The following is a 531,821-nucleotide window of genomic DNA, read 5'->3' as shown; positions in this document are numbered from 1 at the left end:
GGAACTTGAACAAATCATTTGAACTAGAACAAAGGAAAGCATTACTTGTTATCCGCGATGTATATATAATACATTGAACTAGACTGGAAACAAATTTAACAGATCTTGGCAGTTAGAAAAAGAAATTTTACAAATCTTTCAGCAAATATATATTTGTTGTGTGCTGCTCAATAGAAGGACTTGTTTCCCTGTTCTGTTTCTATCAGCAGAATTACCTCCAGGATGGGTCCCAGTCAATGCTAACAAGCCCTGTCAGATGGAATATAACAGGTCTAATTATTAGTGGTACTACATCTGTACTTGTAATGAATCTACACCTGTGTCACTTTGCAATCTAGTCTAAAACTTGAGAGCAGAGGTGACCTGAGGGGCAACTTTACCCACAGAGGATGGTGGCTATGTGGAACGTGCCGCTGGCAGAAGTGAGGGAGGTTGGAGAAAGGTACACTTACAATGTTTAAAAAAAATACTTGCACGGGTTTGTGGATAAGAAAGATTTGGAGGGTGATGGGCCAAACACATTAAAATGGGAATAGGTCAGGTTTATCTTTGGGTCATAAGTGATAGGAATATAATTAGGCCATTCAGCCCATTAAGTCTACTCCACCATTCAATCATGGCTGATCTATCTCTCCCTTCTCCCCATAACCTGACACCTGTACTAATCAAGAATCTATTTATCTCTGCCTTAAAAATATCCACTGATGGCCTCCACAGCTGACAAAGAATTCCAGATTCACCACCCTCTGACCAAAGAAATCTCTCCTCATCTCCTTCCTAAATGTAGGAATGTTACAAAATGTTGAGATTTAAAAAATCAAGCCTGTAATTTACCCATCAAATAAAGCATAAAAATAACTTTAATTTGATACCTAATTCACTTTCATATCTTCAATATTAAAAAAAGTTATGGTCTTTTTCATACTCAGAAATTAGCATCTTGTTCCCTATTGCTCTTCCATTGACTTAACACAAAAGCTGTGATCAAGGGCAGTCAATTGACATAAAAGCCCATAACTTTCTTAAAAATTAAGAGAACTGAATGAAATTTTCAGTTATTATAGATTGGAACATCTTACTTGGATGACCTGAAATTAAAGCATATAATTAGTTAGTTACCTAATTGTAGCTAATTACAAAATTGACCGTTGTGACGAAAATAAGTAATAAACACCCAGACTGCCTTGAAAATTCAAAAATGTGATATTCTCAAGATCAGAACTTTAATATTATTGTATTATATGCTGTAAGTCTACAACAGACAGGTAAAGAAATGACAATTTCTAGCAAAAGACCAAGTCTTTATGGAGAAGATCAGCTGCCTGCTGGTACATTGGCATATCATAATCAGTAGCATCATCATACACCTCAGATTGTAACCAATAAGCAACTATGTACACCTTATTTTTCCTCAACTTTTCAATTTTGGCATTGTAAATTACAAGTTTTTGCTCGTCAACCACGCATGACATGCCTTTCTGCCCACTAGTTTCCCATTAAGAATGTCCTGTAGATCATCACATTTGGAGTAGTCCAAATTTGGATAATCTGTGCTAATGCTGTCTAAATCAGTCTCTTTTGCTGGGCATTTGGATTGACAATTTTGCATTTCTTCTTCGGAGACATCTGTTTAAAATGTAAAAAAAAAAAACACTGAATAGCAATAACAGAAACGTTATTATTTCCAGTTTTAAAAAAAAAAAGTAGAAATGATAAAGTTAAACGTTAAAACAAATAGTAAATAGCAAACCAAAAAAATCATATTCATCAAATTCATCTAAATTCAATTACTAGATCTAAACATCTATCAATTTCTTAAGAATTCTTAAGAACATCTATCCATTTCTTATATGCCAAATGGAAGATTAATGTTTAATTCCCATAAATTATGATGGATTAAACTACTTTATGACAGACCTACGGCAAGAATATTAACTAACAATACACTATCTCCAAAATTTTACTTATCAAGGGGTAATAGGCAAGGGTGTGCCTTATCACCATTGCTATTTGCCCTTATGATAGAACCGTTGGCCGAAAGGATTAGAAATCACCCGAATATTCACGGATATAACAGCAAGGACTCAAAGAATAAAATTTCATTATACGCGGATGATATCCTTTTATATATTACTAATACACAAACGAGTATACCCACCTTATTAACACTAATTGAGGAATTCGGCTCTTTTTCAGGATACAGAATAAATTGGAATAAAAGCGAAATTATGTCTTTAAAACCACAGGATTCGAGACACTTACTAAAATTCCCCTTCAAAATTGCAACAGAAAAATTTAAGTACCTGGGTATTCAAATTACGAGATGACACAAATCATTATTTAGTGCCAACTTTATACCACTATTAAATAAACTGAATGATACGATTAAATTTTGGAAAACGCTTCCACTCTCATTGATAGGCAGAATTAACGCTATAAAAATGACTTTCCTACCACAATTAATATATTTGTTTCAAGCAATTCCAATATATATTCCAAAATATTTTTTCAAAAAATTAGATTCCACTATCACTAATTTTATATGGGACTACAGAACACATAGAATTCAACGAAAGCATTTGTGCAAATCTAAAGAAGTGGGGGGTTTATCATTACCTAACTTTATATATTACTACTGGGCAGTGCATATTAAGAACATAATATACTGGCTAGATAGTTCCACTCAGCAGTTGGAGTGGATAAGAATGGAGAAAGAGGAGTGCTATCCGCACGATATAGGAACGATCCTGCTCTCACCGATAAAATTGAATAGTATAATATATAAGAAGAACCCAATTATTCACAATATAATAAGAATTTGGAAACAAATAAAAGCATCCTTGAAATTAAATAATTTATCAGTACTAACCCCACTACTGAACAACCCCGCATTCAAACCTTCTCTCATCGACAACACATATCAGCAATGGGATAGACTGGGGATTAGGAAAGTAGGGGACATGTATGAAGTGGGCAAACTGCTATCATTTCAACAATTAAAATTAAAATTTAAATTGAAGGATAATCAATATTTTAAATATATACAGGTATGTGACTTTATGAAGAAACATACACATAGATTTTTCAAACTATATTTTTAGACCCTTTAGAAGAAGCAATGAATATTAAGGCTGATTCACAAAAATTAATATCATATCCAATTTAATAATATATTAAATAGAGAATCACCCTCAACAGAAGCATTAAGGGAAGATTGGGAACAAGAGCTAATGACAAAGATCTCGAAGGATAGATGGGAAAAATATTTGATGAACACACATAACTGTTCTATTAATGCAAGACACAATTTAATTCAATTCAAATTATTACATAGACTATATTATTCAAAAACGAGGTTGAACAAATTTTATCCAAACGTCTCTCCCAGATGCGATAAATGTTTGTTTCAAAACGCTAATATAACACACTCATTTGTTGGATGTACAAAGTTGAATAAATTTTGGAGTGATATATTTGATATATTTACAAAGATTTTCAAGTCAATTGAATAGAACCCAAAACGGAATGGATTATATTTGGAATAATAGGAGAAGATACCAATTTAAATAAAGATCAAAATGTTTTTTTTAATTATGGGTTAATAATTGGAAAGAAATTGATACTTAAATTTTGGAAAAGTAAAACCACACCAACTGTTAAAAGAAGATGGATTAGGAATATGATGGACATAGCACGCCTTGAAGAAATGAGACTCCGACTAATAGATAAATATGACCAATTCTTAAAGAGTTGGTCTCCTTTCATCGACTTTTTGGAACCACGTGATGCAGCGGTGCCGTAAGGATTGCCGATTTCAGTTCATGACGTGGATAGATCTACATCTCCGAATACAGATTTGAAAAATTCTCTTTTAAGGGGCCTTCTCTTCTATTTCTACTCTCCTCTTTCTCTCTTCCTTTTTTTATTTTTTATATACACACTTCACGTTTTTCTACTCTCTGCCATCTATTTTTCCACTTTTTCCCCTTTCTATTGCTTTCTTTTTCTTGATCTGCTTACTTTTTTCTTATAACATAAAACTAGAGGTTGTACATAGAATGGATTACGGTATTACATAGTTGGCACCTAAAATTAGGCGCCACTGTACTGTTTTGTGCTGTATTAACTTCTAATTAAAAAAAAAAATAAAAAATAAAAAAAATAAAATCCCATAAATTAATCCAGAAACATCCACTCTCAAGATAATCAAAATCATTATTTTTTGCACAATACATCTGACTAAAACTGTACTGTGGATATTTAGTATAAAAATATTGATCATGGATAGGCAATAACACAAAATATACATGATTTGGATGTTCTTATGACATGATTGTGCAAAAAAAAAAAGAATTTGATTACCTTGAGAGTGGATGTTTCCGAAATGTGATCAATTGGAATATGGCCGCTGCCATGAGTTAAGACCCGATCGGCAGGCGAGACACGGCCGATTCGTATCGGGGCCTAAATAACATTTTTCACATCATAAAATTAAAATGAAGCCACACCAAAAAGCAAGATATTATGTTAAATAAATGGCATACCTTTTGTTTTGTCCTGCACGTGATCCGTGATGTTGAAGGCGTTGAAGGCAGTTTTAGTCACGTCAAAGTTCAATCTAGCGACGCAATCGGCCAGCAACTTAAAAAAAAAACGGGGGCGGGATCGCAGAACTGATTTTCTTCATCAGCTAGTAGTCCGAGCAAATTCCTCTCCGACAACCAATACAAACCAGCATTTTAGTCCTGCCCACCCCCCCAAAGCCTCTGGAATTGCACACACAGGCAGCAGGCAGATCTGGAGCGCCACTGATGGTAAGTTTTGTAACAACACTACTAAAAGAATGTCCTTTAGTTCTGAGGGTGGCAATGACCTCTTGTTCTTGACTCTCCCACCAGTGGAAACATCCTCTCCCTATATGTTTCAATGCAGTCCCCCGTCATTCTTCTAAACTCCAGCAAGTACAGGCCCAGTGCCGACAAATGCTCATCATAGCTTAACTTATTCCTGGGATCATTCTTGTAAACCTCCTCTGGATCCTCTCCAGAGCCAGAACATCCTTTCTCAGATATGGTGCCCAAAATTGCTCACAATATTGTGATGTTTGGTGAACTGTGTGGGGTGGGAGGACCCGTTGCTTCTCCCGTATAGCAGGTGGCGCTGCACAGGACAAAGGGAGATGTGTACATAGTCGGTAGTGTGTGTCTGTGTGGGTGCAGCCATTTTTGTGTTGTCTTGCTGCCAGCATTGAGTAATGTAATAAAGACTTCTGTTGTAACCTTGAAGGGTCTCAAGTTTTGTGCAGACCTAGAAAACTAACACGAAAGTGGTGTCAGGAGTGGAACACTTCGGATTGCGTCCAAAGACCCAGATAAGAGCCTATTTTTCGATTTTTTTGAAATATATAAATTTTTGAGTTCTGTAGTGTACTCAAACTAACATGTCTCGGCAATTCGATCGTTTCGATCCCGAGTGAGAAAGGTGGTCGTCGTATTTAATGCGCGCTGAGTTTTATTTTGAAAGTATGGAAATTACGACTGACCAGAGGAAGAAGGCTCTCTTGTGTTCATCAATGTCTCCAGAAACATTTGCACTGCTTCAAAATGTACTTACAGAAGTAACTGAAGCCTCATATGCTGAAATCACAACAGGTTTGCAGCTGCATTTCGAAGAAAGGCAAAATTTCCTCGCAGCTCGCCTTGATTTCTACAGGACGGTGCAACAGGAAGGGCAATCGATCACCGAATTTCTTGCTGAACTTCACACCAAGGCAAAGGCATGTGATTTTAAAACTCAATGATGTGAAAAGTGCCAAGACAATGCATTGCGGGATAGACTGGTCATGGGCTGCAGGCACGCATTCATCCAGCAGGCGATTCTCAAAGAATCGGATGCCTCATTGAAGAATATGCTGCTGTGTGCTAAGATGGCCGAGCTGCTGAGTAAAGAACTGCACAAAATGGCCGGCGAAACATCGTCGAAGCTCCCTCAGGAGGTGCATACAGTTCGTCAGACCAGACTCGCAAGGCCTGAAACCAGTTGACCCACAGCAAATCCGGAGAAGGTGGGACAGTTTCAGAAGAGCTGTTCCCCTGTGGGGGGAGAATCAAAACCCTGCTACCGGTGCAGCTCGACTGCTCATCATCACCTTGCGTGCCCGTATATCAAGTCCATTTGTTATGTCTGTTACCAAAAAGGTCATCTCCAGGAAGTGTGTCAATCCGTAGGAAAGCTGAGAAAGGGCAAGAAAGCACAAAACGGTCGACCAAATCGCGGAGACCATTTCTATTGAAGTGCTCGGTGTGTCTACAATCACCGACAAGACGAGGATTTTGCTGCGGTTCTGGAACGTCGATCTACAGTTCCAGGTGGACATCGGTGCGGCTGTGTCACTAGTGGGTCAGGACATCTGGGAGAGGATCAGATCACCGCAACTGAAACCGGCCAACATCCGCCTTTTCAGATACGGACGACAACCCAATCCCATGAAAGGCAAATGCACTGTCGCCGTTTCCTGTAATGATATGACAGAGATGTTGCCGATGATCGTCGTTGGTAAATGAGGTACACCCCTGTACGCCATCGACTGGATCCATGCTTTCAAGCTTGACATGAACGCCTTGATCTACGATGGATCAACTATGGCATTGTCATCGACTATGGAAGTGCGAGAATAATCTGCGAAAACAGGACATCGAATGGCACTGGTCAAATAGTATGACCATGCATTCACCAGGTTGAAGGAGATGCTCGCCCAGAAGACGCGCTTGGTCCACTGTGATCCATCGAAGCCGATCTCGCTGGCCGCCGATGAATCGCCGTATGGTCATGGACCTGTAATATCACAAACGGCGCCGAATGGCAAGGAAGAACCAATCGCATTCGCATCCAAGACGCTGACGACCGCCGAGAAAAACTAGTCAAGTGGAGAAAGAACAGCATTCAGATAAAGCAAATACTGATATATTTTCAAAAGAGAACACTGAGTAAAACTCTGTTGCTTTTGATCCTTTAGCAAGGGTTGTGAAATGCAAAAAAGGCTGGAAAAAAAAGAGTGAAGCGAGGTCCAGCTAAATGGAGAAGTTCAAACTGGAAAGGGGGAATGATGTTTGGTGGACTGTGTGGTGTGGGAGGATCTGTTGCTCCTCCCGTGCAGCAAGTGGCGCTGCACAGGACAAAGGGAGATGTTGTGTACATAGCAAAGATTCTCTATAATCTTTGGTACATAGTTCTCTCCTGTCTGTAGTGTGTGTCTGTGTGTGTGTGGGTGCAGCCATTTTTTAGTTGTCTTGCTGCCGGCATTGAGTAATGTAATAAAGACTTCTGTTGTAACCTTGAAGAGTCTCAAAATTTGTGCAGACCTAGAAAACGAACACGAAAAATATATCAAATGTGATCTTAGAGAGCCTCAGCATATACATCCCTGTTTTTATATACAAGCCCTCTTGAAATAATGCTAGCATTGAGTTTGCTTTCCTTATGACCAATTCCACTTATTGATTTTTGGGAATCCTGTAGCACCACTCCTGATCAGCCAGGACAAGTAGGGCCAAAGGGCCTGTGTTTGTGCTTGGTCTATAATCAATTCTAACCTTGTTCTGCTTTATAGTCATACAATGTGGCAACAGTCCCTTCTGCCAACATGCCCCATCTACACTAGTCCCACCTGCTACAATGCGGCCCATATCTCTAAAACTATCCCATCCATGAAACTGCCCATCTTCACTATAAATCCATCTTCACGATTTCACAAGGAGGAGAGATAGAGAGATTATGTAGCAAGTCCCCCCATGTTTTGAGAGGCGGGGGACAATCCCCCCCCATGTTTTGTAATCCGGTGTTTGAAATTCAGTGAAAAAAAAGTCTATTAAAAATCACCGCTTTCCGCGAGACAGTAGGGGTGGGACTGATGATCGACGGCGCAGATTGGACGAGAGGAACATCGGTCAGCAGGCAGTTGGGGGGGGGACCATCGCCCGGAGCGGCTTAAAATCGGCCGCAGGATCTTCCTCCACCTCGCGGTCAAATTACTGCATCAAGGCGATCGAGGCTCCCGATGTTGAAGCCCCCGCCGGGCGATGGAAGATCCTGGAGCCGATTTTAAGCCGCGCCGGGCGATGAAAGGCCCCGCGAACTGGCCGATTGAAGCCCCACGATTCGGAGTGGACAAAGCTGCTGTTGCTGGAGTTCGGAGTCGGTCACCAACCAGGTCAGTTCCCGATGTTACCGTCCACAGGGCCCATGGCCGAAGCCTCGCATGTGTGTGTGCGCATGCATGTGCGGAACCAAGAAATGGTGCCCCCCCCACCCATGTTTTGATAGCGATTTCCATCCCTGCACTGGGAGGTTTGGAGTTAATTCATTACCATTAATTGAGGAGAGAAAAAGCAACAACTAGGTGTCGGGTGAGAAATCACGATCAGCACAGCACTGAAATCTGGAGGAATGGGGACAGTAGCTACAGGGAAAGCCCCACTGTTCCAGTGAAGCCCTGGCTTGGGCAGGTGAGCAGTCATTCACACCAGGCAGCTTTTTTGCTTTACAACTCCTACTACAGCCCGAGGTGCACAGTCCTTCAGCACATCAGGTTCCTGCCCACCTTGTATACGGCTCCCCGGTCTACTTCCCCATGCAGCCCTGCAACTTTCCCCTCAAACCATCTCACCTCCAGGATTTAACATGTGCTATTTACAAGTGTTTGCCTCAATGTTGCACTAGTTCCTGGTGTCAATTGAAATTCAGGCTTTCAACATGTCTGAACCAGGAACAAGGTTTATCTACTTAATTAAAACAGGGCAGCTAAAGTATTAAATAACCTACTCTTGTTCCTATTTAGTACATTGTTGGAACTCTAACAAATTACTAGCCACTTGGATCAGTGCAAAGGGAAACATTACAGATTATTCACAAATGAGTGCAAGATACTGGACACCAGATTAGAAACATTTGAGTTATTGATGCAATGTACTTTTTCGTCTTACAGCTTGATCCCAGGACTTTTAAAGCTTCAGACTACCATATTCTGCTTTATACTGGTCCCCTTCTTCCCTGGCTTTGTGTTTAGAACTGTTACACCGGGCAGCACAATGGTAGAGTTGCTGCAGCGTCAGAGACCCGGGTTCAATCCTGACTATGGGTGCTGTCTGTACGGGGTTTGTATGTTCACCCAATGACGTGCGTGAATTTTCTCCGGGATCTTCAGTCTCCTCCCATACCACAAAGATGTACATGTTTGCAGGTTAATTGGCTTGGTATAATTGTAAATTGTCCCTAGTGTGTGTAGGATAGTGTTAGTGTGTGGGGATAGCTGGTCGGCACGGGCACAGTGGGCCGAAGGGCCTGTATCTCTAAACTAAAACTCAGCTTCTAGTGGTATCAAATGCACTGGGTTAAGTTTCCCTCCATGGCTGCCACAAGAGCATTGCCAACATTTCTGTATCTACTACAATTTGCATGGCTACACATTTCCTGGTCAAAACAGAGGCTTTGGGCAATGATGAAAGCTGCAGCTGCTGGGAATCACAAATAGCGGAAAATGCCAGGAACACCAGGTCAGATTTGTGACTTTCGAGATAGAGCAGAAACAGGCTCTTCGGCCAACCCTGTACACTAGCACTATCCTACACACTAGTGACAATTTACAATTTTTACCAAAGCCAATTAACCTACAAATCTGTCCTTCTTTGGTGTGTGGGAGGAAACCGGAGCGCCCGGAGAAAACCCACGGTCACAGAGAGAACATACAAACACCATGCAGACAGCACCTGTAGCCAGAATGGAACCCGCGACTCTGGCTCTGTGTGGCAGCAACTCTACCGCTGTGCCACTATGCTGCCCCAGACAGCATCTGTGGAGAGAGAAACCTTTAACGTTTCAAGTCTGAAATTTGTTGCTCGGCATTTTCCATTATAACTCAGTGATTTTCAACTCAACCCTCAGGTTTGCTCAAGTTAACAAATAATATGTTTACTTCCAAGTTCACAATCTTTTCCCTGACACCCCTCCCCAACTAAGAGTTCAAAGGTCTGACTGGAGCAGGATGGGCATCTGGAAATTCATTCCAACACATCCTTAAATGCAGTATGTCCGATCAAACACAGTGTTTCATAGCAGATTCAAACAGCCTAGAAGCAGCAGTACCATGTGCAAAAGGCAAACTGCTGGAGGAATTTGGCAGGTCAGACAGTATCTGTGGGGGAAAAGGCTAGTTTCTTCGGCTGGCTGCTCTAAACAGCAAAGAGTGTTTATTGTTAGCAAGGTATATACCGGTACTGATTAGGACAATTAAGGATTTATTTCCATGGATGACAGCCTGACTTTTTAAAACCACATCTGTCATCTCAAATCAAGCAATTCTTATTTGAAGCACACTTTTTAAGCAATTACGCAGTACTTTCTTCTGCCAGCACTTCCATTTAAGAAAACGTTGCAAATATCACAAGTTTAACTAAATAATTGAACATATTTACATAAACAATTAGGTAGACAAATATTAATCAAACATACAACAAACGAATTGTGAACCTAATCCTTTTAAACCTTCTGAACAGAGAATCGCTTGGAAATTTAAAAAATGAAATGAAAGTGCTGACTTTGAACTTGATAACAGCCTTCAACAGGTTTAAAGGTTTGATGAATGAAATCCACATCTACAATTTCAAAACTATAATTGTTCGGTGGTTTGCCATTGACCAGAATGCAGTTAGCCAAACGAGGGGAGAGATCACAACCGTGGCAAATCCAGACAAGGTCCCCACTGAATTGCGGCAGTTCATACCTGCAAAATAAAGAATCAATTTATAAATATAGCAAGGACGTTCATCGTACAAAATGAGACTTCAGTTTAGTACCACAGCAAATAAATTGGCAGCTTCCACAGCAGCTTAAAGCAACAAAGCCTGCAGGGAAACAGCAGCCAATTCTGCACAAGAGGGTTCCACAAAGAAAATGTATCACCAGATAATCAACCTTAGATTGTAAGGATGATTTCCCAGATCATAGAAACATAGAAAATAGGTGCAGGAGTAGGCCATTCGGCCCTTCGAGCCTGCACCGCCATTCAATATGATCATGGCTGATCATCCAACTCAGTATCCTGTACCTGCCTTCTCTCCATACCCCCTGATACCTTCAGCCACAAGGGCCACATCTAACTCCCTCTTAAATATAGCCAATGAACTGGCCTCAACTACCTTCTGTGGCAGAGAATTCCAGAGATTCACCACTCTCTGTGTGAACATTTTTTTTTCTCATCTCGGTCCTAAAAGATTTCCCCCTTATCCTTAAACTGTGACCCCTTGTTCCAGACTTCCCCAACATCGGGAACAATCTTCCAGCATCTAGCCTGTCCAACTCCTTAAGAATTTTGTAAGTTTCTATTAGATCACTCCCTTGGTCTTCTTTCTTTATTGGCCAAGAAAATAGAAGTGGTCTTTAACATCTCAGAGTGCAGCATTCCCCCAGCACTACTATTGTGAAGAGACTGTTCCTCAAGTTTTGGCTACATTTTAGCCCCACACTCCTGATATTTGGGCACCCAGTACAGAGGGGGGAAGGTCGGGAGGGAGAGACGGGGGGCGGGGGAAGTCTCCCTGTTCGTCTGTCTGCTCCTGGTATAGTGGCCATTTGGCTTGTTTTGCATGTCATTGATGATGGCATGTGTCTTTAAATTTTAGGCTGCCCTTTATATTGTGGGAGGGATTTATGACGTAATTTAGGGCATGTTTGGGGCTATGTATCTTGTGCAGAAGCTTAGTTGTTAGTTTAGTTTGGAACCAGCATGGAGAAGGTTTACACTTTGACCATGCAAAGTGTAACGGAGACACGAGGAGTTTTCTAACATTTAAAGCAATAAGCTGGAGTTCGATGAAGACTATAGTAATGAGTTGGAAGAAGTTTGGATGTACCTTATTGTTTTTCATCAACAATAAAGAATTTATTAGTCAAAAGACTGTGTTTTGGAAGATTTGTCTGTGAAGAAGCTCTGAAGGTCTCTGACGGTGAGCTCGCATGCATATGAAGACATTCCCCTTAACCATGCAGTCCATTTAATGGCTAGAGGGAGTAATCTCTTGAATGATATAAAAATCTGCCTCCACATCAAGTCAAAGGAGACTTCCGGTGAAGGAGTGAATACCAATTCCAGAGAGTGGGACAGAAAATTTGGCTACGATCTCGGAGATGTTTTGGCCAGAATTTCGGTTCCAGCTGACGAGCTGAAGAAAGTTGGTACTTGTGGAAAGTTGTTGAAATGAGTCAGGCAGCCACGGCTATAAAAAGGCGAGGTTACTTAAAGAACGTTTTGGTAATGGACAGAGGATTGCTAACGCATACATGGAGAAGGCCCATGCTTGGAAAGACATCAAGCCGGAAGATGGGGAGGCATTGAGTGATTATGCAATATTTCTGAGAGGTTGTTGCAGCTCAATGAAAAATCTCGGCCACATGGAGGAAATGAATCTTCCAAGTATTACTAGAATCATCATTAGCAAGTTGCCCAGAAGACTGAGAGAAAGGTGGAGATACGAAGCAGGCGGAATAATGGATAAGAGGAACCAAGTAGCAAGGCTACCAGACCTGGTGGATTTCTTGAACAGGGAAGTATAGTACATGTTAGAGCCACACTACGGGACTATTGAAGATTACAAACCAATTGCAACTAACAACGGTTCCACCTATATCAAAACTGAAGAAAGATTAGAACCTAAGAGAATTAGTTTTGCTATTACAACCATACCTGTGGAGAACACAGAAGGAATGAAAAGAAATGTATCTACTAGATAGCAAATAGTATTTTGTTATGTTTGTTTGTTATGTGATGAAGTTGGTCACACCATAAGACGGTGTCGAAGATTCATGATGAAAGAATATGAAGATAAGATGGATTTTTTGAAAGAGAAGGGAATCTGTTTTGAATGTTTGAAAAAAGGACATATGGCGAGAGACTGTAAGAGTCCTATAATTTGTTATAAATGCAGGCAATATCATCCTGAAGCACTTCACGCTGAAGAAGAACTACCAGAGCATTGGGAAGAAGAACTGGAACAAATAGATGGAGATATATCAGAGCAAATAGCAGAAGATGAACCGGAGTAAACAGAACAGAAGAAGAAGCCAACTACTAGTGATGCTATCACCTCGCCTCAAGTAACTGCTCATATTGGGGCTGGGGTTGAAGCTTGTAATTTTTCTATCTTACCAGTACAGGTAAGGAACGGCAAGACAAATACAGTGTTGCAAACATATGCTTTTCTGGATCACAGAAGTTCGACTACCTTTTGCACAGAAAACCTGACGAGAAGGCTGAACATCACAGGAGAAGAGACTAAGATTCAATTACGTACCATGACTAAAGATAAAGAGAGCAGGTCATTACATTACGAGTATGGAGATATCCAGTTTGGATGAAGATAATTTTATACCAATATCTGAAGTGTTTACATATGGAACCCTGCCTGGTCATCGTCAAAATATACCAAGACATAACACTTGAAACAATGGCCTTTCCTGAAAGATGTCAAGATATCTGAAATAAATTCTAGTGTTGATCTACTTATGGGAACGAATGTTTTGAAGGCATTGGAAACTATACAAATTGTTAAGAGCCAAAGTGATGGACCATATGCTACGAACACCCGACTTGGGTGGGTTATCTGTGGCTCCTTGAAAACGAATAATGAAAACAGGAATCAGAAGAACTATCCTACCATTGCTGTTAATCAAATATCTACTAATAAATTATAAAAGCCGGTGATGAAGCAATACCATCATGACTTCAATTAAAGTACCAGCAAGGAATCTGAAGAGATGTCGAATGAAGAGTTGAAGTTCATGGATATTATGAACTACTCAGTAAAAACTGACGGACACTTTTGTGTGGACTTACCTTTCAAACAAGAAAGTGTTAATCTGCCGAATAATCATCGTAAGGGAGAGCAACGTACCAAGAATTTGAAACGCGAGTTTGACGAGAATACTAAATTTCATGAAGTAAGAATCTCTTTGAAGAATAATAACAACATGGATGATTGCTTAAGATCCATGTCTACTGAGCAGGAAGCAATTCTAGCAGTAGAACATCTGACTTCCCTTTGCAATAAGGGAGGATTCACACTCTCCAAGTGGATCAGCGACAATTGTGAAAGCATTCCACTATATGATAGAGCCAAAGAAACCAGAGAGTTGGATTTGGACAAAGACAATCTGCCAATGGAAAGAACATCGGCAATCACTAATGTTCTACAACTGAAATATGTTAACACAAAAGAAAATCCTGCAGATAAAGTTTCCAGAGAACTGACAGTGAACCGTTTCTTAAGCGATAAGAGATGGATCAATGAACTAAAATCTCTCTATAAGACAGACAGAGAATGACCAAAGCTAATGATCCGGAAATTAAATCAAACCTAACGGTGAACTTTATTGCTAAAAATCCTGTTATTCTCTCAAAGAATTTTCACACTTTAATATTGTTGTTAGAACACATTCATGAATTGATCGGACATGGAGGAAGACGTTTCATGCTATCAAAGCTTCGGACTGTTATGTTTTGGACTATATACTGGTTTTAAGGGTTTGATGCGCACAGCTCGACTTTAAACTAGAACCAGTGTTTTAATGAGATTAATAATCAAGTTATGCTTGCTGCTAGAAGGCGAAAGTGAAGATGGAAGAGTCGATGAAGAATTTGGATATATAGTGCATGCTATTTTTTCCTCGTTAGTATAGTGATTAGTATCCCCGCCTGTCACATGGTAGACTGAGGTTCAATTTCCCGACGAAGAGCCACGGGGTTCAATTCCCTGACTTTTTGTTTGTGATATATGTTAAGCCTTCATGGCTACTTTTTAGATGTTTATTAATAATTGCCTCGTTATATACTCGGAACAATTAGGGGGCCAGTATGTAGTGACCATTTGGCTTGTTTTGCATGTCATTGATGATGACATGGGTCTTTAAATTTTAGACTGCCCATTATATTGTGGGTGGGATTTATGACGTATTTTAGGGCGTGTTTGGGGCTATGTATCTTGCGCAGAAGCTTAGTTAGTTTAGTTTGGAACCAGCATTGAGAAAGTTTACCCTTTGACCATGCATAAGGGAGACACGAGGAGTTTTCTAACGTTTAAAGCGATAAGCTGGAGTTCGATGAAGATTATAGTAATGAGTCAGAAGAAGTTTGGATGTGCCTTATTGTTTTTCATCAACAATAAAGAATTTATTAATCAAAAGACTGTGATTTGGAAGATTTGTCTATGAAGAAGCTCTGAAGGTCTCTGACGGTGAGCTTACATGCGTATGAAGACATTCCCCTTAACCATGCTGTCCATTTAGAGGCTAGAGGGTGTAATCTCTTTCACGATATAAGAATCTGCCGCTACACCTGGGCCTAGCCAAGATGGCCATTCGTGGGTCCAGGCAGCGGGTAGTCAACGGCCGCACCGGGGTTGACTGCCTGCCTTTTCGGGGGCCTACGTCCGTGCCTGCGAGTCCCTGGAGCGGGAACATGTGGTGTCCACGGGGACTTTGGAGGCCTTCCGCGAACGCTGGTTGCCGCGGGAGGTGAAGTGTTTTGTTGATAAAGTTGGCATCATATTAATTTCATGAGCGTTTGTTTGTAACACTGTCAACATAGGCAATCTCTGATTGTGTTAATTTGTATGTTTATTTTCATTTTTTGAATAAAAAGTATTTGTATAATGAAAAGTGAAAGTGAAGAGTCTTGGCCAGATTCCACACGTGTGCTTTGATGGCAAAAAGTGTTTGATCTCCAGCCACAACTATCGGGCAAAGGAGGGATTTTCTATCCCAAAAATAGAGAGAGTACAGAGGAGATTTACTAGAATGTTGCCTGGGTTTCAGCAACTAAGTTACAGAGAAAGGTTGAACAAGTTAGGTCTTTATTCTTTGGAGCGCAGAAGGTTAAGGGGGGACTTGATAGAGGTTTTTAAAATGATGAGAGGGATAGACAGAGTTGACGTGGAAAAGCTTTTCCCACTGAGAGTAGGGAAGATTCAAACAAGGGGACATGACATGAGAATTAAGGGACTGAAGTTTAGGGGTAACATGAGGGGGAACTTCTTTACTCAGAGAGTGGTAGCTGTGTGGAATGAGCTTCCAGTGAAGGTGTTGGAGGCAGGTTCGTTTTTATCATTTAAAAATAAATTGGATAGTTATATGGATAGGAAGGGAATGGAGGGTTATGGTCTGAACGCAGGTATATGGGACTAGGGGAGATTATGTGTTCGGCACGGACTAGAAGGGTCGAGATGGCCTGTTTCCGTGCTGTAATTGTTATATGGTTATATTATTATATGGTTAAGAGTCATGGGAAAACAAGGTGAACCCTTTCCAGAATTGTACAGCATCTGAGGGGCAGAGCAGAGGCATTGTGGAGTAATTTATATCCTAGTAGATTAAACATGGGTTCTGAACACAAACAGGGCAATCAAAGGCATTTCCATGTCAATGATTCCCCACATCTATAAGGAGTTACATCAAAGAGGGCAAGATCTACAGGAAATCTGGTTTAAAGTACCGTGGAGGGCAGGAAAGTCAAAGTCAATGTTTCAGGCTAAAGATTTTTCAGATCTTTTAACTCCAGATCCAGTCTCTGCAGGTGAATTTTACTTCGGAGTCACGTGAGTGACTACGTGAAGAACCCACCCAGTGCGCAGGCGCGGCATTACGTCAGCAGCGCAACAGCGGCAGCAGCTGGAGCCAGGCTCTCCAGCGGCAGGATAAAGACAAGACCTCAGGTAAGTGAGTCTTTTGTATTACAGAGAGTCGCTAACGGAGGAAGAAGCTATGGCTACCCGAAAGCGACCAACAAAGAGGACTGCCTGCCCAACTCCACCCGAGGAGGGGTCAACATCTGGGCGGCAGCCACCAGCGGCGGAGGAGCTGTTTGAACGCTCCCGCACACCCGACGCCGAGCCGCTCCCTGTGCCGCCGATTGCGACGCCCCGCACAGGGAGAAAATCAACCCGGAAAACAGACCGGCCGGTGGCCTCCGACTCGTCGGAGGAACGGGAACACTCTCCACTGGCGAAACGGGGAGACAGCCGCTTAAGCTGCATAAGGCAGCTGCTCGAGCAGATGCTCGAGGAGGAGATGCAGGCAAGGCATCTCCAAGGAGGACGGGCTATGGCCTCCTCCAAACCATCACCACACCCTTCTGTTCCCTCCTTGTTTGAGGTCAGTAAGGGAGGCCAGGACTGGGCTGGCCTATCACAAGGGCAGGCGGACGACAGCGCAAGCATGCCAGGCGAGCTGGAGGAAGAAGAGCTACTGGGTGTAGTCAGCAGGTATGCGGCGCCCCCGAGGACCGGAATGATGCTAGCGCCAAGAATGGCGGCCAGTATCAACAGGCTCTCCAATAAGCCATTGCAGGAGAAAATCATACAAGAGGCCCTCGACACTTACACAGCGCCGGAAAACTGCGAAGCGCTTCGAGTAAAGACCGTAAACGGCCAGATATGGAGCCAGCTGGGGCAGCATATCAGGACACAAGAGCTGAAGATGCAGCGTATCCTGAAGCTCCACACCGCAGCCATTACCGCCTTTGCTCGGTCCACGGGGAACGCGGAGCTCTCTACACCTCAGCAGGACGTGCTGGCCCTAATGTGCAACACGCAGTATGAGCTCAACAACCTAAGGCGTGAAAACATCAGGCCTGCCCTCAACCCCAAATACGCGGGCCTTTGCAAAGCTCCGGCGCCAGAAAAGGAGGCGCTACTATTCGGGGCCGACTTGGCAAAAAGGCTCAAGGAACTGGAAGAGGCGGCCAAGCCTGTAGGCCTCATGAGTGCAGGGCCAGGACCGAGCAGGGTGAAGACACCCAGTTGGCAGCACGCCTCGGCATCCACCAGCAGGTACCGAGCTGGTGAAAGCCTGGTGACCGCTTCCCACTACCCCCAGAGCTCTTTTTTAGAGCGGGGCCCAGAGCGGAGCCGTGGGAAGATACGCTGCCCCACCACAGCACCAACAAGGACACCCTCGGGCCAAACCCATCGCAAACGCTCCCAGAAATGAACATGGAGGTAGGTGGGTCTGGTTCCTGTCAACATACGCAGACAAAGGGTGTTGTATTAACAGGAGGGCGTTTAAGGTTCTTCAAACATGTTTGGTGCTCCTTTACTAACAACAAGTTTATACTCAACAGTATCAGTGGATACAAAATTGAATTTAAACCAGGCATAGAACCGCCGGTTCAGCACATACCCCAAAGGGTATTCCTTCCCACAGAATTAGAGAAGGTAGAAGGACAAGCTGAACTAGATAGGCTCGTGTCCAAGGGCATCATTGAGAGGGCCAGACACGAGCCATTGGAATTTGTATCGAATATATTTATCAAAACCAAAAAAGATGGTGGATGTCGCATTATCATTGATTTGACATCACTAAATCAGTCTGTTGAGTATCAACATTTCAAAATGGAGACATTTGTTACTGCCAGACAACTGATCTCCAAGGGATACTTCATGGCAAGCATAGATATTAAGGATGCTTACTATTTAGTACCCATTCATAAGGATCATTTCAGATATCTGAAATTTATCTGGATGGGGCAACTATGGCAGTATAGAGCATTACCCAATGGTTTAACGACAGCTCCCAGATTATTTACTAAAATTCTCAAAGTGGCCATGAAAAAATTAAGAGAACAAAAACATTTAGTCATGGCCTATCTGGATGATGTTCTCATATTGGGGAGAACAAGGGAACTAGCTGTCGCAGGAGTTTTAGCTACTAAACAACTCCTTGAAACATTGGGATTTGTTCTACACCCAGATAAATCAATACTGAAGCCAACAACTGACATGGACTATCTAGGCTTCACTATCGACACTATCCGTATGACTGTCACTCTGCCAAGAGACAAAAAGGCTACATTAACAGAAGCCTGTAACAACTTAATCACAAAAACACAACCAAAGATCCGGCATGTAGCCAGAGTCATTGGTAGTATAGTAGCAGCATTTCCAGCTGCACAATATGGCCCCTTGCATTATCAGAATTTACAAAGAGCAAGGACACATGCACTACGTCTAAGTAGGGGGCATTATGACCGAACTATGGACTTACCCGCTGAAGCCAAATCAGGACTTCAGTGGTGGGGGGATAACATTTGGCACAGTTACAGTCCTATCGCCGTCACCAATCCTAACATAGCCATTACAACGGATGCCAGTGCTTTAGGCTGGGGAGCTACTAACTCTATATCCAGCACAGGTGGCAGATGGACTAATTCAGAGGCATCGCTACTACAATCACTTGGCATAAATTATTTGGAGATGCTGGCCGCCTTTTATGGGCTAAAAGCATATGCATCCGATATGCGGCACGTGCATGTCAGGTTAATGATTGATAACACGACGGCGGTGTCTTACATCCAGCACATGGGTGGCATAAAATCAGTATCATGCGACAAATTGACTACTATAATCTGGCAATGGTGTGTCGAGAGACATATTTGGCTATCAGCTGCCTATTTACCAGGCAAGCTAAACACAGTGGCGGACACCAGGTCACGAAAATTCAATGACAACATCGAATGGATGTTAGACCCAAAAATATTTGCTAGAATTGTTAAGCAATACGGTACGCCAGATATAGATTTGTTTGCGTCTAGATTAAATCACCAGCTACCCATGTATGTGGCTTGGGAACCAGACCCAGAGGCAGCAGCGGTAGATGCCTTCACGCTGGATTGGGGAAATTTCTTCTTCTATGCTTTCCCTCCCTTCTGCCTCATCAGCCGGGTACTCCAGAAAATACAAGCAGACTCGGCTTCAGGTATTCTGGTCGTACCCGACTGGCCTACCCAACCATGGTTCCCAGTTTTCCACGACATGGTGGTAGAGTCACCTATGGTTTTTCACAGCCACCCACAACTATTGACTCACCCGGTATCCGGCATAAGCCATCCATGCCATCAAAAATTGAAACTCCTGGTTTGTAGGTTCTGAACAGGCCTTACCAGGGATTGGGGTTATCAGAACGAACAATCACCACCATGTCGGCGTCCCTGCGAGTCTCTACCAAGAAGCAGTACTTGACCTACATCAAGAAATGGGAGCAGTACTGCTTGGATGCAGGGACATCATACAAGACAGCCTCGATCACGGACGTGCTGGAATTCCTGGCCCACTTGCACCATGACCAAAAGATGAGCTACAGTGCCATCAATGCAGCACGGAGCGCCCTGTCCGCTTACCTTATGCCTACAGGACATCACAGCATTGGATCCCACCCTCTGGTTATAAAACTCCTCAAAGGGATTTATAATACTAAACCCCCTACACCCAGATACACCCATGTATGGGATATAAGTGTAGTTTTGTCACACCTTAGAGGTTGGCCTCCGGTGGGATCCTTGAGTCTGGAGCAGTCCACTCTCAAGACCCTCATGCTCATGGCGCTCGTCTCTGCGCAAAGGGTTCAGTCACTGCATCAACTAAGACTGGACAACATGGTAACCACCCCAGACTCCATTACATTTACCATGCCGGGGTTGGTAAAACAAAGCAGGCCAGGTATGCCCAACTCCCCGTTAATCTTCCGGGCCTATCCTCCAGAACCTAGGCTGTGTGTAGTGACCCATCTATACAACTACGTAGACACAACCCAAACGCTTAGAGGGAGTGAAAAAGCCTTATGGGTCAGCCACAAAAACCCTTTTGGACGGGTTACCAGCCAGACAATATCTAGGTGGTTGAAACAGGTCTTAAAAGGCGCGGGGATTAACACGGATGTTTTTAAATCCCATTCTATCAGGGCAGCGTCCACGTCAGCGGCGGAACGGATGCAGGTTCACATAGACCACATCCTTAGTACAGCGGGATGGTCAAGGGAATCAACGTTCCGGAAATTCTACCACAAACCGCTGATGGAGAAGGACTTGTTTGCGGACAAAATTTTAGAATCTGCAAACTTATAATTTAAAGCCCAGGGGAGCTATTTTTTGTTATTGTTAAATAAACATTTTTGTTTCAAAAAACTAACAAATTCGTTGGTCTTTAGATACCACTTCCTCCCTCGATGAACTTCGGCAGTGAGTGATATAGCTGTTACACGGTTTGAAATCACAGACCTTTGAAGTCTTCACGTAGTCACTCACGTGACTCCGAAGTAAAATAGTGAGATTAAACGAGTACTTACCAGTACGAAGTTTAATCTGTATTTTATGAGGAGTTACGATGAGGGATTACGTGCCCTCCGCTCCCACCCTCGTTGTATAAATCAAACTCGAGCTGATGTCTCTTTAATCTTTACTATCTTTACTTCAATATTGTGTCTACAAGATTCCACACCGCTGCTTGAAGCCGTATGCCGAGCCTGTGCAGGGGTGGGTTCTCTGAGTAATCAACTTTAACTCCCACAACAGGTTGGTGGAGGTACTGCAGTTTAACTGCCTTAAAGGAGAATAGCTGAGGCAGGGTCTATTGACCACCGATTTAAGAAAAAAGAATTTGTTTTGTGAAATAGACCAGTTACATAGATAGGTTTAGAGTTGAATAATAAAGCCAAATGCAGGCAAGTGTTTCGTTCTGGCCACATGCTATCGTGGTTAACATGCTTATTGGTGTGGCAAATTAGGCGTAGATGGCAGGCCTGTTTCCACATTGTAGGTATGACTAGGTAGCTGAGGCAGGGTGCACCGTTTAGAAAAAAAAGAGACAGTTACATAGATAGGTTTAGAGGAATACGAGCCAAATGCAGGCAAGTGGGACAAGTGGAACATGCTTATTGGTGTGGCAAATTAGGCCGATGGGCCTGTTTCCACATTGTATGACTATGGCAAATTGGGTTAAAGCAAGCCATAAAAAGCTTGTATTTCTGGATCAGATATTGAAGGAGTCTCAAACTCAAGGAGTTAGAGGGAACATTACAATGACAACTGCACAAATAAAGTTAAGATTGTAGTAATTCAGACGTCGTGAATCAAATGATCTTTATTACCAAATACAACTGTTAAACACACGCACGCTAAGTCAGAGCTCCAGCAAGGTCTCTGCTGCTGCTGTTGGACACACCTGTGGACGGATGACGATCGTCACTCCCAAACTCGGTCACATGATCGTTCCACCTCTAATGACGAAGGTTCGATCTAAAAGTGGCTCAACCACCAGATAGCGCCACAAGATCCACCAAATCATCTATAACAATCTGATCACCCAGGAACAGGTTGACAGTAAAGATTGTTCAATTCTTTCTTTCACTCCAAAAAGAGATTATAGTAAATCTCCAGGGTGGCACAGAGATAGAGTTGCTGCCTTACAGCACCAGAGACCTGGGTTAGATCCCGACTAGGGGTGCTGTCTGTATAGCGTTTGTGACCTTCACAGAGATCTTCGGTTTCCTCCCACACTCCAAAGACGTACAGGTTTCAAGGTTAATTGTTTTGGTAAATGTAAAAATTGTCCCGAGGGTGCGTATGATAGTGTTAATATGCGGGGATCACTGGTCGGCATGGTCCCAGTGGGCTGAAGGGCCTGTTTCCACTCTGTATTTCTAAACTAAATGTTTTTATTGTTTTTCCAAACTAAATTCAGAAAATTTTCTCACAAGAAATTAGGTTTGTTTTGTTAGACACAAAATGCTGAAATAACTCAGTGGGACAGCATCTGTGGAGAGAAGGAATGGGTGACATTTCAGGTCGAGACCCTTCTTCAGTTTTGTTGTGTTGTGTTGAAGGATTAATAAAAGATACTCACTGATTTCATCAGATTTTAGACCAGTCCAGTAGACAGCTCTGGATTGGGCCACAGTTGCTCTGCAACAGTAAGCATCAGCTTAATTATTACAAACATTCCACAAAGGCATGGAGAAGAGGTTCACTTAACCAACCACATTTTCATCAACGATGAACACCGTCCAGTCATGCAATCTCTCCCAGGGAGAGAAAAAAAAATGCAAGACCAAAAATATTTCCCAGCCCAACCCCTTCATAAATTTATCAGTTACTAGATGACCCGTGGATCCGTTTGGTCCCGTTGTTACGCCAGGTCAAAAATGCTGGAGTAACTCAGCATCTCTGGAGAGCAGGAATGAGTGGCGTCTCGGGTCGAGACCCTTCTTCAGACTGATCCTTCCTCAGACTGACCCTTCGTCAGGCACAAGATTTGGTAAGTTATGACTTACTGGTAAATTCATTGAACATAGAATATAGAACTGCAGTCCGAAGAAGGGTCTCGACCCGAAACGTCACCTATTCCTTCTGTCCAGAGATGCTGCTTGTCCCGCTGAGTTACTCCAGATTTGTCTATCTTCGCTTTTCATGTATGGTTGGACCTCGATGCTGTGTGCATCAGAACAGGAATTATCCTTAGCAATCATCCAGAAGAATTAACTCTTTCTCCTTTAACTGGTATGTGTTTTTTTTCCACTGTACATGTGATAGTTTCAACTTGGAAAGAGCCCCTTGGATTCCCCATGCCTGCATGTCATCAATAACTAATTTGCATTAAACTCATTAAAAAAAATGTTCATAATATTCACACCGATTCACCCCATATTCTACCACACCTGTGCATGAGGCGATTTTCAATCAAAATTGCAATCTGAAAATCGCCAAAGGCAAGCCCCCCCCAACTGCACAGGCACGGCTGAGGAATCGTTGGGTGCCCTTTCTGATGACAATCAAGTACACACGGAAGTATTAGATAAAAATATTACGTCAATTAAAGTTTATAAAGGGAATTACTTAGTTAAATCGAATGAAACTTGCCACTGCACACTGCAGGCAAATGGTGAGTAAGGCACCCCTAAAATTGTTGCGCTTTAATGTACTGTTTTGGCTGTATTTCGGGAACATACATACAAGATGAGACTTTTAGTTATACAGGTGCACAACCTTTTATCCGGTGTTCCGGAAACCGAAAAACTCCGAAAACCGGCCATTTTTTCCAGGATGTCGTCTGCACACCAAAGCTCGCGTTTGGTGCCAAACTTGACCCGAAACGACCCACGGTCAACCCAGGTCTGTACTACTGTAGCGGCTGCCCCCTCCCCGGAGACCGGGGAGACACGTAAACATCTGTAAATCATTGCTTAAATGTTAGTCAGTTAGTTTGGAGGACTTTTATGTGAAGGGGGGGGGGGGGGGGGGGTTGAAGGGGTAAACTTTAATTCTTAGTCCCCTACCTGGTCGGAGAGACGGGGAGCGGTCAATGCCTTACCGGGTCGCCGTGCAGTAAGCTCCGCAGCGCTGTGGCCGCCAACTCCCAGCTGGGGCTGCGGGCGGCGCCGGTTGTAGCTCCGACCCCGGCAACTCTACCCCTGGCTGCGGGGCGCTCCAAATCCAGCGCCGCCCGCGGCCGGACGCCCGCAGCCCCAGCTCCGCAAATGTTGGGAGTCGGCGGCGTCGCAGCACTGGGATACCAGCAGGAAGCAGGCAATGCCTTACCGGGTCGCTGTGCGGTAAGCTCCAGGGCGCTGAGGCCGCCTTCTCCCAACGTTCGCGGAGCTGGGGGCTGCGGGCGTCCGGCCGCGGGCGGCGCTGGATTTGGACCGCCTCGCAGCCAGGGGTCGAGTTGCCGGGGTCGGAGCTACAACCGGCGTCGCCCGCAGCCGGACGGAGCCCCCAGCTCCGCGATGTTGGGAGTCGCCGACCAGGTAGGGGACTAAGAATTAAAGTTTCCCCCTTCACCCCCACCCCACCCCACCACCACCACATAAAATCCCTCCAAACTAACTGACTAACATTTATGCAATGATTTACAATGATTCCCCGGTCTCCGGGCAGGAGGCAGCCGCTCCAGACTTTTCAAGCCGCCCGCGCTACCTACCTAATCTACGCTAAAAATCTTCCATTCGGAAATCCGAAAATGTCTGAAATCCGACAAGTGTCTGGTCCCAAGGGTTTCGGATAAAAGGTTGTGCACCTGTACTCAGATTGGAGCTGAATTAGGCCATTCAGTGCATCGTCTACTCTGTCATTTATTTATTCAACCCCATTCTCCTGCCTTCTCCCCACAACCTCTTCCCTCAGCAGATACGTTTTCCTCTTCCCACCACCCCCCTTCAAAGATTACACGGGGTTAATATCGGGATGCATCACAACATGGTTTGGGAACAGCTCCATCCAAGATGGAAAGAAACCGCAGAGAATTGTGGATGCAGCCGACCATCAAACAAACCAACCTCTCTTTAATTTACTTAATTTCTATCTCTCGCTGCCTCGGCAATGCCACCAGCATAATCAAGGAAGAGGCGCACCCTAGCCACTCCGTCTTCTCCCCTCTCCCATTAGGCAAACACCTCTAGATTCAGGAACAGTTTCTTCCCAGCTATCAGGCAACTGAACCATCCTACCAACAACTAGAGCGCAGTCCTGAACTACCATCTACCTCACTGAAGAAAGTCAGACTATCTTTATCAGACTTTACTGGCTTCATCTTGCGCTAAACGTTATACATATTGTTCCCTTTATCATGTATCTGTACACTGGATAGCTCGACTGTAATCATGTATTGTCTTTGTGCAGGTTCAATCAGCTGTAAAATATACTTACACAAACTCAACTCTCAAGCCACACTTATTCTTGCGGGGTGGATTCCAGGTGTAGACAGTATTGCCACTCTTCAATTCAGCGTTTGAATGAGTGATTGCACTATTTTCTATGTTGAAACACTGGTAATGGAGAGCAAGAAGTTAGAAAATTCCTTCATCTTTCAGCTTAAAACATTTTAAACCTGACAAAGATTTGAATATATAAAGCAAAAATGTCATACTGCAATTATACAAACCTTATACACCGCAAGGCTGCGTACGCTCTCCTCTCCTCTACTCTCTCTACACCAACGACTGCACCTCCACAGACACCTCTGTCAAGCTTCTCAAGTTTGCGGACGACACAACCCTGATTGGACTGATCCAGGATGGGGAGGAATCTGCTACAGACAGGAAGTGTCACAGCTGGCGGCCTGGTGCCGTGGCAACAACCTAGAGCTCAATGCTCTTAAGACAGTGGAATTGATTGTAGACTTTAGGAGAGCTCCCCTCCCCTCACCCCACTCACCATCAACAACACCACAATCACATCTGTGGAGTCTTTTAAGTTCATGGGAACCATCATTTCCAAGGACCTTAAATGGGGGGCTACCATCGACTCCACAGTCAAAAAGGCACAACAGAGGATGTACTTCCTGCGGCAGCTGAGGAAGCACAATCTGCCACAGGCAATGAGTCTGTTCTCACCTTCTCCATCATGGTCTGGTTTGGCTCAGCCACCAAGCATGAAACCTGGAGGCTGCAGTGAATCGTCCGATCAGCAGAGAAGATTATTGGCTGCAACCTTCCCTCCAATGATGAACTGTACACTGCAAGGGCCAGGAAGCTAGCAGGCAAGATCATCTCTGACCCCTCTCACCCTGGCCACAAACTCTTTGAATCACTTCCTTCTGGAAGGCGACTCCAGACTGTCAAAGCTGCCACATTCAGACATAAAAACAGTTTTTGTCCACGAGTAGTGGCTCTACTCAATAGCCAAAAATCTGTAGCCTCCCTTTGATCTGGTATTTTGTTGGTTCACATGCTTGATCAATGGTGTTTTATCATTAATGTTTTATTATTATTAATGTTTAGTGTTATCTGAGTCATTTGTAACTGTCACTGTGTGTCATGTTGTTACTTGTGGGCGGAGCACCAAGGCAAATTCCTTGTATGTGAATACTTGGCCAATAAACGTACTTACTTACTTAGTGAGATTACACCTTGGGTACTGTAGGATTTGGGTCTCCTACCCAACACAGGGTGCTATTTGCTGTACAGGGAATGCTGCAAACATGCCAGGTGTGGTCCCCTGTAGTCCTAGCTTGCCCAACCTTTCCCTATAGCTCAGGCCCACAAGTCCTGGCAGTACCCTCAAAGGTTTTCCACACTCCTTCCAGGTTTACAATATCCTTCCTAGAGCAGAGAGACCAAAACTGAACACGATACTCCAAATATAGCGCACCAGAATAGTACAACTGCAACATAACATTCCAACTTCTATACTTAATACCCTGTCTGATGAAGGCCAATATAACATAAGCCTTCTTGACCACCCCATGTACCCGTGATGACCCTCTGCTCTACAGCAGCCCCAGGGCTCTGCCATTCACTATGTTGGTCCTGCCTTGGTTTGACTTCCCAAGATACAGTGGCTTGCAAGAGTTTTCATATCCCTTGAACTTTTCCACATTTTGTCACGTTACAACCACAAACGTAAATGTATTTTATTTGGATTTTATGTGATAGACATAATCTGAGGAAGGACATTATTGCCATAGAGGGAGTGCAGAGACGGTTCACCAGACTGATTCCTGGGATGTCAGGACTGTCTTATGAAGAAAGACTGGATAGACTTGGTTTATACTCTCTAGAATTTAGGAGATTGAGAGGGGATCTTATAGAAACTTACAAAATGCTTAAGGGGTTGGACAGGCTAGATGCAGGAAGATTGTTCCCGATGTTGGGGAAGTCCAGGACAAGGGGTCACAGCTTAAGGATAAGGGGGAAATCCTTTAAAACTGAGATGAGAAGAACTTTTTTCACACAGAGAGTGGTGAATCTCTGGAACTCTCTGCCACAGAGGGTAGTCGAGGCCAGTTCATTGGCTATATTTAAGAGGGAGTTAGATGTGGCCCTTGTGGCTAAGGGGATCAGAGGGTATGGAGAGAAGGCAGGTACGGAATACTGAGTTGGATGATCAGCCATGATCATATTGAATGGTGGTACAGGCTCGAAGGGCCAAATGACCTACTCCTGCACCTAATTTCTATGTTTTTCTATGTTTCTAGACCAACACAAAGTGGTGCATAATTGTGAAGTGGAAGGAAAATTATACATGGTTTTCAAATTTTTTGACAAATAAAAAACTGAAAAGTGTGGCGTGCAAAAGTATTCAGCCCCCCTGAGTCAATACTTTGTAGAACCACCTTTCAAGATTCAAGATTCAAGATAGATTTAATTGTCACGTGTGCCTGATGGCACAGTGAAATGAATTTCCATACAGCCATACAATAAAAATCAACAGGACACAACACACTATAGAGTTTGACATAAAACATCCCCACACAGCAGAATCAGTTCCCCACTGTGTGGGAAGGCACCAAAGTCAGTCTTCTTCCTCCACTATTCCCCGTGGTCAGGGCCTCCCCAAGCCCTCCGCAGTTGCCGCTATGGGCGGCCCGATGTTCAGGACCGCACGCCGGGGTGTTAAAAGTCCGACGTCGGGGCTGCGGGACGTCCTCAGCGGCGTGGACACAGAGTCGGCCCCCTCCTACCGGAGTCTGCAGCTCCCAAAGTCCGCAGGCCGCGCCGGGTGGAGACTGCTGCTGGAGACCCTCTACAAGGCGCCCCAGGACTCCACGATGCCGTTCAGCGCCGCCCGCGTTGGAAGCTCTCCGCACCAGAGCTCCACGATGTTGGAGCAACGGCCCAACGCTCCGGAGCTCCAACGGCGACCCAGGTAGGTATCGCCCGCTCCGCGGTGACTCCAGCGCTGCGCCGCCGCTGTAGCAGCCCTGGTCCGGTTCCCGGTCCCCGGCAGGAAAGGCCGCTCCGATCCAGCTGGTAGGCCGCGAGGTGGGGGGCGAGGACGCGACTCGGAGAAATAGTCGCGTCCCCGCCAGGAAGAGACTGAGAAACGGATTCCCCCTTACATAAAATAAGGGGGAAACGGTTTCCCCCTTACCCTGCCCCCTTCCCCCACATAGAGAAGTTAAAGTTTCCCCCAACACAACACTTTGGACTAACTAAAAATAATAAAAAAGACAGAAGTAACAGACAGGCTGTAGGCAGAGGCTGCTGCCAGTGCAGCGCCCCTAGTGTCCCTAGTAATTTCGCTGCAATTACAGCTGCAAGTCGTTTGGGGTATGTCTCAACCAGCTTTGCACATCTAGAGACTGAAATTTTTGCCCATTCTTCTTTGCAAAATAGCTCAAGCTCAGTCAGATTGGAAGGAGAGCGTCTGTGAACAGCAATTTTCAAGTCTTGCCGGAGATTCTCAATTGGATTTAGGTCTGGACTTTGACTGGGCCATTCTAACACATGAATATGCTTTGATCTATCAATCAATCAATCAATCAATCAACCTTTATTGTCATCTTGCACGCAACAGTTGTACAGTGCAAAATGACAAGACGTTTCCCAGGGAATAGCGGAGCATCGCACATGAAATTTAAGACATTTCACACATAATAACACTAAAAACAATCCAGTCCCTGATGGAACAGTATAAATAGTTAAAAGTAGGTAAAACACAACGTTAAAATACAATAAACCAATCATAAAAATGTCCGGGGCAGCTGATTTGAGTGGCCAGTGCCAGTTATTAAAGTGGCCATTGCCAGTCATTAAAGTGTCTGTGCCAGCCGCAGAATCAAGTGACTGTGAGTACAGAGTGACTGTTTAGCAGCCTCACAGCCTGTGGTAGGAAGCTGTTTAGCAGTCTTGTAGTCTGGGCTTTGATGCTTCGATATCTCTTGCCTGATGGCAGGAGATCCAGGTGTATGTGAAGGGGGTGCAGTTTGTCCTTAACAATTCTGAGCTTTTTTCAGACAGCGGCTCTGGAACAGTTCTTGTACTGAGGGTAGGGAGACGCCAATGATCCTCTCTGCTCCCCTCACTACCCTCTGCAGAGCCTTCCTGTCCGAGCAGTTGCAGGTGCAGTACCACGTATTTATGCAGTATGTGAGTACAGACTCCACCGTACCCCTGTAGAAAGTCCTGAGGCTGTTGGTGGGGAGTGAGGCCTGTTTTAGTTTCCTCAGGAAGTGGTCGCTGATGGGCCCGTTTGACGGTCCCAGTGGTGTTCCTGGACCAGGCGAGACTGTCTGTAATTTGCACACCGAGGAACTTTATGCTCTCCACTCTCTCCACTGCAGTGCCACTGATGTTGAGGGGTGTATGCTTTGGCTGCGCCCTCCTGAAGTCGACAACCATCTCCTTCGTTTTGTCGACATTTAATTCTAGATTATTTTTGCCGCACCAGAGCACATTGAGCTACGGCATCACTTCCTGGTTCGGGAGCTGCAAGGCGTACGAACGGTACCAACTAGACAGGATTGTGAAGACCGCCAGCAGGATTATTGGTGCTCCACTCCCTTTCCTGCTGGACATATACAGGAAGAGATGTATCAGCAGAGCCATCTCCATCATCAAAGACCCCTACCACCCATCGCATCACATATTCTCCACCCTGCCATCTGGGAAGAGGTACAGGAGCATTAGCTGCAAAACCAGCAGGATGCTCCTCAGCTTCTTCCCGCAGGCTATAAGACTGCTGAACGGACTTTGCCCCCTGCCAAAGTATCGCGCACCAACCACCAACCTGGACACACTGCAGCAGAGCCACTGTTGTGCCGCTGCCGATCGGAACGCCTGTTGAATGTTTAGTAGAGTGTTCATGATATATTTGTTCATGATATATGTATTTTTATTTTTATTTATTTTTAATGCACACTGAATGGACACTGGTTGAGCAACGTTTTTTTGTTTCCTCTGGGTATGTGAATACTCAGGAAATGACAATAAAGATATACAATACTAGTTGTTTTACTTCCTCCCTGTACATTGATTCGTCATCTCCGCTGATGAGTCCCACCACCTAAACCATTGAATTGTAGCTCTGGCTGTATGTTTAGGGTCGTTGTCCTGCTGGAAGGTGAACCTCCGCCCCAGTCTCAAGTCTTTTGCAGACTCTAACAGGTTTTCTTTCAAGATTGCCCTGTATTTGGCTCCATCCATCTTCCCATCAACTCTGACCAGCTTCCCTGTCCCTGCTGAAGAAAAGCATCCCCACAGCATGATGCTGCCACCACGTTTCACAGTGGGGATGGTGTGTTCAGGGTGATGTGCAGTGTTAGTTTTCCGCCACACATAGTGTTTTGCATTTAGGCCAAAAACTTCAATTTTGGCCTCATCTGACCAGAGTACCTTCCTCCACATGTTTGCTGTGTCCCCCACATGGCTTGTGGCAAACTGAAAACGGTACTTCTTATGGCTTTTTTTCCCCAACAATGGCTTTCTTCTTGCCTCTTCCATAAAGGCCCGATTTGTGGAGTGCACGACTAATAGTTGTCCTGTGGACAGATTCTCCCACCTGAGCTGTGGATCTCTGCAGCTCCTCCAGAGTTACCATGGGCCTCTTGGCTGCTTCTCTGATCAATGCTCTCCTTGCCCGGCCTCTCAGTTTAGGTGGACAGCCATGTCTTGGTAGGTTTGTAGTTGTGCCATACTCTTTCCATTTTCGGATGATGGATTGAACAGTGCTCCGTGAGATGTTCAAAGCTTGGGATTTTTTTTATAACCTAACCCTGCTTTAAACTTCTCCACAACTTTATCCCTGACCTGTCTGATGTGTTCCTTGGGCTTCATGATGCTGTTTGTTCACTAATGTTCTCTAACAAACCTCTGAGGCCTTCACAGAACAGCTGTATTTATACTGAGATTAGATTACACACATGGATTCTATTTACTAATTAGGTGACTTCTGAAGACAATTGGTTGCACTGGATTTTATTTAGGGGTATCAGAGTAAAGGGGGCTGAATACTTTTGCACGCCACACTTTTCAGTGTTTTATTTGTAAAAAAATTTGAAAACGATGTATAATTTTCCTTCCACTTCATAGTTATGCGCCACTTTGTGTTGGTCTTTCACATAAAATCCCAATAAAATACATTTACATTTGTGGTTATAACGTGACAAAATGTGGAAAAGTTAGGAATGAATACTTTTGCAAGCCACTGTACAATATCTCACAACTGATCACGATTCTGCTGATTTTTGACAACCATCTTCATTATCTATGAAGCCACCCACTTTAGTGTCATCTGCAAAATGAATAATCATATCTATATTATCACCCAAATCATGGATATAAACAACTAACAGCACTGAGTCTGGCACACCATTAGTCACTGGCAACCATCCACCATCATTATCTGCTTCCTGATCTCTATCCAGTCAGCTAGGTCTCCCTGCATCCCATACATTCTAACCTTCTGTAGTGTCAAAGCAGAACAGAGTTTTTTGCTTAATGTCCATTATTATTGCAGTTAAATAGATAGCATTGAGATCACAAACAGCTCATACCGAAATTACTTTTGTATTCTTAGGAAGCTTGGCCCAGTTGCCAACTGCAACATCCCCACCATATTCTCGGCCTTGAAGTAGCAGACCACGGTAATCTGCGCCTATTATCATCACTGTAAAGGAATTAGATTTTTTGAATGAAATTTATACCCCCCCGACCCACGACATACCCCCCCACCAGACACACATACCTCCCACACCTCACCCCCACCCCTAACCCACACCTCAGATACTCACCCCCTCCTCACAGCAGACAACAAACACCTTACATTCCCACCATCGACACACCCTTCCATCACACCCCACTGCATACCAGACCCATAACATACACTATTGTTGACATTCAACCCCCCCTCCTCCCCACACAACACAGACCCCCCCCCTCACACCACATAACCCACCCTTCAGACATGCCCCCCCCCCCCACAAAATCCACAACATACTCCTCACCAATAACTCACCCCCACGTGAACACCTCCCCACATTTAACCCACAAACACCATTGATACTAATCCCTACACACAACTGATCCACATGCCATAACATAACACCACACCACTGATACTCGCCTCCACCCACTGGAACCCTCCCACAACATACCCACACCATGTGCAAGAAGGAACTGCAGATGCTGGTTTAAACCGAAGATAGAGACAAAAAGCTGAAGAAACTCAGCGGGACAGTCAGCATCTCTGGAGAGAAAGAATGGGTGACGTTTTGGGCCGCGACCCTTCTTCAGACTATTTAGGGATAAGAGAAACGAGAGATATAGACGGTGATGTGGAGAGATAAAGAAAGATGAATGAAAGATATGCAAAAAGGTAAGGCTGATAAAGGAAACATTGTTAGCTGTTTGTAGGGTGAAAATGAGAAGCTAGTGCGATTTGGGTGTGGGAGGAATAGAGAGAGAATGCCGAGGCTACCTGGTGAGAGAAATCAAAATTCATATCACTGGGCTGTAAGCTGCCCAAGCAAAATGTGAGATGCTGTTCCTCCAATTTGCATTTAGCCTCACTCTGATAATGGAGGAGACATAGGACAGAAAGGTCTGTGTAGGAATGGGAAGGAGAATTAAAGTGTCCATCAACCGGGAGATCAGGTTGGTTCACGCGGGCTAAGTGAAGGTGTTCCACGAACAATCACCCAGTCTGCGTTTGATACAGTAGATGCCGTTGGAGGAGGTGCAAGTGAACCTCTGCCTAACCTGAAAGGACTGTCGGGGTCTCTGGACAGCAGGCATGGAAAACCGGGGGGGGGGGGGGGGGGAGGGGTACAGATAATTTCTTGGCGGACACGCGCGCATGCACACACGCTTTGGCAGTGGGCCCTGTGGACGTTAACATTGGAAGCTGACCTGGTTGGTGACCGATTCCGAACTCCAGCAACAGCAGCTTCGTCCAACCTGAATCGTGGGGCTTGAATAGGCCCGTTTGCGGGGCCTTTCATCGGTCGGCGGGGGCTTCAACATCGGGCGTCTCGATTGCCTCAATGCAGTAGTTTGATTTTAAGCCTCGCCGGGCGCTGAAAGACCCCGCGAATGGGCCGATTCAGCCCTTAGAAAGCATCAATTAAAGTCCAGATTACAAAACATGGGGGGTATTGTCCCCAACTTCCCAAAGCATGGAAGCACAGGATTTCCGTCTGTGCTGGACAGAGTTGAGGGAGGAGGTATAGCGACACGTGTTGCATCTTCTGCAGTTGCAGGGGAAGGTACCTAGGGTAGGCGTGGTTTGTGTGGGAAGGGACGAGTTAACCAGGGAGTTGTGGCAGGAACAGTCTCTGTGGAAGGCAGAAAGGGGTGGAGGTGAGAAAATGTGGCTGGTGAAGGGATCCCGTTGGAGGTGGTGGAAATTTTGGAGGATCATGTGTTGTTTGTGACGGTTGATGGGGTGGAAGTAAGCACTAGGGGGGAAGTCTGTCTCTGTTGCGACTAGGGGGAGGGGGAGCAAGGGCGGAGCTGCGGGATACCGAGGAGACACGGGCCTCATCTATGATGGGAGAGGGGAACTCCAGTTCCCTAAAGAATGAGGACATCTTGGATGTCCTAGTAGGGAACAACTCATCTTGGGCGCAGATGCAGTGTAGACAGAGGAACTCCCGAAAGACTGAGGTTGCTGGACACTTTAAGTCTCCTTCCCATTTCTACACAGACCTTTCTGTCCTCGGTCTCCTCCATTGTCACAGTGATGCTAAACGAAAATTTGAGGAACAGCATCTCATATTACACTTGGGCAGCTTACAGCCAGCCCAGTGATATGAATATAGCAGCCCAGCTGCTCTAGATCGGTGAGACCAAGCGTAGGCTTGGCGATCGCTTCGCCCAACACCTCCGCTCAGTTCGCAATAACCAACCTGATCTCCCGGTGGCTCAGCACTTCAATTCCTCCTCCCATTCTGAACCCGACCTTTCCGTTCTGGGCCTCCTCCATGGCCAGAGTGAGGCCCACCGTAAATTGGAGGAGCAACACCTCATATTTCGCTTGGACAGTTTACACCCCAGCGGTATGAACATTGACCTCCAATTTCAAGTAGTCCCTGCTTTCTCCTCCCCTTCCCAGCTCTCCCTCAGCCCACTGTCTGTCTCTTCCTTTCTTCTTCCCACCCTCCCCCCATATCAGCCTGAAGAAGGGTCTCGACCTGAAACATCGCCCATTACCTTCGTTCCATAAATGCTGCCTCACCTGCTGAACTTTTGTCAACCTTGAATATTGATTACTCTCACTGCTCTCTCTATCCCTCCCCCACCCAAGTAACACTCACTTCTCATTTTCACCCTACAAACAGCTAACAATGGCCTGTTTCCTTGATCATCATTATTATTTTGCATCTTTCATTCATTGTTCTTTATCTCTCAACATCACCTCATAGAAACATAGAAAATAGGCGCAGGAGTAGGCCATTCGGATCTTCGAGCCTGCACCGCCATTCAGTGTGATCGTGGGTGATCGTCTCCAATCAATAACCCATGCCTTGCACTCATCCCCCACACCAGACCCACAAACACCATATATCTCCACCACTGACACTCACCCCCACCACAACTCAACTCACACCATATCCACCCCATTAGACACTCACCACCCCCACCACACTGGACTCCTCGTCATTGACACTCACCCCCCACCACAACCCCTCCCCACAGACCCTCAAGGAATACAAACCACAGACACTACCCTCCCTCCTCCTCTCCCTCCTATCTGACCTACGACATACCCTCACTTATACCTCCCCCCGCGGCCACCCACCTTCCACGGTGTTGTTGGCATAGATGGCAGCGATCGTGTGCGGCGAGTCGGAGGTCTGTGGGCTGGTGCCGGAGTGTGAAGGCATGAGGCTGGTGCAGGAACCGAGAGGCGCGCCGTTGGGCAGCGCCAGGACCAGCGGGAGGCAGAGGGCGAACAGCGCGGGAACCGCACACGACAGCAAACCCGGCATCGTCAAGCAGCAACTCCGGTTAACGGCCCAATCCCGGACGCTGCCCCTCTTGTGGAGGAGGGAAGGTGCGGCCGGAGCAGGAGGAGGGTGGGGTCAAGCGGCAGGCGGGGCCTAGCGGCAATGCGACGCTCGCTCAGCCCATCACCAAAGATTATAGAGGATTTAATCTTTAATCTTTGTCTATACTCTATAATCTTTATATATAATCTTTATAATCTACACTGTATAATCTTTATATATAATCTTTATAATCTATACTCTATAATCTTTATATATAATCTTTATAATCTACACTGTATAATCTTTATATATAATCTTTATAATCTACACTGTATAATCTTTATATAATCTTTATATCTATACTCTATAATCTTTATATATAATCTATAATCTACACTGTATAATCTTTATATATAATCTTTATAATCTATACTCTATAATCTTTATATATAATCTTTATAATCTACACTGTATAATCTTTATATATAATCTTTATAGTCTATACTCTATAATCTTTATATATAATCTTTATAATCTACACTGTATAATCTTTATATATAATCTTTATAATCTATACTCTATAATCTTTGCCCATCACCTGAGCAGCACTCACCAAGACCAGGTTAATTGTTTGTCCCTCGTGTGCATGGTGGATGATAGTGTTATAAATCAATTTCCCCTGGTATGGTGACACAGAAAATAGGTGCGGGTAGGCTATTCGGCCCTTCGAGCCAGCACCTCCATTCAATATGATCATCAAAGATCCTAGAGGAGCTCCTCTATAATCTTTGATGATCATCCAAATTCAGTTCCCCGTTCCTGTTTTTTCTCCATTTCCCATGATTCCGTTAACTCTAAGAGCTAAATCTAACTCTTGAAAATATTGTGAATTGGTCTCCAATGCCATATGTGGCAGAGAATTCCACAGATTCACAACACCCTGGGTGATTTTTTCCTCCCCCTCATCTCTATTTTAAATGGCCTACCCCCTTATTCTGAAACTGTGACCCCGGTTCTGGACCCCCCAACATGGGGAATATTTTTCCTGCATCTAGCCTGTCTAGACCAAAACTGCAAACTATACTCCAGGTGTGGCCTCGCCAAGGCCGTGTACAACTGCAGTAGGACCTCACATTTATCCACATAATGTTGCATCTGACATGCATGTGCCCACTCACCCAACTTATCCAAGTCACCCTGCAGCCTCATGGCATCATCGTTATTCACACTGCCACTCAGCTTTGTGTCATCCACTAAATTGGCAATGTTACATTTAATTCCCTCGTCTAAATTGTTAATATATATTGTAAACACTGTAACTGGGGTCCTAGCACTGGGCCTTGCAGCACCCCACGTCACTGCCTGCCATTCTTAAAAGGACCCGTTAATTCCTAATCTTTGCTTTCTTTGCCAACCAGTTCTCTATCCATATTAATATCCTACCCCTAATACCATATGCTCTAATTTTGCACACTAATCTCTTGTGTGGGCAGGGTTTGATCCCTTGTGTGCAGGGAATGGATGAGAAAGTGCGATAACATAGAATTCATATGAAGGGGTGATCGATGGTCGAGGTGGACTAGATGGACCGAAGGGTCTCTTACCATGCTGTATCTCTCAACTCTAAATACCAGGCAGGTATTGCAGCTCTAACAATGAGAACTGCATTGTGGAGAGGAAGCACTGAGCGAGGGGCAGTACTGAGGGAGTGCTGCACTGTGGGAGAGGCATTACAGAGGGAGCACAGCACTGTGGGTGGGGCTGTAGTAAGGGGGGGCCACATTGTGGGTGGGGTAATACTGATGGAGAACCGCAATGTGTGAGGAGTAGTACTGAAGGAGCACCACACTGTGAGGGTGGCTGTACTGAGGGAGTCTTCTTCTTTCGTGTGGCGTGCACAGCCTAAAGTTGTTGGACAACTTGTTCTATTTGATCTTCCATTTGTGCACGTCGAGTTGATTGCATTAGTCGAAACAGGGCGGACCACGTGAAGGTTGCCATCTTCCACCCCACTGAGGGAGTGAGGGAGCACCACGCTGTGGCAGGGGTTGACTGAGGGTGTACTCCTCTGTGGAAGGGCAGTACTGTGGGAAGGGCTGTGGTGAGGGAGCACCACACTGTGGAAAGGGCAGTACTGTGCGAGCGTCAGTGTTGACGGAGCACCATACTAAGGGAGGAGCAATACTGAGGGAGCACCGTTTTGTGGGAGAGGCAGTCCTGTGTGACCACTACACTGGGAGAGGCAGTACTTTGGGAACTGCATTGTGCGAAGGGAGTTACTTATGGAGCACCATACTCTGGGAGGGGCTGTACTGAGGGAGTGCCGGATTGTGGTAGTACTGAGGGAGCATCGGACTGTGTTCGGAGAAGTGCCGATGGACTACCGCACGGCACTTTTTTTTTAAACCAAAAATATATTTAATCATTAATAGTAAGATTAAATGAGAACTTACCAGTTTGAAGTTTGATCTTTATTTTATCAGGAGTTGCCATGAGCCCGTATGCGCGTCAATCTTCAAAGCAGGTGTGTGAAATCACAGATAACAGTTGTTGAACTGAACATAATAAGATTCGAGAAACTAGAAATACCAGCTAACCTTTATGAGAGAGGGTTGGGAGCGGAGGGCACGTAATCTCTGGTCGTAACTCTTCATAAAATAAAATTCAAACTTCAAACTTGTAAAATTCTCGTTACTTACTATTTTACTTCAGAGTCACGTGAGTGACTACGTGAAGATTTCAAAGCTCTCCGTGGAAACCCAGCAGCATCAGACCTGAGGTAAGTGAGTTTAATAAAAAACTTTTTCAGGTTTTTGATCTTCTTAATGCAGGAACCTCCACTTAGAGGTCCTATAAAACTAAAAGTCCGGGGCAAACCCCCGTCGGCAACAAAAAATGTTTGGAAGATCGTTCGTTTGACCATCCTGCAGCAGCTAGGATGTGGTGCAGCAGAACGTCCATAACCCTGCTGCTGATGTTGTTGCAGCCCTGGTGGAGTGAGATTTGAAAATGTCAGTGTTCACTCCTGTATAAGCCAGAACCCGTTTAACCACCTGGAGAAGGTCTGTACTGATAGTTTCTTATGAGGCTTTATGTAACTAACACACATTGCAAGTTCAGAGCCTCTAAGGCTCTTTGTGACCTAACATACTGGTGTAGATGTGTGACCACACACAACCGAAGGTCCATGGGATATGCTAACAAATCTACTTCGAGACCTGATGCCCCTGGTCTACTCTGCTTGACTAAGTCATAAACATAAATGTTATTTTACTTCGGAGTCACGTGAGTGACTACGTGAAGACCCCGCCAGTACGCATGCGTGCCATATCGTCTATCGCATTGCGTTACGACTGGCAGGGTGGACGTGATTCTCCTGCCAGCAGCAGACCTGAGGTAAGTTTTTAAAAAACTTTTTCAGGTTTTCATCTTCTTGCAGGAACCTCCACTTAGAGGTCCTGCTAAAAGTCTGGGGCAAAGTCGGGACGTTGGGGGGAGGGGAGTCAGAGGGGAACCCCAGTCACGAACTTCCAGGGAACCCCGGTCACGGGGATGCCTGCCCACGGACCAAGTCGCTCGAGAGACCGCCGAGAGCGGGTAGGGGCAGCGGTGGATTCACCTTCCGAGCCGCTGGCAGTAAAACCAGTGGCTTCATATTGGTGACACCTGGAGAACCCGCTCGGAAGTCCGCGGAATGCGGGGAGCGGTAGGTAAAACCAGCGGCTTCATATGGTGCTGGTGGCACCTAGAGAGGATACCCCCCCCCCCCGACTTTGTAATCGCGCTATCCCCTTTATAGGGACCGCGGGAATATCCCGGCTGCAGTTACTGCGGAGATACCCAGCTCAGGGGGGGGTGGGGGGGGGGGGGAGGGAAGCCCCGACTGGAGAACATCGCGGAGAAGCCCTGCTATAGGGACCGTGGAGGTAAAGCTCGGGGGAGAAATACCCGACAATGGAAGCCTTTCTACAAGGGCCACAGAGGGAACCCCAGCTGCAACAACTACGACCAGGAGACCAGGCTCAGGATGAACGTTGCCCCTGCAGCAGGAGGTTTAAAACAGGACATGCAAGTAAATTCCTAACTCTAAGGTCGTTTTGTGCTATTTTGTGAGAATATGTTACAGGAATGGACCTCATCCAGACTGACTGCGGAGGACCGCTAAATTGCGGGCAGTCAGCAGCGGTAGGCTGCACCTGGATCGCTATTGATCAGCAGTCTCCGACCTGGCACCTACACAGTCGGAATCAACACCACAGACTGGCGGGAAGGCCAAGTAGAAGTCGGACAGGTCCGAAGACTCGGACGAGTCGGGCTGTGAAGACTCACTGCCGGCGGGAGTGACTGTGATCGCATATCCCGCATGGAGCGGTTGATGGAGCAGATGCTCCAATGTGACATGCTCCGGTATATGGAGTCTAGTCACCAGGGGGTCCTAGGGCGCCCATAGCAGCACCTTATCGAGGGCTGCATAATGCATCTCCCTCAACAGAGGGGAGCATTAGGAGTCACTTCTGGGTTGACTCTGAAGACAGGGGTTTGGCTGAAGATACCACAAGTGTGCAGGGGGTGCAGGAACAACACAACCAGCAGCAGGAGCAGGCCCAGCACCAGGGAACTGTGTTTTGCTCAGTGTACCTGCGGTGAACAGCTATCGGGGGGATACTGCCATTTGGGCAACCTGATGAAACAAGTCAAGAAGCTCGACAAGGGCCGTCGGGCTCATGAAGGCCACATCATCACGCAAGAGCTCACATCTCCGGCGGCAGCACCCCTACGCACCCACCAGCAAACCACGATCCACTGAAGCTGGGGAAAGCTTGAAGGTCGTACAACCAGGACAAAGGTCTTTTTTAGGCCACAGCCCAGAACGGCCTTCCTGGAAGATGCGCAAACCCCGTACTCAAGCTCCTCTACCTCCCAGGAGCAGAAGTGCAAAATCATGCACACATGGTTGAGGCAGCTCCTGGGTCGGGTTGCATAAGTCCTCCCATTCGAATGTGGAAGGATGAAGCTGATTGAGGCAATTCCTGGAAGTTCCCCATCTGGCGGTGTGAAGGTAGGGAGCCACATCGATGATGTCTCCTGTCACGAATACAAGTTGGCAATATTTACACTGATTTGAATATTTACCATAGTTTGGGATAACATAAGATTAGTTTATACTGCACAACAGGTATGGTTGGAGTTGCCTTTCAAGGCAGGCTCACAATTATGGGAGATGTGGTAATTGTCAACAGCCTCAACCCGCATGTGCAGTATAGACATTTCTGAATAACTTCTATGTGATAATTTCCGCTCACAGGGTTCGGAGATATTTGAAATTTAACTGGATGAGGCATGATACACTCAGTGGCGTTGCAAAATGGGCTAACTTCAGTATCCAGATTATTTACCAAATCACTACAATCAGTGCTTCGACTGCACAGAGCTAACAAATAAGTGCTATGGCCAATCTGGATGATATTGAACATACTGAATTTTACTAAATCAGCCACATAGCTATATTTTTAGAAATTGGGGTTTTAACCCGTCCAGTTAAATTTAAATTAAGCTGATACCAACTGAAATTATTGATTATTGGAATACAATCAATACATTTATTTGTATGGGATTCGGCTCTGAGACAAAAGATTAGACATCAGCTATTCCCAGCTGAAACTATCAAAGTCACAATGGTGGACGAACAGTATTCAGTGTTGCTCCACTAAACCTCTCATCTGTAAATCTTCAGTCATTCCCAAACTGATGCTATTGCTCAAAGATGGGAAATTTACTAATACCATCTCTAGTTTACGGAGGCAGATGGGATTAGCATGAGTTATCAATTGTTCAGTCATGGTATCAACTGCCAATAGACACCAGGTGCATTCTGTGCATTAAAGGTTGTGTGAAAATGCATAATCTGCATGCACAAGTCCAAGGTGATACCCTTTGGTGGTGGTATATGTTAATCACTAAGGTACAATCAAATCAAAGTATCCGGTGATAGTTTTACCTAACCGCATTTAGCACTGGTGTATTATCATGCAAATCAATGACAACACAGAATTAATGTGCGATCACAAGGTATTTAATTACATTGTGGATTGATGGAACACTAACGATCGAGATGCTTGCAGCCAGGCTCAATCACCAATTGCAAAAAAAACGAGGCATATCAGTGGCGAAGGGTGCATTCTCACTACACTAGGGAGGAATGTTATTTTCTGTCTTCCTCCATTTGGCCTCATAGGACGGGTCTTGCAAAATTCCCGCTTCCGGCTTTTCATAGTGTCTGCCTGGGTTATTTACCCATGGTTCCCGCTGATGTGGGGAATGAGCATAAAACCTTACATGGTTATTTCTGGACACAAAGATGCTGGTACAGTTGTGATGTTGAAACCATCCTCTGCATGATATAATCAAATCATTGACTTACAGACTCTGAGAGACCGTTCCTGCGGCTCGGGTTGTCAAACCTAAAGCATTGGGAGTGCACACTGCAGATTGCAGGAATAGCATCAAATAGCAGCATTCCTCTTAGCAGATGGGAAGTATTGTTTATGCTTCTTTACGTTTAACTCGGCACGGATGACTGACATCTTGAAATTCAGTTTTATGGGATTATAACAGATTATAAGTTAATATTCCATTTACTGCGCCTGAAGTACCTCCTCATCATTTGGCTGCGGGGAACATAAACCACTCTGTCCGGTCTCACCCTCTGACGTCTAGATTATGAAGGGTATCGTCAACTTAAAACCTCCCAGGCCTAGGGACGCAGAGATATGGGTTGTTAACATTGTGCTACGTCACTTCGCCAATGGGCACCAGCAACATCCCTGTCCTTGGTCAAACGCACTTACTAGTGGTTATGCCATGATGCTGAGTATAGCGCTACGGGTCCAGTCATTGCTACACTGGATAGGATGATCATATCTGCGGGCCATAATAACATGGTTTGTTTATGATTAGACAAGCAGAGTAGACAGGGACATTAGACCAAACTAGATGTTGCATATCCCATGGATCTTGGGTTGCGTGTAATCACGCATCTACACCAGTATGTCAAGGTCCCCAAGAGCCTTATAGACTGACTAGCAATATTGTTAGTTTCATAAAACCTCGTTAGAAGGAATCACTACAAACCTTCTCCAGAGGATTAAATGGGTCTGGCGTATACAGGAGTGAACATTGAGGATGGTTTCCCGAGACACGGGCTGCACCAGCAATTTTTGTGTCTAGAAATACCATATAAGGTTCTATTATCATTCCCAACATCAGCTGGAACTATGGCTGCATAGGCCAGTCAGGCACTACGAAAAATGCCTGAAGCGGGAACTTGCTGAATTTTTTGCAAGACCCGACTGATGAGGCAAAATGGAGGAAAGACATAAAGAACATTCCTCTCCAGTGTAGCGAGAATGCATCTATCGCCATTGCCATGCCACATATTTTTTGCAACTGGTGAAGGAGCCTGGTTGCAAATATCTCGATCTTCGATGTTCCATCGAGCCATAATGTCATTTTATAATGTAATACTTTATGATCCAACATCCATTCTGTGTTATCATTGATTTTACTTGATGATGCACCAGCGCCAAATGATGTTATGTAAACTGTCACAGGATACTGACTTGATTGCACCCATGTGATTAACATATGCCACCACCATAGTGTATCAACTTGGAGTTGAGCATGCAGATTATGCATATTTGCACAATAACCTTTAACCCATAAAATGTACTATATAAAATGTCTATAGGAAGTTGATACCAAATAACTGAAGAATTGGTAACTCATGCAAATCGCATCCGCCTCCGTAACTAGAGATGGTATTAGTAATTTTCCATCTTAGAGCACTAGCATCAGTTTGTAATATAACTGAAGATTTACTGAACAAAAGTTATTAGCTGAACACTGTTCGTCCTCCATTGTGACTTTGATAGCCTCAGCTGGTACTAGCATAGGTCTGTTAAGGATTTCAATATAGAAGCAAGAAGGTTCTACTACAGTTGTACAGGGTCTTGGTGAGACCACACCTGGAGTATTGTGTACAGTTTTGGTCTCCTAATCTGAGGAAGGACATTCTTGCCATAGAGGGATTACAGAGAAGGTTTACCAGACTGATTCCTGGGATGTCAGGACTTTCATATGAAGAAAGATTGGATAGACTCGGCTTGTACTCGCTAGAATTTAGAAGATTGAGGGGGAATCTTATAGAAACTTACAAAATTCTTAAGGGGTTGGACAGGCAAGATGCAGGAAGATTGTTCCTGATGTTGGGGAAGTCCAGAACAAGGGGGCACAGTTTAAGGATAAAGGGGAAATCTTTTAGGACCGAGATGAGAAAAACATTTTTTACACAGAGAGTTGTGAATCTCTGGAATTCTCTGCCACAGAATGTAGTTGAGGCCAGTTCATTGGCTATATTTAAGAGTGAGTTGGATGTGGCCCTTGTGGCTAAAGGGATCGGGGGGTATGGAGAGAAGGCAGGTACAGGATACTGAGTTGGATGATCAGCCATGATCATATTGAATGGCGGTGCAGGCTCGAAGGGCCGAATGACCTACTCCTGCACCTATTTTCTATGTTAACAAAGACCTAAATGGTATTTAAGAGCTTGGTCCTTTGTACATTGTAAGCTCTGATAATGCAAAGGCCCAAATTGAGCAGCAGAAAGCACAGCCTCTATATTGCCAATTACATTGCCAATTACACTGGTTACTTGATGAATAGGCTGCTTCTACCAATTCTAATCTCTTGCCCCAGGGCGGAGTCACAGACAAATAAATAGAGTTAAAGGTAAATCCCAATAATCAATAACTCTAGTTGGTATCAACTTAAATGTAACCGGACGGATGAGAAACCCCAATTTCTCATATATAATTGGCGGCTGAAACAGTTAATTTTAGCAAAATACAACGTTTAGAATATCATCCAGATAGGCCGTAATAAGTGTTTTGGGGCTCTGAGCAGTCCAAGCACTGGTTTTTAGTAATTTGGTAAATAACCTAGGAGCATAGGGTTATAGGGTTAGCCCATTTTGTAATGCTTTAACTGTTACTAGACCAAGTGCAGACCCGTTGGGTCTGTTGGGCCTGCTCCCCCAATGGTGTGATCTGCTGTAGATTTGGGAGGAACAACAGCAGCAACAGATTAGCAAGAGATACGACTGATTGGCTCTAGCCCAAGTGTGAGGAGAGGGGTGAAAACAGTTGAAAACTGAGGAATTTGCTTTGTAAATTGGTAAATCAGGCAATTTATCAGTCAATTTAAGCAGGACAGCTCTTTGCGAGCGGCAGTGAGTGAGCGAAGTGCCCTGTGAGTAAAGTGTGAGTCTTTGGCTCGAGAGTCTTCGGAGAGGAGACCACGCAATACGCTTGAGAGGTAGAGACCAAAGAAGGAGATGTCAGGCAAGCTGATTCAGTGTGATGCTTGCAGTATGTGGGAGGTCAAGGACACCGCTGGTGCCTCTGGCTGCTACAAATGCGAAAAATGCATCCAGGTAGAGCTCCTGAAGGGCCGTGTTGGGGAACTGGAGAAGCAAGTGGATGACCTCCGGTTCGTACGAGAAACGGAGTCGTTCCTCGACAAGTCCTACAGTACGATTGTTACACCTAAGGTACTGGAACAGAGAAGGTGGGAGACAGTGAGAAAGGGAGGGAAGCATGGAATGCCAACGTCCCCGGGTGGTGTACCTCTTGTAAACAGGTTCATCCGCTTAGAAGCTGTTGGGACAGAAGACGTGAGCGGCGGACTGGCCTGTGATGCGAATAGGGCTGTTGAGCCAAAACCAAAAAGGCCTAAGGCAGGCAAGGCCATTGTAGTGGGAGACTCCATCGTGAGAGGTACGGACAGGGGTTTCTGCGGCAACAGACGAGATGCGAGGATGGTGTGCAGCCTTCCCGGTGTCAGGATCCAGGATGTCACGGACAGAGTGCAGAAAATCCTCAAGGGCGAAGGTGAACATCCGGAAGTGGTAATGCATGTCGGCACAAACGATGTCGGAAAAAAGGGGATGAATATTCTGCAGCGTGATTTTAGAGAGCTCGGAAAAATGTTGAAAAGCAGGACCTCCAGGGTTGTTATCTCCGGTTTGCTTCCAGTTCCCCGTGCTGGCGAGAGCAGGAACAGGGAGATACGGGACCTGAACGTGTGGCTGAGGAACTGGTGCACGGGGCAGGGATTTAGATTCTTAGATCACTGGGATCTGTTTTGGGGTAAGGGGGAACTGTACAAAAGGGACGGATTGCATCTTAACAGGTGTGGGACCAGCATTCTGGCAGGCAGGTTTGCCACTGCTACACGGGTGGCTTTAAACTGAATAAGGGGGGTGGGGTGTCGAATGGGATAGTGGAGGATGGAGTTAAAGGGAAAGGGTTTCTTAAATGTGTGAGCGTAGAGACCGAGGGGTGTAAAATGAGGGTAGAAGAAATAGGTAGCAAGGTGAAAAGTAAAAGTGGCAGGCAGAAAAATCAAAAAGGGCCACTTTTCAACATAATTGTATAAGGGGTAAGAGTGTTGTAAAAACAAGCCTGAAGTCTTTGTGTCTCAATGCAAGGAGCATTCGTAATAAGGTGGATGAGTTGAATGTGCAGATAGCTATTAATGACTATGATATAGTTGGGATCACAGAGACATGGCTCCAGGGTGACCAAGGCTGGGAGCTGAACATCCAGGGATATTCAATATTCAGGAGGGATAGACAGAAAGGAAAAGGAGGTGGGGTAGCGTTACTGATTAGAGAGGGGATTAATGCAATGGAAAGGAAGGACATTAGTTTGGAGGATGTGGAATCGGTATGGGTAGAGCTGCAAAACATTAAGGGGCAGAAAACGCTGGTGGGTGTTGTGTACAGGCCACCTAACAGTAGTAGTGAAGTTGGAGATGGTATCAAACAGGAAATTAGAAATGCGTGCGACAAAGGCAAAACAGTTATAATGGGTGACTTCAATCTACATATAGATTGGGTGAATCAAATTGGCAGGGGTGCTGAGGAAGAGGATTTCTTGGAATGTATGCAGAATAGTTATCTAAATCAACATGTAGAGGAACCAACGAGAGAGCAGGCTATTTTAGACTGGGTATTGAGTAATGAGGAAGGGTCAGTTAGCAATCTTGTCGTACGTGCCCCCTTGAGCAAGAGTGACCATAATATGGTTGAGTTCTTCATTAGGATGGAGAGTGCCATTGTTAATTCAGAAACAATGGTTCTGAACTTAAAGAAAGGTAACTTTGAGGGTATGAGACGTGAATTGGCCAAGATTGACTGGCAATTAATTTTAAAAGGGTTGACGGTGGATATGCAATGGAAGACATTTAAAGACTGCATGGATGAACTACAAAAATTGTTCATCCCAGTTTGGCAAAAGAATAAATCAGGGAAGTTAGTACATCCATGGATAACAAGGGAAATCAGGGATAGTATCAAAGCGAAGGATGATGCGTACAAATTAGCCAGAAAAAGCAGCAGTTAGGACTGGGAGAAATTCAAAGACCAGCAGAGGAGGACAAAGGGCTTAATTAGGAAAGGAAAAATAGATTATGAAAGAAAACTGGCAGGGAACATAAAAACTGACTGCAAAGGTTTTTATAGATATGTGAAAAGAAAGAGATTAGTTAAAACAAATGTAGGTCCCTTGCATAAGTTAAATAAGTTGAATGAGTTAGGTCTTTATTCTCTGGAGCGCAGAAGGTTAAGGGGGGACCTGATAGAGGTCTTTAAAATGATGAGAGGGATAGAGAGTTGATGTGGACAAGCTTTTCCCTTTGAGAATAGGGAAGATTCAAACAAGAGGACATGACTTCAGAATTAAGGGACAGAAGTTTAGGGGTAATATGAGGGGGAACTTCTTTACGCAGAGAGTGGTGGCAGTGTGGAATGAGCTCCCAGTGGAAGTGGTGGAGGCAGGTTCATTGGTATCATTTAAAAATAAATTGGATAGGCATATGGATGAGAAGGGAATGGAGGGTTATGGTACGAGTGCAGGCAGGTGGGACTAAGGGGAAAAAAAAATTGTTCGGCATGGACTAGTAGGGCCGAGATGGCCTGTTTCCGTGCTGTAATTGTTATATGGTTATATGGTTGCAGTCAGAAACAGGTGAGTTGATCATGGGGAACAAGGATATGGCGGACCAATTGAATAACTACTTTGGTTCCGTCTTCACGAAGGAAGACATAAATAATTTGCCGGAAATAGCAGGGGACCGCGGGTCAAAGGAGTTGGAGGAATTGAGTGAAATCCAGGTTAGCCGGGAAGTGGTGTTGGGTAAATTGAATGGATTAAAGGCCGATAAATCCCCAGGGCCAGATAGGCTGCATCCCAGAGTACTTAAGGAAGTAGCTCCAGAAATAGTGGATGCATTAGTAATAATCTTTCAAAACTCTTTAGATTCTGGTGTAGTTCCTGAAGATTGGCGGGTAGCAAACGTAACCCCACTTTTTAAGAAGGGAGGGAGAGAGAAAATGGGGAATTACAGACCAGTTAGTCTAACATCGGTAGTGGGGAAACTGCTAGAGTCAGTTATTAAAGATGGGATAGCAGCACATTTGGAAAGTGGTGAAATCATTGGACAAAGTCAGCATGGATTTACGAAAGGTAAATCATGTCTGACGAATCTTATAGAATTTTTCGAGGATGTAACTAGTAGCGTGGATAGGGGAGAACCAGTGGATGTGGTGTATCTGGACTTCCAGAAGGCTTTCGACAAGGTCCCACATAAGAGATTAGTATACAAACTTAAAGCACAAGGCATTGGGGGTTCAGTATTGATGTGGATAGAGAACTGGCTGGCAAACAGGAAGCAAAGAGTAGGAGTAAACGGGTCCTTTTCACAATGGCAGGCAGTGACTAGTGGGGTACCCCAAGGCTCAGTACTGGGACCCCAGCTATTTACAATATATATTAATGATCTGGATGAGGGAATTGAAGGCATATCTCCAAGTTTGCGGATGACACTAAGCTGGGGGGCAGTGTTAAAAATCCTCTGTGAGGAGGATGCTAGGAGACTGCAAGGTGACTTGGATAGGCTGGGTGAGTGGGCAAATGTTTGGCAGATGCAGTATAATGTGGATAAATGTGAGGTTATCCATTTTGGTGGCAAAAACGGGAAAGCAGACTATTATCTAAATGGTGGCCGATTGGGAAATGGGGAGATGCAGCGAGACCTGGGTGTCATGGTACACCAGTCATTGAAGGTAGGCATGCAGGTGCAGCAGGCAGTAAAGAAAGCGAATGGTATGTTAGCTTTCATTGCAAAAGGATTTGAGTATAGGAGCAGGGAGGTTCTACTGCAGTTGTACAGGGTCTTGGTGAGACCACACCTGGAGTATTGCGTACAGTTTTGGTCTCCAAATCTGAGGAAGGACATTATTGCCATAGAGGGAGTGCAGAGACGGTTCACTGGACTGATTCCTGGGATGTCAGGACTGTCTTATGAAGAAAGACTGGATAGACTTGGTTTATACTCTCTAGAATTTAGAAGATTGAGAGGGGATCTTATAGAAACTTACAAAATTCTTAAGGGGTTGGACAGGCTAGATGCAGGAAGATTGTTCCCGATGTTGGGGAAGTCCAGGACAAGGGGTCACAGCTTAAGGATAAGGGGGAAATCCTTTAAAAAACCGAGATGAGAAGAACTTTTTTTCACCCAGAGAGTGGTGAATCTCTGGAACTCTCTGCCACAGAGGGTAGTTGAGGCCAGTTCATTGGCTACATTTAAGAGGGAGTCAGATGTGGCCCTTGTGGCTAAGGGGATCAGGGGGTATGGAGAGAAGGCAGGTACGGGATACTGAGTTGGATGATCAGCCATGATCATATTGAATGGCGGTGCAGGCTCGAAGGGCCGAATGGCCTACCCCTGCACCTAATTTCTATGTTTCTATCCCCCAACCCAATACTCCACCATGTACCCGTATCCTCCAATGGAACTGAAGCCGTTCTCAAAAGTAATATTCCAGCACTGCCCTGCCTCCCTCAGCAGTGGATTTAAAGAAAAATCCAATGGCACCTCCCCTGCCTGCTGCAGCAGTGAAAAGTTCAGAGTGTTCCTATCTTGCAACTTTGTTTCGAAGTGTGTTGGAAGCTGACATGTAAATGGAGAAGCCAGTTTATTTTTGAAATACTTGGGGGTGGGGGGGGGGGGGGGGAGGAGAAGGATTTGATTAAAAACGTGTATTTCAACACGATGAAATGTAATGAGGAGTGGATACTTAGAAAGAAAAGCATAATCTCTACCGAAATGGAAAAGATCTCGGAGATTGAGCGTCTGGATTGGGCGTGGCAATGAATCAAAGGAAGAAATGCAGCCGGCAGCCGTACATGCAAATGGATCCATTCCGATTGGACATCTGCGAGCATCGGCCATTCCGATTGGACATCTGCGAGTATCGGTCACGAATCAAAAGGCAGAAAGGCATCCGGACGGCAGCCGGACAGATAGCCCCAGAGTTTTATAGATATATAGATTATTGCCCCATCCAGCTAAATTTCAAATATCTCTCGTGACCCCTGTGATTGTGAACTGAATAGTATGTATCTTTGAGATTGATGCATGCCATAAAGATCCTATGGAAATCAGTTGTTAGACAGTAACAAAGTTTCCTATCCAATGTTACCCCAGATAGCGCTGTTCACTGCCGGTATTTTGTAATGTGAGGGGAACGCTGGTATGTTCCTCGGACATCCTTCCCAGTTTGGAGTCAGTTACACACTGACCCCTCGCACTCCCCTCCACAGAAAGGCAGCCTTGAAACAGTTGCTGCTGCAGGCCCCCGAGGAGACCTGCGATGATATGGCCCCATTCCATGGACCATATCAGGATGGAGCATCACATTTGTGGGATAAATGCCCGAGGGCGCTATCCATGCTCCATCTGGGTTTAAACGTCAGAGGACGTACCCATATCCGAGTCAACAGGCCTATCAAGTCAAGTCAAGTCAAGTCGAGTTTATTTGTCACATACACATACGAGATGTGCAGTGAAATGAAAGTGGCAATGCTCGCGGACATTTGTGCAAAAGACAAACATATATAACCATATAACAATTACAGCACGGAAACAGGCCATCTCGGCCCTACAAGTCCATGCCGAACAAATTTTTTTCCCCTTAGTCCCACCTGCCTGCACTCGTACCATAACCCTCCATTCCCTTCTCATCCATATGCCTATCCAATTTATTTTTAAATGATACCAATGAACCTGCCTCCACCACTTCCAATGGGAGCTCATTCCACACCGCCACCACTCTCTGCGTAAAGAAGTTCCCCCTCATATTACCCCTAAACTTCTGTCCCTTAATTCTGAAGTCATGTCCTCTTGTTTGAATCTTCCCTATTCTCAAAGGGAAAAGCTTGTCCACATCAACTCTGTCTATCCCTCTCATCATTTTAAAGACCTCTATCAGGTCCCCCCTTAACCTTCTGCGCTCCAAAGAATAAAGCCCTAAAAACAAAACAACCAAACAAATTATAAACACAATCATAACACACATATTCTTTTACATAATAAATAAAGGAAGGAAAAACGTTCAGTAGTCCCTGGTGAGATAGGCGTTTACAGTCCGAATTGCCTCTGGGAAGAAACTCCTTTTCAACCTCTCCGTTCTCACCGCATGGCAATGGAGGCGTTTGCCTGACCGTAGCAGCTGGAACAGTCCGTTGCAGGGGTGGAAGGGGTCTCCCATGATTTTATTTGCTCTGGAGTTGCACCTCCTGTTGGCGGCGCGGCTCTGGCCAGCAGCGGCCTCTGCAGTCTGTCCGCGTTTTTATTATTTTCTGTCTGTGTTTTAATGTAGTTTTTGTTATTTTTTGTTGTGGGGTGTGTGTGTGGGGGGGTGGGGGTGGGGTGGGAGGGGGGGGGGGGAAACTTTTTAAATCTCTCCCTGCACTGGAGACCCGACCTTTTCTCGGCGGGTTTCCGTTGTCGTTGGGGCCGCAACGAGGAGCGGCCTCCAACAGGAAGAAGCCGGGGACTCTAGTGCTACTCACCGTCGCCGTCGCGGGGCTGGCCGAGTCCGGAGCGGTTGGAGCGGTGGAGGAGCGCTGCTGCTGCTGCTGCCCCTGCTGCTGCTGCTGCTGCTGCCGATGCCGCTGCTGAGTCGGAGGCTGCTGCTGCGGGTCTGCGGACGACGGCACCGGGAGCCCGTGGCTCCCTGGAGGGAGACCGCTTTTCGTGGCTGCTGCAACGGCGAATTCTCCCGCCCGTGTTGCGGGGTCGAAGAGCTCCTGGAGCAGGGCCTCACTACACCGCCCCGCGCGGCTGGAATGGCTGCGGGACTTTGCGAGCGCACACCGGGGGCTCCAACACCAAGACCCGGTGTGCGACCTCGCACCACCCGGCGTGGCTTCAATGGCCGCGGGACAATCGCCATCGCCAGCCGGGGGCTTTGACTTTGACTCTGACATCGGGGGGGGGGGGGAGGGCAGTGGAGAGATAAGTTTTTTTTTTTTTTTTTTTTTTTTTTTTTTTTTTTTTTTTGGCCTTCCATCACAGCTATGTGATGGATGTTTATGTAAAATGTAATTATGTTGTGTCTGGGGTCTATTTGTGTGTAATGTATGGCTGCAGAAACGGCATTTCGTTTGGACCTCTAGGGGTCCAAATGACAATTAAATTGACTCTTGACTCTTGACTCTTGATAGTTCCTGCAGGGGGGCGAGTGAAGTTCCCATAGTGCATTTGGCCGAATGCACTACTCTCTGCAGAACCTTCTTGTCCTTGGCAGAGCAATTCCCAAACCAGATGGTAATGTTCCTGGACAAGATGCTTTCCACCGCCGCTGCGTAGAAGGACTGGAGGATCCTCGGAGACACTCTGAATTTCCTCAATTGCCTGAGGTGGTAAAGGCGCTGCCTTGCCTTACGAGTGCTGAGGCGTGTGATGCCCATGTCGTATCCTCGGAGATGTGGACTCCCAGATATTTAAAACAGTTCACCCTATCCACAGGATCCCCATTAATCCTCAATGGAGTGTACGTCCTCAGATGATGTGCCCTCCTAAAGTCCACGATCAGCTCCTTCGTTTTTTTGATCTTACTCTTACTCTTGGCTTTACCCCCTTTCTGGGGAACCACCGCGGTTCCTATCCGTCTTTCACTTGGTTTTACCCCCTTTCTGGGGAACCACCGCGGATTATAGAGGCACTCGGAAGTCGCCGACTGCACTGTCAACGACTTTGGTAGCGAAACTGACAACCGCCGGCTACCCGCACTTCCACGGTCTCCGTAGCCGATTCCCCGCGGTCCATAGCCGGTTCTCCCTGCAGTTTGTGATTGGGATTCCCCGTGGTCCATAACCGGTTTTCCTCCGTGGTCCGTGACCGGGATTCCCCGCGGACCGTAGCCGGTTTTCCCCCTGCGGTCCGTGACCTGGATTCCCTGCAGTTTATAACCGGTTCCCCGCGGACCGACCAGGATTCTCCATGGCGTATATTATATCCAGCAGGAAACTCTGTAAAAGAGCTTTCCTGCAAGGAAAAAAAGTTCAAAACTTACCTGCAGGTTTAAACTTACCGCTGGAGGAGCAGCGCGCCTGCCAGCCAGTCGTTGCGCAATGCATTAGACGATATGACGCGCATGCGGGCTGGCAGGCTCTTCACATAGCCACTCACGTGACTCCGAAGTTAAATCAGAATAATATGTACAATAGAAAACAGTACCAACAAACCCACCACCATAGTAACACAAATATTTTTAAATATCAAATATACTGATTATCAAACAACTATGTTACAATCTTTGTCAACAATATCACGGCACTGTTTTTTTAAATTGTTTTTATTGTTTTTATTATACAAATACTTTTATTCAAAAAATAAAAAATAAACATACAAATTAACACAATCAAAGACTGCCTATGTTGACAGTTTTACAAACAAACGATCATCAAATTAATATAACGGCAACTTTATCAACAAAACACTTAACCTCCCGCGGCGACCAGCATTCACGGAAGGCCTCCAAAGTCCCCGTGGACACCGCGTGTTCCCTCTCCAGGGACACGCGGGCACGGACATATGCCCAGAAAAGGGGCAGGCTGTCAACCTTGGTGCGGCCGTCAACTATCCACTGCCTGGACCCGTGAATGGCCATCTTGGCCAGGCCCAGGAGCAGACGGACAGGGAGGTCACCTCCTGACCTTCCCCCCTCTGTATGGGTGCCCAAATGTCAGGAGTGTGGGGTTAAAATGTATCCAAAACTTGAGGAACAGCCCCTTCAGATAGTCGAACAAGGGCTGTAACCTCTCACACTGCATGTACAAATGAAACACGGTCTCTTCCTCGCCGCAGAAGTGACAGGCGGCTGGCGAGTCCGTGAACCGGCTCAAGTATCTGTTACAGGCCACAACCATGTTCAACACTCTCCACCCCAGGGCCCCGATGTAAAGGGGGAGGACTCCCTTATAGAGACCTCCACTGAGGACCACACCTGCCGTCAGGTGGTAACATGGACCACCAGGGCATGTCCGTACAGAAGACAAGGGCGAGGAAGTACAGAGTGTGCAGCAGTTGGCCAGGCGATGAGCGGTGCCTAGTTTCCTCCAGAAGTGACGCATGGCATTCCGGCCAAAGCGTTCAATCTTGGTTTCACCAGACCAGAGAATCTTGTTTCTCATGCCTTTTGGCAAACTCCAAGAGGGCTGTCATGTGCCTTTCACTGAGGAGTGGCTTCCGTCTGCTCACTACCATAAAGGCCTCATTGGTGGAGTGCTGCAGATATAGTTGTCCATCTGGAAGATTCTCCCATCTCCACAGAGGAACTCTGGAGCTCTGTCAGAGTGACCATCGGGTTCTTGGTCACATCCCTGACCAAGGTCCTTCTCCCCCGATTGCTCAGTTTGGCCGGCTGCCAGCTCTATGAAGAGTCCTGGTGGTTCCAAAGTTCTTCCATTTAAGAATGACGGAGGCCACTGTGCCCTTCGGGACCTGCAATTCTGCAGAAATTGTTTTATACCCTTCCCCAGATCTGTGTCTCGACATAATCCTGTCTCGGAGGTCTACGAACAATTCCTTCGTCTTCATGGCTTGGGTTTTTGCTCTGACATGCACTGTCAACTGTGGAACCTTATATAGACAGGTGTGTGCCTTTCCAAATTATGTTCATGTCATCATATAACAATAACCATATAACAATATTACAGCATGGAAACAGGCCATCTCGGCCCTACAAGTCCGTGCCGAACAATTATTTTCCCTTAGTCCCACCTGCCTGCATTCATACCATAACCCTCCACATAAATTTAATTTACCATTGGTGGACTCCAATCAAGTTGTAGAAACATCTCAAGGATAATCAATGGAAACATGATGAACCTAAGCCCAATTTTGAGTGTCATAGCAAAGGGCCTGAATACTTATGTAAATGTAATATTTCAGTTATTTCTTTTTAATTACTTTGCAAATTTTTCTAAACACCTGTTTTCACTTCTTTCTTCTGGGTATTGTGTGTAAATTGATGATAAAAAAAAATAATTTAATCCATTTTAAAATAAGGTTGTAACTTAACAAAATGTGGAAAAAGTGAAGGGGTCTGAATACTTTCTGAATACACTGTAATTCCTCTTCAGTCTCCCAGAGAAGAGGTCAAAAGTAAAGGTTAGGAGAGGAGCCGTTCAGAAAGGAAGATTAGCAGAGGCAGCAGCAGAGTGTTGCCCACCCCATCACCGTTGTCCTCCTTAGACCTCAATGGCAATGAAGAGCTTCCCACAGACAGGACCGATACATCTGATGCAGCAGAAGGAGGTATGTCTTTGCACGGGGCAATGATTTAAAAACAATTGAAGAAAAACACATTGCTGAGTCTTAAATTTTGAGTTTTATTCTTCAAAGTTATTAAATCTGGAACTTTGACAATCTATTATTCATTCAGTTACTTGCCTGTATATTTATTATTTGTGTGTGAACGGTATCAGGGTGTTGGCAACTACCTGACTGAAGAGGGCATCATTTCCATTGCTTTAGAGCAGTGAGATAGTGGCTTAGAATCATGCTGCCCGCCAGTTTACATTATGTGTGAGAAGATGGATGATGGGGTGAAGGAAAGTTGAAAGATAAAGGGGTAGAAAACTCCATTATGTTTTTTTAATGCAGCAATTAGCTATGATCTCAACTACAACTCACTGCCCTAAACAGTGGTGGAAATGGAGATAACTGAGTTATCAAAAGAGAATTAGATCAGCACTAGGGAGAATGATTTGCAGAGAGACGAGGAAAGAACGGGGAAATGGGATGAGGCTACCCGACTTGAAGCAATCAAGCACTCAATGTGCAGAATGGCCTGTTTCTGTGCTGTAACACATCTATGAATTTGTAGGATACCACCTATGGATGTTGGCCACATTACCTAATTCAGAACCAAAAGACTGCAATGAAGGAATAAATGAATACTTTATTATGAATGAATAATAACAGAAGCTGGAAAGGGGCAGGGCTATAAATGCTCAGCAGGTCATTCAGCATCTATAGAGAGAGGGGCAGAGTTAAAGATTCAGGTCAATGGCTCCCACTCAGAAGGGACCTAAACCATTAATGATCACATTGGTGCAGACTTGCTGCCTTACAGCGAATGCAGCACCGGCGATCCGGGTTCGATCCCGACTATGGGTGCTGTCTGTACGGAGTTTATACGTTCTCCCCGTGACCTGCGTGGGTTTTCTCCGAGATCTTTGGTTCCCTCCCACACTCCAAGAAAGTACAGGTTTGTAGATTAATTGGCTTGGAAATGTAAAAAGTTGTCCCTCGTCAGTGTAAGATCGTGTTAATGTGCAGGGATCGCTGGTCGATGTGGACCCGGTGGGCTGAAGGGCCTGTTTCCACGCTGTATCTCTAAGCTAAACTAAACTAAACTAAACTAAACTAAACTAAACTAAATTAACCTTCTGCTCTCCACATATGCTGCCTGATTTGCTGAGGACTTCCAGCATTTTCTATTTACAGTTTTGGTGTTATTTAAGCACTGCTGGTAATAATTTGAAGATGGCACCAGATTTTGGTTAACACCTGGGCACTTCTACCAGAATCTCAGTCTCTTTATTCCAAAGTAGATAATCTCGGAAATGGCAGGTTTGACCACGCAATTAATGGCGCCCACTCCTGGGCATTCTCGAAGCAACAAGTCTGCCAGTGTGTAGTGTATTATGAGAATTAACATAGCAAAGATGTTTAATATTTTTAGTTTAGTTCAGAGATACAGCGCGGACACAAGCTGTTTGGCCCATCGGGTCCACTCCGACCAGTGATCCCCCAACACTAGCACTAAACTACACACTGAAGAGCATCCTAAATGCTTTAAGACCACTGAATGACCTCACTGTTCACCATTGGATAAGCACAATAGCCTCACAGCCTTGGGGATCTAGTGTCTTTGCATTTGTGTTGCGCATCGTAAAAACAGGATGAACTCAGTTGCACAATAATGATGAACTTCGGTGCCCAGTTATCACAATATTAGGATTTACATTCCAAAACAATATCATACTAAAAATCAGAATCATACTAGCAGACAAAACAAAAACTGTCATCTTGCACAAGCACAATGTGATCTCCAGGGTAAACTTTACATTAATAGAGTATTCAACATGAATGCAGACAAGATGTTTGAGGTTCTCTTCACCAACTCTCACTTTCTACAAAAAATTGCAAATGCGATAAAAAATTACAGCTAACTAACATTTTGTGTAAAGTTGGGACAGGTAACTCGTTAACAAGTGTGAGGTAATGCATTTGGGGAAGCCAAGTAGGGGTAGGACATATGGAGTCAATGTTGACAAACAGAGAGGTTCTGGGGTTCAGGTCCATAGCTCCCTGAAAGTTGCCACATTGGAAGAAGTGGTGATGAAGAAGGTCTCGACCTGAAACATTACCCATACCTTTTCTCCAGTTTGCTCCCTCGCTGAATTACTCCAGCATTTTGTGTGTATTTTTGGATTGGAAGATGTTAGTTATGGGATGAGATAGGACTTGTTTTCTCTGAAGTGAAGGAGGCTGAGGGGTGACCTGATATCTATCTATATACTAGACTAAATGGGACCCATTGGGTCCCAGTATCACATGGGAGGGCTGGTCAACCAACGCAATATTCCACCTCTCCACCAATTCCAATATTGCTGGCCAATGGGTGGGGGTCTTTCTGTTGCGCTAGTATGGGTGTTGTGGGCCGAAGGGACTGGTTTCCAGAGGGTTGGTGTGGACATTGCGGGCCGAATGGATTCTTGGGCTGGCAGCTCAGTCACTGAGGCCAGGCAGTACAGTACAGTCACTCGGACCTGGCAGGCTGGCAGCTGAGAAATTGCCAGATATTCTTCCCAAAACAGGTGACAGACTTTGTGTGAGAGAGAAGGGGGAGAGGATTGGACTGAATGGATTATTGGGCTGGCACTTCAGTCACTTACAGCTGGTGGGCTGGCAGTTCACTTACTCACGGCTGGTGGGCTGGCAGTTCAGTCACTCACGGCTGATGGGCTGGCAGTATCCTTAAAAAAATCGCAAACTGTACGTGGGTTTTGAATTACATTTTACTCAGATGCAAGCCAAGGAATGGCATAATTGTTAGCTGTTAATTGGACGTAATCAACCTCAGCAAATTGACAATATCCTATTGAAAGGAAGTGGGTGTTTAAGCTGTCAGGACAGTTTATTATTTGCCAAAATATACATCTCAATACCATAATGATAGAAAATTTACTTTTCCACACACCACTCGTAAGTCTGGAGATTTTTTTAATGATAAATTTAGCTTCAGAAGCGTTTTATTTTTGCGTGTAAAAACCCACTTCAGAACCATGGGCGATTTTAAAATTTTACAGCCAGATTTATCACTTCTGAAACTTTTTAGATACCAAAGGAATCAAGAAAAAACACAAATAATGCCTTACTGTTGATGAAATGCAGTGAGCAAACGTGATAATTCCCAATATTTTCAATCTCGATATCTGCACGGCCAATGTTCGTCAAGCACTTTAGCTGTTGTTGTCCCTAGAGCTCTCGCTTCTCTTTACCTTCATTTCTCTTCACTTTTGGAATTCTGAGGTAGGATAGATGTCTCTCACGGTTACCCTGACTTCCACAATTATTTACAGCGCAAAAATTCACCATTTTGGCGGTTTTTAACAGGTAGGAAAGTACACATATCATGTATTAACAACATATACCGGAAGCTACGATGTCCTCCAGGTGGATTGAGCGGTTCCGTTCGTCAAGCCCTTTCACCCGGAGACCTTACGTGCAACCCCTATACACCCACACAGACTCTCAGACACACACTCCCACACAGACTCACTCACACGCAGACACACACACACAGACCCACACAGACACACACACAAAGCCTCTCACACACACACAGACTCACTCACACACAGCCAATACTAAAATGCCAAGTAACTCAAGAACATGGTGAACATTCAGAGTGTAAACCAAATGATTTAAACGTTTAAAGCCTCCTGTTGAGGCTGTTGCTGAAGCAAAAATGTGCTTTAAATAATGTCCAACAAACACACTCACCATAGACAGAGCAGTAAGCTCTCTTGAATTATTCAACGACGTCTTCACTATGTGCCTTCTGCAGTCTGCGCCATCTTGCCACGAACCAGAAATTACGCTCTCAGCACCATCTTGCCGCTAACCAGAAATGACGTCATCAGCGCCATGTTGCCACTAAGCGGAAGTCACGAATTGAGCGCCAATTTTGCAATTAAACACAGTCCTGATCTAATAAAATGTTTATTCATGCTTTATCCATCCGAAAACTGTTGCAAGCAAGTCCTTTAAAAGCCAAGCCAATTGGGCAAACACTTTGCAAGCCAACAAAACACATTTTCTGAGAGCCCTTTAAAAGCCAAGCCAATTGGGCAAACACTTTGCAAGCCAACAAAACACATTTTCTGAAAGCCCTTTAAAAAGCCAAAACGCCAATTGGGTAAACACTTTGCAAGCTAACAAAACACATTTTCTGAAAGCCCTTTAAAAAGACAATTGGGCAAACACTTTGCAAGCCAACAAAACACATTTTCTGAAAGCCCTTTAAAAAGACAAAAGGCCAATTGAGCAAACACTTTGCAAGCCAACAAAACACTTTTTCTGATAGCCCTTTAATAGCTAAGCCAATTGGGCAAACACTTTGCAAGCCAATAAAACACATTTTCTGAAAACCCTTTAAAAAGCCAAAAAGCCAATTGGGTAAACACTTTGCAAGCCAACTAAACACGTTTTCTGAGAGCCCTTTAATAGCCAAGCCAATTGGGCAAACACTTTGCAAGCCAACAAAACACATTTTCTGAAAGCCCTTTAAAAAGCCAAAAAGCCAATTGGGTAAACACTTTGCAAGCCAACTAAACACATTTCTGAAAATCACATCCTGGGAACTCACCGTGGAGTAGACGTGCGTTCAGTGTTATTAGCAGCTCAGAAAGCCGTGACCCTCTCGCTTCCTCCATCTGCAGAGACTGAGTGAGCCACGACACTTCTGGGTTTTATAGTCCCTCCCCCCTGCCGCCAGCGGGGGCAGCAGAGAGAATGGCGAAATTTTTAAAATATTAATACTGCGCATACGTGGATGGTGCCGCTGTTTTAAGTATTTTTAGTACAAAAATTTAAGTTTAGTACAAAAGTTTAACACAAAAAATCCTCAGGTCCAGTCTGGCGGAGGGGGGCTCTGAGCGAGGTGGCCTAAAATGACGGCTGTAAGTGGTGGTGTCATTTCGGAAATCACAGAACAATATGTCAAAAGCGGTCAAGATCTTAGTTTTAGTAATATAGTTTACTAAACCTCTCATCTTGTTTGTTTGTCCGTATATACGCGTGCATGTGCGTGAGTTCCGGAAACTCCGCCAAAGCGGTACAGGATAGCACTACAATTTGTGGCCCACCTTACTCACCATTGTCCTGCGATGTTCAGTACCATACTTTGTTCAGATTGATGTTATATTTTACAAGTTATTGACATTTTAAACTTTACAAAAAACACTTTTCAAACCACTTTACCACTTGCCCTGCCCATCAGCCGCGTTCGACGTCACAATGACGTCACAATGGGACCGCTAATTCATTTTTTTTAAATCACCTCACATTGGGGACCCAAAGGCTCCACCGATATTTAAAACTAAAAATACTTAAAACAGCGGCACCATCCACGTATGCGCAGTTGAAAGGGGGTTCCCCTATGCCTCTCAATGGTGATTTCTGGCGTCACAAGGGAACCCCTCAGCTGTACCTGCACAGATGGACCCTTTCCAGATTTTCAGATCGCTAAATTTTTTCCCTTTCGCCTTTACTTGCCTGGTCTCACAACGGGGAAATAACGGCTCCACGGTAAGTTTCTGTTTATTTTACAAATGCCTCAACGGGTCCACTGTCAGTCACCTGCGGCGCCGAGTCAGTTGATCAGCAGCGGCCGGAGGGGGTGGTCACAGCTGTCAGAGGGCTCGGCCAGGCCCCCCCCGATTGCCCCCGCCCCGAGCAGCGGCATCGGGCCCGCGGGGAGGGAGTGGAGTGGCACCCAGGGCAAGGTAGGCCATAGCCTCAAAGTCAAAATCAAAGTCAAATTTAATCTTCACATGCACCCGAAGATGCAGTGAAATTAATTTGTCAGCAGCGATACACTTAAAAAAAGACACACACTACACAACAGAATTTAACACAAACATCCACCACAGCATTCTTCACTGTGGTGGAAGGCAAGAAAGTTCAGCCAGTCCTCCGCCTTTGTTCATCCGTGGTCGGGGCCATTAACCCTCCGTAGTCACCGCTATGGACGGCCTGATCTACAGGCACTCGGGTCGGGATGATCTAAACTACGACGTCCGGATGGTCGACCACACTCCGCTGCAAAGAGCGCCCGAATCGGCACTTTCCTACCAGAGACCACGGCTTCAAGATGTCATAGGATGTCATCTCTGTCTCCCCTTTATCCGGCTCCGCGCCGCTCGGCCAGTTCCCACCAACAGCTCCCGCCTGGAGGAGCGGTACCGGGCCTGTGGGGAGGGAGAGCGCAGGGATGGTGAGAAGCACCACCCGGTGCAAGGACATTTTCATTGTGGGGGGGGGGGGGGGGGGGGGGGGGGGAGGGGGGAGGTGTGAGTGGGGGAGCAGGGAGGCAGAGGGGTTATGGAGAGAGTGTGGGAGTGAATAAGGGTAGGGGAAAGGAGTGGGAGGGAGGGAGGGAGGGAGAGGTGAAGGAGGGGACGAGGAGAGGGAAAAGAAGAGGGAGGGTGAAAAATAGGGGAGGGTGTGCTGTGGGATGAGGGGGAATGGAGGAGGATATGGGTAAGAACAGGGATGGGGAGGGGAGGGGGAAGACAGGAGGAGGTAGGGGAGGAAGCACTGGAGGGTGGGTAGAGGAAGGATAATTGAAGAGGAATAGGGGACTGAAGAGGGAGAGTGAGAGGCGTTCACGTTGATCTTATTTTTTATTGCCATGTCAGCGCAGTTGTGGGCTATGGGTAAGTGGTGCAATATTGCGTTGGGGAACGGGTTGCGTTGGAGGACCAGGCCTCCCGTGTGATAGGGACCCAATGGGCCCCACTTAGTCTAGTATCTATATAATTAAAAGTCTAAACTTAACCACTTCCTGTCTGCACTTTATATTGATTTTAGAAAAAACGCAACCACTTACGGCTGTGATTTTTGGCCACCTTACTCAGAGTCCCCCTCCAGTTGTCAGGGCCAGAGGATTTTTCCCATCGATGAAAAATAAAAGACTTATTAATGTTTAAAAAATGTTGAGATTCTCTCTCCTGTCAATCACGGCATGAAGGCCACCCCCTTTCTGGTGGGAGGGGAGGAGCTATAAACCCGGAAGTGTGGGCGTGGCTCAGTCTCTGCAAGATGGGGGAGGGAGAGGGTCACGACTCAGTCTGAAATGGAAATCAGAACTCAGAATACTGACCTGTGAGTGCCCTTTATGTATTTTAAACTGTGCCTTTTGCAACTGTGCCCTTTGCAACTGTGCCTTTTGCAACTGTGCCCTTTGCAACTGTGCCTTTTGCAACTGTAAAAAAAGATGAAAATGGACTAAAATTGATTGTCCACACTCTCCCCTTTCTCTCTCACGATCTCTCACCTGTTTTTTGGCAGAATATCTGGCGGTTTCTGCCCACAACACCCATGCTAGCACTCCAGAAAGCACCCCCCCACCCTCACTGGCCAGCAATCCTGGAATTGGTGGAGAGGTGGAATATTGTGTTGGGGGTCCAGCCCTCCCGTGTGAAGCTGGGACCCAACGGGTCCCACTTAGTCTAATATATTACTAAAACTCATCTTGTTTGTTTGTTTGTATATCTATCTATCCATCCATCCATCCATCCTCTTATACATAAGTAAAACTGTGATCTTGTGCTCTTCCCGTTTGCGTGGTTTTTCTATTTACGCAAAAACGGTTTGCGATAACGCTACAATTTGTCTGCCCGCTTACTCACCGTTCTTCTGTGCAGCGAGTGCAACAGGTTTCGTTCCGATTGATGGTATATTGTAAAAGTTATTAAGGTATAAACATCGTAAAGGGGGAGAGTTAGATAGAGCTCTAGGGGCTAGTGGAATCAAGGGATATGGGAGAAGGCAGGCAAAGGTTATTGATTGGGGACGATCAGCTATGATCACAATGAATGGTGGTGCTGGCTCGAAAAGCTCAAATGGCCTCCTCCTGCACCTATTTTCTATGTTTCTAAGTAGAAAAACGCTTATGCGCAGATTGCTGTCAGTCGCCGTCATGAAGATTGGTCTCCTCTCCTGTCAGTCTGGAAGGGACGCTGCTATTCCTTCACCATGGCGATGCCCCTTCCAGACTGTCAATTGGCTGGAGGTCGACATGGTGAAGGAATGGCGCCGCCGCCCAAGGAGCTGCGCCTAAGAGGGGAGGGTGGTGCCGTGGGCCGAGTCCGGGGTCTGGGCCCGGACTGGAGCCAAGGACGAGCCCGGGGACTGGGCCTGGGCTGGAACCAAGGACGAGCCTGGGTCCATCCTGTGTGCCGTCCTGGGCGCCGTCCTGTGTGGTATGGCTGCCCAGCCTGCAGCTGTCCGTTTTTCATTATTTTTAGTTAGTTGAGTGTTTTGTTGTGTCTAATCTTTATCTGTGTGCTACATGACAAGACAAATTTCACTACACCATTTGGTGTATGTGACAATAAATGTCCTTTGTCCTTTGTCCATTTTCAGGGATGAACCCAGAGATGAAGTCGGGGCCTGGACTGGATTCCAGGCAGCGGCCGAGCTGAGGGTTGGAGTCGTGCCCAAGCCCAGGGCCTGGTCAAGGTATACCAGCATCCTGCAGCACAGCCTCCACTTCCTGCTCTGCGGGCAGCTCTGGCTCGGCTGCCTGCCACCCTCAACCCCCCCCCAGGCACAGCGAGCCCGGCTCCGTTGAGGCCCAGGTCCACGAGTGCTTCAGCCGCCTACAACCAGGGCCAGGCCGAGTACGAGAACTAGGCCGAGTTCCTGGTGCATCTGTGGAAGGTGGTAAGAGTCATTGGAGACATGCCAAATTTATTTAGCCTTCTGAGAACATAGAAGCATAGAAAATAGGTGCAGGAGTAGTCCATTCTGCCCTTCAGATCCGATTCAGATTCAGATTCAGTTTCAACTTTAATTGTCATTGTCAGTGTACAGTACAGAGACAACAAAATGCATTTAGCATCTCCCTGGAAGAGCGACATAGCATATGATTTGAATAAATATTTACATTAGCATATATACAGACATAGTGTTTTTCCTGTGGGAGGAGTGCCCGGGGGGGGGTGGTGATTGGCAGTCACCGAGGTACGTTGTTGAGTAGAGTGACAGCCGCCGGGAAGAAGCTGTTCCTGGACCTGCTGGTCCGGCAACGGAGAGACCTGTAGCGCCTCCCGGATGGTAGGAGGGTAAACAGTCCATGGTTGGGGTGAGAGCAGTCCTTGGCGATGCTGAGCGCCCTCCGCAGACAGCGCTTGCTTTGGACAGACTCAATGGAGGGGAGCGAGGATCCGGTGATGCGTTGGGCAATTTTCACCACCCTCTGCAAGGCCTTCCGGTCGGAGACAGAGCAGTTGCCATACCATACTGTGATACAGTTGGTAAGCATGCTCTCGATGGTGCAGCGGTAGAAGTTCACCAGGACCTGAGGAGACAGATGAACCTTCTTCAGTCTCCTCAGGAAGAAGAGACGCTGGTGAGCCTTCTTGATCAGAGTTGAGGTATTGTGGGTCCAAGAGAGGTCATCGGAGATGTTAACACCCAGGAACCTGAAGCTAGAAACAAGTTCCACCTCCGTCCCGTTAATTTGGATGTGGGTGTGCATGCCGTCCCTGGACTTCCTGAAGTCTACAATGAGCTCCTTGGTCTTCTTGGAGTTAAGGGCCAGGTTGTTGTCAGCGCACCATGCTGCTAAGTGCTGGACCTCCTCCCTGTAGGCTGACTCATCGTTGTTGCTGATGAGGCCAATCACCGTTGTATCATCTGCATACTTGGTGATGGTGTTAGTACCATGTACAGGTGTGCAGTCGTAGGTGAAGAGGGAGTAGAGGAGGGGGCTCAGCACACAGCCCTGTGGAATGCTGTGAGGGTTCAGGGTGAGGGTTGAAGAGGTGTGCTTGTCTAACCTAACAGACTGTGGTCTGTTGGTTAGAAAGTCCAGTATCCAGTTGCAGAGGGAGGGGTCGATGCCCAGGTTACCGAATTTGGTGATCAGTTTAGAGGGTATAATGGTGTTTGCTGAGCTGTAATCGATGAACAGCATTCTTACGTAAGTGTCTCTGTTGTCGAGGTGGGAGAGGGCGGAGTGAAGTGCCGTTGAGATGGCATTCTCCGTACTCCTGTTCTTGCGGTAGGCAAACTGATAGGGATCCAGTGTGGGGGGTAGGCAGCTTTTGAGGTGTGCCAGGACCAGCCTCTCGAAGCACATGGTGATGATGGGGGTAAGTGCAGCTGGGCAGAAGTCGTTGAGGCTTGCCGCAGTGGAGTGTTTTGGCACTGGCACGATGGAGGTGGTTTTAAGGCACGTGGGGACAACTGCTTGGGCAAGTGACAGGTTGAAGATGTCAGTCCAGACGTCTGTCAGCTGCACAGCACAGGCCCTGAGCACGCGCCCGGGGATGCCGTCAGGGCCAGCAGCCTTACGTGCATTAGTCCTACTCAGTGCCACGTATACGTCGTAGGGGGTGAGTGTGAGGGGTTGGTGATCGGCAGGGAGCACAGCCTTGATGGCTGTCTCTAGATTGTCCCTGTCGAAGCGGCCATAGAAGTGATTAAGCTCCTCAAGGAAGGAGGCGTCGCTGGATGTGGGGGTGGTGTTGGAGGGTCTATAGTCCGTGATGGCCTGGATTCCTTGCCATATGCGTCGGGGGTTGGAGTTGTTATTGAAGTGCTCCTCAATCCTGAGCTTATGGCAGTGCTTGGCCTTCTTGATGCCCCTCTTCAGGATAGCCCTGGATGAGCTGTAGGCTCGAGCATCGCCTGACCTGAAAGTGGTGTCCCGTGCTTTCAGCAGTAGCCTGACCTCGCTGTTCATCCATGGCTTCTGATTCGGGAATATGGTCACCTGTTTGAGGGAGGTGACATTGTTGATGGTGGAGCTTTATAAAGTCCAGAACTAGGCCGAGTTCCTGGTGCATCTGTGGAAGGTGGTAAGAGTCATTGGAGACATGCCAAATTTATTTAGCCTTCTGAGAACATAGAAACATAGAAAATAGGTGCAGGAGTAGGCCATTCTGCCCTTCGAGCCTGCACCGCCATTCAATATGATCATGGCTGATCATCCAACTCAGTATGTGCCTTCTCTCCATACCCCCTGATACCTTTAGCCACAAGGGTCACATCTAACTCCCTCTTAAATATAGCCAATGAACTGGCCTCAACAGTGGCGGCCTGGGTCTAAAAATATTGGTTGCTAGGAGACAAAGGGGGCCCACTTCGTCAGGGGCCCACTTGATATAGTGGGCCCACTTCACCAGGGGCCCACTTGCCATCGGGCAAGCTGACACCCTGGCCAGTCCACCACTGGGCCTCAACTACCTTCTATGGCAGAGAATTCCAGAGATTCACCACTCTGTGGGAAAAATGTTTTTCTCATCTCGGTCCTAAAAGATTTCCCCCTTATCCTTGAACTGTGACCCCTTGTTCTGGACTTCCCCAACATCGGGAACAATCTTCCTGCATCTAGCCTGCCCAACCCCTTAAGAATTTTGTAAGTTTCTGTAAGATCCCCCCTCAATCTTCTAAATTCTAGCGAGTACAAGCCGAGTCTATCCAGTCTTTCTTCATATGAAAGTCCTGACATCCCAGGAATCATGGTGAACCTTCCCTGTACTCCCTCTATGGCAGGAATGTCTTTCCTCAAGTTCGGAGACCAAAACTGTAAAGTTTAGTTTAGTTTAAAGATACAGCACGGAAACAGGCCTTTCAGCCCACTGAGTCTGCACGCATTAATGGTCCCTATACACAAACACTATCCTACACACTGCTGTAGAACCCCCCTGCATTAGAACCTCCCTGCTCCTATACTCAAATCCCCCCCCCCCCCCCCACCTGCCATCAGTCTGAAGAACCCTTCTTCGACCCGAAACGTTTCCTATTTCCTTCGCTCCATAGATGCTGCTGCACCCACTGAGTTTCTCCAGCACTTTTGTCTACCTTCGATTTTCCAGCATCTGCCGTTCCTTCTTAAACACATTGTTCACTCTCATTGTTAGTGTAGCTAGATCATGTGTATGCATACTGAGCATGGAATGAGCATAGATATGCACAGTAAAGACTTGGCAAGCAGTGGGAGGTGATTAAAGAGATTATACATGACGCTCAGCAAAAGCATAGTTTGGTAAAGAGGAAGAAATCAAGAGGGCAGTGAACCAGACGTGTAAAAAAATCAGAGAATGTAGAACACTACAGGACAGGATAGACACAGAATGCTGGAGTAACTCAGCGGGACAGGCAGAATCCAGTGAGAAGGAATGGGTGACGTTTCGGGTCGAGCCCCTTCTACAGTGACTTTGAGTAAACGGAGCAATTAAACATTTACTTACAGCAGCACAACAGATACGTAATATAATACTCCATCTGTAAATTATTAAGAATGGAGTAACAGCTGAGTGACTACCAATGTGAAAGAGAAACAAATCTTGTTCCTTTAGATCTTGTTGTTAGTCCATGGGAGAAAGACATGAATGGTTACCAGACAAGGACACTAAAATATGTGATAACTATCACAAACCCTCTAATCGGCAAGTTTTCAACAGCAACTGAGAACCAGGTACTAGTAAAGGCTTTTTTTAATTGCATGTGAGAACATAAATTGTCTTATTTGCCAATGTAGTTGCAAAATGCAAGATAGGAGTGACCTTTCCTGTTTTGCACAACAATACTAGTTTTTGAGAAGATATTTGATGAGCGATCTAATAATACCTTCATCTAGATTTCTAACGTTAGTACAGGTGCACAACCTTTTATCCGAAAGCCTTGGGACCAGACACTTTTCGTAATTCAGAATTTGTCGGTCTTCGGAATGGAAATTTTTTTGCGTAGATTTTAATGGTTGGCTCAGTGGTAGAGTGCTCGGCTCATATCCGCATGGTCGCGAGTTTGCGCCTCGATCCCGGCAGTTACTCGGTCGCGAGTTTGAGTCTTTAATGTCGTTTTTTCTTGCAGAATAAATGTATGTATGAAATGCAGTGTGTTGAATGAATTCCTGAATTTGTAAATGTGCCCGCAGCATTGAATCACCTCTCGCACTCATGTCACCCTAACGGGGCTACATGCCCTTAGGCGGCCTAGCTCAGGGATTCTTGAATCGCCGAGCTAGGTCGCGAGTTTGCGCCTCGATCCTGGCAGTTACTCGGTCGCGAGTTTGAGTCTTCAGTGTAGTTTTTTCTTGCAGAATAAATGTTTGTATGAAATGCAGTGTAGGAGAGGTGTACTGACTGTGTGGGCAGAACTTTGGAAGTGATTGCCCACCAGTCTAAAAAGCCGCTGTGTCTCCCTGTCCCTGGGATAGCAGGGGGCGATCAAACAGCACAATACCCCCCTCCCCCTCCAACTCCAGAGGAATCCTCTCCCCGATGGGCCGCTACGGCGACAAGTGGCAGTTTGCCCACAGCCCGAGCTGCGCCACCCCAAGAACAAGACGTACCTTGCACACCAGCTTCTGCCCCTACGTGTTCCTCTGGAGTTGGAGCGGGGCTGGGCTGGAGTTGCTGCTGGCTGTGGTTCTCTGGGATCTCCGTGCTTGCAGTGGGCCTGGGGGTCGCTGTCCCGTTGGTCCTGACGTCTCCGGCCACCCCCCTGGACTGGAGCTGAGACTGGGAACTGTACCGCCCTTGCCCCCTCCCTCTGCAACTGCAAACAACCCCACTCTCCTGCAAGGGCGGTACAGTTCCCGGAGGATAGCAGGTGGCCGGAGACGTCAGGACCAACAGGAACCCGCTCCCCGATGGGCCCCTACAACGCCACGAGCTGTGCCCCGTCATCCGCAACCCAGGTTCCTCTGTAGTTGGAGCGGGGCTGGGCTGGGCTGCTGCAGGCTGTGGGTCTCTCGGTTCTCCGTGCTTGCGGTGGGCCTGGTGGTCGACGTCCAATTGGTCCGACGTCTCCGGTGTCTGCACTGACCTGCAGCCATCGCCGACGTGAAGACAGTGCAAAGCCCCCGCGCCGGTGCAATGGGCGGGGAGCTGGAGAGGGGAGGGAAGGGGTCACACACATGGCCGGGAAGCAGAGGGGTGTAGGTGGGGTGAAACTGAAGGGAGCGACAATCTGCTGCTGCCTGCACGCTGAGTTAAAAAGTTCCCACGCAAGACTCATGATCCACTGTGTATCGTGAGTCTACCGTGGGAACTTTTTAACTCAGCGGGCAGGTAGCAGCATATTGGCAATTATTAACCCTCCCGCGCAATATACCCTCACCTTCTCTTTTATGAATGGGGATTTAGTTCCCCTTTCTTCGAGGACCGACCGGAGGTTCCGCTGTCACCTCTGCAGGCCACCCTCGGTGAACGTTTTCAAGGACCTTTCTTCAAGGACCGAAAAAATGGCCGCTATTCGGAGGTTTTCGTTATTTGGATCTTCGGATAAAAGGTTGTGCACCTGTATATATATAAGTGTGAACGCAATTCTGTGGAAAGCACTGTTGTCTCTGTCAGTTCAAGGTCTACATCAGCACCTTGAACACACAGCTCAACTGCACACCCTCTGCAACACAAAGTTTCCAGTGCACTTTCACAGGTGTGGTTTTCCAGGTGAGATGTGAAACCAAGGTCACATTGATCTGCTTAGCTGGACAGAACAGATGCCATAGCATTGTTCAGCATGCCTCGCAAGGCTGCATTCTCAGCCCCTTTGCCATTCTACCTCTACTTATCAAATGTTCTTACTCCATTTACATGTGACATCAGTCTCGTAGGCTTGATCTGACGAGACAGAGAACAGAAAGGAGATAACGAGTTTAGTTGCCTGGTGTCAAGTCAGCAATATCACTCAATGTCAGCAAAACAAAGGAGCTGCTTATCGACTTCAGAAAATGGAGTGAAGTACACGCCCCAGTCAGTATCAATTGTGCTCAAGTTGCGATGGCTGAAGGCTTCGAATTCCTAGGTGTAAATATCACCAACCATTTGTCCTGCCCAACAAATTATGCAAAAGCCAAGTAAGCACATAAATGCCTCTATGTTCTCAGAAGGTTAAATAAATTTGGCATGTCTCCAATAACTCTTACCACCTTCCACAGATGCACCATAGAAAGCATTTTATCGGGTTGCGTGACATCAACGGTTGGTATGGGAACTGCTCTGAGCAAGACCGCACTAAATAGCAATGAGTTGTGAATGCAGACTAGTCCATCACACAAACCAGGCTCCCCTTACTCCTCACTCTCCATCAACTCCCATTTACTGTGCACTTCACATTGTCTTGTGAAAGCAGCAAATGTAATCAAGGACCACTCACACATACCATGGCCATTCTTTCCTCTCCCCTCTCCCACCAGGCAGAAGACTCAAAATCTTGAAAGCATGTACCACCAGATTAAAGAACAGCCACTTCCCTGCTGCTGTCTTGGGTGTGATAATTGCTCGTTTCTGAGCTTCCCCCCCAGTCTAGCTTCAGTAAAAACACAGAATCAAGCACTTGAATTAACTAAATTTTATTTTACCAAAAGCATGCCACAGATCACACACTGTACCTATCCCCCACCGCAGGTTCGATCCCTGTGTCTATCTGTTAAAGCCCACTAGGCCTCGTGCAGACAGAGACGCACCAGAAGTTCCTCAAGAAGATCGACCTTGAGCCTCGTGATCACGGCCTTTTATATGCCCCACGAACCTGAGGGCCGATCCACAAGGGGGTTGTCTTCTTGTTACCCAATTTAGACATTGAGCCAAAGTTATTTTCACAGTTTGTTGTCTTTGTTTGGGTACTGTTCATGGAATTTTCTTAAGTGTGTTGAGTAGTCTGATGGCCTGAGGGAAAAGCTGTTTTTGAATCTGGTGGTTTTGCTCCGCATGCTGCGGTAGCGCTTACCGGAAGGTAGGAGGGTGAACAATTTGTGTGCTGGGTGGGTGGTGTCTTTGATGATATTGCTTGCTCTCTTGCGACAGCGAGATGGGTATAGGTCCTGGATTGCTGGTTGGGGTGATCTGGTGATCTTCTCCGCTGTCCTCACCACTCTCAGTAGGGCCTTCTGGTCAGCAGCAGAGCAACTGCCATACCAGACTGAGAGACTGCTGGTAAGAATGCTCTCAATGGCACCCCTGTAAAAAGTCGTGAGGGCAGAAGGGGGGAGGTCAGCTCTCCTCATCCGTCGAAGGAGGTGGAGGCGTTGCTGTGCCTTCTTGACTAGGGAGATGGTGTTGGTGGACCATGTCTGATCATCTGTGATGTGCACTCCCAGGAACTTGGTGCTTTTCACAGACTCCACTGCACTGCCATTGACGGTAAGTGGGGTGTGTGTTGTCTGTTTCTTCCTGAAGTCCACAGTTATTTATTTTGTTTTATTGACATTGAGTTGAAGGTTATTGATATCACACTAGTTGATGAGTTGTTGAACCTCCTCTCTGTAGGCTGAATCGTCATCGTGGCTGATGAGGCCCACCACGTCATATTCTACATTTTCCTTGAATTCGTCTCTTTTGATCTCTTACACTTATATTTCTGTAACTCACTCCCCTGATGCTCAGTCTGAAGAAGTTTTTACATTCTGTCTGTACGGAGTTTGTACATTCTGCTTGTGTCCACGTGGGTTTTCTCTGGATGCTCTCAATTCAAAGACGCTCCAAAGACGCACAGGTTTGTTGGTTAATTGGCTTCGGTAAAATTGTAAAAATAAAGCCCCTAGTGTGTAGGACGGTGTTAGTGTACGGGGTGATCGCTAGTCAGGTTGGGCCAAAGGGTCGGTTTTCACGTGTTATCTCTAATATCTAAAGAAAAGACTGAAAAAGGAGAGTGGCGCTTTTACTGAGAAAATGGGCTGAAGAGTATAATTCCTAGTGTACTGAGGTACAGTGAAAAGCTTATTGTTACATGTTAACCAGTCAGCAGAAAGACGATACATGATTACAATCAATCTACTTGCAGTGTATAGATACCATAAGGGAAGATCAGGTGAAAAATCATCTGGTTGTTGTCGCATAAGAGTATGTATAGTTTCAATTTTCCGTGAGTTGAATTTAAACCAATTTTTTCCAACTCCCCGTTCAAACCGGGAGAGCAAGAAACGGGTTTGATTTAAAATGAAAAGTGGAGGGACAGGTAGGACAAAGGAAATACTGTAAACATAGAAACATAGAAAACAGATGCAGGAGGAGGCCATTTGGCCCTTTGAGCCTGCACCGCCATTTTCCATTTTCAGCCGTCCCTGTCCTGTCCGACCGCCCGCTGCTGCCGCTCGGCACGTCCCCACCATGCCTGCCCGCACACGCTGCTGCCGCTCAACCCGTCCCACCCTGCCCACCTGCCTGCCTGCCTGCTCGCTGCCACTGCCGGGCTAGGTCCGGGGGGGGGGTATGGAGTTCCATCACAGTGGGAACCACGAGTTTAGATGAGCTGGTGGAGAAGATCTCCTCCGAGAGGGCCGTGAGGGTGAGTTACCGCAGCGGAGGCCGTGGCGGAGGAGACAGACGGTTGCAGCCATTCACCCGGGCGACGGGTAGACGGGATGACCATTGCCGCAGAGCGCGGGCGGCATAGAGGGGTGGGTGAGGTCGGGAGAGAGAGGCAGGATCAGGGCGCTCTCTCGCTCTTTTCTTGAAAAGTGGGGTAACATTAGGTACCCGCCAATCTACAGGAACTGATCCTGAATCTATAGACCATTGGAAACTGATCACCAATGCGTCCGTGTTTTTTAGAGCCACCTCCTTGAGTTCCCTGGGATGCAGACCATCAGGCCTTGGGGTTTTTCAGCTTTCAGTCCCATCAGTCTACCCAATACTATTTCTCCCCTAATGCAAATTTATTTTAGTTCCTCTGTCTCCCTACATCCTCTGTCCTCTAGTACATCTGGGAGATTGTTTGTGTCTTCCTTATTGACGACAGAACCAAAGTACCTGTTCAACTCTTCTGCCATTTCCTTGTTCCCCATAATAATTCTACCTTCAAGAGACCCACATTTGTCCTTACTAATCTTTTTCTCTTAACATACTAAAGGAAGCTTTTACTATCCTTCTTTATATTCTTGGCCAGCTTACCCTCGTACTTCATCTTTTCACCCCGTATTGCCCTTTTTGTTACCTTCTGTTGGCTTTTGAAAGTTTCCCAATCCTCTGGTTTCCCGTTACTCTTTGCTATGTTATACACCTTTTCTTTTAGTTTTATTCCATCCCTAACTTCCCTTGTCCACCACGGTTGCCTCTTACTCCCCTTAGAATCTTTCTTCCTCTTTGGAATGAAATGATCCTGCTTCTTCTGGATTATGCCCAGAAATTCCTGCCATAGCTGTTCCACCATCATTCCTGCTAGGATCCTTTTTCCAGTCAACCTTGGCCAGCTCCTCTTTCATGCCTTCATAGTCCCCTTTGATCAACTGCAACACTGACACTCCTGATTTAACTTTCTCCCTCTCAAATTTCAGATTAAAACTTATCTTATTATGGTCACTACTTCCTACCACTTCCTTTACCTTGAGTTCACTTATTAAATCCGATTCATTAGACCACACTAAATCCAGAATTGCCTACTCTCTGGTAGGCTCCAGTACAAGCTGCTCTAAGAATCTATCTCGGAGGCACTCTACAAACTCCCTTTCTTGGAGTCCAGAATGAACCTGGTTTTCTACTTGCATATTGAAATTGCCCATAACCACAGTGGCATTCTCTTTGTTACATCCCAATTTTAACTCCTGCTACAACTTGCACCCTATATCCAAGCTACTGTTGAGTAGCTCCGAAGGCTTGCGGCAGGTAGCCCAGGTGGTTCTGAAGTTTACGGAACCACCCGATTAACAGATTAGAGGGAGAAAACAAAGGGAAGTGTTAAAGCTGTGAAATGCAGGTCAGAGCTGTTATAGTCATAGTCATATAGCATGGAAACAGGCCCTTCAGCCCAACTTGCCCATCTGTGCCAAAAGTCTTTTTGATCACCCTATTAACCTGTGATGCTACTTTCAAGGATCTATGTACCTGTACTCCTAGATCCCTCTGCTCTACAACACTCCCCATTGCCCGGCCAGAGCCCTTCATGAAAGAAAACTTACAGGGAATACATGAAAGAAAGCTTGCGGGGAATATAAAAGCTATAAAAGCTTCTTTAGATATGTGAAGAAGAAAAGATTAGTGAAGACAAGTGTAGGTCCTCACAGTCAGAAATTGGTAAATTTATAATGAGAAACAAAGAAATAGCAGACCAGTTAAACGAGTACTTTGGTTCTGTCTTCACTAAGGAAGACACAAACAATCTCCCAGAACTGCTAGGAGACCGAGGGTCTAATGCAGGGGTCTCCAAACTATGGCCCGCGGGCCACATCCGGCCCTCCACTGGATTTTTCCGTGCAGCGGGCCATTTAGCAGGTTCTGTGGCAGCGCGGGAGCTTACACGTCAGTTTGCCGTAGACTATCAAGTTGAGGGTTTGTGTGCAGCTGCTGACAGGTTACCGTTAGTTGTACATGACAAATACAGGTTTAAAGGGTTTACAGGGTTTCCTTTATTGTCATTCAGACCGAAGTCTGAATGAAATTTCGTGCCTGCAGTCATACATACATACAATACAATAAAAAACAACAATAAACACATATTAACATCCACCACAGTGAGTCCACCTAGCACCTCCTCACTGTGATGGAGGCAAAAAGTCTTAGGTCTGCAGTCTCTTCCCTCCTCTTCTCCCTCTGCGCTGGGGCGATACCCCACCGGGCGATGTTAAAACAGTCCCGCGGCTCCATCACCGCGGCCCGGGGTGGTCGAAGCTGCCGTCCACCAGTCCTGCTGCCGCAGCCGCTGGCCCGCGGCCGAACCCCTGACTCAGGTCACCGCCACCAAAACGCCGTCCCAGCCACCGGAGCACCGTTTCATCCCCGAGCCGGATCGCCCTCACGTAAGTAGCGTTCAGCCTCGCGCCATGCCGCCCCGACATGGGCACCGCTCCTCCCTCGGGCCGGGCCGCCCCGACATGGGCGTCGCTCCTCCTTCGGGCTGGGAGCGCCGTACCTCCCCGAGCTCGGCCACTCCGACGGGAGCACCGTTCCTCCCTCGTGCTGGCCGCCCTCAAGGGATCGTCACAGCCCCTCACGGAAGCCCTGTTCCAGCCCCGAGCCGGACCGTCCTCATGTCAGCGAGCTCAGGGCGAGTCCTGGCGGGCTCGGCCTCCTGAGCCTCAAGGTCGCCAGCTCCGCTATTAGGCCTCAGTGCAGACGGAGGCAGAGAAGGGGAATACGACAAAAAAGTCGCATTCCCCCGCAGGGAGAGACAGCAAGCCCCTGTTTCAACCCCCCCCCCCCACCCCCAAAACACAAACTAAAAACCAAAAACTAGACTAACCAAAACGAAAAAAAAAACAACATAAAAAAAGCAAAAACAAACGGACTGCAGGTGAGCCGCTGCTGCCAGGGCAGCGCCGCCACTTCCTCTATTAATCGGCACGAGGAAGGCAATGGAGGATTAGTCTTACCCAACTTCCTCTTTTACTATTGGGCAACAAATATTAAAACTATAATTTTCTGGCTGGATGACATACCAACAGGCAAACTGGCTAAAAATGGAAAGAGAAGATTGCTTGCCTTTCTCCAATATCCCTAAATAAGTCAACGTATGAGCATAACCCGCTAATACAAGTATTCTTCGTATCTGGAAACAGTTGAAGCTCAGTCTCAAATTGAGAGACATGTCTCTCCTTCTTCCCATTGCAAACAATCCCTCTTTTAAACTCTACTCTAGATGGTGTTTTTGTTCAATGGAAGAATAAGATGAATCAATACTGTGGAAGACCTTTATCAGAAGGGGACTCTTTCCCCCTTTCAAGAATTGCAGGAGAAATACCATCTTAACACCAATAATGTTTTCAGATACCTCCAAGTTAGGGACTACATGAGAACATACAGGCAAGACTGCTCCCCTCTGCAGGTCCAGCCAAACTCGATGAGTGTTTGAATAGACATGCAGATACAGATGAGTTGATATCCCACATTTACAATGCCCTCCAAAACATCGACACCCCATCATCTGAGGTTTATAGGCGTTCATGGGAGGATGAGATGGGTCAACACATCTCCAAGGATATCTGGGACGAAAGCTGACAATAAATCCACTATTGCTCCCTAAATGCCAGACACTGCCTGATACAGTTTAAAGTGCTGCACAGGCTATATTACTCAAAGAGCAAATTGAACAAGATTTTCCCCAGTGTTTCCCCTTTTTGCAATAAATGTCAATCTCAAGAAGCCACCATAACCCACAGTTTTATACTGTGTACAAAAATAGAAAGTTTTTGGACGGAAGTATTCAGCGTCACCTACAAAACACTGAAAACTCCTATTAGAGCCAGACCCAAAATTGATAATACTGGGAATATCAGAGGCATGTAGCAACCTAACGGTTTCTCAAAGACGCTTTCTCGATTACGGTCTAATACCAACAAAAAAACATACTTACATTCTGGGAAAAGACAGCAGACTCCTCAGTGAAGATGTGGATTACTGAAATAATTAGGTTTGTCTTGATTGACAAACCAGAACAATTTTTAAAAATACTAGACCAAGTGCAGACCCATTGGGTCTGTTCCCCCAACGTGCGGTTGTGGGGGGGGGAGGCGGCATGCAGCGTCACACACACTAACTATCCCCCCCCCGCACACGCTAATTACCCCCCCTTGATATAATATTAATATTATTAATTTGCTCCTTTTACCCCATAACCACCGCATCTACTGACGCATAGCCCCCAACTTGAGGGGGGGGGGGGGGGGGATGAGAGTGAGGGCATGAGGAGAGGGGGGGAGAGGAGAGGGGGGGAGGGAGAGGGGGGGGAGAGAGAGGGGGGGGAGAGAGGAGGGGAGAGTGAGGGGGGAGGGGAGGTGAGGTGAGGGGGGGGGGGGGGGGGGAGGGGGGGGGGGGGGAGAGAGGAGAGGAGGGGGGAGAGAGAGAGTGCATTTTTTATTTCAACCCAAACAACCATTTACAGGCAGTGCTTTTTTACTTTAACCATATTTTCATTTTCAAACCACATTAAGGGTACTTACTCATAGTTGTGTGGACATGTGTTCAGTGTTATTCACAGCTCAGAGAAACGTGACCCTCTGCCTTCCTCCATCTTGAAGAGACTGAATGAGGCACACCACTTCCTGGTTTTATAGTCCCTCCCCCCTGCTGCCAGTGGGGGCAGCAGAGAGAATGGAGAATTTTGTAAAATCATTAATATCTCTGTCATATTTCATCGACGGGAAAAATTCTCAGCACACATACGGCAGAGGGGGGCTCTGAGCGAGGTGGTCAAAAATGACGGCCATAGATGGCAGCGTTCTCTCGGAAATCGCAGCACAGATCGCCAAAACCAGTCAAGAGCAGAGTTTTAGTAATATAGATGGTCTCCTTTTATTTAATTTCTTGAGCAATACAATGGATGAACACGAATTCTAAACTGATATTAGGGTTGGGTGAGCGGGCACATGGGTGGGTCGACGGACATATCTCCTCTTTTTTCTTCTTTTTATTTTTCTCTTTCCTTTCTCTTCTCTTCCTTCTCCTTTCAACTTAATATTCTGTTTGTAAAATGTTAAAACTAAAGCTGTGCTAGAGTTGTAGAACTGCCAAGTCATTTTTGCTTCCAATAAAATATATATATTAAAAAATATATTATCTATTAGTTAAAATAGATTTCTTAATGAATTTTTCACTTGAGTGAAGTGATTGAGGAGTCAAACAAGAGCAACCGCTGCAAGGTCTATGTTTGTAGTCACATGGCTTACTCCAGTAAGCTCTCTAAATACATTAAAAACTTGCTATTTTTGAAACATCCTGAACATTATAAAATTTACATCTTTTGAAACACTATACATTAAAAATTTACATAATTTGGAATGCCCTGTACATTAAAAAATAACAGTTTTGAAACGCCCAGTACATAAAAATGTTATGCCTTCTGATCTCTCAGATATAAATTTTATTTCTATGCTTTTCAGTTATGAAAGGAAAAAAGAAAAGAAAAGTGGGCAGTGAGTGTCGTTCGTTTAATGAGGAATGGGGCATAAATTACTTTTTTGTGCAAGCAAATGATAAAACTTTATGCCTCATATGTAAAGACACTGTTGCTGTTTTGAAGGAGCACAATATGCGTCGGCACTATGAGACCAAACATGGCTCAAGTTATTCCCAGTTCATAGGAACACAGCATTCAGAAAAGTTTAAATCATTGCATCGCAAGCTGTTTCTAGAAAGAAAAAAACTGATAATGAAGCTTTAACCAGGGACAGTTACAAAGTTGCTTTTGTGTTAGCCAAACGAGGAAAACCTTTCACTGAGGGAGATTTCATCAAAGAGTGTATGATTGAAGTGGTGGGAGAGTTATTCCCAGTAAAAGAAAATCTCTTTAAAATTGTCGGTCTTGTGCCAAATTCTGTCGCACGTAAAATTGAAGATTTAGGACATAACATAGTTCAGCAAATTTTGGACAAAGTAAGAAGTTTTTGCTGGTATTCTCTCGTGTTGGATGAATCAACTGATGTGTGTGATACCTCACAACTCCTAGTATTCATCCATGGTGTTGACGGTGAATTGAATGTCACCCAAGAATTAGCATCAGTTCATAGTACTCACTGTACATGTATAGTGACAATAAATGGCATATCTATATCTATATCTAGTATGCAAAATACAGTAACTGGAGAGGACATCTTCAATGAATTGCAAAAAACCATGTCAGAATATAACCTGAAGTGGATATCAATTGCAATGCATAACAATTGATGGAGTAAAGAATATGTCTGGGGTGAAGAAGGGTTTGGTTGGGCAAATCTCAAAAGCTGTCGAGGTTGGGGGATTCATTGCATTATTCATCAACAAGCATTGTGTGGAAAGTATGTTGATATGTCTTCTGTTTTGAAACATGTTGCTTCTGTGGTGAATTTCATTCAATCTCATGGACTCAATCATCACCAGTTTTGTGCTTTTCTGGAAAAAATTGATTCTGAGTATGTTGACTATTATTCAGCAGTTCGATGGGTTAGTTGTGGAAAGGTTTTATTGCGCTTCTTTCAGCTCAGAAAGGATATTGATTCATTTCTAATAGAGAAAAATCATCCTCAACCGCTTTTATCAGACGCTGAGTGGCTTTGTAAATTGGCATTTTTTGCAGATGTGACAAGCTGTATGAATCAATTGAATTTGAAGCTTCAAGGCAAAAAAAGAAATGGATTTGTGACTTTTTTTGCTCATGTCAAGGCATTCAGAGAAAAATTGCTGTTACTTGAAGGCAAGGTGAAAGTTGAATTTTAGGGTTGAAAAAACAATTTCAGGAGCGATTTTCTGACCTTGATTCCAAAGCAAATGAAATCAGGCTTTCAAAATCGATTTTATTGCTATATTGAAAATCTCCTGTCAGGTTCAAATGGAAATTATTGATCTACAAAGAGGGAAATCTGATTGAGTTTCACAAATTTTTGAAGCCTGAGCAGTTTCCAAATTTGAGGCAATTTGCTTGTAGATTTGTGTCCAATTTTGTTGCAGCATACCTCTGTGAACAAACATTTTCAAGAATGAAGTATATCAAGTCTAAATATCGAGCAAATTTATCTGATGAGCATTTGAAGTCCATCCTCATAACTGGCTCCTCAAATTTGGATCCTCAATTCAATTACATTTTGAAATCCAAAAAACAATTCCATCCTTCCTATTAGTGTGGTTGCATAAAACATTATGATTTCATTGGTTAACCTTGATTGATGGCTACAAGGTTTGTGTTGAATTTGTTTTACATAAGTTCATAAAATTTATAAAACTGGCATTTCCTTATTTTTTCCTATGACCTGCAAAATGTGCTAAATATATAATGTGGCCCTCATGCTGAAAAGTTTGGAGAACCCGCGTTTAATGGGAGGGAGGAACTGAAGGGAATCCACATTAATCAGGTAATGGTGTTAGGTAAACTGTTGGGACTGAAGGCAGATAAATCTCCAGCGCCTGATGGTCTGCATCCCAGAGTTCTCAAGGAGGTGGCGCTAGAAATTGTGGCGGCATTGGTGATCATTTTCCAATGTCTATAGACTCCGGATCAGTTCCTGTAGACTGGAGGGTAGCTAATGTAACCCCAATTTTTAAGAAAGGAGGGAGAGAGAAAATGGGGAGTAGACTAGTTAGCCTTACATCAGTGGTGGGGAAGATGCTTCAGTCGATAGCAGTGCATTTGGAAAGCAGTCACAGGATCGGTCAAAGGCAGCATGGATTTATGAAGGGGAAATCATGCTTGACTAATCTTCTGGAATTTTTTGAGGATGTAACAAGTAGAATTAATAAGTATATGTGGTGTATCTGGACTTTCAAAAAGCCTTTGACAAGGTCCCACATAATGTGCTAGAAATTCCATTAATCGCTTTACACTTTCAAAGTTTGTCAATAGCATAATATTCACATCTGTGGAAATGTCAACATTCCAGTTAACTTGCTCCAACAAGCCTACTGGTAGTTTGGCTGGCAGACAGGAAGCAAAGAGTAGGAATTAATGGGTCCGTGTGGGCAGATGCAGTATCATGTGGATAAATGTGAGGTTATCCACTTTGGTGGCAAGAACAGGAAGGCAGATTATTATCTGAATGGTGTCAGATTAGCAAAAAGAGGAGGTGCAATGAGACCTGCGTGTCTTTGTACACCAGTCACTAAAACTAGGCATGCAGTTACAACAGGCAGTAAAGAAAGCTAATGGCATGTTGGCCTTAATTGCAAGAGGATTTGAGGAGCAAGGAGGTCCTACTGCAGTTGTACATGGCCCTGGTGAGACCACACCTGGAGTATTGTATGCAGTTTTGGTTTCCTAATTTGAGGAAGGATATTCTTGCTATTGAGGAAGTGCAGCAGAGTTTCACCAGGTTAGATATAGATAGATATGCCATTTATTGTCACTATACATGTACAGTGAAACTGAAAGCTGCTCGTACTCAGTGCATACATACAATTAGCACAAAAAACAAGAAACAGAAAAAACAAAAAACAGAAGGGAGATGGGGGGGGGGGGGAATAGGTGCACAAATTCTGCGGCGCTACATACATATATACATATATACAGATGGAAGTCCGTGTTGGGCGGTGTAGTCAGTGCATGTGTGAATTTGAATTTATAGTAGTTATAATTCTCGGAAAGCAACTATTCCTGAGTCTGTTTGTCCTGGATTTGATGCGCCTATAGTAGCAATGTTACAAAATTTTGAGATTTAAAAAAACAAGTCTGCAATTTATCCCATCAGATAAAGCATAACAATAAGTTTAATTTGACACCAAATTCACTTTCATATCTCAAGTATTAAAAAAGTTATGACCATTTTCATACTCGGAAATTAGCATCTTGTTCCCTATTGATTTTCAATGGACATTACAAAAAAGCTGTGATCTTGGATAGTCAAACGCCCATTTCTTAAGGAAAGATTAACATTTTTAAATAGCCTAAGTGTCCAAAGATTATTCACAAATAATTCACAATATAACATGATTTTTATATCTAATTTACATTAATTTATAGGCCAAATGGAAGGAATTTAGTGTTCAATTGCTGTAAATAAATGCCCATTTAAATCGGCTTTCTAGTGGGTTCATGTGGAACGCGCTGGTTTAGAACGTTGACATAGCGCTGGATTAGTGCCCTCAAATGCCGAGAAAAATACTGCGGGATATAAAAAGCCCAAAATGAACTATTCGTTATAGATAACTTGATATTCAGGGTTATATATATGCCCCATTTAATGTAAAAATAAGGTACATACCTTTAATTGTTTGCTTTATAAAACCCTGGGGCTGCGAGAGGTTGCGAAATCAGAGAGTAATTTTAAAACTATTATAACTATATTATCGAGGCCTATAAAACTAATAATACCTTTTGCGACCGGGTCTTGCAGCGATTTTTCGTTAATGATTTACTAGGCTGAACATGTGCGATTAGTACAGCCTAGTAAAAATCGCGTTTTAAACCCGCCCCCTCCAAACAGCGCCAAAATCGCCAACATGGCTGAGGGCAGATTCCCAATGACGATTCAGGTAGGTTTTGTAACATACCTACCTATAGCGCCTTCCAGAGGGCAGCAGGTCGAACAGTCCAAACGCAGGATGGGAGCTGTCTTTGATGATCTTCTTTGCCCTGCTAAGGCAGCGGGAGGTGTAGATGTCCATCAGGGAGGGGAGAGGGCAGCCAATGATCCTCTGCGCTGTCCTGGTTACCCTCTGAAGCCTCTCCCTGTCTGCCATGGTGCAGCTGCCATACCATGCTGTAATGCAGTATGTCAGCAGGCTCTCGATGGACGAGCGGTAGAAGGTCAGCAGCAGGTTAGAGTCCAGGTTGTGCTTCCTGAGGACCCTCAGGAAGTGCAGCCTCTGCTGAGCCTTCTTGATGACCGCTGTCGTGTTGTCCGTCCAGGAGATGTCAGCAGCGATATGGACGCCGAGAAACCGGAAGGTGTTGACCCTCTCCACACACTCGCCGTTGATGTGTTAATTCCCAGGATAACAGGACTGACATCTGAAGTAAGAATGGGTCGACTGGGCTTGTAGTCACTGGGATTTAGAAAGATGAGAGGGGATCTAATGGGCCTGTCCCACTTAGGCGATTCTTCAGGTGACTGCCAGGGACTAATTTTAATGGAATTCACCAACGACACCTGGCGAGAACCTACGACAGCACCTACGACAACACCTATGTCAACCTACGACAGCAAAAATTGTCGCCACTGTCACCGAAAAATGTTCAACATGTTGAAAATTTTGCGGCAGTAGCCTGTAGTCACTCAAAAAATCGTCTAAGTGGCACAGGCCCATTATGGAAATATAAAATTCTTAATGGATTGGACAGGCTAGATGCAGGAAAAATGTTCCCCATGTTGGGGGAGTCCAGAACCAGGGATCACAGTTTAAGAATAAGGGGTGAAAAAGTTTAAAGATTTAAAAGTTACAAAATGGATTCAGCTGTACATTTAGAAGGAATAAAATGGATGCACTCACCTTTCTACTATTACACTAACAAGGGTAACAGAAATATTCCATAACACTAACGAGATAACAGCACAAATACATGAATGTTTATATCAGAGAGAAAAACAATTAGGAGCATGTTCGGACTCTTGGCTCATACTCTTTACTCTATAAGATTATAATGTGTTATCAACTAGGTAAAAAAAACAAATTGATAGAATTTATTGATAGAATTTATTTGCCACACAACCAGGGTCGGTGGAATTTGGGTTGTCTGCAGCGGTACAATAATAAAGAACACACAACCACAATAAAAATGTAACACAACACAAACATCCACCACAGCATTCATCACTGTGGTGGAAGGCACAAAATTTGGCCAGTCCTCCTTCATTTCCACCCCGTGGACAGGACCAGAGTCCAGAGTCAGTCCAGGATCGGCTCTTCCTCACTGGAGACTGCGGCTTTAAGTTGGTGTAGGCCGCAGGCCGGCGGGCGAGATTTAAAGTCTCCGCCGCAGCCAGAAGCACCGTAGACGCCGGGCCCACGGTAGAAGTTGGCCGCGAGCCAGCAGTGGTGGCTTCTTCTTCCCCCTCCCCCCCCCCCTGGGTCCCCCACGAGGGATCCCGGGCTGTAGACGCCGCACCAGCTGGAGCTCTGCAGACCGCGACTTCAGGCTGCCAGCTGCCCCGGGCCAGCGAAACGGAGCACTCCCCTCCAGCGAGGGCTCACCCGCTCCACGCCGAGAGTCCACGCTGCGCCCGCCGCTGAAGCCCCGGGCGCGTCTCCGGGAAAGGCCGCGCCGATCCTTGATGTTAGGCCACGGGGGAGGCGACCTGGAAAAAGTCGCCTCTCCATGGAGGAGGGGTCCCCGCAGCACCAAAGATTCTAGTAGACAGAATGGCTCTGTCAGACAAGGGAATGTAAAGTTAATTAATGTAAAGTTCTGCCATGTAAAAAGATCTTTGGAAACGAGAGGGCTGCGCCGTTGACCCTTTGATGGGCCTCTGGCTCACAGCTCTCGGACACATTTGTGTACCAGATGTTTTCCTTTTACACTTAATACACTTCCTCACGCTTACTGATAAGGAGGGAAGGGAATGTGGAACGTAGCTTACACTTTGAAGCTTTCATGAAATGACCTGTGTCTAAGAGGGTGGGGGGGCAGTAGAAGCAGCAACAAAGAGAGAGAGAGAGCAAGAGAGAGAGTCGAGTGAGAACAGAAATGTGTGTTTTGGGTTGAGACCATTCTTCAGTATATGTTGTATTTATGAACAATGTATGAACATTTATGGGTGTATCAAAGTTTTAAGAGTTTTGCATGATTTCCTTGAAGAGTGTATAACTGTGTTTTACTCTTGAGTGAGAATTGTATTGCTTTAAAGGCCTGTGAATATATGAGATTCAGCATATTGCATGAGGTGTGGAAATTTGTGAGTCACGGCAAAGAGGATGTTGAGAGAGTGTGTTTAAACACTGTTAATTGTTTGTGGAACCGGTTCTGGGTGAATGGCGAATTAATCCTATAATTCAGATGAAATAGGATGTCATTGTATGAGCTTGCTCATTTATGTGATAAATCTTTATAGAGTCTCAAGTGTTTTAAAAAGGCAGCGTCTCATTAAGAATTATCTTTTGAATTGAATTTAAGAGAGATCTGAATTGTGCACTGGCCATGTGGAATTCAGATTGAGGTATTGGATGAGAATTGGAAATGCCTTTATGTCCAAAAGAATCTGTTAATTTGAAATTGGGGAGATAGATTGAAAGAATTGGGAATAATTTTTACATAGATTTTTCTTTATAATTACCTATTTTAAAGGGTCTGCCTTGTAAGTAGTTTAAGAGTTTAAGTAAAGCCTTGACTGAGACTGGACAGGACCTTAATGATGAATACATTACATGTGCACAGCAATTGACCCAAACCTTGTCACTTACAGAAACCACTGAACCAGAGGAATGCAGAAACCACTATCAGCTGACCATAACAGCGAATCCTTACAACCAGGAGATCACAAACTGATAAGAAATTGGGATCGGAGGAAATTGGGAGAACGGTGGAAGGAGCCCATCCCAGTACTATTAACTACACCTACAGCAGTGAAGGTTGAAAATAATCCTCGTTGGATACACCTAACTTATTGCGAAAGAATTGGAAACTGGAAAAAGGAAGTATGAACGTGGATGTCCTCCTGCAAGACTGGAGGTAAAAACCATACTGCATTTTTTTTTTAAAAAGGCCAGTATTTACAGTATCTTGTTAAAATCAGCCATGAACATAAGCGAACGCATTGCACTGAATTATATACGTGCCTCCCTAATCCCGGATATCAGGAACGAGTCTCCCCCTGGTTGAATAAACTTGAACAATTAACAGTGACCCCTTCTTTGTTCTTTGGGGTCCCAGGATGAGGAATAAAACCAAAGGGATCGATTTGAGACGGGAGACACCTCTGGGTCACACTTAATCGTAGCCAATTGACCTCCAGCAACAGCGAAAGAAATAGGAAAATTGATACAGACAATTCATGTTTTAAAGTTGCCAATGACAAAGGAGGAAAGATCAGAGGAACCCCGAAGCGGGCCACCAAATTAGCCATGAGGGCACGAGCGCACGAGCGGGCGGAAGTGTCCATTAACGGGATAGCCTCAGGCCACCACATAAAACGGTCCTGCACCGTCAGCAGGTGTGAAACACCCCGGGACGGAGGCCGCGACCCCACGATGTCCACGTGTACATTGTCGAACCGCCGGCGTGGCACCACAAAATCTTGAACCGGCGCCCGGACTTGTCGATGTACCCTAGACGTTTGGCATGGAATGCACGCCCGGGCCCAGCGTCCGACTTGCTTCCGCAGCCCGTGCCATATAAACCTTGCAGCCACCATGGCAACCATGGCCCGGATAGACAGGTGAGCCAGCCCGTGGATGACATCTAACTCGCGACGGCACCAGGCCATCGGAACATGCGGCGGCTGGCACGTGGACACGCCGCACAGGATGGAAGTACCTTGGTGAGCCAGTACAGGTGGCTCAACCACCCCGTCGTGGGCGCCCGCCTTCCCAGGTCCCTTGAATTATTCCGGACCGGGCAAGTCCCCTGTGCAAGGGGACGTATCTACGCGATCTGGCCGCCTCATTCGGCGTCCCCTCTGTTTCGGTGCCTCTGGTTCTGGGGGGGGGGGCAATGTGATGCACCTGGTGGTCGGCCACTGGCAGAGCGAACCCTCTGCTCTGGAGGGAGGAGTTAGGTGTCGGTGTGGGAGGTGCAGGTCACAGGGTTGACACTTAGGGGTATTTAAGGTCGGGCAACGCCCGTGCCCATTTGAGGAGTAGGGAGTTGTAACTGACCGATTAAAACACGTCTCAAGCACACAACTTGTGTCCGCTTAGTTTTTTAGCTGGACTGCTGCGAGACCCCGCCATAAATCGCTGATTATTGGTGTATAAATATATCTGATTGAACATTACCTCTTTGTGTGGGGATAGAGTGACTCTGTATAGTCTGTATTTTACATACTGTTAGATTGACAGCCACACCCGCCTGGGCGAAATAAAGATTTTACTACTTGATTACTAATCTTTGTGTTGTTATCTGAAGTAAAAATGAACCTTAACAAGGTAGTCCATTTAGAATTGAGATGAGGAGAAAAAAAACAAGAGAGTTGTGAATCTGTGGAATTCTCTGCCACAGAAGGCAGTGGAGGCCAATTCACTGGATGTTTTCAAGAGTGAGTTAGATTTAGCTCTTTGGGCTAATGGAATCAAGGGATATGGGGAAAAAGCAGGAATGGTTCACTGAATTTGGATGATCAGCAATATCATATTGAATAGCAGTGCTGGCTTGAAGTGTCGTATAGCCTACTCCTGCACCAATTTTCTATGTTTCTACGTCTATAACCCTGCAACTGGAAAAGGTTTTATTGGGGAGTGAAAGTGAACGAATGAAAGTTACAGTATATCAACTTATTCATTACAGGGCAAATGGTCTACTCCTACACCTATCTAGAATATATTTGGAACTTGGACACAAAATGCTGGAGTAACTCAGCGGGTCAGACAACATCTCTGGAGAATAGGAATGTGTGAGGTTTTGGATCAAGATACTCTAGACAGATTCAGGGGAGAGGGAAACTAATGGTATGAAAAGGTTCAGAACAAATCAGAGCTGGCACCGAAGGCCAACGAATGTGTAGCCCATAATGTTGGGTTCAGCAGCACATCTAGGGGAGGAGAGGGCAGAGAGAGTGAATGTAGGAGCAACCTGAAATTATTCATACCGCTGGGTTGTAAGCTGTTAGAGAAATCAACCTGAAGAAATCAGTCTGAAGAAGGGTTTCGGCCCGAAACGTCACCTAGTTCCTTTGTTCCCTCGATGCTGCTGCACCCGCTGAGTTTCTCCAGCATTTTTGTGTACCTTCGATCTTCTAGCATCTGCAGTTCCTTCTTGAACACAAAGAAATCAACCTATTGGTTCCATTGTATATCCATACAGTATATCCCTCTGTTATCACCTCTTCCACAGCCAACAATGGACTATTGTGGGTTCAACCTTTCCTTGGTCATTGGTGCCGACTCTGATTTGTTTGAAATCTTTTCATACTTCTAGTTTCGCTCTTTTCCGACTCTCCGTCTGAAGAAGGGTCTAGACCCAAAATATCACCTATTTCTTTTCTCTGGATATGCAGCCTGACATGTTGAGTTACTCCAGCATTTTGTGTCTACAGTATAAAATAGCATCTGCAGTTCCTTCCTTCAAATAGTTGGAAAAAATAATTTGAACCAGAAAAAAGGAAAGCATTACTGGTTATCCTCGATGTATATATAATGCATTGAACAAGGAAGTAAACTGGAAACAAATTTAACACATCCTGGCAGTAGAAAAATAAGCAATTTTACAAATCTTTCTGCAAATATATATTTGTTTGTTGCTCAATAGCTGGAATTGTTTCCCCGTCTATCAGCAGAAATACCTCCCAGATGGGTCCCACTCAGTGCTAACAAGCCCTGTCAGCCCTTCCCATGGGAGATGGAAGTGGTGCAACTTCTGTACTTGTAATGTGTCACTGTGTCACTTTACAATCTAGTCTAAAACTTGAGAGTAGAGGTGACCTGAGTGGCAACTTTATCCACAGAGGGTGGTGGCTATGTAAAACGAGCTGCTGGCAGAAGTGGGAAGGTTGAAGAGAGGTAAACAATGTTTTTTTTTAAATACCTGGATGGGTACCTAGAGTCAGTTATTAAAGATGGGATAGCAGCACATTTGGAAAGTGGTGAAATCATTGGACAAAGTCAGCATGGATTTACGAAAGGTAAATCATGTCTGACGAATCTTATAGAATTTTTCGAGGATGTAACTAGTAGCGTGGATAGGGGAGAACCAGTGGATGTGGTGTATCTGGATTTCCAGAAGGCTTTCGACAAGGTCCCACATAAGAGATTAGTATATAAACTTAAAGCACATGGCATTGGGGGTTCAGTATTGATGTGGATAGAGAACTGGCTGGCAAACAGGAAGCAAAGAGTAGGAGTAAACGGGTCATTTTCACAATGGCAGGCAGTGACTAGTGGGGTACCGCAAGGCTCAGTGCTGGGACCCCAGCTATTTACAATATATATTAATGATCTGGATGAGGGAATTGAAGGCAATATCTCCAAGTTTGCGGATGACACTAAGCTGGGGGGCAGTGTTAGCTGTGAGGAGGATGCTAGGAGACTGCAAGGTGACTTGGATAGGCTGGGTGAGTGGGCAAATGTTTGGCAGATGCAGTATAATGTGGATAAATGTGAGGTTATCCATTTTGGTGGCAAAAACCGGAAAGCAGACTATTATCTAAATGGTGGCCGACTAGGAAAAGGGGAGATGCAGCTAGACCTTGGTCTCTGTACTGTACACTGACAATGACAATTAAAATTGAATCTGAATCTGAATCTGAGACCTGGGTGTCATGGTACACCAGTCATTGAAAGTAGGCATGCAGGTGCAGCAGGCAGTGAAGAAAGCGAATGGTATGTTAGCTTTCATAGCAAAAGGATTTGAGTATAGGAGCAGGGAGGGTTCTACTGCAGTTGTACAGGGTCTTGGTGAGATCACACCTGGAGTATTGCGTACAGTTTTGGTCTCCAAATCTGAGGAAGGATATTATTGCCATAGAGGGAGTGCAGAGAAGGTTCACCAGACTGATTCCTGGGATGTTAGGACTGTCTTATGAAGAAAGACTGGATAGACTTGGTTTCTAGAAGTTAGGAGATTGAGAGGGGATCTTATAGAAACTTCTTAAGGGGTTGGACAGGCTTGATGCAGGAAGATTGCTCCCGATGTTGGGGAAGTCCAGGACAAGGGGTCACAGCTTAAGGATAAGGGGGAAATCCTTTAAAACCGAGATGAGAAGAACTTTTTTCACACAGAGAGTGGTGAATCTCTGGAACTCTCTGCCACAGAGGGTAGTCGAGGCCAGTTCATTGGCTATATTTAAGAGGGAGTTAGATGTGGCCCTTGCGGCTAAGGGGATCAGAGGGTATGGAGAGAAGGCAGGTACGGGATACTGAGTTGGATGATCAGCCATGACCATATTGAATGGCGGTGCAGGCCCGAAGGGCCGAATGGCCTACTCCTGCACCTAATTTATATGTTTCTATGTTTCTATGTTTCTATAAGAAAGGTTTGGAGGAAGATGGGTCAAACATAGACAAATGGGAATGGGTCAGGTTTATCTTTTGATCAGCCAGGACAAGTAGGACCAAAGGGCCTGTGTTTGTACTCTGTCTATAATCAATTCTACCTTTGCTCTGCTTTATAGGTAGTGCAACAACAGTCCCTCTGCCAACGTGCCCCATCGACACTAGTCCCACCTGCTAACATTTGGCCCACATCTCTAAACCTATCCCATCTATGAAACTGTCCAATCTTCAATGAAAATCCATATTCACGATTTCACAAGGAGCAAGTGAGATTATGTGGCAAGAAATATGACAATAAACAGGAATGAAATAGGATGAATGCAAAATGTGTGGAAAGTTAATATTTCCACTCAGTGAACTTGCATTAGAACTAGAACGCAGTGGACCGAGTCTTTAAAAGTAGAGGCAAAAGATGGACCAGGAGAAAGTGAAGATTTGGAATAAAGCAGGAGGTGTGGAGGTAAGTCATTACCATTAAATTAAAAAGCAGGTGGGGAGTGTAGATTGGCTATTGCATGTTAGCCAATCAGAATGATTAGTAATTATAACTCCGCCTAAATCCATGCTTTATATTGTAAGAACTCGCCTGCTGTCTTCAGCAAAGATCTTAGAGCAGATCTTTGGTCTTCAGTAGCTGCAGTAGACTGAACGTGTGATGTGCTGCTTATATGATGAACTAGTGCTTCAACTTGTGTGAGACTAAGGTATTTACAGGGAGGAAAAGCAACAACTTGGTGTAGGGTGGGAAATCACGATCAGCACAACACTGAAATCTGGAGGAATGGAAGCAGTAGAAACAGGAAAAGCCCCACTGTTCTAGTGAAGCCCTGGCTTAGGCAAGAGAGCAGTTTCACACCAGGCAGCTCTTGCTTTACAAATCCTTCTACAGCCTGAGGTGCACAGGCCTTCAGCCCACCAGGTTCTTGCCCACCTTGTACAGGTCCCCCCCCCCCCCCCCCCCCCCCCCACCATGGTCTACATCTCCATGCAGCCCTGGAACTTCCCCCTCAAACCATCTCACCTCCAGGATATACCATGTGCAATTATCCTCAATGTCGCACTACTTCCTGGTGTCAATTTAAATCCATGCTCCCAGCCTTCATCGTGTCTGGCCAGGAAAAAGGATTATCTACTTAATGAAAACAGAGCAGTTAAAGTATTAAATAGCCTTTGGAACTAATAAATTACTAACCACTTAGATGTTCAAAGGGTAACATGATAGATCATCCACAAATGATAGTGTAAGGCACCACATATTTGAAACATTTGATAGTTATTGATGCAAAGTGCTTGATCCCAGGACTTTTAATGCTTCAGACTATCATATTCTGCTTTATACTGGCCCCACCTTCCCTAGCTTTGTTTAGAACTGTTACACCAGGCAGCACAGCAGTAGAGTTGCTGCCTTACAGCAACAGAGACCCGGGTTCGATCCCAACTACGGGTGCTGGCTGTACGGAATTTGTACGTTCACCCAGTGACCTGTGTGGCTTTTCTCCAGTTTCCTCCCATATTCCAAAGACGTACAGGTTAGCAGGTTAATTGGCTTGGTGTAATTGTAATTGTAAATTGTCCCGAGTGTGTAGGATGGTGTCAGTGTGCGCGGATAGCTGGTCGGTGCGGACTCAGTGGGCGGAAGAGCCTGTTTCGCGCTGTATCTCTAAACTAAACTCAACTTCTAGTCCTAACAAATAAACTGGGTTCAGTTTCCATCCATAGCTGCCCCAAGAGCATTGCCAACATTTCTGAATCTACTTCAATTTGCATGGCTACAAATTTCCTGGTAAAATCAGAGGCTTTGGGCAATGATGAAAGCTGCAGCTGCTGGAAATCCAAAATAGTGGAAAATGCCAGGAACACCAGGTCAGACTTTAGATACAGAGCAGAAACAGACACTTCGGCCCACCAACGATCGCGCTGTAGCACTATCCTACACACTAGGGACAATTTACAAATTTTACCGAAGCTTATCAACCTACAGGTCTTGTGTGTGGGAGGACATCGGAACACACAGAGAAACCCTACACGGTCACAGGGAGAACGTACAAACTCCGTAAAGAAATCACCTGTAATAAGGATGGAACCCGGGTCTCGCACTGTGTGGCAGCAACTCTACTGCTGCACAATTAAGCTGCCCAGGCAGCATCTGCCGATAGAGAAACCTTTAACGTTTCAAGTCTGAAATTCATTGCCCAGCATTTTCTCTATTATAATAGTGAATATATTGAACTCAACCCTCTAGTTTGCTCAAGTGAACAAATTATGTTTGTTTTCTTCCAAGTTTGCAATCTCTTTTCCCGACACCCATACCCATTAAGAGTTTAAAGATCTGACTGGAGCAGGATGGGCATCTGGATATTCATTCCAGCATGTCCTTGAATGCAGTATATTCGATCAGCCACAGCATTCAGGCCCGTACGAAGCTTTTCAAAAAGGGGGGTGGCATGACCGGATTACAAAAAACGTAATGTGAAATAATGTGCGCGCAGCACACATCACGAGCGCGAAGCGTGAAGTCTCTCGATGCCAGGGTCCAGGGCCCGCCTAAGGGCCCTGGAAGCTCAGGGGGGTTAGTTGCACTCTGATCCATTCTGAGCGTTATTTTGGAGCATTTTTGCACCAAATTTATGACCAATATTTCAGAAATTAACAGGTAGCTTTTTCACACAAAGGGTGCTGGGTGTATGTAACGAGCTGCCAGGGGAGGTAGTTAACACTGGGACTATCCTATGTTTAAGAGACACTTGGACACGTACATGGATATGGACAGATTTAGATGGATATGGGCCAAACACGTGCGAGTGGGACTAGTTTAGATGGGACATGTCGGTCAGTGTGAGCAAGTTGGGCTGAAGGGCCTGTTTCCACACTGAATCATTCTATGACTAAAAAGTGAAGAAGAAAAATGCATGTGGATAAGTAGAGCAGATATGAAAGAGGAGTGAAATGTAAAGGTGGAGAGAGGTTTATGGGTGGAAAGGAACATAGGAAAGGAGGGGTGATAGTGGGCTTGGGCAGATGGGTAAAGGGAAAATAGTCACAAAGTGCTGGAGTAACTCAGTGGGTCAGGCAGCATCTGCAAAGAATATGAATAGGCGACGTTTCACAGAATGCTGGAGTAACACAGCGAGTCAGGCAGCATCTGTGGAGAACATGGCTAGGTGACATATCACAGAGTGCTGGAGTAACTCAGAGAGTCAGGCAGCAGCTGTGGAGAACATGGATAGGTGATATGTCACAGAGTGCTGGAGTAACTCAGTGGGTCAGGCAGCATCTCTGGAGAAAAGGTATAGATTATAGTTCTGGTCAAGACCGTTCTTCAATAATATTCATGATGTGCTATGCATAGACATTCCTAAATGTTACCCAAACCATCGTGAGCTACTTTGTTATGGTGCTTGCCTCTCCTATAACATCTCTGCTGTCTTGGGTGATGCAGGACAGGACACAAGCTTTGGGACATGGTGTGAAGCTGTTGCCCTCTGTCCCAGCCTGGTAAAAACCTGGATGGAGTGGATTTGGAGAGGATGTTTCCACTAGTGGGAGAGTCTAGGACCAGTGGCCACAGCCTCAGAATTAAAAAACATTCCTTTAGGAAGGCGATGAGCAGGAATTTCTTAAGTCAGAGGGTGGTGAACTGTGGAATTCATTGCCACAGACAGCTGTGGAGGTCGTTAATGGACATTTTTCAGGAGGAGTTTGATAGATTCTTGATTGATATGGGTGTCAGAGGTAATGGGGAGAAGGCAGGAGAATGGGTTTGAGAAGGAAAGATAGTCATAGAGGGATACAGTGTGGAAACAGGCCCTTCGGCCCAGCATGTCCCATCTGCACTAGTCCCACCTGCCCACGTTTGTGCCATATCCCTCCGAACCTGTCCTATCCATGTACTTGTCTAACTGTTTCTTAAATGTTGCGATAGTCCCTGCCTCAACTACCTTCTCTGGCAGCCTGTTCCATACACCTACCACCCTTTGTGTGAAAAACATACCCCACAGATTCCTATTAAATCTTTTGCCCTACCTTAAACTTATGTCCTCTGCTCCTCGATTCGCTTACGCTGGGCAAAAGACTCAACCATTCAAATCATGATTTTATACACCTCTATTAGATCATCCCTCATCCTCCTGTGCTCCAGGAAATAGAGTCCCAGCCTACTCAACCTCTTCCTGTAGCTCTGGCCCTCTAGTCCTGGCAACATCCTCATAAATCTTCACTGTACCCTTTCCAGTTTGATGACATCTTTCCGATAACATGGTGCCCAGAACTGAACACAATACTCTGAATGCGGCCTCACCAACTTCTTATGCAACTGCAACATGACCTCTCAACTTCTATACTCAGCCTGGCCCGCTGAGTTACTCCAGCACTCTGTGAAACGTCACAGAACAGGGCAAGATTAGCAAGTTTGCTGATGATACAGAAGTGAGTGGTTTTGCAGATAGTTAAGATGGTTGTGAAAGATTGCAGCAGGATCTGGATCAATTATCCAGGTGGGCAGAAAAATGGTTGATGGTTGCATGGTTCCTTGAAGGTCGTGTCGCAGGTATACAAGGTGGTGAAAAAGTATTTTGGCACTTTGGCCCTCATCAGTCAGAGTATTGAGTATAGAAGTTGGGAGGTCATGTTGCAGTTGTATAAGACGTTGGTGAGACTGCATTTAGAATATTGTGTTCAGTTCTGGGCACCATGTTATAGGAAAAATGTCAAACTGAAAAGAGTACAGAGATCCCCATCCTGGATCAGTCCAATCAGGGTTGTGTCATCCGCAAACTTGAGAAGCTTGACAAAGGTGTCTGTGGAGGCGCAGTCATTGGGTGTGAAGTGGTGATTGGAGTGGGGTGGGTGTTGAAGGGCCCATTCTTTGCAGACTGAGGTCAGGCTGTGAGTGGGTGTGAAGTGTTGGTTGGGGTGGGAAAGGGTCCACTCTTTTCATACTGGAGTCTTGCCTTAAGTAGGTGTGAAGTGGTGAATGGGAAGGAGAGGGTGCAGGGTCTATTCTTTGCAGACTGGGGTCTGGCTGTGTTTGTTGGGGAAGGGGTACCAGGGCTACGTTTCTGATTTTCAAACCTGCACTAAAACTCATTCAGGTCATTCGTCAGCTGACGATTGTCCAAAGAGCAGGGGTCTTTCCTCTTATAGCTGGTGATTTCTTGCATGCCCTTCCAAACTGAAGAAGAGTCATTAGCTGAGAATTTGCTCCTCAACTTCTCCGAGTACCTTTCCTTGGCAGCTCTTTATCGATTAGGCTATCTTTTAACTATTTAACGATTAGGCTATCGGCTTGACGCATATTTTCCCCCAGCCTCCACCCCCCTCACCCCAATCTCAAAATGGAAATGTTACATCTGTATAAATACACATTTTAATGGGTTAATTATATGTCACAAACTATGGAATTCATATTTTTCAGTATTGTTATCAAGGAAAAGAAAGCAGTTCCAATTGTTTGATATTATTTTATATTGTTTAATATTATTCATATGGAGTAGAAAATATAATAGCTCTAAAACCGACCTTAATTTTGCAATCTCACTCAAGATAATCTCCCTTTCCCTCTCCCCTATCTCTCTTCTCCCTCTCTCTCTCCGCCTCCCCCCTCTCACATCACCCCCTCTTTCTTGCGGGGTGGGGGGGCGAAGATGAAGGTGGCGCGGGCTCAGCGGGTGGGGATGAAGGTGGCGTGGGCCCAGCGGGTGTCAGTGGGGGTGGCGTGGGTCCAGCGGGGGTGGCATGTGCCCAGCAGGGGGCAGCGAGGGTGGCGTGGACCCAGCTGGGGTGGCGTGGACCCAGCGGGGGTAGCGTGGACCCAGCGGGGGTCAGCAATGGTGGCGTGGGCCCAGCGGGGGTGGCATGAGTGGGGGATAGATGGCTTGGGCCCCATGGCGGGGGGAGGCGAGGGGAGCGGGCTACGCCACAGCGGCGTCTGGTGTTGGGGTTACAGCCGTTGGGTTCAGATTCAGCCACTCCCGCCCGGGGACAGGAGAACAGAGTTTTTTTTGTTTTTTTTTTTACTTAGGGGGTAAAAAAAGGGGGGTGCGGTCACACCCAACGCACCCCCCCCTTCGGACGGCCATGGCATTTCATAGCAGATTTGAACTGCCTAGAAGCAGCAGCACTATGGACTTAAAGCAAACTGTGAGGCAAATGGCAAGTTTCTTCCGCTGACTGCTCTGAACGGCAATGTATCGATCAAGCAATGGTTCGTAGCAAAGAGCTTTTGTTGTTAGCAAGGTACATACCGATTAAGACAATAAGGATTTACTTCTGTGGGTGACAGCATGACTTTCTAAACCCCATCTGTCATCTTAAATCAAACGATTCTTATTTGAGGCACACTTTTTACCCAAATACACAGTACATTGTTCTGCCAGCAATTCCATTTAAGCAAATATCACAAGAATTTAATTTGACTAAATAATTTGATACATTTATACAAACAATTGGGTAGACAAATGTTAAGCAAACAAACTGTGAACCTCATCCTTTTAAACCTTCTGAATAGAGAAGTGCTCGGGAGTTTAAAGTGCTGACTTAGAGCTTGTTGATAACTTGACCTTTAGCAGGTTTAAAAGTTTGATGAATTAAATCCACATCCAATTTTGAAACAATTGTTTGGTGTTTGCCACTGATCAGAATGCAGCTAGCCAAACGAGGGTAGACATCACAACCATGGCAAATCCAGCAAAGGTCCTCACTGCACCGGAGCAGTCCGTCTCTGCAATATAAAGAATCAGCTAATTAATAAATATAAAAACGATATAGTTCCTACAAAATGCGACTTCAGTTTAGTACCACAGCAAATAAATTGGCAGCTTCCACCGCAGCTAAAGTAACAAAGCTGCAGGGAAACAGTAGCCAATTCTGCACAGGAGGGTTCCACAAAGAAAACGCATGATTGGATAATCAATTGTGGATTTTGAGGATGATTTCCAGGAGAACTCCCTTGGTCTTGGAGCAGAGGCATTGTGGTGTCACTCCTATCCTTGTAGATTAAACAGGGGTTCTGAACAAGAACAGGGCAATCAAAGGCACATAGGGTGTTACATCAAAGAGTGCAAGATCCACAGGAAATCTGGTTTAAAGTACCATGGGTCAAGGAGTCAATGTTTCAGGCTGAAGGTTTTTCAGATCTTTTAGCTCCAGGTCCAGTCTTTGCAGGTGAATTATTTAACACTTTAATGAAAAAGGTGGCCTCAGATTATCCTCTTTCCTACTAACCATTTTTACAACTTGCTTGATGTTATTTTGTGGACTATTCCATTGAAAGGAATTTGTTTTGTGAAATAAAAAGTGGAAACCCAATCAAGATAAGATCCACGCACGGCAAGAGTGCAGAGCGTAGAAGTTGGGAGATCATGTTGCTTTTATAAAAGTCATTGGTGAAGTCACATTTAGAGTATTGTGTTCTGTTCTGGGCACCACGTTATAGGAAAGATGTTGTCGAGTTGGAAAGGGTGCAGAGAAGATTTACACGGATGCTGCCAGGACAAGGATCTGAACATAGGGAGAGGTTGAGCAGGTTGGGACTCTGTTCCCTGGAGCACAAGAGGATAAGAGGTAATCTTATAAAAGTGTATAAAATCACGAGAGGAATAGATCAGGTGGACGTACAGAGTTTCTTGCCCAGTGTGGGGGAAATTGAGAACCAAAGGGCATAGGTGAAGGGGGAAAAGATTATATAGGAATCTGGAGCTATGTAAAGATAAGGCCATACTGGGAAAATGTTAATGCGGCTGTAAAAAATATCTTGGGTTATAAAATCCCAAATACCTGCCCTGTGATGTATCTGGGGCATATTAAAGATATTGTAAAAATAGAAGATACATATTTGATTAAAGTTTTGCTTGCAGCAAGTAAGAAAGCCATTACCAGACAGTGACTTAATGAAAAAAGTCCAAAACAGGAACAGTGGTTAGAAATTGTGCGAGACATCTTTATTATGGAGAAATTTACATATTCCTTGAGAGTCAAGTAGAATTCATTTGAGAATATCTGGGAAAAATGGACCATTTATTTGAGCCATGACACCAATTAGGTAAATGCCTAGCTAGATATGGGAAGATTGCGTTATACAGAACTAGATGATATGTTTGTATGAATATCAAATTATCAGATAACTAATCGATGTAATGTTTTTTTTTGTTGGCAAGTGAACCACACGGTCTTATTCCAATTAATTTTTTCATTTCTTTTTTTTCCCATCTACTTATTTTTTAATTTTGATTGCTGTTTTTCTTACTTTGTTTTATTTATGGTGATGGTGTTGCACTGTTTTGTCTATATCTCTTAAAAATCAATAAAAATTCAAGTGAAAAAAAAAAGGGAATCTGAGGGGTAACTTTTTCCATGCAAAGGATGGTGGATGTCGGGAATGAGTTGCCAGGGAGGTAGTTGATGCAGGGACTATCGCAACATTTAAGAAGCAATTACACAGTTACATGGATAGGACAGGTCTAGAGGGATACGAGACAAATGCAGGCAAGTGGAACTAATGTAAATGGGACAGGTTGATCGGTGCGAGCCGATAGGCCTGTTTCCACACTATGATTCTAGGAGTTGGGTTAAAGTAAGCCATTAAAAAGCTTGTATATCTGGATCAGATATTGAGCAAGTCTCACACCCAGAGTTAGAGGGAACATTTCAATGACAACTGCATAATAAAGTTAAGATCCACCCAATCCTCAATAATACTCTGATCACCCAGGAACAGGGGGACAATAAAGATTGTTTAATTATTTCCTTCACCCCAAAAAGAAATGTTAGTAAATCTCTAGGGCAGCACAGTGGTAGAGTTGTTGCCCAACAGCACTTGCAGCACCAGAGACCTGGGTTTGTTCCTGACTAGGGGTAGTGACTGTACGGCGTTTGTACATTCTTCCCGTGACCTGCATGGAATTTCTCCGATACGTTTGGAATCCCCCCACACTCCAAAGACGTACAGGTTTGTATGTTAATTGAGTTGGTGAATGTAAAAACTGTCCCTATTGTGCATTGGATAGTGTTAATATGTGAGTGTCACTGGTCGGTGTGATCCCAGTGGGCTGAAGGGCCTGTTTCCTTTCTGCTTTCTAAACTAAACGTTTTCATTGTTTTTCCAAACTAAATGTAGAAATTTCTCTCAAGAAATTTGTTTTGTTTTGTTGTTAAGACACAAAATGCTGGGGTAACTCAGCGGGACAAGCAGCATCCCTGGAGAGAAAGAATGGGTGACGTCTCGGGTCGAGACCCTTCTTCAGTTTTGTTGTGTTGAAGGATTAATAATAGATACTCACTAATTTGAGCAGAACGTAGATTGATCCAGTACATGCTTCTGCTCTGGGCCACAGTTGCTCTGCAAAGAAAACATCAGCTTAATTATTACAAACATTCATTCTACAAAGGCATGGAGAAGAGGTTCACTAAACCACCATTTTTTCATTATGGTCACCGTATCAAGGATGAACACCGTCCAGTCGTGCAATCACTCCCAAGGTGAGGGGGAAAAAAAAACCCCAAGACCAAAAACATTTCCTAGCCCAGCCCTTCATAAATTTCATTTCTTGGAGCAGAATCAGGCCCTTCAGTCCATCGTCTCACGCTGCCATCTATTTATGGCTGATCTATCTTTCCAACTCAACTCCATGCTCCTGCCTTCTCCCCACAACCACTTCTCCCGCAGATCATTTTTTCCCTCTTCCCATCAGCCTCCTCCAAATATTCCACAGGGTTAATATCGGGATGCATCACATGGCTTGGGAACAGCTCCACCCAAGGCGGAAACTGCAGAGAATCGAGGATACAGCCCAGATCATCACACAACCCAACCTCCCTCTTATCAACTTCATTTCTACCTCTCACAGCCTCAGCAGCATAATCAAGGACGAGGCGCACCCTGGCCACTTCCTCCTGTCTCTGATCAGGCAAAAGGTTGAGAACGCCTCTAGATTCGGGGACAGTTACTTCCCAGCTGTTGTCAGTCAACTGAACCATCCTACCAACAACTAGAGTGCAGCCCTGAACTACCATCTACCTCATTGAAGAACCTCAGACTATCTTTATCGAACTTTACGGGCTTTATCTTGCACTAAATGTTATTGATATTGTTCCCTTTATCATGTATCTGTACACTGGATAGCTCGATTGTAATCATGTTTTGTCTTTGTGCAGGTTCAATCAGTTGTAAAATATACTTACACAAACTCAACATATCCGACACTATTATTCATGGGGGGTGGATTCCAGGTGTAGATAGTATTGGCAGTCTTCGCGGTCGTACTTGAATGAGTGATTGCACTATTTTGCGTACCGAAACACTGGTAATGAAGAGCAAGAAGTTAGAGAATTCCTTCATCTTTCACCTTAAAACATTTTAAACCCAACAAGAATTAGAATATATAGCAAAAATGGCACACTACAATTAAATAAACCTTAGTGAGATCACACCTTGGGTACTGTAGAATTTGGGTCTCCTACCCAAAACAGGATACTCTTTGCTGTGCAGGGAATGCTGCAAACATGCCTGATGTGTTCCCGTTTAAAGTCTTATCTAGCCCAACCTCTCCCTACAACTCAGGCCTTTCCTGGGAATCTCCTCAAAGCTTCCCCACACTACTTCCAGGTTTACAATATCCTTCCTGCAGCAGAGTAACCAAAACTGAACACAATACTCCAAATGTGGCCGCACCATAATTGTACAACTGTAACATAACGTTCCAACTTCTATACACAATACCCTGACTGAAGAAGGCCAATGTAATGTGCCTTCTTGACCACCTGCGATGACACTCCTAGCCCCTCTGCTCCACAACATGCCCCAGGGCTCTGCCATTCACTGCGTTTGTCCCGCTCTGGTTTGACTTCCCAAGATACACACCTCATGCTTATCTGCATTAAAATGTTAACTATTTCTCAGCCCACTGCCCAACTGATTAAGATTCTGCTGAATTTTGACAACCATCTCCACTACCTACAATGCCACCCACAAAATTAATAACCATATCTATATTAACACCCAAATCATGGATACAAAGAAACCAGCAATGAGCCTGGCACCGACCTCTGAGGCACACCACTAGTCACAGGCTTCAAGTAAAAAAACAACCTTCCACCATCACTCTCTGCTTCCTTCCATGAAGCAAACCTCTATCCAGCCAGCTAGGTCTTCCTGCATCCCATATGTTCTAGCCTTCTGTAGCCTCATGCACATCAAAGCAGAACAGAGTTTTTTGTTTAATGTCCTTTGTTAATGGAGTTAAATAAATAGCATAGAGATCACAAACAGCTCATACCGAAATGGCTTTTGTATTGGCAGGAGGCGTGGTCCAGTTACCAACTGCAACAGTCGTATTAGGTGCTCGGCCTTGAAGTAGAAGACCACCGTAAGATGGCCCCATCATCATCACTGTAAAGGAATGAGATTTTTTTTAATATACAATTTATTTTCAATTCATAAAAACTTCAAGTAAATAATTGGCGTTCTGCAAGTGCGTTTGGCAAGGGGCAAAGGTTGAAAGGTAAAGGTTGAAAACTCAGCAAACCAGATTCATAAATACCATTAGATTCCTCAAGTTACCCAACCTCAGGGAAATACAGAGACAACACTAGGAATGAAAGTCATAAAGACTAAGCAGTTAAAGGCAACTTCACACAAAGCAAAATAGGTAGCCCGATGATTAAAATAAGGGGCTTGTGATAAAGGAGATGAAGAAGATCTTGTGGGGTTCAAGCACCAAAAGACCCAATGGGTCAAAAGCCCAATTCTGGAACATTGGATCTCACCAAGAATTCATTACACAAACAAACTCTTCTGTCCAATACATTTATGGCAACCACCGCACCCATCTATACCAATCCTACTTACCCTGTATTCATTCCATATTCTTTGAAAGCCCTACTCATTAAAATCAGGCCCATCCCCACCAAACACCATATTCCGTTTGGAGAGTCTGCATCCTGGGGGCATGAACATCGAATTCTCCCAATTTTGTTAGTCCTTGCCGTCTCCTCCCCTTCTTCAGTCCCCCTGCTGTCTCCTCCCATCCCCCAGCCTTCGGGCTCCTCCTCCTTTTTCCTTTCTTGTCCCCGCCCCCGATCAGTCTGAAGAAGGGTTTCGGCCCGAAACGTTGCCCATTTCCTTCGCTCCATAGATGCTGCTGCACCCGCTGAGTTTCTCCAGCTTTTTTATGTACCCACCAAACACTCACCCCCCCACTGACACACCCGTACACAGGACCCACAACATAATCTTCACCAGACACACAACATACCTCCCACACCATAACCCCACACCTCAGACACTTGCCCCCTTCCCACACCAGTCATTCCTACCATTGACACACCACATCCCACAACACACCATTGTTGACATTCACCCCCCCCCACACCATAGACACCCCCTTCACATCAGAGCAGCCACCCCCCACCACCACAAATCTACAACATACTCCCCACCAGACACTCACCACCCCCCATCCGAACCCCTTCTCACACTTAACCCACAAACACCATACACCAACACCACTGACACTTATCCCTGCCCACAACCAATTCATACACCATAACCCCACACCACTGACTTACCCCCACCCACCAGAACCCCCCCCACCGTTAATCCACGACCCACCCCGTAAAAACTCACCCTCCACACCACAAACACCCCACCACCACACCTGCCATCTCCACCAGGCACTCAGTCCACACACCCCTTCCCCATTCACAAAATCTTTGACTCTCACCCCCCCCACGCCGGACACTTATCCCCCACACCAGACGCACCAACACCCTACATCCCCACCGACCCTCATCCCCACTCCAACCCAACTCCCACCAGACCCCATTATTGACACTCACCCACACGCCACAACCCCTCTCGACCTGACCCACCACCAACATACACCCTACCACTCTTCCCTCTTCCACCGCTGACATTCTCCGCTCTCCACACCAGACCCACATCATCGACACCACATCCCCTACCCACACTAGACCCTCAACAAATTCCCACCAATCACCCCCACACACCACTCACCTCCACACACCACTCTCCCCCCCTCCCCACACCAGACAGTCTCCCCCCCCCCCCCCCCCACCACACTCTCCCCCCCCCACACACACACACTACCCCCCCTCCTCACCCCGAGACATTCACCTCCCTCCCCACACTTGATCTGCGACATTCCCCCGCGGCCACCCACCTTTTATGATGCCGTTGTCACAGTTGGCAATGATCGTGTGCGGCGAGGCGGAGGTCTGTGGGCTGATACCGGAGTGTGAAGGCATGAGGCTGGTGCAGGCACTGAGAGGCGAGCCGTTGGGCAGCGCCAGAACCAGCGGGAGGCAGAGGGCGAACAGCGAGGGAACCGCACACGACAGTAAACCCGGCATCGTCAAGCAGCAACTCGGTCTGAGACCAAACCCGGACGCTGCCCCTCTTGTAGAGGAGGGAAGGGTGTGGTCAGACGGCAGGCGGAGCTCCCTCAGCCCATCACCTGAGCAGCACTCGCCAACAAAAATACTAGAGCTGGGGGTTTGTAGGTTAATTGTCCCTAGTGTGCAGGGAAGTAGATGATAGTGTTGTAGGTTAAAACCATTACTGATTTTTCACAGCGCTATTACTTATACAGTCTAACAGTAGTAGTGAAGTTGGAGATGGTATCAAACAGGCAATTAGAAATGCGTGCGACAAAGGCAAAACATTTATAATGTTTGACTTCAATCTACATATAGATTGGGTGAATCAAATTGGCAGGGGTGCTGAGGAAGAGGATTTCGTTGAATGTATGCGGGATAGTTATCTAAATCAACATGTAGAGGAACCAACGAGAGAGTTGGCTATTTTAGACTGGGTATTGAGTAATGAGGAAGGGTTAGTTAGCAATATTGTTGTGCGTGCCCCCTTGGGCAAGAGTGACCATAATATGGTTGAGTTCTTCATTAGGATGGAGAGTGACATTGTTAATTCAGAAACAATGGTTCTGAACTTAAAGAAAGGTAACTTTGAGGGTATGAGACGTGAATTGGCCAAAATTGACTGGCAATTAATTCTAAAAGGGTTGACGGTGGATATGCAATGGAAGACATTTAAAGACTGCATGGATGAACTACAAAAATTGTTCATCCCAGTTTGGCAAAAGAATAAATCAGGGAAGGTAGTACATCCATGGATAACAAGGGAAATCAGGGATAGTATCAAAGCGAAGGATGATGCGTACAAATTAGCCAGAAAAAGCAGCATACCGGAGGACTGGGAGAAATTCAGAGACCAGCAGAGGAGGACAAAGGGCTTAATTAGGAAAGGAAAAATAGATTATGAAAGAAAACTGGCAGGGAACATAAAAACTGACTGCAAAAGTTTTTATAGACATGTGAAAAGAAAGAGATTAGTTAAAACAAATGTAGGTCCCTTGCAGTCAGAAACAGGTGAGTTGATCATGGGGAACAATGATATGGCAGACCAATTGAATAACTACTTTGGTTCCGTCTTCACGAAGGAAGACATAAATAATTTGCCGGAAATAGCAGGGGACCGCGGGTCAAAGGAGTTGGAGGAATTGAGTGAAATCCAGGGTAGCCGGGAAGTGGTGTTGGGTAAATTGAATGGATTAAAGGCCGATAAATCCCCAGGTCCAGATAGGCTGCATCCCAGAGCACTTAAGGAAGTAGCTCCAGAAATAGTGGATGCATTAGTAATAATCTTTCAAAACTCTTTAGATTCTGGAGTAGTTCCTGAGGATTGGCAGGTAGCAAACGTAACCCCACTTTTTAAGAAGGGAGGGAGAGAGAAAACGGGGAATTACAGACCAGTTAGTCTAAGATCGGTAGTGGGGAAACTGCTAGAGTCAGTTATTAAAGATGGGACAGCAGCACATTTGGAAAGTGGTGAAATCATTGGACAAAGTCAGCATGGATTTACGAAAGGTAAATCATGTCTGACGAATCTTATAGAATTTTTCGAGGATGTAACTAGTAGCGTGGATAGGGAGAACCAGTGGATGTGGTGTATCTGGACTTCCAGAAGGCTTTCGACAAGGTCCCACATAAGAGATTAGTATACAAACTTAAAGCACATGGCATTGGGGGTTCAGTATTGATGTGGATAGAGAACTGGCTGGCAAACAGGAAGCAAAGAGTAGGAGTAAACGGGTCCTTTTCACAATGGCAGGCAGTGACTAGTGGGGTACCGCAAGGCTCAGTGCTGGGACCCCAGCTATTTACAATATATTTTAATGATCTGGATGAGGGAATTGAAGGCAATATCTCCAAGTTTGCGGATTACACTAAGCTGGGGGGCAGTGTTAGCTGTGAAGAGGATGCTAGGAGACTGCAAGGTGACTTGGATAGGCTGGGAGAGTGGGCAAATGTTTGGCAGATGCAGTATAATGTGGATAAATGCGAGGTTATCCATTTTGGTGGCAAAAACAGGAAAGCAGACTATTATCTAAATGGTGGCTGACTAGGAAAAGGGGAGATGCAGCGAGACCTGGGTGTCATGGTACACCAATCATTGAAAGTAGGCATGCAGGTGCAGCAGGCAGTGAAGAAAGCGAATGGTATGTTAGCTTTCATAGCAAAAGGATTTGAGTATAGGAGCAGGGAGGTTCTACTGCAGTTGTACAGGGTCTTGGTGAGACCACACCTGGAGTATTGCATACAGTTTTGGTCTCCAAATCTGAGGAAGGACATTATTGCCATAGAGGGAGTGCAGAGAAGGTTCACCAGACTGATTCCTGGGATGTCAGGACTGTCTTATGAAGAAAGACTGGATAGACTTGGTTTATACTCTCTAGAATTTAGGAGATTGAGAGGGGATCTTATAGAAACTTACAACATTCTTAAGGGGTTGGACAGGCTAGATGCAGGAAGATTGCTCCCGATGTTGGGGAAGTCCAGGACAAGGGGTCACAGCTTAAGGATAAGGGGGAAATCCTTTAAAACCGAGATGAGAAGAACTTTTTTCACACAGACAGTGGTGAATCTCTGGAACTCTCTGCCACAGAGGGTAGTCGAGGCCAGTTCATTGGCTATATTTAAGAGGGAGTTAGATGTGGCCCTTGTGGCTAAGGGGATCAGAGGGTATGGAGAGAAGGCAGGTACGGGATACTGAGTTGGATGATCAGCCATAATCATATTGAATGGTGGTGCAGGCTCGAAGGGCCGAATGGCCTACTCCTGCACCTAATTTCTATGTTTCTATGTTTCTAACCCATTCCTATCTTAATTTTCTCCAATATATTCAGATGTGTGTGTGTGTTCTTGTGCTACTCTTTTTGACAATGCCCACTCTCGTTTAGAGTATAGTTTGCATGGAAGCAGTTTCCGTGCTGCCTAAAGCATGTACGATTAGTTCTTTCCAGGCAAGGTTGGTGGTAGAAATTCCATTCATCGCTTTACATTTTCAAAGTTTGTCAATATCATAATATTGTCATCTGTGGAAATATCAACATTCCAGTCACCTTGCTCCTACAAGCCCACCAGTAGTTTACCGCCATCTCCCTCCACCCCATCTCTGCTGACACATGATCCATAACCTTCCATATCTATGTGCCTATCTAAAAACGTCATCAATGCCCCTATCATATGTGTCTCCACCACCACTCAAGTAGTGTTTTCCGGGCACCCACCGTAAAAAAAAAAAGTTCCCATACATCTACTTGAAAGATTCCCTTCTGACCCTAAAACTATGCCCTCTTGTCTTTGTCATTTGCCACCCTGGGGAAAAAGATTCCGACTGTTTACCCTAGCAACAATAGACCATAGACAATAGACAATATGTGCAGGAGTAGGCCATTCGGCCCTTCGAGCCAGCACCGCCATTCAATATGATCATGGCTGATCATCCACAATCAGTACCCCGTTCCTGCCTTCTCTCCATATCCCCTGACTCTGTTATCTTTGAGAACTCTAACTCTCTCTTGAAAGCATCCAGAGAATTTGCCTCCACTGCCTTCTGAGGCAGAGAATTCCACAGACTCACAACCTCTATGTGAAAAAGTTTTTCCACATTTCCGTTTTAAATGGCTTGCCCTTTATTCTGTTGCTCCTCTTAAAATGAAAAAACCTAAGCCTAAAGGCTGGCCCTGGCTCAATGACACCACCAGAGCCCTAAGAAGAGAGTGCAGAAAATCAGAACGGAAGAACAAACCTGATAAGATTCAAGTGTTCAAGAAGGAACTGCAGATGCTGGAAGATCGAAGGTACACAAAATTGCTGGAGAAACTCAGCGGGTGCAGCAGCATCTATGGAATGAAGAAAATATGCGACGTTTCAGGCCGAAACCCTTCTTCACCCGCTGAATTTCTCCAGCAATTTTGTGTACCTTCTGTAGGTATGTTGCAAAGCCTACCTGAAGCGTCGCTGAAAATCTGTCCCAGCCCGTGTGTGCGATTTTGGCGCCGTTTAGAGGGGTGCGGGTTTAAAACGCGATTTTCACTAGGCTGTTCCAATCGAAGATGTTCAGCCTAGTAAATCATTAACGAAAAATCGCTGAAAGACCCCGTCGCAATTATTAGTTTTTATGGCCTTGTATAATAGTTATAATAGTTTAAAAAACACTCTCTAAACCCGCGACCTCACGCAACCACAGGGCCGCATGGAGCTGTATACAGAAGGTATGTAGCTTATTTTTACATTAAAAAGGGCTTCTTAAGAACCCTTTATACAAAGTTTACTATTGCGAGTAGCTCATTTTGGGCCCATTATATCCCGCAGTATTTTTCTGGGCATTTGAGGGCACAAATCTACCGCAATGTGAGCGTTCTAAACCAGCGCGTTCACAAGAACCCACTAGAAAGCTGATTTAAAATGGACTTTAATTTACAGCAATTGAACACTAAATTCCTTCCATTTGGCCTATAAATTAATGTAAATGAGATTTCAAAATCATGTTTTATTGTGAATTATTTATGAATATTATTTGGACACTTGGGCTATTTAAAAATGTTAATCATTTATTAAGAAATGGATAGATGTTTAGATCTAGTAATTGAAGTTTGAAATTAGCTACACTTGGGTAACTAACTAATTATATGTTTTAATTTCAGGTCATCCAAGTAAGATTATTTTATATTTGTTTCAGAATGCTTCAATCTACGATAACTGAAAATTTCATTCAGTTCTCTTAATTTTTAAGAAGGTTATGGCCTTTTGACAGCACACGATCACAGCTTTTTTGTCTTGTCCATAGAAAATCAATAGGGAACAAGATGCTAATTTCCGAGTATGAAAATGGCCATAACTTTTTAAATACTTGAGATATGAAAGTGAATTAGGTGTCAAATTAAACTTATTTTTATGCTTTATCTGATGGGATAAATTACAGACTTGATTTTTTAAATCTCAAAATGTTGTAACATTGCTACCTTCTGATAAGATTCAAGTTTCCTTTGAACTTCTGAAAAACAATCTTCTCAAATACCAGGAAACAGTAAAGTCTACGAGAACACAATATTTTTCCGACCTTATTTCCAAAAACGCACATAACTCCAAGGTCCTTTTTAGCACCATTACCTCCGTTATATGAACCTGCCCCCAGTACCAGTTTAGCTGGGTTCCCTGCTACGTGCGAAGAATTTACTACATTTTTCACCAGCAAAGTTAAGAACATCAGATCGAAATTTTCCCCTCCCATCCATGACCTAGCTGTCTCATTGGCCTGTTCTTCAAAATTAGACCTTTTCCAACCCGTTACTCTACCCTCCCTTGTAAAGCTGGTCACTACCATGAAACCTGCTACCTTCCCCCCCCTGCCCTTCTGAAGGATGTCATTGCAATAGCCGGTCCCAGCATCCTCGCCATCATCAACAGTTCTCTGGTCACTGGCATTGTTCCTACCTGCTTCAAGGATGCGTTGGTCCAGCCCCTCCTGAAAAAACCTAACCTAGACCCCACCTTGCCTAGCAACTACAGACCTATCTCCAAACTGTCCTTCCTTTCAAAAGTCCTTGAAAAGGGAATTTTAAGTCAACTTATGCCTTACCTTCACCAAAATACCAATTAGGTTTCAGGACCCACCACAGCACAGAGTCTGCCTTGTTGAAGGTACATAATGACCTACATAATGAGTCATCATTGACTCCGGCGACTGTTCAATCCTGCTCCTTCTCGACCTCAGCACAGCATTTGTTATTGTCGACCACACAATCCTAATTGACCATCTCCGGTACGGGGTTGGTATTGTTGGCACTGCCCTGAGCTGGTTCATCTCCTACCTCAAAGATAGGAGTTTCTCTACAAACATATGCAACTCTTTCTCCTCCCCAGCTAGCCTTTGCTGCAGGGTTCCACAAGGTTCCAACCTCAGCCCCAATCTCTTCTCCCTGTATATGCTCCCCTTAGGACAAGTCAGTCAAAGGCATGGCATTTCCTTCCACTGCTATGCAGATGATACACAACTCCCCCTGAAACCCAACAACCAATCTAATCTTCTCAGCCTTATCCACTGCCTCGAGGATATAAAGCGTTGGATGGCCCAGAACTTCCTCCAACTAAATGAGAGTAAGTCTGAGGTCATCCTACTCGGCCCCTCGTACTCAATCAAAATGATAGCAGGCAGCCTTGGAAGCCTTACCCCACTACTCAAACCTCACGTCAAAAACCTTGGTATGATATTTGACTCCGCGTTGAAATTTGACAAACAAGTCAATGCCGTGTTAAAAGCCAGCTTCTTCCAGCTTCGGACAACAGCTAAAATAAAACAATTCCTCCAATTTGACGACCTCGAAAAGATCATCCACTCATTTATCTCCTCCCGCCTTGATTACTGTAACTCCCTCTACACTGGCATCAGCCAATCATCCCTGTCCCGCCTGAAATTGGTCCAAAACGCCGCAGCGAGTCTCCTGACAGGCACCCGAGAAAGGGACCACATCACCCCGATTCTGGCCTCTCTCCACTGGCTCCCTGTGCGGTTCTGAATCAATTTCAAGCTCCTTCTGTATGTATACAAAGCCCTTAACGGGCTTGCCCCCACCTACATCAAAAATCTGCTTACCCACCATACCACCTCCAGGTCCCTCAGATCGGCTGACCTGGGGTTACTGACCATCCCGCGGTCTAGGCATAAGCTCAAGGGTGACCGGGTCTTTGCGGTTGCAGCTCCGAGACTATGGAACTGCATCCCTATTCCCATCAGAACTGCACCCTCCATCTACTCTTTTAAGTCTAGACTTAAAACATATCTACTCTCAAGACTCTCTTGAGGTCCTCTGAGGGAGCGCTGTATGTATGTATCTATGTATGTGTTGTTGATCTATGGACCACTGTTTGTAACACGTTAGTACCTGCGCCAATGTAAAGTACTTTGGTCAAGGAGAGTTGTTTTTAAATGTGCTATAGAGATAAAATTGACTTGACTTGACTTGACTTATTCCTAAACTGTGGCCCCTGGTTCTGGACTCTCCCAAGATCGGGAACATGGTTCTTGCATCTAGCATGTCCAAACTTAATAATCTTACATGTTTCAATAAGATCACCTCCCATTCTTCTAAATTCCAGAGTATACAAGCCCAGACGTTCAATTCTTTCAACATATGACAGTTCTGTCATCATAGGAATTAACCTTGTGAACCAACGCCACACCCACTCAATAACAAGAATGTCCTCCTCAAATTTGGAGACCAAATCTGCACACAATACTCCAGGTGTGGTCTCACTGGGGCCCTGTACAACATTAGAAAGACTTCTTTTCTCCTATACTCAACTACTCTTGTTATGAAGGCCAACATGCCATTCACTTTCTTCACTGCTTGCTGTACCTGCATGCTTACTTTCAGTGACTGATGAACAAAGTCCCCCAGATCCCATTGTACTGCCCCTTTTCTAATTTAACTCCATTCAGATAATAATCTGCCTTCCTGTTTTTGCCACCAAAGTGGATAACCTCACATTTATCCACATTAAACTGCATCTGCCGTGCATCTGCCCACTCACCCAACCTGTCTTGGTTCTTGGTTTCTTGGACCTCCAAAATATTCCAAATGGAATTTAAACTGGAGGTCCAATTCACCCTGCATCCTCATAGCATCCTCCTCACAGTTCACACTGCTACCCAGCTTTGTGTTATCTGCAAATTTGCTAATGTTACTTTTAATCCCGTCATCTAAATCATTAATGTATATTGTAAATAGCAGCGGTCCCAGCACTGAGCCTTGCGGCACCCCACTAGTCACTGCCTGCCATTCTGAAAGGAACCCGTTTAACCCTACTCTTTGTTTCCTGCCTGCCAACCAATTTTCTATCCATGTCAGCACCCTACCCCCAATACCATGCGCTCTAATTTTGCCCATTAATCTCCTATGTGGGACCTTATCAAATGCTTTCTAATAGTCCAGGTACACTACATCCACTGGCTCACCCTTGTCCATTTGCCTAATTACATCCGCAAAAAGTTCCAGAAGATTAGTTAAGCATGATTTCCCCTTCGTGAATCCATACTGACACGGACCGATCCTGTTACTGCTATTCAAATGTGCCGCCATTTCATCTTTTATAATTGACTCCAGCATCTTTCCCACCACCGATGTCAGGCTAACTGGTCGATAATTCCCTTTCTCTCTCCTGCCTTTCTTAAAAAGTGGGATAACATTAGCTACCCTCCAAACCACATGGAACTGATCCTGAATCTATAGAACATTGGAAAATTATCACCAATGCGTCCACAATTTCTAGAGCAACTTCCTTAAGTACTGTGGGATGCAGACCATCAGGCTCTGGTGATATATCAGCCTTCAGCAAAGCTTCTCATAATTTATCTACATCTCTCAACTTCCCATGCTCCAGGAAAAAACAATCCAAATTTGTTGAACCTTTCCTTATAGTTAGTAGCCTCTAATCCAGGCAGCATTCTAATAAATCTATTCTACACCCTGTCAAAAGCCTTCATATCGTTCCTGTAATGGGGCTACCAGACTCAGAAATGCAGATACCACTCCAAATGCAGCCTAACCCAAGTTTTATAAAGCTGCAACTTGAAGTCTTGACTCTAATGCCTTGGTCAATTAAAGCAAGCATAGCATTCACCTTCTCTACCACCCTGTTTACTTTTGTGTGTTTTTTGTTTGCAGTTTGTTTTTGCTCAAGATTCCTGTCTACAGACTCATATGTCTTCACCCCTTCCTGATGCAATTATTCTTTTAAGGCCAACTTCTGCAGGTTGTTATTAACGGTTGCCAAAGCTTTGTTCTCCATTGTATGTGACCTTGCAGCTAAACATTGCTACAATTTCTGCGTCTCAGGTTTCTAGACCACCTTGCTATAAGCAAGGATTTCTTTTAGGCTGTTTTCTTCTAAGTTACACCTCACGTCACAAAACCCATTGGTGACTCTGAAGGAAACAGTCATGCTCTAGCAGCAGCTGAAGGAGTGCCCACCTGTCCCAGCACTCAGGAATGGGGGTAGGGTAAGAGGGAAGGTGACTGCCCTGCCCAGTTGCTCTGCATGGTCAGCCATGATCATATTAAATGGTGGTGCTGGCTCAAAGGGCAGAATTACTCACTCCTGCACCTATTTTCTATGTTTCTAATATTCTTATAATAATTCAATAATAGTGTTGAGGAAAAATATAAAGTGTCCTGATAATCAATCTTTCAGCCCTGTGGACTCTGAAGTAAATTGTAATCTCTCAGTTTACCAGTTCTCTTCGCATGGACTCACCTTGATCAAAGTATTCAAGATTCAAGTTTCAAGATTCAATTTAATTGTCATTTGGACCCCTTGAGGTCCAAACGAAATGCCGTTTCTGCAGCCATACATTACAACCAAATAGACCCAAGACACAACATAATTTACATAAACATCCATCACATCGCTGTGATGGAAGGCCAAAAAAACTTATCTCTCCACTGCACTGTCCCCCCCCCCCCCCCCCCCCCATGTCAGAGTCAAAGTCAAAGCCCCCGGCTGGCTATGGCGATTGTCCCGCGGCCATTAAAGCCACGCCGGGTGGTGCGACGTCGCACACCGGGTCTTGGTGTTAGAGCCCCCGGCGTGCGCTCGCAGTCCCGCGGCCATTCCAAGCCGCGCGGGGCGGTGATGTCAGGCCCCGCTCCAGGAGCTCTTCGACCCCGCAACTCAGGCGGGAGAAGTCGCCGTTGCAGGAGCCCTGAAAAGAGGTCTCCCTCCAGGGACCCGTCCGCGGGCTCCCGGTGCCGCCATCCGCCAGACCCGCAGTTGCAGCCTCCGAATCTCCGGAGGTCGGGCCGCAGCAGCTCTCCACCACCGCTCCACCCGCTCCGGACTCGGCCAGCCCCGCGACGGTGAGGTGAGTCGTCGGCACCAGAGTCCCCGGTCTTCTCCTGTTGGAGGCCGCTACACGTTGCAGCCCCAACGACAACGGAGACCCGACAAAGAAAAGGTCGGGTCTCCCGTGCAGGGAGAGATTTAAAAGTTATCCACTTGCTTTGAAAGGGCATCAAGAAAACTGATGCCCAAGAAGAGGAAGGTGACTTGCCTCAAATACTACTGATCAGTGGCACAAACGTCTGTGGTGATAAAGTGCTTTGAGAGGTTTGCTATAGCAACTATCAACTATGTTAATAAAAAACTGGACCTACTACAATTTTCCTATCACCAAAAATATATCAACAGAGTCGGTATGCCATCTCACTGGCTCTTCTCTCTGACTGGACCATTTGGACAATAAAAACACACACGTCACACTGGTGTTCATCGACTACAGATCTATTTTGAACACGATCACCACCACTGGACACAGTTCTAATTCTATCTTCGAATTTGCTGACGATACCACTGTGATCGGACGAATTACCAACTTGAATGACCAGGAACAAAGAAGATCACAAGAAGTGGAGGACACTGCCCAGTCCATTATGGATATTGACCTCACTACCAAAGAAACTAGAGGAGCAAGATAGACCACTCCTACGAAATCCAATGGACTGACGTGTAGTATGCAACGGAACATCACTTCCTCCATTTTAGGAATAAGACCCCGATCCCCGTTATGCCTCTTGCAGTTTAATCCATGTCAGTCCATTGAATTTTGCAGTTTATCTTGGTCTATTTTAGCCTTCTATGATAGACCATTATGATCTTTGTTTATAATAAATAAGGTGCATCTTTAAAAAAATGTTTTTAAATGGAAACTGCATATAAAATGGGCGACAATGCACAATGAAAGGTCTCTGGACCATATGCATTCTATGATCTTTGGTTTAATCAGTGTTGTGGGGGATCGGTATGTGTGTGTTTCTGTGTGTGAGAGGCAGGATAGAGATAATAGATTTCAAAGCTCGTGGATCAGAAGCAACTTTGATTTAAAGCAACTCATGATGTACATGAGCCATTCTCATGATGTACATGCCATAAAGGCAATTATATTTGCCTTTTTTTTTTGACTATAAGATATAAGGAACATAAGCCATAAGCCAATATATTTGCCTATCTATATTACTAAAACTCTGTTCTTGACCGGTTTTGGCGATCTGTGCTGCGATTTCCGAGAGAACGCCTCCACCTACGGCCGTCATTTTTGGCCACCTCGCTCAGAACCCCCCTCCGCCGTATGTGTGCCGAGGATTTTTCCCGTCGATGAAATATGAAAGAGATATTAATGATTTTACAAAATACCCCATTCTCTTTGCTGCCCCCGCTGGCGGCAGGGGGTAGGGACTATAAAACTCTCCTCTCTCCCCCCCCCTCTCCTCTCTCCCCCCCCTCTCCTCTCTCCCCCCCCCTCTCCTCTCTCCTCTCCCCCCCCTCCACTCTCCCCACCCGCCCTCTCCTCCCCCCCCTCCTCCTCCCCCCTCTCCTCTCCCCCTCTCCTCTTCCCCCCCTCCCCCTCTCCCTTCCCCCTCTCCTCTTCCCCCTCTCCTCTTCCCCCCTCTCCTCTTCCCCCCTCTCCTCTACCCCCCTCTCCTCTCCCCCCCCTCTCCCATCTCCCCCCCCTATCCCATCTCCCCCCTCTCCCATCTCCCCCCCCTCCTCCTCCCCCCTTCTCCTCTCCCCCACTATCCTCTCCCCCTCTCCTCTTCCCCCCCCCTCTCCCTTTCCCCCCTCTCTCCTCCCCTCCCCTTTCCCCCTCTCTTCTCCCCCCCCCCCTCTCCTCTCTCCCCCTCTCCCCCCCCCTCTCCCCCCTCCCCCCCTCCCCCCCCCCTCCCCCCCCCTCCCCCCCCCCCATCCCTCCTCCCCCCTCTCCCACCCCCCCCTCTCCTCCCCCCCTCTCCTCCCCCACTTCTCCTCCCCCCCTCCTCCCCCCCTCTCCTCCCTCCTCCCCTCTCCCCTTCTCTTCCCTCCTCTTCCCCCCTCTCCTCCCCCCCCCCTCCTCTCTCCCCCCTCTTCCCCCCCCTCCCCCCTCCTCCCCCCCTCCTCCCCCCCCCCTCCTCTCCCCCTCCTCCCCCTCCTCTTCCCCCCTCCTCTTCCCCCCTCCCTTCCCCCCTCCTCCCCCCTCCTCTTCCCCCCTCCTCTTCCCCCCCTCCTCTTCCCCCCCTCCCCTTCCCCCCCCTCCTCCCCCCTCTCCTCTTCCCCCCCCTTTCCTCTCCTCTCCCCCCCCTCCTCTCTCCCCCCTCTCCTCTCTCCCCCCTCCTCTCTCCTCTTCCCCCTCTCCTCTTCCCCCCCTCTCTCTTCCCCCCCTCCTCTTCTCCCCCCCCTCCTCTTCCCCCCCCTCCTCTTCCCCCCTCCTCTCTTCCCCCCCTCCTCTTCCCCCCCTCCCCCCCCCTCCCTCTCCCCCCTCTCTCCTCCTTCCCCCAGCCTCTCCTCTACCCCCCCTCCTCTCTTCCCCCCCTCTCCTCTTCCCCCCCATCCTCTCCCCCCCCCTCCTCCTCTTCCCTCCCCTCTTCCCCCCTCTCCTCTTCCCCCCTCTCCTCTTCCCCCCCTCCTCTCTCTCCCCTCTCTCCTCTCCCCCTCTCCCTCCCCTCCGCACCCCTACACCCTCCCCCTCCCTGCTCCCCACCTCTCCCCCCTCACCCCCCTCTCAGCACCCCCCTCTCTCTCCCCCTCACTCTCACCCTCTCTCTCTCTCTCATCCCCTCTCTCTCTCTCTCTGCCCCCCTTCTCTCTCTGCCCTCACTCTCTACCCTCGCGCCCCCCCCCCCCCCCCTCTCTAGGTGTGACTGCAAGTTGGGGGCTATGCGTCAGTAGATAGGGTAGTTATGGGGTAAAACGAGCAAATTAATAGTATTAATATAATATCAAGGGGGGTAATTAGCGTGAGTAGGGGGGGGGGAGGGGGGATAGTTAGTGTGTGTGACGCTGCATGCCGCCTCCCCCCCACAACCACATGTTAGGGGAACAGACCCAACGGGTCTGCACATGGTCTAGTATATTATATATTATAAACACATATATATATTATATGTATGATACACAAACATATATAAATGTGATATTGATGTATATAATTATATAACACACATACATATTTCTCTAGTTTCTTATATATATAAAGACATATATTCATTATATATATGATGCGTATATATGTGTGATATATATGTATATAAATATATAACACACACACATGTATATTTCTCTTTCTTGTGATCTCCTGTAATTTTGTTGAACTTTTTTTTCTTTCATTCATCTTCTCTCTCTGAAATCCTAATATTGTGAATAAAATATAAATGAACACAAGCCAAGATATTTTTTCATTCTATATTAGTGTAAAGAAATATAGTGCATACATACCTACTTGATGCAGAAGTGCGAACTTTAGACATGAATACTGTGCATTGCTACCATAGTTTAGTTTTTAATTTAACATATATTTGAGGAAAATCTAACATATATTTGAGGGAAATTAGTTACCTTATTTCCCAGCAATAAAGCACGCACCACCATTTTAGTTGTTAAATTTTGAAAAAAGGATGGGGGTACAGGATCGAGGGTTTGGTTTAGTCCAGGGGTCCGCAGCCTTTTTTGCAAAGGGGCCAGGACCCTCCGGGACTTGCTGCAGTTCCCAGGTCACCTGCGAGCCCCGGGTCTAGCTGCGGTTCCTCTGTCTGGTCCCGGCGGCCACTCACAGTCACCCGAGCTACTGAGTGAGTTTTTAAATGTGAATATCTCATAACTAAACATTTGTGGGTTAGCAATGTATTGCATCAATCCACTCAATTTTAAATAATTCTACATCAAAATTCATAAACAAGGATAACACTTTTTATTTCTGTCATTTATGGTAAGATTTACGTAATTTATTGTTTTATGTGTGAGATATACAGGGTGTTCAGAACAAAGACGGCAGTTCTTTGACAAGTACTTTGTAGTTGTTCCCTATAACACCATTTATCCTGTATTTCAAACACCATTGATCTATGTTCATTGTGTATATTTAATACCATTTATCCTGTATTTCAAACAGGCTTAAACACAAGCCGATTTGTGATCTCCGCGGCTTGGAGGTCCTAAATCGGCCGCTTCCTACCGGAGACAAGGGCTTCATGATGTTATAGGCCGCGGGCGGGCCGGCGGTCGGCGCTCTTCTCCGGCGAGGAATCCCAGACTCCGCGAGGTAAAGTACACACTGCCCCCGCAACTAGAAGCCCCACACACTGCGGCTTCAGGGTGTTATAGTCCACGGGCCAGCGATCAGAGCAATGCTTCTGGCGACCCCCGGCTCCACGATTAGGGCTATAGGAAGAGAACGGGCTGGCCACCCCTTCAGACAGTTTTAATTTTTTTCTTACCTTTCGTCTTTAGTGGGGAACCTGAGTATATAGTACTCAAATCGCTTACATTGGCAATTCGAGCACTATAACAGAACAGCTCGTGACACATGTAGATGTGGACGCCATGACGGAGGCCCATTTAACAAAAAACCCTCATATATTTGATTCCCAAAATGGCGTGAAAAATGACCTATGAGCCTATGCCCGCTCTACGGCTTTTTCGTCAAGTGGTCTACCTTGCTCCTCTAGTACCTTTGCTCACTACCATCGATGGGATCTACTGAAGGCGTAGCCCCAAAAAGGCAGCCCACATCATCGACCCACTCCACCCTGGCCATGCTCTCATTTAATTCCTGCCATCTGGAAGAAGGTGTTGAAGTCTGAAAACCACGACCTCCAGGTTCAGGAACAACTATGAACAACTTGTTACCAGCAAACATTAGGCTATTGAACATTACACACACCAACATACAGGTATCTTCAAACTATGAAGTGTCTTCTTTATAATATGGACAGAGCTTTTGTTTTGTCTTCAACTAATATTGGGGTTTATAATTATTGAACTTAACCATATAACCATATAACAATTACAGCACGGAAACAGGCCATCTCGGCCCTACAAGTCCGTGCCGAACAAATGTTTTTTCCCCTTAGTCCCATCTGCCTGCAATCATACCATAACCCTTCATTCCCTTCTCATCCATATGCCTATCCAATTTATTTTTAAATGATACCAATGAACCTGCCGACACCACTTCCACTGGAAGCTCATTCCACACCGCTACCACTCTCTGAGTAAAGAAGTTCCCCCTCATATTACCCCTAAACTTCTGTCCCTTAATTCTGAAGTCATGTCCTCTTGTTTGAATCTTCCCTATTCTCAAAGGGAAAAGCTTGTCCACATCAACTCTGTCTACCCCTCTCATCATTTTAAAGACCTCTATCAGGTCCCCCTTAACTTTCTGCGCTCCAGAGAATAAAGACCTAACTTATTCAACCTATCTCTGTAACTTAGTTGTTGAAACCCAGGCAACATTCTAGTAAATCTCCTCTGTACTCTCTCTATTTTGTTGACATCCTTCCTATAATTGGGCGACCAGAATTGTACACCATACTCCAGATTTGGTCTCACCAATGCCTTGTACAAATTTAACATTGCATCCCAGCTTCTATACTCCATGCTCTGATTTATAAAGGCTAGCATACCAAAAGCTTTCTTTACCACCCTATCTATATGAGATTCCAAAACTTGTTTTGTTTATTATGTTATCTATTGAATACAGTGTTTACAAGCAAAAAATCAGTTTCTGTTGCAAGCAAGAATTCCATTGCTCTGTTTCAGAACATATGAGGGTTGAAGCTCCCTCCTTAACATCACTATGAGAGGAGCTTCAGCAGTTCAAGAGACTGGCTCTCCCTTCATTTTCTCAAGGATATTTTAGGGTGGGCAATAAATGCTGGACTTGCAAACCATGCCCACATACTTAAAATCGCTATTAATTTTTGAATTTTAAAAACCTTCCATGTACCGTAGCTTAAATGTGGTATCAGGGGCCCACTGCCAGATCTGACGTTGATGCGGGCTTGTGGATAAGAAAAATAATGTTGTTGTGATCTGGAATGGGTTCGAGCAGGTTTGACAGGAATTTTCACCAGGAAATAGAAAGGGAATATTGCAGGACTATCAGATAGGTATGGGTGTAGGACTAAATGGAGAGATTCAGTGCATTCAGAAAGTATTCAGACCCCTTCACTTTTTCCGCATTTTGTTATGTTACAGCCTTATTTTAAAATTGATTAAATTCTTTTTTTTTATCTTCAATCTTAATACAATACCCCAGAATGAAGAAATGAATCGAGAGCATCCTTACCAACCGCATCACAGTATGGTATGGCAACTGCTCTGTCTCCGACCGGAAGGCATTGCGGAGGGTGGTGAAAATTGCTCAACGCATCACCGGTTCCACGCTCCCCTCCATTGAGTCTGTCCAAAGCAAGCGCTGTCTGCGGAGGGCGCTCAGCATCGCCAAGGACTGCTCTCACCCCAACCATGGACTGTTTACCCTCCTACCATCCGGGAGGCGCTACAGGTCTCTCCGTTGCCGAACCAGCAGGTCGAGGAACAGCTTCTTTCCGGCGGCTGTCACTCTACTCAACAACGTACCTCGGTGACTGCCAATCACCACCCCCCCCCGGACACTTATTATTATTATTATTTTTTTAATTCAAATCGTTTGCTATGTCGCTCTTCAAGGGAGATGCTAAATGCATTTCGTTGTCTCTATACTGTACACTGACAATGACAATTAAAATTGAATCTGAATCTGAATCTGAACATATGAATCCGGTAGGCGGCGCGACTCTCGTCAGCAGCGGCCTCTGCAGCCCGTCTGCGTTTTTATTATTTTTTGTCTATGTTTCTATGTAGTTTTTGTTATTTTTTGTTGGGGTGTGCGTGTGGGGGGGGTGGGGGTGGGGTGGGAGGGGAGGGGGTAACTTTTTAAATCTCTCCCTGCGCGGGAGACCCGACCTTTTCCTTGTCGGGTCTCCGTTGTCGTTGGGGCTGCAATGAGGAGCAGCCTTCAACAGGAAGACCAGGCCTCTGGTGCCGACCACTCACCTCACCGTCGCGGAGCTGGCCGAGTCCGGAGCGGGTGGAGCGGTGGTGGAGCGCTGCTGCTGCTGCGGCCCGACCTCCAGAGATTCGGAGGCTGCAGCTGCGGGTCTGGCGGACGGCGGCACCGGGAGCCCGCGGGTCCCTGGAGGGAGACCGCTTTTCAGTAGGACTCCCGCAACGGCGACTTCTCCCGCCTGAGTTGCGGGGTCGAAGAGCTCCTGGAGCGGGGCCTTACATCACCGCCCCGCGCGGCTTGGAATGGCCGCGGGACTCTGCGAGCGCACGCCGGGGGCTCTATCATCAAGAACCCGGTATGCGACCTTGCATCACCCGGCGTGGCTTTAATGGCCGCGGGGACAATCGCCATCGCCAGCCGGGGGCTTTGACTTTGACTCTGACATCGGGGGGGGGGGGGGGGAGAGTGCAGTGGAGAGATAAGTTTTTTTGGCCTTCCATCACAGCAATGTGATGGATGTTTATGTAAATTATGTTGTGTCTTGGGTCTATTTGTTTGTAATGTATGGCTGCAGAAACGGCATTTCGTTTGGACCTCAAGGGGTCCAAATGACAAATAAATTGAATCTTGAATGCCAAAGTCATTAAAAATAAATAACTGAAATATTACATCAGACCCTTTGCTGTGATATTCAAACTTGAGTATCTGTGATATTCATCCTGTTTCCATTGATTATCCTTGAGATGTTTCTATAACTTGATTGGAGTCCATCAGTGGTAAATTAAATTGATTGGACATAATTTGGAAAGGCACACACCTGTCTATATAAGGTCCCACAGTTGACAGTGCATGTCAGAGCAAAAACCAAGCCATGAAGACGAAGGAATTGTCTGTTGACCTCCGAGACAGGATTGTGTCGAGACACAAATCTGGGGAAGGGTATAAAATGATTTCTGCAACATTGCAGGTCCAGAAAAGCACAGTGGCCTCTGACATTCTTAAATGGAAGAACTTTGGAACCATCAGGACTCTTCATAGAGCTGGCTGCCTGGCCAAACTGAGCAATCGGGGGAGAAGAGCCTTGGTCAGGGAGGTGGGGTGGGAGATTGCAACATTCGCGTGGTCCGCCCTGTTTTGATGAATGCAATCAACCTGGTGTGCACAATCAAGTAAGATCAAATGGAACAAGTTGTCCGACAACTTTAGGCTGTGCACGCCATACGCAAGAAGAAAAAGAAGAAGTCAGGGAGGTGACCAAGAACCCGATGGTCACTCTGATATTGCTCCAGATTTCCTCTGTGGAGATGGGAGAATCTTCTGGAAGGCCAACTATATCTGCAGCTCTCCACCAATCAGGCCTTTATGGTAGAGTGGCCAGATAGAAGCCACTCCTCAGTAAAAGGTGCATGACAGTGTAGTAGCCAATAGGCATGGGAAACAAGATTCTCTGGTCTGATGAAACCAAGATTGAACTCTTTGGCCTGAAGGCCAAGCATCACGTCTGGAGCAAATCAGCAGCTGCTCATCACCTGGCCAATCCCATACCTACGGTGAAGCATGGTGGTGGCAGCATCATGTTGTGGGGATGTTTTTTGGAGGTGGGAACTCGGAGGCTAGTCAGGATCGAGGGAAAGATGAACGGAGCAAAGCAGAGATATCCTTGATGAAAACCTACTCCAGGGCATTCTGGACCTAAGACTGGGGCGGAGGTTCACCTTCCAACAGGACAACGACCCGAAGCACACAGCCAAGACAACACAGGAGTGGCTTCATGACAAGTCTGTGACTGTCCTTGAGTGGCCCAGCCAGAGCCCGGACTTGAACCCGATCGAACATATCTGCAGGGACCTGAAAATAGCTGTGAATCGATGCTCCCCATCCAACCTGACAGAGCTTGAGAGGATCTGCAGAGAAGAATGGGAGAAATTACCCAAATACAGGTGTGCCAAGCCTGTAGCGTCATACCCAAGAAGACTTGAGGCTGTAATCACTGCAAAGGTGCCTCAACAAAGTACTGAGTAAAGGGTCTGAATACTAATGTAAATGTGATATTTCAGTTATTTCTTTTTAATTATTTTGCAAAAATTTCTAAACACCTGTTTTCGCTTTTTTATTATAGGGTATTGTGTGTAGATTGATGATTTAAAAAAAAAAAGAATCCATTTTAGAATAAGGCTATAAATGCAACAAAATGTGGAAAAAATGGTGGGGTCTGGTGCACTGTACCTGTAGGAATGAGTGCAGGTATAATTAAATAGCTCCATCGAAATATTTTCCTTGTGTTGTGACAGTAAGTGAGATTAAATAAAATGAATATGCCTTGTTCTTTGTTTGATGTTGGGACACCACCTCACACTCCCATTTCACAATGAATAGGTTAGTCAATGCCTAAGTTTAATTGGTAGTCTGACTGCACTGTACATTGATGGAACATTGATGACAACAATGGAATTTATCTGATCCAATATGTGATAAAACAGGTTGTACCCGAAGGGATAGAAACCGCCTCTGGTTATAATTGTAGCTTTAATACTATTGGCACTGTGGTTATATTTCCTCATTCTGAGAGACTATACAAATTGCTGGAGGAACTCAGCATCAAATAGGATCTGTTGGGGGAAGGGGATTGGTGACATTTTGATCCCTTCTCTCAGCTGATATTTGATGCTGAATTTCTCCAGCAGTTTCGTTTTTTGGTCCAGATTCCAACATCTGAATTTTCCTGTGTCTCTAGGCAATGAAACAAGATGTCTCTTATTTTCATAGAAACATAGAAAATAGATGCAGGAGGAGGCCATTCGGCCCTTCGAGCCAGCACCGCCATTCATTGTGATCATGGCTGATCGTCCCCAATCAATAACCCATGCCCGCCTTCTCCCCATATCCCTTGACTCCACTAGTCCCTAGAGCTCTATCTAACTCTCTCTTAAATCCATCCAGTGACTTGGCCTCCACTGCCCTCTGTGGCAGGAAATTCCATAAATTCACAACTCTCTGGGTGAAAAAGTTTTTTCTCACCTCAGTCTTAAATGACCCCCCCTTTATTCTAAGACTGGCCCCTGGTTCTGGACTCGCCCAACATTGGGAACATTTTTCTTGCATCTAGTTTGTCCAGTCCTTTTATAATTTTATATGTTTCTATAAGATATCCCCTCATCCTTCTAAACTCCAGTGAATACAAGCCTAGTTTTTTCAATCTTTCCTCATATCATAGTCCCGTCATCGCAGGGATCAATCTTGTGAACCTACGCTGCACTGCCTCAATCATAAGGATGTCCTTCCTCAAATTAGGAGACCAAAACTGTACACAATACTCCAGATGTAGTCTCACCAGAGCTCTATACAACTGCAGAAGAACTATACAATGGCAGAAAAAATTCCTGAGAGATATTTTCTGGTTAAAATGGACTCGGTGAATCAGAAGTTATTACATAGAAACATAGAAAATAGGTGCAGGAGTAGGCCATTCGGCCCTTCGAGCCTGCACCGCCATTCAATATGATCATGGCTGATCATCCAACTCAGTATCCTGTACCTGCCTTCTCTCCACACCCCCTGATCCCTTTAGCCACAAGGGCCACATCTAACTCCCTCTTAAATATGGCCAATGAACTGGCCTCAACTACCTACTGTGGCAGAGAATTCCAGAGATTCACCACTCTCTGTGTGAAAAATGTTTTCCTCATCTCGGTCCTAAATGATTTCCCCCTTATCCTTAAACTGTGACCCCTTGTTCTGGACTTCCCCAACATCGGGCACAATCTTCCTGCATCTAGCCTGTCCAACCCCTTAAGGATTTTGTAAGTTTCTATAAGATCCTCCCTCAATCTTCTAAATTCTAGCGAGTACAAGCCGAGTCTATCCAGTCTTTCTTCATATGAAATAATAATAAATTTTATTTAATGGGCGCCTTTCAGACATCTCAAGGACACCTTACATAGATTAATCAGAATAAAAACATATAATTGGAATAAAATAAGTAATAAAGACATCACAGAGACACAAATTAAAAACAGAATTCAATCCAAAAACAGAAAATCAAAAACACAATGTGAAGAGAGAGCAGCGGCAGCTAAAGCGCGCCAGCGTCCACTCTCTCTTCTCGGCAGCCATCTTGGTCAAAGACTAACAGGATTACAATTAGACAAAATAATCATCCCCCCCACAGTGGATAGCACTGTGGGGGAAGGCACAATGTCCAGTCCCCACCTCATGTTCACCCCAAAGTCAGGCCTATTGAGGCCACCGCAATTGCCTCTATGGATGTCCGATGTCCCTGGCCGTTCTCACCGGGTGGTCTTGCCCCGACGTCGGGAGAGTCCTTTCGGCGGCTGGGCCACATGGAACGGCCGCTTCCTGTTTGGAGACCGCGGCTGCTGAAGCCGACAAGGCCGCGCCGGTTTGGAGCTCACAGGCTCCCGATGATAAAGTCGGCGCCGCCTCTCCGCACTGCCGCCTCTCCGCACGCCGCCTCTCCGCTCCACAGACCCGCAGCCCGGAGATGTTGCTCTCAGCGGTCCAGCTCACCAGAGCTCCAGCGTGTCGCTCCAGCGCGGCAACCCAGGCAAGGCATCGCCCGCTCCACTCCGCTCTGCGGTAGCGCTCCAGCGCTGTGCCGCCACCGAGGCCGAGGTGCTGGGCGGTCCCCGCCAAGAAACGACGCTCCAAGCCCACTGGTAGGCCACGAGGATGGGTCAACGGGCAGCCCGGAGAAAAGGCTGCCACACCGACCAGGTAGGGACCTAGAAATAAAGTGTGCTTTAAGTTTGTATACTAATCTCTTATGTGGGACCTTGTTGAAAGCCTTCTTAAAGTCCAGATATAACACATCCACTAGTTCTCCCTTATCCACCTACTAGATACATCCTCGAAAAATTCTATAAGATTCGTCAGACATGATTTACCTTTCATAAATCCATGCTGACTTTGTCCAATGATTTCACCACTTTCCAAATGTGCTGCTATCCCATCTTTAATAACTGATTCTAGCAGTTTCCCCACTACCGACGTTAGACTAACTGGTCTGTAATTCCCCATTTTCTCCCTCCCTCCCTTTTTATAAAGTGGGGTTACATTAGTGTAATGTATATAATGTAAATGGTGTAACCTGCCTCCAAGTTAAAGGGGGAGCAGTGTAATGTATATAATGTAATTAGCATATGTTATGTCTTGTGCGAGGGGACGTATGCGCTAGGGGAGACTCATGGTGGCGTCCTACAATAAAGAAGCTTGCTAGTTTACTCCTGTATCTGAGAGTTCTTTTGAGTCAGTTCCAAGTACCCAAAATACACTACAATTGGCGACGAGGATGGGATAGAGTTTGTGAACTCACCCACAGGACTGTTTTGCAACACGTAGGATTGTTTAACAGTTTAAACTGTAGATACGGAGTTGTGTCGCAGTTGTTTGCGAGCAGGACAAGAGAGGCCTGCAGATCCCTCTATGCCGGGGACTGCATTTAAAACATCAGCTGTACAAGTCGGCGAGTTTTGTCAGGCTATCTCTATGTTGTGTCTACGTGGCAAGATGTCGTCCTTCGGATTGTTACTCATTTTAGACTGAGTTGCTTTCTTTTTGTCAAATTCCTCAAGCTGGCTAGTCTTTGTATAAGTTTTAGGTTACACCAAAACACACAACAATAGCACGAAGAGGATAAAAGAACAGAAAAGGAAAGAAGAAGGACTGTCAGAAACAAAAGGTTGTGTTTGGAAACAAAGTGGAACGGCACCAAGCCAAAAGATTTGGCGCCAAATGGTTTTGAATTGGCGCCAAAGAAAAGAAAGGTCGGAACATGAAGCAAGGAAAACAAGTGGGGCAATAAGTAAGTGTCACCGAAGAAAGCAGCCAAAAGCTGGAAGCCTAACCAGCAGGACAGCGATGGTGTCAACTTACCTGGAACATTTTCCAGGGCTGTGCAGCCAAGGCAAAGGGGCAGAAAAGGCCCATCAGCCACCACCGACTTTGTACGTTTTCCTGGGCTGTGTAGCCCACAGCCAGGCCCAGGAGCTGCCAACGACGTCGAGTGAGGGCCTAGTACCGGGTAGGTCACGGATAGGTCCAGTGAAGCCACCGACGAAACGGAGCCAACCCGGCTGGGAGAAGAGTCAGCCCGGTCGAGGGAGAAAGCCGGCCGCGTGAGTAGCGAACCAGCCAGAAAAAAAAAAAGCCCAGCTGGGAGAAGAGTCAGCCACGGTCGAGGGAGAAAACCGGCCGCGTGAGTAGCGAACCAGCCAGAGTGAAAGAAAAAAAGAAGAAAACTGGCCGCGAGAGAAGCGGACCAGTCGTGAAAGAAAGCCCGGTCGGGAGTAGAGTCAGCCCGACCGTGTGCAGAAAAGAAGGTCCGGCCGCGCAAGAGAAGCGGACCGGCCGAAGGAGGAAAGCCTGGATGCGAGAGGAAGTCCGGCCCCGAGCAAAGAGTGGATCTGCACGAGAGAAGCAGGACACAGCGCTCAAGCACTTCAGCCCGGTTGGGAGTAGAGTCAGCCCGGTCGTGAGCAGAAAGTAGAGAAAGCCCGGTCGCGAGAGAGAGAGAGCCGGCCGAGGGAGAAGCGGGTCCGCGCGAGAAAAGCGGGAACTAGGAGCAGTAACTAGCAGCGACACACCTTCCGCAGGGCGTCCACGGGAACCAGCGACAAGCCGAGCAGCGGGTCCAGTAGCGGTCGTGAAGGCTGTGGAGACAGCGGGCAGGCAAGTCAGCAGAGCAACAGTAGTCGACTTGGCAGCGAGCCAGCGGCAGCAAAAGTAACAGTGAAGCCCGGAGGAGCCAGCAAAAGCAACAAAAGTGGAGGTCTGGCGAGGCCAGCAGCAAAAGTACCGGTGGGGACAGCTCGAGAGGTCGAGAAGGCACCAGAGTCCATAGGCCGACAAGCTGGACCAGAGAAATCCATCAAAGTGAAAGCAGGACTGTTCAATGTAATGCGTTGTTCACTGTTCCTTCACAGTAAAAGCGGAACTGTTTGGATGTAATGCATTGGTCACTGTTATTAATAGTAAATCTGTGTTGCATAGCAGGTATATGGTTAAAATGTTCTAAATGTCTATTAACATGAAATGTTGGTTAATAGTATTAATCTATTATTATAAGTATTAGTAATAGTCAGTGGGCTGGATCACTTCTTAGTGTGTAGAAGGATTAAGTCTAGTGCAGAATACACAGTGAGAGAAAAGAATATAGTCCACCTGAATAGCAACAGGTAGCATGGCTTTTCAAATTGTAGGAAATGTGCCCCAGTTAGATTATGCGTGTAATTTTAAGAAATGGACCAAAGTCTTGGAGGCTTGTTTCATTTCCAATGATATCGCTGCAGAGGAGAAGAAGAGAGCATGGTTCATATTAGGCTTAGGAAGAGAGGGTTATCAGACCTTACGTATGTTACTGCTGCCAGCAAAACCCACAGATAAAATGTATGAGGAGTGTAAGGAGGCTTTAATGGCTCATTTCTCACCAAAACCTCCAAGGGTATCCAGAGGCAAGGAGCCTGAACTAAAGAGGGCAGAGAGTCTCTCAAAGGACCAAGGCCAAGTGCAAAAGGACAAAGGTCAAGTGCAAAAGGACAAAGGTCAAGTGCAAAAGGACAAAGGTCAAGTGCAAAAGGACAAAGGTCAATTGCAAAAGGACAAAGGTCAAGTGCAAAAGGACAAAGGTCAAGTGCAAAGGGACACAAGTCAAGTGCAAAGGGACACAAGTCAAGTGTAAAGGGACACAAGTCAAGTGCAAAATGACACAGGTCAAGTGCTAAGGGACAAAGGGCAAATGCAAAGTGGCAGAAGTCAAAGGCAAAGAGAAATTACCATCCAAAGGGCAACCCTAGCTATTCAAGCTGCATTCAGGGGTATGAAGGTACGGAGAGAAATCCGGAACAAACAGAAGGCAGCAACGGTAATACAAGGAGCATTTAGAAGGCACAGAGTATACTGTCAATACAAAGCAATGAAATTGGCAGCTATAATAGTACAAACCCATTATAGGGCACACCTTCAAATGGAAAATGATCGCAAAACTTACATGAAGATACGCAGAAGCGTACCGTGGAATGCTTGTTCGAAGGCAACTGTGGGGCATGCATAAATCTGTCAAGGTCATACAGACTTATTATCAGATGTATAAACAGCATCAGTATTTTAAGAAACTATGCTGGTCTGCCATTGCAGTACAGCAACGATACAGAGCATGCCAGATAAGAGATGTCCAAGTGAGACAGTATAAGAGTTTGAGGGAAGCAGTGGTGGGTATTCAGGCCTTATACCGCGGGATCAAAGCCAGAGTATTGGTAGAGAAAACCAAGGCAGCACGCTGTATTAAGTCATTCATAAGAATGTGCATTACAAGAAAGCATTTATTGATGCAAAAGGCGGCTGTAGTCACTCTGCAAGCTGCATACCGTGGTTACCGATTAAGGGTACGGTACAGAGCCATGCGACAAGCAGTCATTTCGTTCCAGAGATGGTACAAAGCATGCAAAATAGGGCAGTTTGTGCAATATCAGTCAATGAAGGATGCAACTATTACCATTCAAACTGCCTACAAGAGTATGGTGGTTAAGCAAAAGAGAGCTACTGTAAAAGTGCAGTCAGTACTCCGTATGAGTTGGTAAAGAAAGACCTAAGGAGACAAATAGATGCACAACAGAAAAGGCTGAAACGATACAAAAGGCTTAAACGATACAGGAAAGACTTCCTCAAACCGATTTATACAGCAGTTGTAGTGCAGTATCACTACCGTGCTTATGTAGTAAGAGAAATATACAGAGCGCAAATCAAAGCCACTGCTGTATTGCAAGGACAGTATAGATCCTACTTCTTGATGAATAACCAGAAAGGTGATTTAAGAAGACAAATAGACGAACAGCAGAAAAGGCTTAAACGTTGCAAAGAACGGTTAAATAAATGTGTGACGATGAGCAAAAAGCTGTTAACAGAAAAGTCTAAAGAAGAGAGGCTTGTCGGTCGAGACAAAAGTATGCAGGACCGATTGCGATTAGGACACTTCAGTATAGTCCAGCATGGAGCTTCCTTCACTGAGCAATGGACAAATGTTTATGCATTGCAGAATGTCATTATACAACAAGAGCAGATAAATACGTAGTGCCAGGAAATTGAGCGACAGAGAGCGACTGAAAAACCTGCAGTCATGTGTCAGATCCCACCTACAAATAAGGAACAGAAACAGAGGAAATATTAACTTTAGCAGAATATCAAGAACAGGAAGAAATCTGCAAATTAGATTAGGATATTTAAAAAGGGAAGAGGCAGAGATACAGGTAGAGCTAGAGTGATTAGAAAGCTGAGTGGAATGAACCATTATAAGTGCTAAGTTTAGATACAGTTTACAGTTATGAGGATGTAGATAACTGTAATAATATAATTGTGCAACAGTGTGTTAATCAATTATATTTAACGTACTAGAAATTATGTTATTCGCCTCCAAGCTAAAGGGGAGCAGTGTAATGTATATAATATAAATGGTGTAACCTGCCTCCAAGTTAAAGGGGGAGCAGTGTAATGTATATAATGTAATTAGCATATGTTATGTCTTGTGCGAGGGGATGCATGCGCTAGGGGAGACTCATGGTGGCGCCCTACAATAAAGAAGCTTGCTAGTTTACTCCTGTATCTGAGAGTTCTTTTGAGTCAGTTCCAAGTACCCAAAATACACTACAATTAGCTACCCTCCAATCCTCAGGAACTACTCCAGAATCTAAAGAGTTTTGAAAAATTATCACTAATGCATCCACTATTTCCGGGGCTACTTCCTTAAGCCCTCTGGGATGCAGCCTATCTGGCCCTGGGGATTTATCGGCCTTTAATCCATTCAATTTACCTAACACCACTTCCCGGCTAACCTGGATTTCACTCAGTTCCTCCATCTGATTTGATCCCCGGTCCCCTGCTATTTCCGGCAGATTATTTATGTCTTCCTTAGTGAAGACAGAACCAAAGTAGTTATTCAATTGGTCTGCCATGTCCTTGTTCCCCATGATCAATTCACCTGTTTCTGACTGCAAGGGACCAACATTTGTTTTAACTAATCTTTTTCTCTTCACATACCTATAAAAGCTTTTGCAGTCAGTTTTTATGTTCCCTGCCAGTTTTCTTTCATAATCTATTTTCCCATTCCTAATTAATCCCTTTGTCCTCCTCTGCTGGACTGAATTTCTCCCAGTCCTCTGGTTGGCTGCTTTTTCTGGCTAATTTGTACGCTTCATCTTTTGTTTTGATACTATCCCTGATTTCACTTGTTATCCACGGATGCACTACCTTCCCTGATTTATTTTTTTGCCAAACTGGGATGAACAATTGTTGTAGTTCATCCATGCAGTCTTTAAATGCGTTCCATTGCATATCCACCGTCAACCCATTAAGAATCAATTGCCAGTCTATCTTGGCCAATTCACGTCTCATACCCTCAAAGTTACCTTTCTTTAAGTTCAGGACCCTTGTTTCTGAATTAACAAGGTCACTCTCCATCCTAATGAATAACTCAACCGTTTACAGTTTACAGTTTAGTTTATTGTCACGTGTAGAGAGGTACATGAAGTGGCGGCGCTGCCCTGGCAGCAGCGGCTCGCCTGCAGTCCGTTGGTTTTTACTTTTTTGTATTGTTTTTTTTCGTTTTGTGTAGTTATGTTTTTGGTTTTTAGGCTGTGTTTATGTGGGGAGGGGGGTGGGGGGTGAAACGGGGGCTGCTGTCACTCCCTTCGGGGGAATACGACCTTTCTGTCGTATCCCCCTTCTTTGCCTCCGTCTACACTGAGGCCTAGCGGAGCCGGCGACCTCGGGACTCTGGAGGCAGCTGACAGGACTCGTCCTGGGCTCGCTCCCGGCCCAGCCCGGGATGGAACGGTGCTCCCGTGAGAGCGGCATGGTGAGGGGCTGGAGTGGCCCAGCCCAACGGCACTCCCGTCGGAGTGGCCCAGCCCGAGGGAGGAACGGCACTCCCGTCGGAGTGGCCCAGCCCGAGGGAGGAACGGCACTCCCGCTGGAGTGGCCCAGCCCGAGGGAGGAACGGCACTCCCGTCGGAGTGGCCCAGCCCGAGGGAGGAACGGCACTCCCGTCGGAGTGGCCCAGCCCGAGGGAGGAACGGCACTCCCGCTGGAGTGGCCCAGCCCGAGGGAGGAACGGCACTCCCGCTGGAGTGGCCCAGCCCGAGGGAGGAACGGCACTCCCGCTGGAGTGGCCCAGCCCGAGGGAGGAACGGCACTCCCGTCGGAGTGGCCCAGCCCGAGGGAGGAACGGCACTCCCGCTGGAGTGGCCCAGCCCGAGGGAGGAACGGCACTCCCACTGGAGTGGCCCAGCCCGAGGGAGGAACGGCACTCCCGCTGGAGTGGCCCAGCCCGAGGGAGGAACGGCACTCCCGTCGGAGTGGCCCAGCCCGAGGGTGGAACGGTACTCACGTGAGGGCGATCCGGTCCGGGGGCTGGGACGGTGCTCCGGTGGCTGGGACGACGTTCTGGCGGCGGTGTCCAGAGTCCTGGGTTCAGCCGCGGGCCGGCGGCTGCGTGTGCTGGACTGGAGGTGCGGCGGCTTCGACCACCCCGGGCCGCAGTGTTTGGAACTGGCCCGTTCGCGGGGTTCGGTGAGCTGCGGGACTGTTTGTACCATCGCCCGGTGGGAAATCGCCTCAGCGCAGAGGGAGCAGAGGGAGAGACTGCAACCCTAAGATTTTTGCCTCCACCACAGTGAGGAGGTGTTTGGAGGACTCACTGTGGTGGATGTTAATTTGTGTTTATTGTTGTTATTATTGTATCATTGTATGTATGACTGCAGGCACGAAATTTCGTTCAGACCGTAAGGTCTGAATGACAATAAAGGAAATTCAATTCAATTCAATACATTGAATGTTTTTTTTTGTTGTGTGCTATCCAGTCAGCGGAAAGACAAGACATGATTACAATTGAGCCATTTACAGTGCATAGATACATGATAAGCAATAATAATGTTTATTGCAAGGTTAAGCCAGTAAAGTCTGATCAAGGAAAGTCTGAGGGTCACCAATGAGATAGATAGTAGTTCAGGACTGGTTGTTGTAGGATGATTCATTTGCCTGATAACAGGTGGGAAGAATCTGCCCCTGAATCTGGAAGTGTGCATTTTCACACTTCTATACCTTTTGCCTGAAGGGATAGGGTAGAAGAGTGGCCCATTCTTGATTATGCTACAGGCCTTGCCGAGGCAATGTGAGGTATAAATGGAGTCAATGGAAGGGAGGTTGGTTTGTGTGATGGTCTGGGCTGTGTCCACAATTCGCTGCAATTTCCTCTGGACTTGGATGGAGTTGTTCCAAAGCCAAGCTGTGATGCATCCTGATAAAATACTTCCTATGGTGCACCTGTAGAAATGGGTGAGGGTTGTAAGGGACACACCAAACTTTCTAAAGGGTCTGTCCCACTTTCACAACCTAATTCACGACCTTTTTTTACTCATGGACATTTTTCATCAGGCTAGAAAAACGGCCCAACCTACTTGATGCCACGAATACCTACGACTAGCATCATGATCTACCTGCGACCTCCTACAACCCCGTGACGCCAATGCTGCGCGTATGAGTCAAGGGCAAAACGGCAGAGGTCGTGAATTAGGTCGTGAAAATGGGACAAGCCCTTAAGCCTTCTAAGGAAGTAGAGGCGTTGGTGTGCTTTCTCGGTCGTTGCTTCAATGTGGGTGGTCCAGGAGAAGTTGTTGGTGATATTGACTCTGAGGAATTTGAAGTCTTCAACCATCTCTACTTCAGCGCCGTCATTGCAAACTGCGTAATGCTTCGCTTCCTGAAGTCGATGACTATCTCTTTTCTCTTGACACAAAGCTGGGTGGCTATGTTTCTAAAACAAGCAAAGCTGGAGATGAAGTGGAGAGGAGCTTGAAGTGCAGATGTGGAGTTTGATAAGGAAGGGAGTAAAATGGAGAACCAGATGGTGGGTGGAAAGGAAAGTGGGGAGGTTCGAAAAGTAAAAGTAAAGGAGGTAACATGGAGTAGGGATCAGTGGAAGGTGAGTGCATTGAGTTAAGAACTGGGTGACGAGACAGGGATAATGGCAAGAAAGGTGTGAATGTAGGGAGGTTAATGGGTAGACGAGAAGTTGAATGGAGTTTATGTGCAAGGGAAACATTTATTTTTTGTGCTATTGAGTTATAGGCTACCCAAGCAGAATATAAAGTGCAGTTCTTCCAGTTTGCTTGTGGCCTTACTGTGGTTGAGGACTGAAAGATCAGTATGGGGAAGGGGAGTTAAAATAGCGAGTAATGAGAGTTCAGTTGGCTGGAGATATGAAGATGCTAGTCAAACACAACCTGTGAAACACGAACAGAGCACAAATGTTCATCATAACCGTCACATAGACCAGTGATTCCCAACCTGGGGCCATGGCAAATTTCAGGGGGTCCACAGAAAGATTTTGGGATTTAGGGGGCCACAGGTTCAATGAAGTGGGCCACAGAGCTACCACCCTGTTGCCTCCTAAATTTCAATTCTAATAAATTTAAATCTATGTAGTTTAAATATTTTTGATGTTTGTGGAATAGAATAAAAGAGAATATATGTGCAATTAATAGACTCTGATATTTTTATGGAAGGTATTATAATATTTTTTCCGCTAATAATGTCGGGGTGGGGGGGGCACAGAAAAATTATAAGATTCCAAGGGGGCCATGAGCTAAAAAAGGTTGGGAACCACTGACCTAGACTATCCTTGGTTTCAACAATGTAAAAAAGACCACATGAGGAGCAATGAATAGATGAGGCTCGGTATTATTGGGAGTGGGATCATGTTGAAGATGGTGGAAATATTGGAGAATTATGTTTTGGTACAAAGTCTGGTGGGGTGAAAGGTGACTGTGGTGCTGCTCAGCAGGCCACGGTGCCACAGCTAACCCCCGGCAGCAGGCCTGACTCGCCCGCCGCAGAACTGGGAAACCTGCCCCGAGGGGGGAAGCTGCTCAGCCCAGCTCTGCTCGGCCCCGAGGACTGGAGAACCTGGAGGGTATCGGCAGCAGCAGCGGACGCAAGAACAAAGGGCCGGTAATATGAAATGGGGTCTTACTTTCTGCTTCTTCGAGGTCAACCGTGAGGTGTCCACGGAGCACAAAGGCTGAATGGTGGCCGGGCAAGGAGAGGGACAATGATTCATTGGCCAATTTGGATCGAGGCAGCAGATTGGGGGTTGGGTGCCGGTCCAGGAGACCAAAAGGGCGGACCGAATGCGACCTGCAGGTGTAGTCACGGTAGCTATATTTCACTTCCCTTTTTCTACCCCTATCAGAATCTATATCTACATCCTTTTATCTCCAATTTAACTGTTCTCGTTTACTAATTCCACCCATCTGCCAATCACTCTTCATCTGTATCCACCTATCCCCATCCATCGAGGGGATTTATCGAAGTCGCTGCGTCAAAAAGGCTGGCAGTATCATCAAAGACCCACACGATCCTGGCCACACACTCATCTCCCTGCTACCTTCAGGTAGAAGGTACAGGAGCCTGAAGACTGCAACAACCAGGTTCAGGAATAGCTACTTCCCCGCAGCCATCAGGCTATTAAACCTGGCTCGGACAAAACTCTGAACATTAATAACCCATTATCTGTTATTTGCACTTTATCAGTTTATTTATTCATGTGTTTTGTAGTCAATGCCTACTATGTTCTGTTGTGCTGAAGCAAAGCAAGAATTTCATTGTCCTATCAGGGATACATGACGATAAACTCACTTGACTTGACTTGATTGCCCCATCTTCTTTCGCTACCAGCTTTCTCCCCTCTCCACCAATAATCTGAAAAACGGTCTTGACCCAAAACATCACTTATTTGTTTTCCTCCACAGATGCTGGCTGGTCTGCCGAGTTCCTTCAGCATGCAGAGAACATAGATCAATGCAGCACAGAAACACACGCTTCGGTCCCCCTATGATGGCAAGTTAATCTGCGCCGACACGTGATCCATAACCCTCCATATCTATGTGCTTACCCAAAAATGTCTTCAATGCCCCTATCATATGTGTCTCCACCACCACTCCAGCAGTGTTTTCCAGGCATTTTGCCACGTGTAAAAAACAAAACTTGCCCCTATACATCTACTTTAAACATTTCCATCTGACCTTACAACTATGCCCTCTCTCTGGTGGAAAAAGTTTCCGACTGTAAACCCTAGCAACGCTTCTCATAATTTATCTGCATTTCTCAACCTCCCATGCTCGTGGAAAATCAATCCAAATTTGTTGGACCTTTCCTTATAGTTAATAGCCTCTAATCCAGGCAGCATTCTAATGAACCTATTCTACGCCCTGTCATAAGCCTTCATATAATCCCTGTAATGTAACCAGGCTGAGAAATGCAGATACCTCTCCAAATGCAGCCAAACCCAAGTTTTATAAAGGCTGTAACTTGACGTCTTGACTCTAAGGCAAGCATAGCATTCACCTTCGCTACCACCGTATTTACTTTTGTGTTTTTTTTGTTTTTGCTCAAGATTCCTGTATCCAGACTTATGTCTTCACCCCTCCCTGATGCAATTGTTATTTTAAGGCCAAGTTCTGCAGGTTGTTATTAACAGTTGTCAAAGCTTTGTTCTTCATTGTATGTGACCTTACAGCTAAATCACGCTGCAGTTCCTTGTCAGGTTTTTTACCCACCTTGCTATAAGCAAGGATTTCTTTTGAACTGTTTATCTCTAAGTTACGCCTCGCGTCTCAAAACCCATTGGTGACTCTGAAGAAAACAGTCATGCTCTAGCAGCAGCTGAGGACTCTGGAATGGGGTGATGTAAGAGGGAAGGTGACGCACTGTACTGCACCTTGGCATGGAATGGGGGGGGAACAGGACATGACCTTTCAACCTGGGAGCAGCTGTACTAAGCAAAGATCCTATAGCGGATCAAGATAGACCACTCCTGCTAAATGCAATGGGCTGACGTGTAGTATGCAACGGAACGGAATGTGGGCCTTTTTTTCATACATTTCCGTAACCCGACCCGACCCAACCCGAGGGGAGGTGGCTGGGGGTTGTGTGGCGGGGTGGTGTGGTGGAGGGGGGGGAGGGTGATTTGTGTCCCACTCCCATTGGTACAAAACGTTTGCATTTTTCAGCTTGTAATTGTGCAATCTGGTGCATACTGTAGCGAGTCTTTTAACTTACACTTGAATGCAATATTTATGTTTTAAATTGGATTAGCTATGGATAAGATTAGGCTCAATTACATTCCTAATTTCATTCCACTGTAGAGCCAGGCTCTGATGAACAGGTGCAGCACATGAATGATCCTAATATATTCATGTATGCAAATCAGATTATAATCAAACACTTGGCCCATGTTGACCAACCTGAGTCTCACTGCACACCTGGTACTACTCCTGCCCTGACTACAGTTGCATACCGTCTCTCATTCCTGACCCTGAGTCCAGCCTTACACCTGCCCTTCTATTCTATCCTGATCATACCTGCTTAGGTTCCTAGTGCTGAACACTCCCATTGTCCCAGGTTTGACGGTACACCTAGTACTATTCCAGACCTTGACTCTGGATGCACACTTGGCCTTGTTCCTAGCCCCTCTGCACTGACAATATATCTGGCCCACATAAAGCCCCATATCTGACCCCCTGGACTTAACCTATTACGTTCAAGTCCACAGGTGTTTATCTAATGTGGTAATCTTTTATGGGGAACTTCACAGACCAAATTTTTCATAACAAAATTTGCTACATCCATTGGCTTCCTTGTTATCTAATGTGCTAGTTACTTTGTCAAATAAGTCATGAATTGATTGAACACAATTTCTCATCCATAAAATTATACTCACTCAGCTGTATAAGTATTCTGTTACCATTTCCTTCATTTTCCTAACAAACTGTCCCAAAGTCATTTTCACCCCCAATATTTTCAGTATTTTGTTGTCTTAGTCAGCTGGGACTTTTCTGAAATGCAAATTCCAATAACTGTATATTTAAGCAATATTATTCTATTAAATGTGATCTTGAGAGTACATAATATTTTCTGTAGTATTCATAACACAACAATGATAAAAAGATCTTTGTTTTGATTGCACCTACCAACATGCATACATTATTATATTACAGTTAATATGTACCAAGGGCAAATTTTTGTTCCAATGCTTCCCATTCCCAATTACTTTTAAATTGAAGTGTTTGAAATCCAAGTGAAGTTTAAATGGCATCAGATAAATAAAATCTCCGGAATGGATGATATTCATTATGTGGTTGGTTGGAGTCAGTATCAGCACAATTACTATATTAAACCCTGAATCTTCAGATGTCCTGGTTCAAGCTAAAACTAAAGACACATAATAACCTCCTCACATATTCCCCTGCAAGTATCTCTGTCACTCCTTTAAAACAAGCCCCTTCTTTGAACAAGCTCTTAAACATCGCATCTGATTCAGTTTCCATCTGATTACACTCCTTGAGGATGTTCATCTACGTGTTCAATGAATAAAACAACGGGATTGGGGACATTTCTATTCAATCTGTCAAAGGCATTTATGGGGGGGGGGGGTGGTTAGAAATAGTCAGTGAGGTAAATTGAGTGGCAAATGACAATACTGATACCTTCCCAATATTTAACTGAAGGAAATAATGGGTTATCGGGGCTATATGTTGTGACAGACAGCCTGACACCTTTTTAATATTACACTTATCTAATCCATCTGGATATTCCGGATTAATAAATTAAGGTTTTGTCAACTAATTACAAATCAGGCTAATTACAAATCAATAACATTAGCCAACTCCGAAACACGAAGCGCTGAGCATTGGGATCCAGACATCATGGACAACTGGCCTCATTTCCCCACTCACATCTGGCAGTGCTCACTGTCTGAACCAGGGGCCACGGAGCATTTTTGAAATTGGGGGGCTGAGCATCACTGATCACTGGCCTTGGGTGTATCCGGCGAGGGAGTGGAGCAACCGAGTGCGGGGAGGGTGTGGGAGGGGGGTTCTCCCCATCCCATGGTAGGCTTTTTGAAATTTGATGTGTTAAAATCATATTTTAGTGCATTGTAGAAGTAGATTTCAATGTTTTTGGTTTTAAGTATTTTGAAGAGGTAACTTTTAAGGGGTAACTTTTTCCACACAAAGGATGGATGGTGTATGGAACAAGCTGCCAGGGGAGGTAGTTGAGGCAGGGGCTATCCCAACATTTAAGTAACAGTTAGACTGATACATGGATAGGACAAGTTTGGAGGGATATGAACCAAAAGTAGGTAGCGTAGCTGGGACATGTTGGCAGGTGTGGGCAAGTTGCGCCGAAGGGCCTGTTTTCACACTGTATCACTCTATGACTACATTATACCTCCACCATGCATGAATGCTTCAAAATCAAGTGGTCGAGTTTTATTGCCATATACTCAAGCATAGAAACATAGAAAATAGATGCAGGAATAGGCCATCGGCCCTTCAAGCCAGCACTGCCATTCAATATGATCATGGCTGTCCATCTAAAATCAGTACCTCTTTTCTGTTTTTTCCCCATATCCCTTGATTTCACAAGCCCCAAGAGCTAAATGTAACTCTCTCTTGAAAACATCCAATGAATTGGCCTCCACTGCCTTCTGTGGCAGAGAATTCCACAGATTCACAACTCTGCGTGAAGAAAGTTTGTCCCCATCTCAGTCCTAACTGGCCTACCCTTTATTCTTAAACTATGACCCCCTAGTTCTGAGCTCCCCCAACATCGGGAACATTTTTCCTGCAGATGCAGTAATCTAGCTGGCAAGCAGGGTGCTTTCTCCAACCACCCCCATTTGAAGGCCGCTATCTTCCACCGTTTCTACCCAGTGCTTGTTACTTACTTCCAGCAGCCACTGGTTGTCCTCCAGGATGCACCGAGCCGCAGCTTGATCCATGCCGGTCACCAAGGCAAATTCGGCACAGAGACTCTGACGGCAGCGGCTCAACGCTTCCGACACCTCCAACGGGCCGGGACTCTTGCACTGAGGCTGCTCCATGGCCGGAGCTGCAGCGAGCGACTCGCCAGCCCGGCGAACACTCACCAGCCCAGCAAACAGTCGCCAGCCCCAGCTCCCCGTACGCATCTGGCCCCGCCGCTGCTTCTGCTTCCATCCCTCCCTCAGCCCTGGCTCCCTAACACCCACGGCCCAAGCACTTGATATGAGTTTTGACATTTCGTTGATCACAGAATTTCTCACGACAGAGCGTGAGAAATTTGTGATCAGCATGAGAGCGTGAGAATTTGTCCAAATGCGTGATTCTCACGCTCATTGCATGAGAGTTGGCAGCCCTGACATTCCAGTCACCTTGCTCCTACAAGCCCACCAGTAGTTGACTGACATCTCCCTCTATCCCTTCTTCTAACGCAAATGAGATAATGAAAATCAAATAAATCACTGCATTCCTACTTGAGTGGAGAATCATAACTGACAATCAATTGTTTCCATGTCGTCAATATTACAGTTTACATTAGTTTTCAGTATTGTATATTAGCATGCAAAATTAGAGCACATGATATTGAAAGTATGGTATTGACATGGATGGAGAACTGGCTGGCAGAAAGGAAGTAGGAATTAACAGGTCCTTTTCAGAATGGCAGGCAGTGACTTGTGGGGTGCCGCAAGGCTCAGTGCTGGTTCCCCATTTATTTACAATATATATTAACGATTTAGACGGAATTAAATGTAACATCTCCAGGTTTGCAGATGACACAAAGCTGGGTGGCAGGGTGTGCTGCGAGGAGGATGCTATGAGGCTGCAGGGTGAGTTGGATAGGTTGAGTGAGTGGGAAGATGTATGGCAGATGCAGTATAATGTGGATAAATGTAAGGTTATCCACGTTGGTGGCAAGAACAAGAAGGCAGATTATTATCTGAAAGGTAGACACAAAATGCTGGAGCAACGATCCCTGCACATTAACACTCCTACACCTACTAGGGACAATTTTTACATTTTCCATGCCAATTAAGCTACAAACCTGTACGTCTTTGGAGTGTGGAAGGAAACCAAAGATTTCGGAGAAAACCCATGCAGGGAAACCCACGGGGAGACGAACAAACTCCATACAGACTGCATCCTAAGTCGGGATCGAACCTGGGTCTCCACCGCTGCATTCGCTGTAAGGCAGCAATTCTACCGCTGCGCCACCGTGATTGCGTGATCTCTGGAGAGAATTAATGGGTGACGTTTTGGGTCGAGACCCTTCTTCAGACTGATGTCAGGGGAGTGGGCGGGACTGAAATAGAATGTAGTTGGAGACAGTAAGACTGGTGGGAGAAATGGGAAGGCGGAGGGGATGGAGAGAGAGGGAAAACAAGGGCTATATTGAGATAGAGAAGTCAATGTTCATGCAGCTGGGTTGTAAGCTACCCAATCAAAATATGAGGGGCTGTTCCTCCAATTTGTGCTGGGCAATGGACAATGACAATGGAGGAGGCTCATGGCAGAAAGGTCAGGTTGGGAATGGGAAGGGGAGTTAATCAGGAGCAGCCGGGAGATCAGGTAGGTTAAGGCAGACTGAGCGGAGGTGTTCAGCGAAATTGATTATCTGAATGGTGTCTGATTAGGACAAGGGGAGATGCCCTTGTACATCAGTCACTGAAAGTAAGCGTGCAGGTAGAGCAGGCAGTGAAGAAAGCAAATGGCATGTTGGCCTGGGTAGCGAGAGGATTTGTGTGCAGTTTTGGTCTCCCATTTTGAGGAAGGATTTTCTAGCTATTGTGGGGGTGCAGCGTAGGTTCACCAGGTTAATTCCTTGGATGGTGGCCTGACATATGATGAAAGAATGGATCGAATGGGCTTATATTCACTGGAATTTTGATGAAAGGGGATCTTAATAGAAACATAAAATTCTTAAGGGATTGGACAGGCCAGATGCAGGAAAAATGTTCCATATGTTGGGGGAGTCCCGAACCAGGGGTCATAGTTTAAGAATAGGGGGACTGAGATGAGGAAAAACGTTTTCACCCAGAGAGTTGTGAATCTGTAAAATTCTCTGCCACAAAAGGCAGTGGGGGGCAATTCATTGGATATATTCAAGAGAGAGTTAGATATAGCTGTTAGGGCTAACGGAATCAAGAGGTATGTCTCTGTGGCCAGCTGCACTTAAAGCAACTTGGGACTTTGAACATGGCGGCTCTTGTATATGGTCTCAGTGAACTATTTCTATACACTTTGTACTTAATCAGTGATTGTGTTTAAGCAGTGATAATTTACTGAACTGTATACGAAAAAAATGATTTGTACCTGATGTCCTAGAATAGAAAGCCTCATCGTGGGAGCAGATGTCGTGGAGATGTTGAAACTAAAAGGATGGCAATTTTGCAAGAGACAAGGGGGGTAGAGGTGTAGGTTATAGTAGCTATATTTCACTCCCCATTTTCCATCCCTATCAGATTTACAGATATGGAGAGAAATCAGGAATGGTGTACTGATTTTGGATGATCATATTGAATGGCGGTACTGGCTCAAAGGGCCGAATGGCCTCCTCCTGCGCCTATTTTCTATTTTTCTAATATTCTTATAATAATTCAATAGTAGTGTTGAGGGAAAATATAAAGTGTCCCGAAAACCCATCTTTCAGCCCTGCAAACTCTGAAGTAAATTAACCATATAACCATATAACAATTACAGCACGGAAACAGGCCATCTCGGCCCTACAAGTCCGTGCCGAACAACTTTTTTCCCTTAGTCCCACCTGCCTGCACTCATACCATAACCCTCCATTCCCTTCTCATCCATATGCCTATCCAATTTATTTTTAAAAGATACCAATGAACCTGCCTCCACCACCACTTCCACTGGAAGCTCATTCCACACGGCTACCACTCTCTGAGTAAAGAAGTTCCCCCTCATGTTACCCCTAAACTTCTGTCCCTTAATTCTGAAGTCATGTCCTCTTGTTTGAATCTTCCCTATTCTCAAAGGGAAAAGCTTGTCCACATCAACTCTGTCTATCCCTCTCATCATTTTAAAGACCTCTATCAAGTCCCCCCTTAACCTTCTGCGCTCAAGAGAATAAAGACTTAGCTTATTCAACCTATCTCTGTAACTTAGTTGTTGAAACCCAGGCAACATTCTAGTAAATCTCCTCTGTACTCTCTCTATTTTGTTGACATCCTTCCTATAATTGGGCGACCAAAATTGTACACCATACTCCAGATTTGGTCTCACCAATGCCTTGTACAATTTTAACATTACATCCCAGCTTCTATACTCAATGCTCTGATTTATAAAGGCTAGCATACCAAAAGCTTTCTTTACCACCCTATCTATATGAGATTCCACCTTCAAGGAACTATGCACGGTTATTCCCAGATCCCTCTGTTCAACAGTATTCTTCAATTCCCTACCATTTACCATGTACGTCCTATTGTAATCTCTCTGTTTATCAATTCTCTTCGCATGGACTCACCTTGATGCAAAGTATTGACCGGGGATCTAGCAGATGAGATGGGGAGATCAACACGGGGGGGAATTTGGCTCATGACTGGACTTCAGCCTGGTATTGTCTCAGGGCTGGAGTGGGTGGGTTGGGGTCATTGGTGGGTTTTGTAACTTCCTCCTGACCTACATCATCTGTACACTCCCCCATTAGAGACTTCTTGCACTTTCTTAATTCCTTTAATTCATCGGTGGTGTCTGTCCTTCTGCAGTTGAGTTCCAAACTTAGAAATGCCATCCTCATACCACTCCACCTCTTTCTACTCTTTAAGATGGATCAGGTTAGGGATGAAGGATTTTGAAGCAATGGGGGTTAATCCCATAAAACTGCTGGACGTTGCTGGAACTGCTGAAAATCTGGAAGGGAATCCATTGGAAAGCATCTGGACCTGATGGTCTAACTGGTCACATTCTCAAAAACAGCTCAGACCAAATGACTGGAGTTTTGGCAGACTTCCTCAACCTCTCATCAGTGAGGTCTGAGGCTCCACTTGCTTTGAAAGGACATCAAGAAAACTGATGCCCAAGAAGAGGAAGGTGACTTGCCTCAAATACTACTGATCAGTGGCACAAATGTCTGTGGTGATAAAGTGCTTTGAGAGGTTTGCTATAGCAACTATCAACTATGTTTGTAAAAAACTGGACCTACTACAATTTTCCTATCGCCAAAGATATATCAACAGGGTGGGTATGCCATCTCATTGGCTCTTCTCTCTGACTGGACCATTTGGACAATAAAAACACACACGTCACACTGGTGTTCATCGACCACAGATCAGTTTTGAAATCGCTCACCACCACTGGACACAGTTCTGACCCTATCTTTGAATTAGCTGATGATACCACTGTGGTTGGACGAATTTCCAACTTGAATGACCAGGAACAAAGAAGATCACAAGAGGTGTAGAAGTTGGGATGTAATGTTAAAATTGTATAAGGCATTGGTGAGGCCAATTCTGGAGTATGGTGTACAATTTTGGTCGCCTAATTGTAGGAAGTATGTCAACAAAATAGAGAGAGTGCAGAGGAGATTTCCTAGAATGTTGCCTGGGTTTCAGCAACAAAGTTACAGAGAAAGGTTGAACAAGTTAGGTCTTTATTCTTTGGAGCGCAGAAGGTTAAGGGAGGACTTGATAGAGGTCTTTAAAATGATGAGAGGGATAGACAGAGTTGACGTGGATAAGCTTTTCCCATTGAGAGTAGGGAAGATTCAAACAAGGGGACATGATTTGAGAATTAACGGACAGAAGTTTAGGGGTAACATGAGGGGGAACTTCTTTACTCAGAGAGTGGTAGCTGTGTGGAATGAGCTTCCAGTGGAAGTGGTGGAGGCAGGTTTGATTGGATAGGTATATGGATGGGAAAGGAATGGAGGGCTATGGTCTGAGTGCAGGTAGATGGGACTAGGGGAAAATAAGTGTTCGGCACGGACTTGAAGGGCCGAGATGGCCTGTTTCCGTGCTGTAATTGGTATATGGTTATATGTTATATGGTTATATGTTTATGGTTATATGGTATATGGTGTTATATGGTTATATGGTTATATGGTTATATGTTATATGGTTATATGGTTATATGGTTATATGTTATATGTTATATGGTTATATGTTATATGGTTATATGTTATATGGTTATATGTTATATGGTTATATGTTTATATGGTTATATGGTTATATGGTATATGGTTATATGGTTATATGGTTATATGTTATATGGTTATATGGTTATATGGTTATATGGTTATATGTTATATGGTTATATGGTTATATGGTTATATGGTTATATGTTATATGTTATATGGTTATATGGTTATATGGTTATATGGTATATGGTTATATGGTATATGGTTATATGGTTATATGTTATATGTTATATGGTTATATGGTTATATGGTTATATGTTATAAGGTTATATGGTTATATGTTATATGGGTGGAGGACTGTCCAGTCAATTAGGGAAATTGACCGCACTACCATCAAAGGGAGCTATAGAAGGCACTGCCCCAAAAAGGCAGCCTGCGTCATAAAGGACCCACTCCACTCTGGCTATGCCCTCATTTAATTCTTGCCTTCTGGAATAAGGTGTTGGGAGTCTGAAAACCATAACCTGCAGGTTCAGGAACAAATATGAACAACTTCTTCTCAACGACCATTAGGCCATTGAATATGACAAACACCTACTGGAGGGTGTCGGCGGCAGCGGATGCAAGAACAAAGGTCCGGCAATATGAAGTGGGGTCTTATCTTCTACGCCTTCCTGGTCGACTATGAGGTGCCCCCGGAACACGAAGGCTGAATGGTGGCCGGGCAAGGAGAGGGACAATGATTGGCTGGCCAATTTGCATTGAGGCAGCAGATTGGGGGTCAACTGGGTTGGGTGCCGGTCCAGGGGAACGAAAGCTCGGACCGAATACGACCTGCGGTGGAGGATGCCTACACCTTCACTTGGCCAGGCCGACCCTACAACACCACTAGAACAATGCAACTTGGCACTTTAAAAATGGCGACAAAACCTGGCCGCTCTTGTATATGGTCTCAGTGGACTATTTCTATACACTTTGTTTTTAATCAGCGATTGTGCTTGTGCAGTGGTAATTTGCTGAACTGTATACAAAAAAAATAATTTGGATCTGATGTCCTAGAATGGAAAGCCTCATTATGAGAGATGTTGAAACTGAAAGGATGGCATTTTTGCAGGAGACAAGATGGGTGGAGGTGTCGTTACAGTAGCTATATTTCACTACCCATTTTCCATCAGAATTTACATCCGCATCCTGTTATCCTCAATTTATCTTCTTGTTCTTGTTTACTAATTCCACCCAACCACCAATCACTCTTCATCCGTATCCACCTATCATTTATTGCCCCATCTTCTTTGGCTACCAGCTTTCTCCCCTCTCCACCAATAATCTGAAAAACAGCCTTGATCCAAAACATCACCTATTTGTTTTCCTCCACAGATGCTGGCTGGTCTGCCGAGTTCCTTCAGCATGCATAGAACATAGACCAATGCAGCACAGAAACAGGCACTTTGGTCCCCCTATGATGGCAAGTTAATCTGTGCTGACATTTGATCCATAACCCTTCATATCTACATGCCTATCGAAAACTAACACCCCCATCATATGTGTCACCACCACCACACCAGCAGTATTTTCCGGGCACCCACCATCTCTATGTAAAAAAAAAAAACTTGCCCTCATGCATCTACTTTAAACATTTCCATCTGACCTTAAAACTTTACCCTCGTGTCTTTGTCATTTCCACCCCAGGGAAAAAGGTTCCAACTGTAAACCCTAGTAATGATTCTCATCATTTATCTACATCTCTCAACCTCCCAGGCTCGTGGAAAAAACAATCCAAATTTGTAGAAACCTTTCCTTATAGTTATAGCCTCTAATCCAGGCAGCATTCTAATGAACCTATTCTACACCCTCTCAAAAGCCATCACATCATTCCTGTATTGGGGCGACCAGAACTGTCATCTTCTCTACCACCCTATTTACTTTTGTGTTTTCAGTTTGTTTTTGCTCAAGGTTCCTGTGTCCAGACCCTTTCCTAATGCAATTGTTCTTTTAAGGCCAGGTAATACAGGTTATTATTAGCGGTTGTCAAAGCTTCTCTTTATTCTCCAATATACAGTGCCCTCCATAATGTTTGAGACCGATAATTTATTTATTTGCCTCTGTACTCCCCAATTTGAGATTTGTAATAGAAAAAAAATCACACGTGGTTAAAGTGCACAGTCAGATTTTATTAAAGGGTATTTTTATACATTTTCATTTCACATGTAGAAATTACAGCTGTATTTATAGTCTCCTCATTTCAGGGCACCGTAATGTTTGGGACACATGGCTTCACAGGTGTTTGTAATTGCTCAGGTGTGTTTAAATGTCTCCTTAATGGAGGTACAAGAGAGCTCTCGGCACCTAGTATTTTCATCACCTTTGGAAACTTTTATTGCTATTTATCAACATAAGGACCAAGGTTGTGCCAATTAAGTCAAAAAGCCATTATAACACTGAGAAACATGGAAGAAAAAATCTGTTAGAGACATCAGCCAAACCTTATGTTTAAGAAGGAACTGCAGCTGCTGGAAAATCGAAGGTAGACAAAAGTGCTGGAGAAACTCAGCGGGTGCAGCAGCATCTATGGAGCGAAGGAAATAGGCAACGTTTCGGGCCGAAACCCTTCTTCAGTCTGTAACATTGCCTATGTCCTTTGCTCCATAGATGCTACACCTTGGCAGGACAAATCAAAATAGGACGTACATGGTAAATGGTAGGGAATTGAAGAATACAGTTGAACAGAGGGATCTGGGTATAACCGTGCATAGTTCCTTGAAGGTGGAATCTCATATAGATAGGGTGGTAAAGAAAGCTTTTGGTATGCTAGCCTTTATAAATCAGCGCATTGAGTATAGAAGCTGGGATGTAATGTTAAAATTGTACAAGGCATTGGTGAGACCAAATCTGGAGTATGGTGTACAATTTTGGTCGCCCAATTATAGGAAGGATGTCAACAAAATAGAGAGAGTACAGAGGAGATTTACTAGAATGTTGCCTGGGTTTCAACAACTAAGTTACAGAGATAGGTTGAATTAGTTAGGTCTTTATTCTCTGGAGCGCAGAAGGTTAAGGGGGGACTTGATAGAGGTCTTTAAAATGATGAGAGGGATAGACAGAGTTGATGTGGACATGCTTTTCCCTTTGAGAATAGGGAAGATTCAAACAAGAGGACATGACTTCAGAATTAAGGGACAGAAGTTTAGGGGTAATATGAGGGGGAACTTCTTTACTCAGAGAGTGGTAGCGGTGTAGAATGAGCTTCCAGTGGAAATGGTGGAGGCAGGTTCATTGGTATCATTTAAAAGTAAAATGGATAGGCATATGGATGAGAAGGGAATGGAGGGTTATGGTATGAGTGCAGGCAGGTGGGACTAAGGGGGAAAAAATTTGTTCGGCACGGACTTGTAGGACCGAGATGGCCTGTTTCCGTGCTGTAATTGTTATATGGTTATATGCTGCTGCACCCGCTGAGTTTCTCCAGCACTTTTGTCTACCTTCAGCCACACCTTAGGCTTACCAAAATCAACTGTTTGGAACACCATTAAGAAGAAAGAGAGCAATGGTGAGCTTACTAATCGCAAAGGGACTGGAAGGACAAGGAAGACCTTCACAGCTGATGACAGAAGAATTTTCTCTGTAATGAAAAAAAAATAGGATGGCCATGTTAGTTTGCCAAGGGGTATTTAAAGAGCATTCATAGTTCTGGAAAAAGGTCTTGTGGAAAGATGAGATGAAGATTAACATATCAGAGTGATGGCAAGAGCAAAGTATGGAGGAGAGAAGGAACTGCCCAAGATCCAAAGCATACCACCTCATCTGTGGTGGGGGTGTTATGGCCTGGGCATGTATGGCTGCTGAAGGTACTAGCTCACTTATTTTCATTGATGATACAACTGCTGCTGGGAGTAGCATAATGAATTCTTAAGTGTATAGACACATCCTATCTGCACAAGCTCAAAACTGAATGGCCGGCAATTCATTCTACAACAAAGCAATGATCGAAGTGCTCGGAGTGGCGGCGCGGCTCTGGCTGCAGCGGCTTACCGGCGGTCCCGTTGTCTTTGTGTTTTTTATGTTGTTTATTTTGTTTGGTTAGTCTAGTTTTTTGGTTTTAGCTTGTGTTTTTGGGGGGGGGGGTTGAAACGGGGTTTGCAGTCTCTCCCTGCGGGGGAATACGACCTTTTTGTCGTATTCCCCTTCTCTGCCTCCGTCTGCGCTGAGGCCTAATGGAGCTGACGACCTCGAGGCTCCGGAGGCAGAGCACCGTCAGGACTCGCTCTGAGCTCGCTCCCGTGAGGGTGGTCCGGCTCAGGGCTGGAAGAGGTTGGGACGCTCCCGTGAGGACGGCCAGCCCGAGGGTGGAACGAGGCTCCCGTCGGAGCGGCCGAGCTCGGGAAGGTGCGGCGCTGGCAGCCCGAGGGAGGTTCGGCGCCCAAGTCGGGGCGGCCCGGTCCGGGGGAGAAGCGACGCCCAAGTCGGGGCGGCCCAGTCCGGGGGAGGTTCGGCGCCCATGTCGGGGCGGCCCAGCCCGAGGCTGAAGACGGCACAGTACTCACGTGAGGGTGGCTGGGACGGTGTTCTGGCGGCGGTGGCCTGAGTCCGGGGTTCGGCTGCGGGCCAGCGGCTGCGTCTGCAGAACTGGTGGGCGGCAGCTTCAACCACCCCGGGCCGCGGTGTTTGAGCCGCGGGACTGTTCTTAACATCGCCCGGGGGGGTATCGCCCCAGCGCAGAGGGAGAAGAGGAGGGAAGAGACTGCGACCTAAGACTTTTGCCTCCATCACAGTGAGGAGATGCTGGGTGGACTCACTGTGGTGGATGTTAATGTGTGTTTATTGTTGTTTTATTGTATGGTATTATATGTATGACTGCTGCAATTTCGTTCAGATTTCTGAATGACAATAAAAGGCTATCTATCTATCTATCCCAAATATACTGCTAAAGCAACAAAGGAGTTTTTCAAAGCTAAAAAAATGGTCAATTCTTGAGTGGGCAAGAATTTATGCTAAAGAAAAAACTGAAGGGGACTATCCCCCAAAACAAGCATAAGCTAAAGATGGCTGCAATACATGCCTGGCAGAGCATCACCAGAGAGGACACCCAGCAACTGGTGATATCCATGAATCGCAGATTTCAAGCAGTCATTGCATGCAAAGGATATGCAACAAAATACTGAACATGACTACTTTCATTTACATGACGTTGCTGTGCCCAAAACATTATGGTGCCCTGAAACGGGGGGACTATGTATACACATTGCTATAATTTCTACATGGTGAAGCCAAAATGTATAAAAATGGCCTTTATTAAAATCTGACAATGTGCACTTAACCACATATGATTTTTTTCTATTACAAATCTCAAATTGTGGAGTACAGAGGCAAATTATTGATGGGTCTTTGTCCCAAACATTATGGAGGGCACTGCGGATCCACATCCCCAGCTTTCTTCATGTCTGGCCAAGAAAAAGCATTATCTGCTTGTGACCTTGCAGCTAAACCATGCTTTACCGCAGGCTACAAATCCTGCTTGACAGGTTTCTGGCCTGCCATTATAAAAGCAAGGATATATTTTTGGCTGTTTATCTCTAAGTTGCACCTCACGTCACAAAACCCATTGATGACTCTGAAGGAAACAGTCATGCTCTGGCAGCAGCTGAAGGAGTGACCACCTGACCCAGGACTCTGGAATGGGTTTGGGGTAGGAGGGATGGTGATTGCACTGCCCAGTTGCTCTGGCAGGGAGTGGGGGCGAAAACGGGTGACTATTCGACTTGGGACTACGGCCAGAGGAAGATCGACTGCCCAGCCGTTTTCTTGTGTGTGGGGGATGTTTGGGGAAGTGACCATCCGACCGAGGGTTCTGGCCAGGGCACAGTCCGAGTGTCCATGTGCCCAGGCCTTGCTGGATGAGATCTTGCCTAGCTGCAATGCTGTGTTGAGGGCAGTACAGTTGATCCACAAACTGGAGAAACTGCAGGAGTGGCCTTTCCATAGCATGCAGGTCAGAACCTCAGACAAAGGGAAGCAGGGTAAAAAGGGAGAAACATCTCGCCCTCCATTCATTTGTTGAACACCCAATGCTTAGAATCTTGGGTGGCACAATACAATACAATATTTATTACATGTCATTTGAACCTCAGTGAGGCTCAAACGAAACTCTGTTTCTGCATCCATATAAAGACACTGCGACGCAGTGGTAGAGTTGCTGCCTTTCAGCGCCGGAGACCCAGGTTCAATTCTGACTACGGGTGCTGTCTGTATGGGGTTTGTAAATTCTCCCCACGACTGCATGAGTTTTCTCAGGGTTCTCTGGTTTCTTCCCAAATCCCAAAGACGTGCAGGTTTGTAGGTTAATTGGCCTCTGTAAATTTGTCCACTTTACTCTGCAAAAGGCAAATTGTATACAGTGTGGAGGATAGAACTAGCGTACGTAGTGAGCTAGTGATCATTGCTCAGTGCGGACTCAGTGGGCCGAATTGCCTTTTTCCATACTGCATCTCTAAACTAAACTAACATTTCAAACAATAATTGTCTGCAAACATTTATTTAAAACAAAAATCTGATCTCACTCAGCATAGATCATTTTTCTCCCCAGTCACTTTTGCGATAGGTTTAATGAGCATGCACATTCCTTAGTCTCATATCACTATTTCCACATCTTCTGGCATTACACTTTTTGCGAATAGCTTTGATTCCTCTTCTGGCAACACAGACTTGACGAATAGCAAGATCTATCTCCTTTGTTAGCACAAACCTTCTCGACAGTAACATCCTTGTGAACCTTTACGCAACAGTTTAATGATGTTCTCAGATTTGAAACCAATACTTGATCTAGTGAATAATGGCCATTTGCAGTTTCCTCCCCAAGTGTATGCAAACGTTTTAAATAATGTCACTGCTAAAAGAGCAAAAGCGTGGTCTATATGCTTTGGTACTCCATTCCCGTACCAAAAGGAATATTTTTTCCCAATCCACCACTCCCCCCTCCCCAGTTTTAAGAAGAGACCCGACACAAAACGTCACACATCCTTTTTCTCCAGAGATGACGCCCGACCTGCTGACTAGCACCTCGTGTCTATCTTTCATGAACACTCCGTTACGTTCTGGCCTGAAAATTCAAAGGCAATGGGGAGTGAGCATGGAGAAACAGCAGTGACAAAGCTGAGGACTGCTACATTATGTGAAAGTCAAGGAAGTACGGGTACAAATTGGGACAGTCTTTGAATCATCAGACAAGACACACAAAGCATAGCGAAGGCATGAGCGGAAGCAGAAAAAGACTCATAGATATTTGGTGTTGTTTTTGAGACATCTGACAAAGAACTCAGCCCAGCACTCTACAACACCAGCAAGGGGATGGTCTGAAGAACCAAAATTAACACTGAAGTACATAATGAAATAGACTAGCATAACTTTAGAAATATTAACACCTGATATTAGTTGCAAACCAAGATCAGTGCCTTTCAAGGATGGAATAACTTGGAGCCCAAGGTTATTTGAGATTTTAATACAATGAATTGATAGATTAACATTGCAAGATATCACTTGATCAACTTTTATCTAGCAGGTGAGTACAGGATCATTTGATCCCTAGTTTAGTCACCACTGCTGGAGTGGCTCAGTGTCTGTGGATCTTCAGCGCTAAAGCTGGGCTACATTCAGGACAAGACTGAACATTTGTATTGCTCACACCGGCCAACCCACTCACTACAAGGCAAGGAACAGTTCCAAAATTCCTGGTCAGAAGGCACTCAGTTGCTCTGGTCAGACAAGGATGTTTCTAACATCATGTCACTTTCGTTCATCTCCATGAAGAGTGGGGTGTCCTCAGGAGCAGGTCTGGGATTTGTTGCTTTACTCTGCTGAGGCGTGGTCTCCAGAGCCATGATGCCACTCTCCTCCAGGGGTGGTCTCTGAAACTCTGTATCACTCTCCCTCTCCCTCTCCTCCCACGAGCAGTAAATCATTTTCTTGATCATAGGTGCCTTCATTGCAGACAAATCGAGCTCATAGCATCCGAGTTTCTCCTTTATCTCCGTTCCTGCAACAAATGGAACATTTCCCTTGTGACAATCTTAAAGATGACACAGTCACAATGGGCCAAACATTTCATATTCAAGATTTAGCAACACCTCTGGGCTCTTCTGCACAAACTGGCAGAAGGGAAGTTTTGGTAATAATACTACTGATCTTGTGTTAACAAGAGTACTCCTAAGGGATCATAGCTTGGCTTAGTGGTACCAAGTCAAAAGGCAGTGATTTCAAATACCACACCATTAGCAAATAATCCACACGAAGTTCCAGAGGGAGGCACTAAGGCAGTACAGCATTGCTGGAGATGGATTTTGACTGCATAACAGTTCTGTTATTGTACCATTAACTTAATTTGAACATTCAAATTCAGTTATTTAAAGGAAAGTCAAAAACAAAAGTTTGATCACTAGATAGCTGTGTCTGTGGTTGCAAAAGAGATTACAGGTTGGTATGTTGCCTCCCTAGTGCGAGGGTCAGGGGTATTTTGGATGCCTTGGAGTGGCTGCAGGACGTTGTGAAAGGAGAGAGTGCACAGCCAAAGGTTGTGGTAATTTGGTACCAGTGACATAGGTAGGAGAGAAGAGGTCCTACAGCAGGTGTTTAGGGAGCAGGATCTCAAAGGTTGTGATCTCTGGATTGTTTTGCAGTCCATTTAGACTGGGACTATGGATTAACTTTGCAATACATGCAGACTGGGAATATGGACCAACAAAACTGTCCATGTAGACTGGGACCATGGATCAATGAGAAGTCCATGCAGATTGGAACTATGGATCTATAATGCAGAGGCAGTTTATAAAGACCATTTTAGCACATTTCTAAAGAGCCTCCAATAACATTCTAAAAACCTGCGGAACAATGCTCACCAATATAGGCATCTGCATCCCCAATGTACATCTCGATGCAATGACCAAGCATCGTAACTGAAAAGGTATCATCTCTACGGAGACCTAGGGCCTAAAGAGAAAGAAAGTCATACACAGGCTATATGTCTTAATGGGAACCAAAAAAGCAGTTAAAGCCACAGTAATTAACTTGTGCAAGATGGTTTCTACATAGCAGTGCTTGCTTGAGAGAGGGAGGAGAAACAAATAACAATCGCACGAGTCCTACATTTATGTACATTACTGGCGTATGATGTATATAATTTCATCATCGCTGGGCGGTGGAAATATTGTGGCAGTTTTTAAGATTCCTGTGACTAATGATTCCTGTGACAACTTAATAACTTTTAATGAGTCTGAATCATTGGCAGAATCTGCTGTGATTCTGCCAATTTCAACATACATGTCTGTGTATGTCTACATCGCTGTGAATGCTGACTGATCCGCTGCATCACGTCAGCATTTTGTGTCCTTTTGTGTAAACTGGCTCCTTCTTTCTACCTTTTCGGCAGCATGGTCCTGCTGGAAGCATGTGGTGGTGTGCAAAATATTTATTCGTTGATATGAAGCAATGGGTGCAAATGTGGGCCAGCTGCTATGGGGGCAAATCAACACAACATACAGGTACTCAGTGTAGATGAAGAGGGTTTCATGTGGCAAAAAGTGTAGCGCACTGTTTCTGGTGCCCCAGTCGAATGTAGAGTGCTTTCAATGCTTTCAATGGAATCCATCGGTTGCCTATGCTCAGTCAACTCAAAACAACAGGTTTGATCAGGCTGGCACAAGCTATGTCACTAGACGGGTGAGATGTGTGTTTATTGCCCTAAATGATGGATTTAAGTAACTTCAGAAAACAGAGAGGGGAAGAAATGTACAGACAAGCTATAACAGGCCAACATGTGCTGACTGTAGTCATGCTTATGCCCCCGTCCCACTTAGGAAACCTGAACGGAAACCTCTGGAGACTTTGTGCCCCACCCAAGGTTTCCTTGCGGTTCCCGGAGGTTTTTGTCAGTCTCCCTAATGGTCGAAAGTGGTTTCCGCTTCTTCTATGTTCCGGCGATTATTTCAAAAAATTCAAAACCGGCGGTGACTAAAAACAGGTTGCCGTTTTAAAAATCGGTCATTTTTTTAGTCGAAGCCGGTTGCGATGCTAGTTGAAGGTGGTTGCCGGAGGTTGCAGGTGGTTGCCGGAGGTTGCAGGTGGTTGCCGGAGGTTGCAGCTAAGACCTTCCATCCAAATTCTGAACCCTTCAGCCCTACATCCTCTGCTCTTCAGTTACCCAAATCCTCTGGGTATTTTCAAACTGCATCTGTCCATTACAAAACAGCATTCCACTCCTCTCTTCCCATTCCACCGTTCGAAGCGCCCTTGTGGACTCAACCACACCCAGCTTATACTCGCAATCATTGGCATCAATTTACATCTCTCCCTCCATGTTTTAATACAAAATAATAGTTTCAGGAGTGAAAGAAAGGTTTTTACAATTTCATCTCAATTGAAGATAATACTTGGACTGAACTATTAAGAATAGTTTCTGGAGTCAAGTGTTGGTGACAAAGCTCCCATTTGTTGTAACTAGAAAAAAGTCACAAAAAGAATTGAACGGTAAAAGCTTCAAACATTGGCCCAGGCCAGGTCAAACTCTGTTTTCTGCCTCAATCGCCACAATATTATCCGCTAATGCTCCCCTGGTTATCATCCCCAAATTGATGAATTGAGACAAAGCTTTACTATCACCAGACAAAAAAGACCTTCACCCCCACCACAACCCACGTGTTAATAGTATGCTACCCAGACTGCCATTTCTGATTATCCTTGAAAGGTATAAAAAGTAAACATCACATCGTTTTTCAATTATGGAGTTAAGAAAATTGGTAACCAAGAGGATTTTAAAGTTAAGTGATTTAATGTCTGAAGTATTCTCATGTAACCATGAACCATACCGTGTGAAAATAGTTGATGGCACTCTCGAAGTTGCCCTTCAAACTGAGCACGTAACCTATAGCGGAATACGTGGATGCATTCTGGGGAATGAGAACCAGCGCCTGATGGTGATAGTCTAATGCTTCATCATACTTCCTGAAACACAAACAAAAGTTCTATTAATTGTCAAAATCATCAGAGTTATGAATGGCCCTGTATGTACACACCAGACTGAACATACAGGAACTAAAGGTGGTGAGGAATCATGCAGCGTGGGAGGATATGTGGAGAAGGCAGGCACGGGTTATTGATTGGGGACGATCAGCCTTGATCACAATGAATGGCGGTGCTGGCTCGAAGGGCCAAATGGCCTCTTCCTGCGCCAATTTTCTATCTATCTATGAAACCACACGGCCCCTCATTCTAAGAGCGCTCCGCTTAGTCTTACTCCCCTGTAAGTTCCTATTGGCCCTGCTTATGTTTCACTTCTCAAAGTTCATAATGAACCCCTTCTTAGGCAGAATGTTACAAATCGTACAACATCTCCCCTTTTCCATTATGGCTCATGTCACCATTCAATAATTTCATGTCGTCTGCCCAAAGACTTTCCTGACACTGGAAGCAGTTACCCCATTTTAATATCACTCCTCTGTTTCCAACCCCTCCTAATTTTTCTGGTCCCTCCACCTTCAGTGAAAACCCAAACACCAAGACAGATAGAGTAGATCATCTCTGCATCTCACCAATGCCTTGACATCATTCCTAAACTATGGTACTCATAATCAGTCTTAATAAGCGATTGATAGAATCACTTTTATAATTCAGCTGACTCAAGCGAATTAGTGAGCTTTGTGTTTTAACTCAGGCAAAAAAGAGAAAAAGGAATATAACTATTCCACACAAAGGATTAGAGTCATAGAGTGATACAGTGGACCAACTTGCCCACTCTGGCCAACATGTCCCAGCTACACTAGTACCACATGCCTGCTCATGGTCCATATCCCTCCAAACTTGCCTTATCCATGTACCTGTCTAACGTTGGGATTGTCCCAGCCTCAACTACCTCTTCTGGCAACTTGTTCCATCCATGTGAAAAAGTTAGCCTTCAGATTCCTATTAAACCTTTTCGCAGACCAGAGAACCTATGTCCTCTGGTCCTCGATTCCCCTACTCTGGGCAGGACATTCTGGGCATCTACCCGATCTATTCCTCTCATGATTTTATACACCTCTATAAGATCACCCCTCATACTCCTACCCTCCAAGGAATAATGACCCAGCCTACTCAACCTCTGCCTATAGCTGACACCCTCCAGTCCTGGCAACAACCTCGCAAATCTTCTCTGAAGTCTTTCAAGCTTGACAATATCTTTCCTATAAAATGGTCCCCAGAACTGAACACAATACTATAAATGCAGTCTCACCAAAGATAAGCCTTTTTGACCACCTTATCTACCTGCAACTCGACCTTCAAGGAACCATGCACCTGTACTCCTAGATCCCTCTGCTCTACAACACTCCCCAGAGGCCTACCATTCACTACGTCAGTCCTGTCCTGGCTCGATGTCCCAAAATGCAAAACCTCACATTTCTCTGTATTAAATTCCATCAGCCATTCCTCAGCTCACCTGGCAAATCGATCAAGATCCTGCTGCAATCTTTCACAACCATCTTCAGTCTCTGCAAAAATACCCACTTTTGTATCATCAGCAAACCTGCTAGTCTTGCTCTATATGTTCTCATCCAAATCATTGATGTAGATGACAAACAGTAACGTCCAGCACCGAACCCTGAGGCACACTGCTAGTCTCAGGCCTCCAGTCTGAGAACCAACCTTCCACCATCTCCCTCTGCTTCCTTCCATGGAGCCAATTTGCTGTCCACTCAGCTCTCTCCTTGGATCCCATGCAATCTAACCTTCCAGCGCAGCCTACCATGCGGAACCTTGTCGAATGCCTTACTGAAATCCATGTATACATCTACAGCTCTGACCTCATCGACCATTTTGGTCACGTCTTCAAAAAACTCAGATTTGTGAGACATGACCTCCCATGTACAAATCCATGCTGACTATCCCTAATCAGCCCTTGCCCATCCAAATGTCTGATTAACCTATCCCTCAAAATACTCTCTGGTAACTTTCCAACTACAGATGTTAAGCTCTGCGGCCTATAGTTCCCAGCATTTTCCCTGCAGCCCTTCTTGAATAGAGGCACAACATTTGCCATCCTCCAGTCTCCCGGCACCTTTCCTGTATTTAAGGACGACTCGTAAATTTCAACCAGCGCTCCTGCAATCTTCTGACTAGTTTCTCACAATGTCCTCGGATCTACAGGTGCACAACCTTTTATCCGGAGTTCCGGAAACCGAAAAACTCCGAAAACCGGCCATTTTTTCCAGATATCGTCTGCACACCAAAGCTCGCGTTTGGCGCCAAACTTGACCCGAAACAACCCACGGTCAACCCAGGTCTGTACTACTGTAGCGGCTGCCTCCTCCCCGGAAACCAGGAGACGCTTAAACATCTGTAAATCATTGCTTAAATGTTAGTCAGTTAGTTTGGAGGGCTTTTATGTGAAGGGGGGGTGAAGGGGTAAACTTTAATTCTTAGTCCCCTACCTGGTCGGAGAGGCGGGGAGCGGTCAATGCCTTACCGGGTCGCCGTGCAGTAAGCTCCGCAGCGCTGTGGCCGGTGGGGCTGCGGGTGGCGCCGGTTGTAGCTCCGACCCCGGCAACTCTACCCCTGGCTGCGAGGCGCTCCAAATCCAGCGCGGCCCGCGGCCCGCGGCCGGACGCCCAAGCTCCGCGAATGTCGGGAGTCGGCGGCGTCGCAGCGCTGGGACACCAGCGGGGAGCGGGCAATGCCTTACCGGGTCACCGTGCGGCAAGCTCCGGAGCGCTGTGGCCGCCGACTTCCAACATTCGCGGAGCGTCGCTGGATTTGGAGCCGCGCAGCCAGGGGTAGAGTTGCCGGGGTCGGAGCTCCAACCGGCGCCGCCCGCGGCCGGACGGAGCCCCCAGCTCCGCGAGGTTGGGAGTCGCCGACCAGGTAGGGGACTAAGAATTAAAGTTTCCCCCTTCACCCCTACTCCACCACCACCACATAAAATCCCTCCAAACTAACTGACTAACATTTATGCAATTATTCTCCCGGTCTCCGGGGAGGAGGCAGCTGCTCCAGACTTTTCAAGCCGCCCGCGCTACCTACCTAATCTACGCTAAAAATCTTCCATTCGGAAATCCGAAAATGTCCGAAATCCGACAAGTGTCTGGTCCCAAGGCTTTCGGATAAAAGGTTGTGCACCTGTACCTGATTAGACCCTAGAGATTTGTCTACCTTCATACACGACAGCACCTTCAGTACTTCAACGGTAACACTGACTGCTTTCAAGACACTTCCATTGACTGTCCTAAGTTCCTCCGTCCTACAGCCTTTCTCCTCGGTAGAGAGGAGAAATACTCATTGGGGACCTTGCCCATCTCCTGTGGCTCCACACAGAGGTGACCGCTTTGATTCCTGAGAGGTCCCACTCTCTCTCTAGCTACCCTTTTCCCCCTTATGTATTTATAAAATCTTTTTGGATCGTCCTTAATGCTACCTGCCAGAGCAATCTCCTGACCCCTTTTTGCCCTTCTGATTTCCTTTTTCAGTTTACTCCTTAGTTCCTGGGAGTGGGAAACACATTCTGTAAATGGGCTGGATGGGTTGGAGTTTGTAAAATGTGTGCAGGATAATTTTTTGCAGCAATACATAGAAGTACCTACTAGAGAAGGGTCAGTGCTGGACCTCCTGTTAGGAAATGAGACGGGTCAGGTGGCAGAGGCATGCGTTGGGGAACAGTTCGGGACCAGTGATCACAATACCATTAGTTTCAATATAATTATGGAGAGGGTCAGAACTGGACCTAGGGTTGAGATTTTTGATTGGAGAAAGGCTAACTTTGAGGAGATGCGAAAGGATTTAAAAGGAGTAAATTGGGACAGTTTGTTTTATGGGAAAGACGTGGAAGAGAAATGGAGGACATTTAAAGGTGAAATTTTAAGAGTACAGAATCTTTATGTCCCTGTTCGGTTGAAAGGAAATAGTAAAAATTGGAAAGAGCCATGGTTTTCAAGGGAAATTGGACACGGTTCGGAAAAAGAGAGAGATCTACAATAATTATAGGCAGCATGGAGTAAATGAGGTGCTTGAGGAGTATAAAGAATGTAAAAAGAATCTTAAGAAAGAAATTAGAAAAGCTAAAAGATGATATGAGGTTGTTTGGCAAGTAACGTGAAAGTAAATCCAAAGGGTTTCTACAGCTATATTAATAGCAAAAGGATAACGTGGGATAAAGTTGGTCCATTAGAGAGTCAGAGTGGACAGCTATCTGCAGAGCCAAAAGAGATGGGGGAGATATTGAACAATTTCTTTTCTTTGGTATTCACCAAGGAGAAGGATATTGAATTATATGAGGTAAGGGAAACAAGTAGAGTAGCTATGGAAACTATGAGATTCAAAGAAGAGGAAGTACTGACACTTTTGAGAAATATAAAAGTGGATAAGTCTCCAGGTCCGGACAGGATATTCCCTAGGACATTGAGGGAAGTTAGTGTAGAAATAGCAGGGGCTATGACAGAATTATTTCAAATGTCATTAGAAATGGGAATAGTGCCAGAGGATTGGCGTACTGCGCATGTTGTTCCATTGTTTAAAAAGAGGTCCAAGAGTAAACCTAGCAATTATAGACCTGTTAGTTTGACGCCAGTGGTGGGAAAATTAATGGAAAGGATACTTAGAGATAATATATATAAGCATCTGGATAAACAGGGTCTGATTAGGAACAGTCAACATGGATTTGTGCCTGGAAGGTCATGCTTGACTAATATTCTTGAATTTTTGGAAGAGGTTACTCGGGAAATTGATGAGGGTAAAGCAGTGGATGTTGTGTATATGGACTTCAGTAAGGCCTTTGACAAGGTTCCTCACGGAAGGTTGGTTAAGAAGGTTCAATTGTTGGGTATTAATGGTGGAGTAGCAAGATGGATTCAACAGTGGCTGAATGGGAGATGCCAGAGAGTAATGGTGGATGTTTCTTTGTCAGGTTGGAGGCCGGTGACTAGTGGGGTGCCACAGGGATCTGTGTTGGGTCCACTGTTGTTTGTCATGTACATCAATGATCTGGATGATGGCGTGGTAAATTGGATTAGTAAGTATGCAGATGATACTAAGATAGGTGGGGTTGTGGATAATGAAGTAGATTTTCAAAGTCTACAGAGAGATTAATGCCAGTTGGAAGAGTGGGCTGAAAGATGGCAGATGGAGTTTAATGCTGATAAGCGTGAGGTGCTACATCTTGGCAGGACAAATCAAAATAGGACGTACATGGTAAATGGTAGGGAATTGAAGAATGCAGGTGAACAGAGGGATCTGGGAATAACTGTGCACAGTTCCCTGAAAGTGGAACCTCATGTAGATAGGGTGGTAAAGAAAGCTTTTGGTGTGCTGGCCTTTATAAATCAGAGCATTGAGTATAGAAGTTGGGATGTAATGTTAAAATTGTACAAGGCATTGGTGAGGCCAATTCTGGAGTATGGTGTACAATTTTGGTCGTCTAATTATAGGAAGGATGTCAACAAAATAGAGAGAGTACAGAGGAGGTTTACTAGAATGTTGCCTGGGTTTCAGCAACTAAGTTACAGAGAAAGTTGAACAAGTTAGGACTTTATTCTTTGGAGCGCAGAAGGTTAAGGGGGGGACTTGATAGAGGTCTTTAAAATGATGAGAGGGATAGACAGAGTTGACGTGGATAAGCTTTTCCCACTGAGTGTAGGGAAGATTCAAACAAGGGGACATGACTTGAGAATTAAGGGACAGAAGTTTAGGGGTAACATGAGGGGGAACTTCTTTACTCAGAGAGTGGTAGCTGTGTGGAATGAGCTTCCAGTGAAGGTGGTGGAGGCAGGTTCGTTTTTATCATTTAAAAATAAATTGGATAGTTATATGGACGGGAAAGGAATGGAGGGTTATGGTCTGAACACAGGTATATAGGACCAGGGGAGAATACGTGTTCGGCACGGACTAGAAGGGCCGAGATGGCTTGTTTCTGTGCTGTAATTGTTATATGGTTCCCGAAACTCTCCTCCAAGCACTTGATCCCAGTTGCCTATATCTGTCCCATGCATCCTTCTTGTTTTTGACCAATGCCTCGATTTCCCTCGTCAGCCAAGCTTCCTTAAGTTTGCCTGCTTTGCCCTTCACTAACAGGGATGTACATGTCCTGAGCTTTTGTCAGCACACTTGGCTGATGGTCCTTTCCCCTCAAATAACCTGCTCCAGTCAACTTGAGTGAAACCTTCTCTCATATCCTCAAAGTTGGTCTTACCCCAGTTGAGCATTTTAACACGTGGGCCCTCGCTGTCCCTATCCATAAATATCTTAAGCCTAATCGACTTGTGGTCACTGGTCCCAAAAGGCTCCTCCACCAACACTTCATTAACTTGCCCTTCCCAATTTCCCAATACTAGATATCAATGTTGCCCTCTCACGTGTGGGGGCCTCCACATATTGCTTGAGAAAACTCTCCTGAACACGTTTGAGGAATTGCACCCCATTTAAACTCTTTGCACTATGAATAATTTATCCATGGTGTATAAATCTTTATTGAACCATGTCCAGTACATTATTAAGTGACCAGAAATAGCCACAATAGATGGTGATCCAAACTGTCCCAGTCAACGATAATTTCCCCACTTTTTAAACTCGATCCTTCCGAAAAATACCTTAATGCTTGTGTTTTGGTTTACTTTGTCGCCTTGTTAACCTATTTCAGTGAAAGGGGCAGCGGAACTTTTAGTTATCAACATATTTATATTCCAAGGATCTATCTTTTTCGCTATCTTGTATCATTTTTTACACAGAGAGTGGTGAATCTGTGGAATTCTCTGCCACAGAAGGTAGTTAGGGCCAGTTCATTGGCTATATTTAAGAGGGAGTTAGATGTGACCCTTGTGGCTAAAGGGATCAGGGGGTATGGAGAGAAGGCAGGGATGGGATACTGAGTTGGATGATCAGCCATGATCATATCGAATGGCGGTGCAGGCTCGAAGGGCCGAATGGCCTACTCCTGCACCTATTTTCTATGTTTCTATATGTGGCAAGTAATAAGCAAACACCAAAACAGACAGCAGCTGTGGAATGAGCGACAGTTAAAAGATTCAGGTTAAACACCCTTTGTCAAAAGGAGAGAAAATAAATTATTTTTAAGTTGCAAAGAAGATGGGGAAAGAATCGTTTAGGCCAAAGATAATATCCCTGATACATTGAGGCCACAGGTGTTGCTTTGGTGTAAAAACAGTAGAAATGAGGAATTTAATATCTGCAGGTGTAAACTGCTGAGGCGATCTCGTTGAAGGGTCAGATAGACAAAACAAATACTAGAAAATGGGGCAATTACTGCGAAAACAAAGAATTGAGAGGGTTGTGAATTTCACGCTACAGAATATGCCCGCACCAGGCATTTGGTCAGTCTGTACCAATAAAGAGAGAAACCGCAGAAACGCATCACAGATGGAAGCCGTAAGTAGCCCGTTCTAACACAGAGAAAGCAAGTTATGTGAACATGGAAAATTTGATATAATCCGAATTCAGTAATGGTCCAAGATGAAAGACGAGGTGCTGTTTCTCAAGCTCACCTTGGCCCCATTATAACAATGCAGGAGGACACAGGCAGACATGTCAGTGGAAGTGAGGTGGAAAATCAAAGTGGCTGACATCAGGAGCTCCGAGTCACCCCTGGCAGAGTGGACACAGATACTCCACCAGGTAGTCAACCAATCGATGTTTGGTTTCTCCAATGCAGGAAAGTTCTTACAGTAAACAATGAATAGAATAATTAAGCCTTATCCACAGTTCAGCAAGATTCCCCTACTTCATTGTTCACAAAGTTGCCGATCAGGAAATGATCTGAATATAAGATAATCAGCATTCTCACGAAATTTAGGCTGTCAGCAAAACTCAACTCAATTCCCGAGAGGTGCAGAGAGAGTGCAAGAATTTTGCTTTTTGACAGGATCAGCCAGTCCTTCCGAACAGCAAAAAAAATCTTGAAGAAAAATTGGCACCATTCACTTGTAAGGACTTAGTACTTACTTGAGTTTCCTACATACATGTCCCAAATTGTTCATTAATGGTTCCCATTTATCAACAGTTACCTGCAAATAAAACAGCATAACATTAAAGACATTACTCAGTTACAAGGAATCAGTTCAGTTTATCTGATTGTCGCATGTACTAAGGTACAGTGAAAAGCTTTTGTTGCATGCTAACCAGTCAGCGGCAAGACAACACATGATTACAATCGATCTATTCAGTGTACAGATACATAATAAGGGGATAAAGTTTAGTGCAAGATAAAGTCAGTAAAGTCTGATCAAAGATAGCTCAAGGGTCACCAATGAGGTAGATAGTAGTTCTGGTCTGCTCTGTAGCTGTGGTAGGATGGTTCTGTGGCCTGATAACAGCTGGGAAGAAACAGTCCCTGAATCTGGAGGTGTGCTTTGCCACACTTCTGCACCTTTTGTTTGATGGTAGAGGGGAGAAGCGGGAATGGCCAGGGTGCGACCTGTCCTTGATTATACGCCTGGCCTTGACTCCTTACAAATGTGCAGGAATATTAGGTACAAACAACATGCCTTCGGTAAGTAATCCAGACTGGTACTCCCTCTAAAATACTGAACTAGTGCTGTGTATTATTTGAAGTGAAAGCAGCAGTATGTGTGCATGTTCCAAATGTTTTTCATTACCGCAGGACAACCTAAAGCACAATAAGCATCATGGAGAACATACTCCAATGGTTGGTATCATACCTCAATGTAAGATGGTTGTGGTTGCTGTGGTCAATCATCCCAGCTCTAGTGCTTCCCTGCCAAAGTTCCTCAGGGCAGTGTTGTATCTAGACACAATCTTCAGCTATGTGTCTACAACAATGCCCTTCCTTTTATGTTAAAGTTAAAAATAGGGAAGCCTGGCAGTGTCAGCAAGACCTAGCAGAGCTGCCAAGCTTTGTCGGAGCACTTCAGTATTCTAGTACCTGAAAATCAGTATTTTGCTGAGGAAATCAGTATTTTTACGCGGTGCCATTTTGCTGGAAAAATGTTTTTTTTAAATGTGCAGTCATACCCATGTAAGAGTACAAGAATGCATAACTTTGCTACCAATTGACATGCCTTCTACGCACCTTACTTGACAGTGCATTAATTGCCATCTCTTTGTATACAGCTGCTTGAACGGCTCATTCCTGCTTTTAGCTCCCTATGATGATGTAGAAGCCATTTAGACGGCGCCCCCATGTAGCCTGGGATCTCTCGCCGAGATCGCTAGTGGTGGAGCTCCGTCCAGCGCGGCCTCCGGTAAGGAAGCGGCCGTTCCAGGCATCCCAAGCCGCTGAGAGGGTTCTCCCGACGCCGGAGCACCATCACCTGGTGAAGAAGGGACTGTAACATCGGCCCCCGCAGCAATGACTGCGGGGGCCTCAATAGGCCCAGCCCGACTGTGGGTGGACATGGGGATGGGGACTGGACTTTGTGCCCTCCCTCAGTGGGAACCATTGTGGGGGGATGCTTTTATGTTTATTGTTAAATTCTTTCATGTTGTGTCCTATCTTTATCTGTGTGCTGCTTTGTAAGTCAAATTTCACTACACCAGTTGGTGTATGTGATAATAAATGTCCTTTGTATCCTTTGTTTTGTATCCATTTTGCATTTTTGATCCCTTTTCTTTCTAATCTTGTCGCATCTCATCCCTCGACATGCAACAACTACGTATCCACCACACCACGTGGTATTAACGCACGCGAGTGCCCGTGAAGCCCAGACCAAAGATCAAAGCCGTAGTACGTGATGGGTAATTTTTCGCGCCATTTGGTAGCAAAAACAGGAAGGCAGATTACTATCTAAATGGCGTCAAGTTGGGAAAAGGGGAAATACAATGGGATCTGGGGGTCCTTGTACATCAGTCTATGAAAGTAAGCATGCAGGTACAGCAGGCAGTGAAGAAAGTGAATGGCATGTTGGCCTTTATAACAAGAGGAATCGAACAAAGAGGTCCTTCTGCAGTTGTACAGAGCCCTAGTGAGACCACACCTGGAGTATTGTGTGCAGTTTGGGTCCCCTAATTTAAGGAAGGACATTCTTGCTATTGAGGGAGTGCAGCGTAGGTTTACAAGGTTAATTCTCGGGATGGCGGGGCTGTCATATGCTGAGAGAATGGAGCAGCTGGGCTTGTACACTCTGGAGTTTAGAAGGAAGAGAGGTGACTCGTTGAAACATATAAGATTGTTAAGGGCTTGGACTCGCTAGAGGCAGGAAACATGCTCCCGATGTTGGGGGGAGTCCAGAACCAGAGGTCACAGTTTAAGAATAAGGAGTAAGCCATTTAGAACGAAGACGAGGAAACACATATGTTAACAGAGAGTGGCGAGTCTGTGGAATTCTCTACCTCAGAGGGCGGTGGAGGCAGGTTCTCTGGATGCTTTCACGAGAGAGCTAGATAAGGCTCTTAAAAATAGCGGAGTCAGCAGATATGGGGAGAAGGCAGGAACGGGGTACTGATTGGGGATGATCAGCCATGATCACATTGAATGGCGGTGCTGGTTCGAAGGGCCGAATGGCCTACTCCTGTACCCATTGTCTATTAACGTGCTCGCGATTACCGTCATGGCATCCACATCTACATCTCACTGTCTGAATGATACAGACGTCCTGACTGAAAATCACACCCTTCCGATCAATTATTTTAGGATAAGCCTTTCCAGAGAACATGCTACTTTTTGCTTCGCCCATTTTCAAAATTTAATTCATGGGTGGAAATCGTATTTAAAACATGGGGGGGAACCACAAATTTCCTAGCGGCCCGGTGACAAGTGTGCATGACAACGAACAATTTTATCTCCTCCCACCCCCCCCAGCACATTTTAATTATTGTTTAAACACAGTAATACCATCTGATTGCCTTAGTAACACACACAAGCTCCCACGCACAAAACACCAGGTAATTTGTTTTTTTGCAAATGTCAATGCCTCTTCAAGGTCCACTAACCCCAGAGCTTTAACACCTCAAAAAAAAACCTGAAATAGAATCCTAAATTTCCTGGAATTTGATGGCATGTCTTCAAAATGCTTCCTGCGTGCTATTTGTTGTTGGTTTTTTTTGAGGGCATACGTTAACAAGACAAAGGCAAAACAGATCTATGTAACTACACTGTAGCTGCCTGCTTCTACTACTCACTTGTAGAGTGTTTTGCAAGGCAGCTTTCGTTGCCTCCAACAGCTTTTGTTATCTTCATTTTTTCAACCTGCTCTCATGTGTCTCAGTCTCTGTGCTCTCCCACTCTTCCTCCCTCCCTCCCACCCCCTTTCCCTCCCCCTCTTTGTCTCTCCCTCCCTCTCCCTCCTTCCTCTCTCTCCCTTCCTCTCTCCATCCCTCTCGCCATCCTTCCTCCCGCCCCTTTCCCTCCCACCATCTCCTTCCTTTTTTCTCCCTCCCTCTCTTATTCCCTCCATCCCTCTCTCCCTCCCCATGCCATCTTCTCCCTCTTTACACCCCTCCCTCTCTCCACCCCTCCCTCTCTCCACCCCTCCCTCTCTCCTCCTTGAGCCCACCCCACCGTTCTGTATAATCAAGGCCAATCCCAATGTAACTGCAATCCCACTGGTAACCTTTCACCACTAGGCTTATCCATAATTCTACCACTGCCTGAAAAATAATTAAAGGCTCAACTTCCACTAAGAAAGAGAATTCCAGACTCATTGTTATACGAGAATTTTCCCAAACAGTTAGTGATCCATAGCGCTCCATAGCGCTCCAGCCAGTAGCGCTACATTTAGAACTCATAACGCTGCAGTCGACAGCTCTTTGTTTAAATTCCCACATGTTAAACTGACAGCGCTGTGTTTAAACCTGGAGTGGGACAGGCAGAGACTCTGGAGAGAACGAATGGGTGGCGTTTCTGGTCGAGATCCTTCGTCAGACTGAACTGAACTCTCGTCAGTGAGAAGGTAGACAAAAATTCTGGAGAAACTCAGCGTGTGAGGTAGCATCTATGGAGCGAAGGAAATAGGTGACGTTTCGGGTCGAGACCCTTCTTCAGACGTTCTCCTCCTCTCTCCAAAATGCCAAATGTTTCCGGGAATGCTGAGGTGAGAGAGTGCGAGAGTGAGAGAGAATGGAGTGAGAGAGTGAGTGAGGAGAGCGAGAGGGAGATGGGCAGTAGGATGGAGAGTGAAAGACAGAGATACAGCGAGAGAGGGAGAGAGAGAGAGAGAGGAGAGAGAGAGAAAGAACGAGAGATAGAGATTCCAGCCTCTTAAGATGAGAAAAACATTTTTCACACAGAGAGTGGTGAGTCTCTGGAACTCTCTGCCACAGAAGGTAGTTGAGGCCAGTTAATTGGCTATATTTAAGAGGGAGTTAGATGTGGCCCTTGTGGCTAAAGGGATCAGGGGGTATGGAGAGAAGGCAGGTACGGGATACTGAGTTGCATGATCAGCCATGATCATATTGAATGGCGGTGCAGGCTCGAAGGGCCGAATGGCCTACTCCTGCACCTATTTTCTATGTATCTATGTTAACCCCAAGCACTGTGGTAGATAAACGCTTACAAAATAATCATCCAGATCTTAAAATTTAAAATACTAATAGATAATCTGCTATAGTTTTTAGAGGCACAGTATGACTTTTTATATCCATGCATTTTTTCAGCAGCAAAATCTTGTCAATTTCACCGGGTTATTACTTTTCCATTGGCGAGTGGTATGTTAATGAAACAGGAAGTCGGGCTGATCTTAGTTGTACCCACCTGCCCGCTGCACCTCGGCCGGTACAGCGGTGACTCGTTACGATTATCTATGGTCAGATTGTTTTTAAATCCGTATTTAACTACGCAAAATCGTACATCAGTATTCTTATTGCATTTCCGTACCAAATACGGAAAATCCGTACTACTTGGCAGCTCTGACCTAGGCTAGACCTAGGCCACATGCAATACGGGTTGATTATTGCAACCACCATAATTTTCACCACAGAGGAATTACAGTTAATGACATCTCCCCAACAATAGGGTGTAAACGCTTAACCTATCATCCAGAAAAATTAGAAATACTAATAGAAATTATAGTTTTTAGAGGGAGTAGTATGACATTCGGCCCATGCATTTTTTCAGCAGCAAAATCATTCAATATGATCATGGCTATTACTTTCCAACTCAGTATCCCGTACCTGCCTTCTCTCCATGATCCCCTGATCCCCTTGCCCGCAAGGGCCCTCATCTAACTCCCTCTTACGATATCTATGCCAATGTTTTTAACCGTATGGCCTCAACTACCCTCTGTGGCAGAGATTTCCAGAGATTCACCACTCAGCTGTGTGGCTAACCTAGTTACTCCTCATCTCGGTTTTAACCACAGAGGTTCCCCCTTAATGACATTGGCATAATTATCAGACACTCCGCCAGCAGCATTCTGGCAACATTGCATGCACAGGACTGGTTTGGAAGGATTCGGACCCAGCGCAGGCAAGCTCGGTTAAACTTGGTTTATTGTCACGGGTACCGAGGTACAGTGAAAAGGTATTGTTGCGTGCTAACCAGCCAGCAGGAAGATAATGCATGATTTCACATTTCTATACCTTTTGCCCGATGGGAGAGGAGAGAAGATGGAGTGGCCAGGATGCGACTGGTCCTTTATTAAGCCGCTGGTCTTGGCGAGGCAGCGTGAGGGAAAAATGGAGTCAATGGAAGGGAGGTTGGTTTGTGCGAAGGTCTGGGCTGCGTGCACAATTCTCTGCAATTTCTTGCGGTATGGGATGGAGCTGTTCCCAATCCATGCTGTGATGCATCCCGATAAAATGCTTTGTATGGTGCATCTGTAGAAGTTGGTGCGAGTTATGTGCTAAACTCCTACGCCGTCTGAGGAAGTAGAGGCTTGGTTAGCATGGACATTAGCCTATTTCCAAGCTGTATGGATCTACATCTCGAACTAAAACTCGGTCTACCCTCTCTGGAGAACATAATGCATAATGTTTGGGACAAGGACCCATCTTTTATTTATTTGCCTCTTTATACTCCACAATTTGAGATTTGTCATAGAAAAAAAATTCACATGTGGTTAAAGTGCACATTGTCAGATTTTAATAAAGGCCATTTTTATACATTTTGGTTTCACCATGTAGAAATTACAGCAGAGTTTATACATAGTCCCCCCCATTTTAGGGCTCCATAATGTTTGGGACACAGCAATATCATGTAAATGAAAGTAGTCATGTTTAGTATTTTGTTGCATATCCTTTGCATGCAATAACTGCTTGAGGTCTGTGATTCATGGATATCACAAGTTACTGGGTATCTTCTCTGCCAGGCCTGTATTGCAGCCATCTTCAGCTTATGCTTGTTTTGGGGGCTAGTCCCCTTCAGTTTTCTCATCAGCATATAAAAGGCATGCTCAATTGGGTTCAGATTGGGTGATTGACTTGACCACTCAAGAGTGCACATTTTTTTAGCTTTGCAAAACTCCTTTGTTGCTTTAGCAGTATGTATGGGATCATTGTCTTGCTGTAGAATGAACCGCCGGCCAATGAGTTTTGAGGCATTTGTTTGAACTTGAGCAGATAGGATGTGTTTATACACTTCAGAATTCATTATGCTACTACCATCAGCAGTTGTTTCATCAATGAAGATAAGTGAGCCAGTACCTTCAGCAGCCATACATGCCCAGGCCATAACACCCCCACCATCGTGTTTCACAGATGAGGTGGTAAGCTTTGGATCTTGGGCAGTTCCTTCTCTCCTCCATACTTTACTCTTGCCATCACTCTGATATGTTAATCTTCATCTCATCTGTCCACATGACCTTTTCCAGAACTGTGGTTGGTCTTTTAAGTACTTCTTGGCAAACTGTAACCTGGCCATCCTATTTTAGCGGCTAACCAGTGGTTTGCATCTTGCAGTGTCACCTCTGTAGGCCTCTGCGGACAGTGGTCATTGACAAATCCACACCTGACTCCTGAGGAGTGTTTCTGATCGGTCGAACAGATTTTTCTTTATTATAGAGAGAATTCTTCTGTCATCAGCTGTGGAGGTCTTCCATGGCCTGCCAGTCCCTTTGCGATTAGTGAGTTCACCAGTGCTCTCTTTCTTCTTAATGTTGCTCCAAGTAGTTGCTTTGGTAAGCCTAAGGTTTGGCCGATGTCTCTAACAATTTTATTTTTATTTCTCTGTCTCATAATGGCTTCATGGACTTTCATTGGCACAACTTTGGTTCTCATGTTGATAAACAGCAATAAACGTTTCTAAAGTTGATGGAAAGACTGGAGGAAAGACTAGGTGCTGAGTCCTCTTATACCTGCATTAAGGAAGCATTTAAACACACCTGAGCAATTCCAAACACAGGTGAATCCATGTGTCCCAAACATTATGGTGCCCTGAAATGGGGGTATGTGTATAAACACAGTTTTAATTTCTACAAGGTGAAACCAAAATGTATAAAAATACCCTTTAATAAAATCTAACAATGTGCACTTCAACCACATGTGATTTTTTTCTATTACAAATCTCAAATTGTGGAGTACAGAGACAAATAAATGAATTATGTATTTGCCTCTGTGCAGAATTGGAAGCAGGTATATACTCTTGATGCCCAAGATTTCACCCTCAACCAATTTCACTGGAAATAAATGATCTCCTCATCATGACTTTGCTGTTTGTAGCAGTTAATTGGCTTTGATGTTTCCTACAGTAACATACCACAGTCGCAGTTCACTGATTGACGAGAATGTTGTTTTTTTCAATTTAGCGTGACATTGCTCACATTACATTTCCCTGCTACAATGCTACAGGAAGAAAATTGTAAAATATACCTCACTGTCTGCTAAATATATTTGGTTACAGTTCTTGTTTTACTGCAAACTGTAATCACATTTAATTCCAGCTCCAATTTGATTTCCATTCTTTCATTGTAATTTGTTGAATTGATTTCAAAATATTGCTTCACATTCCCAATGCCATTTCCTGACATTTCTCTAGTAATGACGACAATGGGATATTTGCTCCGGGACTGATCGTATGTTTATAATTCAAAACATGCAAATTTTTAATTACAACAAAAGGTTTCATTTTACTTTAGCCAACTTAGGCAATTTAGCGTCAGGATAGTTTGTAGCAAAATAAATAGAGCAACAAATTATAAACAACAGCAAGAATTCTGGAGGAAGAGAATCAGATAGTAATTCTTGGAACAGTTTCACAGTGGCAGGCAATTTCAGTAACACAAGTTATCAAATTTCAAATATGTAAAGATTACTGTATACATTGCATAAATACCAGCAAATTCAATTATATATGCAGCGTAACAAAAATAAGAAGTTTAGCAATATCCAGTGTCAAATGACCACAGGGTACAACTTAACGTAATTATGTGTCAATGACTTGCAAAAACACAACCAGAAAAACCCCTTGAAAATAGGTGTGGCAGATTACGAGATTCTTGTGCGGTTAAGGAAATGTGCGTCAAATTCCTTTCATAATTGGTATGATGTTAAGAGGAAATAATCGTCTTCAAAAAATATTTAAAAAACAACTTTGTTAAACGTGAACAAATCATAAAACTTTAGGTTACACAAAAAAGCTGGAGAAACTCAGCGGGTGCAGCAGCATCTATGGAGCGAAGGAAATAGGCAACGTTTCGGGCCGAAACCCTTCTTCTTAAAGTTTTCTTATAAAACTTTAGGTTTGGGTTTAGCAAAATGCGAGGATAGTTAATAAAACCTTCAAACGTTAATTGAATGGATGGAGAAGTGACATGAAACTTAATGCAGAGAAATGCAAAGTATTCCATTTTGGTAGAAGGAATGAGAAAAGTCAAAATAAACTTAACCCAATTTTGAAAAATATGGAAGAAAAGACAGATCTGGGGGCACAGTTTGTGGAAAATAGGAAGGAAGTTGAGATTGTGGTTACAAAACCATTCGAAATGTGGTGCTTCATGAACAGTGGCAGAGCACAATAGCATTGAAGTCTTGAACAAAAGACAAACTACTGGGGGAATTCAGTGGGTTAGAGTTAGACAGTATCCGTGGAGGGAAATGAACTGTCAACGTGTCAAATTGGGACCATTCCTCTGGATGGAAAGACTGGAGATGAGATAACCAGAGGAACAAAATATAGAAATATTCCGGCATAAAGAACTGCAGACGATAGTTTACAAAAAAAAGACAAAGTACTGGAGTAATTTAGCAGATGAGGCTGTATATATGAAGAGGCATGGTACGGGTGATGTTTTAGGTTGTGATCCTTCTTCAGACATTTGCACCCTTTTCCTTCATATTCCAACTCGGTGGCATGAACGCTGAATTCTATTATTTCAGGTGTCCAGATTACAAACGCCACCCCCCCACCCCAACCAATCTCTCTATCCAACCAGATCCACACATACCCTTTCATTCCACACACCCACCCTCCTCACATTCAGCTTCTTCCTCACCAATTCTGTTTGCCCGTCACCTACATACTTCTGGGGCCAAACAGTCTTCTCAAAGTACATGACCTCACAATTAGCGACATTAAATTCCATCTGCCATTATTCGGTCTACCCGTTTGTTGTTTGTTGTTTGCTGGAGCAATTCCAAAAAAACTTCAGCTGCAATATATCAGGGAGGTACCGAGATTGCCCAAGGCATCAGCCGGGACTCTGGCACTGCAGGGCAGCAACGCAGCTGAACATTACTCAAAATGCATCTCCGTCCAGAGGTTTGTCACATCCAAATAGCTGATTTGTGTTGAAATACATTGCAATTGTCAAGCATTTCATTCTGACTCACTTCTATTATGTCAAAATCAAACATCACAAAAGGTGTTGTGTAACATTGAAATGGAAATAGCACTCAAATGGACAGCACAGAGCCTCAGCACAACAGGTTATTCTACCAACACCCAGTGGACGAATTTACACTGAAACAGCAATGAAAGATAAAAAATAAACATCACCTCATTTCCAATTGCCCTCACTTTTTCCAATGCATCTCGAAAATACTTCTCAGCAGTCTTCCAACTGAAACCCAAGTGTTAAATTAATGTCAGTAAAAAAAACGGCAGATAAAATAAAATAATTTGTTGATTCATTCATCCGTTGTAATAAATCCATTTTATCCAGCTGCAATAATTTTTTTATTGGTGTTAAATCAAAGGTATCTTATATCATTACTCAGTATTCATTTATTATTGTCCTGTGCACTGAGATACTTTGTTTTGTGCACAAGCCAGCTATACAATCCAAATGTGAATACAAAATATGGTATTGCAGCTGCAGAGAAAGTACAAATAAAAGAAAGAGTGCAAGGGCCACATCGAGGTAAATTGGAGAAAATCTGGACTACATTCTTTGACTTTAGACTTGAAAAATACACTTGAAAAATACAACGTAGAAACAGGCCCTTCGGACCACCAAGACTGTACCGACCTGCGATCACCCCAGATACTAGCACTACCCTACTCACTATGAACAAAGTACAGTTTACAGAAGCCGATTAACCTACAAACTTGAACGTCTTGAGTCTGGGAGGAATCCGGAGCACCCTGTGGTCACAGGGAGAACGATCAAACTCCGTACAGACAGCATCATAAGTTAGGAATTTTAGTCAGCAATTTTAAGCCTTTGTATCTTCTGCCCAATGGGAGAAGGGGGAACGGCTGGGGTATGAGTGGTCCTTAATTACGTTGGCTGCTTTCCTGATGAAGCAGCAAGAAGCAGAGAGAATCAATGGGGAATCAATGGTGGGAGAGCACGGTGGCTGGTTTGCTAAGGTACTGGGCTGTGCCTTCTATTGTACTAGTATTGAGGGCTATTAATCGCACACCCATTCAGCCCATCTAGCCTGCGATAGGTCCCGGAAAGAGCTTTCAAATTAGTCCCGCTCTCGCTCAGTCTCCTGACAATTATCTTTGAGATAATGTTTGTGCTGGGACACTTAGCCATGTGCTTTGCTACACAAATTTAGACTCTTTGTGAAAATTTCATACTCAAAACAAAAATACTGAGCTATAGGGAGAGCTATAGGGAGAGATTGAGTAGACTGGGACTCTATTTCCTTGGAGGGCAGGAGGATGAGGGATGATCTTCCAGAGATGCAAAAAAATCACGCGAGGAATAGATTGGGTAGAGAGTATCTTGCCCAGAGAAGGCGAATCAAGGACCAAAGGACACAGGTTTACAGAGAAGGGGAAAAAATTTAATAAGAATCTGAGGGGTAACTTTTTCACACAAAGGGTGGTGGATGTATGGAACAAGCTACCAGAGGACATAGGTGAGGCTGGGACTATCCCAACATAGAAAATAGGTGCAGGAGTAGACCATTCGGCCCTTCGAGCCTGCACCGCCATCCAATATGATCATGGCTGATCATCCAACTCAGTATCCCGTACCTGCCTTCTCTCCATACCCCCTGATCCCCTTAGCCACAAGGGCCACATCTAACTCCCCACTTAAATATAGCCAATGAACTGGCCTCAACTACCCTCTGTGGCAGAGAATTCCAGAGATTCACCACTCTCTGTGTGAAAAATGTTTTTCTCATCTCGGCCCTAAAAGATTTTCCCCTTATCCTTAAACTGTGACCCTTTGTTCTGGACTTCCCCAACATCGGGAACAATCTTCCTGCATCTAGCCTGTCCAACCCCTTCAGAATTTTGTAAGTTTCTATAAGATCCCCCCTCAATCTTCTAAAATCTAGCGAGTACAAACCGAGTCTGTCCAGTCTTTCTTCATATGAAAGTCCTGACATCCCAGGAATCAGTCTGGTGAACCTTCTCTGTACTCCCTCTACGGCAAGAATGTCTTTCCTCAGATTAGGAGACCAAAACTGTATGCAATACTCCAGGTGTGGTCTCACCAAGACCCTGTACGACTGCACTAGAACCTCCCTGCTCCTACACTCAAATCCTTTTGCTATTAAGAAATAGTTAAGGCAAGTACATACTTTACATTCATACTCACCTGTCTAATTAGGTACAAAGGATGCATAACTATTTTATGGACAGATGACAAAACAGCTCTGGTTTGTTTCACATTGTTCACCTGATACCTTGTTCACTGGCCCCAAGCCTGAAGAATGCCTCAGTACTCGGCAGCCTTGTACTTCCAGCATGAACTGCCTCAGCACTGATGGCAGACACCCAACTATGGAATGGAATGTGGCCATCACATCATATCTCATCGATTCTCCACTTAGTAATGTATCTACTACAACATTTCTACATGTCTACTACTGCAATGTTACTTTCTCCCTCGCTGTTTCAAACATTTCTGTTCCTTTCTTATTTGCATCTCTGTAAACCTCAATTACTTCATGTGGAAGCAGGTGACTTCTGTCACCTTCTGGACATCATCACATTGGGGTTCATCTAGCAAAATGGAAATGGAAAATGAGTGTAATGAAAATCAGACAAGCTATATAAAGGGAGAACAGAAGGCATTCCCCTCATTGAGGGAAAGGAGGAAATTTGCCAAAGGCATAGGCGTGATTTTCAAATTGCCTGATCCAGTCATCATCAAATCGGTAACACACACGCCGCAGCACTCGTGAGTAAGGCAAGGCAGCGCCTTTCCCACCTCAGGCAATTGAGGAAATTCAGAGTGTCTCCGAGGATCCTCCAGTGTTTCTACTCAGCGACTGTGGAAAGCATCTTGTCCGGAAATATTACCATCTGGTTTGGGACTTGCTCTGCCCAGGACAAGAAGGCTCTGCAGAGAGTAGTGCGTTCGGCCGAACGCACTATGGGAACTTCACTCGCCCCTCCGCAGGAACTATACATCAGGAGGTGCAACTCCAGAGCCAATAAAATCATGGGAGACCCCTTCCACCCCTGCAACGGACTGTTCCAGCTTCTACGGTCAGGCAAATGCCTCCGTTGCCATGCTGTGAGAACGGAGAGGTTGAGAAGGAGTTTCTTCCCAGAGGCCATTCAGACTGTAAACTCCTATCTCACTAGGAACTAACTTTACTGAACGTTTTTCCTTCCAATATTTAATATGTAAAAGAATATGTGTGTGTTTATGATTGTATTTATAGTTTGTTTGGTTGTTTGTTTGTTTGTCTTTTTGCACAAAGTCCGCGAGCATTGCTACTTTTCATTTCACTGCACATCTCGTATGTGTATGTGACAAATAAACTTGACTTGACTTGACATTACTTGAATTTGTAGAATTACTTTGAATATACAGTAAAATGTATACCTTCCCCACCCACACGCCTCCTCCCATTTCACCTCACTTCACAATCATTCCTTTCTGTTTATCCTGATTCTGTTCAATTACATCTCCTCCATTTGCCTCAATCTTTCATTTATGGATTTAAAATAATTATACATTACGAATTCCTGGAAGAATTCAATTGCAACAGAATGATTTGGTGCTGGTTTGTACTCTGCAAAATTTGAATCTACTTACTCTGCATTTTGGAAAGCCACCACACCCATCTCATGAAGAACAAATGGATCCTCAGGTGCTGTGTTCAAGGCCTGACTAAAAAACCTCTCTGCAAGTTTGGAGTTGTTGGTCAGTCCGTACTCAAGGCCAATATACAACATTGGTAAATGACATCTGTGGACAACAGAATGAGTCATATCTAACACGACAGTGTCTTCCGGTTTACAATTTAAAATAAAATGTAAATCAAACAATACAAGAGATGTTATGAACATCACCGAGAAGTGAATACTTGAATCTCGAGCAGCATAAAGCTTTGTGGAATTGTTAAATGTATTAAATTCTTTAAACAAATGCTAACTACAATCAACTAGTTTAAAGGCAATGGCATAGAATGTTCAGAGCTAAGAAAAACATTGAGGAATTAAATCTCTAAAAACTGGTAATCACTGGATTAGTTATCGTACCAACATCAGTGTTGAAAACAAGGTGACAGTACACAACCAGTTTGTTTTTCCATAGAAACATTTTCTCTGATTACTTTCAGCATTTCCATTTTAAGACAATGCAAGCTTCTGCCTGTTGACCCAGAATTCTAGGAATTCTAGAAATTGGAGGAACAGCACCTCATAGTCTGAAGGGTTTTGGCCCGAAACGTCGCCTATTTTCTTCGCTCCATAGATGCTGCTGCACCCGCTGAGTTTCTCCAGCAATTTTGTGTACCTCATATTCCGCTTGGGGAGTCTGCATCCTGGGGGCATGATCATCGAATTCTCCCAATTTTGTTAGTCCTTGCTGTCTCCTCCCCTTCCTCAGTCCCCCTGCTGTCTCCTCCCATCCCCCAGCCTTCAGGCTCCTACTCCTTTTTCCTTTCTTGTCCCCCCCACCCCCGATCAGTCTGAAGAAGGGTTTCGGCCCAAAACGTTGCCTATTTCCTTCGCTCCATAGATGCTGTTGCACCCGCTGAGTTTCTCCAGCTTTTTTGTGTACCTTCTAGGAATTCAATGTTGTGCCCTGAGGGTCAGAGATGATTAGAGAATTAAAGTGACTCTGATATATGTTTGGCTTTGGACCCTCAAATGATTCCAAAAGAAGCTCAGAATGCAAGCATATGTTCCACTTCAGTACACCGTAGCCTTTAAGGCTGAACATACCATTTAATAACTTAAGATAAACAGCCTTTCCAGTTTGCAACAGAAACATTGGGAGTGCTCATCAGGCAAGATATCTCCAGGTGGGTGGGTGTAAGCTTGGCATTTTAATCAATGCTTACATAAGTAGGAGAATTGAAACAGGCCCACGGGGCATCGCTGCAAAACAACAGCCCAGTCATTTAAAACTAAGTTGCAGCAAATGTTTTTAACTTCTCAGAGGGGAATCTCTAGAATTCTCTCCTTTGGGGGGTAGTGGAGTGCAAATCATTGGTATTTACCAGGAAGAAAGACTTGGACGCTAAAATCTCATACGCTGGTATGAGATATATCTGATAAAGAATTGAAAACAATTATATATATCATATCTTCTATATATTTTTAAAACTCAATGTGTGTGTGTGTATGGCATTTTGCATTTGAAACGTATCTCCTCGAAAACCAGACGCAAAAACGCAGAGATTTTTTACAATTTCGGTAGGGGTTTAACACGATTTCATAAATGCACTCCTCTCTAAATTCGGTCAATTATTTCCCCAGATTTTGAATAAAGTTGTTCACAAAACTCACTTTTTAAAATATAATCGCCGCTTGCTAGCTGATACGTCACAATGCCCACATGCCCACCAATCAAGGCCCACCTGGCTCCCGGCCCCACCCCCCCGCTGTGGATTAAGGGCGCAGAAAGATCGAACAAATATTCTACAGCTCCGTTCCGCTATAGGATCTTTCTTCTGCAGATCTCGGATCAGCAGCGCCTCTCGCGCTGAACCTTTTCCTCACTTCCGGCGCAGCTCGTGAAGCCCCGCCCCTCCCAGCTGTGGGTTTCCAGAGAGTCAGAAGCCGGTGCTTCTTTGCTGTCAACGCTCGCTCCTGGGCGAACGCGTCTTGCCTTAGCGGCTTTAAACGGCTGTTGTCAGCTGGCAGTTATCAACGCCTGTTGATACCGCTATAGGATCTTTGCTCTCTACCCGTCACAGGGGATGATTGACTGCCCCCCCCCGGCCCGGCTCTGTCAAGCTGGCGGAAGCCGCGATCGGCTGGTCCCCCCGCTGCTTTTCACCCCAGATCGCTCCGTGCCTCGCTCGGGCTGTCGATCCGCCCCCCCTCTCCTTACCCCCTCTCTCCCTCCCCCCTCTCTCTCACTCTCTCTCCCCGCTCTCTCTCCTCCCTCTCTCTCCCCCTCCCCTTCTCTCCCCCCCAACCCCCTGCCCTCCCCTACCCTCCCTCCACTCCCCTACCGCTTCCCTCCACCTCCCCCTCCCTCCCACCTCTCCTCATCCCTTCCCACCCCCTCTCCACCTTCCCTCCCCCCCCCCTCTCAGCCCCCCTCTCCCCCCTCTCTCCTCCCATCTCTTGAAGTGATGAGTTAACCAGGAAGTTGCAGAGGGAACGGTCTCTGCAGAAAGCGGAAATATATGGGGAGATGGGAAGATGTGGCTCATGGTGGAATCCCGTTGGAGGTGGTGAAAATGCGGTAGGATTATGCGCTGTATGCGATGGTTAATGGGGTAAAAGCTGAGGACTGGAGGGCACTGTGGACTGGAGAGCGGAAGGAGAAGCAAGAACGGTGCTGCGGGGTACTGTGGAAGAAGGGTCCCAACCCAAAAGCCACCCTTCCATTTTCTCCAGAGATGCTGACTGACCCGCTGAGTTACTCCAGCACTTTATGAATATCTTTGGTATAAACCAGCATCTGAAGTTCTTTGTTTCTACAATCTAGCAATCAAGATCTCAAACCATGTACAACGTAAAAACAGATATTGACAGAAAAGCAATGATTTGTCAATTATTAAAGAAATTTAATGACAGCCATGGGAGCAGCACCTACCCTTTCATTAGCTGGGCTGCAGTGAAGTAGGCAGCCATAGCCTGGTCATGCTCACCTTCCACAGCAAACGAATGGCCATAGGCGATCCAAGCCGGCCCATAGGTTCGCTCAAGGGTAGTGGCTTTACTGAGGAGGTCAAACAAATTCAATGAGAAACAACTAAAACAGGTGGCTATTCATTTACACAGGTTGTTGGATAACTCAGAAGCCAAGATCCTAAGTAAATTATTGTGGTAACTAAAGGAACGAATTGGAAAACAATTTAAAAGTGGAGAGGAATAAGGCATCTCCTGATAGAAACAACAGACTGCTTCTTGCTATCTAAAATTCGATCCTGACACCAGCTTCACTGCACATCCCACACAACTAAGAATTAAGAATACATATATATATATATACTAAGACTAAGAATTAAGAATTTGGGACTGAGATGAGGAAAAACATTTTCACACAGAAAGTTGTGAATCTATGGAATTCTCTGCCACATAAGGCAGTGGAGGCCAATTCACTGGATGGTTTCAAGTTAGATATAGCTCTTAGGGCTAATAGAATCAAGGGAAAAGGGGAGAAAACAGGAATGGGATTTTGGATGATCAGCCATGATCACATTGAATGGCGGTGCTGACTCGAAGGGCCGAATGTCCTATTCCTGCACCTATTTTCTAGGTTTCTAACTCCTTAAGCACGATTTAGCAATTCGAAGAACCCAATCCCCATTATATCTAGGACATCACCATTGTTCACAACCCTAATTACCCCCAGCATCACAGCACATTGCTACACACACACACCAGCTCTCCCCCCTCCCACACCTGTTCCTCTTGTTACTATGACCCACAGGTAGAACACAGGACAGCACGTGGCCATTAACCCTGTTAATTAAGATTATGGTTAATCATGTTGATAAGACATAGAAGAAGAATGAGTCCATTTGGCCAATCGAGTCTGCTCTGCCATTCGATCATGGCTGGTCTATTTTTTGCCTCTCAACCCCATTCTCCTGCCTTTTCCCAATAATCTTTGATGCCCCAACTAATCATGAACCTTTCAATCTCCGCTTTAAAAATACCCAATGGCTTGGCCCCCACAGATTCATCATCGTCTGGCTAAAGAATTCACACAAGTTCACCCCCCTCTGTATGTCCTTTTGTTCTGAGGCTGTGCCCTCTGGTCCCAGACTACTGGAAATATCCTCTCCACATCCACTCTATCCAGGCCTTTCATTATTTGGTGAGTTTCAATGAGATCCCTTCTCATCCCCCTAAACTCCAGCCCGGAGCCATCAAATGCTCTTCGTACGTGAACCTAATCATCCCTGGGATCATTCTCATAAGTGTCCTCTGGACCCTCTCCAATGCCAGCACGTTCTTCCAGGGCTCGAAATTAACGGTTGCCCGGTTGCCAATGGCCACCTAAAGTCCCGCCGGGCAACCTACAACCCGTGTCATTTTGCCCGGCTTAGCCCCCTTCTCCAATTCTCTGTCACTCTCCATCTCCGCCCGCCATCCGTGTCCGGGCCGCCGAGTCTCCGCTCTCTGGCCGCTCCTCATCCGTTGGCACGGCCGGCCGCCTTGCGCATGCGCATGCGCACTGCCTGCACATCCTCCCCATGCACAGGCCAGCACATCAGCCGCCTTGCGCAAGCGCACTGCTACTGGTCGGCACCGGGCACTTTCTCCCTCCCTTTGTATTGTGGGAGATCTGGCCGTCATTGCTGCCTCGCCGCGACCGCTGAAACCCAACGCAGAATCACTCCCTGTAGATGGGAGTAACTCCCCGGAGTGACTCTTGCTTCCTGGTTTCCTGGTCCTCCAAAAATATTCTAAATGGAATTTAAACTGGAGGTGGTGGAGGGTGGACTTAAGCAAAAAAGGGTTATTAGGGAAAAAAGAGCTACTTTAAATTTCCCACCACTGGCTTCCAAACCAGGGCATTGGAGATGTCCTCATTCTTCCCCTCTTCCACTATAGATGAGGCTCTCACCAGGTATCTTCTATACCCCGTAACGCTGCTCTCACTCCCCATCCCCCCACGTAACAAGGACAGAGTCCCCCATGTCCTCACCTTCCACCCTACCAGCCGTCACATACAACAAATAATCCTCTGACATTTTCGCCACCTCCAACGGCATCCCATCACTGGCCACATCTTCCCATCTCCTCTCCTTTCGGCTTTCCGCAGAGACCGCTCCCTCCGTAACTCCCTGGTCACAGGGCAACAGGAAGGCAGGTTACTATCTAAATGGCGTCAAGTTGGGAAAAGGGGAAGTACAATGGGATCTGGGGGTCCTTGTACATCAGTCTATGAAAGTAAGCATGCAGGTACAGCAGGCAGTGAAGAAAGCGAATGGCATGTTGGGCTTTATAACAAGAGGAATCAAAAATAGGAGTAAAGAGGTCATTCTGCAGTTGCACAGAGCCCTAGTGAGACCACACCTGGAGTATTGTGTGCAGTTTTGGTCCCCTAATTTGAGGAAGGACAGTCTTGCTATTGAGAGAGTGCAGCGTAGGTTTACAAGGTTAATTCCCGGGATGGCGGGATTGTCATATGCTGAGAGAATGGAGCAGCTGGGCTTGTACACTCTGGAGTTTAGAAGGATGAGAGGGTATCTCATTGAAACATATAAGATTGTTAAGGGATTGGACACACTAGAGGCAGGAAACATGTTCCCAATGTTGGGGGAGTCCAGAACCAGGGGCCACAGTTTAAGAATAAGGAGTAAGCCATTTAGAACGGAGACGAAGAAACACTTTTTCTCACAGAGAGTGATGAGTCTGTGGAATTCTCTGCCTCAGAGGGCGGTGGAGGCGGGTTCTCTGGATGCTTTCAAGAGGGAGCTAGACAGGGCTCTTAAAAATAGCGGAGTCAGGGGATATGGGGAAAAGGCAGAAACTGGGTACTGATTGGGGATGATCAGCCATGATCACATTGAATGGCGGTGCTGGCTCGAAGGGCCGAATGGCCTACTCCTTGCACCTATTGTCTATTGTCAATTCGTCTGTTCCCACCCAAACCACCCCCTCTCCTGACACTTTCCCTTGCAACCGCAGGAAATGCTACACTTGTCGCATTAACTCCCCCCTTGACTCCATCCAAGGCCCCAAGCAGTCTTTCCAGGTGCAGCAGAGATTCACCTGCACCTCCTCCAACCTCATCTATTGCATTCGCTGCTCTAGGTGTCAGCTGATCTACATCGGTGACACCAAGCATAGGCTCGACGATCGCTTCGCCCAACACCTCCGCTCGGTTCGCAGTAACCAACCTGATCTCCCAGTGGCTCAGCACTTCAACTCCCCCTCCCATTCCGAATCCGACCTTTCTGTCTTAGGCCTCCTCCATGGCCAGAGTAAATTGGAGGAGCAGCACCTCATATTTCGCTTGGGTAGTTTACATCCCAGCGGTATGAACATTGACTTCTCCAATCAGAGAAAAAAAGTTAAATTAGTGCCCTGCGTTCCTCAGAAAAAGGGCCTAATTTGTCCCATTACACAATTTGTCTAGGTTCCATAAATCCTTTGCCGAACCAAAATGCTTCAATCTCAGTTCTCAAGTTTTAATGTGAGCCTCAGCCTTTTGGGAGATTCACAGAATTCCTTGGCTTTTTGTTAGGCAAAGTGTTTCCTGATATCATCGCTGGACGTAGTAGTGTACCTTTACAATAAAGCATGACCATACGTGCTAAGTCACTGAAACAAAATTAAAATCGAGGAAAAGAAACGATTTAGGCCCAAAACACAAATCTGTCGTAAATATCTCAGTAACCCAGCTAATACAATTGCAGTCCCACCTGAGATATCTCCTGGCGTGTTCATTTTTGTGGCCGACCATGAGGTAATAACAGCCGACGGCAAACCAGGATACCTGGACATCAACGGAAACAGGAAAATTAATGATCGTAACAATACTATAATCTTATCATCCAGAGTGGCAGCAGCATGGATCAGAGGGGGATTCAAGTGATCAGCAAAGATACATTTAAATGGAATCTTACAAAAAACCATGAAGGAGAAAGGATGGGGGCGAATAGGAAGGAACTGCAGATGCTAGTTTATACCGAGGATAGACACAAAATGCTGGAGGAACTCAGTGGGTCAGGCAGCATCTCCGGAGAAAAAAAAAGATGTGTTGTCGGAAACCTTCTTCACACTCTGAGGAAGGGTTCGGACCTGAAACATCTTACTTTTCTCCAGAGATGCTGCCTGACCCGCTGAGTTACTCCAGCATTTTGTGTTTATCTAGGGGTGGAGGTGAGATGGAAAGGTATGGAACAAGACTCATGGAAAGATAAACAATGGTATGGCCCAATGAGCAATGCCAATTTGCATGGTCACCTGTGGCAAAAGTAGCAGCTGGAATCTTAAGAGATAAAGGTATTTGATTACCATGGGAGATTACATGGAAAATATTTTTCCCCTTAGACTGTTTCTTTCATGACAGCTTTTTTTCTCAGCTTGTCAATTCCAAACCAACTTTTAAGTGGTTCTTTAGTTCCTAATCAATATCACGCGGGAGTCAAATAGGCCAACATAATTAAATAGTTCATCAATTTTCTATCCATTTCATCAATCATATTATATCCAATTACTGTTATGGAAACAGTAATTCTGTTATAGCAGAATTACTTGCATATATAAGATTCAAGATTCAATTTATTTGTCATTTGGACCCCTTGAGGTCCAAACGAAATGACGTTTCTGCAGCCATACATTACAAACAAATAGACCCAAGACACAACATAATTTACATAAACATCCATCACATTGCTGTGATGGAAGGCCAAAAAAACTTACACAACCAACAAGATTATAAGGTCAAATTCTTTGAAGATACGCTCCTGGAAATAGGCCATAGATTTGATTCTTGGACCATGGTTAGCTGGCTGATTGAAAAGTGCAAGGATCAATCCAGCATGAAAGTTGGAGGAGAAAAAACAATCCCAGTACCTGCCAATCCGCAGAGCATACCCGATGGGCCGAATAGCCTAATTCTGCTCCCATATTTGATGATCAATCACTTCTTAATAACTCTGGGTGGTAAAGATGCCATCATTGGCAAATTATAGCTTACACGATGCCTTACACTAATGCAAACCCTTTCATTCATGTGTAAGCATTGATAATAAGTGCCATTGTAGATAAAATGTAACACCAAGACATATAAACAGAAAGACAGAAACAGGACATGAACATTTGTGAATGAAAAAACGTACCGGATTATTGGGGTACAAATCCACCAATTTGTGTGCAAGGTAAAAGAGTTCTGAAAAATAAAGAACAATGCAAATAAATAAATAAATGTATGCAATTTTGATCATCCAGAAAATAAGGCCGCCCGTAGCGGTGACTGCGGAGGGCTTGGGGAGGCCCCGACCGCGGGTGAACATTGGGGAACATTAGAGGAAGAGACTGACTTTGGTGCCTTCCCTTACAGTGGGAAAATTTGATTCTGCTGTGTGGGGATGTTTTTATGTTGAAATCTATCGTGTATTGTGTTCTTTATTTTTATTGTATGGCTGTATGGTAATCTCATTTCACTGTGCCATCTGGCACATGTGACAAATAAATGTATCTTGTATCTTGTAAGAGGCTGTGAGAATGCAACGATTTTACAGAAAACATCAGTCAATCCAAAGTAAAGAAATGGTACCACGTGTAAAGATGGGATCCAGGATGAAGGTATCACGGTACTTTGGGCTGAGCAGCCACGTGCACCTTTACCCAGGGGTGGAACCGAGTGGGGGAGAGAACAGACAATCCCCTAGATCCAAGAGCCTGAGGAGCAGGTGACAGGTACATAATGGAGGCTGAAGCGGTACATACATCTGCCTGAAACATGGCTGGCATTTATGGATGAGAAGGGAATGGAGGGTTATGGTATGAGTGCAGGCAGGTGGGACTAAGGGGAAAAAAAATTAGTTCGGCATGGACTTGTAGGGCCGAGATGGCCTGTTTCCGTGCTGTAATTGTTATATGGTTATATGGTTGTTATATGGCTAAGCACGGGTGCAAGTTAAGATAAGGCAAAAGGAAAGGTGGTTCAGTTCCTACCATTCGCTTTGTTCAGTTCCACCAATGCACCGATGTGCACTGGAAGGAGCACTGCATGATAAGGATCTTTATTCATCACCCTGTCAAGAGACACCAAAATAAACAGCTCAGGTTATCGAATGAATCCACGTAACTAATTTTGAAATTATGAGCATCTTTCTACATTGCACATGGTAGGTGTCATGCAGAACATAAAGTGTGGAGTTCCAAGCCAAGGCAGGAGGCTATGGTTTAAGCTCCTCTTCAGACCTAAACATTACGACAGTGATGAGTGTTGTACTGTCAGATGTGCCACCATTCAGTGAGGTGTTAAGCCTCTCAAACTCTTATTTATCCAACAAACGTCAACGGTAGATTATATTTTCATTATTTCATTGGATATTACGATATAAATTAGCTGCCAAATTTCCTCCGTTACCACAGCAATTAGGCTTCAAAAAAACATCTTTGCTGTCTGCAAATGATTCTATCGAAGATCCACAGACTTTACTTACATTGAAGTCAGTTTATAACAAGTCTTGAAATCACAGTTGTAGTAATTCCTCTCTGCCACAGAAACTACAACATCCAGGTTATCCTGGAGTCCATCCACTGATTCAGGAATTAATGTTTCACTTGGCTTATTATACTGTTGGGGGGATAAGAACAAGATCCCACAGCGTTAGTAAAAACTGTCAAATAGTAAAGTGAGGTACAATTACAGGAGGAAAATAGTGACAAGGATTACAGTAACCCATCATATACATTCAACTCCCTGTAGCCAATGGCAAGACTGTGCTGATGTCCTCCTCTAAATTCTTTATCCTTGTTCGAGTTAGAAATTACATATCAATATTATTACGTACAGCCCAGAGGTCACAAATATGCTGGGTTCAAACTATAGTACATCAGGGGAGTGGGTTCACTGCAAAGAGGAAGAGTCTGTGGTGCGATCTGATTACTTTGGTCCATGCAATGTGGACATTGGGGCTCACTGAGGACAGGAGTTTGGGCAATTTTGAATGTAACAATTATGCCATCCAAGGGCGGCAAGGTTACGCTCGGTAGAGCTGCTGCTTTGCAGCGCCAGAGACCCGGGTACCATTCTGACTACGGATGCTGCCTGTACGGAGTTTGTTTGTTCTCCCTGTGACCTGCACGGGTTTTTTTCCGAGATCTACGGTTTCCTCCAACACTCCCAAGACGTACAGATTTGTAGGTTAATTGCTTGGTTAAATTGTAAATTGTCCCTAGTGCAAGTAGGATAGTGTTAGTGTGCAGGGATCGCTGGTCAGCGCAGACTTGGTCGGCGCTACATCTCTAAATTAAACAAAAAGTGACAAGCAATGACCACCTCTTGCATAAACTTATCCACTTGTTCTTAACATTCAGTAGCATTATGGGGTGGGAGATTGCAACCTTCACGTGGTCCGCCCTGTTTCGACGAATGCAACCAACCCGGTGTGCACAATCAAATAAGATCCAATAGAACAAGTTGTCCTACAACTTTAGGCTGTGCACGCCATACGCAAGAAGAAGAAGTAGCATTATCAAAATCCCTCATCGCCATTGATCCAAAACTCAAGTAGACCAGCCAAATACTGTCTCCAAGAATAAGTCAAAGAGCGAATACTCAACAGTGAGCAACTCATCTCATCACTTTTGGACTTTATTCCTTTAGAGTGCAGGAGGCTGAGGGGTGTCCTTACAGAGGTGCATAAAATCACGAGGGAATAGATTAGGTCAATACCTACGGTAGAGAATTCAACAACCAGAGGACATCATTAGAACCTGAGGGGCAAATGATTCCATTCAGAGGGTGGTGGATGCATGAAACGAGTTGCCAACCTAGTACTTGAGCGGGTACTATAGCAGTATTTGAAAGACTTTGACGGATACATGGATAGGGTTAGAGGAATTTAGGTCAAACACAGACAAGTTAGGTCTTTATTCTCTGGAGCGCAGAAGGTTGAGGGGGGACTTGATAGAGGTCTTTAAAATGATGAGAGGGATAGACAGAGTTGATGTGGACAAGCTTTTCCCTTTGAGAATAGGGAGGATTCAAACAAGAGGACATGACTTCAGAATTAAGGGACAGAAGTTTAGGGGTAATATGAGGGGGAACCTCTTTACTCAGAGAGTGGTAGCGGTGTGGAATGAGCTTCCAGAGGAAGTGGTGGAGGCAGGTTCATTGGTATCATTTAAAAATAAATTGGATAGGCATATGGATGAGAAGGGAATGGAGGGTTATGGCATGAGTGCAGGCAGGTGGGACTAAGGAAAAAAAAATTTGTTCGGCACGGACTTGTAGGGCCGAGATGGCCTGTTTCCGTGCTGTAATTGTTATATGGTTATATGGTTAAATGGGACTAGCTTAGGCATTTTGGTTGGCAAGTATGAGTTGGGCCAAAGAGCCTGTCTCTGTGTTGTATGACTTTGACCTTACACTCCCTTCACTAGCTACTTGGCACTGCCAGGGATGTGATTGAAACTAGATGACAAAAGATGTTAAAACCTGAAATAAATAAAGCAAAAACAAAATGCTGGAAACATTTAGCAGCTCGGGCAGTATCTATAGAAAGAGAAACAGTTAACATTTCAGGATGGTAACTGTTCATCAAAACTGAGGAAAGTACGAAAAATGTTTGAAGTTGCAGAGAATGGCAAGGAATGAACAGAAGTGTGTAGTAGGGCAGAGACCAAGATAGACTGCATGGCACAAGTGGTGGCTGTGTCAGCTCAGTTGAGTTTAGTTTATTGTCATGTGTGCTGTGATACAGTGAAAAGCAGAGGGTGTCCTGGCGAGCCACGTCAAGAATATTGTATACATGTCTAGTCTCCATACCGAAGAATACACATGATAGGGGAGTGGTAGTGATAGCACAGGTCATGCCACTTGCTCACAGCTTTGCACGTTCTCCGTGTGGGTTTTCCTCCAGAGTCTAGTGGGACAGGGGCATACGGATCCCTCCCAACCCCCGAGACATACTGGTCGGTAGATTAATTAGCTAATGTAAATTAATCCCTCATGTGAGTGGTAGGAGAATCACAGAGGGATAGAATAGGTCATGGGAAAATAAGTGGAGAAATGAAATTGATGGGATTGCTCCAGGACCAGCATGGACTCAATGGGCTGAATGGTCTCCAATTTCAAAATGAAATATGAAAAGGAAGAGCAAAGATGCACCAGATGCATTTTTGTCAGGTTTGCTGTGTGCAGAGATAATGCAGAATAGGACTATACTATCTTGAGTTTAGTTCCTTGAGAGGTGATCCCTCATATGTTCCTGGGATCTTAATGTCCAAAATGTGTTTATATTACTCCATAATCTAATCCTCTGTAATCATCAGGCTTCCAATTAGAATTAATGCAGTAAACCACCTCCCCATCATAGCCCTGCAGCATTCACTCTGTTAAGAAAATGCTATATCAAGGCAAGCTGCTATATTTACATCCACCTACCAGCAATGGGACTGGAGCACCACCATGAGTCAGACAGAGTTATTGCAGATTTTATTCCCAGACAATGAAAGCACAGAGTAAAATGCAAGATATGGACCAAATTAGATCAAAGGTCCAATTAGACTTAAGCCTATCTTCACCTGAAAGCTGTACAACATCCAGAAGATAAATGAATATTTTACGCACTATTGTATCCACGAAACTGGGAATAATTTTCAGGTATTATTGTGGTTTACAGAAACGTGTACGAAAAAGTGCAGTTACCTTTTTCAATTTATTTTCATACAGGAAGTACAGTAATTCATGTTCCTCTTCTGTGCACTGCTTACTGAAAGGTAATGAATCAAGCAGCTCTTTCTCTGAAGAGGAAATATTTTCAAATGGAGTTAACATATTGCCAAATGAACACTGGTACACAGCATAATACCACACATCCTGCTTCAACAATGGGTGGCCTTCAGACCAACCTATTGCTTACTTTAATTTCCTACAAATTCACAACATCAACTCAGGGCTAGCATGTGAAGCAGAAAATATCCTGTTTAACAAAGGCTGGGCTCAAGTTCTATGAATGTCCAATACCGAAGTACATAGCCAATTCTGGGAAGGATATGAAGCCCTTGAGCAGGTGATCTTTTTGGAACAGTCCCAGGAATGAGAGGCTTCAACTATGAGGAGAGACTGGACACGCTGGGGTTGCCTCTCAGCAAAGCTGGTTATGGGGAAACATTATAATGGGTAGAACAATTTGATACATTATCTGTGTCTTAGACTTTGGAACCCAATTATAGATCACAGATTTTAAAACAACTGGTTAAAGCAGGGGGGAAATTAGACTTCCACCTCCCTTCCCCCACCCACCTGAGACAAACAGGATTGTGCTGATCTGAAATGTACCCTCAGTAGGGAGAGTGGATTCAAATTTTAAAAGATCTTTTAAAAAGCATTTGCATGTAATTTGAGAGATAGAGTCATAGAGTGACACTCTATGTCGGAAACAGGCCCTTCAGCCCAACTCGCCCACACCGGCGAACAATGTCCCAGTTACCCTAGTCCCACTTGCCTGCACTGGGTCCATAACCCTCCGAATCTGTCCTATTCATGTACCTGTCCAACTGTTTCTTAAACGATGGGAGGAATAGTCCCAGTCTCAACTACCTCCTCTGACTGACTTCATCCACTTCACCACCAACTTCCATCCGGCACTCCAATACACCTGGACCATTTCCAACACTTCCCTACCATTCCTTGACCTCACCATATCCATCGCAGGGGACAGACTTCTGACCGACATACACTGCAAACCAACTGACTCACACGGCTATCTGGACTACACGTCTTCCCACCCTGCCCCCTGTAAAGACTCCATCCCTTACTCCCAATTCCTCCGCCTACGCCGCATCTGTTCCCAGGATGAGACGTTCCACACCAAGGCATCGGAAATGTCCTCGTTCTTCGGGGAACGGGGATTCCCCTCCGCCACCATAGATGAGGCTCGCACTAGGGTCTCTTTCATACCCCGCAACACTGCTCTCTCTTCCCATCCCCACACTCGCAACAAGGGCAGAGTCCCCCTAGTCCTCACCTTTCACCCCACCAGCCGGCAAATACAACAAGTAATCCTCCGCCATTTCCAACGTGACCCCACCACTCGCCACATCTTCCCATCTCCCCCTATGTCTGCCTTCCGCAAAGACCGCTTCCTCCGCAACTCCCTTGTCAATTCTTCCCTTCCCTCCCATACCACCCCCTCCCCGGGCACTTTCCGTTGCAACCGCAAGAAATGCAACACCTGTCCCTTCACCTCCCCCCTCGACTCCATTCAAGGACCCAAGCAGTCGTTCCAGGTGCAACAAAGGTTCACCTGTATCTCCTCCAACCTCACCTACTGCATCCGCTGCTCTAGATGTCAGCTGATTTACATCGGGGAGGCTAAGCGGAGGTTGGGCGATCGTTTGGCCGAACACCTCCGCTCAGTCCGCAATAACCTACCTGAACTCCTGGTGGTTCAGCACTTCAACTTCCCCTCCCATTCCCAATCCGACCTCTCTGTCCTGGGTCTCCTCCATTGCCAGAGTGAGCAACACCGGAAATTGGAGGAACAGAACCTCATATTCCGCCTGGGCAGCTTGCGTCCGGATGGCATGAACGTTGAATTCTTCCAGTTTTGCTAGCCCTTGCTGTCTCCTCCCCTTCCTTAACCCTCGAGCTGTCTCCTCCCATCCCCCCCGCCCTCGGGCTCCTCCTCCTCCCTTTTTCCTTCCTTCTCCCCCCCACCCCCCATCAGTCTGAAGAAGGGTTTTGGTCCGAAACGTCGCCTATTTCCTTCGCTCCATAGATGCTGCTGCACCCGCTGAGTTTCTCCAGCATTTTTGTGTACCTACCTCCTCTGGCAGCTTGTTTCATACACCCACCACCCTCTGTGTGAAAAAGTTACCCCTCAGATTCCTATTAAATCTTTTCTCCTTCACCTTGAACCTATATCCTCTGGTCCTTGATGCCCCCACTCTGGGTAAAAGACTCTGTGCATCTACCCGATCTATTCCTCTCATGATTTTGTATACCTTAATAAGATCTCCCCTCATCCTCCTACGCCCCATGGAATAGAGACCCAGCCTACTCAACCTCTCCCGATAGCTCACACCCTCTAGTCCTGGCAACACACTCGTAAATCTTCTCTGAACCCTTTCAAGCTTGACAATATCTTTCCTATAACATGGTGCCCAGAAAGGAACACAATATTCTAAATGCAGTCTCACCAACATCTTATACAACTGCAACATGCCCTCCCTACTTCTATATCACATGCATGCTTAAGGAGAAATGTTAAGATGTTTATGCCACAGAGAAAACTATTTGCATGAGCACACACCATGTTTTGTTTAATATAGTTTAATTTAAAGATACAACATGGAAACAGGGTCTTTGGCCCATTGGATCCACCCAGACCACTAATCATTCAGACCATTTCTATATTATTCAACTTTTGCACCCACTCTCTACATGGCCACCAAACCCACATATCTTTGGGATGTGGGAGGAGCACTCGGAAGAAACCCATAGGGTTACGGGGAGAACGTGTAAACTCCACACAGACTGCATCTGAGATTAAGATCAAACCCGGGTCTCTGGTGCTGCGAGGAAGCAGCTCTACCTGCTGCGCCAGTGTGCCGACATGCTGCAAGATTTTGGCATACCCAACTAATGTTAACTCTGGTTAAGCAACAGGTAGGGAGAGCTGGAAACATACTGCAGACTCCATCAGCCTTCAAAAGGAACAGGGAATCCTGGACCCATTTTCAATTCTGACCCAGATTGCCAAATTTACACAGCCTTACAAACTTAGTTATTAGGTTTATTTTATGGAAGTTCAGTAAGAATCCTATCATGTTTTCTTCTTAATTTATTGTGGAACAAATCTCAGAAGTTTGGAAACAGGTCACTGAACTCTCTGTCTCTATGTATGCAGCTTTTGCTGGTGATGTTATAACTTTAGCGTGCTTTTAATCATTTAATCCACCTTGCCTCGCCCCCTTGCCCCTCGCATCATCCCACCCATTACTTTGCCTGGCAATCCCCATCCTTGTCCTCCCGCCCCAACAAATCAAGTCAAGTCAAGTTTATTTGTCACATACACATACGAGATGTGCAGTGAAATGAAAGGCCCCACCCACATCACCCACCCTTGCACCCCCCCCCCCCCCCCCCCCCCCTCCCTCCCTCCCCTCCACATCCCAGGGGAACATTTCTAGAAGCAGTTGTGGGTCAAGTCAGTCAAGCAGTCAGAGTGTTGCACATCCAAAAGACCCAAGCTGGCTGCTACTCACCATGGACTACCTCAACTTGCAGTAACCAAACAAATGTGTTACAAACCTTCCTGTGCGGTCAGCATATGGTGCGACGTCAATAGGTCGAACGCTTCAAAGCAACACACGTCCAGCTTCAGAGCCTCTCTGTAGCTGTTGGTAGCCAGAGGTCGATTATCCATGGCATCATAGATTTTCCCCCGTAAAAGGCAAATCGAGCTTTTAATCTGTCGTGATACATACCAGCAGATTAAAGTCACCAATAGTATTCAATGAGGAATTTCAGTACATGTACTTTACCCCACATAACTTTGCAAAGAAAACCAAAAGAGTAAGCATATACACAGATTTTAAGCTGCAACTGTTTAGTGTAAACCTGTCATTGACATGAATTTCAAAATTCTGAAATATATAGGTTCGCAGGTGAAGCCACTCAGTCCCTCGAGCCTCATGTGTTGTGCAAATAATTATGACCGAATAATTCCTCAACTACATTTTCTCAGGTCTCAAAACATTTATGAATCATCATCCTGAAAATTGCAATAATCTCCCAGATCCACAGCATTTTAGAAGAATGATATTCTTGATATCAACATGGAAAACACTTCCAATTTCCCTTAGTGGCTGGAATCCACACTCACTTATTACTAGATCTAACTAGTGTGGATTGTGAAGGAGTATCAAATTACTTAATGTACCATCATATGGACTGGGAACCATAAACAGATCAAGAGTAGAGGCACCTTTGCTTAATGTTCACACTATTAAGGGTTAAAGCGGTCAAATGTCAATCCGCCAATCACCACAAACGTAAACAAATTTTCTCCAAGCTTTTATGAAAAGCCAAGCTGATCATGGGGGGGTGTGTGTGTGTGTGTGTGTGTGTGCGCATATCTATATAATTAAAAGTGTCTTCCTGTCTGCGCTATATATTGATTTTAGAAAAAATGCTGCCTTGTATCGCTGGGTTTTTGGCCATCTTACTCACAGTCCTCCTCTGCTGTGCAAGCCCCGAGGATTTATCCCGTCGATGAAAATTAAAAAAAGTTATGTGCCTAAAAAGCATTGAGATCAGCTGATTGGTCCTCTCGCCTGTCAATCACCGCGATGAAGGTAACACCCCGTTCATGCGGGGGGCAAGGACTATAAAACCCCGGATGCCTGGACTTGAGTCAGTCACTCTGCAAGATCGCGAGGGAGACATCACGACTGTCATACTAAGCTCTGAATCAACTGAACTGTGAGACTGCAATGTACTTGCAATAAATGATTTGTTAGTCATTAATGGCAATGCCATGAGTTGTTTGGCCTGCTGCCCTGCCTGTGCTTGAAACGGCAATCCTTTATTAGGTCCGATTGTGTTTGGAAGGAATAAATGCTTTATTAGGTCCGACTGTGTTGGGAAGGAATAAATGCTTTATTAGGTCCGACCGTGTATGGAAGTAATAAATGCTTTATTAGGTCCGACTGTGTTTAGTCCAAAAGTTCCGCTCATTTTTTAACTTCCTCTTAGTGGACAGGTCGCGCTGATTGCGTAATATCCGGTAAGTGCAGAGGGCACGCTAATTACGAAAGTGTCGCTGACTACGGAAGCCCCATAGTGGAGTAGATCTAAAAAAGCTTACTGTCATATATATGGTGCGTGAGTCAGTGTGTGTGAGTGAGTGTGTGTGTGTGTGTGTGAGTGTGTGGGTGTGTGAGTGAGTGTGTGAGTGTGTGTGTGTGTGTGTGTGTGTGTGTGTGTGAGTCTGTGTGTGTGTGAGTGTGAGTGTATGTGTGTGTGTGTGTGTGTGTGTGTGTATGAGAGTGTCTGTGAGTGTGTAATCTACTCCACAATTTGAGATTTGTAATAGAAAAAAAATCAGATTTTATTAAAGGCCATTTTTATACATTTTGGTTTCATCATGTAGAAATAACAGCTGTGTCTATACATATCCCCCCCAGTTTGACTGACCATGGGTGATGCATCCTAGTTGTTGGCTGCTTGCTCCAAACCTCGGCCAGAACAGCGTCGCTTGTGGCTGAAGAGTCTAATGCGGGAGTGACAGTCTCTGTGCAAAGGTTGCATTTGTGTGTGGTCTCTGGTTTGTTGAAGTTGCTGCGCTCCTTTCTGCGCGCCCGCTTGTCTGCCGCTGCGTTCATCAGTTTCTTTTTCCCCCGTTTTGAGATGTTGGTTCAGGGTACCTCTCCACCTCGTGCGGTCAGCTGCAAGGCTATCCTAGGACTCCACATCGATGTTGAGCGCCTTCATATCTCTCTTGCAGACATCCTTGTAACGTAGCTGGGGGCGGCCGATGGTTCTCTTCATAGATGTCAGCTCTCAATAGAGGATGTCTTTTGGAATACGGCCATCCTCCACACGGTGAACATGGCGCTGCCTGAGTAGAGTGTACATACTGGGAAGGCCAACGCGAGACAGGATCTCAGCGTTGGACCCTCTGTCTTGCCAGGATATTCCCAGAATACGGGGGATGCTTCTAACGTGGAAGGTGTTCCGGTCTTCTCTCCTGTTTGGTATATGTAGTCCATGTCTCACTGCCGTACAGCAGCGTGCTGTTGACACAGGCATTGTAGACTGCTATCTTTGTCTTCACTATCAGCTTTGGGTTGGTCCACATTCGAGTTGTAGCTGCCTTACCAAACCTCTTATCAATCTCCGTGTCCAAGGAGAGGTTGTCGGTGATGGTGGAGCCGAGGTACGTGCATCTGAGTTCGTAGACGTCAATCGTGACGACAGGCGGTGCCTCTGTATCCTGCCCCAGGATGTCCGTCTTCTTCAGGCTGATGGTCAGCCCGAAGTCCTTGCTTGCCCGACAGTTGCGGTCCATCAGTGACTGTAGTTCCTGCAGGGAGTGGGACACAACTGCTGCATCATCGGCAAACAACATGTCTCTGATGAGAGCTTCACGTACTTTTGTCTTGGCTCTGAAGTTGGTGAAGTTGAAGAGCCTGCCATCTGATCTGGTTCGCAGATAGATCCCCTCTGTTGCGGTGAGGAAGGCATGTTTCAGGAGCAGAGCGAAGAAAATCCCAAAGAGTGTGGGAGCGAGGACGCAGCCTTGTTTGACGCCACTGCGGATGTCGAAGGGCTCCGAGAAGCTGCCAATGAACTGCACTGTTCCCTTCGGATTGATGTGGAAGGATTCTATCATGCTCTACAGTTTTGGCGGGCAGACGATCTTTGGCAGAGCCTTAAATAGGCCATCTCTGTTGACAAGGTCGAACGCCTTGGTGAGGTCAATGAAAGCAACATACAGGGGCATCCGCTGTTCTCTGCACTTCTCATGGAGCTGGCGACGGGAGAAGACCATGTCTACTGTTGACCTTCCAGCTTGGAAACCGCACTGTGACTCTGGGTAGACACGTTCTGCCAGCTTCTGCAGGCGGATCAAGATGACCCGAGCAAAGACCTTGCCGACAATTTTGAGTAGGGAGATGCCTCTGTAGTTGTTGCAGTCGCTTCTCTCGCCCTTGTTCTTGTAGAGGGTAATGATCATTGCATCCCTCATGCCCTGCAGTACAGCTCCTTCTTGCCAGCACTAGCAGAGGAGTTCATACAACAGAAGCAGTAAGGTAGTCTTGCAATGCTTGATCAGGTCAGGGGGAATCTTGTCGCTGCCTGGAGACTTGCCTGAGGCCAGGCTGTCAATGGCCTTGCTGAGCTCTCCAACCGTCGGCTCCCAGTCTAACACATCCATGGCCAGCAGACACTCGATGACATTGAGGTAGGACACAGTAGAGTAGAGGTCGGAGTAATAATAATAATCTTATTTATATAGCACATTTTTAGTCAACTTGCATTGACCCCAAAGTGCTTCACATAATTCCATTACATTTACACACAGGCAAAGGTGGGTGAAGTGTCTTGCCCCAAGGACACAACGACAGTATGCACTCCAAGCGAGATTTGAACCGGCTACCTTCCGGTCGCCAGCCGAACACTTAGCCCATTGCGCCATCTGTCGTCCCGAGTAGAGTAAGGTTCCACCGATCTCTCTATCTGCTGGCATTCATCTGTGATTACTTCCCCAGTGGAGGATTTAAGGGGGGCTGTCTTGCTCTGGACTGGTCCTAGTGCCTTCTTAATGCCATCGTACATTCCCCTGATGTTCCCTGTTATGGCTGCCTTCTGGATGTCCTCACGAAGCAGGGCTCGAAATTAGCAGTTGCCCGGGTGCCAATGACCACCTAAAGTGCAACCTAAATGGCGAGTCATTTTGCCCGGCTTGGCACTGCAGATGCTGGTCAATACTGAAGACAGACACAGAAAACTGGAGTAACTCAGCGGGTCAGGCAGCATCTCTGGAGAAAAGGAGCATGACGTTTCATGTCGACGGCGGCAACAGCTATAGTGCGGGTCAAAGATACTAGGTGCGGGGTGACGGAGAATCGAGCGAATGACAGGCCCCGCACAGCAGCAGCGACAGCGGCACCTCCTGCCTCACCCCGCCCGTCCTGATAACGGCTGCTGCTTGCCACTCCACCAGCGGCGCTTTCAAAACAAACGCTCCCGCACGCCGAGGGAGGGAAGTGGGAGGGAGCAAGCGAGCCGGAGGCCCTCTTCCGCCGTCTGAAGCGTTTGCACCGCTCGGCCCCGCACCTTGCTGTTGGCTGACGGAGGGGAGGCGGTGGAGAGGAGATCCCAACAGCCTCCCCCTTTGGCGGTGGACAGGGACGGCCAAGGCAGCCTGAAGAGCGCTGACCTTCCTTCCTCCCCCCCTCCTCTGTCTCTCTCCACCTCCCCCCCTCTGTCTCTCTCCTCCTCTCCCCCTCTGCCTCCCTCTCACTGTGTATGTCTCTCTCTCTCTCTCTCTCTCTCGCTCTCTCTCTCTCTCTCTCTCTCTCTCTCTCTCTCTCTCTCTGTGTGTCTCTCTCTCTCTCTCTCTCTGTGCCTGTCTCTCTCTGTCTATGTGTCTCTCACTGTCTCTCTCTGCCTGTCTCTCTCTGTCTGTTTCTCTGTCTTTCTGTCTCTCTCTCGTTTTCTTTCTTCCCCCCCCCCCCTCCCCCATTTATCCTGGGATCCCTCCTCTCAATCCCACACTGATCCCCATTCCCGCCTCTATTCAGTCCTCACTGACATCCTCTGTGCTCCCCTCCCCATCTACCCCCCCCCCCCCCCCTCTATTCATCCTGCACTGATTTCTCTATCCACCTCACATTGATTCTCCTGCCACCCCCCATTCATCCTGCACTGCTCCCACCCATCCATCCTGTACTGACCCCCCCCTATTCTTTTATCTGCACCCCCCCCCCATCCATCCTGTAGTGATCCACCCATCATCCTGTAGTGATCCCTCCATTCATCCTGCACAGACCCTCCAATCCACACTGTACTGACCTCCCCATTCAAGAAGAATTCAAGGGGAATGGGGGGGGGGATCAGTCTGAAGAAGGGTCTCTGACCCGAAACGTTGCCTATTTCCTTCGCTCCATAGATGCTGCTTCACCCGCTGAGTTTTCCCAGCATTTTTGTCTACCCCATTCATCCTGTGCTGATCCCCCCCCCCCCCCCCCCCATTCATCCTGTACTGATCCCCCCCCATCCACCCTGCACTGATTTCCCCCCCCAACCATCCTGCACAGACCTCCCCCGTCCATCCCGTACTGATCCCCCCCCCCCCCCCATTCAACCCCACTGACATCCCCCACGCTCTCCCCTCATAATTTTATCTACTCCAACCGACACGCACTAATTCCTCAGCCTCAATCCATCCATTCTGCACCGATTGCCTTCTCAAACCCCCCCCCCACCAATGTGTTTTAATTCCCAATGTTATTATTTGATTTTAATCCATAAAGATAGATTAATAAAATTGTGAACACGTGAAACATTTAAACCGCAGTGTTGGATTGTCACTGCTACCGTTGACACGTTATTACAGAATTCATTTAACCTGCAAATCAATGCTCTTAATATGGAGTATCAGTACAGAAGTTATTTAATGAAAACATTCACAGTTATACGTTGGATTTATCCAGATTTTACTTTTACAGTTGGTCATATACATCACAAATTTGGTCAGGAAATATTTCAGTTAAAATTTTAACATTAATTCTGAAGTGGGAATGGTGGAAACAGCGTTTATCAATAATTTGTTTTAAATCTGGTGCGTACAAACTGGGTATCTTCATTGCTATTCATAACACATACATCTAATCTGAATGTCCGGTAACGTGGCGTTTTGACACCTTTAAACATATTGCCAAAAGAGCATTTGCTGCAGTTATGTCCTTTGACCATCTCTTGTCAGTTAGTGTGATGTTTAACCTGTCAGATGGGTATAGTCGGTTTTAACAGCTATTATCATAAAATGTAGTTTTGATATTTCCTTGCAACCTGTATATTTTGTTGTGGATAAATTATGTGTGAAGCGAGAATGTTTCTGTACCAATAGCAATAATGACCCATGTTATGGCCATGTCATGATAATTTTCGGTCCTTCACAGAGAACATGCTTGCATCAATCTGTAGTGTGCATGGTTAAGCATATATGTTATCAAGGTCCAGGATTTATTGACTCAGGTTGATCATACGCTGAATAATCCAACCACATTTTTGTTTGGAAGTGGAAAGAAATAATAGAAATTGCATTAATTGCAACGTGTAAAAAGAGTTGAGGTACTGTATTATAATTGTGCTGCATGTCATTGTGGTATATATCATGTCTTGATTGGTGAATATGTTTAGTTTGTGACTAGTTGAAGCAGAAATAATATATGAACGCTTCATTGAGCATAATTCCGACTGGTAACTACGCACTTCGTCGGAGCACATTATCGCATGTGTCATGTAAGCCGTCTTAAATGACCACCTAAACTGTCATTTGGCAACCTATAAAACTACCTAGGTTGCCTGGCTGGCAACAGAGAAAAAAAAGTTAAGTGAGAGCCGTGCTAAGGTGTGTCCAGCAGTCATTGGCACAATGCCTGGCAGTCTGCTGAACCTTGCTCCTGGCAGCCCTGAGGATCTGCAGGTTCTTCTCATTGGCTGACCGCTTGTACTCGGTAGAAGTGGCAGATGGAATATAGTGTAGCAAACATTTTGGTATAAGGAATAAAGGTGTAGACTATTTTCTAAATGGGGAGAGAATCCAGAAATCAGAGGTGCAAAGGGACTTCGGAGTGCTGGTGCAGAATTCCCAAAAAGTTAATCTGCAAGTCGAATTGATAGTAAAGAAAGCAAACTCAATGCTAACATTTATTTCGAGGGCTTGTATACAAAAACAGCGATGTAATGCTGAGGCTCTATAAGGTGCTGGTAAGGCCACATTTGGAATATTGTGAGCAATTTTGGGCAGCATATCTGAGGAAGGATGTGCTGGCTCTGGCGAGGGTCCAGAGGAGGTTTACAAGAATGATCCCAGGAGTGAGCGTTTGTCGGCACTGGGCATGTATTCTGTGGAGTTTAGAAGAATGAGGGGGAACCTCATTGAAAAATACAGAATAGTGAAAGGCTTGGATAGAGTGGATGTGGAGAGGATGTTTCCATTAGTGGGAGAGTCTAGGATTAGAGGTCATAGCCTCAGAATTAAAGGACATTCTTTTGGGAAGGAGATATTTATTTAGTTAGGCGGTGGTGAATCTGTTAACTTCTTTACCACAGAAGGCTGTGGAGGCCAAGTGTGGATACTTTTATGGCAGAGATAGATAGATTTTTGATTAGTACAGGTGTCATCAGAGGTTATGGGGAGAAGGCAGGAGAATGGGGTTAGGAAGGAGAGATAGATCAGACATGATTGAATGGCGGAGTAGACTTGATGGGCCGAATGGCCTAATTCTACTCCTATCACTTATGACCAGCTTCTTCTGATATTCAGAAACACCGCTACTGAACCTGCACCAGCACTACCTTCAACCTGGCACTAGTGCAGCAACTCCATTCAAGCTACAAGTAATTAAAATTAAAATATGTCTTTTGATTTAATTGATTTAAATTTGGTTTAAATATTTGCAAAGTCCCATTGAGCATTTTAATTACTCTTAAAAATGTAATGGCATATTTAACTTTTAATAGGTCTGCAAAGGTTTTGAACATCTTGTGATCACCAGAAGACACTGTCCTTATGGAGCAGCAGAAACCACGACAGATCCATCCTACTCACCGCAGCTGGAGACAGCCCCCAGTCAATGGAAGCTTCTTTAACTTTGTTATCATCTTTGGAACTTTTCTCCAGGATTATCTTATTGATTGGTTCCTGCATATCCAGAATGTCGAGGGCTTGCTGATATTCCTTGGTTGCATACTTTGCGACCAAAATAAAAGATAACAGTTAGCACAGTGGTTAGTATGGGAGAGGCACAGATCCACCAGAATTCAATTGAAAGGTAGAGTAGGTTCAAGGGGCTAAAGGCCTACTTTTGCTTTAAAAATTCCAATAAAGTAGAAAGGATTATCAGCGATTAAAATATTGCAATGCAAGATGTGTTAATAAGATATGTAAATTCTTTAGAGGACAGCGATTGTCCCAATGAGATCATGACCGTAGGTTTCAATTTCACCTGCAAACTTCTCTGAAGTGGGACTCAAATCTCAATCACTAACTCAAAGACATGCACAGTAACCAGTGCATGGCTAACATAAGTATTGGAGAAAATAGCAAGACCAAAGATAAATGCTGTAATAGTCAGCCAGTATTTGTAACTTAAATCTCACAAAAATTCTTATCTTTACCAAGTTTGCAAATGGAAGCCAAGGCACTGAAAATTGCATACAAAAACATATCAGGCAGCATCTCTGGCAAGAAGGAATCGGTGACGTTTTGGGTCGAGACCTCCAGGGATGCTGCCTGTCCCGCGGAGTTATCCAGCATCTATCTTCGGTGTAAACCAACATCTGCAGTTCCCTCCTTCACTTAAGGTCGCTCCTTGCAGGCTCTGGTCCCAGTTTGTGGCAAACAGTTGAATCCTACTTCTATCCCATCCTACCCTTTCCATTCTCCATCAATGAAACTGCTTAACATTGCCGTTTTGGCCCAGGTCAGACCAATTTTGACCAACTTTGTCCCATGGAAATTGGCCTATTGGTTGTCAGTGTATCACCTTCTATCTGCCATTTTAACATGGTATTGCACTGTGGTTATCGGTAGTGAGCCAGAGAAGTGCAGAGGATTGTGAACCAATTGCTCCTAACAGTTCATACTAACATCCCATTATACTTATGGGCCTGGCAATCTCATGACCAGATCTTATCGTTGAACTATTTTTCCACCTTAACTTACTTACGCTTTTGGTTATCTCTATTGACATGGAACCGACCAGAGCTAATGAAGCTTTGGTTTGTACCAGGAATACTGCAAAGTCAGCGGGTGATTCACCCAGAGTTTCTCAGCATTTTGTGTCTACCTTCGATTTTACCAGCAGCAGTTCTTTCTTAAACATACTGCAAAGTCAATGGATTGTCTTTATCTTATCAGTTCCCTTCAACCGGCTCCAGTTATTTGCAATTTTAATTGTCACGAGGGGCTCTTCAACACAATTCCGAATTCGAGATTCCATGAAGAACAGGTTCTCCCAAGTTGAATATCTGCCTTATCTTCCTATGTCTTTAGAATTCAAAGAGAACTTTGTAAACCATTAACCGTATCTCCATCTTCAGGTATCAGTTGAGGCTGTATACATCTCATTATTTTATTTGAAGACAGTTGTCACCCTCTAACTACACATTTATAGCTACAAGTTGCTGGCTAAGGTTACATTCAGGTGGTTTACCGGTCCTGCCTCACATCTCGACATCTCAACAGGTGAGCATACTCAACTGCCTGCACACACTCATTCTCATGCTGAAGAACTACTTCAACTCTTTCACTTCACTTTCTTCAGATTAATTGCCCGGTCCCGCGGTGCGAGTTCATTCCATGAGCTCTCCGAGTTTAAAAAAAATCAAACTCGTGGTAAGCACGGAGAATGAAGGTAGCGGGTACGTCGGAGCTCGGGGACGTCTCTTAGCGCTAACGGCAGGTATTCGGGAAGACTCGCTAATGACAGGTAAGCACGGAAAAACTCGTGAAGATTTTTCAACATGATGAAAAATGTCCACGAGAGCCCCGAGTACCGCCAAGTGGCCATTACCGTAAATCTCCGCGTTCGAATCAGGGCAAACCTGGGAGAACTCTTGGAATGAACTCGTACCATGTGACAGGGGTTTAAATGTGTAGCCAAAGTAACTCACATGGGCACCATCTTTTTGTGGGATTTATGGAACAGTCCATATTTCGGTTCTCCCCAGGCCTCCTCTCTCAACTCCTTTTCTGGTGCATTGATGAATGCATTGGTACTCTTTCTTTCACTCATAGAATACAAATTTTATTTTCTTTAGCTGCCAATTTTCAATCCGCTCTACTTTTGAGTATCCATTGAAAGTTCAATATCCATTGAAATTCACATGGCCCATGTCTGACACATTCATTCCTGGATCTTGAGATTTCCATTGCTTGCGTTATCAGTGTCAGGAAAAAGGTCAGTATCAAACATCCATTACAAGCTCCTACTGCTACAAGCCTCTTGAAAGACCACTCCATTCGCCTTATTCCTCTATATCTAATCCATTGCGGTAACTCTTCCTTAACTGTGGCTTTCCATTTGCCATTGTTGTCTTGATTAACTATTTCCTACATCTATGCTCTCACCCCTTCTCTTCCCAGAGCGAACAAGGATAGAGCTCTCCTTGTCCTCATTTTCCACCCCACCATCCTCCACGTTCTACGGACCATTGTACAAGATAAAATTCCACCACCACACGCAACTTTCACTCCCACCTCAGCATTCTAAATGGCCTATTCTGAGGGACCATTCCCCTTGCAACTAAAACTCAGGGGTTAGGCAGCCATTTTTGGAGGACATGGATAGGCAATGTTTCTGGTCGAGATCCTTCATTTGCAGTTTGAGTATGGGTGGTGGTACCTGAAGCTCCTGCTCGAGGCAAGGACAACAGCTCCATCCCAATGTTATCCTGCATCTTTAGAATTCTGAAATCTGATTAGCGTCCACACATCCTTTCTTCAAACATGCTTATTGGCAGATTCAATGGAAATTGCACAAAGGCACGCCAGCAAACCTTTTATGTGGAATACATGACCCAAAATATGCTGTACTCACGTGACACTGAGCAGCAAAATATCGACAGGCTCCATATAACTGAGGAAAAATAAAGAGATTTGTAATGTCAGTCAATGCATATTTCTTCATCAATTTCTGCGAAAATTACAATTGGCCACTGAAAATGTCACCAATTTAAGTGCAAATAGGCTTTTGAAAGAAAATATACCCAATACAATCCTGATGTGGTTACGGGTAGTGCAAACATTCAGCATTAAGTTCCTGAAGTAAATGATATGAAATTAATCACATCCAGATCACCAGGCTTACATCCTAGTCCAGTCTGAATATACCCTAGGGACAGCATATAAACAGATGTCTGAGGCTAGACACAAAATGCTGAAGTAACTCAACGGGACAGGTGCCAGAGGTTGTGGGTAGAAGGCAGGTGAATGGGATCAGGAAGGAGAGATAGATCAATCATAATTGATTGGCGGAGTAGACTTGACGGGCCGAATGGCCTAATTCTACTCCCATCACATAACCTTAAAACAGGCAGCATCTCTGGAGAGAAGGAATGGGTGATATTTCGGGTCGAGACTGAAGAAGGGTAAATCAGCATCTGCAGTTCCTTCCTGCACAATTGTCTGGGGCTGTTAGATTTCAAGAATAGGGTGACAAAGACAAAATCTGAAAGAGTACTGCTCTTGCGAAGCACAGAAAAATTCATCAGCCATCTTGAGTAAGCATGAATAGTAATGTTGCTAAAGGTTTTCCTATTTTTTTAAATAACCTTCACTAGTTAGAGATAAATGTGCTGGTGCACAATTACATAATGTGAAACAGTTGAAATTAGAACCATATAGATGTTGCAGAAAAAATGCCTACCTTGTCAAGCTTGCGGGATCGGATAGCATGGGCAGCTCTGTGGTACTGGGCTGTGAGATAGAGACACTGGGACAACCAGTAGATATCCTGGGGCTCTTCTGCAATACAATCGGAACAAAATGCAACACATAAGTTATCACAAAAGTAGAAACACTCCTAAAAAAAAAACTACGCACCAAGCCTGGAAAAGTAAGTGGAGAGCCTCCTGCAGAATGGCAAGCAAAAAATACTCTTGTCAGTTAACATAATCATTCCCGATGATTAAGTAGCATATCTACACCACTAGGCAATACTACATTCAACTAAAACATTTCAAATACAACAAGGAATTATAATCTATACTGAAACAGTATTTCCATCCCTTACCTCCTACTCCATTTCCATCAAGTGAATTTTATTGTTATTTCATCTCAAAATAATTGAAACGCCAGAACGCACAATTACAGAACAGAGGCTCAAGTTCACCAGACAATATTTGCATTATCTAACGTTAAGAGGCCAGAGTTAGCAAATGGCAATCAGAATGGACCCTAAACACAATTGTGTTTAGGTGGCACAATTGCACGGCTGGTGGGGCTACTGCCTCACAGCACCAGATACTCAGGTTTGATCCTGCAATCAGATGCTGTCTGTGTGGAGTTTCCCTGTGACCACGTGGATTTCCACTGAACACTCCGATTTCCTCTCACATGCAGAAGTGCAGATTTGTAGGTTAATTGGCCTCTGCAACATAGGCACATGTGTAGGGAGTGGATGTGAAAGTGGGAAAACACGGAACTAGTGGGAATGGGTGATCAATGGTTGGCATGGACTCGGTGGGCTAGAGGGCCCATTTCCATGCTGTATCTGTAAATTAAACTAAAGCTGGGAAAGTTAATGTGATTAAATTACTGATATAGCAAATCAGAATCCAAGAATACTGATCTGACAATCAAATCTTATCGAGCATAGCATGGAATTAGAAATGATTATATATTGAAATTAAGTGCTTCATGAAATCCCATCCGGTTCACTATTAAGTGAGTTCGGTATTCCGATCAACGCAAGGAATCATGGGATTTATCAAAGGTCATTCGCGATAAAGAAAAAGCGAACAAAGTGCTGGTTGTATAAGCCGTGTATAAATTCTTATCTTTATTCATAATTTATGAGTAAAAATATATTTAATCTGAGCAACGGGTGTAACGGGAAAGCTGGGTGTAACAGCGAGAGAGGAGGGGGCAGATGCGAGTGGGAGACAGGGGAGAGACTGGACTGTCGGAGAGGCATTACCGACAGCTGCACTGCTGCGCGCACGCAGACCCGCGCCTCATCCGCAGACAGGATCGAACCCGGGTCCCTGGCGCTGCAAACACTGCCGAACCGCGACTGGACCATCCCCCCCTGCTCCAGGCCGTCCAAAGCAACCCGGGACTGACAGGACACAGACCCGGAGCAGCGGCGGCCCCAGGCCCACAGCCAGCGCAGAGTAGTACCAACCCCAGCTCAACTACACTGGGCCAAACAACAGCTCCGGACCGACAGGACACCCGCCCGGAGCAGTGGTGGCCCCAGGCCCACAGGCTGCGCAGAGAAAAAGCGCCAACTCCAGCCCAACCCCACTCCAACTCACGAGGAACCTGCTCCCCAACTGGCCAGAGACTGCCAGCCGCACCCCACCCAGCGGCCGCCGGCCAACCCCCCCCGGCGCCGACGAAAGCCGAGCACCAGCCATCAATGGAGACACACACAAAACACTGCAGCAACTCAGGGGGTCAGGCAGCTTCCCCGGAGAAAAGGAATGGGTGACGTTTCGGGTCGCGACCCTTCTCCAGAGATGTTGCCTGACTGGCCGAGCCACCGCAGCACCCCTTGTGCATCCCTGCCGATAACCAGCACTCAGCCCGTAATATGTGGGAGCATTTTCTCGGTCAGACTTTGTCGACAGTTGGGGTGGGAGATCTGAGAAAGAGAGAGCTGGCAATGCCGCACAGACGGAACAGTTTAACAACCCATTAAAATCCGCCCTTCGGTCACTCGGCAACCTGGGTTGATCTGATCTGACAGCCCTCTCGCTAGCTCGCTGCATGCCTGATCCTAATGCAGAACCTCCACAAAACCTTTAGGCTTCGCGTAACACCTGCACAAAGAGCCTCTGCTAACAAGGGCTGACGAACTGTGTTGGTCAACGTGAACTGGGCGAGATGGCTGGGGGAAATGCACCACTACCACCGCAAACTTGGAACAGCACAGACCCTCCACTCAACCTATCCAATACTAAAGGGCAGGCATTTTACAGTTAAATGTCTTATATCGATTGGCAGCTCCTTCACAGGGCCAACCCTGTACTCAAGTTTTCCTCGGAGATGAATCTTTGCCCTAACGGTACATTCACACCACCTGTAGGCAAAGCATCAGCCCACATCACACTGATACAGTCGCTGCCTGCCTCAGATTAAATATATTTTACTCATAAATTATGAATAAAGATAACAAAACATTTCAAATGCAAGTAATATTTTCTTATTCCAGTAGTAAACACATTAAGGATTAAATGAAAATATTAAATTCTTTTAACTTTTTGAATATCTCATAATTGCAGATTAATGAACTGAGCTGGAAGCGGGACTGTGTAGTGTGTGAACAGCAAAACAAGAAAGGAAGCTATTGAGTTGACCGAATTTGTGATTAATTCCTTGGTAGAATAGTGAACAATGTATACAGTTTATACAGCGCTGCGTTCGCTTTTTTAAAATCCCGAATTACCTTTGACAAATCCCATGATTCCTTGTTTATCGAGTTACCGAACTCGCTTATTGATAAGGTTGGAGGATGTGGAGGGGAGATCGCCATAGGTTTTGAGATCAGAAAGTGTCTGGGAGATGATGATGGCCTGGCGTTCTTCCGTGGGGTCATGGCCAAGGGGTAGGTGTCCAACAGCTGGAACCTGGCCTCAGCATGTTAGAGATCTGCCTGCCAGAGTACAAAAGACCTCCCTTGTCAACAGGTTTAATAACAGTTGGGGGGGGATTGTTGCTGAGTGAGCGGAGGGCTGTGTCTTCAGAGGGGATGAGATTGGAGTGGATAAGGGAGTGGGAAAATCAAGATGGTTGATGTTGACGCAGAAGTTGGAAACGTAGTCCTGACAGTCTGAACAGAGCCAGGTCAGAGCACTGACCTCAGCAGCACCCTGACCACCAACATGTAAGTTGAAGAAAGAGAAATGGGCTCACCATGCGAGAGGGAGGCGACCTTGTCAGCCCAGAAGAGAGCACTTTGGTATTGTTGCTGCAGGGAAGCAAAACAGTTATCAACTGTGTGGGAACACGAAGTCAAGATGCAAAAAGAGGGGGAGGGAGGGCGCCGGTGGGATGGCCACAGGAAAGGGGGGCATCGAGGGATCGTCGCAGGAGGGAGCGCCGCGCAACAGGATAAGGGAGCACGGAGGGATGGCCCTGGGAGAGTGGAGCACCGCGGGAGGGATGGCCCTGGGAGAGGGGAGCACCGCGGGAGGGATGGCCCTGGGAGAGGGGAGCACCGCGGGAGGGATGGCCCTGGGAGAGGGGAGCGCCGCAGTTGGGGGGATCGCCGCGCCACAGGAGAAGGAAGCGCCGAGGGATCGCCACAGGAGGGAGCGCCGCGCCGCGCCGCAGGAGAAGGGAGCACAGAGGGATCGCCGCAGTTGAGGAGAGCGCTGACTGAGGGATCTCCGCGGGAAGGGGGAAGGCACCGCCAGTGGAAGCGCCAATGGATCGCTGCAATGGAGGGGAGGGGAGGTGCCGGATAGGCCGCGCCGCCGCCGCCGCCGGCCTGTGTGCGGGGCGGGGCGGGGACCCCCAGGCCCACCGGCCGCACCTGGTCCAGGTAGAGCCGCACCCGCCGCCGCAGCCGCTCCCGGTCACCGCGCTGTTTCTGGCTCATTGTCTCCGCTCCGGCGCCACTTCCGCCCGCCGCCTTCCCGCCGCACAGCCACTTCCCCCCGGAACGCCGGGCTCCGGACAAAAGGTCCTACGCTGCAGAAAGCAAAGATGGTAGAAAGCCTTCAGTCTCGGATCGACGGCCCCGCCACGGTAAAGTCGGGGGATGCGGGGTGTGGTTTACCAGTGACTGGCGTCTGTAACGCTGGGTAGAATCCGATCCAACCTCATGTTTCACCCTCCGAAACAAAGATCTCTGCTCTGCTACAAGATCTTTGCTCCGAAATACCTGAGATAAGAGGCGAAGAGGCCTGACTCAGTTGCCAGGGCAACGTTTCAGAGGCCTCAGCGAAACTGAACTTTATTTTGAAGCTGAATGTGTGATCAGTTTCTGGCAGCGTGCGGTGCCGAGGTGGAGCAAGGCCAGGGACAAATGTGTAGCAAGTATTGGGGAAAGAGTCAAGGTGGAAATGTGTCAGCCTCGATAACAATCAGCACGGGAGCACCTCAAGGCTGCGTGCTCAGCCCTCTGCTGTACTCACTCTATACTCACGACTGCGAGGCCAGTCATAGTGCGAACTCCATCATCAAGTTCGCTGACAACACCACTGTTGTGGGATGTATCACTGATGGGGACGAGCCAGAATATAGAAGTGAGATCGACCGACTGACCAAATGGTGCCAGCGCAATAACCTGGCCCTCAACACCAGCAAAACCAAGGAACTGATCGTGGACTTTGGAAGGGGTCGGATGGGGACCCACAGTCCCGTTTATATCAACGGGTCGATGGTGGAGAGGGTCAAGAGCTTCAAATTCCTGGGCGTGCATATTTCTGAAGATCTCTCCTGGTCCGAGAACACTGATGCAATTATTAAGAAAGCACACCAGCGTCTCTACTTCCTGAGAAGATTACGGAGAGTTGGTATGTCAAGGAGGACTCTCTTTAACTTCTACAGGTGCACAGTAGAGAGCATGCTGACCGGTTGCATCGTGGCTTGGTTCGGCAACTTGAGCGGAAAAGACAACAAAAAGTAGTAAACACTGCCCAGTCCATCATCGGCTCTGACCTCCCTACCATCGAGGGGATCAATCACAGTCGCTGCCTCCTGGCATCATCACACCATCCTGGCCACCATCTCCCCGCTGCATTCAGGTAAAAGGTACAGGAACCTGAAGACTGCAACGTCCATGTTCAGAAATAGCTCCTTCCCCACAACCATCAGGCTATTAAACTCAACTGAAACAAATCTCTGAACATTAATAGACCATTATCTGTTTATTTGCACTTTATCTGCTTATTTACTGATGTGTGTATATATTTATATAATGGTATATGGACTCACTGATATGTTCTGTATTCATGCCTACTATATTCTGTTGTGCTGAAGCAAAGCAAGAATTTCATTGTCCTATCTGGGACACATGACAATAAACTCTCTTGACTTGACTTAAAAAGTCTTGGTCAAGGCCAGGGGAAAGGTCTAAGGCAAGGCCTGGGGTGTTTGAGGAAATACCCCCGAATAAGCGTGTTCGGTATTCCAACTGCGCCTGCCCAGGTCATTCGCGATAAACATTCTCAGCAACTCTACTACAGCATGTATACAGATCTGAGTTTCATCCGTAGTCAGGTTCGAACCCAGGTCCCTGGCGCTGCAAGCATTGTTGAATTGCTACTGGACCGTCCCTGTGCTCTCCCGAGTGTCTCATCCCTGTCCAATGGTGGCCAGAGATGTCCGGGGCGACCCTGGACGAATGGGACACCGGCCCGCAGCAGTGACGGACCAGGCTTACAGCCAGCGCGGAGAAGAAGCTCTAACTCCACTGCTCCAGGCCGGTGTCCGGTCAGTCCAGGGCTATCGGTTAACACGGCGGGACAGGCAAAGTTGAGCTGGACTTAGCGCTTCTTCTCCACGCTGACCGGGTTCGATCTTGACTATGGATGAAACGCAGGTCTGTATACATGCAGCAGCAAAATTGCCGAGAATGTTATCGGCAATATACCAGCAATGTTACCGGCAACAGAGAGTGGTGAATCTCTGGAACTCTCTGCCACAGAGGGTAGTTGAGGCCAGTTCATTGGCTATATTTAAGAGGGAGTTAGATGTGGCCCTTGTGGCCAAGGGGATCAGAGGGTATGGAGAGAAGGCAGGTACGGGATACTGAGTTGGATGATCAGCCATGATCATATTGAGTGGCGGTGCAGGCTCGAAGGGCCGAATGGCCTACTCCTGCACCTAATTTCTATGTTTCTATGTTTCTAATACCGCTTATACCGTAGTAGCACCAACAGTGGTCTGGCTTATGATGGAATCACATTTCTAAACTGTGTTAGAACATTGAACTGCCCAACATGGGAACAGGCCCTTTGGCCCATGATGTCTATATCGACTGAATCCTGTTAAGGTTCAATAGACAATAGGTGCAGGAGTAGGCCATACGGCCCTTCAAGCCAGCACCACCATTCAATGTGATCATGGTTCTTTGAAGGAAGCAACACAGATATTGGTATTAGTGTATTATTGTCACATGTATTGAGAAGCAATTTAAAATGTTTTGCATTGAAGCCCAATAAGCGAGTTACTTGTTGTAAACTTCAGAGAAAGCTATATTAAATATGAAGGAACTTCAAAAGAATAGCAGTGTGGTTGAGCTCAGAATGGCTGCGTGGCGCTCTGCCAGGCACACACAAAAAACTCCCTTTTTAACTCTCCAACCCCCGCCCCTCAGTCGCGCGCTTCTTCGGAGGGTTCGACTAAGCAACGGCACGACTATCAGATGGCGCCACACGACCCACCCAGAAACGGCGGAACAAAAACGAGCAGGCCAACTAATGCAATGGCCTGATTTCGTAGCCACAGCATTCGGACATCCCACAGGCATGGGAAACGGGGGGCTAAGCCGGCGGACGCTTCAGACGGCGAGGCTGAGCCACCTGCAACAGCTGGCCAATGTCCACATGAGCGGCTTAAGACGCAACACCGATACAATCCCAGGCTTCCCGTCCACGTCCAACACAGAAGTTGAAATGCCGTGTTGCAACTCCCGGATGGACCCTCAGAGGTGAACTGTACCCCCCTGTCAGATGAGATATCCACCGGCACATCAAAAAGAGCGACCCAATGAGCGGCGAGGGATCGAGCACACGTAGCGGCAGTAGTAACGGCGATCAGAACAGCCTCCGGCCATCGAGTGAAACGATCATCGATGGTAAACAGATGAGTAACCCCTCTGGACGGGGGCAATGGACCCACAATATCCACACGGATATGGTCAAAACGCCTCTGGGGCACAGCAAAACCCTGCGCGGGTACCCTGACATGACGCTGGAGTTTAGACGTCTGACAGGAGGTACACGTTCTCGCCCAGTGACCGACCTGCTTACGCAAATTATGCCACATATACTTGGGTGCCACCAACGCAATCGTTGCTCGGATGGATGGATGGGCCAGGCCATGAACCAGATCGAAAACCCGGCAACGCCAAGCTGCAGGATGGATGGGTCTCGGCTGACCAGTCGATACGTCACAGAGGGCCATGGCACCAGCAGGACCAAAACACACATCCTCCAACACCAAACCAGAAATGGAGGTGTGAAAGACGAGCATCTCATCATCGTCACGCTGAGCTGCTGCCAGTGCAATATATTCAATACTCGGAGCCACCTTATGGAGGGCATGGATGGCGGTGCGGGACAATGCATCCGTAACCAGGTTGCTATTCCCCTCAATGTGCTGGACGCAAGTTGTGTATTCCGACACGTAAGCCAAATGGTGCTGCTACCGAGATCTTTACAAAAGCGAAAGTAAGAGGCTTTGATCCGTGAAAGCGGTAAACTCCCTGCCCTCAAGAAAATATCGAAAATGACGAACGGCCAGGTAAAGCGCACGGAGCTCCCGATCAAATGCACTGTACTTCCGCTCAGCCGAGCTCAGGTGCCGACTGAAAAAGGCGAGAGGCTGCCAGCACCCATCCATCAACCGCTCGAGTACGCCCCCAACAGCAGTGTCGGCAGCATCAACCATCAGGGCAGGCGGAACATCAACTCGCAGATGGACCAACATCATCGCATTCGCCAGCGCCTCCTTCGAGCCCTCAAATGCAGCCGTGGCCTCATCGTCCCACACCAGGTCACGCCGCTTGCTAGACATGATTCTAAACAACGGCCGCATCATCCGAGTAGCCGCGGGCATGAAACAATGGCATAAATTGACCATCCCGACAAACTCCTGAAGGCCATGCACCGTGGATGGTCGAGGAAAATGCCGAATGGCGTCAACCTTACTCGGGAGCGGCACCACCCCCTGTGGTGTAACACGATGCCCCAGAAAAGTGATAGAACTCAGACCAAACTGACACTTTGCGAGATTGACGGCCAGTCCATTTTCACTGAGACCCTGACACAGCAAACGGATGTGGGCGCAGTGCTCCTGATGAGAGCAACTGGCAACGAGGATATCGTCCAAGTAAATAAATAAAAAGTCCAAACCACAATCCACCATGTCCATGAGGCGCTGGAAAGGCTGTGGGACCGTAAGGCTGAAAGGCATACGTATGAACTCAAACTGCCCAAAAGGGGTAATGATAGCAGTTTTGGGGACATCAGTCGGATGAACTGGAATCTGATGATAACCTCTCACCATATCGATCTTTGAAAAAAAAATTTGGCCCCATTCAAATGGGCCGTGAAATCCTGGATATGTGGAACAGGATATCGATCAGCCACTGTGACATCATTTAAACGGCGATAATCCCCACAAGGCCTCCAGCTCCCATTCGCTTTGGGAACCATGTGCAGTGAAGAGGCCCATGGGCTATCAGAACAACGCACAATCCCCATCTCCATTTGGCGGTACTCCGCATTGGAAATGCAAATTTTGTCAGGTGGCAAACGGTGTGCCCGTGCATGCAGTGGTGGTCCGATGGTGTATGTTGTAAAACCCCATGCTTGGAAACGCCCAACTGAAACTGAGGTGTCAGAATGGCAGGAAATTCCGCCAATATCTGAGCGTATATATTGTAAACAGTCGAGGCGAGGCAGAGAAACTGGTGCAGGATGAAGGGAAATCAACTCCAAAGTTCCAGAATGTACGAGCCGCTGCCCACGCACATCAACTAACATGAATTGTGCCCGTAGAAATTCAGCGCCCAGCAACGGCTGGGACACGTCGGCCACAGTGAAAGTCCATGTAAAATGGCAGGAGTCGAAAGTAAGTGGGACCGTACGAAAACCAAAGGTACGGATGGGGCTGCCATTAACTGCAGTAAGAGCGGGCCCCCGTTTACCTGATGGAGTGTCGCTGGGGGCAAAACGCTGACCTCGGCACCCGTGCCCACCAGAAACCTCCGTCCTGAATGACGGTCTGAGGCATAGAGGCGATTCTTCTGGCCGGCCTCAGCCGCCACTACTGGCTGCCAGCCGCAGTGTTTCCCGGATACGAGCAGGGCGGGAGGTTTTGTTCGTACACTGCGTTTGCCGGATACAAGCAGGGTGGATGGCATTGGTGGGCTGCAGGACCCCAGCGTTGGTGGTAGTAGCAGCACCTACCTCTACCCACGTTACTCGAAACCGGCCTTCTGGTGGAACCCTCAACCGAAACCGGAAATGGCCGCGGGCTGCGTCACGGCTCCGCCAACACCCGACCGATGGAAAAGGCACCCTGCTGCTCGTCCAGTCAGCAGCAGCAGCAGCGGGTCAGAAAAATTGTCACCCGCGAGGAGCATGCGGATGTCCTCGGGCATCTGCTCCAGGTGTTTGAAAAGGAAACGGGGCTGATGATCGCCCATCAAGGTAAGCATTTCCCTCAACAGAAGCGATGACTTGCGGTCACTGAGTCCACCCATATTCAGAATCCTCGCACCCCGCTCGTGTTTGCTGGGCCAGAATGTGAGCAAAAGGAGCGCATTAAAGCCATCATACTTTCCCGCACCCGGCGGTTGGCGAAAGAAATGAACGAGATGACCGGCCTTGCCCTGATCAAAGGCCCCGACCACGTAATAGTATTTTGTGTTGTCAGCAGTAATATGCCGAATATGAAATTGAGCCTCGGCCTGCTCAAATCATACCTGCGGCTGCGACGTCCAAAACACAACAACGTTCTGCTGAGCCAGAGGGCTAGTGTTCTGCTAAGCCAGAGGGCTAGTGTTCTGCTGAGCCAGAGGGCCGAATGGATTGGGCAGGCTGTTATCTGTTTGTATTTTGCTTACCTGCTTGCTTTTCCAAAACCACAGTTTGGAAAACATTAAGGTCACCAATTCTTCTTCTTGCATATGGCGTGCACAGCCCAAAGTTGTTGGACAACTTGTTCTATTTGATCTTATTTGTTTGTGCACGCCGGGTTAATTGCATTTGTTGAAACAGGGCGGACCACATGACCATGTGAAGGTTGCAATCTTCCACCCTAAGAATCACAATAAAACTGGTTACTTGTTGTAAACTCCAGAGAAAGCTTTATTAAATATGAAGGAACTTCAAAACAATAGTGGTGAGGTTGAGCTCAGAATGGCCGCGGTGGGCTCTGCCAGGCACACACACAAAAATCCCTTTTTTACTCCTTATCTCCAACCCCCGCCCCTCAGTCACGCGCTTCTTCCGAGGGTTTGACTAAACAATGGCCAGACTATCAGATGGCGCCACAGCATGCTATTTATTCAAATTCCCTTCAACCCTCTTTTTAAATCGCCCATGGTTCTCAAGTGGGTTTTTACATGCAAAAAGAAAACGCTTCTGAAGCTAATTTTATCATTAAAATAATAGCAAACCATACGTGGGTTTTGAATTACATTTTACTCAGATGCAGGCCAAGGAATGGCATAATTGTTAGCTGTTAATTGGACATAATCAACCTCAGCAAATTGACTATATCTTTGAAAGGCAGTGGGTGTTTAAGCTGTCAGGACATTTTATTACCTGCCAAAATATACATCTCAATTTTTCTTGTATAATGCATAAATAACATTAATAAGTAATAGCATATTCATAGAAAATTTACTTTTCCACACACCACTCATAAGTCTGGAGAATTATTTGGGATGTATACACTAGTGTCGTATAACCAACCATTTGCTTACTGATTGTAAGCATCAGATGACTTGTAGGCCTGAAAATTCTTTGCTGTTTCTGGACTGGGCGTTGAGATGAAGTAGGTCGTGATGTCGATGGAATTAAGTTCTGGCAGTTGAGCAATGTCACGGGATCTCTCAGTTTCAGGTACTAAGTAAGGGTCAATACCAATCAAGGAGACTTTTGGGACATATCGTTCGTACTCCTCAGTTGCTAGATTTGAGGCATACTGCAACAATTGAATGGATACGGGGGCAGAAGACGGCCCCGCTACCCTGGAAGCGATGTTAAGTGCTTACCTGCAGTTCACCGCATGTACTCCAGTAGGCGTTGCTTTGCAACAGTACGGGTCACGGGTCGTGAACTCGACTGCCATGCAACTTCCCTATAGAGATATATAAAATCACTAGACTAAGTGGGACCCGTTGGGTCCCAGCATCACACAGGAGGGCTGGTCACCCAATGCAATATTCCACCTCTCCACCAATTCCAATATTGCTGGCTGGGGGGTGGGGGCACTTTCTGTTGCGCTAGCATGAGTGTTGTGGGCCGAAGGTACTGGCTTCCAGAGGGCTAGTATGGAGTTTGTGGTCCGAATGGATTTTTTGGGCTGGAAGCTCAGTCACTGAGGCCTGGCTGTACAATCACTCGGAATTGCCAGGCTGGCAGCTGAGAAACTGCCAGACATTCTGCCCAAAACAGGTGACAGACTGTGTGAGAGAGAAGGGGGAGAAGGTGGACTGAATGGATTGTTGGGCTGGCAGTTCAGTCACTTATGTCTGGTGGGCTGGCAGTTCACTAACTCGCGGCTCGTGGGCTGGCAGTGCAGTCTCTCATGCCTGGTACGCTGGCAGTTCAGTCAGTCACCCCGCCTACCTTCACCTCCCCCCCCCCCCACACACACAAATTCAGTGCATCTCCCCACAACCTCCCCCCATGCACTCTTAGTGACTCTCCCACAGAGCAGCCATTCCTGCCTATTAGGTTCCTATTGTGATGAAGAACACACAGGCATCAAAAGTGCAAAGAGGATTTATTAAAGTTTAAAATGTGAATGGATCTTAAAATATAAGAACAATTTAAATATTAAAGATGAGAATTATTTAGTTCATTCTTGTTGTGTCTCTTGTTGTGTTCTGCTGCTCACTGCCTCTTTATGACTATTTCCTGTTGATAAAAAGAGACAATTTTGATATAGAGAAAGTCAGCAGTCAAATTTTAAGAAAGAAAATCTGAGAATTTATCTCAGAAGTCATCATTCAACGAAGCACGCTTTTAATGACAACATTCTTGGTCGATTTTCCATCCTTCAGGAAAACTTTGACATTTCCCTTCATCTTTCAACCAAAAGGCTTAGTGTTGCTGAAGACATCTTGAAGAGTTCTGTCCACCGCTTCAAAGCTTTCTCTCCTAATCATTGGACATTCATCCCAAACAATGACTTTCACATGCCTCATGAAATGTGCCGTCTTAGAGTTCTTCTCGATGTTGCAGAATGTATCTTCGGCCATTTGGATGGGTATCTTGAATCGAGAATTGTAGTTCTTCCACCAGGCATTAACGTAGCTGCTATCCTAGAGGATTGTATTGTATTGTATATCTTTATTGTCATTTCCTGAGTATTCACATACCCAGAGGAAACAAAAAAACGTTGCTCAACCAGTGTCCATTCAGTGTGCTTTAAAAATAAATAGAAATAAAAATACATATATCATGAACAAATTTAACACTCTACTAAACATTCAACAGGCATTCCGATCGGCAGCAGCACGACAGTGGCTCTGCTGCAGTGTGTCCAGGTTTGTGGTTGGTGCGCGATACTTTGGCAGGGGGCAAAGTCCGTTTAGCAGTCTTATAGCCTGTGGGAAGAAGCTGAGGAGCATCCTGCTGGTTTTGCAGCTAATGCTCCTGTACCTCTTCCCAGATGGCAGGATGGAGAATATGTGATGCGATGGGTGGTAGGGGTCTTTGATGATGGAGATGGCTCTGCTGATACATCTCTTCCTGTATATGTCCAGCAGGAAAGGGAGTGGAGCACCAATAATCCTGCTGGCGGTCTTCACAATCCTGTCTAGTTGGTGCCGTTCGTACGCCTTGCAGCTCCCGAACCAGGAAGTGATGCCGTAGGTCAATGTGCTCTCGATTGTCCCCCTATAAAAAGTCCGTAGGTGTGTAGTGGGGAGACCTGCTTTACGTAGTCTTCGGAGAGGGTGTAGTCGCTGCTCGGCTGTCTTGACCAGTGCTGTGGTGTTGGCCGTGGACGTCAGGTCATCTGACAGGTGTAGTCCTAGGAACTTCACGCTGCTGACCCTTTCCACATCAGCTCCATCGATGTGCAGAGGTGTATGGTGTTATGATGTTACAGCAATAGCCACATCACCTTGACCTCTAACCTTTCCTGACATAATGTCAAAAAAGCAGCCTAAAGACAATTTCAGTTGTTAATGAACACTGAAGAATTTGTGCAAAACATTTTTTTGAGGCGGGGGCTGTCAGGGTGTGGTGGGGGTGGTAAACGTCGTGCAGCCAAGGGAGGGGCACAGCTTCAGGCGGGGGCTCTCGTGAGCTGATGAGAAGGGGGGGGGGTCCTCATGCAGGGGATGTGGGCGGCTTCAGTAGGGGGTGCATCCTATAGCCAGGCGGAGGGCAGCGTCTTGAGGTGGGGGGTGTCAGTGGAGGGGGGTGGGGGGTGGGGCGGTGAGCGACTTCGTCATGACCTGTGGACTCACTCACTGCCTTGGGATTAACTCATGGCCTTTGGACTGACTGACTCTCACGGCTTGTGGACTGACTGATGCCCGACTTCTGGAGTCATGTCCGACTTTTGTAAACTGAAAACTGTAACATCTACATTGAGGAACAGTTTCTTCCTGACAGCCATCACGCTATTAAACATAAAAAATAAGCTCTGAACTGCGAAAGACTATTATTTGTGCTATTTGTTATTTGTTGATCACACACACCCTCCACCTCACACACTCACACACATAAACACAGACTCACACACACGCAGACTCATTCACACACACACACACACACTCATTCACACACACACTGACACACACACACACACACACACACACACACACACACATTCACACACACATATTCACACACACACACACACACACATATTCACACACACACATACACACACACACACACACATTCACACACACATATTCACACACACACATATTCACACACATACACACATACCATGCACACCTATTCACATACACACAGACTCATTCACACTCACACACACACACTCATTCATACACACACACACATACACAGACACATTCACACACACACACACACACACCCACTACACATACACACACACACACACGCACATATACACACACACACACAGACTCATTCACACACACACACATTCACACACACACATTCACTCACACACAGACTCATTCACACACATATTCACACACATACAGATTCATTCACACACACACAGGCTCACACACACACACACACATTCACACACACACACCCACACTCACACACACACAGACTCATTCACACACACATTCATTTACACACACACACATTCACACACCCATACACAGACTCATTCGCACACACATTCTCACACACACACACACACACACACTTGGTCACACACATACCCATACATATTCGCACACACACACATACACATATTCACACACATTCATACACACACACATATTCTCACACACACACACATTCAGCCACACACATATATACACACATATTCACACACAGACATACACTCACATATATTCACACACACATTCACACACATATTCACACACACACGTTCACACACACACACATCACACACACATATTCACACACATATTCATTTACACACATATACACATAGCACTCACACACACAACACATCACACACACATACACACACATATTCACACACACACATACATTCACACACACATTCACACACACATATTCACACACACATATTCACACACACATTCACACACACATCACACACACACACACACACACAATACTAAAATGCCAAGTAACTTCAGAACGTGTTGAATATACAGTGTGTAAAACGGATCTTTAAAGCCTGCTGTAGAGGCTGCTGCTGAAACAAAATGCTGCTTTTAAATAATATCTAACAAACACACACCATAGACAGCAGTAAAGTCATGAATTATTCTGCAGCGGCTGCACTTGCCGCCATTGTGACGTCACCGTCCAGCTGCTTGCCACCAACCAGAAATGACGTCATCTACGTCCATCTTGCAACCCAGCCAAAATCACATAATGAGCGACAATTTTTAAATTAAACACAGTTCTGATCTAATAAAATGTTTATTCATGCTTTATCCATCTGAAAACGGTTGCAACCATTTTAAAACCCAAGAGAGACAAATCTGCAAATTCTTTACAACCAATACATTTTTTTTCTGTAAACGTTTATTTTTAAACCCAACAGAAACAAATTTCAAACCGTTTTACAACAAATACATTTTCTTTTCTGTAAACATTTATTTTAAACCCAACAGAAACATATTTGCAAACTCTTTAAAACCAAAACATTTCCTGAAAAAAACATACAGACACACACACTCACAGCCAATACTAAAATACCAAGTAACTGCAGAACATGGTAAACAGACAGTGTATAAATCGAACCTGTAGAGGCTGCTGCTGAAACAAAACATGTTCTAAATAATGTCCAACAAACAAGCACTTACCATGGACAAAGCAGCCAGCTATGTTGAATCATTGACGCCATCTTGCAACCCAGCCAAAATCACAGAATGAGCGCCAATTTTAAACTTAAACACAGTTCTGATCTAATAAAATGTTTATAGACATAGAAACATAGAAATTAGGTGCAGGAGTAGGCCATTCGGCCCTTCGAGCCTGCACCGCCATTCAATATGATCATGGCTGATCATCCAACTCAGTATCCCGTACCTGCCCTCTCCATACCCTCTGATCCCCTTAGCCACAAGGGCCACATCTAATTCACATCTTATTCATGCTTTATCCATCAGAAAATGGTTGCAACCATTTGAACAGCCGACAGAAACAAATTTGCAAACTCTTTACAACAAATACATTTTCTTTTCAGTAAACACGTTGCAAGCAAGCCGACAAAATACACATCAGTTCGCTGAAAGCAAATTTAAAAACGCCAAGCAATTGCGGGACGTTGCAAGCAAGCCGACAAAATACACATCAGCTCGTTGAAAGCAACTTTAAAAACGGCAAGCAATTGCGGGACAAAACACATTGCAAGCAAGCCGACAAAATACACATCAGTTCGCTGAAAGCCCATTAAAAATGCCAAGCAATTGTGGGAAAATACACATTGCAAGCAAGCCGACAAATACACATCAGTTCGCTGAAAGCAAGTTTAAAAACGCCAAGCTATTGCGGGAAAAATCACGTTACAAGCAAGCCGACACATCAGCTCGCTGAAAGCAAGTTTAAAAACACCACGCAATTGCGGGACAAAACACCTTGCAAGTAAGCCGACAAAATACACATCAGTTCGCTGAAAAGCACATCGAGGGGACTCACCGTGGAATAGATCCGCAGTTCAGAGAGCCATGACCCTTTTGCTTCCTGGGTCCGGCAGAGACTGAGTGAGGCATGACACTTCCGCGTTTTATAGTCCCCCCCTGCCGCCAGCGGGGGCAGCAGTGAGAATGGGGAATTTTGTAAAAACATTAATATCTCTCATTTTTCATCGACGGGAAAAATCCTCCGCACTCGGAAGGCGGAGGGGGGCTCTGAGCGAGTTGGCCAAAAATGACGGCCGTAGGTGGCGGCGTTCTCTCGGAAATCGCAGTACAGTGGGCCAAAAGCGGTCAAGATCAGAGATTTAGTAATATAGATGAGGGCCATAGATAAGATGAACAGAGTTTTTTCATCAGAGTTGGGGAATCTAAACCTAGAGGGCCAAGGTCAGGGGAAAGGTCTAAGGCAAGGCCTGGGGTGTTTGAGGATATACCTCCAAATATTGTAGTAGCACCATAGGTTTAAGGTGAAAGGTAAAAGATTTGTAAAAGACATGAGAGCCAATGTTTTTTCCATAGAGAGTAGTGCGTACATGAAATGTGCTGCTAGAGGAAGTGGTGGAAGTGGATCTAATTACGGCATTCAAAAGATACTTGGACAGTTACATGGATAGGAAAGGTTTGGAGGAATATGGGTCAGGGGAAAAGGGACTAGGTTGATGAAGAATCTTGGTTGGCATAGATGAGTTAGCCAAAGGGCTAGTTTCTGTGACATGGTTTATATTCTATAACCATGATTATGTGAATTGGTTTTAAGTTCTATAGCTCTATGATTCTGCGACATGGTTTACATCCCTCTATTTTGCCCATTCGAGCCAGTTAGTGCCTGTCTAAATGTCTCTTCAACATTACTACTGCTAACTGCTTCCACCACTTTCCGTGTCAACATTTGCAAAGCACCTATCTCTGTGCAAAAAAAAAATCTTGTCTTATGAATCTCTTTAAACTTACCCTTCTTATCCAACACTAATGGGCCTGTCCCACTTCGGCGATTTTTCAGGTGACTGCCAGCACTCGCCTGAAAAACCGGCAACTGGAATGGCGACTGTCAGAGTGGAACACACACTCACACACAAACACATCACAGGCAATCGTAGGGAGCGCTGTCTGAAATTTCACACGGTGCAAAGCCAAGGTGATACAGACACACCCCGCGATGAACAGGAAGGTTGGCGCTGTAATAAAGACGGCTAAAGCACAGTGTACGGTAATGCCCCTGTCCCACTGAGGAAACTTGAACGGAAACCTCTGGAGACTTTGCGCCCCACCCAAGGTTTCCGTGCGGTTCCCGGAGGTTTTTGTCAGTCTCCCTACCTGCTTCCACTGCCTGCAGACTCTGGCAACCACCTGCAACCTCCAGGAACTGCACGGAAACCTTGGGTGGGGCACAAAGTCTCCAGAGGTTTCCTAAGTGGGACAGGGGCATAGGTCCTTCAAAAGAGGGGGGAGCAGGGAGAAGGAGTGGAGACAACTTTTAAGAAGCCAGACAACTTTAAAGAACCCAGAGATACATGGGGAGAATAAGTGTTCGGCACGGACTAGAAGGGCCGAGTTGGCCAGTTTCCATGCTGTCATTGTTATATGGTTATATGTTATATGGTTGTTATATGTTCGATGGATATTTCACATTACTGGTCAGTTATCCTTGGTTCTGAAAACTACAGCTTACGTTTTTTTCCCCCAATGAGCCAATGAAATTCACCGGTCAGCACCGGTTACAGCCTACTAGAACCTACGAGAACCTTCGACCTCCTGGCAACCCACTAGGACCTCTTGCCATCCCACCTATGGCCCAAGAATTCTCGCTAATCTCCATGGCGGCTTCATTCTAATCGCCACTAATTTTTCAACATGTTGAAATATTTGCGGCGACCATAATGAGGCCGCGACTAGTTCCCAGAATACGGGAACTCATCACAATAGACAATAGGTGCAGGAGTAGGCCATTCGGCCCTTCGAGCCAGCACCACCATTCAATGTGATCATGGCTGATCATCCCGAATCAGTACCCCGTTCATGCCTTCTCCCTATATCCCCTGACTCTGTTATCTTTAAGAGCCCTATCTAGTCTTGAAAGTATCCAGAGAACCGGCCTCCACTGCCCTCTGAAGCAGAGAATTCCACAGACTCATAACTCTCTGAGAAAAAGTATTTCCTCGTCTCCATTCTAAGTGGCTTACCTCGTATTCTTAAACTGTGGCCCCTAGTTCTGGACTCCCCCAACATCGGGAACATGTTTCCTGCTTCTAGCATGTCCAAACCCTTAACAATCTTATATGTTTCAATAAGAAGCCCTCTCATCCTTCTAAACTCCAGAGTGTACAAGCCCTGCCGCTCTATTCTCTCAGCATATGACAGCCCCGCCATCTTAACCTTGTAAACCTACGCTGCACTCCCTCAATAGCAAGAATATCCTTCCTCAAATTAGGGGACCAAAACTGCACATAACACTCCAGGTGTGGTCTCATCAGGACCTGCAGAAGGACCTCTTTTCATCTATACTCGACTCCTCTTGTTATAAAGGCCAACATGCCATTCGCTTTCTTCGCTGCCTGCTGTACCTGCATGCTTACTTTCATAGACTGATGAACAAGAACCCCCCAGATCCCGTTGTATTTCCCCTTTTCCCAATTTGACGCCATTTAAGATAGTAATCTGCCTTCCTGTTTTTTATACCAAAGTGGATAACCTCACATTTATCCACATTAAACTTCATCTGCCATGCATCTACCCACTCCCCCAACCTGTCCAAGTCACCCTGCATTCTCATAGCATCCTCCTCACAGTTCACACTGCCACCCAGCTTTGTGTCATCTGCAAATTTGCTAATGTTACTTTGCTAATGCCACGACCATGAAGGCGACTCCCCGGCAACCACCCGCAAACATGTGGCGACCATGTGGCGACTGCATAGTCTCCTGCAGTTGCCTAAAAAGTCGCCTAAGTGGGACAGGCCCATAAGTCTTCACATCCTTCCTATAAAGTGACTAGAACTGCACACAATACACCAAATGTGTCCTAACCAAAGAGTTGCACAGCTGCGACGTGACTTGACTACTTTTGTATTCAGCAGCTCGATCAATTGGAATAAGGTATGCGATATGTCTTCTTTACCATCCTATTTTAATGTGTTGCAACTTTCTCGGCTATATGGACGGATCCGAGGATCCCTCTGTACATCAGTGCTCCTAAAGTTCCTGTTATTTGCTGTATGTTGTTAATTGGCACTAACTAGTTCATCTATTACACAAATTAGATAAATTGTGATCGATGAATATGGTGGAACTATTTTTATTATGTCGGCCAAATTAGTTAAATGCTATTTTGATTGGGAACTGGAGAGCCACTTAAACATTGCTTTGAAAATAGATAAACAGAAAAAAATGCTGTCCTGTCCAGGGGGAAAAAAAGCTATTCCCATGTAACCTTTCCATAGTCATCAGACACCATTGTCGGTTACACCACAGGTGGCCATAGAAATTGACAATTAATTGTTTCTATCGACACATGATGCATGCCATGACACTCCATTAAGCAACATAATATATGCAGTAGCCTTTAGTATTTTTAGTTTGTTACTAGACCAAGTGGGACCCTTTGAGCCCAGTTCCTCCAACGCAATATTCCAGCAAACTGCGCAGTGCGGCTGACGGGTTCCCGTTGCGACGCCAGAGATCCCTGTTGTGGCAACCGTCCCTACTCCCTTCCTCACCTCTCCCTCACTCTCCCGTACCCTCAGTCACTCCCTCCATAACACCTCTCCCCTCCCTACGCCCTCCTCCCCCTCTTTCCCCCTGATCCCCCACTCCTCACCTTCCCCCCCCCTGATCCCACCCCCCACAAAAAAATAGCCAATGAACTGGCCTCAACTAACCTCTGTGGCAGAGAGTTCCAGAGATTCACCACTCTCTGCGTGAATGAATGAATTAAAAAATAAACTCAGGTTTTACCAGCGTTTTCTAATGTAAACGGAATCCTCCCCCTTTGCTACCACCGCCCCAACAATGCAATGAAAATCACAATTTAAATAAAATAAAACCTCCCCGCTATCCCACATCCCACTATGAAAATCGTAATGTTTTTTTCAAATGAAACCTATCCCACCGCCCTCTCACAATGAAAATCACAATTAAAAAAAAATTGTCTGCTTGTGGAATCTTATTGAAGCTGGCAGAAATTGCAATGGATTGTCAGCTTGGATGTTTTGAGAATGGGATGAAGCCACATCCTGCACTACCAAATCCTGACATTGGATGGCAGTGTCACCCAGGTTACTGAGGAAGTATGAAATAAGAGCACTTCATCCTAGGCTACACAATCTCTTCTAATGAGCTCATCTATCCAAACACAAACTCTCCCACTAAGCCCATCCCTTCAAATGCAAACTCCCCCATTGAACTCACCCACCAAGCAGAAAAACTCCCATTGAACCAGGGACGTGTGGTCAGGGAGGCAGAGCCTCACCTTTCATACTCCCAATGAAAATAGCTGTTAAGAAAAGTAAAGAAAAATAATAATAAAATAAATATAAAGATTTTTCCACTGATCTGTTGTAAATGTAATTTCTATATGAATCTAATCATTTTTTATAGTAAAAATCGCAAAAATACATGAGAGGTGAGGCATCAGTGAGCAGAGCCTCCCCGCTGATTGCGCAACCCCATAGAAACTGCATGGAGCGTGGGCAATATGCGTGTGCCTGGTACCATCTCTATGTATGTCACCAAATTAATGTGTGTAAACTCCTTCATTACATGTCCTTACCTTCCATAGTCCAGGTAATGTATTTCACATATAAAGATATTAAATTTGTGCTCGCTAGTCTCACATAAAACTGCATTGAAAAAGCTCCAGGGGAGGCAGCGATCACGTCTGCCTCACAAGGGGGCGTGTCTTGAGCCCAGGAAGAGCGTGCGTCAATTATGTAGGCTCACGTAATTGACGCTACCTCACTCTCCCTCCACGTTAGCTTGCTTCAGCAGCGGTGGCGCTGACCAAAGATCATGGAGCGGAGCAAGATACGCCACTTGGGAAGGTAGACTTTGTCAGTACATTAGAAAGTTATTAGATTTTTAAAAAAATAGATCTATACTTATCACAATAATAAAGTCATCACTTTTTGTAATGCGCCCATCATCCAAACGCAAACTCTCCAAATGATTAATCACTCAGGTTATTGTGGACTTGACTTTGCCAACTGTGGTTCTGCCACAGACCCAGTGTAGGAAACTACAGTTGATTGGAGTTCGTGACCTAATAAGTGGGTGGGCATACTCGGATACACCTGTAATGCTACTATCTGAAGGCAGGGCTTGATGGATAGATGTGTGGTCCCCGAGAGTTATATTCACATCAGAAGATGGTCAGGCTGTATGGGAAGAGCTCCAAACAGATCATTCAGTGGAATCTGGCAATCCATGCAACATTTTTTTTATTGACCTTACCAGACCAATTGAGGTCAGTCATGAACACGATTCCACCATCTTCCACTGTTGCTGATATACGCACCACATACAATTCTCACAGGCAAACAACTCATGGCATCATTGAATCTTCAGGTCTTTATGCCTGAGTCAGAAGTCTCACTCCGTCTGCTTTTTTCCCCCCACTGCTGCAAATAATTGCTTCCCAAGTTTGTGTCCATTTGCCTTTTGGAAGCTACTATTGGCGTTGCACCCATTCCCCTCATACTCTCCGACTGTCCAAACTTACTTTTCAGAAGAAAACCTCCGCACACAATTACCACCTTGTAGAGTCATAGCAGCATGGAAACAGCCCTTCAGCCCAACTCATACACGCTGACCCAATACACACCCTGCAATGGGGGCCACTGATCTTTTTTTTCAGATTTAAAGATGCAGCTGGGTTCTATGTTCTACCTCTCCCTCTCCCCGGGCCCCACACCCCCTCTCCCTCTCCCTCTCCCTGGGCCGCACACTCCTTCTCCCCGCTGCGGAAACAAAGATCCGATCTTTGGCCGGAAGCAAGATGGCGGAACAAGATGGCGGTGACTAGTTGCTAAAATGAGTCCTATAATCACCCATGAATCTGCCCATGAGCGTACTACACGTTTGCGTGAGAGTAACCCATCTTTCTCTGCTATAAGATCTTTGCTGTGGACGTCGGGAGCTGTGGACTCCGGTGGGAAGCAGCCATTTTGGAGGACAAAGCTGCTGAGGTTGGCCTCCCGTTCTGACGTCGGAGTGCCAATATCCCGGCGAGTGGACTTGTGTGGCGGGCTGCCCTTAGCGGCGACTGTGGGGGGCTCCGGAGGCCCCGACCACGGCTGAAGATCAGAGGAAGATGACTGACTTTGGTGCCTTCCCTCACAGTGGGAAACGTTTGATTCTGCACTGTGGGGATGTTTTATGTTGACCTCTATCGTGTGTTATGTTCCTTATTTTATTGTATGGCTGTATGGTGATCACATTTCATTGTGCCAACTGGCACATGTAACAAATACATGTATATTGTATCTTGTATCTTGCAGGGGCATTTAAACTAATCTGGCTGCGGGTTGGGACTCAAAACAGTAGTGCGCCAGCTTCCTGTCCTGTGCACTGAACTTGCTCTCTTTATCTTCTGTATTTTCTGGGGCCAATACAGAAGTTAAAGAGTGAAAGTTCAGTAAACTATCCAAGCAGAAGCATGACATAGACATAAAAACATAGAAAATAGGTGCAGGAGTAGGCCATTCGGCCCTTCGAGCCTGCACCGCCATTCGATATTATCATGGCTGATCATCCAACTCAGTATCCCATCCCTGCCTTCTCTCCATACCCCCTGATCCCTTTAGCCACAAGGGCCACATCTAACTCCCTCTTAAATATAGCCAATGAACTGGCCTCAGCTACCTTCTGTGGCAGATAATTCCACAGATTCACCACTCTCTGTGTAAAAAATGATTTTCTCTTAGCGGTCCTAAAAGATTTCCCCCTTATCCTTAAACTGTGACCCCTTGTTCTGGATTTCCCCAACATCGGGAATAATCTTCCTGCATCTATCCTGTCCAAACCCCTTAAGAATTTTGTATAGAGCAAAGGAAGATTGAAATTGCTTTTATTTCCATGCAAGAGGCCTGACGGGTAAGGCAAATTAACTCAAGCCATGGATAGGTTACATAGGACTGGGATATTATAAATGTTACATATATATGGCAGAGGGAGGAACAGGACTGGCAACTCAATGTTCCGTACAAATGCCATAGGAGGAATAGAGGAGGAAATAAGAGAGGAGGGCGAGATGTTTTTTGATTAGGGAGACGGTTGTACTTAGATAGGCTATTCTAGGGGATCTTCCGTTGAGGCTATACTGGTGGAATTGAGAAATAAGAAGAGGGTGATCACTTTGATGGGATTGTGTTCAGTTCTGGGCACCATGTTATAGGAACGATGTTGTCAAGTTGGAAAGGTTACAGAGGATGTTGCCAGGACTCGAGGGTCTGAGCTATAGGGAGAGGTTGAGCAAGCTGGGACTTATTCCTTGGAGCGCAGGAGGATAAGGGGTGATCTTATAGAGGTGTATAAAATCATCAGAGGAATAGATCAGGTAGAAGCACAGTCTCTTGCCCAGAGTAAGGGAACCGAGAACGAGAGGACATAGGTTTAAAGTGAATGGGGAAAGATCTGAGGGGTATCTTTTTCACGCAAATGCTGGTGGGTGTATGGAACAAACGGCCAGAGGAAATACCTGAGGTAGGGACTATTGGAACGTTTAAGAAACAATTAGACAGATACATGGATAGGACAAGTTAGAGGGATATGGGCCAAACGCAGGCAGTTGGGACTAGTGTAGATGGGCATGTTGGTCAGTGTGGGCACATTGAGCTGAAGGGCCTGTTTCCACACTCTATAACTATGATTCTAAGAATTCAAAGAGATTCTACAAGTATATTAAAGGCAAAAGAGTAACTGGAGAGAGAATAAGGCCCTATAAAAACCAACACATTCATCTATGTGTGAAGCCGCAACAAATGGGTGAGGTGCTAAATGAATATTTGAAAAATAAGAAGAGGGTGATCACTTAGATGGGATTGTGTTCAGTTCTGGGCACCTGTTCTAGGAAAGATGGCAAGTTGGAAAGGGTACAGAGAAGATGTTGCCAGGACTCGACTGTCTGAGATATGGATGTTTGAGAACTCGGGGAAGTTAATAGTGATGTCATATGATAGTTGGAGGTCTTGAAATGCAAGGTAGATAAATCCCAGGGATTCGATCAAGTGTATCCTAGAGATGTATAAAATCATCAACTTATCTAAGTCGAATAGCCAGTCTTTTCACCAAGGTGGAGGAGTTTAAACTATAAAGTTTAGGTTTAAAGGGAAAGATTTAAAGGGGACCTGTGGTACAAAAGGGAGATGCTTACATGGAACGAGCTGCCAGAAGAAGTAGTGGTGGGAACAATTACGATATTTAAAAGGCACTTGGAATACATGGTAAGTAAAGATATGGTGGTATATTGTTGAGATGCAGGCAAGTGGGACTAGCTAGACTCGGCACTTGATTGGCATGGACTGTTGGCCCGAAGGACTGTTTCCTGATGTACTCTGACCATGTTCCCTGGATCTAGATACCTCCATTGAGCATTTTTTAACATCCACCCCTTCAAATATTTCAATAAGATTACCTCTCATTCTTGCAAACGCCAGTGAGCATTGTGGCCTTTGAAGTATATTAGTAAGCATTCTCACTCTTATAAGGTTGGAAACTTCTTTGCAATATTGTCAGCAAACACATCCCTTAAATAAAATAATAGCTAACCGCACGCGGTACAGGATGGGTGGGGTTGTTTTTCAGTGTGGAGGTGCAACTGCATCTGAGGTGTGCCCTTGCTGTGAATTATTTTCAGAAATAAAAAGGCTCAAGTTGTTATCTGTTGTTTCATGAGTTCCTGTGAAGTGTGGTTTACAGTGGTTGTTGATGGAGAGGGTGGAGTTGGGTTGGTGAAGTAAACTCAAAATAAAAACATGTCCTATTGCACTAGTGCTAGAGTTCAACTGGTGTAAGAGCACAGTTGCCTGTGCAGCCAATCGCCAGCAGACAGCAGATAACTAAATGGGCAATTCTCCCTCCTTCTAAATGTGTGATCTCACTGAAGTTCACTGAACCATGCACATTAGAAATGTTCCTTCAAACCTACTGAAAATCAACCGTCCCAAAGCACTCCACATCAAATAGAAACATAGAAAAATGGGTAGGTCATTCGGCCGTTCGAGCCAGCGCCGCCATTCAATATGATCATGGCTGATCATCTAAAATCAGTAACCCTGTTCCTGCTTTTTCCCCATATCCCTCGATTGTTTTAGCCCTAAGAGCTAAATCTCTCTCTTGAAAACTGGTAGATTTGGTAGAACTTTGACGTAGGAAACATAATCATTTTGATAATCATTTTGAATCCTGGCCAGATAATGACTGGAAAGACATTCTTCCCATAGAGGGAGTGCAGAGAAGGTTCACCAGACTGATTCCTGGGATGTCAGGACTTTCATATGATGAAAGACTGGATAGACTCGGCTTGTACTCGCTAGAATTTAGAAGATTGAGGGGGGGATCTTATAGAAACATACAAAATTCTTAAGAGGTTGGACAGGCTAGATGCAGGAAGATTGTTCCCGATGTTGGGGAAGTTCAGAAGGGGTCACAGTTTAAGGATAAGGGGGAAGTCGTTTAGGACCGAGATGAGAAAAACATTTTTTCACACAGAGAGTGGTGAATCTGTGGAATTCTCTGCCAAAGAAGGTAGTTGAGGCCAGTTCATTGGCTATATTGAAGAGTTAGATGTGGCCCTTGTGGCTAAAGGGATCAGGGGGTATGGAGAGAAGGCACAGGATACTGAGTTGGATGATCAGCCATGATCATATTGAATTGCGGTGCAGGCTCGAAGGGCCGAATGGCCTACTCCTGCACCTATTTTCTATGTTTCTATAATCAGCTTTTACTCAGTGATGTTACTTAAGGGATTGTTATTGCCATGGCACCCGAGGTATCTCACCAGCTTCTCTTCAAAACTGGCTTTGAATCATCTGAATCCATTTGCGACACCAGACAAGTCCACACCCCTGACAGTGTGCATTTCCTCAGTCCCGCTCTGGCACTGTGATAGAGTTGCTGCCTTACAGCGTCAGAGACCCGAGTTAGATCCTGACTACAGGTGCTGTCTGTGTGGAGTTTGTACGTTCTCCCTGTGACTGCATGGGATTTCTCTGGATTCCTCCCAAATTCCAAAGACGTGCAGGTTTGTAGGTTAATTGGATTCAATAAATTGCCCCTAGTGCGTAGGATGTAAAACTGTGAAAACATAGAACTAGTGTATGGGTGGTCAGCGCAGACTTGGTGGGCCGAAGGGCCTGTTTCCACACTATGTCTAAAATCTCTTAAAATCACTGGAGCGTTAACCTGGAATTCTGTGCTTAAACCTCTGGAGTGGCTTTGAAATTATGGTCGCATGAAAAAGGTGAGAATTCTGCCCATTGATCCAAAACAAATATCAATGCCTCTACTTTCTTGGAAGTTTAAAGAGATTTGGTATGTCTTCTCATACTCCAACAAACTTTTGCAGATGTACTGTAGAAAGTATTCTAATTGCTTGCATTGTGGCCTGATATGGCAATCGCAACACACAGGCAAGAGGCTGCATAGACTGCTGGTGGACTCTGCCCGATCAAGTATTGACACAACCCTCCCCTCCGTTGAAATCATATACATGAGGTGCTCCCTCAAAGGCGATTCTCCATCATCTGGGTCATGCACTCTTCTCAATGCTACGATCGTGTGGGGAGTACAGAAGCCTTATGTCTAAGGTTTGGGAAAAGCTACGTTCCTACAAAGTTTTGTTTAGTTTAGAGATATAGTGCGGAAACAGGCCCTTCTGCCTACCGAGTCCTTGCCGATTAGTAATCCTCACACACTAACGCTATCCTACACACACTTTACAATTTTTACCAAGCCAATTAGCCTACAAACCTGCACGTTTTTGGAGTGTGGGAGGAAACCGGAGCACCTGGAGAAAACCCACGTGGTCACAGGGCGAACGTATAAACTCTGTACAGACAGCACCCGTGGTCAGGTTTCAACCCGGGTCTCTGGCACTGTAAGGCAGCAACTCTACTGCACCACTGTGCCCCTGTAGCTCTAAACTAAACTGAACTAAACTGTCCTACAAGTATCAGATTCATGAGCCAATTTACTCAACCGCGATCCTACTTTGACAACAGAAGACTACGACACACTGCTTGCACCACTGTGGTCTTATTTCCTAATTATTGTTTCTGCACTTATGTCTTGTTTTTTGCTGTTTCTCTTTTAGAATTGTATGTGCTATTTATGGATTTTACGTAGAACTTGTTTTTGTGTGTTTGTGTATGTGCCTGTGATGCTGCAGTGAGATGTATCATTGTCATACTCGTGTGCATAACAATACATTTGCACTTTAACTTGAACAGTTTACAATTTCATGGCCTTGAATCATAAAAAGCAACAACTTTATTTCACTGCAGCTTCCGATAAACACATGGACATACATTGCATTGGCATAATTTCTTTCAAACCCAGCACTCTTGCTCTGAGGATATGCATCAATATCAATGGAAATTAGAGAAAGCATGAATGAGGTGTGGCTGATCTCAGTTACCTGTTTTTCTGGGGGGTTTTTAAATATTTTTATTATTTTATACAATTTTTTTAACAAAACAAAAAAAGAAAAAAAGAAAATAAAGCAAGCAAAAAAAAAAAAAAAAAAAAAAGCCGCCAGACATAACAGTATTGGTACAATCCACATGGTGCTACACAGTCATGCATTGCAAGAGCAGAAGTAAAGGTCACAGGACTACATCACTGCAGATAATATGAAATTATGAAATTATTGGTCTTTGAGATGGTTGATAAATGGTCCCCAAACACTTAAAAAGTTGTTTGGTACCTTGGAGTTGTAGAAGCATATCCTTTCCATCTGTATGATTATTATCATTTCATTGAGCCATTTTTAGAAGCAAGGGGGTGTGGATGATTTCCAGTCTGTTAGGATCATTTTCTTGGCTGCCACCATACCAAGCATCAGTGCTTGTTGTTCTTCAGACGTGAAGTACAAAGCAGTCTCTGAGCGTCCACAAAGTGTCAGTTCTGGATCAGGGAGAATATCTTTTCCATAGACCCCAGAAAACCACTTAAATATTTCAGACCAGTATCTTTGTATATGAGGACAGAGCCAGAAAATGTGTGTTAAAGAATCATCTGCACCTTTGCATCTGTCCCATAATGGAGAAATAGCAGGGTAGATGCGATGTAATTTGGTCTTTGAGTAATGGAATCTATGGATGACTTTAAACTGGATCAGTTTATACCTAACATTGATCGAACAAGTTTGGATTCTGGTCAGACCTTCATTCCAAATGTCGTCAGACACCTCAAAATTCAGCTCATTAGACCAGGCTTCTTTCAGATGGTTAGTCGATACAGAGGTGGTCAGTTATCTGTTACTGAAACCATCCCACACAAAGTAGCGACAGATGCATTTATGATCTAAATCAGGGGTGGGGAACCTGCGGCCTTCTAAGCCATTAAGTGCGGCCTTTTGAATTAATCCAAATTTTGTAGAACAAATCCTTTTATTTTTATTAATATGTTTTTGTTCGTCTTCTATTATTTTTATTTTAATCGTAAAATGAACGTATTTAAAATACCAAAGAGTAAAAGAAGATTCAACAAAATAATTCTCCCCGACTAGTGAGTGTATATAGAGATAGTGCACCTTCCATGACAGGAAAACGTAAAGGGTTTATTGCACAGATAAAAAAGGTATTATCAGATGCAGATGCTCTCGTTGATTTGTATTTTCATTTTTCATCAGCAAAATCTCTGTGCTAAATCTACTATTTTAAGTTTGCAACAAGTTTAACTTTGGAACAAGTTATAAGTATTGTTAACTATATTCGTGCAAATGCAACACGGCATCGTCAGTTTTGTAATATGCTAAAGTTGAACGATGAGGCATTTAGTGTGGATTTGCCTTATCATTGTAAAGTGCATTGGCTATCGCAGGGACAGGCGTTAGCAAAATTTTTATCTTTGCGAGAACAGCTAGTTAGATTTCATGACGAACAGAATCAGCAATGTGAATTATTGAAAGAAGATTATAGAAATACTGCATTTCTGTGTGATATCATGTCAAAGCAAAATGACTTGAATGTTTCTTTGCAAGGTAAAACTAAGTCTATATATACAGTATGTGGTAAAAAAATCCAAGCATTTCGAAAAAAACTATTTTTTCAAAACTCTTCTTCAAAATGAAATTTCGGATGAACATTTCCCCCAGTTAGCGAAGGACATTGATGAGAAGGAGGATTCATGGGAATCATTTGAAGAATACGCAGCTGTTATAGACTTATTAATCAAAGAATGCAATGAAAGGTTCACTGACTTTGAGAATCATGACATCACACTCAAATTAGCATTTCAACCTCACCTAGTTGATGTCTCCAAGGCTCCTAAAGAACTACAGATGGAATTGATTCAGCTCTCAGAAGATGACATTTTAAAGTCCTTATTTGACACTAAAGATCTAGGAAAAATGCAATAGAATACCCACGTCTTCGGTGACATGCACGGAAAATTTTCTTGCTTTTCAACCACTTATTGCTGCGACTCTACATTCTCCTACCTAACCCAAATCAAGACCACAAAGGTCACAAATGATGGATACCCATCTAGAAGATCAGCCGAAACTGCGTACCTCCATGTTGCAACCGAATATTCAAATACGGTCCCACAAAAAGCAGTCACAACAAAGTATTTAAGAGGTTAGTTAACTTTAGAGTTAACATTTTTTTTTTCATTTTCTTGAAGTTAGTACATAGTAGTTAGATTTTTACAAAATAATGTACATTTTGAAGTATATCTAATTGAAGTTTCTTGGGTGCGGCCTTATTAGATTACAGCTAACAGATTACAGTTTAGATGAGGCATTCCAACATGAAAAGGTTCCCCACCCCTGATCTAAATAATCTGATGAAAGGAAGTTTGCGGTTGATGAGAAGACTGTAATGTTTATGGAAGATCAATTACTAGGAGACAAAGCTGGTACTGAGCTTCACGTTGAGCGGGTTGAATTGAAGACTGAATGTTGCCCCTTGCTCTGCTGTCCTTCACGTTGATGTCCTCACTTGTGCTCTCTTGCTCTTTACAGAATTTTTTGCTGATTTAACCTTCCTTGCTTTTGATTTGGGCTGGCAAAGTAGAAAATGAGTATTAGGAAATAACTCATGAATGAGAATTCAAACCAACAAACAAACTAATCCAATTCACCTCGATAAATGGACAAACACACTTATCCTGTTGCAAACTAAACATGAATTTCACCATGTTCATTAAAAGAAGGTGAGCATTCATTCCCCTAGCAACCTTGTGCTAAAGCCTTTTCAAAATGTTTGTTCTAAATGTGATATTGGAGTTAATCTGGGAACAGCAAGATTCCAGAAACATTGAAACAATGTGAGGATAAAGAGATCACTAGGGATAACTTTCCCATTTTTCAGAAACTGTACTTTGGATCATGTTGCAACTTGACAAAACCTAGCTTGGGCCACATTCGGAGTATTGTTTGCAATTCGGGCCATACCAATAGAGGAATGATGTGGAGGGCTTGAAGAGGATCACCAGGATTCTGCCTGGATTAGAGGTAAGGAAATATTGGACAAACTTGGATTGTTTTCTCTGAAGTGTTGGAGGCTGAAGGGTGACCTGATTGAAATGTATACAATTATATGAGGCATAGACAGGGCAGATATCCCAGGGTGAAAATGGTAAATACTAGAGAGCACCACTTTAAGATGAGAGGGGGGAAAGTTTAAAGGAGATTTTCCAGGCAGGTTTTATTACAGAGAAAGTTGAGTGGTAGGGGTGGGGCATGTGAACCTCGCTCTGAGGGGAAATTGTGAAAGCAGCTACAAGAGCAATGTTTAAGATGTATAGGCAGGGAATAGAGAGATATGGATGTGCAGGTAGATTAGTTTAGTTTATTGTCACGTGGATCAAGGTACAGTGAAAAGCTTTTGTTGCGTGCTATCCAGTCAGCAGAAAGACAATACTTGATTACAATCGAACCATTTGCGATACGATAGAACTTTATTTATCCCAGGAGGGAAATTGATCTGCCAATTCATAAAACACAAGGTACATAAAACATGAACTTAAAGTGACAACAGGAAAGAGAATGTACAAAAGATTGGGGGGGGGAGGGGAAGTGAAGTCAGTTTACCCCACGACACAAAGGTGAGGAGTTGTACAGCTTGATAGTCACAGGGAAGAAGGATCTCCCATGGCGTTCCATACTGTATCTTTGTATCAACTGTGTATAGATAAGATTGGATTAGTGTCACGCTCAGCAAATTGACCAATTACCCCCCTGGGATAAATAAAGTTCTATCGTATCGTATCGCAAATGGATCAATAAATAAAGTTCTTATCATATCCTATAGGTGTGGTGGGCAGAAAGGGCGGGCCTGTTCAATGCTGTACTTTCTATCTTCTAAGTAGGCAGCTGAAAGCATGGCTGCCGGCAACAGTAATCCAGGAACATCAGGGGCCAGGAAATGGAGGAATGCAGATTTGTCAGGGTATTGCAGCCAAAGGATAAAGGAATTTTTGGAGAGTGTAACGTGGATTAAACTGGCCTGTTGATATGCGGATATCAAGTGGAGATGGAAGGCAGGCTCCAGTGCGTGACATTACGGCAGGCCTGATGTTGGCAGGGCAGCTGGGAGCAATGCCGGTGTTTCTTTAGGACTGAGGGTGTTACCTGTAGTCTCTGCGCAGTGTACCAGGCACGGGGATAGCGGGCAATGTTGTTCTCGTATTTCTCCGATTTATACCAGTCCTCAAGCCACTTGAGGTGGTTGTACTGTGGCTCGACCTGCTTGAGGCGCTCCTGCATAGCCTGGTTCTCACGAGTGACTCTTTGCATCTCCCGCTGCCGCATTTCTTTGTTCAAACTGATTCACAAAAGGAGTTCAGCAGTTTTAGAAACTTTGCATTCGACCAGATCACTGTGCCACCCTCAGGTCATCCATCATCCACAATTTCTATTGGAAATATTTTGTCCCCCTTCTTAAAAGCAGGTTAACTATCAGCCAGTTAAATGTATGCAGCAATGCCCAGGATCCACACAACATATTTCCAGACAATTACTACATGAGCAACCACAACACCAAGTTGCACACAATAAACCCCAATGAGATGAACAACCAGTAGAGGAAATGTACACAGGGCATTGGAGAAAGCCTCGATTTTAATTTAAATAGTCTGATAGCCTCGTGGGTCGAGTGTGGCAGTCGATGAGGTTGCGGGGGAACTGCCGTGAGGGGGAGAGGGGGAGAACAAAAGACCCACCTTGAGGAGAGGGGGAGGACAAAGAACCCAGCATGGGGAGGTCGCCGTGATGGGAGGGAGACAAAGGAGGACCCAACGGTGGGGGACCACCGTGTGGGAGGGGGTGGGGAAGAACAAAGGAGGACCCAGCTTAGGGGAGGTAGGTGGGGAGAACAAAGGAGGAGCTGACGCGGGATACCGGAGAGCGCGGCTTCAGGATGTTATAGGCCACAGGCCGGCGGTCGGAGCTCTTGTCCCAGGCTGGTAAGTCCACGCCATGCCTACAGGTAGAAGCTCCGCAGACCACAGCCCCCATGGTGCCAAAGTCACCAGGCCAGCGATCGGAGCACTCCTTTCTGGCGACCCCCGGCGAGGGTTCGCCCCCGCTCCACGATGGAAAAGTCCACGCTGCGGCCGCTGCTGAAGCTCTGGGCCCGTCTCCGGGAAAGGACGCTCCAATCCAAGCTGTTCGGCCGCGAGATGGGAGGCGGTGAAGCGACATGGAAAAATTGCCTCTCCGTCAAGGAAGTGACTAAGAAATGGTTTCCCCCTTCCCACCCGCCCACCACCCCCCACATAAGACATACCGAGAGACACCAAAACAAACACTTAGACACAGTAAAACAAAAAAAAAAAAAAGTCGAGATAACGAACATGCTGGTGGCAGGGTAGCCGACTCGCAGCGCCCCCAACTGACCGGAAGCCACAGCGCTCCCAACCGACCGAAATAGCAGTGCTTATTTCATACTGTCTCCCACATTGCATTTGTCCTTCAGTACTATCCCTTCCACAGTGCAGCACTCCTTCAGAACTATCCATATAACCATATAACCATATAACAATTACAGCATGGAAACAGGCCATCTCGACCCTTCTAGTCCGTGCCGAACACATAATCTCCCCTAGTCCCATATACCTGCGCTCAGACCATAACCCTCCATTCCCTTCCCATCCATATAACTATCCAATTTATTTTTAAATGATAAAAACGAACCTGCCTCCACCACCTTCACTGGAAGCTCATTCCACACAGCTACCACTCTCTGAGTAAAGAAGTTCCCCCTCATGTTACCCCTAAACTTCAGTCCCTTAATTCTCATGTCATGTCCCCTTGTTTGAATCTTCCCTACTCTCAGTGGGAAAAGCTTTTCCACGTCAACTCTGTCTATCCCTCTCATCCTTTTAAAACCCTCTATCAAGTCCCCCCTTAACCTTCTGCGCTCCAAAGAATAAAGCCCTAACTTGTTCAACCTTTCTCTGTAACTTAGTTGCTGAAACCCAGGCAACATTCTAGTAAATCTCCTCTGTACTCTCTCTATTTTGTTGACATCCTTCCTATAATTAGGCGACCAAAATTGTACACCATACTCCAGAATTGGCCTCACCAATGCCTTGTACAATTTTAACATATCCATCCCACTATGTGGTGCTCCTTTAGTCATTTGCTAGGAGAAGGAGTAAAGGATGGATGCTGAACCTGTATAAATCTCTGATCTAACAACTGGGGCACCAGGCACTGTTCCAAATGCATCGCCTTTGGAAAGGTATTGCAGCCTGGGAAAGAGCGTGGAGAATGTTTTCTGGAATGGTCCCAGAGTGTGGGACTTGTTCCACACAGCGACTGGAAAAGCTGGAATATTACTCTGTGGAATAGGGCATTAATGGAGCTGTACCACACAAGTGTACAACAACTTCCCAGCGCAAGGTCTGAGGATGAGACAGGGAAAACTGCAGGCACTAACTTGCATTTAAATAATCATTGTCAGACCACACAGGCCAGATGGGAACGCACCTTTTTGGCTTGTGCACATTTATGTTGTCAACTCGCCCAGTGGTCCTCATGATTGTTGACATTTTTTCCTGCAGCTTCTTGTTATTTCGTTCTATGTTGGAGAGCCGCTCATCCTCAAGCTGTGATTCAATGCAAAACAGCAATCAGCGCACTTAACCAGAGTGCCAGGTCTGAATACACAAACATTAATGCAACAAGATACAATTGCGTGCCAGGAAGCAGCTGAAGCTTGTGGGAGCTTGGCGAAGCTCACAATCCAAAGAAAATGGTGTCAAAGTTGTATCGCACCTTTCAGGGCCGAGTTATAGCAGGGATCGCTGGTTGGCATGGATTCGGTGGACCAAAGCGCTTGTTTCATATTGTATCTCTGAACTAAATTAAACTAAACTGAATTAAAATTGAAGCATTACATTTGGTCATAAGGCCATTTGTCCCATCAAGTCTACTCCGCCATTCAATCATGGCTGATCTATCTCGCCCTCCCAACGAAATTCGACCTGGCTTCTCCCCACAAACTCTGACACCTGTACTACTGAAAAATGCAGATTATTTTTTTGGGTTATAAAGTGAGATGACATAGAACTAGTGTGCGGTTGAACAATTGTCGGCATGGACTCGGTGGGACGAGTTTCCACTCTGTATCTCTGAACTAAACTAAAAGACATTTTTTTAACATTTTCCATTCCATATTTACATGCACATGACCCCAAACAACATTTCATTGCCTGCCTGCCATTGTAGTGATAAACAGCAGTGTGATATAATGCAGACCTGGCGTCTGAGATAACTAGGGGTTTGTCAATATCAGTTCTGCATCATTTCCCAGTGTCACTCAATGTCATTAAGTTTTTTCTTAACTCAGGCAGACTATGAAAATCAGCTGGGACAGCACTTCCGGCAGACACCGTGAGCCGGGGCAACAACAGTGGAGACACAAGGCACGTGGCAAATGTGACGATAACACTCCTGTACGTAAATAAATAGACTTTGCAACTCATAAACAGATAATTTACTCTCTGCTAGCATTTCTACCTCACACCAACTTCCTTCCATCTGTCCCCTGCCCCCCCTGCTATGTTCATCCACTCTCCTCCGAAACCCTCTGCTCTTTACTGCCGTCCTCCCAGTGGGTGGGGAGGGGGAAATTGCCATTTTTCCTGCTGCCTCATCATGCCCCTGTCCCACTTAGGAAACCTGAACGGGAACCTCTGGAGAATTGGCGCCCTACCCAAGGTTTCCGTGCGGTTCCTGGAGGTTGCAGGTGGTTGCCGGGAACCTCCGGGAACCGCACGGAAACCTTGGGTGGGGAGCAAAGTCTCCAGAGGTTTCCGTTCAGGTTTCCTAAGTGGGACAGGGGCATTCGGAATAAATGTCCTTCTGAAGTCCCAGATGGATTTATCACAGACTGTCAGTCATTCTCTCCTCCATATCACCCCAGGCCTATCATTCTAGCTGGTGGCTTCAAGTAATGATGTTAGCACGGGAGTAACCTCCTGCCCATTTCATCCCTATTTTGCATATTTCCCTGGGTTTCACTTAAGGTATTTTTCATTGCAATTACCCTGGGAGGTGCCCTGACATGGAGACATAGGGTACTGCACGATCCTGGGAGAAAATAACCAAACCATGGAGATGACAAGAATCTGACATGGCAAGGAAATCATTACCTTAAGCTTCTTAAATTTCAGTTGAAGATGCGAGAAGATTTCAGGAGCATTGTTGTCAACTGTTGGTTTAGCAGCTTGTACCTATGAGAGAATTTGACTGATAATTTGTCGAGAATATTTTACCAATGAGTAGAACTAATATTTAAAATCAAGAAGACATTTATATTAAAAAAAATATATATATAAATATTTACTCAGAGCACTATTCATCCCCTTGAGGCTGCCAGATATTCAGTGGGACCCGGGCAGATGGAACACTTACTTCACGTATCCACCTTGATGTTGTGACCCTAACATTCTTATCCAACAAAGGTGAATCTGTCAGTTTTATAATATCAATTTAACCTTCTCCATCATGAGCCCCATACAACTTCTTCTGCAGTTGTATAGTGCTCTGGTGAGACCACATCTGGAGTATTGTGTACAGTTTTGTTCTCCTAATTTGAGGAAGTACATCCTTGTGATTGAGGCAGTGCAGCGTAGGTTCACGAGATTAATCCCTAGGATGGCGGGACTGTCATATGAGGAAAGATTGAAAAGACTAGGCTTGTATTCACTGGAGTTTAGAAGGATGAGGGAGGATCTTATAGAAACATATAAAATTATCCAAGGACTGGACAAGCTAGAAGCAGGGAAAATGTTCCCAATGTTGGGCGAGCCCAGAACCAGGGGCCACAGTCTTAGAATAAAGGGGAGGTCATTTAAGACTGAGGTGAGAAAAAACTTTTTCACCCAGAGAGTTGTGAATTTGTGGAATTCCTTGCCACAGAGGGCAGTGGAGGCCAAATCACTGGATGGATTTAAGAGAGAGTTAGATAGAGCTCTAGGGGCTAGTGGAGTCAAAGGATATAGGGAGAAGGCAGGCACGGGTTATTGATAGGGGATGATCAGCCATGATCCCAATGAATGGCGGTGCTGGCTCGAAGGGCCAAATGGCCTCCTCCTGCACCTGTTTTCTATGTTTCTATGTGTGCTTTGGGATGTTGTTGTGGGATGTAAACCTTGCTGTAGAGCAGTTGGCCTAAGGTTCTGTTTCCGTGCAGTGGTTTTGATATTATTCCACGCTAGTTTAATTTAGGTTTATTCACATGTACTGAGGTACAGTGAAAATATTTTATGATGCGTGCTATCCAGTCAGCGGAAAGATTATACATGATTACAATCAAGCTGTTCACTGCGTACAGATATGTGATAAAGGGGATACTGTTTATTGTAAGATAACATCCATTAAAGTCTGATTAAAGATAGTACGAGGGTCTCCAGTGAGGTAGATGGTAGCTCAAGACTGCTCTCTAATTGGTGATAGGATGGTTTAGTTGCCTGATAACAGCTGAGAAGAAACTGTCCCTGTATCTGGAGGTGTGCGCTTTGGCACTTCTGTACCTCTTGCCTCTGAGGGGAGAAGAGGGTGTGACCGGGGTGAGACTCTCCCTTGATTATGCTGATGGTCTTGCCGAGGTAGCGTGTGGATTACGTGCATTAACCACCAAACCAATGATGATTACTATGGTCTCACTCAACAGGTCAGTGGATTCACTGTTGGTTGCATGGGAGCCTCTGTGAGAGTAGTGGAGCTGCACACTGCTACTGCACGCACCCCAATGGATCTAACTGTGCTGTACTGATGCGCCCCTGCTAACACTGGCCTTCTGAACGTGTCATGCAAGTGGGCCGCACCTCGGGCTTTCTTCACGTTCCCTGTCCAAGGCTGCGAGATGCTGTACCTGATTTGCTGCTTTGTAAATAGATCTCCTGGAGTCAGTGTGAGCGCAGGTTCTCTACTACAGCATCAATTACAATGGCCATTTGTCAATCTGTTTGAAAGCTCTCTAATTAGTTCCACTCCCTTGCTCTTTCGTCACACCTTGCAGCGTTTCCTTCTCATTCGTATTCAATTCCCTTTCATGACAAATCTCTCTCTCCAAATTCCTGTCATAGTATTATACAGCACAGAACAGTCTCCGTCCCACTGAGTCTGTGCCAACCATTATTCATTCACGCTTGCCTACATTTCCGACATCTCCCCCGAGATTCTATCACTCGCCTACACGCAAGGGGCAATTTACAGCGGTCACCTAACCTATCGACCTGCATGTCCTTGGGATGCGGGAGGAAGCTGGAGCATCCATGGGAAATCCATGCAAGCTCCACACAGACAGCACCAGTAGTAAGGAGTGAACCCGGGTTGCTGTAGCTGAGACTGCCTTTTCCAACTGTGTCACTGAATCACTTCTCATCTCCCTGTTCGTTCCTTCAGGTCATCTTCGTTCCGTGACCATTGATCATCGAGGCTTCAATGCGTGCAAACATTTTGTATTAGAAACATAGAAAATAGGTGCAGGAGTAGGCCATTCGGCCCTTCGAGCCTGCACCGCCATTCAATATGATCATCATGGCTGATCATCCAACTCAGTATCCTATATCTGCCTTCTGTCCATACCCTCTGATCCCTTTAGCCACAAGAGCCACATCTAACTCCCTCTTAAATATAGCCAATGAACTGGTCTCAACTACCTTCTGTGGCAGAGAGTTCCAGGGATTCACCACTCTCTGTGTGAAAAATGTTTTTCTCATCTCGGTCCTAAAGGATTTCCCCTCTATCCTTAAGCTGTGACCCCTTGTCCTGGACTTCCCCAACATCGGGAACAATCTTCCTGCATCTAGCCTGTCCAACCCCTTATTGTGTGCTCCCAAGTCAAATCTCCTCTGAAGATGATAAGATCATGTGATAGGAGCAGAATTAGGCTATTCGGCCCATCAAGTCTAATCCGCCATTCAATCATGACCGATTTATCTTTCCCTCCTAACCCGGAGGGAAATGCTGAAACCGGATGATTGGGAAGGACTGAATGTTATTTTACTGTTAGATCTGCCCCAAACCAGATCCTGAGAATGGTTGCTATCAACTAACTTTGGATCTTTGAAAATTAGAGTGAACAGGAAGTAAACTGCATATATTGATGTCCCATTGTTACTCCACCAACATAAAGCTTGGCCAAGCAGACTTGAGCAATATAATCAGTATCAAGAGCCTGTTGTCATGGAGTTTTCACCTTGAGACTAATCTAATCCTTCAGATTACAGCAATAATTATATGGTCCAACACTCAGCGTACTTAGTAGCACCCCTGTTATCGTGAGCCCCTTAACAATATTGTCGCAGATCCCAAAGCATTTGCTCTCCCAACAAGCTTGTTGTGAACGCTCATAAAACAACGTAAAGCATGGCTTTGTATCCTTCTCCTTTGTATCCTCCACCCTCCCAACCACACCTTTCCATATTTGTTTAATCCAGCACCACAACCCCCCAAGATCTCAGGATCCATAGATGCTGCTGCACCCGCTGAGTTTCTCCAGCAATTTTGTGTACCCCTAAGATCTCTGCCGTTCTCCGATTCTGCCCTTTGGACATCCTTGACTGCCATTAGTCAACCATAGGCAGCTGTGCCTTCATGTGTGTGAGTCCTAAACTACAATTCCCCCCAAATGAACATTCTCCATATCTCTACCCGTCTCCCCTCCTTTTGAGACAGTCCATGCACCCAGGGGACTGCCCAATGGAGAATGGTACACTCAGATCATCTCCGTAAGTGCCGCAAATGATAGACATGAAATACTGGAGTAACTCAGCGGGACAGGTAGCATTTCTGGAGAGATGGAAAAGGTGACAGGAATAGAAGGAATAGTGAAAGAAAATTGGTTGGCAGACAGGAAACAAAGAGCAGGGATTAACGGTTCCCTTTCAGAATGGCAGGCAGTGACTAGTGGGGTACCGCAAGGCTTGGTGCTGGGACCGCAGCTATTTACAATATACATCAATGATTTAGATGGGATTCAAAGTAACATTAGCAAATTTGCAGATGACACAAAGCTGGGTGGCAGTGCGAACTGTGAGGAGGATGCTATGAGAATGCAGGGTGACTTGGACAGGTTGGGTGAGTGGGCAGATGCATGGCAGATGTAGTTTAATGTGGATAAATGTGAGGTTATCTACTTTGGTAACAAAAACAGGAAGGCAGATTACTATTTAAATGATGTCAAGTTGGGAAAAGGGGAAGTACAACAGGATCTGGGGGGTCCTTGTTCATCAGTCAACGAAGGTACAGCAGGCAGTGAAGAAAGTGAATGGCATGTTGACCTTTAAAACAAGAGGAGTTGAGTATATGAGCAAAGAGGTCCTTCTGCAGTTGTATAGGGCCCAGTGAGACCACACCTGGAGTATTGTGCACAGTTTTGGTCCCCTAATTTGAGGAAGGATATTCTTGCTATTGAGGGAGTGCAGCGTAGGTTTACAAGGTTAATTCCCGGGATGGCGGGACTGTCATATGCTGAGAGAATGGACTTGTATACTCTGGAGTTTAGAAGGATGAGAGGCAATCTTATTGAAACATACAAGATTATTAAGGGTTTGGACACACTAGAGGCAGGAAACATGTTCCCGATGTTGGGGGAGTCCAGAACCAGGGGCCACAGTTTAAGAATAAGGGGTAAGCCATTTAGAACTGAGACGAGGAAACACTTTTTCTCACAGAGAGTTGTGAGTCTGTGGAATTCGCTGCCTCAGAGGGCGGTGGAGGCCGGTTCTCTGGATACTTTCAAGAGAGAGCAAGATAGGGCTCTTAAAGATAGCGGAGTCAGGGCATATGGGCAGAAGGCAGGAACGGGGTACTGATTGGGGATGATCAGCCATGCTCATATTGAATAGCGGTGCTGGCTCAAAGGGCCGAATGGGCCCACTCCTGCACCTACTGTCTATTGTCTATTTTCTATTGTGATGTTTTTGGGTCAAGACCCTTATTTTAGTTTGAAGAAGGACTGTGACCCGAAACATCAGCTATTGTTCCCTCCAGAGATGCTGCCTGTCAGCATTTTGTATCTATCTTCTGTTTAACCCAGCATCTGCAATTCCTTCCTGCTCCTTAAGTGCCAAGTTGGGAATTGCTTCCTTGATGGAACGAGGTACATTAAAGAGAGTATATAAGCATGTTGTTATTGTAAGGATCCTTTTGAGGCTCTCATCGTTTGCTGCATGATTTCCGAGCTCAACCATGTGTGATTCAAGGAAATAAACGAGGGAACTCCTCTGCTCTGACTAACTGGGCCGCTGCCACACATTAATTTCATGAAAGGGTCAGATTCTTCTTGACGTTTCTTTCGCTTAAATAAAGCAAAGAATTGAAGAGAAATAGGTGATTCTCTGCTGCAAGCATCCAATATAAACAATTAAAAGAGCACATCCACCTCTTCAAGCAGAGGCTGCAGCTCATGGACATGTCATGAAACTGAAGCTCTCAACTGATTCACTGCATTCATGTTCTGCCAATGTTTACATGGGCTGTGAACCATACCCTCAATCTGATTCAACAATTACACAGCTTTCCAACACATGGAATTCATTTAATGTCCCAATATATGCAGCACTCCACACAAAATGCCGTTATTCATCTTACCCTATCTATTCCCAAACGCATCATGTTTCTATGAAACATCCTGCTGCTTGCATGAATAGTGTTACCTTAACTTGTCATCTGCCCAACAAGGTTATGAAGTGCAAAATCACCACTGGAAATTGCCACTGGAAATCCGCATCTCAAACTAAAACTGCAGCACGAGATCAGTCCCAGAACCATATGTCCAGGCATCGTTGAAAGAGTTTCCAATCAATCCCATCTCCTGTTCGCTACACCAGGCTTAGAAAATTTTTAATTTCCAATATTTCTCCAGCCCTTTTGTAACTTTCTGTTGAATGTGGTTCCACTGCCATAAGCAGTGCGTCTGTGATCACAGCAACTCACTGCACAAACAATTTCTTACCTTCCTTTTGGCTCTCCTCTAAACATGCCAATTCCCTGCCCCTTTCCACTGGAAATGGTTTATTGAGCATCCAGGAGTAATCTTTCCAGTAATAGAAGTCATTCTTTACACAAAGGAAGATGGTTGTGCTTGTTGCATAGCAAAAGGATTTGAGTATAAGAGCAGGGAGGTTCTACTGCAGTTGTACAAGGTCTTGGTGAGACCCCACCTGGAGCATTGCGTACAGTTTTGGTCTCCTAATCTGAGGAAAGACATTCTTGCCATAGAGGGAGTACAGAAAAGGTTCACCAGACTGATTCCTGGGATGGCAGGACTTTCATATGAAGAAAGACTGGATAGACTCGGTTTGTACTCGCTAGAATTTAGAAGATTGAGGGGAGATCTTATAGAAACTTACAAAATTCTTAAGGGGTTGGACAGGCAAGATGCAGGAATATTATTCCCGATGTTGGGGAAGTCCAGAACGAGTCACAGTTTAAGGATAAGAGGGAAGTCTTTTAGGACCGAGATGAGAAAATCATTTTTTACACAGAGAGTGGTGAATCTGTGGAATTCTCTGCCACAGAAGGTAGTTGAGGCCAGTTCATTGGCTATATTTAAGAGGGAGTTAGATGTGGCCCATGTGGCTAAAGGGATTGGGGGTATGGAGAGAAGGCAAGTACAGGATACTGAGTTGGATGATCAGCCATGATCATATTGAATGGCGGTGCAGGCTCGAAGGGCCGAATGGCCTACTCCTACACCTATTTTCTATGTTTCTATGTTGAAGGTCAATCAACCCCGACCTAGGATATACAAGCAGGAATTCCTTAGGACAGTGTCCTCGGCCCAACCATGTTCTGATGCTTCATCAGTCACAAAGTCAGTATGAGGAACCTTTGCCATATACTGTTGAACGTTCAATTTCATTCACAACTCCTCCGCAAGTAACTGCAGGTACTGGACCTGAAGCAGCCTATACCCGTATGCCTGAATGCCGCCAATCTAGAAAACGTTCTTCAAAGTGGTGATCATGGGATATTTCACATGCACTGGAGATTAGTGTAGCTTTTGCCTTTTGTATCAGTCAAATTATGGCATCCCTAATAGTGTGGTAGTTTTCCCATGTTACATTGGAAATGTCACCCTGTCTGACAGCAGCAGGATCCCAGTGTCACACTGGATGTACAGACTTGTCTGACAGAGCAGCGCTAACCCAGTTACACTGGTTGTACAGGCCTTTCTAACAGAGCAGCAGTCTGCCAGTGTTCCACTGGAATTGTGGGCCTGTCCGAGAGCAGCAGGATCCCAGTGTTACACTGGATGGACGGCATTGCCTGACAGACTAGCAGTCCCCCAGTGTAACACTGGATGTACTGGCCTGTATGACAGTAGCACTATCGTAGTGTAACACTGGATGTAAAGGAAGCGCAGACATAATTCCAAGCTCGAATCTCTTGTACAGGATTTGAATCCACGACTTTCCATGAAAAGTAGCCCCCCCCCCCTCCCCCGCACCACAATTGGACTATTTGTGTGACTGTGAAGAACTAAACATTTTAACTATTTTTATCTGAGCACAACAGGTGGTGGAAAAATATCTCAGGGAGTCCTCCCTGACTGAGGGACATAAGCCCCACGTGGCCTTGAAGGAAGCTAGGTGTTCTGTTACACATTTATCAATTGCTCTAGTAAGGACTGTCTCATTAATATCTCTGCAGCCAATTTTCTGAGTGAAATTATTCAATAGCTGGGTCTATTGTCGAATAATGGCATGATAAGCAGTGTAAGGTGAATTACATTATTATGAATGGAACAATTGCCCCATTAACCAAAACATCAAAGGGAAATAGGTTCTTGAAAAGTTATTTAAGATAGTTATTGAATGAAATAACTATTAGCACCAGTTCCAACTGTTTCATGAAGTAATTTAATTGATAGATTGAACTTAAAACCTCCGGATTCTGGCTTAAAACCAGTTCCTTCAATAAAAGAGAAGCAAAGAGGACTAACCAGGTAAAACACAAAAAGCTGTAGGAATTCCGTGTATCAGGTAAAATATGTGGAGGGAATGGACAGGCGACGTTTCGGATTGGAACCCTTCTTCAGACTAATCAAGAATCATTCGCAACCTCACCATATTTCAAAGCATTTCAAGTATTTTCAATGTTCAGGTGCTGTTGTAACGCAGGGATGGGAGATTGTGACCTTCACGTGGTCCACCTTGTCTCAAATAATGCAATCAACCCGACGTGCACGAACAAATAGATCAATTAGAACAAGTTGACCTGCGACTTTAGGCTGTGCAAGAAGAAGTTGTAACGCAGAAACCAGTATATTTGATTCCATCGTTCGATACTGGGAATGGTGCCTAGGGCTATCGGTCAGTTCAGGACATTTCTGCTGTTGATGCTGATGCGGAAAGTCGTGTGGAGTGGGCGGGAGTCCGTAGGAGGTCAGGCTGGCATTAGACAACAACTCACCAAGACTTAGCTCTTCACTCCTGCATCTCTCTCCCACTTCCACCTCTGTCCTCGGCCTCCTCTCGATTTCACAGTCACCTCAAGGAGCAGCACCTCATACTTCCATTGACGCATTACAGCCTCTGCACATTTACAAACCTCCCCCCCCCCCCCCCATCGCTTCTCCCCCCACAGGCTGAATGCCCTGCAGTGTATTTCCAGTAGCTTCATGTTGTGATTGTTTTCTTCTTTTCTCACAACCACCCTTTGATCATTTTTTTCATTCTAGCTCTCCACCCTGTTACACACATTCCCCCTTTGTTCTCCCCTTCTCCCTCCAGCCCCCCCACATTTAGCTGTATCTCTGAATTCACCTGACCTCTTAACATTTCCCCAGTTCTGGCTGAAGGTTAGTTAGAAACCTTTCTCCTTCCCCAGTCCTGCTGAGTATTCCAGCATTTTGGTTCCTATTTTAGATTCCCAGTATTATTGGGACACAAGGAACTGCAGATGCTGGAATCTCCAGTAAAACACAAAGTGTTGGAGTAACTCGGCGGGCCAGGCAGCATCTGTGGAGGAAATGGGCAGACGAGGTTGCCAGTGTGAAGGGTCCCAACCCGAAACGTCGCCTAGCCGTTCCCTCCGTAGATGCTGCCTGATCCGCTGAGTTACTCCAGCATGTTGTGTCTACCCTCCGCAGATGCTGCCTGCCCCGCTGAGTTTCCCTAGCACTTTGCGTTTTATTCCAGTATTATTATTATTGCACTGTTATTTCACTGTTGCTTGCTTGGTGAAATGAACAGATTTCCCCAGGCATCAGGAGAATGTTGGCAAGGTTTTACCAGGGGACGGGTCAGCGCTGATGTCCTTGTGTCCCTCTCTGCTTGCCCTACCTACCTTGCGTCGATGCTCCAGGTAACAGGCGTGGTCCCACTTCTGCTGCAGGTACTTGTTCCCGCAGGGGAGGATGGGCTGGTAGGAGCGGTGCATGGCAGGGGGCGCGCTGCAGGCAGGCAGGCAGGCAGGCAGGCGCTGGATGTTCTCTGCAGGTTTTCGGATGCTGAGCTCCCGTGTGTCTGGGCTCAGTCAGTGTTTGCAGCGGATCATGTGCCAGTTGCTATGACAAGCAGCCCGATCGCTGCAACAAGAAGTCTTTTGTTCCACAGAGCCTGAGACAACAGTGCTCCGAGTCCTACATCGCGGCCAACCAGCCTTCCTCGTCCATCGGCCTGCTCTTAATACACGACATGACCTTCTTGCAGGAGTGTGGGAGCGCCGAGGCTGGAGAATTCGTCGGTGTAGGCTCTGATTTGTCTTGAACATTCTCATACCCTCTCCCCTGACTCTCAGGCTGAAGAAGGGAATCATTTTGTCCAGAGATGCTGCCTGACCCGCTGAGTTACTCCAACATTTTGAGTCTATTTTCGATGAGAACCGGCATTTGCAGTTCCTTCCTAACATGTTTACAAGTTATAGGAATAGAATTAGACCATTTCGTCCATCGAGTCTACTCCACCATTCAATCATGGCTGATCTCTGCCTCCTAATCCTATTTTCCTGCCTTCTCCCCATAACCCTTCTGAACAAGAATGTGTCTTTCTCTGCCTTAAAATGTTCCAATGACAAGGCCTCCACAGTCCTCTGTGGCATTGAGTTCCACAGATTAACTACCCTCTGACTAACGAAGTTCCTCCTCGCCTCCTTCCTAAAAGAGCGCCCTTAATTCTGAGGCTTTGACCTCTGGTCTTAGACTCTCCCACCAATGGAAACATCCTTTCCACATATGCTTTTTATTATTCTGTAAGTTTCAATAAGTTCCCCACTCAACCTTCTGAACTCCAGTGAGTAGAAGCCCAGTGCTGTCAAATGCTCATTATATGCCAGCCCACTCATTCCTGGAATAATTCTTGAAAAACCTCCTCTGGACCCTCTCCATACCCAACACATCCTTCCCCAGATATGGAACCCAAATTTGCTCACAGTACTCCAAATGCAACCTGACCAGCACCTTATAAGCCTACCCCTTCACCTATCTTAGCATCATCTGCAAACTTGGCCCCAAAGCCTTCAATCCCCTTATCCAAACCATTAATATACAACGTGAAGGGAAGCGGCCTCATCATCGACCCAAGCAGAACTCCAGTAGTCACTGGCAGCCAACCTGAGAAAGCACCTTTTATTGCCTTCTGCCATCCATCTGTGCTGATATCTTCCCTTTAATACCATGGGCTCTTATCTTCCCTAGCAGCGTGATGTATGCCACATTATCGAATGCCTTCTGAAAATCTAGGTAAACAATTTCTACAGCCTCCCCTTTGTCTGTCCTGCTATTAACATCCTCAAAGAACAGCAGATTTGTCAGGCAAGATCTTCCCTTCCCAAAACCATGCTGACTCTGGCAATTTTATCGTGAACTTCCAAGTACTGCATAACCTCATCCTATATGATTGACTCTAAAATCTTACCAACCACCGAAGTCAGGCTAACCAGCCTGTAAATTCTGTTCTTTCGCTTTGGTCCCTTCTTGTACAGTGGGGTTTTTCCAATCTTCAGCAACCACTCCTAGCTCCAGTGATTCTTGAAATATCACAACTAATGCCTTCACAACCTCTGAGACCACCCTGGGGTGCAGGTGACTTATCCATCCACAGACCTTTCCGTTTTCCTAGCACTTTCTCCTTTTTAAACGCCACTCCACACCCCCTGACTCTCCAGGATTGCAGGCACCATGCTGGTCTCTTTCATCGAGAAGACTGATGCCAAAAAGTTATTCAATTCCTCTGCCATTTCTTGATTTCCAATTTTCATTCTCCTGCATCATTCTCCAGCGGCCCGACGACCACTCTTACCTCTTTTTTACTGTTTATATTTCCATAGGAACTCTTGCTCTGCTCTTTTATAATATTGGCTAGCTTACATCTGTACTTCATCTTTTCTCTCCGTGATGTTCTTTTAGTTACTTTTCTTGTTCTTTAAAAATATCCCAATCCTCTGGCTTCCGACTAATAGACAATAGACAACAGGTGCAGGAGTAGGCCATTCGGCCCTTCGAGCCAGCACCGCCATTCAATGTGATCATACAGTGTTATATGCCTTCTCTTTTGCCGTTATGTTGTCCCTTGTCAGCCATGGTCATCTTATATGGCCCTGTCCAACTTATAAAACCTGAACGGGAACCTCTGGAGACTTTGCGCCCCACCCAAGGTTTCCGTGCGGTTCCCGGAGGTTTTTGTCAGTCTCCCTACCTGCTTCCACTAACTGCAACCTCCGGCAACCACCTGCAACCTCCGAGAACCGGACGGAAACCTTGGGTGGGGCGCAAAGTCTCCAGAGGTTTCCGTTCATGTTTCCTAAGTGGGACAGGGGCATGACTCTACCACTGTGCTGCCCGAGATATTTTATATTTGCCGCAGTAGACTGACGGGGTCTCAGTTTCATGCCAGAAAAGAAGGAGTTACGACCTTTCAGCACTCTCTCAGTATTACCCATCAATGCTCCTTCAGTACTGCTACAATGCCTCACTCCCTCAGCACCTCCCTTGCAACATCGCAGCAATCCCCCAGTCCAACCCCCCCAACAACTCAGCACTTCTCCAGTACTGACACCATCTCCTCTCCCACAGTTGAGTATTCCCTCAGCAGGGCCCCTCATTTGCATGCCACTCCCCTACACCATCCCCCTCACAGATCAACCGTCAGCCTTTATTACTCCAGGGAACAAAATCCCAGCCTATTCAATATCTATCCATAAACAAAGTGCTCGAATCCAGGCAACATTGTGATTAATCTCCTTTGAACTTTCTGCAATACTCCAAAAATGTCTAAACAGTGTTTTGTAAAGTTGCAACAGAATGTCCCAACTTTAATATGTCCCAACCTGTGAAGGCAAGTATACCATATGCCTTCTTCACCACCCTATCTACCTTTGTTGCTACTTACAGGGAACCTGGACCCAAAGGGTCCTCCATTCATCAACATTCCTTAATGTCCTACCATTCCCTGTGTACGTCCAACTCCTATTTGACTTTCCAGAATGCATCAACACTGATGAACCTATTCATCCACTCCAACCCTGTTATCAAACTCGGGAATGACGAGTCAGAATATAGGAGACAGATAGATCATCTGATTGCTTGGTGCCTAACACAACCTCGCTCTCAACATCAACAAGACCAAGGAGTTGATTGTTGACTTTAGAAGAGGGAAGCTGAAGATCCACAAACCTGCCTTCATCAATGGGTTGGCAGTGGAGAGAGTCAACAACTTCAAATTCCTGGGCGTGCATATCTCTGTAGATCTGTCCTGGGCCCAGCGCATTAATGCAATCACAAAGAAAGCCTATCAGTGCTTCTACTTTATTAGAGAATTGATGAGATTCGGTATGTCGACAATTAATCTAGAACTTCTACAGTTGTATAGTGGAGAGTATCTCAACTGTGTGCATCACAACCTGGTTCGGCAACCTAGGATCAAAGGATATTACTAAATGTGGTGGACATTGCCAAGTGCATCAAGGGTATTGACATCTCCATCACTGAAAGGATCTATAGGAGGGACTGCCTCGAAAAGGCAGCCAGCATCATCACAAACCTACACCACCATGGCCATGCTAATTTCATTCCCACCATTGGGTAGAAGATATAGGAGCATAACAACCCTGAGCACAAGGATCAAGAATAGCGTCTTCCCAATAACATAGAAACATAGAAAATAGGTGCAGGAGTAGGCCATTCGGCCCTTCGAGCCTGCACCGCCATTCAATATGATCATAATATGATCGTAAACAGTAGGCTCTTGAACACTACACAACATTAACTCAACTATGAACGGTGGACTGTCTTTGGTTGCATTAAGAACTCTGGGGCTTCTTAGTACTAATATTGTACACTAGTATTGGGGTTATTAATTTATTGAATTGTGTTCATAATGTTATCTATGACTACTGTGTTTACAGGCCTGTTATGTTGCTACAAGTAAGAATGTTATTGTTCCGTTGTTACTACATACGACAATTAAACCTTAATTCTTGATGGGTTGGACAGGCTATGTTTGTAATTGCTGGCGTTTGAAAGAATGAAAGGGAATATAATCCAAGCATATGATCCTGCAGGATCTTAGCAGGTGAGACGTAGAAAGGATGTTTCTTCATGGGAGGTCTAGTCAAGCCAAGAGTGCTTTATTGTCACATGTCCCAGGTAGGAGAATGAAATTAGTGCTTGCTGCAGCACAACAGAATATGTAAACATAATACATAACGGGAGAAAAAACGTTCAGTGTGTATATATGCACATGCGCACATACTCAATAAATAAACAAATATAGTGCAATAATAATAATGTCTGTTGCAGTTCAGAGCTTAGTTGTTGTCGTGTTTAATAGCCTGATGGCTGTAGGGAATAAGCTGTTCCTGAACCTGGACGTTACAGTTTTCAGGCTCTTGTACCTTGTTCCGATGGCAATAGTGAAATGAGTTTTGTGATCAGGATGGTGTGGGTCTTGGATGATGTTGGCTGCCTTTTTGAGGCAGCGACTTCGATAGATCCCCTCGATGGTGGGGAGGTCAGAGCCGGTGATGGACTGGGCAGTGTTCACAACTTTTTGCAGTCTTTTCCGCTCCTGGACTAGAAATAGAATTATCTGGTTCAAAATAAAGGGTAGCTTTTTTAAGACAGCGAGCAAGTCAATTTTCTTTCTCTCAGAGAGTTTTGGGTTGTGGAACTCTCTTCCTCAAAGGAAGCAGAGTTTTTGAATGTTATTATTAAAAAGGCAGATGACTAGCAAAGGGATGAAAATAGGCACAAAGTGCTGGAGTAGCTCAGCGGGTCAGGCAGCATCTCTGGAGTTACTCACGAGTAAATTTACCAATGAGGAAGTAATGAGGTTATGTTTATAATCAGATCTGGCACGATTTTTATTAAAAACTGAAGACTAATCAAACTGCAGATGCTGGAATCTGAAACAAAAGCAGAAATGCTGGATTAACAGTTAAGTAGTAGAATCAGTGGAAAGGGAAACCAGTCAATGTTTCAGATCGTATATAGTTTTTTGGGTACCGATACAAAATATCAACTGTCCATTTTTCTCCACTTTAGATATTGTTGCTCATGATCCCAGAATCTGCATGCTTGTATGTCATCGTCAGAGCTTATTGCCTTTCAGGGCCGGGGTGAGGGGCAAGTAACCTCCTATTATTCCTACTTCAGATCCTTGTTTGTTTCTGTTTAACGTTAATGACCTGTCATTATCAGAATCAAGACAGACGCAAAACGCTGGTGTAACTCAGCAGGACAGGCAGTATCTCTGGAAGGAAGGAATGAGTGGCGTTTTGTGTCGAGACCCTTCTTCAGAATCAAATATTGTGTCAAGAGAGTGCACCGCCCAAACAATGGGATACATTTAAATTCAACGCCCAGGCATTGTCAGAAGATGCAGAACATCTTTCAGACCAGTGTTTAAGAAGGAACTGCAGATGCTGGAAAATCGAAGGTACACAAAAAAGCTGGAGAAACTGAGCGGGTGCAGCAGCATTTACGGAGCGAAGGAAATAGGCAACGTTTCGGGCCGAAACCCTTCTTCAGTCGTTCAGACCAGTCTGTTTTCTGAGGATTCAACGTGCAGTATTGCAGAAGAAAGAACATAACTGAACAACATTACTGCTGATCAGAAGACACCAAGATGAACTGAGACATTTAGTGTGACTCGCGATGGGAGATAGGATCAGAGAGCAGATTGTGTCATCTGCAGCAGGTTATAAATGAGAATGGAAAGCAACAAACAACAAATTTGCAGCACCATCAGTGAAGCAAGCTGACCTCTTTAACCAGGCTTTTGGCCACACGCCCTAATATTTCCACGTATGGCCAAGCTTACATTTTGTCCAATAACACTTCTGTGTGCCATTTTAGAATGTTTTGTATTCTTGAAATCACTATGTTAATAGAAGCTATGGTTGTAATGCAGAGTATGTACAATTTGTGTAGTTGTGAAATCAATGTCAATTTGGGGACAGGTTTATGTGTCACTGCACCTCCGTGGAACCCTTTCGTTTAAGAGTGAGATTTGCAGGTGTGTTACCTACATAGTCCTGCCTATTCATTGATGTAAGTCAGGAGTCTGCCAGACTTAATTCCACAATACAGGAGAGGAATCAATTTGATGAAACTCTTTCTTCAATTTTGACAAACCTTCCCTCTTTTCTCATTATGTATTCAGTGCTGTGACAAATGGCTCCATTCAGAAGTTCTAATGAGCACTGATATTGGGTAGGAATTATATAACGACAGAACTCCATGCCATGGAAGGCTGCTCTTTGTGCCGGCTCGTCAAAAGTGCCTCCAATTAGTTTCATACCTCTGCAATTTTTATATTTTCAAATATTGCCAATTACATTCTGTGGTAAATCTACTTCCACAAAGCTTTCAGCAGTTAGATCCTGACTGCTGAAACTAGCTGCATAAGAATGTTGCCCTTTTGATTGTGGTGACGTGATGGAGGTGGCAGCATCTCTGGAGGATGATCCATTGTTGCTGTAAGGGGGAACCCAAGGAAGCTCTCTCATCGCTCTGGCTGGGAGGGGAGAGAGTGAGAACAGAGGTGCAAGAAATAGAGGAAGACCTAATGGTTGAGGTAAAGGCACAGTTAAGGACAAAGTAAAACATCTTAAAATAGTTATTACATTCAAAAGAATTCCCATACCAAGCATTGTTTAAGAAGGAACTAACTGCAGATGCTGGAAAAATCGAAGGTAGACAAAAATGCTGGAGAAACTCAGCGGGTGAGGCAGCATCTATGGAGCAAAGGAATTGGTGACGTTTCGGGTCGAGACCCTTCTTCAGACTGATGTGGGGATGGGGGGGGTGGGAAGAAGAAAAGAAGAGGCAGAGACAGTGGGCTGTGGGAGAGCTGGGAGGGGAAAGAGGGAGAAAGCAGGGACTACCTGAAATTGGAGAAGTCAATGTTCATGCCGCTGGGGTGTAAACTACCCAAGCGAAATATGAAGCGTTGCTCCTCCAATTTTCGGTGGGACTCACTCTGGCCATGGAGGAGGCCCAGGACAGAAAGGTCGGATTCAGGATGGGAGGGGGAGTTGAAGTGCTGAGCCACCGGGAGATCAGGTTGGTTATTGCGAACTGAGTGGAGGTGTTGGGCGAAGCGATCATCAATGCTACGCTTGGTCTCACCGATGTAGAGCAACTGATACCTAGAGCAGCGGATGCAGTAGATGAGGTCGGAGGAGGTGCAAGTCTGCTGCACCTGGAAAGGCTGCTTGGGGCCTTGGATGGAGTCATTATCCACTGCTGCTTTGGAATTCAGAAGAGATTGTTCCCACAGCAAATTCACTCTTGTATTCCCACCAAATATTATTTTTTCACGGCCATTCCCATGTACAGTGCAACAACTGCCCTTTTAACTCTTTGTTTTCCACCATATTGGGACACAAACAGCCCTTCCAGGTGAGGCAGCAATCCACTGGTAAGCACAAAATGCTGAAGTAACTCAGTGGGTCAGGCAGCATCTCTGGAGAAAATAGATACGGTGTCCCGAGGAGCCGTGGCCACGAGACCGGGGACCCGCCAGGTAGGCCCGACCTGCCCGCTGCAGACGGAGAACCTGCACCGCAGACTGGGAATCCACCTGGAGGCCCGGCTCACCCGCCCAAAGTGGAAGTCGTTGGACGGAGGCCGGTAAGTGGAGCGGTTGCGGGAGGGCCCCGAAGGTGGAGTGGGCCGCTGGAGTCCCTGCAGCAGCCTCTGGCTCGCCTGGTCTGGGCTCCGCTCCAAGAGGTCGAGCACGTGGACCAAATGCGGCCTACACCGATGGAGCAACGGCGGGGGACACCACAGCCACGCTAGGCCAGGCTGGGACTGTCAATTTGATGATATGGTGCCACACATATATGCAAAATGAATTTCACTAATGTAATGTTTAATTACAGATGTGACAATAAAAATATCCATTGAACCAAGCAACCCTTCTTCAGCGATCCATTGCATTTCTTTCAGTGCTCACGGTGTAATCTACACTGGAGAAACCAAACACCAATTGAGTAACTGCTTTGGAAGGAAAAGTCAAATACTAGAGGGCATGGATTTAAAGTGAGAGGGACGACATTTAAAGGATATATACAGGGTATTTTTTTTACACCGAGGTTGGTGAGTGCTTGGATTGTGCTGCTGGGGGTAGTGTTTGAAGCAGATATATTAGTGGCATTTAAAAGACTTTTGGATTGGAATATGGATATGGAGGGATATGGGTAGATAAGTGATTGTCCTGGCATCATGATCAGCACAGACAGTTTTCAGGCTCCTGCACCTTCCACCCGATAGCAGGGATGAAATGAATGTGAGGCCAACGTAGTGTGGGTCTCCCATGGTGCTGGCTGCTGTTTTGAAGCAGTGACTCCAGTAAATCCCTTCAACGGTTGGGGAGGTCAGAACTCGTGATGGACTGGGCAATGTTCACAACATTTTGCAGTCTTCTTCGCTCCTGGGCATTGAGGTTGCCGAACCAGGCCGTAATGCAACCAGTCAATATGCTCTCTACTGTGCACCTGTAGAAGTTCAAGAGAATTCTCTCTGACATACCAAATCTCTGAAATCTTCTCAGGAAGTAGAGGCGTTGATGTGCATTCTTTATAATTGCATCAGTGTGCTGGGTCCAGGAAAGATCTTCAGAAATATGCAAGCCCAGGAATTTTAAGCTTTTGACTCTCTCCACCATTGCCCCATCAATATAGACAGGTTTATGCCTATCCAAAAGTCTTTTGAATGCCACTAGCATATCTGCTTCAACCACTACCCCCGGCAGCGCGTTCCAGACACTCACCGACCTCTGTGTAAAAAACATACCCCGCATATATACGTTAAACTTTCTCTCACTTTTAATCTATCTCTTCTGGTATTTGCCATCTCCATCCTGGGTAAAAGATTCTGACTGTCTACCACATCTATGCCTCTCATAAATGTATATACTTCTATCAGGTCTCCCCGCAACCTCCGGCGTATCAGCGAAAGCAATCCAAGTCTGTCCAATGTCTCCCTGTGCCGTATACCCCCGAATCCAGACATCAAAGTCAGGGTAGGGAAAGTTAAGAGGAGAATGGAAGGAGGTTCAATACACAATAGCCAATAGACAATAGGTGCAGGAGTAGGCCATTCGGCCCTTCGAGCCGGCACCGCCATTCAATGTGATCATGGCTGATCATCCCCAATCAGTACCCCGTTCCTGCCATCTCCCCATATCCCCTGACTCTGCTATTTTTAAGAGCCCTATCTAGCTCTCTCTTGAAAGCATCCAGAGAACTGGCTTCCACCACCCTCTGAGGCAGAGAATTCCACAGACTTTAAGATTTTGCCTTCCACCACAGTGAGGAGGTGTTTGGTGAACTCACTGTGGTGGATGTTAAATTTGTGTTGATTGTGGGTTTGTGTCATTTTTTATTATATGTATGACTGCAGGGAAACAAAATTTTGTTCAGACCGAAAGGTCTGAATGACAATAAACGAATCTAATCTAATCTAATACTCACCATTCTCTGTGAGTAAAAGTGTTTCCTCGTCTCCGTTCTAATTGGCTTACTCCTTATTCTTAAACTGTGGCCCCTGGTTCTGGACTCCCCCAACATCGGGAACATGTTTCCTGTCTCTAGCATGTCCAAGCCTTAACAATCTTATATGTTTCAATGAGATACCCTCTCATCCTTCTAAACGCCAGAGGGTGCAAGCCCAGCTGCTCCATTCTCTCAGCATATGACAGTTCCGCCATCCTGGGAATAAACCTTGTAAACCTACGCTGCACTCCCTCAATAGCAAGAATGTCCTTCCTCAAATTAGGGGACCAAAGCTGCACACAATACTCCAGGTGTGGTCTCACTAGGGCTCTGTACGATTGCAGAAGGACCTCTTTGCTCCTATATTCAATTCCTCTTGTTATAAAGGCCAACGTGTCATTCACTTTCTTCACTGCCTGCTGTACCTGCATGCTTACTTTCATAGACCGATGTCCAAGGACTCAAAATCAAGAGGGGATTTGGTGGCGATAAGCAGTGACTGTTTCCAGGGATAGGGCTCTCAGTGTCTAGAAAACATACACGAGTGAAGAAGAATGGCAGAAGAACTGATCACAACTGATCATATGCAAAGAACAATGCCCAGAGAAAAGGTCTAACTCGAAACCTTGTTCTATCCCTAGATGCTGCCTGATCTGCTGTTTTTATTTCAGATTTACAACAACTACAATTGTTTTCTTTTGAAAAATATATGTGCTCAGGGCCCCAGAGAGTCCTTATACATAAATTACTAAAAATTAATATGTAGCTTCAAAAAAATTAGGAAGTTGAAAACAACATTTTCATTTATTGCATCGGCATTTGAGTTTAAGAGTAGAAACATAGAAACATAGAAAATAGGTGCAGGAGTAGGCCATTCGGCCCTTCAAGCCTGCACCGCCATTTGATATGATCATGGCTGATCATCCAACTCAGTATCCCATACCTGCCTTCTCTCCATACCCCCTGATCCCTTTAGCCACAAGGGCCACATCTAACTCCCTCTTAAATATAGCCAATGAACTGGCCCTAACTACCTTCTGTGGCAGAGAATTCCACAGATTCACTACTCTCTGTGTAAAAAATGATACAAGATAGCGAAAAAGATAGATCCTTGGAATATAAATATGTTGATAACTAAAAGTTCCGCTGCCCCCTTCACTGAAATAGGTTAACAAGGCGACAAAGTAAACCAAAACACAAGCATTAAGGTATTTTTCGGAAGGATAGAGTTTAAAAAGTGGGGAAATTATCGTTGACTGGTACAGTTTGGATCACCATCTATTGTGGCTATTTCTGGTCACTTAATAATGTACTGGACATGGTTCAATAAAGATTTATAGACCATGGATAAATTATTCATAGTGCAAAGAGTTTAAATGGGGTGCAATTCCTCAAACGTGTTCAGGAGAGTTTTCTCAAGCAATATCTAACTCCCTCTTAAATATAGCCAATGAACTGGCCTCAACTACCTTCTGTGACACATAATTCCACAGATTCACCACTCTCTGCGTAAAAAATGATTTCCTCATCTCGGTCCTAAAAGACTTCCCTCTTATCCTTAAACTGTGACCCCTAGTTCTGGACTTCCCCAACATCGGGAATAATCTTCCTGCATCTAGCCTGTCCAACCCCTTAAGAATTTTATAAGTTTCTATAAGATCCCCCCTCAGTCTTCTGAATTCCAACGTGTACAAGCCTAGTCTATCCGGTCTTTCTTCATATGAAAGTCCTGCCATCCCAGGAATCAGTCTGGTGAACCTTCTCTGTACTCCCTCTATGGCAAGGATGTCTTTCCTCAGATTAGGAGACCAAAACTGTACGCAATACTCCAGCTGTGGTCTCACCAAGACCCTGTACAACTGCAGTAGAACCTCCATGCTCTTATACTCAAATCCTTTTGCTATGAATGCTAACATACCATTTGCTTTCCTCACTGCCTGCTGCACCTGCATTCCTACTTTCAATGACTGGTGTACCATGACACCCAAGTCTCATTGCATCTCCACTTTTCCTAATCGGCCACCATTCAAATAATAGTCTACTTTCCTGTTTTTGCCACCAGTGGATAACCTCACATTTATCCACATTATACTGCATCTGCCATGCCTTTGCCCACTCACCCAACCTATCCAAGTCACCTTGCAGCCTCCTAGCATCCTCCTCACAGCTAACACAGCCCCCCAGCTTCGTGTCATCTGCAAACTTGGAGATGTTGCATTCAATTCCCTCATCCAGATCATTAATATATATTGTAAATAGCTGGAGTCCCAGCACTGAGCCTTGCGGTACCCCACTAGTCACTGCCTGCCATGCTGAAAAGGACCCATTTACTCCTACTCTTTGCTTCCTGTCTGCCAGCCAGTTCTCTATCCACATCAATACAGAACCCCCAATACCATGTGCTTTAAGTTTGATTGCTAATCTCTTATGTGGGACCTTGTCGAAAGACTTCTCAAAGTCCAGATATAACTTATCCACTCTACTAGTTAAATCCTCGAAAAGTTCTATAAGATTCGTCAGACATGATTTACCTTTCATAAATCCATGCTGACTTTGTCCAATGAAATCACCACTTTCCAAATGTGCTGCTATCCCATCTTTAATAACTGACTCCAGAATTTTCCCCACCACCGATGTTAGACTAACTGGTCTGTAATTCCCCGTTTTCTCTCTCTCTCACTTTTTAAAAAGTGGGGTTACATTCGCTACCCTCCAGTCTTCAGGAACTACTCCAGAATCTAAAGAGTTTTGAAAATTTATCACTGATGCATCCACTATTTCTGCGGCTACTTCCTTTACTCTGGGATACAATTTATCCGGCCCTAGGGATTTATCGGCCTTTAATCCATTCAATTTACCTAACACCACTTCCCGGCTAACCTGGATTTCACTCAGTCCCTCCATCTCATTTGACCCCCGGTCCCCTGCTATTTCCGGCAGATTATTTATGTCTTCCTTAGTGAAGACAGAACCAAAGTAATTATTCAATTGGTCTGCCATGTCCTTGTTCCCCATGATCAATTCGCCTGTTTCTGACTGCAAGGGACCTGCATTTGTTTTAACTAATCTTTTCCTCTTGACATATCTATAAAAAACTTTTGCAGTCAGTTTTTATGTTCCCTGCCAGTTTTCTTTCATAATCTATTTTCCCTTTCCTAATTAAGCCTTTTGTCCTCCTCTGCTGGACTCTGAATTTCTCCCAGTCCTCTGGTAGGCTGCTTGTTCTGGCTAATTTGTAGGCTTCCTCTTTTGTTTTGATACTATCCCTGATTTCCCTTGTTATCCATGGATGCACTACCTTCCCTGATTTATTCTTTTGCCAAACTGGGATGAGCACTTGTTGTAGTTCATCCATGCAGTTTTTAAATGCCTTCCATTGCATATCCCCTGTCAACCCTTTAAGAATCATTGGCCAGTCTATCTTGGCCAATTCACGTCTCATACCCTCAAAGTCACCTTTCTTTAAGTACAGGACCCTTGTCAGGGGTGAGTAGAGTCAGTCTGGCTCTAGGCCACAGAAGGAAACAAAATGGGCAAAATAGGCAATACGGGCTGAAAAGATGCAGTACGAGGGGAAGCTGGCCAGGAATATAAAGAAGGATGGTGAAAGCTTTTTTAGAAATGTTAAGGGAAAAAGAATAGCAAAGTCAAATGTGGCCCCCTTGAAGACAGACACGGGTGAAATTAATATGGGGAACAAAGAAATGGCAGAAGAGTTGAACAGGTACTTCGGATCGGTCTTCACTAAGGAAGACACAAACAATCTCCCAGAAGTACTTGAGGACAGAGGATCGAAGGGGGTAGAGGAACTGAAATAAATGTTCATTAAGTTAGGCTAATGGGACAGAAGGATGATAAATCCCCTGGACCTGATGGTCTGCATCCCAGGGTCCTCAGGGAGGTGGCTCTAGAAATAGTGGATGCATTGTGATCATTTTCCAATGTTCAATAGATTTAGGATCAGTTCCTGTAGATTGGAGGATAGCTAATGTTATCTCACTTTTCAAGAAAGGAGCAAGAGGGAAAACGGGGAATTACAGACCAGTTAGCCTGACTTCGGTGGTGGGTAAGATGCTGGAGTCAATTATTAAAACGGTAATAATGGGGCATTTGGATAGCAGTAAAAGGATTAGTCCAAGCCAACATGGATTTATTAAAGGAAAATCATGCTTGACTAATTTTCTGGAATTTTTTGAGGATGTGACAAGTAAAATGGATGTAGGGGAGCCAGTGGATGTAGTGTATCTAGACTTTCAGAAAGCCTTTGATAAGGTCCCGGGTCCTTTTCAGAATGGCAGGCAGTGGCCAGTGGAGTGCCACAAGGCTCGGTGTTGGGGCCGCAACTGTTTACCATATATATTAATGATTTGGAAGAGGGAATTAGGAGCAACACTAGCAAGTTTGCGTATGATGACACAAAGCTGGGTGGCAGTGAACAGTGAAGAGGATGTTAGGAGGTTGCAGGGTGACCTGATCAGGTTGAGTGAGTGGGCAGATGCGTGGCAGATGCAGTATAATATAGATAAATGTGAGGTTATCCACTTTTGTAGCAAAAACAAGGGGCAGATTATTATCTCAATGGGGTTAGGTTAGGTAAGGGGGAGGTACGGCGAGACTTGGGTGTCCTTGTACACTGGTCACTGAATGTTGGCGTGCAGGTACAGCAGGCAGTGAAGAAAACTAATGGAATATTGGCCTTCACAACAAGAGAATTTCAGTATAGGAGCAGAGAGGTTCTTCTGCAGTTGTATAGGGCTCTGGTAAGACCACATCTGGAGTATTGTGTACAGTTTTGGTCTCCTAATTTGAGGAAGGACATCCTTGTGATTGAAGCAGTGCAGCGTAGATTCACGAGTTTGATCCCTGGAATGGCAGGACTGTCATATGAGGAAAGATTGAAAAGACTAGGCTTGTATTCACTGGAGTTTAGAAGGATGAGAGGATATATTATAGAAACAAATAAAATTATAAAAGGACTGGACAAGCTAGATGCAGGAAAAATGTTCCCAATGTTGGGCGAGCCCAGAACCAGGGGCCACAATCTTAAAATAAAGGGGAGGACATTTAAGACCGAGGTGAGAAAATACTTTTTCACCCAGAGAGTTGTGAATTTATGGAATTCCCTGCCACAGAGGGCAGTGGAGGCCAAATCACTGGATGGATTTAAGAGAGAGTTAGATAGAGCTCCAGGGGCTACTGGAATCAAAGGATATGGGGAGAAGGCAGGCACGGGTTATTGATTGGGGACGATCAGCCATGATCACAATGAATGGCGGTGCTGGCTCGAAGGGCTGAATGGCCTCCCCCTGCACCTATTTTCTATGTTTCTGTTCTTATTTTACTGCTCGAGATAACCGAGCTATACTGACAGGTGAAGGAGTGTGTAGGAAAGTACTGCAGATGCTGGTATATACCAATGATAGATACAAAATGCTGTAGTAGTAGCGAGTCAGGCCTCATCTCTGGAGAAAAAAGGAAGAGTGACGCTTTGGGTCGGGACACTTCTTCAGACTGAAAATAGAGGGGAGGTAACTGGAGGTGGGAAAAGGCCAGAACAAAGCAGGTTGCTGGGGAAGAGGTGATAACGAAGGGAGTAATAAAGATACAGATTCCGACTTTAACATCAGGGGAACGGGAGATCCAGAGTGAAAATCATGTCTATCACTTCCTGCATTCATTTCTCTTGTAATAAAGGTGAGCAATTTCCCTCCAAATCGCAAATGTCCAGGTTCAGGAACAGCTTCTTCCCTCCAGCCATTAGGCTCAAGTCAAGTCAAGTTTATTCGTCACATACACATACTAGATGCGCAGTGAAATGAAAAGTGGCAATGCTCGCGGACTTTGTGCAAAAAGACAAACAAACAAACAAACAAACTACAAACAGAATGGAACAGAATCACATATTCTTTTACATATGAAATATTGTGGGCGGAAGGAAAAAGGGAAAAAAAAACAAGAAAAAAAACAGCAATTTAAAAAAAAATAGTAGAATGGTACAGTAAAGTTAGTCCCTGGTGAGATAGAAGTTTACAGTCCTAATGGCCTCTGGGAAGAAACTCCTTCTCAACCTCTCCGTTCTCACAGCATGGCAACGGAGGCGTTTGCCTGACCGTAGCAGCTGGAACAGTCCGTTGCAGGGGTGGAAGGGGTCTCCCATGATTTTATTGGCTCTGGAGTTGCACCTCCTGATGTATAGTTCCTGCAGGGGGGCGAGTGAAGTTCCCATAGTGCGTTCGGCCGAACGCACTACTCTCTGCAGAGCCTTCTTGTCCTGGGCAGAGCAATTCCCAAACCAGACTGTGATGTTTCTGGACAAGATGCTTTCCACAGCCGCTGAGTATTAAACACTACAACATCAAATATGCTCTGAACTACATCTTGTTATTATTGCACTATTGTTGTGTATGTTATATGTACGTATGCGCGTGTGTGCATGTATATACACACACTGAACTTTGTTTTCCTTGTTTATTGTTTACAGTATACTATGTTCACATAGTCTGTTGTGCTGCTGCATGTAAGGATTTCATTGTTCTCTCTGGGACATCTGACAATAAACCATTCTTGACTTGGGTAAGCAGGGAATGGAAGGATATGCATTTTGGATTGAATACAGGAAGTGAGAGACACGAGTTTCACTCTGGGTCTCCCGTTCTCCCGATGTCAGTCTGAATCCAATGTTGACATTTTTACTGCTCCCTTTGTTATCACCTCTTATCCAGCAACCTGATTTGTTCTGTACTGTTCCCACCTCCAGTTCCCTCCTCTCTATTTTCATCAGTCTGAAGAAAGGTCCCGGCCCGAATCGTCACCCATCCTTTTTTTTCTCTCTCCAGAGACGATGCCTGACCGGCTGAGTTACTCCAGCACTTTGCGTATATCGTCTGGTATATGTCAACACATTCAGTTCCCTTTCTACACACTCCTTCAGCTGTTCGCCTGGCTCGGTTACAGTGAAAAAAGAGCCTCTGAACCAACCAGCCGGAGCACAATGGAGTGAACTCCACACTGGATCCACATTCACCAGCCCAACTACTCACTGCCTCCCACTGGTACCATTGTACACACTGAGAATAGTGTAACGGATACACTTTCCTAACCAAGTCGTGTGATAACTCACATTTTCATAGGCCAAGATGTCTACAGCAAAGTGCCCCCTGTGTGTAGCGAGTGGTAGAAACAGGGAGGAATGGTGGACTGATGGGTAGAATAAAATGGGACCGATGGCCCGTTTCTGTGCGGTGTGACTGCCGCCCATGATACAGGAGTATGCCGGCCGTCAGGGCAATCCCATGAATGTCACTAGCCGGCTTTCCCCTGTAGCATATCTCCTCATACATACGCATTAATATCCCACTGATGTGTGGGAAAGAACTGCATGTGCTGGTTTTAATTGAAGGTAGACACAAAATGCTGTGGTGACGCTGCGGGACAGGCGGCATCTCTTGGAGAGAAGGAATGGATGGGTGACGTTTCGGGTCTGAAGAAGGGTCTCCAGTTCCCTCCTCGGGTCTGAAGAAGGGTCTCGAACCGAAACGTCTCCCAAATTCCTAATATCCCACCGATTCTCTCCCAACTCGTCTACTGAAATCGACATTAAACTAACAGCGCATGTCCGTGAGACGTGGCGGGGAAACCGGTGCAAATCTCCACATGGACAGCTCCCGAGTCCGGGATCGAACCCGGGTCACCGGGGCAGCGAAGTGAGGCAAGCGGCTTTACCTGCCGAGCCACCAGATCTTAGAGTAAAGGGGAAGTCGTTTAAAGACTGTGAGAAAAAAACGTTTTCACCCAGAGAGTTGTGAATTTGTGGCATTCCCTGCCACAGTGGAGGCCAAGTCACTGGATGGACAAGAGAGAGTTAGATCGGGCTCTAGGGGCTAGTGGAGTAAAGGGATTATGGGGAGAAGGCAGGCACGGGTTATTTGATTGGGGACGATCAGGCATGATCACAATGAATGGCGGTGCTGGCTCGAAGGGCCGAATGGCCTCCTCCTGCACCTATTTTCTATGTTTCTATTGATCGACGAGCAGAGAGAGGGGTGACGAGAGGTGGAGATTGGAGGGAAGCGGAGATGTTGAGGGTTATAAGACATGAGGAAAGACATTCGTGCCATAGGGGGAGTACAGAGAAGGTTCACCAGACTGATTCCTAGGATGTCAGGACTTTCATATGAAGAAAGATTGGATAGACTCGGCTTGTACTCGCTAGAATTTAGAAGATTGAGGGGGGATCTTATAGAAACTTACAAAATTCTTAAGGGGTTGGACAGGCTAGATGCAGGAAGATTGATCCCGATGTTGGGGAAGTCCAGAACAAGGGATCACATTTTAAGGATAAGGGGGAAATCTTTTAGGACTGAGATGAGAAAACATTTTTTACACAGAGTGGTGAATATCTGGAATTCTCTGCCACAGAAGGTAGTTGAGGCCAGTTCATTGGCTATATTTAAGAGGGAGATAGATGTGGCCCTTGTAGCTAAAGGGATCAGGGGGTATGGAGAGAAGACAGGTACAGGATACTGAGTTGGATGATCGGCCATGATCATATTGAATGGCGGTGCAGGCTCGAAGGGCCGAATGGCCCACTCCTGCACCTATTTTTCTATGTTTTCTATGAGGATGTGACGGCGACACGGACAGCGCCGCACAGGGACCAAGCATAATGAGATTCTTAAACCATTATAAACGCTAAGAATATTCCGCCATTCCATTAAAATATGTCGGTTTCCCGTTATTTAATCGGTTCGATGCCAGATACCAAAGAGCCCTTGTCCTGCAGAACTGATTCTGTACAGATGGGGGAGTTATCCCACATGATACAACTCCAAAGTAAATCCTGGGAAGCGGAATACACTGCACATCTGAGTCGGGGTTTAACCTCAGATTCGGATTCCGCTTCCACGGATTTACATTTGGTGTATATGAGTGAGTGTGTCTGGGTTGCCGGTGAGCCCAGAGGGTGGGTCTCTCATTTCCACTGGCGGTTTTGTGTCCGGCAGAACCGCAGCTCTTAACTCTCTCGCTATCAGAAACATTTTCAGAGCAACGTTGCAACCGAGAGGCGGTGAAACAGCTGCAGCGGAACCTTGTGGCCAGGAGCTCTCCACACCCACCTCTCGTAACCTGAGCTCTGCAACCGCACCCCGAGCTTCACCCCATCTATCTTCACCAGCACTTCCTCTTGCTCTCCCCTCCATCGCCGACTCCCCTCCTCCACGACACTCCACCCAGTCCTCACTTCCCATCGTGTCGCCTCACTCTTCAAAACTCTCAACTGCACTCTCCCCATGTTCACCTCACTCTCCCCTCGTCGCTCACATCTTCCCTTTCTGCCCACACTCTCCCATTCGCTCTGTCTCCGTTTGCCCCTCAATCTTTCTCCTCACTATTCCCTTCATGCTCACTCTCCCTCATCCTCCCCCTTTATCATTACTCATCGCCATCTCTCCCTTCCCTTCCTCTTACTTCCTCTCGTTCCTTACTTGGATAGGGAGTGTTTCCCGGCTTTTTCTCTCCGTCCTTTTATTCCTCACTAACACTCCTCCGTGTCCCCCTCTGCCTCTCCCGCTACTTTGCTCCCACCGACCCCCCTCCCTTTCCCCTTCACCCTGTCTTCATCTTCAAACCACTAACTGTCCCGCCCAGCCAGCCGCTACTCACTTCCAACACTCTATCCCCCCACCTCCCTTAATCTTTTTTCACCATCTTTCCTCCCCTCATTCTACTCGTTTCCATCTTCTGCTATTCCTCTTCCTTTTTTCCTTTCATCACATCCTTTCACCCACACCTGTTATTGACCACGATTTCTCCTCCTCCCTGCATTCCTTCCTTTATTGTCCCCCTGTCTCTCTCCTCCCCAACTCCCTTGTCTGTTCACCACCCCGCCTTTGGCTGTTCACCTGTCCCCAGCTCGCTACCTCACTACCTCCCCTGCCTGATCACCTCTCCTCTCCCCACCTCCCCTGCCTGTCCAGTCTCCCACTTCCCCCCTCCCCTCCACTCCCTTTACTCTCACCCTCCCCTCTCTCTCATCGCTCCCTCCCTCCCCTCCCTTATCTCTCTCTTTCTCCCCCCACCCCATCTCTCTCCCTCTCTCCCCCTCCCCCTTCTCTCTCCTCTCCTCCACTCTCTCCCTCTCTCCTCGCTCCCCCTCCCCTCCCTTATCTTCCTCCTCTGTCTCTCCCTTTCTCCCCCCCCCCCCCATCTCTCTCCCTCCCCTCTCCCCCCCCTCTCTCTCCTCTCCTCCACTCTCTCCCTCTCTCCTCGCTCCCCCTCCCCTCCCTTATCTTCCTCCTCTGTTTCTCCCCCTTTCTCCCCCCCCCCCCCCCTCTCTCTCCCTCCCCTCTCCCCCTCTCTATCCGTCTCCTCTCATGCACTCTCTCTCCCTCTCTCTCTCCCCACTATCTCCTCCACTCTCTCTCTCTCTCCTTCCCTTTCCCTCTCCCCCTCCCTCTCTCCCCCCCCTCCCTCTCTCCAGCTATCCGCTAAACACTCTGACATGTGCTGAACTGCGGCGCTTGTCCAATCCCCTCAGCGTGGGGCCCAGCCTCCGCATGGCAGCCAATCAGAGGGCAGACGGGGTATAGCCCTCAGCCAATGAAACGGCGCTCGGCGACAGCCCACCGGCGATTGGGTGCTGGTCTGCAACGACGGCCAATGGGAGGCGGCGGCGGGACGGGCGCTCAACCAATGAGGGTCGGGAGTGCGCGTCGGTCCGGGCCGGCGGCGGGAGGCGGGCAACGGACAACGGGCAACGGGCGGTCGCGCGCGGGCGGACAGCGGGCAACGGGCGGTCGCGCGCGCGGGCAGCGGGATGTTATGAGGCGGATGGTCGCTCAGAGCTAGGTCGCTCACTGCGGCTCGGGGGCAGCATGGCGGTGGAGGACGAGGGGCTGCGGGTGCTGCAGAGCGTTAAAGTCAAGATCGGTAAGCGGCCGAGGGCGGGGTCGGAGAGGAGGGAAGGAGGGAGGTGTCTGATCTCTACCCCCATCACACCCCACTCTTCACAACCACCCCGTATCCGCCCTCACTCTCCAGCCCCAACTCTATCATCGCCACCCAAACCATCGCCCGCCTGCTCATCCACCCCATCACTGACATCCTTCATCACCTACCCCCCTCATCACACCCCATCCCACTTCACACCTACAATATATTCCCCCCCCCATTATCTCCCCCACTCCATCACCATGACCCAAACCATCGTCCACCTGCTCATCCACCCACCACTGACATCCTTCATTACCTAGCCCCGTTATCACACACATCACACCCCACTCTTCACACCCACAACGTATCACCCCCATTATAGCCCCCATCCCATCACCTCGACGGATACCATCACCCACCTGCTCATCCACCCCAACACCCTTCATTACCTACCCCCTTCATCACACTCATCATACCCCATCCCACTCTTCACACGCACCCCGTACTCTTCACACGCACCAACTCCATCACCCCGACCCAAACCATCGTCCACCTGCTCATCCACCCCATCACTGACATCCTTCAATATCTACAACTCCAGTCTAACACCCCCCCACCCAAACACTCTCAATCCTTCACCTCATCCATCCTACCACTCCCCTTATCCAACATCTCCCATCCCAACATCCCCATCCACAATACACCTCATCCCAACACCCCCTCGCCCAACACCTTCACCCATCACCTCAGCCAACCCATCACCAGTTCCCTCCCCATCACAGCCCATCCACCTCCCCAATCTCAGCCACACCCTTCAACTCACCAATCACCCTCCCCCACCCAATGATCTGCACTCCATCACCTCCTACTCTTTAGCCATCACATCTCCCTTTTATCCACCCCATCTCGACCTCACATATGGCCACCGTAGCCCGCCCCACCCTTTACGTCCTCACCCTTCATAGCCCACTCTTCATGACCCGTCCTTCATGACCCCAGCCTTGACCCAATCATCAACGTTCTTTAATCTCACCCATAGTCCCCTCCACCTCCACCCTTCACCCCTCCAAATTTCACCCTATTTCATCACCCCTACCATTACCCCGCGCCCCCCCCCCCCTTCACCATCCACTCATTATCCCCAGTCCATCAACACCAGTTCCTCTATCATTCAACCTCCAGCCATCACCCACATTCCTCACTCACATATCACCCACATTCATAACCATGACCCTTATACATTACCCACCCCATTCAACCCATCCTTCACATTCATTCCCCATCCCATCACCTGAAGAAAGGTTTCGGCCCGAACGTTGCCTATTTCCTTCGCTCCATAGATGCTGCTGCACCGCTGAGTTTCTCCAGCACCTTTGTCTACCTGTCTTCCCCACACATTAATCCCATGCATGAACACCTTCATCCCACCCACATAACTGCAACCTGTCACACACACCTTCCACCCTCCACTAACATCACTCCTCATTCTTTACCTACACTCCCAGCCATTACTTACATTCCCCATCCATCACTCCCCCACCAATCACCACCACCCACCCAACATCCCCATCCATCACTGCTTCTACATACACCCACTCCCTTTATCTACACATCACATGTCCATACCTCACCCACCTTTCTACTCATTCATTGCCCCGATCGCCAGCCCACCATCGAGTTCCAGCCATCTGTAGGAAACTTTGGAGAGATATAAAACAGGAAAAGTGAATGGACAAAGACATGGGAGATGGAACATAATGTGGGAATGTGATGTCATCGAATTTTGTAGAAATGTAGATATGCAGGGTATGTTTTAAATGGTGTGCGATTTAAAGGTGCAGAGATTAAGCATTCTCTTGTGAGAGAAATGAGAGGTGATCTTAATATAACATACAATATTTTATAGGCTCAACGGGGTAGATGCAGGGTGATGTTTCCCCTGTCTGGGGCTTTCTAGAACGAGGGGTATGACCTTGCAATGTGGGGTTGGCCATGCACGACAGAAATGAGAAGGCATCTCTTCACCCAGGGTGGTGAATCTTTGGAATTGCACACCTCAGGTACGGAGGCACGAATGTTGAGTCTATTCAGGTTAAAAATCAAAGATTTTAATGTAATTAAGGGAATTGATAAACTAGTGTGGAAAAGTGATCTAACTCGATCACTGATCCAACTTCCCATCAGGTACAACATACCTTGGTTAACCCATCATTACTGTTACTCTTCAACACACAACCCCACCGCATTATTCACCTCCCCCTAGTGTATACCCATTTTTCCCACTATCCTACTCTGTACCCTCCATTCCCTCCCTCCAACCCCGTTCTGTCTATAACCCTCCACCTGCGTTTACATTTCACTCCTCATCTCTCTTTATCTGACATCCCTTTGTCTTTTCACCTCTAGTATTTGTCACTTACTCCATCCATCTGCCAATCTAACCACCTTTGTCTATATCTACTTATCACCTGCCAGGCTCTGCCCAAATCTCACCTCTCTTTTCCAGCTTTCTACCCCCTACATCTGTCTGAAGAAGGGCCCTGACTTAACCACAGTCTAACATGCACCCCAAGCAATTACAACTGTTATCCAACCCAACAAATCTCACCAACACCACACCCCAAACCCTCCACTCACATTTCATTTTCCCTTACCCAGCCCTTCACTTACCAATCCCTCTGACACATCACCTCCGACATAGCCTTCCTAAATCATGCACCATACATCCCTGATCCTCCACTACTTCCCAGCTCTCATCAATCCATAACAAGGTCCACCATCATTCTCCTGCCCTCTCACATCCCTTCTCCTCAATTCCCTATCCCATATACCTGTCCTGTCTATACTTGTCCCTTCCTCATACCCTCTGTTGCTAACTCCATTTGGTCATGCACTCCATTGTCTGCTTTCTCCCTCACGCTCCATAGTTTCCTCTTTCCCTCATCCTCTTTATCTTTGGCCCCTCAATCCCTCCATTCTCCCCCTCACCTGCCTTGGCCCTCCTTAAACCTTCTCCCCTCGCCTCCCTTAAGATGTTCCTTAAAGCCTATCCGTTAACTGAGTTTGAGGATGCCTGCCTAGTCTTTCCCAGCCATGGCTTGACACTGTTAACACTGTTGTGAAGTGTGGGAGGTTTTGTTATGGTGGTATGTAAATACTGATGCTGTGTTACGTGGTTGCTGAGTTGACGAGCTATCTCTAATCTGCAGCTTTGGTGGGGCTGTCTGTGTGCTGAACATTGCAAGCTGCTGTTCAAACGGATCAGAGTGTCTCTTTTTAAAAATAAAACATAGCCATAAGGAAGTATTTAGGAAGCGTACATTTTAGAGAGGGTTGGGAATCCATTCTCCAGGCTTGAATGGCTGTGTCTTGCTCAGCTGTGTTATTGTGTCTGTCACTTTGCCATGTGTTTCCGAGATGTGAATGGACACAGCTGCAGTTAACCTTGGCTTGTGTTGAACCTGATGCGCAATGGCTGCATATCCAGCAAGGAGAATCGTTTGTATCCTCAGATCCTGAAGCTCATTTGGTGGGGGGTGGGGAATCTCGGAGAGGATTGTCTGCTAGCAACGGGATCAGAGGGAAGAAGCCCGAGAGAATTTTAGAGAACAGTACCGTTGCGTCAGTTGTTTGCGATGTAATGGTTGTGAAGGTTACTGCTGTTTGGAATGCAAAATGAGAATTCCATCATGGCTCCTCTGGGAATTATGATCCCGATGTGGTGATAACCCACACAGACCAGAGTCACCACATGTGTCGGGATTGCTAATCACAGTTGCCTGTTGGTGAATTGCACTCAGGTATCAAGAGTCTCTCGGGGGAAATGCACCAGGTTTTGCCTCCACCTGCCTCCTGTCTCACTTGTGACTGGAGGGCAGCAGTATTCAAGGTTTCAGAAGGCAATTTTTCTGGTTAACAACATTATGAATCATTTGTAACTCCATTGCATTCCTTTATTGAGGAAAATATTGAACGCTGTGTATTGCTGGATGATATATTTAACAATTACAATTATTTTTAATTGTCAGGACAATAGTTAAACTGGTAATGTAATAGAACTTGATTTCCAAGCAATTTTATCTTGCATGCAGCACTGATAATGTAAACACGTCACCTCCTGATCATTTCATGTTGTTTTGAGTGTGAGGGTCCACACACTACCTATTTACGTGTACGAAAGAACTGTAGATGCTGGTTTAAACCAAAGATAGACACAAAAAGCTGATGCAACTCGGCGGGTCAAACAGCATCTCTGGAGAAAAGGAATAAGTGTCGAAACGTCACCTATTCCTTTTCTCCAGAGATGATGTCCGACCGGCTGAGTTACTCCAGCCTTTGTGTCTGTTTACCTGTGTTCAGCCTTTAACACAACATTAAAACCACAGTTTGATGAATGTGGTGAGCAGTTGAATAACTACTTTGTTGATTCAGAATTTTCTGTCTGCGGACTCGTTGTTGCAAATGCAATTTGATCTGCAGCTTTTTGAATTACAAGTGTTGTCCTCTCTCTCCGGTGTTCTTATCCTCTTGCACCAAGCATTTTGCTCAGGGTATGAACTGTATCAGCTGTTTCTCTGCTTTATCCTACTGTACCACAAGATCCAGTCAATTGGTCAATGCTGCCACGTTCTGACATTATTGATGAATGGAGAGCCTGGCCGTTTATATAACATAAATATTCTGCGCTGAATAAAATGTATGAATGGCTAGGTTCTTGGCAAATGCCATCCTGTTGTTACAAACTCGCTGCTGGAAGGGATTATTTGAATTTTCAGACATTCTGCAGGGGAACATCTGCAAGTTTAGACGGGGAGATTACATTTGGTTCGGTGAGCACATTACCTTTCTCTCAGTCTGCGTCTCTTCTATCTCAAGAGCACCAACTTGGAGAACCATAGTTTTATGGAGAGAGTTTAGATATGTTGGATTTGTTTATGCTGGAGCAAAGGAGGCAAATAGAAATATGTAAATTTTAGAAGAGATTGCTACAATAGATAGTTCAAATCATTTGCCTGCAGGAGGAGTATAAGAAAAGATGAGGGCATTGGTTTAAGGTGAGAGGCAGAAGTTTTTAAAGGATCTGAGGGGTAAGATTTTTACACTGAGAGTGGTTGGTGTCTGGAAAGTATTGTTCAAGGATACAGTTACTATGTGAGTGGCATTTAGGCAGACACTTAAAAAGGCAAGGCACAGAAGGATACAGTCCTAATGCAGGCAAATGGTTTTCATATAGATGGACAAAATGGTCATGTATATGGTGGGCTGAAGGGCCTCATACTACTGGGAAACCCCACGACTCAACACAGGGAAATGTCTGGAGTACTTCATAGGATTGTTTTATGGGAGTGATGGGGTGGGAGATTGCAACCTTCACGTGGTCTGCCCTGTTTCGATGAATGCAATCAACATGGTGCGCACAATCAAATAAGATCAAATAGAACAAGTTGTCTTACAACTTTAGGCTGTGCACGCCATACGCAAGAAGACGAAGAAGATGGGAGTGATAGGTAACAGTGTTACATCAGAAGACTTGAAGGCATGTGACCACAGGGTTGGTAAAGGTAGTTTCTTGTAGGATGAGAGAGGGAGAGGGATGAGGCGATTCAAGGAGGGAATTCTAGAGTTTAGGGGCTTGGGGACTGAAAGCAAGACCGGCAGTAATATTGTGACCAGAGTTTTCATGTTGGGCTAGAATTTTAGGAATGCGGAGGCTTACAAGTTTTCTAGAGCTGGAGAGGATACAGATGTGGATGGCATGGTGGCACAGCGGTAGAGTTGATGCCTTACAGTTCCAGAGACCCAGGTTAGAACCTGACTATGGGTATTGTCTGTACGGAGTTTGTACGTTCTCCTCGTGACCAGTAAGGCTTTTCTCCGGGCGCTCCGGTTTCCTCCCACATTCCAAATACGTACAGGTTTGTAGGTTAATTGGCTTGGTATACATGTAAATTGTTCGTAATGAGTGTGGGTTAGTGGTAGTGTGTGGGGGTCGCTGGTCAGCGTTGACTCAGTAGGGCGAAGGGCCTGTTTCCGCCCGGTATCTCTATAAATTAAACAAAACTAATGTAGGGAGGTTGTAAATGCACAGGGTGATTTAAAAGTAAAGATCCTGTCCCACTTGGGCGCCATTTGCGCGTCATTTACGCGTCATCCTAAAAGTTGGTTGTCGTGACGCTCGCATGGCGCGTGGTGAGACGTGGAGGCGTATGCAGTGACGGCGGTAACGCGCAGCACCCCCAGGATTTTGGAATGCTTAAAATCCTCGTGCGCCACCTGCGTGACGTATCGCTTGTGCACGCTGACGTACTGATGGCGTACACTGACGTACTGATGGCGTACACTGACGTACTGATGGTGTACGTGTTGCGCGTGGTGACGCTTGGTTACACACGGTAACACACGAACATTGCCTATGCTAGTTTATTATGCGTCACCGTGCGTCAACGTCCGTAACCATGCTCCGCCTGTACGCCGTCGGCAAGCCATTTGCTTGACATTTGAGCGCCGCACCACATGACCACCCGGGTAAAAAGCATGCGTAGTTTTCAATCTTCACTGGGAAAATCCTTGCCGCGGAGATCGGACTAAGTACGAACGACATCGCAAATGGCTCCCAAAAGAAGCAGGGCCCTCAAGAGCACTTGGCGCGCAACTGTCGTACTGCTAGACGATTTTTGCTCGTCAGTCACTACGGGCCTGTCGCGTAAATGACGCGCAAATGACGCCCAAGTGGGACAGGCCCTTAAGGGTGCGAATTTACACTGCTCAGCTGTAAATCGATGTTGGTCAACATGCACATGGGTGGTTGCTGAACAACATGGTGAGCTTTGGATATGGGGGCAGACAGAGAATTGAACAGGGAAGTGCATTGGAAGAGTCGAGTCATGAGGAACAAAGACTTTGAGCCAATGGATAAGTTAACAAAGAAACATAGAAACATAGAAAAATAGGTGCAGGATTGGCCATTCGGCCCTTTGAGCCAATACCAACATTCAATCTGATCATGGCTGATCATCTAAAATTAGTACCCCGTTCCTGCTTTTTTCCCATATCCCTTGATTCCTTTAGCCCCAAGAACTAAATCTAACTCTAATTCCCTTTTATGGAAGGGTGAGAATGTGTAGTTGAGGCTCCAATCAGGGACACCAAGGCAAGCAGCTTAGTGCAGCCTCAGCGGAAGTCTTGAACTCCCACTCCTCAGATACAATGCAGCCTCCTGCCCACCCAGTCTGCCTCAGTTGCCTTTTATGATCCTGTTTGGTTGCTTAAATGCCTCTAACGTAGTGAGTTTCCCGCCTAGTGTTTGAATTATCACTGTGTTCAGCAATTCCTAAAGGATAGTGACTTTCCTCTATTTAATTGAAATAGCCACTTTTTCTGATATGATTAGAATTTCAGAATTGAATTTGATTGTCATCCAAGAATAGATGTGTATATTCCATATTTGGATTTTCGCTTTAGTACTATGATAATAACAGTAATAGTTACATGGAACTTCATAGAAAGCAAAGTAAGGCACATTTTTCCAGCCCCTGGGTGCATGCCAGCGTGTGTCACACATGCCTCCTGCCATCTCTCCCATTTTTACCTATCAACTTATATAACCATATAACCATATAACAATTACAGCACGGAAACAGGCCATCTCGACCCTTCTCGTCCGTGCCGAACACATAATCTTCCCTAGTCCCATATACCTGCGCTCAGACAAGAGAGTCAAGAGTCAGGAGTCAAGAGTCAATTTAATTGTCATTTGGACCCCTGGAGGTCCAAACGACCTTCACTGGAAGCTCATTCCACACAGCTACCACTCTCTGAGCAAAGAAGTTCCCCCTCATCTTACCCCTAAACATCCATCACATAGCTGTGATGGAAGTCATGTCCCCTTGTTTGATCTCTCCACTGCACTCTCAGTGGAAAAGTCAGAGTCAAAGTCAAAGCTCTGTGGCGATGGCGATTCCCGCGGCCATTGAAGCCACGCCCTTGGTGTGAGGTCGCACACCATATCTTGGTGTTGGATTCCCGGTGTGCCCTCGCAACCATTCCCCACGGCCATTCTCAACCGCGCGGGGCAGTGGTTCAGGCCCCGCTCCAGGAGCTCTTCGACCCCTGCAACTCGGGCGGGAGAAGTCGCCGTTGCAGGAGCCCCGAAAAGCGGTCTCCCTCCAGGGATCCGGGGGCTCCCGGTGCCGCCGTCCGCAGACACCGCAGATAGCACAAAACTCATCGGCAGCAGGTGTACACTGCAGCAGCAGCAGCAGCGGCGAGCGCAGCAGCAGCGACCCTCTCACCCTGGCCACCCGCTCCGGTCTTGGCCATCCGCTTCCCTCAACGGTGAGTCCGGACTGTGAGTCCCCGGCTTCTTCAGTTTTTTCGCTCCTAGTTGCGGGCCTCAACCAACACCTGAGCCTCCTTTTTGACGAGAAAAGGTCGGGTTTAATCTCCAGTGCAGGGAGATTATTCAAAAGTTTAATGTTTTATGTTCCCCTCCCACCCCCCCCCCCATCGTCATATTGTCACACACAGGCCCCAGCACCAAGGCAAATAACTTGTATGTAAAAACACAGACAAAAAATAATAAAAACGCGGACAGGTTGCAGAGGCCGCTGCTGGCCAGAGCCGCGCCGCCTGCCCTGCCGGATAACCCATAACCCTCCATTTGCCCTTCCCATCCATATAATTCCAATTTATTTTTAAATGATAAAAACGAACCTGTATGTTCTTGGTGACTATACCTTCACTGGAAGCTCATTCCACACAGCTACCACTCTCTGAGTAAAGAAGTTCCCCCTCATGTTACCTAATCCGTGACTTCAGTCCCTCGAATTCTCAAGTCATGTCCCCTTGTTTGAATCTTCCCTACTCTCAGTGGGAAAAGCTTTCCACGTCAACTCTGTAAATCACTCTGCAAGCAACTTGCCCTTCTAGTGATTTCTCCCACATATTTATTCAAATTCCCATTAAACCCTTTCTACCATTCACCACAGCCATTCTCAGCAGTGGATTCAACATTACCAATGTTCTTTTAGTAAAAACATTTCCTTTGAAATCCATATGCGTGGGAATGAACTGCAGATGCTGGTTTACACTGAAGATAGACACAAAACTCAGCGGGACAGGTGTACACTGCAAGGGCCAGGAGGCGAGCGGGTAAGATCATCTCTGGCCCCTCTCACCCTGGCCACAAACTTTTTGAATCACTTCCCTCTGGAAGGCGACTCCGGACTGTGACATAAAAACAGTTTTTTTCCACGAGTAGTAGCTCTACTCAATAACCAAAAATCTTTAGCCTCCTTTTGCTCTGGTATTTTATTCACATGTTTAATCAATAATATTTTATTATTAATGTTTAATGTTTTATGTTTCAGTCTTAACTGTCACTATACGTCATATTGTCACTTGCAGGCGGAGCACCAAGGCAAATTACTTCTATGTGAATACTTTGCCAATAAACATTAATTCATTAATTCATCTCTGGAATGTCACCCATTCCTTCTATCCAGAGATGCTGCCTGCCCTGCTGAGTTACCCCAGCATTTTGTGTTTGCACTTTGAAATCCATACTGTATTTCTTGGTATATTTCTTGGTATGTTCTTGGTGACTATATAATATTTATGGGCTTGGGTTTTTAATTCCTTCATACAGTAAAATGCCTGTCCCACTTGGGCGACCTAATCCGTGAGTTCTGGTGTGTTTGCCCTCGACTGATACTCGCAGCATGGTCGACACGAGGTCTTAGGAGGTCCTTCTAACTCTCCTTCATGCTCGAGAGTGGTCTCCGCGTATTCGAGGCCTCAGCTAGGTCGCGGCGTTTATTCAATATGTTAAAAAATGCCCGCGAGTAAAAAAAGGTCGCCATGGCAAAAATCGATACTTTTTTTACTCTTAGGTTTAGTCGTAGTAGGTCGGCATGTTACTCGTAGGTAATCGACGGTAGTCGAAGGTAGTCAAAGGTAGTCGTAGATAGTCTTCATCATAGTCGAAGGGAGGTCGAAGGAGATCGAAGGAGGTTGTCTTCACTCTCCACTATTCGGTGTCTAATTTTCTCGAAGTTAGTCGTAGCTTGTCGTAGCTAGTCGTAGCTAGTCGAAGCTGGTCTTTAAAATAGTCGAAGGAGGTCGAAGGAGGTCTTCTACATAGTCGAAGGAGGTCTTCAACATGTCATTTTTCAAACTCCTAAACTCTTCTAAACTCGCCAATTAGGTCGCCCAAGTGGGACAGCCCCTTTAGAGGCATCGTTTTTTAGTACCCACCTTCTGAGGTTGTGAAAGGAAGTATACAAATTTAAAGAATTTACTTCAAAGGTGTACAGGTATGTAGGTTAATTGGCTTGGTGTATGTGTAAATTGTCTCTAGTGTGTGTAAGATTTGTTAATGTGTGGGGATCACTGGCCGGTACGGACTCGGTCAGCCGAAGGGCCTGTTTCCGCACTGTATCTCTACACTAAACTAAACTTACAGTATCCTCCATAATGTTTGGGACAAGAACCCATCATTTATTTATTTGCCTCTGTACTCCACAGTTTGAGATTTGTAATAGAAAAAAATCACACGTGGTTAAAGTGAACCTTGAATCTTGAACATTGTCAGATTTTAATAAAGGCCATTTTTATACATTTTGGTTTCACCATGTAGAAATTACAACTGCGTTTAGACATAGTCCCCCCATTTCAGGGCACCATAATGTTTTGGACACATGGCTTCACGGGTGTTTGCAATTGCTCAGGTGTGTTTAATTGCCTCCTTAATGCAGGTATAAGAGAGCTCTCAGCTCCTAGTCTTTCCATCTCTTTGGAAACGTGTATTGCTGTTTATCAACATGAGGGCCAAAGTTGTGCCAATGAAAGTCAAAGAAGCTATTATGAGACTGAGAAACAAGAATAAAACTGTTAGAGACATCAGCCAAACCTTAGGCTTACCAAAATCAACTGTTTGGAACATCATTAAGAAAGGGAGCACTGGTGAGCTTATTAATCGCAAAGAGACTGGCAGGCCAAGGAAAACCTCTACAGCTGATGACAGAAGAATTTTCTCTATAATAAAGAAAAATCTCCAAACATCTGTCCGACAAACCAGAAACACTCTTCAGGAGTCAGATGTGGATTTGTCAATGACCACTGTCCACAGACGAATTCATGAACAGAAATACAAAGGCTACACTGCAAGATGCAAACCACTGGTTAGCTGCAAAAATAAGCTGGCCAGGTTACAGTTTGTGAAGAAGTACGTAAAAGAGCAATTACAGTTCTGGAAAAAAGGTCTTGTGGACATATGAGACGAAGATTAACTTGTATCAGAGTGATGGCAAGAGCAAAGTATGTCAAGTCAAGTCACTTTTATTTATATAGCACATTTACAAAGCAACTCTCGTTGGCTAAAGTGCTTTACATTGGTATAAGAATAGTATAACAAACAACAGTGGTTCATAGATTAAATACAAACATACATATAGCCCTCGCTCAGAGGACGTAAAGAAAGGCTTGGGAGTAGAGATGAGTTTTAAGTCTCGACTTAAAGGAGTCGATGGAGGGGGCAGTTCTGATGGGAAGAGGGATGCTGTTCCACAGTCTAGGAGCTGCAACCGCAAAGTATGGAGGAGAGAAGGAACTGCCCAAGATCCAAAGCATACCACCTCATCTGTGAAACACGGAGGTGGGAGTGTTATGGCCTGGGCATGTATGGCTGCTGAAGAAACTAGCTCACTTATCTTCATTGATGATACAACTGCTAATGGTAGCAGCAGAATGAATTCTGATGTGTATAGGCATATCCTATCTGCTCAAGTTCAAACAAATGCCTCAAAACTCATTGGCCGGCGGTTCATTCTACAGCAAGACAATGATCCCAAACATACTGCTAAAGCAACAAAGGGTTTTTTCAAAGCTAAAAAATGGTAAATTCTTGAGTGGCCAAGTCCATCACCCGATCTGAACCCAATTAAGCATGCCTTTTATATGCTGAAGAGACTGAAGAGGACTAGCCCCCAAATGGGGATGATCAGCCATGATCACATTGAATGGTGGTGCTGGCTTGAAGGGCCGAATGGCCTACTCCTGCACCAATTGTCTATTGTCTAAAACAAGCATAAGCTAAAGATGGCTGCAATACAGGCCTGGCAGAGCATCACCATAGAAGACACCCAGCAACTGGTGATGTTTATGAATCACAGACTTCAAGCAGCCATTGCATGCAAAGGATATGCAACAAAATACTAAACATGACTACTTTCATTTACATGACATTACTGTGTCTCAAACATTATGGTGCCCTGAAATGGGGAGACTATGTATAAACACAGCTGTAATTTCTACATGATAAAACCAAAATGTATAAAAATGGCCTTTATTAAATTTGACAATGTGCACTTTAACCACATGTGATTTTTTTCTATTACAAATCTCAAGTTGTGGAGCATAGAGGCAAATAAATAAATGATGGGTCTGTCCCAAACAGTATGAAGGGCACTGTCATGCAAATTTTAAACGGCATTGAAGGATTATTTATTTCAACTGTAGTTACTTTTTATTGTAATGTAACCTTTCTTTGTACTTTCGGTTTGTTACACAAATCTGATATTGATGTGCGATGGGAAGGAAACCCATTGTGGTTGAATACATCTATATGAAACACCCAATATATCCGGTACTAATATTTTTATTTCAATTTACTGACATATATTTGGAGAATGTTTGCTGAGGGAGAGAAGGGGGAGGGAGAAATTGTGCTGTGGGAGCTTTTGCATCCATCTGAGAGAACAAGCAAATCCTTGTTTAAGTGTTCAAGAAGGAACTGCAGATGCTGGAAGATCGAAGGTACACAAAATTGCTGGAGAAACTCAGCGGGTGCAGCAGCATCTGTGGAGCGAAGGAAATAGGCGACGTTTCGGGCCGAAACCCTTCTTCAGACTGATGGGGGGACAAGAAGGGTTTCGGCCCGAATCGTCGCCTATTTCCTTCGCTCCATAGATGCTGCTGCACCCGCTGAGTTTCTCCAGCAATTTTGTGTACCTTAAATCCTTGTTTAATATCTGCTGCAAAGTGTGGCACCTTTCACTGCAGTTATTCCAGTGCATCTTGCAGGTAATCCTCCATTGCAGAACGTGACTTCTGTTGTTTTGTGTGCAAATGCTGCAGTCAATTTGTGCTTATCAAAGCTTCATCTACAGAAATGAGATGATGACCATTAAACTCCTTATGTGATGTTTGGGGGACAATATTGACTGTACCAGGGTGAAATAATATGGTGAGATATTTTTCCTCCGGGTTTGGAATCACAGATACAGATACAGGTACCTTGGCTTAATGTCTCACCCGATTTAGACAGCATCTCTGACGGTGCAACATTTAGAATGCAGTCTGAATTCAGGTTAAATACTCTTTCTGGTTGAAAACAGTGTGGAAGAAGCAGTTTTTAATTTTGGACGTGTGGGGTTTCAAGCTCCTGTATCTTTCCACAGAAGGTAGAGAAAAGGGAATGGTTGGAGGGGGCAGGCATCCTTCATACTTCCAGCCTTCTTGATACAAAGCACCATGAAAATAGACGGAAGGATATCATATAAGCCTGTGATGGACTGGCAAGATGGAGAGGAAATAGGGAATATGTCTGATGGGTGATGCCAGGATGATGCCCAGATGATGCTGATATTTACAGTTTTCAAAGGTCATAAATGAAGTATCAGCGAAATCTCATGAAGGCCATCGTGAACATGAAGAGACAATTCTGGAGTATACTGGGGTCACAGGTGGACGCTCGGCAACTGTGGCAGGGCCTGTGCACTGTCACCTCCTACAACAAGAAATGGGGTAGCACGAGTGGCAATATCGCTTTGCTTCTGGATGAGCTCAATGCCTTTTTTGCACGCTGTGAAAGCGATAGCAATGACACACTTACACGAGCCCCCACAGCCCCCAGCAATCATGATGGTCTCTGAGGCCAACGCCAGAGCATCTTTAAAGAGGCCCAGTTGACATAACTGGCTGAGGTCCTGAAGACTTCTTTGAACCAACTGGTCGTAATATTCAGGAGATAAACACAAAAAGCTGTAATAACTCAGCAGGACGCAGCATCTCTGGAGAGAAGGAATGGGTGGCGTTTCGGGTCGAGACCCTTCTTCAGGACATCTTCAACCTCTCACTTTTGTGGTCTGAGTTTCCCAGATACAGCTACTTTCCTCCAACCATCAATTTCTTCAACTGACTACACAATCCTAATCCTGCCTCACCAAAGGCATACTATGATCACTTGCATGGACTTGTTTTCCAATTGTGTTTTGGCACTAATGTCTTGTTTTGCTCAGTTTTTCCTTTAACTATCTTGTATAATTTATGTTTTCTGTATTGTCTGAAACTCTGTGTCTGTGATGCTGCTGCAAGTAAGATTTTCACTGTACCTGTACCTGTACCTCATCGTACTTGTGCATATGATAATAAACTCAGTTTAATTTTACTTAACAGGCACTGCTCCTTAAGTTTGTATTGGGCCTCATTGGATATCAAAACATGGAGGGGACGAGGGACACATTTTTTGGCGGCTAAACACACACACACACACACGAGCGAGGTTTTGGAGGCTCAATCCAGTGCTAAATGCAGCTCAACTCTGCCTGTCTCACCGGGTTAACTAACAGCCCTGTCTGGACTGACGGGACACCAGCATTGCTTCTCCGCACTGGCCATATTTCCCGCAAGTCCAGGGAGGGCTGTAGGTTCACTTGGCGGGACAGGCAGAGTTGAGCTGGGTTTAGTGCTGTTTCTCTGCGCTGGCTGTGCGCCTGGGGGCACAGCTCGCGTCTGACTCCTGACCAAAGATCCTATAGCGGTGGATCTTTGCTGCCGACCTCTCTGGCCACCCGTGGGGGGGCACTCGGGACAGCGCCAGAGACCCGGCCGGGATCGATCCTGCCTGCGGATGAGGCGCAGGTCTGTGCCACGTCTCCCTCCTCCAATCGCCGCGCTCTATCCTCAGTCCCACCCTCCCACTCCTCCCTCCTCCAATCATCGCTATCAAAACATGAAGGATGTCAACAAAATAGAGAGAGTACAGAGGAGATTTACTAGAATGTTGCCTGGGTTTCAGCAACTAAGTTACAGAGAAAGGTTGAACAAGTTAGGGCTTTATTCTTTGGAGCGCAGAAGGTTAAGGGGGGACTTGATAGAAGTCTTTAAAATGATGAGAGGGATAGACAGAGTTGACGTGGATAAGCTTTTCCCACTGAGAGCAGGGAAGATTCAAACAAGGGGACATGACTTGAGAATTAAGGGACAGAAGTTTAGGGGTAACATGAGGGGGAACTTCTTTACTCAGAGAGTGGTGGCTGTGTGGAATGAGCTTCCAGTGAAGGTGGTGGAGGCAGGTTCTTTTTTATCATTTAAAAATAAATTGGATAGTTATATGGACGGGAAAGGTATAACCATATAATAACCATATAACAATTACAGCACGGAAACAGGCCATCTCGACCCTTCTAGTCCGTGCCGAACACATAATCTCCCCTAGTCCCATATACCTGCGCTCAGACCATAACCCTCCATTCCCTTCCCATCCATATAACTATCCAATTTATTTTTAAATGATAAAAACGAACCTGCCTCCACCACCTTCACTGGAAGCTCATTCCACACAGCTACAGCTACCACTCTCTGAGTAAAGAAGTTCCCCCTCATGTTACCCCTAAACTTCAGTCCCTTAATTCTCATGTCATGTCCACTTGTTTGAATCTTCCCTACTCTCAGTGGGAAAAGCTTTTCCACGTCAACTCTGTCTATCCCTCTCATCATTTTAAAAACCTCTATCAAGTCCCCCCTTAACCTTCTGCGCTCCAAAGAATAAAGCCCTAACTTGTTCAACCTTTCTCTGTAACTTAGTTGCTGAAACCCAGGCAACATTCTAGTAAATCTCCTCTAAACTCTCTCTATTTTGTTGACATCCTTCCTATAATTAGGCGACCAAAATTGTACATTGGAGGGTTATGGAGGGTTATGGTCTGAACGCAGGTGTATGGGACTAGGGGAGAATACGTGTTCGGCACGGACTAGAAGGGTCGAGATGGCCTGTTTCCGTGCTGTAATTGTTATATGGTTATATGCTTATCGCGCCCTCGATCATCAGTCCCACCCCCACTGTCTCGCGGAAAGCGGAGATTTTAAAATCTGGATCACAAAAACTTGAGGTGGTCCCCCACCTCTCAAAACATGGGGGGGACGTGTCCCCTCTGGCCCCCCGGGTTTTCCTCCCCTGATTGGAACAGTACAGGAGGCCATAGACAGATAGGCCAGGATGCCAATGGGACAGTGAATTAAAGTGACAAGCAGTAGGGAGCCCAGGTTCACCATTGCTGACTGAGGGAAATAATTTGCAAAGCGGTCTCCTGGTCTGAGTTTGGTTTCTTATAAACAAGATCACATTCTGAGCATCAAATGCCCATGTTAGAGTAACTTCACTAGAAATTCAAGATGGGAGCCCTTCGAATAATCCCCTTATTTAAAGAGCAATATCCTTGCATTGAAGGCAATTGAGGATAATGGACTAGATTGATTCTTATGAAAAATAGGTTTTTGAGGATTGACTGAGGCTGTTGGTATTAAAGTTTAGCAAACTGAAAGGGAATGCTATTGAAGTGTATTAAATTCTAAAGGGTATTGACAAGAAGATTGCTAATTCTAGATGTCCCCAAATGGGGACATCTAGAATTAGAGGGTAGACACAAAATGCTGGAGTAACTCAGCAGGATAGGCAGCATGGGTGAGAGAAGGAATGGGTGACATTTCGGGTCGAGGGTCTGAAGAAGCGTCTCGTCCCTTAAAGCCACCCATTCCTTCTGCAGAGATGCTGCCTGTCTCGCTGAATTACTCCAGCATTTTGTGTTTGTCTTCAGGCCATTGTTGTACGGACAACCTGGCAAATCTCTTCAGCATTGAGCACACTCCAAGAAGGAATTAAAATTTAATGACAGCATGTTATTTCCTCTTTTATCACAAACTAATTGGAATATTTGTGTTTCCCTGCTGGCACCTTGCAAGCCAGGGCCTTAGGAAATCTGATAGGTGGGTAAAATGATGCTGCTTTTGCTCCACCTCAGAGGTCCTTTGCATAGCAAGTGTTTTGACATGGGAGGGAGGATTTTGGCATTATAATTGGTGGCAGAGGCAATAGGAAGGTTTTTCACAGCGAGTGGATCATTAGCCTGGGCTGCTTCCCGGTCGTTTGAAATAACTTTCAAAGTTTTGTTCAGTATATAACTGTGCAGGAGTCTGCGTCTGAGATTTTTATTGAGCCATTTTTGTTTCAAGCTTGTTGATACGATACATCTGGAATCTTAGTGAAATTCCTTTCATTATTCATCATTTCCTGTGGAGCTGCAATGTTGCTTTTGATTAAAAAAAATGTTCTCAGTCTGTGTATCACCTCCCTGCCACCTCCCCCTCTCTGTCCCCAATCACTGCCCCCATCTCTGCCCCACCTCTGTCTACCATCTTTGCTCCCCCTGCCCCTCTCAGGCTTCTCCCCCATCTCTCAACTGAGCACCCAGCTCTCCTCCCCATCCCCCCCGTCTCTCCCCCCCAATGTCTCCCTCAACTCTCGCTCCCCCCATTCTCTCCCCCCACCTCTCTTCCACCAACTCTCTCCCCCTAAACTCTCTTCCCCCAAAACTCTCTTCCCTCTAACTCTCTCCCCCCTCTTTCCCCCCTCCATCTCTACCCCTTTCCCCTCTCATCTCTTTCTTCAATATTTTTATCTGCTTCTCACTGAAACCTCCCTATCTCTGTCTTTGAATTTACTTCTCTCAGTGCCTACCTGTCTCTGCTTCTCTCTCCCTTGCTCTCCCTCTATCCCTCTTTCCCTTTCTCTCTCTCCCTCTCCCCCTCCCTCTCTCCCCCTCTCTCTCTCTCCCTCTCTCTCTCTCTCTCTCTCTCTCTTTCCCCCCTCTCTCTCTTTATTTCTCTCTCCCCCCCCTCTTTCCCTCTCATCACCCTTTCTCATTTGCTTCTCTCTTTTTCTCTCATTCTCTATTTTTTCTCTCTTTCTCTCTCTCATCCTCCTGTTTCCTGTGCTCATTTCCTTTTTCTGCCTATTTACATCTTTCTATTTCTGCCCTCCTGCTCCACCCTTTTCACTTTGCTGTTACATTCCTTTGTAATGTGGATTGTGTCCTTTTTTAAAAATAGTTTTATATTAATTCTGCATTTAATTTGGAACGTGCCCTGCCAGAGAGGGGAAGTGGTGGGGGTGGGGGTTGGATTGGCAATAATAGACTGCAGTGTTAAGGAGGGTTAGTGAACACTGGCCTATTGATGCACTCCACACTGGGTACTTTGCGAGGTTTGTTTCTTAACTTGCAGGGCATTTGTGTCATTTGTGTCAGAAAGTGTCAGTGGAACAAAATGGTGGGGAAAGTACTGTTTCTTGCTGTGATGTATTTGGCAGGCAACAGGGAACATTGAAATGCAGCTCTTTGGGCCAGTGATTGCACCAAGTGACCAAGGAATTGCACCACTGCTTGGGGTGCGACGGAGATAGTGAAAAGTTTCCCGCACAGTATTACAGGCTGAAAGTTTATCAAAGATAGACACAAAATGCTGCAGTAATTCAGCAGGTCAGGCAGCATCCTTGGAGAAAATGGATAGATGTCATTTCGCGTTGGGACCCTTCATTGGACTGATTGTGGTAGGGAGCGTGAGGGTGGGGGGGGGGGGGGGGGGGGGTCTATAGGCAAGGAAAAAAATGGGGGGCCGGCAACAGATGACCGTAAGCATGTTCCCTGATAAGCTGAATGTTGGCTTGGGACAGGTGTCAGCCCAAGCCCATACAGGGGCGGAAATCCCGGGGGGGGGGGGCCAGGTGGGACACGTCCCCCCCTATTTTGAGAGGTGGGGGACAGTCGCCCCCATTTTTTGTAATCCGGATTTTAAAACCCGGTGAAATCTCCGCTTTTCGCAAGTCAGTGGGGGTGGGACTGCTGATCGCGGGTACTGATTGGACGAGAGAGACGTCAGTCAGCAGGCAATGGGAGCGGGACATGATAACTCAGCGCGATGATTGGAGGAGGGAGACGTGCCAAAACACTCTCGGCACAGACCTGGCCTCATCCGCAGCCAGGATCGATCCCAGCTATCCGATGCTGTCCCATTCCCACCCGAGTGCCCCCCCCCCCCCCCCCCACGCCCCGGGGGTGGCCAGAGACGTCGGGAGTCAGATGGGCACGGTGCCCACAGGCCCACAGACAGCGCAGGCAAGCAGCGCTAAACCCAGTTCAACTCTACCTGTCCCGCCAGGTTAACCTACAGCCCTGCCTGGACATGCGGGAAATATGGCCCAGGCTTACCATCAACGCGGAGAAGCAGCGCTGATGTCCCGTCAGTCCAGGCAGGGCTGTAGGTTAACCCGGCGAGACAGGCAGAGTTGAGCTGCATTTAGCGCTGGATTGAGCCTCCGAAGCCTCGCGAGCGTGTGTGTGAGTGTGCGCATGCGCGTGCGACCACTAAGAAATTGTGTCCCCCCATCCCCTCCATATTTTGATAGCAATTTCCGTGCCTGGATACATCGTTGTGAACTATTGAACTATTTCAGGAGTTGGCAACCTTGTTCTGCATAGGGGCCAGGACACATGTCTGTGAGCGGATGGCGGGCCACATCTATCACTTGTACACATGGATCCTGCCCCTTCGAGGACGCCACTTATATTCACTCATCCCCAGCCTATTGACAACCCCGATCCCGACCAAAGATCATAGAGCGGATCTTTCATCCTGACAGTGAAGCCCAGACACATAAGGTGCGCCGCCGTGCCGGAGGCTTTGTGCAGGATGCGGTACAGCCAGAGCTCGGCGCTGCTCCGTGCTCGCCACTGCTCGGTGCCATCGCCATTTCGGCCGCCTTGCGTCCTTGCGTCACCGTGCCTGGGCGGCCCGGCCTAGGGAGGTACCGGAGATGATGGATGTCGGCGGGCCGGATGATTACGGGGGGAAAATACTCATGTGGGCTGGATGATTTTGGGTTACGGGCCGCAGGTTGCTGACCCCTGAACTAGTTCACTGACATTTATTGGGGTTGGGGGGGGGGGGGGGGGGGGGGGGGGGGGGGGGGGGGGAGAGAGCGAAGGCAATAGTGAAGGAAGTTTTTGTAAAAGTTACCTAAAATTGTAGAATTCAACGTTCGTACCACTGGGTTGTAAGCTACCCTAGCGAAATGTGAGGTGCTGTTACTCCAATTTGCGTACGGCCTCACTCTGGCAATTGAGGAGGTCCAGGACAGAAAGGTTAGTGTGAGACTGGGAAGGGGAGTTAAAGTGGCTGGCAACTGGAAGATCCAATAGGCCTTGATGAACCGAGTGCAAGTGTTCAGTGAAATGATCGCTGAGTCTGTGCTTGTTCTTGCCAGTGTACACCTGATGCAGTGGATGAGGTTAGACGAGGTGCACATGAATCTCTATCTCACCTGGAAGGACTGCTGGGGTCCCTGGACGGAAATGGGGGAGGAGGTATAAAGGAAAGTGTTACATCTCCTGTGGTTGCAGGAGAAGGTACCTGGAGAGGGAGTGTTTTTTTAGTGGGAAGGGATAGTTGAACCAAGGAGTTGCGAAGGGAGAGTCTCTGTGGAAGGCGGAAAGGGGAGGAGATGAGAAGATGTGATTAGTGGTGGGGATTACGTTAGAGGTGATGGAAATGTGGGAGGAAAATGTGTTGGATGCAGAGGCTGGTAAGGTGAAAGGTGAGGACCAGGGTCTGGGGGGGGGGGGGGGGGGGGGGGTGAGGAGTGAGAGCAGAACTATGGGACACAGAAGAGATGCATGTGAGGGACCCATCTATGACAGAAGGTTTATGAAAGTTTCTCAACTAGTTATTGTAGTATTCTTCCAAAGGTTTCGGCTTCAACATAATCTCACACGATTTTATCAAGCAGAAGAAGGAGTCAGCCATGGTCCCATGAACTTGCAGCGCCATCAATAAGATCACAGCACACCCTCAACCTCAACATTTTAAGCTTATGTGCTTTTTGTATGAGCTTGCTTTGTGCGAATTGGCTGCTGCATTTCCTGCATTAACTTCATAAGTAATTCACTTTTTTTAAATGGAGCTCTTGGAGTAAATATACAAATTGAATCTACTTCCTTGACTATTTCAATAAACTAAAGTGCAAGCCTGGCTTAGATGCACAGAAATGAAAGCTTGAGGAAGTACAGTTGACTCCTTTGTGCTGCTTCCACAACCACACTGACTGCATGTGCTAATGTTCAGCTTCTGCACATTTCCATCTCATTCTCCCAGCTTATCCTATTCTGACAGTCAACAACAGTGCTTCTGGCATGTCCTGCTTTTTTTATTTAACCAGTATTAATCTCCACTATTGTTGACAGGACTCCATACCTGATCCATACCTGATACCTGATCCATTTCCCACATTTTCACTCTCATCAGCTCTCCTCACTCCCAGAGCAAGAGTAACGTTTTGTCATCACCTACTGTGGCACATGGTGCAGGAGGGCAGCACAGTGACGTAGCAGTAGAGTTGCTGTCTTGGAGCGCCAGAGACTTGGGTTTGATCCTGACTACGGGTGCTGTCTGCGCAGAGATTGTACGTTCTCCCTGTGACTTTATGGGGTTTTTCCAGATGCTCAGGTTTCCTCCCACATTACAAAGACGTACAGGTGTGTCGGTAAATGGCTTCTGTAAATAGTCTCTAGTGTGTAGGGTACAACTAGTGTACGGGTGATCACAGTCGGCATCGGCACGGTAAGCCACATCCCCTGTCGTATCTATGGTTTTCAATCAATCCATGCATCGACATACCTTTACCAACCAACCATGTGGTCCTGATATGCTCCCTGGTCCAATATTGGCCCACTAGCAAAATGCCTTTATTGCCCGTGTTCCGTCTCCTCAGGACAAATCTGACTTTCACTACTTGTCTATAAGAGGGAATGAAGAGGGTCATAGTTGGGAAGCTGTGGAATGACTGAAAAAATAGGATCTGTAGGGCAATGTGGTTCAGGATCATGGTGCCCAGTTGCAAAGTATGGGTTATAAAAGGTAAAACATGCCTTGTAGACACGCTGAAGAACTCGCCTCCTTTATCCAGCAGATCTTGCCCCCTTTCAACTGCTGGATTTCCTGAGGCCCAGGAAATGTGCCAGCCAGGATTACATTTGACATGGAAATGAAAGCTGAGGACTGCACTTCTACCATACTACTTAAATGGTCATCCATTAACCCTGTAGATAGACACAAAAAGCTAGAATAACTCAGCGGGACATGTAGCATCTCTGGAGAGAAGGAATGGGTGAGGTTTTGAAGAGTCCCTTCTTCATAGGTTGGTTTGTGGCAAGGCAATTCGTTTTAGAGATTTTCTAAGAATTTTAACGTTCTACCAACTTTTCAGAGTTGGTGTTCTTTGATCACTGCTTCTCTGCACCCACTCTCACTTTGGATGAGAATGTGCAAGGCAGGATTAGCAGGTTTGCAGATGACACTAAAGTAGGTGGTATTCAAGAATCACTGCAGGATCATGATCAGCTGGGCAAGTTGGCTGAAGAATGGCTAATGGAGTTCAACACAGATAAATGTGATGTATAAGAAAGAAATGTGATGTAGTTGCATTTGGGAAGTCAAACCAGACAAGACCTTCACAGTAGACAAAAATGGTGGAGAAACTCAGCGGGTGAGGCAGCATCTGTGGAGCGAAGGAAATAGGCAATGTTTTGGGTCGAAACCCTTCTTTCGACCCGAAATGTTGCCTATTTCCTTCGCTCCATGGATGCTGCCTCACCTGCTGAGTTTCTCCAGCATTTTTGTCTACCTTCGATTTTCCAGCATCTGCAGTTCCTTCTTAAACAAGGACCTTCACAGTGAATGGTAGGGCCGTGGGTAGTAAAGCAGAGGGATCTAGGAGTACAGGTGCACAGTTCCATGAAAGTGGCATCACAGGGAGATAGGGTGGTAAAGAAGGCTTTTGATACATTGGCCTCCATCAGTCAGGGCATTGAATATAAAAGTTGGGCATTCTGGCGCACCTGTGAAAAATACATTGATGAGGTCGCATTTGGACTATTGTGTTCAGTTTTAGTCATCGTGGTAAGGATGTCATTAAGCTGGAAAAAGGCAAAGAAAGGTTTACGAGGATGTTGCCAGGACCCGAGGGCATGAACTATAGGGAGATGTTAGGCAAGCTAAGACTTTATTCCTTGGAGTGCAGGAAGCTTGGGGGTGATCTTATGAGGGTGTATAAAATCATGAGGGGAATTGATGCACAGAGTAGGGAAATCAAGAACCAGTGACATAGGTATAAGGTGAGAGGGGACATATGTAATCGGAAACCCGAGGGACAATTTTTTCACTCAGAGGGCGGCGGATATATGAAATGAGCTGTCATAGGAGGTAGTTGATGCAGATACAATAACAACATTTAAAAGACACCTGGACAGTTACATGGATTGGAAAAGGTTAGAGCGATAGGGACCAACTAGATGCGAGCAACTAGATGAGGCATGTTGCTTAGATGCTTGTTGCATGTTGCATGTTAGATGAGGCATGTTGGTCGACATGAACATGTTGGGCCGAAGGGCCTATTTCCATGCTGTATGACTCTAGGCACCCAGTCTTACTTTGCTCCAATACTTTTGAGTCATGCCTTCAGCCCAGCCTCCTTGATCTGCTTTTCATTATTTAATCTCTCTCCAACATTCAGTCCTCCTTAAGGCCCCATTTTAAAGCTTTCCTGTTTGATCAAGGCATTAGTCACTTCTTCTTTGCCTTGGCATCCACAGCAGTCCTGTGCATTGCCTTGGGATATTTTTCAACACTGAATACCGGCTTTTGTTTCTGCAGTTCGATAACCCTAACCTCTCTCATTTTAGCTGCAGGCCATTATTGTGCAGTCTCACATCAACAAGCTAGGAACATGAATTAAATGTTGCTCCTGTCAGCCACGTCCTTATGCAGGGAATGAATTGCAGATATCTCTGGTGGTCTGAACCAGTGGCGGGGGTGGGGGGTGAGAATGAGGTGGGGGTGGTGTTGAAACAATTTACCTGTGGGAGAGAGCAGTGAACCAAAGACAGACTGCCGGATTCCACATAAAGAAATCTGGATCAGGAAAGCATGGATTAAGATCAATTATATTAATGGGGAGAAATAGGAAAGGGGGATTGTGTCTGGAGCCAATTATATGAGGAAAACATCAAATACAATTGTAAATGGCAACATAGAACAATGACAACTATTGTCCAGTCCCTATAATATAGTCAAATGTTATCAGGACGCTTATAGGAGTTTTATCAAGTAAAATTTAACACCAACCCACATTGGAGTAGATTATTCTTTGAGAGGGAGGTGTTACACAGTGTCTTAAAGAAATAGAGAGAGGTGAAGAGCTTTGAGAGGGAATTCCAGAGATTCTGCCTATGTTATTTTAAAGGTTACTGAACCCATGCATGTTTGACATGTTTAAGCTGCTCACACAGGGAGGGAATTACTGGGACTGGTATTTTTAGCAAGCTTGAGGAAGTATATTTTCCACAGAGGATGAACAACAGGTGGAAGAGATTGCTGGGTCAAGTCAAAATATATTTAATTGTCTGATGCACAAGGAACAGAACAATGAAATCCTTACTTGCAGCACCTTTGCTGGCCCATTAGCGCAATAACACAACCAGTAAGTATACACAAATCAATAATACAATAAATTAATAATCAGTAATTCCACATAACCAGACCATATTAGTGCAAAACCGAAGTCCTCAGTGGATAGACACAAAAAGCTGTAGTAACTCAGCAGGACAGGCAGCACCTCTGGAGAGAAGGAGAGGATGACGTCTTGGGTCGAGATCCTTCTTCAGACATGGATCGTTGCTAAGGTGTTTAGGATGGTGCATTGTGGAAAGTCAAACCAGGGCAGGGCCGTCACAGTGAAGAGTAGTGCCCTGGGGAGTGTGTTGAGCAGAAGAATCTTGGCGTACAACCACATTTTATTTTCCTGAAAGTGGCATCGCAGATAGATAGGGTGGTGAGGAAGGCTTTTGACACATAAACCTTCATCAGTCGGGGAATCGAGTATAGAAATTGGAACATTATGTGAGGCATTGGTGAGGCCGCACTTGGAGCATCGTGTCCAGTTTTGGCCATCTTGCTAGAGGACAGATGCCTTTAAACTGGAAAGAGTGCAGAGGAGTTTTACAAGGATATAACCAGGACTTGAGGGCTGAACTACAGGGAGAGGTTGGGCAGGCCGGGACTGATGATCTTATAGAGGTATTTAAAATCATGAGTGGAATAGATTGCACAGAGTCCTTTTCCCAAGGTAGGGGAATAAAGAACCAGCAGGTATAGGTTTGAGGTGAGATTTAATAGGACCCCTGAGGGGCAACCTTTTCACAGAGGGTAATGGATATGAGCTACCTAGGGAAGTAGTTGAGTGGGGTACAGTAACAACATTTAAAAGACATTTGGACAAGTACATGGAAATGAAAGGTTTAGAGAGGATATTGGTCAATTGCAGTTAAATGGGACTAGCTTAGATAGAACTTTGTGGTCAGCGTGAACAATTTGGGCCAAAGAGACCAGTTTCCATGCTGCTTGATTCCAGGGGTCTAACACAAATAGATATGCATTTGCGCGATTTGAAGCAATTGCCTCTCTCCAGTGCTGTTCCGTTGATGAAGACAGATTCATGGCTCTTCTGCCACAAAGTTCTGGAATAACTCATTGGGTCAGGCAGTTTCTTCGGCTAGGTAACATTTCGGATCGGGACCCTTTGATTAATTCTGTGAAAACCCTTTGATTAGTTCATGGAAACTGGCCCTTTGGCCCAAATCGTTCATGCTGACCAAGAAGTTCCATCTAAGCTAGTCCCATTTACCTGCAATTGACCAATATCCTCTCTAAGGCCATACCGGGATATCCAGAGGGTGATTATTGTGTGTAGGAATGGACTGCAGATGCTGGCTTACACCAAAGATAGACACAAAACACTGGAGTAACTCAGTGGGTTAGGCAGCATCTCTAGAGAAAAGGAATATACTGTGTTTGCTAATTTCTTAATCAAAATTCGAATGTGTCCAATCGGTATTAAAAATATACATTCACCTGAAACTTTTTGAAGTTGTACAAAACTTCACTGGGCTAGAGAAACTGAGGTTTAAGAAGGGAATTTCAGAGCCTTAGGCCCTGGCAATTGAAGCCACAGTGACCAATGGTGGAGTGATTACATTGTGGATGATCAATAGGCCATTAATAGAGGAGGTCAGAGACATTGAGAGTTCCACAAAGCATAGAAAATATATGACACAGGAGGGCGCTGATATGAATTTTATGTCTATCCATTCACTGTTTCTTGTTCCCATAGCATTCTATTCCCTCAAACCAAATAAAACCAGTAAATGTTGAAAAAACACAACGTCAGACGCCATCATTGGAGAGAGAATCAGAAATATTTCAGGTTGATGATGATAAAATCCTCATTAAAGTTATTAACCTGAAACATGAATTATTTATCTCCACATGAATGCAAGCAGATCTGCTGAATGGTTCCTGCATGTTCTAATTTTCTCCATTCCTTGTCCTTCCAGTCTAAACCTGGGTTAAACACTAAACTTCTCAAATCTATTATTAGAATGCGGATGTATTTTCTGTCTCAAACATTCTAATTCTGGAAGTGAAACCTGCAACCTCATGACTTTCTCGGTCTGGAGAAGTTTCCCCTGCCTTCTGTGATAAATATGTAATCCCTTGATCTGGTTTCTCAATGTCTGGAAACCAGTTTGCCTATGAGCCAAGCTACAGAGGGAATCCCAGAGGAACAGTTGCTATTGCTGCTGGCCCCAAAGCTGAAGCAGCTTGCCTTTATCTGTGCTTCTGACTCATTAGCCCCTGTTGATCTGTCTGCCGATCCTTGAAGGCTTTGACTGTGCATTCCTTGGTTTAAGATCACAGGTCAGTTTGTCCTCAGAGACCAGTCTGCACAGTAACAAATGGATTTTTCTTCCTGTGAATACCCTGACCTCTCGCCTCGACGGAGCAACAGGTTGGAATTCCATTCGTGGGAGGGAGGCAGAGTCGGGGTAGCAGTGAATAGGAGCAGCTGCCCCTCTTCAAAGCCATCCACCAATTCTTTAGACTTTAGATTTTAGAGATACCGCGTGTAAACAGGCCTTTTGGCCCACCGAGTCTGCACCGACCAACGATCACTCTGTACATTAGCACTATCCTACACACTAGGGACAATTTACAGAAAACCAATTAACCTACAAACTTGTACGTCTTTGGCATGTGGGAGGAAATCGGAGCACTTGGAGAAAATCAACGTGGTCATAGAAAGAACGTAAAACTTCGTACAGACAGCACCGGCAGTTAGGATCGAACCTGGGTCACTGGCATTGTAAGGCACCAACTCTACTGCAGCACCACTGTGCCGCCTCAATTCTGGGTTCTGCAGAATGGCACGGTTAAAAATCAAGCCTACAATTTCTCAATATGCAGTAATGTGGGACATACCAGAAAACATGCTCAAATTAAAACTTTTTAAACTTTGGAATTGCGATCGTAAACTTGAAAACACGCAGGCATTGGGGAGACATTGCACCAGTGAGATTATTTAAGAATTGTCCTCTGAATGCTCTGCCCAGAACTGGGAGCCTTTCTGGACATCGCACTCCAGGGGAGGTATATCAGACAAAGAAAAAGCATAGCTCAGATTCACCAATATGATACCTGGGCTCCAAGGTGAGATCCCACTATTGTATTCCCTGGAATTTAGAAGATTAAAGGTAAATTAAATTGAAGTTTTCAGGGGGAGCTGATAGTTTCTGTCTTCCAAATCTATTCTTGTTGGTTGGGAATCTGGGACATGACGTTATTTGAAAACTAGATCCAGGGTTTCAGGAACAAAGTCAGGAAGCTCTGCACTAGCCAGAGAATCAGGGAGGTTTGGTGCTTTCTTTCGCAAACAGCAGTTAGCATGAGGTAATTTGTTAACTTTATTAAACGTTTTCTTGCAACCAAAGATATTGAGCAATCTAGAGAAAGTCAAGTAGAGCAGCCAGGATGTAATTGTGGGATGGGTCAGACTCAAGGGACTGAATGGCCTCCTACTGTTCCATTCCCTTACTTTGTTATAGATATTGAAATAACATGTGCTTCTTGGATCAGGACAAAACACTGATCTACTTCCTTAATCTATTCATATAACTGAGTGACTTCAGTTACATGAAAACTTGGGGCCATTCCAGTAAACCTCTATGCTCTCTCCAAGGTTTTGATATCCTTCCTAGAGTGAGGGAGCACAGAATTGAACTGACAGACCATTTTGTAAAAAAAAAACTGCTGAAGGAACTCAGTGGGTCGAGCAGCACTTGTGGGGAGAAATAAATTGTCACGTTTCAGGTCGAGACCTTTCATCAGGACTGAAGGTGGAGAGTGAAGATAGGGAAGAAAGGGAATGGATGGGGGAGGGGGGGGGAGGAGAGACATGGGCCAGTGAGATGTGGACCCAGGAGGGGTGAAGACTGACAGATGTATGGAGCCAGGTGGGGAAGGGGTGGAGTTGGGAGACAGAGGCAGGTAGGTGATAGGTGAAAGCAGGCAGATAACAAAAAGCCTGGGTTGTGACAGTTGTGTGATTACAACAATCCTGGTGATGCAGAAATGTTTGTTTAATCGTCAAGGATTCCAATGTGCCTCCTTGATAAATTGTGAAAGGGTTAATAATAATGTCAGGAAGTCAGTCTGGTGAATGTTTGTCTTGTTAATGTGGTTTTATTTGTGATAGGCAGAACCATATGTGTCCCTGTTGATTAGTGCTTCTCCAGCTGTGGTCATTCTTATCAGACAATGTCATTACTCAGTCAATTTTGCTGTCTGTGTCTTTCATATCTACTTCTTGTTATGACATTAAGTTTATGTCAAGGCGCTGCTGTAATCAGGCTGAAGCTACTTGCTTTTTCACTGTAGGTTTTTAGTCGATAGCATGTCTGAGGGGCATTCTCCAGAATTCGAACCTGGCCTTTAAATGTCCTAGTGGTTTGGCCACTATTGCACAATTGCAGGTGATTGGAGCGTAAAATGATTCAGTTCCAGACATGATATTTCTGACTAATTTACAGTTTTACAAGCATTGTAGCAAGCGAGTCTCTCAATTGTACATTTGAATGCGTGGTCAAGGATGGTTGAGTTGGAGTCAGATCAGTGGATAAAATTTAGAAAATAATACCTGAAAGCTGTTTCCTATTCCTGGATAGACACAGAATGCTGGAGTAACTCAGCGAGTCAGGCAGCATCTCTGGAGAAAAGGAATAGGTGACCTTTCGAGACCCGTCTTCAGACTAGAGAGTCAGGGAACAGGAAAGTGCTATGAACAGTGAAACTCGCAGGACAACTTGGGTCGAGGAGGGACGGAGAGAGAGGCAATGCAAGGGTTACTTAAAATTAGAGAAATCAATATTCATACCGCTGGGTTGTAAGCTGCCCAAGCGAAATATGGGGTGCTGTTCCAATTTGCGTGTGGCCTCACCCTGACAGTGGAGGAGACACAGGACAGAAAGGTCAGAATAGGAATGGGAGGGGGAGTTGAAATGTTTGGCAAACAGGGGGTTGCGCAGGCCAAGGCGGACTGAGCGTAGGTGTTCAGTGAAATGATAGCCCAGCCTGCGCGTGGTCTCGCCGATATATAAGAGTTCCAATTCCTCGAATTTGGGGGGTAGAGAAAGAGGATTAAGGAGGCAATCTGCTCCCAGGAGAACTGGTAATTTAAGCGTTTTTGAGAGGGAGACCTGTGATGTAGGTTGCTGGAGGCCGATCATCCTGGGTGGCTGCGATTGCCAGGCAATGGGAAGCCAGGCAGTTGAATGGAGGTGAGCATTGCTTTGGGGAAGAGGTAACGGATTTTGTACCACTCTTTGTAGCCCATGTGGAACAGGAGTGCCTTCCCCAGACACAGCTCACATCTGATCTTAGAGATGTTTACAAAAGGCATAGATAAGGTGAATGGTCACAGTCTTTTTCCCAGGGTAGAAGAGTCCAGAATTAGATGGCGTAGGTTTAAGGTGAAAGGGGAGAGATCTAAAAAGGGTCTGAGGTACAATTCACGCAGAGGGTGATGCATGCACGCAGAGGATGCTGAATGGGGACATTTCTATGTTTAGGGGGATATTGACATTATTCCACGTATCATGACTGGTCAGCATGGACCAGTTGGGTCGACAAAAAGTTCATTGGCTATGCCCTCTAAATATGGAAGAAGGCAGGTACAGGATACTGATAAATGGAATGGCGGTGCATAAAGGGCCCGAATGGCCTAGTGATTTGATGACTTTTCTTGCTCAAATAAAAGCATGTAGAAAAATAGCATGATGTGCAAACCTGCAAACCTTTTGGTAGGCCATCATTGAAACATAGAAACATAGAAAATAGGTGCAGGAGTAGGCCATTCAGTCCTTCGAGCCTGCACCGCCATTCAATATGATCATGGCTGATCATCCAACTCAGTATCCTGTACCTGCCTTCTCTCCATACCCCCTGATCCCTTTAGCCACAAGGGCCACATCTGACTCCCTCTTAAATATAGCCAATGAACTGGCCTCAACTACCTTCTGTGGCAGAGAATTCCAGAGATTCACCACTCTCTGTGTGAAAAATATTTTTCTCATCTCGGTCCTAAAAGATTTCCCCCTTATCCTTAAACTGTGAACCCTTGTTCTGGACTTCCCCAACATCGGGAACAATCTTCCTGCATCTTGCCTGTCCAACCCCTTAAGAATTTGGTAAGTTTCTATAATATCCCTCCTCAATCTTCTAAATTCTAGCGAGTACAAGCTTGAGTCTATCCAGTCTTTCTTCATATGAAAGTCCTGACATCCCAGGAATCAGTCTGGTGAACCTTCTCTGTACTCCCTCTATGGCAAAAATGTCTTTCCTCAGATTAGGAGACCAAAACTGTACGCAATACTACAGGTGTGGTCTCACCAAGACCCTGTACAGGTTTATTGGCTATCTGATCTCATATGCTTCTCATAAATCACATAGTGCTATCTGAAGTAATTGTATTGCTTCACAGAGACAGGGAGAAGCCATTCATTTCCTCAGGATTGCCCCACCTTCCAATTAAGTCGCAGCTGGTCTATATCTAAGCTGCAAATCCCCGCCGGGATTCCCCAGCCATCCATCTCGAGCCCTCCAGTGCTGGTTCCTGATGCCATCTCTTAACAGCCAATCTCATATTCTAACATTCTAACAAATGGCGGCACGGTGGCGCAGTGGTAAAGATACTGCCTTACAGCGACCCGGGTTCGATCCTGACTATGGGTGCTTGTTTGTACGGAGTTTGTATGTTCTCCCCGTGACCTGCCTGGGGTTTCTCCGAGATCTTCGTTTTTTTCCCGCACTCCAAAGACGACCAGGTTTGTGGGTTAATTGGCTTGGTATAAAATAAATCGTCCCTAATGTGTGTAGGGTAGTGTTAATGTGTGGGGATCTGCTGGTCGATGTGGATTTGATAGGTCGAAAGGCCTGTTTCCGTGCTGTATCTAAACTAAACTAAACTAACATCACTCTGATTTGTGTTGGGGAGTGCAGCACATGTCACACCCCACTTCAACCAGTAGAAGTAGTTTTTTTACTGCTTTCTTATTCTACTATTTTGAATTTAATTAGACAATCTCCTAAATACAAAATCAGTAAAGCTTAATACATTCTGGTTTAATAACTTAACTCTTTCAGCTCTAGTAAATCTGTACTCCACTCCCAATCATGTGCCTTTACAAATCACCAGGAACTTGCAATTGGCAGATGAGTTAGGTGCATTTATCCTTGAATTAAGCACATGTACGTGCATGATTTTGAAGTGTATGATATTTTTGTATCCCTGTTATAAACCAGGAGCCAAGTGTAAAATGTCTGGTGCCAGTGAAACTGAATTCTAGGACTAAAGAAGGCAAGCAAATGGAAGGCACATGAAGTTAAGTTAGCACAGGCGTGGGCGGCACGGTGGCGCAGCGGTAGAGCTGCTGCCTTACAGCGCTTCCAGCACCTGAGACCCGGGTTCAATCCCGACTACGGGTGCTGTCTGTACGGTGTTTGTACGTTCTCCATGTGTCTGCGTGTGTTTTCTCCGAGTGCTTCGGTTTCCTCCCACACTACAAAACCGAACTGGTTTATAGGTTAATTGGCTTGGTATAAATGTAAATTTTCCCCAATGTGTGCAGGATAATGTTAATGTGCGGGGATTGCTGGTTGGTGCGGACTTGGTGGGCAGAAGGGCCTGTTTTTGCGCTGTATCTCTAAACTAAAAAAATAATGGGGGTTCATGCCTATTAGGTGAAGATGATGGTAAGGGATAGGTACAGGCATAAGTTTTGGATGAGGTGGAGAGTGGAGGTTAGGAGACCAACGAGGAAAATGAAGGCTGCGATGAGGGTGGAGGAAAGTTGCATCAGTACCTGCTGATATAGGACCAGATCAAATATTTCCAAGAATACTTTTAATATTCATTCACAGGATGTGAGTGTGCCTGGCGAGGCCTGTATTTATTGTCCATTCACCATTGTTAAACTGGCTGGTTTACTGGGTTATTTCAGAGCAGCACTACCTCAGTGGTGTTCTTTAACGATGCGGCACTCTCTCAGGGTAGCATTCCCTCAACACCGCCTCTCTGATTGTGTAGCACTCCCTCAGTACTGACCTTCTTGACTTTGCCGCACTCCCTCCATACTCTCCTTGACTTTGTGGCATTCCCTCAGCGCTGCACCTGTGACAGGGCAGCACTCCCTCAGTACTGCCCATCTAACTGAGAAGCCCTCCTTCAGTGTGTAAGAAAGAACTGCAGATGCTGGTTTAAATTGAAGGCTGACACAAAATGCTGGAGTAACTCAGTGGGTGAGGCAGCATCTCTAGAGAAAATGAATGGGCGACGTTTCGGGTCGAGACCCTTCTTCGGACTGATGTCTCCCCGACATCAGTCTGAAGAAGAGTCTCGACCCAAAACGTCATCCAATCCTTTTTTCCAGAGATGCTGCCTCACCTGCTGAGTTACTCCAGCATTTTGTGTCAGCCCTCGTTCAGTACTGTCCTCGTTGACTTTGCTGCACTCCCTCAGCGCTGCACCTCTTCACAGTGCAGCACTCCCGCATCACTGTCCGTCTGACGGTGCAGCGCTCCCTCCGCACTGCTTCTCTCCCATGTTACTTCGCTGGGATTTTTTTTGTTTACTTGATAAAGTTTCTGTAGCCAGACATGAACCACAATGCTCTGAATTGAAGATTCATGTTGGCATGCTGACACAGGCTGAGTGGAAGCATTGACTGTCACGTTGTGGTGACTGTGCCTTACAATGCAGTTCTACACAGAGGGTTTGTTGTCTGTGCAATGCAGTGAGGTAATGCACCCATCTCCTAGCCAAGTAACTGGTTTTCAGCTGTAGTTTCAGACAATGGTATTCAGTTGGTTTGCTAACATGATGTACAATCTGAGGGCTCCCGATCCAATGCCTCGTCAAACCGGCAATCCTTAAACACTTAACCCCAAGATCAGGAACATTTACATGTCCTATGTTCTGTCACATTGATCATGCTCTGTTATTTTGCACAGGCTATGTTTGGAAATGCCCAACTCACTGTGGCCTTTCACTGTGTTTCATTTTTCTTGCCTTTGAAATAAACGGGAGAAAGCTTCTATCAGAAAAGATGGAAACGGCTGGACTCCACTGATGGTGAGGACGTCAGTACCCTTGATGGACTGGGTGGTACCCACTATTTTTTGTAATCTCCTTCGCTCCTGGGCATTCGAGTTGCCGCGATGCAACCAGTCAATGTGATCTCTGCCATACACCTGTAAAAGTTCAAAAGAATATTTGTCAACATACCAAATCTCCTCAATCTTCTGAGGAAGTTGAGGTGTTGATGGGCTTTCTTAATGATTGCATTGATATGCTGGGCCCTGGAAAAAAATCTTCAGAGAGATACACTTCCAGGAATTCGATGTTTTTGACTCTCTCCACCGCTGACCTGTCGATGAAGACAAGTTTGTGGATCCTCGGACTCCCTCGTCTAAAGTAAACGGTTGTTGTTCTGGCACAGTTCAATCAAACGATTGATCTCCCTCCTATCCACTGACTCATCATAACCCATAATTCGTCCAGCAATGTTGGTGTTGTCGATAAATTTAAAGATGGAGTTAGAACTGTGTCTAGCTGCACAGTCATGGGTATAGAGTGAGTAGAGCAGGGGACTGAGCACACAACCTTGAGGCGCCCCTGTGTTGATGCTTATCGAGGGGAAAGTGTTGTAGCCAATTCATACCAAGTGTGTAAACATAGAAACATAGAAACATAGAAAATAGGTGAAGGAGGAGGCCATTCGGCCCTTCATTGTGATCATGGCTGATCGTCCCCTATCAATAACCTGTGCCTGCCTTCTCCTCATATCCCTCGACTCCACTAGCCCCTAGAGCTCTATCTAACTCTCTCTTAAATCCATCCAGTGACTTGGCCTCCACAGCCCTCTGTCACAGGGAATTCCATAAATTCACAACTCTGGGTGAAAAAGTTTTTTCTCACCTCAGTCTTAAATGACCTCCCCTTTATTCTAAGACTGTGGCCCCTGGTTCTGGACTCACCCAACATTGGGAACATTTTTCCCGCATCTAGCTTGTCCAGCCCTTTTATAATTTTATATGTTTCTATAAGATCCTCCCTCATCCTTCTAAACTCCAGTGAATACAAGCCTAGTCTTTTCAATCTTTCCTCATATGACAGTCCCGCCATCCCGCCAAAGTTGACTGATATGATCTCATTTAAGGCTTCATATTGTGGCCATAAATGGCTTGTGGTTCCTAAAGGTGGTTTCACCTGAATTTCCCATTTAATTTGTATTTCTGCAGTTCATTTACTGCCATCCAGTTTGACACTTCCAATTAAGGACATCACTATGGATACACTATGAACTATTTATGTGAGGAGCCAAGCCCACAATCTCATTTATTCCACTGGAAATGCTGGAATGATCCAGACTTGATCATGTGAGTTAGAAAATTAATATAGAGGTTTCTGACTATTGCCTAGAGCGTGTCTTCCTTATTGGAATCAGAGAATTGCTGAACGTTTATGATGATGATAAAGGCCAAATGTTACCCCGTGGGGTGATGGGGGAACTTACTAAGTGTAGCTGCAAGATTTTGGCAGAATTAATTATCTGCACCTGCCCTGAATGGAACACGTTTGTGTTTGTTCCAATGATGTTTGTGGGAAAAGGTTGAGCAGAACACCAAGTGGGACATTGAATAAAATCTGAGAAGGCAGATGGAAATAAAAAAACTGCAGATGTTGGATATCCAAAATAAAAACTGGAAATGCTGGAAGCATGTAGCAGATTAGGCAGCATCCATGGGAGAGAAACAGGGACGTCATTTGGACCCAATTGGAATTAGAAAAGTGAAACGAGGACTATATTTTAAGTTGCAGAATGGGGAATGGCTGCTCTCTGAAGGGTAGAGCCACGTTCATGGAAAACATTGCAAAATGGGTTTACCAAAAATTGTTAAATTCTATATAAATCCTGAGAGTAGATGTTCCGAAAAGAAAGATGAGAAGGTGGTTCTTGGCTTTATACTAAGTAGGTTGGACATTGTATGAGACCAATACAGAGAGGTCCGTGCGGAGGTGGGGTGGGGAAGGTGAGGAGTCACCTTGTGGATTGAGAAGAGGTGTTCTATCAAGGAATGGCCCAATCTGCAATTGATTTCTCCAGTAGAGAGAAGACCACATCATGAGCCTGAGATGACTGTTTGCATATGTTGATGGTGCAAAGAGGGAAGAGGTAAAAGTATAGGAATTACATTAGCTGCAGTTGTACAGGAAAGTAGCATGGAGCAGTTAGTGGAGATGGAAGTTGGACCAGGCAGTCCTAGAAGAAACAGTGCACTGTTGGGGAGGGGAGGGGTAGATTTGTTTGGTGGTGGCATTACATGGGATTTTGGTGCATTATATTTTGATGTAGAGGCTGATGGGATGGAAGATGAGGGCAAGGGAACCCTATCCTTATACTGGCTGAGAGGAGAGTAGAGGAATATCTCCTGTCTGAGAAGAAAGATGTAGGAAATAACATGTAGATGGTTGAGATCCTAGTTATTCAAGGCTTGGCATCTTAAAGGTATGGGATTGGAAAGTCTTCATCAGAGAAAATATGATGGAGATGGTTAGACTGGGAAATGGTCCTTACAAGATGCAAATTGGGAGTCTAGACATCTGTCCGATTAGTTATATCCATCAGATTATAGACATCTGAGTTGATTTCCACACAATGCCTCCTTCCCCCAAACCCACCCTCCTCAATATGGTGGATGAGGCCATATATTAATATACTATTGGAAAGCCACATTCTTTAACCTCCAGGCTGTGTTACTTCAGAGCTCCAGTCTTTAAAATGGAACTCAAAGCTGCAACGCTCCAATTCCAAGACAAACACATTACCCAAGGAGCCCATCTCATAATAATCACTGATGAAATTCCAGCGGGTACCATTTGACAGGTGAAGGCTAATGAGCAATTCCTCTCAACCGGAGCCCATCCTGAACAATACAGATCACATGATGAGCACAAGGCAGGCAGCCTGCTGAAACCGACATTCGGTTCATCCACCTTTACTTTACCATCTTCAAGTTTATTTATGCTTACCCAACTCTTTTCCCACTGCTGTTACCTCCTATCTCCTCCCTCATCTCTGACTCATTTCTGTCTTTTTCTCTGTTTCTCACTTACACTTCTCCCTATCTCTCTCGCTCTCACCCTCTTTCTCTCTCTCTCACCCCCTCTCTCTCCCTCACCCCTTTCTCTCTCTCTCTCTCTCTCTCTCTCTCACCCCTCTCTCTCTCTCTCTCTCTCTCTCTCTCTCTCTCTCTCTCTCTCTCTCTCTCTCTCTCTCTCTCTCTCTCTCTCTCTCTCTCTTTCACCCTCTCTCTCTCTCTCTCTCTCGCTCTCTCTCCCTCTCACTCTCACTCTCTCACCCACACTCTCTGTCTTGCTCACCCTCACATTCTAGTTGTGCTTAGAGGGTGTCTGCTTTGCTGGAAGTGCAGCAGGTATCTGTACTCTTTTCTCAGCATTTATTGTCTTACTCTTTCTTTTTGTCAATAATTATTCAGTGCCACTAAATTCCTTATTCTTGGATAGCCTGTCCCGTCACGCTGTCTGACATTTCTGCAAGCTGGCATGATACGTGATAGCCTTTAGAATAATTGCTCATGACCATTCTTTATAGCAATATTGATTGCTATGAATTGTTGACTGATCGTAAGTGTCGCAGCATTGACATTTTATCTACACATTAGTCTTCATAGTGCCCTTTTACTGAGTCAAGCCACATTTAATTTGTTTGATTCCGAGTCATAGAGACAGCATGGAAACAGTCCATTTGGCTCACTACGTCCATTCCAACCAGTGGGCACCCATCCATATTAATTCCATCTTCCAGCACTTGGCTCATAGCCTTCTATGCCTAGGTGATTCACATGAACCAGACAAGCAGCAGTAACTATATTCTGTGTGCCTGTCATTAACCCCTGCCAATTGCAGAGCCACATGTCCTGGCCAAAGGGAGGTGATGAGACAGGGAGAGTTGTAAATGGAATTGCAGAGGTCAGGCTTAGGCACCTGAAGGCATGGGCACCACTGGAAATGATTGAATTCAGGTATATTTGCAAGTAGCTAGAACTGGGGAGTGAAGATATTAGTTTAATTTAGGTTAGTTTAGAGGTACAGCGTGGAAACAGGCCCTTCGGCCCACCGAGTCCACGCGGACCAGCAATTACCCTTACATTAGTTCTATCCTACACATTAGGGACAATTTATAGAAGTCAATGTCTTTGGAGTGTGGGAGGAAACCGGAGCACCAGGAGAAGACCCACACGGTCACAGGGAGAACATACAAAATCCTTACAGACAGCACCCGTAGTCAGGATCGAACATGGGTCTCTGGAGCTGTAAGGCAGAAACTCTACCGCTGTGCCACCGTGTTCCATTTCACCGCATGGTTGCTCCTGAGATGTGGATGCCACCAGCAGTGTCACCATGTATTCCCCATTCCTTGCTGCCTCACGGAAGGGGCATGTGAGAATTGGTGGCACTGGAGTCACATAGGCTAAACTGACTAAGGATGGCAGATTTTCAGTCCTGAAATATATTAATGAATCAGATGTTTTTCATGATGATTTGGTTCATGTTGCCGATATATGATGTTAAGTTCTAGGTTAAGTTGTTGAATTTAAAACCCCAGCAATGTTGATGGGATTTGAACTGCTGTTGCCAGATTATTGGCCCGAGTGTCCTGTGACACTAGCAAGTCCAACCCATTAACAGTTTTCTGTACTGTACTGTCTAAATCAGCAGAGTGTCTCAACACCAGCAGCAATGGAAAATTGAATGTGGAGTCTTGTCTTTGTCCATCACTTGGATGGGTCGATAAAGATAAGTTGGGGGGGGGGGGGGGGGGGGGGGGGGGGGGGGGCGGCGAGGGGCGTGTTTGCCCTTTTAATTGCTAGCTTCACCTGTATGATGGCTTTCAATAATTTATGTACAGAAACACATCCATCCCGTCTCAAATACTTCACGTTTCTCTTGTGTGCACCATAGTGGTTTACATCTAATTTTTGGTCATCAGACTACATCTGTTTTTTTTCTCCTCTCAATACCTTGTCCATTTCCTCATAAATTCATCCATTTTACATCTTCCTTTGTAAAAATGGAAATATGACATTGGTCTCCATAACCCAATCATTGAGAAAGATTGTGAGAAGCACTGATTGTCACCAGTCAAAGCCTGCCAACCTGAGATATCCAGATACGCCACATCCACTGGTTCACCCTGTTTTGCTTCATAAGCCGCATTTCTAAATGAACCAGGGAGATCAATCAAACATGATTTTCTTTAATAAGTCCACATGGACACTGCTCAATCAATACCTCTTCAAAGTATTATGTTATTGCATTCTTTATTATACATCCAAGTAGTTTCCCAGCCATTGACATTTGGCAACATTTGGCTTCCCAGATTGGTCTCCCTCCTTTTTTTAGTGAGGTCACATTTGCTGGCCTCCAGTTTATAGAAAGAATGCCAGAATCCATGGAATTTTGGAAAGTGAGACCAGACAGTCAGCATCTCTAAAGATACCTTGTGCAGACCTCTTTGGGAGTGATCAACTTTCAAGCTCCTGAAGCAGGGTCTTGACCCAAACGTCGACCATTCCTCTGCCTCCACAGACGCTGCCTGATTCGCTGAGTTTCTCCAGCAGTTTGTGTTTGTTCAAGCTCACAATCTTCTCTTGTACTCTTTTTTGACTGATACGCAAATTGAGTTCCTCTCTCTTGCTAAACTCTTATATCTGATAGGTTTATGTGTGTCTTCCACGACCCTGAGGAGAAAATTCTCCTACAGCAGGAGAATGACTTAATCTGTGCCAAAAGATAGAAAAATAACAATAAGCAAATCAAACTGGACTCTAAACCTATTCTATCCTGTACTTGTCTAAATGTTTCTTAAACGTGTGATAGTACCTGCCTCAACTACCTCCTCTGGCAGCTGGTTTTACACCCTTTGTGCAAAAATATACCCCCTCAGTTTCCTGTTAAATCCTTCCCCCCTTGCCTTAAAAGATGCTTTGTGGTTCATTGCTAATTTTAACGGCTGTCATCTCAATAATATCTACATATCTGAAAATCAACAAAGATTGAGGTTTGAAATCAAAAATCAAAGCAGAAAATGCTGAAAATATTCAGTAGGTCAGGCAAGACTGTGGGAAGAGAAAAAAGAATCAATGTTTTTATTAGAATATGTAATTATAGACTTTAATGTAATTAAAAGATCCTGGTGAATTTTGAAAAATGTTATCAATTAATATTTCACAAGGAGCTTTCGGGACAGATGACCAAAGACAAAGGGAGAGAAACTAAGAGATTTAGGGTGGGAATTCTGGAGGTTAAGAAAAAAGACAAAATGTAATCAGGGAGTAGTCAAGGAGTAATCAGCAGATCAGACAGCATCTCTGGACAACAACGGATAGGTGACATTTCAGGTCGGCACCCTTCTTCAGACTGGAACGCCTAAAGAACGTCGTCACCTATCCATGTTCTCCAATGCTAGCTGATCCACTTAGTTATTCCAGCACTTTGTGTCTTTTTTTGCAATCCAGCATCTGCAATTTCTTGTCTCTGAATTCTGGACAAAGTGATGTTCCTGTTATTGACGTTCTCTTGCTGTCTCAGAGGAGTCATGTTGAATGGATTCCTTTCGCAAGTGGAGAGATGTTCTGTGGGGTGGATGCAAACCACAGGAGAATGTTTTCATTAGCTTTACCTTGCTACCATGACTTTGTGTGTTGGATAATACAGTATCCAGTGAGGAGTTCTCCACCGGTTCCTCTGATTTTACCAGTTATTCCCCTGTCTGCATTAATTTGGCGAAGGGGAGAGGTGTGTTCACAGTATTGGGGTTGTGGGAAGCACAGTTACACACAATGAAAACTTCAGACTCATAAAAACAGTTGCAATTATATAATGTCTGACAATAGAGTCTACGTTCTCCGAAGCACTTCTCACGCTGGATTCTTTTTGGAGTGCAGTCACTGTTCTGTTCCACATAATTGTGAGTCTGAGCCAAGTTCTGCCTATACTTGTTAGCAACACTAAAGTCCCTGGGATTAGGGAGACAGTGGCTGCATGGTTACGGGGTTGGCAGCGGGGCAGAAATCAGGGAGCAATGGCGAGCAGTAATTCCTCAGACTGGAAGGGAGATTACATGATGTTCCCCAGGTGTGAGTGCACGGGGCACTAGATGAGATGAAACCTCACACTGATGTCAAAAGTTTACAAGGCGGAAGGTTGCATTTGCTTCCGTGAGCCCATTACTTTTGTTTCAATCTGGGTTCATCTCAATACACATAATTGTATTCAGATAAGTGCATTGCATTAATAATGTGACTAATAATCACATAATTTTGAGCGGCACAGTGGTGCAGCGGTAGAATTGTTGCCTTACTGCGCCAGCGACTCGGGTTCGTTCCTAACAGCGGGTGCTATCTGTATGGAGTTTGTACGTTCTTCCGTGGGTTTTCTCCGGGTGCTCCAATTTCCTCCAACACTCCAAAGATGTACAGGTTTGAAGGTTTCGGTAAAACACCGGCCAACAATGTCCCAGCTACACTCGTCTCACCTGCCTGCGCTTGGTCCATATCCCTCCCAACCTGTCCTATCCATCTAACTGTTTTTAAATGATGGGATAGTCCCAGCCTCAACTACCCCCTCTGGCAGCTTGTTCCATACACCCACCACCCTTTGTGTGAAAAATTACCCCTCGGATTCCTATTAAATCTTTTCCCCTTCACCTTGAACCTCTGTCCTCTGGTCCTCGATTCCCCTACTCTGGGCAATAGACTCTGCATCTACCCAGCTATTCCTCTCAATATTGTGTACACTGATGATACAGTTACTAGATTTAAGAAGCATTTAGACAGATATATAAATTGCCAAGATGCAGAAGGATATGGTTCTAAGTGGATTTAGTGGAAGGACGTAGTGGACCGAAGGATTTTTTTAACGCTGCTGCACAGCTTACCGAATGTAAACATTGTAAACCAGGCAGACATAGGATAAGGAACTTTGTGCAGAGTATGGGGACTGTGTGCAAGTGTGTGGATGAAACTAGATGGGTGCAGAATTGAAGAGAGCCACTGAAGATTGGAATCTAAATGTAGCTATATTATGAGGAGCAGCCAAGGGCGATACAATGGCGCAACTTGTAGAGTTAATGCCTCGCAGCACCAGAGACCCGGGTTCAATCCTGACCTTGAGTGCTGTCTGTGTGTAGTTTGCACTTTCTTCTTGTGACTGCGTGGATTTTCTCCTGGTACTCCGGTTTCCTCCTATATCCCAAAGAGGGGCTGATGTGTAGATTAATAGGCCTCTGTAAATTGCCCCTAATGTGTAGGGAGTGGATGTGACCGTGGGATAACATAGAACTACTGTGAATGGGTTATTGATGGTTGGTGTGAGCTTGGTGGGCCGAAGGGCCAGTTACCAGGTGTATCTCTAAACCAAAATAAACTTGTGAAGTGCAGCCAATGTAAGGAATGATTGAACTGCATTTCTGTAGCACCTATCACAACCACGGATCACTTGAAAACTAGTTAAAGCCAATTAAATCTGTTGTGCAGTTGTAGTGGAAGGAAGTTTTTCTGTTTTTCTGACCAGTGGTGTACCACAGCGGAGATGCTGGGTTCCTTGTTGTTTGGCGTCTTCTTCTTGCGTATGGCGTGCACAGCCTAAAGGACAACTTGTTCTATTTGATCTTATTTGATTGTGCACGCCAGGTTGATTGCATTTGTCGAAACTGGGCGGACTATGTGAAGGTTGCAATCTCCCACCCCCTTGTTGTTTGTGATATATATTAATTATGTCCTTATCTCCTTGATATAAGTGTTAGAGGCATGAAGTTTGCAGATGTCATAAAAATGGTAGATTGTGAGGAAGGTCGGCTAAAGCTACAGCAGAATATAGATCAGCTGGAAGGTTAGATGGAGAAATAATGTAGAAACTAAGAACTACAGATGCTGGTTTATACCAAAGATATGCACAAAATGCTGGAGGAACTCAATGGGTCAGGCAGCATCTCTGGAGAAAAGGGATGGATGACGTTTTTGGGTCAGACAGTTAGACGGAGTGCTGTCAGATCGAATGGCATGGATGGGGTAGAAAATCAAAACCTTTTTCATGGTAAGTGTATCCTTAACAAAAGTTTGAAGGTGAGAGGAAGTTTTAAAGATAAATTGGGGGGAATTTTTTATACAGTTAGTTATTGATATCTGGAATTCACTGCTGGAGGAGGTGGTGGAGTAGTCAGATACCATCGCTATGTTCAAAAGATATTTAGACAGACGCTTGAATAAATAAAGGGGCTGTCCCACTGCGGTGACCTAATCCGTGAGTTAAGAAGAGTGTCTTCGACCTTCAAGCTCGAGGGCACTCGCCTGGAAAACCTCGAGCTGGATTGACCGTCTGTGTTGATACCGCGAGCTGGATCGACCGACCGCACTCACACACACAAACACATCGCAAAGGCGAGGGCCAGGGAAAGCGGGGGAGCGCTGTCTGAAATTCACACCCACGATGAAGAGGAAGGCTGCACAGTAAGAGAGGGGGAGAGGAAGGTGGGGAGAAGGAGTGGAGATACTTTTAAGAAGTATAATAAAGTTTAGCGGGCATTTAACATTACCGGTAGGTTTTCCATGGTCCTGAAAACTCCAATGAGCCAATCAAAAAGCCCGGTCAGCGAAGGAGATTGCCTACGGCTGCCCTCGACGGCCTGTAACTTAATAGCGACCCCACTCCAATGCACTACGAGTTCAAAAGAACCATGCCGACCAAATTTTACTTGCGGAAAATTTCTCAACATGCTGAAAAATGTTCCGCAACCTAGTTGAGAGCATGAGCATTCGGGAACTTCCCTCGAGCATGAAGGAGAGTTCCAGCGACCTTATAGGACCTAGGACCATGTGTCGACCATACTGCGAGTTTGAAGGTCGAAGACACTCTTCTAAACTCGCAGATTAGGTCGCCGCAAGGGGACAGCCCCTTACTTTATTGAAGAACACGGATTTAATACAGGAAAATGGAATTAGTGTGGATGGGCAAAAAGATAGACGTTGATGTGATGGGCCAATGGGCTGGTTTCTCTGCTGTACGACTGTGTTCTTATGACTGTCGCTTCCCTATTCACTCCAACTCCCTCCCATCTCAGATCTTGAGTCCCACTGTCCCACTGATCCTTCCTGGAATCTCTCGAAGTCTGAGGCCTCTCACCACTCCCGGATCCATGTGCACCAGAAAATGTTAAGAGGTTGTGTATCAAGTTTCCTGAAGCAAATGTCTGCAACATTAAGGAGGTTGTAAAGTTCTTTGATAACTTGTTTATTAATTACATTTTTTTTGGTATAACGGTTAGAACATTTGGCAAAATGGTTAGATTTATCTAAATTATAAATAAATACGGTGGTTGGAGGAGGGACGTCAGTCATTGAAGGTTTCTGGGGAAAATTCTGCTAGAACTGTCAATCCAGCAGCAAATGAATCCAGAAGGCATTTCCTTACTTCTGCACACAGGATGATGTTGGATTTTACAATATACACCACAGGGTCAGAGACGCTGCAGTTACATTGATCACCTTTCTTGTATAGTCTCCGTTAAGCAGATGATTACAGGTTGTTCTCGGCTGATCAGTGTTGTGAGGAGGTTGCGTTGCTGTGGTGTTGTGTGGAGACTCAGAATACGGTGATTCTATGCACACTGCGTGTAATCTAAGCTCAACTATTGTGAGCAAGGGATTTGCCTCCATTGAATTTTGGAAAGGCATGTCTGACCAGGTGGCATTCCAATGCTGAAAATGACTGAAGGGGAGAAAAAGAAAATATCACAGCACAAACAGGCTTGGGTGTTCCACGGTGAAACCTTGCTCTGTGGATTTTATTACCTGTCACTTCTCAAACCATTCAGCAGCCTCTCATTCCCTCCCTCACTCTCTCCCTCCCTCCCTCTCTTGCTCCCCCTCCCTCTCTCTCCCTCCTTTTCCCTATCTCTCACTCTCCCTCCCCTCACCCTCCTCTCCTCTCCCTCCTCTATCTCCTCTCTCTTCTCTCCCTCACCCTCTCTCCCTCTCTCCTTCTCGTCCCCTTCTGTAAAATCAAGGCCAATCCCAATGTGACTGCAATCCCACTGCCCACTGGTATGTTTTCACCACTAGGCTTATCCAGAATTCTACCACTGCCTGAAAAATAAACAAAGGGCAAGGCTCAACTTCCACTGAGAAAGAGAATTCCATTGTTATATGAGAATTTTCCCAACCAGTCTGTGACCCATATCGCTGCAGCCGGTAGCGCTATATTTAGAACCCATAGTGCTGCAGCCGTCAGCTCTTTGTTTAAATTCTCATGCGTTAAACTGAAAGCGCTCTGTTTAAACCTTTGAGCGCCAAACCGGCAGTGCTGTGTATATTACCTTTACACCCGTTCGCAGGCTGGTTGCGGAAATTTCCCGAAATTATTCCATTTCCCTATATTTACCCAAAGACAACCAGAATTTCCCGAATTTCAAGTAATTTCCTTCAAAGTGGAAACTGTCACAAGAGGAGTAGCCAACAAATTGGGGGCCTCGCATTTATGGTGGCCTCAAACCATTCAAACTGCCTGCCCAAAGACTTTGAAGGGATTGGTAATCTTGACAATGAACATACATTCCCCATCAAACCTCAGCGGTAATCTGCACTGCCTATTTTCACACGAATGATCTCTCAAGAGTTTATGCATTGATAAACCTCCACTGATTTTGTGAATAGGTTTTTAAGAAGACTGTTTGACTCTACTGGACTTTATCTTGCACTAAGCAATGTTCCCTTTACACTGTTGTCGGCTTGATTGTATCATCTATAGTCTTTTCACTGTCTGGATAGCACGCGATAAAAAAAGCTTTTCACTGTACCATTGGTTGACGTGAATAATAAGCTAACTAAACTAAACTAAATTTTTAGCATTGCTTTCTAAACATGTTTGTGGAAGTGTCCCATCTGCTGAGTCAGTATAAACTTGCTCCCAGACAGTTGGCAGTGCTTTTCAATGCTCCATCTTGTTTAACTTGTGAAATAAACATGCAGGTACAGCAGGCAGTGAAGAATGCTAATGGCATGTTGGCCTTCACAACGAGAGGATTTGAGTATAGGAGTAAAGAGGTCCTTCTGCAGTTGTTCAGGGCCCTGGTGAGACCACATCTGGAGTATTGTGCAGTTTTGTCTCCTAATTTGAGGAAGGACATCCTTGTTATTAGGGCAGTGCAGCGTAGGTTCACAAGGTTAATCCCCAGGATGGCGGACTGTCATATGAGGAAAGATTGGAAAGACTGGGCTTGTATTCAATGCAATTTAGAAGGATGAGAGGGATTTTTATAGAAACATATAAAATTATAAAATGACTGGACAAGCTAGATGCAGGAAACATGTTCCCAATGTTGGGGGAGTCCAGAACCAGGGGAGGCCATTTAAAACTGAGATGAGAAAAATCTTTTCACCCTGAGAGTTGTGAATTTCTGGAATTCTCTGCCACAGAAGGCACTGGATGAATTTAAACGAGAGTTAGATAGAGCTCTAGGGGCTAGCGGAATCAAGGAATATGGGGACAATCAGGTCCAGGTGCAATCCCAGGGTTCACCCCCCTGAAGGATTTTCTGACGTTGACCTCTGTGACTGTGACATACCATCACGGCGAATGGGGGCTCGGGAAGGCACATCAGTATTCTCCCTAACAAAGTGTGCGTAAAATGCATTAAGCTCGTCAGGGAGTGATGCTTCGCTGACAATTGAGCTGCCTCCTGATTTTGCCTTGTAGGAGGTGATGGCATTCAAGCCCTGCCACAGTTGCCAAACATCCGTCTCATTCTCCAGCTTGGAGCAGAAGTCCCTTTTGACCTTTTTGATGGCCTTACCAAGGTCGTCTCTGGACTTCTTGTCGACCTCTGTATCTCCAGACATGAATGTCCGGGATCTGGACTTCAGAAGAGTGCATCCAAGGCTTCTGGTTAGGAAACACTCGGAAGGTTATGTTGGGACGCAGTCCTCAACACATTTCTTCATGAAATCTGTAATGACTGTGGCGTATTCATTCAGATCCGTTTGCAAGTCCCGTTTACTGTTCCTCTGTACAGTCTCTGCGCCCTCAAGATCTCTGCGCCCCTCCAGTTTTACTCCTCTGCAATCCTAGTTCCACCATCGATGATAGAAACATAGAAAATAGGTGCATTCGAGTAGGCCATTCGGCTCTTTGAACCTGCACCGCCATTCAATATGATCATGACTGATCATCCAAATCAGTATCCCGTACCTGCCTTCTCTCCATACCCCCTGATCCCTTTAGCCACAAGGGCCACATCTAACTCCCTCTTAAATATAGCCAATGAAGAGGGAGTTAAATATGGCCCTTGTGGCTAAAGGGATCAGGGGGTATGGAGAGAAGGCAGGTGGTGCTTTGTGTTTGAACTCGCTCCCCACAACCCTGTCTCCTTTAAGAGTCACCATGGAACCTATCTGTTTGATCACTTGGCCTTTGACCCTCATACATAGCTTGGTGTCAGATTTTGTCTGAGAGTGCTTCTCGGAAGTACCTTTAAATATTTTACTGTGTGAATGGAAGTTGTTGTAAACCGGAGAAAGCTATGCTATTTGTGAAGGTAGACACAAAATGCTGGAGTCACTCAGCGGGACAGGCAGCATCTCCGGAGAGACGGAATGGGAAACGTCATGCATTTCCTTCTCTCCAGAGATGCTGCCTGTCCCACTGAGTTACTCCAGTAATTCGATTTAAACCAGCATCTGCAGTTCTTTCCTATTGCTATTTGTGATGTAGCAGTGGTGCTATTGTTTACAGCTGGTCCATTGACAATGCCCAGCTCATTGCTCCGTATCCCAAGAATAACTGCGGTGTCTCCAGTCATCACTTTACACCCCATTTCCCTTGATTTCCTCTGCCTCTGTCTCCCAACACTGTCTCGACTGAAACAGAATACTGCACACCACCACCCCGTCACATCCCTCACTCTCAGTGTGTCAGTAGATGCTTTAAAGATAACCAGAACCGTCGCAAATCCACAGCCACTAGTCGAGTTTTCGCTGTCTTTGCACTAAACATTTCACCCAAATAAAGCAGCAGCCTCTTTCCGCTGCAGCTTTATTCGATAATTCAAAGTGATTGTTTGGTATAAATCTTTAAGGACAATATATATTAAATTGCAATCAAAGTAGAAACTTGATGCAGTAAAATTAGGTAATAAGGCGTCCGGTAATGTTACCTTCTTACTTGCCAGTGCCTTGGATCCTACATACGCTTCCAAGTTGCCGGGGCCCCATTTCCTACACTCTCTTTAAACTTGTTCACTGGAAAATGTTGTCATACCGTGCAAAATCTAAATAAAAGTGAATTAAAAAAACGTGTTGGGATTAATAGAAGACAATAGAAGACACAGAGTACTGGAGTAGCTCGGTGGGTCAGGCAACATCTCAGAAAAACACGGATAGGTGATGTTTTGGATCGTGATCCTTCTTCAGACTATTTCTGGTGGGGCAGGGGTTGGGGGAGCTGGAAGAGAGGAGGGGCAGGTTAAAGCCGGGCAAATAATAGGCTAACACAGATGAGGAGGGCTATATGATTCTTAGACAAAGGCCAGAGATGAAAAAAACAGAGGGTGCAAGACAAAGGGATTGAAAAGTTGGGAATTGTGAAACTAGTGGAAGGAATGTAGGTGGAAGGGGAGCTGAGAAAGAGGTGTGAGTCCAGGTGGGGCACAGTGGTGGGGGTGTGCTATATAGTTACCTGGAATTGGAGAATTCAATGTTCATACCATTGGGTTGTAAGCTACCCAAGCGGAATTATGAGGTATTGTTCCTCCAGTTTGTGTGTGGCCTCACTCTGGCAATGTAGGGGGTTCAGGATAGGAAGGTCAGTATGGGAATGGGAAAACAAGTTAAAATAGATAGCAACCGGGATATCTTGCAGGCCATGGCAGACCTAGCTGTTGAAATGGATAGCAACTAGGAGATCCTGATCGCCTTGATGGACTGAAATGTTAAATGCCTGGGAAATCTGCTAGTTCAGCACCGCTAAAGTTCTGAGCGTGCGGGATTAATGGAGTTTTACTGAATTGAGAAGGAGTTAAATTGATCAAATTGTTGACTAACAGGCTGCAGCTTTATCAGGCGCTTGGAGTAGCCTCAGCGAGTAGCAGCGGCATATTGTACAACTAGTACATACTGCAGTCACTATGTGTGTGCTGGCGTGGAAGCAGTGAATGTCTAAGGTGGTGACTGAGTTGAATGCAAGGAGAAATGTTGCTGTTTCTTGAAACTTATGGAAAACATCGCCGTGGTGAGATGGTGTTGAAGGAACTGCCATTAAAATGAATTAGCTCCGATAAATTCCTGTCTGTTCCACAAGCCCAGGTTTCACAGATACTGACTGGTCAGTCCAGTTCATTCATAGGATGGGGATAATTGGGAAGGCCAGTATTTATTGCCCTCCATGATTATTTTTGATAAGATGCTGTTGAGCTGCCTTCTTGACCCACCACAAATCTACTGGTGAAGATTCCTCCCATGGTGCTCCTGGAGAAGGAGTTCCTGGATTTAGACCGAGTGGCAATGAAGGACCAGAGATATATTTGCAAGTCAGGGTTGTACGTGACTTGTGAGGGAAAATGCCAGCAACGTTGTTCCCCTGTGCCTTCTGCCCTTTTTTCTCAGAGTGGTACAGTTGGCAGGTTTCGCAGGCTCATGGAGTAGCCTTTGTAATTTACTACCACATATTGCATAGCTGTTACACACTGCAGTCACGATGTGTGCATCGGCGTGGATGAGGTCAATGAGTAGTTTAGTGTAGGGATACAGTGTAGAAACAGGCCCTTCGGCCCACCGAGTTCACTCCAACCATTGATCAGCCGTACTATGTTATCCCACTTTCACATGCTACTTTACATACCAAGGGCCTATTAACCTACAAACCTGCGTGTCTTTGGAACGTGGGAGGAAACTGGAGCACCTGGAGAAAACCCATACAGTCACAGGGAGAACGTACAAACTCCGCACAGACAGCACACATGGTCAGGATCAAACCTGGGCCTCTGGCGCAGTGAGACAGCAACTCTACCACTGTGCCACTGAGGATGATGAACGGGCTATGATCAAATGGACAGCTTTATAACCATATAACCATATAACCATATAACAATTACAGCACGGAAACAGGCCATCTCGGCCCTACAAGTCCATGCCGAACAAACTTTTTTCCCCTTAGTCCCACCTGCCTGCACTCGTACCATAACCCTCCATTCCCTTCTCATCCATATGCCTATCCAATTTATTTTTAAATGATACCAATGAACCTGCCTCCACCACTTCCACTGGGAGCTCATTCCACACCGCCACCACTCTCTGCGTAAAGAAGTTCCCCCTCATATTACCCCTAAACTTCTGTCCCTTAATTCTGAAGTCATGTCCTCTTGTTTTATCCTGGACAATTGCTTGCTTTATCATTATTTTTATAGCAGCATTCATCCAAGTGTATGTAGAATATTCTACAGAGTCCTGATGTTGTGGCTTGCAGATGTGGGACAGACTTTGGAGAGCCAGAAGGTCAACGACTCACTGCAGAGTTCCCAGCCTCATCCTACTCTTCTGGCTCCAGTCTTTAGGCAGCTGCTCAAACTGTCTTGCGATTTGATGGTTGCAATGCAGCTCGCTGAATGACATGAGTAAATAGTTAAAGATCTTGTTGGTGATCTTTACCTGGCACTTTCTGAGGAGATGCACGCTTTAAAAAGGGAGGGAGAGAGAAAACAGGGAATTACAGATCAGTTAGTCTAACGTCGGTAGTGGGGAAACTGCTAGAATCAGTTATTAAAGATGGGATAGCAGCACATTTGGAAAGTGGTGAAATCATTGGACAAAGTCAGCATGGATTTATGAAGGGTAAATCATGTCTGACGAATCTTGTAGAATTTTTCGAGGATGTAACTAGTAGAGTGGATAAGGGAGAACCAGTGGATGTGTTATATCTGGACTTTCAGAAGGCTTTCGACAAGGTCCCACATAAGAGATTAGTATACAAACTTAAAGCACACGGTATTGGGGGTTCAGTATTGATGTGGACAGAGAACTGGCTGGCAGACAGGAAGCAAAGAGTAGGAGTAAACGGGTCCTTTTCACAATGGCAGGCAGTGACTAGTGGGGTACCGCAAGGCTCAGTTCTGGGACCCCAGCTATTTACGATATATATTAATGATTTGGACGAGGGAATTGAATGCAACATCTCCAAGTTTGCGGATGACACAAAGCTGGGGGGCAGTGTTAGCTGTGAGGAGGATGCTAGGAGGCTGCAAGGTGACTTGGATAGGCTGGGTGAGTGGGCAAATGCATGGCAGATGCAGTATAATGTGGATAAATGTGAGGTTATCTACTTTGGTGGCAAAAACAGGAAAGTAGATTATTATCTGAATGGTGGCCGATTAGGAAAGGGGGAGATGCAACAAGACCTGGGTGTCATAGTACATCAGTCATTAAAAGTAGGGATGCAGGTGCAGCATGCAGTGAAGAAGGCGAATGGTTTGTTAGCTTTCATAGCAAAAGGATTTGAGTATAGGAGCAGGGAGGTTCTACTGCAGTTGTACAGGGTCTTGGTGAGACCACATTTGGAGTATTGTGTACAGTTTTGGTCTCCTAATCTGAGGAAAGACATTCTTGCCATAGAGGGAGTACAGAGAAGGTTCACCAGACTGATTCCTGGGATGTCAGGATTTTCATATGAAGAAAGACTGGATAGACTCGGATTGTACTCGCTAGAATTTAGAAGATTGAGGGGGGATCTTATAGAAACGTACAAAATTCTTAAGGGGTTGGACAGGCTAGATGCAGGAAGATTGTTCCCGATGTTGGGGAAGTCCAGAACAAGGGGTCACAGTTTAAGGATAAGGGAGAAATATTTTAGGACCGAGATGAGGAAAACATTTTTCACACAGAGAGTGGTGAATCTCTGGAATTCTCTCCTGCAGAAGGTAGTTGAGGCCAGTTCATTGACTATATTTAAGAGGGAGTTAGATGTGGCCCTTGTGGCTAAATGGATCAGGGGGTATGGAGAGAAGGCAGGTACAGGATACTGAGTTGGATGATCAGCCATGATCATATTGAATGGCGGTGCAGGCTCGAAGGGCCGAATGGCCTACTCCTGCGCCTATTTTCTATGTTTCTATGTTTACAGTTATCAATAAATATCGCTACTTCAGGTGTTGATATGGTGAGAAGGTTATTATTAATGAAGACTTGTGAGGGACCTTTATAGTGATGTTCTGAAGCTGGGAAGCCTGCCCTCCATAATCTCAGCCGTCTTCCTTTATGCAAGGCATGACCAGCCACTGTGTTGTTCTTGAAGATAGACACAAAATGCTGCAGTAACTTAGCGGGACAGGCAACATCTCTGGAGAGAAGGAATGGGTGATGTTTCGGGTTGAGACCCTTATTCAGACTTCAGGTCAGCTGCCTGTCCCGCTGAGTTACTCCAGCGTTTTTTGTCTGTCTTCGGTGTGAACCAACATGTGCAGTTCCTTCTCATACATACTGTAATTTTCTCCGTAGTTTTCAGTTTTACCAAGGCTGCTTGATTGCTACATACTGCCAACTCTCACCTCACTTCTAGAATTCAGTCCTTCAGCCCATGTTTGGACGAAGGCTATCATGGGGTTTGGAGATGAGTTCTGGTAAAGTCTCATTCCGACTGAGGAATGGATGTTCTTCAGAATGAACATTTTACTTTACTGTCAGATATAGCAGTGAATTTAGTTCATGTGATAGAGGATGTATTTCAAAATTTCTGAAAAGTTTCAACATTACATAGATTGGTGAATATTTCCTTCCGATTGGAAGGTAGCATTACGTAATCAAATTAAGAATAGAGGAAGAGACAAAACAGTGAACAGGAATCTTTTATAAGGGAAGTGGTAACAGGACAGTTAGATAATAATTATAGGATTGGGCAGTCAAGATGGATTTATGAAAGTAAAATTGTGTTTAACTAATTATAATTGGTGTTTGACAAATTACATTTTCAAAACTAAGGTGGTAAAAAAAGCCCAAGGCACCTTATGTGGGTTTATAAAATGAAGAAGTGCATAAATAGGATTGATAGTCAGAATATTTTTCCCATGGTTGAGGAGTCTAGAACTAGAGGGTACAGATTTGGGATAAGAGGAGGGAAAATTAATACTTAAGGGTGGTGGGTATATGGAATGAGCTGCGAGAAAAAGTGGTGGAGACAGATACAGATACAATGTTTAAAAGGCTTTTTAACAGGTACGACGGATAGGAAGGAGGTAAAGGAAATGGGATTAGGTCGGTGGACTAGGTGCACCGAGGGGCCTGTTTCCATGCTGTTAATTTCAGATTCCATGAGGTTATGAAATTTGTTGGGGTTTTAGAAGTTACAGCTGCTGCAGTAGACCAGAATGAACCAGTTAGTGTGGTGTATTTGGACTCACAGGCCTTTGATAAAATGCCACAAAGAGATTATTAATTAACATTAGAGTGCATGGTACTGAGAATGATTGATTAGCAGACAGGAAACAGTATGAATAAACCAGTCATTTTTCAGCTTGCGAGGCTAAAGCTGGTTGTAGTGCCACAGGAATAGGTGCTGGAACCCCAGTTACTCATAATCGAAATCAATGATTTTGTTGTGGAGATCAAATGTAATTTGTCCACCTTTGTTAATGATATGAAACTGGATGGGACTGTGGGCTTTGTGGAGGATGCAAAGAAGCTACAGAGAGAACTAGATGGGTAGATGAATAGGCAAGGACTGGCAGCCGGAACCTGATATTGAGAGAGTGAGCTCATTCACTTTGGAAGAAAGAAGTAAGAAGGGGGAGTGTTTTTGAAATGATGACAGATTGAAAGTGTTGGTTTTCAGAGAGACATGGGGATACGTGTACAGATTGCTAAAAGGTACATCAAAAAAAAAGGAAGATTCATGGTATGTTGGCCCACATTACAAGGGGATTTGAGTACAGAGGTGGAATTATTTGGGACGCTGATGGCACTTTGTTGGGAGTCTTCAGGGCCCCCTGCCGAAGGAGAGATACTGTTGCAATAGAGATGTAAATAAGCTTCTCCAGGAATGGGGCTGTACTTGTTGGACTCAAATGAACGAGAAGTGTTCTCAATGCAACGTACAAACCTCGAACAAGGTGGATGTGGAGTTGATGGTTCTCCTGGCTGGAATTTCTGGAACACATGGTCACAATCTCAGGATAAGGGGTCAACCATTCCAAACCAAGAGATTCTGTCACCCTGCACATCTCCTTTAAACTTTGCTTCCCTCACCTTAAAGCTATGTATGCCCTTGAGTATCTGGGTTAATACAGTGAATGGTGATGAAATAAAAGATGGTCTGGCTGAATTGTGGAGCAGGCATAAGGGGCTGAATGGCCTGCTGCTTCTATTCCAAAAATGAATCGAGCTTGGACATCTGTTATTCACTAATTGATATTGCGTGTTTTGTATGTGATGAAACAGTAACATTAGCAAATTTCAAGGTAACATTAGCAAATTTGCAGATGATACAAAGCTGGGTGGCAGTGTGAACTGTGAGGAGGATGCCATGAGAATGCAGGGTGACTTGGACAGGTGGGCAGATGCATGGCAGATAAAGTTGTGGATAAATGTGAGGTTATCCACTTTGGTAGCAAAAACAGTGTAGATGGTTTATGCATGCAACCTATAATGTAGCTACCTCAATACCACTAACCACGCCCAGCCATATCAGTATAACTGTGATATCCTCCCCTTGTTCCTCCCTGTTGGTTCCAGTACGCCTGAAGAATAGATGCAGTCAGTACTGGGACGTGTGTAACATGTGCCTTGATTAAAGACTCAGTAAAGGTTACAGTGTGTCAGACTCTACTCCTTTACATGGTGTCAGCAAGTTAAACGCGCCTCCTGTTTATCGGGTTTTATTTGTCCCTAGTCCAACTAGTGTTTAACTCCCTATTCATCATGGCATCCTCATGCCGAAAGCCCTCTCCCCTTGTCTTTGACGCTGACATTGCGGAACGTTGGGTTCTTTTCGTGATTGACTACAACCATTTCATCAACATCGTGCACCGAAATGACCCTGATGCGGTCAAAGCCTAGCTCCTGCTGAACCTTGCCAGTCCCGATGCTATGAAACGAGCTCAGGCTTTCAACTCTGTTCCAGCGGTCCTGGATGACAACGACCAGGTCGTCGCGCCGGCGGAATCTGCAAATGACCCGGTATGTCTCTTACGCAAGTTTGCGGAGATTTGTGACTTGCCCTCCAACCGCATATTGGAGCGAGCTAGATTTTTCACATGGAAACAGCAGCCTGATGAGCCTGTTGAATGTTTTATCGCTGACCTGTGCTACCTTGCTCAGCGGTGCCGTTTCGAGACCATGCGTGATCAGCTCACCAGAGATATCCTTGTCACCGGCATGCTATATCAGAAGCCACGTGCAGATCTGCTGCAAAAACCAGATCTCACCCTGACTCAGGCAATGCATGCATGCCGCATAGCTGAAGTAGTTGCCCCGCCACATGGGTAGAAGGGATCTGACAATCGGGCTATTAACCTGACTGGTGTTGCTATGACCCGTCGCAAACAAGGCAACTTTCGCCCTACGCCGCGGCCGACTTATGCCCCTCGGGGGGCGAAGGTGCATGTTATGTCAACATCCCTATTCAAACAGATAAGAAATAATGAGCTGTTGACTGCTGATCACTCCATATTGCGTGCTTATGGGGGAGAGGAGCTAACACCTGTGGGGAGGGCCACCTTCCACTGTGTGCTGCAGAAATCATCCCATGACCTGTCGTTTTTCATCCTTGACTGTGACTGTGTGCTCTGTTGAGCAATCAGGCCTGTCAGGATCTCGGTCTGGTGTCTTTCGACCGTACGGTCCACGAAGTGCATGCGATGCTGAATCCACTCTCCGAGTACCCTGACCTCTTCGATGATAAGCTGGGGAAGCTGCCACTTGTATACAAGATCGCAACTGACCCATCGGTCGTACCAGTGGTCCGTGCTCCACACAGGGTGTCGTTTGCCATGAAGGGCAAGGTCGAGGCCATGCTGAAGAACATGGTTGACATGGGGGTGCTTGCAGCCGTCAGCGATCCCACCGAGTGGGTCTCCACCATGGTCGCCACCATGAAGAAGGGTAAGAATGAAATACGGGTGTGCTTAAACCCCAAAGATTTGAATCTGGCAATAAAACGTCCACACTACCCTATGAGGACTGTAGAAGATGTTGCTGCCCAGGTCGGTCAGGCCACGGTGTTTTCTGTTCTCGATGCCAGGAGCTCATTCTGGCAAATACCCCTAGACAAATGCTCCTCAGACTTAACCACTTTTGGCACACCCTTCGGAAGGTTCAGATTTTTGCGGATGCCATTCGGCATAAACTCCGCTAGCGAAATGTTTCAACGCTCCATGGAGCAACTGTTTGCTGGTCTGCCGTGTGCCATTATTGTGGATGATATCCTGGTCTATGGGAAAGATGCTGCTGAGCATGACCACCATCTCCGACGGATTCTAGACCGCGCTCGCCAGATCAACTTAAAGCTTAACCCATCAAAATGCAAGTTCCGTGTGGCTGAAGTACCCTATGTTGGCCACATCTTCACGGCCCATGGGCTGAAACCTGATCCGCAGAAGACCAACTCTATCTCCGAGCTGCCTGCCCCGACAGATGTTGCCAGCCTGCAGCGTTTCCTGGGCACGGTCAACTATTTGGGAAAGTTTATCCCTGACCTCAGCGAGTTGAGCGCACCCCTGAGACAACTGACGAGAAAAGACATTGCCTGGTCCTGGTTTCCCCAACACCAGCAGGCTTTTGACTTCCTCGAAACAAAGCTGATCAGCACGCCGACTCTCAAGTTTTTTGACCTGCGGCGTCCAATTGTGTGATGCTTCCCGTTTCGCAGCTCTATGATGATGGCTCGTTGCAGCCCGTTTCTTATGCCTCGCGAACCATGACGGACACTGAGCAGCGCTATGCACAAATCGAGAAGGAGTTTCTTGCGGTTGTGTTCGCCTGCTCCAAGTTCAAGGACTTCATTTTCGGCACCAAGTTCACCGTCGAGATGGATCACCAACCCTTGGTGACAATCCTCAATAAACCCATCCACATCGCTCCAGCCAGACTACAGCGAATGATGCTACAGCTCCAGCGGTTCGACTTTCAGATCGTTTACAAGAGGGGCACTGAGATGCATGTGGCCGACGCGCTGTCCAGGGCCCCCCGGTCCTCCTGCGACAGACATCCCTACGAACAGGAGGATCTGCAGGTACTCATGTCAATTTTGTTCCCTCTAAGCAGCTCCAGTGCCTGGTTGAGCACACTGCCAACGACCCAGACCTGCAACAGCTCGCAGCTGTCATCCGGCGGGGGTGGCCAAGCAAACGCACCTCGCTGCCGGCTGGTGTCCACCCTTTCTTTCTGGTTCGAGATGAACTTGCGCTCCGGGACGGAATCATCATCAAGGGTCACAAGGTGGTCGTCCCTGCCTCTCTGTACGACTTGTACTACAACGCTGCCCACATGGGGCATCCCGGAGCCGATGCCACTGTCTTACATGCCCAAGAACAATACTATTGGCCCGGCATGGCAAAGTACATTAAGGCCCGAGTAACCTCCTGTCCTGATTGTAACACTCTTGCCCCACATCAGCAGCGCCAGCCACTTCTGCAGCAGCCCGCCCCTGCTATGCCCTGGTCATCGCTGGCTGCCGACATATTCGAATGGCGTGTAAAGCAATACCTAGTGTTGGTCGATTACTACTCGAACTGGTTCAGGGTGGATCTTCTCCCTGCTATCACCTCTGAAATGGTCATCAGTAAGCTGCGCCGACACTTCGCCACTTTTGGGTCCCCTGTCCGCTTGCAGACCGACAACGGCCGTCAATTCATCAGTGCAGAATTTAAAGCTTTCGCTGTGAAGTGGAACTTCACTCACTAAACCAGCAGCCCTGAATACCTGCAGAGCAATTGTCTGGCTGAACGTGCTGTCCGCAGTGCCAAGAATTTGCTCGAGCAGTCTCGTCTCTCCAATGGTGACTTCTACCAGGGTCTGTTAAACCTTCGTAACATTTCCAGGGACACTACCATGTGATTCCCTGCCCAACGTCTGATGTCCCGCGTTCTTCGCCCAACGATGCCGATCGCCCAGCAATCCCTAGTGCCCAAGGTCCTCCAGCCTGCTGCCGTCCAGCAACGGATTGCTCAAAGGCATGAAGTACAGCGCCGCTCTCACAACAAGTCCTGCCGCCCTCTCTCGCCACTACTGCCTGGCCAGGTCGTCCACATGCAGACAGCCACCGGATTCTCCCGACTCGCAACCGTGGTTGGGGTGGACAATTCACCGAGATCCTACTTGGTAGACTTTGAAGGAACTATCTACCGCCGTAGTCGTCAACACTAGTTGGCTGACAACGAGCCTCAGCCTCCTCCTGCGGCCCCCTATGCTCCTCCGTTGCGTTTCGAGCCTCCCACTACTAACCACCCCTCAACTTCCTGCATGCCCCGGTCAGTCCGCTTGCCGCGTTATCCTCCCTCTGCCCGTCTGGGGTTCTCCTCCCCTGCCCGCTCTCCTTCTCCTCCTTCTCCCCTGTCTCCTTCCCCTGTCTCGCCTGTGCCGGTCGGGTCTCCTTCCGCATTCCCGGTCGGGTCTCCCCCGGCTTTCTCCTTCCCGGCTGATATTGCGCCTCTTCCTCTTCTTTCGGGTGGGGAGGGTGAGGGTGCCATGTGCACTCGCTCGGGTCGGATTGTCAAACCTCCTGTCCGTTACGGAGATTTCGTTTAGATTTGCAGGGTTTGTATAACCACCCTGCCACTGTTATAACTTTCATTTTTAATTTCCAAGGGAAAGGATGTAGATGATTTATGCATACAACCTATAATGTAGCTACCTCAATACCACTAACCACGCCCAGCCATATCAGTATAACTGTGATATCCTCCCCTTGTTCCTCCCTGTTGGTTCCAGTACGCCTGAAGAATAGATGCAGTCAGTACTGGGACGTGTGTAACATGTGCCTTGATTAAAGACTCAGTAAAGGTTACAGTGTGTCAGACTCTACTCCTTTACAAACAGGAAGGCAGATTACTATCTAAATGGCGTCAAGTTGGGAAAAGGAGAAGTACAACGGGATCTGGGGGTCCTTGTACATCAGTCGATTAAAGTAAGCATGCAGGTACAGCAGGCAGTGAAGAAAGCGAATGGCATGTTGGCCTTTATAACAAGAGGAATCGAATATAGGAGCAAAGAGGTCCTTCTGCAGTTGTACAGAGCCTTAGTGAGACCACACCTGGAGTATTGTGTGCAGTTTTGGTCCCTAATTTGAGGAAGGGCATTCTTGCTATTGAGGGAGTGCAGCGTAGGTTTACAAGGTTAATTCCCGTGATGGCGGGATTGTCATATACTGAGAGCAGCTGCAGCTTGTACACTCTTGAGTTTAGAAGGATGAGAGGGGATCTCATTGAAACATATAAGATTGTTAAGGGCTTGGTCACACTAGAGGCAGGAAACATGTTCCTGATGTTGGGGGAGTCCAGAGCCAGGGGCCACAGTTTAAGAATAAGGAGTAAGCCATTTAGAACGGAGACGAGGAAACACTTTTTCTCACAGAGAGTGGTGAGTCTGTGGAATTCTCTCCCTCAGAGGGCGGTGGAGGCCGGTTCTCTGGATGTTTTCAAGAGAGAGCTAGATCGGGCTCTTAAAAATAGCGGAGTCAGGGGATATGGGGAGAAGGCAGGAAAGGGGTACTGATTGGGGATGATCAGCCATGATCACATTGAATGGCGGTGCTGGCTCGAAGGGCCAAATGGCCTGCTCCTGCACCTATTGTCCATTGTCTCTTGTCTATGAATAAAATTCAATTTAAATAGAATAATTAACCACCCAAAATTCTAAACTTGCTTCATGTGGTCTGAATTTGGCAATGCCAAAATATTTTGAAAACACTTAACATTTTGGTTACAGGTGAGCAAACATAACTTCACGTCCCCAGCTATTGAACACCTTCAAACTTAAGTGAGTACTAAGTCTTGAAAAGGTACTCTGAGTTGAAATAGTTTCCATGTAGATGTAAAATACTGTTTTTAAGTTGCTCCATTGTTTTGCCCTCCTTATCTTTGCAACTTCCCCTGTTCTAAGAGCATCCAGAAACTCTTCAGTCCTCAAATTCCAGCTCCTTGGTCTTCTCCAATTTCCATTGCACCTCCATCAGCAGCTGCTGGGTCCCATGCCCTGCGATTTTTCTCCCCAAATATCTATTAGTCTCCTTAAAGAGCTCTTTCAGTTCAGACAGATGGCTGACCCAACTATTACTAAAGTAATTTACATAAAGTACCTATTCACGCATTGCTTACTGTGTGGTGAGGCTCTGTATGACCAGAATGGATTTACCAGAATGTTGTCGGGATTAGCGGGTATTAGCTATAGGGAGAGGTTGGACAGACCTGGATTGTTTTCTCTGGAATGCCAGACGTGTGGGGAGACCTGATAGAAGTATACAAAATTATGAGGGGCATGGATAGAGTAGACAGTCAGAACCTTTATCACAGAATGAAGAAATCAGATACTCAGAAATCTGATAAATCAGAAATCAGATAGCTTTAAGGTGAGATGAGCAAAGTTTAAAGGAGATATGCAGGTAGTTTTTGCCCATAGTTCTTGTGCTGTACTGTTTTACGTTCTATGCCCCGGTCATCACGGATACTGACCTACCGATCATCGAAGAGATCTACAGGAGGCACTGTCTCAAAAGGGCAGTTTATATCATCAAAAAAAATAGAGTGCCCTGGCCATACATGCTCTCATCTTGCTACTGCCATTGTTGTTAATCCTGCCAACCACAGTGATATTATCAGCAAACTTCAAATATTGTGTTGGCGCTGTACCCACTACCAGGGTTCCTTTAAGCAGATACAATAGTAGCATTTAAGTGTTTTTTGGATAGGACTAGGATATGCAGGGAATGGAGGAGTATGGGATTATCATCCACAGGATAATAAGAGTTGGCCTTGGCAAAATATTTGGCACAGACATGGTGGGCCGAACGGCCTGTTCTTGCGCTGTACTATTCTATGTTCTATGTGTTGTTGAGGTGAGTTTTCCCTTGTCATCTGGTAGAGGTTTGCCCTTAAGGACACTGTGGGTCAGAGAGGGTTCCTTAAGCCCCCAGCCTCCACACTCAGGCCCAGACTGACACCAAGATGCAAGTAATTGCCACAGTACATTGCCAGGTGAACTTTCATACATTTGCCAGGGCGGGTGAATTTGTGTGTGCCCACCATTTTGTGGCTGAATAATCTGTCATTTCATAAGCAGACGGTGTGTGAACTAAACAACGGTAGAAATAGTGACTGGGACAGGATTGACTGCCTGGCTATCCTGAAGCAAGGAAAAGGCTTCATAATAGGCTGAAAGGCTGAATAAAAACATCAGTGTTAGCTGTGTTTCTGCTGCACCTGGTAAAGAGTTAAGAATATAATGCAGGCTGCAGTGTTACTGGGAATGGGCACAAAGCCGTCACGGTCAGGAAGATGAACTCATATAAATGTGACTACTTTGGATGCTTTGCAGATTTTACCATTTCCTGCTTTGAAAATGTTTGCACAGCAGGCCACACTGTTTCTGCGGTGATGTGGGATCTGGTGTGGCCTTCTTGTAAGCTAAACTGTTGTTGTCAGAAATACCCTAAGTGATTACCACTCAGCTGCCAGGCAGGGAAGAATGGATCCCAGGGGGCACAGAGTTGTGGGGGGGGAATAAATATATCAAAATATATATATATATATATATATATATAGAGGGAGCAGTAAGATGGAACTCCCTGTTGCCAGTTCCACACTGCATTCCTTTCCCGCAGTGTTACTGCAGCACAAGCTCTTGCAATAAGTACAGCACTGGGTTGATGCATGTTGCCAACAGACATGTATGGAAACACTTGTTCTCTAAGGAGAAAAGACAAGAAGGAATATAAGGCTTAAAATGTACTTTCAACCAAAGAAATCAAGCAGAAACAAGATATTATTGTCAGTCTAAAGAAGGGTCCTGGCCCAAAACATCAGCTATCCTTATTCTCCAGGGATGCCGCCCGATCTTCTGAGGAGCTCCACCACTTTGTGTCTTTTTTTTGTAAGCCAGCATCTGCAATTCCCTTCCCTCCCCCCCCCCCCCCCCCCCCCCCCCACACTCCCCCCCATACAATCAGCCTGAAGAAAGATCCCCACTCGAAACATCACCTAACCATTTTCCCCAGGGATGCTGCCCGATCCGCTGAGTTACTCCAGCATTTTGTGTCTATCTGCAGTTCCTTGTTTCTGTCGTTCCTATATTCTTGGCAATCTTTGTTCAGGAAATGTGTGCCTTATGGATACATGAGAAGCAGTTAGTGTCCAGTTTTACGCTATCCATTGTAGATTCCACCGGATTTGAACTGTCTGAATTGTAGTCTGTAACAACAACTTCCATTTACGTAGCATCTTTAACATAGTAAAGCGTTATAAGGTTCTTCATAGAGCACTGAGCCACAAATTAAGGCAGATGATTTAGTTACTGGGGTAGGTTTTAAGAAGTCTCTCATTGAAAGATAAAATAATGAAATGTTTAGCGGAGAATTCCGGATTTGAGGGGCTCAGCTGGTGAATGCATGCCCGACAGTGGTGGAGGGATTAGAATTTATTTGTTTTTTTTTCCCTGTGACCTACATCGTCATATCATCCTTACTCAACAAAATAAAAACACTTCTGTTGTGTGAAAGGGAGTGGTGCTATACAAAGAGCCTGACATAGTGATTTTTATAGAAAAGACACAGAGAGAGCGAGTAGTCTATTTTGTAATGGGCCAAAATCCAGATGAGGGTAAGTTAGTGGGAACGCTGCTGCAACCACAGATTGTGGAACTAACTGCAAAGATTGCAAAAAGGAACTAACTGCAGTGATTTAATTGTAATCGACAGTTAGGGGATCTCTTGAATCCAGAATGTCGCATGACATACCAAACAAATGTCGAGTTATACGGCGTGAAAACAGGCCATTCAGCCCAACTTGCCCACAACCGACCGACATGTCCCATCTAAACTAATCCCAGCTGCCCGCATTTGGCCCATATCCCTCTAAACCTGTCCTGTCCATGCACCTGTTTAAATGTTTCTTAAACTCTGGAATGGTACCTACCTCAGCTACCTCCTCTGGCAGCTTGTTCCATACACCCACCACCCTTTGCATGAAAAAGTTACTCCTCAGGTTCCTATTAAATCTCCCCCCCCCCCCCCCCCCCCCCCCCCAGTCTTAAACATGCGTTCTCTGGTTCTCGATTTCCCTACTCTGTCCGAGAAACTCTGTGCAGCTACCCGATCTATTATTTTCTTGATTTTGTACACAGAGCTTACCTGCCTATATCAGCTGATAATTATTTTGGTTTATTTGGAATTTTTTTTAAATGAGTTTCAGTTCCAGAAACACCAAAGATGCAAGGAATGCAAATAGTTAATTCCTCATTTTCAAATGTTTTGGAGTGGATATTTAGCTTGACACTAAATAGTAGCTATTAAACTTATCTCAACATCAAGGCTCTTAAATTGCTTTGACATGCTTCCAAATTTCTATTGGACCTGCTGTTCTATCTTGGCATCTGATGCTTGCTGTATTATGTGTAGTAACGAGCTATGAGAGCCAACAGCTCTATGCTCCTGTACCTGCTCCACAAGACTTCCTACCTTTAATTTCTCGTCCTGTTCCTTTCTCCGTTCAGGTCAGGGGCACCTCCCGGTTACGGAGTTGATTACTAACGGAGAGCAGACCACACAAATTCTCCCATGAATCTTTGAATCATTACAGTTATGCAAACATCTTCAGGAGACATGGAGCAGGGGTAGCAGCCAGTTAATTCAAAGGATAGTCAAGGAACTGCAGATGCTGGAGTCTTGAACAAAATACAAAGTGGTGGAGAGACTCATCAGGTCAGACAGCATTTGCAGAGGGAATGAACGGGTGAATGATCCCGACCCAAAATGTCATAAGCTTATAAGGTCATGTGATATGAGCAGAATTAGGACATTCAGCCCCTCAAGTCTATTCCGCCATTCAATCATGGCGGATCTATCTCTCCCTCCTAAACCCATTCTACTGACTTCTCCCCATAACCCCTGACACCCATACTAATCAAGAATCTATCTCTGCCTTAAAAATATCCATTGACGTGGCCACTATATAGTAATCAAAGTGATGCCATTTTCTGTTAAGATCGCAGACTACCGTTTCACAACAGGAGGCAATTTAAAAGATTGACACAAAGCGTTGGAGTAACTCAGCGGGTCAGGCAGCATCTCTGGAGAAAAAGGTTGGGTGATGTTTCTTCGGACTCAGGACCCTTCTTTGGACTCAGGATTCCAAACTTATGTTTGCTTTGGCAACTCACAGTCATATCGATATTCAGCCCCTTCAGCCCTTCTCATCCGTGCCAGCCACGCTTTATAACTGAGCTAGTACCATTTGCTTGCATTTGACCTGTATTCCGAGAAGCCCTTCCCATCCTGTTTCTAGAGGCCTTCCTATCCATGTGTCTAAATGTCATTTAAATGTCACCATTCTGCCTGCCTCCACAACTTACTCTGTTTGTTTGTTTCATTTGCGCACCACTCTCTGTGTGATGACATTTTCATTAGGTCTCTTTCTAATCTTTCTCTTATCAACTTAGACCTATACCATCTAGCATTGGACTACTCTACCTTGGGGATAAGACTGTGACTATCCACTTATCTTTATCTCTTATGATTTTATATACCCCTATATGGGCGGCATGGTGGCGCAGCGGTACAGTTGCTACCTTACTGCATCAGAGAGCTGGGTTTGATCCCGACCACGGGTGCTTGTCCATATGGAGTTTGTATGTTCTCCCCGTGTCTTACGTGGGTTTTCTCTGGGATCTCCGGTTTCCTTCCACACTCCAAAGACGTACAGGTTTGTAGGTTGATTGGCTTTTATAATTGTAAATTGTTCCTAGCGTGTGTACGATAGTATTAGTGTGCGGGGATTGCTGATCGGCGTGGACTCGGTGGGCCGAAGGGCCTGTTACCACGCTGTATCTCTAAACTAAACTAATATACCTCTGGCTACAGGGAGAGGCTGGACAGACTTGGATTGTTTTCTCTGCAACGCAGGAACTTGTGGGGGAACCTCATAGAATGATATAAAATTATGAGGCATAGATAGGGTCGACAGTCAGAATCTTTTTCTCAGGATGAAAAATCAAATACTCCCCCAGAGGATGATGAGTGTCTGGAACGCACTGCCAGGGGTGGTGGTTGAAGTAGAAACGCTAGTATTTAGAAGACTTGTGGGTATGCATGGAACCGTGGGATATGAGTTATGTGCAGGTAAATAAGTGATGGTCTTGGCATCATGCTCGGCACAGACATTGTGAGATGAATGGGCCTGTTCTTGTGCTGTACTGTTTTATGTTCTATGTCCCGGTCCATCATGTGTACTGACCTCCCGACCATTCAAGGGATCTACAGGAGGCATAGCCTCAAAGACCCACACCACCCTGCTCTCATCTCATTACTTCCATTATTGTAAATGCTGCTGACCACAGAGGTATCATCAGTGAACTTAAAAGATTAAGTGTGTATGCACATAATCATGGGAATACAGGGAGTAGAACAGGGGACTGGGGACCTGAGGGGTTGTGACCTTTGTGGGTCAGGGTGAAGGAAATGTTATGACCAAATCTAACCGACAGGTCTGCTGGTTGGGAATTCCAGAAGCCAGTGGCAGATAGAGGCCCCAAATCCAAGGTCCAGCAGTGTAGAGATAAGCTTATTTGGTATTACAGTATTAAATGCTGAGCTGTAATCAATGCATAGAATCCTGACATAGGTGTTCTTATTGCCACTTAATATGTAATTATAAGTAAACTTAAACGTGATCGATCGAGAGGAATACAGTACGTAGTTTCCCGTTCCTCTTCTCAGTTTACCAAGGGGCTGAAAGGCATAATTAAGCACATTTAGTTTGCCTGCGTCCGAGATTGATTCCACGAACCTCAGATGCGATTCACAATATATCTGAATCTCTTGGAAACACTCAGTAGTTGGATATAGTTGGAGATATTTGCTATGAATCTGTTTCCCTCGATCAATACCAGTTCCTGAATTCATTACAGTATATTTTTGTAAACTATCTTTGTATAGTTCTCGAACAATGTGCCGGACTTACTTTTTTGCCGGGGTATAGGTAGGAGATTCAGCATGTCACCAAATAGTCATATTGAATGTCTGCAGGTGTAGGTTGGTGAGCATACTGACTGGTTCGGTATCTCGAATGTTCAAGAATGAAAGTGGCTACAGAAAGTGGCGGATGTTGCTTTGTCATTAAACTCCCCACCATTAAAGGGATCTCAGGAAGCACTGCCTCAAGAGGCAGCTAATATCATCAATGACCCTGGACACGCTCTCATCTCGTCATTACTCCCAGGTTCAAATTCAGCTTCTTCCTCTCAATTACAGCTTCTTCCTCTCAGGTTATTGAATCTCCTTGCACAACTCTAACCACAACCCTACTTCAGCACTGAACTACTTGGACTTTTGCTACGGCTGAGTACTTTGGCTTGCATTATCATGGTCTAGTTTACCTGGAATAACTGATAATTTATTGTATATTTATTTGTTGTGTTGTTTAAGGTACCTGGTAAGCTGCAGGAAGCTCATTGTTCTGCTCCTGGTGCATATGACGATTAAACAGACTTGACAATTGACTAATACTTGGGCTCAGAGCACAGGACAAGCTGTGCTTTCTTCCCATACAGACGCTCCAGTTTACATTGAACAACTGAAGCCGAGGGCTACAAATGTGCTTATTATTATCTCTTAGCTTCCCAAGATCTCCAGCTGACATTTGTCCAGGATATGTGTGTGTGTGTATGTGTGGATTTGTGCGCGTGCGTGTGTGTGTATGTGCCTGTGCGTGTGTGTTCCTGTGTGTGTGCGTGTGCATGCATGCTTTTATGTGCGTGTATGTGTGTGTTGGCAACTTAACATTTGCAACTGAGCATTGGCAGTTCTACAGATGTGTGAATTGGCAGCTGGAGACCTCATGCCAATTTACAACAGGGAATCCCACATGTAAACAGTTGTTTGCAGACTACTCAGTGTTTGTTTGTTTTCTCCTTATTTTCTTTTGTGGGATTTCAGGGTTGTGGCTCTCAGGAAAAATGTAGAACTTTTAAACAGACTTGCAGGAAAGTTGCACCATGGAGGAATCCATTTGGCTGCTGCTCAGCTCAGTAAAAGCTACTCCCCCCCCCCCCCCCCCCCCCCCCCCCCCCCCTACAATCCTACAGATTCTTTCCTTTCAAGTACTCATCAAGCTTTTGCTTTAATGCCAGAACTGCATCTGCCCAACTACCACCTCTGGCAGTGTATTCCAGATCCTAACCTCTCGCAGTGTAAAAATATTTCCTCATGAGAGGAAGATATTTAATGTGTACTTGTGTATTTCTTATGGAAAATGGAGAATTCTCATCCTGGGTTCCCTTGCTTTTTCTACTTACAATAGTCCAGGCGATCACGCTGATTGCAAAATAGCTTTGAAGATGATCCAACTGTTGAAGACTATATTCTGTTTTGAAACAGCTTGAACTCATGCGCCTCAAGTGTTGGTCTTACTCTGTGTTTGTGTGGGATTACTGTTCCAAGTGATTAACATCTGTTTCCTTGTTTATAAAATTTAGGCTCTCAGTCGTAGAAATGAAAAAAAAAATGACCTGCCAAATTATGCACATGAGAACGTGAAGCTCCATAAACGGATCCTTCGGAACAATCCAGAAATATATTTTTATTGGGGTCACAAGAAACTGCAATCTGAGCAAAACATAAAATGTTGGAGGGACTCAGCTGGTCAGGCAGCATTTGTGGAGGAAATGAACAGATGATGTTTTGGGTTCGACTGGGTGGAGGGGAGTGAATGAGGAACACTGGTAAAGAGGGGTGGGCGGAGCAAAATCTGGCCTGGATACAGGCGAGTCGGGAGGCTTGTTTGGCAGATGAATGGAGTAAGTGACAAAGGCTGGAGGTGCAAAGGAGACAAGAAGCTGTCAGACAAGAATAGAAAAAAGAGGAGTGAAATGTAAAGCCGGAGGGAGGGATATGGGTGGAATGGGAGAAAAGTATGGTGTAAAGGGGAAAGAGGAGACCGGGAATGGGAGATGGATGTAGGCAGTGGGGGGAAGGAGGAAATTGAGAATTTTCCCTCATTAGGTTACTGTTTGGAAGAGTGAGATCTTGAATTATGTGTCATGCCATGGTATATTCATTTATTTCCTGCTACATGAGACAAAATTAAGCCACTATTTATTAACACCTTCTTTGGTTTCCTTCAACATTGACATGCCACACATGCATAATCCAAAGGCAGTGCTCCAGATTCCAAAGGGAATCCCAGGAATTTGGAGTCGTGCTCTGTCACTTTGTTGATGCTGAACACCCTTTCGCCCTTGTAGAGTTGTACGTAATCTCAACTGTTTGCTATTTTTCAATGTAATGCACACTTCTCCCAGGCTCTCTTTGTTAACCAATTACAACATAAAAATAGGATGTTGTACCAAACATAATGAATATTTGTCTTCTTCCCTGCACAGTATCCAAATCTGCTTCTGTTCCCAATTTTCTTTATTTTCCCATTATCAGCCACAATTTAACCCATTATTAATTGCAGCTCCACTCTTGCTCCCCCTTCCCCCCCAGTCGCCACAGGGACAGAGTCCCCCTAGACCTTTCACCCCATCAGCCGTCGCCATCAACACATAATCCTCTGACATTTCGACCACCTCCAATGGGATCCCACCACTAGTCACATTTTCCCTCCTCTGCAACTCCCTGGTTAACTCATCCTTTCCCACCCAAACCACCCCCTCCCCAGGTACCTTCCCCTGTAACCGCAGGAGATGCACCGCCTGTCCCATTATCTCCTTCCTCGACTGTCCAGGACCCCAACAGTCCTTTCAAGTTAGGCAGAGGTTCACCTGCACCTCCTACAACCTCATGTGCTGTATCCGTTGTTCCAGGTGTGGCCTCTTATACATCGGTGAGACCAATCGTAGACTTGGCTATCGTTTCGCTGAACACCTTTGCTCAGTCTGCCTGAGTCTCTATGATCTCCCGGTTGCTAAACACTTGAACATCCCTTCTCATTCCCATACTGACCTTTCTGTCCCAGGCCTCCTCCATTGTCAGAGTGAGGCCAAACGCAAATTGGAGGAACAGCACCTCTTATTTTGCTTTGGCAGCTTACAACCCAGCGGTATAACTATTGATTTATCTAACTTCAATCAACCCTTGCATCCCCTCTCTCTCCGTCCTTCCCTCACCTTAGTCTTTGTACTAGTTCCACTGTCGTCTTGGTGAGTTTCATTGTCTGTATAACTCGTTTTCACGTCGCCCGCAGCTAACAATGGACCGTTTCCTTGATCATTGTTACATTTTTGAATATCTTTCATTCATTTGTTCCAGATCCCTCCGTTTATATCTCTAGTTTCCCTTTCCCCTGACTCTCAGTCTGAAGAAGCGTCTTCATCCGAAACTTCACCTATTCCATTTCTCCAGAGATGCTGTCTGTCTCACTGAGTTACTCCAGTTTTTTGTGTCTATCTTTGTTTTAAACCAGCATCTGCAGTTCCCTCCCACACATTCATTGTTGAGTGGTCTCTGCTATAGTTTCTCAGCCCAGCAGTGTGTCGATGCTGAGGAAACATTTATCCTACTCATTGTCCTGCATGTAAACCAGAATCCATATCCCTCATCTGGATCCATGGAAACAGTTGGCTTCTATTATGTCACATCCTTCCATGACTTTTGGCACAACTATAATCTAAAAATACGATGGAAACATTGCTTCATAGAAAGAAGGTCATACAAACTCTGGCGGGCCAACTTGGAGATTTTTGATGTCTCATTTTATGATATCAGTTTTCTATTTTTACCAAGTTTTCATTTGGTGATTGGGTTTAACACTGAATATTATTATATATCAATTCTACTTTTAATAATCTTCTTAGTTCAAGGACCTTCAAAATAAATGAATGATGTTCATCAAGTCAGGTAGCATTTGTAGAGGGGGAAACAGAGATAATGTTTCAGGGTCAATAAACCTCTCATTTTTAATTATTGTCTTTAGCACCTTCCTTCCTGGTTTTCAATGTAATGTCATTCAATGTAATGCAATTCAATCCATGTTGGACCAGTGTATTTCACATTTCTCTCAATGGTTCATCCATGATCCATGTTGGTGCACAGCCTTCTGATCATATTAATCCATCGTCTTTCAGTTATGGAGTATTGTCCCTGCCACACACCTTAACTGTGGATTCTGTTGTGGGATTCTTCCAAGTGTTAACTTTATCTTTGTTGCAATGTTTAGTGTCAACCTGTTAGAGAGATCTTCACCTTAAATATCCTCTGGAATCCATTTTCCGCGTGTGATATGGGACCCAGCCAGCATTTCATAGGCAGAAACCTTAGTCTGAAGAAGAGTTCCGACCTGACACATCGCCCATCCTTTTTCTCCAGAGATGCTGCCTGATCCGCTGTTACTCCAGTACTTTGTGTCTATCGTTAATAACAAAACATACGTATTTTGAGTTGGAGTAGGAATGGGTGAGCAAGTGATGCCTATTAAAGAAAAGTAGAAACAAAGAACTGTAGATGCATGTTAATACACTAAAGGACACAAAGTGCTAGAGTAACTCAGAAGGTCAGACAGCATCTCAGGAGAACACAGTTAAGTGATGTGTCTGGTCGATACTAAAGAAAGGTCTTGACCCGAAACGTCATCTATCCATATTCTCCAGAGATGCTGCCTGACCTGCTGAGTTACACGAGCACTTGATATGGTATATAGTGCAGGTAGATGGGACATGGGGAGAATAACTGTTCGGCATGGACTAGAAGGGCCGAGATGGCCTGTTTCCATGCTGTAATTGTTATATGGTTATTGGTTATTATATGGTTGATGCCTATTGAAGTTAGTGCAGTTTTTGTCCCGTTACCTTGTCAAACTTCTCCCTGATCCACGCTGTCTTGGTTCCTGTTCCCCATTCTTGTTTACTTTGAAACGAAGTGGAGATGAATTGTGCCCTGTTCTCAGTGGAAATCCTGAAGTCTGAAATCATGCAGCTGTTCCAGACCTCTATTTCTGAGTCATGATCTGTCATTGCTTCTGCTCTGCCTGAGCTGTAGATTTCTGATGTTGTAAATTGACTTGCATTCAGAATGACAGATGCTCAGTCTTCATGATGAAAAGCAGCTCATTCAATGGTAATGAGAACCTTACAAAGTATTAGATGTGTTTTTCAACATGTAACACTGTTACTTCTTGAAGTGAAACCGTATTGTCTCAAGATTTGTCTCTGTGCCTATTGGGATTTGGAATTCCAAGACTTCACTTTAGGTACATCCGTGGGACCATTTTATTGTAGTTTCTGCTCAAGTGGTAACTTGGCCAGGCTGAGAAGAAACTAAATATTTGCTTCAAATCTGGGAGATTCTCCTAGGTTTTGAGCTCTAACCACTCTCTACACATTTATCTGTTTCTCGTTCTCTCTTCCTCTCTCTTTCTCTGTTTATTTTCTCTCATGGTATTTTCCCTCAATGTATCTTTCTGTCTTTATTTTTCCTTGTTTCTTTTCTGCCATTTATCTGTTTTCCCTTTGTATCTGTGTGTTTTTTTCCCCGCACAGGAAGTTTTCCCTATAGTCCCAGAGGCTGGGAGGTCCCAGACACTCGAATCCCTCTAAAATGAGTTAGTTTCTGCTTGCACCATCCCTATGTGCAGTGCAACTCTCAGTTCAAGGTTAAGTGGCTGGGAGCCTCAAAACCAGATGTTGAAATTGATGGAGCCTAAAGGCCTTTCTCTTGGGGGTTGTTGTGGGAAAGAATGGGGTGGGTGGCAGGGAGGGGAGGTGTTCAGAAATAGATAGGTGCAAATTGCTGGAGTAACTCAGCGGGTCGAGCAGTATCTCAGGAGGGAAGGAGTAGGTGACATTTCGAGTCAAGACCCTTCTTCAGGCTGAGAGTCAGGGGAGAGAGAAACTAGAGACATGAAAAGATACAAAGAATAAATGAATGTAAGGTTCGCAAAAGGACAAATCAAAGCCAGAAACTGTCTGTTATAGGTGTAATTACTGTACTGTTTGTCAGGCAAGCTCTCTGGCAACATTTTACGTTTGGGGAGTGGCGCTTATACACGCCAAATTAGCTCAGCATCAAAACTACTTTAATCAGTCCCTCTGGGCTGTGAGACTGACGATCGGGGATATTCTGACACAATTGAAATATATATAAATAGTTATAATTACTTTAAAAATGCTGTTAAAAATATTTAAATGCAAATTAATTTTAAAAATAGTTGAAGTCTTTGAAACAGCGTGTCCTTTTAGTGAAACCACACCAATGCTTGATAACAGTAATGGCCTGCTGTAACGTTCAGTTCAGTTCAGTTCAGTTCACTTTGCAGACCCCTTCCTCCCCCCCCCTCCACTTGCTGTTGAGGCCAGATGTTCCTGCATCTGGCACCCTGTGAGTGTGCACAGAGAAGACATTTCTCAGGAGAATTGCTGGCAAGCCGTCACGCTGTAGGATGGCACTTATCTGCACCCAGCAGACTCCAGAAACATCCTGAAGAAGGGTCCTGACCCAAAGCGTCACCCATAGTGGTCAGACTTCCTGCTCTAGCGATAGAGATTGTGGAAGAAATATTGGCAGTGGTGAGAACTCTACTGGTCTACTGCAGGATAATTTTTGTCCAACTGAGAAGGTGGATGGGACCTGGTTTAGCGTCTCATTTGTAAGAAGGCAGCTCAAACAATGCAGCACCTGCTTAATATTGCTTCTTCAAATGGGCAGTGTCCCTCTGACAGTGCAGCACTCCCTCAGTACTCACCCTTTCATGGTGTAGTGCTCCCTCAGTACTGCCCCTTCTACAGTGCGATGCTCCACTAAATACTGCTCCTCCCATAGTGTGACACGCTCCCAGCATTGTGCATCCCATGATGTGACTTTCTGTCAGAAATATCCCTCACTTAGCACTACCTTTCCCGCATTTCGGCGCTTCCTTATCACTGCCCTTCGTACAGTACAGCGCTGCCTCAGTACACCCCCTCCCACAGTGCGGTGGGAGGTGCTCCCTCCGTACTGCCCCTCCCACGATACGGTGCTCCCTTAGCATGGATTCGCTGACAGTGCAAAACTCCCTCGGGGTTAGAGAGTGCCAAGTTGGATTCAGTGCAGGAAGCTGTTCTGTGATAATGAAACTGGCATCTTTCTAACTGAGTATCTCCACAATGGTTGATGGATGATTGTTGGTGGGGACACCGTAAAACGTGTCTCCCTCAGACAGTGCAATGTGATTCTCAGTGTTCACCTGAAAGGCTGTTTACCTGTAACAACTCCTCAGCATTGTAATGAAGTGCTCAGGTTTAATTGGTGAAGTGAGCCTTGAAACCAGAGCCACCTCATTTTCAGAGGGAGGAGCTCTGGTAATTGAAACAAGCTTTGCAAAGAAACTTGTGTTAAGTTAACCAGCTATTATTTTCATGATAGTTACAGATACTTCACAATGGCCTGCGGTTATCTAACTATACAGTGATTAGTTGACACAAAGGGGTAGTGTTTCTCTTTGGCACAATCAGCAGAATTCAGCCCATCGAGAGGATACTGCCTCTATGTAGCTCTATCCAGCTATCACCACTCCCATACCCTCTCCCCACATCCCTGCAGGTTCTGTCCTTTCAGAAAGATCTTCCTGTGAAATCTGCCTGTACTATGGTAGTGCATTCCAGACCTGTGAACTACTAGAAAGTTTTATTGTCATTGTAGTTTGCTGGGTCTCTAGTCCTGAGGCTATGCTGGCTATGCTGCACTGTGGAGGAACACTCCTGAGGGCGTGCTGCACTATGGGAGGGGCAATGTTGAGGGAGAGTCTCATTGTAGGATGGGGCAGCATTGAGGGAGGTCTCACTGTGGAAGGGGCTGAGTGGAGAGAGTGCTGCACTTTGGGAGGGGCAATATTGAGGGAGTGCTGCACTTTGGAAGGCCGTAGAGGTGGAGCTGCTGCATTACAACGCCAGAAACGTGGGTTCAATCCTGACTGCAAGTGCTGTCTGTATGGAATTTGAACGTTCTCCCTGTGACCACACCAGTTTTTTCCTCCCACATCCCAAAGATTTGCAAATTTGTAGATTAATTAGCTTCTATAAATTGTCCCTAGTGTGTAGGGTAGAACTAATGTACGGGTGATCACTGATCCACAAACTCAGTCGGCCGAAGGGCTTGTTTGCACGCTGTATTTCTAAACAAAACTAACTTTAGCGTCCAGAAGATAAAGAAAAACGAAGGTAAAGACAAGAGAGCGCTGAAGGGAAAATAACAGCGGAAGTTGTTGGCCATGCAGATATAAAGATCGAAAATATCGGGAATTATCGCGTTTGCTCACTGCATTTCATCAAAACATCAAAAATGCCTTAGTTTTGATGAAATGCAGTGAGCAAACACGATAATTCCCAATATTTTCAATCTTTATATCTGCACGGCCAACAACTTCCGCTGTTATTTCCCCTTCAGCGCTCTCTTGTCTTTACCCTCGTTTTTCTTTATCTTCTGGACGCTAAAGTAAGATAGCTGTGCCTCGCGGTCACCCCGACTGGCACAGTTATTTATAGCTCAAAAACGGGCCGTTTTCGCGGTTTTTAACAGGTTTGAAAGTACGCGTTTTCAGCATCAGTAACATGTACTGGAAGTGACGTTTGTACCCCAGTTGGATTTTGCGGTCACGTGGGTGAGGATCTATGATCCAGTGACCTTTCGTGAAATCACCCTATACAGTTTGTACCAAACCAGATAACCTCGGGTTTTTCCACATTATATTCCATCTGCCACTCACTCAGTTTATCAATATCCCCTGGAAAACTCCTAATATCCTCATCATGTACTCATAATGTTACCAAGTTTAGAGTCATGAGAAAACTTAGAAATGTATTTGGTCTCCCTCACCCAAATTGTTTGTACATGTTGTGAATATCTTTGGCCCAAGCATTGGATCTCCACAGTCTCCAACTAGTTACAATTTCTCCAGTCTTGAAATTCCTCATCCTTGCAATAATTTTAAAGTCTTCACAAAATGTAAAGTGTGACAACTGGAACTCGAGCAATATTCCAGTTGTTGTCTAGCCAGTGTTCTATAATGCCCACGTTGACTTCCTGACTCTTGCACAATACGTTTATTTATAAACTCCAGGAGCCTGTATGTTTTTTTAACTTCTTTTTCACCATGTGCTGCCACCTTCAACAGGCTGTTCATATATATCCCAGATCATCACTTTAAATGTAGCACTTCATATTCCTCAGCATTCTATTTCATCTGCCACTGTCTGCCATTTCATTATATCTCTTTGAATCAATTATTGTCCTCCTCTCACTATGTCTCTAGGCTTTACCATGCATATTTGAAAATTGTGTCTTTACACCCAACTCCAATGTGAAGAAAAGCTGTACCAGTTCCTGAGAAACTACTATATACATCCTTTCAGTCTGAAAAAAAAACTGACCCCTCTTTATTGTTCATTGTTTAGTTTGGTTTAGAGATAAAGGGCTGAAACAGGCCCACTGAGTCCACGCCAACCTGAGATTCCCGCACATTACCATTAGATCACAATACCATTAGTTTCAATATAACTATGGAGAGGGTCAGAACTGGACCTAGGGTTGAGATTTTTGATTGGAGAAAGGCTAACTTTGATGCGATGCGAGATGATTTAAAAGGAGTGAACTGGGACATTTTGTTTTATGGGAAAGATGTAGAAGAGAAATGGAGGACATTTAAAGGGGAAATTTTAAGAGTACAGAATCTTTATGTTCCTGTTCGGTTGAAAGGAAACAGTAAAATTGGAAAGAGCCCTGGTTTTCAAGGGAAATTGGACATCTTGTTCGGAAAAAGAGGGAGATCTACAATAATTATAGGCAGCATGAAGTAAATGAGGTGCTTGAGGAGTATAAGGAATGTAAAAAGAATCTTAAGAAAGAAATTAGAAAAGCTAAAAGAAGATATGAGGTTGCTTTGGCAAGTAAGGTGAAAGTCAATCCAAAGGGTTTCTACAGCTATATTAATAGCAAAAGGATAAGGAGGGATAAAATTGGTCCATTGGAGAGACAGAGTGGACAGCTATCTGCAGAGCCAAAAGAGATGGGGAAGATATTGAACAATTTTTTTTCTTCGGTATTCACCAAGGAGAAGGATATGGAATTATGTGAGGTAAGGGAAACTAGTAGAGTAGCTATGGATACTATGAGGTTCAAAGTAAAAGAAGTACTGACACTTTTGAAAAATATAAAAGTGGATAAGTCTCCAGGTCCTGACAGGATATTCCCTAGGACATTGAGGGAAGTTAGTGTAGAAATAGCCGGGGCTATGACAGAAATATTTCAAATGTCATTAGAAACGGGAATAGTCCCCGAGGATTGGCGTACTGCGCATGTTGTTCCATTGTTTAAAAAGGGTTCTAAGAGTAAACCTAGCAATTATAGACCTGTTAGTTTGACTTCAGTGGTGGGCAAATTAATGGAAAAGATACTTAGAGACAATATATATAAGCATCTAGATAAACAGGGTCTGATTAGGAACAGTCAACATGGATTTGTGCCTGGAAGGTCATGTTTGACTAATCTTCTTGAATTTTTTGAAGAGGTTACTAGGGAAATTGATGAGGGTAAAGCAGTGGATGTTGTGTATATGGACTTTAGTAAAGCATTTGACAAGGTTCCTCGTGGAAGATTGGTTAAGAAGGTTCAACTGTTGGGTATAAATGCAGGAATAGCAAGATGGATTCAACAGTGGGAGAAGCCAGAGGGCAATGGTGGATGGCTGTTTATCGGGTTGGAGGCAGGTGACTAGTGGGGTGCCTCAGGGATCTGTGTTGGGTCCTTTGTTGTTTGTCATGTACATCAATGATCTGGATGAAGATGTGGTAAATTGGATTAGTAAGTATGCAGATGATACCAAGATAGGGGGTGTTGTGGATAATGAAGAGGATTTCCAAAGTCTACAGAGTGATTTAGGCCATTTGGAAAAATGGGCTGAAAAGATGGCAGATGGATTTTAATGCTGATAAATGTGAGGTGCTACACCTTGGCAGGACAAATCAAAATAGGACGTACATGGTAAATGGTAGGGAATTGAAGAATACAGTTGAACAGAGGGATCTGGGTATAACCGTGCATAGTTCCTTGAAGGTGGAATCTCATATAGATAGGGTGGTAAAGAAAGCTTTTGGTATGCTAGCCTTTATAAATCAGAGCATTGAGTATAGAAGCTGGGATGTAATGTTAAAATTGTACAAGGCATTGGTGAGACCAAATCTGGAGTATGGTGTACAATTTTGGTCGCCAAATTATAGGAAGGATGTCAACAAAAATAGAGAGAGCACAGAGGAGATTTACTAGAATGTTGCCTGGGTTTCAACAACTAAGTTACAGAGATAGGTTGAATAAGTTAGGTCTTTATTCTCTGGAGCGAAGAAGGTTAAGGGGGGACCTGATAGAGGTCTTTAAAATGATGAGAGGGATAGACAGAGTTGATGTGGACAAGCTTTTCCCTTTGAGAATAGGGAAGATTCAAACAAGAGGACATGACTTCAGAATTAAGGGACAGAAGTTTAGGGGTAATATGAGGGGGAACTTCTTTACGCAGAGAGTGGTGGCGGTGTGGAATGAGCTCCCAGTGGAAGTGGTGGAGGCAGGTTCATTGGTATCATTTAAAAATAAATTGGATAGGCATATGGATGAGAAGGGAATGGAGGGTTATGGTACGAGTGCAGGCAGGTGGGACTAAGGGGAAAAAAAATTTGTTCGGCATGGACTTGTAGGGCCGAGATGGCCTGTTTCCGTGCTGTAATTGTTATATGGTTATATGGTTATATGGTTATTAATACTATCCTACATACGCTAGGGGCAATTTACAATTATACCAAGCCAATTAACCTACAAACCTGTGCGTCTGTGGAGTGTGGGATGAATCCAGAGATCCCGGGGAAAACCCAAGGGGAGAACATACAAACTTGGTGCAGACAAGCACCCATAGTCAGGATTGAACCCAGGTCTCAGGCATTGTAAGGCAGCAACTCTACTGCTGTGCCACCGTGCTTCCCGTTATTTAGCCAATTTTCTATCCACGCTGCTCGATGGTTACCTAGCTGCATAGGAAACATGTACTTAATTTCTTCCCCTGTCCAGTGGTTGTTTCAATGGCACATCCCACTATAAAACCAGTGGTTCAAGCAACTCTTTGGAGTCCCTCACATAATCCAGACAGACGTTTGTGCTGTAATGAGAAACCTCTTCACCCAGGACATGGCGAATCTTTGGAATTCTCTCCCAAAGAGGGTAAGGAAGACTCAGTTGATGGCTCTATTCTTGTGTCTTGCAGTGTCTTGCTTCATCTGACACAATGAAACACAGACCCATCTGGGTGTGCCATTGGAACAAAAGTTGTAGAGGGGAAGAAATTAAGTACATGTTTCCGATGCAGTTAGTTAACCATCCAACAGCATGGATGGTGTAGATTGATGATGCATGTCAACCAATCACACACAAGCCAGCATCACTAACTCCACCCCACCGTAACACTTATACTAACACTTGCTTCCAGCACGGTCCAGTTCGAGCAGCTAGGATGTACTGACAACCAACCATCCTTCATGCTGTTAAAGTCTCAGTGCTGATTAAAGATGAACTTGAATCACATACTGTGTCTGGTGTATATCTACATGGCGTCAGAAGTGGTTTGATTCACTCCTTCTGTATATCGGGTTTCTTTTATCTTTTTTGTGAGTTTTTATTTTGCTTTATGATGGCCTCTTCTTGTCGAAAGCCTGACCCATTTGTCTTTGATGCGGATATCGGCGAACGTTGGGCCACGTTTGAAGTTGATTACCGACACTACATGAACATTGCACACCAAAATGAACCCGACGCTGTCAAGGCCTCCCTCCTACTTAACCTTGCGGGACCAGATGCCATTCGACGATCCAGAACATTAGTTAAATAACAAGAAGCAGTAAATAATAAGGAAGGGTTAGTTTTCCTTCAGACTGAAAGGAAGTATGCAGGTCAATGTAGAAGATCCCTTGCATAATTCAAAAAAGGGATCTCCTCAGTTAATTAAACACACTAGCTTTTAATGGGAGCTTGTTGTGCACAAATTGGCTCTCTCATCACCTGCCTTACAACAGCAGTTGACTTGTAACCAACTTCACTGGGTGTAAAGGTAGACGCAAAGTGCTGGAGGAAATCAGCGGGTTAGGCAGCAACTCTGGAGAAAAGGGATGGGTGACGTTTCAAATCGGGAAATGTCATCTATTCTTTTCCTCACGATAAACTAACACCTGCAGTTCCTTTCTACACTTCACTTGGTGTGAAATGGTCGTTATAGATCTCTAATTCAAGCCTAGGATTAACCCTAATTTTTGGTTGCACTGCCATTGACGGCAATGCCCTTGACTGTTGGGATCTCTGCTCTGGATTCCCCTCACAAACCTCTCCAGCTCACTCCGTTCTTCTCCTTTCAATTCAAAAAGAAATTATATCCTTGTTCTAGTTTTCAAATAATTGACCTAGTGTATCCTCTTGGTGTATTAGTGTTAGATTTAGTTTAATTATTGCTTCTTTAGCCTGGAGACTTGTTATATATTAAACATACAATAATAGTAGAACGTTACATGTAACCCTGAAGGGCTGAGAAAGGTAATCTGCAACATGCAACTTTTCTGAAGGTAGTTAGTGTTAAGAGTTCAAACGGGTTGCTTTAGTTTTGATTTCAATGCCAATTACCTGTTTTTATTCTTGCCTTGCAGGAGAAGCAAAAAACATGCCTCCTTACCCAGGGCCAAATAAGATGAGGGACTGCTACTGCACAGTCAATCTGGATCAAGAGGAGGTGTTTCGGACCAAAATAGTGGAGAAATCCTTATGGTAGATGTATTTTCCATTACTGAATTTTAAATTTACCTCAATAGTTTGGCTAGTCTGATGATATGAAAATATTTTTGCCTTGATGTTATCCCAGGTCTCATTGCACCCTTTTCCTAATCAGACGCCATTCAGATAATAATCTACCTTCCTGTTCTTGCCACCAAAGTGGATAACCTCACATTTATCAACATTATACTGCATCTGCCATGCATCTGCCCGCTCACCCAACCTATCCAAGTCATCCTGCAGCCTCAAAGCAGCCTCATTGCAGCTCACACTACCACCCAGCTTTATGTCATCTGCAAATTTGCTAATGTTACTTTTAATCCCTTCATCTAAATCATTAATATATATTGTAATTAGCTGCAGTCCCAGCACCGAGCCTTGCAGCACCCCACTAGTCACTGCCTGCCATTCTGTAAAAGGGCTCGTTAATTCCTGCTCTTTGCTTCCTGGCTGCCACCCAGTTTTCTATCCGTGACAATGGCATTGTCACAATGCCCTACCCTCAATACCATGTGCTCTAATTTTGCACACTAATCTCTTGTGGGGAACCTTGTCAAAGGCTTTTTTAAAGTCCAGATACACCACAGTCTACTGGCTCTCCCTTATCCATTCTACTTGTTACATCCGCAAAAAATTCCAGATTAGTCAAGCATGATTTCCCCTTAATAAATCCATGCTGACTTTGACCGATCCTGTCGCTGCTTTCCAAATACGCCACTATAACATCTTTAATAATCGACTCAAGCATCTTTCCCACTGCCGATATGGCTAACTGGACTATAATTTGCCATTTTCTCACTCCCTCCTTTCTTAAAAAGTGGAAGTACATTGGCTACCACAGGAATCCACAGGAACTGATCCAGAGTTGAGTCACCAATGCATCCACGATTTGTAAGGCCACCCCCTTGAGTACTCTGGGATGCAGACCATTTGGACCTGGGGATTTATCTGCCTTCAGACCCAACAGTTTACCCAATACCCCCATTTCCTGACTAATGTGGATTCCCTTCAGTTCATCCACTAGATCCTCGGTCCCTAGTATTTCTGGGAGATTGCTTGTGTCTTCCTTCGTGAAGACAGAACAAAAGTACTCGTTTAACTGTTCTGCCATTTCCTTGTTTTCCATTATAAATTCACCTGTCTCTGATTGTAAGGTACCTACATTTGTCTTCACTAATCTTTTCCTTTTAACATATCTAAAGAAGCTTTTAGAGTCAGTTTTTACATTCACCACAAGCTTTCTTTCATGCTCTTTTTTCCACTTCTTAATTAACCCTTTTGTCCTCCTCTGTTGAGTTTTAAATTTCTTCCAAACCTACGGTTTGATGCTTCCTCTGGCCAATTTATATGCCTCTTCATTTGATTTAACACTATCCATGATTTCCATCGTTAGTCATGGTTGAGCCGCCTTCCCCATTTTATTTTCTTGCCAGTTATTCATTACCTCCTCTAGGTAATTAACGTTAATAATCAGGCATGAGATTTCTTTGCCGATCCGCGGATTTCCGCAGATTTAGAAATTCGGTAATTAAAAAAAATCTCTAAATCTCCACTATAAATGGCTTTCCGCGAGACAGTGAGCCGATGCGCCGATGGTTGAGTGTGTGGAAATCCGCTGAGTCGATTTTACTGGAAAGCATGTACGCGGGTGCGGGCTGACTGTCTTTGCATGCGCATCTCTACGGCTAGTACTCGTAGAGTAGCGGTTTTCCTCTGTCCCCTAGGCCTACCTACCGGGGTTGGGGCGGGAAGCACAGAGTTACGTACATTTGAAAAACAAAAGTATTCAAGAGTCTGTATGTCACAGACGCAACAATGTTTTTTTTTTACCCGATTCAAAAAAATTACAGTATAAATTAAGGGTAAACAAGCAAGGAAATGGTGTCATTTGAAGGTATAATTATCAAAAAAATATTTAAAATTTCCTATGTAAAGGATATTTCTCTCTAATTAGAGTAAACAAACAAGGAACAGGTATCATGTTACAAGTAGGTGTAGGTGTAATATAAAATATGTTCAATATGACATGTGTAAACAAGCAAGGAGTTGGGGTCATTTTAAGGTATGATTATTTCAAATTTTCTGTGTAAATTAAGTGATAAGCAAGTAAAATGTGTTATTTTAAGGTACAATTTAAAAAATAATAGTATAAATTAAGGGTAAACAGGCAAGAAAACGGTGTCATTTCAAGGTACAATTATCAAAAAAAATCTGCATAAAGGGGGCACTGCCCACTTTTACCCCTGCCAGGGTCGTTACCCGTTGGAACTCTACCAGGTGACACTGCCCCATGGACCCACCTCTCTACCTCTCTACACATTTGAGAGTTTTTTTTGATCCCTGGGGGTGCTACTCTGTTACATGCCTGAATATTGAAACATTTGAGCTCAGCCATGAACTAAAATGCTCCCTGGGGTGCTACTCTAGTAATACATCTTGAAAGGGTTTAAAAAACCACATAGCTCTTAAATATACTAATCATGTGATGGCTGCAAAAATAACCCAAAGAATTCAGCTCAGGGTATGAGCATATAAACAAAAAGAGCACCTTGGCAGGGTAATGCCTCAGTCCCACTCAATCAGGGTAGAGAGGGAGGGGTAGACAGGGAGGGGCCTCCGATGGGGTAGAGGAGGGAGGGCAGGAGCGTATGGGGGAGCAGCTCAGAGGGGAGGAGAGTGGAAAAATGGGAGAGGGGCAGAGAAGGAATTGGGATATGGGGTCCCTGTTAGAGCAGGCATTCTGAGGGGGAAGAGAGGGAGAACGTAATCCAGGGGTAGAGAGGCATGGAACTGGGATATGGGGTAGAGAGGGAGGGGATGGGGTAGAGAGGGAGGGGGGTAGAGTGGGAGAGAGGGGCGGGGATAGAGTGGGAGTAGAGAGGGGGGGAGGGGGTAGAGGGGAGACGAGGGGGATAGAGAGGGAGAGGTGGGAGAGAGAGGGAGGGGTAGAGGGGAGAGGGAGGGGAGTAGGAGGGGAAGGGGGATAGGGAGGGAGGGGCAGAGAGGGAGGGGGGGCGGTAGAGGGGGAGAGGGGGGAGAGGGAGGCGGGGTACCCTACCGCGGGGTCTCCCTCCTCCCTCCTCCTCATTTCCCTCATCCTCCTCCCATTCCCTGCCTCAGGGCCTACCCAGGTTGTAGAGCAGAGCCAGGGCCTGGAACTCGGCCTGGTTCTCGTACTCGACCCGGCCCTGGCTGTAGACCCAGGCTCATCCTTGGTTCCAGCGGCAGCCTCCAGCCGTTAGCTCAGCCGCCGCCTGGGCTCCAGTGCAGGTTACGACTTCACCATCCCTGATCTTGGACCCAGGCTCGTCCTTGGTTCCACCGGTGGCTTCTATCTCTGCCCCATCCCAAGCCCCGGGCTCAGCCCTTGCTCCAGCTCCAGGCTCGGCTCCAGCCCAGGCCCAGTCGCCAGGCTCGGCCCGTGGCAGCTGCCTCCCCACCAGGCACCGGGCGGCCGGCAACCGCCGCCACTCCTCGTTCACCGCGTGTGTTGGAGTGTCCCTCCCTCCTAGAGTGTCCCGTCTTGCCTTGCGTGTGAATTGTGACATCACTCGGGTGCCGGGCACCGGACCACGAGCGCTGGAGTGTCTCTCCCTCCCAGAGTGTCCCGTCCTGCCTCGCGAATGCATTGTGATGTCATTCGGATTTTTTTTTTCTCAAAATGGGTGAGTTTGGGCCGTTTTTTTAATTTCAAGGATCTAAAAGTTCTGAAATATAGATGGAAAAGCGATGGGAAAATGTTTATCGTCCCCAGGGGAAAACAGTGAATAGGATGTGTGAAAATGGGAAGGCTGTGGCCTAGCTTTTGGAAGAAGATAGGAATTAAGCGGATGACTGACTGACTGACTGACTGACTGACTGACTGACTGACTGACTGACTGACTGACTGACTGACTGACTGACTGACTGACTGACTGACTGACCACACACACACACACACACACACACACACACACACACACACACACACACACACACACACACACACACACACACACACACACACACACACACACACACACACACACACACACACACACACACACACACACACACACACACACACACACACACACACACACACACACACACACACACACAGTTGCAAGTGATGTATCGTTGAGAATCTAATTTGGTTCAGAAAGAAAGATGGCAGGAAGGAGGACTTGCATTTCTACAGTTCCGAAAACTCCCAAAGCACCTATTAGACAGTGAGATGTATTAGGGATGAGTCCTCGCACAGCAACATTCCACAAACAGGAATATGACAGTGGCACAGCTGTCAGAGCTGCCACCCTACAACGCCACCACAGACCCAGGATCGATCCCTACCTCAAGTGTTGTCTATGTTTGCGTGTTCTCCCTACGTCTCAGTATTGCGTTTACGTGAGCTTAGTTTTTCTTTGTCAGATCTCAGGAGGTGATCCTGAAACAACAGTCTTCTGATTCAGGAGCAATGGTGCATCTCCTGAGTCATTGCTTGGCCCGTTCAGAACATTCCTGTCAGTCAACACATAATCTAATCCTTCCAAATAGTCTGATTAAACAGAATTACCTCTTAATTGGAGAACACTAAACATTGAGGTGATTTTATCTAAGTTTGATCTTTGTGGAAGTTGGTTTGGATCAGAGGAACCTCAGAGATTCTATCTTCATCATAACTAGTTTGGCATAAGCATTTCTGAGCGCATTTGACTGATTAAAATCCTCCGAGAACCATATAATTTGATTGCTGGTAATATGTTTGAGATTAGCCCTTAGCGTCATGGGTTTGTGTTTAGAAAGGAGAATGTGTGGTTGGTGAAGGAATAGCATGAGCTTTCCAAGTGAGGTGGTAAAATAGAATGCAAATGGCCTCAGCCTGGCAATGTAGGCGGGCGGCCCAGGCCAGAACGATCAGTATGGGAATGGAAAGGGAGGTTAAAATGGACAGCAAACGGGAAATCCTGCAAGCCTTGGCTGACCAAGCGTAAATGTTAGTCAAATCGACCATTGATGATGAGAGGAGAATGTGTGGTTGGCGAAGGGATCGAATGGGCTTTTCAAGTGTGGTGGTAAATTGAATGGGATGTTGAGGAATACATGCAGTTTACTTTGCCACCCAGCTGAGTACCTTGCAGAGATTTTTAAAGCAATTGCATATTTTACTTTGTACCTACAACCAAGTAACAAAGTTACTCTGTGCACAATGAGTCAAGAGTCAAACATGGAGGTCCAAACGAAATGCTAAAACATAATCAGTCTCCAAAAAAAACTTATCTCTCCACTGCGATATCAAAAGCCCCCCGCTTCATAGCGATTGTCCCGCGGCCAACCAAGGTAATTTGAAAGTTTGGAAGCCGCGCGGGGCATTTTTCAGAAGGGCGGGAGAGATTCTCCGTTGCAGGAGTCTCTCTCCAGGGAGCCGGGGCTGGCCAGTCTGTGCACAATACCTCAGCCAGCTCCGCGACGGCAACGGTGAGTCACCTGAGTCCCCGTCATGTTGGAGGCCGCTCCTCGTTGCGGCCTCAGGAACCAATGAGAGACAAATATTAGCACAACACCCCACCCCCCCCCCCCCCACCACACACCCCAACACCAGAAACAGAAAATAATCTCGACAGACTGCAAGGCCGCTCTTCATAGTGATGCCATGGGATTTCTTAGTTATGCACTTAGTTGTTGTGTCATGCTATATGAATGATTTGTTTCTGGACTTGAACACAAAACGCATTGACATAGAGTTGATAATGAGATGTGGCACCTGCTGAGAGAATATATTTATTAGCAACAGATAATTCCCATCCCTTCAAAAGTAAAGCAGGTGAAGGGGGAGTAGGCCACTTTACTGACTCCTAATCAAAACTCAGAGCTTCAGGCATTGGCAGTGTATATGGTCAATGTTTTTTTACAGACGAGTACCTGTAAAATCACCTGAGGTGTGAATCCGACAGCCACTATGACCATGGGCTTTACGTCCCACTGCTTCCACTTCCCACCTCGCCTTGGAGTGATTGATAGTTTTAAGTATGGTCGTTTATAATTGCAGGAGCCATTAATCCATCAAACCTGCATGCACAGCCCTACCCATTCTCAGCTGACTAATTCCCAGTGAGACATGAAAAGAACATAAGAAATTAAAGAGAAAATAAACTAATATTTTCTTGTTCAGTACCAGCTCAAAGAATGTCATAGACGAGCTGTGTCATCCACAAAGAGACAGATGCTGAATCATCGCTGATTTTAATCACTCCCCATATTCTGAATAAGAGTCTCGACCCGAAACGTCGCATATTTACATCGCTCCATAGATGCTGCCTCATCCGTTGAGTCTCCAGCATTTTTGTCTACCCCCTATTGGGGAAGGAGCATTTAGCTACGGAATTTCTATGACTAGAATTCCCTCCCAAAATCACCAACTTTACTCTTCTCCTTAAAACTTAACTTTTGACAATACCCCCAACATCATCTTATGTGACTTAGTGTCAAATTTTATTATTGTAGCTTGAACTTGGGAGAAGTTGGTACATCAAGGTGGCTACACAATTAGAGCAGTCGGTGTTGATGAAATTCAGCCCCACAAAGAAACTGGAGCAGCTCTCCTGAGAAAGCAAATGGTTAACCCCACCTTACCTGCTGGGAACGCAGTCTAGAAGCTCAGTTAGTTTAGTTTAGTTTAGCGATACAGCGCGGAGGCCCTTCGGCCCATCAAGTCTGCGTTGACCAGGGGCGATACCCGCACATTGACACTACATCCTACACACATTAGGGATAATTTATAATTTTACCAAGCCAATTACCTTACAAACGTGTACATCTTTGGAGTGTGGGAGAAAACCGGAGCTCCCGGGGAATACCCACACAGGTCATGTGAAGAACATACAAACTCCGTACAGACAAGCACCCATAGTCAGGATAGAACCCGGGTCTCTGGCGCTGTAAGGCAGCAACTCCACCGCTGCACCACTGTGCTGCCCTGTTTGAAATAATTTTCTGTTTGAAATCATGGAGCCGCCCAACAATCCTATTTCTACATCCAGAATGCTCAAGTCTTATTGTTAATTTAGCTGTTGAATGACTAATCTACTGTTTCAACAGGTATGCAGACAGAGTACGACATTGGAGTTGAAAGGCACAAACAAGCTTTGTTGATGCCTCAGCTGATGGAGTCTGGAGCTATCCTAGCATCTGCTATGCTCAGAGCATTGGGGGAGATTTGGAAGGTGTCCCACCATTCAGCTTTAAATGATTGCCTTGAGCCAACTTCATGCATTAAGCAGCTCGATCTAAGCCCTTGCATTTTAAATGTCCTTGATCACCCATTTGTTGTTCAGCTTCAAATCTTTGCAGTTGAGCATTAGAGGCTTTAATGAATGAAACCAGGGATTTTGCTTGTCACTCTTCCTTCCGATAAGATATTTCAGAGCCAGCGTTTGAACAAGAGTTTCCCTTGACTAACATATAAAGAGGCATTACATCTTCAGCTCCGCCAATTGAACATTCAAAGTTCTTTTTGTTTGTTTTCTATTGGGAAACTAAAGTGAGATTGTCTCACTGTTTTTTTAATCATGCACACAAAACTGAAATCTGTGTGAAGACCTGCTGAGAGCAGTTTTTGTTGTTGTTGCCGATGATTGCTGTGAGTGAATAGTGATGAACAGTGGCTGTAAGCCAGCAATCTCAGTGACCGGAATATTTCTGTCAAGCAGGGCTCAGAATTTCAATCCACTTTATTCCCCTACAGCCCCCAGGGTTTACAGAGTTAATCAATTAAGTCCACGTGTGCACATTGGGCTTGTGTTCCCTTGAGTGTAGAAGATTAAAGGGGGATTGAAAGATTTGCCTGGGTTGAACGAGTGAAACTGTTTATGGTGTGGGTTGTGGGCCCAGAACATACAGACAGAAGCTTAAAAATAGAGCCAGACTTTCAGGGGTGATGTCAGCAAGCTCTAGCTCACACAAGGGGTAGTGGGAATCTGGAACTTCCTCCCTCAAAAGTTTGCTGAGCATGGGGATTAATTGAGAATGTCATGACAGGAATTGTTGGTTTTACATAGTGTAGTGGGATTAAAGATTACAGAGTAAGGTGGGGAGATTGAGTTTATATACAGACCATTCTGAATGTCAGTCAATGGTAGAGCAGACCCAAAGGGCTGAATGGCCTTTTCCTATTCCAGTGTCCAGTCAGGTATCATGACAAGGTCAGTGATCGCAAGGTAATCCAAGAGATGAGTGTGGGCAAAAAAACTAACTCTGTAGAAACTCAGCGGGTTGAACAAAATCTGAGAGAAAATCATCTTGGGTTGAGACCCTGCATCAGGACTGAGAGTGGAGAGGGATAAGGAGGAGAGGGTGGAGGGCGATGGTGAGACAGGGGCCAGTAGATAATGGGTGGAACAAGGATGGGTATGTGTGTGGTCTGGGGATGTTACTCAGGGAAACGCATTATGTTTGTTTAGCTCCTTCCATCACGGATAGGGCTGGGTGAGAGGAGCAATTTAGTTGACTCATCTTTACTAAGCTTCTGACATCAAACGATAGTGAGGGAGGTAGTTGCATGGACAGGGTTTCTGTAGTATTGGCTGAGCAGAGTATGTCAAAGCCATGCACGCACAGTACATGATTGTGGAAGAGTAAGGTGCTTATTCGGCAAATGAGGCAGATTATGGTGCAAAGAAAGAGCCCAGCAACAGCCAAGGAGATGTATAACCAATTCATCTATTTTGATGGGTTGTATTGTTTTGTTGGGGAATGTTGACTAAAGCACTGAGGGAGCTCTGCATTCGCATCAGGAGCCAGGAAGATCCCAATGTCAATCAGAGGGATAGGGTGGGATATGGCAGGGAGAGGGAGATTCAAAGAGAAAGGGCACTCTGAGAGAGGAGGCGTTGAGATAACAGCAGAGTGAGGGAACAAGAGGTGCGTTCAGGAGGTTAGGTCATGTTGAGGGGTGAGAGTGTGGAGATTGTGGGGTTAGGTGCAGGAGCGAAGTAAGAGTTCTGGAGTATGCTGTACAATTTTGGTCGCCTAATTATAGGAAGGATGTCAACAAAATAGAGAGAGTACAGAGGAGATTTACTAGAATGTTGCCTGGGTTTCAGCAACTAAGTTACAGAGAAAGGTTGAACAAGTTAGGTCTTTATTCTTTATTCTTTGGAGCGGGGAAGGTAAGGGGGACTTGATAGAGGTCTTTAAAATGATGAGAGGGATAGACAGAGTTGACGTGGATAAGCTTTTCCCACTGAGAGTAGGGAAGATTCAAACAAGAGGACATGACTTGAGAATTAAGGGACAGAAGTTTAGGGGTAACATGAGGGGGAACTTCTTTACTCAGAGAGTGGTAGCTGTGTGGAATGAGCTTCCAGTGAAGGTGGTGGAGGGAGGTTCGATTTTATCATTTAAAAATAAATTGGATAGTTATATGGACGGGAAAGGAATGGAGGGTTATGGTCTGAGTGCAGGTTGATGGGACTAAGTGAGAATACATGTTCGGCACGGACTAGAAGCCTGTTTCCCTGCTGTAATTGTTATATGGTTAAGAACAGGTTAAGGGCTGGGAAGGGAGGGAGTTGTTGGTGGGGGGGGGGGAAGGGGATACATTACTGCAGCTGATGGCTCATTGTGACCTGATGCTGACCAAAACAACAGTCATTATGTTGGGATTCTTAAAATTCTGAAGTAACGTAGGACCTGTGGTTTATTGAATCACCCGAACTTAGCCTCGTCTTTGTGATGGATGCTAATTAATTGGTGTCATATAGCATCAAATTAAAACCAGATGGTGAACTGCACAAAAGCCTCATTCTAATAGTCAACCATGGAACAAATATATTAATCTCCAGTATCCCCTCCGTGCTTCCGTCTGCCGAAGTATTCAACTTACAGGCATCTTGTTCTGAAAGATGTGGGGCTGGTCTAAATGGAAGAGGGAGAAATTATGCTTTTAGAAACATAGAAATTAGGTGCAGGAGTAGGCCATTCGGCCCTTCGAGCCTGCACCGCCATTCAATATGATCATGGCTGATCATCCAACTCAGTATCCTGTACCTGCCTTCTCTCCATACCCCCTGATCCCTTTAGCCACAAGGGCCACATCGAACTCACTCTTAAATATAGCCAATGAACTGGCCTCGACTACCTTCTGAGGCAGAGAATTCCAGAGATTCACCACTCTCTGTGTGAAAAAAGTTTTCCTCATCTCGGTCCTAAAAGATTTCCCCCTTATCCTTAAACTGTGACCCCTTGTTCTGGACTTCCCCAACATCGGGAACAATCATCCTGCATCTAGCCTGTCCAACCCCTTAAGAATTTTGTAAGAAATTTAGATTTTTGTTTCCCCATGGAGTCTTCTGAAACATCACATTCCTCGCTGCAGCTTGTTGCAATTTCGAGCAGTGTTTAGGAACCTGACCCTTTTTATTTGAAGGCTGGCCCTTTGTTCAATAAAGTTGTATTGTGAGGCACAAGGTTGATATGCTCCAATAGATTTTGTCAGAATTATTACCGCATTTCTACCTCTCAGTTCTCCGAGAAGGTGCTAATTAAAAGTTAGCCCTTTGACCTGACCTTTTGGTCACCTTACCTAATGTTAATACCTAACAAATGCACTAATAATGTTCTTTTAGAGAGGGTAAATGAGCAGTCCGTATCGGACCTGGCTGCAGACACACAAGGATTCGGTTGACTTTTCCACTCTGAAACAGAAGCCCTTCAGTTCAGGAGCGACGGGAATGGGAGCAAGTGGTGCATTGTCAGCGATGCCTTTACCCCAGAACTGAATACTCACACTATTGTAGATTTGCTTTGCAGAGGAGCAAGCCATTCTGCCAGTCAGGCCTACCCAGCTCTTTAAAAGAGCACTCAAATTAATCGTTTAGGTTATTTGATTAAAATGTAACCTCAGATACAGATTCAGATGTACTTTGTCATACTCACAAGGATACAATAAAATTCCTCTTTCTCATGAAGCTCACAGGAGCAAACATATACATAGTAGCGATAGATACAACAATGAATGCAAAACAGCAGAATCGTGCAAAAGATTGCAGTGCAATCTGAAGTAATGCCAAACAAAACATTAAAGTACAATACACAAACAGAATAACAGATTGTGCGGGAGGTGGGCCAAGTGGGCGAGTAGTTTGTGAGGTGGTGTGCGCCTTGCACCATTTTATGCTGGACCTCTGTGTGCTCCTGGCTCGTGATGCTCAAGGTACTCTGAACAGTGCATTCAGAAAGTATTCAGACCCCTTCACTTTTTCCACATTTTGTTACGTTACAGCCTTATTCTAAAATTAATTAAATTCTTTTTTTTATCATCAATCTACACACAATACCCCATAATAAAAAAAGTGAAAACAGGTGTTTAGAAATGTTTGCAAAGTAATTAAAAAGAAATAACACATTTACATAAGTATTCAGACCCTTTACACGGTACTTTGTTGAGGCACCTTTGGCAGCGATCTTCTTGGGTATGACGCTACAAGCTTGGCGCACCTGTATTTGGGTAATTTCTCACATTCTTCTCTGCGGATCCTCTCAAGCTCTGTCAGGTTGGATGGGGAGCTACTTTCAGGTGCCTCCAGAGATGTTCGATCGGGTTCAAGTCCAGGCTCTGGCTGGGTCACTCAAGGACATTCATAGACTTGTCATGAAGCCACTCCTGCGTTGTCTTGGCTGTGTGCTTAGGATCGTTGTCCTGATGGAAAGTGAACCTCCACCCCAGTCTGAGGTCCAGAACGCTCTGGAGCAGGTTTTCATCAAGGATCTCTCTGTACTTTGCTCTGTTCATCTTTCCCTCGATCCTGACTATTCCCAGTTCCTACCACTGAAAAACATCCCCACAGCATGATACTGCCACTACCATGCTTCAACATGGGTATGGTATTGGCCTGGTGAAGAGGGGTGCCTGGTTTCCTCCAGACGTGACGCTTGGCATTTAGACCGAAGAGTTAAATCTTAGTTTCATCAGACCAGAGAATCTTGTTTCTCATGTCTTTGGCAAACTCCAAACAGGCTGTCATGTGCCTTTTGCAGAGGAGTGGCTTCCATCTGACCACTCTACCATAAAGGCCTGATTGGTTGAGTGCTGCAGATATGTTTGTCCATCCAGAAGGTTCTCCCATCTCCACAGAGGAACTCTGTCAGAGTGACCATCAGGTTCTTGGCCACCTCCCTGACCAAGGCCCTTCTCCCCCGATTGCTCAGTTTGGCCGGGCGGCCAGGTCTATGAAGAGTCTTGGTGGTTCCAAAGTTCTTCCATTTAAGAATTGATGGAGGCCACTTAGCTCTTCAGGACCTGCAATGCTGCAGAAATTGTTTATACCCTTCCCCAGATCTGTATCTCGACACATTCATGTCTTGGAGGTCTACGGACAATTCCTTTGTCTTCATATAACCATATGATATAACCATATAACAATTACAGCACGGAAACAGGCCATCTCGACCCTTCTAGTCCGTGCCGAACACGTATTCTCCCCTAGTCCCATATACCTGCGCTCAGACCATAACCCTCCATTCCTTTCCCGTCCATATACCTATCCAATTTATTTTTAAATGATAAAAACAAACCTGCCTCCACCACCTTCACTGGAAGCTCATTCCACACAGCCACCACTCTCTGAGTAAAGAAGTTCCCCCTCATGTTACCCCTAAACTTCTGTCCCTTAATATTCAAGTCATGTCCTCTTGTTTGAATCTTCCCTACTCTCAGTGGGAAAAGGTTCTCCACGTCAACTCTGTCTATCCCTCTCATCATTTTAAAGACCTCTATCAAGTCCCCCCTTAACCTTCTGTGCTCCAAAGAATAAAGACCTAACTTGTTCAACCTTTCTCTGTAACTTAGTTGCTGAAACCCAGGCAACATTCTAGTAAATCTCCTCTGTACTCTCTCTATTTTGTTGACATCCTTCCTATAATTAGGCAACCAAAATTGTACACCATACTCCAGAATTAGCCTCACCAAGGCCTTGTACAATTTTAACATTACATCCCAACTTCTATACTCAATGCTCTGATTTATAAAGGCCAGCACACCAAAAGCTTTCTTTACCACCTATCTACATGAGATTCCACTTTCAGGGAACTGTGCACAGTTATTCCCAGATCCCTCTGTTTACCTGCATTCTTCAATTCCCTACCATTTACCATGTACGTCCTATTTTGATTTGTCCTGCCAAGATGTAGCACCTCACACTTATCAGCATTAAACTCCATCTGCCATCTTTCAGCCCACTCTTCCAACTGGCATAAATCTCTCTGTAGACTTTGAAAATCTACTTCATTATCCACAACCCCACCTATCTTAGTATCATCTGCATACTTACTAATCCAATTTACCACACCATCATCCAGATATGGCTTGGCTTTTGCTGTGACATGCACTGTCAACTGTGGGACCTTATATAGGCAGGTGTGTGCCTTTCCAAATCATGTCCAATCAATTTAAATTACAACTGGTGGACTCCAATCAAGTTGTAGAAACATCTCAAGGATAATCAATGGAAACAGGATGAACCTAAGCTCAATTTCGAGTGCCCGAATACTTATGTAACTGTGATATTTCAGTTATTTATTTTTAATTACTTTTCAAAAATTCTAAACACCTGTTTACGCATCTTCATTCTGGGGTATTGTGTGTAGATTGTTGATAAAAAAAAAAAATTAAATCAATTTTTAAATTAGGCTGTAACGTAACAAAATGTGAACAAAGTCACGGGGTCTGAATACTTTCTGAATGCACTGTACCATCCTGAGTGCACCCTGTCAATTTTGAGCAGCCATGGGCCATGGAGACATTGAGAATATCCATGAATCTTCTCTGCTAGCTCTGGGAGTCCTTTTAGTCTTGCGTCCAACAACGGACACAGTATTCCAACTGGTGTTAAATTTATGTTTACTGGGATTTACCACATCTTTTGGACTATTGATTCCATGAAGAGTTAGTTAGTTGGGTAGTTAATTGGTTGGTTGGGTTAGTTAGTTAGTTTAGAAACAAGGAACTACAGATGCTGGTTTATAAAAGAAGACACAAAAGTGTTTAGGAGTAATTCAGTGGGCCAGGGAGCATCCTTGAAGAACATGGATAGGTGAAGTTTTGGGTCAGGACTCTTCTTCAAGCTGATCTGAAGAAGAATCTTGACCCAAAATGTCAAAATCCTCACAAAACCTCAATCATCTCTGTTAACTCACAAAACATATTTCAACCAAGTGCCAAGACTAATGTTCCTGTTGCTCTGACCAATATATCTCCTTTGACCAACACTGAAAAACTGAATTTCTGGTCATTGTAATTTGTGGGAACTATCTTTGTACAAATGTGCTGCTGTAAGCCTTGCATTGGTACACTGCATAATTGCCTGCAAAGCGTTGGGGCATACTGAGGAGGTGAAAGACTCGACAGAAATGCATGTCCGCTTCCTTGTGAATGCTTTAGAGAGAGGGTGTGTATGGCTGAATGGACTTTTCTGACCCGTCACCTGTTTGCTGCCAATTCCATTGTGCATTTTGTCTCCACCATTCTGTAACCTACTGGTGTAATGTAAACAACAAATGCACTGAGCAAGTCATTGACATCTATGAGTAATTTTTGAATTTGCAGCATCAAACTCAACACTTTTCTTGCAGACTCTAGAAGCTGACATTAATTGCCTTGCAGCTGGTTCCAGCTGCTGTATATTTAAACTAAAAATGTTCCAGCAAGTGGCCATTTCAAACTTGTTTCCATATTCCTTGCAGTCTTATTCTGTACAAATTACCCATGGCAGTGTCATTAATCTGCATAGAGTTATCTTCTGGTCTTTCACTTTGTGTTTATTCACACTTAATGGAATGATATTTAATGTATAATGATATATAGTATGTAAAATTATGAGACATAGACAGCATAGACATCCAAACCTTTTTCCCAGGATAGAAATATCAAAAACTGAAGGGCATAGTTTAAAGGTGAGAAGGACAAAGGAGATGTGCGGGATAATTATTTTACATAGCGGGGGATGAGTACCTCGAACGTACTGCTGGAGGTGGTGGTGGAGGCAGATACGACAGTGGCATTTAAGAGACTTATGCCCGTCCCACTTAGGAAACCTGAACGGAAACCTCTGGAGACTTTGCACCCCACCCAAGGTTTCTGTGCGGTTCCCAGAGGTTTTTGTCAGTCTCCCTACCTGCTTCCACTACCTGCAACCTCCGGCAACCACCTGCAACCTCCGGGAACCACACGGAAACCTTGGGTGGGGCGCAAAGTCTCCAGAGGTTTCCGTTCAGGTTTTCTAAGTGGGACAGGGGCATTAGATAGGCACAAGGATATTCAGATAATGGAGAGATATAGATTAAGTACAGGCAGATAAGAGTTGGTCTTGACATCTAGACATCATGGCACCACCTTGACCAACAACCTGTTGACTGCTTGCAATCTGAAAGTTTTCTAACAGAAACAAGGGACTGCATACGCTAGTTTACAAAAAAAGACAATGTGCTGGAATAACTCAGCGGGTCAGGTAGCATCTCAGGTGAACATGGTAGGTGACGGTTCGGGTTGGGACCCTTCTTCAGACTCTACGTCAGACTTCTAATGGTGTCTGTTTATTTAAAAAAACATGTTTTTTATCTTCCATTGCTGAAGTAAACTAAGAAAGAATAATATCTCATTTCAGCCCGTTTTATGGTGAAGATTTCTATTGTGAAATTCCAAGAAGCTTCCGCTACCTATCGTTTTATATTTTTGATAGAGATGTCTTTCGGAGGGATTCAATTATTGGTAAGTGGAACCTTTGCTGAGTAGTTAATTTGCCTTTGGTCTGTTGTTTGTGGCACTCTGGCATCTCAAGTGAATTTTACCTTTGCATTTCTTATATGTAGGAAAGAATTGCAGATGCTGATTTAAATTGAACGTAGATGCAAAATGCTGGAGTATCTCAGCGGTACAAGCAGCATCTCTGGAGAGAAGGAATGGGTGATGTTTCAGGTTGACATGGCCCAGAGATGCTGCGTGTCCCGCTGAGTTACCCCAACATTTTGTGTCTTGATTTACATTTCTTATACTCGTTCTAGAGTAAAGTCAGTATACTCTATTGACACATGTCTGCAGAAACCATAAAACAGAGTGTTGGTTAGAGAGAGAGAGAGAGAGAGAGAGAGAGAGAGATGGGAAAAAAATACTAAATAACGTGAGTGATCGTGAATGAGGGACTTACCTGCATGCCAGCCAGGAAACCCGTTCGACCGGAGCCCTTAATGACCTGACCCATTTAAATCCGATACCCGTTTAAATCTTTCCCATCCACCAATACATCCAATTAGTTCAAATGGTAATTGTACCCACATCAGACAGCTTTAAGAAATTCTTCAGTATTTCTTCAGTACCTTCAGTAACACTTGAAGGTCAATACACAATTGGTGACACATCGTGTTAATACAATGTTAATAGAGATATTTAACAAGCGCTTAACAGTGACACCCCCACTGTCTCGCAGAAAGCGGAGATTGTAATAGTACACTGTAGACCTTCTGCGGAAGGTGCTCCCTCATTCCTCTCAGATAGAGAGTTCCATGATTTACACCCACTGATGACGAAGGTGATATGTTTCCATATCAGGATAGCAAGTGACTTGGACCGGAATCTGAGGTGGTGAAGTTGTTATGCACCTGCTTGACATGGTGTATGGGGTTGAGGGTTTGGGAGGTGCTGTTACAGCAGCCTGAGTGAGTGACTGCAGCATATTATTTTGTTGGTACATACTGCAACCGCTGCACCAGCAGTGGAAGGAATGAATGTTTAAAGTGGTTGCTGGGGTGCGGATCGAGTGTGCTGCTTTGTCCTGAAAGATGTTGAGCCTCTTTACAGTTGTTGGAGTTGTACTCATCCAGCCAAGTAGAGCATGTTCCATCACACTCCTGCTTTCTCCCTTGTAGACAGTGGAAGGACTTTGGGTGTCAGGAGGTAAGTTACTCACCATAGGATATCCTGCTCTTGGAGTGAAGTATTTATGTGAATACCCTTATTCAAACAAATAATACGATGTCTCATGATGCTTTGTGGAAGCATTCTTGGATAAAGCGCTCATACCAGGAGACATTCATAGATGATGAAAAGCTGGTCAAAGAAATAGATTTTAACAGACATCTTGAACAGGTGATTCCAGATGAGGTAAGGAGAGGTTTGTTGAGGAGATTTTGGATTCCAGCGTCCAGGCAGCTGAAGACATGGCCATCAGCAATGCATCAAAGTTGCACAAGAGGTTGAACATAAAGGAGCACACAGATCTTGGAGGAAATGTGATCATTTGATGACTGCAGGCTTGAGATTTTCTTCGAGCCACTCAGGCTACTGCACTATTGATCTGGAAACCTGTCAACATTTGTTCTCATTTTAATTCTGATGCAAACTTTTCCAGCATTAATCACTCTGCTCAATCTTTCCTTACCAACAGAGTTTCCAGCATGCATCATCAGAGTGTTTGCTCAGATAAATAGATTGCATAATCTGTCATCCTGCCTTGGGCTTTAATCAGAGGAGTGACGATGGCAGCAGGGTTGTCCTCTGATTCCACATGCCCAGAGCTCACAATTGGGACGCCTTGAAATGGCCTTTTATTCACAGAAATATGAGCTAATGGCGTTTAAGATCGGTACTTAACATTTGAAAACTGGCCTAATCATGGATTTAGTGAGGATGTACACATTTTTACTATTGTGTTACATTTATTTCCCATGCCCAGTTACTAAATATTTCTATAATACCTTGCATGGCCTCAGGATTTTCCAGTGAAATATACAACCAATGAAATGTAGACTGTTGCAAGGCAGTCCGTTGAGGAACAGCAAGCTACTGTAATCAGGAGCAGGATGAAGAAACAAGGAATGCAAATGCTGGATTACAAAAGAAGACACAAATTGTCTGGAGTAACTCAGTGGGTCAGGCAGCATCTCTGGAGAACATGGATTGGTAACGTTTCAGGTCACGATCCTTACCCAACCCGAAACGTCACCTATCCATTCTATGCCTGACCCGCTGAAATACTCCAGCACTCTGTCTTCTTGTGTGATGTTCTGATTCAGTGGTGTTGGTTGGGGATAAATATAGCTAATGATTCTAGAGAGAACTTGGCTCCATCTCTTCGAAATGGTGTCATGTTAACTTTAATGTTCAACTGAGAGAGCTCTTTAGAATGTTACTAGACTAAGTGGGACCCGTTGGGTCCCATGTTCACACGGGAGGGCTGGTTCCCCGACGCAATATTCCACCTCTCCACCAATTCAATCCTCCACCAATTACTTCAACCCAAACAACCATTTGCATTGCATTTTTACTTCCACCAAAACAACCATTAGCAGTGCATTTTTACTTTAACCCAAACAATCATTTGCAGTGCATTATTACTTCACCCAAACAACCATTTGCAGTGCATTTTTACTTCAAACCAACCATATTTTCATTTCCAAACTACATTAAGGGCACTCACAGTTGAGTAGACATGTGTTCAGTGTTATTCAGAGCTCAGAGAGACGTGACCCTCTGGCTTCCTCCATCTTGCAGAGACTGAGTGAGGCACACCACTTCCTGGTTTTATAGTCCCTCCAGCAGGGGCAGCAGAGAGAATGGCTAATTTTTTTTAACATTAATATCTCTCTGATTTTTCATCAATGGGAAAAATCCTCTGATCCCGGAAGGCGGAGGAGGGCTCTGAGCGAGCTGGCCAAAAATGACGGCCGTAGGTGGCGGCGTTCTCTCGGAAATCGCAGCACAGCAGGCCAAAAGCGGTCAAGATCAGACTTTTAGTAATATACTAGACCAAGTGCAGACCCGTTGGGTCTGTTCCCGCGGGGGGGGGGGGGGAGGTGGCATGCAACGTCACATACTAACTATCCCCCCCCCCCGCACTCATGCTAATTACCCCCCTTGATATTATATTAATTTTTATTAATTTGCTCCTTTTACCCCATAACCACCCTATCTACTGACGCATAGTCCCCAACTTGCAGTCACATCTAGAGAAGGAGGGAAGGGGAGGTACAGAGTGAGGGCAGAGAGGGAAGGGGCAGAGACACAGAGAGAGGGGCAAGAGGGAGAGGGGGGTGGCGAGGAGGAGAAGTGGGAGAGTGGGTGAGAGGGGAAAGATGGGGGTGGAGGGGAGGAGAGAGAAAGGGTGAGAGTGAGGGGGAGAGGTGATGGGAGGGGGGGAGAGGGGGAGGGGAGGGGGGGGAGGGGAGGGGAGGGGGAGAGGGAGAGGGTGGGGAGCAGGGAGGGTGAAGAGCAGGGGGTAGGGATGTGTGGAGGGGAGGGGGGTTTAGGGGAGGGACGGTGGTGGAGGGGAGGAGGGGAGGAGGGAGAAAAAAAAGGGGGAGAGAGGGGGGAGAGGAGAGGGGGGGGAGGAGAAGGGGGGGGGAGAGGAGAGGGGGGAGAGGGGGGGTGTGCTGAGAGGGGTGAGGTGGGGGGAGGGGGAGAGGGGTGGGGAGCAGGGAGGCGGGTGGAGGGAAGGGGGTAGGGGTGTGGAGGGGAGGGGGTTTAGGGGAGGGACGGTGGGGGAGGGGATGGAGGGGAGGAGGGGGAGAAAAAGAGGGGAGAGAAAAAGAGGGGGGGGAGTGGAGAGGATAGGAGGGGGGGAGAGAGAAAGGGGGGAGGAGAGGGGGGAGGGAAAGGGGGGAGAGGAGAGGGGGGGTGAGGAAAGGGGGGAGAGGAGAGGGGGAGGAGAGAGAGGGGGGGAGAGGAGAGGGGGGAGAGGAGAGGGGGGAGAGGAGAGGGAGGGGGAGGGGAGAGGAGAGGGAGAGGGAGGAGGACGGGGGGAGAGGAGAAGGGGGGAGAGGAGAGGGGGGGGGAGAGGAGAGGAGAGGGGAGGGGGGAGAGGAGGAGGGGGGGGGGAGAGAGAGAGTGCCTTTTTATTTCAACCCAAACCCCCCCAAACAACCATTTGCAGGCAGTGCTTTTTTACTTTAACCATATTTTCATTTTCAAACCACATTAAGGGTACTTACTCACAGTTGTGTGCACATGTGTTCAGTGTTTTTCACAGCTCAGAGAAACGTGACCCTCTGCCTTCCTCCAGCTTGCAGACTAGTTGAGGCACGCCACTTCCTGGTTTTATAGTCCATCCCCCCCCTGCCGCCAGCGGGGGCAGCAGAGAGAATGGGGAATTTTGTAAAATCATTAATATCTCTGTCATTTTTCATCGACTGGAAAAATCCTCGGCACACATGCGGCGGAGGGGGGCTCTGAGCGAGGTGGCCAAAAATGACGGCCATAGGTGGCGCGTTCTCTCGGAAATCGCAGCACAGATCGCCAAAAGCGGTCAAGAACAGAGTTTTAGTAATATAGATAAGATAAGATTTGAACATTTTGTAGCTTTTGGTTAATTCCATTTATTTTAGTAGTTTTTAAGTGCAATTACATGTCAACTAAAGGTAACAGAATATACCAATTTGATTCATACTTCATTGAAAGTAACTACACTTCACAAACTAAAAATAGTGCAGTGAGTGAGAAATTCAAGTAACGGTTTGATTTGAGCATCCATCAATCAAACAGGATGCTGCCATGGAAGAAGTGTGCTATGTATTTGGGGGTTGGCTAATGGGTATAACCAGATGTGCTCATCAGAACCGTCTGAATGAAGGTTTGAAGTGAAGCTCGGTCAAAAGCCTGAGTAATGGTTATACTGGATTATTTATTCACAAAGTGACTCAGTATTAGATTATTCATCACTTTAAGACTCATAAAGAGAAATTGTAAATTAAATAACATCATAAATTCCAAACTGAGCTATGATGTTTAACCATTTGAAACCTCTGGATGAATTTTCCAATTGTAGGTTAGGTGGATAATAGGTAGGGAACCATCCTTTTTCCAGTCTTTGGCAAGGATTTATTCTCCCGTTTCCCTAACCATGGTTCTATACTCCTCGCCTTGCCAAGACCTCGTTGCAATGAGATCTTCTCTCAGTCTTTTAACACAAGAGAATAAAGAACCAATTTACACAATCTCTCCACATGGGGCAAACTAATCAACTGAACCTTCACTACATTCCTCTACACTACAGCATGGATATATTCCTTTCATAGGTAAGGAGATCAAACCAAGCACAATACTCCATGTTCAGTCTTACCCAGCCCCTGTTCAATTACAGTAAATCTTCCTTGCCACTGTACTTAAATATAATTGTAATAAAAGTTAAAATGCCATTTGAATTGCTTGTGGAACCTACATACAACTTTCACGATCACTGATGAATGGGACTGGCAGGGTTACCCATGGCAACAAAGTTGAGAAGGAGATTCCTGACAAAGTGTGACCCAAGAAGACCTCAGTGGTGAAACAGGCGGAGGATGTTGGCTGGCCAGCAGGTGGAGCACCACTGAGAAGGCAGAAGATGGCTGCTGCACGGAGAGACTTCAACTATTGTGGAGTGCATGCTGTTGGATCCAGGTCTTTCTCCGTCAATGACCATGAGGTGGCTGTCCATCCGCCCCATGTTAAAAATTGCGACGCATAGGCATCCACCGTTTAGTTTAATTTAGTTTAGAGAAGCAGCGCGGAAACTGGCCTTTAGCCTCACCGGGGTCAACGACCAACGATGGAAGGAATTCTGGTTAAAAGCCAGATAATGGAGGGGAAGAAGCTGTTCCCGATTCTGTTCTGTTTAAGGGTTCGAGTTGATGGAATGCTGGTTAATTCAAGATATGAAAACTGCGTCACATGGTGTCACACAGCAATAAGCAGTTCCTCTAAGCAGCCTACTGGTCGGTGGGGGCGCTGCAAGACGGCTGCCCTGCCAGCAGCGTTAGTCAATTCTACTTTTTTTGTTTTTTTTAGTATGTCCAAATGTTTGTTTTAATGTCTCTCGGTGTGTCTTGTGTGGGGGGGTGGTGAGGGGGGGTAAGGGGGGTACCGCTTTCAGTCGCCTCCTCCACGGAGAGGCGACTTTTTCCATGTCGCCTTCCTCGCGGCCTAACACCAAGGATTGGTGCGGCCTTTCTCGGAGACAGGCCCAGAGCTTCAGCAGCGGGCGCAACGCGAGCTTTTCATCGCGGAGCTGGCGAGCCATCGTGGGGGGCTCCGATTGCTGGCCCGCGGCAGCCGGAAGCCGACAGCCTGCACCCTGAAGCCGGTCTGCAGAGATTCCAGCTGGCGTGGCGGCCGGAGCCTGGGATCCCTTGTTGGGGACCCCGGAGAAGAAGAGCTCCAAACGCCGGCCCGCGGCCTACATCCACGGACTGCGGTGCTTCTAACCTCGGACGCAATGAGGACTTACCATCCGGAGTGGGATCCCTCGCCGGGGAGCACTGCAGAAGAGCTCCGACCGCCGGCCCGCGGCCGACAACAGCTTGAAGCCACGGTCTGCGGTGCATCTACCCGCGGGCGACGCGGGGGCTTACTTACCATCCGGAGCGGGATCCCTCGCCGACGCCAGCCTGCGGCCTACATCATCTTCAGGCCACTGTCTCTGGTAGGGAAGCACTGATTCGGAACTTACTTTGCCTGTACATCTGGCCGCCCACAGCGGCAACTGCGGAGGTTTATGGTCCCGACCACAGGGAGAAATGGAGGAAGAATGACTAAACTTTGTGCCTTCCACCACAGTGATGAATGCTGTGGTGGATGTTTTTGTGTTAAATTTTTTTATTGTGTATTGTGTGTTCTTTTTTACTGTACCACTGCTGACAAGTTCATTTCACTGCACTTCGTTGTGTATGTGACGAATAAATCTGACTATTGACTATTGACTATTGACTATTTGTAATGACAACCAAAGAAAGACTTACAGCTAATGAAAGTCAAATGTGAAGAAGAACTTATGCAGATGGGTCAGGAGCTGGAAAATCTTTGTATTCACCATGAAACCATTAGAAAGGAGATTAAGGATTTCACAATTTCAGGAAGAGGTGAATATTGCCGTTATTTATTCAGCAAATGGTTTTCATGGATGGTAATGCTAAGTCTTCTCCGTGGATTGTCACCATGTCGTGGTGGAGAAGCTTGTGTTGACCTGAGATCCTGACAGCAATGCCGTCTGGAGCGATGCTCCTGGTAGGGCCACCCATGCCAGAAAGGTCGAGGGGGAGGTCTCTGACAAAGAGCAATCCAACCAAAACCTCAACGGTGGAACTGGCAGAGGATGATGGGGACCTTAGTGGAGTGTCACAATGGCTGGGAAGGTGGATGAAGGCTGCAGCAGAAAAGGATCTCTGGTCGTCTTGGACTCCATGACACTGGATCCCGACCTAGATCTGTCAAGGTGGCTGTCTGTGCACCAGTCTCCCCACGTTAAGCAATGTCACCCACAGGCGTCCTCCATATAGAGAATAGCACCCTGCAGACACCCATGACCGAAGGGGGCTAAGAATGCTACGTTCAGAATCTCTACTGTGCAGTTTAGCAGAAAATGCATGTTTTAAGATATGAGCAAACGTCAACACGTGCACAAAAACAGACAGCTTTTGCTGTTATTTATATGTTAATTTAGTGTTTGAATGCAGTAGATGAGGTTTGAATAATTACATGTGAACCTCTATCTCACTAGGAAGGATTAATGGCATCCCTGGATGGATGTGAGGGAGGAGGTATAGGGACATGTGTTGCATCTCCTGTGGTAACGGGAAAAGATATCTAGGGAGGGGGTGGTTAGGGTGGGATGGGACGAGTAAACGAAGGATTTGCAAAGGGAGGAGGGAATGGGCTCTGCGGAAGACGGAAAATGGAGAGTTTGGAAAGGTGGTGGTGGGAGCACGTTGAAGAAATGTTGAAGAAAGATGTGTTGACTGCAGAAGCTGGTGGGGTGATTGGTAAGGATCAGCGGAACTCATAGGGATAGTGTCTTTGCAAGAGGCAGGTGTTTAGAGGACAAAACAAGCAACTGAGTTGGTATGTAAACTGGTGGGGGTATTCTGGAAAGACAAGATCATGATCATGTAGATATCTTATTCTCTGCTTGTAGGAAAGGTTGCTGTCAAGAAGGATGAACTTCAGAAGTATCACAACCGGGATACCTGGTTCCCACTACAACCGGTAGATGCCGATTCAGAAGTTCAGGTGAGTTCAATAAAAATAAAAAATTGTAATTTGTGAGTTCAAGAAAAAGAAAAATCCTGTAGTTCCTTTCCCAAATTGAGATGTCCCAAGGAGCTGAGTAGCTAATCGAGAGTAACCACTGTCAAAGTACACCAGCCAGCCACTTGCACTCTCCAAGAACCGGCTGTAGCAATAAGACATTAATACTTGAAGATGTTGCTCGGGGAAGTATTGGACGAGAGCACCATGTGTTGCAACACATGCACTAGGGCAAGTATTGGGATGAAAGTTTAGAAATATGGAATATTAATTTTGCTTCTCCCTCCACAGTGCTGACTGACCTGTTGAGTGTTTCTGTCGGTTTTTTTAAGCTTTTCTATTAAATAATGTAGAACATTTCAATTGAGACCTGGAGAACTCTCCAGTTCCTTTCTGAAGATGTGCCACATGACCTATTATGATCTTGATTAATGGGAATCTGCAATGAGGTAGGGTTAGGGTGGTTGGGAAGGGGAGTAATTAATGCATCAGGTCACACCGCTGAAGTGTTTCCCTGTTTGGTAACAGTCTATTTATATTTGCTGCTTTCCACAAATGCACAGGTTCCATCAGGGCAAGCTGGTGTTGGAGCAGGCACCTGTCCACTAGTTAGTTTCCCTATTTACATTGATTTTTTTCCACATAAGGGAAGGGAGAAAGTAAAGGCTGCCATTTTTAATACTTTTAAATGGTCAATACTACAGCTGAAAAATCTTTTTAAGTTCATACTTCAACAGGGTAACATGATAAATTAATTCCACCCTAACCCTATCCCATTGCGGATTCTCTCCATCCTCCCATTAACCAACGACACACAAGGTCTTGTGGCATATCTTCGCTAGGGAGCTGGAGAGTTCTCCGGGACAGCTGAAAAATTCTACATCATTTAGTAGAAAAGTAAAAAAAATTGCTGACACTCAAATAAAAACAAAAAATGCAAGCACTGTGGAGAGAGAAAAAAATAATATTCCATTGCATCATTGGTGTTTCCCATTATTTAGTAATCCCCTTGATTTGGGATACTCTCCACTTCAGGTGGATGTGGGCTCCAGTTGTTTGTCAGGGTGGCATTCCCGCCAGAGAACGACCACACTGGAATTGGGGCCACAATACTGATGCAAGGTTATACAGAACATTCAGCACAAATCTAACCATAATGGTGATCATGCATTGCACTTATCTATTCCTGTCCTTTCTCATCTCACCACATCAATGTACCGGTGGAACTGTACCCATGTTCCACATGCAGAAGTGAATTTAAGAAGTCATTAGCTTGTGGAGTTGCCAGGAGCAGCAGTCAGGTGAGCTGGCACCTGCAAGGTTTGCATCCTGCACTGTGGACTGGTAGGTCAGGATTTAGATCCCAGATTTGGCCAGCCTTTGCATTTTGACTGTTTCCACATGTCACGCAGCCAGTTGCGGCTTGGCCCTGGGCTAAGAAGTCACACAAAGGGAGCCGACTGACTGCAACTGAAATCAACCTTCGTCACAGGTGAATATTTTGTTGACCAAAAAGCTGAAAGTATTTTACCGATTATTTTGAGAGGCCCCTCACCTCCACAGTGAAATAATTTATCAGTTTTGGTAAATATGAAGATGGAATCCAGCATGTGAAGTGCAGTGCTCTCTGCCACTTCGCACACTTCCAACTTTGCTAATCATTTTCATTTCAGTGACAGGTTGGTTTGGGGCTGAGAGAGTTTGCACACAGTTTTCCTCAAAGATCTTAGAGCAGAGCAAGATGGGCTGCTCCTGCGAAATACAATGGGCTGACGTGTAGTACGCTACGGAGGGGATCCTGGGCATTTTTCCCCGCCCATTTTAGTAACCGGAGCCTACCTGACCCGACCCGACTCGCAGTGTAATCAATGTTGCGGGGCAACAGTTTGTGTGTGTGATATAGGGTTAGATTCATAATTCTGTCAGTTCATACTTCTTGTCAAGAATAAAATTTGACTCTGGTAATTGTCTTTTTTAATGTTTTTTAAATAATTTATTTTTAAATGGCTCACAAGCAGTGTTTGAGTTGATTTTGTAGTAACCGGAACCGACCCGACCCGCAGGGTAATTGACATTGCGGGGGAAGTTTTTGTGTGTGATATAGGGTTAGATTCATAATTCTGTTAGTTCATAATTCTGTTAATTCTTGTTAAAGAATAAAATGTTTATAAACACACATACATGAATGTGATATAAATGTATATAATCATATAACACACACAATTATATTTCTTCTGATCCAATGATGAACTTTATTTCAGACTAGACAAGGGACATTAAATAAGAAACATTGTAAACCTCCCCGCAACTTCACACACACTAGGCACCCCCCCCCCCCCCCACCCCCCCCTACCCCCCCCCCCCCCCCCACACCCCCCCCCCCCTATGCCCCTCTCCCCACTGCCCCGGGCCGCTCACACTCCCTCTCCTCGGGCCCCACACTCCCTCTTCCCGCTGCCCGGGATGCTCACCCCCTCTCCCCGCTGCCCCGGGGCCCCAACACCCCCTCTCCCCGCTGCCCCGGGCCGCGCACCCCCTTACCCGCCCCCGGGCCCCACACTCCCTGTTCCCGCTGGGCCCGGGCCGCTCACTCCCTCTCCTCGGGCCCCGCACCCCTCACCCCTCCCCCGCTGCCCCGGGCCCCACACCCCCCTCTCCCGCTGCCCCGGGCCCCACACTCCCTCTTCCCGCTGCCCCGGGCCGCTCAACCCCTCTCCTCGGGCCCGCACCCCCTCTCCCCCGCTGCCCCGGGCCCCACACACCCCTCTCCCCGCTGCCCCGGGCCGCCACACCCCTCTCCCCGCTGCCCCGGGCCGGGCCGCTCACCCCTCTCCCTCCCACCCCAGGCCCCACACTCCCTCTCCCCGCTGCCCCGGGGCCCCACATCCCTCTCCCCCTCTCCCCGCTGCCCCGGGCCCCACACTCCCTCTCCCCGCTGCCCCGGGCCCGCTCACTCCCTCCCCCCGCTGCCCCGGGCCCCACACTCCCTCTTCCCGCTGCCCCGGGCCCCACACTCCCTCTCCCCGGACCCCACACTCCCTCTCCCCGCTGCCCCGGGCCCCGCCGTCCCTCTCCCCGCTGCCCCGGGGCCCCACACCCCCTCTCCCCGCTGCCCCTGGCCGCACCCCGCTGCCCCGGGCAGCGCACTCCTTCTCCCCGCTGCGGAAACAAAGATCCGATCTTTGGCCGGAAGCAAGATGGCGGAGCAAGATGGCGGAGCAAGATGGCGGAACAAGATGGCGGGGACTGGTCGCTAAAATGGGTCCTATAATCACCCATGAATCCGCCCATGAGCGTACTACACATTTGCGTGAGAGTAAGCCATCTTGCTCTGTTCTAAGATCTTTTGTTTTCCTTCCTTCTCAGTCATGGCATACAGGAAGTGGTCATAGTTGAAGGAAGTCTCAGACATGCCCTTAGGCAGAGTCACTGCCAGTACAATTAATGCATAACTTAATTTCCACTCCTCCCTCGTCTCTCTCTTTTTCTCTTACTTCCTGTCTCTACTCCTTTTCTTCCTTCACTTCTTGTTTCCTCCTTCATTGTGTTCATCTATGTATGTCTCTCTTTTTCATGCCCTCCATCTGACTACTTGTTTCACTCCTCTCCTCCCCTCTCTATCTTTCTCTTGTTCCCCATAACTCTGTCTTCATATCCTTTATTGTCTTATGCTCCTCAATGCTTTTACTTAGAAAGCTGAGCTATTCAGTTAGTAAGATGGTGCCAAAATGGAGCGACTCTTTGCTTGCTGTCCCAGAAAAGGATCGGCTTATCCACAACAACCATTTCACTCTTTTACTAATGTATGATTGTACTCGTGTATCGTACAATTTGACTGGGTAGGATGCGAAACAAAGCTTTTCACTGTATTTCACAACATGTCACAAAATAATAAACTAACTAACTAAGTAATAGGGCTCGCCATTTACAGGTCATTTGTTGTCTGTTACTGTCCTGGCCTGGCCTGCTGTTAATGCTGTAGTTGGCCCTTCATCCTACATTCCCCTTCATCCTGCATTCTCCTTACCTCCTGCAACCACCGTATTCACAAATCTTTCTTACCAATTTCCTTCAGATTTCTCTCAAACATATTCATCTTTGTTAAAGAAAAACACAAAGTGTTGGTGTAACTCAGCAGGTCAGGCAGCATCTCTGGAAGACATGTATATCCGTGTCTTCCAGAGATGTTGCCTGACCGCTGAGTTACTCCAGCACTTTGTGTGTTTTGTTTGTAAACTAGCATATGCAGTTCCGTGTGTCTTCATAATTGTTGACATGGTCTTTGATTCACTAACTCCAGAGGTTCACCCACCAATTTCATTATTCTCAATGCAATAATCTGCTTGATCCATCGATTTATAATTTTTTTAGTCTAGACTCAGTGATTGGAAGCAGTATTCCATTTGCTCCATCCCATGCCTTCAACTATCAAATCAGCACCTAATGGCTTCAATTTTTTCCATATGTCTTTATATTACGACCTTTTCGTGCTGAGCAGTGCTGCAGTAAATCTGTGCTATCCTATTGTGTGGAGCCTAACACAGCTTCGACATATATTTATTCTTCCATTTTTGAATTTTAGAGTCAAAATTTCTTAATATAACTGTGACCATATTGGTTACAATGTTTAGTTTTAGTTTAGTTTAGTTTAGTTTAGAAATACAGGCACTTTGGTTAACAATGTTACAACATTTTGAGATTTTAAAAATCAAGTCTTTAATTTATCCCATCAGATAAAACATAAAAAGAAGTTTAATTTGACACCTAATTCACTTTCATATCTTCAGTATTAAAAAAGTTATGGCCATTTTCATACTCCGAAATTGGCATCTTGTTCCCTATTGCTTTTTCATTGACTTAACACAAAAGCTGTGATCGAGACCATTTAAAAGCCGATAACGTTCTTAAAATTTAAGAGAACTGAAAGAAATTTTCAGTTATTATAGATTGAAGCATTCTGAAACAAATATGAAACAATCTTACTTAGATGACTTGAAATTAAAGCATATTATTAGTTAGTTATCTAATAGTAGCTAATTACAAAATTCAATTACTAGATCTAAACATCTATCCATTTCTTAAGAATAGATTAACATTTTTAAATAGCCTAAGTGTCCAAATAACATTCACACAAGAATTCAGAATATAACATAATTTTTAAATCTCATTGTCATGGGTTTATAGGCCAAATGGAAGGAATTTAATGTTTAATACCTGTAAATTAATGGCCATTTAAATCAGCTTGCGAGTGGGATTTTCTGGAACGGGACCATTTGGAACGTTCAGGATGCGGTGAATTTAGTCCCCCATATCGGCAGCAAATACATTGCCGGTTCTTCGGGGGGGAAAAAATCACCGTTTCGCAACTTAAAATATGAATTAAATACATCTTAAGAAACACTTATATACAGAAAAATAAACTACTTTCTTTTACCTGGTCCTCCATAAAATCCGTCCCCGTTGTCGGCATTGACAGCTTCAGAAGCTGGTTTTAAAATCATTCCAGCGATTAACTTGTCGGGTGAATTTTTTTTAAAAGCACACAGAACGGCCGTAGGAACGATTCTTTAGCAACATCTTGCACTCCAACAAATATAATTCAGGACCAAGTCGGGAAATAAACCCGTTTTAACCCAGTCCCCCCCCCTCAAACGCGCCAAAATCGCGCATAGGGCCAGTGGCAGAATTGCAGCCCCGCTGAAGGTAAGTTTTGTAACATACCTACTTTGGTCACTGAGTCCGCACCATTCAGTGAACCCCGCACACTAACGGTATCCTACACACTAGAGACAATTTACAATTACTCAAGCCAATTAACCTACAAACTTGTACGTCTTTAGTATGTCGGAAAAACCCAGATCCCGGAGAAAACAGGTCATGGGGAGAACGTACAAATTCTGTATAGTGAAGCACCCGTAGTCAGAATCGAACCCGGGTCTCTGGCGCTGTAAGGCAACAACTCTACCGCTGTGCCACCGCATCACCCTATAACATGTTCTTTACGTGATTGCATTAAAAATGGAAGTCATTGGCCATGAATTGTTTAAGACATCTGAAGTAATGTATAGAAATGCAAGTGTTCAGTTTTTTCATTAAATAAAAGATTTATTGGAGAACTGACTATATTATGATTATATAAATGACCATTTCAGGGCAAAGTTCACCTGGAGCTGAGACTTAGTGAAGTCATCACTGATTGTGGGAGCACTTGCCATAAGTTGGCTACACGGTAAGAACTATTTTATTTGTTCCTTAATATTGTTTTCATGTTGTATAGACTATACAGTGAGATTTGTTGTGTGATCTTAGCGTTCACCGTTGCTAAAAAAGGTGGAATTCGTCTCAAGGGAGCAATTAGTGCGAGACCTAATGCACTTTCTAGCTCAAGAACAATGACAAGCATGCAAAGACCTTCTGCTGCATCCGGTCGAATCCACATTCTGTAATACTTTGCACATTACAATACAAGCATTTCTATTCCCATCTTAAAACAGCTGGGAGAATCATACATTTGAGGAAAGAAACTCAGATTTTCCTCATGACAGCAAACTTTCCTGCAAGCAGAGAACAAAAATAAATCTGATTTTTTTAGGTGAAGCTAATCCAGGAGATCTCTCTTGTCCAGAACACTGCGATGAACACCTGTTAATGCAAAAAGTGATCACTTCAGATTCCCGTCCACAGACAGGATTCTGAATCACCAGAAGAAATTTAGTGACTGTACACAATGAATGGTTCAGATCTCTATTGTCCCTTGACTCTACTCAAGGAAATGGAGAGAACTTAAAAGATGTCAAAATGTATAGGATCCAATGGTAATTCACCCCAAGAAAGGTATTAAATTAGATTCATAATTCGATAATGGACAGTCTACATCTTGGCACCATTTACAGACTTTAACCTTATAACCCTTGGAAACCAGAAGATTAATGTGAGCCAGCACTGACCTCCCAGAGAAACATAAATCTTTTCTGCACAATGACCTCTGGCTTGTTTCAGCTAGTGGCAGAATAGGTTTTGCTACGAAACAACGCCCAAGATAAGACTGGCACTAGAAAGGTCACGCACCAATGATGCTAATGTCAAAACGAGACAACATTTCGACTGGAACAAACAATTCTTGCTATAGAGCACAATCACATTTTTCATAGTAGTGTGTGGTAGTAGCTAGAAAAAGAGAAATAGTCAGCATGTGCAGAGTAAGAAGAGAATGGGATTAGACAGAGTAAGTGGTTAAAGGGAGCGGGTAGAGTAGGATTTCATTGAGTGAAATATTTCAAGAGAGCTAGAATACAAAAACAGGGATGTAATGCTGAGGCTCTATAAGGCGCTGGTCAGGCCGCATTTGGAGTTATTGTGAGCAATTTTGGGCACCGTATCTGAGGAAGGATGTGCGGACTATGGAGAGGGTCCGGAGGAGGTTTACAAAAATGATCCCAGGAATGAGTGGGTTAACATGTGATGAGCGTTTGACAGCACTGCACCTGAACTCGCTGGAGTTTAGAAGAATGCGGGGGGAACCTCGTTGAAACTTACCGAATAGTGAAAGGCTTAGAAACATAGAAACATAGAAATTAGGTGCAGGAGTAGGCCAATCGGCCCTTCGAGCCTGCACCACCATTCAATATGATCATGGCTGATCATCCAACTCAGTATCCCGTACCTGCCTTCTCTCCATACCCTCTGATCCCGTTAGCCACAAGGGCCAGATCTAACTCCCTCTTAAATATAGCCAATGAACTGGCCTCGACCACCCTTTGCGGCAGAGAGTTCCAGAGATTCACCACTCTTGGATAGGGTGGATGTGGAGAGGATGTTTCCATTAGTGGGAGAGTCTAGGACTATAGGTCATGGCCTCAGAATTAATGGACATTCCTTTAGGAGGGAGATGAGGAGGAATTTCTTTAGTCAGAGGGTGGTGAATCTGTGGAATTCTTCGCCACACAAGGCCGTGGAGGCCATCAGTGGATATTTTGAAGGCAGAGATAGATAGATTCTTGATTAGTACGGATATCAAAGGTTATGGGGAGATGACAGGAGAATGGGTGAGGGAGAGATAGATCAGCCATGATTGAATATTAAAGATTTAGACGAGAGTGGGAATAGAAGGTTTTGAGCTGTCTGGGAGACGATGGAAGGTTTGGGTAATGGAGTTGGAGACCCATTACAGAGGCTTTAGGCGTGGGGAAATCTGAGGATGTTAGAACATTGGATTGGAGAATGGGGGACCCAGGCCTGGGCTTCAGGTCATTGGGAGTGAGATCCATGGATCTGGTGTTGGGATAATGTGACTGGGGATAAATGGGGAGTATGAGACTCATCGTACATGGTCCCAAGCCAGCGAAAACCTAGTGGCCCGGAGTGTTTAATTTGAAGTTTAAATTTCCTTCAATTTAATTTTATTCGAATTTGAATGTTGGTCCCATGTTCTTAGAAACAATCATTCATTACCTTATTTCACTCCTTATTGTGTCAATTTTCATTGCTTATTGCTGTAAAGCAATGCAATGGAATTTTTAGCATGTTGTTGTTACCAGCCAATATTATTGTTATCAGGCCCCCCTAGATGTATTCCTGGAGATTTCTTCACACATTTTGATAGTTCTCCTTACTCTGTCCAATTTTTTATAACTAATAAATGAAAGTGCTCAAAGTCACAAAATTATTTTATTTCCTTTTTCCTGGAGATTCCAGAGCAGAATTACTTCGATCAATGTCCATGTTACATGTAGGTCAATTGGCCTCTATAAATTATCCTTAATGTGTAAGAAATGAATACAAAAGTGGGATGACATAGAGCTAGTGTGATCGATGATCACATAGACTCGGTGGGCCAAAGGTTTCCATATCTTTCAATCACTCAATCTCATCAGCCACTTTAGGCATTCCTGATCAAGGATTCAGCGTCATCATTGGTTTCAGAAATATGTTTTTGTCTTTTGCTGATTCTGGAAGGGTGTTTTCTCAATTAAAGGTCATCGACTTTGCCCCTCACTCAAGTTCAACATTCGTAAAACTAACCTGATAAGTTGGGCTAGATTTTAAGTCAAACTCATAATTTATTTGCATCGTTTAAAAGTAGGTTCCGACTCTCCTGGTGTAGAGGGACATCATTGTGCTTCCAGACGGTAGGCAGTGAACTAGGGGTGAGGAGAGAGTGGCTGAGACACAGAGGCGTGAAAGCAAGAGACTTCTTTATAAAAGTGGATTCCATGCAGACAGGGAAATAGCCTGTGGTAGAGGTGAAGGCAGAGCTAGGGCATGTTTACAGCTAAGTATTTGAACCGTATTGAAGTTCAAATAAAATGTTCATTATTCCGTTTTCAATGCATATGACAATTAAACATTCTTGACACTTGAACTGGCTTTACAGTTGATTAAAGTGCAGTTGAAATGCAATGTTCTAGACGCAGATCCAGTTTGGACAGGGCAAACTCCCACGTTCAACTACAAGAGAAATGGCTGGTTCGGCTTTTATTGTTGGTATGGCCATGGCCAACACATAAATTCCCTCTTAAACAGTCGTCACGGGATGCATTGTTGTTTGGAGGTGTTTGCTCTCTCAGGAGGTTGTTATCAATACCACTGCAACACTACTTTAGTTTGGTTTAGTGATACAACGCGGAAACAGTCCCTTCTGCCCACGGAGTCCACGCCGACCAGCGATCCCTGTACAAGCACTATCCTACACACTAGGGACAATTTACAATCTTTACCGAATCCAATTGACCTGTAAACCTGTATGTCTTTAGAGTATGGGAGGAAACTAGAGCACACAGGTAAAACGTACGTGGTCATGGGAGAACGTACATACTCTGTACAGACAGCTCCCATAGTCAGGATCGAACCTGGATCACTGGCGCTGCAAGGCAGCAATTCTATCGCTGCACCACCGTAGTTAGTAGTCACCCTGCAACTGCTGTCACTGTTTGTCAGGTCACTATCACATTGTTGTCCATGGCAGCTTTTGCCCATTGAGGCACAATGGGAGGCACTGAACTCTGAAGTTACTTCAGTGGCTGAAGCACGTTGTGACATTCTGAAGTGGTGAACTATCACAGGGTCTGGAAATGCTGACATTTATTTTATTACAGAGTAAGTAAGAACAGTGTGTGGGTCGAGCATTGAATGGAGCAGGCTCTCACAATGTAAACACCAACCACTGTCAAAATGTCAAGCATAGCGTTAGTCTATAAAGAAAAAGTACCATTTTGTTATTCCGTCGTGATTTCCTTTGCAAGGATAGTCCAGTCTCTTTCCATCCCAGTGCCTTGGCATTATTTGAGTAATGTGGAACCCTGGCAGATTACTTAAAGGGAATGGATACTGTGTTTATGAGCTGAAAGACAGTATACACAAGCAAAATATGCAACAAGCATTAACTTGTTCATGGAGGCTAGTTTAAATTGTTTCTGTGGGAGAAAAGTGTTCATATATTCCTGCTGAACATCACTGGAAATTATAAAACGATTTCCTGCTCAGAAATTTCCATGGGGTTTTAAGTTTTAAATCAAAGCTCCTGGATTTCTACATGCTTCACGTGTAATTTGTCTGTTTAGTTGTGCCACTGGATCACGAATATCAGTGGCTGTTACATCACATCATCTTGTTTCAGCAGAGAATGGGAGGGTGAGACGATGGAGTGATTAGAGAGTTTACAATTGAGTTATTACTTAACTGGGAGCCAATATAGGATGGCATGCACAGGAGTATTAGGTTAATCGGATCCGGTAAACCCCAGGAGACAGGATTACGTGGATGGCAGGGAGAAAGGCATACTAATAAAGGGGACTGATGGTGAGGTTGTGCAACAAGGAAAACAATAATATCTATAGAGGAATGGAGAACACTGAGAGCATCGCCTTAGCATGAAGCATAGGATGTTCTCAGTGTTTGGTGGACTGATTCCATCTCAAACCCCACACAGCCAGATTGTGTAGCAAGAAGATCAGAAAGAAATGTCTCTCTTTAATAATCACTTTGTTTTTTTAAATCTTTTTCCAGTGTTTTAGAGTGCCAAGATTTGCCAATAGTCAACGGCCAATGTGATCCATACGCGACGATTACCTTGTCAAGCCCATCCAGGTATCCATTAAGTTACAATTATTTATCATAGGTTTGCGACCTGCCGGAACATCCAATATAGATTTCCATGTAACCAACCTTACTATGCACACTTTGTTATCAGTTCTTATGGTTTTCAGCACATATCTTGTTCTACGAAGACAGACTGTCAATATCACCTGAATAAAATGTCTAAGCTTTCTCCAACAGTGTTTCCCACTTAATTTTGCTATGTCAACAGTCATAATGTAACTGCTGTATTTGGCTGCCCTGTATCTTTGTAAAGTGAGTCTCTTTTACTATCCTGACTGCGATCAGTTTTATTCAGAAAGAGAAAACTGCAGATGTTGAAAAAATGAAATAAAAATGGCGAATGTAGGAAATAATCAGCAGAGTGGGCAGCATATGTGTTGCAAAACAGCTAACAATTTATGTCCAGGACTTTTCATTGGAGAAATTAGAAATCAAACACGCTTTAAGTTGCACAGAAAGAGGGGAAACAAAAACAAAGGGGATATCTCTGTTTGGATGGAAACCAGAAGAAACGGAATGACACAAGTAATGATGGTGATCGGAGAGGTGACGAAGGATCGTTAATTATCACGATTTATGTGGAGGACATGGAAATAAAGGAGACTATCTGAAACAGGGTTCCATCCCGAAATATCACCTATCCATGTTCTCCAGAGATGCTGCCTGATCCTCTGTGTTATTCCAGCACTTTATATCTTTTTTTGTAAACCAACACCTACAGTTCTTTGTTTCCACTATTCTTTATTACATGTGGTATATTTCTGGGGTTGTAACCTGAACTGAAGGATGTAGTTCTAATCTGTAGCTCCAGAATCCCATACGATCAGCTAAATACTGGCAAGTATTGATGTCTAATCTAATAATTTGCGTATGGATAAAATAGAACACCGTTCGTTCACATCTGAACCCTGTGAAGCACTGGGATAGGAAGTTGATCCGCAGACATTATTAACCCAATCTTCCTCTCGCCAAATATGCTATGTGTCAGATTCACAGAGTCTTGATTAGCAAGGGTGTCAGGGATTGTGGGGAGAAGGCAATAGGTTGAGAGGGAAAGATAGATCAGCCTATTGATTGAATGGCAGAGTATATTTGATGGGCTGAATGGCCTAATTCTGCTCCTAGAATTTATGAACTTATGTCCTGCAGAATATCTCCTCAGTGTTTTGATTTTATCTTGGCTCCATCATGTACAGGATTCTGCCTTTTTGCCTTTGTTTCCTGTTGGATAAGTCTTCATATTGTGCATGGACCAGATATCTGACTCTGTTTTCTGGTGTTAGGTCAGAGGTTAAGAAAACAAAAGTAAAACGAAAGACAAACAATCCACAGTTTGATGAAATGTTCTATTTTGAGGTAAGTTCTCAAGGAATTATCTGAAAAGTAACTGTCCATTCTTCACGACCATGTGGTGGGAATGGCCAGTCTGCTTCAGTCTGTTTGAGACTGAGTGGGCATCATTGTCACATGGGTGAGTTATTCTCCCTTCTACCCACTTAATGTGTTAGCCAGCTGTGGACCCCTAGTAGAGGTAGCCAGTGAAGTAAACCCCACCAGGAGGTTCTCCCATTCAGACCTCCTAACGTAGACCCTGTAACCACTCATAAACGCAGCTGAATCAAGAATGATTTGAAAGATTAATTTATAAACTGCAATTGGAATTCCATGAATAATTGAGAAATGCATAAAGATAGCACAGATAAGTGAGGCTCCACTGTATGGTCAATTATTCAAAACTTAAATGACAATTGTGCAATTCTCTATCTTTAGTTAACTCATTTTAGATTAATTAACAGGACACAAGGAGGAGCTGCAGGCTCCATCTTTTTGCAAAATAGCATATTTATTGAGAATTAATTTTCGACATTTACCAGTCACAGTTTAAAATATTAGTTACGTTTTCTCAAAGGATTGTTCTGTACAAGTTCACCTGTGTGATAGCGGCACTGATGCTAGGAAGATGTATGCTTAGATTTTGGAATAAATCCTCATGACATTGTTATTTGAAAAAAAACGTGGACCCTGTGCTGATCCCACAAGATCCCCATGTGTACTTGTCGGTAGGGCCTCTATTGCAGACTTCTGCGTATCTGCTGTGCAAGGCCATGTTAATAAACAACATAATAATATACATGTACACAGCACAGACTCCCAGCGCAGATTTACTGCACGGATCTGTCATTGCGAATCTCCTGGGAAGGCTCTGCACTGGCCTGGTTCAACAGCTCGGAATGCCCTGGAATGAAGGAGATTACAAACAGTGGTGAGCACTGCCCACTCCACATCACTGGTACTATTGTAGGCGCTGCCACAAAAAGCTAGCCAGCATCATCAAAGACCCAAGTCACCCTGGCCACACGCTCATTTCACTCCTGCCATCGGGAAAAAGGTATAAGAGCTGGAAACTGTAATGTCCAGGAACAGCTTCTTTCCAACAACCATTAGGCCTTTGAACACTGCGGTCGGTCTCCAACTATGAATTCCGAACTGCCTTTATTGCACTAGGCACCGGGCTTTTCAGTTTTGCACAAAATTGTTTTTTAACATTTATTGAACCAGTTTTTGTTGTTTGTTATGGTATCGACTGAGTTCTAAGTTCACATACCTGCTGCAAGTAAGATTTTCATTGTTCTGTTTTGGGACATATGACAATAAAACACTCTTGACTCCTTGTATAGACTACTGTACTGCTCCAGGTTGGATACTACTGCAGATCTCCCATGCCACATTCCCTCTGCACACTTCCCAAGTGCAGATGTTCCATTGCGACAGTGTGCAACTATGATGTAAGTCCCTGGTGCAGACTCATAATTTCCCCACAGAAAATCTGCAGCTCCCAGGTCAAACCCCTTAAACCACTGCTTAGACTAGCAATAACATTTCTTTCTCACATTCAGCAAAAATAATCGGTTGTAAAACTTGGTGTAAATTGGCTGAAACTATCACATAGGAAACTGTCTTTGATTTTGGGTTTCTGTGTAATCTCCTTGGCCTGTAGTACCTACAACCTCCCTCACTAATTGCCCTCAAAAGCTTCTCATGTCTTCAATTTTCTTCCTTAACCTCTCTGCTCATCAGCAGTTTCTGCCTCCTACATACCCCTCCCTCATCTCCCACTCTTCATTCCATTCCGACCTGTTCCCTTATCTCGCCTTTTTAGCCAACTCTTTATCGTGTCTTATTCTATCCCACCCTCTCCATCACCGTTTCCCCTGTTCACTCTCCATCATCTCACTTCCAACTCACTCATTAGTTCTCAGAAGTATCTTGCTGCACATATAGAGAATTGCAGAAAGGTGAGTTGCACTCTCAAAATCAGCACAGAAATAGGCTGCTCGGCCCATCGTGCCTCTGCTATGCATATCAGATCATTCTGGCTGTTGTTCCACCATCCAGCCCAGTTACACGCAGCAACACAGGTTTGTGCTGAGCATCCTTCTCCCGACAAAGGATGAAGGCTCGTACCCAATATGTGTCTGGCCAGGTGATTACAGGTGTGGTGTGGGTTCCAATCTTTGGCAATAGCAGCCATTGCAAGCTGTAATGATCATTTTAACCATTGTCATAGTTTACACTGAGGCCTCCCTGTGCACTGAAGGACGTGACGTAACTCACTGACTTCTTGCAATGCAGGTGACGAAGCCTTGCAGCTACAGTCGAAAATCACACTTCGATGTTGAAGAGGAGCACGTGGAGAAGATGGAGATCAGGTAAGAATGTTTTCTGAAGGCTGCTTCAGAGGCACTTTCATTCCTAAACTTGGTTCCAGCACTTGAGTTCTCCCACATGCCCCACTGGATCAAAGGCAATAAGTTATTTGCAGCTGTGTAGGAAGGAACTGCAGATGCTGGTTTACTCCGAAGATGGACACAAATGCTGGAGTAACTCAGCAGATCAGGCACAATCTCGGAGAAAAGGAATAGGTAACGTTTTGGGTTGAGACCCTTCTTCAGACTGAGGGTCAGAGGAGAGGAAAACTAGAGGTATGAAAACGTTCATAACATCACAGCCGGCACCAATGACCAAGGAAACGTGGAGCCCACAATCGTTCATTGGTGGCTGCAGCAGAGGCGATAACAGAGGGATACGAACGGGGAAACTAGCAGGACGACTAGGGTGAGGGCGGGAAGGAGGGAGAGGGAATGTGAGGGTTACTTGAAATTAGAGAAATCATAATTCATACCGCTGGGTTCTAAGCTGCCCAAGCAAAATATCTGAACAGTGGAGGAGGCCCAGGACAGAAAAGTCAGTATGGGAATATGCGGGGGAGTTAAAGTGTTTGGTAACCGGGAGATCACGTTGGCCAAGGCGGACTTAGTGTAGATGTTCAGCGAAATGATCGACCAGTCTGCGCTTGGTCTCGCCGATGTATAGGAGTTCACACCGAGAACAACAGATGCAGTAGATGAAGTTTTAGGAAGTGCAAGTGAACTTTTGCCTCACCTGAAGGGCTGTCATGGTCCCTGGAAATGATTCGAGGGAAGCGGTATAGCGATTGGTGTTGCATCTCCTGCGGTTGCAGGGGAAAGTACCTGGGGAGGGGGTGGTTTGGGTGAGAAGGGATGAGTGAACCAGGGAGCTGCAGAGAGAACAGTAATCTGTGGAAAGGGGTGCAGATGGGAAGATGTGGCTAGTGGTGGGATCCCGTTGAAGTGGAAAAATGTCAGAGGATTATGTGTAGAATGCAACGGCTGATGGGGTGAAAGGTGATGCCGTATTCGACGGGTGATGGGGTGAAAGGCCAATGCATCACGCTTTCCACTGGTAACCTGGAATGCGAGAGTTAACCTAGTGACAGAGAACAAGGAGTAGAAAACAGAATGCTGGATACACTCCTCAGATCACGCAGCATTTGTGGAGAGAGGAACTGCTAAAATGTTAGGTTGATGACTTTTCATTTGCTGTGTTGAGAGCTTATCGCGTCAAATGTTAATTCTATTTCTCTCGCCACAGTGGATGCCCGAACCGCTGTGTCTTTCCATGTTTTCTTTCAATTTAAGTTTTCCAGCAAATGTATTTTTTCCCTTGATGAAGAACTGGAAATATTCTTCAGCTCTTGTCCAGCATTCCCTCCACAAACATCAACAGAAGACAGCTTTCTTTTTTATTTAAGTTAGGAAAGCACGTGGTGCTGGTTCACTCATTGCCCATAGTTCCTTCATTAAATGCAAACCACTTCCTGATGTTGCTCTGTGCAAGAGTTCACCAAGTATTATGCAATCCCATCCTGTTTTTCTCTCCTTCCATAGTTTCCTTTCAGCGCTGTTGTGGCTCGGAACTGTCGCTGGTACATCCTCTCACAGTGACATGCAGCAAACATAACATTTGAATACCACTGTGCTGACAGGAAATGTGTTTTTAAAAACTGGAGTTAGATCACTAACCACAAGAATGTTTTTTTTCAAGATTTGGTTAATGACAAACATCTTGAAATGTGCCCTTCTAATTCTTGGATATTAGATTATTCTGCAGAGTAACCAATTAGATGCCAATATGAATGCAACTCATGGCATTCTTTAAAATTGTGACCATATTAATTGGCGAAATTTGTTTCACTCTCATTTCTCAGCAGAGCTACAGTGTACATAAGGAATGGATTGTACAATTGCAATGAGCCAACCAGTTCCATCTCTGAACTGTGTTCTATCCCAGCGAGGCTGTTTGCCACAAGCACGGATTCACTTACTTAGGAATCAGTTTGCACAAGACCTGCTGTGAGCGATCAGTGAGATCATAAGGTCATTAGTGATAGGAGCAGAATTAGGCCATTCGGCCCATCAAGTCTACTCCGCCATCTGATTTATCTCTCTCTCCCAACCCCATTTTCCTGCCTTCCCCCCCATAACCCTTGACACCTGTACTAGTCAAAAATCTATCAATATTCTGCCTTTAAAATATCCATTGACCTGGCCTCCACAGCCTTCTGTGGCAAAGATTGCCACAGATTCATCACCTCTGACTGAATAGAGAATAGGTGCAGGAGTAGGCCATTCGGCCCTTCGAGCCAGCACCGCCATTCAATGTGATCATGGCTGATCATCCTCAATCAGTACCCCATTCCTGCCTTCTCCCCATATCCCCTGACTCGAGCCCTATCTAGCTCTCTCTTGAAAGTATCCTGAGAACCGGCCTCCACTGCCCTCTGAGGCAGATAACTCCTCAGACTCACAACTCTCTGTGTGAAAAAGTGTTTCCTCATCTCCGATTGAAATGGCTTACCCATTTTTCTTAAACTGTGGCCCCTGGTTCTGGACTCCGAAGCAATTCTTCTGTATCTCCTTCCTAAAGAAACATTCTTTAATTCTGAGACTATAACCTCTAGTCCTAGACATCCTCTATTAAAAAAGTCAATGGTGCACCATGGTATAGATCAGCTTTCACTTTTGCATTTGGAGTAGTATTAACTTCACTGGAGCAGTTTTATTTCTATTGGTCTCAGAATATGGTGCTATTGAGTCTTTCTTTTCATACCATCAATGAACATGTTGGTAGCCACAGTTATAGGTTATCCATGTTGGTGTGGGACTGGAGTCACACAGAGATCCAAACCAGGTAAAGTTGGTAGGAGCAGCCAATTCCTAACGTGTGAAAAAAAAGACACAAAGTGCTGGAGTAACTGAGCGGGTCAGGCAGCATCTCTGGAGAACATGGATATGTGATATTTTGGATCGGAAGAAGTCTGAAGAAGGGTCCCGGGCCGAAAGGTCACCTAGCCATATTCTCCAGAAATGCTGCTTGGCCCGCTGAGTTACTCCAGCACTGTGTGTTTTTTTGTAAACCAGCATCTGTAATCCCATAAAGAGCTCTAGTAACTAGGCGTGTCAGGCAGCATCTCTGGAGAAAAAGGATGGGTGACGTTTCGGATCAGGACCTTTCTTCGGATCCCGACCCGAAACATCACTCATCCTTTTCCTCCAGCGATGTTGCCTGACTTGCTGAGTTACTCCAGCACTTTGTGTCTATCTTTGTTATAAACCAGCATCTGCAGTTCCTTTTTTTCTAGCTTCCTGGTCATTTCCATTATACAATGTATAACTGCAATTGTCACACCACCTTATCTAATTAGAACACATGCAAGACTTGCATTTACATTGAGATGTTACGATAACGACCACAGTAGTTATTTTAGTGTCTTCAACTGCAGTGTTGATTATTTTTCCAGGATTGGACTTTGGAATGCCAGTAACTTAAAGTTTGGCGATGAATTTCTGGGAGAACTGCGACTTCCGCTGAAGATTCTAAAGCTGTCTCCGTCCCATCAAGCTTGGTAATTGAGGGCTTGACATGTTTAACAACATCTCTGTGAGAAGCAGAGTGAGCAACAGATAACGAGTTATGTTCAATGTCTGTATTTAGGCGTGTGCACCCTGCTCAATAACAAGCAACTGTGAGTGGTGAAAGTGGAACCGTGTGAGGTGTAAACAAACAGGCATCAGACGGGAGAGCAAGAAGGGGGGAATCTGAAATAAGAACCGTGAAAATTCAACCTTATCCTGTTTTTATTTGAGGGTTTGGGTGGATTGGTGATAAGGTTGGCCTGCCATTGTTTATCAGCAGCTTTAGTGTACAGGATTAGTCTTTTATCTTGGGTAAACAGTATATAGCCACAATCTGTCTGAGTAACATAAACCTACGTCGGAATTGGATAAATCCATTTGTTGATTAATTTTCATAGCAGTTTTTGCATAGCAGTTAGTTGCAGATGGAAGATGGAAAGAGCAACGGTGCTCATTACAGGGGCAGCTGATATTCTGTGAGCAAGAAAAGCAGCTGTGTGCCTCCTCAGCCAAGCACACTACTGAATTGTTAAGGAATCGGATCGAGCCTGAACCAGGAAATGTAGATCAAAATGTTGCACTCCGACATGATGGAAAAGATGTTTCCATAATTGCTCTTTTGTTTTGCAAATTTCACAGGTACTTTCTGCATCCCAGGGATAATGGAAAGCCCGTTAAACTGATCGACCTGGGCTCCCTGCGGCTGAACATTGTTTACACTGAAGACCACGTATTTCCATGTCATTATTACGATCCTCTGAGGGACCTTACCATAAAATCAGCAGATGCTGAGGTACGAGTAATGAATGACACCCTTAACCCAAGTCCTGAGCCTGACATTCATGTTATCCAGAGTCTGAAGACCTGAGAACAGTCTGGCCCTCAATCTGCCCATAACCCTCATCCCAAATGGAGGATGCTTCCACTAGTGGGAGAGTCTAGGACCAGAATAGAAGGATGTACTTTAGAAAGGAGATGAGGAGGAATTTCTTTATTCAAAGTATGGTGAATCTGTGGAATTCATCGCTACAATAGACAATAGGTGCAGGAGTAGGCCATTCGGCCCTTTGAGCCAGCACCACCATTCGATTCATCATGGTTGATCATCCCCATGGCCCCGTTCTGCCTTTCTCCCCATATCCCCTGACTCCTTATGAGCCCTATCTAGCTCTCTCTTGAAAGAGAGAACCGGCTCCCCGCCCTCTGAACCACAGACTCACAACTCTGGAGAAAAAGTGTTCCTGCCTCGTTCTAAATGGCTTATCCATTATTCTTAAACTATGACCCCTGGTTCTGGATCCCCCAACATCGGGAATATGTTTCCTGCCTCTAGCGTGTCCAAACCCTTAATAATATGTTTCAATAAAATATCCTCTCATCCTTCTAAACTCCAGAGTATACAAGCCCAGCCGCTCCATTCAGCATATGACAGTCCCGCCATCCCAGTAATTAACCTTGTAAACCTACGCTGCACTCCCTCAATAGCAAGAATGTCGCTCCTCAAATTAGGAGACCAAAACTGCACACAATACTCCAGATGTGGTCTCACTAGGGCCCTATACAACTGCAGAAAGACCTCTTTGCTCCTATACACAACTCCTCTTGTTATAAAGGCCAACATGCTATTCACTTTCTTCACTGCCTGCTGTACCTGCATGCATACTTTCATTGACTGATGAACAAGGACCCCCAGATCCCGTTATACTTCCCCTTTTCCCAACTTGACACCATTTAGAATGTAATCTGCCTTCCTGTTTTTGCTACCAAAGTGGATAACCTCACATTTATCCACATTAAACTGCATCTGCCCACTCACCCAACCTGTTCAAGTCACCCTGCATTCTCATAGCATCCTCCTCATAGTTCACACTGCCACCCAGCGTTGTGTCATCTGCAAATTTGCTAATGTTACTTTACTTTCAATCCCTTCATTTAAATCATTGATGTATATTGTAAATAGCTGTGGAGGCCAAACCATTGATGTATAGTGTAAATAGATGGCTCATTGTCATTGGATCATTGGGTATTTTTAAAGTGGAGATTGACAAGGGCGTCAAAGGTTACGGGGAGAAGAGGAATGGGGTTGCGAGGGAAAGATAAATCAACCATGACTGAAAGGTGGAGTAGACTCGATGGGCCAAATGGCTTAATTCTGCTCCTGTGGCTTATGAACATGATAATGCTGAAAAGACACACAGTGCTGGAGTATCTCAGCGGGTCAGGCAGTATCTCTGGAGAACACGGACAGGTGACATTTCGAGTTGGGTCACTTCTTCAGACCTGGCCTTGGTAGAGTGTGAAGCATGAGGCTGACATCAGCAAAAGTGGAACTTGGGAAACAAGAAGCTAGAAGAATCCAAGGAGATTAGAATAAGGTAATGGGTAAGAGGGAGATGTCAGAGTTTAGTGGAAGCTTTTGTGTAGTGACACATTTGATAGGGGAGGTGGGAGGTGCAGGATCAAAGCTCCAACGACTCGGGTTTAATTCCAACCTACAGTGCTGTTTGTGCAGAGTTTGTACATTCTCCCTGTGACTTCACTGGTTTCATTCAAGTGCTCCTGTTTCCTCACACATCCAATGGTGTGTTAGTTTGTAGGTTAATTAGCCACTGTAAAATGCCCCTTGTGTATGGGTAAGTGGTATAATCTGGGGGGTGGGGGTTGATGAGAATGTGGAGAGAATAAAATGAGAAAATAGTGCAGGATTAAGGTGGCTTAATGGTTGGCGTGAACTCAGCTAGCTCAAAGGCATGTTTCTGTGCTGTATATTATAGTCATAGCAAGATACAGAATGGAAACAGGCCTTTGGCTCACCTCATCTGTGCTGACCCTCAGCTCCTACATCCTACTACCTATACTCTGGGGACATTTACAGTGACCAATTAACAACCCACATGCTTGTGGGATGTGGGACTTAACCAAAGCACCCAAAGTCACGGAGAATGTGCAGACTCCACATAGACAGTGCCCGAAGTCAGCATTTGACTGGGGCCATTGCCACTGTAAGTCTGAGGCACTGGTAGCAGCTAGTGCCAGACTTCATGAGTCCATGAGTCTGATGGGCCGTGGCCTTCCCAGATGGAAATTCTATAGAGTTTATGCACAGTTCATTGTTGGAGATTTAAAGTGGCACCAATCTCACACTGAGAAATTAGCTTGCGCTTTCCGGTGCCGAATTGTGAGTAATGAGCATCTTTTAGAGCCAAGATACATAAATAAATATGCTGGTTAACACACAAAAGAACACACAGTACTGGAGTAACTCAGTAGGTAGACACAAATGCTGGAGGAACTCAGCGGGTGAGGCAGCATCTATGGAGAGAAGGAATACTTTGAAGGAGTAACTCAGTAGGTCAGGCAGCATTTGTATACATTGGGTATACATGCAAAGTGCCTTGTCACATTGATAATAAAGTATTCCTATTCCTAGTCCATCTCTGGAGAACACAGATCGGTGACGTTTCTGGTTGAGACCTTTCTTCAGACGAGGAGGGGTCTCGACCCAAAATGTCACCTGTCTATGTTCTCCAGAGATGCTACCTGACCCGCTGAGTTACTCCAGCACTTTGTGTCCCTTTATCTTTATGAGCCACTTCGGTTAGGAAGACCAGAACCCTTGTTCACTGGGTTGCCCTGCAGTGTATTACTGCCCTCTCCTGGTGGTTGTGGGCGATGCATTTTACATGGCGAATGTCAGAATGAGAAATAATTGGGGAAAGGGCAGGGAGATGGCATTAGACTCTCAGCTCTAGCAGACATGGAAGGTCAACAGGCTGCCTTGAGATACCAGCTGTAATACCAGCACTGTAAACCTTCCTCCCACAGTTATGGATGAAGTTGAATGGTGGTTTATTTTGCCTGCAGTATAATCTGACTTGTGTTTTCTCTGGTTTCATTCCTCTCCTCCTTCCTGCACCCCATTTCCCACTCAACCCTCTTCCTACTCACCTCTCCACTCGCCCTGTTCTGTTCCCACACCCTCTCTTCCCACTTTCTTTTCCCACTCTCCACAACCATGCTCAATATTTTTGCCCTCCCTGACCTACTCTTCTCACATCACATGTCTCTTTCCTACACTCACTCCCTCCATTATTCCTTCACACTCTATACTCTGTGCTCCACATCATCCCTACTCTCCATCTTCTATTCTCCCCCTCTCCCTTCCTCCTTCCTGCTCCCCCTATTCACCCATTCCTCCATGGCCCACACCTACCCCTTCTTGTACACTCACCCCTTCCCTGCTCATGCTACATCTCTCCCCTGCTGAACATCTTTCGGCTCAACCCGCTCCATCATCCCTCCACCTTGCCCCTCACTCCCCATTCCTTTCTCACCCCACCCCTCTCCCTGCTCGCGCGCCCACGCTGCCACCACAGCCGGTTTCTTCGTCTGCCGCCCACGTGCTGGGTGAAGTGTGCCGTGAGAAGCAGCAAGCTGCCATGCCCTTGGTCAGGCTCTTCCTGCACTACGGAAGGATTGTTCCCTTCATCAGTGCCATAGCTAACGCTGAAATAAACAGGACCTTGTAAGTAAATCAGTGTCTCATTCCAAGTGATGTGTGCATCGTGATAATCCCACAGTCTAGCTGTCGTTTTCTCTCTTCTTCACAGCAGCGTGCTTCATTCCTCCCCACTTTAAAATTTCCACCGTCCTGCTCACATCCCTCCACGTAAATAGAGCAATGTGCACGGGACACGTTTAGAAGAGGGGAAATGTGTTCAAAGGGTGTTAAAGCTTTAAAAATATTTAGTGCTCTTACTACCCCTTCACCTCCTGCTGTCCTACAGCCTCCTGAGGTCTCGTCAAGGTCCTGATCACCCAGCTTCCATGGGTCTAACACAGGCTAACCTAACTCCAGCTGCAGCGCCTTTACTTCCTGAGGAGGCTCAAGAAAGCCCACCTGTCCCCCCGGATCCTGACCAACTTTTACCGCTGTACCATAGAGAGTATCCTGACCACCTGCTTCACGGTATGGTACAGCAGCTGCACTGCTGCGGACAGGAAGGCACTACAACGGGTGGTGAAAACCGCGCAGCACATCATCGGTGCCCCGCTCCCTGCCATGGATGCCCTCCACCGAAAACGGTGTCTGAGACGGGCTGGGAAGATCATCAAAGACCCCTCACACCCCAACCATGGACTGTTTGCCCTCCTCCCATCAGGGAGGCGGTACAGGAGCCTCAGGTCACGTACTAGTAGGATGAGGAACAGCTTCTACAACAACACAATCACATTGCTGAACTCGGAGTCCCGACGATAGATTTCTCTGGTCCCTCCGTCCCCATTGTTTAATTATTCTGTATTTCTTGATTATTCTGTATCTTCCCTCTTTCTATTTTTTTTGTTTTCTTTATGTACAACTACTACGGACTGACGCAAAACTGCATTTTGTTGTACTCATACTTGTATTTGTGCGATGACATTAAAGTTGAATTGAATTGAATTGAATTGAATTGAATTGAATTGAATTGGTATCCCAACACAAACCTCATCTCATGTAACACAGCCTATACATGTAGCATGGCCCAATAGTCACATTTTGTCTCTCCTGTGGAAAACTACAGGGGATATTTCTACATGCATGACATTGTATCTGGTTGTAATGGAATTGGTTGTGTAGTTTTTTTTTAGTTTAGTTTAGAGATACAGTGCCAATACATGGCCCTTCAGCCCACCAGTGTGCTCTGACCAGCGATCCATGCACATTAACATCACCCAACCACACTAGGGATAAGTTTACACTTACACCAAGACAATTAACCCACAGACCTGTATGTCTTTGGAGTGTGGGAGGAAACCAAAGATCTTGGAGAAAACCCACGCAGGTCACAGGGAGGACGTACTAACTCTGTACAGGCAAGCATGGGCAGGATCAAACCCGGGTCTCTGGCGCTGTAAGGCAGCAACTCAACCGCTGTACTACTATGTGTTTTATTATTTGGATAGACAAGAAGAGACAAATTCTTAGTTAAAGATTGTGGGTGAGCCTCCAAGGGGCTGCTCGTAATATTGTCCATGGAAGGGAGAACAATAGACTCTGATCCTGTATCTCACGAACCGGTTGTGATACCAGTCTGTTTCTTTGCAGAGATCCTAACACCATCTTCCGAGGCAACTCCCTGACCTCCAAGTGCATAGATGAGACGATGAAACTGGCGGGGAGACACTACCTGCAGGTCACATTGAAGCCCGTTATCGACGAGGTAACCAGGACTGTGTCGGAGGCTGCTTCGGTCAATCGCTGACAGAAAGTACATGACACACTCGTGTGTGCACTCGAACACTCATCTCACCCACACTCACTCCCTCTCATATATACTCAATCGCTAATGCACACACTTGTACGTACACAGTTATTCTTACTCATATACACTCTTGTATTCTTGAATATCACCCATATATCTGCACATTGTCTCTCTCACACATTCACACATGCATTCTTATATACACATACACTTTCTCACACTTGTCCACTCTCAACTGCACAACATAGGGGCAGTAACTGGGAAAAAAAATGTCCAGAATTAGAAAATTACATTCTTAAACATCCAACACAATAGAACCACAATAACAAAAATGAGAATTGTGGTGAATCAAACAGGCATCATTGGGGTCTGTGAAGATTCAACATTTGCAGAATGATACTATCTCTTGATTTAGAGGTAGTTTACAGAGGGGGTGTCTTTGGTTGAAGGGGGGACCCCAAGGCTGGAATCATTTGCATTGTTTAATCTGTTTAGAAGCTGTTAGTACAGATGATTATTGAACCGGAATTTAATTTCCATTTTACAGATATGTGAAGTTCACAAGTCCTGTGAAATTGACCCAGTTAAGCTGAAGGATGGTGAGAACCTGGAGGCCAACATGGTGAGAACCTTCAGCGTTATCTAACAAGGACATCATTCTATTTAATTGAGCACTTTTGAACTTCAGGTCCTATAGAGGTTATGTAATTGGATTATTATTCCAATAATAATCTAGAAGATTCAAATTGGTATTTCCTTTTGTATACTTTTCAAAGTCTGTATGAAATTTCCATATTTCCCCTTTGAGCACATGGGTTTCCCTTATGATCTGCTTCTGTCAGAATACAGTCAGCATTCACGTGCTGAATGTAAGTTGCCCCCAATTGAGCTGGGTGGTGGGAGAATCAGGGGTGAGTTGTTAGGCCATTTTGAGGACATAATTGTGAGGTTGCACAGATCATAAGATCATAAGTGATAGGAGAAGAATTAGACCATTCGGCCCATCAAGTCTACTCCACCATTCAATCATGGGTGATCTATCTCTCTCTCCTAACCCCATTCTCCTGCATTCTCCCCATAATCTCTGGCACCCATACTAATCAAGAATCTATCTATCTCTGCTTTAAAAACATTCACTGAGAGCCTCCACAGCCTTCAGTGGCAATGAATTCCACTGATTCACCACCCTCTGACTAAAAAATAACAATTCCTCCTCATCTCCTTACTAAAAGAAAGTCCTTTAATTCTGAAGCTAGGACCTCTTGTCCTAGACTCAACCACTTGTGGAAACATCCTCTCCGCATCGTCTCTATCCAAGCCTTTCACCATTCTGTATGTTTCAATGAGGTCCCCCCTCATTCTTCTAAACTCCAGCTAGTACAGGCCCAGTGCCATCAAAGGCTCATCATATGTTAACCTACTCACTCCAGGGATTATTCTTGTAAACCTCCTCTGGACCCTCTCCAGACCCAGCACATCCTTCCTCAAATATCGTGCCCAAAATTGCTCACAATATTCCAAATGTGGCCTGACCAGCGCCTTATCGAGCCTCAGCATTACATCCATGTTTTTGTGTACAAGCCATCTCGAAATAAATGCTAGCAGTGCGTTTGCTTTCTTTACTACGGATTCAACTTGCAGATTAAGTTTTTGGGAATCCTGCACCAGCACTCCTAAGTCCCTTTGCACCTCCGATTTCTGGATTCTCTCCCCATTTAGAAAAGAGTCTATGACTTTATTCCTACTACCAAAATGCATGACTCCACACTTTGCTACACTAGATTCCATCTGCCACTTCTCTGCCCACTCTCCCAACCTGTCCAAGTCCTTCTGCTTTCCCTGCTTTCGCTGCACTAAGGGTTGATAGAAGTAAACTTTCCCCACAGCAGAGATATCTAAACAGGTTTAATGGGTAATAGATTTTGAGGAGATCTGAGGAATAACTTTTCCCCAGAAGGTAGTTGGAATCTGAAACGAGATATACAAGAAAAGATGTTTGTGAATCTGTCTAATTAATGTAAAGACTAATTGAGGTAATTGATGTAGGCACAAGATTGAACAAAGCACAAAGTGCTGGACAAACTCAGCAGATCAGGCAGCCTCTGTGGGGGAAATGGTCAGGCAACGTTTCTGGTTGGGTCCCTTCAGACTGAGTAACTGAGTTCCTCCAGCACTGTGTTCTGCTTTAGATTAATTTATGTCGTTTTGGGAAGGAGATCTTCCTTCCTTATCAGGTCTGGCCCGTTATATCACCAGCCCACAACCAAGTAACATGTACGACACTCTTGCAAGGATTAGCTGATGTTACAAAATGTTACAAAATTTGAGATTTAAAAAATCAAGTCTGCAATTTATACCATCAGATAAAGCATAACAATAAATTTAATTTGACACCAAATTCACTTTCATATCTCAAGTATTAAAAAAGTTATGGCCATTTTCATACTCGGAAATTAGCATCTTGTTCCCTATTGATTTTCAATGGACATTACAAAAAAGCTGTGATCTTGGATAATCAAAAGCCCATTTCTTAAGGAAAGATTAACATTTTTAAATAGCCTAAGTGTCCAAAGATTATTCACAAATAATTCACAATATAACATGATTTTTATATCTAATTTACATAAATTTATAGGCCAAATGGAAGGAATTTAGTGTTCAATTGCTGTAAATAAATGCCCATTTAAATCGGCTTTCTAGTGGGTTCATGTGAACGCGCTGGTTTAGAACGTTCGCATCGCGCTGGATTAGTGCCCTCAAATGCCGAGAAAAATACTGCGGGATATAAAAAGCCCAAAATGAACTACTCGCTATAGATAACTTGATATATAGGGTTATATATATGCCCCATTTAATGTGAAAATAAGGTACATACCTTTAATTGTTTGCTTTATAAAACCCTGGGGCTGCGAGAGGTTGCGGAATGAGACAGTAATTTTAAACTATTAGAACTATATTATCGAGGCCTATAAAACTAATAATACCTTTTGCGACCGGGTCTTGAAGCGATTTTTCGTTAATGATTTACTAGGCTGAACATGTGCGATTAGAACAGCCTAGTAAAAATCGCGTTTTAAACCCGCCCCCTCCAAACAGCGCCAAAATCGCGGACATGGCTGAGGGCAGATTCCCAATGACGATTCAGGTAGGTTTTGTAACATACCTAGCTGATGTGTAACTCTTTCATCGTCATACATGCACATTGCCCTTCGTTGCAAGCTGTGATCATGACATGATCAAGAAAAATATTGACCATACCAAAGGTACCCATGCTGAGGGTTAACCTCAAAGTTGCAGTGCTCACTGCCTCGAAGGGCCGAATGGCCTCCTCCTGCACCTATTTGCTATGTTTCACAGTTGCAACTATGCAGGGGGTTGATTGAAGGCTCCTGCTGTTGTCAGTACTGATTGTGGACACTAATAATCATTAATTTCATGAGGTGCATCACAGGTCTCCATCCCTGCCCTGTGAAGCTGATAGATCCTGAGGAGGCCATTCGGACCATCTTACCTGTCCTGTCGTATATCAGATCACTGGTCTTAATTTTCTTGATTGTAGGATCTTTCATCCTAATATTCTTGATTGTAGAATTCACTAAAAATCCATCCACTCAACTTTCCAATCAGGAGCACCAGCCTCAACGGCTCTTTCTGTTGTGTTCCAGATTCCAAGAGGGTGGCACGGTGGCGCAGCGGTATAGTTGCTACCTCGCAGCCCCAGAGACCCAGGTTCGAACCTGACCATGGGTGCTGTCTGCGGAGTTTGCACGTTCTTCCTGTGACCGCGTGTGTTTTTTTATGGTGCTCTGGTTTCCTCCCACATTCCAAAGACTTGCAGGTTTGTTGGGTAATTGGCTTCTGTAAATTCCCCCAGTGTGTGTAGGACAAAGAACATCAATGGTCAATGTGGACTCGGTAGGCCGAACGGCCCGTTTCCGTGCTGAATCTTCAAACTAAACTAAACTAATTTGACCCACCCTTTGTGTGAGGTTTCTCCCTGACCACCTTGAAGTTTAAAGTTTTTTCCCATTTCCGAGCTCCTAGCTCTGCCATGGGAAATAATTTCTCTCTTATCTATTTGACCAACTCCTTTAATCATAACCAACTCAGTGAGGCCAAAGGTGCTGCTCCTGCTATTTCAACTGTGCTGTCTTGTGGAGCTAAATGTATGAGTATTACACACCATTATCATTGTTCCATTGTGTTACAGGATAACCTCAGGCAATACGTTGAAAGGATTTTCAATGTCATCACAACGTCAGGCATGAGTTGCCCCACAGTCATGTGTGACATTTTCTTCTCACTGAGGGAGTCTGCTGCCAAGAGATTCCAAGGTAGCGTGTGCTGTCGTTCAGAATCATTAACCTGCTGCTGATCCTTTTTAGTCACGGAACAATGTGAAGGGTTCAGGTTTCCAGCCATCATTGTCAGCTCAGACTTGCATCACAGTGCACAGTTCTGGTCTCCTCGTTGTATGTAGGAACACCAAAACACTGGAGAAACAGCAGCAGAAGTTACAACAAAGCTGGCAGACTGAGGGGTTACAATGATGAGGAAAGACTAAAATAGCCGAGGGGAAGACCATGAATTAATTTAATCAAATGCTGTCGGATTCAGAAGTAGTTTCATAGGATGAATGTAGAGAAGGTATTTACACATAGTTGAGACAGAAACCAGATGACCATCAATATAAGGTGGTCACCAAAAAATCTAATCAGAAATTCCAGAGCAAAGAGAATGGAACACCTAGTCAGACAGGAAAGGGTTGAGCTGAGGAACAAAGATGAGTTTAAGACACACGAAGGAGAGAGGGATCAGATAATGGAGAACGATGAGAGGATGTTATTGTAGAACTGAGGGGCTGAATGGCCTGTGAATAGTATACAATTATATATAATTATAGGGATAGAGGGCTATCTAACACTCTCTAACACCTATCTAACACCTGTACACTCTAGCACAGGCAAATTTAATTAAGGGCCTTTCCCACTTTCACAACCTAATTCACGAACTCTGCCAAGTTTGCCCTTGACTCATAGTCGCGGCATAGTCGTCACAAGGTCGTAGGTGGTTGTAGGTAGGTCGTAGGAGGTTGTGATGCTAGTCGTAGGTACTCGTGGCATCAAGTAGGTCGGGGCGTTTTTCTAGCATGATGAAAAGTGTACACGAGTAAAAAAGGTCGTGAATTAGGTCGTGAAAGTGGGACAAGCCCTTTACATTAGCATTATTTGAAGAGAGTTCATCCAATATCCTGGCCAACTTGTATCATTCACCAGCATTGGACTTGCTTGCTATTTGCTTCATGCTTGCCTGCATAATAGTAACTACTCTTTAAAAAAAAACTCACAAAGCTTCAAGAACTCGTATTTCGGGGGAAGCTTCATCCAGGACCCACAATCCACAAAACATTAGAAAAGTTGAGCAAAGGCATGCTGAAAGAAGAAAGCTTTCAGGCACAACTTGAATGTGGCAGAGAGGTGTGAGGAGGAAATTCTAGTAGCTAAAGATTATTAAGATCAGAGATGCAGGAAAACTCAGAATTGGAGAAATGCAGTGAGGAATAGTTTAAGGATGTACTGAGAGGCAATATGCTGTCTTGCTGCCTTTTGTGATATTTGTGGCTGTGGTTTAGCATTAACTGATAAAACACAGTGGTCCTAAGGTTGAGTTCTTATACTTTAAAGCATCTTTGTAATCCAAGCATAGCTATCCAATGCTAATTTGGAAACTGTGTTTTTCTAGATGATCTAGATGTTCGGTACACAGCTGTAAGCAGTTTTATCTTCCTGCGATTCTTTGCGCCAGCTATTCTTTCACCGAACCTGTTCCAGCTCCACCTTCACCATCCAGTAAGTACGTCATGTAGACTTTGCCCAGAACAAACAACATCAGGAACTAGTCTGCTGCAATGGTCATCGTGCTTTCTCAAAAACATGGCTCTATAGAGTACGGAGGGCAAGCAAATAGAACTGGACATGTGAACATCGTATTGGGAACATGGCAAAGTTCATGTTTGCCCACAGTGTGGATCCTTCAATATAAGGACTCTCTTACATGGATAGGCACCTAATTGGCTCTATTCTATCCTTTACGTAAATCATTAACTGTACAAGACATTCCTGTTTGAATGATTTAATATTAACTAATACTTGGTAATGCATTCCACCAGAAGCACATGAACCCATCTCTCACTCCTGACCCCCAGGTAAACCTTCCCATCGCTGTACTGAGGGGGTATGCATTGTCAGAGGATAACCCAGGTTTCAGCTCTTTCTCAGATGAGACATTGAACCAATAAAAAATAAACTCTGGCATAGTTAAACATGGGAGTTTTTCCCAGTATTCTGGTTGATATTTATCACTCAGCCATTAAAATATTTATCACTCAATCATTAAAATAGATTATTTGTTAGAATATAGAACAATTTAGCACAGGAACAGGCCTTTCAACGCACAATGTGTGTGTCGAAGATGATGCCAAGTTAAACTAATCTCTTCTGCCTCCATGTGATCTATATCCCTCCATTACCAGCATATATGTGTGCCTATCTAAAAGCCTCTTAAATGCCACTGTCATATCTGCCTCCACCACCACCCCATGATAGGTGTTTGCTCTCTGTGTAAAAAACTTGCCCTGCACATCTCCTTTAAACTCACTGACCTCCGTGTTATTTATCTTTTTCTCATTTATGAAGTCCTGCTGCTTGCAAAGTGTCAGCCAATTATTCTGATTTGTTAACACAGTGAATTTCCTTGCCAGATCTTGCTGCTGTTCGAGGAATTGTTGGGTATTGCTGTCAGTGCTGCACTGAGTAGGGCTAGAATGGTAATCATCTCCTCTTCAGGACCCGTTAGAAAATTAAAAAGAAAAGCAACTGGAAATCTCAATGTCACCCAGAATGGTGGAGTTCTACAGGGAAGTGCAGCATAGAAACAGGCCCTTTGGCCCACCACATGTGTACTAACCACAAAACAGCCATATACCCTTACCCTGTCTCTTAAATGTTGCTACCGTATCTGCTTCCACAACTTCCTGAAAGCACAATCCTGGCACATACCATGTTTAAAGAATTTCATCCTATATCTCCTTTAAACTTCCTCCTCTTACCTTAAATCTATGCCCTCTAGTCATTGACATGCCTCCCTAGGAAAAAGACTGTGACTGTCCACGTTACCTATGTCTCTTGATTTTGTAAACTTGTCAGATGTTTCCTCAAACTCCAACACTCCAGAACAAAATAATCCTAGTTTGTCCAACCTCTCCTTATCCAGACAGCATCCTAGTAAACCTCATCTACACCTTTGTACAGCCTCTTATTACCTACTATAGTATGGTGACCACAACTGCACATAATATTTAAGGTATTGAGGTATTGCCTAAGCAACATAGTGCATAGCTGCACCCTGACCTCAACTGCTATTAATGACTGCAAGTGGTGATTCACTACATTATCATTCGATTACCAAGATGAAGGTAAACAGGATAGGTATTGGCATTCAACTATTCCAATGTTAAATAGATTTCAAATTATAAAAATTGGGAGGGAAACTGAAGATAACAAAATAATAAACATGGAATCTCCCCTCGTGCTCCCTGGTTTCTCCTCACCAACATTGCATTTATAGAACCTGGTTGTTTTTCCAGCTTACTGCCGTTTGAATGTGTTGATCAGGATCTGGTAATCATCTCTTCTCTTCAGGACCCATTAACAGCACGGACCCTGACTCTGGTATCCAAGACCATCCAGACCTTGGGTAGCTTATCGAAATCCAAGTCTGTAAGTCCTCTTATTCATTTATACCTTAACTGTGTAGGAAGAAACTGCAAATGCTGGTTTACACTGAAGATAGACACAAAATGCTGGAGTAACTCCGTGAGTCAGGCAGCATCTCTGGAGAAAAGGAATAGGTGATGTTTCGGGTCAAAACCCTTCTTCAGACTTTAATAAGTATGACGAAGGGTTTCTACCCGAAACATCACCTATTCCTTTTCTTCAGAGATGCTGCCTGACCTGCTGAGTTACTCCAGTATTTTGTGTCTATCTTACATGCTTTAACTATGCTTGGTGGGGGTGTGGACATTTGGACAGACCCTTAACAGAGCTGAACATTCCATAGTTTTTTAAGCAAAAAAAAGCAAATTTCCATGCAAAGTTATTGTGAAAATCGATGTTATATTATTATTAAATATCACTAAAGTTCTTGAGAGAAAGAAACTTGGCCATTCCATTGTTATCACCTCTATCTTCTGGGAGAATGTACAGGGCCTTAAAAGCTCGGATATTCAGACTTCAGAACAGCTTCTTCCCCACCCCCTTCCTGGAGATATCACCACGTGCATTTACTCTTAACTTTACCTCATTTGGTTATTCTGTAATTGCACTTAAGTTTTTTTGTACTACTTCAGATTATATTACAATCATTGCATATTTAGCTGTTTTTCATTTGGCATGGTATTATTTTGTTGTACCTATCATTACCTTGTATACTATTTACTCCGTGACTTTCATGTGAACAAGGAATTTCAGCCCATTTGACAATAAACGACTGAATTGCCTGGTGACGTGGTAGAGCAAGACGCTCACCGTTGTGGGACCACCTTTCACATATAGTGTGCAATAATTCAGGAAGAAGGTGATTCAACGCCATTTTCTCAGCAATGGGCATTTAACCCCAGCTTTGTCAGCAACAGCTGATGCCTTGAGAGTGAACAACAGAAAGATGGAACCATAGAACTATGGGTGGCACAGTGGCATAGCTAGTAGAACTGCTGCCTCATAGCGGCTGAGACCCTGGTTCGATCTTGACCTCGGCTGCTCCCTGTGTGAAGTTTGCACCTGCTTCCCGTGACTGCATGGGTTTCCACCGGGTGCGGTTTTCTTTCACATCGCAAAGACGTCCAGGTTTGTAGACTAATTGGCCTCCGTAAATTGCCCCAAATATGTGGACAATTGATGCAAAAGTGGATTAACATAGAATAGAATCCTCTGTGTTGTCCATCTAAGATTCAATTTGAACGGGGTGATCAATGGTTGGCATGGACTTGGTGGGCTGCAGGGCCAGTTTCCATGCTGTATCGTAAAAGAAACTAAAGAGACCTGTCAGTCCATTCTTCCTTCTGGGAAATGGGGGCTTACACAATTTCTTCTGACATGCTTCATAATTTGTTATGATTGTTTGAAATATTCTCAAGCACCCATGGAGGAGTAGATTTAAGGAATTCTGTGATCCTGCTGCCAACATTTGCTTCTGGTATGTGCAAAGGCTTTTTGATCCCCTGCAATGATCTGCCTCTGAATCTGTAACAAAGCATGTAAGCTCTCAACATGCGTGCAACTATGATTTCCCTGCCACGTCCCTGTTTGATCACAAAATATCTTATTTTACATTATTTAGTAAATGTTAAAAACATGATTAGTCATCTGCTTCTAATACATCACCCTTGGTAATCACTGTTTAGTGAATTAATTTGAAAAACTAGTTCATGCCACTCAACTTTCAAACGCTGCTGAAATCAGCCCACAATATTATGTGTGGAGGCCCTTTGTACAGCAAATCAGGTGCACTGTTAAGTTCCATAATGTCATTGGTACTGGACTTGTAATCATGAGCCCTGGACCAGAGAGCCAGTGTTTAAATCTCAAATAAATTTGTTTTATTAAATAGGTCTGGAATAAAAATCCAATAGCAGATAAGTTCAACCTGAAACTATTTTGTTTGTCACAAAAACAAAATGTTCACCCATGTCCCTCAGGGGAAGGAAGGCAAGCCATCCTGGTCTACATGTGCCTCCAGACCCCCAACAATGTGCTGATTCTTTAGTTATTTTAGATTATTATTGTCACATGTACCAATGTACACGTGTGCTGTCCAGTCAAAGAATAGGCTATACATGATTACAACCGAGTTGTGTATAGTGCACAGATAAAGGATAGTGCAAGATGAAGTCCAATTATAGGTAGTTCAAAGGGTCAGGAATGCACTCGCTGATGAGAGGACGGTTCAGATGCCTGATCACAGCTGGAAAGAAACTGGCTCTGAATCTGATTCACCGCCCTGTGAAATGAACAAATTGGTAGGAAGGTAGACAAAAATGCTGGAGAAACTCAGCGGGTGAGGCAGCACCTCTGGATAGAAGGAATGGGTGATGTTTCGGGTCGAGACCCTTCTTCAGACTCAGTTTAGGGGTGAGCATGCAGGTACAGCAGGCAGTGAAGAAAGCGAATGACATGTTGGCCTTTATAACAAGAGGAGTTGAGTATAAGAGCAAAGAGGTCTTGCTGCAGTTGTATAGGGCCCTAGTGAGACCACACCTGGAGTATTGTGTGCAGTTTTGGTCCCCTAATTTGAGGAAGGACATTCTCGCTATTGAGGGAGTGCAGCGTAGGTTTACAAGGTTAATTCTAGGGATGGCAACACTGTCATATGCTGAGAGAATGGAGCGGCTGGGCTTGTATTCTCTGGAGTTTAGAAGGATGAGAGGGTATCTTATTGAAACATATAAGATTATTATGGGCTTGGACAAGCTAGAGGCAGGAAACTTGTTCCCGATGTTGGGGGAGTCCAGAACCAGGGGCCACAGTTTAAGAATAAGGGGTAAGCCATTTAGAATGAGGAAACACTTTTTCTCACAGAGAGTTGTGAGTCTGTGGAATTCTCTGCCTCACTGGGCAGTGGAGGCTGGTTCTCTGGATGCTTTCAAGAGAGAGCTAGATAGGGCTCTTAAAGATAGTGGAGTTAGGGGATATGGGGAGAAGGCAGGAATGGGGTACTGGGGATAATCAGCCATGATCACATTGAATGGCGGTGCTGACTCAAAGGGCCGAATGGCCTACTCCTGCACCTATTGTCAATTACCTATTAAGCTATGAGTGTCAGCCACTCCCTGACAGTAACTCCCACATCCCCTGAATGAACAAAAAGCCTCCAATTCTGTTGCTGAGCAATGTAATTATGGAATTTTGCAGCGCCCGGTTTATTGATTAACAATGGAATGCCAATAAATACCTCACTGATATCTCCTTGCTTACCCACTTGAAGAGTAACATGTTTTTCAATTTTATCTGCAGGCAAGTTTTAAGGAAACCTACATGGCTGCTTTCTACGAACACTTTAATGATAAGAAATACACAGATGCTGTAAGAAATGTAAGCAATATTTTATTGATGTAGATGCCGTGGTCATAGTTGCTCTGAAAAACATCCATCTTGAAGATTCAGAAGCTTATTCATCATATGCCGTGTTGCCCGTGAAACCTAACCTTAATGTCCTGGCCAATATTTATCCATCAGTTAATCGAGGCCAGGTTACATTTATCTTGCCATGTGGAATTGGTAGCATTATGGCAATGCTAACACTTCAAAGAACCTCATTGGCACCTGTGGTGTCCTAAGATTGTGAAAAACACGCTAATCATGCAATTTTAGTCACAACCATGTGGCCCTCCACATGATTAAATGGAAGGGACCTTTTGACCTGCCTGTAGCCAATTTTGGTTTTAGTGATGTTCTATGTGATTAGACGTAGATTGGCTTTGGGGTTGTATTTGAATATGGGATTCCATTGAGGTGGTGTTTAGGGCTAGATTAGAGATGCAGCATGGAAACAGGCTCTTCGGCCCACTGAGTCCATACAGACCGTCCATCACTCATTCACGCTACTTTTATGTTATCCCACTCCCTACACACATGTAACAATTTACAGAAGCCAATTAACCTACAAACCCACACAGTTTTGGGATGTGGGAGGAAACCAGAGCACCCGGAGGAAACCCACGCGGTCACAGGGAGAACTTGCAAACTCCACATATACATGGCCCAAAGTCAGGATCGAACCCGGGTCGCTGGGGCTGTGAGGCAGCAGTTCTACCAGCTGCATCACTGTGCTACCCTGCACGCCACTATGCTCTCCTGACTGCCACCCACTATGCTAGATGGAGTCTTGTTGAGCTGGAGTTGGGTTTGGCATCCTAACGAGCTGGGGATTGGGTTGGAGTGCTGTGGACATGGATATAGGGCTGGGTTTCTCTGGGTGGGGATGAGGTAATGATGAAATCTGGGATCTGTTGGGATGGGTCAAGGTTGGAGTTCTACTTGGGGTGGGTGTTTGGTGGTACATTCTTTTGTGGTGGTGGGAGAATTCAGTTGGGGTTGAATTTGAATTATTTTGGCATTTTTTGGGGGGTGACATTAGGGGTAGGGTCTGTTGGAGTCAGGTTGGATTGGGTGCCTGAGCAGCCGAGGTTTTTTTTACCACTATTGTTTATCTAGATTTTTATTGGAATCCCAAAGACTCCCTTTGAGATGTTGCAAATAAAACATTCTTAATCAGTAAAAGCCAGCTGATCTGTAAACTTATCCTGATCATGGAAAATAGTTTGTTTTGAAGTGTTTTTCACAGAAATACTCTTAAATGAAGGAAATGTCAAATTGCGTAATTGTCTGGGGACAGATGTCTGGATTTTTCCAGGGTCACAATTCCTCTGTTACACAGACAGTCGCATACTTGCAGAGAAAGGGAGCTTGTTGGTAGATTGTACGTCCAGATGTGCCTCCTTTAACACTGCGTTTGTGATCTGTATGAAGTTCCTAGATTTAATCTCCTCCTCCGGAAGAAAGGACCACAGGAGCATTGAGCAGCCAATCGTGTTAAAGGAAGGGTGAGTTCATAAACCTCATTGTTCTCTGTGGTAAATACATTTTTTTTCCAGTCCAACTCAAATGAAACTATTTATGAGTAACCTTTGCACAGAAAACCCTGCATCTCCCTCATGATGTGACCTACATTCCAAGGCCAATGTTTGTTGCCATTCCCCTGTGGAGAATGGACGGCACAGTAGAGTTGCTGCCTTACAGCTCCAGAGACCCGGGTTTCACCCTGACTGTGGGTGCTGTCTGTACGGTCTGACCCGTGTGGGTTTTCTCCGGGTGCTCTGGTTTCTTCCCACACTCCAAAGATGCACAGGCCTGTAGGTTAATTGGCTTAGTATAATTGTAAATTGTCTCTGTATAGGAACAGATCTGCAGATGCTGGTTTAAATCAAAGGTAGACGCAAAAATGCTGGAGTAACTCAGCGGGACAGGCAGCATCTCTGGAGAGAAGGAATGGATGATGTTTCAGGTCAAGACCTTTCTTCAGACTATAAATTGTCTCGTGTGTGTAGGATAGTGTAAGTGTGCAGGGATCGCTGGTCGACACGGACTCGGTGGGCCGAAGGGCCTATTTCCACGCTGTATCTCTAAACTGAATGAAACTAAACTGATGCTGGTGACCTAACTACTCGATAGAAACAGCAACATAGTGTTGAGGAAATTGACAGAAAAACAGACTTTGAGGTTCACTTCAAGAAGCTTTATTGCATGATATCATGGAGAGATGCTTGGCAGTTAACTGCTCATTGTTTCTGTCTTTGCAGCAGAATTAGCCGACAGTTATACAGTGCAGTAAACAACTTTTATTTTGTTAGATACAACTATACGAAAATATACTTCGTCCTTGGCTATATGTTTTCTTGTTATTATTATCTACTACGTGGGTATTAATTATTTCATTAGTCTTAATATACTTTTTGTTTATGTTAATCTTATTCAACAACAGATGGTTAATACAAGTCAAACATAATACAAGGGCATCTTGCCATTATTCTATCTCATCTTTCAACCACTGCTCCCTCTCCGAGCCAATCATAAGCCCCCATTTACTGCAACGTTTCTGCACTACTAGTGGGTGGTCAATCCAGGGATTGCTATTGTGTTCTTGATCACATTAGTTACATTGTCACATTGTGATCCAGCATTCAATAACTTCCCACTGAGAAACAGGCTTCCTTATCTATGTCCTAATTTGCTGTGCTTTATTTCACCATGCTAAGCATTTCCAAACAAGAGATAATGCGTCTGAAACTTGTTTTGCCAAAATTCCCATGATATCCTTCTGCACCTGGTCAACGAGAGATGCCAAAATTAAATGGAGATTTTAATTTTTTCTTCTACACATAGAAAATAGGTGCAGGAGTAGGCCATTCAGCCCCTCGAGCCAGCACCGCCATTCAATATGATCATGTCTGATCATCCAAAATCAGTAACCCGTTCCAGCTTTCTCCCCATTTCCCTTGATTCCTTTAGCCCTAAGATCTAAATTAACTCTCTCTTGAAAACATCCAGTGAATTGGCCTCCACTGCCTTCTGTGGCAGAAAATTCCACAGATTCACAACTCTCTGGGTGAAAAAAGATTTCCTTATCTCAGTCCTAAATGGCCTACCCTTTATTCTGAAACTGTGACCCCTGGTTCTGGACTCCCCCAAAATCGGGAACATTTCCCCTGCATCTAGCCTGTCCAATCCTTCAAGAATGTTATGCTTCTATAAGATCCCCTCTCATTCTTCTGAATGTATTCCAGTGAATACAAGCCCAGTCGACTCATTCTTTCATCATGTGTCAGTCTCGCCAACCCAGGAATTAACCTATGCTGCACTCCCTCAATAGCAATAATGTCCTTCTTCAAATTAAGAGACCAAAACTGCACACAATACTCCAGCTGCGGTCTCACCAGGGCCCCGTACAACAGTAGGACCTCCTTGCTCCTAAACTCAAATCCTCTCGCAATGAAGGCCAACATGCCATTTGCTTTTTTCACTGCCTGCCAAACCTGCATGCTTACTTTCAGTGACTGATATACAAGGGCACCCAGGATAGAAGAGGGTTTTGCTTAACCGGTTCACAGGGCAAGAGTTAACCACATTACTGTGGGACAGCAGTCGCATATTAGCTAAAGCTGAGCAGGAGATCAATAAACTAGGTGGATTTTTACAACAATCCAACTTCTTTAAGATCACTTTTACAAGACCAACTTTTTTATTATTTCAGCTGTATTCCAATTCTCCTTTAATCCAGTGAGTCATAGAAACTCGGATATTTCGGAGAATTTATGGTGTCGCATACCATCCACCACCATGTACAGAACCTGCTCTCAGGGCTGCCACATATTACGCAGCAGAAATTCTGGTGTCCACCCTTTGTTCACCCTAAACAACTGGGTTAAGTGTGCCTCCCGCATTCTAAACTCTCCATGAAGGAAGAAAATCCAGCTTTTTGTTTTTGACACTGAATCCCCACTAAAATCAGATGAATCTTGCAGTTGATCCATCGTGTTAGTGCTGGCGGTTGATTCATTATGTTAGTGGTAGCTCTGGGAAAAGGCTCTTGGATTTGTCCTGCTCCCAGGCATTTTCCTCATAGCTCTGTGATTTTCTCTCTATTTTGTATCTTTGAAAGTTCCTCTTGAGTATATTTCGCCTTTACCCTTTCAGACAGTGCATTCCCGATCGTCCCGAAAAACTGCTATGTATGTGGTTCCAGTTCTGTGGTTAGTCTCCTTAACTCGGCAATCCTCCTGCAACTGGAAACAGCTTCATATTTACTGTCCAAGCCCCTTTATTATTCTGAACACTTATGAATCCATCCTCCTCTCTCACAGTCACTTGTGGTGCAGTGAGGAGCTGAGAGTTACTGGAATATGAGTTCTGAAACTGAGTATCTTCAACATCCATTCCAATTCCTCTGACTTCTCCTTCCACCAATGTGGGCACTAAGCACGCTCCCAGATTTGTTGCTAACATCTGAAATCAGTGATTCACATTCTTTGGTCAGGAGCTTGTTTTTTTTCCGAGAAAACAGTTAATATTTAACAGGGGTCAGATGGAAAGCTGCAGTGTTAGAGATGAGTGGTCAATCTTTGCAAGTCTGGGATTAGATATAATCCTTGGCAAAGTCAAGAGTTTAGAGGATAACACTGCCAAGTTCTGGGCGTTTTTCTATAGAAATTAAATAAACAAAATAACCAAGGTCATGTGTGGTGCAACAATTTACCGTCAAAGCAGTCTATAAAACTAATACGTCATGGTGATCTGGATGGTTCATCCAGTCCAGGAGCAAAGGCTACTTGGCGTATCAATCCTTCTTCAGCCATCCTTCTCTGTATCATCAGATGTCTGCAACTCGAAATAAATAAATGTAATGCGAAACGCTAGAAATGTACCCGCTAAAATTTAGAAGATTGAGGGGGGATATTATAGAAACTTACAAAATTCTTAAGGGGTTGGACAGGCTAGATGCAGAAAGATTATTCCCGATGTTGGGGAAGTCCAGAACTAGGGGTCACAGTTTAAGGATAAGAGGGAAGTCTTTTAGGACCGAGATGAGAAAATCATTTTTTATACAGAGAGTGGTGAATCTGTGGAATTCTCTGCCACAGAAGGTAATTGAGGCCAGTTCATTGGCTATATTTAAGCGGGAGTTAGATGTGGCCCTTATGGAGAGAAGGCTGGGATGGGATACTGAGTTGGATGATTAGCCATGATCATATTGAATGGCGGTGCAGGCTCGAAGGGCCAAATGGCCTACTCCTGCACCTATTTTCTATGTTTCTATGAAACAAAAACAAAGCCCAAAGTCCCTAGTCCAACCGAGGCAATGTTCAGTTTAGTTGGAGTTCGTTGTGTTCAAGAGCCTGGGTTGTAGGGAAGAAGCTGCTCCTGAACCTGGACTTTACAGTTTTTAGGCTCCTATACATTGATTACCTGGTAAAGATTTCATTTACTAACCTTTCCAAATGATATTTTTGGACTTCCATTTAGGTGTATGATCAAGAGGGCACAAGGAAGAAAGCGCTTTGGCATCAAGAATTTTAAGAAGAGGTGGTTTCGCTTGAGCAACCATGAACTCACCTATCACAAGCACAAAGGTGAAGTGGGTCACAGCTCTTCCCTCCTAGTACAGGAGCAGTGTTCCTCTGGGGCCTGGATCCTCACTGGCTTTATGTTCCCTAGTGATTCTTCCCAAGCTCCAGGTCTCAGTTGCCTTCCTGAGGCCAGCACACACGAACATATGTTGAGAGTAAGATCTTGTCATGGCAAAAATGGAGTTTTGAGTATCACAGGAGGGAGCGCGTGGGAGCAAAAGCATTAAAAAATATTTGGTGTAAACTGTGACTTTCCACTCAGCAACCGCTGCTTGTGATCAGTCAGATAACTTGGAAGAAAATAGTGGCTGTGCATCTTTCCCCATGGAGAAGGAAGAATGGAACTCACTCCCACAAACAGTGGGTGAGGTGAAGGGCAGAGATGGACTTAAGGGGATGCTTGATAAATGGATGAAGGAGTAGGGGATAGAAGGAGATGGCATTGAGGAAATAGAGAGGGCTGGGAGGGGTTGGCATGAGGCAGCCTCAAGACCACAACTGACGTAGATTCCCTCGTATTGTCCTCGTCCCTGTCCATCTTGATGACTTTATTTGCACCACCATCATCCCACTCATAGTTTGCTGTCCCTTCTCTGCCTCTTGAATTCCTGGCGAGAGTGGAGGTTCAGTAAGATTCCACATCAACAGAGCCCAAAAGGAGGGACCATCAACATCAAGCAGTCTCCAATAAATCCAGTCTGGAATTCCATAAGACCATAAGACATAGGAGCAGAATTTGGCCATTTGGAGCATCGAGTCTACTCTGCTGTTTGATCATGGCTGATCTATATTCCCCTCTCAACCCCATTCTGCTGTCTTCTCCCTGTAGCTTTTGATGCCGTTACTAATAAAGAACCTATCAACCTCCGATTTAAAAATGTCTTGGCCTTCTCAGCCATGGCAATGCAATTCCAGGATCAGTCTGATGAGCCTTTGCTGCACTTTCTCCAGTACAAGTATATCCTTCCTGATCGACAACGTATTTAAGGTGTAGTCTCATCTGGGTCCAATATAATTGCAATTAGACGCCTTTAATCTTTGTTCAAATCCTCTTGCATGAGGCAGAGGCATTGTGGGGCCTGTTTTTGTGTACTATATGAATGGGTTTGTCCAGTTGGTTGATGATTTAGATAATGAACTTGGCCAGAAAGCTTCAGACAAGTTTCCACTCTGGAAGGAAGTTTTTTTAATGAGCTCTTTTCCTGATGTTTTTAGGTGACCACCCACTGTACAATATTCCAATTGAAAATATCCTCGCAGTTGAGAAACTAGAGGAAGAATCATTCAAAATGAAAAATGTGAGTAGAATGTTAGATTGTGTGCATCGACGTAAAGATGGAAGATTCGGGTAATTTTCACTGAAGTGCTTAACGCTGGGGCTCAGAATGGGTGGAAATGGAACACGGTTGGATGTGGGAAGATTGCATACTGCCACAATAAGCACATTGACATGGTGCCTGTAATGTCTTGCCATGCTTCATAGGAAACTCGCTAGACAAAATCTGAACCACAGAAAGAGGAGTTGGGCTGGTGACTAGAAGCCTGGTCAAAGAGATAAGTTTAAGGAGAGTCTTAAAGGGGAGAGAGACACAACGATTCTGTGAGGGGGTATAGGGAGTTGTAAGTATGGCTGCCAGAAACAGAGGGATTAAAATCCAGGATGCTCAAGAGACGTCTGGAGCTTCTGGTGGAGAGATAAGATGGGGCAGGTTCTGGAGGGCTGGAGACATAAAGAGGGAAGGTTATAAAGGGTTAGAAGAGTAGGCTATAGATGACTGGAGGTAGGAAGAATATGGAGGACTGGAGATGGGGAGGGATACATCATAGAAGGATTTGAAAGGGATTTGACATTGTGCAATCCTCCATCCAAATTGCAGAAAATAGGAGAATTTAAGATTGCCACCTGGGTTAATACAGCGTATGAGCAAATTGAATCTTGTGCTTGCTTCAAATCAGATGTTTCAAGTCATTCAGCCCGAGAGAGCGCTGTACATCCAGGCCAACAACTGTGTGGAGGCCAAAGACTGGATGGACATCCTGACCAAAGTTAGTCAGTGCAACCAGAAGCGGCTGACCACGTACCACCCATCGGCCTACCTCAACGGGCACTGGCTGTGCTGCAAGGCCAGTGCCGACGGTGCCTCTGGGTGTACCCCCTGCACTGGGTAAGATGAGCAGACCCTCTACCTGTCTGTACAAGTCCCACTTACCCACATATTAAGACCTTTCTAAGTTTACTTTTTTTAAATGTGGTGCCGGAGCCAGAAGACTCTTTGTGTGCTGGTCCCAGAAGAGGAGCTGCTGTCACCCATTACAATCACACCACTCTTTTAAATCTTTATTTCAGCAGCAAATCTTTCACTAAATGTTATACCCTGTATCCGTTATCTGTACATTCTGGACGGCTTGATTGTAATCATGCATAGTCTTTTCTTTGACTGGATAGCATGGAAACAAATGTTTTTCACTGTACCTCAGTGCGCGTGATAATAATAAACTACACTAAACGACACTAGATAATTAAGATAGACACAAAATCCTGGTGTAACTCAGCGGGCAGGCAGCATCTCTGGAGAAAAGGAATAGGCGACGTTTCCGATCAAGACCCCTCTTTTGTTCCTTCCTATACACCAAACAATTCTTCCCTTACTGATCCTGATTCGACTTTTAACATCCTAACCCCTCTAAATACAAAAAAAAATCTTCTAACACGGTCCTTTGCATATATAGGTGATCTTAAATATACTGCATATCCCCATGGTCATCTGGTTTTGCTTTATCAGGAAATTACTGTGGATGAACTCTGTTTTACAATACAAGAGCTCTCTTTCATTAGACACAAAATGTGAAGAGTATTTAAGTGGGTCAGGCAGCATCTCTGGAGAAAAGGAATAGGTGATATTTTGGGTCGGACTCCTTTTCTCCTGAGATGCTGCCTAACCAGCTGAGTTACTCTAGCATTTTGTGTCTATCTTCGGTGTAAACCAGCACATGCAGTTCCTTCCTACACAGCTCTCAATCTTTAATGTATCTAGATTCTATCTCAAGAATAAAAGTCAAAGTCTGGGAGAAAGCACAAAGAAAAATCACTGATATGAGACCCTAGAGCCTTTGACTATGAAGAGACTTTAAGGGTTGATGGTGAATGAGGTTTCCACTGGTCCAGAACCTTCTATTACCACTCACCCGACTCTCCTTAGAGTCTAACAAGCTACCTTTATCCACCAGCCTCTGTAGTCATAGAGCTACGTTCAGTCTGAAGAAGGGTTTCGGCCCGAAATGTTGCCTATTTCCTTCGCTCCATAGATGCTGCTGCACCCTCTGAGTTTCTCCAGCAATTTTGTGTACCTTTACTTTTATCTCCTTCCTGCTTCTGTCGAAGGGTCTTTGACCTGAAACATTAGCTCTGCTTCTCTTCCCACAGATGTGGCCTGACCTGCTGAGTATTTCCTTCATTTTCTGTTTTTTCAAATTTATACTCCCGAGTTACTAACCCAATGACCAGTGCACTTTTTCAAACCACTCTTTCCAATCTCCACTGAAAACCTCTGCAGGTAGCAACAAGAAGACAGCCATCAGACCCCTCAAATCCTATCCCATTCAATATGACTGTGACTGACCTGTGCTGGCTTCAACTCCTCTTCTGTGCCACTTCTCCAGCCCGTTTATTCCTCAAGTTAACAAATATTTGTAATGACCCGACTTCCGCTACCTGCTAGAACATAGAACTCCAGGGATTCACCACCCTCTACAAGGAGAAGATGGCCACTGTGCACTGAAATGCCATCTTTGCAGTGGTTGAGTTGCTGCCTTACAGCGCCAGAGACCCAGGTTCAATCCTGACTACAGGTGCTGTCGGTACAGAGTTTGTACATTCTCCTGGTGAGCTACGTGAGTTTCCCCCGGGAGCTCCAGTTTCCTCCCATACTCCAAAGACCGACAGGTTTGAGGCTAATTGACTTGGTAAAATTTTAAATTGTCCCGAGTGTGTGTAGGATAATTGGTCGGCACGGACTCGGTGGGCCAAAGGGACTGTTCCGCACTATATCTCTAAAATAAAACTAAAGTATTTTGTTGTGACACTGTGTGTTTAGCAGTCTGCCTTTGGTAAAGCCTGCACGTACTGTGTTTTTAAGTGCTTTACCTTTTGGGCTAGTGGCCATTACGTTGATTTGAATCCCATGTGGTGTGTCTGTTCTGTGCAGTGGCCTTCCGGCAGACATTCAGCTGGACGTAGACGGTGACCGCGAGACGGAGCATATTTACTCCCTCTTCAACACTCACAGGACCAAGCTGGAGAAGATGCAAGGTGAAAGATGCTGAAAATCTGACGTAAAACTGTGTCCTCTGTCACTGATGCAAGAGGTGCAAAACGTGGTGGCAACTTTATGACTACAGAGGCTGGAGGAAAGTGCAGGGAGGAGAATCATTTTGTAGTTTGAGGAGTGGGGAGTTTTATACATAAATTCTTGGGAGGTTGCAATTGCTGCCTGAAACGACTATTGCAAGGACACCAGCCTGAAAGATAACTTGAGAGTCAGCCACATTGGTGTGGGGTGATGGAGGAAGAGGGTGATTTCCGTTTTTTTTTTAAGTGTTAAGTGGAGTATGGGGGCATCACAATGGGGAAGCTGTGGAGTTGCTGTCTTACAGTGCCAGAGACCTGGTGTCGATCCTGACTACGGGTGCTGTCAGTACAGAGTTTGTACGTTCTCCCCATGATCGCCTGGGTTTTCCCCAGATTCTCCGGTTTCCTCCCACAATCCAAAGAAGTATAGGTTTGTAGGTTAATTTGGCTTCGGTAAAAATTGTAAATTGTCCCTAGTGTGTGTAGGATAGAGCTAGTGTACAGGGATCGCTGGTCGACGCGGACTCGGTTGGTCGAAGGGCATGTTTCCGCACTGTATTTCCAAACTAAGCTAAGGGGGAGGCAAGGGAGAGTGAAGCAGGAGCAGATGGCTGTGAAGCAGAAATATCATCATTGACCAGAGGGGCTGAATGGCCTGCTTCTGTACTTACATACATACCATGTAACGTTATGTCAAACAGAGTTCAGCTTGAGGCTGAGTTGCTGTGCAGTGGCACGCTGATAGCTGGGCCGTCCTGCTCCAAATGTGAACCTCCACAGTGACTATCAGCAGTACATCTTGTCTTCTCTCTCTTGTGGCTGAGTTCCAATTAGTACTATCAGCTAACTCAGCCCAATCGCAAAGCGAAGCTAAGCTTTATTGGTCTGCATAGAGCCGCTCTCGCATAGGAGCTTGCTCAGTAAGAGCTTGTTATTCCCTGATCATGTATCTGTACACTGTAAATGGATCGATTGTAATAATGTATTGTCTTTCTGCTGACTGTTTGGCACGCAGCAAAAGCTTTTCAATGTACCTTGATACACGTGACAATAAACTGAACTGAATTGGGACTGTTTCAGCACTGTATATCTAAACTAAACTAAACTAAAAATAATCGGCTCCATTTCACCCTTGTTCCCAGAGGCTTGTGGCAGCAAGTCTGTGTATGATGGGCCAGAGCAGGAGGAGTATTCAACCTTTATCATCGATGATCCCCAAGAGACATATAAAGTCCTCAAGCAGATCATAGCTGCTGTTCAGACCCTGGACCTGGAGCACTCACAGTACAAGAGGAACAAGTTCAAGAGGACCAAGTATGGCAGCCAGTAAGTCATTCTTTATTCATATTTTTTTACTTTCTCCAATATCCTTTCTCTAAGAAATGCCCCAAGTGGGATAGGTTGCATTATTGTTCTCTTACTGATGGTGTGAGATGAAGATTGGCAGGAGGAGGTTTGTGTGGAACGTGAACACCAGCACCAGGGCGATGGGCTGAATGGCCTGTTCCATGTCGTAAATTAGAATGATTCAGCCCACTGTTTGGCCAGTTAGTTGTTCAGCACCCACTCCAGACATGGGCTGTGTTTAGAAACTCTCTTCCTCAAAAGATGGTGAATGGTGACAGTCTCTTTCACAGGGTGGCAAAGACTAAAGCAAAAGCACGTGGATTTAAGATGAGAAGAGGAAGATTTAAATGGGACCTGGGGGGCAATTTCTCACAAGAAGGTTGGTACAAGGAAAGAGCTGCCAGAGGAAGTGTCTAAGGTGGATACAAATACAACATTTAAAACATACTTGGACAAGTACTGACAGAGGAAAGGTTTAGAGAGATATAGGGCAGATGCAGGTGTGCAACTAGCTCGGTTAGGCACCATGGGCGAATTGGGCCGAAGGACCTAATTCCATGTGTAGGAAGGAAGTTCAGATGCCGAAGATACACACAAAGTGCTGGGGTAACTCAGCGGGGCAGGCAGCATCTCTGGAGAAAAGGAATGGGTAACATTTTGGGTCGGAACCCTTCCTATTTCCATGCTGTATTGCTCTCTGACTTTATGCATCTATGGTATGGTCCAGGATTCTTGTCAAGAACCTCTGCTTTATTCACGATAGGAAGTATTATCTTATCGAGTTATCTCCCTAGGTTTGTGAATAAGCACCCTCTTTATTGCCAACGTGAAAAAAATGCTATTTTTAAACTTGTTTATTTGTATTTTGATTTATTTTAGGGAACATCCAATTGGTGATAAATCCCTTCAGTGCTACATAACCGAGACCTCGAGACGTCCAGCCAACTCCGTGTGACCAGCAGATTTGAGAAAGAACTGGAAAGCCGAGAGAGTTACTTTATACCTGAAAGTGCTGGTCCCAGCTCGAAACTAAATTTGAGATATAGAGGATAATTTGTGTAAAGTGTACAGATTTGCAGTGTTCATCTTAATCAACTTTTCCATACCATGTTAACGATGTCTCCACAAACTGTTACAGTATGCACTTTAGTTATCTGCAGATAACAGATGACTAACTATCTGCCTTTGGGGCAGTTATTTTATACCCGTTCTAAGCAGCGATCAGTTGAATGATCATTGAAAGTGAACCAGTCGGCGATAGATTCCAGTGAAGAGAGTTTGCCACGACTGGGTCAGCCCAGCTGGGTATTGGACTGATGAAGCAAACTTACCTTAAGGTGCAGATACTGCACTCTGTGGTAATGTTGGCAGTGCCACTAATCAGAAGCAGGGGTTTGGAGTATGGGGCTTTGTCCCAGATATAGGTGCCATGACTGCCATCTACAGAGCTTTGCATAATTACCCTTTAGCAGCTAGACATCTGTGGTATTGTCCCCACATTCTTATCTCCCTGTGATGTTTTTAAAAATGACTCTTGGTCCAAACCAGTGTGAGAAACGGTCGCCCCTCCATGCCGGGTTCCTGGGGATCACGCCTGGGTCTGGGTCCATCGAGATCCACTCGCACCATTGTTTTTTACCACTGCTGCCTCTGGGTTGAGGACCAGATCAGACTCCGAGCTGACCTGTCTCACTCAGTATTAACCAAAAAACAAACTGCTTCAATAACTCAGCGGGTCAGACAGCATCTTTGGAGGTAAATGGATGGGCCACGTTTTGGCTCGACCTGAAGCATCATCTGTCTATTTACCTCCACATATGCTGGCTGTCCCGCTGAGTTCCTCCAGCAGTTTGGTTTTGCTCCAGAACTCAGCAGCTGCAGTCTCTTATGTCTCTCAGTCAGCATTAAGTTGTGCCATTCTGTCAGAATCTCTTGTCTGCAATTGTATATTGTCCCATATTTATACCACTGTCTGTTTGATAATGTGACAAAGTCCCATTATTTAAAGGGAATGTGTACACTGTACCAACAGTCTGCTGTGCATTCACAGTGATGTCTCATGTCCAGTGGTGACGCTCTCTTATGCGTTAAATCCAACTGAGTACGTCCGTGCGTGACCTTGAATGGACATGACCTTGTCAAGGCTTCCAATGAGGCACCTGTGAGAAACACGATGTCCTCCCTCCCCCATCACCCCGTGAAACAACATTAACGAACAACAGCGATAGAGTTTGGACCCAGTTGCTCTGTTGCAAAAGTCTTTTTAATGACCCTGCTTCCTGCTTCACTTTTAACCATTTTAAAACTTCATTTGCAATTGCACATTTTTATCTAAAGGAATAAGAAATACAACCTCAATCGTGGGTAGTTGGAATTCCTGTGCGCTGCTGGGAGTTGTATATTAGTATATCTGTTTTTAAAGAACCACTGTCATAGCGGTAGAACTGATTTATCATGTTTTAAACAAGTGTATTGAACGTTGTATATACTACAATTTCTGTAACTTTAAAGGGAAATGTTACTTCCATATGAGTGTCCAGTTCAGTCAACAGGATGGAATTTGCAGCAATCCGTGTAACTTAAACCATGAACATTGAAAGCTTGGTTCATTGACAGATCAACAGGCATACTCTGGTGATCAGCACGTCAGAGGGAATGCCTCGACTTACTTTGGGCCCGTGTTGAGGAAACATCTGAACTGATATTTGGCTAGTGTTGAGGGAACACCTGGGCTGGTACTGGGGTGGCGTTATCTTGAGCGGAAGTTAGCAAAGTGTTGAGAAAATGCCCCAGATGATATTGGGCAGTGTCATAAAATGTCTGGGCTGAACTCAGGGCTGTGTTGAGGGAGTATGCAGTCAGTGATAGAGATAGTGTTAAGGGAGTATTTGGGCTGAGGTTGGATCAGCATTGAGGAAGCACCTGAGCTAAGATTAGGGGTGCATTTGGCCACAGCTTGAGACAACATTGAAGGAGTGTTAAGGAAGTGGGCAGGCTAAAGTTGGGTTAGCCACCATATTTGATTGATTGACACCAGTCAAGTAAAGCACTGGCAGAATAACCAAGCTTTTACTGTACGTGAATATATTAATGGGACACTGTATTTTTAACTGCCAAATAAAACCATGAGTTTTTAACAGCTTTGTACTCTTGCATTAAACATGACTTGCATCACAGAGGTTGGGTGGTGAAAAGGGCAGTTTGGTACCAATGGCCAAATCCTTCAGGATTGAGTGAGGCGTCATCAGAAACTCTCCCAATATCTCATCTTCTGCTCCGTCCCCTAATTATGCATTGTATGACTATACTCAACTGACAAACAGAGAGAGATTCTGTCCTGACCTCGGGTGTATCCCAGGCAATTGGCAACCACCACTACTGTAATTGGTTGGCATCTGCTTCTGTTCAAGATGCCTCCAATGCCACATGGACACAATGGCCAGGTAACTCACATATGCTATGATTTGCCTGGCTAGTAACCAAAACAATTGTTTTTCACCATACAACTGAGAAAACTATAGCAATAAAAGATGGCATAGCGGTAGAGTTGCTGCCTTACAGCGCCAGAGACCCGGGTTAGATCCTGACTACGGGTGCCTGTCTGTACAGAGTTTGTACCTTCTCTCCGTGACCTGCGTGGGTTTTCTCCGAGATCTTCAGTTTCCTCCCACACTCCAAAGTTGTACAGGTTTGAAGGTTAATTGGCTTGGTAAATGTTAAATTGTCCCTCGTGTGTAGAATTAATGTGGGTTCGCTGGTCGGTGTGTACTCGGTGGGCTGAAGGGCCTGTTTCTGTGCTGTATCTCTAAATTAAATTAAACTAAATAATGAATAATAACCATCAACAAGACAGCACAGAATAGCAGCGATGTTCAGCAGATCAGGCAGCATATGTAGAGTGAGAAAGAATTAATGTTTCAGGATGATGAGTCTCCCATCAAGAGCCAAGATTGTTCCATTGCTGTCTGTACCGCATCTTTTACAGGCTCCATAATGCAATACCACAATATAGTAATCAATAACATAATACATTAATGATCAATTATTCCAGGAAACCAGGCTTTATTAGTGCAAAAATCGATGTACACAATGCAACCATGATTCCACTTAGTAGCAGGAATAGTTAGAAATCAAATGTGGGATGGATTGTTCAAGGCCTTGGATGAACGTCCCCCACACTTGAGCAGTCACTTTATATCCAGGTGGGAGAGTAGGTTGGAGGATGAGGAGAAGATTTTCAGAACGGAGGCATTGTTGGACAGGTAGTTAGTGTGGAGGCAACGGGTAGACAATAGGTGCAGGAGTAGGCCATTTGGCCCTTCGAGCTAGCACGGCCATTCAATGTTACTTACTGATCATCTGTATCAACAATGATTACTTACTGATCGTCCCCAATCAGTACCCTGCTCCTACCTTCTCCCCATATCCCCTGACTCAGCTATCTTTAAGAGTCCTATCTAGCTCTCTCTTGAAAGTATCCAGGGAACCGGCCTCCAAAGTCCTCTGAGGAAGGGAATTCCACACTCACAACTCTCTGTGTGAAAACGTGTTTTATCATCTCCGTTCTAAATGGCTTACCCCTTATTCTTAAACTGTGGCCTCTGGTTCTGAACTCCCCCAACATCGGTAACATGTTTCCTGCCTCTAGCATGTCCAAACCCTTAATAATCTTATATGGTTCAATAAGATCCCCCTCATCCTTCTAAACTCCAGAGTGTACAAGCCCAGCCACTATTCTCTCAGCATATGACAGTACCGCCATCCTGGGAATTAACCTTATAAACCTACACTGCACTCCCTCAATAGCAAGAATGTCCTTCCTCAAATTAGGGCAGCAAAACTGCACACAAAACTCCAGGTGTGGTCTCACTAGGGCCCTGTACAACTGCAGAAGGACCTCTTTGCTCCTATACTCAACTCCTCTTGTTATGAAGGCCAACATGCCATTCGCTTTCTTCACTGCCTGCTGTACGTGCATGCTTACTTTCATTGACTGATGAACAAGGATCCCAAGGTCCCGTTGTACTTCCCTAATAAAAAATTACAATTTTGATTATATTGTGGATGTTTCTAGATTAATTTATGGGAATTAAACATCAAATTCCTTCCATCTGGCATATGAATTAATGGCAGTGAGATTTAAAAATAATGTTATATTGTGAATTCTTGTGTGAATGGGAATAGTTTGTTATTTGGATACTTGGGCTATTTTGAAAAAAATATCCTTTTCTTAAGAAATGGAATCTACAGGACATTCTTAATGGGAAAGTAGTGGGCAGAAAGGCATATCATGCTTGGTTTGAAGAGCAAAAACCTATAGTTTACAATGCCAAAATTGAAAAGTTGAGGAAAAACAAACTGTACAGAGTTGCTTATTGGTTACAATCTGAGGAGTATGATGATGCTACTGATTATGATATGCCAATGTACCAGCTAGCAACTGATCTTCTCCATAAAGACTTGGTCTATTGCTAGAAATTGTAATCTATTTACCTATCTGTCACAGACTTACAGCATATAATACAATGATATTAAAGTTCTGATCTTGAGAATATCACATTTTTGAATTTTCAAGGCAGTCAGGGTGTTTATTACTATTTCCGTCACAATGGTCAATTTTGTAATTGGCTACAATTAAGTTGTTAACTAATTATATGCTTTAATTTCTGGTCATCCAAGTCAGATGTTTTATATTTGTTTCAGAATGCTTCAATCTATAATAACTGAATATTTCATTCAGTTCTCTTAATTTTTAAGAAAGTTATGGGCTTTTGACTGTCCTCGATCACAGCTTTTGTGGCAATGCAAAAGCAATTGGAACAAGATGCTCATTTCTGAGTATGAAAATGGTCATAACATTTTTAATACTGAAGATATGAAAGTGAATTAGGCGTCAAATTAAACATCTTTTTATGCTTTATCTGGTGGGATAAATTGCAGACCTAACATTGCTACATTTAGATAATAATCCGCCTTCTTGTTTTTGCTACCAAAGTGGATAACCTTACATTTATCCACATTAAACAGCATCTGCCATGCATCTGCCCACACGCCCAACCTGTCCAAGTCATCCTGCATTTTCATAGCATCCTCCTCACGGTTCACACTGCCACCCAGCTTTGTGTCATCTGGAAATTTGCTAATGTTCCTTTGAATCCCCCCATCTAAATCATTGATGTATATTGTAAACATACTGAGGTGATGACCTCGGAGAGGGCTAAGTGTGATAACCATCTTTAAGATAGAGATAGATCCACCTGTGGTGTCTAGGGAAGGGTCTCTCTGCTACCGTTACAATACCGACGAAGATAGACACTAAATGCTGGAGTAACTCATTGGGTTAGACAGCATCTCTAGAGAAAAGGAATAGGTGACATTTCTGATCACGGCCCTTCTTCAGACTGAGAGTCAAGGGAAAGGGAAACGAGAGATATAGACGGTGATATAGAGATATAGAAGAGAAAGCTCGAAGAGCTCTGTAGGCAATAAAAAGAAGATTCTACAACATCCAAATCCCAATTAAAATTTGGCTTAAAATATTTGACAGTGTAATCCAGCCTATTGCGCTTTATGGTAGTGATGTATGGGGTCCGCTCAGTCACCATAGTTATAGTAAATGGGAAAAACATACAACGGAGGCCCTGCATGCGGAATTTTGTCGGAACACCCTCCGTATCCAAAGGAAAACACCAACAAACGCACGTAGGGCGGAATTAGGCAGATACCCACTGATAATAAATATCCTGAAAAGAGCACTAAATTTTTGGAATCACCTTAAATCTAGCCCCCCAGATACCCTCCAGTTTAAAGCCCTTCAAACACAAGAGGGGAACCCAGAAAAGAGTTCCCTGTGTCAGTTGGTACTGAGACTAACTACCCCTATTCAGTTAAACCCTATCCAGTTAAACCCTGACCGGCCCCAGATCAATACTGACCCCCAATCACCAATTAGAGTGAACCAAATTATCAAACAATGTAAAGAAACGTACTTGGAACATTGGGATAAAGAAACCAAAAGCCAAAGCAGATTAGAATGTTACCGTTCCCTAAAAAGAGACCATAAATTGGCAAACTATCTCTCAACTGTTAGAGACATATAGCAGAGACAGACCCTCACCAAATACAGATTAAGTGACCACTATTTGGCAGTTGAAAAAGGAAGACAGAAGAGATTCTGGCAACCAAGAAAAAACAGAATATGTGGCCACTGTTTGACAGATGAGGTTGAAACAGAGGTGCACTTCTTCCTAAAATGCAATAAATTTGACAAAACAAGGAAAGCATACTTTGACAAACTCAGTGTGGCAACCCCTGATTTTAAAGAACTAGATGATACATCAAAACTAAGAATAATCCTTGGTGAAGGAAATACGGCACATCTTGGTGCACAATACGTAACAGCATGCCATAACCTGAGAGACGGTGAATGACCAACATGCACATATGTACGCACACACTAATCGACATTAACTAACACTAAGAAATTAATATTGAATTGCTAAACTTGCTATTGTGTTGTACTGCTTACAGCTACAAGAACGGGTAGCAATCAATAAAAGGGCTATCGGCCTATTGCAAGTTTATGTACAGGGACATATCTATCCATGCACTGTATACTTGTATTTATACTTAGGCATTTCAAATATGTATGTCATGTTTTATACTTTGGCAATATAACAATGTTTTTTTTTATCATGCCAATAAAGTTTTTAAATTGAATTGAATTGAATTGATAGAACAAATGAATGCGTAGAGCAGGAGATTAATGCGAGGATGTTGCAGAGGGATGAGAACTTCATAGTCATCCCTTGAGGAGATTTCGCAGTGGAGCTGGCAAAATATATAAGAATGAACTGCAGATGCTGGTTTAAACATGAAGATAGACACAACAAGCTGGAGTAACTCATCGGATCATGAAGCATCTCTGGAGAAAAAGAACAGGTGACGTTTCGGGTTGAGACCCTTCTTCAGTTTGAAACCCCGACCCGATACGTCTCGTATTCATGTGTAGGAAATAACTGCAGATGCTGGTTTAAATCGAAGGTAGACTCAAAATGCTGGTGTAACTCAGTGGGACAGGCAGCATCTCTGGAGAGAAGGAATGGGTTCACAAATTGCTGCAGTATTCATCTTCTCCAGATATGCTGCTTGACTAGCTGAGTTACTCCAGCACTTGGCATATCTCTTTTTTGTTCTGGAAAAAAACAGGTTGTGTCATCTGCCCATAGCTTCTCGCGTCCGCAATGAGGCACCTCACGTTCAAGCAGCTTCCCTCGGGAGCAAAGGACATTTTCAGAAATAATGGAAAGCTAGCGCGACTGCACTGGGAACCCAAGGCGCCGTGTTTCAACAGCTGAACCGCAGAATGAGAAGATCAAATCGCCAGTGAGCAGGGATTGGCTGCCTGGCCCTAAGAACCCGCTCCATCATTCAGCATGATCTTATCCTTCCGTCCATCTCTCCTGCCATTTCCCCATATCCCTCGAGTGATTCCCTTACAATACAGAAATCAACCCGTCTCGGTTTTGAACGAACTCAATGACCGGGACGACATGGTGGCGCAGTGGTGGAGTTGCTGCCTTACAGCCCCAGAGATCCAGGGTCGATCCTGACTGCGGGTGCTGCACCTGCTCCCCGTGACCGCGTGGGTTTCCTCCGGGTGCTTTCGTTTCCTCCCATACTACAAAAGACGTACAGGTTTGTAGGTTAACTAGCTTCAGCACAATTACAAATTGTCCCTTGTGTGTGGGACAACAGTGCTAGTGTAGGGGGTGATCGCTTCTACTTCTTCTTGCGTATGGCGTGCACAGCCTAAAGTTGTAGGTCGACTTTTTCTATACGATCTTGTGTGTGCACGTCGGGTTGATTGCATTAGTCGAAACAGGGTGGACCACGTGAAGGTTGCAATCTCCCACCCCGGGGTGATCGCTGGTCGGAGCGGACTCGCGCTGTGTCTCTAAGGATTGCGCCTCCATGATCCAGATCACCGAAGATTCATCGCAGCTCTGAATGGAAACTCCTTGGGCAGCGAAGCATCCTCTTGCATTTAACCTCTTGACCCAAGTCACGCCGTGTGGTCCCGACCGAGAGTGACAGGTTTTGGAATCGGGGTTATGAGGACGAAGAGCGCAAGGGGAGCTGTGCCAAGATCAGACCAGCCACAGTCGTGTCGAGTGGCAGGACAGGGGATAAATGACCCGCTCCTGCCTGCACTGGTAAACAGGGCTCATATTCACATTGAGCTTGGACTGGTGGCTGGTGGTGGGGCGGTGGGAAAATGGGAGCTGGGGTGTGGGGGAAGAAGAATGCGTAGGCAGGAGATTAATGCGAGGGGGGGGGGGGGGGGGGGGGGCTGAACATGGTCAGTGTTTAACCAAAGGATGGCAGAACGGCGTGTGTGATCAGTCCAATTCCAAAGATAGACACAAAATGTTGGAGTAACTCAGCAGGACGGACAGCATCTCTAGAGAAAAGGAACAGGTAACGTTTCGGGTCGAGACCTTTCTTCAGACTGAGTCAGGGGAAGGGGAGATACAGAGATAAGGAAGTGTAAGGTGTGAGAACAAGACATAAAAGAGGGTGGAGTTCACACCTTACACTGCCGCTGAGTTACTCCAGCATGTTGTGTCCATCTTCGGGTTAAACCAGCATCTGCAGTTCCTTCCTGCACGCTCAGTGCAATTGCAATTTATCTACGACCGCTATGGGTCTCCGCCGCCAAATGAGGCCAGAGAGGGGTCAGTAGGAGGGGGTTCAAAGGGTCATAAGTGATAGGAGGAGAATCAGGCCATTCGGATGTGGTGTTTGAGGGAGGCATTGGAGTTTACAGGTGCAAACACACACATGCAGGCGCTGCATTGCTCTGTGTGTGTGTGTGTGTGTGTGAGTGTGTGTGTGTGAGTGTGCAGAGAGCGGCTCTCCTCCCTCCTCCTCCCCCATATCTCCGCTCCTCCCACCGCGCAGTCACAGCTCTGATCCAGGGTCATCCGTGCGCCGGCTGCAGCCGTCCCTCTCGCTATGGCCGGGCCACTACTCGCGGGGGTCGCCTGCCTCCTCGTCCTGTCCGGGGCCACGTCCTGTGAGTAACCCGCTGGGGACACGGCGGCTCCTCTCACCCCGCTGAACATCCCTCTCTACCCCCCCCCCCCCCCCCCCCCCCCCAATTCCCAGCTCTTTCCCCGGGTCCCAGCATCTGCACCCTTCCTCGCACCAAATCTCCCCCCCCCCCCCCTTCTCCTACATCCCAAACCACACATGCAGGCTCCCCCCTCCCCTCCTCCCCCCTCCCCCCCCCTTCCACCTTCCAGTGCCGACCCTCACAGCAAATACACTCCTCTCCTCTTCAATCCTACCCCTTCACCTTCCACACCTTCCAGCAACTGCCCTTTCTTCTCCCCTTATCCAAGTCGCCTCTCTAGTGCCCCTTGCATTTTAACCCAAAATCTCCCCCCCCTCCTCCTTCCCCAGACCCCTTCCCCCCTTTTACCCCTCCTCCCTCCCGCTCCAATATCCCATTCTCCCCTTCCCGTCACCTAAACCTGCCCTGTTGACTCCCTTATCCCATCCCCCTTCCCCCTGCATTTTAACCCCTCCATTCTAATCCCTTTTACGCCCTCTCTAACCCCCGTCAATCTCCTCTCTAACCCCCCCTCCCTCATCCTCTCTTCCTACCTTCATCTCTACAAATTCCCCCTTCCACCCACCCACCCCCACTCTAAAAGCCTCCTCCTTCCCCTCAAAATTCATCTCTCCTCTCTAAATCCCCCTTTCTTCTCGCTAAATCTCCCCTTCCTTCTCCTCTTTTCCCTATAAAATCCCCTTTTCCAACATCCTTCACTCCCCCTCTATAACTCCTTTCCTCCTGCTTTCCAGCAATCTTTTCCTTTCTCTACCCACCGCACCCACCCCCTTCTCTAATCCCCTTGCCTCCTCTTCTCTAACCCCCTCCCATTCCCTCCCACACATCTATGGCTTACCAATTATAGACTGGGGGTTGCGGTGGAAGAGTATTGTTACAACTGGATAAGGTCTGTTTGTGATATATATATATATACAACCGGGATGTAAATATAGATGGTTTTATTAGTACGTTTGCAGACAACAGCAAAATTGGCAGAGTTGTAGACGGGGAGGAAAGCTGTCTAATGATAAAAAAAAATTGCAGAGTCAGGGGATATGGAGAGAAGGCAGGAACGGGGTACTAATTGGGGATGATCAGCCATGATCACATTGAATGGCGGTGCAGGCTCGAAGTGCCGAATGGCCTCCTCCTGCACCTAATTTCTATGTTTCTATTGTCTATTGTCTAATGATACAATTGGATTTAGATCAATTTCAGATATGGGTGGTGAAATGGCGGATGGAATTTAATATGAATGAATGTGAGGTGTTGCACTTTGGGAGGTCGAATGTAAGGAAACGGTATCAATTAATAGCAAGACCTTTAACGACTTTGATATACAGAGGGGTCGGGATCCAAGACCATTGCTGCCTGAAAGTGGCAACACAGGTAGAGTGGTAAAGAGGGCATATTGTATGCTTGCCTTCAACAATTGAGGTTTTAGGTATAAGAGAAATTAGATAAATCATTGTTCATACCGCTGGGTTGTATTCTCTAATTTCAAGTAACCCCTACATTCCCTCTCTCCCCCCTCCCCCACTAGTTCCACTGTTTGCATCCTTGTAACCCATACCCACAGCATCCTGGCCACACACTCATCTCTCCACTGCCATCAGGTAGAAGATACAGGAGCCTGAAATCTGGTACATCCAGGTTCACGAACAGCTACTTCCCAACAGCCATTAGGCTATTGAACACAACTTCAAACAAACTCTGATTTATAACAGTCTATTGCACTTTATGTTTATTTATGTGTATATATATATATATATATATGATATTACTATGTCATATATATGCCATATATATATCTATATTACTAAAAGTCTGTTCTTGACCGGTTTTGGCTTTCTGTGCTGCGATTTCTGAGAGAACGACACCACCTATGGCCGTCATTTTTGGCCACCTCGCTCAGAGCCCCCCTCCGCCGCATGTGTGCCGAGGATTCTTCCCGTCGATGAAAAATGACAGAGATATTAATGTTTTTACAAAATTCCTCATTCTCTCTGCTGCCCCTGCTGGAGGGAGGGGGAGGGACTATAAAACCAGGAAGTGGTGCGCCTCAATCAGTCTCTGCCAGTGCTGTGCCTCAATCAGTCTCTGCAAGTGGTGTGCCTCAATCAGAGCTCTGAATGACACTGAACAAATGTCTCCACAGCTGTGAGTACCCATAATGTGGTTTGAAAATGAAAATATGGTTAGTTTGAAGGAAAAAAAGCACTGTCTGCAAATGGTTGTTTGGGCGGGTTGGGTGAAAACGGCACCCTCTCTCTCTCCCCCCCCCCCCCCCTCCCCCCCTCTCTCTCTCCCCCTCTCTATTCTCCCCCCTCTCTCTCTCTCTGTCTCTCTCTCTTTCCCTCTCTCTCTCTCTCTCTCTTCTCTCTCTCTCTCTCTCTCTCTCTCCCCCTCTCTCTCTCTCTCCCCCTCTCTCTCTCTCTCTCTCTCCATCTCCCCCTCCCCCTCCCCCCCCCTCCCCACCCCCCCCTCTCCCCCCCCCTCCCCCCCCCCCCCTCCCCTTCCCCCCCTCTCCTCTCCCCCCCCCCCTCTCTCCTTCCCACCTCTACCTGTGAAGAGCAGGATGGAGATGATCAGATTATAGGATTACATATCATAGTCTGAGACTATGGTGGACGATTAGGAAAAGGGGAGATGCAACAAGACCTGGGTGTCATGGTACACCAGTCATTGAAAGTAAGGCATGCAGGTGCAGCAGGCAGTGAAGAAAGCGAATGGTATGTTAGCTTTCATAGCAAAAGGATTTGAGTATAGGAGCAGGGAGGTTCTACTGCAGTTGTACAGGGTCTTGGTGAGACCACACCTGGAGTATTGCGTACAGTTTTGGTCTCCAAATCTGAGGAAGGACATTATTGCCATAGAGGGAGTGCAGAGAAGGTTGACCAGACTGATTCCTGGGATGTCAGGACTGTCTAATGAAGAAAGACTGGATAGACTTGGTTTATACTCTCTAGAATTTAGGAGATTGAGAGGGGATCTTATAGAAACTTACAAAATTCTTAAGGGATTGGACAGGCTAGATGCAGGAAGATTGGTCCCGATGTTGGGGAAGTCCAGGACAAGGGGTCACAGCTTAAGGATAAGGGGGAAATCCTTTAAAACCGAGATGAGAAGAACTTTTTTTCACACAGAGAGTGGTGAATCTCTGGAACTCTCTGCCACAGAGGGTAGTTGAGGCCAGTTCATTGGCTATATTTAAGAGGGAGTTAGATGTGGCCCTTGTGGCTAAGGGGATCAGAGGGTATGGAGAGAAGGGCAGGTACGGGATACTGAGTTGGATGATCAGCCATGATCATATTGAATGGCGGTGCAGGCTCGAGGGGCCGAATGGCCTACTCCTGCACCTAATTTCTATGTTTATCTATGTTTCTATGACACTAACGCCAGCCAAAGGTCACAGAATTCCTCCCTGAAGGACAGACCAGACCCTGTGATGGTTGAGGTTTATTATTATCACGTGTACCAAGGTACAGAGAAATGTTTTGTCTTACATGTTATCCGGATCCAGATCCAAAAATACAAATTAGCCATGATCATATTGAATGGCGGTGCAGGCTCGAAGGGCCGAATGGCCTACTCCTGCACCTATTTTCTATGTTTCTATGTAAACTCAAGTAGAACAAAAGAGAAGATACAAGAGTGAAGAATATAGTTAACAGCAGTATAGTGGAATAGTTTACCACAAAACAATAGCTCTGGAATGCTAGCAAACTGCTGAAGAAAGTTATCGGTTCAGCGGGGAATATCGAGGAAACTCCAATGACACGATGGCGCAGCGGTAGAGTTGCTGCCTTACAGTGTTGGAGACCCTGGTTCGATCCCGATTACGGGTGCTGTCTGTACGGAGTTTGTAAGTTCTCTTGTGACCTGCGAGGGTTTTCAAATACGTACAGGTTTGTAGGTTAATAGGCTTTGTAAATGTAAAAATTGATTACAATCCAACACTAGTTCGTCCCCAGTGGGTGTAGGATAGTGTTAAATGTCCGGGGATCACGGACCCGGTGGGCCGAAGGGCCTGCTTTCGTGCTGTATCTCTAAACTAAAACTTAAAGACAGCCGGCCTCCAGGATAATTCCAGGATTAGTTTTATTGTAGATATTGCAAATATCAGTTTTTAATATATATATTAAATAATTTTTTTTAAACTGGCTACAAACGATTATTAGGACACATTCAGCATGGTTCGGGAACAACTCCATAGCACCCCAGACTATCAACCCCAACCTCCCTTCCATTGACCATTTATACCTTACATTGCCTCGGCAAGGCAAGCAACATAATCAGGGGTGAGTATCGCTCCAGACACCCTCTTCTCCCCTTTCCCATCAGGCAAGAGGTACAGAAGTGTGAAAACACACACCTTCAGATTCAGGGGTGGCTTCTTGCCAACTGTTATCAGGCAACTGAACCACCCTATCAACAACTAGAGAGCGGTCCTGAGCTACTATTTACCCCATTGAAGACCCTTGACTATCTTTAATCGTACTTTACTGACTTTATCTTGCACTAAATGTTATTACTTTATCCTGTATCTGTACCTGCACACTGTGGATAGCTTGATTGTAATCAGGTGTATCCCCACCCCCCCACACACCCTGTAGATAACACACAACAGAAAAGCTTTTCACTGTACCTCAGTACATGTGACAATAAACTAACTAACTAACAAACTAAGAGTTTCCCTTGTCTGGGAAGGATTTGGAGATGCTGGTTTACACCGCAGATAGACACAAAATGCTGGAATAACTCAGCCGGTCAGGCAGCAACTCTGTAGAAAAGGAATAGATGACATTTCGGGTTGGTTTAGCTGGTTGGCAGAGGGTGAGAGGTGTTTGAAGGATCGGGGTTTGTTCTCCGGGTGTGTATGAAGCTGTGCTTGCCGTGAATCGAGGACCAGAGGACATAGGTTTAAGGTTTGAAACAAGTTTATTCATGGATAACCCCTTGAGATGGACAGTCATCTCGTGAAGGGAAAATACTTAATAGGAATCTGAGGGATCACATTTTCACACAAAGGGTGTGGATGTATGTATGGAACAAGCTGCCATATGAGGCAGGGCCTATCCCAACGTTTCAGAAACAGTTACGTGGTAAATGGATAGGACATTTTCGGAGGGATATGGACCAAACGCAGGTAGGTGGGACTAATGTAGCTGGGACATGTTCACTGTGTGGGCAAATTGGGCCGAAGGGCCTGGTTCCACGCTGTATCATTCTATGACTCTAATGGAGGCGGGTGCAGGGGGGCAGTGGGCTGGGACGAGGTGGCTCTGGGCTGGTGGGATTTTGGCCGCGGAGGGCTGATGTGCGGGGAGGATATGCGTGACCTCTGGTTATTTTGTGTGCATGCACAGTCCTGACACACCAACGAGCCGCGCAATTTCTCATCAGACAACGGCGAGCAAATGTCATGTTCGAGGAACGCAAACAGGGCAGCCTGGAGCGGGAATGCATCGAGGAATTTTGCGACAAGGAGGAAGCGAGGGAAGTGTTTGAGAACAACCTGGAAACGGTGAGTGAGTGAGTGAGTGCACTTGTTGCCACAAGCGCTGAGGGAGCGCCGCCTTGCCGGAAGGGGCTGTGCTGATCTGAGTGAGGGAGCGCCGCGCTGCGGGAGGGAGAGTAGGGAGGGAGCGCCGCGCAGTGGGAGGAGCAGTGTTGAGGGAGCGCCGCGCTATGGGGGAGCAGTGTTGAGGGAGCGCCGCGCTATGGGGGGAGCAGTGTTGAGGGAGCGCCGCGCTATGGGAGGGGGAGTGTTGAGGGAGCGCCGCGCTATGGGGGGAGCAGTGTTGAGGGAGCGCCGCGCTATGGGGGGAGCAGTGTTGAGGGAGCGCCGCGCTATGGGGGGAGCAGTGTTGAGGGAGCGCCGCGCTATGGGGGGAGCAGTGTTGAGGGAGCGCCGCGCTATGGGAGCAGCTGTTGAGGGAGCGCCGCGCTATAGGGGGGGGGGGGGGTGTGTTGAGGGAGCGCCGCGCTATGGGGGGGGGGGGGGGCAGAGGCATTGTTGAGGGAGCGCCGCTGTGGGAGGAGCAGTTTACGCCGCGCTCGCTTATGAGGGAGCGCTCTATCTCTCTCTCTCCATTCTCTCTTCAGGAGTACTTTTACCCCAGGTACCTCGGTGAGTTGAATTCCCACATCGATCGGTTCCGATTAGAATCCACCGCGAGTCGTGTTGGGGACAGAGCTGCGGCCGTGTGTGTAACCAGGAGACCCTTCGGCCCTTCTATCCCGTCCCACCATTACAACACCTCCAGCTTTTCTTGGCCAGAAAATTGGGCAGAAAGTTGAGACTGACGGGCTGTCCCGCAGTGTTGCACCCCCCCCCCCCCCCCCCCCCCCCCTTGTCGTTTTGTGAATAGTTGATCTGATTATTTCAGTCTGAGTGTCTTTAGTTCCGGCTGATGAACGGTTTTAGTGAACCCACATCTCCACCCCAATGTGGAAACTTGACTCAAGTCAGGTCAAGTCTCTCTCTCCATCCCTCCCCCAATCCTAGTTCTCTAACCAGTTTCACTGCCCTCCTGATTAAATTGTACACCTCGGTCACTTTCCCAATAGCTAACAATGATCTATTCCACATTTTCCTTGAGCTTTCAAGTCGTCAAGAGAGTTTATTGTCATGTGGATACGGCAATGAACTTCTTGCTTCCCTTCGATGTCTCGTTTTCACACCTTACTCTTCATATCTCTAGTCTCTCTCTCCCCTGACACTCACTCTGAAGAAGGGTCTCGACTCGAAACGTCACCCATTCCTTCTCTCCAGAGATGCTGCCTGTCCCGCTGAGTTACTCCAGCATTTTGTGTCACTCTTGGTGTTGCGACACTCGGTAAAATGCACCCGCGGGTCGCCGTTACTCGGTGAAGTTGCAACTTCTCAGCCGGGACGGAGGCGATAGGACGGGTCCCGTTTCCCCACAGCCTCGGTGAAGCAGGTCAAACCCCGCATCTTTACGTCCGTCCTCCGGGGTCTGGAGCAGCATCTCATGTGAGGCAACATCGAGACCACCCCCCCCCCCCCCCCCCCCCACTCCCCCATCCACCCCCCCCCTATAGCCCCCTTCCCCCGCCCCCAGCCCCGCCCCCCCCCCCCCCCCCCCCCCCCCCCCCCCCCCCCCCCCCCCCCCCGCCCCCCCCCCCCCCCATAGCCCGGTCGCTCACCGAGACAGCAGCGAGGGTTACTGTCCGGGACTTTCTCCAATTGGATCACGGATTCCCAGGAGCAGGGTAACGGTGTCAGCCGCTCCTCCCCGCAATGCCCCCACCCCCCCCCCCCCACCCTGATTCCCTCCCCACCCACTACCCCCCGCCTGTCCCTCACCTCCCTCCCTCGCCCCCAACGTTTGTCCCCAAACTCCGCCCGCATTGCCACTAGAGTCGAATCTCCGCCTCAGCTGCTGCGATTGCAGGGTTATCGTGCTGTACGTGGGGGGTTGGGCTGTGAGCGTGAGTCAATGCCCCCCCAGAGTGAGCAGAGGGAGGTAAATCCTTCAGGGGTATGCTGAGGGGTAAATATATACGGATGGGAAACTCACCCGGGTTATGGGGAGGGATAAACCCCCTCCCCCGGGGTATACAGAGGGGCCAATACCCCGGGATATTGGGGTGGATCCCCCCACGGAGTAACCCCCACCCCCGGGATACACAAAGCCGTAACCCCTCTCCTGGGGCATGTAGGGGTAAATCTCTGGGGTATATTGAGGGGTCAATGATTTCCCCTTCCCCCGGGGTATACAGAGGGGTGAATATCCCTGGGTTAAGTGGAGGGGCGACTCCTCTTGGAATAATCACCAGCCGTCTCCTTGCCTCCCCACAGACTGCCTCAGCCGCCACCGGTTCCGCACTCCGAGCATGGTCTTCCCCCCTAGACGGCCCTCTGGCATCCTGCAGAACTGCATTAAAGGTAGGACATCGTCCGGGAACGCCCATCCCTGTGAACTGCCGGCGGGAGGGGATCACCCCAGGCTGACATCCCCACTGAAGACGGACACAAAATGTTGGGGTCACTCATTGGGTCCGTCCGGCAGCAGCTCTGGAGAAAGGGAAGAGGTGACGTTTCGGGTCGGGGCCCTTCTTCAGATTTGGTTTGAGTTTCAGACTCCAGTCCGATGAAGGGTCTCGGCCCGAAACGTCATCTATTTATTTCCTCCATAGATGCTGCCTGACCCGCTGAGTTACTCCAGCATTTTGTGTCTATCGTTGCCGTAAACCAGTACCTGCAGTTCCTTCTTACACTTTAGGACATTACCACGTGCACTGTTACATGGGGAGAAATGACATGGCAGTTTAGCAAGTGTCTTTGAGGTGGATAAAGCCATGAGGGGAATAGTTAGAGTGAATAACTCGAGTGAAAGGGGAAAGATTTACACGAAAACCTGAGGGGCGGGCAACCTTTTCACCCCGAAGGTTTCTGGCTAAATGGATAGAGCCACCAGGGGAGATAGTTGAGGTAAGGATGAGTGTAGGTGTCGGGGGTTATGGGGAGAAGGAGGAGAATGGGGTTGAGAAGGAAAGGTAGATCAACTATGATTGAATGGTAGAGTAGACACAATGGGTTGAATGGCTTAAGTCTGCTCCTGGAACATATGACTATTATAACAGTGATTAAAATACATGTGGAAAAGTACATGGATTCAATAGGTTTAGATGGTTGTGAGCCAAATGGGGGCAGGTTGAACTAGTGCAGATGGGCATCTTGGTTGGCATGGACCAATAGACAATAGACAATAGGTGCAGGAGTAGGCCCTTCGGCCCTTCGAGCCAGCACCGACATTCAATGTGATCATGGCTGATCATCCCCAATCAGTACCCCGTTCCTGCCTTCTCCCCATATCCCATGACTCTGCTATTTTTAAGAGCCCTATCTAGCTCTCTCTTGAAAGCATCCAGAGAACCTGCCTCCACCGCCCTCTGAGGCAGAGAATTCCACAGTCTCACCACTCTCTGTGAGAAAAAGTGTTTCCTCGTCTCCGTTCTAAATGGCTTACTCCTTATTCTTAAACTGTGGCCCCTGGTTCTGGACTCCCCCAATATCGGGAACATGTTTCCTGCCTGTAGCGTGTCCAAGCCTTTAACAATCTTATGTTTCATACCAGTTCAGACCAGTTGGGCTGAATTGTATTTCTGTATTGTATGATTGTGTGACTATGTGTTTCCTGAGGTGCAAGTCAGTTGATTGGAAACAACAGCAGTTCCTACAGATGATTCCCACAGTTTCAGGATTTGCCTGGCAGGAACAAGTTGGGGAGCCAGTCCATCAACTCATCGCACCTCTGCCTTAGCTCTTGTGTATGTCCCAGCTGAGTACTGAGCACCCATATGGAGTAGAAGTAGACATACTAGCCTGGTAGATACGAGCCTGAACAGCACCTTGTGAACCATCACTGGGTGCCTTCAACCTACTCCAGTCGAGCAGTTACTCCAGCATTCCGCCCGCAGGGATCAGAAGGCAAGCAGCAACTCTGGCACTATCTTGCCGTGAGATGGACCCAGATCACCTCCTCCATCAGGCTATCAGCAGAGAGCAGAGGCTGATGTCCCGTCACCCCTTTGCTCCACATGGAAAACAACTCCTAGCATCCATCCAGCCAACTGAGACAGAAGCACACTGGATAGCCACTAAGTGGTCACAGGAGTGGAAGGCAACCTCATCTCCATTACACAGCTACATCGCTTCACCAGATAAAAGCTGTCCAGGGTCTGACCTCCCCAGAGGAGCGTGGATGGGTGAAGCTCAACAGACTTGGTACTGGATTTGGGCGTTTCAACGCCAGCGTGTGGAGATGGGGGCTCCCTCCGCCAGAGCCCAGCCTGTGAATGCGGAGCAGAACCACAGACAGCCAACCGTGTCATCTCTGGGTGCCCGCTCTACCACCCACCAAATGGAGCTCAGGGCCTGGCAGACATTGACGCAGAGACAACAACCTGGCTGCTCACACACCCGGCTTGAGATCTAACTATCCCTTTGGTTTATGTTTCATTCGCAAGAAGAAGAAGAAGGGTTTGCCATTAGCATATCTTTTAAACAATATTTCATATTTATCACAATAATGGAGTAGGGGTCATACAGTCTGAGTCTCAAGGCACAGCCATTGGTCACATCCCCCCACTGGCTCCCAGAGAAGCCATTCGCCCCACATTCACCCCAACTTCCAGATCAGTGTGCACACAAAGTGCTAGAGTAACTTAATGGGTCAGGCAGCGTCTCTGGAAACGGGTGACGTTTTGGTTCAGAACCCTTCTTCAGCCCTAAAACATCACCAATCCCTTTTCTCCAGAGATGCTGCCTGACCTGCTAAGTTACTCCAGCATTTTGTGTCTACCTTCGGTATGAACCAACATCTGCAGTTCAGTTCCTTCCTACACATTCTACCCCACAAATTACAGTGGCCGATGAACCAGCCGACCAGCACAGATAACTCCTGACAGAGGGTGTTATGAAGTCTGGGGCAATTATTTAATCATCAAGGTGCCGTGTGTAATCGCTGAGTTACTCCTTCACCTCTACGCACAGACCAGACCATTGAGCTGTAAATTGGGAGTGACGGAGTGTTCTGCTCAATCACAGCTCCTCAAACACAGCACTAACCCTCACCTCTTCCCTCCCCACACATAGACACACATGCACACACACTGGCAACCCCCCCCCACCTCTCCCCTCCCACAATGCGCCATATTATCTAAATGGTGACAGATTGGGAAAGGGGGAGATGCAGCGAGACCTGGGTGTCATGGTACACCAGTCATTGAAAGTAGGCATGCAGGTGCAGCAGGCAGTAAAGAAAGCGAATGGTATGTTAGCTTTCATTGCAAAAGGATTTGAGTATAGGATCAGGGAGGTTCTACTGCAGTTGTACAGGGTGAGACCACACCTGGAGTATTGCGTACAGTTTTGGTCTCCAAATCTGAGGAAGGACATTATTGCCATAGAGGGAGTGCAGAGAAGGTTCACCAGACTGATTCCTGGGATGTCAGGACTCTCTTATGAAGAAAGACTGGATAGACTTGGTTTATACTCTCCAGAATTTAGGAGATTGAGAGGGGATCTACTAGAAACTTACAAAATTCTTAAGGGGTTGGACAGGCTAGATGCAGGAGGATTGTTCCCGATGTTGGGGAGGTCCAGGACAAGGGGTCACAGCTTGAGGATAAGGGGGAAATCCTTTAAAACCGAGATGAGAAGAACTTTTTTCACACAGAGAGTGGTGAATCTCTGGAACTCTCTGCCACAGAGGGTAGTTGAGGCCAGTTCATTGACTATATTTAAGAGGGAGTTAGATGTGGCCCTTCTGGCTAAGGGGATCAGGGGGTATGGAGAGAAGGCAGGTACAGGATACCGAGTTGGATGATCAGCCATGATCATATTGAATGGCGGTGCAGGCTCGAAGGGCCGAATGGCCTACTCCTGCACCTAATTTCTATGTTTCTATGTTTCTATTCGTCCTTCTGTGAACAATTTACCTGACTATTACCAGATTTAGTGCCTTTGGTTTCTGGTTGAACAGAGAAGGTATTAGTGAACCCCAGCCCCACCGGTCATCCCCTAGTGCCTGACCTCTTGTTGCTCCACTCGACCCCTGGATGTGGACATGTGACTCGCGTCATCTCTGGTGACGGGGACGATTGGGAATTGTCAACAAATGTACTCATGGGTCTGGTCATCAGTTCACTGAGATAACTACCTAACCCCCCTGTGACTCGTATTTCTACCTCAACCACATCAGGAATGGATGACACTCTTTGGGCGTTTTATAGAAACTTACAAACTTTGGGCTCTTATAGAAACTTACAAAATTCTTAAGGGGTTGGACAGGCTAGATGCAGGAAGATTGCTCCTGATGTTGGGGAAGTCCAGGACAAGGGGTCACAGCTTAAGGATAAGGGGGAAATCCTTTAAAACTGAGATGAGAAGAACTTTTTTCACACAGAGAGTGGTGAATCTCTGGAATTCTCTGCCACAGAGGGTAGTTGAGGCAATTCATTGGCTATATTTAAGAGGGAGTTAGATGTGGCCCTTGTGGCTAAAGGGATCAGGGGGTATGGAGAGAAGGCAGGTACGGGATACTGTTGGATGATCAGCCATGATCATATTGAATGGCAGTGCAGGCTCGAAGGGCCGAATGGCTTCCTCCTGCACCTAATTTCTATGTTTCTATGTTTCTATTTTGTGGACAAATTCCAGACTTGTGCTTTTAATTTAGTTTAGTTTTTTCTCACGCGTACCGAGGTACAGTGAAAATCTTTTGTTGCATGCTCACCAGTCAGTGGAAAGACAATACATGATTACAATCAAGCTATTCACAATGTACAGGTACACGATGAAGGGAATAACATGAAGAAAGCATTTAGTGCAAGATAAAGCCAGTAAAGTGTGATCTAAGATAGAGATGCCCAGGACTGCTCTCTAGTTGTTGGTGGGATGGTTCAGTTGCCCGTGAACAGCTGGGAAGAAACTGTCCCTGAATCTGGACGTGTGTGCTTTCACACTTCTATACCTTTTGCCCAATGGGAGAGAAGAGAAGAGGGTGGCCGTGGTGCGACTCATCCTCGATTATGCTGCTGGCCTTGCCGAGGCAGCGTGGGGTGTACATGGAGTCGACTGTGTGATGGTCTGGGTTGTGGCCACAATTCTCTCAAATTTGGCAACCAATGGAACATCAATGGAAAATGGGATAACTGGGAGGCTGGGAATGAGGGAGTGCGGAGATATGGAGGGGTTGTTGTGGACACAAGGGACTGCAGATGCTGGTTGTTGGATGGGGGTGATATGCTCTGTGCAAAGATCTAGACTGCAGGGTCAACGCCCCTCCTCGTTCCAAACCCGTTCCCATCGCGTTGATATTCCTTTCCGTTGCGGTCAGTAATTTCCAGCGCTTTTTACTCTTGCCTGCCTCCCTAGAAATTCCAGACCAGTGCTCCAACTCACCGTGTTATCGTCAAGGATCTGTCCGGTGCATAGACAAGACGGCTGCCTTCCAATGTATCTGTAAAGAAGGCTGGCAGGGAGAGAGGTGCAACGAAGGTGAGTCACAGCCAGCTGCCCATGTCTGGAGCCGTCTGCATAGAAGGATCACATAGAAGGTGACCAGACCCAGCAGGGCTCCAGGAATCTTATCAACTCCCCAACCCAGAGCCCCCCTGCTGCTTCTGACACATCTTGTAGGAAGGATTGAATGTGAGAACGTACAGTGCAAGTAGCAACACTCCTCCGCTTTGCCCTACGTTCTTCCACGTTTTAGTTTAGTTCATTATTATCACGTGTGTCGAGGTGCATTGTATAGTTTTTTATTGCATGCTAAAGAGACAGCAAAAGGGCTCTACCCTTCATGATTACAAACAAGCCACCATCAGTGTAATGATATAGGAAAAAGGGAAAAATCCTGAAGATGGGTCTCGACCAGAAACGTCACCCATTCCTTCTATCCAGAGAAGCTGTCTGTCCTGCTGAGATACTCCAGCATTTTGTGTCTATCTTCGAAAAAAGGGAATAACGTTTAGTGCAAGATAAAGTAAAGCCAGATTAAAGATAGTCCGAGGGTCTCCAATGAGGTTGATGGTAGGTCGGGTCCGCACTTTTCCTTCTATGTTTCCATTCAATGCACATTTGAATACAAAATACCGGAGTAACTCAGCGGGTCAGGCAGCATCTCTGGAGAAAAGGAATAGGTGATGTTTCTGGTCGAGACCCTGCTTCAGACCGAGTCAGGGGAGAGAGAAACTAGAGGCATGAAAACATACAGAATGATTCAGAGCCGGCATTGATTGCTAAGGAGTTCACAATGGTCCATTGTTGGCTGTGGAGAGGTGATGACGAAGGGATACAAGCAGTGAAACTAGCAGGATGTCTAGGGTGGGGGGTGATCAAAAAAAGAAGGAATGCAAGGGTTATTTGTAAACAGAGAAATCAAATTTCGTACTAATGAACAAGAATTAATTGATCCATTTTGGGACATGTGACAATAAAACATTCTTAACTCTTAACTTATCTCTTTATTACTGAGACATTACCTCCCTTATTAGCACAGACGGCCAATCCCTTCAGCTGATAAGGATTTATGCCTCTGCTGTTCCTCCCTCTGGCCACTTCCACCCCAGACTGTGGTACAAGGACGGGTCGGGCACGCCAGCATTCAAGAGTCCCTGCTCCTAAAAAGTCATGAAACGCTAACGAGACCTCAACAGTCCCACGTGTTCTAAAGGTGTTCTAATTAGCCGCTAGTGGGAGACAAGCAACAGGCTGTTTACAGTTTCATTAATGTTTCGTTGTTGCCTTGTCCAGATATTGATGAGTGCGGGCTGGAGGAGAGAGTGTGTTCCCACTCCTGCCATAACCTGCCCGGGAGTTACCGCTGCTTCTGCCAGGATGGCTTCAGCATGTACTCAGACAAGAAGACCTGCATTGGTAAGAGATTCCGCTTAAAATTAATACTGTGTGTGTGTGTGTGTGTGTGCGTGCGTGTGTGTGTGCGTGTGTGCGTGTGTGTGTGTGCGTGTGAGCGTGTGTGTGTGTATGTGTGTGTGTGCGTACGTGTGTGTGTGTGTGTGTGTGTGTCTGATGCTTCCCTGTCTCATTTTCTGTCTGCTTCCCTGTCTGCCTCCTTGTCTATCTCTCCGTCTGCCTCTTTGCACCTGCCTCTCTGTCCCTGTCTGTGTGTATGTCTGTCTCGATGTCTCTGTCTGTGTCTCTCTCTCTCTCAGTGGCTGTGTGTGTATGACTTTCTCTCTCTCTGCCTCTCTCTCTGCCTCTCTCTCTCTTGTGTGTCCATCTCCCTTTCTCTCTCTATCCATGTCTTTCTTTGTCTATGTCTCTCTCATATCAGACTTCCAGTGTCACAGCTGATTGAGCCGTTGCCTAATCCCGAACTCCAGTGCTGTCAATGGGGAGTTTGCACACCTTGTCCTCGTGACCTTATGGTTTTCCTCTGGTTTCCACACACATGCCGCAGATGTGAGGATTGCGAGGTTGGTTAATTGACCACACTAAATTTCCACTAGTGATTAGGTGAGGGGTTGAATCTGGGGGGAGTTGATGGGAAATGGCGGGAGTAAAAACTGGGACTGCTGTAAATGTGAGAGTGCTGGTCAGGGCTTGGTTCGATGCTGTATGTTGCTGAGGGTGGGAGCCCAGGGGACATAGAGTGAAGGGGGGCAGAATATCCAGAGAGGAGAGCAGAGGACGTCTTATGTAGAACGTTGCTGTGACCTGAGAAGTACTGCCTGACAGAAGTAGATTGAATGGGAGCTTTCAGGAAGGAATTGGAAACCCATTGTGTTTGCATCAGAGATCTCCAAAACATCAACACATACAAAGATGCAACTCCCAAAAGCATCGCCATCTCCACTAGTATGTCCAACACAATCATAGTGCTGAGTGATGGTCTACTTCGAGCTTTTCAGCGTATTACATCCAGATCCAGAACAACATGTTCATTACTGGCAAGGCTGTATTCATTGCCCATTTAAGGTGGCACGTTGGCGCTGCTGCATTACAGCGCCTTACCGTGCCTTCCAGAGCTTGTCCGTTCTCCCTGAGACCGCGTGGGTTTTCTCCGGGATTTCTGTCTTCCTCCCACACTCCATACAGGTTTGTAGGTTAATTGTAATTGCAATTCATTTGTTAGCCAAGTATGTAAACATACAAGGAATTTGATTTGCCAACAGTCATACAAAAAAGCAACAAGACACATAACCACGTAAAATTAAACATAGACTTAAACAGCCACCATAGCGGGGTGTGAGAATCCCCAGATCACACAGCATAAATGGAGACCCACATCCATCAGTTCAATGTCCGGGCCACACACACACGCTCCTTCACCGTGAGTTGTACCGACCGCTGTCACTCTCTCTGCAGTCCCTGTTCACCCGAACGGTCAGAAAGTCGTCCACAATCGCACAGGAGTCCGGGATGTCCTCATGGAACCATGTCTCCGCAAAACACCGAGATCACGGCACTCACGGCACTCCCTCTGAGTCCTCACCAGCGCAGGCAACACGTCCATCTTGCTTTTTCGGCGACCTCACATTCCCCCACTGTGACGGAAGGCAAATAACTTATACCGTTTTTCCTCCTTTTCTCCCACGGTCGGGGCAATCGAAACTTCCGCAGTCGGGGCGATCGAAGCTCCCGCAGTCGGTGGTCGGAGCTCTTGCGGTTGGAGCTCCCGCAGTCGATCCCTAACAAATGGACCGCCAGCTCAACAATGTTTAAGTCGCAGTACAGACGGAGATACGATGAAAAAGTCACATCTCCATCGGGGAAAGAGATAAAAAAGTTTCCCCTCAACTTCACATGATACCAAAACTAAAGGTGCACTAAAAACATGCAAGTAAATACGGACCAAAACCATAAAGGATGAAAAAGATGGGACAGGCTGCCGGCGTGGCTGCCATGTATGGTGTCTGCGCAGGACCACTAATTGGCTTAGTATATAATGGTAAATTGTCCCTAGCGTGTAGAATAGTGTTCGTGTGCGGGGATTGCGGGTTGGCGCATACTCAGTGGTCCGAAGGACCTGTTTCTGTGCTATATCTCTAAAGTAAACTAAACTAATTACTCTGTGCAGGCGGTGGTAAACTTTCTTCTTAAACCACTGCCGTCTGTTTGTGATGAGAAACACATATTCTTTTTTCTCGTCAAAAACAAAACTTTATTCAGAATAAAATATAATTATATACAAAACAAAAACACTGCAAAAACTCTTCTGGCATTCTCAGAATCTACACATACACTCACGTCCTATTTGTTAATGTTTGTATCCTTAATCCAAGCATCCTTGTGACTCTTATGGCCCCCTGGCGTGATGTCCATCCCCTTGTTTGATGTGTGTTTGGGGCAAGAAGTACAAGCGTGGAGAGTTCTCTGAAAGAACTGGCTCAAGTTTTGGGGTGTGAGTGAAATTTGATTTCTGCCACCCAAGTAGGATTTGGGAGAGAAAACTATTGAGTCAGGGTCCTGGGGGGTTTGCTTGGTGTATGTAATTCTCACTGAGTGCAGATTAGTTGCCCTTTGACTACGCCACAAAACTCATTTTGATATTAGGAACATAGGAAAATAGGTGCAGGAGTAGGCCATTCGGCCCTTCGAACCAGTGCCGCCTTTCAATAGGCTGATCATCTAAAATCAGTAGCCCGTTCCTGCTTTTTCCCCATATCCCTTGATTCCTTTGGCCCTCAAGAGCTAAATCTAACTCTCTCTTTTGAAATAAATTAATTTCTACCGTTTCTTTCCTGGAACACCACAGATCGGAACGAATGTTTACGGAACCAGCACATTTGTGGGAAAGCTTCTTGCATCAACGTGCCGGGAAGCTACGAGTGTGAATGCAACAAAGGTTTCAGGTTTAATTTCACCCAGAAGGAGTGCGAGGGTAAGAGTTTCCACACGTTGGTCTGAGGGCCTCAGCTTGCAGAGAGTGTCCGGGTTGTGTCTAGACCGGGACACAGACAGTGCCGGGGGGGGGGGGGGGGGGTGGAGGTGGTGCCCGGTGTTGTAACCGTCTCACGGTGTGCGTGGCGTTTCTGTGGGGTCTGCGGGTGGCTCCACCAGTTCTAGCAATGGGATCGCTCCTTGCAATGTTCAGCTGTTCATGGGACCGTGCAGCAACCCCTGGCCTTGAGGCAAAGCAGCTCTGAGAGGCCAAGGGATCAGGGTACTCAGTGATTGATTCACAGACGACCAGCATACAGGTTCATAAATTCACAAGTCATAGGAGCAGAATTCGGCCATTCGGTCCATCAATTCTACTCCGCCATTCAATCATGGCTGATCTATCTTTCCCTCCCCACCCCATTCACCTCCCTTCTCTCCATAGCGTCTACAAGATACAAGATACAAGATACATTTAATTGTCATTTGGACCCCTTGAGGTCCAAACGAAATGCCGTTTCTGCAGCCATACATTACAAACGCATAGACCCAAGACACAACATAATTCTAACACCCTTATTAATCAAACAGTCTAACACCCTTATTAATCAAGAATCTGTCAATCTCCGCCTTAAAAACACCCAATGATTTGGCCTCCACAATGAATTCCACAGATTCACCACCCTCTGTCTGAAGAAATTCCTCCTCATCTCCTTTCTAAAGCTATGTCCTTTTATTCTGAGGCTGTACCCTCTGGTCCAAGACTCTCCTATAGTGGAGACATCCTCTCCACGTCCACTCTATCCAAGCCTTTCGTTGTGTTGTCGCGAGCAATAGCTGCAGCTCTATGAGAAGGATATGTGACTGTGCACGTTATCTGTTAAGGAGATTAACTATTTTAATAATTATATATTACACTATTTAATATATTAATGAAGAAAATCATTAGGCAGGTTATGTTTCAGTTAGGTAGGATATTGGCGAGGCCATATCTGGAGTATAGTATTTATCACTGTATTTCAGGAAAGATGTTACTGGAGGTGTATATGCAATAGAAGCGTACTTCCCAATCTTTTGAACAGGCAGAACACCCAACAACAAAGGCTGGAGGTTAGATTGAAACATAGAGGGTCTTGATAGATGAGTTATGGGGATAACGTGTTCCCTTGTGGAAGGATCTAGAACTGGAACTAGGGCGTCACTGTTTAGAAATAAGAAGTCACTCATTTTAGATGGATGAAACCATTTCTTTTTTCCTTTGGAGGTTGCGAGTCTTTGAAACGTCCTTCCGCCCAAGCCAATGCAAGCAGACCCTTTAAATATAATTAAAGCCCATGTCTCTAAGTTTAGTTTAGTTTTGTTTCGTATTGGCTCATGCACCGAGGTACAGTGAAAAGCTTTTGGGTGCCCGCTATCCAGTCAAAGAAAAGACTTAACATGAATGCAACCAAGCAGTCCATAGTGCACAGATAAGGAATAAAGAGTGCAATAAAGGATAAAGGGCCCTGACTATCAAAAGAGTGAAAGATACCCGTGGGTTAGAGGGGATACAGGGTATATCTGAGTGTTTATAGTGACTGGCTCTTTCCACTGGTGCTCCATAGACCATAGATCAGTCCATTTTGTTTGTGATCTGATTTAATGGTTTAGACCTAAACATTCAAAGCACGATGGAGAAATCTGTTCATGCTTTAAAAATTGACCGTGGTGTTGGAAGGCAGGAAACTTTAGACTGCAGGAAGATAGAGAGGTCTGATCAGTTTGGCAGAAAATTCATAAACGGATTTAGTACAGAGTGGTGTGACAGAATGTTTAGGAAGGAACTGCTTGCTGGTTTATGGCGAAGATAGACGCAAACTGCTGGAGTAACTCAGCGGGTCAGGCAGCATCTCTGGAGAATAATTGGAGGTCTGGTCTCCTAATCTGAGGAAAGACATTCTTGCCGAAGAGGGAGTACAGAGAAGGTTCACCAGACTGATTCCTGGGATGTCAGGACTTTCATATGAAGAAAGACTGGATAGACTCGGCTTGTACTCGCTAGAAGTTAGAAGATTGAGGGGGGATCTTATAGAAACATACAAAATTCTTAAGGGGTTGGACAGGCTAGATGCAGGAAGATTGTTCCCGATGTTGGAGAAGTCCAGAACAAGGGGTCACAGTTTAAGGATAAGGGGGAAATCTTTTAGGACCAAGATGAGGAAAACATTTTTCACACAGAGAGTGGCGAATCTCTGGAATTCTCTGCCACAGAAGGTAGTTGAGGCCAGTTCATTGGCTATATTTAAGAGGGAGTTAGATGTGGCCCTTGTGGCTAAAGGGATCAGGGGGGTTGGAGAGAAGGCAGGTACAGGATACTGAATTGGATGATCAGCCATGATCATATTGAATGGCGGTGCAGGCTCGAAGGGCCGAATGGCCTACTCCTGCACCTGTTTTCTATGTTTCTATAAAGATGGGTGACGTTTCGGGTCTGAACCCTTCTTCAGACTGTAACAGAACGATCTGGAGTGGGCCACAGGGCAAGGGATAACACTGTCAGCTGGAAGCTGCTGGGTGGAACAGAAGGATTTTATATCCACAAATCCTTAAAGAATAATTGATAAGGTGATTACGGAGGCTACAAGGTTTTTCCCTTTATTAACTGAGTCGAAGAGTAGGGAGGTGGAAATAAAGAACTGCAGATGCTGGTTTACAAAGGAAGACACAGAGTGCTGAAGTAGCTCAGTGGGGTAGGGAGTATTTCTGGAGAACTTAAATAGGCAATGATTAGGGTTGGGACCCTTCTTGAGAGCCTTCTAAGAGCAGGGAATTTATGCAGGGCCTGTATGGTGATGGTGAGCAGAGACTTAATTAAAGTGCATAAAAATGATGAGGTGCCCAGATAGAGTAAACAGGAAGGACTTAGTTCAGTTCAGTTTAGGTTATTGTCACGTGAATCGTGGTGCAGTGAAACACTTTTGTTGCGTGCTAACCAGTCGTCGGAAAGACAATACATAATTACAATCAAACCATTCGCAGTTTACAGACACATGATAAGGGTATAACGTTTAGTGCAAGATAAAACCAGTAACGTCTGATCAAACTCCATGTGAGGGTCACCAATGAGGTAGATAGTAGTTCAGGACTGCTCCCTAGTTGTGGTAGGGTGGTTCAGTTGGGATAACAGCTGGGAAGAAACTGTCCCTGAATCTGGAGGTGTGCATTTTCATATCTCTTTACCTTTGGCCTGATGGGACTTATTTACCTTAGCAGAAGGACTACATCTGGAGGATGGAGGTTTAAAGTATTTGGTAGAAGGAATGGGAGGCGATGGAAAGATCACTTCCTCAGAGAGAGGTGGGGGGGGGTGGAATTCACTGTCCAGCAGGGAGGGGGGGGGGAGGGGGGGGGGGGGGGGGGGAGGGAGGGGTCAGAATCGATCGTCACATTTAAAACAATGCCTGTGTGTGGGCTTGTAGAGCACAGGGCTACAGAGCCGGTGCTGGGCGGTGATTTTAGGCTAGGCGCACACACACAGAATGTGCTGAATGGCCTCCTGTGTTCTAAATGTTCTCTGATCCCACAAAAGCAACAAATTGTTTGCACTGAGTTGCTGGGACTCGGAACCGCCGGTGCCAAACCACAACCACTGCTCTAGCGGCAATGTTTTTCCAATCCCTCGACTGGCCTAATGTTGCATGGGGTCTGTATATCAATGCACACAGGAAATCCTTGCAGAGATCACTCTCCATGCCGGGTATGTAGGAAGGAACTGCAGATACTGGTTTATACCAGAGATAGGCATGAAGTGCTGGAGTAACTCAGCGGGTCTGGCAGCCCACTCCATCATGAGAGGAATAGACCGAGTCTCTTGCCCAGACGTGGGGAGTTGAGAAACAGAGGACACAGGTTTAAGGTGAGGAGGAAAAGATTTAATAGGAACCTGAGGGGTAACATTTTCACTCGATGGGTGGTAGGTGTATGGAACGAGCTGCTGGAGGAGGTAGTTGAGGCAGGGACTATCGCAACGTTTAAGAAACATTTATACAGGTACATGGTTTAGAGATCTATGGGCCAAATGCAGGCAGGTAGAACTAGTGTAGATGGGACATATTGGCCGGTGAGGGCAAGTTGGGCTGAAGGGCCTATTTCCATGCGGTATGACTATGACTCTACTGTGCCATTTGCCGTGGGCTCCATGGGTTCATCTTTATTTACCGACACATTACTTTCAACAAAGACTTCTCTGAGGTGAAAAATTCTGTTTCGACATAGCCTGATTCCTCCTCCACAGATATCGATGAATGTGCAGAGGACACATGTACACACAAGTGTTTGAATTATCCCGGCAGCTTCACCTGCTTCTGTGACGGCAAGAAAGGGGAGAAGTTGTCAGCGGATGGACGGAGTTGTGAGGTAAAGGAAGAACTGGTGTTGCCATAGAAACATAGACGTAGAAATTAGGTGCAGGAGTAGGCCATTCGGCCCTTCGAGCCTGCACCGCCATTCAATATGATCATGGCTGATCATCCAACTCAGTGTCCTGTACCTGCCTTCTCTCCATACCATCTGATCCCCTTAGCCACAAGGGCCACATCTAGCTCCCTCTTAAATATAGCCAATGAACTGGCCTCAACTACCCTCTGTGGCAGAGAGTTCCAGAGATTCACCACTCTCTGTGTCAAAAAAGTTCTTCTCATCTCAGTTTTAAAGGATTTCCCCCTTATCCTTAAGCTGTGACCCCTTGTCCTGGACTTCCCCAACATCGGGAGCAATCTTCCTGCATCTAGCCTGTCCAACCCCTTAAGAATTTTGTAAGTTTCTATAAGATCCCCTCTCAGTCTCCTAAATTCTAGAGAGTATAAACTAAGTCTATCCAGTCTTGGCAACACTCAATCAGTGGGTTGCCCCCAATATGCCTGACAACCAATGGAGCCCTTTTGTAGTCATTCTGTCGAGCAGGAGGTCCGGCTGCCATTTTGTTCACAACGAGCTCCCATAAACAGAAATAAGGTAATGGTTTGGAATAAATATTAGCTGGCATTCCGCTGAACACCTCCGCTCGGTCCGCATTAACCAACCTGACCTCCCGGTGGCTCAACACTTCAACTCCCCCTCCCATTCCCCATCCGACCTCTCTGTCCTGGGTCTCCTCCATGGCCAGAGCGAGCACCACCGGAAATTGGAGGAACATCACCTCATATTCCGCTTGGGGAGTCTGCATCCTGGGGGCATGAACATTGAATTCTCCCAATTTTGTTAGCCCTTGCTGTCTCCTCCCCTTCCTATCTCTCCCTCAGCCATCGGGCTCCTCCTCCTCCTTTATCCCTTTCTTCTCCCCGCCCTCTCCCCATCCCCCATCTGTCTGAAGAAGGGTTTCGGCCCGAAACTTTGCCTATTTCCTTCGCTCCATAGATGCTGCTGCACCCGCTGAGTTTCTCCAGCATTTTTGTGTGCCTTCGATTTTCCAGCATCTGCAGTTCCTTCTTAAACACTAACCTACAAACCTGTACGTCTTTGGAGTGTGGGAGGAAACCAGAGCACCCAGAGAAAAACCCACGTGATCCCAGGGAGAACATACATACCCATACAGACAGCACCCGTAGTCAGGATCGAACCCAGGTCGAGAGCATACAGGTGCAGAGGACGGTACCCGTCCGCCTTGGCACCCCTGTTTAAACTCCAGAGGCTCACTCCAGCAAATAGTCAATTCTCGTGAGAGATTTAAAATGATGGCAGGAATTACAGTCATTGTATTTTTTATTTTTTACATTGTATCTTTTTCCCTCTCTATGTATCCAATCTTTTCCTTGTTTTATTTAGACTTTAGATTTTACAGATACAGTGCGGAAACAGGCCCTTTAGCCCACTGAGTTTACTCTGACCAGCTATCACAAGCACTATCCCCCACCCTAGTGACAATTATACAATTTTACCAATGCCAATTAACCTACCAACCTTTATGTCTGTGGAAACATAGAAACATAGAAAATAGGTGCAGGAGTAGGCCATTCAGCCCTTCGAGCCTGCACCGCAATTCAATATGATCATGGCTGATCATCCACTCAGTATCCTGTACCTGCCTTCTCTCCATACTCCCTGATCCCTTTACCCGCAAGGGCCACATCTAACTCCCTCTTAAATATAGCCAATGAACTGGCCTCAACTACATTCTGTGGCAAAGAATTCCAGAGATTCACCACTCTCTGTGTAAAAAATGTTTTTCTCATCTCAGTCCCAAAAGATTTCCCCCTTATCCTTAAACTGTGACCCCTTGTTCTGGACTTCCCCAACATCGGGAACAATCTTCCTGCATCTAGCCTGTCCAACCCCTTGAGAATTTTGTAAGTTTCTATAAGATCCCCCCTTAATCTTCTAAATTCTAGCGAGTACAAGCCGAGTCTATCCAGTCTTTCTTCATATGAAAGTCCTGATATCCCAGGAATCAGTCTGGTGAACCTTCTCTGTACTCCCTCTACGGCACGAATGTCCTTCCTCAGATTAGGAGACCAAAACTGTACGCAATACTCCAGGAGTGTGGGAGGAAACCGGAGCACCCGGAGAAAACCCTATGTGGTCACGGGGAGAATGTACAAATTCCTGAACTCCACAAACTGAGCAAAGGACTCTGTGTATCTACCTAATCTATTCTCTCGCTATACAGTATATTGTACCTTCTGAAGCCTCCTCAGAATCTCATTGTCTCAATAAGATCATCGCTCATTCTTACACACCCCAGTTTTGGCTAACCTGCTCAACCTCTCTCCATAATGGATAGGAGCAGAATTAGGCCATTCAGCCCATCAAGTCTACTCCACCATTCAATCATGGCTGATGTATCTCTCCTCACCACATTCTCCTGCCTTCTTTCCATAACCTCTGACAGCTTTAGTTTAGTTTAGAGATACAGCACAGAAACAGGCCCTTCGGCCCACCGGGTCCGCCCCGACCAGCGAGCCACGCTCATTAACACTATCCTACTCCAACAAGGGGCCATTTTTACATTTTACCAAGCCAATCCTACAATCCTGTACGTCTTTGGAGTGTGGGAGGAAACCGAAGAACTCGGAGAAAACCCATGCAGGTCACCTACAAACTCCGTACAGACAGCACCCGTAGTCGGGATCGATCCGGGGTCTCTGGCGCTGCATTCGCTTGTAAGGCAGCGACGCTATCGCTACTCCACCGTGACCACTCTTGCGCCACCGTGATCGCCCTGTACTAATCAAGAATCTACCTATCTCTGCCTTAAATATATCCACTGACTTGCCCTTCTGTGGCAAAGAATTCCACAGATTCAACACCCTCTGACAAAAGGAATTCCTCCTCATCTCCTCCCTAAAAGAATGTCCTTTAATTCTGGCTATGACATCTAATTCTAGACTCTCTAATGGAAACACCCTCTCAACATCCACTCTGTCCAAGCCACATCTATCCAAGCTCTATCTGCACAGGCAAGCTCTTCATATTAGGAATCAACCTGTGAGCCTTCTCTGACCAACCTCCAATGCATGTCTACTCCTCCTCGGATACAGTGCTCCACCCTCGCTCTTGTAACTCCCCTACCTTTCTGCTCTCCACCTCTTGCAGTGAAGGCCAATGTTCCCTCTGCGTTCCTACTTACCTGCATGCCGGCTGTCTCTGTGTTGTACAAGAGTCCCCAGATCTCTCTGTCCTGTCTCCATTTAAATTCTGAAGAAGAGTCCCAGCCTGAAATGTCACCTATCCATATTCTCCAGACATGTGCCTGATCCACTGGGTTACTCCAGCTCTCCGTGTCTTTTTTTTGGTAAACAAGCATCTGCAGTTCCTTGTGTCTTGCACATAGTACATAGAACAGCACAGCAAAGGGAGGGGCCCTGCGGACCATAATGTTTGTGCCACTCATAATGCCAAGTTAAATTGATTTAATCTGCCTGATGCATATCCCTCTATTCCCTGCGCTTCCATGTGCGTATTTAAATACCTTTTAACACCATTATTATATCGGCCTCCGCTACCACATGCTGGCAATACTTTCCAGGTCCCCACTGCTCTCGGTGTTAAAAAAAATAACATTCCCCGCACATTTCCATTAAAACCTCCCACCCTCACCTAATGGCTATGCCGTTTAGTTTAATTTAATTGAGAGATACAGTGTGGAAACAGGCCTTTCGGCCCATCGAGTCCGCGCCGACCAGCGATCCCCAGACACTTCCACTCCCCTACACGCAATGGGGACAATTCACAAATATGCCAAGCCGACCAACCTACGCACCTGAGGCACACAAAAATGCTGGAGAAACTCAGCGGGTGCAGCAGCATCTATGAAGCGAAGGAAATAGGCAACGTTTCGTCCCGAAACGTTGCCTATTTCCTTCGCTCCATAGATGCTGCTGCACCCGCTGAGTTTCTCCAGCATTTTTGTGTACCTTCGATTTTCCAGCATCTGCAGTTCCTTCTTAAACAACCTACAAATCTGTATGCCTTTGGAGTGTGGGGGGAAACCAGGGATCCCGGAGAAAACCCACACAGGTCACGGGGAGAACATACAAACTCCATTCAGACAGCACCCGTAGTCAGGATCGCGCCCGGGTCTCTGGCGCTATACAGCAGTAGCTCTACCGCTGCACCACCCTGCCACACTCTCTTTGTATTGTCAATGGATTTCCTTGCCTGCCTTGAGGTGCCAGCTGACTGTGCGATGTTGGGAATGGTGGGGGACTGTACAGGGGAATGTTGTCTTTCACGCCCGAAATGGTTTCCCATGTGGAACTTTCTACGTTAACAGGCAGTTTGTCACCTCCCAGGCAATCCCCACCTGCGTCGCCCTCCAGATGGTGAGGAGTCCAGACATGCTTGGCATGGGAGAGCTCTTCGCTGGGATCCCGGTGGTCTACTTCCGGTTCAATATTCCCTCCGACAGCAGGTGAGGCGTTGCTACAGTGTTCCTCAGCCTTGCTGTTGTCCCTCGCGGGGGGAAGGTGAGCCTGCGGGAGCTGTAGAGGCTGAGGGACGGCACTGCGATGTTCTTGCCCTGAAGCAGGTCGGCAAATGACACGGGATAGGGGTCACATTCCATCCTTGCTTTCCTGTGTGGCCTTCCTCCAACTTCATCAAAAGGGCTTTGAGGAACTGCTGTAAAATTACGAGCTGTAGACTATAAGGGAACGTGCAGACAAATAACCAGGCCTTTCTCCTGACACCCCATAGCACAGAGGAGAGGCACAAAGTTCTGGAGTAGCTCAGCGGGTCATGCAGCATCTCTGGGGAAAAAGGATAGGTGACGTTTCAGGTCCAGACCCTACTTTGGACTGAAAGTATAGGGTAGGAAACCTGAGGTAAGGAAAGGCCCAAACAAAGCAGGACCAGCAACGGATGACCAAGGAATGAATGGAGCTGATAATGGCCAATTGTTGACTGGGGAAGAGGTGATAACAAAGGGATACAAGGATGCCAACAGTGGAACAGTGGAACTAGTAGGATGACTAGGATGTTGTGTTCAAGAAGGAACTGCAGATGCTGGAAGATCGAAGGTACACAAAAATGCTGGAGAAACTCAGCGGGTGCAGCAGCATCTATGGAGCGAAGGAAATAGGCGACGATTCGGGCCAAAACCCTTCTTCAGACTGGGATGACTAGGATGGTTTAAAACGGGGGGGGGGGGATGCAGTGAGCTACTTGAAATTAGAGAAATCACCGCTCTCTGTCCTGGGTCTCCTCCACAGCCAGAGTGAGCAACACCGGAAATTGGAGGAACAGCACCTCATATTCCGCTTGGGGAGTCTGCATCCTGGTGGCATGAACATTGAATTCTCACAATTCTGTTAACCCTTGCTGTCTCCTCCCCTTGCTACAGCCCTCAGGCTCCTCCTCCTTCTTTTTCCTTTCTTCTCCCCGCCCCCCCACTCCCTATCAGTCTGAAGAAGGGTTTGGCCCGAAACGTTGCCTATCTCCTTCGCTCCATAGATGCTGTTGCACCCGCTGAGTTTCTCCAGCATTTTTGTGTACCTTCGATTTTCCAGCATCTGCAGTTCCTTCTTGAACACTTTCACACTGCTCGGTTGTAAGTTGCCCAAGCGAAATATGAGGTGTTGTTCCTCCAATTTGCAGGTGATTAAGCAGGTGACGGAGCACTTACCTGGTTGATTGCAGCTCTGACAACTCTCAAGAATGTGAAGTACATGGGGAAAAAAATAGTCTGAGTCAGCCAACAGCCCCCTCAGGCCCTCTCTGCTATTCAGATGAACCCATGACTCACCTGACACCCGCAACCCTATGACCACCCCTTGTCCACGACCCTTCGACCCAGCTACCCCAGCCTGGATCACTCTGGGTGACCGACTCCCATAGTTTCTGGGGGAGAGAGTTCCAAACATTTGCAACCTCTGGGAGAAGAATTTCTTTCTTGTCTTTGTCCTAAATGTCCGGCCCCTGATCCTGAGCCTACTCCTTCCTCCGGCCTAGAGATACATTCTCCCTGTCCATCCTCTCGGAATCCAGTATCCCAGTGATAACATCTCTGACCGTATACCCTTTGAGAATAGGGAAGATTCAAACAAGAGGACATGACTTCAGAATTAAGGGACAGAAGTTTAGGGGTAATATGAGGGGGAACTTCTTTACGCAGAGAGTGGTGGCGGTGTGGAATGAGCTCCCAGTGGAAGTGGTGGAGGCAGGTTCATTGGTATCATTTAAAAATTAATTGGATAGGCATATGGATGAGAAGGGAATGGATGGTTATGGTATGAGTGCAGGCAGGTGGGACTAAGGGGAAAAAAAAATTTGTTCGGCATGGACTTGTAGGGCCGAGATGGCCTGTTTCCGTGCTGTAATTGTTATATGGTTATATGGTATAAACATCGGCCAGTCTCACTGAGAACAAGCACTTTATCCCTGAAGCGATCTACCCAGGGATCCTTTGGTGAGTTGAGATGAATGGAGTAATCTTGCCCCTTACATCAGATTTTGACCCTCAGGAAATTGACTCTGAGGGGAGTTATATTCTACGCTGAAACTTCCTGACTAGAATTTGTTGTCAGAATCTTTGCTCTTAACCTCCTCTCCAGTTTGTGCTGTCAGCTTCCGTTTCCAAAGCACCTTGGGCTGAGGGTGGCTTGTCTCCACTCGTGTTCTGTGTGTTCTGAGCTGCCCGATGAGGTCAGTGTGGGAACCCACAGTGTGGGCTTGCTGGCAGCATTTCCAGCTGCTTTACTCTTCTTCCACTGCACTTGCCTGGAAATCCCCAACCTCCCGCTAGCCACGGAAACGCTCCCGGTGAAGTTATTGCTGCAAATGTAGGAAATAGTAACCCCCCCTCCGCCCACACACACAGCAAGCTCCCGTGGGCGGTAGTGAGGAGGTGTGAGCAGTGGTGATTGTATTGTCTGCGTGATGGTGGAGGGTAATGCCCCTGTCCCACTTAGGAAACCTGAACGGAAACCTCTGGAGACTTTGCACCCCACCCAAGGTTTCCATGCGGTTCCCAGAGGTTTTTGTCAGTCTCCCTACCTGCTTCCACTACCTGCAACCACCTGCAACCTCCAGGAACCGCACGGAAACCTTGGGTGGGGCGCAAAGTCTCCAGAGGTTTCCGTTCAGGTTTCCTAAGTGGGACAGGGGCATAAGGCTGGCCTGGAAGGTGTGCATATCTATCTCTGTGTGTTCCAGTGGTGCCCTGCCTGCTGCCATCTGACCACTGCTACCCATTTGACAAGCGCTGCCCATTTGACCAATGCTGGATATCTGAGCACTGATGCCCATCTGATCACTGCCACCCATTTGACCACTGATGCCCATCTGATCACTGCCACTACTGCCCATTTGACCACTACTGCCCATTTTGACCACTGATGCCCATTTGACCACTGCCACCCATTTGACCACTGATGCCCATCTGACCACTGCCACCCATTTGACCACTGATGCCCATCTGATCACTGCCACCCATTTGACCACTGATGCCCATCTGATCACTGCCACCCATTTGACCACTACTGCCCATTTGACCACTACTGCCCATTTGACCACTGATGCCCATTTGACCACTGCCACCCATTTGACCACTGATGCCCATTTGACCACTGATGCCCATCTGATCACTGCCACCCATTTGACCACTGATGCCCATTTGATCACTGCCACCCATTTGACCACTACTGCCCATTTGACCACTACTGCCCATTTGGCCATTACTGCCATTGACCATTGCTGCCATCTGAATGGCTTGGATAGAGTGGATATGGAGAGGATGTTTCCACTAGTAGGGGAGTCGAGGATCAGAGGCAATTGCCACTGAATAAAAGAACATACATTTAGAAAGGGGATGAGAAGGAATTTCTTCGGTCAGAGGGTGGTGGTGGTGAATCTATGGAATTCATTGCCACAGATGGCTGTGGAGGCCAAGTCAATGGATATTTGTTAGGTGGAAATTGGCAAAATTCTGATTAGCAAGGGTGTCGGGTGTTATGGTGGTAAGGCAGGAGAATGGGGTTGATAGGGACAGATAGTTCAGCCATGATTGAATGGCAGAGTAAGACTTAATGGGCCAAATGGCCTTATTCTGCTCCTAGAACTTACGAACGTAAATTTCCCCACTGCTGCCATCTGTTGCCTTTTTGATGTTGTTGTGCAGGTTTACAGCAGAATTTGACTTCAGAACGTTCGACTCTGAGGGGGTTATATTCTACGCCGAGACCCAGGAGAACTCCGCCTTTTTCCTGTTTGCTGTCCGAAACGGAAGGATTGAGGTTCAGTTCAAGAATGACCACATCCACAGGGTGAAGATCAGCGGGGGCCCCGGGATCAATGACGGCAACTGGCATACGGTGAGTTCTCTCCCTTTAGTGTGGAGTCTCGAGCACAGCAGGAGGCCGTGTGGCCCATCCAGCATTGGCTAGCCCTCGCTGAGTGTCACCAGCTCGTCCCCACTCTTCCTTGGCTGTGCAGATGTTGATAATCTCCCAAATGTGCTTGGTTTTTCATTTACGTTTATTATTGTCACATGCACTGAGGTAGAGTGAAAATAATTATTTTGCAAGCTATTCAAACTGATCAAGTATCTTCTGCACTCTTTCCTCAACATCCTTCCTATATTGGGGCGACCAGAACTGAGCACAATACTCCAAATGCATCTTAAGCGAGACCTCTAAAGTTGCACCATGACTTCCTGACTATTATATACAAAGTCCCAACAAATGAAGGCATGCATTTCACATGCCTTCTTTACCACTCAATGCGTGGCCATTTTCAGAAGTGTTGTATTTCCCACATTGCAACAATGGTCACACTTCCACGGGAACCTTGTCTGAAGAAGGGTTTCGGCCCGAAACGTTGCCTATTTCCTTCGCTCCATAGATGCTGCTGCACCCGCTGAGTTTCTCCAGCTTTTTTGTGTAATCCACGGGAACCTTGTTAGCTCTGTGCTTGTGTGGTGATATCTGGAGATGGTGGTTGCTGTAAAAAATGTTAGGAGGTTGCAGGGTGACCTGGACAGGTTGAGTGAGTGGGCAGATGCGTGGCAGATGCAGTATAATATAGATAAATGTGAGGTTATCCACTTTTGCGGCAAAAACAAGGGGGCAGATTATTATCTCAATGGGGTTAGGTTAGGTAAGGGGGAGGTACAGCGAGACCTGGGTGTCCTTGTACACCGGTCACTGAAAGTTGGCATGCAGGTACAGCAGGCAGCGAAGAAAGCTAATGGAATGTTGGCCTTCATAACAAGAGGGTTTCAGTATAAGAGTAAAGAGGATCTTCTGCAGTTGTATAGGGCTCTGGTGAGACGACATCTGGAGTATTGTGTACAGTTTAGGTCTCCTAATTTGAGGATTGAGATTGAAGGCAGTGCAGTGTAGGTTCACGAGATTGATCCTTGGGATGGCGGGACTGTCATATGAGGAAAGAGTGAAAAGACTAGGCTTGTATTCACTGGAGTTTAGAAGGATGAGGGGGTAATCTTATAGAAACATATCAAATTATAAAAAGGACTGGACAAGCTAGATGCAGGAAAAATGTTCCCAATGTTGGGCGAGTCCAGAACCAGGGGCCACAGTCTGAGAATATAGGGGAGGTCATTTAAGACGGAGGTGAGAAAAAACTTTTTCACCCAGAGAGTTGTGAATTTATGGAATTCCCTGCCACAGAGGGCAGTGGAGGCCAAGTCACTGGATGGATTGAAGAGAGAGTTAGATAGAGTTCTAGGGGCTAGTGGAGTCAAGGGATATGGGGAGAAGGCAGGCACGGATTATTGATAGGGGATGATCAGCCATGATCACAATGAATGGCGGTGCTGGCTCGAAGGGCTGAATGGCCTCCTCCTGCACCTAGTTTCTATGTTTCTATGTCCTGGAGTTCACTAGGGAGAGCACAGGGTTCCCACCAACTGGCCACACTGTGTGTATCAAATAAATCGCAGACGCTGAAACTCTGAAATATAAACAGAAATGCGAGGCAAGCAGTAGCTGTGGCGAGAGAAACAGTTAATATTTTGGGTATAGGACGTTTATCAGATTAAATCCCAGACATGTAGCATTAACTGGTGCCAGACATAAAGTACTGGAGTAACTCAGTGGGACATGCAGCATCTCTGGAGAGGAATGGATGATGTTTCGGTTTGGGATCTTCTGAAACAATAGACAATAGACAATAGGTGCAGGAGTAGGCCATTTGGCCCTTCGAGCCAGCACCGCCATTCACTGTGATCATGACTGATCATCCACAATCAGTACCCCATTCCTGCCTTCTCTCCATGTCCCCTGACTCCGCTATCTTTAAGAGCCCTATCTAGCTCTCTCTTGAAAGTATCCAGAGAACCGGCCTCCACCGCCCTCTGAGGCAGAGAATTCCACAGACTCACCACTCTCTGTGTGTGAAAAAGTGTTTCCTCATCTTCGTTCTAAATGGCTTACTCCTTATTCTTAAACTGTGGCCCCTGGTTCTGGACTCCCCCAACATCGGGAACATGTTTCCTGCCTCTAGCGTGTCCAAACCCGTAATAATCTTATATGTTTCAATGAGTATCCTCTCATCCTTCTAAACTCTAAAACTAGTATACAAGCCCAGCTGCTCCATTCTCTCAGCATATGACAGTCCCGCCATCCCTAGAATTAGCCTTGTAAACCTACGCTGCACTCCCTCAATAGCAATAATGTCCTTCCTCAAATTAGGGGACCAAAACTGCACACAATACTCCAGGTGTGGTCTCACTAGACTGCCTTGTCTGTTGTGTAGGAAGAAACTGCAGATGCAGGTTTACAGCGAAGGTACTCCAGCATTTTGTGTCTATCTTCAGTCTGATAGAAACATAGAAAATAGGTGCAGGAGTGGGCTATTCGGCCCTTCGAGCCTGCACCGCCATTCAATATGATCATGGCTGATCATTCAGCTCAGTATCCTGTGCCTGCCTTCTCTCCATACCCCATGATCCCTTTAGCCACAAGGGCCACATCTAACTCCCTCTTAAATATAGCCAATGAACTGGCCTCAACTACCTTCTGTGGCAGAGAATTCCACAGATTCACCACTCTCTGTGTGAAAAATGTTTTTCTCATCTCGGTCCTATAGGATTTCCCCTTTATCCTTAAACTGTGACCCCTTGTTCTGAACTTCCCCAACATCGGGAACAATCTTCCTGCATCTAGCCTGTCCAATCCCTTAAGCATTTTGTAAGTTTCTATAAGATCCCCCCTCAATGTTCTAAATTCTAGCGAGTAGATCTAGTGATCCACTGAATGTTCCCAGCATTTTATGCATTTATCCCTGCACATTCTTGTTATTTAGCAGCGCGCGGGGGGGAGCGTGCGTGCGTGTGTGGAACTAACAGAGGTGGCGGTTTCTCTTTCAGATCTCGGTGGAGGAGAGTGAGAGCAGCGTTGTTGTGAAGGTCGCCCACGAGGCAGTGATCAAAATCAACAGTCCGGGCCGCATCTTTCCACATAACACGACAACAGAGATGAAGATATCGATCGCTGGTTTGCCCAGACAAGTCCATCCCATCACTCCATATGTAATCTCCTTCCTCAGATCTGTTCACAGTTTCTAATCGTCGGTAGGAATGGGGCGGGCAAGGATGTTTTGAGGAAACGACACTGTTTTATCGATGTCTCCCACTGATTAGCCGTCGGTCACAGCTGTGGCCCGTCGCTATTTAACACACATGAATGTAAACATTCTGCTCTAAAGCTTCGTCTCACCAATCCTGCCGCACTCCTGGTTAATCCGATAGAACCTCTCAACGAGGTTCACTCCTGACCTCGGCTGATGTCCCTGGGGAGCATGGGCCTTCTCCCTGTGATGTTTATTACATTGGTAGAATAATTAGCCACTGCAGATTGCGTGTGTAGGTGAGTGGTAGTATTGGGGGATTGAAAGATTTAGCATGGATACAGGCCCTTCGGCCCACCATCCATGCTGCCCTTTGATCACCTATTCACATTCGGTCCATGTTATCCCACTGTCTTATCCATTCCTCACACATTAGGGTCAATTTACATGGGGCCAATTAACCTACAAACCTGCACGTCTTTGGTACGGGGCAGGAAACCAGGGCACCCAGCAGAAACCCACGAGGTCACAGTGAGAATGTGTAAACATTCTTGCATCTACTCACGACACACTAGGGTCAATTTACAGAGGCCACAGACACGTCTTTAGGATGCGGGAGGAAAGCAGAGCACCCAAAGCAAACCAACGTGGCCATAGGGAGAATGAACAAACTCTGTACAGACAGAACCTGCAGTCAGGATTGAACCTGGGCCTCTGGCGCTATAAGGCATCAACACTACCGCGACACTACTGTGCCGCCCTGTCAGCCATGGTTGAATAGCAGTGCAGACTTGATGGGGCCGAATTGCCTAATTCTGCTTATTTGTAGGATTGCAGGTTATTTGGCCTTGGTAAAGATTGTAAATTGACCCTTTTGTGTGTAGGATAGTGCTAGTATACAGGGATCGCGGGTCGGCACGTACTCGGTGGACCGAAGGGCCAGTTTCCGTGCTGTATCTCTAAACTAAACTGAACTAAAAACCCATCTTTCCCTCTCAAGTCCATTGTCCCGCTGACACCTTTACTAAATTGAACCCTGGGTGGGTGAAGGAGGGCAGTGGAAACTTAGGCCATGTGAGTTGAGCAGAAATGTGGAAATGTGGAGACCCTGGTGAGTCGGAGGCAGAGAGTGAGAAACCGGAGCATAGTGAGAGGAGGGAAGTGCAGCAAACATTTGCTGTTAAACCCGATGCCGAACCACCCGTCAGATAGTTGATTATCAGAGCTTTCCTGTAATCGGCTGAAAGGCGTTTCATTAAAAGGTCAGCCAGGTAACCCTTGAAGTACAGACCCGGTCCAAGAGCCACCCTCCCACAAGAACTGTACATGATGTAACAGCTACAGGACCCAGCATGTCAAGTGTTTGCAAGCAGCATCTGGATATTTAAAAAAAAAAGCCTGCATGTTTTGTTATCGTGATTCCAATGATTCATGGGATGATTTTACGGAGCTGCAGACACATGCCTGGTGATGTAGGGACTAATCCCAAAGGTCACAGTCTCTGTCAACAAGCCTGGCTCCCACTGCATTCCCTACCCATTGATTGCTGAAAGATCCCACTTATAGACACAGCTATCTCAGTCTGTTTTTGCCTTAAACACTGACATTGACTAATCAGCGAGGTACTGTCTGAAGGAATGCCTGCTTTGCAGCAGAGAAAATGCAATTAAATAGACACAGCACGTACTTTAAATGTTTCCCACCAGAACCCTCGCCATCCCCAGCTCACCCCGCATTGTGAGAGGGAGCAAACGGTCTCCGCGTGTGTTTAACCCCGCACATACGACACGATAGAAGTTTATTTATCCCAGGAGGGAAATTGATCTGCCAACTTTCATAAAACGCAACATACATTAAATTAAAGTGATGGCTGGAAAGGATTTGGAATGTTCAAAGATTGGAGAGGGGGGGAAGGGGGAAGGGGGGAGGGGGGAAGGTGGGGGGTAAGCTGGGGGGGGGGGGGGGAGAGGGGAGGGTTAGTCAGTCTACACCACGACAGAGGTGGGAGGAGTTGTACAGTTTAATAGCCACAGGCAAGGAGGATCTCCTGTGGTCTTCTGTACTGCATCTTGGTGGAACCAGTCTGTTGCTGAAGGTACTGCTCAGGTTGGCCAGTGTATCGTGGAGGGGGTGAGCTGTACTGTCCAAGATGCTCCGCAGTTTGAAGAGCATCCTCCCCTCCAAGACCGCCTCCCATAAATCCAACTCCACTCCCTGGACGGAGACAGCCTTCCTGATGGGTTTGTATATGCGGCAGGGCTGATCTAACCTGTGTCTGTCTCCAGATAAACCCTCGGCTGGATGGCTGCATGTGGAAGTGGAATTGGATGGACCAGGGATCGGCCGGAATCCAGGAGGTCGTTCAGAGCATAAAAACCAAACAGTGCATTCTGAACGTGGAGAGGGGTTCCTACTTCCCGGGAAGGGGATATGCATCGTTTCCGTTCAACTACAGTAAGTGCGAGGCTTTGAGGAGACTTGCTCATGATTGCCCCTGCTCAATCAGAATAAAGTGAGTTTAGTTCAGTTCAGTTCAGTTTAGTTCAGAGATACAGCGTGGAAACAGGCCCTTCAAGGCTCCAAGCCTTCGCCGACCAACGAACCGGCACATTAGCACTATCCAACACATTAGGGACACATTACAATCTTTGCCAAAGTCAATAACCTACAAACCTGTCTTTTCTTGGAGCGTGGGAGGAAACCAGTGCACCCGGAGAAAACCCACGCGGTCACAGGGAAAACGTACAAACGCTGCATAGACAGCACTCATAGTCAGGATCCGACACAGATCTCTGGTGCCATAAGTTATCAACTCTACTGCTGCACCACCGTGCCACCTCACAGGGGGAGTTCAGTACTTCCAAAACTGAAGTTCCGTTGACTCGGGAAATTCTGTTTAACTATTTATTTTAAATTATTTGAGGAGGTGTCTTATTAGTTCACCAAATACAACCAAGGAATGTACTTAAGTCCGAAGAAGGGTTTTGTCCCGAAACGTTGCCTTTTTCCTTCGCTCCATAGATGCTGCTGCACCCGCTGAGTTTCTCCAGCTTTTTTTGTGTACCTACAACCAAGGAATGTTGTACAATTGGATCTCAAAAGGCATGCAGGAAGGTACCCTGCAGGAAAGGACTCGAGTAAAAAGTTAGGAGTGTTTTATTGTCGTATGTCCAAAAACATAACGATGGCATACTCACTTGAAGCAGAACAACAGATATGTGAACATAGACACAAAATTCTGGATTAACTCAGCGGGTCAGGCAGCATCTCTGGACAAATGGAATAGGTGACGTTTCGAGTTGAGACACCTTTGTGTGTGTCGGTGTCTGTGGATGTGTGTGCGATTGCTTTGCTGAACACCTTTGCTCAGTCTGCCTTGGCCTATGCCATTCCCGGTTGCCAAACACTTTAACTCCCATTCCCCCACTGACCTTTCCGTCCTGGGCCTCCTCCACTGACAGTGAGGCCCAGCGCAAATTGGAGGAACAGCAGCTCATGTTTAGCTTATAGCCCAGCAGTATGAATATTGATTTCTCTAACTTTGTAACCTTTGCTTTCCCTCTCTCTCCGTCCCTCCCCCACCCCAGTTCCACTGATCCCGCCTGTTCCACTGTTCACAGCCATATATCCGTTCATTATCATCTCTTCCACAGCCAACAATGGACCATTGTGCGCTCCACCTTTCCTTGGCCATCGGTGCCAGCTCTGATTTGTTCTGAACCTTTTCATGCCTGTAGTTTCCCTCCCCATCCTGACTCTCAGTCAGGGTTTCGATCTGCAAAAATGTTTCTGACTGACTGAGTTACTCCAGCATTTTGTGTCTATCTTGTGTGTGGTAAGCAAGTTACAATTGTGGGACAGCACGTTGTCTAGTTTATTGTCATCTTCCCAACTATGGCAAGGTAAGAAATAATAAAAATCCTGCTTGCAGCAACAACACAGGCATGAAGACCCAGACAAACACACAAAGTCAAATTATCAATAACTTATCCAAAACATTCTGCAAGACAGTAAAAGGAAGTTAGTACAAAAAACCGAGATACTTGTACAAAACACGAATAACCGTGAGCGGCACGGTGGAACAGTGGTAGATTTGCTGCCTTACAGCACCAGAAGCCCAGGTTCGATCCTGACTAAGGGTGCTGCCCTTAGCAGCAAACTAAGAATGTACAAACTAAGGGAGATTGTACGTTCTCCCCGTGACCTGCGTCAGTTTTCTCTGGGATCTCCAGTTTCCTCCCAAACTCTAAACACGTACAGATCAGTAGGTTAATTGGCTTGGTATCATTGTAAATTGTCTTTAGTGTGTGCAGGATAGTGTAAGTGTGTGAGGATCGCTGGTGGGTGGGCCAAAGGGCATGTTTCCCCGCTGTATATCAAAAACTAAAAGAACAAATCATTTGTAAGTGGGACCTGGGTCTTTATTGCAAGAAACTATAGTACAAGACTAGGTAAGCTTTCTGCATCTGTACAGGGTGCTGGGGAGACTATCTGTGGGTATTAGCTACTGTTCTGGTCTCGGTGTCATAGAGCAGGGAAACAGGCTCTTCGGCCCGACTTGTTCATACGACCATCTTTCATAACCAAGATAGTTCCACTTGCTTGCGTCTGGCCCATATCTCTCCAAACGTTTCCTATCCATGAACCTGACCAAGTGTCTTATAAATCTCATAATTCCACACAACTTTGCCATTTCCTCGGGCAGTAACTATGTGCAAAGATTCCCCCTGAGGTTCCTTTTAATTTTTTTTCCTCCTTACCTTAAACCTACGCCCTCTAGTTTTAAACTCCCCTATCTTGGGGGAAAAACTGCAACTATCCATCTTATCTCTGCCCCAAACCTTTTATAAACCTTTGAAAGGTCACTCTTCAACACTATGCTCCAGGGAAAATTAAGCCAGTCTTTCCTGCCTTTCCCTATAACTCGAACCCTCTAGTCCCAGTAACATTATCATGGAACTTCTTGGCACCGTTTCTGCTTTAATGACATCCTTCCTAAATCGGAGTGGCCAGCACTGTGCATGATATTCCAAAGGTGGCCTTACCAATGTCTTGCCCAGCTGGAACTAGACCAGTGTTTAGGAAGGACCTGCAGATGCTGGTTTGCACCAAAGGTAGACACAAAATGCTGGAGTAACTCTGCAGGTCAGGCAGCATTTCTGGAGAAAGGGAATGGGTGACGTTTCGGGTCGAGACCCTTCTTCAGACTGAGAGTCAGGGGAGAGGGAAACTAGAGGTATGAAAAGGACCAATATCTCCTTACATAAAAATAGATATACTTGCCTTGAGGACGGTTCAGAGCTCTTACAAGATGTTGATTCTGAGGGAGGGAAGTGGGTTGACCGAAGGACCAGAAGGGAGACTGGGGGAATGTTCTAACCAGTAACAAGCCAGTTAAATACAGATTCAGGGCATTGGTACTCGTGATGGCTCATCATTCACTTTCACTCTTTGTTTTTCAGGTGCAATAGAAAATAGCAGCAGCGGCTGGAAGGTTGAGGTGAAACTTCGCCTGCGTCCGTCAAAGAACACGGGCGTGCTATTCGCATTAGTCAGTGGAAGCACGGTCCCCCTGTCGCTCTCAATAGCTGACGCCTACTGCCCAGGGAGCAAGCAGGTAACGTCTAGCACTGAGAGAAACCGATCGTGCAGAGAACATTGGGGGACCTACTGAAACAACCTCAGAAGGGTCCCGACCCAAAACGTCGCCCATCCTTTTTTCTCCAGAGATAGACACAAAATGTGGAAGGAACGCAGCAGGTCAGGCAGCATCTGTGGAGAAAAGGAACAGGTTACATTTTGAGTCGAGACCCTTCTTCAGACTGAGAGTCTGGACATTTTGTGTCAATCTTCAATGTAAACCAGCATCTGTAGTTCTTTCCTACACTCTTTTTCCCCTGACCTGCTCAGTTACTCCAGCACTTTGTGTCTATCTTTGGTATAAAGAAGGGTTTCGGCACGAAACGCCGCCTATTTCCTTCGCTCCATAGATGCTGCTGCACCCGCTGAGTTTCTCCAGCTTTTTTGTGTACCTTCAGAGTATTTTGTGCCTGGAAATAAGACCAAGGTCCCGTGAATGACAGTAGAAGATTAAACATTGGAGGAAGAGGGTTCAGTGACATGAGAGTACAAAAAGTGCTGGAGTAACTCAGCGGGTCAGGCAGCATTTCTGGAGGACACGGACAGGTGACGTTTTGGGTCGGAATCCTCCAGGAGTGCTGGAGACAAAGCTGGTGCTTTCACAACTGCGTTTAGCCAGAAGTCTGGATACATCGTGATACATCTCAGTTCCCACCTGATGTACCCACCCCCACCCCCATTCCCTGCCGCAGGATCCAGTCAACACCTGATCTGCTTCAAAGAGAGACAGAAAATGCTGGAGTAATGCAGTAGGTCAGGCAGCATCAATGGGGGAAAAGAATGGGTGACCTTCTTGGTCAGGACCCTTCATCAGACTGGAGAAGGTTCCCGACCCAAAACGTCGCCCATCCTCTTTTCTCCAGAGATAGGCACAAAATGTGGGAGTAACTCAGCAGGTCAGGCGGCATCTGTGGAGATAAGGGACAGGTGACATTTTGAGTCGAGACCCTTCTTCAGACTGAGAGCCTGGACATTTTGTGTCAATCTTCAATCAGCATCTGTAGTTCTTTCCTACACTAATTTCCCCCTGACCCGCTGAGTTACTGCAGCACTCTGTCTATCTTTGGTATAAAGATTGGATAGAGAACTGGCTGGCAAACAGGTAGCAAAGAGAAGGAGTAAACGGATCCTTTTCTGAATGGCAGGCAGTGACTAGTGGGGTACCGCAAGGCTCAGTGCTGGGACCCCAGCTATTTACAATATATATTAATGATTTGGACGAGGGAATTGAATTAAACATCTCCAGGTTTGCGGATGACACGAAGCTGGGGGGCAGTGTTAGATGTGAGGAGGATGCTAGGAGGCTGCAAGGTGACTTAGATAGGCTGGGTGAGTGGGCAAATGCATGGCAGATGCAGTATAATGTAGATAAATGTGAGGTTATCCGCTTTGGTGGCAAAAACAGGAAAGTAGACTATTATCTAAATGGTGGCCGATTAGGAAAAGGGGAGATGCAACGAGACCTGGGTGTCATGGTACACCAGTCATTGAAAGTAAGCATGCAGGTGCAGCAGGCAGTGAAGAAAGCGAATGGATTTGCGTATAGGAGCAGGGAGGTTCTACTGCAAATGTACAGGGTATTGGTGAGACCACACCTGGAGTATTGTGTACAGTTTTGGTCTCCAAATCTGAGGAAAGACATTCTTGCCATAGAGGGAATACAGAGAAAATTCACCAGACTGATTCCTGGGATGTCAGGACTTTCATATGAGGAAAGACTGGATAGACTCTGCTTGTACTCGCTAGAATTTAGAAGATTGAGAGGGGGGATCTTATAGAAACTTACAAAATTCTTAAAGGGTTGGTCAGGCTAGATGCAGGAAGATTTTTCCCGATGTTGGGGAAGTCCAGAACAAGGGGTCACAGTTTAAGGATAAAGGGGAATCCTTTAGGACCGAGATGAGAATGTTTTTCACACAGAGAGTGGTGAATCTCTGGAATTCTCTGCCACAGAAGGCAGTTGAGGCCAGTTCATTGGCTATATTTAAGAGGGAGTTAGATGTGGCCCTTGTGGCTAAAGGGATCAGGAGGTATGGAGAGAAGGCAGGTACAGTATACTGAGTTGGATGATCAGCCATGATCATATTGAATGGCGTTGCAGGCTCGAAGGGCCGAATGGCCTACTCCTGCACCTATTTTCTATGTTTCTATAAACTAGCACCTGCAGATTTCTGCTTCTACGCTTTATCTGCTCCACTCCATATCTGCAATCCTAGAACATAGAACAGGCCCTTGGGCGCACAATAGCTGTACTGCACATGCTGCCAAGTAAAACTAATCTCTTCTGCTCAAACATGATTCATATCCCTTCCATTCTCTGCATATCCATGCCTCGAGGCAAGCTGTTCCAATACAGTTGCTAGGTAGACACAACATGCTGGAGTAACTCAGCGAGACAGGCAGCATCTCTGGGGAGAAGGAATGGGTGACGTTTTGGGTTAAGACCCTTCTTCAGACTGAGAGTCAAGTGAGTGGGCGTCTAGAGATATTGAAGGGTAAGGTGTAAAAACAACAGGTCAGAAGGACAGTGAAGCAAGTTTGAGAACTGGGGGCATGAACGCAGAGAGAGGGAAATCAAGGGTTACTTGAAGTTAGAAGCATCAATGTTCAAACCGTTGGCTTGTAAGCTGCCCAGGCAAAATATGAGGTGGTGTTCCTCCAATTTGCGTTGGGTCTCACAGTCATAACCCTGGCATTCACCTGACAATGTGAGAAATTGCCCAGCTATATCCTCACCACAAAAAACAGGGCAAATCTAATCAATCTAAGCTCAAACATCAGCCGTGGTGGAAGCAGTTTTCACCAATGCTTCAAGTGGCACCTACTCACCAGTGCCCAGTGGGAGGGGCAGTGCTGAGGGAGTGTCACACTGTGGGAGGGGCAGTGCTGAGGGAGTGTCACACTGTGGGAGGGGCAGTGCTGAGGGTTCCACACTGTGGGAGGGGCAGTGCTGATGGTTCCACACTGTAGGAGGGACCTGTTCTCACCCTCTCCCTCTCCAGACTCTGCCCATGGTTGAACATCAATGGTCTTCAACTTCTTCACGTCTGACTATATTACTCTGCCTCCTTCCACGTTAGCATTTAATTCTGGCCGTGGACAACGAGGTTGTGTCCAGAACCAAGAGCCTGGATCTATGTGATGGTGAGCACCACACAATCCATCTCGCCATTACAGCCCAGGACATCATGTTGGAAGTGGATCAGACTGTTAACGGGAGCATCGGGGACAGCTCGGAGCTGAGGAAGCAACTGGGCATCCTGGAGGAGGCTTTGAGTGCTCCAGTCAACACCACACTGGGGGGAATACCAGGTACCTGTAGATGGCTAGTGCATGTGCCTTTAACATAGTGACCTCACCACCACTAACCACTCCCCCTATTAGATGTTTAATTGCAACCTCCCCGCCTATAGTTCTCTCTCTAGCTCCGGTGACAGACCACGTACAGCTAGAACAGTAGTACTTGTGAACTGTTAATAAACAATTACTAAAGACACGATGTGTTGGTGAGACTTCTTTACAGTACCTGACACTTCAACTGGTTCAATGGTTCTTTTATTATCATGTGTACCAAGGCACAGTGAAATACATTTTTTTGCATATAAAGACAATCCCTGATTAAGTACCCCATGCATGGACATAGCCCACTGGGTCCATATGCACTTGTCCGCAGATTTTGACACCATCGTACACAGTCCAAGCTGCAGCTGGCCATAGCAGCCACCACCTCATTTGGTTTCTCTCCTCGCCAGAGCCTTCAGCCTTTGTGTCCCAGGCTCCCACAGCCGACATTGAAGGTGCGGAAGGTTAGAACCCCCCCCCCCCCCCCCACCCAGTTCTCCTACCGGCCCTTGGCGAGGACGGACCCTTGTCGCCCTGTTCGAGCAGTCTCCGCTTGGCACACACACACAGCAAGGTCATTCAGAGCCAGGAACCTGCACACAGCTCAGGGCAAGGAGTAACTTTCCATCAGACTGGGAAATGCTGCTCCATGAACTGGGATCCTGACCAAAGAGTCCAAAGAGTCTCCTTGTGTCATTCGTGCAGCAGGAGAGTTGCTGCCTTTCAGCGCTTACAGCATCATAGACCCGGCTTTGACCCTGACTATGGGTAAGGGTGCTGTCTGTATGGAGTTTGTATATTCCCCCCTTGACCGCATGAGTTTTCTCCGAGAACTTCTGTTTCGCCCCACACTCCAAAGACAAACAGATTTGTAGGTTAATTGGCTTGATGTAATTGTAAATTGTGCTAGTGTGTATTGGATAATAATGTTCAGGGATCGCTGGTCGGTGTGGATTCGATAGGCCAAAGGGCCTGTTTCCGCGCTGTATTTCTAAACTAAACTAAACTAGTTATCTTGGAATAGATTAACACTGCTGCGTCTTTATCTGTTCCCTTGAATTACTAACACTCGTGTCTTTTTGCAGAGGTTCCAGTCACCGCTACCCCTGTCACAGCCTCCTTTACGGGATGTCTTCAAACAGAGATTAATGAGAAGCAAATTGACCTTGATGAGGCTGCTGAAAAGAACAATGAAATCCAGTCCCATTCATGCCCAGTGGTACAGCCAGAGACTTAGTCTGTCAGACACTGTCACTGTAGTAAATATTCATAACGCTGCTTGCTGCTCACTGTCCACATGGAGATTGTTTCAAAGCTCACATGAAGTGTACATCATAAAAACCTTCTCGAATGTGTAGAATTTAACTTAAGTGCAACGGCAACTAAAATATCACTATAGAGGAAGGAACTGTATATTCTAAGACTTTATAAGAACTGTTTATCACTAGTTGCTTTTGATTAAACTAAAACCCTATTGAACTGTGTGCTGGTAAAATGTAAGGCCAAGAAGTGTTCTGCACAATCATTTACTTCAGCTTTGAGCCTGTAGGTGCTGGAGTAACTCAGCGGGTCAGACAGCATCTCTGGAGGAAAAGGATAGGTGATGTTTTGGGTCGGGACCCTTCTTCAGACATACCAAAGATGCTGGCTAACTGCGCAGGTCAGGCAGCATCTCAGGAGGAAAAGGTACCAAAGATAGACACAAAGTTTAGTGTAGTTTTAGTGCTGAGGATGCGCTGCACTCTGGGAGGGGCAGTGCTGAGGGAGGGCCAAACTGTTGGAGCTAAACCCATATTGTACATTTATTGTTCATCCATGACTGTCCCTGAGATGTTGGGTCGAGGCACAGGATGGCTGGGATGGAGAACATGGATAGGCGATGTGTTAGGCTGGGTCCTTGTTCAGACCGATTGTAGTAGAGGGAGAAAGCTGGAAGAGAGATGGGGCAACGCCAGGCAAGTGATAGGTAGAGGAAAAAACTGCAGATGCTGGTTTAAATCGAAGGTAGACCCAAAATGCAGGAGTAACTCAGTGGGACAGGCAGCAAGTCTGGAGAGTAGGAATGAGTGCAGGTACATAGGACTAAGGGAAAATAAGTGTTCGGCACGGACTTGTAGGGCCGAGATGGCCTGTTTCCGTGCTGTAATTGTTATATGGTTAATGAGTGACGTTTTGGGTCGAGACCCTTCTTCAGACCAAGTGATAGGTGGATACAGGTGAGGGGGGGTCTTTGTTTGGCAGATGGGTGGAATAAGAATAAGACCAGAGATTACTAGAATGTTGCCTGGGTTTCAGCAACTAAGTTACAGAGAAAGGCTTTATTCTTTGGAGCGCAGAAGGTTAAGGGGACTCTTGATAGAGGTTTTTAAAATGATGAGAGGGATAGACAGAGTTGACGTGGAAAAGCTTTTCCCACTGAGAGTAGGGAAGATTCAAACAAGGGGACATGACATGAGAATTAAGGGACTGAAGTTTAGGGGTAACATGAGGGGGAACTTCTTTACTCAGAGAGTGGTAGCTGTGTGGAATGAGCTTCCAGTGAAGGTGGTGGAGGCAGGTTCGTTTTTATCATTTAAAAAAAAATTGGATAGTTATATGGAAGAGCAGGGAATGGAGGGTGATGGTATGAGAGCAGGCAGGTGGGACTAAGGGGAAATAAAAGTTGTTCGGCACGGACTTGTAGGGCCGAGATGGCCTGTTTCCGTGCTGTAATTATTATATGGTTATATGGTTATATGAACAGAAAACATAAGGAGAGAAGAGGAACATAATGTGAAGCTAGAGGAAGAGATATAGGGGAAGGGGAAACAGAAGGGAGGGTGGGATGAGTGTGTATCCAAGTGAGGCACAGGTAAGAGAGGGAGAAACAGGGCCAGGGGGTGTTGTCGGGTAGGAACATTGAATTCTCCAATTCCAGGTTAACCTTATCTTCTGTGTTTGTTTTCCATCCATGCCCCTCCCTCCTTTCAATTCACCGCTCGTGAAAGCTTTCCACTATCTTAGTACACATGATAACAATAAACAACTATCAACACTAGTCCTCCCATTTTTCTGGCCTTTTTCATAACCCCCTTTAGACCCCATCAAACATTTGTCCCTCTCCCCCCACCTGCGTATATCAGATAGATAAGGCGCCCAAAAAGGCTTTTGGCACATTGGCCTTCATCAGTATAGAGTATAGAAGTTGGGAGGTCATGTTGCAGTTGTATAAGACGTTGGTGAGACCGCATCTAGAATATTGTGTTCCGTCCCGGGCACCATGTTATAGGAAAGATATTGTCAGGTTTGAAAGGGGTCAGAGAAGATTTACGAGGATGTTGCCAGGACTAGAGGGTGTGAGCTATAGAGAGAGGTAGAGTAGGCTGGGTCTCTATTCCATTCAGCACAGGAGGATGAGGGGTAAATTTTAGAGGTATACAAAATCATGAGAGGAATAGATTGGGTAGATGCACAGAGTCTCTTGCCCAGAGGAGGGGAATAGAGGACCAGAGGACATAGATTCAAGGTGAAGGGGAAAAGATTTATTAAAAATCTGAGGGGTAACTTTTTCGCACAAAGTGTGGTGGGTGAATGGAACAAGCTGCCAGATGAGGGAGTTGAGGCTGGGACTATCCTAATGTTTAAGAATTAGTTAGACAGGTACATGGACAGGACAGGTTTGGAGGGATATGGACCAAGTGCAGACAGGTTGGACGTGTAGCTGGGACATGTTGGTCGGTGTGGACAAGTTGGGCTGAAGGGCCAGTTTTCACACTGTATCACTCTATGACTCTGACCTGCTGTCCACATATTTCATCCACGCGGTTCTGATTCCATCTGCATCTCACCTCTCCTCCAACGGTTCACATTATCACCTTCTTTATTGATCAGATTCCAGCACTGGCAGCCTTTGTGTTCCTGCATGTCATTCTCGTGCACCTGTCTACACGTTCACCCTCTCCTACCTGGCTCCATCTGATCATTAAACCTCACCCCTTGTCAGTCCACCAACCACCTATTGTTCACATTCAAGTTCAAGTTCGAGTTCATTGTCATGTGTCCCTGATAGGACAATGAAATTCTTGCTTTGCTTCAGCTCACAGAACATAATAGGCATTTACTACAAAACAGATCAGTGTGTCCATATACCATAATATAAACAGATACATACATGAATAAATAAACTGATAAAAGTGCAAATAACAGATAATGGGTTATTGATAATCAGAGTTTTGTCCGAGCCAGGTTTAATAGACTGATGGTTGTGGGGAAGTAGCTATTCCTGAACCTGGCTGTTGCAGTCTTCAGGCTCCTGTACCTTCTACCTGAAGGTAGCAGGGAGATGAGTGTGTGGCCAGGATGGTGTGGGTCTTTGAGGCAGCCTTTTTGAGGCAACGACTGCGATAAATCCCCTCGATGGAAGGGAGGTCAGAGCCGATGATGGACTGGGCAGTGTTTACTACTTTTTGTAGTCTTTTCATCTCCAGGGCAGTCAAGTTGCCGAACCAAGCCACGATGCAACCGGTCAGCATGCTCTCTACTGTGCACCTGTAGAAGTTAGAGTCCCCCTCTCCCTCTGCTCTTTATACCAGCTACCTTCCCTCTCCACTCTCACTCCTAATGCAGGAACTCAACCCAAAATGTTGAAAATTCCTTCCCCCGCAAATGGTCAAAGGGAGAACGTGCAAACTCCGCACACATAGTGCGGGCGGTCAGGATTAAACCGGTCACTAGAGCTGTGGTCCTGCTGCATGATCTGTGCTAACCAGAAACTCCCTAATTTAGACCCAGGGAAGATGAAGGACCAATAATATGTTTACAGATCAGGATAGGGTGTGACTTGGAATGGACGCAGCAGAGGATGCAGTTCCCCATTTGCCTGCTGCCCTTGGAAGGTGTGGGCTTGGGAGGTGCTGCTTGAGAAGCAGAGAGCTGCAGACGCAGTGAAGAAGGTGAGTGTGCAGCCGGAAACCTAGCACGCACATTGGGGGGACATCCAGTCTGACCATCGCCTGCTGTTCACTGTTGTTGCCCCCAGAACTGGTCGCACTCCATCGAGAGGACCCTGGGTTGCCCAACCTGACAGCTGCTTCGAGGGACATCATGGGAGTTGTGGAGGAATTCGCTGATCTCTGCCAAGGGCAGGGGTGGGGGCAGCTGGATGGAAAAGTCTCTACATGGCCATGGTGCCTGCCAGTCAGCCTTCCCAGCCCATCGGCTTTTCAAGCGCAGTCACTCGCTAGAAATACAGCAACCAGTTTCCACTCTGCACCATCTCCAGAGGACAGGAAGGTAAATCCGTTCTGCATGGTTGGCGAAGGGATAAATAAATGGAGGTTCCTGGGATTTTCCCAACCGCAGACTCACCCATTACTTTGCTGTTTGTGGGTGTGATGGCAGCCACTGTGGCTCAATTCCATGGCCCAAGTTCCAGATTCCAGAGATCAAATCCTACCTCCAACCTCAGGCAATGGAGCATTTTTAATTAATTCAGTCGACAATGCTTTATCGACCGGATTCAGTGAAATAAAGAAAACAGGAAATGCTGAGTATACTAAGCAGGGAGGGCAACGTTTATGAAAGGGAAATGTTTCAGGTTGAAGACTCACTGTCTGAACTGGGAAGGAGCGAAGAAGTTTGTTCTAGTGGATTCTTTGATCACCTGGAGAAGAAACTAATCCTTACATGGTTTTGACTGATACAGGACTCCTCACCGTGATAGATACAACATGTTGGAGTAACTCAGCAGACCAGGCAGTATCTCTGGACAAATAAAGGATAGGTGAGGTTTCGGGTAGGAACCCTTCTTCAGACTGACCCGAAAAGTCACCATCTTTTTTTTTCCTCCAGAGATGCTGCCTGACCCACTGAGTTACTACAGAAACTTGCGTTAAATCTATGGTATAAACCAGCACCGGCTGTTCCTAGTCTCTACTCCCCACCACAAGATTAGTTCTAAAATGGTACACAAAAAAGCTGGAGAAACTCAGCGGGTGCAGCAGCATTTATGGAGCAAAGGAAATAAGCAACGTTTCGGGCCGAAACCCTTCTTCAGCCTGATAGGGGGTGGCGGGGAGAAGGAAGGAAAAAGGAGGAGGAGCCCGAGGGCTGAGGGATGGGAGGAGAAAGCCCGAGGGCTGGGGAAGGGGAGGAGACAGCAAGGGCTAACAAAATTGGGAGAATTCAATGTTCATGCCCGCAGGATGCAGACTCCCCAAGCGGAATATGAGGTGCTGTTCCTCCAATTTCCAGTGTTGCTCACTCTGGCCATGGAGGAGACCCAGGACAGAGAGGTCGGACGGGGAATGGGAGGGGGAGTTGAAGTGCTGAGCCACTGGGAGTTCAGGTAGGTTCTTACGGACCGAGCAGAGGTGTTCGGCGAAACGATCGCCCAACCTCCGCTTAGTCTCACCGATGGAGATCAGCTGACATCTAGAGCAGCGGATGCAGTAGATGAGGTTGGAGGAGATAAAGTTGAACCTCTGTCGCACCTGGAACGACTGCTTGGATCCTTGAATGGTGTCGAGGGGGGAGGTAAAGGGACAGGTGTTGCATTTCCTGCGGTTGCAACGGAAAGTGCCCGGGGATGGGTGGTACGAGAGGGAAGGGAAGAATTGACAAGGGAGTTGCGGAGGGAGCGGTCTTTGCGGAAGGCAGACATGGGGGAGATGGAAAGATGTGGCGAGTGGTGGGGTCATGTTGGAGGTGGCAAAACTGACGGAGGATTATTTGTTGTATGTGACGACTGGTGGGGTGAAAGGTGAGGACTAGGGGGACTCTGCCCTGCTCCCGGGATTAGTTCTGAAATATTGTTTGCAGTGATTTGGTCTTCTTATCGAGTCCACACACAAGATTAGAAGTTGTTCAGCCAGAGTTGAACACACTTCTCGGCATTAGATTTAGATAAGATTAGATTAGATTCCTTTATTGTCATTCAGACCTTTTGGTCTGAACGAAATTATGTTGCCTGCAGTCATACACAGAACCAATAAAAACCAAAACATACAATAAACACAAATTAAACATCCACCACAGTGATTCACCAAGCACATCCTCACTGTGATGGAGGCAAAGTCTTAGTCTCCGATACAATGGTGTCTGTCCTGTCGTTTCTTGTACGTGGTGGTGGAAAGTTTGGTGGAAACAGGGCAGCGATGTGAACGCTCTTTCCTTGACCCCAGTGAATTGGTAAACTGCCACAAACCACCTTCTCAAGAATCAATTAGGAGTGGGCTACAAACTGAGCTCCAGATCACAACCACTGATTCAATTGTGCCCTTCACTGGGGTTGTCTCTAAGCATGGGTGAAGTAGGTAAACGTGAACGTTTTGTGGTTTGTACAGTTTGTTTTTTAATCGCCAAAAGTAATCTTTATTCAGAATTTAAAAATATACACAGAACAAGAATCCACGCTGTATCTCTAAACTAAACTGTGCAAAAACTCTTCTGACATTCTCAGCATATATTTTACCCTCCCCCACAGTCTTCCACACTCTGTCCAGCCTGTAGCAATGTTTCCCGATGCAATGCGGCCAAGTTATGGATCTTAGATGACTCTTTTTAGCAAGGGGTACAAACTATGGCCGTGAGAATTAATTACAGGAACACCACAGTAAAACCTCCCAATGTATTTCACAGCACTCTGAGACATTGGGATCTTTGATTAGGACCAACCGGCAAACACAGTCAAGGGAGGAGGGTTTAGGCAAATAGTTTGTTGAGATAGGCGGAGAAATTCAAGCTGAGGGGATTTCTGATGAGGGAGTGAGGGACAGAGGAATGTTAATGTGTGGGAGGGGTAGAGAGGTGAGTGGGGAGGGGAGGATATAGAAAATAGGTGCAGGAGTAGGCCATTCGGCCCTTCGAGCCTGCACTGCCATTCAATATGATCATGGCTGATCATCCAACTCAGTATCATGTACCTGCCTTCTCTCCCTTCTCCATACCCCCTGATCCCTTTTGCCACAAGGGCCACATCATATAGAGGGGGAGGGTGTGACAGGGAGAGGTAGGAGATAGAGGGGCGGTGGAAAAGAGGGGAGAAGGAGAAAGCCACGCGGAGGAGGAGAATAATAGGGGTGGGGAAGAGGTAATGTGGTAGGGGAGGGGTGGAGGAAGGGGTAATGCAGAGGGGAAAAGGGAGAGGGGTGTGTGTGGATGAGGTGAAGGATGGTGAGGGAGAGGTTGAACAAGTGGAGATGGAGAGGGCGGGGGTGGGAAGTTTTAGAGGAGCATGGGGGAGGTGAGAAGGGGAGGGCTCGGCTGGTGGGGTGGGCGGGCGAACAGGATCGGATCGGCGCGGCCCTGGTTGAGTCGCTGCCCCGCTCTCTGCTGTATGATCTTTGCTCTCTGCCTCAGGTTGTGAGTGAGTCTGCTCTGGGAATCTCTCGGTCCGCAGGGATGCTCGGCGTCCCGGCCCTGCTGCTGCTGCTGCTGCTCGGCGCCCCGTCCACCAGGCAATGTGAGCCGCTGCTTGGCCTCCACCCGACCCTATCGCGCTCCCTCCCTCCTTTGTCTCACCTCTCCTCCCGCCCGCCTTCGCTCTCTCACCACCTTCCTCAATCCGTCCTCCTTCGCTCCCACTTGTCCCCCTCTCACTTCACGCTCTCCTTACCCTAACTTCCTCCCCTCTCTCCCTTCCCCTCTCTCCCTTCCCCTCTCACTTCTTCACCCTTCCTCTCACTCTCCAGCCACATTTCCCATTCTCACATTCCCCCTTCCAACCTTCTCTTCCCCTCTCTCCCCCCACCCTCCTCTTCCCTCTCCCACCACTCTCTTCTCACTCCCACCCTCCTCTCTCCCCTCCCAGCCCTCTCTTTCGCCTCCCATCCCCCCACTCTTTCCCCCCACCCCTCTCTTCCCCACCCTCTCTTCTCCTCCGACCCCTTTCTTCCCCTCCCACCCCCTCTCTCTTACCCCTCCCTCCCCACCCCCCCTCTCTTCTCCTCCCACCCCCCCCCCCTCCCACCCCTCTCTCCACCCACCCCTCTCTTCTTCTCCCCCCCCCTCTCTTCCCCCCCCCACCCCTCTCTTCTCCCACCCCTCTCTTCCCCCCACCCCTCTCTTCTCCCACACCCTCTCTCTCTTCTCCCACCCTCTCTCTCCCACCCCTCTCTTCTCCCCCCCCCCCCCTCTTCTCCTCCCACCCTTCCCTTCCCCTTCCCACCTCCCCCTCTTCTTGTAGCTCCCTCGCTACTACTCTTATTTTATTACCCCTCTCACCCTCCCTCTCATCCTCTCTCTTCCTTCATCTGCCCTCTCTCCATCACTCGCTTACTTCACCCTCTAACCCTCTCCCACCTCTTTCCCACTTCCTTGTCTCCCGCCTCCAATGTCTTGTCTTCTCTCTCTCTCTCTCTCCCCCTGCAGTTGTGTCCCAGAGATCTGCCTCCAGCTTCCTGTCCAGGATCCGGAGAGCGAACCATGTCTTTGAGGAGACGCGCCAGGGCCACTTGGAGCGGGAGTGTGTGGAGGAGTTTTGCAGCAAGGAGGAAGCTCGGGAGGTCTTTGAGAATGACCCGGAAACGGTAGGACTCTAGCTGGTGAAAGGGAGGGCAGGAGGGACTTAGCAGAGAGGAGGAGGGCAGATGCTGGCCTGATGTTGACCGTCCTTTACCTCCCACCCCACTCCCACTAATGGTCTCTCATTGCTCAATCCACAAGCTATGATGAGACCATTAGATTCTGTATTGGAGAGGGAGCCAGTGGTTGGGGAGCTCAGGGGAACATAGTTGCAGATACTGTAGGGTGGAGTGTTTGGGGTATAGGGAGAGGGATTTGGGGGAGTGTGTATGTGCGCTGTTTCCCTGGGACTGGATCCTAAACTTGCATCACTACCATAGGCAGGTTGAGCATATCCATAAATATTAAAGTACCCTGGTTTGATTCAGGCACATGTCTCACTGAGGCCCTTTAGCTAAGGGGACAATGTTGGTCCAGAGCCAGGGTTCTCCCGGGAGCGAGTGGAAACTAATATCAGGATTCATGCAGGATCTCAACCCAAAATGTTGACACCACTGTCCCCTCCCACCCCCTCACAGATGCAGTTTGACCCTCACAGTTTCTCCAGCAGATTTGTGTTTGTTTTGCTATTACACCAGAGTTCCAGAGTTACAATACCTGTGTTTCCCCACGTTGTATCGTCAACTTGTTCTTAATCGGGGACTGTTGCAGCTGCTGCATATTGATCTGGGGGCAGCATCGTGGTGCAGCGGTAGAGTTGCTGAATTACCGCGCTAGAGACCAGGGTTCAATCCTGATTACAGGTGCTGACTGTACGGAGTTTGCATGCTCTCCCAGTGACCATGGGGGTCTTGTCCCACATCCCAAAGACATACAGGTTTGTCGGTTGGTTGACTTCGGTAAAAATTGTAAATTGTCCCTAGTGTGTAGGATAGAGCTAGTAGAAACATAGAAAATAGGTACAGGAGGAGGCCATTCAGCCCTTCGAGCCAGCACCGCCATTCATTGTGATCATGGCTGATCGTCCCTTATCAATAACCCGTGCCTGCCTTCTCCCCATATCCCTTGATTCCACTAGTCCCAAGAGCTCTATCTAACTCTCTCTTAAATCCATCCAGTGACTTGGCCTCCACTGCCCTCTGTGGCAGGGAATTCCATAAATTCACAACTCTCTGGGTGAAAATGTTTTTTCTCACCACAGTCTTAAATTACCTCCCCTTTATTCTAAGACTGTGGCCCCTGGTTCTGGACTCGCCCAACATTGGGAACATTTTTCCTGCATCTAGCTTGTCTAGCTTTTATAATTTTATATGTTTCTATAAGATTCACCCCCTCATCCTTCTAAACTCCAGCGAATACAAACCTAGTCTTTTCAATCTTTCCTCATATGACAGTTCCGCCATCCCAGGGATCAATCTCATGAACCTACGCTGCACTGTTTCAATCACAAGGATGTCCTTCATCAAATTACGGGGATCGCTGGTCGGTGCGGACTCGGTGGGCCGAAGAGCCTGTTTCCACGCTGTATCTCTAAATTAAACTAAACTAAATGTGTGAAGGGAATCACCCCTTGTTCAGAACCGCTTCTTTTGATTCTGCAGTCCAGATGTGGCTCTTGACCTGAAACATCGATTGTCTCTCTGCCTCCACAGACGCTGCCTGGCCTGCTGAGTTCATCCAGCAGCATTAGAATAGAATAGAATAGAATAGTTTCTTTATTGTCATTGTAACATGAACCATGTACAACGAAATTTAAAATGTCAGCCTTTATTTTGCATTATTTTGGCTCCGCGTTCCAGCATTTGCAGTCTCTTGCATCTCAACAAAATCACTCTCTATAATATTTCATTTATTCACTAAGCGACAGCTAGAATTGTTGCCCTGACCGCGGGTGAATTCCTGGCGCGGCGATGACTTAGAATAAGCGGTAACTCGCCAGCTGAGCGAGAGACAATCGTTCATCGTTGGATTACAGTGACTCGGGATAATTGCAAAAGTTTAAAATATCACAAGGAAAAGTACTGCAAGAGGCGGGAAAACTGGGGGAAAAAGAACAGAATCTGGAAATATTCAGCAGGTCAGGCAGCATCTGAGGAGAGTGAAACGATCAGAATTACAGACTGTGTGGGTGTTCCCTGGTCTCTGGTTTCCCCTCGCACTACAAAGACGCACAGATATGTCGTTTAATTGGCTTTGGTAAAATTGTAAATGGTCCGTAGTGTGTGTAGGAGAGTGTTAGTGTACGGGGTGATCACTAGTCGGCACAGACCAAGTGGGTTGAAGAGCATGTTTCCGCGCTGTATCTCTAAAGTAAATTGACTAAAAACAGTTGTGACTCTGTGACCACCAGCTTCTGTTGGATCACAGGTGCTTGTGCCCCTGTCCGGGTGATAACTGTGCTGCCTCAGTGGGAGCAACTGCTGAGTTCAATGGAGCCATTGGCCTGGAATGGCAAGATCCCAGAGTTGTTGGCTGCAGCCTACATTATCAAACCATTAGATGTCAGCCAGCATCAGAAGCTTTCCTCCACCCTGCATCCCCTACCTCCTCCCCCTCTCGATCGCTTCCCTCTCCCCTTCATCATTCACTGCCATGTCCACTCTAAAACCATTCCCCCCCCCTCACTAACTCCTCTCTCCCTGCTACCCTTTTCCCCAATCTTTGCCCTCTTCCCTCATTACTCCAAATTGACACAAAAGGATGGTTGACATTTCGGGTTGGAACCCTTTCTTCAAACTGAAAGTAGAGAGGAGGGAACTGGAGGTAAGAAAAGGCCAGAGGGGAGCAGTAGGAGAGGGTCTTGCAGACCTCCCGTCTGAGAGAGGAGAACCTCTTTAAAGTAGGCACACCTTGAGGAGATTACTGATAACTCCATCTTATTCCACTCTTTCTTCCTTCCCAATGAAGACCTTCCTTCTCCTCTTTCCCCCCATACTTGCACCAGCTATGCAACCAGAACAAGCCAAGCATGGGACCAGGGTAGCACTGCACTGTGGGAGGGGTGGTACTGAGGGAGTACTGTACTATAGAAGAGGTAACTGAGGGAGTGCTGCAATGACATTCGAATGAAGCATTAATCCAAGTTTCCGTTGACTCTTTGAAGTGAACGTTAAAAAAATGTTTTAAAAATTGTCGGCAACAAGCTCGGAAAACAAATTCCTGGGATTTCTCAGTGTGCTGTGGCCAATTTTATTAATCGAGGAATATCATTAAAGCACATTTTTTCGATCAATAGCACCGAGCTGCTTGTGTGGCATCCCACTGCACACACCTCCTCTGTCCCTTTTTCATGAGCAGGACAGTGACTAAACCTTCAAAGTATTTGCTTTTTTGACAAGCCTTTGGGTTGTTGAGGTATTACGGCAACACACATGGCTTTTTGTGTGTGTGCATGATGTGAGAGGGAGCCAGGGAATGCCATGTAATTCACACTATTGGCTGAACTCTGCATGAAAGATGAACATTGTGATTATCGCCGGACGCTTGCATCTGAACTGGATCTTTCCTTCTCTCCGCAGAATTACTTTTACCCAAAGTACCGGGGTGAGTAGTGCCTTTGTACTGAGCGAAGATTCCCGTGTTGTGCTGCTTTCTTGGACTTTTGTCAGTAGTTTTGCAATTTCATGTCTTAGCTCCGATTAACTGTAAACATTCTTTCATTTTCCCGTCAGTGGAAGTTATGTTTTTTATGGCAGGGAACTGACCCTGATTTGCCCAGACTTTCTCCAGCACAGGCAGCTTAACCACTACCTAAGCGGTCTGCCACTATATGATGCCTTGAGGATCGGTACAGTGGGGAACTGAGGATAATTCCATTTTCCCAGGACCAGCCAAATACTGCTGGCAGGGAACATACCAGAGGAATCATGTTGATGTTAATGTTAACTATATGATGGTTGATGTTAAATTGACTGACCATTTGGTGTTGGTCCCATAGCATCCTTTTCCCTCACAATCTACCCCATTTATTACTCTCTCCATTTAGTGTATCCAATGTCCTCTTAAACCCGTCTGTTCAGCCCCCAAGCCCTCCCTCTGGCAGAGAGTTGTATGTTTTCCCCAGCAGCCTCTTCCCACCCTGCTCCATCTACCCCACCTTATTCCTCTCCCCTCATATGTTTATCTAATATCCTCACATCCATCTATTCATCCCCAAAACTGTCCCTACAGCAGAGGATTCTCTGTTCTCCACCCCCCCCCCTCTCTGGGTTCCCAGTCAGATATATAGAAACATAGAAAAAATAGGTGCAGGAGTAGGCCATTCGGCCCAGCGAGCCTGCACCGCCATTCATGATCATGGCTGATCATCCAACTCAGTATCCTGTACCTGCCTTCTCTCCATACCCCCTGATCCCTTTAGCCACATGGGCCACATCTAACTCCCTCTTAAATATAGCCAATGAACTGGCCTCAACTACCTTCTGTGGGAGAGAGTTCCAGAGATTCACCACTCTCTGTATGAAAAATGTTTTGCTCATCTCGGTCCTAAAAGATTTCCCCTTTATCCTTAAACTGTGACCCCTTGTTCTGGACTTCCCCAACATCGGGAACAATCTTCCTGCATCTGGCCTGTCCTATCCCTTAAGAATTTTCTAAGTTTCTATAAGATCCCCCCCCCTTCAATCTTCTAAATTCTAGTCAGTACAAACCGAGTCTATCCGGTGGTGACTAGTTCTGGTTTCTACTGTAGATGGGAGGGTTTACTTTAAGCATCCCTTTGCTCTCAGAGTTTGCCAGCCCTGCCCATTTACCCTTGCTTATCTGCACAGGGTCCCTCTCTCTCTGCACCTCTACTGTTATCATCACTTCCAGGTGAATGGACTCTTTGGGTGACAGTCCCTCATTAATCCCGAACCCTACTGATCTTACCCTTGATGTTGAGTGATGTCCAGCATTCGTCCTTCCTGTCACTGTCTGGCTGTGAGTTTCGATGTGCTGTATATCCTGTTCCCTCATCCCTCATTCCCCATTCTAATGTTGTCCTTAACCTTGGTTACTTCCCTCCCCTTCCCAGAATAAGGTCCAGGCATTTTCAAAATGCCACATATTTTTGATTCTCTCCTTGGACGGTGTGTGGTGACATGAATCATACATTTGTAAATTACTGTGGATGTTGGGTTGGTAGGTAAGAGGGGAATAAATGGTTGCAAGAGGCTATTTGTACTGCTGACCATATAGACAACTGTGCTTGCTCAGTAACTCCGGCCTCTTGTGCTCATCTACAGATTGTCTCTCACGATATGGACCAAACACTAGGAAGAACCCAGACCTGGTGACTTGTGTTCACAGTGAGTGAATCTTTGTCATTGTTACGGCAAGATGAACATTAATTTCCTGCACATTCTGATCAGTTTCTGGACTACTCCTGGACTTCCAGACAGTGTGGGGTAATAGGAAGTTTGTGTTTGCCCAGTGGATTTTACACCCGTGCAGGGTGAACCAGGGTAGGCATGATTGTAGACATTTAGTTTAGTGATACAGCACGGAAACAGGGCCTTCGTCCCACTGAGTCCACGCCGAACTGCGATCCTCAATACACTAGCACTATCCTACACACTAGGGACAATTTACTATTTTTACCAAAGCCAATCAACCCACATACTTGTGTGTGTTTGGAGTTTGGGAGGAAACCGAAGCACCCAAGAAAAACCGTCACGGGGAGAATGCACAAACACCGTGCACACAGCACCCATAATCAGGATTGAACCCAGGTCTCTGGTGCTGTAGTGTAAGCAGCAACTCTACTGCTGTGTCAACGTGCCACCCTCTAATTACTGCACAGCAAGATCCCATAGGCAGCAATGAACAACAAAAAATTCTGTTAATATGATTCAGGAATAAATAGTGAATTGCAGGACCAACCACCTAACTCTTCAGCTCTGGTTTACTAGCTCAATGAAATTGTGCACTCCCTCAGTACCGCCCCTACCATTGTGTGATGCTCCCTCATCACCGACCCTCCCACAGCGAGGCGCTCCTTCATCACTGACTCTCCCACAGCACAACACGTTCTTTGCACCATCCTTTTTCACAAGTTCACAATTCACAGGAGTAGAATTAGGCCATTCAGCCCATCGACTCTACTCCGCCATTCAATCACGACTGATCTCTGCCTCCTAATCCCATTTTCATGCCTTCTCCCCATAACCCTTGACATCTGTTCTAATCAAGAATATGTCTATCTCTATCTTGAACATATCCACTGATTTGGCCCCCACAACCCTCTGTGGCAATGAGTTCCACAGATTAACTACCCTCTGACTAAAAAAGTTCATTCTCACCTCCTTTTTCTAAAAGAGCTCCCTTTAATTCTGAGGCTATGACCTCTGGTCCTTGACTCTCCCACCAGTGGAACCATTCTTTCCACATCCACTCTATCTATGCCTTTCATTATTCTGTAAGTTTCAATGAGGCCCCCCCACGACCTTCTAAACTCCAGCGAATAGAGGCCCAGTGCTGTCCAGCGCTTGTCATATGCTAACCCATTCATTGCTGGAATAATTCGTGTAAACCTCCTCTGGACTCTCTCCAGGGCCAGCACATCTTTCCTCAGATATGGCACCCAAATTTGACCAGTGCCTTATCGAGCCTCGGCATTACATCAGGGGTAACCTCAGTGCCTCGGTGCTCCCTCCCATGGTGTACCTTCATTGTTGGAGACTTTGACTTCGTGCTGTGAACCACAACTCAGTTTAGTGGGCATTGTGTTGAGGTAGGAAACGCTTGGTAAAGATGTGTCTACAGTAAAGATGTTAGAAAGATTTCAGTCTATGTGAGTAGGTAGAGTCAACTGGGTGAGTCTGGGGATTATGGAAGCAGTAACGCTCACCTGCTCTCTCTTCTTTGCAGATATTCCAAATCAGTGTTCCCCGATGCCCTGCCACCCTGCTGGCGTCAAGGACTGTGAGGATCAGCAGGGAGCTTTTAAGTGCGTGTGCAAACCGGGCTGGAGAGGTGTCACGTGCAGCCTAGGTATAGTATATGTCAATAGACAATAGATGCAGGAGTAGGCCATTCGGCCCTTTGAGCCAGCACCGCCATTCAATGTGATCATGGCTGATCATCCCCAATCAGTACCCCGTTCCTGCCTTCTCTCCATATCCCCTGACTCCGCTATTTTTAAGAGCCCTATCTAGCTCTCTCTTGAATGCATCCAGAGAACCTGCCTCCATTCTCTGAGGCAGAGAATTCCACGGACTCACCACTCTTTGTGTTTCCTCGTCTCCGTTCTAAATGGCTTACCCCTCATTCTTAAGGAGTAAGCCAAAGGAAAAATGATGTCCCTTTACAATAGGTTTGGGGGGGTGGGGGGGGGGGGGGGATATATGTGAATGGATCACCACAGAGTTGCAGTGCTCTGGTGGCAGGACATCATATGCTTGATGGGCAGAGTGTCCTCAGTCATGAAGGTCCTGAAGGTTGAGGATTAGCATCACCTCATACATCTGGACATGAATGAGAAACTGAGGGAGGAACTTGGCCATGGTTATTGTGCATTTTCCTCTCCCTCCCTTTGCTGATCAACTGTAACTACATAGACACAACGGCAGATACTGGAATCTTGTGAGGAATAATTTGTACCTGTAGATAGGTATCCATCTACCTCTGCCTTAATGACTCTGCTTCCACTGACCAATGATAAAGAGAGTTCCAGAGAATTCTAAAAGAAAGTAAATGGTCTTAATCTGTCTTAAATAGAGGATTCTTTGCAACTGAACAGTTTCCCCTAGATTCTCCCACCTGCTCCATATTCACCCCAAGGAGATATCTTGGGATCACACATGTTTCAATCAAGTCCCTCTCAACAGAGCTGGCTGACTAACCTTTTCCTATGGCAACCCATCTATTCCAGACATATGCCTAGTGAACCATCTCTTACTCATTTTCCCACCCCTCCCTCCATGCACTTGCCTGCTTTCCCCATCTCCAACCCTGCTCTGCTGCCAGCTCCCAAATCTAAAACCAAATGCAGGGCTCCCCGATCTGCTGAGTGCTGCTGTGTGCTCTGTGTCTCACTTACTCTCTTGTTCTTAATTTCCTCTCACACCCCTCCTCATATACCCCCCCTCTACTTCTCCCACCTCCCCTCCTCCTGTCCCAGCCTCCCCTCTCCCCTCTAACGACCGAGAACAAAGGGGGACCTTGGGGACTAAATGGAATATTTTGTAACCTTGTCGGATGCCTATATGTGGCAACTCTGTGCGTGCCTTGTGTGTGCAAAACAAAGAATCTCACTGTGACATGTCACATGTGATAATAAAGTTTCATTCATGCACTCATTCACTCATGCATCCATACATTCACTCATGCATTTATTCATTCATTCATCATTCACTCATTCATTCATCATACATTCAATCATTCATTCATTCATAACTCTATTCTCCCTCTCACCCCCACCCCTCCCTATTCACCCTGGCCCCCTCCCCACAGGGCAGAGAATGGAAAGCCTGTTGGTGTGACAGCTGTTCTAACTTGTCCCTCTTCCCTCCCCAGATGTCAACGAGTGTGCGTCCAGCAATGGCGGTTGTCAGCACATCTGTTCCAACGTGGAGGGCAGTTATCAGTGTTCGTGCAGGGCGGGCTTCAACCTGCATCCTGACAAACATGGGTGTCGTGGTGAGTTGATGCCAGGGCACCAGGAGCTGGTGTGCCAGGGGGCTAGGGGAGCTGGAACTGGGATATGTGGGGATTCCCAACACTTTGGCACCTGGTGCATAGATGGTAACAGGGAGAGGATGGGAGCATCTGGCCGGAGGTGAGGATGGAATCTCTGATTCCTTGTTTTGCACCAGATGTGGCACCACTGGCAATACAGCCCCCCCCCTGGCAGTCGAGGAGGTGAGCCCTCCCAGGTTGACCCTGGACCTGGCATTTGTACCCACATCCCCCCCCACCCCACCTAGGATCAACGGTTGACTTAAGACCTCCCCTCCTTCCGCTATCCACCCCAGCCCCCACTCACGGTCAGTCAAAGACCACCCCCCACCCCATGGACGATCCACCCTCCCAGGGGTTGTCACTCACACTCTCCCCTCCCCCTCAATCTGTCTCTCCCCACCTTGCGCAATGTCCTTCCACTCCTCCCCACCCCCACGATCGTTGGATCACAGTCCCACCCCTAACTCAGATAGTCAGGTGTTACCCAAACTGCCTTAAACTGCAAGAAGGGTCTCGACCCGAAACGTTACCCATTCCTTCTCCTCAGAGATGCTGCCTGTCCCGCCGAGTTACTCCAGCTTTTTGTGTCTATCACAGGAATTTAGCAAAGCTGTTTCCTCAAAGCTCGGGGAACTATTGAACATCTCTTGACTCATGAATAGAATCATCATGTGTTTTGATGATTGCACGCTTCATTATCTGAAAATCTAATGACCATACCTCTTGTTTCCAGACATCAATGAGTGTGAGTTGGATGGCGAGCTGTGTGGATTAGCAAAATGTGTAAACACGCCGGGCTCTCACCAATGCGCTTGTGACTCTGGCTACAAATACGATTCTTCATCAAAGAGTTGCCAAGGTAATGTCTTTATAAACACGGCACTCAAGTGAGGGAACCGACACCAAACTAGATCTTTGATTAGGAACAAGTCTTCAACTGGGGAGAATGCAGACTGTGGCAGCATTCAAAGAAGAACTTATGTCTACAGGTTATATAAAGTTGCAATGTTACAAAATTTTGACATTTAAAAAATCAAGTCTGCAATTTATCCCATCAGATAAAGCATAACAATAAGTTTAATTTGACACCTAATTCACTTTCATATCTCAAGTAATAAAAAAGTTATGGCCATTTTCATACCCGGAAATTAGCATCTTGTCCCCTATTGATTTTCTATGGACATAACAAAAAAGCTGTGATCGAGGACAGTCAAAAGCCCATAACCTTCTTAAAAATTAAGAGAACTGAATGAAATTTTCAGTTATCATAGATTGAACCATTCTGAAACAAATATAAAATAATCTTACTTGGAGGACCTGAAATTAAAGCATATAATTAGTTAGTTACCCAATTGTAGCTAATTTCAAACTTCAATTACTAGATCTAAACATCTATCCATTTCTTAATAAATGATTAACATTTTTAAATAGCCTAAGTGTCCAAATAATATTCACAAATAATTCACAATAAAACATGATTTTTAAATCTCATTTACATCAATTTATAGGCCAAATGGAAGGAATTTAGTGTTCAATTGCTGTAAATTAAAGTCAATTTTAATCGGCTTTCTAGTGGGTTCCTGTGAACGCGCTGGTTTAGAACGTTCACATTGCAGTGGATTTGTGCCTTCAAATGCCCAGAAAAATACTGCGGGATATAAAGAGCCCAAAATGAACTATTCGCTATAGAAAACTTTTATATACAGGGTTCTTAAGAAGCCCCTTTTAATGTAAAAATAAGGTACATACCTTTAATTGTTTGCTTTATAAAACCCTGGGGCTGCGAGAGGTCGCGGGTTGAGAGAGTGGTTTTTAAACTACTATAACTATTATACAAGGCCATAAAAACTAATAATACCTTTTGCGACGGGGTCTTTCAGCGATTTTCCGTTAATGATTTACTAGGCTGAACATTTTCGATTGCAACAGCCTAGTAAAAATCGCGTTTTTAAACCAGCCCCCTCTAAACAGCGCCAAAATCACACACACGGCCTGGGGGCAGATTCTCATCGACGATTCGGGTAGGTTTTGTAACATACCTATATAAAGGGACATGTCCAAGGGATATTTAAAAGCGCTTCTCAAGAGCCGTACACATCAGTAGAGTAGGTTGAGGGATGAAATGGCCTGCTTTTGCTCCCATCTCAAAAGGGAGGCACAGCTCCAGTGACTCAGTGTCAATCCTGACCTCTGCTGCTGTCTGCATGGGCTTCCCCCAGATGCCTATGTTTCCACCCACATCCCAAAGATGTGCGGGTCAGTGGGCTAATTGACCTTTGTAAGTTGTCCCCAGTGTGGGTGAGAGGTAGAATCTGGGGGGGAATTAATGGATATGTAGGGAATATAAAAGGGAGGGTTAACAACTTCTCCTTTGACTCCTCACACTTCCTCCAAGTCCAAGGCATAGCTATCGGCACCCGCATGGGCCCCAGCTATGCCTGCCTTATTGTAGGGTACAAATGAACCATCCCTGTTCCAGGCGTGCACTGGCCCTATCCCCGAACTCTGTCTCCGTTAGATTGATGACTGTATCGGTGCTAACTCCTGAACCCATGCAGAACTCATGGACTTCATCAACTTCACCACCAATTTTCATCCTGTACTCAAATTTACTTGGACCATCTCTGACACCTCCCGGCCCTTTCTTGATCTCATCACTGGAAATGACCGGCGTCTATTACAAACCCGCTGACTCCCATAACTAACTCGACTACACTTCTTCCCACCTTGCTTCCTGCAAAGACTCTATCCCCCTACTCCCAATTCATCCATCTACACCGCATCTGCACCCAAGATGAGGTGTCCGATGCTAGAACATCCACAATGTCCTCATTCTTTAGGGAATAGGTGTTCCCCTCTCCCATCATAGATGAAGCCCTCACTCGTGTCTCGTCGGAGTCCACCAAGTCCTTGCCTTACACCCCATCAGCCGCCCCATACAACACAAAATCCTCTGAAATTTCAGCCATCTCCTACGGGATCCCACCACTAGCCACATTTTCCCATCTCCACCCCTTTCCACCTTCCGCAGAGACCGTTCCCTCCACAACTCCCTGGTTAAATCATCCCTTCCCACCCACACCACCCCTCCCCAGGTACCTTCCCCTGCAACCGCAGAAGATGCAACACCTGCCACTATACCTCCTCCCTCGACTCTGCCCAGAGACCCTGACAGTCCTTTCAGGTTAGGCAGAGGTTCATTTGCACCTCATGCAACCTCATCTACTGTATCCGTTGTTCAAGATGTGGTCTCTTATACATCGACGAGACCAAACGCAGACTGGGCGATCGTTCCACGGAACATCTTCGCTCAGCCCGTCTGAACCAAACTGATCTCCCGGTTGCTGGACACTTTAATTCTCCTTCCCATTCCTACACAGACCTTTCTGTCCTCGGTCTCCTCCATTGTCAGAGTGAGGCTAAACGCAAATTGGAGGAACAGCATCGCATATTTCGCTTGGGCAGCTTACAGCCCAGTGGTTTGAATATTGATTTCTCTCACTTCAGGTAGCCCCGGTATTCCCTCTCTCTCTATCCCTCCCCCACCCGTCGCACTAGCTTCTCATTTTCACCCCACAAACAGCTAACAATGGCCTTCCTTTATCATCGTTACTTTTTTGCATATCTTTCATTCATTGATCCCAATTGGGCCCCGCGCCTAAAGGGGCCCCGCGCTAGAGTAATCTACTCTCGGCTCAGGTAGATCTACCCTGGGTGGAGGGGTGGGGAGAGGGTAGAGGGGTGGAGGGGGAAGAAAGGGGTAGATGGGGAGGGGGGTGTGAGGGGGAATGGAGAAGGGGGAGGTGGGTCATTCGCTCACGGTCCCGGGGCAGCGCTCCCATCCCTCCAGTCACTGTGCTTCACGCACACAGCCCTGGCTCCACCCCTCTCTCTCCCCGGGAAGACGCGGTGAACCATACAGGGAGGGCCGGGCCGGGGGTTGGAGCAACGTTTACAAACTTCGGCCTCAGTTCACACCCGTCCGCCCAGACCCCGGCATCCGCTCCTGCCGCCGGCCCTCTCCCTCCCTTCTCTCCTTCCCTTTTCTCCCTCCCTCCCTCCCTCCCTCCATCCTCTGTCCCTTTTCTCTTCTCTCCTTAACTTTCTACCTTAATGTGAACCTTTTGTTCCTCACCCTCAGATGTGGATGAATGTGAAAGTGCTATTTGTGCAGGAGGCTGTGTCAATACACCGGGCCAGTACTCCTGTTACTGTGACGGAAAGAGGAATTTAAAGCTGGCTGCAGACAAACGGAACTGCATGGTAAGATGCATTAGTGGCAACTGTGTGCTTAGACTTTGTTCCCTGTTGCAATTGTTGTTAGAGGTGAATTGCCATGGGTCCATGATCTGCAATCCTTTATTCAGGCAACAGTCTATAAAGTATATTTAATAGTTTTCAATAACCAAATAGCCCAAGCCTGCACACAAGACCAAGACAATAATTGGTTGTGGGTTAGGAAGTAGAGTTTGTGCTACAGAAATGCCAAGCAATAGCCTTCTCTAAGGAGAGATTAATTATAGTTTAGTTTAGAGAGATACAGCATGAAAACAGGCCCTTTGGCCCACCGAGTCCATGCTGACCATCGATCAGAATTAAGAATAAGGAGTAAGCCATAAGGAGAGTGGTGAGTCTGGAATTCTCTGCGTCAGAGGGCGGTGGAGGCAGGTTCTCTGGATGCTTTCAAGAGAAAGCTAGATAGGACAAAAATAGCAGAGTCGGGGGATATGGGGAGAAGGCAGGAATGGGGTACTGATTGGGGATGATCAGCCATGATCACATTGAATTGACTGGCTCGAAGGGCCGGTTGCCCTACTCCTGCACCTATTGTCTATTGATCACCCATTCACACTAGTTCTTTGTTATGCCACTTTCTCATCCACGGCCTACACATTAGGGGCCAATTAACCTACGTACATGCACGTCTTTGGAATGTGGGAGGAAACCCACGTGGTCACAAGAAGAGCGTGCAAACTCCACACAGATAGCACCCATGGTCAGGATTGAACACGGTCTCTGGTGCAGTTAGGCAGCGACTCTACCGGTTGTGGTACTGTGACACATCTGCCTCTTCATTCAGTGGCATTACCATTACCCCAATATCCTGGGGGGTCCCCCATTAACCAGAAACTTGCCCTAGCTCCGGAGTTGTGGATTCCGTGGCATTTTACCGTCCTCCTGACACCACAAAACATTCCAGTCAGAGTGTGATGGAGCACTCTTCTGTACTAAGGATAAGTGCAGCTCCAACATCAGGTTGCAGTTTAGGCATTCATATATCAGTGAGGCCAAGGATGGAAGGGGATCTGCTGTGCGGTGTCAGGCTTGAATGTGAGATGGTTGATGAGATGGCTTTGTAGAAAGAGAGCAGATGTTATAAGGTCATATGTGATAGGAGCAGAATTAGGCCATTTGGCCCATCAAATCTGATCCATTCAATCATGGCTGATCTATCTCTCCCTCCTAACCCCATTCTCCTGCCTTCTCCCTATAACCTCTGACACCCATACTAATCAAGAGTCTATTTATCTCTGCCTTAAAATTATCCATTGGCCTCCACAGCCTTGTATTGCAAAGAATTCCACAGTTTCACCACCCTTTGATTTAAGAAATTCCACCTCATCTGGTCCTTAAAGGAGCACCCTTTAACTCTGAGGCTATGACCTCCTGACCTAGACTCATCCACTAGTGGAAACATCCTCTCCACATCCACACTATCACTATCCAAGCCTTTCACTATTCAGTAATGTTAAATTATGTCAAACGCTAGTGGCTGGTTAGTGTCATTGAGAACACAACCCAACCTGACCTGACTCTGGCAATATGCACACTCTGCAATATTTTCTGAAATGGCAGGTGGTTTAATTCAGTTTAGTTTAAAGATATTGCATGGAAACAGGCACTTCGGCCCAGCGAGTCTATGCCAGCCATCGATCGCCCATTCACACTAGTTCTATGTTATCACAGTTTCTCATCCACTCCCCACACACCAGAGGCAATTTACAAATCCCCACAACTTTGCGATGCGGAAAGAAACTGGAGCACCCGGAGGAAACTCGCAAGGGCACTGGGAGAATATGAAAACTCACACGGATAGCACCCGAGGTCAAGATGAAACCTGGGTCTCTGGTGCTGAGAGGCAGCAGCCCAATCAGCTGTCCCACTGTGCTGCCCTACACTCATATCCTTCAAATATTTCCCATGTATGTTCCTGTCCAAGTGTTTAGTTTAGTTTAATGATACAGTGCAGAAATAGGCCCTTTTGTCCATCGAGTCCACGCAGCCCAGCAATCCCTGCACACCAACACTATCCTACACACACACAAGGGACAATTTACCAAGCCAATTAAACTACAAACCTGTTCATCTTTGGAGTGCGGGAGGAAACTGGAGAACCCGGGGAAAACCCACGCAGTCACAGGGTGAACGTACAAACTCTGTACAGACAGCACCCGTAGTCAGGATCAAACAATGGTCTCTGGCATTGTAAGGTACCAGCTCTACTACTCTGCCACCCCTAATAGCCCTGTCCCACGGTACGAGTTCATTCCAAGAGCTCTCCTGAGTTTAAAAAAAAATCAAACTCGTGGTAGGCACGGATAATGAACGTAGCGGGTACGTCGGAGCTCGGGGACGTCTCTTACTGGCTTGAAACGCGAACGGCAGGTACTCGGGAAGACTCGCTAACAGCAGGTAAGCATGGGAAGACGTGAAGATTTTCAACATGTTGAAAAATGACCACGAGAGCCCCGAGTCCCGACGAGTGGCCATTACCGTAAATCTCCGAGTTCGAATTAGGGCAAACTCGGAAGAGCTCTTGGAATGAACTCGTACCATGGGACAGGGATTTAAGAGTCTTTTATATCACATAATTGTAACTGCCTCTATCACTTCCATATACTCCCCATCCCCTGTGTAAAAAAGAATTTGCCCCTTAGGACCCTATCAAATATTTCCCCTCTTACCTTTTACCCATGTCCTCTAGTTTTAGACTCCCCTCCCCAGTAGAAAAGACCGTCACTATTCACCTTATCTATTCCTTTTGTGATTAAAAAATAAAACCTTTATAGGGTCATCTCTTGGCCTCCTAAGTTTCAGGGACAAAAGACCTATCCTATCCAACTGGGACTAGATGGGCACCTTGGTTAGCAGAGATGATTTGGGCTAAAGGACCAGTTTTGGTGCTGTGTAGCTGTATGTTAGCCTCATAACTCAATAATGGGTTCATGCAGTCATCCAGTCATTTACACTTATTGTGATCGACCAACTTTTTGTTCGTAATTTATTTACTCTCATGAATTTAAAAGCTGCAGCCATCAGCATGTGGCTGGTTCAAAACATTGTAGTTGTGGTAGTACCTCACAAGGTCGTTCAGTCCATTCTAGCCCCCCCACCCCCCACACTGACCGCCTTCCCAGCCTTTGGTCAAAATCTACTTTTGTTTGAGCCATATGTGAGTGAAAACAGCGGCTGTTGAGGTACTATTGAACACAGATCTCTAGATCAATAGTCTGTGCCCATAGGTTATTCAATAACTACACCTTCATGCTGCTGAGCACATTGCATTGTAAACTTTGTAATATTTTTGTTTCATGCAAGCTGTCATTTTCGCTCCATTTTCAGAATATTTTGCCTTGTGTATCACTGAACACTGTGAAGAATGAAGGGTCTCTGTATCTGGGGAGGTTTTTCAAAGGGATTCCTGTGTTGCAATTTAACTTCAAGAGGAAGCACCAGACAAGGTGAGACTTTGGCCACTTAAAGATTCCATTGGTGGGGTGAGGCGCGAGGGCAAGGATGACACACCATCTGACACCTGAGGGTGATATAAAGGGCCTGTCCCACTTAGGAGACCTAAACCTCTGGTGACCTTGCCCGCCACCCAATGTTTCCATGAGGTCACAGGAGGTTTTGGTCACTCTCACTAATGGTTGACAGTGGTTTCCGCGTGGTTGAGGCTTCATCTAGATTGCTCCTATTTTTTTCATCATGATTAAAACCGGCCTCGACTAAAAATAGGTTGCCGTTTTTTTTTTAAATCGATAATTTTTTAGTCGCAGGTCTAGTCGAAGCCGGTTTTCTTCATAGTCGAGGAAGGTTTTCAATATATGCGTGGGAGGTGGTAGGAGGTTGTAGGTCACCTCGACCTTGATTTTTTTTTTTTTGGGTGGCGAGCAAGGTCACCAGAGGTTGCTGTTTCGGTCTCCTAAGTGGGACAGGCCCTCAAGGAAGCTCTTCATCTGCACACAGGACAATCTGGACCTCTCCCCTTCTTTCCCCCTTTCCCTCTTCCCCCGAGATCAGAAGAGAAAGTAAACCAAAAGAGTTGGTCGGGGGACTGTCACTTCCGAATTTTATGTATTATTACTGGGCAGTGCATATTAAGAATATGATTTATTAGTTGGATAGTTCTACCCAACAGACAGAATGGATAAAAATGGAGAAGGAGGATTGCCATCCTTGTAATATAGGAACAATCCTCTTTTCCCCAAAAAAACTGAATAACACAATATATAAGAAGAACCCAATTATATATGGTACAATAAGAATTTGGAAACAGATAAAATTATCTTTAAAATTAAGAAATCTATCACTGTTAATGCCAATAGCGAATAACCCTTTATTTAAACCATCTCTTATTGATAAGACATATAACCAATGGGAAAGTCTCGGAATTAGAAGGATCAGGGATATGTACGAAATGGGAAACCTACTATCCTTCCAACAACTACAATTAAAATTTAAATTGAAAAACAACCAATATTTTAAATATCTTCAGATTTGCGACTTTGTGAAAAAATATATACAGGGATATCAAAAAGTAACTCCTGACTTATTGGAAGAAGCAATGAATATTGAAGCTGACTCACAAAAATTAATATCCGAGATCAGAAGTTAATAGACTCATGCTGCATCTCTAAACTAAAACTAAAGCCGTGATCCTCTTAAGGGAGTACATTTGTCATCCTGAAACTGTCTTCAGTTAAGGTTGTGTCCTTTTGTTGCCGTTCCATCAGCTGGGGTTGCGTAAGAATTGAACTTGAATTTTTCACAAAGCACAAAAATGTCAACAAGTTGCTCAATTCTTGGAGGCAGAATCGTGTTGAATGAGCCTTTGGACATGGTTACCCAATAGTTTATTTTGATTTCTCCCCCACCCCCCATCCCCTGAGTGAGGCCCTGCTGGCACGAGGAATGGGAATACAGACTACTGGCCCGACTCCAGTTTTGCACTAATGAGATCCAATCAAAGTGCCTGGCAGTCCTTCTGATCTGCTGTTATACAACATTTCAGTGCTGGGCCCATTCCCATTGGGCTGGTGTCCAGGGCATTTGGCAGGAGCTTTTAACACTTTGTTTGTTCCAATTCATTCATCTGCTCAGGAAGGATCTGTAACATGCAAATGAACACAGCTACAGTAGGATTCTGGCTTATCCAACCCCTAATTCCATTTCCATGCCTCCTGCTATGTACACCCAACAAAAGTTATTGTTGTTATATCTTTGGTTTAAACCAGGATTTGCAGTTACTTCCTATCCATTTTGTCTGATCCAGTGTGAAATCTCCTCAAGCCAGGCGTGCTTACTTTGAAGAAGTTCTCCGACGAGAGTCCTGAAACATCCTCTCTCATTGCCCCCGCTCTGTGCTCTACATCACCATCAATATCTGTCCCTTTCCCCTGACTCTCAGTGTGAAGAAGGGTCTCGACCCGAAACGTTGCCTATTCCTTTTCTCCACAGATGCGGCCTGACCTGCTGAACTTTTTGTGTCTATCTTTGCAACAAACCTGAAGTTCATCCATAGCTTGTGTCCTGACTCACACTGTCCCATCCTGGCCCCATTGACCTATTCTAGGTCCAAGTCAGGCAGTATCCAGATTTTGAAATGTTTCATTGTTTTCAAATTTCTTTGTGGCCTCACTGCTCCCTGTCACGGTCGTCTAATCTAGCCGCAGAGATTATTGTACTTCCAATCTCTAGTTTATCCCCCATTCTCTTCACAGGTTTAGGTTAGTTTTAGTCTAGAAATACAGCATGGAATCAGGCCATTTCAAGGTTCCAAGTTCGGTTTATCGTCACGTACCAATTAAGGTACAGTGAAATTCAGATTGCCATACAGTCATACCAATAAAGACCAACAAGACACCCAAATAATGTTTTAAGTGAACATCCACCACAGCGACTCCCCTACATTCCTCACTGTGATGGAAGGCAAAAAAGGTTCAATCTTCTTCCCTTCTTTGTTCACCGAGTTCGTGCCGATAAGTGATCCCTGCACACTTACACTATCCTACTCACACTACGGACAATTTACAATTTTACTAAGCCAATTACCCTACAAAACTGAACGTCTTTGGAAGTGTGGTGTCTTTGGCTGCCTGGGCCCAGACATTGAAGCATTCAAATCTGGAATTCCCTCCCTAACCTCTGCCTCTTTTGTCTCCTAAACCCCACCCCGGCCAAGATTCACGGTCTTCTTAAGTTGCAGGGGATCATTTTCTGATCAATCTATGGCTACTTCGGGACTAGTCACCATGTTAGGGCGGCACAGTGGCCAAGCGGTAGAGTTACTGCCTTACAGTGCTTGCAGTGCCAGAGACCCAGGTTCGATCCCAACCACGGGTGCTTGTCTGTACGGAGCTTGTGCGTTGTCCCCATGACCTGCGTGGGTTTTCTCCGAGATCTTTGGTTTCCTCCCACACTCCAAAGACGTACAGGTATGTAGGTTAATTTGTAAAAATTGTCCCTAGTTTGTGTGTAGGATAGTGCTAATATGCAGGGATCGCAGGCCGGTGTGGACCCGAAGGGCCTGTTTTATTGCTGTATCTCTATAAACTAAACTAAAGGTGTTATCTAAATGAAGATTATTAGGAGAAGGAACAGAGGGGCATCTTAACGGCCAGGCATCATCCAATTGGGCAATGGAGTGTGTCTTCCAATTGAATGAGAGGGTGGGGAATGCCAAGAGAGGCCAATGGCAGGGACAGGTTGATTGGAACTGAAAGGGCATTTGCCTAAAGGGCCTGTCCCACGAGCATGCTTCTCCATGCGGCAGGTGCGACCTAACAAGGTCTCTTGAGCCATACGGCCTCGCGGGACCGGTCCCACTTCGATCGCCGGAGCCGTATGGAGTTGTGCGGAGCTGGTCCTGACATCGCGCGGGGCTCCGAAAAACTGACTGTGTTCAAAAATTCCGCGCGGCAACGGCCTGCCGGCCCTCAGCCGCCTCGACGCCGTACGCAGCGTCTTGACGCCGTCCGTCACGCGCGAATTTCCCGCAGACTTCGCTCGAACTTCACGTTACTCACTCGACCTCCGCGCGGCCCCCGCTTCCGGTTTGGTCGCGCTCGCTGCATGCAGGTCGCATGCTGGTGGGACCGGCCCTTAACCCTGCATCCCATTGGACATGATGTCCTAGTTACCCCTGCGCAAGACTTGTGACTAGTGTTTGTTAATGCACAGGTTCTCAGTAGAATTTGACTTCCGCACGTTCGACACAGAGGGCACAATATTCCAGGCAGGACATCGGCACAATAACACATGGGTGATGCTGGCCCTACACAATGGGAAGCTGCAGGTCCAGTATCACAGTGCCAACGAAGCTGCAGGAGTTACGACCGGAGGCCCGTTTCTGAACGACGGGCGATGGCACACGGTAAGCTCCAACCTTCTCACCACTTCTCCGTTCACAGGCTGCAGCGGGCTCTCAGATACCCTGGCACTCAGGCAGCAGATCTGGGCTGTTGTTCAATGGGTGGCACTTTCCCCCACGACTCAGGAGGTTGTGAGCTCAAATCCAAGGAGCAGAGAATAGATGTCACGGCGGTGCAGTGGTAGACTTACTGCCTTACAGCACCGGAGACCCGGGTTCCATCCTGACTACGGGTGCTGCCCGTACGGAGTTTGTACATCATCCCCATGACCTGTTTTCTCTGGGATCTGCGGTCTCCTCCCACATGCGAAAGGCGTGCAGGTTTGTGGATTAACTGGCTTGGTATAATTGTAAATTATCCCATGTGTGTCAGATAGTGTTGGTGTGCGGGGATTGCTGGTTGGCATGGACTCGATGGGCCGAAGGGCCTGTTTCCGTGCTGTATCTCTAAAACTAAATCTCCCCTCCATGTCAGCCTTCTACCCTCTCTGGATTTTTTAATTTCCAGCTGCTGGCATGACATCCACCGTCTTGACTTCTATACAAAGGCATACAGATTTGTAGGTTGTTTAAGAAGGAACTGCAGATGCTGGAAAATCGAAGGTACACAAAAATGCTGGAGAAACTCAGTGGGTGCAGCAGCATCTAACAGATGCTGCTGCACCCGCTGAGTTTCTCCAACATTTTTGTGTACCAGTATGAAGAAGAGTCTGGTCACCTATCCACCTTCTCCAGATCCGCTGCCTGACCTGTTGAGTTACTCTTGAGATACAGCACAGACACAGGCCCTTTGGCCCACCGCGTCCGCACCGACCAGCGATCCCGCGCACTAACACTATCCTACACGTACCAGAGACAATTTACAATTACACCAAGCCAATTAACCTACAAGCCTGTACGTCTTTGTGGAGTGTGGGAGATCTTGGAGAAAACCATTGCAGGTCACAGGAAGAATATACAAACTCGGTACAGACAATTGAATTGAATATATTTTATTAGCCAAGTATGTATACATGCAAGGATTTTGCCATGGTGCTCGCAAGTAACAACACGATATATTGTAGACAATTAAAAATAAAACATTATAATTTAAACGTGAAGAATGAAATAGATTACCAGAGCAAAAGGAGGCTACAGATTTCTGGCTGTTGAGTAGAGCTACTACTCGTGGAAAAAAGCTGTTTTTATGTCTGGCTGTGGCAGCTTTGACAGTCCGGAGTCGCCTTCCAGAGGGAAGTGATTCAAAGAGTTTGTGGCCGGGGTGAGAGGGGTCAGAGATGATATTACCCGCTCGCTTCCTGGCCCTTGCAGTGTACAGTTCGTCGATGGGGGGAAGGTTGCAGCCAACAACCTTCTCGGCTGATCGGACAATTTGCTGCAGCCTCCGGATGTCGTGCTTGGTGGCTGAGCCAAACCAGACCATGATGGAGAAGGTGAGGACAGACTCTGTGATAAACTGGACCATCATTGTCTGTAGCAGATTGTGTTTTCTCAGCTGCCGCAGGAAGTACATCCTCTGTTGGGCCTTTTTGACTGTGGAGTCGATGGTGGCCTCCCTTTTAAGGTCCCTGGAGATGATGGTTCCAAGGAACTTAAATGACTCCACAGATGTGACTGTGGTGTTGTTGATAGTGAGGAGGGGGAGCTCTCCTAAAGTCTACAATCAATTCCACTTTCTTTAGAGCATTGAGCACCAGCTGGTTGCGATGGTGCCAGGACGCCAACTGTGTCACTTCCTGTCTGTAAGCAGATTCCTCCCCATCCTGGGTCAGTCCAATCAGGGTTGTTTCGTCCGCTTGACAGAGGAGTCTGTGGAGGTGCAGTCGTTGGTGTAGAGTAAAGGAGAGGGGAGAGTACGCAGCCTTGCGGTGCTGCTATGCTGAGGGTCAGCGGGTCGAAGGTGTGCTTTCCCAGCCTCACCCTCACATGCTGCTTCCTGTCTGTCAGGAAGTTGGTGATCCACTGACAGAGGGGTTCAGGCACAGTCAACTGGGAGAGTGTAGGCACAATGGTGTTGAATGCAGAGCTAAAATCCACAAACAACATCCTTGCATACTGTAGGACCCCTGGCAGTCTTAAGTGCTGGCCCAGATTGACTGATATTTTGGCCCAGTATGCAAACTGCAGGGGGTCCAGCAGAGGGGTTGTGATATTTTTCAGGTAGGTCAGCACAAGTCTTTCAAACAGTCTTCATGATTACAGAGGTCAGTGCGTACGTGAGGCCTGAACGACCCGGGGGCTCGGGAGACTGCGGAGCCGCGGACTCACCATCGTGGGGCTGGCCGGCCTTGGAGCGTGGGGAGCGGTGGTGACTCGCTGCTGCGACTCGACTCCTGGGGTTCGGAGGCTCCAGCAATGCAGCCGCAGGTCCGGTGGACTGGGACATCGGGAGCTCGCGGGTCCCGGTGGAGAGACCGCTTCCCAGAGCTCCCGCAACGCGACTTCTCCAGCCCGTGTCGCGGGGTTGGAACGACCCGGAGCGGGGACGTACATCGCCCGGCACGGCTTCATGGCCGTGGGACATTACAGCGCCCGCCGGGGGCTCCAACATTGTGACTTTTAGACCGGGAGCGGGGCCGTAAATCGCCCGGCACGGCCTAAAATGGCCGTGGGACTTATCATCGCCCGCCTGGGGCTTGGACATCGGGAGAGACATGGAGAACAGGGGAGAGAAAATACTTTGCCTTCCATCACAGTGGGTTCACTGTGATGGATGCTTGTGTGAATTAAATTGTGTGTATGTCTGTAGGAAATTGTCTTTGTATGGCTGTGGAAACAGCCTCAAATGACAATAAATATTGTATTGTATTGTATTGAATATCTGCTGTTAATGAGTACCTCTCTCATGAAAGTGATCTTTGTGGGATTTTACACAGATCACACAAATGAACAAACACAGACAAAACAGCAAGGAGCAGTACAGCGTGGCAGCCATCGTCAGCGCCGGTCTTGAGTAGACCAAGGATAAGGACCCATAGGCAGGATTGAACCCGGGTCTCTGGCGCTGTACCACAATAAGCAGTTTTTTAGATGACCTGGGTTATGTGGGCATTTTTGAAATATAATTTTCTTTGTTAGAGCTGCTCGGTTATTGATTATGTCCAATTATTGCCAATGGTTATGGGGATCAATTTAACTTGCGCCTGCACCACACACAAACTACCCCCTTGTTAAAGGGTCTGTGTCGGCCGGGTTTCACTTTGCAGTTTCTAAAGCAAGAAAGTGTTTTCTGTTCCAGATTTCCGTTGAAGAATCGACGAACAGCTTAATTGTGAAAGTTGCTCGAGAGGCAGTGATGAATATTAACATCCCCCAGGGCCTGTTCATGAAGATCTTCGGATTGTTTCAGATCGACGTCACTGTCGGAGGCCTCTTTCAAGAAGGTCCTGCCATGCTACAGGTGGCTTACTTTGCGTGGTATATTTCCTAATGATTAAGCTATGGTTTGTTTCATTTCCAGACTGTGTGCCAGTCACATTATCTATGTGGGGTGGGAGATTGCATCCTTCACTTGGTCCGCCCTGTTTCGACCAATGCAATCAACCCGGCGTGCACAATCAAATAAGATCAAATTGAACAAATTGTCCTACAACTTTAGGCTGTGCACGCCATAGGCAAGAAGAAGACGTTATCTACGTGACCAATGCCACCCCTAGGGCAGGTGGCATGTGTTGGGCTGGGGGGGGGGGGGGGGGGGGGGGGGGGGGGGGGGAGGTGGGGGTGGAGGCGAATACACGCTAGAATTTTGAAGATTGAGGGGGGATCTTGTAGAAGCTTCCAAAAGTCTTAAGGGGTTGGACAGGCTAGATGCAGGAAGATTTTTCCCGATGTTGGGGAAGTCCAGAACTAGGGGTCACAGTTTAAGGATAAGGGGGAAATCTTTTAGGACCGAGATGAGAAAACCATTTTTTACACAGAGAGTGGTGAATCTGTGGAATTCTCTGCCACAGGTAGTTGAGGCCCGTTCATTGGCTATATTTAAGAGGGAGTTAGATGTGGTCCTTGTGGCTAAGGGGATCAGGGGGTATGGAGAGAAGGCAGGTACGGGATACTGAGTTGGATGATCCGCCATGATCATATTGAATGGCGGTGCAGGCTCGAAGGGCCGAATGGCCTACTCCTGCAGCTGTTTTCTATGTTTCTATGAGCCGGGGTCACGTGTGCTTTGCGGGATGCAGTCGCGTGATGTTCAGGAGGGTCACGTGTGCTGTGTGGGGTTGGTCACTTTGTGCTGTGTGGGGTTGGTCACGGATGCAGTCACGTGTGATGTTCAGGAGGGTCACGTGTGCTGTGTGGGGTTGGTCACGTGTGCTGTGAGAGGGGGGTGGGTCGCGTGTACTGTCCAAGGTGGGGAATCACGTGTGCCGTGCTTTGTGGGGAGGGGTTGTGTGTGCAGCCCAGGGGAAATCAAACATGCTATGGTGGTGTTGGTCGAGCCCCATATCATTACGCTGGCTGAGTGTTTTACCTCTCCCCGTGCCATGGTGGGAGGGTGTTTTAGACAGGTTTGAAGTCGGTAAGAGTGGCTCACCTTTGATCATTGACTGGCTTGGATTGGTCCTGCTCCAGATTAACCCCAGACTGGACGCCTGCCTTCGAGGGTGGAATTGGATGAACAGCGAGGACACGATAAGAGAGACCATCGAACATGAGGAAAGAATGCAGTGTTTCTCTGAGCTAGAGGAGGGCTCCTACTACCCTGGACACGGCTCAGCTTCATTTCTCCTGAATTACGGTAGGCACACTCACCTTCTCTGGAGTTGAATCAGGATCTCAATATCACACATATCCATATGGATTAGGAGCAGGAATAGAGCACTCAGCCCTCGTACCTTCTGCCATTCAGGGAGGTAATATGTAATCTGACTGCAACTCAACATAGCCATCCTGTCTATCCACTGTAACCTTGCAACCCTGACCCTGGTGATATAGGTGATTAGCTAATATCTTTAATTTTACTTTGGAGTCACGTGAGTGATTCCGTGAAGAGCCCGCTCAGCACGCATGCGCGGCCATTAACGCCAGCAGTGCAACAGCAGCGCATCGGGAGTCAGGCGCTCCCGCTACAAGCCTGAAGGAAAGGAACGTTAGGTAAGTACTTACCTTCAGTTTAAAGTCGGTCTTTGCGTTTGTTTTTGCTCCAGGGGGAGCAAAGCAGCAGAGGGAAGCGGCCCCCGTTCGACTCCAGTGGAGGGGGGAGAGGCGGCAACGGGACCGCACACGCTGCGGTCCACAGACACGGGTGCTGCGCTGATGCCCAGTCCGCTAAAACAGCTGTCTGACCAACAGCAGCGGACTGGAGGGAAATTTAAAACCGGCCGGCACCCCTGCAGACTCCCGACAAGGAGACTCGCCGCCCTAGAACCGCTGAAATGCCGCCCGAAAACGGCAGACAGCCTCTAACAGCAAGGTCAGGACCAACCTCAGGCTGGAGACAGACACGGAAGATGGGATCAGCACTTCAAACAAGAAACAAGAGTGTCTGTTTCTCCAAGCCAGAGGAAGGTCATGGAGCTAAAAACTCCAGCGAGACTGCCTCAGGAGCAGGGGCAAGTCCGCCAAGGGAGCTAACACTCCCACTCCAGTGCCTAACAGCACTGGCCATCTCCCTTGTCGAGGGATTGATGGGAACCAGAGTTGGGCTGGTCAAAAAGAGGGGTCACTGGCTGAACAACATCGGGAGTATGCTTGAGGTACAGGATCAGGAAGAGCTGCTGGGTGTGGCCGCTATGTGGCTCCACCACTAGCGAGATGGCTTTTCAGTCTCAACTGGCGGCCAGTTTACTACCTGTTCTTTTCAAAAAACCTCTCCAAGACAGGTAGTCATGAGGTGTTGGATTTCATCACGCCTCCCCTAAATTGCATTTACTCAAAGTGCCCACCGTTATTGGGGGGTACATTGAGCATAGCTTTTAAAAACCCAAATATCTTAAAATGAATTTGATATCCCTGACGTCGGTTATCATTTTCGCATGCTCTTTCCAGAGGGTCAGGGTAGTGTGGCAAAACACCTGACCCTACTGTTCGCAGTGCTCCGCAACTTTTCAGGAAGTTATAAAACCTGCCCTCAACTCAAAAAATTTTACAGGACTGTGAGAACGCCGACCTCACAACCACAGATCCTGCTGTCTGGCTAAGTTACCAAACCAAGCCTAAAAAACTGGACGAAGTGTCCAAAATATTCGGCGCAAGAGGGCAGGGTCTGGAATGAGCACCACACGTAAACCAGTCAGCAGTACCTCTAACGTGTCCACCAGGAGGGTCTACCTCATGGTACTGGTGAAAGCTCGGGGCCTGCATGCCAATCCCGTAAGCCTTTCAGGCCAGGGCCCAGTGCAGGCCCCATGGAAAATGCGCCACCCCCCCCAACATCACTGCCACGTCAGACAACGTGCAAGACTCGTTGGACCGGCAGGAAACAGAAGAATACCCATAACCATGGAGGTAGGTGGGTCTGGTTCCTACCAACGTATAGAAAATAGGGGCTTTATACTAACAGGGGGGAGATTACACCTGTTTTAAGAAGCACGGGAGTCTATCACGAGTGATCAGTATATACTCAATGGCTTTAGTGGATACAAAATACAATTCATACTAGAAAAATTGCCACCAGTTCAACATTTACCCCAGAGGGTATTTTCCCTCTCCGTTAAAGAAACGAGAGGGACAAGCCGAACTGGTGAGACTAATTACAAAGGGTATCATGGGAAACATGAACCCTTGGAATTCATATCAAATATTCGTCACTAAGCCCAAAAAGATGGTGGATGTCGCATCATCATTGACTTAACTTCACTAAAAATGTTTGTTAAGTATATACATTTCAAAATGGAAATGGTTGTTACTGCCAAACAACTAATTTCCAAAGGATACTTTATGGGAAGCATTAATCTTAAAGATGGTTACTATTTAGTACCATTCACAAGGGCCATCGCAGATACCTGAAATTTACCTGGATGGGGCAGCTATGGCAATTTAAAGCGTTACCCAATGGGTTCACATCAGCCGAAGATTTTTCACCAAGATACTAAAACCAGCTCTGGCAATATTCACAAGACAAAAACATATTGTCATGGCATATCTTGATGATATCTTAAAAAAATAGGCAAGACCATGGAATTGACTATGTTAGCTGTATCAGCTACCAAACAGTTATTCGAAACCCTGGGATTGTCTTACATCCAGATAAATCTAAGTTGAAGCCATCCACAATCATGTACTACTTGGGCTTCACAATTAATTCAGTCTACGTGACTGTAACATTGCCAAGAGACAAAACAGTTGAATTGGCACAATCATGCAACAATTAATGGTCCACGTACTCCCAACTATTCGACAAGTAACAGTAATTGGGAAAATGGTAGCAGCATTCGGACCTTTGCACTGTCAAAACTTACAAAGAGCAAAGGTACAGGCACCAAAACGACATACAGGTCATTATGATCGTGTCATGAAGTTACCCACTGAAGCAATATCATAACGACAGTGGTGGGCAAAAAACATTTGGCATAATTTCAACCTATTATCATCACTAACAAGTAGTAGATGGACTAACCCAGAGTCATCGTTACCACTTACACTGGGCATTAATTATCTACAGATGTTGGGTGACTTTTATGGTTTAAAAGCATATGCACAAATATGCATCACTTGCATGTACGGTTACAAATAGATAATACTACGGTGGTGACCTACATTAACCATTTGGGCGGCATAAAATCGATATCATGCGACAAGTTGGTCAACACAATTTGGCAATGGTGTGTCGAAAGACATATTTGGCTATCAGTAACTTACCTGCCAGGTAAGCTAAATACAGTGGCAGACACCAGGTCACGTAAATTTAATGACAACATCGAATGGATGTTAAACCCCCAAAAATTTGCAAAAGTTATCAAGCAATATGGCACGCCAGATATCGATTTATTTGCATCAAGGCTAAATCACCAGGTACCTATGTATGTCGCTTGGGAACCAGACCCTGAGGCAGCAGCGGTAGATGCGTTTGCGCTGGATTGGGGACATTCTTCTTCTTTGCATTTCCTCCCTTCTGCCTCATCAGTTGGGGACTACGCACAATACAAATGGACTCTGCTTCAGGTATTTTGATAGTACCCGACTGGCCTACGCAGCCATGGTTCCCAATACTCCATGACATGGTTGTTGAAACTCCGATGGTATTCCCCAGTGACCCAGAGTTATTAACACCCAGTGTCGAGCACAAGCCACCCGTGCCATGAAAAAATCAAACTCCTGGGTTGCAGATGCTGCACAAGCCACTTCTGGGACTGGGATTATCATAACAAACCGTCGACACCATGTCAGCATCCCTCTGAACATCCACTAAAAAACAACACTTGTCCAGCATCAAAAAATGGGAGAAGTACTGCTTGGATACATGGACCACCTACTCAACCGCTACAGTTACCAATGTACTGGAATTCCTGGCGAACCTTCACCACGATGAAGGACTCAACTACAGAGCCATCAACACAGCTAGAAGTGCCCTGCCTGTATATTTAAAACCAGCTCCAGGACAACAGGCCATGGGGTCCCACCCGCTGGTGGTCAAACTAATGAAGGGTATTTACAACTCTAACCCCCTAGACCAAGGTACACCCATATATGGGATGGCAGTGTGGTCCTGACATACCTCAGGGGATGGCCACCAGCCAGATCCCCCAACCTGGAACAATCTATGCTCAAAACACTCATGTTGATGGCACTTGTATCTGCACAGAGGGTTCAGTCACTACACCTATTGCGACTGGCCACCATGCTCACAGCTCCAGACCAGATCTCTGTCGTTATCCAGGGAATGATCAAACAGAGCAGACCAGGAACACCTAATCCAGTCGTGGAATTCTGGGCTTACCCGCCAGAACCACGGTTATGTGCCATGACCCACCTACTATCCTACATAGACACAACCAAAATATTCAAGGAAGATGAAAAGCCTTGTGGGTCGGTCATAAAAAACCTTATGGTCGGTTGACGAGCCAAACCATTTCTAGATGGCTCAAGCAGGTGCTAAAAACTGCTGGGATAAACACTAACATGTACACATTTTATTCCACCAGGGCAGCATCCACGTCGACGGCTAAAAGAATGGACGTGCCTATAGACCACATCCTGGCTACAGCAGGATGGTGGGGGGGAAAGACCGTTCAGAAATTTTATAATAAGCCGTTGGCAAAACCTGTTTTATTTGCAGGAAAGATTTTACAGACTGCAAATATTTAATTTAAGCCCAGGAGAACAATTTAATTTCTTTGTTGTTATTGTTAAAAAATACCATTGTGTTTTTCTACAAACAGATTCTTTGGTTGATTACGATAACACACTTCCTCCCTCAAAGACTTCGGCAGTGCGTGAAGTAATAACTTACACGGTTTGAAATCACAGAGCTTTGAAGTCTTCACGGAATCACTCACGTGACTCCGAAGTAAAATAGTAAGATTAAACGAGAACTTACCAGTTTGAAGTTTGATCTGTATTTTATGAGGAGTTACGATGAGGGATTACGTGCCCTCCGTTCCCACCCTCAATAATATGGGTCAAACTGATAAACTAATATCTCCTTGTCTTTACTATGTTTACTTCAATAACTGTCTATCTGTGATTCCACACCACTGCTTTGAAGTATGCCGCACATGCGTGCTGAGCGGGCTCTTCACGTAATCCCTCATCGTAACTCCTCATAAAATACAGATCAAACTTCAAACTGGTAAGTTCTTGTTTAATCTTACTATTTTAATGCAATAAAACCAGTTTTCTCCCTTTTGATTCTCGGTCCTAATCTGTACTCTTTTTGTGACACCCTTGGATCTCGATTTTTAGTCAATTCAATTCCAGTTTTAGTCCAAATGAGTAGGAAGGAACTGCAGATGCTGGTTTACACCGAAGATAGACACAAATCGCCGGAGTAACTCAGCGGGGCAGACGGCAGGGTACACAAAATTGCTGGAGAAACTCAGCGGGTGCAGCAGCATCTATGGAGCGAAGAAAATAGGCGACGTTTCGGGCCGAAACCCTTCTTCACACTGATGGGGGGTGGAAGGGGAGAAGGAAGGAAAAAGGGGAGGAGGAGGAGCCCGAGGGCGGGGGGATAGGAGGAGACAGCTCGAGGGTTAAGGAAGGGGAGGAGACAGCAAGGGCTAGTAAAATTGGGAGAATTCAACATTCATGCCATCAAGATGCAAGCTGCCCAGGCGGAATATGAGGTGCTGTTCCTCCAATTTCCGGTGTTGCTCACTCTGACAATGGAGGAGACCCAGGACAGAGAGGTCGGACTGGGAATGGGAGGGGGAGTTGAAGTGCTGAGCCACCGGGAGTTCAGGTACGTTATTGCGGACTGAGCGGAGGAGTTCGGCGAAACGATCGCCCAACCTACGCTTAGTCTCCCCGATATAAATCAGCTGACATCTAGCGCAGCGGATGCAGTAGATGAGGTTGGAGGAGATACAGGTGAACCTTTGTCTCACCTGGAACGACTGCTTGGGACCTTGAATGGAGTCGAGGGGGGAGGTGAAGGGACAGGTGTTGCATTTCTTGCGGTTGCAACGGAAAGTGCCCGGGGAGGGGGTGGTACGGGAGGGAAGGGAGGAATTGACAAGGGAGTTGCGGAGGGAGCGTTCTTTGCAGAAGGCAGACATGGGGGGAGATGGGAAGATGCGGCGAGTGATGATAGGGTCATGTTGGAGGTGGCGGAAATGACGGAGGATTATGTGTTGTATTTGCCGGCTGGTGGGGTGAAAGGTGAGGACCAGGGAGACTCTGCCCTTGTTGCGAGTGCGGGGATGGGGAGAGAGAGCAGTGTTGCGGGGTATGGATGAGACCCTGGTGCGAGCCTCGTCTATGGTGGCGGAGGGGAATCCCCGTTTTCTGAAGGACATTTCCGATGCCCTGGTATGGAATGTCTCATCCTGGGAACAGATGCGGCGTAGGCGGAGGAATTGGGAGTAGGGGAAGGAGTCTTTACAGGGGGCAGGGTGGTAAGACGTGTAATCCAGATGACAGCATCTCTGGACAGAAGGAATGGGCGATGTTTCGGGTCGGGTCAAGTATGAAGAATGGTCTTGACTCTAAATGCCACCCATTCCTTCTCTGCAGAGATGCTGCCTGTATCGCTGAGTTACTCCAGCATTTTGTATCTATCTCCAGTTTTGGTCCACCCTTCCAAAAGTTACACTTTGCTGCCCACTTTCTAAACCCTTGCTGTCTACGAGCTTTGGACCGGAGCTATTCCGCTAAACATTCCACTGAAAGGCTGCTTCCACTGGTGGGAGAGTCTGGGACTAGTCATCATATCATAGCCTCAGAATTAAAGGATATTCATTTAGGAAGTTGATGAGAATTTTTTTAGTCGGGATGGTGAACCTGTGGAATCAATGGATATTTTTTAAAGCAGAGATAGATAGTCTAGATTAGTACGGGTGTCAGGGGTTATGGGGAGAAGGCAGGAGAATGGGTTTAGGAGGGAGAGACACATCAACCATAATTGAATGGCAGAGTAGACTTGGCCTAATTCTGCTCCTATTACTTACTTATGACTTTGCTACATACTTTATTAACTCTTGCTTTCTACGAAGTTTGAGCCAGAGGTATTCCGCTAAAAATGACTGACCGCTCTCTTTAAACTGCAGATCGCCCACGGGGCAAGGACGATGGAGGCTGGGCGGTGAACATTGAACTCTCCATCCGCCCGTCTCAAGACACAGGGGTGTTAGTTGCCTTGGTAAACGGAAGCAGTGTCCCACTGTCCCTGGCCATCATGGATGTGAGCCCCACCATACAGGTAAACACGGCCAATTGGGGTTGGAAGGTCACGGGGTGGAGGCCACTTTTAAAATTCTGCTCCACAAGACACTCGTGAATGAATCTCTTCATAGATACATAGAAAATAGGTGCAGGAGTAGGCCATTCGGCCCTTCGAGCCTGCACCGTCATTTGATATGATCATGGCTGATCATCCAACTCTGTATCCTGTACCTGCCTTCTCTCCATACCTCCTGATCCCTTTAGCCACAAGGGCCACATCTAACTCCCTCTTAAATATAGCCAATGAACTGGCCTCAACTACCCTCTGTGGCAGAGAATTCCACCGATTCACCACTCTCTGTGTGAAAAATGTTTTTCTCATCTCGGTCTTAAAGGATTACCCCCTTATCCTTAAGCTGTGACCCCTTGTCCTGGACTTCCCCAACATCGGGAACAATCTTCCTGCATCTAGCCTGTCCAACCCCTTAAGAATTTTGTACGTTTCTATAAGATCCCCTCCCAATCTCCTAAATTCTAGCGAGTATAAGCCGAGTCTATCCAGTCTTTCTTCATATGAAAGTCCTGACATCCCAGGAATCAGTCTGGTGAACCTTCTCTGTACTCCCTCTATGGGAAGAATGTCCTTCCTCAGATTTGGAGACCAAAACGGTACGCAATACTCCAGGTGTGGTCTCACCAAGACCCTGTACAACTGCAGTAGAACCTCCCTGCTCCTATACTCAAATCCTTTTTTGCAAATGGTTTATTGTCTACTCAGGGTATTGTGTTAGCTATCGAGAACGAGGTGGTTTACAGACTAGACCAGTTGCCAGTGTGCGCTGGTGACAAGCTGCCGATTCAGCTCATTGCCACAGAAGATCGGATCGTCTTGGAGTCTTCAGGGGAGATCGGGTACAGCCCTTTGGCAATGCCGCAACTAGCTGAGCGTCTTGCCACCCTCGACCTGTACATGCGCCAGTCGGTGCTGACCTACCTGGGTGGAGTACCAGGTAAGACATTTGCACACCTTTTAACCCATTCAAAGCCCAGTGCATCTCTCCAGCCTCCATCTCTCAAAGCCCAGTGTAACTCCAGCGCCTAATGTTTCAACACCACGGTGTTGCCTTTGATAAAAGGGAATATCCAACGTCAATGTTGTGACCTGTCGCCCTGTAGTTCCAGACCTTCTACCATTCTACAATGCTATTGTACTTCAATTGGAAACAGCTGATTACCCTCCAGGACATCCTGCCAGGCCACCTTATATTTCATTGATAAAGCACGTATCGCAGACAGCATCTGGCATGAGATGCAAAAGGACACAAAGAGCTGGAGTAAATTAGAAAGTCTGACAGCGGTCTCTGGGGAACATGGATTAGTGATGTTTCGGGTCGAGACCCTTCTCCAGACTCTTTATGTAACTATTCGTTTCTTCAGCACTTTCTGTCCTTTTGTGTATTAACCAGCAGCTGCAGTTCTTTGTTTCAACATCTGGCATAAGATGACTATTCCAAGACCCTCTTGTTATCACACCTTCCCCTGCCAATAAGGTCTTCCTGAGGTCTTCTGTTGCAGGCCCTGATTTCTTCTGACCTTTTCTCTCCTCCAGTTTATTTCTCCCCCACCCCCAGCTCTATTTTCAGTCAGAAGGAGGGTTCTGACCCAAAACGTCACATATGCTTTATCTCCAGAGAAGCTGCCAGACCTGCTAAGTTACTCCAGCATTTTGTGTCTATTCCCAGTCCACAGCAGTTCTTGCCTTGCACATCCATAATCTGCCTCCAAACAGGTGGTCTGATGTTCAAAATGACACCAAGTGTTGGAAGAACTCAGCAGGTCCGGCAGCATCTCTGGAGAACTTGGATAGGCGATGTTTTATGTTGAGACCCTTCCTCAGACTTGATGTTCATTGTCTTATGATTCTTATGGCTGGGGAAGTTTCTGGGGTTTCTGATGGGGACTTGATGAGCAAATGGATTTCTCCCACAGCTATTAGTTCTGTGCCAGAGCAAGTGATGCAGAGGTAGGGGAAGGAGAGACACCAGGGCATCTCCAGAGGCAGTAGGCCAGGCTCCCAAAGGTTAATAACTCGGGTTGCAGTGGGAGTGTTAGCAGTGTACAGAGATTAAGGTCCATATAATAATGTCCATATAAAATATGTTTCATATAATATATAATATATATGATATGTTTATATGTATACAATATATAATATGTCTATATAATAGGGTATAAGGCCTATTTGGCCAAGTTTGAATATTTCATCTCTTGCTGTTGTCTGATCCTGACCTAGTGGCCATTATCCCACAATATAGGGGGCGGCATGGTGGCACAGCAGTAGAGTTGCTGCCTGATGCCCCTGTCCCACTTAGGAAGCCTGAACGGAAACCTCTGGAGACTTTGCGCCCCACCCAAGGTTTCCGTGCGGTTCCCGGAGGTTTTTGTCGGTCTCCCTACCTGCTTCCACTACCTGCAACCTCCGGCAACCACCTGCAACCTCCGGGAACCGCACGGAAACCTTGGGCGGGGCGCAAAGTCTCCAGAGGTTTCCGTTCAGGTTTCCTAAGTGGGACGGGGGCACTACAGCGCCAGAGCACTGGCTTTGATCCGGACTACAGGTGCTGTCTGTACAGAGTTTTTACGTTCTCCCCATGACCGCATCGGTTTCCTCCCAACACACTCAACAACTTACAGGTTTGTAGGTCAAATGGCTTCGGTAAAGATTGTAAATTGTCCCCAGTGTGTAGGATAGTGCCAGTACATGGGGATCGTTGGTCGGCGTGGACTCGGTGAGCTGAACGGCCCGTTTCTGAACCATATAACGAAACTAAACTAAGATAAAATATAATAAAATAATATAAAATCTTGGCCGTAGGTAAACCCATAATGTTGCATTGTCGCATTAAACTGTCAGTAGTACCCAAGGTCTCTTTGTTTTATTGCCAGATGTTCCAATGACGGCTGCACCGGTTACTGCCTTCTACCAAGGCTGCATGGACGTCCGCATCAACAACCAAGTCCTGGACCTGGATGAGGCTCAATACAAACACAATGATATCAGCTCACACTCCTGCCCTCTGCCGAAATAGCCAACGGCAATGCCTTCTTCATCCTGAGCATCTGCTGAATCAATAATACGTCTTGGATGTCCCTGTGCTCCATTGACTGGGCCCTCTCCTTGTATGCCTGGGATGTGGGAGAGGAGAAGCAGTACAAAGCAGTAAAGATGTTGAAATGCCAAAGTGTGTGACCATGCTCGCGTCTCTGCAGGTTACACGTGTTTAATTGCAAGCGATTTTTAACCATGGAAAGCATATTCCATTAACTGGGAAGCTGAGTTGGGAGGGGTGGATCGATGCTGGATAGCCCATTACAATATTGGCACATTGATCATGGAGATTTGCTCAGCCTAGTGCCTTTATATACAATACTGTGCTATATCCTCTGTAAACACCTGTAAACATTGTATGATATTTCAATGCATCCGAAAGATGCTTCACATAATGAAAGAATACTTGCCTAAAATGTGCTCAGGTCATTGGTTATCTGCTTCACGTGTGAATTTGTTAGTTTTAGGAGTGAAATCCATCCTGTTAATAGGAGTGGCATTAGATAAACTGGGATTGTTTTCTTTGGTGTGTAGTAGGCAAAGGGGTGGCCTTATTGAATTGTACAAGATCATGCGGGGCGTGAATAATATGAATGCTCACACGTGTATGTCACCTAAAATGACACAATTCCACGTTTGCATCCTGGTGGCATGAACATTGAATTCTCACAATTCTGTTAGCCCTTGCTGTCTCCTCCCCTTCCCAGCTCTCCCTCAGCCCTTGGGCTCCTCCTCCTTTTTCCTTTCTTCTCCCTGCCCCCCCCACCCCCTATCAGTCTGAAGAAGGGTTTCGGCCCGAAACGTTGCCTATTTCCTTCGCTCCTTAGATGATGCTGCACCCGCTGAGTTTCTCCAGCATTTTTGTGTACCTTCCACGTTTATACCGTTGGGTTATAAGCTACCCAGATGAAATATGAGGTGGTGCTCTTCCAATTTTGGTGAGGACTCACTCTGGCACTAGAGGAGGCCTGGGAACAGAAAGGTCAGTATGGAAATGGGAAGGGGAGTTAAATTAGTTAGCAGCTAGGAGATTCAGCATGCCTTGGCAGACCGAGCGTAAATATTTAACAAAACAGCAGCCAAGCTATACTTGGTCTTGTCCTGTGATCTGCAGTTCCTTGTATCTCTTGTCTGAAAGGCCAGTGGAAATGGCATGTATGTATGAATGATACTTTATTGTCATATATGACAGGTCACAGTGATATTCTTTGTTTTGCACACCCAAGGTATGCAAAGAGACGACACATAAAGGGCACTGACATACAAGAATTAACAAGAATTTGAGCAACAACGGGAGAAATGAAAGGTAGAAGGAGAGAGCGGGGGGAGTGAGACTCTTCAAAGAGCCGGCATGGGTGGAATGGCGTGCAACGCCTCAGTGTAAGGAGCAGTGTGTAGCAGCCTCCGGGCAGCAGGTGGCAGTGCGAGCCCCGGGTTGCTGCAGGGCTAAAACTTCACAATACTGCCTGTCGGCCGCAGAAACCAGGGGTCAGATTAAACAATAATCCATTTTAAAATCCCACTTTTGAAATAACAATCTTGTTTTAAGGATTGTATGATTTAAGGAGAATATTTACCCCAGCACGGAGTCGCGCAGCAATCAGCTGGGCTCCAGGTTAGATTATTAGTGGAAACAGCACCATCAAGCGTTGAATTTGCCAGAGGGGAGAGGTGGCTAATCAGTAGAGAACCCGAACAAATAAGAGAGTTCGGTATTTCAACTGCTCATGCCCAGGTCAAAGGTCACTTGGGAAAAACATTCTCACCAGTTGAGCTGCTGCGTGTGTACGGACCTGCGTATTAATTTCAATTAATTAGGCTTGTATTCACTGGAGTTTAGAAGGATGAGGGGGATCTTATAAAAACATATAAAATTATAAAAGGACTGGACAAGCTAGATGCAGGAAAAATGTTCCCAATGTTGGGCGAGTCCACAGGCTTAGAATAAAGGGGAGGTCATTTAAGACTGAGGTGAGAAAAAACGTTTTCACCCAGAGAGTTGTGAATCTATGGAATTCCCTGCCACAGAGGGCAGTGGAGGCCAAATCACTGGATGGATTTAAGAGAGTTAGATAGAGCTCTAGGAGCTAGTGGAGTCGAGGGATATGGGGAGAAGGCAGGCACGGGTTATTGATAGGGGACGATCAGCCATGATCACAAAACCCCCATCATCACCAAGTGCTTCGAGAGGCTGGTCCTGGCACACCTCAAAAGCTGCCTACCCCCCACACTGGATCCCTATCAGTTTGCCTACCGCAAGAACAGGAGTACGGAGGATGCCATCTCAACGGCACTTCACTCCGCCCTCTCCCACCTTGACAACAGAGACACTTATGTAAGAATGCTGTTCATCGATTACAGCTCAGCATTCAATACCATTATTCCATCAAAACTGATCACCAAACTCGGTAACCTGGGCATCGACCCCTCCCTCTGCAACTGGATACTGGACTTTCTAACCAACAGACCCCAGTCTGTGAGGTTAGACAAGCACACCTCTTCAACCCTCACCCTGAACACCGGCGTTCCTCAGGGCTGTGTGCTGAGCCCCCTCCTCTACTCCCTCTTCACCTATGACTGCACACCTGTACATGGTACTAACACCATCATCAAGTATGCAGATGATACAACGGTGATTGGCCTCATCAGCAACAACGATGAGCTGGCCTACAGGGAGGAGGTCCAGCACTTAGCAGCATGGTGCGCTGACAACAACCTGGCCCTTAACTCCAAGAAGACCAAGGAGCTCATTGTAGACTTCAGGAAGTCCAGAGGCGGCACGCACACACCCCCATCCACATTAACGGGACGGAGGTGGAACGTGTTTCTAGCTTCAGGTTCCTGGGAGTCAACATCTCCGATGACCTCTCTTGGACCCACAATACCTCTACTCTGATCAAGAAGGCTCATCAGCGTCTTTTCTTCCTGAGGAGACTGAAGAAAGGTCCATCTGTCTCCTCAGATCCTGGTGAACTTCTACCACTGCACCATCGAGAGCATCCTTACCAACTGCATCACAGTATGGTATGGCAACTGCTCTGTTTCCGACCGGAAGGCATTGCAGAGAGTGGTGAAAATTGCCCAACGCATCACCGGTTCCACGCTCCCCTCCATTGAGTCTGTCCAAAGCAAGCGCTGTCTGCGGAGGGCGCTCAGCATCGCCAAGGACTGCTCTCACCCCAACCATGGACTGTTTACCCTCCTACCATCCGGGAGGCGCTACAGGTCTCTCCGTTGCCGAACGAGCAGGTCGAGGAACAGCTTATTTACTGTGGCTGTCACTCTACTAAACAACGTACCTCGGTGACTGCCAATCACACTTATTTTTTTTTTTTTATTCAAATCGTTTGCTATGTCGCTCTTCAAAGGAGATGCTAAATGCATTTTGTTGTCTCTGTACTGTACACTGACAATGACAATTAAAATTGAATCTGAATCTGAATGGCGGTGCAGGCTCGAAGGGCCGAATGGCCTCCTCCTGCACCTATTTTCTATGTTTCTATGTCTAATGGGATTTTTAATAAATGTATGTCAAATATGTCAGCAGTGGGTCACAGCGTACTACAGGCTGCACAAATCCACAATTATATCTATTTAAATTATTGACTCAATGCAGCACCAGCCTTGAAAACACAAGAATGTCTGGAATCAACCTGTTAATTATCAAATCCCTGGCATTAGCCTCACAGCCATCAACATTTGATATCGATTGATTTACACGAATTACAAGTTGTGTGGTCTACCAATTATGAGAATTTGCAGCCATTTAAACCAAAGATTATAGTTCCGTCACGTACTACACGCCAGTCCATTGGATTTCGGAGGAGTGGTCTATCTTGCTCCTCTAGGATCTTTGATTTAAACCACAGCCAAACTAGAGGCTTCACTCAGGAGTGGGTCGCAGCTCCCCAGCTGACGGGACCTGTTCACGATCTCTTTGAAGGAGGCGCTGCCCGCCTCATCGAATGGGAAAACGCGGAGCCAGCCCGTAATATGAGTGGGAGCATTTTCTCAGTCAGAATTTGTCGACAGTTGGGGTGGGGGATCTGGGAGAGAGAGAGCTGGCGATGCCGCACAGATGGAACAGTTTAATAACGACCCATTAAAATCCGCCCTTCGGCGACTCGCCAATCTGGGCTGATCTGATCCGACAGCCCCTCTCGCTTGCTCGCTGCGTGCCCGATCCGAATGCAGAACATTTGGGCTTCGGGTAACAACTGCGCAAAGAGCCTCAGCTAACAAGGGCTGGCGAACTACCACCGCACACTTGGAACAGCACAGACCCTACACTCAATCTATCCAATAGTAAAGGGCAGGCATTTCGCAGTTAAATTTCTTATATCGGATTGGCAGCTCCTTCACGGCCAACCCTGTACTCAGTTTTCCCCGGAGATGAACCTTTGCCTTCACACCGCCTGTAGGTAAAGCATCAGCCCACATCACACTGATACAGTCGCTGCCTGCCTCAGATTAAATATAATTTTACACATAAATTATGAATAAAGATAAGAAAATGTTTCAAACACTAGTAATATTTTCTTGTTCCAGTTGCAAACACATTAGGATTAAATGAAAAAAAATCATATGGTCAAAGTGCACATTGTCAGATTTTAATAGAGGTCATTTTAATACATTTTGGTTTCACCATCTAGAGATTACAGCAGTATTTATACATAGTCCCCCAATTTCAGGGCACCATAATGTTTGGGACACAGCAATGTCATGTAAATGAAGGTAGTCATGTTTAGTATTTTGTTGCAAATCTCATTAGGTCTTCTTTGACTTTCATTGTCACAACTTTGGTCCTCATGTTGATAAACAGCAATTAAAGTTTCCAAGGGTGATGGAAAGACTGGCGCTGCGACCTCTCTTATACCTGCATTAAGGATACATTTAAACACACCTGAGCTATTACAAACACCTGTGAAGCCAGCTGTAATTTCTACATGGTGTAACCAAAATGTATAAAAATACTCTTTAATAAAATCTGACAATGTGCACTTTAACCATATGTGGTTTTTTCTATTACAAATCTCAAATTGAAGAGTACAGAGGCAAATAAATAAATAATGGTCTTTGTCCCAAACATTATGGAGGGAACAGTATATCTCGCTTACATCTGAAATTTTTGGGTACTATCGTAATTTTAAGAGACATTTGAACAGGCACGTGTATGGAAGATGTTTAGAGGGAAGATCAGGTAGCATCCATTGAGAAAAGGAATGGGAGAGGGAAACTAGAGGTATGAAAGGTATATTTGCTTTGAACCTTTTCATGCCTCTCGTTCCTCTCTCCCCCCCCCCCCCCCCCCCCCCCCCCCCCCCCCCCCCCCCCCCCCCCCCCCCCCCCCCCCCCACCCGACTCTCAGTCTGAAGAAGGGTCTCCACCCGAAACGTCACCTATTCCTTCTCTCCAGAGATGGTGCCCGACCAGCTGAGTTACTCCAGCATTTTGTGTCTCTCTTCGATGTAAACCAGCATCTGCAATTCCTTCCTGCACAGTAGTGAGATACGGGCCAAGCGCGGGCAGGTGGGACTAGGGGTGTAGATGGGGCATGTTGGGCCGCATCCATTCATGAGGAGGCATCAATGGATCCACAGCCCTCGCCTGAGAGAGGACGAGAGTCCGCCCTGCTTCAGGGCGCACGGTGGCTCCAATATCTGTCCGGCAGCCAGAAACGGACAGGGTGGAGTTGGTGGGTAGAAACAAAGAACCGCAGATGCTGGCTTACACAAAATGACACAAAGTGCCGGTGTAACTCAGCGAGTGAGGCAGCATTGCTGGAGAACTTGGATAGGTGACGGCTCGGGCCAGGGCCCTTCTTATGAAGAGCCTTGTCCTGTCTGTCTCGCTGAGTTGTTACTCCAACTATGTATCCCGCAGGTTTGGGATTCCCTGGTCTTAGGGTCAAAGCGCGTCAGTGGAAACGAAGCCGAGACAGACACATTGTTCGAAACAAAAAAATTATTGATTTTATTCATTTTTATAATGTACAATTGAGTCCGGGTAAATCAGAGAATCAGCACAAAACAAGATGCCCCGACTACTGTGCGCAACTGCTGAACTCCCAGAGGTTTTATTTTAAATCCATGGACGACCTTGCCACTGCTTGTTCCACATCAAGCCATCCTCGTAGCATCCACATAAAACACTTCACTACACATTAAAACAGATTGTTAAAAAATACAAAAAATATATATAGAGAGAGAAAGCCTCTTAGGCGAGCAGAGAATCAAGTAATTCTAGTGTACAATATGCCATTTATATGCCCTGGTAATAACACTCTGTCACAGGTGGGAACTGAACACCGGGACACGGGGAACTCACAGCTAGCTGGTCACAATACTTGGCAGCTCAGGAAGGCTGGTGGGCAACGCACTCTATCCTCTCAGCAGCGACCCCAGTAGGTGAAACTCCTAACCGACAACAACACAGCTCTCAATATTGTCACCGGTTTCCGGGATACTATTCCCGTATCCCTTTCTGCACCCACACTTACACCCGGGGCACGGGGGCACCCGTTACTACAACTTTACTTCAGGCAGTTACATTGAGCCAGCTAGTGGATGTGTACACACGCCTGATGTTACCAGGATATTCACTGACCGAGCAGCTGACTCGTATCTAGATTTAGTCAGTCAAGGTTCATCTGAAGCAAACAGCGCCGTCCGCTCCCAAAAGCAGCAGTTACCAAATGGGTTAGCGTTTGATTTACGCCACACCATCACATGCATAAAGGGGTGGACACAATAGTTCCTTCATTGTCACGTCTACCAAGGTACAATGAAATTATTTTGCATAGAGATCAGGGCGATTATTGCCGTGCCCAAGTACACTGCCCGGTTAGCACATAATGCACAGAAACAGACACTGAGTCTAAATGCAATAGTCACCAGCCAGGTGTTTCACGGTCCCACCTGCAGGCGGCGATGAAGGCCTGTTGTAGCCGTCGTATCAACAGAAACATCACGTCCCCTTCTCCCCCCGTGTGTGTGTGTGTGTGTGTAATACAGGACCCAGTGGTAAGCCACGGCTGCGATTGGTACGTGTAGTAACTAACAAGTGTGTCGGGAAAAAAGTGGTCTATATGAATAAAGGGGAGGTCATTTAAGACTGAGGTGAGAAAAAACTTTTTTCACCCAGAGAGTTGTGAATTTATGGAATTCCCTGCCACAGAGGGCAGTGGAGGCCAAGTCACTGGATGGATTTAAGAGAGAGTTAGATAGAGCTCTAGGGGGTAGTGGAGTCAAGGGATATGGGGAGAAGGCAGGCACGGGTTATTGATAGGGGACGATCAGCCATGATCACAATGAATGGCGGTGCTGGCTCGAAGGGCCGAATGGCCTCCTCCTGCACCTATTTTCTATGTTTCTATGTAATATCAGCTTCACAAGGCTGAAGCTTGAGATGCTGCCGAGAGCAGTTGTGCGGTGAAAGCGTGGCCGGAGTGACAGTGACAGCAGGTCACAATCCCCGCTCCCTCCCATCATCAACCTCAGGGCCTTCTGATTCCCGCCCTTCATTCCCACCCATCGGGAGGGAGCTGTACAGGGACGACGTTCTCCCTGACTACAGACTGAAACATTGATTGCAAGGAGCTGGTTGCAACCGCAGAGCCCATACAGAATATTAGTAAACCTTCGTTAAATAACGCGTGGAATAATGCGGTTTAATGGTAATTAGCAGCAGGTAAAGGTAAAGGTTGGAAGCCAGCGGAGATACTGACAGTCAGACGAGAGCAGGAGAGATTAAGACAGTGTATAATCCATAGCACCTTAGTGTACAATTTCATAATATATACTAAATAACAGGGCTGACGATACAAAGCTTGGGGGCACCAGTTGGAAACCTGGTTTGCAGGGCACAGCGTCCCTGGAGTTTCAGATGGGAGGTTTCCTCTGGCATTGCGTCTTTGTAAATTCAGCCCTCTTTACATGAACCGGGGAGCCCAGAATCACCATCGCTTACACATCACACTACCGTGTCTTACGTCACACGAGAGACCCTGCCGTCTTTTACAGCTTCTGAGATCAGCACATCTTAAATAGAAATATTTAGTATATATTATACAGGTACGGCGAATAGATGGGAAATGAGTTAAACAGCCACTGGCAGAGGGTGCTGGAGATTGGTGGGTCCGCCTATAAAGCGTCCAATCTCCCCCATCTCACAACTAATTGCGGCCCCGTAACTGCAATCCGAGATAGACCCATCTATACACCACTGGGTGCGCTCCGCTCCCCCACCCATCAGTGGCAACTCCAGAATCCAGGGACCCCCCATTTACAGACTTTTAACTCTCTGCCATCTCTTCGCCGAACTGTAGTTATTTTCTGTTAATATTCAGTGCATTGTTTGAGTGAACAAGGTGCCGTTTAGTATGTCAACAGCGGGAAGCTTATATCATCGTTCTGAGAGCAGAGGAGGCGAAGACATTGCAGAATAAAACCTTTGCTTTCATTTCTCCGTTTCTATTGCTATGCACTTGTTTCTTTTTTTTGGGATAATAGAGGTGAGGTACACAGGATATTGTCATATTGCTTTATTATAGAATTAGCACCATAGTCCGAGGGAGGATTGTAAGCCACTTAACACGCTGAGGGAGCTCCAGCATTTTACGTTTTCTTCATGCAGACTTGACAGCGGCTGATTCGCGTCCGCAGTTCCCCTGCCTTCAGTGTCTCTGATTCCGGTTTCCTGAAATAGAGTGGACGTTAGAAATCAGCGCCACAAACACAGGCTGCAACCCCGCCTCTCCCCCAGCCCGGCAGTCCTTCCAAGGGAAAAATAGTGAGTAAAAGAGTCAGAGTTGTGCAGCACGAAAAACAGGCACGGAAATCGCTATCAAAACATGGAGGGGACAGGGGGGCTAGCGCTGGTTCTCCGCGCCGGCTGTAAACCTGAGCCGCCGTTGGCTGGCAGAGTTGAGCTGGGTTTAGCGCTGCTTCTCTGCGCTGGCTGTGGGCAGTGCTCCCGTCTGACTCCCGACGTCTCTGGCCACCCTGGGCGTGAGGGGTGGGGGCACTTGGGTGGGGGGATGGGGATGTTCCAGTGGTGGTGCTGCAGACCCGGGATTGATCCTGGTTGCGCAGGTCTGTGTCCAGGGTTGCAGAGAGTTTTTCACTTGACCTGGGCATGCAAATCAAGTTCCACTCTGATCTTTGCCCCACGGACGTCTCTCTCTTCCAATCGGCGCCCTCGATCGGCAGTCCCACCCCCACCGTCTCACGGAAAGCGGGGATTTCACCGAGTTTTAAAATCCGGATTACAAACAATGGGGGGGGATCGACCCCCCACCTCTCAAAACCCCACCCCTGCTGTGACCCACCCCGTCCATTCTGACCAGTGTATCTACCTATACTAACGTCACTTGTCGGCATTAGTAGTCTCTTTCTCTTGTGGGCAACTCAGACAAATGTGGGCTCATCCACACTGGACCAAATATGGGACAGAACGTTTTGTAAACGGGGAAGCATGAAGGCAAGAGACACAACAAAGATTGTCTGCAAATGGCAATTGTAGAGAAGCGATGGGAACAAAGTGAAAGGAATGGAGTCACAGATCAGTCACCTTCTCACGAAAAAGCATGAGTGGATCGAGAGCCCGAATGGCCTCCTCATGTTTGTCTGACTTGTTAACAAAAAAAGAGAGAGCTACACAGTCAGAATCGTTATACTCTGAACTCTGGTCATTCCACGCAACGTGGCTGCTGTTGCAATAATGTTACCATTGATGCGGCATTGTAACACAGTTGCAACAGCCACTGCATTTCTCAGGATGCAACAATGCTAACGGGTTTGGCAATGTCCACTAGTTTAGGAGGCGTCACAGGGGCACCGGTTATGTGAGTTAGTGCAGTAGCACATAAGCAGACCCATCACCAACCTGAACATCTCTGTGGTTTCCACGGTGGCGAGCCAGAAGCTGTAGGAGTTTGCGTAGTAGTTGCATGTTCCACGGCCATGACACTCGATGAATGGGGCGGTGCGGAAGGATTCCAGGCAGGAGCCGGGGGACGATAAGGCTTGTCCGGAGCCCTCGGCGCCAGAACTGGTATGCTGTGCACGGGTAAAAAAGGGATTTAAATCATCAGCTGACCAAATGCAAGCCATGACCACAGAGTCATGGTATCATACACACGGAAACACACCATAGACATAGAAACATAGACAATAGGTGCAGGGGGAGGCCATTCGGCCCTTCGAGCCAGCATTGTGATCATGGCTGATCGTCCCCTATCAATAACCCGTGCCTGCCTTCTCCCCATATCCCTTGATTCCACTAGCCCCTAGAGCTCTATCTAACTCTCTCTTAAATCCATCCAGTGATTTTGGCCTCCACTGCCCTCTGTGGCAGGGAATTCCACAAATTCACAACTCTCTGGGTGAAAAGGTTTTTTCTCACCTCAGTCTTAAATGTCCTCCCCTTTATTCTAAGACTGTGGCCCCTGGTTCTGGACTCGCACCCTTCGGCTTACCTCGTCTATCCTGACCGAATCTGCGCTAATGTAGATAGACGCGGACAGATGGATGGATAGAAAATAATATTTCTAAAGAAGGGTCTTGATGCGAAACGTCACCCCCATTCCTTCGCTGCTTGTCCTGCTGAGTTACTCCAGCATTTTGTGTCTATCTTATGTGGATGGACACAGACGTGGACACAAAATGCCGGAGTAACAGTGGGCCAGGCAGCATCACTAGAGAAAAGGAATAGGCGACGTGTAGCCTTCGTGTAGCTAGTCTGGGTTAAAATTGTTCATTGAGCCAGAGAGCAGTAGGAATCGCAAAGGGAGGGGGCAGTGAGAGAGGGTCTCACAGAACTCCTGTCAGAGGGAAGAGGAGAGCCTCTTCAACCTCTCTCCGACTGGAATTCTGCAACACCCTCTCTCACTGCCCCCCCTCTGTGATTCCTACTGCCCTCTGGCTCTAGGACCACGTTTCAACCCCGACTTGCTCCACCAAGAGGGGTTTTGACCCAAAACATCGCCTATTCATTTTCTCCAGTTACTACCTGACCCGCTGAGTAACGCCAGCCTCTTGTGCCTATCTTTGGTATAATCCAGCATCTACAGTTCCTGCGCTAATACCATTTGTCCTCGTACTCCTTTCCTATCCAATACCTTTTAAACACTGCAACTGTTTTGTGCCTCCACCGCCTTCCCTGGCAGTTCCTTCCAGTTAACTACCACCATCAGTGTAAAAAAAAATTACCCCCTCAAATCTCCTTGAAATTTCTCCCATCTCACTTAAAATCCATACCCCGTAAACCATTTTCCTGTCAAAACCCTTCTTCATGTAACAAGTCCGGGTTAAAACGTGGTATCTCGAGACTCACTTGCCCAGGGGAAGATCAACTAGCGATCTATCCTATCCACGTCGCCCGTGTCTTTATAAACCTCCATATGTTCACCCCTCAGACTCCTATGTTCCAGTGAGAATAAATACAGCCCACCCAATCTCTCCTTGTAACTAAACCTCTCCATCCCAGACAACCTTGGAATGAATCTCTTCCGCATCCTCTCTATCGCAACCACATCCCTCCTGCAGTGCATAAGCCGGAACTGTACACAATACCCCAAATGTAGCTGACCAACATTTTGTACAGCCTATGAAGGCACGCACAGCAAATGCCTTCTTCACCACCAGAACTGCCAAGTTTTGTCAGAGCATTTCAGTATTCTAGTACCTGAAAATCAGTATTTTGCTGAGGAAATCAGTATTTTTACGCGGTGCCATTTTGCTGAAAAGAATGTTACTTTTTATGTGCGGTCATACCCATGTAAGAGTACAAGAATGCATAACTTTGCTACCAATTGACATGTCTTCTAAGCACCTTACCTGACAGTGCATTCATTGCCATCTCTTTGTATACTGTTGTTTGAACGGCTGCTCCTGCATTTAGCACCAGATACTGATGTAGAAGCCATTTTGGAAGCCTCCCTCTCTCTCTCTCTCACCCTCCTTTCTCTCTCTCCGTCCCTCTCCGTCCCTTCCTCTCCCTCCCTCCCTCCCTCTATCCTTCTCCCTCTCCTTCCCCCTTTCTCCCTCCTCTCCCCATCCTCCCTCTCTCCACCCCTCCCTCTCTCCCCCTTGAGCCCACCCAATGTAACTGCAATCCCACTGGTAACCTTTCACCTCTCGGCTTATCCAGAATTCTACTACTGTCTGAAAAATAATCAAAGGCTCAACTTCCACTGAGAAAGAGAATTCCAAATACTCATTGTTATACGAGAATTTTCCTGAACAGCCTGTGACCCATAGCTCTGTGGTCATAGCACGATGTGTAAAGCCCACAGCGCTCCAGCCAGCAGCGCTATATTTAAAACCCACAGCGCTGGGTTTAAATTCCCACGCGTCAAATTGACACTGACCACCCTAATATACCTATCACATCATTTACAGTGAGATACGGACTTGTCCCCCAAGATTTATTTGTACCTCAATGCTCCTGCCATTTACTCCGTACGTCTTTACTAGAATTTGACTTCCCAAAAAACATCACCTCACATTGTCTGCGTTAAATTCCATCTGCTACCACTCCACCAACTTCTCTGCTGATTTACGTCCCTCTGTGTTTTTGGAAAACCTGCTTCTCACTCCTACCAGGTTTTACCAGGTGGTAGCCGATTAGGAAAAGGGGAGATGCAACAAGACCTGGGTGTCATGGTACACCAGTCATTGAAAGTAGGAATGCAGGTGCAGCAGGCAGTGAAGAAAGCGAATGGTATGTTAGCATTCATAGCAAAAGGATTTGAGTATAGGAGCAGGGAGGTTCTACTGCAGTAGTACAGGGTCTTGGTGAGACCACACCTGGAGTATTGCGTACAGTTTTGGTCCCCTAATCTGAGGAAAAACATTCTTGCCATAGAGGGAGTACAGAGAAGGTTCACCAGACTGATTCCTGCGATGGCAGGACTTTCATATGAAGAAAGACTGGATAGACGTGGTTTATACTCACTAGAATTCAGAAGATTAAGGGGGGATCTTATAGAAACTTACAAAATGCTTAAGGGGTTGGACAGGCTAGTTGCAGGAAGATTATTCCCGATGTTGGGGAAGTCCAGAACTAGGGGTCACAGTTTAAGGATAAGAGTGGTGTCTTTTAGGACCGAGATGAGAAAATCATTTTTTACGCAGAGTGGTGAATCTGTGGAATTCTCCGCCACAGAAGGTAGTTGAGGCCAGTTCATTGGCTATATTTAAGAGGAAGTTAGATGTGGCCCTTGTGGCTAAAGGGATCAGGGGGTACGGAGAGAAGGCAGGGATGGGATACTGAGTTGGATGATCAGCCATGATCATATCGAATGGCGGTGCAGGCTCGAAGGGCCGAATGGCCTACTCCTCCACCTATTTTCTATGTTTCTATGTACACCTATCATTTTAGCAAAAACGTGCAAGAACTATATGTTCAACTCCATTAAAACCCTTGGACAATGAAACACCATGGATTACCGCACAATGGGAGTGCTACACTGTGGTAGGGCCGTGATGAGGGGGCGCTGCACCGTCTTTTTTAACCAAAAATAAATTTACAAGAATAATATGCACAATACAAAATACAAAGTAAAA

The 531,821-nt window shown here is 45.8% G+C and overlaps 8 protein-coding genes across 11 annotated transcripts in view; 3 read left to right on the top strand and 5 right to left on the bottom strand.

Moving 5' to 3' along the window:
* Positions 1–9,365: 9,365 nt before the first annotated feature.
* Positions 9,366–35,600, bottom strand: LOC129697908 (putative defense protein). Of its 2 annotated transcripts, none has more exons than XM_055636634.1 (5): positions 35,330–35,600; positions 32,085–32,197; positions 25,517–25,635; positions 22,719–22,777; positions 9,366–10,777 (listed from the first exon to the last, which is right to left on the bottom strand). In XM_055636634.1, exons 1-5 carry the CDS (start codon positions 35,517–35,519, stop codon positions 10,650–10,652), a joined length of 609 nt encoding a protein of 202 aa, XP_055492609.1. In that variant the 5' UTR covers positions 35,520–35,600; the 3' UTR covers positions 9,366–10,649. The 2 variants fall into 2 exon arrangements, with proteins under 2 accessions (XP_055492609.1, XP_055492611.1); XM_055636636.1 differs by lacking the exon at positions 9,366–10,777 and adding an exon at positions 21,675–22,628.
* A 60,493-nt stretch (positions 35,601–96,093) lies between these two features.
* LOC129697906 (putative defense protein 3) lies at positions 96,094–103,130 on the bottom strand. 2 transcript variants are annotated; one of them, XM_055636632.1, is made up of 5 exons: positions 102,892–103,130; positions 100,987–101,099; positions 99,893–100,011; positions 98,988–99,050; positions 96,094–96,434 (listed from the first exon to the last, which is right to left on the bottom strand). In XM_055636632.1, the coding sequence occupies exons 1-5, from the start codon at positions 103,079–103,081 to the stop codon at positions 96,251–96,253; spliced, it is 669 nt and encodes a 222-aa protein (XP_055492607.1). In that variant the 5' UTR covers positions 103,082–103,130; the 3' UTR covers positions 96,094–96,250. The 2 variants fall into 2 exon arrangements, with proteins under 2 accessions (XP_055492607.1, XP_055492606.1); XM_055636631.1 differs by having other exon boundaries at positions 98,992–99,050; positions 102,892–103,126.
* Positions 103,131–151,343: 48,213 nt separating this feature from the next.
* Positions 151,344–208,336, bottom strand: cdc16 (cell division cycle 16 homolog (S. cerevisiae)). 2 transcript variants are annotated; one of them, XM_055636629.1, is made up of 18 exons: positions 208,180–208,336; positions 207,558–207,612; positions 204,346–204,443; positions 203,518–203,556; positions 200,526–200,666; positions 192,491–192,650; positions 188,882–188,976; positions 185,670–185,803; positions 185,176–185,255; positions 184,338–184,387; positions 182,916–182,989; positions 179,129–179,254; positions 176,168–176,320; positions 172,711–172,774; positions 162,828–162,889; positions 154,718–154,853; positions 152,753–152,843; positions 151,344–151,893 (listed from the first exon to the last, which is right to left on the bottom strand). In XM_055636629.1, exons 1-18 carry the CDS (start codon positions 208,243–208,245, stop codon positions 151,604–151,606), a joined length of 1,914 nt encoding a protein of 637 aa, XP_055492604.1. In that variant the 5' UTR covers positions 208,246–208,336; the 3' UTR covers positions 151,344–151,603. The 2 variants fall into 2 exon arrangements, with proteins under 2 accessions (XP_055492604.1, XP_055492605.1); XM_055636630.1 differs by lacking the exons at positions 207,558–207,612; positions 208,180–208,336 and adding an exon at positions 207,091–207,109.
* Positions 208,337–232,623: 24,287 nt separating this feature from the next.
* LOC129697904 (uncharacterized protein CFAP97D2-like) lies at positions 232,624–250,249 on the bottom strand. The gene is made up of 5 exons (XM_055636628.1): positions 249,844–250,249; positions 240,693–240,773; positions 239,026–239,144; positions 236,665–236,857; positions 232,624–235,093 (listed from the first exon to the last, which is right to left on the bottom strand). Exons 1-5 carry the CDS (start codon positions 249,934–249,936, stop codon positions 235,013–235,015), a joined length of 567 nt encoding a protein of 188 aa, XP_055492603.1. The 5' UTR covers positions 249,937–250,249; the 3' UTR covers positions 232,624–235,012.
* Positions 250,250–270,239: 19,990 nt separating this feature from the next.
* Positions 270,240–424,285, top strand: rasa3 (RAS p21 protein activator 3). Its single transcript, XM_055636624.1, has 24 exons — positions 270,240–270,423; positions 349,945–350,062; positions 365,707–365,810; positions 373,981–374,075; positions 380,246–380,322; positions 385,098–385,178; positions 386,474–386,546; positions 388,824–388,900; positions 392,353–392,457; positions 393,107–393,260; positions 396,844–396,992; positions 398,556–398,670; positions 399,260–399,334; positions 402,923–403,046; positions 404,455–404,561; positions 406,413–406,490; positions 409,782–409,859; positions 411,297–411,370; positions 415,347–415,453; positions 416,666–416,748; positions 417,407–417,615; positions 419,656–419,759; positions 420,941–421,124; positions 422,025–424,285. The coding sequence occupies exons 1-24, from the start codon at positions 270,369–270,371 to the stop codon at positions 422,098–422,100; spliced, it is 2,502 nt and encodes an 833-aa protein (XP_055492599.1). The 5' UTR covers positions 270,240–270,368; the 3' UTR covers positions 422,101–424,285.
* Positions 424,286–430,954: 6,669 nt separating this feature from the next.
* Positions 430,955–475,113, top strand: pros1 (protein S). The gene is made up of 15 exons (XM_055636625.1): positions 430,955–431,223; positions 436,635–436,792; positions 437,374–437,398; positions 439,094–439,180; positions 444,176–444,298; positions 445,556–445,678; positions 448,521–448,646; positions 452,919–453,040; positions 457,414–457,532; positions 461,238–461,430; positions 464,448–464,609; positions 466,933–467,101; positions 470,110–470,264; positions 473,368–473,599; positions 474,715–475,113. Exons 1-15 carry the CDS (start codon positions 431,163–431,165, stop codon positions 474,864–474,866), a joined length of 2,007 nt encoding a protein of 668 aa, XP_055492600.1. The 5' UTR covers positions 430,955–431,162; the 3' UTR covers positions 474,867–475,113.
* A 6,770-nt stretch (positions 475,114–481,883) lies between these two features.
* gas6 (growth arrest-specific 6) lies at positions 481,884–518,669 on the top strand. Its single transcript, XM_055636627.1, has 15 exons — positions 481,884–482,069; positions 482,978–483,135; positions 486,589–486,613; positions 488,296–488,358; positions 489,920–490,042; positions 491,567–491,689; positions 492,465–492,590; positions 495,873–495,994; positions 499,355–499,473; positions 503,195–503,387; positions 506,623–506,784; positions 507,954–508,119; positions 515,030–515,181; positions 515,923–516,154; positions 518,091–518,669. The coding sequence occupies exons 1-15, from the start codon at positions 482,009–482,011 to the stop codon at positions 518,231–518,233; spliced, it is 1,968 nt and encodes a 655-aa protein (XP_055492602.1). The 5' UTR covers positions 481,884–482,008; the 3' UTR covers positions 518,234–518,669.
* Positions 518,670–526,738: 8,069 nt separating this feature from the next.
* Positions 526,739–531,821, bottom strand: part of LOC129697894 (collagen alpha-5(IV) chain-like) — a 172,651-nt gene continuing 167,568 nt past the window's right edge. The window contains exons 51-52 of the mRNA XM_055636616.1: positions 528,139–528,311; positions 526,739–526,950 (exon numbers count right to left, since the gene is read on the bottom strand). Of these exons, the coding sequence (XP_055492591.1) occupies positions 526,869–526,950; positions 528,139–528,311 (255 nt within the window). The 3' untranslated portion in view covers positions 526,739–526,868. The remainder of the gene's footprint in view (positions 526,951–528,138; positions 528,312–531,821) is intronic.

This window comes from Leucoraja erinacea, chromosome 6 (assembly GCF_028641065.1).
Source record: "Leucoraja erinacea ecotype New England chromosome 6, Leri_hhj_1, whole genome shotgun sequence".
In the NCBI taxonomy this organism is placed as follows: Eukaryota; Metazoa; Chordata; class Chondrichthyes; order Rajiformes; family Rajidae; genus Leucoraja; species Leucoraja erinaceus.
This window is presented reverse-complemented; position numbering and strand designations above follow the sequence as displayed.

Excerpts from the sequence above, each read along its gene's own strand:
- LOC129697908 (XM_055636634.1), bottom strand. The coding sequence starts at position 35,519 with ATGCCGGGTTTGCTGTCGTGTGCGGTTCCCGCGCTGTTCGCCCTCTGC. Across the intron at positions 32,198-35,329 it reads TGCCAACAACACCGTGGAAG|TGATGATAATAGGCGCAGAT; the intron begins GTGGGTGGCCGC and ends ATTCCTTTACAG. Across the intron at positions 25,636-32,084 it reads AGAATACAAAAGTAATTTCG|TGTTTCAACATAGAAAATAG; the intron begins GTATGAGCTGTT and ends CTCCATTACCAG.
- LOC129697906 (XM_055636632.1), bottom strand. The coding sequence starts at position 103,081 with ATGCCGGGTTTACTGTCGTGTGCGGTTCCCTCGCTGTTCGCCCTCTGC. Across the intron at positions 100,012-100,986 it reads CCAATACAAAAGCCATTTCG|TGTTTCGGTACGCAAAATAG; the intron begins GTATGAGCTGTT and ends CTTCATTACCAG. Across the intron at positions 96,435-98,987 it reads CGTTCTGCTCAAATTAGTGA|AGACGGACTGCTCCGGTGCA; the intron begins GTATCTATTATT and ends TTTATATTGCAG.
- cdc16 (XM_055636629.1), bottom strand. The coding sequence starts at position 208,245 with ATGAGCCAGAAACAGCGCGGTGACCGGGAGCGGCTGCGGCGGCGGGTG. Across the intron at positions 207,613-208,179 it reads TGCGGCTCTACCTGGACCAG|CAACAATACCAAAGTGCTCT; the intron begins GTGCGGCCGGTG and ends GCTTCCCTGCAG. Across the intron at positions 179,255-182,915 it reads CACGCCAGGAGATATCTCAG|TAAAGCCACTACCCTTGAGC; the intron begins GTGGGACTGCAA and ends TGACCTCCTCAG.
- LOC129697904 (XM_055636628.1), bottom strand. The coding sequence starts at position 249,936 with ATGCACCGCTCCTACCAGCCCATCCTCCCCTGCGGGAACAAGTACCTG. Across the intron at positions 240,774-249,843 it reads ACCTGGAGCATCGACGCAAG|GTACAAGCTGCTAAACCAAC; the intron begins GTAGGTAGGGCA and ends ATTCTCTCATAG. Across the intron at positions 239,145-240,692 it reads TGAAATTTAAGAAGCTTAAG|CTTGAGGATGAGCGGCTCTC; the intron begins GTAATGATTTCC and ends ATTGAATCACAG.
- rasa3 (XM_055636624.1), top strand. The coding sequence starts at position 270,369 with ATGGCGGTGGAGGACGAGGGGCTGCGGGTGCTGCAGAGCGTTAAAGTC. Across the intron at positions 365,811-373,980 it reads TCGGAGGGATTCAATTATTG|GAAAGGTTGCTGTCAAGAAG; the intron begins GTAAGTGGAACC and ends CTCTGCTTGTAG. Across the intron at positions 398,671-399,259 it reads TGAAGCCCGTTATCGACGAG|ATATGTGAAGTTCACAAGTC; the intron begins GTAACCAGGACT and ends TCCATTTTACAG.
- pros1 (XM_055636625.1), top strand. The coding sequence starts at position 431,163 with ATGGCCGGGCCACTACTCGCGGGGGTCGCCTGCCTCCTCGTCCTGTCC. Across the intron at positions 448,647-452,918 it reads CACCCAGAAGGAGTGCGAGG|ATATCGATGAATGTGCAGAG; the intron begins GTAAGAGTTTCC and ends CCTCCTCCACAG. Across the intron at positions 453,041-457,413 it reads CGGATGGACGGAGTTGTGAG|GCAATCCCCACCTGCGTCGC; the intron begins GTAAAGGAAGAA and ends GTCACCTCCCAG.
- gas6 (XM_055636627.1), top strand. The coding sequence starts at position 482,009 with ATGCTCGGCGTCCCGGCCCTGCTGCTGCTGCTGCTGCTCGGCGCCCCG. Across the intron at positions 490,043-491,566 it reads AGGTGTCACGTGCAGCCTAG|ATGTCAACGAGTGTGCGTCC; the intron begins GTATAGTATATG and ends TTCCCTCCCCAG. Across the intron at positions 495,995-499,354 it reads CAGACAAACGGAACTGCATG|AATATTTTGCCTTGTGTATC; the intron begins GTAAGATGCATT and ends CTCCATTTTCAG.